Source organism: Carcharodon carcharias, chromosome 12 (genome assembly GCF_017639515.1).
Source record: "Carcharodon carcharias isolate sCarCar2 chromosome 12, sCarCar2.pri, whole genome shotgun sequence".
Lineage (NCBI taxonomy): Eukaryota > Metazoa > Chordata > Chondrichthyes > Lamniformes > Lamnidae > Carcharodon > Carcharodon carcharias.
The window spans coordinates 124676388-125253103 of record NC_054478.1 but is presented as its reverse complement, the minus strand read 5'-3'; the positions used below and the strand labels follow the sequence as shown (position 1 = coordinate 125253103).

General features: G+C 43.1%; 5 protein-coding genes, 4 non-coding genes and 1 pseudogene across 16 annotated transcripts; 4 read left to right on the top strand and 6 right to left on the bottom strand.

Annotated features, from left to right (window-relative positions):
• The first annotated feature begins 80955 nt into the window (after nt 1–80955).
• On the top strand, nt 80956–104966 carry LOC121285321 (cytotoxic T-lymphocyte protein 4-like). Of its 3 annotated transcripts, none has more exons than XM_041201791.1 (5): nt 80956–81076; nt 95038–95403; nt 98643–98743; nt 100108–100240; nt 102400–104966. In XM_041201791.1, exons 1-5 carry the CDS (start codon nt 81013–81015, stop codon nt 102432–102434), a joined length of 699 nt encoding a protein of 232 aa, XP_041057725.1. In that variant the 5' UTR covers nt 80956–81012; the 3' UTR covers nt 102435–104966. The 3 variants fall into 3 exon arrangements, with proteins under 3 accessions (XP_041057725.1, XP_041057726.1, XP_041057727.1); XM_041201792.1 differs by having other exon boundaries at nt 100108–100244; XM_041201793.1 differs by lacking the exon at nt 100108–100240.
• A 39591-nt stretch (nt 104967–144557) lies between these two features.
• Nucleotides 144558–477969, bottom strand: bmpr2b (bone morphogenetic protein receptor, type II b (serine/threonine kinase)). Of its 4 annotated transcripts, XM_041200905.1 has the most exons (14): nt 477528–477969; nt 364841–365007; nt 318710–318877; nt 314246–314419; nt 204608–204718; nt 190425–190516; nt 186769–186999; nt 168597–168711; nt 166931–167091; nt 165960–166107; nt 161056–161192; nt 155880–156064; nt 152925–154210; nt 144558–149153 (listed from the first exon to the last, which is right to left on the bottom strand). In XM_041200905.1, exons 3-14 carry the CDS (start codon nt 318741–318743, stop codon nt 148900–148902), a joined length of 2928 nt encoding a protein of 975 aa, XP_041056839.1. In that variant the 5' UTR covers nt 318744–318877; nt 364841–365007; nt 477528–477969; the 3' UTR covers nt 144558–148899. The 4 variants fall into 4 exon arrangements, with proteins under 4 accessions (XP_041056839.1, XP_041056837.1, XP_041056838.1 ...); XM_041200903.1 differs by lacking the exon at nt 364841–365007 and having other exon boundaries at nt 477528–477968; XM_041200904.1 differs by lacking the exons at nt 364841–365007; nt 477528–477969 and adding an exon at nt 341000–341029.
• On the top strand, nt 228185–228257 carry trnat-ugu. Its single transcript has one exon. It is a non-coding gene; the product is annotated as a tRNA-Thr (tRNA).
• On the top strand, nt 228682–228788 carry LOC121285410. Its single transcript, XR_005944685.1, has one exon. It is a non-coding gene; the product is annotated as a U6 spliceosomal RNA (small nuclear RNA).
• LOC121284942 lies at nt 281592–288967 on the top strand. Its single transcript, XM_041200907.1, has 2 exons — nt 281592–282809; nt 287048–288967. The coding sequence occupies exons 1-2, from the start codon at nt 281730–281732 to the stop codon at nt 287489–287491; spliced, it is 1524 nt and encodes a 507-aa protein (XP_041056841.1). The 5' UTR covers nt 281592–281729; the 3' UTR covers nt 287492–288967.
• Nucleotides 381061–381260, bottom strand: bbip1 (BBSome interacting protein 1). The gene is given in 2 exon segments (XM_041200908.1): nt 381061–381134; nt 381137–381260. Coding segments are annotated over 2 exon segments (198 nt in total).
• Nucleotides 454076–454194, bottom strand: LOC121285366 (annotated as a pseudogene).
• Nucleotides 477970–536968: 58999 nt separating the features above from the next.
• Nucleotides 536969–573793, bottom strand: nop58 (NOP58 ribonucleoprotein homolog (yeast)). 3 transcript variants are annotated; one of them, XM_041200487.1, is made up of 15 exons: nt 573646–573793; nt 566993–567069; nt 565791–565843; nt 565087–565211; nt 563638–563774; nt 563135–563199; nt 561992–562126; nt 557315–557460; nt 554325–554451; nt 549909–550072; nt 548879–549013; nt 548652–548713; nt 545080–545225; nt 543143–543261; nt 536969–538532 (listed from the first exon to the last, which is right to left on the bottom strand). In XM_041200487.1, exons 1-15 carry the CDS (start codon nt 573688–573690, stop codon nt 538485–538487), a joined length of 1584 nt encoding a protein of 527 aa, XP_041056421.1. In that variant the 5' UTR covers nt 573691–573793; the 3' UTR covers nt 536969–538484. The 3 variants fall into 3 exon arrangements, 2 of the variants coding, with proteins under 2 accessions (XP_041056421.1, XP_041056422.1); XM_041200488.1 differs by having other exon boundaries at nt 543143–543258; XR_005944545.1 differs by having other exon boundaries at nt 538474–538532; nt 545080–545220.
• LOC121285364 lies at nt 556906–556990 on the bottom strand. The gene has a single exon (XR_005944655.1). It is a non-coding gene; the product is annotated as a small nucleolar RNA SNORD11B (small nucleolar RNA).
• On the bottom strand, nt 566569–566653 carry LOC121285363. The gene has a single exon (XR_005944654.1). It is a non-coding gene; the product is annotated as a small nucleolar RNA SNORD11B (small nucleolar RNA).
• Nucleotides 573794–576716: the final 2923 nt, after the last annotated feature.

Below are 576716 nucleotides of genomic sequence, written 5' to 3'. Positions count from 1 at the left end.
AACTAAAAAAGGGAATTATCCAGCATTGGTTTTCAGCTCACCAACCTCCGTGAGGTAATATGTCATTGGTCTTTGATTCTGAACTCTGGAACCCATGTGAAACAATACTTCTTTTCTCTGTGGTATCTGCACAGGCACAGACTCCCTTTTCTTCTCCTGGTTCTTATATATATACTTAAGAATAATGCACTAACCTTTCCACAATTAGTAACAGCTACTCTCACTTACAACTAGAACATGCACATTACTGTGACTGGATTGCAATGGTAACAGAGCATTGGTACAAATCAAGCTGTATACAAACCAGAAATAATACTGCAAACAATCAACGGGTCTGGCAACATCTGTGTAGAGGGAAACAGAGTAAGCATTTCAGGTTGATAAGCTTTCATCAGACTGGACATCAAATTGTGCACAGATTGTCCATTTTACAGACTAAACTGTGTAAGGACAGAGCATTATATGGGCTGACCTGTGTACAGACCAAGCTGTGCATGAACTGACCTGTGTATAGACTAACCGGTGCATGAACTGACCTGTGTACAGACCAACCTGTGTATGGACTGACCTGTGTACAGACCAAGCTGTGCATGAACTGACCTGTGTATAGACTAACCGGTGCATGAACTGATCTATGTACAGACCAACCTGTGTATGGACTGACCTGTTTACAGACTAACCTGTGCATGAACTGACCTGAGTACAGACTAACCTGTACATGAACTGACCTGTGTACAGACTAGGCTATGCATGGACTGAACATTATATGGACTGAATACTTTACAGAATGAGTTGTGTTCAAACTGAGCTGTGTTCAGACAGAGAACTATACAGATCAATATGTATACAGACCAAGCTGTGTACAGATGGTGCATTGTACAGACTGAGCATTGTACTGAGCAGTATAGAATCCAAAGTATGGTCTGAAAATTGAATATTTTACAGAGTGAACTGTGTACAGAATGAACATTGTAACTCTTTCGAGTACAAACACATTTCCATCTGTTCCTATTCAGATGAAGTTACATTGTTTCATAGTTTGCCATTGTGAGATTTGAACTCTTGATCTTGGGGTTACAAGCCCAGTACCATAACCACTTGGCTATTTAGGCCATGGACTCATCTGTGTATGAACCACAAACTGTACAGACAGAGCATTGTACAGGCCAAGCTTTTATGGGCCAAGAGTTGCACAGAATGAACTGTATATGCACCAAGTTGTGTATAAACTGGACATTGTAAGGGCCAAGCTGTGACTAAAACAAATTTATACAGCTCAGTAAGTACTGAGCATTATGTGGACCCGTCTGTGTAGAGGCAGAGCTGTGTACAGACTGAACATCTGCAGACTGAAAATTGTATGGACCGAGCTCTATGCAGACTATTGCATGGACCAACCACTGAATGGACTGGCTGTACATGGTCTGATCATTGTATGGACCAAGCTATGCATGGACTGAGCATTGTATGGAATGAGTATTGTACAGATTGAGTTGTACACACCAACATTTATACAGACTGAGCTGTGTACAGGCTGAGCTGCATGCAGACTGAGCTGTGTATATGGCCAGTTGTGTACAGATCAGGTCATACTCTGGTTTTCAGTAGGTGCCATGCCTGGAATGTCAGAAGACTCAATCAGTTTGTGGTTTCTCTCGTGTCTGTGTATTCCTAGTTACAGAATAATCTGATGGGTTTTCCTTTGTGAGTAACAGTCTCAAACAAGCTTTTTAAATGTCAGCCGGCAGCAGATGTTAACAGAAGACATCATCAATCTACATAACCTGAGGCAGAGATGCTCAACGTAATACCACATTTCACACTTTAAACTGTTCACACCTTCAATGTGGTGAGGAGAAGGATTGAACTAAGCTCAACGCATCTGTAATCAATAGTTTAAAGGCTGATTGAAGTTGTGCTCTGAAAGGGGTTGAGTTGATCTTAGTCCTGGTGAGGGGAGGGTGAAGGTGGGTACGGACAAAATCAGGCTGGCTGCAAATCCCCGCACAGTCAAATAGAAAAAGGGAAAAAGTCTTGCATCTATCAGAAAAGCAACATATAACTGAGATTGTAGGGCAGTAACTGATGTGTTATGCACAGCAGATATAGGATTTCACCCAAATAATGGCCATTGTCTTGGTCACAGCCCCCAGCCAAAGTCACCACATTGAGGACATGTGACAGGGTGGATGGCATTGAATGGAAGAGACCAGGAGACACAGCTTTGAGCTTTGAAAATTGCCCAGTTGGAGTGAGCCTTTGGTTTAATGGTATCACTCCCATCTCTTGAACTGTGTCCAAACCTATCTGAAGCTTTGACACTGGGTTCCAGGCTGATGCCCATTCAAATACCCAGGTCCAGTGTGATACCTGGGTCCAGTGGATATGGGTGGCCAACTCTATAGTCAGTGAGTGGATTCTTGAAGTCCACAAAAGCATCTCACTGTATAGGACTAGTCTTATCAGCTGGTGCAAAGATGGTTAAGGCCTTGGAAGCAGCATTCACATTTACAGCCTGTCAGACTGTTTATCAACTTTTCAAGCCCTCCATTACTTGACAACATTCTTTCCAACTATGAAGACATTTCTCCAGTCCAACATTTGACAATGAGATGACTAGTGGAGGCAGATCTTCCAACCCCCAGTGTAGGACCAATGATTGACCATTAAAACTGGGTGGTCCTTCAGAGACAGCCCAATAGCAATAGGTCAGGTGCTATGTGCCTGTTGATCATTGGGCTCACATGCCAAGGTGTCAGCAGTTACCTTTCCTAGCCTCATCTACATGTCGTCAGGAGAGTCAAACTGCCCGTCAACAGCTGTGAAGTTTTGTCTACACCTGATCCTGGGTTGCAGAAATCTAAAGGCAAAACCATGCCATCTTCTGCAAGGGGCAGCAATTGTTAGCATGTGCCACAGGAGATGGCCGATGCAGTCAGGGTCAGAGCTGTGCTCAGCTGCATCATCAAGGCTGCCCTCACCTCCTTATCACCGTGTGGGCTTATTGAGGTGGTGCTCTTGACTGGTGCATCTGAGCAATCACCTCATTCAACAGGGGACTGGATAAACACCTGAAGTTTAAAAAAAAATTGCAGGCTTACAGGAAAAGGATGGGGAATGGGATTAGGTGAGTTGCTTTCACAGACAGCCTTCGCAGACATGACAACCTAAATGGCATCATTCTGTGCTATTACCATGCTATGATTCTCTGGGCAGAATAGTCCAGTCCCATTGGTGGCAGGCAACTTGGCGGGCATGAGCGGGCAATATGATGAGAAGGCCAAAAATCAGTTTCACGCCATCGTAAAACTAGTTTATGACTGTCCTCTCTGCCCATCAATGGCGGGGTCACATTTCCTACCTTCCATCAACCGGAAATTAATTTTAATGCATTTGCATCTCATTATTGTGCCTTCACACCTGAATCATCCCCGCCATGTCAAATTTACCGCTCACGTCAGTGTGGCTTCAGAATGGCCTGCTTCATGACTACCTTTAAAAGGTGTGCACCTGGCGAGCTGAATTTCAAGGGGAACTCGGAGGTGAGTGCACACAACCTTGTGTAGCACTCGCCAGCATCACCCGTCGGACACCAACAAAGAGTCGCGCATTCGGCGGGGGTGGGGGGAAGCAGACAAGCTGCTTTTTCCCGGCTGGCTTTCAGTGCAGTGCCGGGGCAGGGGCTCGAGTGGGGGTGAGGCTGGGGTGTGGAAAGGCAGCACAGACTTAAGGAAATACACAAGCACATGCCGGAGTGAGGAGGGGTGCGGGCAGGAAAGGGGGGAAGAGGGAAGTGGCCACGCACTTGGAAAAGCTTGTCAAAAGTGAGCATGCTTCTCAGCTGAGGCCATTCAGCTGCAGCTCCATTGACATGCTCGTAGACGGGCCCCTGAAGCATTTCTGTCCACTCAAGCAACACAAAAGCATGAATGTGCCACCAAATGCTCCAGAACTGTACACTCCTCGGGTGCAGAGTCCAAATTAATGTGCGTTCTGGGGGCAACAGAACAATTGGGCAAGTTGTAGAATCCACTTTGCGAAAGGTGGGCATGGCGCAGTCAGTGGTGGAGGAGCTCACAGCCCCTAGCAACGTCTTTATTAAGGTTTTAACCAGTATCCATTATGGTTCAGGTCGCAGTGCGGGTTAGCAGATGCCAGCCCCTTAGCTGAAAGTACAGCATGCAGTCCAATGGCTGAACCTGCCACCAATTAGTCAAGTTGACTGGGGAGGAGGTGGGTGGGGCTTCAGACAGCCAATGAGCACACTATACACTGGCCATCCAAGAGGTGGCCAGCACTCTCCTGCATGTATGAAGGGACCTTCAGACTTAACCAAGAGAGATTCTTAGAACACAAAAGCTAACCCACGCGGGGACTGGGGTATTTTATCGACCCATTTAATCACATTTTGGTCTAAAGTTGGTAAGCTTCCTTTGCATTTTGTCTTTTGTTTTTGCAGTTTGTCTTTTGTTTTTGCAGTTTCCCTTTAAGGGGCTGTTTTTACTTTGTCCCTGATTTTGTTAATTTAGTTCATTTGGTTGTCTCAAAAGAGTTACATCTTCCTGATTGGGCTCAGGTGTAGATTGTTGTTGCCTGAGTGGGAGCTTTGCTGTGGTTGTGGTTGGTGCAGGCTGTGGCTACTCTTGCTCCGGGAGCTCTTACTGCCTTCCCTGTGGCTGGAGTTGCTTTTCTTGTGCCTGGAATTGATGCCTCTTGCAAAGTTTTCTCTCTACCCTATATCCTAGGAGGAGACTGCTACCCAGAAGGGGGAGGAGAAGGATTGCTGGGGACCTATAGGCTGCTGCTACAGGGTGGGGCCTTGTGAGGCCTAGCAAGGCCTGAAGAACCTGGGAGCAGGAGTTTGGAGAGAGCCAGAAGGGAGAAGACTCATTATATCCAGAGGGGGAGGACTCCTCCTGAGCCGGAGGCGGATGCCTGGGAGGAAATAAAGACTTTGTCTCAACTGCTTGTTTGTCTGCAGGGGGAGGGAAGCAGATCCAAGGAGGGAGGGTTGTGAGAGACTGAACTTTGGGGGAAGAGACTTGTACCCCAGCCTGCCCTCCCTTGCCTGGGTTAGCTAGTGCAGTCCAGAGCCAACAGCGTCCAGAGACAATTAAAATCTGTGCTAGCTGCCCAGGTGAAGACTGCTCCCCCTGCAGCAGAAGATCAGGGAATACACCACCACCACCTCCAGAAACATTGAGGCATCTGCCCTCTATCTCTCCCTCTCCCCCCCCTTCCCTACTCCCATTCCCCTTTCCTCCAGACTTTTCCTTTCTTTTTGATTTATCTATTTTGGGGTGGGTGTAGCACTCGTTGACGGTGACGACATCTTTGCCGGTGGCAGAGCCCACTCAGACACCTATGCGGGGACGATGGCCTCTTCGGCCCCTGCTTCCCCTGTGGCCTCGTCACCTTTCAAGTTGCTGGCCCGCAAGGTGGGGGTGAAGTGCTACGCCCACCCCAGAATGACTATCGAGGCCTGCGTAAAGGGTCTGGCTGGGGTTGTCGGCCCCTCGACCTGAGTCATGGCCTCGCAGTGTACGGGAAGGCCTTGTTCTCTCTGAAGGCCGAGCGGGCAGTGCACCTCAACCTGTAAAAGGGGCTCACAGTGGGCGGGTGGTTCCTGCCGGTGGATTCCCTTGAGGCCGCTGCCCAGAGACTGATTCTATCTAAAGCCCTTCGCCCTTTGTCCCAGATGGGCTCCTCCTCCCCCAACTTTGTCATCTGGGGGGAGGTCAGGTCAGGTGAGGCACCTATCCCACTCGGCCTGAAGGACGCTAGCCTTTGGCACGTGTACTCCTCCCAGGGTCAGATTTTTGTTTGGCTGGCCCAGGAGGAGTGCACAGAGCGGGGGGGACTTTGATATAAACTATGAGGGGGCCGCCTACCGTATTTTTTTGGTTGGCAGATGGCATGCAGTGCCATGCCTGCAAGGAGGTGGGGCATGTAAGAAAGAACTGCCCCGCCTCCCAGGCTACCAATACCATCCAGGCAGCCACGGCTGGCACCACCGCTCCTCCCCCCGCCACCACTATCTTCCTCCCTGCAAAAGGAGATGCCATCGGCAGACACTGCCCCCTGGGCTGCCAACCGAGGCTGGGGGCAGGGGAAAGACCTCGTGTTGTAAAAAGATGGTGAGGAAGACTCGCCACACAGAGGCAGCCTCCCCCAAACCTGCCCTGATCCCCAGACCCCCAGACCCACTGAAGACACCGGCTCGGGGGGAAATAACATCTTCCGGCCACGGTGACGTAACCGCACATGCTCCCAGGTTCGTGGAGGCCTCAATGCCATGTGCTGGGCACTATGGCGTCCCTGCCGGGGCTCCCAGGTCCAGCGGCAATGGGGCACCAACCCCGAGCCGGTGTTCCTCCTTTTAAAAAGGTTGTCCTGCCCAAACCCCAGAATGAGGAGCGTCCGGAGGGGCTGGACGAGGCTACAGGGGCCTCGTAGACGGAGGTCTCCTCAGCCCCCGGCTAAATCCGGAAAAGGCGCCACCCCCTCACAGGGGGAGGTCCTCGCAACTTGTGAGTTGGCATCCCCCCCTCACAAACCCTTGCTGTGCCCTCTGGGGGGGGAGCCCAAATCCCCATCCACTCGCTGCAGTCTCCTGAGCAGGGCTCCTTACCATGGTGCCCCAGCCTGATTAACCTTGCACCCCTAAGATGCTATCTGGCCCGCCAGGAATCCCTTTATGGGCCCAACCAGTGGAGGTCATTGGGCAGCGGAGGCGAGGAAGTCCTCCCCACTCCCTCCCAACCTGTAACGCCGGGCGCCTCCGTCCTGGGCCCAGAGCTTTTTCTTGACTTGCTAGCCGACATGGTGCCTGGGGCCAAGCGGGGGGCTCTGAGCTACCACCACCCTGTGGCCCAGAACCAGAAAAAGAGACCAGAGAGGACCCCTCTGGCCTGGATCCCGAGGGTGGGATTGAGGCAGGGGTAGAGCCAGCTGGCGGCTCCAAACCAGCCCCAATACTCAATGCGGGGGAGGGGTCGGAAGCCGGAGGTGACAACCCGGAGGAGGATGGGGTTTCGTTGATGAGCACTGCGGACGACTTAGAGTCATTATCAAGTGAGGCGGTAGATCCCCTGGTATCTGCTGTTGACTCCCCCTTCATCCCTATTGGGCAGCTCCGGGACTTTATTGCGAGCAATCGCAGTTGCCGAGACAGGGTCCTGTTGGCCTTGGACCGGTGGCATTCTTATCCGCTGGTGTTCTGGTCTGACCTCGAGGCCCTGAAAGCCCCCAAGCTGGACCGGAACGCCCGGCGGAGGGTCCATACGTTTCTCGCTGGGCTCCTGAAGGAGAGGAAGACTTAAAGTCCTCTGACAATGAAGACTACCACAGCTAGCCTCAACATCAACGGCAGCAGGGACGCACAGCGCAGATTCAGAACTTCTCAGTCCTCAGGGACCTCATTGTGCGGTGTGCTTCCTGCAGGAAACCCATACCATTCCGGGAGACAAAGCTATGTGGCTCCTGGAGTGGTGAGGCAGGGTCTACATGAGTCGTCTAGCCTCCAATTCTGGCTGGGTGGCTATCTTGTTGGCCCCACATTTTCAGCCAGAGATCTTGCGGGTCAAGGAGCCGGTGCCAGGCCAGTTGCTGCACCTTACTGTGCACCTAGGGGTCATGGCACTTCACTTTGTGAATGTGTACCCTCCCCTGAGTGTGCAACAGCAGGCGAGCTTCTTTGAGAAGTGTCCACTCATCTGGGCTCCATCAACGCGGGCAAGTGCATCATCCTCAGGGTGGGAGTGGGTGGATTTCAACTGCACCCTCATGGCCTGGGACCGTCACGGTGTGAATAAGTTTCAGGACCTGGTCGGGTCCTTCAACTTGGTGGACGCCTGACAACATCCTATCCTGACTCCAGCGTTTTCACTTTTGTGTCACCTGGAGTCAGAGCATCCAGACTCAACCGCTTTTACGTTTCCAAGGCGTTCGTGTCCTGCGTTCCGTCAGCTTCTATGCAGCAGGTGCCCAGCACGGCCACTGTCTGGTGTGGGTGGAGCTCGTTCCGTTCTGCGCTGGGATGGGGTGGTCCTCTCGGCTTACGCTGATGACGTGCTTCTCACGTTCACCAACCCAGCTGACTGGAGGATGCACAGTGCCAGGAGATCTAGTCTGCCGCGTCCTCTGCCAGGATCAACTGGGACAAGTGTTCTGGACTCGTGGTCGGCCAGTGGCAGATGGACCCCCTATCCAAAGAGCTCAAGCCTTTCACCTGGATTAGGACCAGATTCCTCTACCTGGGGGTCCACCTCTGCCCTGCTGAGGGATCCTGGCAGGAGCTGGAAGCCAAGGTCACCACTCGCTTGCAGCGCTGGACAGGACTGCTCTGAGTGCTGTCCTCCCTGGGTCGAGTTCTGGTCATAAACCAGCTGATTGCCGCCATGTTGTGGTACCAGCTGGTCACTTTGACCCCATCCCCGGACTTTGTCACAAAAATTCAGAGAATTCTCATTGACTTCCTCTGGGACAAAAGGCTGTACTGGGTCGCTGCTGAGGTTCTGAGTCTCCCGCTTAGGGAGGGTGGTCAGGCGCTAGTGTGCCTACACCCCCAGGTGGCAACTTTCTGCCTTCAGGCCCTGCAGCGATACCTTTACGTCGAGCCCCCTCCCAGATGGTGTGCCCTGACGACATATTTCTTCCACCAGGTGCACAGCCTGAATTATGACGTGCAGCTCCTGTTTATAGACCAGAGGGGCCTTTGTGGCTCCTTGCAGGTGTTTCCTGTCTTTTACCAGGACCTGATCAAAGTCTGGAACATGGTCGCCTTGCGACACAGCTCTCCGCGGTCAGGAATAGAGGCTATTGTCAGAGAGCCGCTGCTCAGGAATCCACCCCTCGCCCTTTTCAGTGGCTGGCGGAGAGGAGGGCTGTGGCTGCCGGGGTGACCAGGAGCAGGGACGTGCTGGGTGGCGGAGGAGTGTTCTGGATGATTGCATGTCTGTGGACGTCCGGTTCACAGCCAATGCCATCCAAGACCTTAGATTGGTCGTGCTTGGCCCCGATGTCATTCTGGGACTTGAGGTGGCACAGGTGCACGCTGGTCTTCCATCCAAGTGTACCCCTGTTCGGACGGAATTCCACATTGGCCCCAAGCCCCAAACCCTCCCTCGGGAGCCGGAGCCTGAGTCACCTTGCAGAAATGCCCTCCGTGGCCTTTAGCACGGCGCGGAGGGTTTCCTGTATGAGCTGCTGCTGCAGACCCTCCACTTCTTTGCCCTCACCTGCTGCCCACGCCCTGGCCTGCCTTGATGCTGTCCGACGGTTGTAGGTCCCCAGTGGGGGGCCCTCTTCGGGGGCTTCCTCCACTTTCCATTGGGGACTTAGGGTGGAGAGTGTTGCATGCGGCAGTCCCATACAATCAAAGGCTGTGTCAGTTCATGGGCTCCCAGGATACCTGCGTCTTTTGCAGCCTTGTGGAGTCCACGGACCACGCATATGTTGGTTGTTGAAGGCTGCACCCCCTTGTTTCTTGAGAAACCTTTAACTAGTGTTTTGTTTGCACTTCAGTCCCACGCCCATCGTCTGAAAGGCATTCCAGGGATGCATCAGTGAATCGAGGGGCTGCAGTTTTCTTGGCTTTTGGGGCCACGTCTTCACCGGAGTAATCTTGGGCTGCAAACATTGTCTGCAGTTTAACTATGGCGCCCAGAGTAAGGAAGCGCTGAGGTCACGGCGTGGCAAGCAAATCCGAGCCCATCCACCAGCGATCCATTGTGCTTCCTGTGAATGCATAATTAATGAGATGGGGCACAGCGTGAAAACCCACCATTGCGACCAGCAGGTAAAACGCACATTTTCACACCCACTACCACAAATGTTGGACGATTCCACCCTCTGATTCTATACAACACCATCTCCACAACATAGTCATCAAATAGGGCATCAAATATTGGATTATCCCATCGCTTGCCTACAAAATCTTTCATGGAATGTGGGTTGCCTCTCCTTACATTTCTATCCCTTTCTTCTGATCCTCTTTCCCATCAGCATTGCCAAAGGCTCTTAATAGGTTGAGATGCCTTTAATACCTTTCTAAAGATTGTCAGAGGGGTTAACACCCCTATTGTAATGTTCCTTTAATTGTCCCTATCCATTTGTATTCTGTTTCTGCACAATTTTCCACTCAGACCATGAATGTGCCCTCTGCAGTTGCTTAAGTCTGCACCCTGATCTGTGAATTATTGCAGCATGATGGTGACAGTCCTGGGGCAGCTCAACCCAGGCCGCCTGCTTGTTCTGCCTATTTAACTAGGGCAGACGACCCCAGATTAATTGTCAAAGTCCGCCATCCCTACTTTGAGGCTTAACAATATATTGGAAAATTTAACCCTACAAGCTCAGATAGGACTGGAATGCCTGGGCTTGATGGGACAGATAGCTGGAGTTCTGGGATCCCACGCTTGTGGTTTCCCTGAGGGAGTAGTGATAGGTGTCAGTCTATGCAGTGATACTTTCTAATACTCAGAATGAGGCCCCCTTCAAAAGACATATTCACACCAAAGACAAACGGCTCATACTTGCATTCAGTTGCATCTGCCCACACAGACGTCTTCCTGTCTTTTCAATTACCACAGAGGAAATCAAGCACACAACAACAGAAAGCCGTGGAGACAGTGGGGAGGATGAGAAGTTTGGGGCTCTTCATTCTGTGTATTCCTGCTGTCATCGAACTGGGAGGTAAAGTTTTACCCTTTCTTCATGTATCCTCAATCCTTGTTTCCAATGTCTGAATGAAATTCTCTTGAACTTGGTCACTGAAGCAATTCAGGAACCACTGCCCTCTGCATATATAAGACCTCTCCGCCTACGTACCTAGGACACATGGCTCTGCAATGATCTTAACGTGCAGTTGGCCATCACAGAGTTGCAAAGTCCCTGATTATTTTCCCTGCTGAGCACCCTTGATCTCTATCTTCTTCACGCCAGTCAGTCATTCTCCATGATTGCCCTTCCTAACAGTCGGCCTGTATCACAGGCTGGCAGTCCACAACTCAGCCATTCAACAGCAGCTCAGAGCAGATCACAGCTCTGGGCTTAACTGCTGATCTGAACAGGCAATGACAGTGTAGGCAAGAGTAAATGAGGGGAGAATTGGCCTCTACCACTAACCAGGAAGAATGAAGTTGAGCATGGTCCCCTGTATTGGAACATGATTCACATTCGTTAAACATGATTGGCTGATTATATAGTACTGTACAGGAATGGTGTATGATTCCTGATCTGTGTATTAGTAACTGATTATACAAGACTGAACAGGAATAATATGGGATTTCTGGTCTGTGTAGAAGAGGTTGATTATACATTAGTGGAGAGGAATAGTGTGGGATTCCTGGTCTGTATAGAAGAGGCTGATTATACATTACTGTGCAGGAATAGAGTGGGATGCCTAGTCTGTGTAGAAGAGGTTGATTATACATTACTGTGCAGGAATAGAGTGGGATTCCTGGTCTGTGTAGAAGAGGCTGATTATACATTACTGTGCAGGAATAGTGTGGGATTCCTGGTCTGTGTAGAAGAGGCTGATTATACATTACTGTGCAGGAATAGTGTGGGATTCCTAGTCTGTGTAGAAAAGGCTGATTATACATTACTGTACAGGAAGAGTGTGGGATTCTTGGTCTGTGTAGAAGAGGCTGATTATACATTACTGTGCAGGAATAGTGTGGGATTCCTAGTCTAAACAGAAGAGGCTGATTATACATTACTGTATAGGAATTGTGTGGGATTCCTGGTCTGTGTGGAAGAGGCTGATTATACATTACTGTGCACGATTAGTGTGGGATTCCTAGTCTGTGTAGAAAAGGCTGATTATACATTACTGTACAGGAATAGGGTGGGATTCTTGGTCTGTGAGAAGAGGCTGATTATACATTACTGTGCAGGAATAGTGTGGGATTCCTAGTCCAAATAGAAGAGGCTGATTATACGTTACTGTATAGGAATTGTGTGGGATTCCTGGTCTGTGTAGAAGAGGCTGATTATACATTACTGTGCAGGAAAAGCGTGGGAATCCTGGTCTGTATAGAAGAGATTGATTATACATTACTGTACAGGAATAGTGTGGGATTCCTGGTCTGTGTAGTAGGGGCTGATTATACATTACTGTATAGGAATTGTGTGGGATTCCTGGTCTGTGTAGAAGAGGTTGATTATACCTTACTGTGCAGGAATAGTGTGGGAATCCTGGTCTGTATAGAAGAGATTGATTAAACATTACTGTACAGGAATAGTGTGGGAATCCTGGTCTGTGTAGTAGGGGGTGATTATACATTACTGTGCAGGAAAAATGTGGGAATCCTGGTCTGTATAGAAGAGATTGATTATACATTACTGTACAGGAATAGTGTGGGAATCCTGGTCTGTGTAGTAGGGGGTGATTATACATTACTGTGCAGGAAAAATGTGGGAATCCTGGTCTGTATAGAAGAGATTGATTATACATTACTGTACAGGAATAGTATGGGATTCCTGGTCTGTGAATGAGTGGCTCATTATACATTACTGGACAGGAATAGTGTGCGAATCCTGGTCTGTGTAAATGAGCTTAACACCCAGTTCTGCCGTATTTTGTGCACCCTGATATTCCTCTCTAATATTCCCTCCTGGTTCCCACATCCCTTCCAACAGCACTAGCAAAATGCTCCACAAGGAACTCTGTACCAGCCCCGACCAGCTTGTACCGGTGCCATCTTCCCCAGAGCCAGTCCCAGTGTCCCAGGAATCTAAAGCCCAGCCTCCTGCACCATCTTTCCAGCCACATATTCATCCGCCTTATTCTCCTATTTCTGTACTCACTGGCACGTGGCACTGGGAGTAATCCAGAGATTACTACATTCCAGAAGAGTACTCCTGATCTACCAAAATTCCCACACTATTCCTGTACAGTAATACGTACATATGAATTAGAAATAGGAGTAGGCCACTCAACCCCTTGAGCCTGCTTTACCATTTAATAAGATCATGGCTGATCTTATTGTAACCTCCACTCCACATTCCCACCTACCCTCAATAACCTTTCACCCCCTTGCTTATCAAGAATTTATCTAGCTCAGCCTTAAAAATATTCAAAGGGCAGAATATTGATGTCGGCATGCAGGGGTGGGCCCGACATGCTGACACGTAAAATGATGCAAGAAGACATTGGGCATGCGTCCAGACATCATCGCATGCCAGTTCGATATTTCGTTCGGCGGGCACATGCCAGAAGCGGATGTGCACCTGCCAAACTGTCAACGGCCTATTAAGGCCATTTAAAAAGTAACTTACCTCATTAAGAATGCTGCCCACCCAACCTTAAGGTTGGCGGGCAGGCGAAGAGCCCAGGCAACCTTTGCGTTTTTCAGGAAACCTCATCCACGGGCGGGATGAGGTTTCCTGAAGGTTTTATAAAATAATTAAATAAATTTTGTAAACTTCACAAATATATCCCAGCTCATGTGACACTGTCACATAAGGGGACACGTTTAAATAATTTTTTACTTTATTTTTAGAAAAGTTTTATTATCTATTTAATCTCCCTGAGGCAGCTCCGTCCCTCAGGGAGATTGCTGCACTGAGTGCTACTGGTCACACATTATGCTGGGCGGGCCTTAATTGGCCGCCCACATAAAATAGCGACAGGCAGTGATCAGCTCCGTGCCTACCCACACCTACTCCCGTACAGTCCGCCCGCCATATGAAAAATTCACCTCAAAGACTGCTTCCACTGCCTTATGAGGAAGAGAGTTCCAAAGTCTGACTACCCTCTGAACAGAAAAAAATTCTCCTCATCTCTGTCTTACATGGGCAACTCCTTACTTTTAAACAGCGACCCCTAGTTCTAGATTCTCCCACCAGAGGAAATATCCTTTCCATATCCACCCTGTCAAGACTCCTCAGGATCTTAAAGGTTTCAATCAAGTCACCTCTTCTCTTCTAAACTCCAGTGGATACAAACCTAGCCTGTTCACCCTTTCCTCATAAGACAACTTGCCTATTCCTGGTATTTGCCTAGTAAACCTTTTCTGAACACCTTCTAATGCATTTAGATCCTTCCTTAAATAAGGAGACCAATACTGTACACAGTACTCCAGGTGAGGTCTCACCAGTGCCCTGTACAACTGAAGCATAACCTTCCTACTCTTGTATTCAATTCCCTTTAAACAATAACATTCTATTAGCTTTCCTAATTACTTGCTGTACCGGGATACTAGCCTTTTGCGATTCATGCACCAGGACACCCAGATCCCTCTGAATCTCAGAGCTCTGTAATTTCTCATCATGTAGATAATGAGCTTTTTTATTCTTCCTGCCAAAATGGACAAGAGCTTATAGGGACACAGACAGCAGAGTTTTTGGATTGACCCCAGGTTTATGGAGGATGAAAGATGGAATGTCATCCAGGAGTAAGATGGAATAGTCAAATCTAGAGGTAACAAAAGCATAGTTGAAGGTTTCAGCAGCAAATGAGCTGAGTTGGACAATGTTAAGGAGGTGGAAATAGGCAGTCTTAATGAGGGCACAGATACGTGATCAGAAATTCACCTCAAAGTTTAACACAACATTGATTTGAGAACGGTTTGGTTCAGCGTCTGATAACTGAAAGGAAGAAGAATGGAATTGACCGAGAGCAGAATTTGTGTCTGGGACTGAAGGCAATGGCTTTGGTCTTCCTAAAATTCAGATGGCGGACATTTCTGTTCAACCAATCCCATATGGGGGACCAACAGTCATAGACATTGGAGGGATCAGGAGAGGTGATGGTGAACTGGGTGTTGTCAATGGATGTGGAAACTGATGCTGTGCTTCTGGATGATGTTGCTAAGGGAAGCATGCAGATGAGAAATAGAAGGGGACCGAGGATAGATCCTTGGAGGACAGCAAATCTACAGGACAGTGAACAGGAAGAGAAGTCATTGCAGGTGATAATCTGGTTATGTCTAGATAGATAAGAAGGAAACCAGGTCAGTGCAATTTGACTCAGCAAGGTGATGGAGGAGAGATGCTGGAGGAGGATCATGTGGTCAACTGTATTCAAGGTACTAGACAGGTCAAAAAGGATGAGGAGGCACATTGTGAGTTTGATATGAGCCCTTTTGGCACTGTGGCAGGGACCGAAAACTTGACTAGAGGGATTCAAACATACAATTCTTCCTTCCCACATTTTCATCAGAGTTGATGAAAAAGCAGCCTGCCCACTCTCGTCAGCCTTCACCTGCCAACTACATTGTAGCATGGGCAGTATAATATTCGGGTCAGTTGACTTGTTAACAAGCTCAATTGCCTGCTAATGAGATTTTTAAAATGGCGGGCAGGCTGCCAATTTTTGCCCCCACCTGGAAATCAGCGGGTTGACATCAGGTTCACGAATCAACATCATAACACCGCATTTCTAGCATATGTAGTCCCAATTCCCACATGTAAAATCTCAGCCAAGAAATAGGGGTAAGAGGAGGCCATTCAGCCCCTCTAGCCTTTTCCACCATTCAATAATATCATGGCTGATCTGACTGTGGCCTTAACTTTATTTTCCTATCTGCCCCTCCATAACATTTGACGTCCTTTTAGGTCAAAAATCTGTATAATTCAGCCTGGAATATACTCAATGGTCCAGCTACCACTGCTCTCTGGCATAAAGAATTTGACAGACAGATGACCCTCTGAGGGAAGAAATTCCTCCTCATCTCCATTTTAACTAGAAAGTATTCCCCTGGTTACAGATTCACCCACATGGGGAAATACCCTATCAAGCCCCCTCGAAATCTTATTTGTTTCAATAAGGTCACCTCTCATTCTTCTAAACGCAATGAGTATAGGCTCAACCTTCAGCCATAAAACAACACCTTCATCCTAGGAATCAACCTAACAAAGCTTCTCTGAACTGTCTCCATTGCAACTATATCCCTCCTTAAATAAGGAGCCCAAAACTATATACAATACTCCAGATGCGATCTCACCAATAACGCCTGTACTGTAAGTCTCTCCATCTCCCTTGCAATAAAGCTTAACATTCCATTTGCCTCCCTAATTACTTGCTGTCCTGCATGTAAACTTTTTGTCATTCATGTGTGAGAACATCTAAATCTCTCTGTACAGTAGCATTCTGTAGTCTCTCTCCATTTAAGTAATATTTTACTTTCCTATTCTCCACACCAAAGTAGATAACCTCATTCTTTCCCATATTATACTCCATCTGCCATTCTTTTCCCAATCACTTAACCTATTTAATACACTTTGGGTGGAATTTAATGCCTTCCCCTCGGTGAGTTTGGAGCTGGGGAGGCATTTAATTAGGCAAGAGGGTGCTAGATGGGGATCCTGCCATCTTCTCACCTCAGCCCAACTAAGTTCAGTGTGGGAAGGCTCATGGATAAACTACCTGCTCCAAAATCAATTGAGGCCCTTAAGTGGGCAATTAATGCCCACCTACTCTGGTATTCACCCAGCAGTGGGCAGGGCCTCGCCACATGTCTGAAAGCAAACCCTGTTGTGTTTGCTTGCGGACTACTAGGGAGGGGGAGCACTCTTAAAAGGTTATACAATTAAGTTCTTTGCTTGTACTTGAGGCATAGATTGTTGAACATTGGAGCTGTTTGAAGTTAGCTGGTTTCCTTTAAAATCCTGGAGTTGAATTGAAGTTCAGGTAATTGCACTTTGAAGGCAATTTCCTTCTTTTTAATTCCATGAGTTGTCTCCCAGAAATTGATGGATTTCTCCTGAGGTTCTTTCTGATGGACAGTCACTATCTCTGTGAATGATTTTAGACTATTAGGAGATAGAGGTTTTCTCCTTCTTAAGAGAGAGAGAGAGAGAGAGAGCAATTCTTTACTGCTCCCTTCAGCAATTTTTCCAGATGACGTTGATGATTTCTCTCGGTTTCTGGCTTGGGAAATTAAATGCTTAAATCTGTCTGTATATTCCCTGAAAAGAGTTCAATTAACATGTCTTGAAGTCATTGTTGTAGAACAAGTAATCACATTTTTAACCTTTCATCTCAGAAACTTTTGACATATTTCAAAATAGTAAACACCAACAGAAGATGGGGTTATTTCATCCTCCACAAGGGGTTTTGAGTGTCAGTTGGGAATATCTGGTTGATTAGCAGTTCCCATTGTCTTGATAGAATTACCATTGATTGAAGTCCAACACTGCTTTTTTAATGCCTTCCTTTCAAGAGCCCCTTTTTGAAGGAGGCCTTGGCATCCCCAGGTGTGGAGTTTGATAAGCAACATGTCAGCAGTGCAATCCATAGAGTAACTTTCCTGAAAAGTGATCAATTTACAATATCAGACATCAGGTCACTGGTGGTAGCCATCGTTGATCAGTGTCTTGTATTTTTTTTTCAATCCGTTGGCAAGCAGGGGGCAGGGCCCACCTGCCAACGCATAGAGTGACGCGCGGTGATGTTGGGCGGAACTCCCGATGTCACTGCATCCCATTTAAATTTTCAGGCAGGCGGGGGCGCAGCAAAATCAGCTGTGTGCCCGCCAACCTGTCAATGGACAGTTGAGGCCATTGACAGAGACACTGAAGTAATTAATAGACATGCCTGTCCAACCTTAAGGTTGGTGGGCAGGCCAGGAGCCCTGGCAGGCTTCAGAAAAAGCATGAAACCTCATCCACGGGCGGAATGAGGTTTCATGTAGGTTTTTAAAAATTTAATTAAAGTTTTTTAAAAGGTTATGGACATGTCCCAACTCATGTGACAGTGTCACATGAGGGAACATGTCAAAGATTTTTTTTTCTATTTTTTATTGTAAAGCCGATCTCCCTGAGGCAGCACTTAGCCTCAGGGAGATGAGTGCGCTCTTTCGTGTGCATGCACCCTCGGATTTAGGGATTTCCCCCCGCCCACAGAGGGAGCGCATAGCATTCCGTGCAGACGTCATGGTGGGCGGGCCTTAATTGGCCAGCCCACGTAAAATGGCAGCGCGCCCCCAATTGGGGGCGCCGATCGGAGGTGTGCCTCTTGCGTGCCCGCACTTCAACATCCTCCCCGCTGACGGGGGCAGAATCCTACCCTATAGGTAGATCTCATTCAGTCAAAATCCTGGAACTCCCTCCCTCACAGCACTTTGGGTGTACCTACACCACATGGACTGCTGTTCACCACCTCCTCAACAGCAACTCGGTATGGACAATAAATGCTGGCCCAGCCAGCTAAATCCACATGCCAGGAATAAAATTTTTTTTAAATCCTGTTGATGTGACAGTAATCAATGTCTGAAACCTTCCATTCAGGTTTCCACCCAGCCACAGTACCAAACACAGTACCAAAGTCACAAATGACATCCTATGTGACTGTGACAAAGGCGAACACTCTCTTCTCATTCCTCTCTACCTGTCTGCAGCCTTTAACACAGTTGACACACCATTCTCTTCCTATGCCTCTCCACTGTTGTTCAACTGGATGCAGAAAGGTGATAAATAGTTATTTGGTGGTACAGAACTTGAGTATTGCTGAAAAATAAACATTTTGTCGAAGTTTTTTGTCTTGCCTTCATCAGGTCAATTTGCAAGAATATAACATAAGGGAAAGCAACAAATTAATGCTGTATGAGAAGAAAGTGCTGATTGTTTGGCAAGTGGACTCTGGTACAGGCATTGCCATGGAGAATGCATCAATTTATAGTGACTGACAGTTAACTGCTAAGCATTGTTTGAAATTTAAACCAGGCAGCTTGACTCTGATTGGTTAAGGCATTGCCCTAAGGAATGAACCAGTGAATGGCTGTCACGTATTTTGTTTAGCTGAAACAGGTGCAATGTGTGTACATGTTCTTTCTGTCTGCAAAGAACAGGGCCTTGTGGATTAATATATGTAGCTTCCAGTACATGCAAATGCGCCACACTGCGAGCCCAACTGACAATCTTAAATTGGTTGTGAGTGTAATTTTTAGCAAATGTTGTCCAGTTGTGGACAATGTTGGACACTGTGTTTTGAATTTTGCAAGCTCAGGCTGCAACTGCAGCCTTATGGGGCAAACTAGAATCATATGGCAACTTGAAGTGGTTTCCCTAACCTACTATCAAGATCACCACTTCCTGCTCAAACACATAACCTATGGCTAACTCAATGTATATGCTTGGTTCCAGTTTTAAACTGAGGTCAAGATCATTGCCAAAGTTAATTAAAGGATCCTCAGCTGGAGCTTTTAAGGACATTTTCATTCCACTAGCTTTGTGGTAATTTGCCCTCAAAAGATAGCAAAAGTAGTCTTTGGGCTGTAATCTTTGGGAGTTTGGAGGTTGCATTTATATCCTCATGGGGGCTTTGTCAAAATCACACTCTGGGAGAAAGAGGAAGAAGTGGATTTATTTACACAGGGAAGCAAATAGATGGATATATGCTGGGAGAATTCCCTACTTTCCCACAAGAGGTTACAGAACCTGAACAACATTCTTCCTGTTCCCTGAGGAACAATGTATGAGGACATTTTGTTTTTTCAGGGATGCAGTGACAGAGTTGCACCATCTCCTGCACAAAGACCTGCAGCCATGCACCCTAGCAGGCACAGTATGTAGCCAATGTCACTGAAGCCTCTGGCTTCTTCCAGGCAACATCAGCAATCTTTTTATTTATTCATTCATGGGATGTGGGCATTGCTGGCAAAGCCAGCAATTGTTGCTCCTCCCCAAGTGCCCTTGAGAAGGTGGTGGTGAGCTGCCTTCTTGAACTGCTGCAGTCCATGTGGTGTAGGTACACCCAGAGTGCTGTTAGGGAGGGAGTTCCAGGATTTTGACCCAGTTACAGTGAAAGAACAGCGATATATTTCCATGTCAGGATGGTGGGAAGTGGTGGTGTTGCCGTATATCTGCTGCCCTTGTCATTCTAGGTGATACAAGTTGCAGGTTTGGAAGCGGCTGTCAAAGGAGCCTTGGCGGTTTGCTGCAGTGCACCTTGTTAATGGTACACACTGCTGCCACTGTGCGTCAGTAGTGGAGGGAGTGAATGTTTAAGGTAGTGGATGGAGTGCCAATCAAGCAGGTTGCTTGGTCCTGGATAGTATCAAGCTACTTGTGCTGTTGAAGCCGCACTTATCCAGGCAAGTGGAATATATTCCACCACGTTCCTGACTTGTGCCAGTGGACAGGCTTACGGGAGTCAGGATGTGAGTAACTCGCCACAGAATTCCTAATCTCTGACCTGCTCTTGTAGGCACAGCATTTATATAGCTAGCCCAGTTCAGTTTCTGATCAATGGTAACCTACAAGATGTTGATAGTTGGGGATTCAGTAATGATAATGCCATTGAACATCAAGGGACGATAGTTAAATTCTCTCTTGACTGGATATGGCAGGACTGCAGAGCTTAGACCTGATCCATTGGTCGTGGCATCATTTAGTTCTGTCCATCGCATGCTGTTTTCATGCAAGTAGTTGTAATATTTAGCTTCACCAGGTTGACACCTAATTTTTAGGTATGCCTGGTGCTGCTCCTGGCATGCTCTCCTGCACTCTTCACTGAACCAGGATTGATCTGTGACTTGATGGTGATGGTAGGGTGGGGTTATGCTGGGCCATGTGGTCATAGATTGCGGGTGAATACAATGCTGCTGCTGCTGATGGTCCACAGCTCATTGGAAGAATGCTTCAGCTGAACAATGTTTCCTCTCGTCCAATAACAATCAATCCAATCTTTGTCTCTAACTCTAATCCTCAAAAAAAAGGCATCTCCCCGAAGGCCAGCGCTGGGACTCCTATAATGTAATGTTGCAGGGCCACCAGATGCTAAAGGAACATGCTCCACACAAAGATTTAAACAACATTAATGGTTCAACTGGCCAACAAGTTTTCTGTTACCTCAGTGTGAACCTTTGTGGTATAATGTGCTCCTTCACCTACTCCAGTGCTTCTACAAGGTGTTTCCCCTGTGGCTGCATTTTACGAACTTACGAATTAGGAACAGGAGTGGGCCATTCAGCCCCCTGTGGTAAGGTCATGGTTGACCTGATTGGGGCCTCAACTTTACTGTCTACCTCCCATACCCTTTGACTCCCTTGTCAATCAAGAGTCTATCTAACTTAGACTTCAAAATATTCAATGAGCCTGCCTCCAATGCTCTCTGGGGAAGAAAATTCCCTCAGAGAAAAACTTTCTCCTTATCTCCCTTTTAAATGGGAGAAACTTTATTTTTAAACTGTGCCCCCCTAGATCTAGTCCCTCCCATAATGGCATCTACCCTGTCAAGTCTCCTCAGGATCTTACATGTTGCAGTAAGATCACCTCTCATTCATCTAAATCCAAGGGAAAGAGGCCCAACCTGTCCAACCTTTTCTCATTTTACTTATCAGTTAAGCTAAGTAAGGGAAAATGGTGGCATAGTAGTAATGCCACCAGATTAGTAATCCAGAGATCCAGTCTAATGCTCTGGGGCACATGGGTTAAAATCCCACCAAGGTGGAATTTAAATTCAATTAATAAATTTGGAATTAAAAGCTAGTCTCAATAATAGTGACAATGAAACCATTGTCAATTGTCATAAAAACCCATCAGCCATCCTTGCCTGTGAAATGGCCTGGCAAACCACTCAAATGGAGGGCAAATAGGGATTGACAACAAAATGCTGGCCTTTCCAGTGAAGCCCAAATCCCATGAAAGAAATATAAAAACCCTTCATCCCAGGAATCAGCCTGGTGAACATTCAATTATATCCTTTCTTAAGGAAGGAGACCAAAACTGTACACAGTACTACAGATACCAAAGCCCTGTAGCAAAACTTCCTACTTTTATATTCCATTCTCCTGGCAATAAACACTGAACATTCCATTTGCCTTCCTAATCACTTGCTTTATCTGCATACTAACTAATTGTGATTCACGTACTAGGACACCCAGAACCCCATGTACCACAGAGTTCTGCAAGCTCTCATTTAAATAATATACTGCTTTTCTATTTCTCTGCCAAATTTTTGCCCATTCACTTAACCTGGCCGTGGCCCTTTGCAGACTCTTTATGTCCTCTTCATAACTTACTCTCCTACCCATCTTTGTGTCATCAGCAAATTTAACAACCATATATTCAGTCCTTTCATTCAAGTCATTGATATATATTGTAAATAGTTGAGGCCCCAGCACTGATCCCTGTGATACTCTTCTAGTTACAGTTTGCCAACTCAAAAATTACCAATTTATTCCTATTCTCTGTTTACTGTTAGGTAACCAATCCTCTATCCATGCTAATATAGTACCCGCTATACCATGAATTCTTTGATGTGGCACCTTATCAAATGTCTTTTAGAAATCCAAGTATACCATATCTACAGGCTCCCCTTTATTCACATTGCTTGTTACTTCCTCAAAAAATTCTTGGTCAAACATGATTTCCCTTTCACAAGACAATGTTGACTCTGCCTGATTACAATAAGATTTTCTAAGTGCCCTGCTATGACTTCCATATTAATACTCTAGCATTTTCCTTATGACATATGGTAGGCTAACTGGCCTGTAGTTTCCTGCTGTCTGTCTCCCTTCTTTCACAAGAACACAAGAAATCGGAGCAGGAGTAGACCATATGGCCCATCGAGCTTGCTCCGCCATTCAGTACTGATCTTGGGTTTCAAGTCAATTTTCCTGCCCGCTCCCCATGTTCTTTCATTCCCTGTGGGGCCAAAAATTTGTCCATCCCAGTCTTAAATGTATTCAATGATGATGCATCCACAACCCTCTGGGGTAGAGAATTCCAAAGATTCACAACCCTTTGAGTGAAGTAATTTCTCCTCATCTCAGTCCTAAATGATTGGGCCCTTATCCTGAGACTGTGCCCCTGCATTCTAGACTCCCTAACCAGCAGAAACAATCTCTGTGTCTACCCTAAGAAGCCCCTTCAGAATTTTGTAGGTTTCAATGAGATTGCCTCTCATTCTTCTAAACTCCAGAGAATGTCAGCCAAATTTACTCAGTCTCTCATCATAAGACAACCCCCTAATCCAGGGACCAATCTACTGAACCTTTGCTATACCGCCTCCAGTGTAGGTACATCCTTTCGTAAATGTGGAGACCAAAACTGTACACAGTATTCCAGTTATGGCCTCACTAAAACCCTGTACAATTGTTTTAAGACTTATTTATTCTTGTACTCCAATCCCCTTGCAATAAAGGCCAGCATGCCATTTGCCTTCCTAATTGCTTGTTGCACTTGCATGCTAACTTCCTGTGTTACTTGTATGATCACACCCTAGTCTCTTTAAACATCAACATTTTTAAAAGATATCCTGCTTCCCTATTCTTATTACCAAAATGAATAACTTCACACTTTCCTACATTATACTCTATCTGCTATCTTGTTGCACTCTCACTTAACCTGTCTTTATTTCTTTGCAGCGTCTCTGTGTATTCCCCATAGTTTACCTTTCCACTTATCTTTGTATCATCAGCAAACTTTGATATATTACTCTCTGTCTCTTCATCGAAGTCATTAATACAGATTGTAAAAGCTGAGGTCCCAGTACTGATCTTTGTGGCACTTCACTATTCACTACCTGCCAACTTGAAAACTACCTGCTTTCTATCCATTAACCAATCCTCTACCCATGCTAAAATACCACCACCAACTCCATGAGCCCTTATCTTGCCTATTAACCTTTTGTGTAGCACCTTATCGAATGACTTTTGGAAATCCAGCTATACCATATCTACTGGTTCCCCTTTATTTACCTTGCCAGTTACATCCTCAAAAAACTCTAATAAATTTGTCAAACAGGATTTCCCCTTAGCAAAACCATGGGCGGAATCATCTGCTCCCACTGGCGACGAGTGTCATGGTAGGTGTGAGCGGACAATATGGTGAGAAGGCCAAAAATCAGTTTTACGCCATGGTGAAACCAGTTTGCGATTGTCTGCCCCACCTGTAAATGGTGGGCTGCGTTTCCCACCACCACACATCAGGAACCTAATTTCAATACTTTAGCATCACATTATAAGCCCTGCTCATTGGAATCATCCCTCCACATTGGATCATCCAGGCATGTCAGCATGATTGCACACTGACCTGTTTCACAACTGTACATAACCGACATGCACCTAGCGAGCTGCACTTCACTCAGGACTTCAATGTTTGTTTGTCTACCTTGTTTCGGGCAGCACTCATGGTCATCGGCACCAGGCTTTGCAGGCAACACCACATCACTTTTTGGGGGGGTCACGAGCAGGTCTCTACTTGTGGGGGTGGCTTTTCAATGGCTGCAGGGCCAGGGCTTGCTTGGGGAAGGGGGAGAAGAGTCCTCAAGCAACGGAAGAGGCTTCAGGGCAAGGGCTATACTAAGAAAGGGGGGGGGGTATCGCTTGGTGTGTGTGGGGGTGCATGTTGATCTATGCAAGTAGCCTCAAGATGGTAAGGGCTGAGGAGGCAGTCTCCAGAGGAGGTGAGGTCAGATGGAGATATGAGTGAGTGTGTGTGTGTGTGTGTGTGTGTGTGTGTGTGTGAGTGGTGATGTCCCTTGAGCTGGCAGTGAGTGAGATGCTTGTGAATTTGTGATGGCCTTGTGAGTGTGTGAGTTTAGAGTGATGAGATGGTTGCTTTACCCTGGCAGCATGGATGTGGTCATTCATCCTCTTTCTGCACTGGATAGCCAACTTCTTCTGTGCAGTGTTGGCACTGACCAACACTGCCCCCGCTTCCCAAGGTGAGGTTGCTGGAACTCCCGCAGCCAGAGCGAGGGTGGAGGACATCACAACGAGCCTCCAAAAGGCATTCCAGTGATGGATCACTGAACTCTTCTTGGCTTTCACAGCCATGTCTTCACTGGAGCAATCCTGGGCTGCAAGCATTAAGAACTGTGTGCACGGCTGCACTTTAGATATGGCACCTGGAGTAAGGAAATTGTGAGGTAATGGCGTGGCAGGCAATTTGGAAGCCTCCCCCAAGAGACACGGTGTGTTTCCTGTGGCTACATAATTAATGTGGCGGGTAGGGGACGATATGGCACAAAAATCCGCCACTGCAGCTGGCAGATAAAACATCTTTTTTAATGTCCGCTACCACACTTAGTGTAAATCTGGGACAATTCTGCCACATATTGACTTGTTCTAAGCATACTATGGTTTTCTAAGTGCATTGTTAAGACTTCCTTATTGATAGATTCTAGCATTTTCCCAACTACTGGAGTTGGGCTAACTGGCCTGTAGTTCTCTTTTTTCTCTCTCCCTCTTTACTTGAAAAGTGGTGTAACATTTGCCAACTTCCAATCTGATGGGACCATTCCCGAATCTGGGGAATTTTGGAAAATCATAGCCAGCACATCCATTATATCTGCAGCTGTCTCTTTTAGAATCCTAGGGTGTAGACCACCAGGGCCCAGAGATTTGTTGGATTTTAGTCCCTCAAGTTTCACCAGTACTTTTTCTTTGCTGATATTAATTTCCCTAATTTCCTCATTCTTTTTAGATCCTAGATTACCATCTATTTCTGGTATGAAACTTGTGTCTTCCACTGTGAAGACAGACATGAAATATTTGTTCAATGCCTCTGCCATTTCCTCATTCCCCATGATCATTTCTCCTGTCTCTGCTCTAAGGGGTCAATGTTTACTTGAGCTATTCTCTTCCTCTTCATATACTTATAAAAGCTCTTACAATCCAAATTTATATTCCTGGCTAGTTTACTCTCATATTCTATTTTTTCCCTTTTCGTCAACTTTTTGGTGACCCTCTGCTGGTTTCTAAAACACTCCCAATCCTCAGACTTGCGACTGTTTTTTTGCAACATTGTAAGCCTCTTCTTTTAATCTAATACTATCCTTAACTTCTTGAGTGAGGCAAGGATGGGTCTTTCTCATGGACTCATAGACATCTACATCACAGAAGGAGGCCATGGTGTCTACGCCAGTCAACAAAGATCTGACTACACTAATCCCATTTTCCAGTACTTGGCCCATATCCCTGGAGGCTATGGCAACACAGGTGATTATCTAAATACTTCTTAAATGTTTCAAGAATTTCTGATTCAACCACACTTTCAGGCAGTGAGTTCCAGGCACCCACCACCCTCTGAGTGAAAACATTTCTCCTCAATTCCCCTCTTAGCCTTCTGCCTCTTACCTTAAATCTATGCCCCCTGGTTATTGACCCCTCCACTAATGGAAAAAGTGCCTTCCTATCCACCCTATCTATCCTCATAGCTCAAACCCTCCAGGTCCTCGTAAATCTCCTCTGCACCCTCACCAGTGCAATCACATCCTTCCTATAATGTGGTGACCAGTACTGCACACAGTATTCATTGAGATTTTGTTTTTCAATGAAATGCATTTTTGTTGAAGATTTTGAGTTGTTTCTTTAAATGTTTCCCAATTTTAGTCTATTTCCCCAATTAACCTTAGCTAGTTCTCCCCTCATACCGAGGTAATTGGATTTTTTTAAATTTAAGATTCTGGTTTGTGATTGGAATACCTCACTTTCAAACTTAACATGAAATTCAATGTTATTATGATCATTATTTCAGAGGATCTTTTACTATGACATCACGAATTAACCCTACTTCATTACGCAATACTAGATCTAAGATAGCTTTATCCCTAGTCAGTTCCTCTACGTATTGCTCCAAGAAACGGTCATGAAAACATTCCAAAAACTCATCTTCTAGACCACTCTTGCCAATTTGATTGTCCGACTCTATATGAAGATTAAAGTTCCCCACATTTATTACATTGCCTTTGTTACAGGCTTCAATAATGTTTTGTTTAATGCTCTGCCCAACAGTATAACTACTGTTATGGGGCCTTCAAACTACTCCCATCAGTGTTTTTTGACTCATGCCATTCCTAATACCCATACTGATTCTATTTCATGATCTTCTGAGGGCAGATACTTTCTCATTAAAGTCCTTATGTCATCTTTTACTATCAGGGCCGCCTCTCCTCCTTTGCCATTTTGTCTGTCTTTCCAAAATACTGTGTACCCTGGAATACTTATTTCCCAACCCTTGATCACCTTGGAACCATGTCTCTGTAATGGCGATTAAATCTAAATCATTTATCTCTATTTGTCCTGAATAGAGGAGTTACATTTGCTATTTTCCAAACTGATGGGACATTTCCAGAATCCAGGGAATTTTGGAAAATTACAACCAATTCATCTACTATCTCCACAGCCACTCTTTTAAGACCCTAGGATGAAGTCCATCAGATCCTGGAGACTTGTCAGCCTTTAGTTCTAATAGTTTTCTCTGTGGCCTTTCCCTGGTGTTTCTAATTGTTTTAAGTTCCTACCCCACACTTTCACCTCTTGATTTACAAGCATTTCTGGAATGTTATTTGTGTCTCTTACAGTGAAAACAAACACAATATCTGTTCAACGCTTCTGCCATTTCCTTATTGCTCATTACTAATTCCACAGACACACTCTCTACAGGACCAACACACACTTTAGTTACTCTCTTCCTTATTAAATACTTGTAGAATCTCTGTTTTATTTCTAGCTAGCTTTCTCTTATACTCTTATTTCTCCCTCTTTTTAGTCATTCTTTGCTGATTTTTGAATTCTGTCCCATCTTCTGATCTATCTCTAATCTTTGCAGAATTGTACACTTTTTCTTTCAATTTGATACTATCTTTAACTTCCTTAGTTAGCCACGGATGCTGTACCCTTCTAGAGTGTTTTGTTCTGACTGGAATGTACCATTGCTGAGCGTTATGAAATATCTCCTTAAGTGTCTGCCATTGCACCTCTACTGACATACTCCTTAATCTAATTTCCCAGTACACTTTAGCCCGCTCTGTCTTCATATCCTTGTAATTATCTTGATTTAAGTTTAAAAGACTCTTCTTCAATCCATTTCTCTCTCTCAAACTGAATGCAAAATTCAATCGTTATGTTCACTGCTACCTGGAGGCTCATTTACTATGAGGTTATTAATTAAGCCTGTCTCATTGCACATTACCAGATCTAGCTGCTCTCTGGTTGCTCTAGAATATGCTGCTATAAGAAATTGTCCCAAAAACACTCTGTAAACTCATCTTCCAGGCTACTTTTGCCAGTCTGATTTTTGGAAGAGGGAGGTGGTTGTGGTTCATTCAAAGGCTGATGAATGGTAATGTTTGAGAAGCTCAAGACTGCGAGTGCCAATCTCCAGACAGCAGGAACTTGACATCTGCCAGGTCAGTGTGGCACCAGCTAGATTTCTGGCTACAGGGTGGGCATTGGTTCAATGGGTGGTGAACATTTAGCCATGCTGTTGTTGGCATCATGTTCCCCTCCTTACAGATGATGACCACTGCTGTCAGGGTCCGCACTCCCCTGATCTGCAGGAGGGAAAAATGTAGGAACTCTGCGATCTGCTTGAAGTCCCAAAATGTTTGGTCTCCCAGTCTGTCCAAGGAGGATAAGATGGCTGATCTCAGAGCTCAGTATGAGCATCTCTGAGACATGGTACAACTGATGCCACAGTCTCCTGCTGCAAGGGCCTTGCTTGAGAGTCCAGTGAGGTTACCATGTGCTCCATGGTTGACTGCAAAGTGTTGATGCCATGGGCCAGAACCCTACTCAATTGGATGATGGGCTCCAACACACATTACAACTTTTAGAAGCTCTCTGGCAGCGCACTGCTTTAAGTGGTGCACAGAAATCATAGGTCTAATCTTAATATTCAGTGATGTAAAATAAGGAGTACCGGATTAAAGGATATGGAAAAGAAAATCAGCCTTGTTGTGCAACTGGCATTGATGCCACAGGCTAAAGCGTCACACCAGTGGCAGTGGACTTATCCATACTGTCAGAACACTGCACTTGCACAGAAATCACCTTTCTTTTAAAAGCTTGGGCCCCAGGAGTCTGCATCTCTGCCCTCTTAAGCACAGTTAGGACACTCTGGTTAGGCCTACCCTTGGCCTTCCTTTCCACCTACAAATTTTCCCTTATAATTAGTGAATCCCTCTTGCAGTCCACTCTATCTCAGACTGGTGCTGATAAGGTAGGATAATAATGAGTGACAGTGCACTTGATATCAGGGTTTTATATCATAATCCTGACTGACACAAGTGACTAAATCTTCTGATTGATTTTGAAAAGAGGAACAGAAACAGACAAAGGTTAGGATATGGTTACAAGGGTGAGCACTAGCAGATTAATGACAGTGCAACACAACACCAGATTTATATCACCGGAGGCTAGTTGAGTGTGTGATTGAAAACGTTTTTTTTTTAATTCATTCACAGATTGTGGGCATTGCTGGCCAGGCCAGCATTTATTGCTCACCCCTAGTTGCCCTTGAGAAGGTGGTGGTGAGCTGCCTTCTTGAACTGCTTTAACACAAAGTGAACCCAAGAAGCTTCCATCCTTGCCATTTCCGTTACTGACTACTGCATCTATTCCATTGGTGTCATAAGAATATAAGAACACAGGAAATAGGAGCAGGAGTAGACCATATGGCCCATCAAGCCTGCTTCAATACGATCATGGGCTTCAACTCCATTTTCCCACCCGCTCCTCATATCCCTTAATTCCATGAGACCCCAAAAATCTGTCCATCCCAGCATCCACAACCATCTTGGATAGAAAATTCCAAAGATTTACAACCCTTTGAGTGAAAAAAATTTCTCTTCATGTCAATCCTAAATGGTCGACCCTTATCCTGAGGCTGTGCCTCAGTGTTTCAGATTCCCTGACCAATGGAAATAATCCCTCAGCATCCATCCTATCAAGCCGCTTCAGAATTTTGTAGGTTTCAATGAGATTACCTCTCACTCTTCTGAACTCCTGAGAATATAAGCTCAATTTACTCAGCCTCTCATCATAGGACAAGCCCCTCATTCCAGGGACCAATTTAGTGAAACAAAACAGAAAATGCTGGAAAAATTCAGCAGGTCTAACAGCATCTGTGGAATGAAAACTAGAATTTAGTGAATCTGTGCTATACCATCACCATTGCAAGTATATCCTTTCTCAAATGTGGAGGCCAAAATTGCACACAGTATTCCAGATGTTGGTCTCACCAAAACCTTGTATAATTGTAGCAAGACTTCTTTATTCTTGTACTCCAATCTCCTTGCAATAAAGGCCAACATGATATTTGCCTTCCTAATTGTTTGTTGCACTTTCATACTAACTTCCTGTGTTACTTGTACCAGCATACCCAAGTCTTTTTGATCATCAACGCTTACAAGTTTCTCACCTTTTAAAAAATATTCTGTTTTTTTATTCTTATGATTAAAGTCAATAACTATAAGTTCACCACCCTCTGAGTGAAGAAATTCCTATCATCTCAGTTCTAAATCGCCTACCCCCTATCCTGAGACTGTGACCCCTTGTTCTAGACCCCCCCCTCCAGTCTGTCCAGCCCTGCCAGAATTTTATAACTTTCAACGAGGCCCCCTCTTATTCTTCTAAACTCCAGTGAATACAGGCCTAGTCGACCCAATCTCTCCTCATACGACAATCCTGCCATCCCAGGAATCAGTCCGCTGTACCTTCTCTGCACTCCCTCTATGGCAAGTATATCCTTTCTTAGGTAAGGAGACCAAAACTGCACACAATACTCTAGCTGTAATCTCACCAAGGCCCCGTAGAGCTGCAGTAAGACATTCCTACCCCTGTACTCAAGTCCTCTTGCAATGAAAGCCAACATGTCATTTGCCTTCCTAATTGTTTGTTGCACTTTCATACTAACTTCCTGTGTTACTTGTACCAGCATACCCAAGTCTTTTTGATCATCAACACTTACAAGTTTCTCACCTTTTAAAAAATATTCTGTTTTTTTATTCTTATGATTAAAGTCAATAACTATAAGTTCACCACCCTCTGAGTGAAGAAATTCCTATCATCTCAGTTCTAAATCGCCTACCCCCTATCCTGAGACTGTGACCCCTTGTTCTAGACCCCCCCCCCCAGTCTGTCCAGCCCTGTCAGAATTTTATAACTTTGTTATAAAAGTTCTGTCGAAGGGTCATGAGGACTCGAAACGTCAACTCTTTTCTTCTCCGCCGATGCTGCCAGACCTGCTGAGTTTTTCCAGGTAATTCTGTTTTTGTTATGTCATTTACCTTCCTAACTGCTTGCTGCACCTGCATGCTTGCTTTCAGTGATTGGTGCACAAAGACACCCAGGTCCCTTTGTACATCAACATTTCCCAATCTATCACCATTTAAATAATACTCTGCCATTCTGTTTTTCCTACCAAAGTGGATAACTTTACACTTATCCAAGTTATACTGCATCTGCCATGTATTTTCCCACTCACTCAACTTCTCTAAATCACCTTGAAGTCTCTTAGCATCCTCCTCACCACGCATATTCCCACCTAGTTTTGTGCTGTCAGCAAACTTGGAAATATTACATTTGGGTCCCTCATCCAAATCATTGATATATATTGTGAATAGCTAGGACCCAAGCACTGCTCCCTACGGTACCCCAGCAGTCACCGCCTGCCACTCCAGAAAAAAACCATTTATTCCTACTCTCTGTTTCCTGTCTGTTAACCAATTCTCAGTCCATGCCAATAGATTACCCCCGATCCTATGTGCTTTAATTTTGCACACTAACCTCTTATGTGGGACTTTATCAAAAATTTTCTGAAAATCCAAATACATCACATCCACTGGTTCTCCATTATCTATTCTGCTAGTTACATCCTCAAAAAACTTCAGTTTGTTTGTCAAACATGATTTCCCTTTCATAAATCCATGTTGACTTTGTCTACTCCTGCTGATATTTTCTAAGTGTCCTGTTATCACATCCTTTAATACACTCTAGTATTTTTCCTACTACTGATATTAGGCTAACTGATCTGTAATTCCCTGTTTGCTTTCTCCCACCTTATTTCAACAGTGGGGTTACATTTGCCACCCTCCAATCTGCCACGACTGGATTGTCCCAGAATCTACAGAATTTTGGAAGATGACAACCAATGCATCCATTATTTTCATGGCCACCTCCTTTAGTACCCTGGGATAGATTATCAGGCCCTGGGGATTTATTGGCTTTAAGTCACATTAATTTCTCCAGCACTATTTTTTTAATAATACCAATGTCATTCAATCCCTCCAGCTCACTAGATCCTTGGTTCCCTAGTATTTCTGGGAAGTTATTTGTGTCTTCTTCCTTGAAGACAGAACTAAAGTGGTTCTTTAATTGCTCTGCCATTTCCATGTTCTCCATTATAAATTCTCCTATTTTGGACTGTAAGGGACCTACATTTGTCTTCACTAATCTTTTTCTTCTTATATACTTATAGAAGCTTTTACAGTCCGCTTTTATGTTCCTTTCAAGTTTACTCTCATACTTAATTTTTCCCCTCTTAATCAATCTCTTGGTCCTCCTTTGCTGAATTCTAAAATATTCCCAATCTTCAAGCTTGCTACTTTTTCTAGTAATTTTATATGACTTTTCTTTGGATCTAATACTATCCTTAATTTCTTTTGCTGGCCATGGTTGGGCCACTTTTCTGTTGCGTTTTTTTGCACCAGAAAGGAATGTATAATTATTGCAATGCATGCATTTGTTCCATAAATATTAGCCATTGCCTATCCACTGTCATGCCTTTTAATGAAGCTCCCCATCTACCATAGCCAACTCACCCTTCATACCTTCGTAGTTTCCTTTGTTTAGATTTAGTACCCTAATTTCAGATTGGACTACTTCACTTTCCATCCTAATGAAGAATTCTACCATATTATGATCACTCTTCCCTAAAGGACCCACACTACAAGATTATTAATTAACCCATTCTCACTGCACAATACCAAACCTAGGATGTCTGTTCCCAAGTTGGTTCCTCAACGTGCTAGTCTAAAAAACCATCTCATGCACACTCCAGGAATTCATCTGCCGTGGTATTATTGCTAATTTGGTTTGCCCAATCTATATGTAGATTAAAGTCACAGATGATTACTGTAGCACCCTCGTTACATGCATCTCTAATTTCATGTTTAATGCCATACCCTACCTTACCACTACTGTTTGGAGGCCTGTGGACAACTCCTAGTCATTTTTTCCACCCTTTATTGCTCCACCCTGACTGATTTTACATCTAGAATTTCTGAGCCAATACCTTTCTCACTATTGCACTGATTTCATCCTTAACTAATAACAAGAACCCACTTCCTTTTCCTTTTTACTATCCTTCTTAATTATTGAATACCCTTGGATATTCAGTTCCAGCCCTTGTCACCCTGCAGCCATGTCTCCATAATCATAATCATGTCGTACCTGTTTACATCTATTTGAGTTGTTAATTCATCTACTTTATTGCAAATGCTCCATGCATTCAGATACAGTGCCTTTAGAATTGTCTTAATATTTTTACATATTTTTGTACAATGGCCCTATTTGCTGCTAGGTCCTGTTTCCTCTGCCTTGCACTTTTGCTTTCTACTTTTCTGTCCTTCATTTCTATCTTTGTTTCCCTCTCTTGTGTCTCCTCACTCAGGTTCCCATCCCCCTGTCACTCTAATTTAAACCCTACCCCCCAAGTACTAGTAAAAACCCCTGTGAGGATATTGGTCCCAATCCTGCTGGAGTGCAACCAGTCCAGCTTTTACAGGTCCCATCTTCCCCAGAATTGGTCCCAATGCCTCAGGAATCTAAATCCTTCCTTCCTACAGCATCTCTCCAGCCATACATTCATCCAGTCTATTCTCTTATTCCTGATCTCGCTAGTATGTGGCACTGGAGTACCCAGTGAGATTACCACCTTTGAGGTCCTGCTTTTTAATTTATTTCCTAGCTCCCTATATTCTGCTTGCAGGACCTCATCTCTCTTTTTACATATGTTGTTGGTACCAATATGGACCATGACCTCTGGCCGTTCACCCTCCCCCTTCAGAATGTCCTGCAGCTGCTCAGTGGCATCCTTGACCCTGGCACCAGGGTGGCAACATACCATCCTGGTCTCATGTCAGCGGCCGCAGAAACATCTATCTGTTGCCCTTACGATAGAATCCCCTATCACTATTGCTCCCCCACTCTTTTTTTTCTCTCCCACTGTGCAACTGAGCCACTCATGGTGCCACAGACTTGGCTCTTGCTGCATTCCCCTGAGAAACCATCTCCCTCAGCAGTATCCAAAATGGAAAATCTGTTAGAGAGGGAGATGGACCCGGGGGCTCTTGCACTACCTGTCTAGTGCCTTTACTCTGTCAGGTGATCACCCATTCCCTTTCTGTCTGTGCAGTCTTTACCTGCGGTGTGACAACTTCACTGTACATGCCATCCATGAAGATTTCAGCCCTGCGGATGCTCCACAGTGACTCCACCGTATCTCCAGGTCTGATACATGAATTTTGAGCAGCTGCAGCTGGAGGCACTTCCTGCGTACGTAAACTATATTACTAGCTTACATGAAGGTGCCAAGAGTAATCTATCCAGGTCAGCTGATGAAACAAAGTTAGGTGAGCACAGAGGCCACAAAGGAATATAGACTGCAAAAGTTTGAAAGCAATAAGGTGGTAGATGGAATATAATTCAGGGGAAATGAGAGGTTAGTCACTGTAGTAGAAAGAATAGAAAACTAGAATATTTCTTAAATGCTGTGAAATTTTTGAACGTTGAAGTTCATAAAGATTTGGGGGTCCTCCTACAAGAAACATAGAAAGTTAGCATTCAGGTGCAGCAACCAATTGGCAAAGCAAATCACATATTGGCCTTAATTGCAAGGAGAGCTTAGTGAAAGAGTGAGGAAGTATTGTACAATTGTACAGAGCTTTGGTGAAGCCACACCTGGAGTACTGTTTGCAGTTTGGTCTCCTCATTTAATGAAGGACACACTTTCCTTGGATGCCGAGCCACAAAGGTTCACTAGGTTGATTCATGGCTTGAGAAGGTTGTCCTATCATGAGAGATTGCATAGACCACTCACTCTAAACTCTCTGTAGTTTAGAAGAATGAAAGGGGATCTTATTGAAACTTAGAGGGGAAACTAAACGGGCTTGACAGGGTAGATACTGAGAAGATGTTTTCCCTGGCTGGGGAATCTAGAACACGGGGGCACAGTTTCAGGAAAACATCAGTTAAGGGAGAAACCGAGATTTTCCATCCACGGTGGTTGACAGGGCCCTCAACTGTGTCCAACCCATCTCCCGCGCATCCACCGTCACACCTTCCTCTCCCTCCCAGAACCATGAAAGGGTCCCCCTTGTCCTCACTTATCACCCCACCGGCCTCTCCGTTCAAAGAATCATCCTCCGCCATTTCCGCCAACTCCAGCATGATGCCACCACCAAACACATCTTCCCTTCACCGCCCCCCTGGCAGCTTTTCGCAGGGATCATATCCTCCCTCACCCCCTACACCTCAATCCCCTCCCACGGCACCTTCCCATGCAACCACAGAAAGTGCAACACCTGCCCCTTTACTTCCCCTCTCCTCACCGTCCAAGGGCCCAAACATTCCTTTCAAGTGAAGCAGCATTTCACTTGCACTTCCCTTAATTTGATCTACTGCATTCGCTGCTCCCAATGCAGTCTCCTCTGTAGTGGAGAGACCAAATGCAGACTGGATGACCGCTTTGCAGAACACCTTCGGTCTGTCCGCAAGCATGACCCAGACCTACCTGTCGCTTGCCACTTCAACACTCCACCCTGCTCTCATGCCCACATATTCGTCCTTGGCCTGCTGCAATGTTCCAGCGAAGCTCAATGCAAACTGGAGGAACAGCACCTCATCTTCTGACTAGGCACTTTACAGCCTTCCGGACTTAACATTGAGTTCAACAACTTCAGGTCATGAACTCTCTCCTCCAGCCCCACCCCCTTTCCGATCACTCTTTTTCCAATAATTTATAATTTTTAACTATATTTTTCTTTTCCCACCTATTTTTAAATTTATTTCAATCTATCATTTTATTTCCACCTTTTAGCCCTTTTCGATCCCTTCCCCCCCACCACACCCCCACTAGGGCTATCTGTCACATGTTTGTCCTGCTTGCTACTCTTAATGTCACCATTAGCACATTCCTTAGATAACATCACCACCGTCAACACCCCTTTGTCCTTTTGTCTATGACATCTTTAGCAAACTCTTCTTTGCCTCCACCTATCACTGGCCCTCTATCCAGCTCTATCTGTCCCACCCCCCTCAACCAGCTTATATTTCACTTCATTTCCATATTTCCTAAGTTCCGATGAAGAGTCATATGGACTTGAAACGTTAATTGTGTTCCTCTCCGCAGATGCTGTCAGACTTGCTGAGTTTTTCCACCTATTTTTGTTTTTGTTTCTTACATTCTTATGTATCTTTATAAATCATTAGACCTCGTTGGGGGAATTGTCTAATTCTGCACACCTCACTTTAAGAAGAGGGTGCAGATGAGAATTACTCAGTGTGATTTACGCTGAGAGGTTTAAGAAGCTGGAATTGTTCTTCTTACAGCAGAGAGAACGTTAAGGGAAGATTTAATAGAGAGTTTCAAAACCATGTGAGAGTAAAAAGGAGAAACCATTTCCACTGGTTGATGAGTCAGTAGCCACAGGACCAGTTTTAAGATAACTGGCAAAAGAACTAGAGGGGAGATGCTGAGAATTATTTTACACAGCAAATTGTTAATGATCTGAATTTCATTGCCTGAAAGGGGAGTTGAAGCAGATCCAATGGTAGTTTTCAAATCGGATTTGGATCAATACTTGAAAGAGAGAAAAATTGCAGGGCTATGGGGTAAGGATGGGTGTAGGACTAATTGGATAGTTCTTTCAAAGAGCCGGAACAGAAGTGATGGACCAACTGGCCTCCCTCTAACATGTATGATTCTATGATTATCACATTGCTGTTTGTTGGGCATTGCTGCGCATAAATTGGCTGCTATGTTTCCTAAACTACAACAGTGACTACACTTCAAAACATATTTCCTTAGCTATAAACACTTTGGGAAATGCTGAGGTTGTGAAAGGTGCTAGAAAAAGGCAAAACTTTTCTTATTTCTTTCTTTCTAACCAGTAATATTTCAGGGTTTTGCATCGCCTCTTTGCTTTTGAACTCTGTTCCCTATTTATAAAACCTAGGGATCTCATGCATTCTACAGGTTTATCAGCCTGTCTTCCTCCTTTCAAAATTTTCTATATCTAACTTTGCAAGTCTCCCTCCATTCCTTCTAAGATATTCCCATATTTCCTCTCCTTAATCATCCTCCTACCTCACATTAAATGTCATCTCAAATCTCTGATGCTCCAATGACCTCTCTGTCATCCACCTCATGGATAAGCATCCTCCCTGTAATATTAATAGTGTTCTCCCATAGCAAGTCCACATTATGTATATTGAGAAGAGGAATGATCCCAGCCATTGTTTTATACAATTATGGAATGATACAGCACATAAAGAGCTTGTTCCAGCCCTTTGAAAGAGTTATCTAATGAATCCCATTCCCATACCTTTCCTCATATCCATGCAATGCTTTCCCCCTCAAGTATACATCCAATTCCCTTTTGGAACTTATTATTGAAACTCCATCACCATTTCAAGCAGAGTATTCCAGATTGTAACATCTTGCTGCATAGTAACAATTCTCCTCATGTTATGATCACAGCTGTGTTAATTGTTGCGCAAACATAATTCCAAAGGGAAACTTATATTCTGAAAATGAGAAGATGTCGTACTGACCTCAGCAGTAAGAGGTCCGCTAACACTTTTTGGATTTTAAAATTTTAAAGTAGAAGTTTTATTAACAAGTATAAAAGAAAACATAAGCACATAAGATTACAATTGCACAGTAAAGGTTAGTCTTACAAACATTTCCCCAAAAAGACTCTCCACTTGCTCAGACCCATAAGTAAACACCTTCTAGGCAACACTCCCTTATATACGTTTAACTAAGAAATCCAGTAATATTACCCAATGCAAACGGCTGTAGCTTTAATAGAGGCATACCACATGACCTCTCAACTCTCTCCCGCTCCGCTGTGGAATCCAAATTTAAATGGCATCTCTTCCCAGCCCAGAGCTAACAGCTCCCAACTCAGCTCCAGCTGCTACCTCAACTGCTACAGCTCAACAGCTATCCCCAGCTATATCTCACAGCTCCACAGTAACTCTAAAATACCATTTTCTCCCTTTCACTCAGGTTCCATTGTTCTCACACCTCTTTGAACTCCAATCCTTCCAAGTCTTTATGTTGTCTTTGATTTGGTCAATAAAATATAATATCCCCTCCCCACTTCTATTTACCTATGGAGCTCCTGCAAGATGCAAACATGTTTCTTTCACCTCTGTCTCCCCTTTGATAATCAAACAAACTCTCACCTTATCTAAAAATGCAAATGTTAGATCTAGCCTATTTACTTGTACCTCTACCCTTTTTATGTTTCAACCTTCCCAGGCAGCTTATCTCCTATTAATCTCTGCCCAGCTTAATTAAATCACACACACACACACACACACACACACAGACACAAAAAAACCATCCATTTCTCACACTCATCTTGCTTCTGATTTAATTACCATAAATTTGTGTCCTCTGGTTCCTGATCCTATTCTGCCACTGGAAATAGTTTCTCCTTATTTACACTATCAAAACCCTTCATGATTTTGAATATCTGTATTAAATCTCCCCTTAACTTTCTCTGTTCTAAGGAGAACAATCCCAGCTTCTCTAGTTTCTTACCATAATTGAAGATCCACTTACCAGGTGAGTAAACCTCCCCTGCATCATGTTAACATCCTTCCTAAACTGTGGTGCCCTGAATTGACCACTATACTCCAGCTGGGGCCTAACCAGTAATTTATAAAGTTTATCATAACTTCTTTGCTTATGCCTCTGTTTATAAAGCCAATGATCATATTTGGTTTTTAACAGCCTTCTCAATTTATCCTACAATCTTCAAAGCTTTGTCTACATATACCCTGAGGTCTCTCAATTTTGCACCCCTTTAAAAATTTACCAGTTAGTTTATATTGCCTCTCCTCATTCTTCCTACCAAAATTCATGACTTCACACTTCTCTGCCTTATATGGCATCTATCTGATCATTTTATCATTCTGTCTATGCCCTCCTGAAGTCTGTTACTATCCTACTCATTGGTTACTATATTTCAATTTTCATGTCATCCACAAACTTTGAGATCAAGTCCTGTGCACACAAGTTCAGATCACTTGCAAATTCCCAATTAAAAGACGTCATGAACCAGTATTCTATCTTCTGCCCTTTAACCCATTTCCTTCCTCTCAAAGCTGCCACATTCGCTTGAAAATTGTGTGCCTTAATTTTATCAAGATGCCATCCGTGAGTTAGTTTATCAAAAACCTTTTGAAAATATATGTGCATAATATTTATTGCTTTACCCTTATCGATACCATCTGACCTTGCATCAAAGAGGTTTATTAAATTTGCAAGCCGGAAATATCTTTTACAAATCAACACTGACGGTCCTTACTTAACCCTTGTTTGTATTAGTATTCATTTTATCCAGCATTCTGACCTCTAGAAGCTCGATCACTTCTGACTGTAGACTGATTGATCTATAGTTAATTGCTTTAATCATTTCTCTCCCTTAGCATAGAGGGACAGAACATATAGTGGCCGGTCCGATGGTAGTGGGTTATCGTTGATATTTGCTCACAAAGTCAGAACATATAGTCCCAGGGACATGTTGGTCAAGGAAACTAATCTGGCCCCACTTGAGGCACTTTGTACAATGTTGGCCTGGACAAGACTGGGATCATCCTGCCTTCATACGGGAAATAGAGGCAAGTGACAACCTGATAACTGAAAGTAGGCACCTGAGATATGATCGGAGACTAAGAAAGCAAGAATGTTTATACCGGAGAAGAGGAGGTTCGAGAGAACTCAATGAGAGCTGCAGCTAAACTGAGCCTCAATAAGCTATTTGACATCATTTGAACTAACTCTACAAGTGAGCACATAAACCTGGAAGAGACTGGGTTTGTGTCTACCCATGCCTTCCAGCACTGGCCTCACACAAGTTTCTGTTGGGGAGCAGAAGAGGGCACCTCATTAGCAAAAGGTTGAAGGGCACAAATGCTGTTAGAGGTGCAACTTGGGCACCACCCTGCATCAAACTGCTGGGAAACCCAATGTAAGGATCCTTCCATTGACCAAGAAATAATAATTGACCAGTTATCACACTTTAGGGGTCCAGGACAGTTCTTCGGAGCCCTCCCAACATCCCCCTCTCAACTGGTGGATTTTACTTTTAGCCTCACTCAGTTAAGAAGGTAGCAATGGGTTCCTGTGAGACCATGGATGAAGAAATTCCCCTTAGGGAGCCTTCACCCCTTCCCTTTCTTCAACCCAGATACCCTTGTAGGGGAGAAAAGTCAATACCCCAGTGGATACTGACGGCTCAGGCTGTGATCCAGAATATTGGGATCTCAGGCTGTATTGCAGCCCTCCCATGGAATTGCCTGTGTATAAGGGACATTCACAGGAGGTGCCATGGAATTTTGGATTTGTCAGATTTCACTACTTCAGTCAAAGTGTTGGCGGGGAGGGGAAACAGCTGCCTGGGCAGAGAACAGAAAATTCAACAGGAAGATGGATAGCCTCATGGTGGAAAAAGTAATTGAGAGATATGAAGAATATTCTTCTGAACATTGGCACCAATATATTGGACTACAGAGTCCTTGTCTGGCCCTTTACATTGACACATTAATCTGCCAACTATCAGCATTTGTACTAGTTGAGAGAGTCTGCTCTGCCCATCTTTGGTACCTTTCTTCCCTTCCCATATTGGATAAATTGCCAAGTTTTGGTTCCTAGCATGGAGCCTCACTCAAGCTCTGAATCACAACACCTAAGACAGAGCTGCCAATTTTCTGCACATTAAACTTAAAAATGGCGCCCAATAAAAGGGTTAGTGAACAACATTTTCAATGAAGTATGTACAGCTGTAAAGGCACCTTTGGGCTGTGGAGTACTTTCGGGAGTTTCCGTTCGATTTGAGTGTTAGCATGCAGGATATAGCTGCAGTTTCAACTTGTTTTTTTCAACATACAGTTTCAACATGTCATACATTCACCTTTAGAGCAAAGTTGAGTTGCCAGGCTATTTTGAGGCTGTTGTCCCCTTGTCCTGATTTATGAGGGCAATATGTAGCTGTACTGTGTACTCCCCGTGGGCTGTAGTTATCACAGGAGAAAACCAAATGGGAAAAAATAATTTGAAATTCAAAATGGTATTACATCTGTATAGTCACTTCTTCCCTTGAAGTGTGTAGGTTGGAGTTAATGATGCAGAAAGCTTCGCTGAAGCTAATATACTTCATCCTCTCCCAATTCAATTCTTTGAAATGTGGGCTGCCAACCAGTAAACATGAGATAAGGCACCCCCCTCCGATACTTCCTGTATCAAAATGTTACTAGCACTTCAAGTTGAACCTATTACATCTTTTACGAGTGTGTATTTTTAGAAGGATGAGGAATGGAAAACACAGGGCATGAATATCAAAACCTCCCAGAGTATGTATATCATTGGCTAGAAACAGAGTAAAATTAGCTCTACTCCATACCAAACCAAACACTCCCAAGTTAGCCACAGCACAGGTTTGATACAGAGTAAAAAGAAACCATTTCGTCTGGAGGGGGAGACCGAAAAAAAGGGACCATATCCTTAACTAGGCCTATCAGGAGTGATGTCAGAAACTATTTCTTCACACAAAGTGTGGTGGAAATCTGAAACTCCTACTCCAAAGGCTGGTTATCAATTAAATATTTCATAGCTGAAACTGACTTTTGCTGGACAAGGCATTAAAGGTTACAAATCCAAGGCGGGTAGATGCAGTTCAGATACAGATCAGCCAATATCTAATTGGTGGAATGGGCTCAAGGGCCTGAATGGTCCCCTATTCCTATGAAGTAAAGCATCAGCCTACACTGTCCACTCAAAAACTGCCAGGGCAAGTATAGCATGGATTAGAAACAGAGTAAAGCTCTATCTATACCGTTCCATCAAATACTCCTTGGGCTGTGTAATGCAGCTGACTTTCTGCAGGATGGGCATTAGTTCAGGGGATGGTAAGGGTTCAGATTTACTAGAATAATGAGGATGGAATCTTCTTCCCTTCCCATTGCACAACTGGTCCTGTATTCAGGCAGTGAATACATTTTCAACTGATCTGACTCAGCAGACTGTAAGGTTCCTGTAATCTCCCAATATGTCCAAAATGGAGGCAATGGTTGAGCCCAGAGCCTGCCTGGCCTCATTATGAGCCCTGTGAGATGGTATAACTGGTATCCGTTGCAGAGTGTTGATACCATGTGCCAGAACCACACCCAAGTGGATAGAGGATCTCAGCACTCCACCACTGCATTGAGGAAATGACGGTGCAGAGAAGTCTGATCTTCACCTTCAGTGGTGGGAGTTGAGTAGTGGCAGATCAAAGTCACTGAAGGAGAAAACCAGACGTGCTATGCAATTGGTAGCCATCCTAGTCCTGACTGTGTACACCTAGATTTAAAATTAAAATCAGTCCTCAACTATCTTCTAGAAGTTACATTGTTAAGTGCATCTGTGTCCTCCTCAGCAAACCAAGAACACCCCCCTGCCCTCTTTTTGCTTCCAAGAGAAGGAAGACCACCCAGCGTAGACTCCTCTAACTCACTAGCTAAACCAGATGGGGAATCCATTGTAGCGTTGATACCTGGAAGAATAAGAGCTGATTGAGGGCCCTTCCCTCATGACCTGTGCGATTGGAAGGTTTAAGTCGTCTGACTGATCAAGGAATATGGCAGTGGGACCAGGGGTGTAGTGAGGGTAGCAGCAGCGGAGTGGCAACACTTGGCATGCACACGTAATGTGTGAGAACTTCAGTGGAAGGAAGGCAAGAGAAGATTTCCCATACACCTTGCAATGTGAAGACTGCAGCCTCAACATCTCTGACACTGGGCTCCCCATACAGTGGTCTCAATGATATCCTTTTTCATTAATGTTAGTGCCTCACATCAAATTGCACAGAAATTGCAACTTCAAAACATGTCATTTGGCCCAGCCAGTCCTGGTTGACATTTATTCTCCACTTGAGCAAAAGTCCTAATCCCTTGTGCTGACCCTGTTCCCTTATCCCTTTAGTCCTTTTATCTTCCCATGCCTATCCAATCTATTCTTAAATGTGGATGTGGCCACTATTCCAATTATTAATGCGGGTGGAGAATTTCAAAGCCTTGCGAACACCCGTTCTAAATCTCTCACATTTATTCTTGTATATGCATTTCCTTTGTTCTAGACCCCTCAATCATAGGAAACAATGGTCCCAATATTGAGGGAGCTGGTGGGTGACGTGGGGAGGGAGCTGGTGGGTGACGTGGGGAGGGAGCTGGTGGGTGACCTGGGGAGGGAGCTGGTGGGTGACCTGGGGAGGGAGCTGGTGGGTGACATTGGGAGGGAGCTAGTGGTGACGTTGGGAGGGAGCTGGTGGGTGATCTGGGGAGAGGGCTGGGAAGGGAGCTGGGGAACCTGGAAAGTCAGGTCACCCGAGGATATTTAAATATTTTTTCTCCTTTTCCCAGCAGGCAACCAGCTAGACTGAGAGTCTGGCCCGGGGTTGCAGGGGCTGAGACACCAGCCGGGGAACAGGGGAAGGGAATGATTGAGAGAGATTGGAATGGCCAAGGTAGGAGAGTGTGAGAGTCTTTCCATTGCTGATGTGAGGTCAGGGTGCTCCGATTGCAGGGAGGGAAGCAGATTAGATGGGCAGCCCATGGAAAAGCACTTCTGCTCCTCCTGCTCCACTAGCACTATTGGACAGGGTTTTACTTGGTAGATCCAGCCTTTGTCTCCTCCCTTCAGCTGCCAAGTTTCCTAAGCCCTGAGAAACCAGCCCAGAGTGCTTAAATATAAAACTATGTTAAAATCTACGGCAAACATTAGCATATTGAAATGACTGACCTGCCTCCTGAGAACAAGCTAGTCATCTACATCCATTAAAACTCACATCCATTAAAACTCACATCCATTAAAACTAGAAGTTGGAGGCAGCTTGGGACCGAGTTTCCATTCGTTGAAATTTTTACCCCACTTTGTCTTTCCAGGGGCTTTACAATTACTTACAGCAGTCCAATTACTTCATTGTTTTAAGCACACGTACATATATTTCCTCATATCAGATAGCATTCTAGTAAGTCTCTGCAGTTCCCTCTTTATTGCCTCAACAGTGCTCAAAACTGCACACAATAATGCAACTGTACTCTTAATAAGGTTTCACATCGATTCACTACACATCTCAATTTTTATCTTATAATAAAGCTCTTATTTATATCCTTTTCCACTTGGGATGCAGCTTTTCATGTCTTGTCAACCTGAATCCCAAAATCCCTCTGCTGTTCTGCATCACCCAACCTTCTGCCCATTCAAAATATCATTGACCCTGTCTTAATGAAAATAAACCACCTCATGCCTATTAACACTGAGTATCACCTGTCTTTTTTTTTGTATGTTCCTATATCTTATCAAAACCACATTAAAACTTCCTTTAGTCTTTAGAATTATTTTCCATATTTTCTATTTTAGCAATGTCCACAAATCTGGACAGCACTTCTTCTCGTGCTAAATAATGTTCACAGCAAACAGCCCTAGAGCTGAACCCTGCGGGATTATCCACTTCCAACCACGCTGAGAGATGGCCCTAACTCCTGGCTTTCTTCTTCCTCCCTTCTAACCAATTTTACATTTGATCTCTTCCCCCTAATATTCATACCCCTTAATCTCCAGTAATAGTCTCTTTTGTCATACCTGGTCAAAAGCTTTCTGAAAGTCCAAGTACACCACATCCACTGCCTGCCACCATCCATCTTATCTTCCTTTCTGAAATCTATGTCTCCTGTTCCTAATTATTTATATGCTCACCCCAGGGTTGGCTGGAATGCCGAGATTGTGAATGGCCTGGTACAGCCTCAGATGGTGACCAGGAAGAGAGGGAATCGAATCAGTGACAGAAGAACAGAGTTTGCGGGGGGCGGGGGGGTAGTCGGGGTGTGGTTTTGGGGTGTAAAGAACTGACTCGAGAAACAAGATCCTGGAGCCCATCAGCAGAGAAGCGCTGAGTGTCAACAACACTCTAAAAATCATCCCAATGCTTGGCCGGATGAAACAGTGCCCCTGACAACACAGAAACCTCAGAGGGATCAAGTGCGGGGTGGTGAGGTAGAGCTGAATGTCATCAGTTTACATATGGAACCTGGCGTTGTGTTTTCGGATTATGTCTCTGAGGAGCAGCATGTAGATGGGAAATAGGAAGGGGTTAAGGATAATCCTACAGGAGTTCCAGAGGTAACAAGGTGGGTGTGGGAAGTAAAGCTATTGCAAGAGATAATCTGGCTATGGTAGCATAATGGTAATGTTACTGGGCTAATAATCCAGAGGCCCAGGCTACTGCTCCAGAGGCATGAATTTAAATGTCACCACAGCAGCTGGAATTTAAATTCAATTAATTAATAAATTCTAAGGAATGTGCTAATTAAGGGTAGAAAGCAGGACAAGCAAGGTACAGATAGCCCTAGTGGGGTTGGGGTGGGCTGAAGGGAAGGGATCGAAATAGGCTAAAAGGTAGAGATAAAACAATGGATGGAAATACATTTTAAAATAATGGAAATAGGTGGGAAAACTAAAATCTATATAAATTATCGGGAAAAAAAGGGGAATCGGAAAGGGGGTGGGGATGGAGGAGAGAGTTCGTGATCTAAAATTGTTAAAATCAATATTCAGTCCGGAAGGCTGTAAAGTGCCTAGTCAGAAGATGAGGTGCTGTTCCTCCAGTTTGCGTTGAGCTTCACTGGAACATTGCAGCAAGCCAAGGACGGACATGTGGGCATGAGAGCAGGGTGGAGTGTTGAAATGGCAAGCGACAGGGAGGTCTGGGTCATGCTTGCGGACAGACCGAAGGTGTTCTGCAAAGCAGTGACACAGTCTGCGTTTGGTCTCTCCAATGTAGAGGAAATTGCATTGGGAGCAACGAATGCAGTAGACTAAAATGAGGGAAGTGCAAGTGAAATGCTGCTTCACTTGAAAGGAGTGTTTGGGCCCTTGGACGGTGAAGAGAGGGTAAGTAAAGGGGCAGGTGTTGCAGCTTCTGCGGTTGCATGGGAAGGTGCCATGGGAGGGGGTTGAAGTGTAGGGGGTGATGGAGGAGTGGACCAGGGTGTCCCGGAGAGAATGATCCCTGCGGAATGCCGCCGGGGGGGGTGAAGGGAAGATGTGTTTGGTGGTGGCATCATGCTGGAGTTGGCAGAAATGGCAGAGGATGATCCTTTGAATGCGGAGGCTGGTGGGGTGATAAGTGAGGACAAGGGAGACCCTATCATATTTCTGGGAGGGAGAGGAAAGTGTGAGGGCGGATGCGCGGGAGATGGGCAGGACACGGTTGAGGGCCCTGTTAACCACCGTGAGTGGAAAACCTCGGTTAAGTAAGAAAGAAGACGTGTCAGAGGAACTGTTTTTGAAAGTGGCATCATCAGAACAGATGCGACGGAGGCGAAGGAGCTGAGAGAATGGGATGGAGCCCTTACAGGAAGCGGGTGTGAGGAGCTATAGTCGAGGTAACTGTGGGAGTCGGAGGCTTGTAATGAATATTGGTGGACAGTCTATCACCAGAAATTGAGATAGAGAGGTCAAGAAAGGGAAGGGAGGTGTCAGAGATGGACCACGTGAAAACGATGGAGGGGTGGAGATTGGAAGCAAAATTAATAAATTTTTCCAGGTCCAGACGAGAGCATGAAGCGGCACTGAAGTAATCATCGATGTACTGGAGAAAGAGTTGTGGAAGGGGGCCGGAGTAGGACTGGAACAAGGAATGTTCCACATACCCCATAAAGAGACAGGCATAACTGGGGCCCATGAGGGTACCCATAGCCACACCTTTTATTTGGAGGAAATGAGAGGAGTTTAAGGAGAAATTCTTCAGTGTGAGAACATGTTCAGCAGACAGAGGAGAGTAGTGGTGGATGGGGATAATATCACCACCTTCAACACCTCTTTGTCCTTTTGTCTATCTCCACCTATCACTGGCCCTCTATCCAGCTCTACCTGTCCCACCCCGCCCCCCCCAACCCCCCAAACCAGCTTATATTTCACCTCTTTTCTATTTTTACTTAGTTCTATTGAAGTGTCATATGGACTCGAAACGTTAATTGTGTTCCTCTCCGCAGATGCTGCCAGACCTGCTGAGTTTTTCCAGCTATTTTTATTTTTGTTTTGGATTTTCAGCATCTGCAGTTTTTTGCTTTTAGAACCGTGAACCGGCTTCATTCTTGCAAAAGGATCAAATCCAGGAGATTGTGAAACCACACACATAAACCACAACAACGACCCTGAGAGCTGATATCATTCAAAAGGAAGCATTGATATACCTACTGGGCTTAGAGGAAGGCAGTTCAGGGCTTCCTGTTTACAGCTCTGCTCGCTGTTAATTTATGGCAATTTTCAGTCCGAGTTCTGAGCTAAAGAAAGGCTGATGAGTCTGCTCCTATATCAGATCAGTCTATTCAACAACCGACCTCTGTTCCATCTAATGCTTTGATTTAAAAATTAGCTCCCAATTTCCCGGCCAATTGCACAAAACCTGAACCATGTCATGATAGCAACATAGCCCAGGCTGATGAGGTCAATTAAGAATCTCAAAACTAAAATTGATAGATTTTTGTTAGCTAAGAGTATTGAAGGATATGGAACCAAGATCGGTAAATGGAGTTAACATACAGATCAGGCCTTATCTAACCGAATGGTAGGATAGGCACCAAGAGCCTCAAAGTTCCTCTCTGTGTCAACTTAAACATCTCAACCATTGCAATACTAGGTCCCCTACAACCCAACTGGCCACCCCTGGGCTGGTCTGCCACATCCTACCCTCCGTAAACTTGAGGTCTTGCAAACCTCTGCTGCCCCGTCTTAACTTGAAACAAGTCTTGTTCCCCCAAAACCTCTGTGCTAGCTGACCTGCATTGGCTCCTGGTCAACCAAAGTCTCAATTTTAAAATTTTCATCCTTGTTTTTAAATCTATAGATGACCTTGCCTCTCCCTATCTCTATAATCTCCTCCAGCCTCCACAACCCTCCAAGATATCTGCGCTCATCTAACTCTGGCCTTTTGAGCATCCCCAATTTTAATTGCTCCAATATTGGTGGCCATGCCTTCGGTTGCCTAGACCTTAACTCTGGAATACCCTCTCTACACCCCTCTGCCTCTATGTTTTATAATGCCCTTGTGAAGTGTTTCATTATGTTAAAGGTATTATGTAAATATAAGTTGTTGTTATTGAATTGAAAATGAAGGCTGTTTAAAAGTCAAGAACCATCCAGTTAAGTCATGAAGAGTATGTTCACTTTCCAGTTAGCCTGGAAAAATGGTATGCCGTGAGGACGGACATGCTGGGAAAAATGGGAGCATGGAGGCAGAATGTCATGTGATGATAGTCCCAGGAAGGCACCCAGCCAGATGTGACAATCCTAAAATGACCTTCAATATGGTAGAGCAATTTAGGCAGGTCATCTTGCACTGTGCCAGCCAACTTAATTTTCGAGACACCTAGATCTAGTGCTAGGCATAATCATCAGCAGCAAAATCCAGGTCTTCATGCTATGAGCGACTTTGGCCAAGGGTCTTCTCAAGGCGCTGAGTGACAGTTCATCATAGGCTGGAGCCTTCCGACACTTCCCTTATCAGTTAAAACCCACTTCACTAGACCTCAGTCTATCTAATGGATAGTGTCAGGAGTGGAGCAGAGAAAATTATTTTGAAAAATTAATAAATAATATTAAAAGGAAAATCACATTTTAAAAAGATGAAAGAGATAGTGACACAGGATGACCAAGAACCCACACCAAAAGGGGAGGTTCAAATTTCAGTGCTACAGGTTTGGTAATTGGGAAATCAGGCACTAATACCCTTTACATAAAGAGCAACTGATTGGGGATTCTGCTCTGCCATTCAGTATCTTCCTGTTTTAAGGTCGCCTATTCAGGCCTACAGCATCCTCTTGCTGCTGAGCTTCTGGATATGGTGCAGCCTTTACACACAGAAATTATAACATGGGAAGAATTTTTGGATCGGCAAGCAGGGGCGGGGCCCGCTCGCCGCACGTCAAATGACACACGGTGACATCAGGCGTGCGTCCCAACTTCACCGTGCATCATTTAGATTTTCAGTTCAGTGGGTGCACAGCCGACTCAGCTGCATGCCCACTGAACTGTCAAAGACCTACTAAGGCCATTATAGAAGTAATTAAGGTCGTTAAGAATGCTGTCCATCCAACCTTAAGGTTGACGGGCAGGCAAAGAGCCCAGGTGGCCTTCATATTTTTCATGAAACCTCATCCAAGGGCGGGATAAGGTTTCATGAAGTGTTTATTAATTAAATAAAAGTTTTTGAAAAAAATTAATGGTCATGTCCCAGCTCATGTGACAGATTCACATGAGGGGACATGTCCTTAATTTTTTTTTTAAACCTTTCTTCAATGTTTCATTAGTGAAAGTAATCCCCCTAAGGCACCTCTGCGCTTCAGGGAGATTTCTGTGCTCTTTCGCATACATGCATGAAAAAGCGCTGACCCTGACTCGACTCAGGGAATCCACCCATCCCCCCCACCACCCGCACAGCGCTTCTGTCTTAATTGGCCTATCCACATAAAATGGCAGCGCGACCCCGTTTGGGGGTGCTGATTGGGTTCACACCCGCCCCCACATAAACCACTCCCCCCGCTCCCCCCTGCCCGGCCCCGCACAACACCACCGACCGAGGGAAATTTCTGCCCGTGGAAACAGGTTTGGCCTAACCAGTTTGTGTTGGCCTTTGCCCTCCACACAAACAAATAGTTCTAATCACCCACTAATTTACCCACCCCTGTTTCCAAATTCTCCTCTCCCCGCTTTCCTTCATTCATCTATCCAATCTAATCTTGAAAGTTGACATATATTCTGCCTTAAATACTAACCCTGGAAGTGAATTCCTCAACTTCACAGCTCTAAGCTTTACTCTGCTGCTGTGCAGAAATCTGGTTCCTCCTGGGCCAAATTTCATTTGTCGGCAGGCTTTGATCCTTATTGTGACCTCTACATTCACTGACACTTTCTACCCTCTGTACTGCCTCTTTTTCAGTATCTGGTCTGTTTACAAACCGGCGGGAAACTGGACCATTAAGTCTGTCCTATACCATGATATCTGGACCATTAGAATCAGGCATTCCTTAGATCACACCCACCCCAGCAGTCGTGTAATCTCCTGGAAGAGGCAAAAAGAAATCAGATATTAAAAAAGGCCATTAAAGGAAAAAGATACTCTGGAAAATTCATCTCCAACCCCCTCAGGCAATCAAAATTAGTCTTGGAAATCACTCAATCCAAATGTTATCTCTAAAGACTTTCTTCATGATGTGATCTCTGCTCCTTTTTCTCTTTTAAAAGCATAAAAAGAGTCAGCAGCCACTTCAGCAGACACCAATGTATTGCAGAGGCTCACTACTCTCTCTGGATACAAGAATATCCTAATATCCTAGTCTATTGATGCTCTTCTAGTTGAGCTTCTAATCCTCCACTGAAAATTTCACTTCACATTGCACTGGTTCTGATCCATTCTTGTCATCTCCCACCCTATCCTGTATTCTGCTCCCATGCTGATGGATAATTTCTGCTTTGCACCATTGGCTTACGTTGACGCCTCTAACTCTATTTCACTCACGAGTCATTCACGAGGCATAACAACCAAAGAACATAAGAAATAGAAGCGGAAGTAGGCCACTCAGCCCTCCAGCTTGCACTACCATTCAATAAGACCATGGCTGATCTGATCATGGCTCAGCTCCTGACAGCTGCCCATAACCCTTGACTCTCTTGTAGATCAAAAATCTGTCTAACTCAGCCTTGAATATATTCAATGAGCCAGCCTCCACTGCTCTCTGAGTTAGAGAATCCCAAAGATTAACAACCTTCTGAGAAAATAAATTCCTCCACATCTCCATCTCAAATGGGAGACACCTTATTTTTAAATTGAGCCTCCTAGTTTTAGATTCCTCAGGAGGGGAACTATTCTATTAGCACCCACCTTGTCAAGCCCCCTCAGAATCTTATACATTTCAATAAAATCACCTCTCGTTCTTCTAAACCCCAGTGAGTATAGGTCCAATCTGCTCAACCTTTCTTCATAAGGCAACCGCTTCATCCCAGAAATCAGCCTAGTGAACCATCTCTGAACTGCCTGCAATGCAAGTATGTTCCCCCTTAAGTAAGGAGTCCAAAAATGTACGCAGTAGTCCAAGTGCAGTCTCACCAATGCCCCATTTACCCCATCTTTTATACTTCATCACTCTTGCAGTAAAGGCCAACAAGTCATTTGCCTTCCTAATTATTTGCTGTACATGATAACCTTTTGAGATTTACGTGCAAGAACACCGAGATCCCTCTGTATGGCAGCATTCTGCAGTGTCCCTCCATTTAGATAATATTTTGCTTTTCTATTCTTCCCATCAAAGTGGACAACATCATATTTTCCCACATTATACACCATCTGCCAAATTTTTGCCCATTCACTTAAGTCCCAATTACCTCCATCTCAGCTCCCATTGTCCTCTCTCTTCTAATGTCACTGACAACTCTAAATTTCTTCCTCCATATAAACTTGCTTGCCATATTCATGGCCACCCTCTAGACTTCACCATCTTACATGGGCTCCTTGTTCTTGTGGTCCTGATAATTGACAAGGCCATCTCTGAGCACTTCCGACACCCTCACGTCCCTATTCCAACTTACCTCTGTCACCCCAAATAATTTTAAATCCCAAATTCAGCTCTCCATTCACCATAATATTCTGCAGTTGCAGTTTGAGACAAATCAGGACAAAGCAGTCCACTTAACGGCAGCCATCCAAGGCTTAAACATTCATTCCTTCTATTACTGGCACACCATGGCTGCAGTGTGTACAATCTACATGCAGCAACTCACTAAGACTTCTTTGGCAGCACCATCCAAACTTCAATCTATACCACCTAAAAGGATAAGGGCGAGGGAACACCAAGTCTCACACTATCCTGAATTGAAAGTATATCACCATTCCTTCCTAGTCGTTGGGTCAAAGTTCTGGAAATTCCTCCTTAACAGCCCAGTGGGAGCAACAAATGAACTACAGTGGTTCAAGAAATCAGTTTACCATCACCTCCTCAAAGGAAGTTATGGGATGGGCAGTAACTGCCAACTTTGCCAGTGATGTCCACATCGCAAGAAAGTATATGATATATAAAGAGAGCTTTCAATACTGAAACTTTTTCACTTTATTTCATAGAGTCAAATATGAGCATCCCCCAACCCCAATTTGTGAAGGTCAACCACAATGGAAAGGCCAGACTGGTGTGTGGGTTTAGTGGCACAGAGACTGGAGAAGAGTTCCAAGTTGTCTTGTATAAGGGTGAACGGAGTAAAAGCACAGAGGTGTGTACTGCTTCCTTCACCAACGGTACAATGGAACCCTCGGAGAGAAAAGATCTGTTTCACTGCCTGGTTTCGCTGAGTCAGAATAATGTGTCAATAACCATCTGGGGCCTCAATGTGACTGACACGGATCGGTACATCTGCCAGATTTTAAAAACGCACCCACCACCTTACCGTGAAAGCTCTGGGCAATGGACCATCATCTACATCAACCGAGCAACCAACTGTCCTGTAGGTGAGTACCAAGACATCTTCCTCAGTCCTTTCACTTCAACAACACATTGCAATGTGACCAACCTTTCTTATCAACTGTTGGGTGGCTTGGTAGGGAAGTGCATGGCTTCATGCCAGCCTGGGCTGTACAGACACAGATTCCCGGGTCCAATTACCAGTCTGTGGTGAGCTTGCTCTCAGTGTTACCTTAAGTATGGAGGGAAGACAATCAGTCCAAGATTCTTCCCCCTTCATAGAATGGTTACAGCATGGAGAAGAGCCTGTTGTGTCCCTGCCGATTCCCTGCAAGATCAACTTACCTCGGCCCACACTGCAACATTTTCCCTATAACCCTACAAATCTTTCCTCTTCAGATAATTATCCAATTCCATTTTGAAAGCCTTGATTAATCTGCCTCCATCATACTCTCAGGCAATGCATTCTAGATCCAAACCACTCACTACATAAAAAAGCTTTTCATTGTGTCGCCGTTGCTTCTTTTGCCAGTTTCCTTAAATCAATGTCCTCTGGTTCTCAACCCTTATGCCAGTGGAACTGATAAGAACATAAGAAATAGGAGTAGGCCATTCAGCCCCTCGAGCCTGCTCCACCAATCACTAAGATCATGTCTGATCTGATCATGACCTTAACTCCACTTTCCTGCTTGCCCCCATAATCCATGTCTCCCTTGTCTATCAAAAATCTGTCCAACTCAACCTTGAATATATTCAATGACCCAGCCTCCACTGCTCACTGGGGGAGAGAATTTCAACACTAATGACACTTTGACAGAAGAAAAAAAGAAAAAAGACCCTCATCTCCGTTTTAAATGGGTGACCCCTTATTTTGAAACTGTGCCCCTGGTTCTAGATTCCCCCGCCAGTATTCTCTCAGTATCGACCCTGGCAAGCCCCCTCAGAATCTTATAAGTTTCAATAGGATCAGTTTGTGAGTGAGCAGCAACAGGGTCTGACTTTAAGGAGGAGCCTGGCTGAAAAGGAAAAGACTTTCATCACCTTAGGACATCCCAAAGTCCTCTACAGTCAATGAGGCATTGTTGTAATGTAGGGAGCCAACCTGGTCACAGCAAAGTCTCACAAACAGCATGAGATCATTTATTCATTCATAGGATGTGGGCATCGCTGGCTAACCAATATTTATTGCCCATCCCTAATTGCCCTTGAGGAGGTGGCTGCTGCGGTCCATGTGGTGGAGGTACACCCACAGCAGCATTGCAAAATGACTGTTTTAGTGCTGTTGTTTGAGAGATAACAATAGGCCAGGACACCAGTAGAACCCCTCTACTTCTTTTCAAAATAATGCCGTGGTAACTTTCACTTGAGAGAGCAGATGGGGGCCTAGAGTTTGACATCTCATCCAAAAAACAACACCTCTGACAATGCAGCACTCTTAGTGCTGCACAGGAGCATCAGGCTGGATATGTGCGCAGGTCTCTGGGGAAGGGTGTTTAAACCCACAATCCTCTGACTCTGAGGAGATTGTGCTACCACTGAGTCAAGGGTGACACCCAGGAAAATGTGGGTGTTGGGGTATATGAGAGAACCTTGCCAATAATGATGAGAAATGGTGTTGTGACAACAGGCTAATCAAAACTGAACAGAAGCATTGGTAGAATAGTGACCAGGAGTAAGGTTTGTGAGACAGGAAGTGTGCTTAATCAGGATATACACTTGGTGGGAAACCATATGAGACAGAAGAAGGCCTCCTGCACAAAACTGTCAAAAGCATGGTAACATGGGAGCAGTGATCGGGAACAAAGATAGAATATTGTACACTTCTATAGCACCATGTCAGCATTCTCACACAGACATCTGAAAGAGCTTCATTAAGAATCCATTCCTATGTGGGGATAGTTACAGTTGTACAAAGGAACACAGGAACAGGAGGAACATAGGAACAGTGGGAATAGTAGAATATTTTGGAAAATATAAACAGAAGGAACAGAGGATCTGTAGTAAGAGAGTTCTATGTTTCTACTACCCAATATATAACAAGTACTTACTGAATTCTTTCCTATTTGACCTGGCTCTAGTTTAAAATATTGTGAACTGCCCTTCAGAGGAAATAGTTTCTCTCTATGTCTTTATAATTTGAATCACCTCAAATTGAGCACCAACTCTCTAAACTCAAGGGAAGGCTAGCATTTATTGTCCATTCTAGGTGCCCAGAGAAGGGGTGGTAACTCAGCGATTTGCTTGGCAACTTTTGATGGCAGTCAAGAATCAACCATCTTGGTGCGTGACTTGAGTCACATACAGGCCAGACCAGGCAAGGACAACAGGCTTCCTTTCCTGAAAGAATGAACCAGTTGGTTTTTATGTCAATCGACACCTTAATGGCCATTTTTACTGGAACCAGTTTTACATTTCCAATTTTTTTTAACTTGAATTCAAATTCTCAAACTTCCCTGGCAGAATTTGAACTCATACATAAGCATTCATAATGAGGCTTGGCCCAGAAATCCATAACTTTTGTTGAAGCACCTGAGCCCCAAAGAAAACATTGTTTGATTGACAGTTCTGGCTCTCTGATCTCTGCTGTCAGTTTCATAATGTTTACTTACACATGGTTAAGTGGTTTCAAGGGCTTGACCTCTCTGGTATTGATATTTTAAAGGGTCTGGATGATTGGCACTTTTATTGCCATGCAGTGAAATGACCTTTTTTAACATAGTGGAAAGTAACGAATGAAGGAGTGTTTTTAAACAGTTATTTTGTACACCATACTATCGCTATAGGTCTCATTGGTCCTATATAGTGTATAATGGGTCAATGCGCTTGGAAGTGCCATAGCTTGGCATAGGGGGCATGAGGACCCATGGGGAGTGGATTTGCTTGGCATAAGGGCATAAGGGCATCAGGAGCCATGTGGAGTGGGTGGAGTGTCATAGTTTGACATGGTGGCATGAGGTGGCATGGATAGCACATTGGAAGTGTTTTGGGGCTGAAGAGGTGTGAGATGTGAGGGCTGGAGGCATGTTTTTACTTTAACTGGGTCCAAGTCAGACAGCACTCAGGTGGGCCCTTTAAACAATCTGCCTCAGCATCCGACTGCCCAAGGCTGCCTCCGACCTCTTCCCAGGTCGGCTGGCCCGACGCCAGCCTGCTCTCCGCCCCCCCCCCCCCCCCCCCCCCAGCAATGAAGAACCCGCCTCTGGGGGTGCTTTCCCCCGAGGCGGGGGGGCAGGAATTTTCTCAACTCCTGCTACCTGCCGCAGTGATGAAAATCCAGCCCATAATCTGCTTTCTGTTCCCACCTTCCGTACACTCTAACACAGGCATCTCTATCCTACTTCACACCAAGTCTTGCTCACACATCAACCCTGTGCTCGCTGTCCTACAGTGGCTCCTGGACCCTCAACATCACCGATTTAAAATTTTCTCTCGTGTTTAAATCCCTTCGCGGCCTCTCTCCTCCCTATCTCAGCAACCCCTTTCCTGCATTCTTCGATGGTCTATCTCCAGCTTCTTGTACAAACCCTTTCCTTTGCTCTCACCTTGGGCAGAAGAGCTTTCAGTTGCCTTAGACCTACTTCCTGAAACTCCCTCCTTAAACCCTTGCCTATACCCCTAGAAATACCCTAATGTTTTCAACAGAGCATTCAGCCATCTCCACTCACCCTACTCTTTTGGCTCAGTGCCCGTTTCCTCTACTTGTTTCACTGCGAGGCGTGTGAGAGCGATGAAGGCACTCTGCAGAACATCAAGCAGCTGCTATCATTGTTCTCGCCTTTACATAACTTGCTGAGGGCCCCTGCTGGCATGTTAGAAATACTGCAGCAACTTCAACCTGGAAGAAAATAGTTCGGGAGATCCACAGCATCTCCTCAACTTTTCGCAAACTAGTTGGTCTTATTTTAACTCTGTGTATGTAAATGGGTTTTAAGTGAGTTAAAAATCAGGCCCGCTTCCAGTTCCATACGGAGGGAAGAAAGCAGTGGTGGAAGCTGAAAGGAAATATACCGCAGGGTCAGTATAAGAACCAGAGCATTTTTATGAAATATTAATGACCTGGACTTGGGTATAAAGGGAATAATATCAAAATTTGTAGATCATACAAAACCTGGAAATATTAGTAACAGACTTCAGGAGGACACACTGGTAAAGTGGGCAGACGCATGGCCGGTGAGATTTAGTGCAGAGAAATGTGAAGCGAGGAATTTTGGTAAGAAAAATGAAAGGCAATACAAATTAAATTGTGCAATTTGAAAGGAGTGCAAGATCAGAGACCTGAGGATGTATGTAAACAAATTTTTGAAAGTGACAGCACAACTTAAGAAGGCTTGCAAGAAGAAAATAATTTGTGACTTGGCTTGATAAACAGAGGCATGAAGTACAAAAATAATTAAGTTATGCTAAAATTTTACAAAACACTGGTTGGCCCCAGTAGAATATTGAGCCCACTTCTGGGCACCACACTTTAGGACGGATGTCAAGGCCTGAGGAGAGACTGCAGAAGAGAATTACTAGATTGGAACCAGGGGTGAGGGACTTCAGTTATCTGGAGAGACCAGAGAATCTGATCTTATTCTTCTCAGGGCAGAGAAGTTTAAGAGAAGATTTAATACAGGTGTTCAAAATCATGAAGGGTTTTGATAGCATATATAATGAAAAACTATTTCCAATGGCAGGAGGGTTGGTAACCAGAGGACACAGAGTTAAGGTAATTGGCAAAAGAACCAGAGATGTGATAAGAATTTTTTTAAGCAGCAAATTATGATGGGAAGCACTGCCTGAAAAGGTGGTGGAAACAGGTTCATTAGTAACTTTCAAAGGGAATTAGATCAAAACCTGAGGGCAAATTAACAGGGCTATAGGAAAAGGGCAGGGGAGTTGAATTAATTGGACAGCCCTTTCAAAGGACTGGCACAGCCATCATAGGGTGAATGGACTCCTTCAGTATTATATCATTCTATGATGCAATGACAATGCCCATCAAACACTCCAAGGAGAGTGACAGCATGGATTAGATACAAAGTAAAGATCCCTTTACACTGCCAATCAAACACCTTCAGGGAAGGTATTGCACAGAGTAGATACAGTGTAAAGCTCCTATATTGTGCAGTTCATTAATGAAATTCATGCAGACTGATCCCACAGGTTTTCAATCTCTCTGTGTTTGGCATTAGGTGATAGAGGCTGAGTAGAGGTGGGTTACCTGGGCAGGTTTACTGCACTCATCATTAACCTCTCACCCATTGACAGTGTTTCACTTATCCTCTCTTGTACAATGAGCTGTGTTGCTAGAGACCATACCTCACAGTATAGGCACTGACAGAATTGTGTGCCGAGCTGGGAGCTGATCTCCTGCCAATCCTCACCATGGGCATCGCACTGCCAAGGGCAATGAAGTTGACTTCAGGCCTCAGATAGGAACATAAGCACAATGGCAGATAGTAAAGACCCAGTGGTCCACCCAGTCTTGTTCACACAATCGTGGTTCCTTGTACATCACAATATATACACTCTCCACCCCACTCAAAAGCAGGTGATCTTCTGGGAGAGGTTGAAAACAGATAAAACCCAGGCCATTTGGAAGAAAGAATTCTGGGAACTTCCTCTCTAATCCGCCTTAGTGATCAAACCAAACCCAAGAAATCACTCTGGTCCTGAATTCCCAAAAGTACCCACCTTCTATAAGAGCTGATGTCCTCTACAGCCAGAGCTCACTGCCCCAACTTATTCTTGAAGGAACTCAGCAAATCGGTGTCCAGCACAAAAGATGGCCGCTGGTACCAGAAGTTCATTTTTCCCCGGGAAAAGAACCACTTCTGGATATATTATCCAGATCTGACCTTAATGTGATGGGTGGAGTGCCAATAAAGCAGATTGCCTTGCCATGGATGTTGTTGAGCTTCTTGAGTGTTGTTGGAGCTGCACTCATCCAGGGAAGTGGAAAGTATTCCGTCACACTCCTGACTTGAGCAGAGTAACATGCGATTTTCCACTCTAATAGAAAAGTTCCCAAAGCAAGAAAACTTTGCAAGATTTTAGCAAGGGAATCTGCAGTGTTCTCCTTTACTTCTTTGAAGCCATGGGATGAAAACCATCTGTTCTTGGGGAATTACCACTCTTTAGTGTTATTATTTTCTTTATCACTGTTAGATTGCTTAATTTTGTTAGTTGTGTTGAGTACCTGTCCCTGATGCAATATTAGTTTCCTTAAAATGTCCAACATGCTAAACTCTTTTACTGTAATTATTGACATAAAGCAATTATTCAACATGTTCACCTTTTCCTCATTTTCATTAACAAAATTCCTGTTACCAGTTTTTCTTTCAAACTTGCTTTTTGTAGCTCCTAATATCCACTTTTTCACCTTTTGCTGTTCTTGGTCTCTCTCTTTCCCATTTTCCAGGTTCTGTGCCACTTTTTGCATTTTTGGAAGCTGTTTCTTTTAGTTTTTATTGACCTTTACCATTTTAGTTGTTCCTGGCCGTTTTTATTATTCTTATTTTATTTTATTTTAGCAAATTGCCCCTTATAAGTATCAACTACTGTATCAGAATGAATTATTTTTTAAACAGCTTCCACTGATCTTCTGTCTTTAATGCAGTAACAGATTTGTCACAGACACTGTATGCCTACAAATGCCTACACTTTCACACAGCCTACAAATCCCAACTCACCACCACTTTCACACACTGTACCCCATAAAACTTCATATACTTTCTCACAGACACTGCCCTCATCCAACTCCTGACCCTTTCACACAGACACTGCCCCCCAACCAACTCCCCACCTTTTCACACAGACACTGTAAGCCATCTAACATCCCACCCTTTCACATATTGTTCCCCTACAACTCCCCACCTTTTCACACAGTGTTCTGGTGCCATAGTGGTATTGTCACTGGACTAGTATTTCAGAGACCCAGGTTAATGTTCCTGGGACCTGAGTTCAAATCCCACCACTGCAGATGGTGAAATTTGAATTCAATAAAAATCTGGATTTAAAAGTTTGATGATGACCATGAAACCATTGCTTATTGTCATAAAAACCCATCTGGTTCACCAATGCCTTTTAGGAAATCTGCTGTCCTGACCTGGTCTGGCCTATATGTTACTCCAGACCCACAGTTGACTCTTAAATGCCCTCTGAACAAGGGCAATTAGGGAAGGGCAATAGATGCTGGCCTAGCCAGCGATGCCCACATCCCATGAATGAATAAAAAATACCCTTTCACACATACACTGTATCCCACCCAGCTCACCACCCCTTTCACACACTGTATCCCATCAAACTTCACATGTTTTCACACAGACACTGCCCCCAATCCTTTCACACAGGCACTGTAACCATTCTACTCTCCGCACTTTTTCATAGACACTTCCCCATCTTACTGCCCAGCATTACATACAGACATGGTACCCCATCCAACTCCACAACCATTCACACATACAATGTACCCCTTCAACTTTCCACCCTTTCACACACAAAATGCGCACCATCCAACTCCAAACCCTTTTGGTGGGAGATTGTATCATAGCCAACTACCTGCCCTATCACCTAGACACCGTACTCCATTCAAATTCCCACACTTCCACAAACACTGTGCTATATCCAACAACCCTGCCCCCCCCAAACCCCACCAACACCCCCACCCTTTCACAGAGGCACTGTGCACATCCAAACTCCTCAGATGCTGTACCGTATTCAACTCCCTAAAATATCACATAGAGGCTGTATCACATTTTCTCACAGACAGTGTACCCCATCTAACTCCCCACCGTTTCACACAAACACATTGTACCCCTTCCCAATCCCCACCCTTTCACAGAGAGCATGTGTTTGAGCCCTACTCCCATGGAGAATTATGGAGTCCTGCGGATTACTCTAGAATGTCTTCTCTTTCAGGTCAGGAAGCTAGTGATGGTTTTTTGCTGACTGTGATTTTTATTGTTCTTGCTACACTGCTGTTTCTATACAGCATCTCCATGACAGTGGCATACTGCAGACACAAGGTACGTAACTAAGGAATTTATATAGAGTGCTGGATCAAGTGTTCTCTGATGACCAGACAGCCCAGTACCCTGCATTGGCCTCTGGTACCTAGTATTTTTGCCACCCTGCCACATACCCCCAGCACTAATGCTCCCAGTACATCCCATGCAATCATCCAAGAGCATTACTAAAAATTATGAAGTGAGCTTACATTGCGCGTGAGGTCAATTCCTCTGGGAACTGTGGACCTTCATGATGTTGTAAAGACATTTAAAATTTAAATCTACTGCTGACCCCTGGACTCTCGCATAGTCTCCAGGTGCTAATTCTTCCCTTCATTGTATACTTTCCTCACTCATCTTTTCTTCCTTTTCGCAGCTCTTTAATATTTGCCGGTATTAAATCATTCGCTATTGAATTGTCCAATTGCACAACAGATCTGAGTGAGCTTATACATTGTTAACTGTTCCCTCTTTCTGAACTCCTCTCCCTTTGTCTGTCAATCTGATGGGCTTACTTGTCTTTTCTGTACCAAATATAGGCCATGCATAGATTTGTTGAGACCTGCTTGTCTTTCTAACCTACTAAAACCATCAAGGGAGCAATCTTCCTCACTGTAGTTACTAGCAATTACTGATTGGACCATTCTGCATTATCCCTCTCTTTCTTGAACCCCATTCTCTTTAAACTGCTGGCCAGCCAGTTTCCCTTCATAGTCTCTATAGGAACTGATTTTCTAAATAGATCCTTTTCCTCAGACATTGCCCCATCTCTCACTACTATCTTTAAAAATCCCATCTTTGATCTTTCTTCCCATCTCCAAGCCTTCCACTCCTCTCCAAAAAGCTTCAATGTGTTGCCCCCTTCCAGATCAATTCTCAATGCTCCTGCAACTGCTTGTTTGAACCTCTCCAGTCAAGTTACTGCCCCTCCCACAGCACCAAAGTAAGCTGAAGCAAAGTCACAATCAATGTTCTCTATGGCTGCAACTGAGGTAAACTATGCCATCTCATCCCTGGTAACCTGTCTGCAGCCTTTGACATGGTTGACCACACCATCCTCCTCCACACCATCCTCCTCCACAGATGCTGTTAGACCTGCTGAGTTTTTCCAGCATTTTCTGTTTTTGTTTCAGATTTCCAGCATCTGCAGTATTTTATTTTTACCGCCAATTCCTTTTTTTAGTCCAGTAAAACTTCTCTGAATTGCTTCGAATGCATTTACATCTTTCCTTAAATAAGGAGACCAGAACAGTACACAATACTCCAGATGTGGTCCCACCTATGCCCTATGTAACTGAAGCATAACCTCCCTACCTTTGTAATCAATTCCCCTCACAATAAATGATAACATTCAATTAGTTTTCCTAATTACCTGCTGTACCTGCATACTAACCTTTTGTGATCCATGCACTAGGACACCTAGATCCCTCTGACTCTCAGAGCTCTGCCTTCTCCCACCATTTAGATAATAAGCTTCATTTTTATTCTTCCTGCCAAAATGGACAATTTCACATTTGCCCACATTATACTCCATTTGCCAGAACTTTACCCACTCACTTAGCCTATGTCACTTTGTAGCCTCCTTATGTCCTCTTCACAATTTACTTTCCTACTTATCTTTGTGTCATCAGGAAATTTAGCTAGTAATATAAAGATGGATAGTAAGAGTTTCTATAGATACTTAAATAAGAAAAGAGTTAACAAAGTGAACGTTGGTCCTATAGAAAGTGCAGCTGGGGAATCGATAATGGATAATAAATAAATGATAGTTGTAACATTTTCCCTATGACAGATGTTAGGCTAACCGGCCTATAGTTTCCTGCTTTCTGTCTCCCTCCCTTTTTGAATAAAGGAGTTATATTCGCTATTTTCCAATCTAGTGGAGCCTTCCCTGAATCTAGGGCCAGAATATTGCCGTCGGCGTGTGGGGGCAAGCCCGACACATGGGGCATGCGTCCTGACGTCATTGCAAGTCATTTAGATATTTCATTCGGCGGGCGCGCACTGGAGGCGGCTACGCGCCTGCCGAACTGTCAGCGGTCTATTAAAGCCATTAAAAAACCAATTAAACTTGTTAGCAACACTGCCTATCCAACCTTAAGGTTGGTGGGCAGGCAAAGACTCCAAGTGGCCTTTGCGTTTTTCGGGAAACCTCATTCATGTTCAGGATGAGGTTTCCTGAAGGTTTTATAAAATAATTTAATAAATTTTGCATAATTCACAAACATATCCCAGCTCATGTAACACTGTCGCATGATGGGACATGTTTAAGTAATTTTCTTCCTTCTTTGTTAAAAAGTTTTACTATCAACTTAATCTCCCTGAGGCAGCTCCGTGCCTCAGGGAGATTGTTGCACTCTTTTGTGCGCATGCACAAAAGACCACAGGCCCCGACTCTCCCTCCTCCCCCCACCCACACAGGTAATGCTGAGCGCTACCGGCCATGCGTCACGCAGGCCCGCCCATGTAAAATGGCGGCCACAGCCTATCACGGGCGGCAATTAGCTCCACACCCACCTCCGCCCACTCCCACCCAGCTCGCCCAACATAGGTAAGATCCAGCCCTGGGGAATTTTGGAAAATTAAAACCAATGCATCAACTATTTCACTCGCCACTTCTTTCAAGACCTTAGGGTGAACTCCATCTGGATCTGGAGATTTGTCGGCCTGCAGCCCCAACCATTTGCTCAATACCACTTCCTTGGTGATTGTAATTTTCCCTGGTTCCTCCCTCCCTTCCATTTCCTGATTTACAGCTATTTCCAGGATGTTACTTGTGTCCTCCATAGTGAAGACCAGAGCAAAATAACTGTTCAATTCATCCACCATCTCCCTACTTTCCATTATCAATTTCCCAGATGCACTTTCTATAGGACCAACGCTCACTTTATTAACTCTTTTCTTATTTAAATATCTATAGAAACTCTTACTATCCCTCTTTATATCACTAGCTAGCTTTCTCTCATACTCGAATTTATCACTCCTTATTAGCTTCTTTGTCATTCTTTGCCGTTCTTTATATTCTTTTCAACCTTCTGACCTGCCACCCGTCTTTGCATAGTTATACGCTTTTTCTTTAAGTTTGATACTGTCTTCAGCTTTTCTTGTTAACAATGGATGGTGGGCCCTCCCTTTGGAATTTTTCTTTCTCATTGGAATGTATCTATTCTGTGTTTTCTGAAATATCCCTTTAAATGTCTGTCACTGAACCTCCATTGGCATATCCCTTAACCTCATTTGCTAGTTTACTTTAGTGAGTTCTGCTTTCATGCCCTCAAAATTACTCTTATTTAAGTTTAAATTACTAGTCTTGGACACACTTGTTTCTCCCTCAAAATGAATGTAAAATTCAATCATGTTATGAACGCTGCTACCTAGGGGTGCCTCCATGAGAAGGTTATCAATGAACCCCATCTCATTGCTCAATACCAGGCCTACTATAGCCTGCTCTCTGGTTGGTTCCAGAACATGCTGTTCCAAGAAACTATCCCGAAAATATTCAATGAACTCCTCATCTACGCTACCTTTTCCCATCTGATTTTTTGGTCTGTATGTGGATTAAAATCCCCCATGATTATTGCTGTATCTTTCTGACAAGCTCCCATTATCTCTTCATTTATACTCTATCCTACTGTGTAGGAGCCTGTACACCACTCCTACAAGTGACTTCTTGCCTTTATCATTCCTCATCTCAACCCAAACCACTTCTACATCCTGGTTTCCTGAACTTAGGTCATCCCTCTCTAATGTGCTAAAACCATCATTAATTAACAGAGCCGCCCCTCCACCTTTTCCTCACTTCCTGTTCTTCCTAAATGTCATGTACCCTTCTGGTCCCAATCTATGTCATCCTGTAGCCATGTCTCTGTAACGGCTATCAGATCATATTTATTTATTTTTATTTGCGCTATCAGTTCATCTGTTTTGTTTTGAATGTTACATGCGTTTAGATACAGAGCCTTTATTTTTGTCTTTTTATTATTTTTGTAGCTTCTTGCCTTATCTGCCGATTTACTCTTAGATTTGTACTCTCTGTCCCTTCCTGTTACAGTCTGTTTATCATTTCCCATATTAATACCTGCCTCTCTTGCCTTGTCTCTGCTCTTTGATTTACCACATAACATAAAAATAAGAACTTAAGAACATAAGAACTAGGAACAGGAGTAGGCAATTCAGCCCTTTGAGCCTGCCCTGCCATTCAATACGGTCATGGCTGATCTAATTTCGGCCTCAACTCCAATTTCCCGCCCTCTCCCCATAACCTTTCAACCCGTTACTAATTAAAAATCTGTCTATCTCCTCCTTAAATTTATTCAGCATCCCAGCATCCACTGCACTCTGAGGGAGTGAATTCCACAGATTCACGACCCTTTGAGAAAAGTAATTTCTCCTCATCTCTGATTTAAATCTACCACCCCTTAGCCTAAAACTATGGCCTTTCATTCTAGAGTGCCCCACAAGGGGAAACATCCGCTCCACGTCTACTTTGTCTATCCCCTTTAGCATCTTACATACCTCAATTAGATCTCCTCTTATCCTTCTAAACTCTAATGAGTACAGGCCGAAACTGCTCAATTTCTTCTCATAAGACAAGCCCCAACTAGATTCAGTCTAGTGAACCTCCTCTAAACTGCCTCCAATGAAATTACATCCTTCCTCAAGTAAGGGGACCAAAACTGTGCACAGTACCCCAGGTGCGGTCTCACCAAGCCTTGTACAGTTGCAACAAGACTTCCCTATTTTTATATTCTATTCCTTTAGCAATAAATGACAAAATTCCATTTCCCTTCCTTATTACCTGCATATTAGCTTTTAGCGATTCATGCACGAGGACACCCAGATCCCTCTGCAATGAAACATTCTGAAGTTTCTCTCCATTTAAATAATGTCATCTTTTTATATCTTCCCAAATTCGATCCCTTGCCCCCACTAATCAGTTTAAAACCTCTCTACTTCCCTAGCTGGCAAGGACACCAGCCCCAGCACGTTTCAGGTGTAGACCATCCCAATGGTACAGATCCCACTTTCCCCAATATTGGTCCCAGTGGCCCACAAACCGGAATCCACTTCTTCCACACCACTCTTTGAGCCATGCATTCATGTCTCTAACCTTATTTATCCGATGCCAATTTGCACGTGGCTTAGGTAAAAATCCAGAAATTATTACCTTTGAGGTTCTGCTTCTTAATTTGGTGCTTAGCTTGTCATACTGACTGTGCAGAGCTTCCTTCCTCATCCTGCCTATGTCGTTGCTACCTACATGGATCATGACAACTGGATCCTCCCCCTCCCACTGCAAGTTCCTCTCCAGCCCTGAGCAGATGTCCTGAACCCTGGCACTGGGCAGGCAACACAGCCGTCTGGACTCTCGCTCTTTGCTACAGAGAACAGTGTCAATCCCCCTCACTATACTGTCCCCTACTACCACTACATTCCTTTTGGGTCCCCCTACTTTGCATGTCTTCTGTACCATGGTGCCATGGTCAGTTTGCTCATCCAACCTGCAGCTCCCACTCTCATCCAAACAAGCTGAGAGAACCTCAAATCTGTTGGACAATGGCAGAGGCTCACAGTCCAGCAATGCTCCCTCTGGGTGCCCTTACCTGCCTTACTCACAGTCACACCCTCCTGTCCCTGACCACTGACCAAATCAGAAGACCTTATCCTAAGTGGTGTGACTGCCTCCTGATATAAAGCTTCCAGGTAACTTTCCCCCTCCCTGATGTGTTGCAGAACCTGAAGCTCAGCCTCCAGCTCAAGCTGGAAACACTTACTGCAGATGTGTTTGCCCTGGATCACAATGTTATCCAGGAGCTCCTACATGCTGCAGCCTTGACACATCACCTGTCCTGCCATCCTTAAAGTATTTCAAATAATTACTTAATTATATTAATCACTTATTTATGTTGCTTTCTTATATATTTTATTAACTTTACCACCAAATTGTGTACTAATTTAAACCTTAGGGATAGAATAGAACTTACCCACTTACCAGATACTCACCAAACACCAAGCTCCTTTCCCTATAGTTGAGCAAGAACCATTTTCTATGGGGTGAGAAAAATAGAAAGAGGAAACAAACAACTCCTTCTCCAAATTCTCCTCTCAGCAAACTCCAAGTCTTCACTCAGTTAGTCAGCTGCTCTCCATTTGCCTTGGCTGCACCAAGGAACCCTGAATTGATCGTAAGCTGAAGTGGGGTTCCAGTAACCGGTTCAACCACTTAACGAATTAATTATGCCATTCCTACAGCTGAGAGGGAATTTACCCTGTCTAAACAGCAAGAAAGAAAGAATTAGGCCTGCTTGCACAGTGCTTTCCAGTTACTACTAATTATAGCCTAGATTACATTTTAAGAGCAAAATTTAAGAACAAACTTACCACTTAAAACTCCCCTCTCACCAAACTCCAAGCCTTCACTCAGTTAGTCAGCTGCATGCCATTTGCCTGGCACCATTCTTCACACAGTTAATGCTCCATGTGTTCAAAATGATGGGATGAACCATCCCAGTAAAAGTCGCACTTTTTGAGTATATGATAAGGGAGCTCTTCTGCTTTCCTGTCCAATATTCCTCCCCCAACCAACACCATCACAAATAGAATAATTGGCCATTTATTTCATTTATGTTTGTGGGACATTGCTGTGCACAAATTGGCTGCTGTGTTTCCTACATTCCCACAAGACTGTACTTCAAAAATAATTCCTTGGCTATAAAGTGTTTTGGGACATCCTGAGGATGTGAAAGGAATTTTATAAATGCAGGTGTCTTGGTGTCACTTAACCACTGTGCCCTGTTTTACTTCTCTTCTCCTTTACTTTATCATCCCTTGTAACATCCTACTCAATGAACATTGACCTTCACACCATTTTCTTTCATTCCCTCATTTCCTGTCTCTAGCCCTATCTACCTCTCTTTCCTGGTTTTCTTTTTTTTGTCTTTCTTTCACTGTGTTCTTTTTCATCTGTCTCTTCATCCCTTTCCGTTTCCCTTTCTTCTGCCTTCCTTTCCTTCTGTCTGCCCCTACCTGTTTCTCTGACATTTTGTCTCAAGGCCTCTCTCTCACTTTCCTTCCTTTTCTCCGCTTGTTTTTTTCTCCCTCCCCATCTCCCCTGCTCTCACTGCCATCTCCCCGTCTCTCTCTTCCCACCCTGCTTTTAGCCATCTCATTTTCCTTCCTTGTCTTGCACTCCCTTCATTGCTGCTCATTATCTCACTTTCTCCTGCTACTTGACTTTTAAATTAAAAAGCATCACGGACCAATCTTTGGCCTCACTCTCTGGGAATGTGCCACTTTTCAACCATGGTTTCATCAGTGTAACTGAAGTGAAGCAACAGTATTTTTTTCGTTGGCTACAAACCAAACCTGTACTTTGTCTTGAAGTAGTAACTGATTGACAATACTTTTCTTCTTACTTTTCAGATGAAGGATGACACTATTTACATTAATGTAAGAAAGTAGCAACATTCTGGGCTGAATAGGAGTCATTGACTCATCAGCCCCATTCCATCTACTGTGCACAATTCTATCATCTCCCCCATACCACTTGTGATGTCCTACTTTAATGATCACTAAATTTCTTGACTTACTGAGACTGGAAAGTATCTGGTAGTATTACAGTAACACTCAATTCATACATTCAACCAATGTCAAAAATATTTGAAAAACTGAATCACTGAAATTCAACCACCCCTGGGTCTGAGCATAGATACCTGGCCAGCTGCTCTGGTTTAAACATTGAAGTGCCCTCTCTAACCCTAATGACTCCCAGCCACACAAGTGGCTTTGAGCAGATCTGTGCCAGATGACTGGTCAAAACCAGATAGGAACCAATTCAATGTCGTAAACTTTAGCATGTTGCCAGGGTAACCACATTTTCACTTATTTCCATATCTGTGCTCCCAATCTTCATGAATCCAACGGGTAATCATTAGATGCCCGGCCAGCACATCACTCAAGACAATGGATATATCCAAGGCCTTCGATCACTACCTAGTAAATGAATAGAATCCCATCAGGATGAAAGATGGAGTGTGATGTGAGTGTGGCAGGCTTCACTTCAGATTTCTATCATTTATTTGTGATGGGTGCAGGGGCCTCTCTCTTTTTTGGCCTTAGAACATGAACCATTCTGCAGTTGGGAAAGGAGATGGGAGTAGCCAACCTGGCTATTGCTGCATCAAGGAACTGAATGAAAGCAGCAAGATTTGACTCCCACCTTCCATTCTTTGCCTTGGGAAACACTTTTCTTCATTAAATGGCCTGCCTTCCTTGACAGTACAATGGAGTCAATGTCCTGCCAGGTGAAATGAATTTTACTTCAGGAGATAAGGAAATGCGAAGAATAAAACTGTTCTCCCCTTTAAGACCACCACCCTAGATGGGCCTCACAACTTGCATGATGATGGCTTTGGTAAAACTTCCAAAGACCCAGAACCACAAATTTCTTCCAAATAACATTTCCACATTCTAAATAATACACCTGAATGCTCCAAAACAAAGTTAGCAATCCTACAACGCTAGAGAACGGCCCCAAAATGATGGGCTTGACAGTTTTCACATATCTGGAATTCAGGATTGTGGAAATGATACAACAATGCAACAAAGTTCTCAAAACCAAACCATAATTTTCTTGTCCCTGCTGTATGTGATATTCTCATACAACAAAGACCAGCTCATTCTAGACAAATAGTGCTACGAGGAAATGTGCAACAAACATTGAAGACATCTAATGACTCTATCAAAGGGCTGAGCACAGAACTTAAATCAAAACACAACATTGCATGAAGAAATGAACATCAAACATACTCACACCTGCTATGGCACCAAGTCCAATGCCAACAGCTTAAAGGACTCCAACTCGTACTGAAGACAAGTATATTAACTGAGAAGTCTAGGAAAACCATTTGCCGGACTACAAGATATTGTTCAGGGCATTCCTAACATCACTAAGAGAGTGCCATCACCACAAGGACTGCAACTTTCAAAGAGAAGGCCCACCACCACCTTCTCAAGGGAAATAGGGATGAGCAATAAATGTTATCCAATGCTTCCAATGCTCCCCTCTGTTGGGGAAATACAGTAAGTAAATATAACACTGACAAGGGCATTGATAGCAAGATCATTGAGTGTTAGGATAGCAGCATCCATGATCAAGTACATGACAAATAAATATTATCCACAGCTAAAAAAAACTCTACAAAAGCCTGTTCTGATCTTGGATACTTGCTGCTGTCTATGTGGCTTTAACACTGTAACAAAATAAACAGCCATGAAGAACCTGTGCCAGGTTCATTGATGATGGACTCTTAGCTCTAATGTTTAAATTTCAGAGGTAGAGTTACTGGGTGTAGAGTTACAGTAGATGAGACCAATGGAGGGGGTTAATGGCTGTGTTAGTGAAAATGAAAGCTATGGGGAGGGTTACTGGGTATGTTACTGAAGGTGAGTACTATGACCGAGAGTTAGTAGGAGTGTTGCTGAAGATGAGTACTATGGGGTGTGGGGAAACTGTTAAAATCTTAATAATCCGGACTTTGCAGTCAGCTGCCGGAAGATTTTTTTATTCATTCACGGGATGTGCCTTGCCAGCATTTATTGCCCATCCCTATTTGCCCATATTCAGAGTACATTTAAGAGGCACCCACATTGTGTGGGTCTGGAATCACATGTAGACCAGCTAAGGAGAGCAGATTTCCTTCCCAGATGGGTTTTTATAACAATCGACATAGTCATCATTAGATTTTTAATTCCAGATTTTTATTGGTTTCATATTCCACCTTCTGCCGTGGTGGGATTCAAACCCAGGTCCCCAGAGCATTACCCTGGGCCTCTGGATTACTAGCCAAGTGACACTAACACTATGCCATCACCTCCCCCCAACCACTCAAGTAACAGCATTTGCGCTGACCTCGAAGAAAACTGCCCTTAAAGCAATCTCTGTGCCATAGAATTCCCCTTCCCTGACAGAAGTTTAAATCTGGAATCAAGGGGATCTCCAGACTTCTAGCACTAGTGATGTCAGCAAGCTTGGTAAATAGCCAATTGCACTCACTCACAGCAAACAAGGAAGTTAAAAATGCTGAATTCCTTTAATTTTAATTTTCAAATAGCAAAATAAATGATTATGATTGGATTAAGGTAGAAGCTAAAACATAGACAAACTCTTAAAAATATGTAGAATTTTTTATCTTAATGGAGAAATTTGACATTTGACAAATATAAAATTACACTTCACTGAGGCTGTTTAGCAATAATTGTGAACTTAATAAGCCATTAAAACACAGCTAAACCTTATTCATCAAGGTATAACTTTTAAAGGGTTTTTACAGCGAGGCTCAGGGTATAAGAGTGGAAGTTCTCATCAGTTCAATTGCTTTCCCTTGATACTCTATGGGCACCTCTGGAGAAGCGTAGAATCGCTGACAGCAACTTCTACACCTCTGCATTATTCTACATATGTGCAGACTCCCAGGCCAGAATTTTACATCACGCAGGACACATGCCCATTTTGTCCGGTCGTGAAATAGCACGAAATACATCGGGCGAGCATCCCAATATCATTGCACACTTGCATGATATCTCGCTCGGCAGGCGTGCATGGCAGTTGGAAACACGCCCGCCAACAATTAAGCAAGCAATTAAGCCCATTAAGGAGACACTTGAAAGCAATTTTTTTGTGATCCATCCACGTTTATGGTTAGCGGCCTTTACACTTTTGCTCAAACCTTGGCCCAGGGCGAGATGAAATCTCCCTGGGGAAATAAAATAAAAAAAGATATCCAGGGACTGTTTTTTTATGAGATATGCTTTCAGGTGCTTGATTGTGCTGCATGGACAATTTTGCAGCATTTCTGTTGTTTTGTTCATTCTGCAGAGATCTGCAGCTCCCTGAGGCAGCTGTCTGCCTTCAGGGAGCTCAACGGAAGCGCTCACCAGCACCCGTGGTGATGTCGGTACCCACCCTGTTCCCACCCCCACCGTCAGTGCTGACCCTTTCTCAGCACGTTTCATTTTGTCTGGCTGTTAATTGGCCAGCCAGTGTGAAATCGTGGTCTGGGGCCGACTGCGGTTGGGGGCCTGTTTCCAGCCCGCTCCCAGGCCCACCAGGCCCATGTGTGCCCGACGAGTGAATAACTCAGGGCCCAAAGTTGCTATCATTTCAGTGGAGTAATGACACAGAGCACTGACAGCTTCATTACCATAGCAAAATCTGGATCATTAACTTTATATGTGCGAATATTATTTATAATAAGTTATCAATAAGTGCTTAATTACTATGAAATCCAGGAAATGTCTTTGACTTGATTACCTTTTGGAATAACTGACAAATTTATAAGTAAGAAAATCCATTCCTCAGCAGAAGAAAGGATTACTGGGTTATTATGAAGATGAGAACTATGAGGGAGGGTTACTTGGGGCATTACAGAAGGTGAATGCTATGCTCAGTATGTGTTCCTGACAGAAGGGTGTGAGGGAGGAATGGTTAGATGAATTGAAAGATGGAGGGATGGATGGAAAGATGGTGGAATGGATGGCTGGATCAGCAAATGGGCCAATGGATGGAGGAATGGGGAGATGGATGAACGCATTGACAAGTGGTAGCAGAATGGGTGGATAATGGATGATGGGTGGAAGGATGAAAGGATGGATTGACAGAAGGATGAATAGATGGACAAATCATTGGATGGACAGATGGATGGATGGATGGTTTGATGGATAAACAAATTGATAGATGGATGGGGGGAGGAATGGGATGGAGGGATGTGAATGGAAGAATGAAATTATGGAATAATGGAGGGATCAAATGATGGAATGATGGAGGAATGTCCTTGAATGGGTGGATGGAAAAATTGATGAATAGATGGAGGGAGGATAGTTGGATGGATAGATGGATGAAATCATGGAAGAAATGACAGATAGTCGAACGGAGAGGCTGATGATGGACTGATGATTGAAAGGATAAGCGTACAGATGGATGGAGTGATGAACAGGCAAATGGGTGGGTGAGCGGATGGATGGATGGATGGACTGATGGATGAAGAGGATGATTGAATGAATAAGTGTATGGATGAATGGAATGATGCACAGAAAATAGATGGGTGGGTGGGTGAGTGGGTGGACAAATGGGTGATCAATGAGCGAATGCACAGACAAATGGTTGGGTGGATGGGTGAAAGGACGTACAGATAGACAGACGGACAGGCGGGCAGATGGGTGGGTGTACGGGCGTATAGAAAGAAAACGAACAGATGGAAATAAGGAGGGTGAACTGATGAATGTTGTAAGAACCAAAGTTCCCAGTACCCAAGTACCCTGATGTTCTGGGTTGTGTGATCAGCACACAATGAGTTCAAACAGCTTTTTTCTCTAAGAATGGCTGTGTTATGTAATTAAGCATAAGGAAAGGATGGCTTCCCAGATATAAGGGGCTGATGGAATGCATGAAATTCATCCATGTCTGTGATGGTCTGGAATATGTAGTTAGGTCACTTGTGTTTATGTAATTGAATTATCAGAAGAGTTTGTGACAACTGTTAGGAAATAGAGATAGTTTAAGTAAGTTATATTTGTATCTGTGGGCATTAGAAATTAGTTTTAGATTTAAAGTTTAAGTTTGATTTGTATTTCTGTATCTGTGTATTATGTAAAGGTCAAGTTGAATTTTAGTTGCACTTTAAAAGGTGCCTGCATTTCTAATGAGAGTTTATGCCTGTAAGAAAAGTTAAGCAAACATAAGAGTAGAAAAACTGGGCTGTTGCTTAGCAATAGGTGTCCAGAGAGGCAAGCACCTCCCACTGACACACAGCAGAAAATAGAAACAACTGGTTTTGATTTGGAAGCTGTTTGAGATCAGTTGGTTTTGAAACTAACTGCCAGGCAATACTGGAGCAAAGTGGGCAGATAGCAAGTCCCAAGTTGAGGAAAAGGTCCCAAAATCCAGGGGAGTGGAACAGAAGAAAGTCCTAAGCAGACCTTCTAGTCAAAGGAATGACAGGAACTGGGAAAAGGTCCTGTTCTGTGGAAGTGAAAGTAAGGAGCAAAAAGGAAGGCTCCAAGCTTCAAGCTTAAAGGAAGCAGATTTAAAGTGAAAGGCCAGAAGGTCCAGAGAGACAGCAGAAGGTCTGTAACTCTTTACTATGAGCACGTGATAGTGGTTTTCTGCTGATGGATGAATCAGAGAGAGAGAGTCATGGAAGACAGCTTGAATGCATGTGGTGACCCAGGGAAGAGGGGCATCTGAAGGAGAGTTCAAAACACTGGAGGTGATTCCTTGTGGAAGGTATCTGAGAGAATGCATCAGTTTGGGAGAAGATTCCAAAGTGAATTCTTGTTTAAGCTGTGTCATTTGCAACTGGATCTTAGTTAACTCAATTGAGTCACCCCATGGAGAATGTGGTCTCTCTATTATTCCATCCAGTTTTAAATGCAGTGCTATTATCTCAACTATGTCTGCTTTCCCCACCCCTTCAGGTAATTCTAACTCCAACTTAAAGGCAGAGCTCATTAAGACTAGTTGGCTCACGGTGTAACAAGCATCTTGGGGGAGTTGAGGAAAGATCCACAGCATCTGTCTGGGTGGTATCTGTCACTTGGTTTCAGAGTGTGGTGTGTCTGACCACAGGTCGCCTATCGGTACATGAACCTGTTTCTTTATGTAAAGTTAACTTACAAAGTTGCTTTGTAAATGGAATTTTTACAGTGGGAACTATTTCTAAATCATTTATTGAAGGGGTGGATTTTATTCTGGGTAATGATTTGGCTAGTTGAGACAGTAATATGGCAACAACTATAGTGCAGCAAGCAGTTGATTATGTTGATCTTATCCAACTTCAGAAAAGTACTGTGGCCAACAAGGAGATGCTTTTTATTGATAGCTAACAATTGAAGGAAAATCTGATTAATGTAGAAAACCAACTTTCATGTATGAAAGAGGAGTTTGCTAATGAAAGCAGAGAACTAATGAGATCAACTGACTGAGGACTTGAAATGTCTAAATGATAAACTTGTAGAAGCAAATGTAACAAAGGTCAATCTTCAGTTAAAACCTTGATGAACTTCAAGCATCAGTAGTCGCTATGAAAAATAGTGAAAGTGCCTTGATCAAGAAAAGGAATGGTTGTTAAATCAGAATAATTGGTTGAATGCAGAATTAAAAACCAAAACTAACAAACTGTTAAAAACTTGTCAGGAAAAAAGTAATGAGATCCTCAAACTTCAATGCAAACTGGAGAAGGTGAAGAGGGAAATGTGTGGTATGGAGTGTCGCAGTTCCAAAGTTGCTCCTGTGAATAAAAAATTCTTTGCTGAATTGTGGTCCAGTTGAGCAAAGAACTGATCCAAGTAAAATTACTGATCTATCAATCTCAGTAATGGACAATATGAAAACAACTAAAGTGCCTGCAGAATTGGAAATTAAGAATTGTCAACAGAAAGCGCAAAATGGCCTGGAAAAGACAATAAACAAAGACAATGATTTACAAATGCCTGCCAGTGTTAATACACAAAATACCGCAAGCAAGTGGACAGTTTGCAAAAGACCATCCAAAACCTGTAAAGGAGGGGCATGATGTTCATGGGTTATGTAAAGGAATTGAAGGGTTGGAATGAACTATGAAACTCCACAAGGAGAATATAATTGACATTGTTCAAAGAGAAGTGGAAAAGACCTGTTCGAAATGGGATTGTGAGAAACAACAAGATTATAAAAAGTTTAAAAATCAAACTAAGCAGGAGTACAAAACCCTTTAATGTGAACATAAGAAGCATCTAAATAACATCCTTGAAACAGCAAAAAGAGGTTTTGACCAGAGAAAAAATTAGATGTTAATGCACAAAAATGCCATTTTGACTTTGCTACATCGAAATGAGAATTTACCACATTTGAATTCGGAAAATGAGCTTGATGATGGAATTACACCTACAGTGAACAAAAAGGACGATTGGCCGTGGATTTAAATGGAACATTCTTTGCTAAGTTAAAAACTGAGAATAAGAGGAAAAAGAAACATAAGAATTGAGCTATGGTAATGCTATGATGTGTAAATTCTACTAATATTCTTACATTTATTGACTTTGTTTAAGTATGTTTTTGTAATTGTACAATATAATGTGCAGCTGTGAAACAAAATGGAAAGTTTATTTGTATAGTATGTAATAAGCTATTGTTAGAGGTTTATGATGTTAAATTTATGTGTGGTGGATGTAAGGCCATTGTAAAGAGGCCTTCACTGTTGTGAAACTTCCTTTTCTTCAAAGGGAGGGGTGTTAGGAAATAGAGATAGTTTAAGTAAGTTATATTTGATTTTGTGGGTATTAGAAATTAGATTTAGCTTTAAAGTTTAAGTTTGATTTGTATTTCTGTATCTGTGTGTTAAGTAAAGGTCAAGGTGAGTTTTAATTTCATTTTAAAAGGTTCCTGCATTTCTAATGAGAGTTTGTGACTGTAGGAGAAGTTAAGCAAACACAAAAGTGGTAAAAAATGGGCTGCTGCCTATCAGGAGGGGTCCAGAGAGGCAGGTCCCTCCCATAGATACACAGCAGAAACTAGAAACAGCAGTTTTTTGTTTTAGAAGCTGTTTAAGTTCAGTTGGTTTGAAAGTAACCGCCAGGAGAGACTGGAGCACAGGGGACAGATAGCAAGTCCCAAGCTAAAGAAAAAATCCCAAAATCCAGGGGAGTGGAACAGAAGAAAGTCACATGCAGACCTTCTAGTCAAAGGAAGGACAGGAACCAGGAAAAGGTCCTGTTCTGTGGAAGTGAAAATAAGGAGCAAAAAGGAAGGCTCCAAGCTTCAAGCTTAAAGGCAGCAGATTTAAAGCGAGAGGCCAGAAGGTCCAGAGAGACAGCAGAAGGTCTGTAACTCTTTACTATGAGCATGTGAAGCAGTGGTGTTCTGTTGATGGCTGAATCAGAGAGAGACAGAGTGTGTGGAAGACAGCTTGAATGCATGTGGTGACCTAAGGAAGAGGAACATCAAAAGAAGAGTTCAAAATGCTGGGGGTGAATCCTTGCAGAAGGTGTCTGAGAGAAAGTGTCGGTTTGGGAGAAGATTCCAAAGTGAGCTCTTGAGAGCTGAGATTGGAAGCCCTTGTGTGAAAGACGGACTTCAGTGAGACTGGTTGGCTCACAGTGTGACAAACATGTGGGGGGTTGTTGAGGAGAGATACATAGCATCTGTCTGGGGTGGCATCTGTGGCTTGGTTTCAGAGTGCAGTGTGTCTGACCACAGGTCACCTATTGGTACTTGAACTGTGCACTTACTATGGACAATAGAGTGTAAGATTGCATTTGTGACTTGTATTATCCTTACAAATATGTATATATCTGTAATAGATATAGATGTGGGTGAAGAAGTATTGTAATATTGTTCATCTCTTCTTGTTTAATAAATGTTTTATTCTTTTGTTAAAAGTTCATCAGCTGACTCCTGTGACTCTGTCCAGTAGCTACTCTCCACATATCTAAACAAACAAATTAAAAGTTAAGATCTATCTAGCCTGGTTCCATTCTGGGATCAGGCTTTTCCAGTGGTAACATCAGCTGGGATCATAACATAGCAATGTAACCATGGTAACAGCATGATTAGAAGATACTGAGAAGAATCAAGCATATGCTATTGTAATATGCTAGAATGCATTGAATGGGTAGAAAGGTGGAAATCATAGAAAAATGACACAAAAGGAGACTGCTTGACCCATTTATCCATTCCAGTTCAGTACAATCTCATTCCATCTTCCTTCACTAGGTCCATAGCCCTGAAGATCACTGCTCTACAAGTAGACATCCAAATGCTTTTTAAATGCGCTAAGAGTTTCTGCCTCTTTCACCTTTTCAAACAGTGAGTTCCAGGCCCTCACTACCCTCTGGTGCAAAATGTTTTCTCATCTTCCCTCTAATCCTTCTACCAATTACTTTAAATTTATGCTCCCTGGCTTTTGAACCATTTGCTAAGGTAAATACGTTGTCCCTATTTACTCCATCCAGGTTCCTTACAGTTATATCCATCTCAATTAAGTCACATGTAAGCTTCACTCTGCTCCAAGGAAAACAACCCCAGCCTATTCAATCTTTCCTCATTACTAAAATTTTCCTGTCCTGGCAACATCCTCATAAATTTGCTCTTCACCCTTTCCAGTGCAATCACATCTTTCCTGTACTGGGGTGATCGGAATTGTGGGCAGTTCTCAAGTTATGGACTAACTAGTGTTGTACACAGTTCTACCATAATCTCCCTGCTCTTATATTCTATGCCTCAGCAAACAAAGGAAAACATACCATATGCCTTCTTCATCAGCTTATCAACCTGTCCTGCTAACTTTAAGGATCTGTATAAATACACTGCCAAGATTTCTCTGTTCCTCCACACGACTCAACGTCCTCCCATTATTTTGTGTTTCATTGTCTTGTTGCATCTCCCAAAATTTGTTACCTCACACTTCTCCAGATTGAATTCCATTTTTCACTTTTTTTCCCAGCTGACCAGATCACCAATATTATCCTGTAGTCTAAAGCTTTCCTCCTTACTGCCAACAGGGCCAATTTTTGTATCATTGGCAAACTTCTTTATCAGACCCTCTACATTTTAGTCTAAATCATTAATATTTACTACAAAAAGCAACACATTAAGCACTGAGGCCTGTGGAGCCCTATTGGTAACAAATTTTAAGTCACAAAAACACCGGTCAACCATTACCTTTTACTTCCTGCCACTAAGCCAACTTTGGATCCAATTTACCACTATCCCTTGGATTCCAAGGACTTATACTTCTTTGATCAGTCTGTCATGTGGAACCTCGTCAAAAGCCTTGCTAAAATCCATGTAGACCACATCCACCACAATGCCCTCATCAACCCTACTTGTCACTTCCTCAAAAAATGTAATCAAGTTAGCCAGACATGACCTTCCCTTCATAAATCCATGCTGACTTTTCTTGATTACTCTATACCTTTCTAAAAATGAAGGTTTATCAGAACTGTTAATCAGAACTGATTACAAAAATTTTCCCATGGCCAAAGTTAAACTGGCCTAGCCAGCGATGCCCACAGCCTGTGAAAGAATAAATTTTAAAAACTGGCCTATAATTATTTGGATTATCCTTTCCTCCCCTTTCAAATAAAGGTACAACTTTGACAGTCCTCCATTCCTCTGTCACCACTCCTGTAGCCAGGGAGGATTGAAATAATGGTGGTCACAGCCTCCGCAGATTCCTCCCTTGTTTCTTTTAATAACTTGGGATATATTTCATCCAGGCCTGGTGATTTATCTACATTTCTTTAATACTTTAAAGCTTTAATACTTCCATTCTTACAATGTTTATCACATCCAACATTTCACATTCTTTCTTCTTAACTATAATGCTGTCATCAACTCCTCTCTTCTGTGAAGACAGCTGCAAAGTATTCATGAAGAAATTTACCCACATCCTCCCATCTCCACAGAAAGGTCCCTTTTTGTCCCTAATAGGCCCTACTTTTTCTTTAGTTATCCTCTTGCTTTTTGTTTACTTATAAAACATTTATGTATTTTCCTCAGTTTTACTTGCCAGCATTTTTTCATGCCCTTTCTTATCTGTGTGGTTGAAATGGAATTATTAATGTTTTTTTTTCTGGCATCCTGAACAGCATGGTGCACATCAGTTTGCTGTAGGGAAAAGAAAGTTTATTTGTATTGGTGTTAAAATGAGATTTGATGAGCTATCAGGTTGAATGCTATTATATAATTTTGTGTCCGTGATCACTTTCCGCCATGGTTCACCTCCTGGTGTTCTAGGTAAATGCCTGTTCTATTCAGCAAGGCAAAAGCAGCCATCAACATGGCTGCCACTTGCTTTTGCCATTGGTGCAGGCATCTCCCGCCACCTGGAGACCCTCAGCACTTCTAACTGTGTGCCAACTTGGTCTAATAGGCTAAAACAAAAACAGAATTACCTGGAAAAATGCAGCAGGTCTGGCAGCATCGGCGGAGAAGAAAAGAGTTGACGTTTCGAGTCCTCATGACCCTTCAACTATAGGCTGTCTGAATTTCAGGACCTGGAAATTCATCCAAGTCTTGAGTTCCCAACCCTGCTTTGAAAATCCAGCCTGGGTGTCTGACATCAGCTTTCCTTTTTGCCTTACCTTACCCTGTATGCACCTTGTCATCCATAGGGTTCTAGATTTGGCTATCTCACTCTTTTTCATCGTGGGAACACGTTTGCCCTGAATACCTTTAACCTCCTTCTTGAGTGCCTTCCATTGCTCTGACACTAACTTACCTTTAAGTAGTTGTTTCCAGTCCATTTTTGCTAAATGGCTTCTTAGCCTAGTAAAATTGGTATTCCCCAATTTAGAGCCTTTCCTCCTATTTTGTCTTTGTCCTCTTCCATAGCTATGCTATATATGTAATTGAATTATGATCATTATCACCAAAATGCCCTCCCACTTATGCTCCTTCCATGCGCTCAGCTTTGTTCCTCAAAACTAAATCCAGAATTTCAGAACCTCTCTCTCCCCCCGCCATCCCCCCCAACCCCCTTCTTGCTGGTTTATATACTAGCTAAAAACATTCTCCTAAATGAAATTTAGGAATTTTGTGCCCTCTGAGTCTTTCATAATGACTGTATCCCAGTTACAATTAGGGTATTTGGGATCCTATCTTCGAGGTTCCCTTTTTAATTTCTTTCCTAACTTCTTAAAAATCTACCTAAAGGACCTCAATCCTTTTTCTACCTTTGTCATTGGTACCAATATGGATCGTGACATTTGGTTGTTCACCTTTCTCCTCAGAATATTCAGCAGCCACTCAATGGTATGATGTATAATTATGTGGGTTATAGTGTTACATTATTCAGAAAAGGTTAGGAACTATATATTGTTATGCACACGGGTATGTAAGTATTCAGGATGCCACATCACTCACTATGGGTTTCGAAATATATCACTGTTCCTTCACTGTGGCTGGGTCAAAATCCGGAACTCCCTCCCTCACAGCCCTGTGGGTGTACCTACACCACAGGGACTGCAGCAGTTCAAGAAGGCAGCTCACCACCACCTTCTCAAGGGAAATTAGGGATGGGCAATAAATGATGGCCCAGCCAGCGAAGCCCACATCCCGTGAATTAATTTTTAAAAATCTGTCCTGAGTATTTAATGGGACAGTGTAGAGAGAAATTTACACAAATTAACCGGTATTGTACCTGGTCTGAGAGGGTTTAATGAGATACTGGGTTGCTAAAATATGTCACTTTAAAGAGCAAAATATTCACAAACCCTAAGCTGGGTTAAGAAAACAGGTAATTGATAAAGTCCCGAAAATCAGGCCGCTTTACATCAGCCCAGCTGTGTTCTGCTGCTTGGTCAGAGCAGTGCAACATTGAATATTTTGGAATCAATTAAATGGGAAATGTAAATGCTTTTATAAAGAGTTAAATTGAAAATTTCCTTTGTCAGCCTCCCACATCGTTTTGTTATCTGGGCCATGGCTGTCGTGGAGCCAACCACATCCTGTCAGTTGACTGGTTTCATCATGACTATAACACTCATTGTGCCTGTTCCCCAGAGAACAATAAACCAGGAGCATCATGAAGCACCGAGGTCAGCTTGTCGTCTTGCTTACCTGCTTTCTGGGGGCCCTGAACATGCCAGGTAATTATTCCTGCTCTTTTCCCCTCTCATCTCCCCCTGACTCTTGTTACTTTGCAATGTTCAGGCTTCCTTGTCGGTACATACCAGGAAATGACTCTTTTTGAATTATTGCACAGTCAGCATTCCCTGCACCCCATGGCATGCATTAGTTCTCACCGGCCATTGAAGAGCCCTTTAGAGAGGCCAGGTTTGGCTGATGGACACAGCCAAGCTGTACAGACATAGGAAGTCCCAGTTCAATCTCATGTCTGCATTGACTGATTGATTTCTGTGTTAGTCTTAGCTCAGTGGTAACCAGCAAGTTGTGCGTTCCAGTCCTGTTGCAGGGATTTAAGTCTACAATCCAGGCAGATACTCCTTAGTGCAGTACTGAATAAGTGCTACAGTGTCGGAGGTACCGTCTTTCAGACTGAGTGTTAAACTGCCCTAGCAGGTGGACGTAAAATGTTGCATGCCCATATTTTGAAGAAGAGCAGTGGAGTTTTCCCCAGTGTCCTTGTCAATATTTATCCCTCAACCAACACACCAGATGCAGATTATCTAGCCATTATCACGTCGCTGTTTGTGAGATCTTGCTGTGTGCAAAATGGCTGACGTGTTTGATACATTGCAACAGTGACTACACTTCAACACTACTTAATTGAATGAAAAAACACTTTGGGATCATGAAAATTTCTATATGAATGGAAGTCTTTCTTATTTCATCTAGAGGAGGAGATGGGGTCTTTTATCCATGTGGTGGTGGTGATGGTGTGTTACGGTTCACTTAGGAAGTCCAAATTACTATGGCAGCATGCACAATTACATGCGTGTTATAGTCTGGAGCTATGCATAGTGGTGGTAAAGGCTCCATCACTTGGGTGAACAGGAATCTCTCCCGCTCTTACCACCTGTCATTGGTGTATTGGAAGGATTTGCAGGTTGATATTCAACCTGGTCGGCCGCGTTATGAATGCTCCTTCCTTGGTCATCAAATTCTGGGGTGGGACAACAACCCAGGGCTTCTGGCTCAGAGGCAGGGAAGATACCCACTTCAGCATAACTCCTCCACATTATCCATCTGGTATTGAGTGTTAAATCAAGGAAGTTCTGATGGATTTGTAATTAGTTCTATTTCTGAGCATTGCTCTATAGTGGGGATATTAGAACTCCAGGAATGAGAGTTTAGGATTAAGAGGAAAGGTTGATTTGGGCCTTTCTCTCTTTGGAACAGAGAAAGGGGAGAACTAGTGGAGAGTTTCAAAATTTTGAAAGGTTTTGAAAGGGTAAATAGGGAAGGGTCACTTTCAATAGTTAACAAATTGTGAACAAATTGGGGAAGCTAAACAATACAAGAAGGAATTAGAAGAAGGTGGTTTCACACAAGATTATTAGAATATGGAATTCTTTTAAGGCAAATACTTCAACATCTTTTAAAAGTGAATTGGTAATTGTTTGAACCGGAAGAATCTAAAAGGATAAGAAAAAATAGAAAATTGAGCTCAAAGCCCAAAGATAGCTCCAGATGAAGGGCTAGCAACAGGCAATTGGCCCAATGAGCCTCCTATGTTACAATAACAATGATTTATCAATTAGCCTCAGCACCCCAGGTTAGATTCTTGCTCCCAAAAGTGATCAAGTGATTCCTGCTGATAAGTGCAAATTGATTGTGATCAGGAGACAGATTCCTCCAATGCATCAAATTAGTTCCCATTAACACCCATTGGAAGCATCTTTCTCAAGTTCAAAACATCACAAATTGTTTTGAAGCCAATGAAACACTTCTGAAATGTAGTCACTGTTATGATGTAGTATGCACAGCAGCCATTTTACGGACAACAAGATCCCACAAACAGTGAATGAGATAAGTAACCTCTTCTCTAAAATAGTGCCATGGAATCCTTTACATCCACTGGGAATGCAGGTGGCTCATCTTAAAGTGGTACCGCTGACAGTGTAACATGCCCTTAGTACTGCGCTTGGAAAGTCCGCCTATATTTTGTGCTCAAAACCCTGAAGTGGGGAATGGGTGTGGTATTGGGGAGAGGGCGATTAGCCGGTGTCTCTAGAACTAGACACGAAACCATGCTTCAAAAAATGGCCTAGATTAATACCACTCGCCTGGCATGCTTTGAAGAATCGTCCTTTGTGCCCTGCTTCTCCATTGATTCAGCTGAGAGATTAGATATCATTGATAGCGCAAAACTTTGGGAGAAGCTGACTGGGCATGCTCAGAAAATAGCAGGAACCACAGATGCTTTGAGCAGTATTCTCCAATATTACTGCATCTCAGCACTGACAGGTGGCAGCACCATCTCTACCCTCCTCTCCTGGAGTACTGGGGACACAGTTCCAGGAGTGCCCGCCAGTACCTTGCCCAGATGGTCCTCCATCTTGGCTTAGCTATGCACCATTCACAGGCTGTGTGGTCATTGAGTGCATCAAGGATGAGGAGTCACAGCTGGCCTTTAATACAAGAACTACTTCTTGCACGGGTCACTGTGGAGTGACCAGCTGCAAGGAACCCTGTATGATTTTGGCCCATCCACGAGTTCAAGCCAATTATAGGACACCACAGGTTTTAGAAGCCTGCAGATTGTAGGGTAAGAGGAACCTACAGATGGGGTCTTTGGTTTGACATCACATCGAAACCTATTGCACAAACTTTTAATTTCAAGCTTTAATCCCTTACTTCGACGAAAAATGCCGGAAATTCAGTTACTTAAAGGGAGGGGGAATGTAGTTGCAGAATTTCAAAATTAAATTTTTGTGAGGTAAGGGTATTAAAGGGTTAAGGAACCAAGGCTGATAGATGGAGTCAAGATATGGATCAGCTCTGATCGAATTGAATAGCAGAGCCACTGGAAGAATTTGAACACAATAACTGTCTCAGTGGAGATTATCTTAGTGAGATCAACAGAGCTCTGCATATGGGAGAGACTGTAGCAATTTAAGCAATGTAATTACATTCATGTGTCTGTACTTATGGAGACAGCACTTGCCATACTGAATATGAAATTTGTGCCACCCACATTGAAAAGTGCTATTGGTGGACTAGAAAGGGTTTAAAATAGGAACAAGGAACATGATCTAATTAAATATTGGAACAGGATTGAGGGACAACATATGTTCATATGTTGCCAATTTTGAAGAGTCCTGTACAATTAATTAAACATAAACAGCTCAAGATAGGTTCAGTGGGAGGTTGTTTAAAATGATCAGGTGCGGATAGGTTCAGTGGGAGGTTGTTTAAAATGATCAGGTGCAGATAATGTAAAATTCTGGCCGGGATTTTTGCTGCGACAGAGAGCCTCTCCATAATGGTAAAATGGTAGAAGTGCCCAAAAGTCGAAAGTCCCATCCCCGAACACAGCACTTCCCATTTTCGCGCAGGCATGAATAGGGGTGGTGAGTGTTTTGCATCTCATGCATGCATGTTTTACGAAGGCAGCTGATCATTTAAATCATCAGTTGCTTCCACCCTAATCGGATTTTGGTAGCCCAGGAGTGTGAAACCCAAAGTGTGTAGATTTGTCCTGGTAAGAGCAGGTCCAAACTTGGCGTATTTGTTTGGACAGCCCGGGCACCCTTTTGGAGAACCAGTGTACTCCTGTTGAATTTGCTTAAAAATTTTATTCAGAGCCCCAGAAGTGGCACAAAACAACTTCCAACAGTCTTAGCTTTACCCAAGGCAGGAGGAGGGTGGAGCTGCTGGTCTCACAGGGTGATTATTTTTGCCCCCTATTGGCTCATACACCACGGTGCCAGAAAGAATTTTGTGCTGGAGAAGGGCACATAGCGCTTTGTGCAAAGGACGATAGAAGGTGGACATAGCACCCTCGCATAGAGAGGCCATAGAAGCCTATCACCATGAGCTGCCGGAGGCCAGAGAGAAGAAAGAAGGTCAGGAGGAAGAAGCTGTGGGACACACACCAGGAAGGAGGAAGAGGAGAGGTAGAACACCCAGGTCCTACAAGGTGGGAAGGGTGTACAGACTCAGGATATCCTACCTCAATATGAAGGAGAACCAGTGCCAAAAGCGACCGAGGCCAGGCTGTGAGATGGTGACAGACATGCGTTGCATGCTCCAACAGCAATGTGAGCCACAATCCATGTCCTACCAGTGGCTATAACAGTAACTGTCACTCTCAACCTCCATGCCTCAGGGTCTTTCCAGGGATCATCCGGAGACCTGTCTGGTGTATCCCAGTCAGCAGCACACAGATTTATTAAAGCTGTCACTAGTGCCCTGATTGCTCATGTGGGGGAATCAGTTATTTCCCTAATTTGACATCCCAGATGCAGAGGGCCACGGTTTTTGACCAATTGGCAGACTTCCCTCAGGTGCATTGATAGCACCCATGTTGCCATAAAGACCCCAACTCAAAATTTGGATAGCTTTGTCAACCTGAAGTCCTCCTACTCAATCAATGTCCAGGTGGTTTGTGACCACAACAAGGTCTTCCTTCATATGTCTGCAAGGTTCCCTGGCTGCTGCCATGACTCCTTCATACAAAGAGTTCCCAACTCCCTCAGCTATTTCAGTCACCATTGCAGATCTGTGGTTGGTTTCTAGGGGACAAGGGCTATAAGAACGTGGCTTATGATCCCCCTTTTGGACTCCATAAACAGAGGCAGAGCGCATCTACAACAGAAGCCATCTCGGCACCAGGAATACCATTGAGCAGGCCACTGGCATTTTAAAGATGTACCTCAGGTGCCTCAAGCATTCAGATGGAGGTCTGCAATATGCCCTAGCAAAGGTACCAAAAGTAGTAGTGGTATGCTACATGCTGCATAACATTGTACAGTGGAGGGGCCTACAAATCGGTGAAGATGAGGCCATGTGCAGAGCTTCTCTGAAGAGGAAGATGAGGAGGAGGAAGCCCCTGTCCATTCAAAGGATTCAGAAATGAATGAGGATGAGCAGACAGCCAGTAGCAGAGCAGCTGGGAGGTATAGCCATGTAACTGGGCTGACTCTGTGCAGGAGGGGATCAACACTGCATGGGCCCTTGTGTAAAATAGATTTTCCTAAGGTCTTCCGATATCACAGCTGCCATCAGCCAGTCCCTGGTGACATACTTGCAGCTAAAGAAACTTGTACATTGACTCCACAATTACTCTAGGGACTGTCCACCCCCTACAAAGGAGACAGTCAACATCAATGAGTTTGATTCAGTCGCATTCCTATGCCTGAAACCCTCACCATCATCACCTCATCATATTGCAAATAAACATGGTAACAAGTCATTCACAACCTGGCCCCCTCACCTGAATTCCAATGACTGTAAATGGGGACAGGTGGTAGCATAGTGGTAATTTCACTGAACTAGTAATCCAGATGCCCACGGCAATGTTCTAGGGACAAGGGTTCAAATCTCACCACAGCAGCTGGTGGAATTTGAATTAAAGTAATCATTTGGAATTGAAAAGCTAGCCTCATTGATGGCGACTATTGACGATTGTCATAAAAACCCATCTGGTTCACTAATATCCTTTACGAGTGGAAAATCTGCCATCCTTCTCTGGTCTGGCCTACATGTGACTCCAGACCCACAGCAATGTGGTTGACTCTTAACTGCCCTCTGAAATGGCCTAATGTACGCCCAGTTCAAGGACAACAAATGTGGCCTCCCTTGTCAAGTAGGCACCCATTGGGGACCTCCTTTAGGCTGCAGCTTCTGCATCTCTGCATGGGCAGCTGTAGTCACAGGCACATGTGTAGCAGATCAGGGATTTGGCAGAGGGGCTGCGGAGGTGAAGAAAGATGAGGGTGCTGAGGAATTCTCAGTACTTTCACCCTCATCAATGATCTGCACAATCCTAGGTTGGCCTTCAGATGGTGTTATTGGGCTGGCTGCTGGTGTGGAGGAGTCGTCCATTCCAGCAACCACTGTGCCAACAGTGTGACAGTGTTAGGGGTGCACAGTTCCTCATGTATTCCATGCATGTCAGCACTCATACTCTGAGCTACTTGATCCAGGCTACTGAGTGAGCCATGCACCCTTTTCTGGGCGAGATGCTGCTCTTGTATCCACTCCCAGTGTTGCTGCATGTGTCTCTCCACGAGATTGGCCAATCTCTCATAGTCAGAGCTCATGTGGTTGAGCCCCTGGGACAATGTGGAGCTCATGATGGTGATGGATTCTGCCATTCAGAGTCCTAGGGCGGAAAGGTCTAGTCCCGTTGGCGGTGGACATCCTGGCGGGCAGGGGGGATAGAATTTGACATGAGGGGCTGAAATCGGTTTTACTCCAGAGCAAAATGATAACAAGATCATCTGATGGAGGCCAGATGGAGATGTGAGGGTGTGTGTGAGAGAGTGAGTGGTGATGTCCCTTGAGCTGGCAGTGAGTGCGATGTCATTGAATGTGTGACGGGCTTGTGAGTGGGTGAGTTGAGAGTGGTGACTTGGTTGACTTAACCTGGCAGCACAGAGGAGATAATTCATCCATTTTCTGCACTTGATGGCCGACCTCTTGTGCACAGCATTGCCACTGACCACCTCTGCCACTGCCTCCCAAGCCAGAGTGGTGAGACTGATAGGCCTCCTGCGGCTAGAGTGGGGGTAGACAGCATTGCAACGGGCCTCCATGGCGTCCAGAAGGCGTTCCAAGGATGCATCACTGAATCAGGGGATTGCATTCTCCTTGGCTTTTGGGGCCATGTCTTCACCGGGGCAGTCCTGGGCTGTAAGTATTGAGAATTGTGCACGCGGCCACAGTTTAAATATGGTGCCCGGCATGAGGAGGAGTGAGGTAACGGTATGGTGGGCAGATCGCAGGCCGCCTGCCAGTGATCCGGCATGTTTCCCATGAATGCATCATTAATGAGGCAGGACATGCCATGAAGGGAAAAATATGGCGCAAAAACCCGCCATTGTGGCCGGTGGGTAAAACATTTTTTTTCAGACCCGCTACCACACTTAGTGCAAATCTGGGACAATTCCGCCCCTAGAGCTCTCAGTGCCTCACAGAAATCCACCACATACCCACATAATCAGATGCTGCTGATTATCTAAATACCCCTGAAAGTTGACTTCTGAGACTCCACATTCCTGCCCACTGGAGCATCATCATGACTTTCCTCCCTCCTCTGGGGACTGTGCATAGATTTCTCTGACTCTGACACCTCTTCCTGTACTCTGGTGCAGTGGTTTTCAACCTGTGCCACCAACTCTACATGCGTGCTATATCCCTCCGAAATGCCTGTGTTTGAGTTAGCGATGTGTCAGCTAGTCTGATGTGACGCTGCCTCCTCAGACATCTCTTCCTCCTCTTGATACCCGAGGGATGATCTGATCCGGGGGATGGGGTGGGGTGTGGGGGCCGGGGCGTGGGGATTGGGGGGGGGAAGTGGGGGAGATGTGGGAGCAGAGCTGGGACCTGTATGAAACACAAAAGGAGCTATTTAGGTATAGCCCTTCTAAACGGAACATATGCATCTCACCCCGGCTCACCCACCTCTCCCAGTCTGGGCCATCTCCGTGACATTCTTTACCATTTTGGTCTGCAACGACAACATCAATTTATGTTAGCCTGATATATAGTGCATGGAGGCATGTTGCTCTTCACTGTGCCTGTGCATCATAGTGCTCATTCACATGTGTTCTGTGCACACCGACATGAGCTGTGCACACGTACAAGTCTCAGTGCTGAAACAGATGTATGTGTCATGTTCCACACCTTAACTGCAGCATGCAGATATGACCCTTACCTTGGAACTCTGTGTGGATGAGCCAAGCCACTCTACCTTGCCAGAACATAGCAGGTCATTGAACCTTATCCTGCACTGAATCCATGAGCAGTGATGGTCTCCTGCTGCGTTCAGTGCAGCTATTATTTGAATCCAGGCCTTTTTGGTTGTGGGAAGTGGATTTTGATGGCAAGTAGGGTAAAGAACTGATCTCCATCTCTGCACCTCTTCCACTAACACCTGAAGGCCCTGGTCAGAGATGCGTGGGACAGCTGGACCCATCCCTTCCCCTGCATCTCCTCTGTGTGACATTCTATGAATAAAAATGTAAGGTGAAAAGAGTTGTGAGCCATTCAGATTAGAATGCTCTCATTCACTTTTGTGTGCTTACATGCACTAACCAATTTCACCATATTATCAATGATTACTGTTAACGATGTGGTGGAGAAAATGACTCTGCACAAATACTGGGTGCCATGTAAGTTGTGGCTACATTCCAAGATAGCATTTTGTGCTCCACAACCACTTTCGGCCCCACTGGTTTTCTCCCTCTTAGCCTCACCTCATGACTGAAGGTGTTTGTGGAATAACAACCTCCCTACCTGTCACCCCAGTCCCCAATGAAATACGAGGGCACACAGACCAGAAAACCCCAGGTTTGGTACTGGGTCAATGTTGAGTTAGCTGATCTCATCCTGGGCTTCTCAGTCCATGTTAATTATCCAGTCACCCACCCATTACTCCACTGGAAAGTATAATTGCGTGAATGGCGGTGAGGACAAGATTAAGCTGGGTTAATGGTGGGTGAATAGCCTATCAGCCATATCCGTAAACCTATATTATCCTTCAACTCCACCTACCTATCACATTCTTCAACCACATTTACCCTCCACATCCTCCCAAATTACCCACTATCTCCATAGACCCCATCTCCCCACCATTTTCCCCCACTCCTTTCTCTCTTCAGAAATGATACCGCCATTTTTAAGTCCTTCCCTGGTGCCTTAGTCTATGATTTGATTCCCCATTGGTTGAAAACTCTACTCCCTGACTTCCCTCCTTGACTTCCTCATGTTGAAGCTGTGTCTCATGGGATTTTAAACCTTTGTCTTAGTGAAACATTTGTTTGGATTCAACTCATTCAGAATCATGTTCATTTTGATTAGATAATCCTGGACCCTTCCAACCCAGTGAGAGCAAACACAACTCCCTCAAAACTGAATCCTCTCTTAATGGTCAATAAACTCCATTGGGTACTAGACTGCACACAGTGCTCCAGAAGTGGCCTTTTACAGTAACAAAATAACCATTTTTCCCTGTGACTCCCATGCTTTTCAACTTATCTCACTTAATTAAGAACATAAGAACACAACATTTACATTTTCATTATATTCTAGAGTTGATGCGTTTCTGACTCATGAATACATTATCTAGAATATATTTTGTTTCCTAGACTGATTTACATGTGGCTTTGCTTAAATGTCACTCTTGCTAACTGTGGCACGCGACCCAGTCATGAATCATGAAGACCTAAACATAGTTTAGCAGCCAGGTTACAGTCTTTTGGTGGTTGGCCTATGCTCTGTTTTTACCCAGTTCACTCAAAAAGCATGAACGATTGATCTCTAGCTCAGTGAGACACTCAGAACAAACTGTAGTCCAGTGTCACAGAATATTGGAACTCTCATCCATTCCCTCCACATACAAAGATTGGCCTTATAGTTTCAATAGAGGGCTTTCACAGCTGCTATTAATGATGGCCCCAGCACCATAGCAGCCATTTGTTTTCTCCTAATCTTCATCCACAGTCAGACAGGATGTGATGACAGAAAGAGATAACAGGAAACGGAAGAATATTGAGGGCAAGTGATCTGAATGACTACTTGGAGGGTGGGGTGGGGAAGGGGGGGAAGTAGAGGTGGCATAGGTCAGCAAGTTACAAGTTGCTTCTTAATGTGTGGCTAGGGCAGATTTTCAAAGTCCTTGTACAATACATATAAATTACAGCACATAAAGAGAGAGTTCAGACTAACTGGTCTAAGCCAGTGTTCATACTCTACATGAGCCTCCACCTCCTCCTATCACTCTGCCCCTGTATTCCTCTATTTTCTTTTCCATTAATCCCCATGCCTTCCTTGCCATTAAATGCACCAAAGGCCATGTTGAGATATCTCACACACTGCTCTTCCTGGGCCTGGGCAAACCTACCCTGCCAGACACCCCCAGTGTTGGGACCGTACATTCAATCAATCACCCCCCCACATACTTCCTGACCCTACCCACCCCCCTGTGGCCCATGGAACTGACACAGTCTTCTCCTGACAACCTTCTAACCACACATGACAGCAGCCCCATCAGTTCACGGCTTTCATGCCAGGCCCAGCCCCCTATTGGCAGCTCTCCTGTGAGGTTCAGTTTTAGCAAAGGGGCATATCCATTCTGTCAGCATGAGATGGCAACCCAGCTTGCCATACCACAAGTTGCAAAACCCAATCTTAGCTCTGTGGGTAGGCAAAAAAATTGACTACAATCACAACATTTCTAAGCTGCCCACACTAAACAACCTCCCCAACTGCTTTGTCAACACAATGTGCTTTGCTTGTGGTTGAAGTTTTGTGGGGTTTTTTTGTGGCTAACTAGCAGTCAATAGCTGTACAAAACCACTCAGATCTCATGACTGACCAGCATATAGTTAACTATACATCCGTTTTAGAGTCAGTTATCTCATTTTTTTTACCTCTCCATTGTGTCCCTTCAATATGATACAGGGAAAGGTTTGTCACTGCTGTCATCTGTTCCTTCAATTTTAATCAACAGCTTTTCATATCTCCCCTTATTTGACTGATACTCTGCTCAGTGCTGCTCTGATCTTTCATCCAAAGCCCCCATCCTACACATACTCCCTCCCTGGATTGTAATCAAGAACCAACGCATCTTCTCTGCCTTACATTCTTTCCAGGGCCTTCAACCTGTATAATTCCTCACCTTCCTACAACCTCTCTCATGTGTGCTCTGCCTGAAGGCAGGTCCTTGACTCATTGTCTGTTGATGCTTCATCCTGAGCCATTTTCTTGGCAGTTTTTGTCAGTGGTGCTTTGCCATTGCCTTCCACTCTCAGGGATGGGGTGAAGATGCAGGTCCTGAGTCTACCTCAGCTGGAACAGGGACTAAACCCATGCTGTTGGTATTATTCTGAACTGCATGTTAACCATCTAGCCAACTGAGCTAACCAGTGCAATTGACAAACTTTAAAAGAAACTTGACATCAAAGTCATCACTTGCCAATGATTTACATTGTATCGTCTCCTAAGGTCCACACCTCCTACCTTGTACTGAATCTGGGGTTCTCCTTTGTTCTTTTGAAATGTTTCAAAGTTCTCTGCCACCTCGAAGAGTGTGGTGCAGTGGTTCCCAAACCTATTTGATCATGTACCCCAATTCAATTTACCAACAGGCAGTATACCTACAGGCAGTTTCTTTTTAATGACCCTTCCAATGAACCCGGGCTTTGTAAATCATTATAATCATGCATTACAGGTAACATATTGTTATTCACAATAAGAGGCTGTGGTGGAAGAATTAATCCAGGCTGGTCTTTTGATTCAAACTGGTTTATTTTCAAGACATCTCTTCAGTGCTACTGACTTCCAAGTAACTTCCATTGAAAGTGTTCCAGCTGTATCTTTTTATTCTATTTAGATGGGATAATCAATGCCCATCACCTGCTTAACCAGTAACTCTTTCGAATACAAACCCATTTCCATCTGTTCCTATTCAGATGAAGTTACATTGTTTCATAGTTTGCCATTGTGAGATTTGAACTCTTGATACTCTTTTGAGTAAACCTGTTTCCATCTGTTTCAGATGAAGTTACATTGTTTCATAGTTTGCCATTGTGAGATTTGAACTCTTGATCTTGGAGTTACAAACCCAGTACCATAACCACTTGGCTATTTAGGCCAAGCAAAAGTTGTCTTTAAAAAGGCGATTGCCACATTGACACATATATCTTTAATTTTTCTTTACTTACCATTAATGTGGTGGATGATTTTGTTCATTGGAGCATAAAGACTTGAAGTCCCCTCATCCCAAACCCCACCCCCACACACTCATTCAGCAGCCCCTCTTCCCAACCCTCCCACCCCCCACTCACTCACTCAACAGCTCCTCTCCCCAACAACCTTCCCTCACTCATTCCCTTGTTCCCAAGCCCCGTATCCCCTCTCAGTCCTTTTTACCTTTGTGAGGTGGCTCCGTCAAGGTGATGACCTCGGCTAGGCAGGCCATGTCCACCCAGCAGTCTGCTGATCTGCAGGTCAAACAGTGCTTTTGGGCCAGCAGCTGCTGGTCTCGGGCCACCACCTCATTTTCATGAGCTGCCATTCACCTTTTTGCTGCACTCTGCTCCTCCAATCACAGATTCCCTCTCTCCCACTCTTGCTGCATCTCACTAGCTAATGCTAATCATTATTAGCAGCAAGCGCTAGAGAGAAACGGCCTATGATACAACTGTACAGGCCTTAGTGAGACTGCATCTGGAGTACTGAGTACAGTTTTGGTCTCCTTATTTAAGAAAGGATATTATTATATTAGAAGCAGTTCAGAGAAGGCTCACTTGACTGATTCCTGGGATGAGGGGATTATCTTATGACGAAAGCTTGAAAGAGTTAGACCTATACCCATTTGGGTTTGGAAGAATGAGAGGTGATCTTAAGATCCTGAGGGGACTAGACAAGGTAAATGCTGAGAGGATGTTTCCCTTGTGGAGGAGTCTAGAACTAAGGGACACATTAAAAATTAGGGGTCTCCCATTTAAGACTGAGATGAGGAGAATGTTTTTCTCTCAGAGGAATTATCTTCCCCTGGAGGCTGGGTCTTTGAATATATTCAAGGCTGAGTTAGGTAGATTTTTGATCATCAAGGGAGTCAAGGGTTATGAGGAATGGACAGGAAAGTGGAATTGAGGCCACAATTAGATCAGCCATAACCTTATCAAATGGTGGAGCAGGCTTGAAGGGCTGAATGGCCTACTCCTGCCCCTAATTTTTTTGTGTTTTTATATTGGAGGAGCAACAAGCAGCGAGAAGGTGAATATCCTGAGCAATCAAGACACTTGTGTTTGGGAACTTCTAGACTACAGAAAGGGAGAGGCCGAGAGTGGGAGAAATTTCTCATACCTGAAAATTCACTATTACACAATTGAAAAAAAAGTACGCTTCAGAGGCACCTGCTGTACCCCTAGGGGTATGCATATCCCACCTGGGTAACCACTGGTGCAGCGGAACCTGCTGTTAGAAGCCCCTGCTGGATTTGCTGTCTGTTAGTGGAGTAGAGGAATGGTGGACTCCATTCTTTGTCTCACTGTATAGCAAAGCAGAGATTAGAGCTTGCTGTTCAAGAAATCATGAGGATGAATTTATGTTGGGCACAAGAGAAGGACACTGTGCAAATGCAATGCAATGAAAGCAGCATGCAAACGCTGTGCAAATACAATGAGAACAGTGTGCAATTGTGCAAATACAGTGCAAACACTGCGCACTGAAAACAAATACTTGAAAATCACATGGTGCAACTAACCAGCAAATGCTGTTGAATACCATGCAAACAAGGGCAAATACAGTGCAAACACTGTACAAGTAATGTGCAAATACACGGCAAACTCAGGCCAGATACAATGCAAGAATAGTCCAGAAAATTGGAAATAATTCTAGAGAGCAACCAACAGTTTGTGCTTCCTTTTATAAATTTGGCACTCAACTAGAGATATATGTGTTGTGAATGGAATCCCTTCCATTTCATTGTCAGCATCAATTATCCAGCCTGACTTAAATACAGAGTAACGTTCCCTCTACACTGTCTGGTCAAACATCCCAGGTCAGCTATGGCATGGATTAGACATAGAGTAAAGCTCCCGCTACACTGTCTGATCAAGTACTCCCAAGGCAGATATGAGTTGGATATAAAGTATAGCTTCCTCTACACTGTCCTTAAAATGTGTTTGATCATTTGTCCCACCAGTTTGATATTTTCTTTATTTCCCAAACCAGGCATTCTGTTACCTTCCAAAGTGGGCATTCGATTGAATACCATTCCCTGGGCCCTAGAGTACTCGGATGGCCAAACTCATTTCGTGTAGGACCCTTATAGGCAGCAGACAATAAAAACTTAATGAGCTGGGTTTGAACCCAGGCCCCTCAGGTTAAAGGATAGTGTTTGACCCACTACTACCTATCTCTTTCCATTTAAGATTGAATTGTGTTCTTTTTTCTCCCCCCTCTTCCCCAGCTCTAGCATTGCAAGTTATTCAGCCTAGATTAATCCTGGCTGAAAGCCACAACGTCACTCTCAAATGTGCATATGACAACACAAGAGATGAACCACTCGAGCAGTTCAGGATCCACATACTTAAAGGAGAGCGCGGGGCCAACATTAAGGTCTGTGATCTTTACTTTGATATCAGCAAGAATAAGCTGCCGAATGATCAGAGCTGCCAGGGACAACCCCGGAATGGCAGCGTGTTGATAACGTTCAATGGGCTAAACACATCTCAAAGTGACTTATATATTTGCCAAATCCAGAAAATACATCCACCGCCTTACATTACGAGCTTCGGGAATGGGACTTGGATTTTCATCAGTCCAGACAGAGTTGGTGAGTGCACAGATCTGAAATAAAACAGAAAACAGTGAGCTCTCAACAGATCAAGCAGCATCTTTGGGAAGAGAGATGGAGTTAATGTTTCAGGCTGATGATCTTTCATTTGGTACTGGAAGATGTTAGAGATGATCAGCTTTTAAGCAAGAGAAGAGGTGGAAGCAGGAAAAGAATTAAAGGGAAGGCCTGTAATGAGGAAATGAATTTCTAGAGTGTGTTCGTGATCATTTCCTGCATCAATATATCCTAGAACCAACAAGTGGGCATGCCATTTTAGATTTAGTAAAGAGTACAGAGCCAGATTTGGTGAACAGCCTATTAGTGAGTAACATTTATCTAATAGCAGTCATAATATAGCCTTCAATACAGTGTTTGGAAGGGAAAAACACAGAACAGTTACTAAGATTCTCGATTTAGGTAAGGCTGACTTCATTGCGATGAGACAGAGGCAGTCCACAGTAAACTGGGTAAATCTGTTAATTACAGAAGATTTGTGGGAGGTGTTTAAAAAGAAAATTGATATGATACAGAACCAGTTTATAGACCCAAAGAGCAAAACTTGCCAAAAAAATGACAGCGATGGACAACTAAAGAAGTAAATGATGGTGTAACACTAAAAGAAAAAAAACAAAAATGGAAAAGATAGCACAGATTCTGGTGAATGGAGAAAGATAACAAGAATAGCAAAGGGTGACAAAATAGGTAAGAGCTACAAAAAGGGAGTATGAAAAGAAACTTGGATGGGATATCAAAATCACTACAACCCTTACAAACAAGATCAGAAGCAATATGTGGGCCCTTTGAAAACTGATAACAGGGATATTGTCAATGAAAATAAGGAATTAGTGGAACTCTAGAGCAACAAATTCCCAGGAGCAGATGTTTTCTCTCCCAGATTTTTAAAAGAAGTAGGAGACAACATTTCAGATGCCTGAACGATAACGTTCCAAATTTCTCTTGATTCAGGAACTGTTCCTTTAGATTAGAAAATTCCACATGTTACTCTGCTATTTAAGAAAGGTGAGAGAGGGAAACAAGGGAATTATAGGCCAGTTAGCCTAACATCTGTTATCAGGAAATTACTAGAGTCTATATTTAAGGGTAAGGTGACAGAACCTTGAATATTTTCAGCTGATCAGAGAGATCCAGCATGGATTTGTAAAGGATAGGTCATGCCTGAAGAATTGGTTGAATATTTTTGAAGAGGCAACTGAAGTAGAGGGCAGGAGAATGTTCAAATGATATTTTTATGGATTTCCAGAAGGTATTCGATAAAGTCGCTCATAAGAGACTGTTAGATAAAGCCGAACGCATGGTATTGAAGGTAAGTTATGGACCTGGTTAGGAAATTGGCTGAGTGGCAGGAGACAGTGTAGGAATAATGGGCAGGTAGAGTAATTGGTAAGGTGTAACAAGTGGTGTCCTGCAAGGATCTATGTTGAGACCTTACTATTCACTATATTAACCAATGACTTAGATGATGGGATAGAACACCACAAATTCACTGGTGGCATAAAGACAGCAACGTAGCATTGTAAGCAGGTTAGATGGGAATATTGGTAGATTAAATGAATGGGCAAAACCATGGCAAATGGATTACAATGTAGGTAAATGTAAGATCATCCACTTAGAATTTAAAAAGGATAGAACAGGGTACTTTCTAAATGATAAAAAGCTAGATACAGTGGGGGCCCAAAGAGACAAGGTAGTCCAGGTACACAGATTGTTAAAATGTCATGAACATGATAATGAGAATAATCAGAAAGTCTAACATTTAGTCAGAAAGACTATAACAAAAGGTCTAGAATACAAGAGGGTAGAAAATATTCTTCAATTATACAAAGCCCGGGTTAGACTACACCTGGAGTACAATGAGCAGTTTGAGCACACCCGCTTTGGAAGGATATATTGGACTTGGATGGAGTTCAGTGTAAATTTACCAGAATGATGCCTAGATTCCAAGAGATAAGCCAAGAGGAGAGATCAAACAAACTAGTGTAGTATTCCCTGGAATTTAGATGGTTAAGGAGTGATTTGATTAAAATTTTCAAGATATTAAGGGGAACAAACTGCAGGAAAACCTACTTCAGTTCATTGGAGAGTCTAGGCCTAGAGGCTATTGCCTAAAAATTAGAGCTTAGACCTTAAGGCGTAAAATTAGGAAACTCTTCTATACACAAAGGGTGGTATAAATTTGGAACTCTCTACATCAAATGGCAATCGACACGAGATAGATTGTTCATTTTAAAACTGAGATTGATAGATTTTTATTAGCCAAAGGCATGAAGGGATATGGACAAAGGTGGATATATGCAGATAAATTGCAGATCAACCATGATCTTATGGAATAGTGGAGGAGGTTCAAGGGTCTAAATGGTGTCCTCCTATTCCTATGTAATAGGATGGAGGGCAGAAGTGATTCAATGATCAAAATATAGAGATCACATTTATTTATTGCCCACCACTTTGTTGAAGTGCAGTAGAAATGGAGACATGTAGTTCATGATAACAACTACATTACACAAACATCGAAAAGGAAGATTTGATACAAACTGCTTCTGAAGCCCTTTCAAAAGGGAAGAATTGTCAATATTGCCAGGGACGGGGAGGAAGAGAGAGCCTGAAAGGGGAGTGAGAAACAGAGAAAAGAGAGAGGAGACAAGAAAGAACAGAGAAGAGCAGGAAGACAGAAAGAGAATTTTTTTTCATTTGTTCTAGGGATTTGAGCGTCATCAGCTAGGCCAGCATATATTGCCCATCCTTAATAGCCCTTGAGAAGGTGGCAGTGAGTTCCAGGATTTTGACACAGTGACACTGAAGGAACAGTGATACAGTTCCAAGTCCGGATGGTGTGTGGTCGTGGAGAGAGGGAAAGATGGAGCCACAGAGGGGAAATGCAGGCAACAAGGAGCTGAATCAGAGAGGAGAAAGAGTGAGAAAAAGATGAGAAGGGAGAGAAAGAAGACAGAACAGAAAGAGAGTGAGAGAGAAGGTAAGAGAAAGAGAGAATGAAACAAGTCAGGAGAAAGAGGAAAAATGAAGGTTGAGAGGAAAGAAAAAAGAACTCTTTTTGGATTGAATTAATGCTTTTCCTGTGCAGCCTACATCACTAAGCCCGTATATGTTAGAATTAGGGTACTGATATTTCAAATGCCCTAAGGTGAGCTCTCTACATCACTGAGGAGGTATGCCTGTCTGGGCAGAAGGCTGTGCTAACATTATCCTGTCCGTTTTAGAGATGAAGCCGTGCGGTCAATTCACTCAAACCACCCTGATCATCCTGGTGCTCACTGCATTCTTCATGTTATACAGTGTCCTCATTACCTGCCTGCACTGGGTAAGTATCACAAGGCTTGGGAATGGTCTCTGGAACTGGCATAACCAAGCTTGGCTTCTCCAAATACCAACCACAGGTTACCAAGAGCTGCATACAGGCTACTGAGTACAGAATATCGAGTACAATATATCACATCAAGTACAAGTTTCATAGGATAGGTTACCAAGTACGGAGTAAAGATTACAGAGTACCAAATACAGGTTACCAAATACTGGTTACCGAGAGATGAGTACAGGTTAACGAGCATAGTGTACAAATGACCAAGTATTGGGTTCAGGATATCAAGTAGCACATAACATTATCGAGTGCCGAACACAGGTTACCAAACACTGAAGGCAAGTTATCTAGTACTGGTTACCCAGTACAGGTTACTGGGTGCAGTGTACAAGTTACCAAATATCGAGGACAGGTTATTGAGTAGACACTAGCCCACAACTCCATCAACCCACACCTCCCCAATTCCACCCCCTCACTCTCTCCACCAGCTCTGCCTCCAAACCCGTCTCCCCGAATCCTGCCTCCTCACCTTCTCCCCAACCCCCCCTCCTCACCCTCGCCTGTATCCCCTCATCCTCTCCCCCAATCCCAACACCTCCCTCTTTCCCAACTCCAGCTCCTCACCCTATCCCCAACACTACCTATCCAACTCCACACCCTATTCCTCACCTTATTCCCCACATACCCAACATTAAAAAAGACAGTGAGAGAGAGAGAAATGGAAACAGAGAGTGACAGTCAGAGATACAGATAGTAAGAGAGAAAGAAAGGCAAAGAGAGTGGCAGACAGATTAAGAGATAGACAGAGACAAAAAGAGACAGAGACACAAAAATAAGAGAGAAAGAGAAAAAGTGAGAGAGAAAGAGATTCGGGGAGAAACTGCAAATTTCAAGTAGCTGCGACCTGTTACCCACAGCACCTAGGCCATCTCCACAGTGGAGAAAGTCAGCAAGTGACAGAGACCAAGAGGAGCAGTGGTGGGAGGTCCTGCAATCCCTCCACCAACCCAACAAAGAGCCTCAAACCCATAGTACTCCCAGCATAAACACAACTGGAATGAAACCCCAGAGAATTTCCTCATAAGCACTGTGTGCAGTGACTTCAAACAAAGTAGACAGGAATGGAGATGAAACATCTATCCACTGCTCAGGATGTCAGTGAAACACTGAGGGACATCTCTCCCTTGTTGATCTTGCCTTTCACACTCACACAATCCAACAAACCCCATCCCTGCTTCTCTCTAGCCCTCTTTCTCTCGTGTTGCCCCTTACCGTTCCTCATGTTCTGCCCTCTCTGTTTGTCTCTCCGTTGTGTTTTGTCGTGTTAATGTGTTTCTCCGCTCTGTGTTCAATTTCCCCCTCCACAGCCTCTTGGTACCACCGCTTGCATTCTCAGGATGAAGGAGGCAGTTGACATGAAATGTGAACTGATTCACAATTCTGACGAACCCGCTACTGCTACGTGGACTGGCCAGCGCTGGGAGACAGGCCCAAGGCAAGGCAAGTACGTCTGAGCTGGACTCTACCACTCTCTCAACCCTCTGTGCCATCCCACCAATGACGCCCTCCCCCAAAGTGGCATTCTAAAAATTCATCTTTAGGGTGTCAACATCACTGGCAAGGTTGGCATTAATTACCCATCCCTAGTCATCCTTGTGAAAGTGGTGGTCATCTTTCCTAAACTACTGGTAACTGAGTAGCCTGCTGGGCTGCTTAAGAGGGCAGTTAAGATTAACTACATTGGTGTGGGACTGGAAACCAGCTATTGATAGCAAGATTCCTTCCCTAAATGACATTAATGAATCAGTTGTGTTTTAATGATAATGCAGCAGCTTCATGGCCATTTATGCTAGTTTTAATTTCCAGAATTTTTATTCACTGAATTCAAATTCTCAGGTGGCCATGGGAGAACTGAACTGAACCCATGTATTGCTGGATTACTAGTCCAAGAACATGACTATTACACTGCTGTGCCCTGCATAAATGTCCTATTCCTTTCTCAACTTTGCTGCTTTCTCTTTTTTTTCCTGCTGAAGCTCACGTCTTGTGTCCAGGGTTTGCTTTGTCAGACTGTGGTGCTCTCCCTGCCTCCCCAACCCCAACTCACAGCCACACCTATTTCCCAGGAGGGGCACCAATCAGGAGCAGGAAAGTTGTTTGACTTCCTCCCTCCTCCCTACCTATGTTAACAAGAGGTGTTAAGATCAACTGAGGTTTACGTGCCTCAGTACCACATGGGGACATTGTATGCACACTTCACCCTAGAACCTGCTTATTACCCATTTCCACAGTTGATTTTCTGCTTAAACTTTCTGCATTTTATCTCACTCCAGCATATTAACAGCTGACTCACAAATCCCTTTCCCCCTACATAATTTTCCCATTTCTAGCTTGCAGGCAAGTTCATTCTACTCAGTGGAGGGTGTTGAATTGGTACTCTACCTTATGGGCCTAGTGTGCAAACGTTTGTACTGCTTTTGTAAGAAAATTTCTTGATATCAACATTTTTAGATTAACTCATGAATTTTATAGGAACGATGTTAGAAGTGTATTTCTTTGTGTAAGTTGAATGCAAAAATACATGCATTAATTTTTCTATGTTACATGATATATATTCTTTATATTAATTATTGTTTTGCCCATATTTTGGCTGGCCTTGTTTATAATTCAGAGATCCTACATCTTTACAAACCAAAACCTCTTTAGACTCAAAAAGGATCAATGAGAAATGAGGGACTGTGGAAGAGAATTGAAATTTGGGAGTTCAAGTGTGCAAATCATTAAAAGCCAGGAGACAACATCAAAAAAAAACAATCAGAAGGCTAATAAATGTTGGTCTTTATCTAAAAGGGCAGAAATTATGCTTACAATTGTACAGAGCATCAGCCATACCCCAGCTGAAGTATTGCATTCAATTCTGAGCACCACAGTTCAGGCAAGATATATTGGGCTTGGAGGGATTGCAGCGCAGATTCACCAGAATGATACTGCGGCTAAAACGGTTAAATTATGAGGACAGTTTCTATAAGTACTATTACTTTGAGTTTAGAAGGTTAGAGGTGATCTAATCAACGTGTTTAAAATGTTAAAAGATTTGATAGAATAGATGCAGAGAAACAATTTCCTCTGGTGGGAGATCTGGAACGAGGGGCAAAACCTTAAAATTGGAGTTAGGCTGCCTGAGAGCAAAATCAGGAAATGCTTTTTCACATGGCAGGTAGTTGAAATCTGGAACTTTCCCCCAGAAGAATGAGGATGCTGGATCAATTGGAGCTTCAATTGATAGATTCTTGTTAAGTAATGTAAGGAAGATGGAGCTAAAGCAGGAAAATGGAGCTGAGGTGCACATCAGCCATGGTCTAACAGAATGACGGAGCAGACTTGAGGGACTGAATAGCCTCCTCCTGTTCCTAAGTTCCTACACATTTGGAATGATTGTAGCATCTGTAGCCCCGCTCCAGCTGGGACCAGCCAACTCATCACAAACTATGGCCTCCCGACGTGAGCTCAGTTCCATACTGGGTGGCGGCCTCTTAAATTCAGATCTGCCCAACTGTCCTTTGGGGCTGAAGGACCACCTTGTGTACAAGCCACTGTTGTGTTGATTGGAGCCATTTGGGTTTACAAAGTCTTTCCTTATCTGTTACCTTCTTCTTTAGATGTTGAAAAAGAACCAAGAAGAACAGAACAATGAATATGTGAACATGGAACCTCCAAAACACAGCTCTGGAAGAAGGCGAGGGAACCACATAGGCTATCGCACATAACACAATGTCTCATAAACCCATATAAAACCCACCAGGAATCTAACTGAGGCTATTCCTGAAGAGACCTGAGCAAACCCAGGAAAGTTCCCAATGGAACATAGTTCTCTTATTTCTTTCTACTTCCCTCATTGAGGAGATGCAAAAGCCATTAAAAGATTTTGGGTGTCATTTGAATTCTCTCCATGTTTGTCATAGGGTGCAAGTTAGTGCAGGACTGTAGCATTTCAGAAACACATGCAAAACAAGGTCCGGCTTAACCTCCATCACACAGAGCAAAGAGGAATGGACAAATCCTGTCAGAATCCCAGGCTCCGTTGCCACATCCAACAGCAGTGTGTATTCCCTCAGTATGAGCATTACAAAAGTAAGGAGGGGTTGGGAATCCTGTCAATTGAGGCTGATACTCCCTCTTTCAGGGTATTTTCACTTCTCCTTTCTCGATTACCCTTCCCCACTCCCCTCCCTCACCAATTAGATGTGGGTGAGGTATGGCCAGACATCTCCAATCAGTTACTCCACTTCCCTTGTATTCTTTCTTTCTCTCCTCTCTCTCGCTCTCCTTCCACACACTCACTTTCTCTCTTTCTGCCCTGCCTCTCTTCCTCTCCTTCCCTTCCTCTTTCTTTCACTCCTTTTCTCCCTCACCCCTCAATCTTCTATACTCAAGGGAATACCAGCCATGTTTATGTAACCTGTCCTCACAATTAAACCCTTTTAGCCCTGATATCATTCTGCACCACACTACACCTCCTCGAAAGCCAAATGTATCCTTCCTGAGGTGGGATGCCCAGTAATTGAACATGGTACTCCAGATTAATGCAATCATAACATAACTTCCATTCCTTTGTATTCCAGCTCTTATCAGATAAAGGCTAACATTCCAATAGCCTTTCTAATTATTGTTTTTGGATTTGCCTATTGGCTTTAAATGCTTTATGTACTTACACTCCCAAACCTCTTTGCTCCTCTACAGTTTCTAGTTACTCACTATTTACAAAATACTTTGATTTTTCTTTATTAATTCAAAAGTTGATGACCTCACACTTGCCCCATGAACTCAATTTGCCATAGTTTTGCCTTCTCATTTAACCTGTCCATGTCCCTTTGTAACTTGCTGGTCTTATCCACATCAGTTACTATCCCTCCTAACATAGTGTCCATCATGGTGTAACCTCCATCCATCAAGACACTTACATGAAGGTTGACCAACCAGAGGGCAGCTGGACAGCTGTAGATCTAGACCCCAAAAGAGCCAGTGTTTTTAGGAGAGGAGAGAGGAAAGCAAGTCAAAAATGGAAAAACAAGGAAGGAACTTTAGCTGCATGAATAGAAGTATATTCACAGGAAGGCCATTCAGAGTCAAACACAGTAAGATACAGTCAGACAGCCAGATACAGTCAAGACAAAATCAGAGTCATCAGCACAAGGAGACACAATCAGTATAGTGAGGTCTGCCTGAGTTCAAGTTTAAGCTATGTTAATTTAGCTGATCATACCACTGCTAGAGTGCATGTGTCCTTATGCATCATGTGGGTACAGGTGTCTACGTCTGCATGTGTGTTGCTCTGCATGATTTGCATCCATGCTGTGTCTCTATGTGTGTCTTTATCTCTATATATATATATTTATGTGACTATATGCCTCTCTACTTTCATATTTTCTTATTCCTGAGAACTGGCAGAAATATTAACAGAAGCCTATGTGTACACACCTGTGAGAAGCCTTACCAATCTTGAAAATGTATCAAAATTCCTTCTAAACAGTAAAAAGCATAAAAGTTATTATTAGTCTGTGAATACAGGAATGATGGAGTAGTGTATTTCCTTGTTTACAAACTATCCACTACTTATAACAGGTTATTGCATGGTTTTATATCAGGATTTCCACACGCTCAAATGCTGCTCCGCAGAATGTTGTAGCAACTAAGTCCCAGCTTCTCAATGTGCCACATACAAACATACAGACACATGAACATACAAACACACGAACATACAAAATTGATAGAAAAGACCAGCTGGTCCATCAAGCCTGCCCCAAAACAGGTAATGCAGAGGGAACTTGCTCACACGAACAGGTGGAAGGGTGGTCCTTGGTCAGCAGGTTCTAAAAGAACAGCACTTCAGAACAGGCTCACCCATGCCATAGACTGGAGCAGAGAAGGTACAGTTCTGAACAAAAAGGATACCTGCCCAACTACCTGGACCATGGATAAAGGTCCAGAGACACATGAACTCACTCCAGCAAACCCATTGCCTAGTGATATTACTTGCTCTTTTCTCCTGAAGAAACATTTAGTCTGGTGTTGACAAACTAACGTCTGTGTGATAATTGCCAATTTTAGGCACCTGTTTCTCACCCATTCAATACATTATAACATTGAACTCATTCTATCAGGAATGTAAATTCACACTGGTTATCCAACTTTGTGCACTAAATAATAAATGGATCCTTGGCTTCAACAAAACATCTCTATGTCTTCATGTTGCTCATAACACCATAGGTGGTATCTTATAGAGGTGACGGGGTCTTTGCCCTGCGTCACTTCATTCCAGGAAGGCCTGCCACACTTTGTCCCACTTAAACAATTGACATACCAGGGTACCCCCTCCCCCAGGATTAAGGATCCTGGGGTAAAAGTCCTGCCTGCCAAGACCTGCTGACCAATCAGAGGCCAGTAGTTCTAGCAAAGAGCAGAGCTACTGGGAGGTGGTGGATATTACCAGGACGACATCCACCAAAGCCTAGGATCATCATTGGATCCCAGATCTGAGGTGCATGATGGCAGTTAGGGGGTTGCGGTGTGGGGGGAGCGGCATCAGCAGCAAGAGTAGTGGGGAGGCTCTCAGCAGCACCCCTCCTTCTATACCAGTTCTGTCAACCAGGCACTGAATGCCTTTGAATTTTGGCCCCACCTCTGGGAGTCTGCAAGTAACCCCCCTTGGGTTTGCTTATCATGCTCCCTGCATGGTGAGGCCCTCGCTCGCCACTGCGTTAATACCAGATGTGGCTGGATGAGGCCTTTGTGGGTACTAATTGACCATTTAACGGCCTCAATTGGCAGGAGGGGAAAAGGCATCCATGGGCCTTCCCGCCATGGACTTAATTGGGGCAGAGGTGGAAAGGAGTCAGAGTTTCCAACCTCGATCTTCCCACTTGATTAAATGCCCCCCCACCACCCCACCCCTCCCCCCAACCCCAACCCGGCACCAAATTTGCCACGGGGGAAGACACAGATTCTCCCCATAGATTCCCAAGCCAATCCAGATCAGGAGGTGAGAGGACTGGTGCTGCAACCAGACAGACACGGACACCTCTGATTAAAGCCCAACCTTGACTCATGGGATGAAAGTCTTATGAGCCAGCTTCCAGGCGAGGATCCCGTGGGAAATTTACGCTGAGTGCATACACAGAAACAAATCAGCCTGAATTCAACAAGAAATTAGTAATTCGATTCAAAGAGAACACAGGATGAGAAATGTAAGAATGCCACACATGAGAGATTGTAGAGGGCACTTTACTCTGTATCTAAACAGCGCTGTACAATGAATGTGGTTCCTATTATCACAGTGCAAAATGATTTCCATCAAGATGTGCTGTAGACTTGGGATTTGACTGTCTGTCAAGCATAGACAGTACAAACATATGATCAATGATGGACAGGTAAAGACCCTCTGGTTCATTCAGCTCATCCCACATGATTGTAGTTCCTTGTACATCACAATATGTACGCTCTCTGCCCCATCAAAAACAAGATGATCATCTGGGAGAGGCAAAAAACACAGTTAATACCCTAGGTCACTTGGAGGAAAGAAATCTGGGCCAAACCTCTCCCATGGCAAGTTTGTGGTGTTGGGGGAGGGCATTTAATCAGGCAGGAGGGTGGTGGGTGAGAAGTTGCTACCACCCTGATTAAGTATGTGGTGGGAAAGCCCATTTCCAGCCTTCCCACCACACTGCCAATTGAGGTCTTTAATTAATGCCCACTTAATGGCCTCAACCTGCCAGCATAAACCCAGTGGCTGCCATTGGGGAGGGAGGAGTCACCATAAAGGGAGCACCATAAGCAAACCCGTGCGGGCTCCGTGGGGGAGGGGTTGCTGTGGCGGTACCTCATTCAAAGGGACTCAGTGCCTGATCAAGGGACCCTGCATTGGGAAGAGAGGGACTACAGAGAGCCACCCCAATCTCTTTGCTGCTGATTCCCCTCGCACCATCATTTATTTGTGGCCTGGGATCCATCGCTGTTCCGAGGCTTCGTATGGATGCCATTGCCTGCTCAGTGGCACTGCCGTTCAATGGAGTTTCTGGCTTCTTATTGGCCGACAGCTCTCAGCAGGAGGGACTTGCACCCCCAGGGTCCTTGATCCTGGGGTATGTTCTGCCATTGGCCTCTCAAGTGCCTGAGTGACACATGATGCCACGGGCCTTTCCAGAATGAGGTGACTCGGGGCTCTCATTGGCTCTCCAGCCAGTGGCTGAGACCCCCGTTGCCTTCATGACATTCTGGCTCTGGGAATTTCATCTCTAATCCACCCAGGTAATCAAACCTAACTCAACAGCACTCTGTGTCTGAATACCCTGAAGTACCCACCTTTTGCAAGAGTGATATCAGCCCCAGCCAAAAACTGCCCCAACATATACTTCAAGGAATTCAGCAAATCCACCACACGAGATGTGGGGGAAAAGTAGGGCAAACAAATCCGGAGTTCCTTGGATGACGAAAGAGATTAAGAGTGAGACGAAGAAGGAAAAGAGTGCATATGACAGATGTCGGGTGGCTAATACAATTGAAAACCAGGCTGAATATTGAACTTTCAGAGTGGAAGTGAGAAAACACAATAAGAGAAGCAAAGACAGAGCATGAGAAGATACTGGCAGCTAACATAAAAGGGAAGCCAAAAATCTTCTATGGGCATAGAAGTAAAGGGTGATCAAAGGAGGAGTGAGCCGATCAGAGACCTTAAAGGGAAGTTATGCATTGAGGCAAGGGGCGTAGCTGAGATACTAGCTGAGTACTTTGCATCTGTCTTCACCAAGTAAGAAGATGTTGCCCAAGTCATAGTGAAAGAGGAGGTAGTTGAGTCACTGGATGGTCTAAAAATTGCTAAATAGCAGATATTAGATTGTCTGGCTGTACTTAAAGTCGATAAGTCACCTGGGCCAGATGAGATGCATCCAGAAATACTGAGAGAAGTAAGGGTTGAAATTGCGGAGGCTGATCATAATCTTCCAATTCACTTTATACAGGGGTGGTTCCAGAGGACTGGAGAATTGTAAATGTTAGACCCTTGTTCAAGACAGGTGGGAAAGCTTTTAGAAACAATAATTCAGCCTCACAGGTTGGTCATCAGCCAGAACTTGAAACAAATTACATGCCTCTTTTCATTACTCCATTTTACCTTAAATTAAAAGAGACAGTCCAAAACATGATCATCTTATAAAACCTCACATTCATAACAGCAAACACAATTTTTCCTTTCATTATCTTATAAATCTCAATCAAATCACCCCAAACTCTATGCTTCTCTAAAGTGTAGAGACCCAGCTCTTTTAGCCTATCTTGATAACAAAGATGGTTTAGACTGGTAATTAGTCTAGTGGTCCTCCTCTTCATCCATTCCAAAGCCTCAATATCCTCCACCATGTGTGGAGACCAAAACTTGTAAAAACCCATCTGGTTCATTAATGTCCTTTAGCAGAGGAAATCTGCCATCTTCACCTGGTCTGGCCTACATGTGACTCCAGACCACAGCAATGTTGTTGAGTCTTGTATGCCCTCTGAAATGGCCTAGCAAGCCATTCAGTTGTACCAAACTACAAAGTTTCAAAAAGGAATGAAACCAGACGGACTACCCGGCATTGACTTAGGCACCAGAAATGGCAATGGCAAACTCAGCCCTGTCAACCCTGCAAAGTCCTCCTTACTCACATCTGGGGCTAGTGCCAAAATTGGGAGAGTCTCATATACTAATCAAGCAACAGTCTGAAATAGTCATACTCATGGAATTATACCGTACAGGTAATGCCCCAGACACTACCATCACCATCCCTGGGTATGTCCTGTCTCACCGGCAGGACAGACCTAGTAGAAGTGGCAGCACAGTGGCGGGAATTGCCTTGGGAGTCCTCAACATCGACTCCGGACCCCATGAATTCTCATGGCATCAGGTCAAATATGGGCAAGGAAACCTCCTGCTGATTACCACGTACCGCGCTCCCTCAGCTGATATATCAATACTCCTCTATGTTGAACACCACTTCAATGTACTCCAGGTGGAGACTTCAATGTCCATCACCAAGAGTGGCTCAGTAGCAGCACTACTGACCGAGCTGTCCGAGTCCTAAGGGATATAGCTGCTAGGCTGGGTCTGCGGCAGATGCTGAGGGAACCAACATGAGGGAAAAACATACTTGACATCGTCGTCATCAACCTGCCTGCTGCAGATGCATCTGTCCATGACTGTATCGGTAGGAGTGACCACCGAATATTGTGGAGACGAAGTTCCACCTTCACATTAAGATTACCCTTCATCGTGCTGTGTTGCACTACCGCTGTGCTAAATGTGATAGATTTCGAACATATCTAGCAACTCAATCCTGGGCATCCATGAGGCACTGTGGGCCATCAGCAGCAGCAGAATTGAACTCGAACACAATCTGTAACCTCATGACCCGGTATATCCCCCACTCTACCATTATCATCAAACCAGGGGATCAACTGTGGTTCAATGAAGAGTGCAGGAGGACACGCCAGGAGCAGCACCAGGCATACCTAAAAATGAGGTGTCAACCTGGTGAAGCTATAACACAGGACTACTTGCATACCAAACAGCATAAGCAGCAAGCGATAGGCAGAGCTAAGCAATCCAACAACTAATGGATCAGATGTAAGCTCTGCAGTCCTGCCACATCCAGGCGGGAATGATGGTGGACAATTAAACAACTCACTGGAGGAGGCTCCGCAAATATCCCCATCCTCAATGATGGGGGAGTCCAGCACATCAGTGCAAAAGATAAGGCTGAAGCATTTGCTACAATCTTCAGCCAGAAGTGCTGAGTGGATGATCCATCTCGCCTCCTCCAGAGGTCCCCAGCATCACAGATGCCAGTCTTCAGCCAATTCAAGTCACTCCATGTCATATAAAAAAATGGCTGAAGGCATTGGATACTGCAAAGGCTTTGGGCCCTGACAATATTCCAGCAATAATACTGGAGACTTGTGCTCCAGAACTTGCTGCACCCCTAGCCAAGCTGTTCCAGTACAGCTACAACACTGGCATCTACCCGGCTATGTGGAAAATTGCCCAGGTATGTCCTGTACACAAAAAGCAGGTCAAATCCAACCCAGTCAATTACTGCCCCATCAGTCTACTCTCTCCATCATCAGTAATGGAAGGGGTCATCAACAGTGCTATCAAGGGGCACTTGCTTAGCAAGAACCTGCTCACTGATGCCCAGTTTGGATACTGCCAGGGCCACTCAGCTCCTGGCCTCATTACAGCCTTGGTTCTGGACTGGACAAAAGAGCTAAAGTCCCAAGGTGAGGTGAGAATGACTGCTTTTGACATCAAGGCCGCATTTGACCGAATGTGGCACCAAAGAGACCTAGCAAACCTGGAGTCAATGGGAATCAGGGGAAAAACTCTCCACTGGTTGAAGTCATACCTAGCACGAAGGAAAATGGTTGTGGTTGTTGGAGGTCAGTCATCTCAGTTCCAGGATATCACTGCAGGAGTTCCTCAGGGTAGGGTCCTCAGCCCAACCACCTTCAGCTGCTTCATCAATGACCTTCTTTCCATCATAAGATCAGAAGTGGGGATGTTCACTGATGATTGCACAATATTCAGCACCATTCATGACTCCTCAGATACTGAAGCAGTCCATGTCCCAATGCAGAAAGACCTGAACAATATCCAGGCTTGGACTGACAAGTGGCAAGTAGCATTTGCGCCACACAAGTGCCGGGCAATGACCATCTCCAACAAAAGACAATCTAACCATCGCCCCTTGATACTCAATGGCATTATCATCACTGAATCCCCCACTATAAACATCCTGGAGGTTTACCATTGACCAGAAACTGAACAGCAGGTCAGAGACTAGGGATCCTGCAGTGAGTAACCTCACCTCCTCACTCCCCAAAGTCTGTCCACCATCTACAAGGCACAAGTCAGGAATGTGATGGAATACTCCCCACTTGCCTGGATGAGTGCAGCACCCAAAACACTCAAGAAGCTTGACACCGTCCAGGACAAAGCAGCCCAATAATTAGCACCACATCCACAAACGTTCACTCCCTCCATCACCAACGCACAGTAGCAGCAGTGTATACCTTCTACAAGATGCACTGCAGGAATTCATCAAGGCTCCTTAGACAGCACCTTCCAAACCCACGACCACTACCATCTAGAAGGACAAGGATAGTAGATAGATGGGAACAACACCACCTGGAAGTTCCCCTCCAAGTCACTCATCAGCCTGACTGGGAAATATATCTCAATTCCTTCACTGTCGCTGGGTCAAAATCCTGGAACTCCCTTCCTAACAGCAGTGTGGGTGTACCTACATCACATAGACTGCAGCAATTCAAGTAAGCAGCTCACCATCACCTTCTCAAGGGCAACTAGGGATGGGCAATAAATGCTGGTCCAGCCAGCGAAGCCCACATCCTGTGAACGAATTTTAAAAATAGTTGCATTGGGACACCTGGCCTCCTCTCCCTTCTGCCCCTCCCTTCCTCCTCAGAGCAGATGCCACCAGTGGAGACCACAATCCCCATTACCAGGGTAACAGAAGGCTGCCTGGTGCCTGGAAGGGTCTACACTGTCAAAATCTTCCAAAGGCCTGAAATGAAGCCAGGAAATGATAAGATTGAAGCTCAGAACAGAGATGAAGCTGTCAAGTTCAAATAAGCAACCAGCAGCAAACTATCTCCTCAACTCCTCGCTACTCACACTGGCAGTGCTGCTGACCCTTTTAATCCAGCCCTTGGATGAGATTCCATTGAAAGTGGGCTGCCCACGTGTCTGTTTTGCCCGTGCAACAAGTGCAAAATCGCACGGGGAGCATAAAATCGGGATCAGTTGCCTTTTTAATGGCCTTAAGTGGCCCTTTAATTGTTGGTGGGCATGGCTCTGACACCTGCCCGCCGACCTGAAGATTGCTCGCGTGTGGGATGGCGTCGGGCTGCTCGCCCAACGTCATCTTGTGCTATTTCACATCCGTTTGGGTCAGGCACATGCCCGCCTGCGAGATATGAAATTTTGGCCATAGTATTTACCCAATACCCTTTTGAACGTTATTAAATCTGTTTCTCCCACCTTTTTTCAGGCCATGCATTACTGATGATAACAACTCGCCATTTTAAAAAATTCTCCTTACCTAGTTCTTTTGGCTGTTACCTCATATCTGTGTCCTCTAGTTACTGAGCCTTTTGCCTTATTTTATTCTATCATAATCAATCTTAATTTTGAACACCTCTTAACTTGCTTTGCTATAAGAACAATCCCAGTTTCTCTGATCTCTCCATGTTTGTATTTTCAGACTACAATAAAAAGAATTGGATGCAAACTAAATGGGAGGAAAATTAGTGCAGGGTAAAGGGATGAGAAACATTCCTTGGAACATGGGTTCAAACATGTCAGCCTGGGGAAAGTTCCTCAATTCAAGAAATTCTGAAAGCATATCGCCGTCCAACAGGGAAATACTGAGTCAAGATGGACGCCCGGCTGCTCATTGCATTACCATACAACGCTTGGTTGTTTTTATGGCATCAAGCCTGGCGGGAATTGGCCTAAGATGAGCAGGGGATTGGCCATGCTGATTCCCATCCACACCTCCAACTCCCTACCGCCATCACATAGCACCATGACTACCTTAAAGCAGCAGGAAGGTTTTCCCCCACAGCTTTTAAAGCCTGATTTTCTCAGATTTTAACTGGATGACTTTATCCTGTCATTGGCCAACAAGGGCTGGTCAAGTGGAAAATGAAAGATCACTCAACCTTTGCCTATTATGTCTAGCTACGCAACAATGCTTCAGTGTGACATACATGAGATCTGTTATCAAACCGACAATCAAACCTTTCCATTACCCCCGAGTCAAATCAAATGTCATATCCTCAGATCAAAGTTGATAGAGCGTACTGACCTCATTCATTTTAACAATTCTGCAGAAGGCAACAAATAACAGACTCTGACGTAGCTTGGTATAGATGCTAAAAGGTTACACCAATTTACTTAATCTTTCCCTTATCCTCCCAGAGTACTGTATTTCCCAATCCCTCTTGTGACTGGGAGTTGAGGTCTGTGGAGCATCATTTTACCAACAGCCACACAAATTTAGAAATCTGCCATGAATTATGGGCACCCCCATCATTGCCCCTGGACTTTCTACCCCTACCCTGGACACCCCCATCTCCCACTTGACCTCTATTTCAATCCCCAGCTCCCCCAGAGTCACCCCACCTCCCAATCTCAAACGCCATCCCTCTCCATTCCCTGACTTCCATAACACTGCTCCCACCACACAGACTCCCTTGGAACAGTCCCCTGACATCCTCTCCCCATCCCAGATACCCCTGGACCACTGTCCCCAAACCTTCAGAAATTCCCCAGTCCCCAGTCTCCCTCTGATCCCCAGGCCCACTTCCAATCCTCAGGGCACCCAAGCCCCGGACTCCCCTCCCCACCCCTGGACTCCCATACCCAACCCGGACTGCCGCCGACCCTGGACTTCCCCTTCCAACCGCTGTTCATCCCTGAAACAGCCATCCCCGCCTCCCATCACCAGATTCCCCCAGACTCGTGAGCCCCCATCCAGCCGCCATTTTCTAGTAGAGTAAAGATATAAAAGCTCTGGGTTATGCTGGGTGGAGTGAGCAGAATGTGCAAGTCACTATCTGGGAGTTGTGCCTATGGGAGTTAGGGCCAGCAGGTGTATGTCTATTGCTATTTGTTCTGCCTGAGCATCCCCTTTCTTCTGAATGGATTTTCAGTACAGAAAGGTGACAAACCTGGGTCCTAAAGAAAGGGAGACTGACCTCAATGTGAGATGTGCTCCATTTACACCTTGAAGCTAACATTAGAGAGAAATGGTGTTGAAGTTAAGCATTGTGAGGCCTTTACTGGCATAAAATATTTGAACTCTGTAGTAGGCGCATGTCTGCTTGAGGCAGCAGTTTGAAGACTCATGTTCTTGGTGGATTTGATGACTTCCTGAAGTCATCATTGTCAGACATTGATATAACTGGATCTTGCACCATTCTGGATTCTTTTATCTTTTGTCCTGCTTCTTGATTTGAAGAATACAAGGGTCAATAAGTTCTGTACCAATGAGACTAACCAACCTCAATGCTTATCTCAACAAACTGGATTGTAAAGCTCCCAGGTCATCACTGGCATATCAAAGAGGTGGGCTTTAAGGAGAAGAGGTGGAGAGTTTTATGGATGGAATTCAAGAGCTTAGCATCCAGGCAGCTGAAAGCATGACTGGGTGGCCACTATTGATGGTGACCTTTGAGCAGAAGCTTAACTGTGTCTACAAGAGCAGGTCAGAAGCTGGAAATTCTGCTGCGAGTAACACACCTCCTGATTCCCCAAAGCCTGTCCATCATTAAGATCATAAGATCATAAGAAATAGGAGCAGGAATAGGCTATTTGGTCCATCGAGCCTGCTCCACCTTTCAATAAGATTATGGTTTATCTGATATTGGCTTAACTCCACTTGCTTGCCTGTCCCCCATAATCCTTAACACACTCGTCAATCAAAAATCTGTCTAACTCAGACTTGAATATATTCAATGATCCAGTTTCCACTGCTCTCTGGGGAAGAGGATTCTATAGACTAATGACCCTCTGAGGAAAAAAATTCCTCCTCATCTCCTCCTTAAATGGGATACCCCTTATTTTGAAACTGTGCCCCCTAGTTCTAGATTTCCCAGGAAAGGAAACATCCTCTCAGTATCTACCCTTTTAAGCCCCCACAGAATCTTGTATGTTTCAATATGATCACCTCTCATTCTTCTAAACACCAATGAGTATAGGTCCTACCTGCTTAATCTTTCCTGATAAGGCTACTGTTCAATCCCAGGAACCTGCCTAGTGAACCTCCTCTGAACTGCTTCCAGTGAAATATATCCCTCCCTAAATAAAGAGACCAAAGCTGTACAGAGTCCTCCAGGTGTGGTCTCACCAATGTCCTATACAGTTTTAGCAAGACTTCCCTACCTTTGTACTCCATCCCCCTTGTAATAAAGGCCAACGTTCCATTTGCCTTCCTAATTACTTGCTGTAACTGTATGCTGACTTTCTGTGATTCATTTACAAGGACACCCAGATCCCTCTGCAGTACAGCATTCTACGGTCTCTCTCCATTTAAATAATAATCTGCTTTTCTATTCTTCCTGCCGTAATGAACAACCTCACATTTTCCCACATTATACTCCATCTGCCATATTTTTGGCCACTCGCTTAATCTATCTATATCCCTTTACAGATTTTTTATATCCTCCTCACAATGTGCTTTTCTACCTATCTTTGTAACATCAGCAAATTGGACTACAATATTTCGTTCTTTCATCTAAGTCAGAGTCAGAGTCAGAGGTCTACAGCACAGAAAAAGGCCCTTCAGTCCATCGAGTCTGTGCCGGTCAAACAAGTACCTAACTATTCTAATCCCATTTTCCAGCACTAGGCCCATAGCCTTGTATGCCATGGCATCGCAAATGCACATCCAAATACTTCTTACATGTTATGAAGGTTTCTGCCTCTACCACCCTTTCAGGCAGTGAGTTCCAGATTCCCACCACCCTCTGGGTGAAAAAATTCTTCCTCACATCCCCTCTAAACCTCGTGCCCCTTACCTTAAACCTATGCCTCCTGGTTATTGATCCTTCCACCAAGGGGAAAAGTTCCTTCCTGTCTACCCTATATATACCCCTCATAATTTTATGCACCTCAATCATGTCCCCCCTCAATCTCCTCTGCTCCAGGGAAAATAATCCCAGTCTATCCAATCTCTCCTCATAATTAAAACTCTCCAGCCCAGGCAACATCCTGGTAAATCTCCTCCGCACTCTCTCTCGTGCAATCACATCCTTCCTATAATGCAGATTCCAGAACTGCACACAATACTCTAGCTGTGGCCTAACCAGCATTTTATACAGTTCCAGTGTAACCTCCCTGCTCTTATATTCTATGCCTCGGCTAATAAAGGCATATGCCTTCTTAACCACCTTATCTACCTGCCCCGCTACCTTAAGGGACCGGTGGACATGTACATTAATATTATAGATGGTGAAATAGTTGAGGCCCCTGCACTGATCCCTGTGGCATTTCACTAGTTGCAGTTTGCCAACCTGAAATGACCCATTTATCCTAACTCTCTGTTTCCTGTTAGTTAGCCAATCCTCTATCCATGATAATATATCACCCCAGACTCATGTTCTTAGTCAAAAGCAAAACACTGTGGATGCTGGAAATCTGAAACAAAAACAGAAAATGCTGGAAAAACTCAGTAGGTCTCGCAGCATCTATGGAGAGAAAGACGGAGTTAACATTTTGAGTCCGTATGACTCTTCTGGCTCTGAAGAAAAGTCATACGGACTAGAAAAGTTAACTCTGTCTTTCTTTCCACAGATGCTGATAGACCTACTGAATTTTTCCAGCATTTTCTATTTTTGTTTATCACAAGCTCTTACCTTCTCCAGTAACCTTTTATGTGGAACCTTATCAAAAGCCTTTTGGAAACTCAAATGCACCACACCTACTGGTTCCCCCTTTTTTTAATGACTGTCAAAGCTGTTCCTATTGCATTGCTGTTCCCCTGAGCCCTTGCTCACAGTGAGGGTTCAGGAGAGGGAGGCGGCAAGCAGGAGCATCTAAAATAAATGGATTGTAACAGCCCCAGGTCAGCACTTCTGCACCATTGGGACCTGCTCTTCCACAACATCAGAGCTCTGGCTTTGGACCAGATCTGGACCTTGAATGGGAATGCAGGTGCAAGAGAGAAGCAGCGAGAAGGTGAGTCAGGGAGTGGGAGATTGGGTGAGAGGCCCGGGGAAAGGCCACAACTTGGAGGTTAGGAAGAGGGAAAGGACACGGCTCGGAAGTCGGGGAGGGAGAAGAGGCCACAACTAGGAAGCTGGGGAGCGGGTAAGGCCAGAACTTGGAGGGTTGGAGAGGGGACGATCTGCAGCAAGCAGGAGGATCAGGAAACAGGATGTTCTGGAAGCAGGCTCTGGAACGGGCAGGAGGTACTATAAGTAGAAAGTTACATTTTCCTTTTTTTTAAAGTTATTCTATTTTAAAAGTTATTTCATTTACCAATGTAGGAATTTAGCAATTTAAAATATTTCAATTTAGAGGGTATAATGTTTTAATATTTATTTTTTCCTCATAAGGAAGGCCCTACAGAACGTAATTACAGTTTTAACAATGTTTCATTTAAAGTCATAATTTTCAGGAACGCAACCACAACTTTAAATAAGGACTTACTGTAATGCCATTGAATGTCAAGGGGAGATGGTTAGGTTCTCTCTTGTAGGATGATCATTGCTTGGCACTTGTGAGGCATGAATGTTACCTGCTACTTATCAGCCCTAGCCTCAGTACTATCGTGCTTCTAGTGAGAAATTGGCAGATGTGAAACATTGTGTTCAGCAAACTAATTTTATGAGCTTTTTGATTAAATGTTTGTGGTGTCCAAGATGAAGATTGTCGGTGCCATCTAGGGACTGGACAGAGATTGGTCAAATTCACATCATGCAGGAAGGATTAGGGCAGCAGACAGAGATTCTCATCCCACCAGTCCACATGGGTTTTGAACCCAGGTCCTGCAGGTGAAAGATCAGTGTCTGATCCCCCTCTCCTTCAAAGGGGATTTAGCAACAGGATTTTATCACTTAAATATTAAATTTGAAAACAATTGATGTTTTTGTAAAAGATAAACCAATGGTTAACTCTCTGGGAACTCCCCTCTATGAACAGCATCAGATTATTCTCATCCTTTTAACAATAACAGGTTGGTATTTTTGTCTAGATTACGATGAGTCATCAGCTCAGTGAAGTTTGAGAGCAGCTTGTGAATTTAGATGTGAAACTCAAGATAGTGACTGTTTATTAAGAACATAAGAAATAGGAACAGGGGTAGACCATTCGGCCCCTCGAGCCTGCTCCGCGATTCAATAAGATCATGGCTGTTCTTCTTGTGTTTCAATTTCTACATTCCCATCTAACCCCGATAACCTTTGACTCCCTCACCTAGCAAGAATCTATCTACCTCTGCCTTAAAAATATTCAATGACCCCCACCTCCACCACCTTCTGAGGCAGAGAGTTCCAAAGCCGCACAATCCTCTGAGAGAAAAAATTTTCTCCTCATCTCTGTCCTAAAAGGGTGACCCCTAATTTTAAAACAGTGACCCCTAGTTCTGGACTCACCCACAAGGGGAAACATCCTTTCAATGTCCACCTTGTCAAGGCCATTCCGGATCTTGTATACTTCAGTCAAATTACCCCTCACTCTTCTAAACTCCAATGGAAACAAGCCCAGTCTGTCTAACCTTTCCTCATAAGACAACCCACTCATTCCAGGTATCAATCTAGTAAACCTCCTTTGAACCACATCCAATGTATTTACATCCTTCCTTAAATAAGGAGACTAAAACTGCACACACTATTCAAGGTGCGGTCTCACCAATGCCCTGTATAACTGAAGCATAACATCCTTACTTTTATGTTCAATCCCTCTCGTAATAAAGGATAGCATTCCATTAGCCTTCTTAATTACTTGCTGTACCTGCATACTAACTTTTTGTGACTCATGTACCAGAACACCTAGATCCCTCTGCACCTCAGAATTATCCAGCCATTCTCCATTTAAGTAATACTCTGCTTTTTTGTTCTTCCTGCCAAAGTGAACAACTTCACTTTGTCCCACATTAAACTCCATTTCCAGATCTTTTTTCACTTACTCAACCTATCTATAACCATCTGCAACCTCCTTAAGTCCTCCTCACGGCAAGTGGATACTATGCTCTGCTTGATCACCCTGTAATTCTCTTCTCTCCACTGGGATTGGGATTATATAATTCTACAGCCACCACCAGCCATCCAGTGCCCCATGCAAATAACTACTCTTCGCACATGAGAGTTGGGGGGGTGGAGTTAGAGGACTGCAGCAGCATCACAACCAAGTGTATATGTGTGTGTGTGTGCATGTAAGTGTGGATGTATGTCAGTATTTGTGAGTGAGTGCATATAGGTGTGCTTGTGCGTATGTGTATGTTTGAGTGTAAGTAAATATGTACGTGCATGTGGGTGGATATGTGTGTGCATGATGTATATGAGTGTGTGAACATGTGCCTGTGTAGAGCTCAGGTGAAAATAGATATGTCCTTGTCACATTTCAGGGTTTATAATCAGTTTATTATGCTTCCATGGAAATATTTGGGGATGAGTTATGGTTAAGGCTTGTCTTTTTAAACAAAATTATTTTTCCACAGGTTCACAAAGGACCGATATTGAAGTGTGTAATAAAGCAAACCAGTTTGTTGAATTTGTGGATCACAACCTGTTAAATAATTAGAAAAGCAGAATTCTGCGGATGCTGGAAATCTGAAATAAAAACAGAAAATGCCGGAAAAACTCAGCAGATTATGGCGGTATCTGTGGAGAGAGAAACAGTGTTAACGTTTCAGACCTGTGGCCTTTCATCAGAACTGGGAAAAGTTAGAAATGTCATAGGCTTTGAGCAAGAAGTGGCTGGGATAAGGACAAAAGGAAGGTCTGAGGTCGGGTCAAAGTCAGGAAAGATTGGATGACAGATACCCAGGACCAAAGGGAATGGTGATGGAACAAGAAAAGAAACAGAGAAACAAAAGATGTGCCTAAAGCAAGTGCTTTACTGTCTGGCTGAGAGCAAAAATAAGAGAAAAACCGAAACATGCAAAGTAAAGGAAACAAAATAAGGGGACAGAGCCCAGGTTTGAAATCGTTGAGCTCAATGTTGAGTCCTGAAGGCTTTAAAGTGCCAAAGTGAAAGATGAGGTGCTGTTCCTCAAGCTTACGTTGAGCTTCACTGAAGCAAGGAAGGATGGAGGCGTCAGCGTAACAGCAAGGTGAAGAATTAAAATGACAGGCCATGGGAAGCTCGAGGTCATGCTTGTGGACTGAATGGAGGTGTTCTGCAAAATGGTCACCCAATTTGCATTTGGTCTCCCCAGTGTATTTGAGAACATGTTGTGAGCAGTGAATACAGTAGGTCAGAATGAAAGAATTACACATAAATCACTACATCATCTGGAAAGAGTGTTTGGGGCCTTGGATGGTGAGGAGAGAGGTGGGTAAATAACTAGAGTCAGTCATTTCATAGGCCCATTACAATGGTTCCTATTCTACGTGAGAATAATAAGAAATAGTTTTTTTAAACCTGCGAGAAGTGGGGTGAGGTAATTGGTTTTGTTTACAGACCTACAGGTGAATTACTGAACAGTGAAGGAGTGACAGGGACCGAATTCCTATTGGCTGGGAACTTGGACAAAAAGGTCAAACAGACATAGGGGCAGTAAATCAGCTGCCTAGGAGGAAAGCTGCTCTAACAAAGAGTTACCCACTCACATCATCTCAAGCCCTGAACCAGTCAAAATCAGGCAGATACCCAGGAAACATTAAGGTAATTTCCTAATAGAGACTGTGTGGTGGTTTGTTATGTTTCTTGTTCTTGTGGGAAGCTCATATTTTGTCAAATCTGAGTTAGATTTGATTACACCTGTCACTCCATACATTCACTCATTGTCTGGTAGAATAAAGCCATTTAACAATATCCATCAGGCCTCATGCAATTAAAATGTTTCAGTTCAGCTCCTGACTTGGAAATATATCACTGCTCCTTCACGGTCACTGGGTTAAAATCCTGGATCTCCCTTCCTACCAGCACTGTGGGTGTACCTACACCACTGGACTGCAGCAGTTCAAGAAGGCAGCGCACCATCATCTTCTCAAGGGCAACTAGGGATGGGCAATAAATGCTGGCCCAGGCAGCGAAGTCCACACCCCGTGAATGAATTGAAAAAAAGATTGGAGAACTGGACACAAGAGTTGTCCTGTTTAACTCATGCTCTGCCCCTTTCAAATTATGACCCACTATGTTACGCTACTCAAATATTGGGCAATTTGAGAACATCCCTGAACATACGACACAGGAGGCCACTTATGGGAATGACTATCAGCCCAGGACTCAGGATAGTATCCAAGGCATGACCCTAAATTTGAAACAAACCCATATGGACACATATTCTCCTGTCACCAGACAGTCCCATTGAGGTGAGGTCATCCCCCATTAAACAGAACCCAAGCAACAGCAAATTAGAGGGAAAATATTGCTGCTTAAGAAAAGAGCTAATATGATATTCTCAGTGTAACAAAGACTGAGTTTTTTTTTCACATTGCAGACTAAGCAGTTACTGGCACTGTTTTGAACAAAAATTATGCAACTCTGTGGAAGGGAATGGTGTGGTTACACCACAGAACAATTTCTTCTGAGTAAACTGACACACAGTGCATGACAGCAACCAATAGCAATTAATTAACAGATGTGGCAATGGACTGAATGTTCACCCAGACGTCCAGGACCAGTGTGCGGACCCACAACCCCAAATGACATTGTCCAACAAAGAGATTTCACTAGAAACCATGCACTAATGACCTAAGGGTGAAAGATAGCAGCAAGGGCAGTGTTGGTTTATACAAGCTAGAAGGTGCCAAGTTTAATTTACGGTCAATACTAGCTTGTCTGATTTAATCAGTCAATATCCTTTGTCTATCGAGGTGGCAGTACAGCATGATTCCTAGTTGCACAGCAGCAACTCACTAAGGGTCCTTTGATAGCACCTTCCAAACCAGTGACTCCTAGCTAGAAGGACAAAGGCAGCAGGTACATGGGAACACCACCACCTCCAAGTTCCCCTCCAAGCCACACACAATCCTGTTTCAGGGTCAAAATCCTGGAACTCCGTCCCTAACACTACATGGACTGCAGCTGTTCAAGAAGGCAGCTCACCAACACCTTCTCAAGGGCAATTAGGAGTGGGCAATAAATGCTGGCCTTGCCCACAAAGCTCAAATTCCATGAATGAATAACGAATAAAATTCTGGCCCTAATCCATGCTGTACTTGACGGGAGTGTTTGTTGGGAGAGCAGAGACTGAATTTTACTCAGTTCTAACCTGTCAGTATAAAGGGAGCCACTGTGTCAGAAGGTTCAAGTCCCACTACAGGATTTAGCACAAAATCTAGATGCCACTCCAGAGCAGAGGTGTTATCTCTGGTTTCCTGACCAATATTTATCCCTTAATCAACATCACAAAAACAGATTATCTGGTCAATATCACATTCCTGTTTGTGAAAGATTGCTGGGTGCAAATTGGTTGCTGTGCTTCCTACTTCACAATAGTGATTACACTTCGAAATTATTTCACTGGCATAAAGCACTTTGGGATGACCTTGGGATGTGATCATGAAAGGCACTGTATAAATGCACTTTTTTTTAACCCTGCATCTCCATCTGGTCTATATCTGCCCTGAAAATGTATTGTTGAGACAGAGGGGGCTTCAATATGGCCCTAACACAGGCTGGCCTTGATCTGGAAGTTTTCAACAGGACAGTGCAGAGGAATATTTGTTCTAACCTGTGTTGTATTTGGCCTAGGAGTGCTTAATGGGATAGTGTAAAGTGAACTTTACTCTGTTCCTAAACCATGCTGCATCTGCCCTGGGGGTGTTTGATCTGTGTGGAGGGAGCATCACTTTACCTAAATAATGGTGTACCTGTCACAAGACTATTTGTTGGGTGAGTGTAGAGGGAGGTTTCATGTCTTTAACCCATACAGAATCTGGGGCATGGTAGAGGGAGCTTAACTTTGCTCTAACTCAGGCTTCTCCAATCTTTTCGTGTGAAGGGCCACATTTCAATTTTTTCTCACTTGGGAAGAGAGGGGGCCTGTGTGCAAGTTTTGAGAAGAAAAGGAAACAGAATTAGATTAATCGAAAATTATGTTGCTATAAATCTAAACAAAACAAATCTGCATCTCTATGAACAAACTACAGATGGGAAGATTCATTTATCACCTAACCTTCTCTGCATCAGATTCAGTGAGATACCTGACATTATTTTTGTTTGCGCAAAAAGTAAATGCCTGCCTGTACACTTTAGGTAGTGATGCGGAGTATACTGGATAGATGTCCGTCTGTCAGGTGTGATCTTGATTTTAATTTGATGCTTTTCATTCTTGAAAAAAGCTGTTTGCAGCAATATGTGCTGCCAAACAATGCAATGAAACAAAGGGCATGTTTTGATAGGTTTGGGTAAGAAGCTGAGGGAACAGGTCAACTATGAAACATCAGAAGCTCATGCTCTGCAAAAAGCTCTCTTCAGGGCACTGTCATTTTTCATCTCAGTTAGCTCCAGTTGGAACCTGTCATTGACATCAGTTCCAAATGGACCTGCAAACAGCTTCAGCTCATGACAGGATCCCGTGAAATCCACACATCTGTGCTTGAATTCTTCTGTCAAGCTGCCAATCAATGCAGCATACTCATGGGTCAGAATATTGCTGTTGGAGTGCAGGGTCGGGCCCGACAAACCGACATGCAAAATGACGCGCGATGACATTGGGCACGCATCCCAACATCATCGAGCATCATTTAGATATTTCGTTTGGCATGCACGCACTGGAGGCGGCTGTGCGCCTGCCAAACTGTCTGCGGTTTATTAAGGCCATTAAAAAACCAATTAAAGTAGTTAGCAACGCTGCCCGTCCAACCTTAAGGTTAGTGGGCAGACAAAGAGCCCAGGCGGCCTTCCTGTTTTTTATTCATAGTACATTCATTTCCCTCATCCATGTCATTAATATATACCGTAAATAATTGTGACCCCAGCACTGATCCCTTTGGCACTCCATTAGTTACAGGTTGTCATCCTGAAAATGCCTTCTTTATCCCAACTCTGCCTTCTATTAGTTAGCCAGTCCTCTATCCATGCTGATATACTCCCCCCAACACCATGGGCTCTTATCTTATGTGTGGTACCTTATCGAACACCTTTTGGAAATCTAAATATATTACATCTACTGACTCCCCTTTATCTATCCTGCTTGATTCTAATAAATTTGTCAGGCATGATTTCCCCTTCAAGAAGCCATGCTGACTCTGCTTGATTATTATGCATTTCTAAATGCTCTGCCATTACATCCTTTATTATAGATTCTAACACTTTCCCAACGACAGATGTTAAGCTAACTGGCCTATAGTTACCTGTTTTTTTTTGTCTCCCTCCCTTTTTGAATAAGGGTGTTACATTAGCAGTTTTCCAATCCTCTGGGACTTTTCCAGAATCTAAAAAGTCTTGCAAGATTGCAACCAGTGCATCCGCTATGTCTGCAGCCATTTCCTTTAATATCCTGGGATGCTACCCATCAGGCCTTTAGCCTCATTAGTTTCCCTAGATCTTTTTCCCTAGTGATAGTTTTTGTATCTATTTCCTCTCCCCCAACTTTTGCCCCATGATTATTTAATATTTTTGGAATGCTATTAGTGTCTTCAACCGTGAAGGCCGAAGCAAAGTATTTATTCAACTCCTCTGCCATTTCCTGGTTCCCCATAATTATTTCTCCAACCTCATTCTCTAAGGGGCTTATATTGACTTTGGCCTCTCTCCTCCTTTTTATATATTTAAAGAAGTTCTTACTATCTGTTATTATATTACTTGCTAGTTTACCCTCAAAGTTTATTTTTTGCCTCTATTTTTTTAGGTTATCTTCTGTTGGCTTTTAAACCTTTGGCTTACCACTAATCTTTGTCACATTGTATGTTTTTTCTTTCTCTTTGATGCTATCCTTAACTTCCTTGGTTAACCATGGTTGGTTTATTCCCTTCTTACAATCCTGCTTCCTCACTGGGATATATCTTTGTTGTGAGTCATGAACTATTTTCTTAAATGTCTGCCATTGTTCATCAGCCGTCTTTTCTGCTAAACTCCTTTCCCAGTCCACTGCAGCCAACTCCACCCTCATTCCTTTGTAATTACCCTTATTTAAGTTTAGCACAGTTGTTTCTGAACTAAGTTTCTCACTCTCAAACTGAATACTAAATTCCACCATGTTATGATTACTGTTTCCTAGGGGATCTTTTACTCTGAGATCATTTAGTAAACCTGCCTCAGTACACATTACCAGACCCAAAATAGCCTGATCCCTGTTTGGATCCACAACATATTCTTCTAGGAAACAGTCCCGAATACACTCAAGAATTCTTGCTCATGGCTCCTTCTGCCAATTTGATTTTCCCAATCTACATGAAGATTAAAGTCACCCATGATTAATATACTGCCTTTTTTACATGCCCTCATTATCTCCTGATTTATTCTATGTCCTACAGCATAGCTGCTGTAAGGGGGACGCTATAGACTACTCCCACCAGTGTCTTCTTCCTCTTGTTATTTCTTACCTCCACCCATATGGATTCCACATCTTCTGATTCAAGATCATTTCTTGCTATCATACTTATTCCATCTCGTACAACAAAGTTACCCCACCACCCTTTCTTTCCTGCCTGTCCTTTTGAAAAGTCACATACCCCTGAATATTTACTTTCCAGCTTTGATCTCCATGTAATTATGTCTTCATAATGGCTATAAGATCATACTCATTAAACCTCTATTTGTGCCGTTAATTCATTTATTTTGTTCCAAATACTACATGCATTTAAGTAAAAAGCCATTAATTTTGCCTTTTTCACCATTTTTTCCCCCTTTGAGCTTATTTGCTGCTGCTTTTTTATGTTTGTACATTTTGTCCCTTCCTGTCGCACTCTGGGAATCATTACCTAAATAGCTGCCCTGCAATGCCGCTATATCATTTTACTTTGTAAGCCTACATATCCCCTCTCCAGAACCCTCCCCCCACATAGCTGCTGTTAGTGAATGATACAGTGATGTGTGATGACTTTCTGAGGCACTGATTTGAACATCAGACTGACATATCCATTGTGCTTGCCTGTCATCGAAGGAGCTCCATCAGTTATCAGATCACAAAGTTTGTCCTCTGGAAGATCGAATTTCACCAAGACACCTCGCACTTCATTGAAAATGTCTTGCCCCATTATTGTTGAACATAGGTCGAGCAGGTCCTCAATGATGTTGAAAGCTTTCATGACTCCTCGAGCAGTTTATCAGTTGAGCTGTAACACTCATGTCCATGCTGTCATCGAGCTCTAAGCTGTAAAACTGAAAGGCTTGATGCCTTTTGATCAAGGAACCTTGAATGTTAGATGCTAGGTCATCCATTCTTTTAGCAATGGTCTGATGTGAAAGGCTGGTTCTCTCCATTATTGGCTTTATATCAGGACCTGTCACAGATGTAAACATGTCCATGCAGTCTTTCGCAAATTCCCCACCAGACAATGGTCTCCCTCGCTTGGCTATTGCTTCAGCTATCGAGAAACGGGTCTTGGTTGCTGCTGCAGAACTTTGGTTTACAGCTTTGAAGAAAGGTTGTTGCTGATAATGTTTTGCTTCAGTGAGTTCAATCAATCGATTCTCACCTGACCTGTGAGGCTGTCAAATCTGCCAGCATGTTTCGTAAAATAATGTTGCTTGATATTGTTCTCCTTGAAAACAGTTATCTTCTCTTGACATATCAGGTACAATAACAAAGAAGACATTGTCCAGGAGCCTTTGAAGACTCAGCCTTTAGCATCAATTCTCATTTTCTTGCCTGAAACCAAGGGGCTCACCATCATTGTATTCATTGATAAATATTATGGGTGATTCATGGTGATAATTTGCTGTCCTGTAGAAATGTAGTTTATCTCAATTGCTTATACTATAAGCAACTTATCACAAGTGAGGTGAGCTCCATCTGTAAGGGTTAGGAAAAGTACAACAATAAAGTTCCCAGTATATATTCCACCACACTTCCTCCCCATCCCACAGACAGGTAGCCGTGCTCTTGCAGTCTCTCTTTTCCCTGCCCCCCACCGCAGCCACACAGCTGCTTTCGCAGACTCTTGGTGTTGGCCATAGTTTCAAGTTTCCTGGTGTGGAAGAATGCTGGTTGAGCAAAATCAGGGCCTGATTAATCTCCCCACGTCCCACGTTTGTCCCGCCTTCAGCAGGCCTCTCTCTGCCCCCCCTCCTCTCCCCTTTCGCACCACCCCAGCCCCGCATTTCTCCAGCCTCCAGCAGGCCCCTTTATGCCCTCTTCCAACCTCCCCACTCTCCCACCTCCTCCCCTGCCTACAGCATTGCATCCCTGCAGAATCACCGCCATGCTCCAGTGCTCTGGAAATTGAGAACTGATCACTGTTACTTACCATCCCACTGTTTGCTGCTTGTCCAATCACAGGCTAGTGAGTCTATCAACAGCAAATACAGGGAGAAAACATCCTATGATTGGACGAGCAGCACTACAATATCTTTCAAATTCACTTAACTGTTCTTCCATATATCTTGGACAATGCTTGGTGGGCCAAAACAGACATGTAGCAGGCTGGATTCAGGCCCAGAAGCCACCTGTTAGACTTGCCAAGTCTAACCTATGCTGTATTTGCCCTGGGAGTGTTTGATGGATCTGTTTAAAAGGAGTTATTCTCTTTACCTAACTCATCGGTACCTGATCTATGAATATTTGCTATAGCATTGTAAAGATAGCTTCACTCTGTCTCTGTCCTGTGCTGTATCTGCCTGAGGTGGGTTTGATGAGTCAGTGCAGAGTTAACAGTGCAGATCTTATCTAGCACTGGTTATATAGAGCTTAAAGCTTCTCCACACTGTCTCATCATTCAATTCCAAGACAGACAGAGCATAGTTTAGATATAGAGTGTAAAGCTCCCTCTACACAGGTCCGTCAAACATTCCCAGAGCAGACAAGGGTTAGACACAGAGTAAAGCTCCTATTACTGAATGCCATCAAATAGTGCTACAAATGATGCAGCATAGCCTAGATAGAGAGTAAAGACTTGTCAACACTGTCCCAACAAATGTTACTAGGGCAAATGCTTAAGTTCATACCATTTTCAGTTTTTCTTAGAAATCATAGGGCAACTGATGTGTTGTGGCTGCAGTATGTGAGGTCTGGTGGACACCTGTATGATCCACAGCGACCACCTGCAGTAAGTGTCTGCAGCTCAAGGAACTTCAGCTCAAAGTTGATGAGCTGGAATCCAAGCTTCCGGCACTGCAATACATCAGGGTGGGAGGAAAGTTACCTGGACATTTTGTTCCACGGAGGGAGTCACGCCCCTTAGGCTAGGTACTTTGGATTTGGTTAATAGTCAGGGACAAGAAGGTATGACTGTGAGTGAGGCAGGTAGGGGACCTAGAAGGTAGCACTGGAGAAGCTTTAGCCCTTGTACTTGTCCAACATGTTCAATGTTCCTGCAGCTTGTGCAGACAAGAGCAATGTTGCAGGGAGGATGAGCAAACTGACCACAGCACCCATGGTGGGGTCCATTCAAGTGGCATGAGTAAAAAGGAATGTAGTTGCAGTAGGGAGCAACATATTCAGGGGGATAGCCAAGAGCATGAGACCTGACACTGTGTTGCTCACCCAGTGCCTCAGGGCTGGTGAGGAACTTGGAGTAGGAGAGGAAATCTCCAGGTGTTGTGGTCTACGTAGGTATCCATGACATACGTAGGACTAAGAAAGAGGTTCTGCTAAGGGAATACGAGCAGCTAAGGGTTAAATTAAAATGTAGAACTACAAAGGTAATAATTGCTGGATTACTACCTGGGCTATGAGCAAATTGGCATAGGGTAAATAAGATTGAATAATTAAATGCATGGCTCAAAGGTTAGTGTGGGAGAACCCTGTTTAAGAAGGGAATGAGGCTGATTAGCCTGACCTCGGTAGTTGGTAAGATTTTAGAGTCCATTATTAAGGATGAGATATCAGAATACTTGGAAGTGCATGGTAAAATAGGGCAAAGTCAGCATGGTTTCATCAAGGAGAGGTCATGCCTGACAAATCTGTTAGAATTCTTTGAGGAGGTAAAGAGTAGGTTAGACAAAGGAGAGCCAATGGACGTTATCTACTTGGACTTCCAGAAGGCCTTTGACAAGGTGCCGCACATGAGGCTGCTCAGTAAGATAAGAGCCCATGGTATTAGAGGCAAGGTACTAGCATGGATAGAAGATTGGCTGTCTGGCAGGAGGCAGAGAGTGGGGATAAGGGGGTCCTTCTCAGGATGGCGGCCGGTGACTAGTGGAGTTCCGCAAGGGTCGGTGTTGAGACCACAACTTTTCACTTTATACATTAATGATCTAGATAAAGGAACTGAGAGCATCCTGGCTAAGTTTGCAGATGATACAAAGATAGGTGGAGGGACAGGTAGTACTGAGGAGGCGGGGAGGCTGCAGAAGGATTTGGACAGGTTAGGAGAATGGGCAAAGAAGTGGCAGATAGAATACAATGTGGGGAAATGTGAGGTCATGCATTTTGGTAGGAAGAATAGAGGCATGGACTATTTTCTAAATGGGGAGAGAATTCAGAAATCTGGAGTGCAAAGGGACTTGAGAGTCCTAGTCCAGGATTCTCTTAAGGTTAACTTGCAGGTTGAGTCGGTAGTTAGGAAGGCATATGTAATGTTGGCATTTATTTCGAGAGGACTAGAATATAAAAGCAGGGATGTGCTGCTGAGGCTTTATAAGGCTCTGGTCAGACCACATTTAGAATATTGTGAGCAATTTTGGGCCCCGTATCTCAGGAAGGATGTGCTGGTCCTGGAGAGGGTCCAGAGGAGGTTCACTAGAATGATCCCAAGAATGAAAGGCTTAACATATGAGGAATGTTTGAGGACTCTGGGTCTATACTCGATGGAGTTTAGAAGGATGAGGGGGGATCTGATTGAAACTTACAGAATACTGAAAGGCCTGGATAGAGTGGACGTGGGGAAGATGTTTCCATTAGTAGGAGAGACTAGGACTCGAGGGCACAGCCTCAGAGTAAAGGGAAGACCTTTTAGAACAGAGATGAGGAGAAACTTCTTTAGCCAGAGAGTGGTGAATCTATGGAATTCATTGCCACAGAAGGCTGTGGAGGCCAGGTTATTGAGTGTATTTAAGACCGAGATAGATAGGTTCTTGATTGGTAAGGGGATCAAAGGTTACAGGGAGAAGGCAGGAGAATGGGGTTGAGAAACTTATCAGCCATGATTGAATGGCGGAGCAGACTCGATGGGCTGAATGGCCTAATTTCTGCTCCTATGTCTTATGGTCTTATGGCTTATGGTCTTATGTGTTTCAATTCATGGGGCACTGGCCCCAATACTGGGGAAAGCAGGAGCTGTACCACTGGGACAGTCTTCAACCAAACCATGCTGGGACCAGTATCTTAGTGAATCATGTAATTAGGATCAGATTAACCAGATTATCTGGTCTTTATCACATTCCTCCGTGAAAAGGATGCACTATCTGTGGCTATCTAAGGAAGTTAAGGGTGGTATCAAATTGAAAGAAAAGGTGTACAATGCTGTGAAGATTAGTGGTAGGCCAGGAGATTGGGAAAGTTTTAGAAAGCAGTGAAGGATGACTGAAAAAGAAAGAGAGAAATTACAGTAAAGTATGAGAGAAAACTAGCAAGAAATGTAAAAGCACATAGTAAAAGCTTCTACAAGTATATATAAAGGAAAAGAAAAGCTAAAGTAAGTGCCGGTCCCTTAGAGAGTGAGACTAGGGAATTAATAATGGGGAAACAAGGAAATGGCAGAGACATTGAATAAGTATTTTACAACTGTCTTCACAGTAACACAGAAACCATACCAAGAATAGTAGAAAATCAAGAGGCAAAAAGGAAAGAGAAACTTAAAACAATCACAATCACTAGAGAAAAAGTACTAGGAAAATTAATGGGACTAAAGGCTGACAAGTCCCCTCGACCTAATGGTCTGCATCCTAGGGTTTTAATGGAAGCAGCTACTTCAGAGATAGTGGGCGCATTGGTTGCAATCTTCCAAAATTCCTTAGATTCAGGAAAAGTCCCAGCAGATTGGAAAGCTGCAAATGTAACACCATTATTCAAGAAAGGAGGGAAGCAGAAAGTAGGAAACTATAGGCCACTTAGTCTAATGTCTGTCATTGGGAAAATTCTAGAATCCATTATTAAGGAGGTAGTAGCAGGAGATTTAGAAAACCATTATACAATCAGACAGAGTCAACATTGTTTTGTAAAAGGTAAATTATGTCTGATGAATTTATTAGAATCTTTTGAGGATCTACAAATAGGGTGGATAAAGGAGAACCAATAGGTGTAGTGTTATTTGGATTTCCAAAAGGCATTCCCTAACATGCCACATAAAAGATTACTGCACATGATAGGAGCTCATTGTATTGGGGATAATATACCATCATGGATAGAGGGTTCACTAGCTAACAGGAAACTGAGACTCGGGATAAATAGACAATTTGCAAGTTGGTAAACTGTAGCTGGTGGAATACAACAGGGATCGCTGCTGGAGCCTCAACAATTTACAATCAATATTAATGAAGGAATTGCCTGTATTGTAAACAAATTTGCTGATGATATAAAAATAAGAAAGCAAGTTGTGAGGAGGATACAAAAGTCTTTGTAAAGGGATCTAGATAGGTTAAGTAAGTGAGGGAAAAAAAATGGGAGATGGAATGGCAGATATAAGAACATGTGAGGTTATCCACTTTGGCACGAAGAATAGAAAAGCATTATACTATTTAAATGGAAAGATACTGCAGAATAGAGATGTAGAAAGCAATCTGGGAATAAGAAGAAATGGAAATGGAACATTCGCCTTTATTGCAAGGTGGTGGAGTATAAGACAGTATAGGGAAGTCTTGTTATAGCTGTACAGGGCACTGGTGAGATCACACCTATAGTACTTTGTACAGTTTTGGTCTCTTTACTAGGATATTTGCAGTTGAGAGAAGTTCACTAGGCTAATTCCTGGGATGAAGGGTTGGCTTATGAGGAAAGGTTGAGCAGATTGGGCCTATACTCATTGGAGTTTAGAAGAATGAGAAGCGATCTTATTGAAATATATAAGATCCTGAGGGTGCCTGACAGGGTAGATGCTGAGGGGATGCTTCCCATCAAGGGGAAATCTAGAACTAGGGGACATCATTTAAAAATGGTCTCCTATTTAAAATGGAGATAAAGAGGAATTTCTTCTCTCAGAGGGTTTGGAATTCACTTCCCTAGAGAGCAGTGGAGGCTGGGTCACTGAATATATCCAAGGCTGAGTTAGACAGATTTTTGATTGACAAGGAAGTCAAGGGTTATGGGGTACAAGCAGGAAAGTGGGGTTAAGGCCACAATCAGATCAGCCATGATCTTATTGAATGGTGGAACAGCTCAATCAGCTGAATGGTCTACTCCTGCTCCTATTTCTTATAATCTTAAATCATATAAAATTAATGACATAGAAGGAGGCCATCCTGTCTGTGCAGGTCAATGAAGAGTTTTAATATTTTGACCCAGCAATGTTGCAGGAATATAGTTCCAAGTCAGGATAGTGTGTGACTTGGAGGGGAACTCGCAGTTGGTAGTGTTCCTATGCATCTGCTTCCCATGTTCTTCAAGGTGGTAAAGGTCATTGGTTTTGGAGGTGCTGTCAAAGGACACTTGGAGAGTTGCTGTAGTGCATCTTGTATATGGCACACACTGCAGCCACAAGTTGCAAATGGTGGTGGGAATGAATGCTTAAGGTGGCAAATGAAATGCCAATCAAGTGAGCTGCTTTGTCCTGGACGATTTCAAGCTTCTTGGGCATTGTTGGAGCTGCACTCATCCAGGCAAGTGGGGAGTATTCCATCATACTCCTGAATTGTGCCTTATGAAAAGGCTTTAGGGGTTCAGGGGGCTCACTGCAGAATACTGAGTCTCAGGCCTGATATTGTAGCCACAGTTTTTATGTGGCTAGTCCACTTAAATTTCTGGACAATAAGGACCCTAGCATTTTGATGGTGGGGGCTCAGTGATGATAATGACATTTAATGTCAAAGAGAGGTGGTTGCATTCTCTGTTGTTGAACATGGTCATTGTCTGGCCCTTGTGTGGTACAGATGTTACTTGCCATTTATCAGCCCAAGTCTGAATGTTGTCCAGGTCTTATTGCATGCAGGCATGAACTGCTTCTTTATCTGTGGAGTTCTGAACGGAACTGAACACTGTGAACATTCTCACTTCTGACCTTATGTTGGAAGGAGGTCACTGATGAAGCAACTGAAGATGTTTGGGCCTCGAACACAATCCTAAGGATTATGCAGCAATGGGGCTGAAATGATTAGCCTCTAAAAACCACAACCGTTTCCTTTGCACTATGACTCCAGCCCATGGAGCATCTTCCCCCAATTCCTGTTGACTTGAATTTTAATAGGGCTCCTTGATGCCACATTAAGTCAAACACTGCTTCAGGTTGAGGGCTGTCATTTGCACCTCACCTCTTGAATTCAGCTCTTTTGTCCAAGGTTGTATTGATGTCTGCAGCCAAGTGGTCCTGGCGGAACCCAAACTGGTCATCAATGAGCAGGTTATTGCTGTGTTAGTCTTGCTTGACAGCACAGTCGATCGTATTGAATTAGCTGGATTGGATTAATTCTGCTTTTTGGGGCAACTTTCCACACTGTTGGGTAGGCGCCATTCTTTTACCTGTATTGGAACCACTTAGCTAAAGGTGCAGCAAGTTCAGGAGCACGACTCTTGAGCACTACAGTAATGTTATTGGGGCCTGCAGACTTTGCTGTATCCAGTGTTTTCAGCATTTCTCGGAGGACAAGATGGATCATCCTCTCAGCAATTCTGGCTGAAGATGGTTTCAAATGCTTCAATCTTGTCTTTTGTACCAATGTGCTGTGCTCCCCCATATTGAGAATGGGGTGTTTGTGGAGTCTCATCCAAGTAGTTGATTAATTGTCCAATTCTCGACTGGACATGGCAGGACTGCAGAGCTTTGATTTGATCTGTTGGTTGTGGGATCGCTTAGCTCTGTCTATTGCCTGCTCCTCCCACTGTTTAACATGCATGTAACCCTGTGCTATAGCTTCCCCAGGTTGGTATTACATTTTTAGATATGCCTGCTGCTGGTCCTGACATGCTTTCCTACATTCCTCATTTAACCAGAGTTAGTCCCATTGCTTGATGTCAATGGTAGAATGAAAGAAATTCCAAGCTATGTGGTTGCAGATTATATTAGAATATAATTTTCTTGCTGATAATATCCCACACAGCATCATGAATGCCTAGTTTTGAGATGCTAGATTTGATCTAAATCTACCCCATTTAGCATGGTAGTAGTGCAACACAACATGATGGATGGTGTCCTAAGTGTGAAGACAGCGCTTTGTCTCCAAAATGACTGTAAGATGATGAGTCCAACCAATACAGTCATGGGCAGATGCATCTGTGGCATATAGATTAGTGAGGATAAGGTCAAGTAGGTTTTTCAGGCTTAGTATGGCAGCTGTGTCCTTCAGGACTCAGCCAGCTCAGTCAGTAGTGGTGCTACCGAGCCATTCTTGATGGTGGACATTGAAGTCCCCACCTAGAGTACATACTGTCACGTTACTACCTTCAGTGCTTCTTCCAAGTGATTGTTCAACAGGGAGGAACTCTGATTCATAAGCCAAGTTGTTCAACAGGGGGGAGCATTGATTTATCTGTGGTAGATGGTAATCAGCAGGTTTCCTTGCCACTGTTTGACCTCCAGCATTTTCTGTTTTTATTTCAGATTTCCAGCATCTGAGTACTTTGCTTTTATCTTATTGTTTAATTCACTGCCACTTCTCTTCCAGAAATGTCTACCCTGAAGAAATACTGCTCTTCTCTCTGACAGAATTTCCATTTGACTTTCACCCTGTTCACCTTTGTTGCTCTCATTTCCCTCCTGTGTTTGTCCACCTATCCCTGACCTTCTATTTTGCTCCACCTGCTCCACCCCCTCTATAATATCCATCACATTTCTACTTCCCTTTAGCTCTGAAGATAATATGGGCTCAAAATGTTAACTCTGTTTCTCTCTCTGCAGATGCTGCCAGGCCTGATGAGTTTTTCCAGCATTTTGTTTTTATTTCAGAGTTCTAGCATCCGCAGCATTTTACTTTTATCTTAGTCATGGTAAATCATTGTTTTTCAGACAGGACGATGGTCAGTGCTGGGACTACTGCTTTTATAATATATAAATGACTTGGAAATTGGTATACAATGTAAAATTCCAAAAATTTACTGAGGATACAAGATGGAGATGTATCTAACAGTGAGGATACAATTCGCTGCAACAAACATACATAGGTTAGCAGAATAGGCTGAAAAATGGCAGATGGAATTTAATACAAAGATGTGTGAGGTGATGCATTTTGGAAGACTGCATAGGGAGAGGCAATATAGACTTAATGGCACAGTTCTAAAGAGTGTACAGGGACAAGGGAACTTGGGGTTTCATATGCATAGATCTTTGAAAGACATTTTGAGAGAGCAGTTAGCAAAGCATATGGTATCTTGAGCTTCATAAATAGAGGCACTGAGTACAAACGTAACAAAGCTCTGGATAGACCACAGCTAGAGTACTGCATCCAGTTCAGTCACTACACTTTAAGGAAGGATGTAAGGGTTCTTGAGAAATGCAGAGATTTACTAAAATGGTTTCAGGGATGAAGGATTTTAGCTACAAGGTTAGGTTAAAGAAGCCTGTGGTTGTTCTCTTTGCAGAAAAGAAGATTGAGGGCGGATTTGATAGAAATAAACAAGGTTATGTCTGGTTTAAATAATGTAGACAAAAATAAGCTGTTCCCATTGGGTAACAGTACGAGGACTAGGGAGGCAGATTTAGGATTTTGAGCGATACAGGGAGATGTAATGAAGAACTTTTTAACGCATTGAATAGTAATAACCTGGAACTTGCTGCCTACGAGGGTGGTGGAAGTTGAGACAATCAATTATTTTAAAAGGAAATTGAGAGAAAAGAAAACTTGCAGGGCTACGGTGATATAGCAGGGCATTGGAACTGACTGCATTACTTTACAGAGAGACAGTATTGCATTGATGGACCAAATGGTCTCCTTCCTGTCATAATGACTCGGCAATTTTATTAATGAATTAAATTTAAATTTCCCAGCTGCCATGGTGGGATTTGAACTCATGGATCACTTGCCCAGGTGCAGTAACAATCACAATGTTGCTGTACCCACAGTTAAATGGGACTATGTAAAAGGTTCTTTACTATGTATCTAACCTGTACAGTAACTGCCCTGGGTGTGTTTGATGGGACAGTATAGAGAGAGCTTTCTTCTGTATCTAATCCCTGCTCTACCTGCCCAAGGAAGTATTTGAGGGGATAGTATATTGGGAGCTCTACTCTGTTTCTAACACAGAAGTGGAAATCTTTAGAAAAAGACATGTACAAATTGCATCAATTTCATGTGTTTTGTTGAAGTTGGTGTAATTTCCACAGTCAGCTCTATGACACCAGCTACCCCTTCCCTTCTCACTTCCTTTCGCACTTTGAAATTCTTGATGACATTTGATATTTTTGGCAGGTGCAGTTCTAACCAAATTAATTTTCATATTTGTTCTGCTGCGGTGTGTAGCTGGCTTTCGTAGTGTGGTTGATACCGTTGTCAGTTGCAGGAAGCCGTTCTTGAAAATGTATTTATCAACCGTTTGATCAAGACAAATTTCGCTGCACTGCATATGTTTCTCCTGTGTGATTGTGCTGCACTCACAGCCTTGTAATATTCTGTTTATTCCAAATGACAGAGTCCCTTTATATCAGGCTACTCATACCTCCTTCAAGCAGGGAACTTGTAGTCCCTGCATCGTCTTTTCCTAACCTACTTCTCCATATCAGTGTCTATGGAGCAATGACTGCTCCTGTGCTGCCGCAGGTGTGTGCACAAACATCAGAGACATCAGGACAAATGAGGGAGATTGTCCTATTTATACTAGCACAGCTTATCATTTGCCTGTCTGACCCTGCAATTCTCGGCTGGTACCTAGGGAACATGAGTTCAATTCCCACAATGATAGTTTGAGAATTTAAACCCAGTTTGATCTGTCTATATGAAGAAATACTTCCCCCAACAGTCCTGAATCTGTTTTTTCCCAGTTTGTTTCTGAATCCCCTCATTTTGCAGTCATGGTTGAACTTGTAGCATTTAGGATTAACCATTTCTGCTACACACACTATCTTGTGTCCGCTTCTATTTGAATCCCTGGTCAGGCGTGCGGCAGAGGTAGTAAAGCATTTATTTTCTTGCTTTGTAGGGGAGGGCAGAGGTGGGTAGTAAGATTGCACCAATGGCGGGGTTGTAGGAGAGATGGGAAAATCCCAAGAGTGGCCAGAGGTGTGCAAAATGGTGATCTGGTCCATCTGCCTCATGCTAATGCAGTGCTGTAGGGAACTGTGTAACTGCCAGGATTCCAGTGTCCACTTGGCACATTACTTCTTCAAAACAAGCCAGGGAGGGGGCAGGTAACATGCATCCTTCCAAACAGTGTGCGCTGCACTTGCTGGATTTGTTTAATTTTGTTAATCCTCAATTTTGTTCCTAACAAACAATTTAAATGAACAGAAAATCCAAAAGGTTCCTTTGCTGCTGCATTATCCTTTCTTGCCTAATTTCTCACTATGAGCCAAACCCAATCTGATCCATACCAGTCAACTGAGCCAACCAGCTCCCCAAAAGGGAGTCCCAGTTGCTGTGGCAACATACACTTTTACATGCATCTTGTAGTCTGCAGCTATGGATCATGATGGTAGAGGCTCCAATTTATTTCAATCACATGGTTGACCAGGAATCTCTCTTATCCACCCACCATTCGTGTATGTTGGAAGGATTTACAAGTTGATACTCAACCTGTTTGAAAGCACCTTCCTTGGGCATCAAGTCCTGGAGTGAGGCTTGAACCTTGAGCTTCTAGATCAGAGGCAGGGACAGTACCACTGTGTCACAAAACTTCCATACAATGTCAACTGTCTTCAGTCAAACCTTACTACAATCTTGTTTGCATCAAGGGATCTCAATTTTCCTTTGATTCTCTCTCTCCTATTACAATACTGGAAGGATCTCTTAAGCCCCAATTTTGACCCTGACAGAATAATATGGATGAGGGCTTATAATATCAGTGGATGCTACCCACTGTGTTTGAACTCCCTGTCACCACTGGGGAGGGGAGGGGAGGGGGGAAGGAAGGGGAGGAGGGAGGGGTGGAGGAGGGAGGGGTGGGGGAGAGTTGCGGTGGGGGGGGGGGGGTAGTTGCAGGGGAGAGGGGGAGTTAGGGTTGGGGGAGGGAAGGATGTGTCCTACTTTCCTTTTTCGAACATTTTCACCCAGTAGGAACTCTACTACAAGGAAAAAAACTAGCTATTTGGTGAGTATCTGGTAAGTGGTTAAGAACTATTCTATTCCTAAGCATTAAAATAGTACAGGACTGATGGTAAGGTTAAGAAAATGTATAAAAAGGAAAATAAATAATTAAATAACATTATTAAGTAGTTAATTATGGCAGGACAGGTGATGTGTCACAGCTGCATCATGTGGAAGCTCTTGGAAGCCAGTGTGACCCTGGGCAAACGTTTGAGGATTTGGGAGCTTCGGCTCAGAGTCATTGAGCTGGAGGCTGAACTGTAGATGCTGTGACTCATCAGGGAGGGGGCAAGTTACCTGGATGCTTTGTACCAGAAGGTAGTCACACCCCTTAGAATAGGGTCTTCTGATTTGGTCAGTGGTCAGGGACAGGACAATGTGACTGCGAGTGAGGCAAGTAAGGGGACCCAGAAAGCAGGAGTGCAGGAAACTTAACCTTTGCCACCATCTAATAGGTTTGAGGTTCTCTCAACTTGTTTGGATGAGAGTGAGGGCTGCAGGATGGATGAGCAAACTGACCATGGCATCATGGTACAGGAAGCCATTCAAGTGAGGGGGAGCAAAAAAGAATGTAGTGGTAGTAAGGGACAGTATATCAAGTAGGAATGACACTGTTCTCTGCAGCAAAGAGCGAGAGTCGAGACGACTGTGTTGCCTGCCCAGTGCCTGGGTTCGGGACATCTGCTCTGCGGTGGAGAAGAATTTGCAGTGGGAGGGGGAGAATCCACTCATCGCAGTCCATGTGGGTACTAATGACATAGGTAGAACAAGAAAAGAGGTTCTGCATAGGGAGTAGGAGGAGATAGGCATTAAATTAAAAAGCAGAATCGCAAAGGCAATAATCTCTGTATTATTACCTGAGCCATGTGCAAATTGACATAGGGTGCATAAAATTAGAGAGATGAATATGTGGCTCAAAGACTGGCATGGAAGAAGTAGGTTCAGGTTCGTGGGGCACTGGCATCAGTACTGGGGAAAGTAAGGATACACCATTGGGACAGTCTAAACCTGAACCATGCTGAGATTGATGTTCTAGCGAGCTGCATGATTAGGGAAGTAGAGAGGCTTTTAAACTAAATAGTGAGGGCAAGGGATCAAATTTGGGAAGATGTGGTAAATCAAGGAGTAGAGACAAGGCAAGAGAGAAAGTTATTAATGTGGGAAATGATGAACAGAGACAGGAAGGGACAGAGTACATAGAGTTCAAATCTTAAGAGTAAACTAGCAGCTAAGGCTAGAGGTTACATAAATAATAAAAGGACAGCACTAAAGGCTCTATATCTGAATGCATGTGGCATTTGAAACAAAACAGATAAACTGTTGGCGTATTTAGAAATAAATAAATATGATCTGATAGCTATTACAGAGACATGGATGCAGGATGACATAGATTAGGAGCTGAATATTGAAGAGTACATAACATTTAGGCAGAACAAGAAGCTAGCAAAAAGGTGGAAGGTGGCACTGTTAATTAATGTTTGTATTAGCACAATAGAGGGATGGACTAAGTTCAAGAAACCAGGATTTAGAAGCAGTTTGGGCAGAGATGAGAAATGATAAAGGCAAGAAGTCACTTGTGGGAGTGGTATACGCCCCCTAACAGTAATCATATGGTAATTTGGGGTATAAAGGAAGAAATCATGGGAGCTTGTCAGGAAGGTACTGTGATAATCATGGAGGATGTTAATATACAAATAGACTGGGAAAGTCAGATGAGTAAAGGTAGCCTAGATGAGGAATTCAAATAGAATGCTTTCAGGGTAGTATCTTAAAACAGCACATTCTAAGGCCAACCTGAGAGCAGGCTATACTAGACCTGGTATTGCGCAACGTGAGAGGGTTAATTAATTACCTTATAGTGAAGGTGCCCCTAGGTAGTAGCGATCATAATATGATTGTATGTTACATTCAGTTAAGGGCATGAAAGCAGAGCTAGCTATGTGAACTAGCAGATTAGGTCAAGGGACATGGCAATAGAGTTGCAGTAGCAGACATTTAAGGGGATATTTCAGGATACACAGAATAGGTACATTCCAATGAAAAACAAAAGTTCCAAGGCGAAGACCCACCATCCGTGGTTAAAAAAGTTAATGATAGCATCAAACTTAAACAAAAAGCATATAATTGAGCAAACATGGGTGGCAGGTCAGAAGATTGAACAGAATATAAAAAACAGCAAAGAATGACTAAAAAATTGATAAGGAAAAATTAGAGTACAAGAGAAAGTAAGCTAGAAATATAAAGACAGATAGTAAGGGTTTTTATCGATATTTTAAAAAAAGAGTAAACAAAGTAAACATTGGTCCTATAGCAAGTGAGTCTGAGGAATTAATGATGGAAATAAGGAAATTGCAGATGAATTGAACGGGTATTTTGCATTGGTCTTCACTACAAGTAACATCCCAGAAATAGCAATAAATCAGGAAATGGAAATGGAAGGGAGCAACTTAAAAAAATGACAATCACTTGGGAAGTGGTACTGAGAAAATTGTTGGAGCTGTGGGCTGACAAATCCCGGGTCCTGATAGACTTCATCCTAGGGTCTTAAAAATAGCAGCTAGGGAGATTGTTCATGCATTGGTTTTAATTTTCCAAAATTCCTCAGATTTGGGAAAGGTTCCATTAGGTTGGAAATGGCATGATGAAGCGGTGAGATGATGGCATGGTGGGGGAATCAGAACCCACCCACCATGGGAGTGGCATGTTTCCCGAGAATGCATAAGTAATGCAGCAGGTTTGGGATGATACAATGTGAAAACCCACCATCTTAGTGCAAATCTGGGACAATTCTGCCCTGTGAGTTGGAATTTCCTCCAACTAAATATTTGGAAGACCAAAGTCATTGTCTTCAGTCTCTGCTACAACATTCATTCCTTCCCTTGCTACCAAATTGAATTCTCTCCCTGACAATGCTGAGGCTGAACCAGACTGTTTGCAACACTGGTGTCCTTTGTAAATCCAAGATGAGCTTCCAACCACAGATTCACACCATTACAAAGATCAGCTATTTCCACCTACGTAACATCTCCTCTCTGCCGCCAACCTCCCCAAGTCACCCTGTCATCGTCTGCTGAAATCCTCAACTATGCCTTTATTTACTTCACCCGACTACTCAAATGCACTCCTGCCTGGCCTCCTATTTTCCACCCTATATAAACTTAAGGTCATCCAAAATTCTGCTGCCTATACCCTAACTCACACCTTGTCCCATTCACCCATCATCCCTATGCTGACCTACATTGGCTCCTGGATGAACAATGTCTCTATTTTAAAATTCCCATCCTCATTTCCAAATTCCTCAATGGCTCCACTCCTTCCTATTTCTGTAGCCTCCTCCAGCCATACAACCATCCAAGATATCTGCACTCCTTCAATTCTAGTGTCTTGTGCACCCCCAATTTTATTGTTCCACTATTGATAGCCAAAGCTCTGGAACTCCCTCCCTAAACTTCACTACCTCTCCTTCCTCCTTTAAGAAACACCTTAAAACCTACCTCTTTGACCAAGTCTTTTGACTTTGCCCTAATATCACCTTATTTGGCACGGTGTAAAATTTTGTTTGATCATACGCATGTGAAGCACCTTGGGACATTTTACTACGTTAAAGATGCTATGTAAATACAAGCTGTTGTTGAAAAAACCTGTGTTTCAAGGAAGTCTAAGATATCTCCCCAGAAGATGCAATTCCATGAATGGAAAAATTTGTTCTTCAGAATTTCACAACTTTTCTGAAGCAATGACAGAATCAGAGTGACTGAGCTGCTAATGGAAACCTAGCAGGTTGGTGAAATAAAAAGGTTAACCGTCTAAAAATGACAGAAACCAGAACTAACAGGAGAGCTGAGACTAGCAAGAAAACAACCAATAAAACCCAATAGTCTGGTAACTGATGACACAGGGGAGGAACCTAGTGAAATGAAAAATAATTTACATGAAAATTGTAACCTCAACTAGGTAATATCATTGTAAAGACAGTGAGGTTAGCTTATCTATTCATGACAACCTAACATAGCAAAATTTTGTCAATCTACTTATATATAAGATGCTGAATTCCTTGTGCGTCCATTTGTAAATAGTCAAATAGTTTGCCTTGCCCATTGCATAAGTTTTCCACCACAAATCAGTGTCTGGTATGAAGTCCAAAACTGTTGCTGCCCTAATGTGTAGTACTATATCAGGACGGTTCCATCTCTGACTTGCATAAGTTACCTGATACCAAACATCAGTATTGAGGAAGAACATAGGGAAAGTGGTTATCAACTGTAACTGGGATGGGTGATCAAGGTGTCCGCAATATTTCCAACTCTGGTCACTGACTAAGTGCAATCTTGGTTTTGTATTTAATTTGGAGATGAGCTTCCAACTACACATCCACACCATCACCATGATCCACCTTCATAACATCACTGGTCTCTTCCCCTGTCCCAGCTCATTTGCTGCTGAAATCCTCATCCATGCCTTTATTAGCTTTAGACTTGACTATTCCAACGTTCTCCTGGTTGGCCTCCCATCTTCCACCCTACACAAACTTGAACTCATCCAAAACTCATCATAAAATTGATCTACAAGAGATTCAAGGGTTATGGGGATGGACAGGAAAGTGGAGTTAAGACCATAATTAGATCAGCCATGATCTTATTGAGATGCGGATACAGGCTCAAGGGGCCATATGGAGCACTCCTGCTCCTACTTCTTATGTTCTTATTAAACTCTGCTACCCATTTCCTAACTTGCACCACATCCCGATAAATCATTACCCTTGTGCTTGCTGACCTACATTGGCTACTGGCCCGGCAACACCTCGTAGATAAAATTCTCCTTCTTGTTTGCAAAATCCTCCATGGCGTTTCCCCTCCCTATCTCTGTAACCTTCTCCAGCTGAACCACCCTTCAAGCTCTATGCAATTCTCCAATTCTCTTCTTCTTTGAGCATCTGACATGCATTGTTCTACCATCAATGCCCATGCCTTTAGCTGCTAGAGCCAAGCTCTGGAATTCCCTCACTAAACTTTTCTGCCTCTCTACTTCTCTCTCCTGGCTTAAGGCATTCTTTAAAAACTATTTCTTAGACCAAGCTTTTGGTTACCTGTCTTAATAAATGGCTCAATGTCAAACTTTGTTTGATAACAGTCCTGGGAAGCAATTTGAGGTGTTTTATTACATTAAAGATGTTATCTAAATGCACATTTTGTTGTTCCAAGTAGTACTGCATTTGAGTCAAATCTCTTTGGTGTATTGATACTGAGGGTGGCTTTGTACCGCGATCTGTTTTAGGCCCTCAGCACCTCCATGTAAGTGTGATGCACATCCAACATCCTTCCCTGTAAAGCAGGAGACAAACAGTGGAGATTCCTGGATCAGGGACTGGGGCTGGTTACTGACCCCCATTGTCAGATCCCACTTCTACTAGCATTGTGAGGTTAAAGGAGAAAGGAGTGGCATACATATGAAGATACCGCAGGGAGGATCTGTTGCTTATCATGGCTGCTCTAGGAAGTAATTTAACTTCTTCCTGTACCAGAAAGCAGTCTTGGGGTTCAAGAGGTGTTACTGACTACGACCTCCCTCCAAAAAGTGTATACCACATTCAGGGTAGGTCTTTTGATTCCTAACCCCAAGCAGATTGTCTCTCCATCATATTTCTGATACACATAAATCAAACATTAGCCATGGCCCAACAGATAGTCAGAAGGTTGTGGGTTCAAGTCCCACTTTTGAGACTTTAGCACAATCTCTAGGCTGACATTCCAGTGCAGTATTGAAGGGGCCTTGCACTGTCGGAGGTGCCATCTTTCAATGAGATGTTAAACTAAAGCTTCATCAGCTCTCAACATCTGGATGTAAAAGATTTCATGGCAATATTTCAAAGAAGAGCAGTAGCATTCATCACAGTCTCCTGACCAATACCATCACCAAAAACAAATCAAGTGCTCTTTCATCATGTCATTATTACCAGGACCTTGCTGTGCAAAAAATGGCTGTATTTCCTACATTACAAGAGTCACTACATCTCAAAAACACTTCATTGGCGGTAAAGCATTTTGACAAGTTATACAAGTTCTTTTCTTGCTGTTGCACCACGTCTCTGCCTCTTATACAAGTATTTCAGCCCCCTATACCACCATCCTCTTCTCTTGGTTCCTCACATAACTTCCCCACTCCTTCATCATTTAGTTGAAAATGATATGAAGCCATCTGTTTTTCTACCCCATTAAACTATTTTTTTTTTTTACAAATTTGGGTTCATTGAGGAAGTGTTAAAGAATGTTCCATTGTCAATTCAGGAACAGATTGGACCACATATTAAGTATAGCTCCCTCTTCACTCTCCCATCAAACACTCTGGGGGCAGGTACAGTACAGGTTGGCAGGTCCCCACTGTGCCAGTGTGTTATTTTCCAATTAACTGCACTAACTGACCCATGGCCTCTATGAGAACACAGTTCTCGTGGGGCGAGCGATGGTGTTGTGTTGTATGCCTTTGTCCATTTTGAATCAAAAGTTTCTACCTCATTTCATGTTGAACCTTCAGCTGGCAGGAACAGCTTTCCAGCAGAGTATAATTTTTTCAAATGAGCATAAATTGCTTATGTGTGTTTGTGTTTCTAGACGGCTAATGGGGGATTCAGAGGGGGAGGAAGGGAAATAAAACAATGAATGAGATGGCCAGTTTGTCATGAATATACTCTTTAATATGCAGGATTTTACAGCCAGCTAGTCACCTCAAAAGTCAGCAAACTATACGAGTAAACTTTGTTCTTCTCTGATTATTGGAACTTGGAGTTACCAAAGCATTTACTTACAGCGCTTATAGAAAACAGGTTGTGGTTTACAGTTGTCCCTACAGTGCCAGCTGACTTTTTTAAATTATTAATTCTGAAGAGAACAGTAGTTTGAACAGCTTCATTCAGACACATTCAACATTACAATAAACATGCATTACAAACTTTACAAAACACACATCCCATCTGCCCAATCAATATCTATCCAAGAGTGGACAAGGGTGTCAAAACATTTTGTTTTGGATTATTAAATGACACAGGCTGATGCATCATTAAACATTACTGGAGGTGACATCCCAAGGCTGCGATTTCAATTCTGAATCTGCCACTGAGAGGAAAGTCTGTGAGAAAAGTTACAATTCGTGAAGTTTACTTTGAGTCACTGGGCAGTGACTCACACGGTGCTCTGATATACACAACCAGTAATGGGGATAGAAACAAAAAATATCAATCTCAATAACATTATAAAATACTCCAACTGCTAATAGCACCTCAATATTATAACTGAAAATGCTCTTATAATGTTCTGTTATGTTAGATTAATTAACACATTTATATATTTATATAGCAAGGTTTGTAAAGTACTTGATGGCCCTGGGGTAATAGTTTCAAAGCTGCAGTATATTTCAATAACGGGGCTGTATTTAGTCATTAATCAATTCTACAATCCTTTAATTTAATAAAGTTACCTGATATAATATGTCTTTGCACTATTCTCCAGCGTCTGGACACTGTCTCCAGTACATGGCTGGGATAAACCCAGACACAACTGCCCCTGGGCTGTAAGAAATATTTTCAGGACCTGCTGACAATGAATTTACTCTCCAAATGTAATGCATGTCTCCCACTACCTATTCTAATCAAAGACATCCCCTGCCCTAGCACATTCCAAATTTACTCTCCCTCCTTAATTGATGACACCAACACTTGCTGAGGTACAGTTCCACAAGCATTGCTCGCCTTCCAGTAACTCACCCAGGATTGTCATGTTCCACACACACACATTTATACAGTGAGTGTTGGTGAGATGTTTGACTGTAGGGGGCATCCAAGCCCCAAAGCCAACTCTGTTTTCACATTTAGGTGCATTCCAGCTGATTTGCCCAACTCCACCCAGAGGCTCGGCTGAGTTAAACAGAGGGCCGGGCGTCAAACTCCAGAACCGTAATAAACTTAGCCAATCAGGTGTATGCAGTCCTTAGTTGGTAACCACAAGGGGAATTGCCTCTCAGCCATTCCTGTTCACTTCTCTAGCTGGTTCAACTGCTGTCTGCATACTAGTTATAAGCAGGACAGGATAGCCCCTTAAGGTCTAATCCTTATATCCAAATAACTGACATTCAGTTTGATGCAGAACTTGACAAGTGTCTTTGATTAAAATGCTTTCTGCACCCACTTAACCTTGGATCCTTAGTGTTTTAACAGGGATTTCTGCTGTGATCTAGAATTAAACTTTCCTACTGAAAGCAAAATCTATTCCCTCCCCTACCATCCCCACCAAAAAAAGATTGTCAAAATGGCAGAGACAATGACTGGATTGAGCTCAGCCTGAAACTGGCACATTGTACAGAAAGCTAACTGCACGGCAGGTCCATCAGCAATGAAAAAGGACAAAGGACTGGGAAGGGCCCCAACTCAAAGCGTTCACCTGTCTTTTCTCTTGACTGGCAACAGGCCTCCTGTGGATTTCTAGAATATTCTGTTTACATTTCAGGTTTTCAGCATTCGCAACATTAAAAAGCTCCTTTGGGGTTTTTAACTGTGGTCACACACAATCAGCAGATTAGTTACAGCTGATATTTCAGGATACCTGGCTTGATACTCTCGGAGCAAGTTTTTGATTTCTCACTCTTGCTGAAAGGCTTGCTACCCTGAGGGGGTCAATAAATAAGTGGGCTTCTGCTATGTTTCAGACTGGGTAATAGTCCAAGCCAGTAAGAATCAATTCTCCCACCCACCCCACTAGAGGCACCCCTCCCTCCTTACTTCACCCTGCTGCTAACCAGCACTATATTGGAAACATGAAAGGAGTAACTTTGTCCAAGCAGTGCTAGGCATGGGCAATGATGTGAAGGAGAAATAACATTAAGCACACCACTGGAGTGGACTGGACATGACTGTGCATGATATAAATACTTCCATTGAGGGTTTAATTTTTTTCCCCTTGTTCCCCTGTCTTGACTGTAGGACCCAGCTGACCTTTGGTATCTCACTCCAGGGAGCATTCTTTGCATACCAGACTAGTAAGTGCTATTTCTCAATGGAGGGCATCAGTGACCAACTTACTCTGGTACTTACATGATGCCTTCCAGTTATTTGATCACTAAATAGCAGTTAAAAGCGGGATTCAAATGCAGTAGCCAAACTGCTAAATCCTCTGAGATCAGAGACTGGGCTCAGGCCTGGTGATTAAATCTAGCCCTGCAAGGTATGTATGGCTCAGTGCACTGACCAAATGAGCCTCTGTTAGGTAACCATAAAGTGACATCTGTATGTATACACTGAGCTGGGCTAAATTATTAAAACTGCTTATTTTACTAGTTTGATATGGCCAACATTTCCCATTGTAAGTTTCAAATCTATGCATGATTCAGGGCAATGAATTTCACTCACCTGTTATTTATATTCAGCATTCTGACTGAGGGTACATACTGACCATTGGCATGAGTCAATTGTCCTATAAACAGGCTACTCTAGACTTGAACAATTAACAGAGGAGACCATTTTATAGCCCACGTAATTCCAACAATCCTGACAAACAAGGTTTCAAATGAACACAAACAAGTGGCTATGTTTCGTCCTAACCCATGTAATCCAAGTTTGCTCCACTCCTCTTTCCATGCCCCAGTCCACTTCTGAAGCAAAAGGTCCAAATGGTCAGCTATATTCTAAACACAATTTGGAGAAGCTACAGCACACGAGTTTAAAGCAAGCAAAAATTCAGTGCAGCAAACTTCAAACAGATCTCAAATCAAAAAGAGAATCCTGCCCCCTTCCCTTTCCTTTTGTAAAAGCCCAAGGTATAAAGGGTGTAGTGTTGATTATGAGTTTATTCCCAATTAGGAGCAATTTTGTACAGCGAGTCCATGACAACTAGGAGCTGGATTAAGACTGCCTGACCTCACCCTTGGAAAGAGGCTTACAGCCAACAATCAGAAGAGGCGATTCAGGATTGGATTTGAGCCCATGCCCCAGAGGTGAAAAAACTAGTGTCTAATTCAATACATCACCTAGTTTGCTTGGATCCACCCTCTCAATAAGGCATGAGAAAATGGTGCAAAAAAGATTGGTGCTGAAGAAGATCCAGCACTAAAAGCTCCAAAAGCAATGTAGCACCAGCATCAAATGCAAATGCTTTTGTATAGGGTTTAGAGTTTCGAGTTTAACTGCTTGGTCCATTAATATTAGATGTGTACTTAAGGGTCAGATACTTGTGGGGACTAAGGGCTATTGGGAATTCTATAGGGAGGTAGGGAAGGTGTGTGCCGCCATTTTTTCCACATTTGGGTACCATGCATACTGGACCAGCCAAGGCTTTCAGCAGCAGTGGGGTTGGGGTGGGGGTGGGGGGTGGGAGGGTGGTAGTGAAGAAAAACAAGGTCACCACCAGTCCATGCACTACCAGCAACCTTCAGTGATATACAGAGACGCAACTTTTAAATAATAATCATTTTCTTTTTTCAAAAGCATTACTAAGCTAAGCCTATTGCACATTCCAACAAAGTTTCTGTTTTTTAAAAAAAGGATACTGTATGTTTCATAAGCCAGTAACAGAATCAGAATGTCTGCAGAAAAGGCATCAAAGGAAAGACAAAAGAAAACGACACAAGGGTTTGTCACATTGCTCAGCATTAGTTAAACATGCCTCAAGGACCCAATTGTATTATCTCAGAGGGGGGAGGCAGCTGATCCATAATCAGGAATGACAAAGTTGTGTGCTGCTTATTTTACTGAAACCCCTGTGAGACTCTTCACAGTGCTTGCCTCAGCCTAGACTTCACTTAAAGATTCTCTTTTCCTTTCCAAAAAAAGTGCAACAAGAGGAAAAAAACAAAAAAAAGCTCTCAAATATTAGATATTCTAAGCTTCTGCTGCATAGCTGATCTCTAAAGCAAGTCTCAATTGGGGAAGGGGCAGTCAGGGTGGGGTGGTTTAGGGTGGAATAGCTGTCCATTTATATTTGTTTCTTCTCTCTCTCTCATTACTAAGTACAAAGTAAAAGTCAAAGATTCACAGGCAGTTCACTCCCGTTTCCCTGCCGACCGTTGCTGTGGCAGTGCCCCCACTGCCACCCCCGACCAGGTAAACGGTGGTGCTAGATTTTGAGCGCCCCACTGCACCACTGTTGTTGACCTCGCCATCGATGGGTTCTGTTGAAATAACCCATGTAGAAGGCCGCCATCTCTTTAGGGAGTACGGAGTTTTAACTCGCTTCTTTATCTTGTCCCCGGAGGAAGCCTGCTTGTTCTCCCGCGTCGTCTCACCTAGATGAGGGGGTTGGGGAGGAGTGGGGGGAGGGTGATCAGGGCAGACGGAAGAAGAGAATATTGCTGTGTCATTTCAATAAGATTTTAATAAGTACTGTTTTATATTTGGAATTGAGTTGCCTCACAATCTTCACAAAAAAGACTTTCCAAATATTGTGTTGAGCTATTTTCAACTCTGACGTTTTTGTGTGTTTTTTTTTAAGTCACTGGATTTTCCATGGCATTGCCTATAGATAGCCTGGGATTTGGGGCCATGTTGTGAATTTTAGCAACGAACATAGACCTGCTTCTGGAAAGTCACTGCTTGGTTACTCCATGTGGAACAATGGTAGAAACAGGCAAATAGAAATATGGGACGTTCCTTATAAGTTCTGTCGAAGGGTCATGGGGACTCGAAACGTCAACTCTTTTCTTCTCCGCCGATGCTGCCAGACCTGCTGAGTTTTTCCAGGTAATTCTGTTTTTGTTTTGAAATAGAAATATGGGACATTCCTTATAAGTGCCTGGGTCCAGGTGAGAAGAACCCAGTATGAAGTGACTGGCTATCTTTTTCCCTTTTAAAAAAAATGTTTTGCATATGTAGCCAAATGTGACACCAAACTGGGACAGATGTATACAAATTGCATACAAAGACTGCGTGCAAATAAATGCATGTTTTTCCCATTCCTTGCCCAAAGATGTCGACTCCTTGCTGGGGTACAGCTCCATGGTCATTTTTCACAAGTAAGCTTAGATAAAGCAGGCCTGTAGAGTGTTTAATCACAGACAGATAGTGCTCCTCTCTTCACCAACATGTGCACATGGGAGTGATCAAAAACAGAAATCTTAGTTGTTTTTCCCTCTTATTGGCCCAGGCTGCTGAGGCCAATTGTGATGATCCAACCACTGCCCCAACTGAGATTCAGGTGAGACTGGAAATCAAACCTGGACAGTCAGCTCAATAAAACACCTACTGGCCTATCGGGGAGCTCAACAGCTGTCTGTTGTACTGACTGAAGTGGAAGTTACAGCCTGTAGCACTAACTAATCTCATTCCTAATGGTGCACTTCTGGTAACTTACTTTTGGAAAAACTGCTTATATTACAGGCCAAGCTTCCTGGGCAGCAGTCTTACTTTCATACCCTGACCCTTGACTAGCTGGTTTGCATTTTGGACTGCAACTCTGGCTTTTGTCTTCCGATGTTATTATTCCATGGCTCTCAACCTGGACAGATTTAAGGTGTGGCCTGTTTTTGGGCTGGTAGAACAGGACACAAAGGCTGATTATACTCTTTTCTTGTTAAAACTGATTTGCTTTTCTTTTGTAAAATTATAATATTTTAGTGTTTGTCAAGCAATTATTCCTGAGCATTGAGGGTAAGGAGTCTATTTGACTGTAAGGGCATCACAGATGAGTACAAATGTGTTCACACCTGGATTGCTTTCTGTATAGGTTTACCATTCTGTATAGACTAGCTGCATGTTGCCATTATCATTGCAGATACATGGACCTGTGTTTAACTTTTTTTAGATCTGATTTATGGGTTCTCTACTTTCATGGCTCCTCAGCCAGGACTTAGGCAGGCACTAGCTGGTAAACTGCTGCCAATGTCACTCTTGTAGGGTTATGGTGTCTCTATCTCAACTGTAAGATTTAGCCACAATGCCTGAGTTACAATATAGAATTCACCATTGCAGTTTATTTATTATTCACGGCCTCTTATCATAAGCTTTTCAACACAATTAGAAATTTAAGTTCAATGTTGTGCTGCCTTGCTAAGCTTTGCATTTGTACAGCACCCTCCCAAATTGAAACATCTCCAATATCTTCACAAACTGAATTATGCTTTGAAATACAGCAACTTGTTGTGTGAAGGATATTAACAATTCTGTAGCCCTGAATGGGAGCACAGCATTGCCACAACCCCTTGGGTCTACCAGGAAAGTGACTGGATCCAATGGAAAATGTGCTACCTTTGCTTAAAGCCTCTTCCTCTGTGCAGGGACTTGTAATTTATGCAGTGTGTGGAGCAGTGGATGAGATGTGCTACAAGGGACAAGCGTGATTGGCCAAATGTTCCTTTCTTGCCTTTGACCTTTTCTGTAAGCTTTAATGATTGTCATCCTCAGGCAAAGGGTGAGAAAAGAAGTAAATAGACATCAAAGTGGCATGCCTGAAAATGGAAGCTCAAAACTATGTTCCATAGACTCCGATATCCAAGTCAGCTTCATCGTGCTGCATGGTGGTAATGACTGACCTGTCAACCTAGCTCATTAATGGAATCTGAAGGGGGTCAGTATTCAGTCCACTTGGCTTCAGAGCAACCTGTAAGCCAATGTTCCAGCAGGTAGGGTGATTCCAACTGGACAGGCAGCAGGAATCAGTCTGGTAGACTGGCTGAATTTAGCTGGTTAATGCTAGAAGTCACCCTGTGCACATTTGGGGCCAGAATTTTGTGTCCTCCTGGAGTCAGGAAAAACTTTTTCTCGTAGCAAATTTAAATCTCCTGTATAAAAATGGGCCCATGCAATCTTCCAATAATTAGGGAGAGGTTCATTTTGGGTTGGGTTATGACCCCGCACGCATGTCCTCTGATGTTGGGGTCATCACTGATAGCCCGAGGGGAAATTTGTATTTCCCATCCCCCACTATTTTCGTCAGGTTGGGCAGGTTTACATGGCTCCTGAGGACCGCGCATGGTGGATACTAGGAGAGTAGCTATGGGTGGTACATGGTGGCATGGAGGGGCATGAGGAATATGAGGCATGGAGGCGGACATGGGAATATGTGGAAGCATGGAGAATATGAAGGGGTTCGAGGGGCCATGGGAAATATGAAAGGGCATGGGAATACAAGGGGCCATGGAGGGTGGGTGTGTTTGGGGGGGGGGGGGGGGGGGGGGGGAGAGAGAGAGAGAGAGAGAGAGAGAGAGAGAGAGAGAGAGAGAGAGAGTTAGGGGGCATAAGAATGATGTGGAAAGCTGGGCTGATGTCCCAGTGAACCGAGGCAGGCCTTCTAACCAGCCTTCCTCACATCCCGTAGTCCTCTGATGCTGCCTCGGGACTTGGGAAGCCCGAACTCTGCTTGCGCATGTCTCCAGGAGACAAAAATATGGTGGGTACAGTCAAAAGTGACGGGCTCGGGTTTTCAAAAGTCAGGAAATGGCTCGACTCGCATTTCCCGAGCCCAACACAAAAATCCAGCCCCTACTCTCTTGGGTAAGTGGGGCATGTCTCTGTGTGCAAACAGAAACCCTACAGTTTCATTTGACGACTGATTTCTATGCAAGCCTGACAGACGACTACTTGTCTCTACATATGTAGTGGAAGAGCATTGTCAGAAGTAACTGAGTTACAGGATTTTAATCCTCAATTTCCTCCCCTTCTCCACAGGGGTTGGGTGGGGAGGGGTGCTATTTGCTTTTGTGGGCCCACATGCAAGAGGAATTCTCCAGTATCTCACACAAGGGTTCTTCTTTGTGATTTGAGACTTTTGAGTGTCAACAGGCAACTTGGAATTGGAGGCAGATCATGGATGAACTCCATACTGACCTCAGTGACATCTGCACGTGGGCATTTTCCATTGGATAGCAACCAGGACTGCCCAATTTCTCCTCCAACTTGAGCACCTCAACCCAGGCTGGGTCCAGCTAATCCATACAGATCAGGGATGGAGGCTAGGAGCTTACAGTCTGCCTGGCTCAGCAATGCCTCACTCTACTCATTGGGCAATGAAGGGAAAGTTACCCGTCATGTCAGCAACATTTTAAACAGTCCCTCTTACTTACATTGCATACTACAGCTGTCCAAAATTTTGGCTGATGAAAGATCGAGTGAGTTTGGCCGCTCAGCTCTCCTCCCTTGCCGTCGTGCTACTGGTGCCGTTGGGTGATCCTGGCCACTAGCCAATGTGCCATCTGCTACGCCACACTGGTTGCTGTTGTTGTTGTTGTTGGAGTTTGTCCGCCCTTGATCAAGTGGGCGGTCTCTCCTGTCCATTAACCGCTCGGTAATAATGTCGTCATGCGTGGCCTGTTGCTCCCTCCTCAGGAGTGGCTCGTGCTCATCTGGGCTGGAGTTTATGTTCACTCTGCTGTCCTCCCCACTAAACTGGGACTGGAGGGTCTCATGGCCCCGGTGGCTTGAAGCATTGGATGTCTGAGGACCGGATACCGAACCATTGACATACTGCTTGACCACTGGGTGTGGGTTTCCTGCATGGCATCTTCCGGCAATGCCATTCGCTGTGACAGTTACCACTTGGGGCTCACCCGCATTTATAGTGTTCATTTTTGCCACTCCTGTCTCCACCTGCTTAAGATTTGACTTGTGCTTGCTGCTGAACTTCAGCCGTGATTCCTTGGCTACGTTTTTAGTGTTCAGTGGGAGGCTGGTGGGTCGCTTGGGGATGTTCTGTTGCTTGGGGAGGGGGTACATTTGAGTGGCTGGGATGTCGGGGATCAAGCACGCCTGGCTGGTGCTAGGCTGGGAGAAATCTTGGTGCCCGGTTACTTCAGCTGCCAGCTTGATTAGAGGGTACAGCAAACTGGGATTGCTTCCACTGAGAGGATCCGGCCCGCTGAACTGCTTGAGGGAGTGCTCCATCAAGTTTTCATCTGAGCTCTCTTTGAGGTTCTTGTCCACCTCTTTAGGGTCTAACTTGTTAGTCTCCAGGTCTTCTTCAGTCAGCTGCAGACACACTGGAGTGGGGCCCAAGGGTGGCAGCAAGTTGCCTGCCTGCATGTTAGTGTCCTCAGAGTATTGTGTTTCCGATATGGTGGACATGGCGGTGCTGGGGGTAAGGCCTGCTGTGTTCGTGGTGGTGGTCGTTGCCGACAAGCTGGTAACACTAGTTTCCGGGCTGGGGATGCGAGCCTGAGCCTGCTGCCTTTCGTAGTTGATGGAATTGCGGTTCTTCTCACTGGTAGTTGACGGGGTACCGGACGTGGAGTTGTCCGTGGAGATGTTTTTCACCATTCCTTCAGAGTGGTGAAGGGAGTCTTCAATGTATGAGGACGACGAATAATCTGGGTAGGGACCCATCTTTGGCACCCGCCGACTGTGTGAAAGGTTCCTGAAATAAGATAAGCCCAAATATTAAATAGCATAATACTGGTAAACAGAATAATGGGGATAGTTTAGAGATAGAAAAAACATGAATGAGAGCTTTAGCAGCAGATGAGTTGAGACACATTTGGAGATGGACAACGTTAGGGAAATGGAAACAGGCCTGGGAAGTGGATTCTGACCTCAGAATCAAATGGGATGCTGAGACTGCATACGATCTGGTTCAGCCTGAGACAATGACTGGGGGGTGGTAGTGGGGTATGATATTGGTGGCTAGGGAGCAACTTGTGTTGGGAGCTGAAGACAATGGCTTTGATTATACTATTGCTCAACTGTAGGAATTGCACTTCTCCAAGATTGAATACTGGATAAGCAATCTGACAGGACAGAGACAGTGGAGGTCATGGTGAAGTAGAACTGCTCACTGTTAGCATGTGAAAGCTGACCCCACATCTGGAATGCTATCGCCGAGAGTTTGCATGTAGATAAGGAACAGGAGTGGGTCAAGGACAGGCCCCTGAGGGACTCTGGAGGTAATGGTGCATTGGTTATGCTATTTGATTGGTTGGGACAAGAAGCAATAGCTGGAGATAGTTGGTAACGATTGGATAGCTAAGATTTGAACCAGGGGAGAACAGTCCCACTGAGCTGAGCAATGGAGGAAAAGCGTTGAAGGAGGGGGTTGGCTGTGTCAAAGGCTGAAGGAGGTCAAGGAGGAAAAATACACCATGGCCATGGTCAGAGGACATTATTTGTGATTTTGACTGCAGCTATTTCAGTACTGTGGCAGAGATGAAAACCTAATTGGAGAGACTCAAATTTGAAGTCACAGGAAAAATTAGCAGGAATTTGGGAATTGATAACATTTTCAAGAACTTTGAACAGGAAAGGTAAGTTAGAAATGGACAACCGTAAGGAAGAAATAATAATGGTAGTTTTGAAGACAAGGTGAACAGTGTCTGAAGAGTGGAAACTATTTACAATGTCAGCTAGCATAGGGGCCAGGAAGGGAAATTGGGTGGCCAGCACTTTAGTGGGAATGAGGTCAAGGAAGCAGCTGACAGGTCTCATGGACAAAATGCATTTACAAAGAGCATGAGGTGAGATAATAAAGAAAGACAAGGTTCAGGGTTAGGACATGTGGCCTGGGGGAGGTTTAGCTTCGTGTGCGAGGAAGAGGCAGCAGAATTAATTGTCTCAATTATAGTGATAAAGACATCCATGAGCTCCTTGTACTGGTTGGAGATATCGACAGGAGACAGGGGAAAGGGATTTATGAGAGGAGGAACAGGTAAATTGGGGCTGCTACTTTTAAGGAGGCAGAGTTAGGAACCTCAGGGCCCTTCAGGGAAAAGCTAAGAGACGCACGAAGAGTAGGTGTGAGCTTATCCAAGGGGGATTCAAGCGTGGTACAGGAGGAAAGTAGGAAAGCAGAGGAGTAGTGATGGGTTAGGGTAGTGATTGCAGTGGAGACAGGTAAATTACCCAAGAGGGAAGAAATAAAAAAATATTGTGACAGTAAGGAGAGGAGACAGAAAAGAAGGGTCTGAGCGGAGGAAAGACAGAAAAAAATGGAGACAGAAATATTGTGCTCGAGTCCGAAGCAACAGCCAAAATGGACTCAAGGAAATGTAGATTGCATAGGCAAGCTGCTGCTTTGCTGTTTGGCTACCTACCGTTCATTCTGCATGGCTGTTGTCGTAAATTGTGACATGGGATTGACTGTGGGACTCACGGACTTGTTTCGATCCCACATAACCATGAGCTCTGCCATCCTCTCTTCTGCACACTGGGCTGTGAGCCGAGCCTCTGCATCCTGGTCCCAGCAGTCGTCCATTGTTTCCTTCAATGACCGGACAGCCTGTGGAACAGAGAAAACAATTCTCTCGTTTTCCAGTTCCAACATATTTTTAAAAAAAACTTTCCTTCCCCATTCTTGCATGGAGCTGATGATTCTTACTGGAGATGGGCAGGGTAATGGGTATGAATTGTATCAACTGAAGTTAAGTACATACAGATGGAGGGCAATGGTTGGATGGTTACTTGAACTCAGAGATGGTGGTGTAATGGTAATGTCATAGACGAGTAATACAGAGGTCCAGGCTTATGCTCTGGGTACATGGGTTCAAATCCCAGCACAGCAGCTGGTGGAATTTAAAAATAGTAGTGTGGCCAAGCTGTCTAAAGCGCTGCATTAAGTTTCCAGCTTTTGTGGAGGCATATATTTGAATCACATCACTGCAAAAGTTTCAGCTAATTCACATCAGTCAATGCCTTTGGGCAGACAAGCACCATCTCATTTTGGGTCGGGGCAAAGCTCATGTCCGTGTCCTTTGCGAAGGGGTCGACAAAGTGGAGGAAGTCCAGGATCGAGAGATTGGAACAGGAGGTACTCAACCTGGAGTCCTGTCTTGGTCAGGCTGTCGAAGACCTGGCTGCGCAAAAGGTGTACAAAGAAAAGGGCAAGCTGAGGGACCTGCAATTCATCGGGCACCGGGGCGGGTTCATGAAGTCACAGATCCAATTCCTTCAGGACTGGGATCATTGCTTCCCCTTCTGCTACTCATTGGAAAAAAAGCAGGGGGTCCATACGCAGCTCATTATGCTGCTAGCCAATGACAGATCACTTGTCTCTGATCCAGAGGGCATTAGGGCTCAGACCGAAGCCTGTTATATTGCTCTGTTCTCTCCAGATCCATCCAGCAAGGATGCTCACAGAGTTTTGTGGGAGAACCTGCTGCAGGTTGGCCCAGAGAGTGCTAAGAAGCTCAATGCTCCGCTTAGTTTTTTGGAGCTGATTGGCGCCCTCGACCGTATCGAGGGGGAAGTCCTGGGTTTTGGACTGGCTGACTGTGGAGTTCCACAGGGCATTCTTGGATGTCCTGGGGAACGACTGTGCATGGGTCCTGGAAAAAAGTCTAGCAACCAGGGAGATGCCTCTCACGTGGTGCAGGACTGTCAATGTCCTGCTGCCTAAAACGGGGGAATTGCAGCGTACTTAAAAACTGGCATCTGGTCTCCTTCCTCAGCACAGATTATAAAATCTTTACCAGGGCAATGTCTTCCCGCCTTGGTACTGTGCTGGACCACATGATCCATCCTGACCAGACCTACACAATCCCAGGCCGCTTCATTTAGGACAACATTCATCTATTGCGGGACCTGATCCATCATTTCCAGAGGGCTGGTCTGTCAGCCACCTTCCTCGCCCTTATCAGGAGAAGGCATTCGACAGGGTGGATCAAATATTTATTTGGAACTCTAAGAGCATTTGGGTTCAGAATGCATTTTTTTGCTTGGATCCAACTTCTGTATGCCACCAGAGTATCTGATTAAGGTTAACGGATCTTTGATGGCACCCCCCCTGCTTTGGCAGAGGAATGCATCAGAGCTTACCCATGTCTGGCCAGATATATTCCATGTGCATGGAGCCTTTCCTGCGCCTCTTGCAGAGGTGGTTGTTGTGATTGGCTCTGAGCAAGCCAGGCATGGAGGTGTTCCTCTTGGCTTATGCTGATAATGTGCTCCTCTTGTTCACAGACCCAGCTGACCTGTGGAGGAGCCGCGAGTACTAATAAATCTCCTCTGAAGTGACCTCCACCAGGATCAACTGAGGAAAATGTTCCACACTCCTGGTCAGTCAGTGGCAAATGGACTCCTTGCTGGAGGAGCTCAGGTCTTTCACCTGGAGCACCATCTATCTCCTTTACTTAGGGGTCTATCTTAGCTCTGCTGAGGGATCCTTGCTGATGAACTGGCAGGAGTTGGGGGCCAAAGTCACTGCTCACCTAGGGTGCTAGACAGGACTACTCTAAGTGCTATCCTACAGGGGTCGAGTGCTGCTCATAAGCCAATTGATTCCTGCAATGTTGTGGTACCAGTTAGTCACTTTGATCCCTCCCCCAGAATGTGTCACTAAGATACAGAAGAAGTTCATTGACCTCTGGGGCAAAAGGATGCACCGGGTTGCTACTGAGGTGCTAGGTCTTCCGCTGAGGGAGGGCAGTCAGGCACTGGTGTGCCTTCGCACCCAGGTCGTGACCCTGTAGCAATACCTTTGTCAAGCTCCTCCCCAATGCACTGGCAACATATTTCTTCTGCCAGGTGCACGGTCTCAATTATGACCTGTAGCTCTGTTTATTGACCTGGGAGGTCTCCGTGCCTCCTTGCATGAGTTGTCTGTCTTTTACCAAAGCTTGATGAAAGTTTAGAACATGGTTGCCTGACACCAGCTATTATTCGCTGCTCAGGGATCTGCACCTCCGCCAATACAGATTCATGTGGCTGGCGGAAGAAAGGGCTCGGGCTGCTGGGGTGAACAGAGTCGGGGATATGCTGACTGGTGGAGGAGTGGCCTGGATGATGCCACATGAACTTGGGCATCATGTGGTTGCTGATGTCCAGTTCACGCCAAAGCCATCCACAGCCTTAAAACCCTGGTGTCAGCCTTGACTGTACTCACATTGGTCCCATGTCCTGAAGCCTCCCTTGGGAACCTCAGCCCCATGTTTGAACCGTCTCGCAGAAATTCCCTCCGGCTTTTCCATTCTGCATGGAGGGGTTTCCTGTACGGACAGCTGCTGCACACCCTCCACTTTCTCACCCTTATCAACTGTCCAGATACGCTGTGGCATTCCGTCCTGCTATCCAGAGGTGGCGGGGACCTTCAGTGGAGGGTTCTCTACGTGTGAGTCGTCCCCTTTACTGTTGGGGATTTGGCATGGAGGGTGTTGCATGCAGCAGTGCTGTAAAACAGATGATTAAGATGCTTCATGGACTCCCAGGCTGCCTGGAGGAATCTATGTTCCATATCTGCATAGGTTGTGTGAGGTTGCAGCCCCTTTCCCAGTGACTCTTACTGGGAAGTATGTATGTGTGTCAGATGAGGATACTCTCAGGCTTGGTAGTGATGATCCTCCTCTTGAATGGCTTGGTCACATTTGCTATCCAAGTGCAAACACATAGAACTCAATAGGCTACAGAAGGGGCTGCCAGAACTCCTTCCCTTTCCTCCCCAACCATTGTTCTATTCCTAATAGCCAGGTGGCGAAGGAAGGATCCAAAGCCAGCCTTTACTTGGAATAGATTTATTCACAGAGTGAAACATTGCGGGTATATATCTTCTGGGTCCACTATTGTGATAGTAAGTATCTCTTTATATATATTTTTAAAATTCTTTCATGGATGTGGGCCTCGCTGGCTAGGCCAGCATCTATTGCACATCCCTAATTGCACATCCATGTGGTGTACATACACACAGTGCTGTTAAGGAGGGAGTTCCAGGATTTTGACCCAGCAACAGGGAAGGAATGGCGATATATTTCCAAGTCAGGATGGCAAGTGGCTTGGAGGGGAACTTCCAGGTGGTGGTGTTCCTAGATATCTGCTGCCCTGGTTCTTCTAGATGGTAATGGTCATGGATTTGGAAGGGCTACCTGAGGAGGCTTGGTGAGCGTCTGCAGCACATTTTGTAGAGATGTGCCATTGTATGTTGGTGGTGGAGGGACTGAATGTTTGTGGATGGGGTGTCAATCAAGTGGGCTGCTTTGTCCTGGATGGAGTCAAGCTTCTTGAGTGTTGTTGGAGCTGCACTCATCCAGGCAAGTGGAGAGTATTCCATCATGATTTGCGCATTGTAGATGGTGGAACGGCTTTGAGTTACTCACCACGGCATTCCTAGCCTCTGACCTGCTCTTGTAGTCACAGTATTTATATGGCTAGTCCAGTTCAGTTTCTGGTCAATGGTAACCCTCCCCAAGGATGTTGATAGTGGGGGATTCAGCAATGGTAATGCCATTGAATGTCCAGGGCGATAGTTAGATTTCTCTTGTTGGAAATGATTATTGCCTGGCACTTATGTGGCACAAATGTTACTTGCCAATTGTCAGCCACGCCAAGATATTGTCCCAGTCTTGCTGCATTTGGATATGGACTGCTTCAGTATCTGAGGAGTCTCGACTGGTGCTGAATGTTGTGAAATCATCTGCAAACATCTGCCCTTATGATGGAAGGAAGGTCATTAATGAAGTAGCTGAAGATGCTTGGCCCAGGACATGACCCTGATGAACTCTTTTTATAACCAATCAATAAGCTAATTAATAAATGAACTAATTAATTGAAAGCCCCTTAAAGGGGCACTGTAATGGAAAAACAAAACTTCAAAAGGAAACTTAATAAATTACATTAAAACGTTGTTTCGGAGGCTGATGATGCACTCCAGCCCCTGTGGTGCCTACTGGTCACGGAAGGCCTCTAGCGTACCGGCAGACATCGGGTGTTCCCTCTCCAGGGACGCCTGGGCACGAATGTATCCATGGAAGAGGAGCAAATAGCTGGGCTGAACAACTCCCTCAACTGCCCGCTGCCTGGACCTGTTAATGGCCACCTTGGCTAGGCTCAGGAATAGGCTAACAGATGTGCAAAGATCAGGAGCATGGGACGGAAGTGCAACTAGAATTTGAGAAGCAGCCCCTTCAAATAACCAAAAAGAGGCTGCAACCTCACACAACCTATGCAGATATGGAACATAGATTCCTCCAGGCAGCCTGGGAGTCCATGAAGCATCTTAATCGTCTGTTTTACGGAATCAGCTGATTTTCCTTCTCTAGCTTAGGCCAATCTTAGTCACTGCTGCTCAGGTCAAGACCAATAACTGGATTGAGAGTTCCCATAGGAATTTTGGATCCTTCTGGACTGAATAAGCTGCTAGTCCATCAACCAGGGGCTGGAACTGAACTTAGGTCCTGGAGGAGAAAGACGAGCATCCAGCCCACTATGCCATCCTCTATTTTACATTCAGGAAAAACATTCCACCAACTGTTGGGAAAAGTGCAAGAAATCTTGTTTGCTCACCAGGCTGTTCTCTTTCCAAGCTTCAGGAAATTTGGGCCGTTGCTTCTCCCTGGAGACCAAATGCTGCATATCCTCGAAGGTCGGATGGTTCCCCACCTCTGCTTGAAATGCCATCTGGTAGTCGGGAACTGACTCTCCTGGTCATGGGGCAAATAAATCCACATTAGAAGCACTGAGGAGCCTCTGTCCCCATGAGATGGGCAGTAGAAGACAATCCCATTCTGCACCACGCTCTTATTCCGTCTCCCAAAGCCCCAGTACGGGAACTTCTATGCGAATTTTCATTGATCTTAGCAATTGTACTGCAGAGCCACAAGCCATCAACAGGGGTCAGCAGTTTGTTTCAGTAAGTGTTGTGTTTCAGAACAAAGTCACAAGGCTTGTGCTACTGAAACATACAAATTAGGAGCAGGAGTAGGCCAATCGGCCCCTCAAGCCTGCTCCGCTGATCTGATTGTGGCCTCAACTCCACATTCCTGCCTACCCTTAGTAATCTTTGGATCTCTTGTTAGTCAAGGATCTATATACCTCTGCCTTAAAAATATTCTATGACCCTACCTCAACGGCTCTCTGGGGAAGAGAGTTTCAAAGATTCACAACCCTCAGAGAAAAAAAATTCTCCTTATCTCCAATTTAAATGGGAGAGCCCTTTTTTTAAACTGTATCCCCGAGTTCTAGTTTCTTCCACAAGGGGAAACATCCTTTCAGCATCCATCTTGTCAAGTCCCCTCAGAATCTTTTCAATAAGTCCACCCCACATTCTTCTGAACTCCAACGGATACAGACCCAATCTGTCCAACCTTTCCTCTTAAGATAAACCTCACCCCCATCCCAGGTATCAGTCAAATGAACCTTCTCTGAACTGCTTCTAAGGCATTTCTTTGCCTTCTTAAATAAGGAGACCAAAACCGTACACAGTATTCCAGATGTGGTCTCACTAACTGTACAACTGTAGCAAAACATCCCTGCTTTTAAATTCCATTCACCTTGCAATAAATAACAACATTCTATCTGCCTTCCTAAACTAGCTGTACCTGTATACCAACTTTTTGTGATTCATGTACCAGTAGACCCAGATGCCTCTGTACCTCAGAGTTCTGTAATCTCTATCCATTTAAATAATATGCTACTTTTCAATTCTTCCTGCCAAAGTAGACAAGAGGATAGATTTTCCAACATTATACCCTATCTGCTAATTTTTTGCCCACTCACTTTATCTATCTATATCCCTTTGCAGACTCTTTACTGTATTCTTCACAACTTATTTTCCTACTTATCTTTGTGCCATCAGCAAATGTAATAACCATACATTCATCCAAGTCGTTGATATAAATTGTAAATAGTTGAGGCCCCCGCACAACTCTGTGGCACTTGTCAGATCTTAATTGCTAACCCGAAAGTGACCCATTTATGACTATTTTCTGTTTGCTAACCAATCCTCTATCCATGCTAATATGTTAACCCCCACACCACGAGCTCTTATTTTGCATTGTAACCTTTGAGGTGGCACCTTGTCAAATGCCTTCTGGAAATTTAAGTAAAACACTCCACAGATTCCTCTTTATCCACGTAGCAAAGAACGCCAATAAATTAGTCAAACACAATTTCCATTTCACCAAACCATATTGACTCTGCCTGATTGCACTGAGATTTTCTAATTGCCCCTCTACAACCTCCTTAGTAATAGATTCCAGCATTTTCCCTATGACAGATGTTAAGCTAACTGACCTGTAATTTTCTACTTTCTGTCTCCCTTCTTTCTTGAAGAGTTTGTTATTTTCCAATCTGTTGGGACCTTTCCAGAAACTAAGGAATTTTGGAAAATGAAAACCAATGCATCTACTGTTTTAACAGACACTTCTTTTAAGACCCTAGGATGAAGTCCATCAGTACCTGGGGACTTGTCAGCTTTTAGTTCTAATAATTTTCTCAGTATCCTTTCCCTGACATTTGTAATTGTTTTAAGTTCCTCCCTGCCCTTCACCTCCTGATTCACACTTATTTCTGGCTTGTTATTTGTATCCATTACATTGAAGACAGATGCAAAATGTCTGTTCAATTCATCTGCCATTTCATTATTTTCCATTATTAATTCTTGGACTCACTCTCTCGCGGACCAATGCTCACTTTACTTAGACTTTTCCTTTTTGAACATCTGTAGAAACTCTTACTATCTGTTTTTATATTTCTAGCTAGTTTTCTCTCATATTCTAATTTCTCTACCCTTATAAATCTTTTAGTCATTCTTAACTGTTCTTTATATCCTGTCCAATCTTTTGACTTGCCACTCTTCTTTGAGGAATTATACGCATTTTCTTTCAATTTGATACCATCTTAAACTCCCTTAATTAGTCATGGATGGTGCATCCTTCCCTCAGAGTCTTTCTTTCTCACTGGAATATATTTTTTCTGAGTATTCTGAAATATCTCCTTAAATGTCTGCTACTGCATCCCTTAAGCTAACTTCACAGTTCACTTTAGCCAGCTGTCTTCATGCCCTCATAATTGCCCTTATTTAAGTTTAAAACATTAGTTTTCAATCCACTCTTCTTTAACCCACTCTGTGAAATTGAATGAGAAATTCAATCATTATGATCATTGTTACGTAGGGGTACCTTCACAATGAGGTCATTAATATAGCCAAGTGGTTATGGTACTGGGTTTGTAACCCCAAGATCAAGAGTTCAAATCTCACAATGGCAAATTATGAAACAATGTAACTTCCTCTGAAACAGATGGAAACAGGTTTGTACTCAAAAGAGTTACAGTTGAGGCCTATATATAAAAAAAAATCAAGAGTTCAAATCTCATTATGGCAAACTACGAAACAATATGAGGTCATTAATTTATCCTGTCTCATTGAACATTACCAGGTGTAGGATAGCCTGCTCTCTTGTTGGCTCTAGAATGTGCTGTTCTCAGAAACTGTCCTGAAAACTCTCTTATGAACTTAGCATCCAAGCTACCTTTGCCAATCTGATTCGTCCAATCCATACATAGGTTGAAATCACCCATGATTATCACTGAACTTTTCTCACAAGCTCCCATTATTTCTTCCTGTCCAACAGTGTAATTACTGTTAGGGGGACTATAAACCACTTCCACAAGTAACTTCTTACCTTTACTATTTCTCATCTCTACCCAAACTGAATCTCTCTCTAATGTACCAATGTCAACCTTAATTAACAGAGCTACCCTCCACCTTTTCCTAGCTTCCTGTCCTTCCTAAATGTCATGTACCCTTGAATATTTACATCTTGCATCTTTACATCTGTCATCTTGCAGCCATGTCTCTGCAATGGCTATCAGATCATACATATTTATTTCTTTTTGTGCTGTCAATTCATCTGTTTTGCTACATGTGTTCAGATACAGAGCTTTTAGTTCTGTCTGTTTAATATTTTTGTAACCTCTAGCCTTATCTGCTGGTGCACTCTTAAGCTTGTACACTCTGTCTCATCCTGTCATGCTCTGATCATCATTTCCTTTATTGCTACCTTGCTTTCTTGCCTTTCTTCTCTATTTAATTTATTACTTCTTCCCAAATTTGATCCCTCATCCCACTGTTTAGTTTAAAAGCCCTCTCTACTGCCCTAGTTATACAGCTCACCAGAACACTGGTCCCAGCACGGTTCAGGTGAAGACCATCCCAATGGTACAGCTCTCTATTTCCCCACTACTGGTGCCAGTGCCCTGTGAAACAAAACCCATTACTTCCACACCAATCTTTGAGCAATGCATTTAACTCTCTAACCTTATTTACTCTACATCAATTTGCTCGTGGCTCAGGTAGTAATCATGGGATTCTCAGTTGCAGCCCCAGGGGTCAGGAAGCACACAGATGCCTGTTCATTAGAACTTGGGGTGGAACACAGATACCAAAACCCGCCCCCAGATTGCCATCCGTTAAAAGGAGTGCATGAAATTCTGGTAGGAAGGGGAGTGGGCGAGTCTTCTTCCAAATCTCAGCATCCCCACATTACCCCATCTCTTGTAAATAGGACGTTTGGGCAAGTTCGAGAACATCATCAGAAATATTCCAATTACACTGAGTGAGGGCATAGTGAAGGCCTCAGGACTGGGATAATGGGATTGGCCAGTAAGACATTCCTGCCCTTTGTCTTAGTGTAGTGTAGGTTCATTGGCACATAGTGGCACTGCATGACAACCCATACTTACTTGTCCAGAAGATGTGGTACATGGATGCTGAAAATTCAGAGACTTTTGTCCAAACCACAACCATTACTAATTCTGGATGTTGTTCTTGACTTTCTCAATACTTATCTGGCTAGCCTCCCAACCTCTATAAATGTGAGCTCATCTAAAACTCTACTTTCCATATCCTCAGAGACATCAAATCCCATTTATCCATCACTTCTCATTGGCCCATAGCAGAGTTAGGGACCTAATACAGAAAGATGTGAGTAGGCTGGGTAGTTCTTTGTTGACCTGAATGGACAGAATAAGCTAAAAGGCTTCCTTCTGTGTCATAAATTTTCTACGATTCCTGTGAACACCTTGATTTTTAAAATCTCATAATTGCTTTCAAATCCCTCCACCACCCACCCCACACCACTGAATTGCTGTAACTTCCTCCAATCGTATGACCTACTGAGAATTTTGCACTCTTCCCATTCTGGCCTCTTGTACATCCTCAATTTTCAACGCTCCAATATTGGTGGTGTGTCTTCAGTCTCTGGAATTCCCTCCCTAAACTTCTCTGCCTCTCTCTCCTTGCTTAAGACACTCTTTAGAACCCACCTCTTTGATCAATTTTTTGGTCATCTATCCTAATAACTCTCTATGTGGCTCAATGTCAAGTTTTGTTTAATAACACTTCTGTGAAGTGTCTTGAGATGTAAAAGACACTACAGAAATACAAGTTAGTGTTGCTACTTTCTTACCTGGGAAAAGATCTGTGCACTTCATAAATATTTCCCAGTAAATGAGGCCCAGTGCATACATATCCACCTGCTTGAGAGCGGATGCACAGTCCCGCAGATTTACGGCCCCCTCCAGCACCTCAGGTGCCATGTAACGGATTGTGCCAACCTGTGGAAGAGGGGGTGTAGAAAGAGATGTCACCACCAGCAGAGGAAAATCTCTCGGGTTTCCACCACTTCACACAACAAGCACAGACGAGTCCAATTGACTGAATGACCATGTGGAAACAAGTCATGGACTGGGAATCAGGTCCCCTCTGGTCTCAGGCTAAACAGGTCATCTCCAGTGCCACCCAGCATCATGACCTAACCTATGAAGCAATACATCAATATGCTTATAGCTGCAGTTTAAGGAGAGGGGTGCTGCATTAAACCAAAGGGACAGGGAAGCCTATTGCTATGAGCAAACGCTGCTATCGGTCCAAGCTTCGAACAGTATAATTTTCCAACAGGCTACATAGGCTGGTGTATGTGAGATGAGGCTGTCATATAAATCCTTTTTTAAACGGTGCACAGCAACTGAGCTTCAAACCAAATCAGTAACCTTGTGATGCTGTCAATTTCTCAGTCCAGAACTGCAGCAATTCCCTTGTTAGTCAACATACAGTCACAGCATACGCTTCATAAAATGAATGGAGCCTCAGAAAGGTTACGTTGCACAGGAATATAATGCATTATCCCTGCATCCCTGAAACATTACTTTCTCCCAGTACAAAACAGACAGCAGTATAATACCTCTATACCGCTGTTAACACTGCCACTGTACAAGTACATCATGGGCAGAATAATACTCCTGATAACATTGTTCTGTACAAGTACACATCAGGAGTGTATTAGTTACTCCTTTACGCTTGATAATAATGCCCCCTTGTGTTTTGAACCCCCAGAAAATATATTATACCTGCACAATCTTCTACTCTTTTGCTTCTCACCTCACTGATGGCTGCAGTATCCTCCTCTCCTGGTCGAACCAGTCGATTGCCGGTCAGTTTCATGGAGAGGCCAAAGTCACTGATGGCGCATGTTCCATCGTTCTTCACCAGCACATTCCGGCTGTTGAGGTCCCGGTGTGTGATGGCTGACTTATACTGATCTGGAGGAGCCATAAATTTCTTATTATTAGAATGCATGGCCAATGCCTGCATTTGCTTTCCTCCAATCCTTTGTCTTCCTCTCTTGATAGCAATTCAACTGGTACTGCCCTACACCACCAGTCACCCTCCTGTATCTCACCTAAACTTGCAAGTCTTCATGTGATTTTATTGAGGTGTTTAAAGTAATAAAAGAGTGGATAAGGAGAAACATTTTCCTCTGGTAGGGGAATCAAGAAAAAAAGGGGGCAATTTAGAAAAAAGATCAGGGAACACTTCTCACTCAAAAGGTAGTGAAAGTTTGGAACACTCCCCCAAAAGGGTATGGATGCTGGGTCAATTGGAGTTTTCAAGACTGAGATCAATAGGTTGTTAGGCAAGAATATCAATAGATATGGAACAAAGGTAGGCAAAATGGATTCAGTTATAGATCAGCCATGATCCAATTCAATGGGGGAGCAGATTCAGGGGCTGAAACACCTTCTCCTGTTCCTAGGTTTCTATTGTGATTGAAGAAGGTACCATGGCTGAGTCGAGCTATCTGGCACATGCAAACGTAGAGGACCTTTCCTTCAAGGAGCAATCCCTCTAAAGACAAGCAAGTAGTTCAGTTGTGTCCTGCTCTCATCAACCTCCCTATCAGCAATCTTTTATTCTGGGACTTTGGCAGAATACTTAGAGCAGTGCAACACGTTAAAGGGATTGAAGCCATCCTCATTGTTCTGAGAGAAAGAGAGAAGCAGAGAATTACATAGCATGAAGAGAGGCAAAAAGAAAGAATCTGAGAAAATATAAGAAGAACACAGGGACACTCCAGCAAAGAAAGAGGCAAACAGACAGATAATGATAGAAAATGATCTGGGAAAAAGGAAAGGAGAAGGGAAGATAGAAGAAGAGGAAGAAAATAAAATTAAGAAGGGACAAGAATGAGAGTGCAAAAGAGAGAGGGAAAGCCAGAAGCAATGAAAAGGAGTTCTACCCTTGTCAAATATTATTGTAGCTCGACACATGTGAACTTCATGCTGGAACATAAAAATGAGCTCCTCTACACAAGACTGATGCTTTGTGCATGTGATCTCAAGCCTGGCCCCTTGTGCATGTGTGATAATGGTCCCATCAGGCAAATGCATAGTCATATTTTAAATGCAGCAATTGAAAACTGGACATTTATTGCTTAGCTTTCATTTTTCAAAATTACCTCTACTCTCCCAATTCTGGAATTTAAAAACACAATTGGACAGCTGATCATTCCAGATCCTACCTCACTGGGGTCAGAGGGTCAGTATTCCAATAGGAATTTGTAACCTATTGAAAAAAGAGTTGGCAGTTTTGAATCAAGCCTCAATATCCACAGCACATACTACTGTACATGAAATTTCTCAAAGGAGGTAACTTCAAAATATGAAAGTTCAACACAACAAACAAGGCAAAAAAAAAAATCATGAAATGTCAATCAGGCAGTGAGACAATAAGAAGGGCAAATCCTATGGACTCTGCTATATCTCACCAGCTCGTAGCAGTTCTGTGTGAAGGTAGGCGAGGCCCTTGGTGATAGAATGTGCCAGTCGGCAGGAACTAACCCAATCACTGCTGTGCAGACTCAGGTACTTGCACAATGAACCCTAAATGACAAGGAAATGCGTAAACATATTAAAATGAATAACAAATATTTGCGCAGCCAGTTGAATTTCTGTAACACACCAATTTGCCAAAAATTAGAAATAAAATCATTTGTTGCATGGTATGGCACTGAAACATTCCAGGTCCTTTGCAAGATCAATGATTTTATTATGTACACAGTGGTATAAGCCAAAGTAGGGCAGCAAGGTCCCACAAAGAACAAGGGATGAATGACTAGTTCCTCTGCATTTAGTGATGTTGGTTGAGGGAAGAACATAGGCCAGGACACTGAAAGGACTCATCTGTCCTTCCAAAAATGTGATAGGTTCTTTTAAGGACCACCTGGACAGGCAGAGTGTGGGTGGGTTTCACATCTCATCTGAAGTACAGCATCTCTGGCAGTGCTACACTGCTTCAGATGTTGTGCTCAAGTCCCTTCAGGAGGCCCAGCAATCTACAATTTTTGTGGAATTATAGCACATCTGCTGCAGGGCAGGAGTTTTGCCTGGCACAATTAAACCAATCGACACAAAAGCTAATTTTTTTTGGGGACAAGATCAACTCATTTGTTTTCTTTAGGCAGGTTCCTTGTCTCTGGTCAAGAGGGTGAAAATTGGTTGTAGCCAATCTCAGAGGCAAGAAATAGCATTGGCTGTGCAATCAATTGTCCTGAGACCAATTGCCTAAGCCTACTGGGTCTTTAAATTCAAACATTCACCTTCCTCCCTCCTCCCAGGCCCTGTAGCAACACTGGACACCAGGAACACAAGAAGTATCACTTACACAATGTGTTGCTAAGGTGCAAACAACAGCATTTGACATATCCCCTTAATTTGCCATGATTATTTTTGGGGTTAAATACCAGGAAGTGGTGGGGGAAGGTACAAGGCTGGTGAAATATCTCACCAATAGGTTTTCATCACATTCCTTTGCCTTTACAGCCATGTGAGATGTGTCTCCAGCAAAAATCCATGCACTGAAATTCAGGATTAAGTGCTCAACTGAGCAAACTCTCATATAGGACACTAGAAGTTACATCCTCATTACACTGTTGTGTAAATCTTCAGTCCAGAGGTCACTGTCCAACACTGGCAATTCATTTTTCAATGGAGCATCGCAGATGAAAAAGAGAACCTGGATCCATAACGCGAGGTTAGCAAAGACCTATAAGAAGGATTAGCCACTGGTGGCCTGTTGACAAAGGGGCGAAAAAGTAAGAATGGCTTTTTTTAATGAGTAATAGATTTTATCCTCAAGACCAGCTTTTCCTGAAGCACCCATTCCAAGTCGGTGCTCAGCAGCAAAGGTGGCAATTTTTATGAAGAGGCTACTAAAGTAGTGGACATGGAGAATGCCAATAGATGTTATTTATAGGGGCTCCCAGAGGCATTTGATAAAGTTCTGCACAAGAGATCGTTAAGTTAAAGTTGAAATCCATGGAATTGAACGCAAACTATTGGCCTGGTTAGGAAATTGGCTGAACAGTAGAAAGCAGAGAATAGGGATAATGGACAGATACTCTTAAATGGCAGACTGTGACAAGTGGTGCCCCACAGGATCTGTGTTAAGGCCATATTTATTAACATCTTAGATGATGGAATACAAAGCCACGTTTCCAAATTCGATGAACAAAGATAGGCAGCATTATAAACAGTGTAGGGCAGAAGCATAATATTACAGACATATTGATAGATTAAATAAATAGGTAAAACTCTGTCAAATGGATTTCAATGTACTAAAATGTGAGTTTATCTACTTTGGAGCTAAAAAGGATTGAATAGCGTACTTTCAAACTAGTAAAAATCTAGAAACAGAGGAGGCCCAAAGATAATTGGGGATTCAGGTATGCAGATCAATAAAATTATTGCATTTACAGTTACAAAAAGTGATCAAAAAGGAATTCAGGTCTTTATATCTAGAGGACTAGAATACAAGGGAGTGGAAGTCATACTTCAACGATACAAAGTTGTGGTTAGATCACAACTGGAGTACTGTGAACAAATCTGGACATTACATCTCAAGATGGTTATACTGGCCATGAAGGAAGGTTTACCAGAATATCAGCAGCTGGACTCCAGGGATTAACTTCTAAAGTGGATGTAAGAATATAGAGACTTAAGGGTATACATGCATAACTCAATCAAAATGGCAGGGTAGCTTAAGAAAATGGTTAAAAGGGCATATTGGATCCTGGGCTTCATAAATAGAGGCACTGAGTTCAAAAGTAAAAATGCTTTGTTGAACCTTTATAAAAACATTGGTTCTGCCTCAACTGGAGTATTGCATCCAATTCTGGATGCCAAATTTAGGAAGTTACATCATGGCATCTGGGATTGTTCTCCTTAGGGGAGGTTTAATAGAGGATTTAAAATCATGTGGAGTCCAGGCAAAGTAGATAAAGAGAAACTCTTCCTATTGGCAGATGGTTAAGAACTAGAGGACAGAGATATAAGGTGATTGGTAAAAGAACCAAAGGCAACAACATGAAGCAAAACTTTTTTTTTTACACAGTGAGTGTTTATAATCTGGAATGTATTGGCTTGAAAGGGTGGTGGAGGCAGATTCAATCATGGCTTTCAAAAAGGAATTGTATAAGCACCTGAAGGGAAAAAAAGATGCATTGCTATGGGAAAAGAGCAGAGCAGTGGGAATAGCTAAGTAGCTCTTGCAGACAGCTGGAACAGGTTTGATGGGAAAAATAGCTTCCTTTTGTGGTACAACCATTCCATGATTCTGTGAGGAGAGATTACACAAACTAGGGATGTATTCCCTGCAATTTAGAGGGTTAAGGGGCAATTTGAAGATATTAAGGGGAACAGATAGGATAGATAGAGAGAAACTGGGGTCACGGCTCACTGGGGATAGTGCGCTGTAACATCAAGCCCCACTGTTCCCCGAACCATGACAAATGTGAAAAGTTTGACCAAACCACCAGATTGCCCCAATTCTACCTAACTGTTTAATTTAGGTTAACAGAATATGAACACCAGGTTTGTAAACTTAATAAATAACTGTTTATTGAACAAACTGTCGTTAACCAGTGGCAAAAGAAAGCAATATGTAGGGCTAATTTCTAACTCTATAACTTAAACTCTACCCCTTCTTAAATCCCTATACACACACATACAAGACACAAAAAAAAACATGGATTTTAAGGGTGGGATAAAACAGTTCAATAGCACCAATCCCAGAGTACAGGATGCGATGGGTTGATTTTGATCGATGTCTTCCAAATTCCTTTCAGTTCTTGTTGATGGCACCTAGTGGTCTTCCAGCACTTTCAGTATTTAGTCCACTTGTTGAGCACTTGCCTTTCAATGTCTCTAACAGTGATTTTCCCCTTTGCCTCTTGACAAAGACAGTACGGGCAAGGTAGAAAGAGATTGTAGACAGTGCCCAAAGCGAACCTTCTACAATTCAACTAGGCAATATGACAATACTGGGACAGTTAGACACTGTTCTCATATTTCAAGGAAGGACCAAGGAAAGATCTAATAAGATTACTTAGGAAGTATAAGGGAATTTGTAGGGATACGCCTGGATGTGCTACGTTAGCTAAATATGTTGAGGACGTAGGAGACTCAGTGCCGATAAAACAAACATCATTATTGGTTGAGCCCAGGAAAACAAGCTCTGTTAGAAACAGAGATCCAATATATTCTGGACAATCATTTGATTGAGCCTAGCCAAAGTGACTGGAGTTCACCAGTACTGCTAGTTCCTAAGGATTTTCAGAGAGAGAGCAAGTTTTAGAGGTATGAGGAGAAAATGCCAGCTAGCTATTATTGTGGAATTACTGAAATCTTCCACACTTGGGGAAAGAGGTTTTAGGTCTTGTTCCTTTCAGGCTAGGAGCTATTCTACTGCACTGCCCTGACACAAAACCTGGTCACCTGGTCAGGAGCCAATTAAAACATTGTTGCCAGGCAGATCCCTTGGTCCAGGACTCCTTTCCGGCACCGTCCTGTCTTTCATGGCATGCTCTGTTCCAGGACTGCAACATATATATCTATGTATATATCTCTCATCCTGTTCCAGTCTGCAGCCATTGTAATTTTAATCCACAGAAAATAAAAAAATACGTTCTTTACAACAGTCCAACAGAAATAAAAAGATATGTTCCTTATATGCTTCCACCCTTAATAGAGATGAAACACCATTTCAAAAATGCATTTCATCATACGGTATGTGACACATGGACAACAAAACCCAAGACTTACTTTCATTCATCCCTCCTCCCCCTTTAGCTTATTTTTGCATTTTATACCCGGGGCAATGCATCTGCGGTCACATTATCTTTGCCGACAATGTGAACAATCTTTACATTGAATGGTTGAAACAATAGACTCCATCTAAACAGTCTCGCATTTCAAGTTTTAAACTTTCCAATAAACGCCAGCGGATTATGGTCAGTGTAGATTAGTGTTTCTTTGTTATCGTGTCGGACATAAATTTCAAAGTGTTGAAGAGACAACAACAATGTTAAAGTTTCTTTTTCTGCTGTAGAGTACTTCCTCTGATATTGATTTAGTTTCTTGGAGAAGTACCCCACCCACTTCTCTATCCCTAATTGATCATCTTGTAACCTACCGCCAAGTCGCTAGCATCAATTGCTATTTTAAAAGGTTTGGTAAAGTCAGGAATGACCAACACTGGTTTTCATTTATTAAGATTGCCTTCAGCTTTTCGAAGGCTGCTTGGCATTCTGCTGACCATACCACCTTTGCCTGTTTTGTTCACGAATTGGCGAGAGCTATTGTGCTGAAGTTAGGCGCAAACTTCCTATAAAACCCACACATTGCCAAAAACCTCATGATTTCTCATTTAGTTTTGGAAATGGGGAATTCTATTAGAGTGTTCACTTTTGCTGCTCTTGACAACACTTGCCCTTGTCCTACAATGTGACCTAGGTAAGTTACCCTTGCTTTCACAAATACGCTTTTGGCCAGATTTACGACTAAGCCAGCCAACGTCAATTTCTTAAACAGGTCCTCTAATTGCTTTATATGTTCTTCCCATGTGTTACTATATATTATGACATTGTCTAAATAAACCACACAGTTAGTTACTTCAGCTACAACTTGATTCATAAGTCTCTGAAATGTGGTTAGGGCATTTTTAAACCCAAACGGCATGACAAGACATTGATACAACCCACTTGGTGTAAAAAAGGCGGATATTTCTTTAGCCCTTGATGTTAAAAGGCACTTGCCAGTATCCCTCCTATAAATCAATTTTAGAAAGAAATAAGGCACTGCCAACTTTATCGATGCAATCTTCTAACCAAGGAATTGGGTACGAATCTGTCCTCGTTACTACATTCACTTTCTTGTAGTCTATACAAAATCTAGTGGATCCATCCAGTTTAGGAACTAGCAATACCGGTGAACTCCAGCCACTTTGGCTAGGCTCAATCAATTGATTGTCCAGAATATATTGGATCTCTGTTTCTAACTGAGCTTGTTTTTCTGGGCTCAACCGATAATGATGTTGTTTTAACGGCACCAAGTCTCCTACATCCACAACATGCTTAGCTAACGTAGTATATCCAGGTGTATCCCTACAAATTCCCTTATACTTCCTAAGTAACCTTATTAGATCTTCCCTTGGTCCTTCCTTGAAATATGAGAACACAGTGTCTAACTGTCCCACTATTGTCATATTGCCTAATCGAATTGTAGGTTCTCTTTGGGCATTGTCTACAATCTCCTTCTACCTTGTCCTTATTGTCTCTGTCATCCTCCATTACTCCTGCCACCTGGCACACTTGCTCTGTCTTATCATCTTCTCGGCAATAAAATTGCTTCAACATATTTATGTGACATAACCATTTCTTCTTCCTACGCTCAGGAGTATCCATCAGATAAGTCACTTTACTAACTCTGCTAACTATCTTGTAGGGGCCACTGAATTTCGCTTTCAGAGGTTCACCCTGCAATGGCAATAATACCAATACTTCATCTCTGGCTTGGAACATTCAAGTTGTAGCATGCTTGTCTGCCCATTCTTTCATTTTGGCTTGGGAAGTTTTTAAGTGCGCTCGTGCTACTTTATATGTTTCTGTGAGTCTTTCTAGAAACATGGACAAGTAATCTAACATGGAGGATTTGTCCTTCTGCTTTACAGACTTTTCCTTAATCACCCTTAATGGGCCTCTTATTTCATGACCATAGCTCATTTCAAATGGACTAAATCCAGTAGGTTCATTTGGAGAATTTCTGGTAGCAAATAGCAAGAAATCCAATTCTTTGTCCCAATCCTTTGGGTATTCATGGCAATAGGTCTTAATCATGGTTTTGAGAGTCTGATGATATCTCTCTAAAGCCCCGTGTCTATGGATGATAGGCGGTAAACGTCAGTTGTTTGATACCCAAATTGTTGATTATGTCTTGGAAAACTTTAGACATTAAGTTAGAACCTTGGTCAGACTGTATTTCAATTGGTAGGCCATAACAAGTGAAAAACTGTACTTGTCCTTAAAGGAATAGCTTCTGGAAATCGAGTTGTCATATCCATGATTGAAAGGATATACTGATATCCTGCTTTCACTTTGGCTAATGGTCCTACAAAATCTACTAATACCCAACTGAATGGTTCTTCAAAAACTGACAAAGGTGCTGGTCTGATTACATATTGAGGTTTACCTACAACTTGACATGTATGATACGTTTTACAAAACTGCACTTCTTCCTTATGAAGTCTTGGCCAGGTAAAATGCCTGTTTATCAATTCTTGGGTTTTCCATATTCTTACATGTCCTGCCATTGGAATTTCATGTGCTACTCGCAGTATCTCCTTAGAATATTTGGGGGATACTACTATCTGATGAACAGCCGTCCATTCCTCATCCGCAAGTCTGTGAGGGTATCTCCACTTCCTCATCAGAACTCAGTTTTTAATGTATAGCATTCCGGGACTCCTTCCGCCTCAGCTTCAGTGTGAGCTGATTTTGCTAACTTGTTTAACTCTGGATATGCTTTCTGAGCCTCAATTAATAAAGATCTGCCAAACACTTCCTTAGAATTATCCTCATCCTTAAAGAAAGTTTCGGCTACTCTAACATCTGCTCATGGTATTACTTTGACCTCTGGTGGTGGACTTTGTTTAGCCATTCTTCTGGTCACCACACACGATGGAAAAATACCAGGAACTTGTTCTTGTAACTGCTCTGAGATGGAGAGAGCGAGGCTAAAGAGACTTCACCTCTCTCAGACTTTCCGTTAATTATGGGTGAAGCTATAATCTTCACCAAACACCTTTGCCAAATCATTCCCCAGGAGTAAATCAACTCCATCCATGGGTAATTTCTTAACTATTCCTACAACCACCGATCCAGACAAGAAATCACACTCTAATTGCACTTTGTACAATGGAACCGGGATATACTCTCCACTTATCCCGTTTACCAATGCTTTAACTTTCATTGAACACTCTGGAGGGAAAACCAGGCCCTTCTTCAGGAAAAGAGTTTGAGTAGCTCCTGTGTCTCTTAATATAGTTATGGGTTTACATAGAAACATAGAAAATAGGAGTAGTAGGCCCTTCAGCCCTTTGAGCCTGCACTGCCATTCATTATGATCACGGCTGATCGTCCAACTCAATAGGCTGATCATCCAACTCAATAGCCTGCTCCCGCTTTCTCCCCATATCCTTTGATCCCTTTCGCCCCAAGAGCTATATCTAACTCCTTCTTGAAAACATACAATGTTTTGGCCTCAACCATTTTGTGGTAGCGAATTCCACAGGCTCACCACTCTTTGGGTGAAAAAATTTCTCCTCAACTCAGTCCTAAATGGTCTACCCTGTATCCTCACACTGTGACCCCTGGTTCTGGACTCCCACACCATCGGGAACATCCTTCCTGCATCTACCTTGTCTAATCCTGTTAGAATTTTATAGGTTACCGTGAGATCCCCCTTCATTCTTTTGAACTCCAGCGAATATAATCCTAACCAATGCAACCTCTCCTCATATGTCAGTCCTGCCATCCCAGGAATCAGACTGGTAAACCTTTGTTGCACTCCCCCTATAGCAAGAACATCCTTCCTCAGATAAGGAGACCAAAACCGCACTCAATATTCCAGGTGTGGTCTCACCAAGGCCCTGTATAATCACAGCAAAAACATCCCACTCCTTGTGCTTGAATCTTCTCACTATGAAGGCCAACATACCACTTGCCTTCTTTACCGCCTGCTGCATCTGCATGTTTAACTTCAACGACTGGTGTACAAGGACACCCAGGTCTTTTTGCACATTCCCATCTCTCAATTTATAGCCATTCAGATAATAATATGCCTTCCTGTTTTTGCAACCAAAGTAGATAACCTCACATTTGCCCACTGCTATCCATTCTTCACACCCTGGCTCCTTGACTTCCTTTCACGCTCCCACTTTCTAACCTTTTCAAATTTATGGGGGTAATGGAAAAAAGGTTTAGTTTTATGGATCATAATTGTCAGCCATTACTGCTGCCTGTCTAACAGTTGCAACCCTTTGGTCTTCAACATGGAATCTTATTACAGAAGGTAGGGAGTTTTTAAATTCTTCCAAGGGAATGGTCTCTCTGAGAACTTCATGGGTAGTTTCAACTCCTAATGCTCGTATCCAATTGTCAAAACTATTTTGCTTAATACTTTCAAATTCATAGTTTAAGTTTGCCCACTTAAATTTTGAAACTTTTGTCTGTATGCTTCATATCCACTCACATTGGCCTTTTTCACCACATCATTATCCCTAGAAACCTCCTCTGACAATGAAGCGTAAATTTCCTATGCTCTACCTGTCAACTTGCTCTGCATGGTCAATGTCCAGTTTTCCTTTGGCAAGTTCATCTGTTTAGCTATCTTCCCAAATGAAATAAAGAATGCTTCAACATCCCTTTCCTCAAATTTTGGAAGAGCTTGTATGAAGTTAAACATCTCCCCACTGGGTTCTGATCTGGAAATAAGTCCTGCCTCACCTACTGGTGTCTCTTTTTTAAACGTCAGCGTTTTAACCTGGTATTCTCTCTTTTTTTCTCTTTCCTCCTTTTCTAACTTTGCCATTTCTAGCTCCTTTGAAATATTCTTCCTCTTTTCTTTTCTGCCTGTTCCCTTTGGAATGCCCTTTCTCTTTCCTTTTCTGATGCCTCTAGTTACAATTTTTTTTTATTTGCAACTGAATTTGAGCATATTCCAATGAACCACCCTTTGGAGAACTCGGTCTCTTGGGTATTCCTTCCAATTTCAAATGCTGTTCCATCTCTTCAATTATCTCTGCCTTCCGAGCTTTGGCAGGAAATCCTACTCTTAATTTATTTGCTAACTCAATTTACCTGGTTTTTGGGATTGCTTGTAAAATTGTCAAGGACATCTCTTCCACTTGCAGGAAAGCTTTAGCAGTTTCCAGGGCCTGGTGTTTCCTTTTAGCTTTTATTACTTCCTAAATCTACACTAAAATCATCGTAGCCATTTTATCCTGGACCCAAGCCCCCAAACTGGTGTCACGACTCACTGGAAATAGTGTGCTATAATATCAAGCCCCACTGTTCCCTGAGCCGCGACAAATGTGCAAAGTTTGACTAAACCACCAGATTGCCCCAATTCTACCTAACTGTTTAATTTAGGTTAACAGAATACGAGCACCAGGTTTGTAAGATTAATAAGTATATAACTGTTTATTGAATAAACTGTCATTAACCAGTGGCAAATGAAAGAAGTATGAACTGCTAACTTCTAACTCTAAAACATAAACTCTACCCCTTCTTAAGTCTCAAATTCCTTTCTGCTCTTGTTGTTGACATGAGGTGGTCTTCCAGCACTTTCAATATTTAGTGCACTGGTTGAGCACTTGCCTTTCAATGTCTCTAACCGTGAATTTCCCCTTTGCCTCTTGATAGGGGTTTTCAGAGAGAGAGCAGGTTATAGTGATATGAGGAGAAAAGGCCAGCTAGCTATTATTGTGGAATTACTGGAATCTTCCACACACAGGAGAAAGAGGTTTTAGGTCTTGTTCCTTTCAGGCTTGGAGCTATTCTGCTGCACTGCCCTCACACAAAACCTGGTCAGGAGCCAATTAAACTGTTGTTGCCAGACTGCTCCCTTGGTCCAGGACTCCTTTCTGGCACCATCCTGTCTTTCATGATACACACTGTTCCAGGGCTGCAACATTGTACATATCTCTCAACCTGTTCCAGTGGACATGTCTTTCAAATTGCAGCCATTGTAATTTTAATCCACAGTCTAACAGAAAATAAAAAGATATGTTCCTTACACTGGTAGGGGAACTTAGGATGAGGGAGCATTGCCAAAAAATAGATCTCGATCTTTAGCAGAGAAATTAGGAAATGTTTCTAACCAGAAAGTGTGATAGAAGTTTGGATTCTCTTTCGCAAACAGCAAGTAATGCTAGATCAATTGCTAATTTTAAACCTGAGATTGATAGATTGTTGTAATCCAAATTTATTAAGGAAATGGTGCAAAGGAGGCATATCAGCCATAATCTTATTGAATGGTTGAACAGGTTCAAGGAGCTAAGTGGTTTGCTGTTCTCATGCTCTTAAGAACTAGCCGCATTCAGAGATGGCCCTCAATGGCAACTGGAAGAACCTCACGTTAATTTTGTGCTCAGGGTTTCAGCAAGCCTTGTGCTGACTGGGAGCAATAGGGAGGAAGTATGTTCAGGGCCTGTTCCACGTCCATTAGAGTCAGCCCCTTGAAGCACATCAACACAATGATTGCTGGTAATCAATTTATTGACTATTCTGTTTTCATTAATACCTTTACTATATTACTTAAACCACCAAAGTTACGTAACTAACTCAGGCCACTCAGAAAGAAGAACACTCTTGTATTTATTTTTCAGATAAAATGTCATCTACCTAGAATGTTCACATTGTTTCTCTGTCCAGAGATGCTGCCAGAACTACTGAGCATTTCCAGCATTTTCTGTTTTCACTTCAGACTTCTAGCATCCGCAGTATTTTGTTTCTACAATGATATAGTGCCTTTACAATCTCAGGATGTCCCTAAGCGCTTTTGAAATATGGTCTTTCCTACTATGTAAAGTAGGAAACGTGGCAACCAATTGACATACAGCAAGGTCTGACGAAACAAAAATGTAATTAAGGACCACACAATTTGTCTTTTTGTGATGTTGGTTGGGATTTAGACATTGACCAAGTCAATAGATCCAGATAAAGGGCCCAAGCTAGGAAGTTAGATGAACAGCTTCAAGTGATTGCTGGTTGCTGTAATATCGAAGTTACCGTCCTTCAGGTGAGATGTTAAACCAAGGTGCCCAACCACCAATGTTTCCTTTAGTCTGCATGACTGTGCAACAACTTGAAAGTTCTCGCGCACAAATAGCCTTTTTAAGCTGCTGCACAAAAAAATGAAAAGGGCCTGTGCATTTAAAGGAATTGGCCATGCACTCCAAAAAAAATTAGACGGTGCATTACTGACCACCACCCTCTGCTTCTACTCCAAAATATCCCATGACATAGTTTTGAAGGAATGCATAGTATTCTCCTGGTGCCCTATCCAATAAACTACACCAAAAACAGAATCACTCTATCCTTCCTTCCACAGCCATTGTGAGTTAAGTGGCTGCTCTGTTGGCTTCATGACAGTCCTTGGACTTCCAAGTAAATTATTGTATGTGAAGTGTTTGAGATGTTTTTGTACCATTAGGAGCTGGGAAAGGACATGTTTGTCCTTCTTATTCATTTAGTTGCCTACTCAATGCATTAAGCAAGCATGCTTTACACTTCCTTCAGCGTCAGGAGGGACACTTTTGCTGAAATTAGATTTACAAATATCATCCTGGCACAGCGCTGATCCAAAATGCCAGCAGCACACATCCCTGCATGAAGCCACTCGCTTCTTTGAGCAATGTATGACATCTCTATCTAGTGTTCCAGACTTCAAAAAATTATTTCAACTGATGGGGAAGCACATTTTGTTCAAAGCACTGCCCATTTTTACAGAAGAAAATACACAAACTGCCAAATTTTTATTGATTCTATAAAAAAACATAAATTTTCTTAAGGGCATGGATAATTTGAAGTGAGACTCCATAGAAAGCATTGGAGCCTATGACTTTAGGCCATTGAATACTACTATTCAGCTGTCTGAGCCCAGAAAGCAACAAGCTGAGAAGACAGATACTCATATGCTCAAACATTCCTTCTGCTTGCTTGTCTGGTGGCTGTGATCGAGGGCTCTGAATAAGTTACCCCATTTGAAAATGTTATCGGTTGGACAACCCCGTGGCACAGATGCATAGGTAGAAATTAGTCGCATTGAAAGAAACACAGATCAGAAGCTGTCAGGTTAGCTGATCTCAGTTAGGGCTGGGACAGGGGCAATTGGCCTTGGTATCTATGTGGTGAAAAAGCAGCCTATTCTTGAATCATTTAGTAAAAATGTGATTGTGTTTGACTGATGTCCCCCACTCCCCACCCAATAGTGGCTATAGAGCCAGCTGAATCTCCGGACAAAAGAAAAAAAGACTTGCATTTATATGGCCTATATGAAGTGCTTTACAATCAATTAAGTGCTTCTTGAAGTGTAGTCACTGTTGTGGGGAATGTGACAGTTAATTTGCAATCAGCAAACTCCCACAACCAGCAATGTGATAAAGTCCAGATAATCTGTTTTTTGTGATGTTGATGTTGATAAACATTGTCCAGGAAACCAGGGTTAATACCCCTGCTCTTCTTCAATACAGTGCCATGAGATCTTTTACATTCACCTGAGCAGCCAGATGGGGCCTTGGTTTAACATCTCATCTTAAAGACGGAGCTGACAAATGAAGAAGGGCCACTTTAAACAAGAAAACCAGAGGGTTACCAATGCCGATAAAATCGTACCCCAAATAAGATGAGGTTACCCTGAGATAAAATAATTGAGGGTTAAGTCTTGGGACTGAGTTTCACGGCCCACGGAATGCTCCTCACTAATTCTGCATGCTAGACTTTGGAAGAGCTGCTCTTTCCATCTAATTTCCCCCCACTCCTTATTAGGAAGTGGCACAGATGCACTGCAGCACCTAAGCAGCAAATGTGAGCCAACACCAGGAGTGTCAAACAGAGCCCCAACCCTGTCCTCAACCAGCGTCCACACCTAACATGTTCCAGCAGCAGTAACTGGACCAGGTCATGACCTCTGGCTCATTTATTTCTCCCAACTTGAGACATAGCCTTACTGTAGCTTCCCAACAGCCATGCCAGGAATAGCCTCAAGAAGAGGGCAATGAGAAAATAATGTACAGTACATGAAGGAATCTAGGCAGTAATCAGCCCAGGTGAACGTAATACATGCAAGATGAAAACAAAATACTGCAGATGCTGGAAATCTGAAACAAAAACAAAAATGCTGGAAAAACTCAGCAGGTCTAACAGCACCTGTGGATAAAGAAACAGAGTTAACGTTTCATAAGGACTTGAAATGTTAACTCTGTTTCTCTCTCCACAGAAGCTGCTAGACCTGCTGAGTTTTTCCAGCATTTTCTGTTCTGGTTTTGGAACATAATACATGTATTGGGCTGTGGCATTCACATGACCTCTTCTCTTTCTCAGCTGAAGATATTCAGAACAATTAACCATTGTTACATACAACATGGGCTCTGACATCTTTATGTGAATATTATATTTCATGCTTTTTTTAAAGTTCATGAACTCAATTGCATTGAATTTCATACAGGCGCTTTTGGTGTAGTAGTGTTGAATGCCCTGCAAGGGGAGCTGTTGATTTATATATGTTAATTAAAAACACAACTCTCAGTTGCTCAACCAATGGGCACCATAGATCAATTATTTCCTCTCCCCCAGGAGGTCTGCAAATAGTGGCACCACCATGCCTGGCCAGCATGAGATGTTTTGGTAGTTCCCCATCAGTCTTGCCTGGAGATTGCACTGCCATAAATAACTGGGATTGATTTTACACACAATTTGTATTATGTAATCCACTCACTGCATTTTGCTGCAGAAATTACCCTGTTTTCATCGGGTAATGCTACAGTGGTTATGAGTTCTTTTTGTACCTGTTCATAATGACGCTTTTTAAATAAAGTCTATAGATAATTTACTCTAGTGCGCTCTTTAAACAGACACCATTTACTTAGTAAATAGATTTTGCTGTAAAACAGACTATTTGTTGCGAGTCCTGCCCCCGCCCACCAACTCAACGGCTGACAGGTTGCCACTCACTGGCTAACACAGTCGCAGGCACACAGTGATTAAGAATAATAACTAAAGTAGCAGATCAGTCCATTCTATCAGTTGTAAAATTTCTCCCGCTCTGGTACTTCAAGCTATTTTAATTCCTAAGAAATTATTGGACAGCGAGAAGTAGATTCATTTCTCTTAGGGATTGGGACGAATTGTGGCTGGTTTTACCTCTACCTAAACCAGGTTAGGGTGATAAAGGTGAGAGATGTTAATACTGGTCTATTTAAGGCACCCAGGGTCAACATCACACACTTAGAAATAAATTCAAAATTTTAGATGCAATCCAAAGCTTTTTATTGCACTCACCCTGGCAGTTTGTGAATTTTATTTTGATTGGAAACAAATCTGGAAATCAAAAGTTGGTATCAGAAAACAGGACCGTGAAGTTATCAGATTGTCGCAAAAACCCAACTGGTTTATTCATGTTCTTCAGGGAAGGAAACCTGCCATCTTTGACCAGTTTGACTGATATGTGATTACAGACCCACACCAACATGACTGACTTTTAAACAGCTCTCTGTGGTGTCCTTAAAAAGCATTCAGTTGGGTTAAACTTTATCACCGTGACTAGAGATGATTAAAAAATGCTGGTCTTGCCAGCAATGTACACTCCCCAAGAATAAATAGTTAAAAAACAAGAAGCTGTTGTAGAAAGAGTCTGAACATGAGGAAGATAAAGGCTGAAGTGAGTGACAGAGTGGAGGCAAAAGTATTAATGATGTACAGGATATGGGACTGGAAGCTCAGCTAAAAGTCAAATCTGTTGTGCCTGAGCAAAAAACATAATGCAGTCTTTAGAGGCTGGAGTGCAGTTTTGTGGCAACAGCTGAGTTGGAAGTTTTTGAAGGAAACAAGGAGAACTAGTGACTCACCAATCCTGTGAGTGAAAATTGGATTGAAGAAATTTCAACAAGAACTAATGAGAGCAGGTAGCATGCAGCTGAAGCTGACAATGTTGGATAGGACATTAGAGAAGAAAGGGAGGATTAACATAAACTGTAGTTAAGGAGATAGAGGAATGGAGAGTAAGATTTTTCAGAAGGAGTGTGCTGTTGGCACTTTTAAGTGTGATGGAACTGTGCTGAGCACAATATCAGCAAACATTGAGTTAAGAGCAATAACTCTGTGCTCAGGAGTTAGTTTAGGATGGGTTAGGGCACAAGAGATACAAGGTGAGAGCTGCAGGTTAGGTAAAACTATATAGATCAGGTGTGGGAAAGGAGAAGAATGCTCAGGCAGTCAAGCAGATAGTCACTTCAACTCATCGTACGGACTGGATTTGAGAGATGAAAGTCCAGTGTATAACCCATTCCATCACTCAGTTTCATTAGTTATCGCTTGCTATATTCTCCCATTGGATTAGCTGTTATCTCTGCAGGGTTAGAACTTGCCCTTATGCGGGTACCACGTTTGATCAATTACTGCTCAACCTCAGGAAAGACTGAACAAGCGGGGCCTCTTTTCTCTTAAGCGGGAATGTAATTGAGATCTTTAAAACTATGAAGGGGTTTGATGGGGTGGATGTGGAATAATTGGTCCACATATAAAGGAGTTCAGAAGAAGGGGGAATAAACATAAATATAGTCACTGACAGATCAAATAAAGAATATGGAGCTCATGGAACATGAAATGGCTGAAGCAGATAACATCAATTCATTTAAAAGGTGACCTGATGAGGGAGACATGAAGGAGGCCATGTGATGTATAAACACCAAAACTGTTGTTAGGAAACTCAGATACTTAATTTAATTTTAAATCGGCAGTCGTACATTGGGAACTCCTGTTTTCAGAGAGCCTCAGGCCTTCTGCACATGCGCCACTGGGAACTGCCTGCACACGCGTAGTTCGTTTGCTTTTGTGTCTTCAGGCCGGGAACCAGCCCTGGTTCCAACACAGAAGCAAAGAAGTAAAACGGCACAAAACTTCAGGTCAGGTGACCTGAACCGGAGCACTATTCCAGAGAAGGTGTCTGAGGGAGCAGGACACGGGGAGGGAAACAGGAAGAGGTTCCAGAGGAAAGTCCCAGGCAGGGACAAAGACAGGGATCGGAAAGAGGTCCCAATAGATAAAGCTGAAAGAAAGGAACAGAGAAATATGCTCTGAATTAAAGACAGAGCTACAAGGAACAGGCTTTAAGCAAACCGGGCTCAAGAGAAGCCCTGATGATCCGAGGAGGCAGCTGAAGGCTGGTGACTCCTTACAGCAGGTCCTTTGAAGCAGTGGTATCCTGCTTGGCATGGCTTAAGATCTGAAATTGTGTTTGGAAGCTGAAGCTTGAATGTACACAAGAGATCCAAGGGAAAGGAATCTTGGAAGGTGAGATTGGAACCCTGGAGTTGGATCCTTGTTGAAGCCATCCAAGTGGGAGTGACATTTGGAGAAAATTCCAAGGCAAGTTCTTCAAATTTGGAGGTTGGAAACCTTCGTGAAAAAGAAAAAATTTCCATGAGACTGGTTGGCTCACAATGCAACAAATGGCTGGGTGGGTTGTTGAGAAATCCATGGAATCTGTTTTGACGCATCTGTCATTTACTTTGGGAATGGGGTGTGTCTGACCACAGTTCGTCTGTTAATTCACTTGTACCTCATGCTTACCCTGAATATTAGAGTATAAGATAGAAATTGTAAATTGTTTTATCTTTCTGAATGTGTACGTGTCTGTAAAGATGTTGTTGGGGTAAAAGGAATAGTGTGAGTTTGAATAATTTTCTTATGTTTGTATTGAAATCATTCCAACCTTTTTGTCTGGTGTAACATAGTACATTTTTCTTGTTTTAATAAATATTTTACATTTTGTGTTAGAAGTTCATCAGTAGACTCCTGTGAATTTTCCTTCACAGTTTCTGAAAAAGAGTTAGGATCTATCAAGTCAGGTTTCACCCTGGGATCTGACTTGTCCAGTATTATCAGCGGAGATAGTAACACTATATAGATAAGTTAAGCAAAATGATCTGTTTCTCTGCTGTAAATCTATATAACTAACATGCCATGTGAAGTGATATTGCCAGGCTTATTTAACATATTGTTACCAATAAACTATAGAAATAAGAACAATTTTAACCAGTAAGCTGTTAATATGCTATTCATCGCCTCAAACTGCTCCTGTTGATGCCATTACCTTTTTTAGCCACCATACTGTACCCCAGAACTATACAGTGACGGACCTGCAGACAACAGTACTGTGACTGTTAAATAGCTGAAAATATCTACCTAGTGCTAGAACTATGGAATTTATAATTGTACAGTTGGATAGTTCTCATAATTCAGTAGGGTACAATACTTAGGAAAATTTATTTATCTTTACATTTTGAAGTATATATCAGGTTGAATGACAAAATATGTAATATGTATCATTTATAAAAGGAAATGTGTATCTGCATATACAGGTATATGTATAGTTATATGTGTGTGAATGTACAAGTTAATTTTCCAAAGTAGCCAATGGTAGTGGGAATCATTCCCCTCTAGCAGATGCTACTGAAAATGTGTACTCAGAGAAGCATCTACATTTATCTGTCAGAATTTTCCCATGGATAAACCTTTTACAGGACTTCAGTGCACAGTCCAGCAAGACCTTCCCAAAATGACACAGATCAAGAAACAGGCAATCTCGGTTCCTATTATTTGTGCTGTACATTTTCCTGTTATGGTAAATTGCTAAAATCTTGGGAGTCTCAATTATCTGACAAACCCTATCTTATGCTGACAGTCTCCTTCTATTAATGGTGGTTGCACTGCAGAACACAGGTTTCACATGCTCATCATTTCCACTGGTATCAGTAAATGCTTTGGATTACCTTGCATGCTTGGTTACTCTGACCCTACCATTGTAGCCATCCAGAAGACTTACATTGGGATAGTACTCCATCACCAGCATATACTCCGTTCTGCTGTCACTCGATATTCTTTCTTCACCCACAATGAAACGTGCAATGTTCTCATGCTCCATCAGCGGGAGCCTATATATATCTCTCTCGTTGATATAGTTCTGACGGTTTGAGGCACTGAAGATTTTCACAGCAACTGGGCGTTCGTTCAATGACCCTTTATACACTGCACCATACCGACCCCGGCCAATCACCTGGAGATGAAACAAGTTAAACACTTATTTCATTGCAATTTCTACCAACTTTCCAAACTCCGTCCCCAAACCTTGCTTGAAAGTGGTCTGGTTGAATGTGTTATCTCTTCGAATCAAGACGTACCATTAACCACCGATAACTTGCCCAAATGGCTATACCTCATGTGTGGTAAGTTACTAGATGTTAGACATCTCATCTGCACTAGATCTTGTCCCCAAAGATCCAACCCACACCCCAAACCTTTCATACACACCCAAGCAGAGCCAAGTGAATTGCTATTATGAGCAGGAATCTTGGTGGGTTGTTTTCACTCCCAACATGTGACATTGAGGTTACTGCTGCAGTATAGTGTGCCTCTGCTAATGCCACAATAACAACTTGCATTTATATAGCATCTTTAACATAGTAAAATATTCAAAGGAGTGTTATTGAACAAAATTTGACATCGAGCCACATAAGGAGCTATTAAGGCAAATGACCAAATGCTTGGTCATTAGTTTGTTTTAGGAAGCTTAATGGAAGAAAAAGAGGTAGAGGGGGAGAGAGATTTAGAGAGACATTTATAGAGCTTAGGGGTCAGGCAGCTGAAGGTACAACTGCCAATGGTAATCAAAATTGGAGATGCACAAGAGGCCAGAATTGGGGAGTGCAGTTATTGTGTCAGGCTGGAGAAGGTTACAGAGATAGGTAGGGTGAGATCCTGCAAGGATTTGAAATTAAGGATGAGAATTTTAACATTTGAGGTGTTCCTTAATTGGCAGAAAATGTAGCTCAGCGAGCACAGGGGTGATGGGTGAACAGGATTTGGTGCGATAAAAACAAAAAAACTGCGGATGCTGGAAATCCAAAACAAAAACAAAAACAGAATTACCTGGAAAAACTCAGCAGGTCTGGCAGCATCGGCGGAGATGAAAAGAGTTGACGTTTCGAGTCCTCATGACCCTTTGACAGAACTTCAGTTCTGTCGTAGGGTCATGAGGACTCGAAACGTCAACTCTTTTCTTCTCCGCCGATGCTGCCAGACCTGCTGAGTTTTTCCAGGTAATTCTGTTTTAGGATTTGGTGCCAGTTAGAATACAGGCAGCAGAATTTTGAATGACCTAAGTTTATCAAGAGTGGAAGATGAGAGGCCGACGAAGAGTGCATTGGAATATTCAAGTCAAGAGACAACAGAGGATGAGGGTTTCAGCAGCAGATGAGCTGAGGCAGCGGTAAAGTTGAGCAATGTCAAAATATGTGGTTTTAGTGATGGCACGGATGTGTGGGTGGAATCTCTTCTCAGGGTCAAATACAACACCAAGGAAGGAATAATCTGGTTCAGCCTTAGGCAGTTGCCAGGAAGAGAGATGGAGTTGGTGGTTATGATATAGAGATTGTGGTGGGGACTGATGACAAAGGCTTTGGTCTTTCAAATATATAGTTAGGAGGAAATTTCCATTCACCCAGAACTGAATGTTGGACAAGCAGTCAGATAATTTAGAGACTGCGGATGGGTTAAGAGAGGTGGTGGTGGTGAGGCAGAGCTGTGTGTTGTTGAACATTTGGAACCTGAAGCTATGTTTTCAGATCAAATTGCAAATGAACACCATATAAATGTGAAATGGGAGTGGGTCGCCAGAGGTAAATACGGAGCAGGAAAATAAGCCACTGCAGGTAAAAGCAATGACTGAATAGAAAGGAATAAAACCAGACAAGTTCAGTCCCAGCTGGAAAATAATAGAGGGGCATTGGAGAATAGTTTGGGCACCAGTGTTGAAGGTTGCAGACAGAATGCGAAGGGACAGCTTACCACAATCACAGTCACATAGGATGTGATTTTGATAACAGCTATTTTTGCGCTGTGGAAGGGACAGAAACCTATTGTAGGGATTCAAACATGGAGTTCCAAGAAAGATGGACACGGATTTGGAAACGACAGCATGTTTAAGAACCGTGGAAAGGAAAGGGAGGTTGCGGATGGGATGGTAGTGTGCAAGGAGTGGTCATTGATTTTTGAGATGGCAGATTTGAAAAAGAGGGGGATGACAGTACCTGAGGACAATAATAATATCAGCTAACATAAACCAGGTAAAGAAGTTGGGTGGTCAGTGGTTTAGTGGGAATGACTCCAAATTTCACATCAAACCAAACTATGGTAGAACAGTGACTCTCCCATTGAAGCCCACCTCTTGAGTACATTCACTCTCCCACAGAAGTCCATCCAATGAGTGCATTAACTTTCCCATTTTATGATCCAACTGCATACTTTTCTCTTCAATGTTCTCCTCCCACTTCCTGTCCTAAAATACTGACTCATTTATTAGGCTTGGAATGTGCTTTTTTTAATTCTTTCATGGGATGTAAGCATCTCTGGCAAGGCCAACATTTGTGGCTCATCCCTAATTACCCTTGAGAGTGTCCACGCTCTGGCACCTCAGTCACAGGGAGAAACTATTTCCATTGGCAAAAGAGTAGGTAACTGGGGGGCACAAATTTATGATAATTAGCAAAAGAACCAAGGGGGAAATGAGGGGATGTTTTTCTTCACATAGCCAGTTATTCTGATCTGGAATACACTGTCTTAAAGGGTGCTAGGCCCAGATTTGATAATGACTTTCAAAAAGAAAATTGGATAAATACTTGAAAAGAAAAATATGGCACAGATGCAAGGAAAGAGTAGGGGAATACGAATAAGTGGTTAACTCTTTAAAAGAACATGATGGGCCAAATGGTCTCTTTCTGTGTTGTAAGATTCTATGATTCTGAATGGCATTTTAAATGTAAGCCAAGTCATATAAGTGAATCTCTTTGTAGTTGAGCTTCTCCAAGATGCCACACCTAATGATGGAAGATTGGCATCAAATAAACTAAAGTCAATCCTGTTCATTCCAGAGGCTTGAAAGGATCGCTGGCATTTTCTCACTTAGAAACAAACACCCTAGCATTGGACTGGACAGACAGCAGGACATTTGTCAATGATTAGTACAGAACCAACAGTAGCCTCACATATAGTTAAGGATCCCGGATCTAACTTTCCCCCTAGCTTTCTGGGCTTGGCTAATCAGGGAGCAGAGGTGTGCGTTGTCCCTAGAGGAAATGAGTCAGTACAATGTGTTGCACAAGTAGCAGGGGACTTAAACATTGAGATGGGCTTCCTTGCACATCTGACACTTGGCTGACCATTCAGAATATCTGACTGTGGGGGGAATCAAGGCTAAATCTAATCCTGTCCTCACCTGTTTTATAGTGCAGTTTAGTAGGTACACTTCCCTTCCCAAACCCAGGGGCATAGCAGTTAGTTGTAGTACCACCAACTATAGCAATCAGCTACCTAAGCAGAAAACTGGAATTAAATCTGGGAGTTTCATAGCATGAACGATCTTAATCCATAAAGGACAGATGCTTCTTTAAAACATATATAGAAAGAACAGTGGATTTTTCCTACTTCAAGCAACTTGAGGCTGTCCAAATCCAGGGAAGGTTCAGAGGGTGCAGCCTCCATCATGTTCATGCTGTGAAGTCCATGCTTCCTGTCTCCTGATGAAAGAAGCATCACAAACAGAAAATGATGAACAAATCAAGTCAACATTTATTCATGTAGTTTGCAAAATAAATGGTGCACAATGGGCTATCATTTTAACAACCTATCACTTGTGAAGATTCTGCATATGCAGCTGCAAAGTCAGAGCTCAGTGAGGACTTCTTTGACTCAAGTATTGTTGGCTCATTGGAGATAACAAGTATCGAGAAGCATTTGTTTTTAAGAAAAGCACACTCTTTAATATCAACACATGGAATCAATATATTAATCAGTGACTGGTGGAATATGGGGCAAAAACAAGGAATCCATTAATGACATATATCCTGAAGTTAACAGCTCCAATTATTTAATAGCTCCTGCCAAACCCCCTCCACCCTATGCTATAAACCAATGTAAGAATGATTTCTTTTTTCTTTTATAATTAATTTTGTATGCATCTTTTGGCCCTCATCAAGGTGAGGGTGTTAATACCTGGGAGCGGAATGCTTTCTATTTCAGACATCCAGTGTCAAAACTCCAAGGACAGATGAAGTATAGAGTAAAGCTCCATCTACATTGTCCCATCAAACACTTCCAGATCAGGCATAGGGTTCCACAGAGTGAAGTACCCTCTCCAATGTCCTGACAATATGCCTCAAGCCTCCCAACTTCAGAACAGCAGGATCTATTGCACCCATATGTTTTCCATTCCCCATATCAGCCATCTTATATCCTCTCTGAGTGAGATTGGAAGTTAGTGCCAATTGCTGCAGGATTGGAGGAAGGGGAGTTTTGTGCCTCATCTTCAAACCCACTAGAAACTGGATGGAGACTGACCAAAACTCAATTTATGTTCAAATCACATGGCTAACAGAATCATCATTAGTCTCGACTTGACTTGAATCAACTTCCCACAGGTGGAAAGCCAGTGTCGAACGAGTGTCCCAAACTTGGTAGCATTTAGCGCTAAATTGAAAATCGCAGGATGACTAATGAGGGAAACTGGAAAAAATGTGGTGTCTCTAACCCACTGCACAAACCAATTCCTGATAACAATATTCTCAGGCATACTCCATCATGCCAGGAATAATAATCAGAAAAAGCAATAAATTGCAAATGCGGGAAATATAAGAGAAAGTGTTAACCAGTCTTATCCCAATACTGCTGCCAAGAAACCTTCTGTGCATTTCCGTCAGTTTCCATGCTGCTTTCAGTTGGCAGTGACAGAAAGATCTGCCATCTGGTGTCTCAGATGGCCCTATTGGCCTACTTGGCACAAATGGTCTAAGTGGCTTCCTTCTGGCAGGCTAAGTGGCATCACTGACCCAATCAAGGTGGTGGCTCACCCCATTAGCCATCCACTCAAGATAATGTTGGCAGTTTTGCAGTAAGTCATAGTGAGTCCCGTTCATATCCTTATCACACATCAAAATGAAATGATCCAACATGTTGATAAACAGCAAAAACCCCGGTTGACTGTCTCCTTCACAGCACTGGGTTGTTGAGGTCAATTGTCGTGGCCTCTGGCCCAGCCTAGAGATCAACAGGCTCTTCATGAAGAAATCAAATCTGGTTCTTTCTGGCCTATGAGTCACAGCTATATGGTGCTTTTGCTAATTGAAACTGCAGGATCAACTAATTTATTGCTTGTGTGGTCACTTAATGTGTACACTCTTTGGTTCCCTCTCCTAAAAACATAAGTACTTTTCACCATAATAAGTGATCTGTTGTGCTGCAGGAGTACTACGAGAAAGGCAAATGAGAGCAAAGGTCAGTCAACATTGAGTGAATCTGTTTGTTGCATCTTTATCTTAGCACAGGTGGTCCAGAAAACAACATCTGGGAGGTTTTGTGTTATGAAGGCTTGAAGGAGGTTTTGATACACACGAGATTTGTTACCACACTACCTACTTGGAAGGTTTGCAAGGCCACTTGTATTTAAACTGCACCATGGTGTTCAAACCCATGAACAAAGAAGGCCAAAACATTAATACTATCTTACAATTTTAGAACACAGAAGTCAATTAAGCAGAACAAGATGAACAGTGAGTTTAACAAAACAAAAATCAACACATCCTTATCAATGTTTTGGGAATAATCCCAGGTACTAAGAGTCCTGTGAAGATCTTGGTCATCCACAAAATTATCATTTTTCTTCCCTACTGCTCCAATTCTTGGTCACAGGGACACTGAATGCACGGCCATGCAAGTACAGTAACTTAAAAGGACCAACTTGTGCATGGCCTGCATGGGAGCTTTCGGTTTGCTATGCTGCCATGCACTTCTAGGAAATATTGCGGGCCAATCTTGGCCAAATGGTCATTCTTATCTGACTGTGGATGACATTGTGACCTATGCAATTTAAAGCTAGCAGGAGTGGAGACCTTTGCTGATTTGTTTTACTCCCTAGCCTTGGTGCACTGAAACCAGGTGTAGTAGCCTAGTTGCAAAAAAAGTGGCTGTTGAATACTAATCTAGACAATAGGATGAAAAACATAGATACATTCTGAATTAAACACAATTCTATTGCTATTTTTGGCATGAAGCAGAACTCAGATTAAAGGGAAATTTTACATACCAAACTGAACTTCCTGGGTTTAAATTAGCTAATCTCAAGATGTTCAACGGGGAAGGGGAGGTGGTGGCACAGTGGTATTGTCATTGGACTAGTAATCCAGAAACCCAAGGGGCTCTGGGGACCTTAGTGCAAAATGCACTACTGCAAATGGTGGAATTTGAATTCAATCAATAAAAATCTGGAATTAAAAGTCTATTGGTGACCATGAAACCATTGGCGATTGCCATAAAAACCCATCTGGTTCACTAATGTCCTTCAGGGAAGGAAATCTGCTGTCCTTACCTGGTCTGGCCTACAATTGCCTCAGTTGTATTAAACTGCTAGAAAGTAAATGCCTTGACCAATCAGAGTCAAACTGCCTGGTTTAAATTTCAAACAATGCTTGGCATTTAACTGTCAGTCACCATTAACTGGCGCATTCTCCATGGCAACACCTCTACCAATCAGAGTCCACTTGCCAACCAACCCGTACTCTCTCCTCATATAGTATAAGTTGTTGCTTCCCCTGACATTGGTACTCTTGCGATTGTCCTGATGAATACAAGATGAAAAGCTTCGACAAAACGTCTTTTTTCAACAACACTCAAGTTCTATACTACCAAAAGACTAGTTATCATATCCTTTATAATAGCTTCTAACATTTTTCCTACAACTGATGTCAAGCTAATAGGTCTGTAGTTCTCACTTTTCTCTCTCCCTCCTTTCTTAAATAGTGGGATTACATTTGCTACTTTCCAGTATGAAGGAACCTTTTTAGAATCTGTAAAATTTTGAAAGATAACCACCAATGCATACAATACCTCTATAACCACCTCCTTCAACATTCTGGGACACAGATCATCTGGTTCAGGGGATTTATCAACTTTTAATCGAATTAATTTTTCAAGTACTACCTCTTTATTCATGCTAATTTCTTTCAGTTCCTCATTTTCACTAGTCCCTAGGCTCCCAAGTATTTCTGGGAGATTTTCTGTACCTTCCTCCATGAAGATTGACACAAAGCAATGGTTTAGTTTCTCTGCCATTCCCTATTCTCCATTCTAAATTCTCTTGTCTCTGCCTGTAATGGACCCACAGTTGTCCTAGTTAATCTTTTCCTTTTCACATACCTAAAGTAGCCTTTACAGTCTGCCTTTATGTTACTCACTGGCTTGCATTCATATTCTCTTTTCCCTTTCTTGGTCATCCTTTGCTAGATTCTGAATTCTCAGGCTCCTAATCCTCAGGTTTACCACTTTTTCTGGCAGTCTCATAAGGCACTTCCTTTGATCTAATACAATCTTCTGCATTTTAACTTTAAACTTTTGTATTTTATTCCACCTGAAATGACCTCTAGTGCTTATTATGGCCTTACCAACCTGCATTACAACATTTAATAGTTTTACCACAAATGCTGGTAGAAGTTTTGAACTCTCCTCTGCAAACAGCAATAAATGGCAATCAATTGTAGATTTTAAATCTGAAAATGATAGATTTTTGTTATCCAAAGGTAATAGGGGATATGGGGCAAAGGCAGCTAAATGGAGTTAGATCGTAAATCAGCCATGATCTCACTGAATGGTGGAAAAGGCTCGAAGAATCAAATGGTCTAATCCTGTTCCTATTCCAATGCAACTTTGGTATATATGCATGCCAAAAACTTTTCCTACCTCTGTTCACATGTCGTGATTTAAGCATCTGAATTCAACCATCTCTTTGTTCCACTATTCCACTTTGTTCCTTTCTGTTCAGGGGAAAGTAGCTTCCTCATTCCTCCTACCCACAACCTGCCACTTCACAATATTAAATTTAATTTGCTGATCTTTTTGCATCCTTGGTTCTTTCTGTTCTTTGGCGTGGTCCATCACTGCCCCATGCCCACACCACCAATTTTGTTTAATCTACAAGAATCCACACACAATCTTTAATTGTTGAGTTACAGTTATTGTGTATGATGATCAACTATCGTCCAAGCATGGAGGACACACTTCCCACTTTCTGCTAGTCTGTGAAATTGCCCTTAACTACCCTCTGTTTTCTGTTTCGTAGCCATCTCCTTCAAATTTACATCTCTTCAAGTTTTTCTTGTACCTTGTACCAGATGGGGGTGGCTTTTTAGATAGTTATTCAAAATATAGGTGAGAATCAGCAGGATGATTTGCTGTCTAATTCTTTGTACTGTCACTGTAAAGAAAGCACTAACCTCTGGTCAACATGGCTGAATCCATCCTCTAAGGTATCTGCAGAAAATCTGGGTACATTGGAAAGTAACTGCTTGGCAAAGTGATGGTCTGATGAATTCCAAATCTCTTTGATTTTATTTTGTATAATTAAAATAATTAATCATGAAGTATAAAACTATGGAAAGCCAAGAAGCTTTCATTTTCTAAGGAAGCTTTTCCCATCACCATTTTTATGACTTCAAAATCTGGATTTCCCATGCAGGGTTTCATCAAATCCTTATCAGGACCTTCTCTCATTCTTAGCTTCCAAATTCCTGGCCTTCTCTGGACATCAAAACCATGCTTCTGCACAGGACTATACTGGACTTCAACACAAGACTCTGCTGCTATCTCTGATCTGCTTTTCTGTTGCTATATTTTGAAGTAATTTTGATCAGTTTATAGCCCATCCCCCACTGCTCTTGTGATTAAGGGACTTCAATCCTCTGCTGACCCTTTAGTTTCAGCTACAGTCTGCCCTAGGCCAGAAACTCCCTTGGCTGGACTGAAGTATGAAGCTCCGCTGCTTCTGGATTTTATGGTGGCCTCCAACTTCTCTATCATCTTTCTGTCCAACTCTTGGATCTTCATTCACATGTAAATACTCCATTAGTGCTTCCTGCAATACTGTATCCTCAAATAGCTTCTGGATTTCTGGAATCTGCCTATGAACTTGAACAACAGTTCATTGATGTTCTACGCAGACTCTATCCTATTTACATCAAATTCATCCTATCACAGGAACCTCCAGCTTTAACTTTGGACTCCCTCCTATTGTCTCTTATCTATTTCTCATTTACTATCGGGTTTTATGTATCCTAACAATTGCTACATGACCAAGCTTATATAGCTTGAATTTTCCCTATGTCCATTCATGTGTGGATTTTGGCTGTCATTCCAGACCCAACTATGTCACTTCCATTTTCAATTCTTTTTGTCCCTTTTTTCCCCACTTCTTTTCTCCTTACCCCTCCTAGGCCCCTCTCACATGTTCTCACGCCTCCTTTCATTTCTCCTCACTCAAGTACTCTGCCCTCCCAGACTCCTAACCCAAACTTTCAGTGGTCCTCAATCGTCTTGCTCTCCTGCTGCCATCTCAGACTTGACTCCCTCATAGTTAAGTCTATAGATTCCCCCTGTGCCTCTCTTGGCATCACCCCTGCCTCATTACAAGAAGGAAGCCCAATTGCCCCATCCTACTCACTTGCTGAATTTCTGCATCCAGCAAGCCTGCTGGGGCTAATATTGCCAATCTCCTTCCTGTCCAACTCACTGTCCCTACTCTTGCATCTGTGGACTCTGCCAGCAGATCAGCTCTCAACATCCTCTCTCTGCATCTACCTCCAGAATATCCATTCACTTGCAAACAAGGTCCTAGCCATCCCTGAACTTATGATGGATGATTGCATCAATATCATGGCTTTGATGGAAACCTGACTGAGGGCTGATAACACCTTCCCCCTAAATGCAGCTTTCCCCACCTGACTATACCTTCTACCACTTACCCCATCAAGAGCCACAAAGTGGCAGTGTGGCTCTCATCACCAATTCACACCTTACTCCTTTGACACATTTCCTTCCTTTAAGCATCTCAGCTTGTTCCACTCCTCTCACTCTCATTTAAAATCCTTGTTCTCTGCCCAAGTACCATAAAAATTTCTCACCAAGTTATCTTCACTGCTTTCCTTCCTAAGCCTCTGTAGAGTGGCTTCTGATTCTCTGTGATTTCAACCTCCATTTGAACTCATCATGCTCTTTACACTGAGTTCACTGCCAATTTATCCCCCCTTAATCTCTCCCTCTATGTAAACTCCCTAACCATTCTTCACGACCACCTCTTTGACCTTACCGTCTTAGGTGGCCTTGATATTCCCATCGCATCACAGATAAGGCCATCTCTGATCACTTCTTTGCAACACTTTCCATCCACATTTCACTTCCACATCCCAACCGCACTTACTTCTGTGTCCACCTCTGGATAAACTATCACCGAATTCACTTGCAACAGAGCTTTCAAAATCCTAAATGCCTAGCACTTGGTCCTCTGTTCACCACAATATTTCTGCAACTATTGAATTGCTGAATCGCACCCTCACTTCAACCTGCTGTCCATAGTCCCCACTAAAGCCATTATTCTCTTTCACCCTGGTTGCTTCCCCAGTATGATCTTCATCTCTGTTTCCTTTAAGTCCAAGGAACGCAATATGAAAAGATATGGTGGACAACCGGTTTAGCATTCACCACCAGATAGACCATAAGACATAGGAGCAGAAATTAGGTTTTTTGGCCCATCGAGTCTGCTCTGCCATTGAATCATGGCTGATAAGTTTCTCAACCCCATTCTCTCACCTTCTCCCCGTAACCTTTGATCCCCTTTCCAATCAAGAACCTATCTATCTCAGTCTTAAATACATTCAATGACCTGGCCTCCAAAGCCTTCTGTGGCAATGAATTCCATAGATCTGGCTTGCATAAAGTACTATGGGTTCTGCACTTGTATGCTAAAACTGCTCACTATCCCAGGAGCATCCTGGAACATGAAGATAACACCCGGCTATTTTTCTCTACTCCAAAACCATCTTTTTAAACCTCTCTCCCCTGTCTCCCCCATCCTCTAACGCTAAATACAAGGAGCTCATGGACTTCCTTGTCACTAAGGCTGAGACGTTAGATTAAGACCTAAGATTGAGGCTCTGCCGTTTCCCTCCATTCCATTTGCCCACCAGGCTAAATTCCTTCTAAAATACCATGCCCTAACCATAGCCCTGAACTTACATCTTTTCTAGTTTCTGTCCCATCTCCCCACTGCCCTCTCCAAGCTCATCTTGTCCTTGAGAGCCACCTCTAATTCCCCTGGCCCTATTCCCACTAAACTACTGACCGCCCAACTTCTCTTCCTGGTCCACATGTTAGTTGATATTGTAAATGGCTCTTTATCTACTGATGCTGGCCCTCTCTCCTGCCAAACAGCCATCACCACCCTTCTCCTTTAAAAAAAAGCCTTCGACTCGTCTGTCCTGTCAAACTACTTCCCATCTCTGATTTCCCTTTCCTCTCCAAAATCCCTGAATGCGTTGTCACCTCCCAAATTTGTGCTCATCTTTCCATGAACTCCATGTTTGAATCCCTCTGATTAAGTTTCCCCCCTTGACAGAAACGATTCCGATCAAAGTCACAAATGACATCCTATGAGATTGCAACAAAGTGAGCCTATCCCTCCTCATTCTTCTCGACATGTCTGCAGCCTCTGACATGCTGACTGCACTATCCTTCAATCCCTCTCCATTGTCATTCAGCTGGATGGGACTGAACTCATCTGATTCTATTATGATCTATCTAATCCTACCCACAGTATCACCTGCAATGGCTTCTCTTCCTGCTTCTGCACTGTCACCTCTGGTGAACCCAAAGATCTATCCTTTTACTTCTCATCTAAATGCTGCCCTTTGTCAACATCATTTGAGATCACAGCACTTGTTTTCACATGTACACTGAAAATTGGAGGGAGATGGTGACATAGTGGTAATGTCACTGGACTAGCAATCCAGAGGCCCAGGCTAATGCTCTGGGGACATGGGTCCAAATCCCACCATGGCAGCTGATTCAATTAATAAATCTGGAAATATAAAACTAGTCTCATTAATGATGACCATGAAACTATCATCGATTGTCATGAAAACCCATCTGGTTCACTAATGTCCTGCCCTGTCCACAGACTTTAGGGAAGGAAATCTGCCATCCTTCTCTGAATACATGTGACTCCAGTTCCGCTTTTAACTCCAATTTGAAATAGGTAGCAAGCCACTCAGTTCAAGGGCAATTAGGGATGGGTAGCAAATACTGGCCTTGTCAGTGATGCCCACATCACAAGCTAGCCTTACCAGCTCTACCTCAACATCATCTATCTCGTCTAAATTATCAGGCAGCTTGTTCCGACATCCAGTGTGGGTCGTGCAGAAATTTCTTCCAATTAAGTATTGGGAAGACTGAAGCCATCATCTTCAGTCCTTGCTACAAACTTCACTCTTTACCTACAGACTCCATCCCTCTCCCTGGAAACTTCAGAGGCTGAGCCAGAACCTTCGCAACCTTGGTGCCAAATTTAATGCCAAGATGAACTTCCAACCACATATTTGCACCATCACTGAGACCTTGCATATTTCCACCTCTGTAACATTACCCAACTCCACCCCAGTCTCAGCTCATCTGCTGCTAAAAGACTCACCTTGCCTTTTTTTACCCCTAGACTTGACTATTCCAATGCACTCCTGGCTGGTCTCCCACATTCCACCCCCAATAAACCTGAGGTCAGCCAAAACTCTGCTGCCCGTGTCTCAACTCGCACTAAGTCTTGTTCCCCTATCACTCCTGTGTGCACTGGCCTACAGTGGCTCCTGGTTAAGCATAGTCTTGACTTAAAAATCCTCATCCTTGTTTTCAATTCCCTCTCTATCTCTGTAATCTCAACCCACAATCCTTCGAGATATCTGCACTCCTCTAATCCTGGCCTCCTGAATATCCCCGATTTTAATCATTCCACCATCGGTGGCCCCGCCTTCAGTTTCACAGGCCCCAAGCTCTGGAATTCTCTTTCTATACCTCTCCGCCTTTCTACCTTGCTTACCTCCTTTAAGACACTCCTTAAAACCTATCTCTTTGACAAAGCTTTTGGCCATCTGCCCTAATGTTAGCTTATATGGTCACCTGGAATGTTTTATACTTTAAAGGCATTATATAAATACAAGTTATTATTTTTTCTGCCTCCAATATATGTGAAGGAATGTTGTTTCTGCATACAACTACTGTTACAAAAGGTCCTTAGAACCAATTGTTTTCATGTGTTCAAGGCTTACCTTCAGGCCTTGTCCTGAGTTGTCAGGTTTGGTAGTTTTCTTGGCTGCCATGTGTAAATCCCAAAATTGCAAAGGATAAGAGTCAACCATTTACCTCCTCGAGCCTGTTCTGCCATTCACTGAGATCATGGCTGACCTTCAAACCAACTCCATATACCTGCTGGTGCCCCAAATCTCTCAAACTGTACCTTTGGTTAACAAAAATCTACCGATCTCAGATTTAAAATTAACAATTAACAGACTGCATCAACTGCAATTTGGGGAATAGAATTCCAAACTACTACCACCCTTTGAAGAAATGTTTCCTAATGTCACACCTCAAAGATCTGGCTCTAATTTTTAGGCTATGCCCCCTTGTCCTAGCGCCCCACAGCTAGCAGAAATAGTTTCTCTTTACCTACCTCCATCTGTTCTCTTTAATATCTTCTGAATTCCAGGAAGTATAACCCTAGTTTTCATAATCTCTCTTTGTAATTTAACCTGTGGAGTCCAGGTCACATTCTGATAAATTTATATTACATTCCCTCAAAGTCAATATATCCTTCTTAAGGTGTGGGGTCCAGAACTGCTCACGGTACCCCAGTTGTGATCTAACCAGGGCTTTGTATAGCTGAAGGATTCCTCTTTAGCCTTTTTGATCATTTTTCGTACACGTTTATGACATCTTAATGATCTATGTAGATGGATACCCCAAGTCTCTCTGGACTTCCACTCTTTAAAGCTTTTCACCATTTAGAAAATACCCTTTCTATCCTTTTTAGGTCCAAAGTGGATAACCTCACACTGAAATTCATTTGCTACAGTTTTGCCCATTCAGTTAATCTATCAATATCTCTTTGTAATTTTACATTTCCATCTACACCGCTTAAAATGATACCTATCTTTGTGTCACCAGCAAATTTGGATTTGTAACTTTCTATTCCATCATCCAAGTTGTTAATAAATATGGCAAATTGTTCAGCCCCCAACACAGATCCCTATCAGACACTACTTGTCATTTTCTGCCACCTACTAGAGTATCCCTACTCTCTATCTTCCTCCACTCAACCAATTTCCTAACCAGGTCAATAATTTGCCTTCAATTCCATGAGCTTCGATTTTAGTTTATAATGTCTTATGAAGGACTTGTGAAGTCCATAAAAATTACATCCATAGACATTCTCCTAAGCACCTCTTCAAAAAATTCAATCAGGATTGTCAAGCATGATTTAACCTTTACAAATTCATGTTGTCTCTCTCTGACCAACTGAAAATTTTCATGTCATTCTATCCTTAATGATAGACACTAGCAATTTCCCAACAGCAGATGTTAGGCTAACTGGTCTTTAGTTCCCTGGTTTCCCGATGTCATAAATTTCTCATTAGGTTGGGGATACTGAAAGTAAGACCAACCACAGCACCTGCTTGTTCTAAGAACAGGAGCAGGAACCCTGGTCTAATTCACCTCCTTAAGCGACTTACTCGACTTAAGTGAGCCAAATCAGCACAGGCAATGATTGAATCTGACACCTTCTTAATTGCACAGCTAAATTATGACTACAAGAGCAGGTCAGAGGCTGGGGATTCCGCAGTGAGGAACTCACCTCCTGACTCCTCAAATCCTGTCCACCATCTAAAAGCACAAGTCAAGAATGTGATGGAATACGCTCCACTTGCCTGAATGAGTGCAGCTCCAACAACTCTCCAGAAACTTGACACCATCCAGGACAAAGCAGCCCGCTTGATTGGCACTCCATCCACAAACATCACCGACACACAGTGGCAGCAGTGTGTGCAATCTACAAGATGCAATGCAGCACCTTCCAAACCCACAAACTCTACCACCAAGAAGGACAAGGGCAGCAGATGCATGGGAACATTACCACCTGCAAGTTCCTCTCCAAGCCACCACCATTCTGATTTGGAATTATATCACTGTTCCTTCACTGTTGCTGGGTCAAAATCCTGGAACTCCTTTCCTAACAGCACTGCGTGTGTACCTATATCACAAGGATTGCAGTGGTTCAACATGGCAGCTCACCACCATCTTCTCAAGAGAAATTATGGATGAGCAATAAATACTGGCATATCCAGTGACACCCAAATCCCATGAAAGAATAAAAAGAAATTGGTTTGATAACCCTGCCACATCTGGCTGGTCTGAATTCACCGCTCTTGATCAGAATATATGATTTGACCACTAGATGGCAGTGTAGCAAGATGGAAGTTGCCTCTTTCTCAATCATTGATTTTGGCACAATATTTCTTATACTCAAGAAAGCCTGTATGTGTTTAAGCAAAAACTAGGCTTTCATACTGAATGTTAGTGAAATGCATTTACTACATGCTATTCAACTCACCACGCCCTCATTAATGGGCAATTTTTCTGAACATTCCACACAATTGAGTTCTATGATTGCTTCTATTTACTGGGACAATTATTTAGATAAGGCCTAGAGGAAATGGTGCAAACATTTGCAGATGATTCCAAAATAGGGGGCATAGTTAGTTTTTCAGAAGTTCAAAGTAACATTGATGAAGCAGGCGAATGGGTCAAAATGTGGCAGAATTGAAAATCAGTAAATGTGAGGTGATATATTTTGAAAAAAACCCAGCAGTTATTCAGTTTATATTCTTAATCAAATAAATTCAGAACTTGCTAGAAATATTCAGCAGATCATGCAGTACCTCTGGAGAGGGAAACAAAGTATATGTTTCAGGTCAATGGTCTTTCATCAGAATTTTTTTTTACTCATAATGGAAGGAGGCTTCTGCTGTGGAAGAGCAGAGGGATTTCAGGCCACAGACTCCCAGGACATTAAAGGCAACAGCTCAGGTTAATCAAGTGGATTTTATCACAAGAGGTACAGAATATAAAAACTACAAGGTACCGATGATCATTTATAAAACCTTAATCAAATTTAATTACAGAGTGTTGTGTCCTGTATTGGGCTCCACACCAGAGCATAATGAAGCTTTAGCGAGGGCACAATTTAGATTCATTGGGAACCTGTCTGGTATGAGGAAATTAATTAGAACTCAAAACATCACAGATTAGTTGGGCAATCTGCCAGGTAGTTAGAGGGTAGTTAGAAACAGACCTTTTTCTGATGGGGCGAGAATAAAGCACCACAGATACAAGATTAAATGCAAGAGATTTAGAATAGGGGACAGGAGAAACCCTCTTCACGCAGGGAGTTTTGAAGATGTGGAATTCACTTCGAAGGTTCATGGTTGAGATAGAAATTGTCAATATTCAAGATTAGGTTGGATTAGTGTTTAAAGGAAAATGAATTTAAGAGATATGAAGGACAGGATGGGTATATATGATTAGGACTATTTACTTGCACAACCAACATAAACTGGTTGGGTTGAATGGTAACTTCCATTTATTTCAATATGCTATTAATACATTCAAAAAGTAAACTCTTCCAATGATTCACTGGATTAATGCATATCATTGTCGCTACTAAGGCATGCAGACAAGAAGGTCACATGTTCAATCACTTTTTTTCAGCTGTTGGGGGTGATACAATTGGTCACACCACCCTAGCCAAGGAAGAGGCGGAGTAAACATCTCCTGAATCTCCTGCTCATTATCCAGTATCTGTCACTGAAAAGTTCCTGTGTGTGTGGGCATAAGGTGAGATAACCTTAACGAGTAGGTAACCTGCCGACAATCACCATCAAGGTTTATGTATAACAAAGGTCATTTGCGTGAGGTTTGGGAGGGTAACTGGTACCTATGGAATTGTACCTGAGCAAAAGTCACTGTCTAAGGGGTGCAAGAAAGGAGGCTGGCATAGGGAATTAAAACTGACAGGGGGCTTGGGGTCAGACATATTTTCTTTGTCCTTTTGTTCATGACATCTTTGTCAATCTCTCCTTTGCCTCCACCCATTGCTGGCCTTCTATCCAGCTATTCACCTGCTTCACCCCCTTAAACAGTATAAATTTCATCACATTTTTACTTGTCTTTAGCTCTGAAGAAGAGTCATACGGACTCAAAACGTTAACTCTGTCTTTCTCTCCACAGATGCTGTTCATTTGTGATATTTTCCAGTCCAGAGGAAAGTTCTTGGAACTGAAACATTGACTGACTGACTTCTGTTTCGTGACAAGTATTTCTAGCTTTTTCTGCTTATACTTTGCACACATGGCTTGAGTGAGGACAGGATGTAGCTCAGCTGTGACAACTGCTTGATTAAAAAGCAAATCTGCTGACACTTGTATGGAGAATGGTTACATGGGCAAGATACCAGGCAATTGCTGGTGCCTGTGGAATCAGCAAAAAATTAGATGAATGGAGCCTAATTAGGAGTGAAGAGACTCGGCAAAAGGGAAAGACCACTGTTAAATAATGCTCACAGTTTTCGGCGGGGTTGGGGGGGGGAGGGGGTGTGTGTGTGTGTGTGTGGGGCGTGGATAAGTGAAAGCTTTCTTTACACTGTCTTTAAACTAGGAGGAACGAATTCAAGTTTCATTGCAGACACTCACCTGCAAGCATTCTATACCCAAAGAAGAAAGCTGCAATCAAGACAGCGACAACGGACACCGATGCCAAAGCAATTACAATTGTCTCCTCCTTGTAGTGTGGTCTCCAAGTACCTAGAACACAAAGATAAATTCCAATGTTGTCACACACTTCAGTTAGTTTATTGGTACCAATAATATGCTATAAAAAAACTTTAATGGACCAATAAGAAAGGCAGAATTGCATTTGTACAACATCTTATTAAGAGCTATCAAATGTCCCGAAGTACTTCACATCCCATGAACTACATTGCGCACTGTTACTATAGCAGTAAGCACAGCAGACATTTTCAGGCCGCAAGATCCCACTAATAGCAGTAAGAGATGAATTGTTTTTGGTGCCGTTGGTTGACAGAGGAGTGTTCTCCTGGACACCATGAAAGCTGCCTGCTCTTCTTTGAATAGTGCTGCCCTAGGCTCTATGATTCCCACTGAACTACTCGAGCAGGTGACACGAGCAGAGTTTCCAAAGAACATCACTTCAGACAATGCGGAACACCAACTGAGGATGTTACCAACCGAACCAAGCTGGCTTGCACTTTATTTGTCAGTTGTAACAGATTTCCACCGTAGTGTTACATAGCTCAGTGCTCGCTTTAAACATGCCCAAAGTTTTGGAAAATCAGAATCTATAAAATATCTGCCAGCTGTTTTTTCACATTTCAAGTGAACAAAGTATGAACATTTCATGTGCCCATCAATTTCCATCTATAAGTCTCACAAAGGGAACATCTAATACAATTGCAACCAGATAAAATGATACACATCTTGCCAAAGGAAATAGCCAGACTTGCCTGTTATTAAAATAACATGCCTGCAAACCTGAGGACAAGTTTGCTAAACTCTGGGTCAATGCGCTCAACGGCATGCCTACCAGATCCGATCTCAGATTTGCTCATCAAGCTGCCAGCTGGCATGGTTGGCTGAGCTCAGTTATCTTCCGGTGGGCACACTAGATGATATGCCCATAAGGTGGCAAGATGTTATCCAAAATATCCCTGGATGATACTGAGCCATCCTAACTGGAAGGTCCATATTTGAGGTGTGCTTTTTATGGAATCAACTTGTCTTAGCAGTAAGGGATCCAATTACTAGGCGTCTCATTGCTGACCAGTGGAATAGGAAAAAATCTGCCACTTTACAGTGTTAACATGAAGTACGTCGCTGCTACCAATATTTGAGGAAAACTGCACTAGAACCAAAGCATTTTAATGTAAAGCTGTGTCACAGACCAGGAACTAAACATGGGATGCTTGACTAGTAATGTTTTAAATTCTCTACTTGGCAGTGCCTTTAGCCACTTGGGTACCTCTGTGGCTTCGATCAAATAATATCACATCAGACAATGCAGCAGGTCCACTATGGTGGAGGAAAGTGAAAAATTAGATACCGTGCTCAAGTCTCTGAACTGGGGCTTGAAGCCACAGCCTTTTGAATCAGAGTGACGGGTGCTACCATTGACACCTAAAAGATTGAGAAAGATAAGATGTTGCACAACTTTGAGGTCCTGTGGAAGAATGAGCTACAGTGGGTAATTGTCTCCGTTTTATATGAACTCCTGCAGATGTTTCCTCTCCTTAGTAAGGGGCACTGAAGCCAAAGCTCATCACCTGCTACTGACACCCTGGCAGAGATCTGCTAGCCCAGCACACACCAGGGATCCAACTTGGGACCTTGTTGATCTGCAGTGTTTAACATCACTACAAGCAAAATTCTTAGCTACTGTGCCATCGGGCAGGGTTTTTCTGTTGGCGTGCGGGGACGGGCCCAGCACACTGACATGTAAAATGACACGTGATGATGCGGGCATGCATCCCAACTGACATGTTTAAATAAATTTTTAAACCATTTATTCAATTATTTTAATGTCCATTCAATATCCCTGAGGCAGCTCTGAGCGCTGTTGACTGCGTATTATGCTGGGCGGGCCTTAATTGGCCATCCCGTGTAAAATGGCAGAGCAGAGTTGATCGCGGGTGGCGATTGGCTCCGCGCCCGCCTACGCCTGCTCCCACCCAGCCCACCCGCCTTAGGAAAAATCCTGGCCATCAAGTTGAGCTCACAGAATCTATTTTGTGTTTCAGAATCAGCTATCAATTCAAAATGAATTGCCATTCAATAGCTGTGCTGTAAATATATAGATATAATTTCAGTGTTAAAAATTGTTCGTATGATCGCGTGGATTTGAGAAGGTTTTCAGGATACAGTTGCAGCTCCAAGCTGAATACACAAGCCTTATTACAAACAATGCTGAGAAAACAAAGCAGCAGGTTCTTTAAAGGGATTCGCAGCTTTGGGTACTGCAGCAAACAAAAATGCTTCTTTGATTATAATGTCCATAGTGCATAGTTGGGGAGTTCTAGTTCTGCTAGTTCACTTCAAATGTTTTGCGTGTTTTTTTTCTTTCACAGTACCTGGCATCCTGAAGCATGAGAAAGAAACCTCTCTCAGTATCAAAAGAACGATTTTTAGGCCCAGATTTTCCCTACAACAGAAAGGCCAGTTTGTGCTAAATTAGCTGATCTTAACCAGATTTATGATTGCTACCCGGTGACCTTCTGCTGATAACGCACCAGTGGGTGAGAAACACTGGATTCAACTAATAACTATCTATAAATGGTCAAATAGCCTGCTGACATTAAGCCTAGATTTCCTAGCAGCATTTTTGTAACATTGATATTAAGCTGCCTGAATCGAAAAAAAGTTAACAGATCAGAAAATCTAAACTACAAACTAGGCTCACACATGAAGGATGGCCTCTTGGATAAGGCGCTAGAGAGGTACCCAGAGGTATTCTTCTATAGGGGCAGAAAAGAGAAATGAAGGAGCAAAATAAATTAACTGCTTTAGATGGGTGTTCTGTTTCAATGCATTATGGGGGTAGGATTTGTTTTGGTCTCTGCTGTTGTTTGGAGACTGTTTTGGTAGGAAATTTATGTTTACTCTATTATTCAGCTCACTGATATTTAGGGAGTGTTCTATTACACAATCAAGAACTTGTCTGAGGGAGTGCTACATTTCAGATGAGATGTTAAACCAAGGCCCTGTCTGCCCTCTCAGGTGGATGTTCAAAACTCTGTGACACTATTCAAAGGAGAGCAGGGGAGTTCTCCAACTGTCCTGGCCAATATTAATCCCACAATTTAACGTTAATGAAACAGATGATCAGATGTCTGACCACAAATTGGCTCCTGTGTTTCCTAGATTACAAATCATGAAAGGCAATATATAAATGCAGGTTCTCAGTTTACTGTATTTCCTATGAATAACTTAGAAGTGTTCCTTCACAAAATGAGCACTTATGTTTCCAACAGTTGATATTTTTGCCATTAAATCCAGAGCAGTCCTGGTGAAACTGCAACAGAGTCACATGGACCAACAGATCATGGCCTGATCCCTGGGCTGTGCTGCAATCTACCAAGACTTCTTCAGCACTACTTCCTAAGCACTACCCGCAACCTCTAATACCTAGAAGGACAACACAGCAGTAGGCACATAGGAAGCACCACCATTGGCAAATTCCCCTCCAAGTCACATAGCATCCTGACTTGGATGTATGTCACTATTTCTTCATCATTGTGGGTGAAAATCCTGGAACTCCTTATGTAACAGCACTGCTGGAACATTTTCACCATATGAACTGCAGGAATTCAGATGTGCCAATGATACCTACATCCCAAGAATGATTTTTTTAAAATAACATGGTAGCCAATTGCATACAGCAAGGTTCCACAAATAGCATTAAAATAATTATCCAACCATTTATTTTTTAGTGTTGCTTGAGGGATAAATATTGACCAGGACACTGGGAAAATTCTCCTGTTCTTCTTCAAATTGTGCCATGAGATCTTTAAAGGCTACCTGCGGGAATCTCATTTTCTCATCCAAAAGGCAGCATCGCTGACAATTCGGCACTCCCTCACTACTGCACTGTAGCACTAGATTATATACTCAAGTCTCTGGAGTGGGGCTACAACCCATGATCTTCTAACTCAGAGGCAACAGAGTTACCATTGAGCAAAGGCCTAGATTAAATTCTGCTTGCAGGTGCATTACCAGGATTAGGGTGGGAGTATTGGAAATCCCCAGAATACCTCTTATACCAACCTAATATCAAGATGATGTAACCCGGTGTTTTATGGTCAGGTTGTGATGAAGGCTCTCACTGGAGGTTCACAAGGGCTTAGTAAGCCCTGAGAGGCAGACTACTTGTTTTGCCAATAACCCACTTGTTTAAACAAGGAACTGCACATTGATTGGAGTGAGAAAGATGAGTGCATAAAGCTTCTTCATGACCTTGGTTGCGTACTCTATGCTCCAGTACCTAAATATAGTCAGTGGTAACTGGCGGCACAGCAGAATGTCAATGATATCTTGTGTCTGATTCAATGTCCAAGTGCTCTACAATACCTTGCTATAACTTGCGCTGGAAATACAAGACAATAGTTCCTCATCATCATCAAAGGTTTATTTAAAGTCAACTCCTGATCAACTTCCTTCACCCAATAGACTTTTATAGACCTATGCACTTGAAGACAAGTGCTCCTCCATATTCGCAGAAGGACCACCAATACCTTCCTTTGATTTCACCTATCAAGTCGCCCAGGATTTGACTAAATCAATAGATGGAAGCGGAGTGAGGCCAGTCCTCTGAATGAGGAGCAATCCAAAGCTGATGGCTGGTTTCTGAACAAAAGTGATTTCTTATTCATTACTTTTCGTGCAAAGACCAATTTCCTGACATTACCCTGAATTTGTCTTTCACCAGTATGAATCTTTCTTCTCTGCAACAATGAGAGATTTTTGTGTATTATTTTCAAAGATAGACAAAGTAATTTTTATTTAAAGATTTTTTGAACTAGCTGAATGTTTAAAGGAATCCCTTCATCTTTGCAAAAAGAAGGCAACATGCATATTGTGTCCAACTTAGTTCGTATTTTACAGGAACTAGTTAGCTTTCTATCATATGGAACACTCAAGTTTGAGTTTGAATTTGTACCGAGTTAGTTGGCAGTTCTCCAGACCATAGAATCACTATAATTACTCTATTATCCCTTAGGCAAAGGAGGGGAAAAGAATCATTGAAGGCCATTGTTCCTGATCATTACCCAGTGAGCATTGCTAGAAAATTTGCTTGTGCGGATGTCAGGTTGAGTACAGGATCAAGTCCGAATGTCATGCCCCTATGAATCAACAGCCTGCCAAAACTGAAGAAATTGGTTCATATATGAAGAAAGATCACTTATAGAGTTGGGCAAGGTACTATATTGGAAACCATATCCCAAAGGCTAAGTGCCTTAACATAGTGGAGGGAGAAACAAAGCAAATAAAATCGGTAAAAATAGTTGAAGCGGCAAGTGAAAAACAAGATTCCCCTTTGTGCTCAGTTAAAATGCATGGTTTCTTTTATCTGGCTATACATAAGCACATATAGCTCAGACTATGACTTCAGTAGTTGGAAAATGATCTGTATCCGACAGAAAAAACGATAAAAACAAAAAAACTGCGGGTGCTGGAAATCCAAAACAAAAACATAAACATGATGGCCATCTGACGTGATGATAAAATGCAGCAGTCTCCATAAGACTAGTTGCTGATTCTAAGCTGTGTGTATATATATATATAATGGCCAAGCTAAACCCTTCACTGGAGACTTCTAAATGTGATAACATATTATATCTGATATCCACATTCGACATTCCTTATTTGAAATATATTGCTAGCTTCCCATTTATTTGCTGGAATTGACATTACTTTAATCTTGTTTTAGGTTGTTCATGCTCAATTTCCTCCCAACCCACCTTCTCTGCTCCCCAGTGGTTCAGTTGAGGAGAAAGGCACGTACCAGGCTCCCAGCATATTATTAAGCCATAGTAACCAGAAAGATCCCAAGTTCCATTTAGAGCCTGTGCTAATCTCAACGGGACAAGACTTCAAAGTACCTTGCAGGTTAAGGAGGAGAAAAAAAAAATCAGACAGGGTTCCTTGCCTTGATCACTATCCTCCTTGCTTTGGCATGGGGAAGGATATCAGAGCTTGATTAGTACTCCTTGGAGAACAACTTTTAAGACAGTGACAAACCTTTACCCATGAGGATTGTACCCCAGTGTTACACAGTGACAGACCTATATCCACCAGTACTGTATCACAGTATTACAATGACAGACCAGTATCCACCAGCACTGTACCCATTACACTATTATACCACAGTATTAGTGAGACCTGTACCCACCCCAGTATTATACAGGGACAGATCTGACCTGTATCAAACAGTATTGCACTCTGGTGTTACACAAAGGTAGTGGTTTTGCAAAATTTTCACTTGGAGGTGCAGAGATTCAGCAGCAGCCGCTTGCTCTCTGCAAGTCAGTCATGGCTGGCACTGAACTGTAGATATACAAATGTGTGCTCAAGCCCAGCTTCCAATTAAGGCCCTTCAAAAGCTAGCATCCCAAGTATCACACACAACAAATAGCCACATGGAGGAAAACCTAGAAGGCTGTCAGTGGACGATAAACTGGTAAATGCCAATTCTCTCAGGTGAAGATGGGGCAAGGTTTTTGTACACAAGTCAATACACTCAGGAGAGACAGGGAGAAAACTCAAAAAAAATGTAATAAGGAATCTTTATTCCCATGCCTGCAATAATTTAATCTCAATACATACAGGTGGCACATCCTTAGTCAAGGTATTCCAGTGGTTTCTTGTCACTGGTATCATGCAATAATGTGAATAATTTCATGGATTTGTCCTATCCACAAAATCTAACAAATCAGTCAAATTTAAATCCCATCAATTACTGCTATGAGAATCTCCCCTGTACCATTGACAAAACTATGGGAGCAATCTTACAAAGACGACTAGAGGAGTTCTCCAGTGTCTGGGCTAATATTCACCCCTCTACTATCACTAAACAACAGGTAATCTGGTCATTATTACATTGCTATTTGTGGGATAAAAACAGAAAATGTTGGAAAAATTCAACAGGTCTAGCAGCATCTGTGTAAGAGAAAGAGAGTTAATGTTTCAAGTTCATATGAATGCAAGCTCCAACAACTTATTGATGCCAATGCCTATCCGGGACACTCCACACCTTCCTATCCCTCTGACCCCATCCCTTCTTCTAATTCTAGTCCTTGCCATGTATTCACTATACTCTCTGACCTTCCCCTCTCTGGTGCTGAACGTTCTGTACTTGGCAAAGACTCAGTTCATCCTCTTACGCTCTCACCTCAATGAATTCCGGGCTCAGCACAATGCTTTGCCTTCATCTCCAGGCTCACTTCTTTGGGCAGGAGTCCTTCCCCATTCAACGGATCTTTTCACCCAGCTCCAATATTCTTCCCCTACCTGACCCCTCCCTCTGGCCTCCTATCTGCTCTTGATCTTTTCATTGAGAACTATTGGCATGACATCGGCTGTCTTAATTTTTCCATTCCTCTCACCCACTCCAACCATGTTTCCTTTTGAACTTGCTGCACTCCATTCTCTCAGGTCCAACCCTGACTTGGTTATCAAAACTACGACAAGGGTGATGCTGTTGTTCTCTGGCATACTGACCTCTACCTTGCAGAGACTTAGCGCCAACTCGCAGACACTTCTTCCTACCTCCCCTTGGACCATGACCACCAAGCATCAAGCCATTGTTTCCAGGACTGTCACTGACTTCATCTCCTCTGGAGATCTTTCCTCCGTAGCTTCCAGCCTCATAGTCCCCAACCCTGAACAGCCCATTTCGACCTCCTTCCCAAAATCCACAAAAGGACTGTCCTGGTGGCCCATCATGTCAGCCTGTTCCTGCCCCATGGAATAATTTCTTTTAATCTTGGCTCTATTCTCTCTTCCCTTGTCCAGTCTTCACGCACCTACATTCGCAATTCCTCTGACACCCTACCTCATATCAACAATTTCCAGTTTCCTAGCTCTAACCGCCTCCTCTTCACTATGGATGTCCAGTACCTCTAAACCTCCATCACCCAACAGGATGGTCTAAGGGCTCCCCGCTTCTTCCTTGAACAGAGGCCTGAACAATCCCCATCCACCACCATTCTCCCTGGTTGAACTTGTTGCCTCACTGAACAATTTCTCCTTTAATTTGTCTCACTTCCGCCAAATAAAAGGTGTGTCGATGGGTCCCCACATGGGCCCCAATTATGACCATCTTTTTGTGAGTTGTGTGGACCATTCCTTGTTCCAGTTCTGCTCGGGGTCCCCTCCCACAACTCTTTTCTCAGTACATTAATGACTCTATCGGCGCCGCTTCATGCTCTTGTTTGGACCTGGAAAAATGTATCGATTTTGCTTCAATTGCCACCCCTCTCTCACCTTCACATGGTCCATCTTTGACACTTCCCTTCCTTGGCTTCTCTGTTGCCATTTCTGGTGATAAACTGTATACCAATACTCATTACAAGCCCACCAACTCCCACAGTTAGCTCGACTACAGCTCCTCACACTCTGCTTCCTGTAAGGACTCCATCCCATTCTCTCAGTTCCGCCGCCACCGTCGCATCTGTTCCGAGGATGCTACCTTCCAAACGGTGCTTCTGACATGTCTTCCTTTTTCCTTAACCGAAGGGTTCCCTCAGCTGTGTCCAACTCATTTCCCACAAGTCTGCCCTCATCCCTTCCCCTCCCTCCCAGAACCATGATAGGGTCCCCCTTGTCCTCACTTTTCACACCACCAGCCTCCGCATTCAAAGGATCATTCTCTGCCATTTATGCCAACTCCAGCATGATGCCACCAACAAACACCTCTTCCTCTCATCCCACCCTGCCAGCATTCCATAGGGACCATTCCCTCAGTAATACCCTGGTCCACTCCTCCATCACCCCCAACTCCTCATCCCCTTCTGACGGCACCTTCCCATGCAATCACAGAAGGTGCAACCTGCCCCTTTACCTTCTCCCTCCTCACCGTCCATGGCCCCAAACATTCCTCTCAGATGAAGCAGCAATTCACTTGCATCTCCTTTAATTTGGTCTACTGTATTTGCTGCTCCCAATGCAGTCTCCTCTACATTACAGAGACCAAACTCAGACTGGGTGACTGCTTTGCAGAACACCTTTGCTCAGTCTGCAAGCATGACCAAGGCCTTCCTGTTGCTTGCCATTTGAACACACCATCTTGTTCTCATGCCCACGTGTCTGTCCTTGGCCTACTGCAATGTTCCAATGAAGCCCAACGCAAGCTGGAGGAACAGCAACTCATCTTCTGATTAGGCACTTTATGGCTTTCCAGACTTAACAGTGAGTTCAACAACTTCAGACCATGAACTCTCACCTCCATCTTTACCACTTCTTCAATCCAATTTTTTTAGTTTTTATTTATTTATTCATTTTATTATCCTTTTTCCCTAACCTCCACCCCCAACAACAGGGCCATCTGTCAAGTGTGTTTTTATGTTTCACTTTCACAGGGTGCTGACCCATGTTCTGCTATTAGGCCAGTATCAGCACCTTCTTCAGTCATTAACACGACCATTAGCACTCCCTTTGTCATGACACCTTTGTCAAACTTCTCCTTAGCTTCCACCTATCCCTAAACTTCTATTTTGCTCCACCCCCTCTTAAATAGTATAAATCTACCACATTTTTACTTGTCTTTAGCCCTGAAGAAGAGTCATACGGACTCAAAACATTATCTCCAGCATCTCCACAGATGCTGCCAGACCTGTCAAGTTTTTCCAGCATTTTCTGTTTTTATTTCAGATTTCCAGCATCCACAGTATTTTACTTTTATCTTGCTATTTGTGGGATTGCTATGCAAATTGGCTGCCAAGATTCCTACATTACTAAAATGGCTATATTTCAATAGCACTTCGTTGACTGTAAACTGCTTTGGGATGTCCTGAGGTCATAAAATGTGCTATGTAAATGCAAGTTTTTCTTTTCTTTCCAATGAGTGTAAATGAGAAATAGTTAATGCTTTGAAGTTCAATTCAAGTGATGCGAATGGAAAATAATTTGATCCACTTAAGTTTTAAAAAGAAATTTTGTACAATCAATGTGGATGGGACATTATTTGATCTGCTGGCGTGATGATTTTATTGAGAAGTGATTGATTGATACAAGCTTCAGTCTCAGTTCAGAATTCTTTGGAACATGTAAGGAAACAATCTATTTTCTTTAAAGTTAATGTAAGATGACAAAAACAAAAAAATTTATTTGTGTTGGGTATGCATTTGTCTGGGGTCAGTTGTGACATTCAACACACAACAGAGTAAACAGCTCTCACAAGTGCCGTTTTCCAGCCTGTCCACTCAATCTATTGCTTTTCACCTCTTTAAACAAGTTCAATAAAACTTAAAGGGCAGGATTTTCTGGTCGTTGGGCAGGCGTGGCAGGTGGGCCTGGAAGCAGCCGGGAAAATGGTCTGCTGCCTGCAATTGGCCCCCAGCCACCATTTCACGCTGGCTGGCTCAGCGCTGCCGGGGTGGGGGTGCAGGACGAGGGCGAGCGCAGAAGTCTGTGCATGCGTGAGGGAGCACACACTGAAAGCTCCCTGAAGGCAGGGTGGCTGCCTCAGGGGGAGCTGAAGATTTGTACAAACAGAAATAAAGATTTTAAAAACGAGAGAAACATGTCCCCACATATGACTCAGTCACATGACAGGGCCATATTAAAAATTATGTCTAAAAATGTTTCCTTTTTCAAAAAATTACTGTTGGAAACCTTATCCTGCTTGTGAATGAGATTTCATAAGAGATCCAAAGATCACCTGGCCAATTCATCTGCCCACCAACCGTAAGGTTGGATGGGTAGCAAAAAATTGTTTTTAATTAATTAAGGGCCTTAATAGGCCTCTTAATTGTCAGCGGGCACACTGCCGGCACTTGTATACGCCCGCCAACCAAAATATTGTGCCATGGCAGGACGTTTGCCCGATGTCGTCGCGCACTATTTTACACCCGATCGGGTCGGGCACTCGCCCACCCATGGGATATAAGATCCTGCCCAAAGACTGCTTTCAGGCACAAGTGTCTCAATTTACACACTAAAAAAATCCAGAACTTCCTGCCTGCTGATCAGATGAATTGCATGCCTGCTTGATAGGGCTGAGGGTTATGTTTACGAATTGTGGAGCCAGACCAGTCTCAAGCCTGGAGGCACACTGTCTGTTCCCAGCTACTGTTTCACTCCTTTTGGCAAGCTCTCCCAACAATCAGCGTCAACAACACTGAAAATACATCTTCATTCACGCAGACAGACCAGCCCAGAATTAAAAACACTGAAGAGGCCAGAGGCCCCCCATCCGCTGTAACTCGTGCTTACACAGCTAAGTAAAGTGTATACTGATTTCATGTGATTAAAAAAGGCAAGTCACAGTTTCAACCTGTTAAAGATGCATTTCCTAGGATAATGATTACAGCTTGCCTTCTTTGACACATTCTTTTCTCACTTTGACAGTAATATGGGAGCAAAGAAATTTTAAAACTAACAAGTTCCTGCTTTTTTCTAATTGCATTCTTTCTTTTTGGGCTCTGTGCAGAGGTGCTCCAAATTTTCCTGGCTCCAGGTAATTCAATATACTGACTTCCCCAATAGTTCAGTTGGTAGAAGTAATGTAGAGGTGACCCATACAGATCAGCAAGGCTCCAGCTTCAACTGTTGGTGCTGGATACGCAGCTCTCAGCCAAGGCAGCATTATGGGCACCACGAGTGTCTCAGTACCAGTGATTGTAGAATGGCAAAATCAGCCACTTCTTATAGATATCCAGTACATCTGCATTTGGAAACTTGTGTATAGCCAACAAGATTGTACTTGGCTGCGATATTCTAAACAGTTAAACATATTAACCACGCTCACAGAAGAGCACTTACGTGATTACCAAAGAAGGGTCCAAGCAAGAGTACCGCAGCTACCAAGTGCTTCCATTCAAGAGAGGTTTGAACATTCAATCACCTCCTAACAACCCTTTGACTCCACCTTCAGTCACCTCTCCTCTGACCCTTCGACTCCACCTTCTGTGGAGTGCATTCCATTCAAGAGAGGTTTGAACATTCAGTCACCTCCTAACAAATCTTCGACTCCACTTTCAGTCACCTCAGTTTTAAAGTGATTTGGAAAAGAAGCAAATGCAATGCAAGACAATGGGCAGAATTTTACATCCCACAGGGGTCGCGCACCCAACCTGATCAGGCGTAAAATCACACAAGAAGACAATGGGCGGGCGCCCCGACACCATCCCGCACTCTCGTGATATTTCACTTGGTGGGTGCACACAAAATTCTGAAGCATGCCCGCCAACAATTAAAAGGGGAATTAAGCCCATTAACGGCGCAATTGACTCTGAGTGCTCGTGGTCCGTCTAACCCTACAATTGACGGACAGGCGAATTGGCCAGGCAGATTTTGCATTTTTCATGAAACCTCATCCAAGTGCCGGATGAGATTTCCATTATTAAATAAAATTTTAAAAATCATCTTTGGACAGCATTTTTATCATCTATATGTTCAAGTGCCTGATTGTGATGCTTGGATATTTTTTCCTGATCTTCAAAACTTTATTTCATGGTTTTTGGGTCAGCAGCTCCCTGAGGCAGCTCTCTGCCTTCAGGGAGCTTTCTCTCAGCACTTGTCCCCGCCCGTGGAAACATCATTGCCCGCCCTCCTCTGGCCCCCACCCCGGCAGCACTGAGCTTTTCAGCATGCGTTTCACACTGGCTGGCCGTTAACTGGCCAACCAGTGTGAAATGACAGTTGGGGGCTGATCACAGTCAGCGGTCCATTTCCTGACCACTCCCAGGCCTGCCGATCATGCCCGCCCACTGAACTGAAAATTCAGGCCAACGTTTTTCACACAGTGAGTGTTTTGGGTCTGGAATACATTGCCTAGAAGTACGGTGGAGGCAGGTTCAATCGAGGTATTCAAGCAATGATTGTTTCTATTCAATAAAGTGCAGGCTTATGTGGAAAAAGCAGGAGAATGGCTATGAGTCTTAATGCTCATTCAGAGAGCTGGTGCAGATACAATGGACCAAATGGCCTCCTTTTGCACCGTAACAATTCTATGACTCTCTCCCCAACTCTTCAACTCCCCCTTCAGTCACCTCACCCAACTCTGCACTTCAGTCACCTCACTTGACTCTTTCACTCTACCTTCAGTCACCTCTCCCCGACTCTGACTCCACCTTCAGTCACCTCTCCTTGACCCTTTGACTCAACCTTCAGTCACCTCTCCCCGACTCTTCGACTCCATCTTCAGTCACCTCTCCCCAGCTCTTCCCTTCAGTTACCTCTCCCCGACTCTGACTCCACCTTCGGTCACGTCTCTCCGACTCCACCTTCAATCATCTCTCCTGATTCATTGACTCTACCTTCAGTCACCTCTCCCCGACTCTTCGACTCCACCTTCAGTTACCTCTCCCCAGCTCTTCCCTTCAGTCACCCCTCCCGACTCTTCAACTCCACCTTCAGTCACCTCTCCGACTCCATCTTTTGTCACTTCTCCCCAACTGTTCCTTTCAGTCACCTCTCCCTGATTCTTCAACTCTACGTTCAGTCACCTCTCCCCAATTCTGACTCCACCTTCAGTCACCCCTCCCCAACTCCTCAACTCCACCTTCAGTCACCCCTCCGACTCCACCTTTAGTCACTTCTCCCCAACTCTCCGATTCTACCTTTAGTTACTTCTCCCCAATTCTTCCTTTCAATCACCTCACCCTGATTCTTCGACTTCACCTTCAGTCACCTCTCCCCAACTCAAAGCTTTTAATTGCCCTTATACATCTTGAATAAACAGCTTGGGATCAGGCTATTACCTGGTGCTTAATCATTTGTGAAGTTTATCACATTTATAACAGAATTCTTCTTCAAGCACGGAATTTAATAAGCACATTACTGATCCTGCTGTGTATCCTCCATAATCTATAATTCCTACTATATAGCTTTTATATCCCACAGTTCCTGATGGTGTGCCCTGAAAAACCTACTGTTCCCTCTCATATCTCAGCCTACCATTGAGGATCCTTTAAATTCCTCAGTTCACTATCATATCTGTACAAGTTCTAATCTAGTCTAAATCCCAGGATTTTCATTGGGTTCCCTTCATCCCGTCTCCCAACCTCACTTTATCTGAGCCAATACCACAGTATATTCAATTGTGAGGCAGCATAAAAGCAAAGCCTGAATCTGTCCGCCTAACAACCACAAACAAAAGAATGGAAGCACTGCCTTATTTTTTCTCTTCTAGCTTGGATGCTAGGACTAGGTAGCACCTTGAAAGTGCTCTCCGAAGAAGCAATTGACCTTGTGGCACTCCCCCACTTTTTCCCCATACCCCTGCACATTCTTCCTTTTCAGATAAGAATCCAATTTCCTCTTGAATGCCTCAATTCAACCTGTCTCCACCACGTTCTCAGGCAGAGTCATCTGATCTTTTACTTCCAACCAGGCCTCAGTTTAACATCACATCTGAAAGAAGACCCCTCTGACAGGTCATTACTGCACTAGAGTGGCAGCTTTGATTTATGTGCTCAAGTCCTGGAGTGGATCTTGAATCTATAACTTTCTGATTCAGAGACAAGAGTGCCACCAACTGAGCCACGGCTGACACTGTTAGATTTGAACCATGTTGCCATGCTGGCGGAGAATGGCTAACTGAACCGAGATTAGGGATCAAACCTGGGGTACACTGCCTTTACCAAAAGAGCTCCCTGCAAGCCTTTCTGCTTGAAGTGATAATGGCAACTTTGGATAGTAAGAGCACTTCATGCATTGAGAGGGAACTATCCATCAAAAGGCTATAATGAAGGTTATGGTTGGCATTTTGTGTGCACTACTTGGCTCCATGCATCTTCCTGGATGCTATTTCAATTAACCAATAAACCCTCCTTACACTTCTCTGCCTCTCTACCTCACTTTCTCCCTTTAAGACATTTTTTAAAACCTACTTTGACCAGGCTTTTGGTTACCTAACCTAAATCTCTTTATGTACCTCAGTGTCATACTTTCTTTACAATGCTCCTGTGAAGTGTCTTGGGACGCTTCATTATGTCAAAGGCACTGCATAAATGAGCTGTTATTGTAGCTTTGTTCAATTGGTAATACTCTCCTCTCAGAGTTATACAAGCTGTTGGTATAAACCTCACCGAAGGCAATGATTCCAGTGCAGTCCTCCTGGTTCAAACCCAACTCCAGGCAAGTAATTCCAGTGCAGCATTCCTGGTTCAAATCCCACTGTGTCAGCTGTGGCTCAATTGGTGGCACTCTTGCCTCTGAGTCACAAAGTTGTAGATTCAAGACCCACTCCAAGGCTTGGCATAAAAATCAAAGCTGCCACTCCAGTGCAGTACTGACGGAGTACTGACCTGTCAGAGGGGCCTTCTGTCGGATGAGATGTTAAACTGAGGCCTGACCTGGAAGTAAAAGATCAGACGACTCTGCTTGAGTGTGTGGTGGAAGCAAGGTCAGTTGAGGCATTCAAGTGGAAATTGGATTCTTATCTGAAAAGGAAGAATATGCAGGGTTACAGGGAAAAGGCAGGGAGGGGTGTGGTACCACGTGAATTGCTCCTTCAGAGAGCCAACACAGACAGGCCAAATGGCTTTCTTCTGTATTGTAACTGTTCTATGACAGCATTTCAAAGAGCAGGGGATTTAATCCTGGGGGAAAAAAACAAATTATCTGGTTATTACCATATTGCTTTTTTAGGAGCTTTCTGTGCGCTAATTGGCTGACAGGTTTCCCCCACATTGTAACAGTGACTACACTTCAAATGTACTCCATTGGCTGTAAAGCACTTTAGGACATCCGGTGGTCATGGAAGGTATTATAAATACAAGCCCTTTTCTTTTCCAGGCAGTCAGTCCTCTGCATTGCACCTAGTCTAAATCCCACTCCAGGTAGTAAAGTAATTCCAATGCAGTACACTTGGTTCAAACCCCATCTAGTTTGTAGTTCCAGTGCAGTAGTCCTGGTTCCAACACTATGCGAGCCTGAGATTTCAAAGCAGTATAACAAATTTGCATTTATACATCTTTTAGTCATTCATGAGATGTTGCATTGCTGCCCCTGAACAAGTGGTGTGAGCCACCTTCTTGAATGCAACTGAGTAGCTTGCTAGTCCATTTCAAAGAGCAGTTAAGAGTCAACACATTGCTATGGGTCTGGAATCACATTTACACCAGCAGATTTTGGTCGGGAAGAATAAAAAGGCAACTTATTATTTAAATGGAGAGAAACTTCCGAATGCTTCAGTGCAAAGGGATCTGGGTGTCCTCATGCATGAATTGCTGAAAGCTAGTATGCAGGTACAGCAGGTAATAAGGAAGGGAAATGGGATTTTAGCATTTATTGCTAAAGGAATAGAGTATAAAAATAGGGAAGTGTTGTTGCAACTGTACAAGGCATTGATGAGACCGCACCTGGAGTACTGTGCACAGTTTTGGTCCCCTTACTTGAGGGAGGATGTAGTTGCATTGGTGGCAGTTCAGAGGAGGTTCACTAGATTGATTCCAGAGATGCAGGCTTTGTCTTATGAGGAGAGATTATGCAGTTAGGCCTGTACTCTCTAGAGTTTAGAAGGATGAGAGGAGATCTGATTGAGGTATATAAGATGCTAAAGGGGATAGACAAGGTAGACGTGGAGCGGATGTTTCCCCTTGTGGGGCATTCTAGAACAAGAGGCCATAGTTTTAGGCTAAGGGTTGGTAGATTTAAATCAGAGATGAGGAGGAACTACTTTTCTCAAAGGGTCATGAATCAGAATGCCGTGGATGCCGGGACGCTGAATAAATTTAAGGAGGAGATAGACAGATTTTTAATTAGTAACGGGTTGAAAGGTTATGGGGAGGGGGCGGGAAATTGGAGTTGAGGCTGAAATGAGATCAGCCATGATCGTATTGAATGGCGGGGCAGGCTCGAGGTGCTGAATTGCCTACTCCTGCTCCTAGTTTTTAAGTTCTTAAGATTTCCTTCCCTAAAGGACATTTACTGAACGAGATGGATTTTTAAAAACAATCCAGCAGCTTCATGATCACCTTTACTGATACTATATTTTTATTCTAAATTTATTTAATTAATTGAAATTATATTCTCCAACTGCCATGGTGAGATTTGAACTCATGCATCTGGATCATTAGTATAAGCCTCTAGATTACTAGACCAGTGGCATAAACACAATGCTAATTACCCCTAAATCCCCACAAATTTAGAAAAATGTCCCAAGGAGCTCCAAAGGAGCATTATCAAACAAAATTTGAAATTGTGCCACATAATGCTGAGGGATATAGACAGATTGAGTGAGTGGGCAAAAACTTGGCTAATGGGGAGTTTAATGTATGAAAGTGTGAGATCATGCACTTTGGTAGGAAGAATCAAAAGGCAGATTATTATTTAAATGGAGAGATACTCCAAAAACTGTACAGCACAGACGGATCTGGATGTTCTTGTTCATGAAACACAAAAAGTTAGCAGGTGCAGCAAGTAATTAAGAAGGCAAGTGGAATTTTGGTCTGATTGCTAGGGGGCTGAAGTTTAAAAATAGGGAAGTCTTGTTACAACTGAAAGGGTATTGGTGAGGCCGAACCTGCAATACTGTGTACAGTTTTGGTCCTCATATTTAAGAAAGGATATACTGGCATTGGAGGCAGTTCAAAAGAGATTAACCAGGCTGATTCTTGGGATGAAGGGGTTGAATTATCAAGAATGGCTAAACTGCCATTTATTCATTAGAGTTTAGAAGAAAGAGGAGTGATCTTAAAACATATTCAAGATTCTGAGGGGGCTTGACAGGGTAGATGTTGAGAAGATGTTTCCACTAGTGGGTGAATCTTGAACGAGGGGACATAGTTACAGAATAAGGGGAAACTCATTTAAAACTGAGATGCGAAGGAATTTCTTCTCTCAGAGGAAAGTGAATGTCTGGAATTCTCTACCCTAGAAAGTTGTGGAGGCTAGATCACTGAAAGTATTTAAAGAGGAGGTATATAGATTTTTTAAATATTGAGGAGTTGAGGTCTATGAGGAGCCGGCGTGAAAGAGCAGTTGAGGCCTGGGGCAGCTATGATCCTATTGAATGGCGGGGCAGGCTTGAGGAGTCAGGTGGCCTACTCCTGCTCCTATTTCTTATATTCTTATGTTACGTAAGGGAGATATATGGTCAGCTGTCCAAATGCTTGATCAAAGACATAAGTTTTAAGGAACGTCATAAAAGAGGAAAGATGGAGGGGTTTAGAAAGGAAATTCCAGAGTTTAGGGCCTAGGCAAGGCAATCAATTGTGAAGAAATTCAAATAAGGGATGTGCAAGGGGCTCAAATTAGAAGAATAGAAGGTTATAAGGCTGGAGGAGGTTCTAGAGGCAGGGAGTGGTGAGGCAGTGGAGGGATTTGAAAACAAGAATGAGAATTTTAATATTGAGGTGTTGCTGAACCAGATGCCAATGTAGGTTAGCAAGCCCAAGAATGATGTGTGAATGAGAAGCAGAATTTTGGATGGCCTTGAGTGTATGAGAGTGGAAGGTGGGAGGCCAGCCAGGGGAACACTGAAATAGTCCCCTGGGGGTTTTAGCAGCAGGGTAGAGCAACATGACAGACGCTGAAGTAGGTGATGTCATGGATGCTCTCCTCAGATTAAATACAAACATCAAGGCTGTGAACAGGTGTTCAGTCTCAGATAGTTCCCATGAACAGAGATGAAGTCGACAGCTAGGGAACAGAGTTTGTAGCGAGGACCAAAGACAATGGCTTAAGTCCTCCCAATATTTAGTTGGAGAAAATTTCTGCTCATCCAGTACTTTTTTAAATTCTTTAATAGGATGTGGGCATCACTAGTTAGGCCAGCATTTTTATTGCCCATCCCTAACTGCCCTTGAGGTGGTGGTGGTAAGCCGCCTTCTTGAACCGCTGCAGTCCATGTGGTTTAGGTGCACCCAGGGCTCCATCAGGGAGGGAGAGTTCCAGGGACCCTGCGACAGTGAAGGAACGGCGATATATCTCCAAGCCAGGATGGCGTGTGGCATGTAACGGAACTTGCAAGTGGTGGTGTTCCCATGTATCTGCTGCCCTTGTCCTTCTAGGTAGTAGATGTCGCAGGTTTGCAAGGTGCAGCCAAAGGGACCCTGGTGAATTGCCGCAGTGCATCTTGTAGGTGGTACACGATGCTGCCAATGTGTGTTGATGGTGGAGGGAGAGAATATTGAAGGTAGTGGATGCTAATCAAGCAAGCTGCTTTGTCCTGGATGGCGTTGAGCTTCGTGAGTATTGTTGGAGCTGCACTCACCAAGTGGAGAGTATTCCGTCACACGCCTTACTTGTGCGTTGTAGATAGTGGACAGGCTTTGGGGAGTCAGAAGATGAGTTATTCTCCACAGAATTCCCAGTTTCTGACCTGCTTTTGTAGCCACAGTATTTTTATGGCTGGTCAATGATAACCCCTCAGGATGTCGATAGTGAGGATTCACTGATGGTAATGTCATTGACTGTCAAAGGGAGATGGTCACTGACTGGCACTTGTGTGGCGCGAATGTCACTTGCCACTTATCAACCCAAGCCTGAATATTATTCAGGTCTTGCTGCATATGGACGTGATCTGCTTCAGCGTCTGAGGAGTCACAATTGGTTCTGAACATTATACAATCATCAGCGGACATCCCCACTTCTGACCCTATGGCGGAGGGGAGGTCTTTGAGAAGTAGCTGAAGATCATTGTGCCTAGGACACTATCCTGAGGAACTCCTGCAGTGATGTCCCAAGACTGAGAGGACTGATCAACAACAACCACAAACATCGTCCTTTTTGCTTGGTATGGCTTCAACCAGTGGAGAGTTTTCCCCCAATTCAAGTTTTGCTAGGGCTCCTTGATGCCACACTCGGTCAAATGCTGCCCTGATGTCAAGGGCATGTAACTCTCACCTCACCTCTTGAGTTCAGCTCTTTTGTCAATGTTTTGACTAAGGCTGTAATGAGGTCAGGAGCTGAATGGCCCAGGCAGAACCCAAACTGAGCATCAGAGAGCAGGTTATTGCTGAACAAGTTCCACTTGATTGCATTGTCAACGACTCCTTCCTTCACTTTGCTCATGATCAAGAGTAGACTGACGGGGTGTTAATCGCCAGGTTGAATTTGTCCTGCTTTTTGTGAACAGGACATCCTTGGGCAGTTATCCACATTGCTGGGTAGATGCCAGCGTTGTTTTGTACTGGAACAGCTTGGCTAAGGGTGCAGCTAGGCTCTGGAGCACAAGTCTTCAGTGCTATTGCTGGAATGTTTTCAGGTCCCATAGCCTTTGCAGTATCCAGTGCCTTCAGCCGTTTCTTGATATCACGTGGAGTGAATTGAACTGGCTGAAAACTGGCATCTGTGATTGATCATACACCCAGTACTCTGGCTGTCTTTTGCACTGATGTGCTGGACTCCCCATCATTGAGGATGGGGACATTTGTGGAGCCTCCCTCTCCTGCTAGTTGTTTAATTATCCACCATCATTCCCAACTGGATGTGGCAGGACTACAGAGCTTAGATCTGATCTGTTGCTTGTGGAATAATTTAGCTCTGTCAATTGCATGCCATTTTCGTTGTTTGGCATGCAAGTAGTCCTGTGTTGTAGATTCACCAGGTTGACATCTCATTTTTAGGTATGTCTGGTGCTGCTCCTGGCATGCCCTCCTGCACTTTTCATTGAACCAGGGTTGATTCCCCCAGCTTGGTGGTAATGCTAGAGTAGACCATATGCTGAGCCATGAGGTTACAGATTGTGGTTGTATACAATTCTGCTACTGCTGATGGCCCACAGCGCCTCATGGATGTCCAGATTTTTTTGAGTTGCCATGTCTGTTCAAAATCTATCCCATTTAGCACAGTGGTAGTGCCACACAACCAAATGGATGGCATCCTCAATGTGAAGACGGGACTTTGTCTCCATAAGAACTGAGTGGTGGTCACTCCTACCAATACTGTGATGGATAGATGCATCTGCGACAAGTAGATTGGTGAGCATAAGACCAATTAGGATTTTCCATCTTGTTGGTTCCCTCATCACTTTCCATAGACCCAGTCTAGCAGCTATGTCCTTTAGAACTCGGCCAGCTTGGTCAGTGGTGGTGCTACCAAGCCACTCTTGGTGATGGACATTGAAGTTCCACATCCAGAGTACATTCTGTGCCCATGCCATCCTCAGTGCTACCTCTAAGTGGAGGAGCACTGATTCATCAGCTGAAGGCAGTCAGCAGGCGATAATCAGCAAGAGATTTCCTTGCCCATATTTGACCTGATGCCATGAGATCTCATGGGGTCCACAATCAACGTTGAGAACTCCTAGGGCAACTCCCTTCCGACTGTATACCACTGTGATGCCACCTCTGGTGGGTCTGCCTTGTCGATGAGACAGGACATACCCAGGGATGGTGATGGTGGTTCTAGTTCTGTTGAAGGGTCATGAGGACTGGAAACGTCAACTCTTTTCTTCTCTGCCGATGCTGCCAGACCTGCTGAGTTTTTCCAGGTAATTCTGTTTTTGTTTTGGATTTCCAGCATCCGCAGTTTTTTGTTTTTATCTCTGTGTTTAATTGACTGCCACTGCTCTTCAAGAAATGCCTTCCTTGAAGAAGTTCTGTTCGTCTCTGTGACAAGATTTCCGTATCTCTCTTTTGCCTTGCTCACCTTCATTGCTTTCCATTTCTCTCCTCTAGTTCTGTTGAAGGGTCATGAGGACTCGAAACGTCAAATCTTTTCTTCTCCGCCGATGCTGCCAGACCTGCTGAGTTTTTCCAGGTAATTCTGTTTTTGTTATGGTGATGGTGGTGTCTGGAACATTATCAGTAAGGTGTGATTCCATGAATATGAGTGTCAGGCTGTTGCTTGACTAGTCTGTGGGATAACTCTCCAAATTTTGGCACAAGCCCCCAAATGTTCATAAGGAGGATTCTGCAGGGTCAACAGGGCTGTGACTGCTGTCGTCATTTCCGGTGCTTAGGTCTATGCTGGTTGATCCATCCAGTTTCATTCCTTCTTGTAGAATTTGTAGTGGTTTGATAAAATTGAGTGGCTTGCTAGGCCGTTTCAGAGGAGATTCAAGAGTCAACCACATCGCTGTGGATCTGGAGTCACATGTAGGCCAGACCAGGTAGGGACAACAGATTTCCTTCCCTAAAGGATATTCGTGAACCAGGTGGGCTTTTACGACAATCGACAATGGTTTCATCATCCCTATTACTGAGACTAACTTTTTTTAAATTCCAAATTTATTAACTGAATTTAAATTCCACCAACTGCCATGGTGGGATTCAAACTCATGTCCCCAGAGCATTAGCCTGGGCCTCTGGATTACTAGTCCAGTGATGTTACCACTATGTCACTGCCTCCCCTTAAAGATGTTGGACAAGCAGTGTGACAATTCAGAAACAGTAAAGGAGTAGAGAGGAGTGCTTGGGAGGTTGAACCTATGTCAGTTTATGTGGGAAACCTGGCGTATTTTCGAATTATGTCATCAAGGAGCAGCCTTTGAATTTCTGGGTCAAACCTCACCCCAGTCAGTGATGTGAGTGCTGTAAACCAGTTCAAACTCCACTCCAGTCTGAGATTACACCTCTCTACTCCTGATTCAAAACACCACTCCATTCCTGCACAACACTAAAGGAATGCCTAAATTTTTAGAGGTATCACCTGCCTGTTCAGATCCCATGCTCTGTCCAACTTTCCTTCCTCAACTAACAGCAGGTTTATTGATTTGTCTTCTCAATGCACTCTCTGGGATCTTGCTGCAGACAAAGTTACTGCCACTTTCGGCTTCATGAAAACAACATCCATGTTTCAAAATTAAATCATTTCTGTGAAGCACTTTGTGATATGATAATGTGTTACATTGGTGCAAGCCACCTTCTTTTTAAAGTAATAAGCATGGAATGCATGCAGTTTACTAACACTCTATGGCATGCTGGTATTCCCAATTACAGCCTGACAAGTGTCTCAACACAGTGGGGAGACTTCAACTGGATTTGATTGTCTGGTTGTCTGTTGTCATCATTTCAACAAAACAGACCTCTCGGGCAGTTATTCATAAGATGTCTGTCACCGGTACCCACAAAGAGAAGAAAACAACCGATCCTAGCTGCAACAGTGTAACAATGCTGAAATTAATCTTCCAACTGCTCTCAGGTAATAATTGACAAATATAAACCTTTGCCCTTATTTTAAGCTCCTGCATGCTACTCATTGGCAAACACGGTGGGGCATTCTGTTCCTGCTCCTTCCCATAGGGCAGTCCTCAACAGATACAATAAAACACTCTTTCCCTCCTCTGTGACACAGCAGGCTCCAATGTTGCCACTCAGACACAGTTAGACCCTGTCTCTCTTGTCCCTCTTACACAGCAGATGCAATACCATCACTCACAGTGGTGTTCGACACTGAGGCATCGAATCTGCAAACAGCTCTTTCTGTATTGCTTGAAGTACCTTAATTACCAAATTAACACACACCATCATGAGGCAACACTACAATCTCATTGCCGCTTGGCCTAAATAGCCAAGTGGTTATGGTACTGGGTTTGTAATCCCAAGTGCAAGAGTTCAAATCTCACAATGGCAAAAACTATAAATAGTTGGCTCCATAGCTCAGTGGTTAGCGCACTGGTCTTGTAAACCAGGGGTCGTGAGTTCAATTCTCACTGGGACCTGCAGTGTTTAAATTTATAGCTTGGCCTAAATAGCCAAGTGGTTATGGTACTGGGTTTGTAACCCCAAGATCAAGAGTTCAAATCTCACAATGGCAAACTATGGAACAATGTGACTTCATCTGAAACAGATGGAAACAGGTTTGTACTCGAAAGATTATCAAGAGTTCAAATCTCACAATGGCAAACTATGTAACTCCATCTGAAACAGATGGAAATGGGTTTGTACTCGAAAGGCTTGGCCTAAATAGCCAAGTGGTTATGGTACTGGGTTTGTAACCCCAAGATCAAGAGTTCAAATCTCACAATGGCAAACTATGAAACAATGTAACTTCACCTGAAACAGATGGAAATGGGTTTGTACTCAAAAGAGTTACAGCTGGAACACTTTGGGTGGAAGCTACAAGAAAGTTAGTAGTATTAAAAAGTGCTCGCTTCGGCAGCACATATATTAAAATTAGAACGATACAGAGAAGATTAGCATGGCCCCTGCGCAAGGATGACACGCAAATTCGTGAAGCGTTCCATAAAATAAGGCTTGGCCTAAATAGCCAAGTGGTTATGATACTGGATTTGTAACCCCAAGATCAAGAGTTCAAATCTCACAATGGCAAACTATGTAACTCCATCTGAAACTGATGGAAACGGGTTTGTACTCAAAAGAGTTACCTGAGCAGTGAGTTCCACATTCATCCTTTACTCGAAAGAGTTACAATCTCATTGCCGCTTGGCCTAAACAGCCAAGTTGTTATGGTACTGGGTTTGTAACCCCAAGATCAAGAGTTCAAATCTCACACTGGCAAACTATGAAACAACGTAACTTCATCTGAAACAGATGGAAACGGGTTTGTACTCGAAAGAGTTACAATCTCATGGCCGCTTGGCCTAAATAGCCAAGTGGTTATGGTACTGGGTTTGTAACCCTAAGATCAAGAGTTCAAATCTCACAATGGCAAACTATGAAACAATGTAACTTCATCTGAAACAGATGGAAATGTGTTTGTACTCGAAAGAGTTACATTGAACATGGTTATTTGCTTGGCCTAAATAGCCAAGTGGTTATGGTACTGGGCTTGTAACCCCAAGATCAAGAGTTCAAATCTCACAACGGCAAAACTATGAAACAATGTAACTTCATCTGAATAGGAACAGATGGAAACGTGTTTGTACTCGAAATAGTTACAGGATGAACAATTGTCTTAAGGCTTGGCCTAAATGGCCAAGTGGTTATGGTACTGGGTTTGTAACCCCAAGATCAGGAGTTCAAATCTCACAATGGCAAACTATGAAACAATGTAACTTCATCTGAAACAGATGGAAACAGGTTTACTCAAAAGAGTATCAGGAGTCCAAATCTCACAATGGCAAACTATGAAACAATGTAACTTCATCTTAACAGATGGAAACGGGTTTGTACTCGAAAGAGTTACAAGAGGAAGGCTGTTTGGCCTAAATAGCCAAGTGGTTATGGTACTGGGTTTGTAACCCCAAGATCAAGAGTTCAAATCTCACAATGGCAAACTATGAAACAATGTAACTTCATCTGAAACAGATGGAAACAGGTTTACTCAAAAAGAGTATCAAGAGTTCAAATCTTACAATGGCAAACTATGAAACAATTTAACTTCATCTGAATAGGAACAGATGGAAACGTGTTTGTACTCGAAAGAGTTACAATCTCATTGCCGCTTGGCCTAAAGAGCCAAGTGGTTATGGTACTGGGTTTGTAACCCCAAGATCAAGAGTTCAAATCCCACACTGGCAAACTATAAAACAATGTAACTTCATCTGAATAGGAACAGATGGAAACGGGTTTGTAATCGAAAGAGTTACAATCTCATTGCTGGGCTTGGCCTAAATAGCCAAGTGGTTATGGTACTGGGCTTGTAACCCCAAGATCAAGAGTTCAAATCTCACAATGGCAAACTATGAAACAATGTAACTTAATCTGAATAGGAACAGATGGAAACGTGTTTGTAATCGAAAGAGTTACAATCTCATTGCCTGAAGACTTGAGTCTACTACAATCACCTGTCTGAGAAAGACTATCATGCAGTTCTAGTCATGCCTGTAGAGATGATTATCAGTTTTAATAGTACAGAAATTATCTTTATCCAGTGTTATTAAGTGTCATGATTTTGGCTCACCGGGCGATCTCATTGGCCTTTGTGATGCCTATTTCACAGTCGGTGCCCAAGGAAGGATAGGAACTATAAGGTAGGCAGAAAAGAACAAAACTTCACTGCTTGTTTGTCCCTACAACCACACCAACCCCCTCCACTTCTCTCTCTCTCTGCCCCCCCCCCCCCACACACCTTAAACCAGCTTATATTTCAACTCTTTCTTGGACTCGAACTCAAGTTCTGTCGAAGGGTCATGAGGACTCGAAACGTCAACTCTTCTCCGCCGATGCTGCCAGACCTGCTGAGTTTTTCCAGGTAATTCTGTTTTTGTTTAGGAACTATAAGTCCCCATCTGCAAGCAGTGATGTTAGGACTCACTCGTGTGCAGTAGCAGAGAGAGAGCGTATCACCATATCCGTGAGTGTTGACGTTGCAGGGAACAACAACTTGTATTTATACGGTCCTTTAGTGTAACAAACATTCTAAGGCGCTTCACAGGGACATTATAAAACAAAAATGACAACAAGCCACATAAGGGGATATTAAGTCATGTGACCAAAAGCTTGGTCCAAAGAGATAAATTTTAAGGAATGTCTATTAGGAAGAAACTGAGGTACAGAGGTGGAGGGGTTTAAGGAGGGAATTCCAGAGCTCAGGGCCCAGGCAGCTGAAGGCACGGCCACCAATGCACAACTCACCACATTTACGAGTGGTGATGTTGGGGCCCACTCAATGAAGGAGGAGGGAAGAGTCTCACTGTGTCTGTGAATAGTTATGTGGAGCCTGCTGTCTGTGTAAAGGAGCAGGGTGAGAGTGTCTCACTGTGTCTGTGAGCTGTAACATTGTAGCCCACTCTGAGGAAGCAGGAAGAGTGTGCTTAATTTTCTTATTTCTCTATTTCCTCAATATTCTTGACGCTTAGTCAAGACGGTCTCTTCTCTGTGCCCATTCAAGGATCCAAAATAGCTTCAAATTATTTATTTCCTGAATATTTCTGCACCCTTTTTAGAATCCTTCTTTAGGTACAGAAAGCAGAAGAGTATTGAAACTTTTATGAACAGAGCCAGAGGGAGGGCAGAAGGAAGGTTAGTGAATGTTAATAGTACAGCTGCAGTATGTGTTCATATAAAAATGGTTCAAGTTTCATACATGTAATTTTAATTACTAGTCTTAATTGTAACACTGAGGTTAAACACTCCACCCTAAGCACAAGGCTCTCATGAGTTATAATTTCTGATGAACACCAGGCTCTCATCTCTAATTCTTGCGTTGTTATATATGCCACCTTCATTATAAAGCTCTCAGTTCTAACACTTGCTCCATTCCACTTCAGGCTTTACAAAGCTTTCAGTTACAACAGTAGGGCTGTCAGTCCACAGTCTTTTATTTTACAAGTTCCAAGTCTAATGCATTATGAAGCCTTCATGCTGTGCACACCTCATTATTACACACAAGTTGCCTGGGCTCCCAAAGATCATGTTATAATGAGAGTGGTATGTGCTTGACTTCACAGAAAATCCTTTTGGCCAATATCACGTGACAGAAGACATGCCCATCATCAAAGGGTATCCAGTCCTGTGAGGGTTCAACTACTAGTTAAAAGCTCTGTGTGAGTTCTCCTGATAGAGGCCAGACAGTCCCAAGTTTGTTTTTCACTTTGCTGAGTTAGCTAATCTCAACTGCAGCAACAATAAAGATGCTACAATTGGCTTTGTTAAAACTGGCTTCAGCTAGGGTACCAAGAGAATAAAAATGAGGCCAGAGTTCCAAATCATGGTCGCTATCCAGTGACTCCCAAGGCAAAAGTGTGACATTGGCTCAGTATTAGCTCAGCTGTGACAAGCCCTACCAAGAGACAAATACCTTGCCAACACATGTTATCTAGGCTGATACATGAATAAATGTCTCTTGGGATAGGAACCATTAGAACTGGACCAAACTGAGGCAAAGTCCTCAGGAGCAGAGGACTTGGAAGGGAGAGGATGGCATGACAAGCATCAGAGGGAAACTATTATCTCTACAACCTGACCCCAACAAAAGTCCAGTGCCTTCAGGTTAAGAGGACACTGCATGTATTTTAGAGCCCCCAGTACTAATGCACCCATTCGCCAACAAGAGTCAGGGGGCTACCAGACCGTGCCCAGTAGCTGTGTCAGTACACCCAGCAAAAATCAGCAGTTTCAGGAGAAGGGCCATAATAACCACAGATGTGCATTTTCTAGCAGGAGTCACTGGATAAGAGTCAGGAGCAGAAATTGTGGCTACATTTTTCTTTTTCCAAACCCGGGATGCCAAGGAAAATTGGATTGAATTTTCCACTAAGATTAGCTAATCCAGCCCAGGCCAAGGGGAGGTTTCTCATCATATATGGCTGCCTTTACTGATGGAGGAGCTCAGAGATAAAGATGCCAAATTTTTAAAAACGCATCTTTCGCTTCTAGCTATAAAACAGATTCAGCTTGAAAATATTGTAAAGCTTTACACTTAAGCCACCAAATGGTTAATCTTTTTTTGAAAATTAAAAAGGCAAATGGACAAAGATATACAATGAACCCAACGATACCAGGGTCATGACAACTTAATGTCCAATGGTCATGACACCATTAATAGAGGGAGCTAAAGCCAGTTGAATTGGAATACTGTTGGGAATGTAATCTGAGAACACTAATTGGAAATGACAACTGTTCTGGTTCCTCTCAGTATGTGACGTGCGTGCCTGCCTTCAGCAAGGGAAAGGGAAAAAACAACCCGTGAACTTTTTTGGCAAAAGACATCCATGTTGAACAAGCACTATTTTATGGGTGTTAGTGATGTAATTGGATGGTGAATGTACAGCCAGCTGCATCTCCCCTTATGTCCTAGTAGATAAGCACACACCAATATCCCATGTTCCAAAGAGGGGGTATTGAAAAGGTGGCCCCAGTGAGCAATCCTGAGGGGTTTCACCTCAAATCCCAGAGGCCTGCCTGCTTTGAATTTTTGTTTTAAACTCACCTCTCCACAGTTGCCTCCACGTTGAGAAGCCCTGCTGATCTACCTGTCAGCAGCAGCTCCCACTTCCTGCCATGGGGCTGCTGAGGTTTCAGAGCCACCAGCCCTCTGATTGGGCCAGCAGCGTCGGAGAGGCCGACCACCCACCATTCTTAATCGGATGTGAATTCAGAGGCGCCCAATTAGGAGACCACCATCGGGAACATACCTATGCCAGTCTCCCAAAGCCTGTGAAAAATTTAGCCCTATGACTCCAAGCCACTGCCTTAGTACAACACTACGCCACGTGCAAGAGAACATTCCCAGCTTGTGCAGAAGTTGTTGAACATAGCCAGAATAGCAGTTTGCGTTGCTTAAAGATCCTTCAAATAATCAGGAAATAAACAGTAGCTCACAGTATGTTTGAGAGCCAGGCCTGCTAGTTTTCTATGTTTGGCACGCCTCTTTGTTCTTTTGTCTGTGACATCTTTTGATTATCTTCTCCTATCACTGCTTGCTTGTCCCTACAACCACCACCACACCCCCCCAACCACTTCTCTCCCCCCCACCCTCCCCACCCCCACCTTAAACCAGCTTATATTTCACCCCTCTCCCATTTTTATTCAGTTCTGTTGAAGGGTCATGAGGACTCGAAACGTCAACTTTGGTCTTCTCCGCCGATGCTGCCAGACCTGCTGAGTTTTTCCAGGTAATTCTGTTTTTGTTTTGGATTTCCAGCATCCGCAGTTTTTATTTTTATCTCTGAGGCAAGTATCAGTCTGTTGAAGAGTCATACAGACTCGAAACATTAACTGTGTTCCTCTCTGCAGATGCTGCCAGACTTGCTGAGTTGTTCCAGGCATTTTTATTTTTATTTTTGTTTTGGATTTCCAGCATCCCCAGTTTTTTGCTTTTATCAGAATCTCCTGGCTGAAACAGAGTTTCATTATATTATCAGATGACATGGGAGTGAGGTCATCTTTACTGACCTTTATTGTGGTTCATGGTGCTTTCAAATCACAATCAGATTTATGGGTCTACTAGACTGCTGGGTGTTGATTTGTATACGGACTTTCAAAGAGTCAATTAGGAGATTCATTTACTAGTTTTTAAGACCATTGTCTGATGGGCTTACTGTGGTGGTAGCACTGTCTGGTGCAGAAGGTATCCATCCTATCAATCACCTCATGCAATACCATCTATACTTCAGAGACATCAAGTAGGGTGTCAGATACTGGGTTGTTCTGTCACTTGCCTGAAACTTGGGCTACCTCTCCTTTCACTTCTCTCTCATTCTTCTAGTTCTCTGTCTTATTAGCTTTAGTAAAGGTTCTTATTAGGTTGAGGTGTCTTTTATACCTTTCTAAAAATAGTCTCAAAATTTTCAGTCACCCTATTATCTCGTCTCTTACATTGTTTTATATTGTCTGCAATGGAACAACTTTCTATGATATAAATTATCTACATACGCACCCCAAAAATTATTAGGGTAATTCATCAGGTTCTCTCAACCAAGCAATTCTTCAAAAAACCTTTTTTGGAATTTTTATGCTAACCATGATGAGGAATGTAAAGATGAGATATGAAATATTTTCATTTCAGGCACCTAAGGTCAGCATCAAACACTCTCAGATCAGGTAAAACACAGATGGTAAAGTTTCCTCTACACTGACTCATAAAGCATCCCACAGCAAGTGCAACAAAGGTTAGATACAGAATAAAGCTCCCTCTACACCATTCCACTCACAGAGCAGGTGCTTGATGTATCGTCAAGCTCACTTTATTTTCCCCAAACTGCATGCCTCAGCTTTAGCCACGCAAGAGTTTCTCAGTTCACTTTCAGAAGTATTGCAGAGGTACACAAATGCACCTATGAAAACAACATCCAGCTCCAACCACAGAGATGTATTATGCTGCCGTGTGATTAGATATTGGGCAGTATAGGAAAACTCCTGAATGCAATGCAATCTAGATCTTTGTACCCAAGAGAATATGGGACCTCCCCAAAACTTGTAACACCACACCAGCCACCTTTGTGAATGAAATTGAAAATTTGGTGCCGCTGGCTCTTGCCCATTAGGAACTATGAGTCTACCCACACTTGCTTCCCATATCAGTCAAACATCAAAATAATTGGCAGTTTTTATCTGTCTGAACTATATCGATTGGTCAGTTTAAGATTCAAAGTGGTTTCTATCAAATAGATCAACCATGTTTATATTCAGTACAGTCAATTAATAACTGTTACAATAAGGAGCGCATCTGTTGGTGGGTTTATTTGGAGGACAGTGCCTGTGTTTAGTTTTATTATTTCAGGGCTTGGGTTTAGTTTTTGGCACCATTTTCAACTGGAACAGAAGTAAGCAGTGGAAATTAAATTTTTTTTTTTGGTCGGGTGAGATGAGATGACAAATTTATAAAAATGTTGTTTCAGGGAAGTGTTTGCTAAGTAGAAGAGAAAATAAACAGCAGAATGTAAGCTCCCTGAGGTACAGTCAGAGGAGGTGTCAACTCTCCCTCTACCCAACATACAGTCAGGCACGGTGCCAATATTCACTGTTTTCCTGGGATACAATCAGGTGAGGTGCCGACTCTCTCCCTCGCTCCTTGTACACAGTCAAGATGAAATGCCAACTCTCTCTCTGTATACAGCCAGGTGAGGTGCTGACCCTCTCTCTCTGGAACACCATCAGGGGAGGTGCCAACATTACTTTTGAGATACTGTCAGGTGAGGTGCCAGCTCTCTCTCTCTCTATCTCTGGGATGCTTTCAGGCAAAGTGCCAACTCTGTCTCCCTGAGATGCCGTCAGGTGAGGTGCCAGCTTTCATTTTAAGATACTGTCAGGTGAGGTGCCAAATCTCTCTTTAGTATACTGTCAGGCGAGGTGCCAATTCTCTCTCCCTAGGATACCATCAGGTAGGATACCCCACCTCTCTTTTTCTCTGGGATACCATCAAGCGAGGTGCCACCTCTCTCGATACTGTCAGGTGAGGTGCCAACTCTCTCTCCCTGGGATACCATCAGGCGAGGTGCCAACTCTCTCTCTCTCTCTGAGGTACCATCAGGTGGGATGTCAAATTTCTTTTTGGGATACCATCAGATGAGGTGCCAATTCTCTCTCTCTCACTGTGATACTGTCAGGCAAAGTGCCAACTCTCTCTCCCTCTCAAGGATACCATCAGGCAAGGTGCCAATTCACCCTCTCTGGGATACTGTCAGGTGAGGTGCCACCTCACTCTTTCTGGGGTATGGTCAGGCGAAGAGGTGACTCTATTTCCGCAGGGTATGGTTAGGAGAGGTGCTGACTCTCTCTTCCCGGAGTACAGCACCAGCCTGTTCTGTTGCAATAGAGATAATAATTTCACCGCAAATATTTTGTGGGTATCTGCTAGCTTTAATTAATGCTGAGAAAACATTACATAAAATTGCCTCTCCAAACTTTCCAAATGTTGCATGTTAGGAGATAGCAATTATCAAAAATTCTTTCTTTGGGAAGTTGGATAAATATTTCATTTGAACATTAAACAAGGGAGAAGCTAATCTCTCTCAGTGACCATATCAGTGGCTGGGTGTACAGTGTTGCTCATTTATCGTTGCTGTTTCAACAGCTAGTGGCCAGTTTGTGTCTCTGCACAGACAGTGGGTCTTCTTCGAAATCTGTTGTTTAGTCTTCACCATTCAAGCAGATAAGCCAGCAAGGTTACTTTTATCATTACAGTAATTCACTGAACTTCGCTACAACTCACACACCCACATCCTCTGGACTGTTTACTGCGCTTCTGGGTTGAATATGAGGTTACATTTAACAATACTTGGCACCAACATTATTCCTTATTTTTCCCATTTCTTTCCCTCTTCTGAAGTAGCTGACTCTTACTCTGGTACAGTTCGATTGGCACCAGCAATCCTCTCATAGGTTACAAGTCACTGTTCTTCCTGCGTGACCAAGAAGGGGTTAAACCTTTAGTATCATTGTACTTGTCACTTGCTGACAGTGGTATTGGCAGGAAATTTGCGTGTGGTAGGATTGCAGGCACAGATTTGCATCTCATCACTCTATGGTACAGGAATTCTGTGGCCATTTTCTCTTCGAATAGCACCCAGAAATGAACAGTTCTAAAATGAGTTGAGCAGAAGCTTCCATAAAATTGTTAGCTGTTCTGGGAAATCCCATTTAAAGTTGTCAATTCAGTGGCATTCGAGAAGTGTTTTAAATGCAAGATGGGCCAAAAAATGGTCTATTTATAGATTTGCAATATTTGATCATTTGATCATTCACCTTCATCTCTGCTAGCCTGCAAAGAGGATTTGTAAAAATCAAGAAAAAGGTAGCAAAGGAATAGAACGGAAATAAGGCAACAGAAAGGCTGCAAGAGAGAAATAACCTCTGTGTTGTCGGCAAAACAATTAGTAGAGGGAATTTATCTTTCCAGGTTACATAAAAACCATCAAATGGATTTGCATACACACAATATTTTCGTAACTGTACATGAACAGATGTTGAACTGATTGTACCAAGTGACTTGTTTCACTGTCACACTCCTGGGTCCTGCAAAACTGATAGATGTAGATCAGTAATAATCTACTTCTATAACGGAGTAGCCATAGAACAGCTATGGGATCAATTGACACTAATGAACCTGAGCAGATATCTGCAGCAGACCCAAATGAATTACAACCAGCAGGCAATAAGGAGTGGGAATTTGACAGGCTTTTCCTTTCCATGTTAGCTCCCTGACTTGCTGAGCCAACTCAGAATGGTGCTTCTGGCCTATAAAGCTTTCGATGGGATTTGCAAGCATAGTACAAGCTCATTTTTGTGCATTCTAATTTAACATTCTATGATGCTCTCTTTGTGCCCCATCATCCTAATTTCCAGTTTGCCCTTATTTGGAGATGGAGGAACGTGTAGTCAGCAATGATTCAGTAGGTAGCTTTCTCACCCGTGAATCCCACTTCAGAGACTTGAGAGTATTTCACTGCAGTACTGATTGAGTGCTGCACTTTCAGGGCTGCTGATATTAAAATGACACCCCGGTTGCCCTCAGGTAGATGCAAAGAATCCATGATACCATTCAAAGAAGCAGCAAGGGAGTTCTCTCTGGTGGCCTGGCCAATACTTTCCCTCAACCCACATCTAAATCAATTATCTGGTCATTATCAGCTATGTTTCTGCTACATTTCAACAGTGATTACACTTCAAAATTTGGTTGCAAAGTGCTTTGAGATGTCCTGATGTTGTGTAAAGTGCTACACAAATACAGGTCTTTCTTTCCTGCTATCCTTAGAGCTAGTTAGTCGAATTCCTCTCACTGCTCTCCATCACGGTATCACTCACTTGTATTGAAGGCTACAACCCCAACTAATAACCTGCTTCGTCTTGGGCCACTCTTACAAATGCTATGACTGTAGCATGCAAATGGATCAATTCGTCACATGTAAAGCTAAATATCAACATCCTCTAACAGGACTTAGCAGACAGTGGTCAGGAGCAAGAACTTTCTCCAACTCTGTTTTTGTCTTCATGGACTGCATAGGTCAGTACCATGCAGTCTCAAAAGGGCACAGCTAAAGTCTAGACTGATGTTGCAATCATTGATTACATTTAAGTTGCTGATCCTAACAAATCTTCTTGTTCTGACTGAGAACTTATCCATGAATGAAGCTATATATTGTTCTTTCTAACTTCCAACAAGCCTACAAAATTGAAACAGTACAAAATAATCAACAAGAATCACAGTCTACTCCTGAAATCTCAGACATTATTGTGCTTAAAAGAAATGGAATTATCCAATATTTTGAACTACGTAAGTTCATCAACACAGCCTAATAGCAAATTTTAACTGAATTATCAAATAATTTGATTTTAACAACTTTGAATTAAGAGTAAACTGCATGAATGTAATAATCGATTCACTCCACGTGATTTCAAGAAACAGCTGAAGGCACTAGATACTGCAAAGGCTATGGATCCTGACAATATTCCACCAATAGTACTGGTGACTTGTGCTTCAAACTTGCCACGGCCCTAGCCAAGCTGTTCCAGTACAGCTACAACACTGGCATCTACCCGGCAATACGGAAAATTACCCAGGTATGTCCTGTACACAAAAAGCAGGACAAGTCCAACCCAGCCAATTACCATCCCATCAGTAAAGTGATGGAAGGGGTCAGCAACAGTGCTATCAAGCAGCACTTGCTTAACAATAACCTGCTTCACTGACGCTTATTTTGGGTTCTGTCAAGGTCACTTAGTAATGATAACATTACAGCCTTGCTCCAAACATGGAAAAAAGAGCTGAACTCAAGAGGTGAGGTGAGAGTAACTACCCTTGACATCAAGGCCACATTTGACTGAATGTGACAACAGGGGGCCCGTGCAAAACTGGAATAAATGAGAATTGGGGGAAAGCTCTCTGTTGGTTGGAGTTATACCTAGCACAGATGGTTGCGGTTGTTGGAAGTCAATCATCTCAGTTCCAGGACATCACTGCAGGAGTTCCTCAGGGTAGTGTCCTAGGCCCAGCCATCTTCAGCTGCTTCATCAATGACCTTCCTTCCATCATAAGAAGTGGGGATGTTCGCTGATGATTGCACAATGTTCAGCACCATTCGCGATTCCTCAGAAACTGAAGCAGTCCATGTCCAAGACCGGGCCAATATCCAGGCTTGAGCTGACAAGTGACAAATAACATTCACGCCACACAAGTGCCAGGTAATGACCATCTCCAACAATAGAGAGCTAGCCTTCACCCCTTAAAAATTCAATGGCATTACCATCACTGAATCCCCCCACTATCAACATTCTGGAGGTTACTGCTGGCCAGAAACGGAACTGGACTAGCCATATAAATATTGTGGCTCCAAGAGCAAGTCAGAGGCTAAGAATCCTGCAGCAAGTAACTCACCTCTTGAGTCCCCAGAGCCTGTCCGCCACCTACAAGGCACAAGTCAGGATTGCATTGGAATATTCCCCACTTGCCTGGATGACTGCAGCTCCAGCAACACTCAAGAAGCCAGACACCATCCAGGACAAAGCAGCCTACTTGACTGGCACCCCAAACACAAACACTGACTCCCTCCACCACCGATGCACAGTGGCAGCAGTGTGTGTCATCTACAAGGTGCACTGCAGGAACTCACCAAGCCTCCTTAGACAGCACCTTCCAAACCCCACGACCACTACCATCGGATAGTACAAGGGTAGGAGACATATGGGAACACCACCACCTGGAAGTTCCACTCCAAGCCACTCACCAACCTGACTTGGAAATATATTACCATTCCTTCACTGTCGCTGGGTCAAAATCCTGGAACTCCCTCCCGAACAGTATTGTGGGTGTACCTACACCACATGGACTGCAGCGATTCAAGAAAACAGCTCACCACCGCCTTCTCAAGGGCAATTAGGGATGAGCAATAAATGCTGGCGTAACCAGTGACGCACACATCTCATGAATGAATAAAAAAAATACTAAGTTACATCGGCTTCAAGGACCAAAACATCAGGGCTTTAGGGACAACAAGTTGCTCCAGCCAAAGGGTACAGATGCCACTGTCTAAGATAAGCAAAATCAATAAAAGCAAGGGATTAAACGTGGAATGTGCCATTTTTCTGGGACATTTAACGTAATAACTAAAAGGCACTGGGTATCTAAAGGTCATGTTGTCCCATCCCAGCAGTCAAAAACAATAAAGCTTATTTGTGTAATAAAAGGGGTCAGAGAGGTGAACCTCTTTGACTGTACCATTATAGGCACTTTGATAAGATTCTCAGAAATACTGTGGAAAAATCAAAACATCTGTGTAATTATTAAAAAACTAAACTAAAACTAATCAATATGTCCATCACTATGTCAATATATCCACTGTTGGAACACAATTTTAAATTCAACAAGAACAAACTTTTAAATGGAGCAGTTACTGCACGAACAAATTAAAAAGGGTGATTTTTGGCATTGATTACTGGGAGCACAAATTCAAAATTTAAACACAAGCAATCAATGATTTTCCAACTGTTTAGATTAATGGTCTCAAAATTGTATACAATGCACATGTGAATTTTTGAATGAATTCTTGGCAGGAGGGACTCCTTGAAAAAACCATAAGTCAGAAAATTGCTCTTCAAGTTCCCACTATGTGAACATGTCTTTAGAGAAGGGTGACACAGATGATAATAGGAACAGAAAATGTTGGAATAGCTCAGCAGGTCTGGAGGCATTTGTGGAGAAAGAAACAGAGTTAACGTTTCAAGTTCGTATGACTCTTTTTTCAGATTTCAACCATCCACAATATTTTGCTTTTATCACAACACAGGTGATGGCTCGTGAGCTGATCACTGAAAGCAGCAGTACCTAGAGAGTACAATCTTCCCTGGAACTGGAACAATGGACTCTCATATTTGAGTGGAATGAGTGCTGGGCTCTATAATGGAGCATTATGAACCCAAAACTGGTGAGTGTTTATTACCAAACAGGTGCTGGATTATTCAATGAGCTCAACTGAAACCAAGAGTTCAGTTCAAGCAGAAGTTCCCACAAATCTGTGCGAAACTGGCACAGGTCAACTTCTGATATTAGCCTACTGGCTAGAACTAATTTACAGGTTCAATTATATTGTCACTTTCCAGTCACTGCAAAGTGGCTTTGGCAATAGCAGGCAATGTCCTGGAAGACATCTCACAATGGTTTCAGTTTGGGTTGGGTGCACTATAACTTCAACCCAATGCGAAGCAGCACTTTAAAACTGCCCAGACACATGGGCCAGACTTACTGGGAACTTTGACTCATTTCCTTGTGTCTTAGTGTTGGATGCAATCTCTCAACATTAAAAATGAGTCCCCTGGGAAATGGTGCTCTACTCTTTGCCTTAAACATGAATGCAAAAAGCTCTTTTAGGGCTACTTTCAATGTCACCTACAGCAAAACACAACACTCTAGTGCTCCAGCTGCACAAACAACCCCTTGGATATCAGTTCAAGACATGCACAAGTTATTTGTGTGAAGTTTAAAATGCAAAATAGTAATCATTTTGTCAATTTGCTCTGCTCTGCTGCTGGCTTTAGTTTTAAGGATAATGAAACCCCTGCAATATCTCATCTGTGCGACTACATATATATATGATAAAAGAGTATTAACAGTGCTGTGGGTGTACCTACAACATGTACTGCAATGGTTCAAAAAGGCGACTCACCAGTACTTTCTCAAAGGCAATTTTTTTTTTACTATTTCTTCATGGGATGCGGACATGGGATGGGCCTGCATTTATTGCCCATCCCCAACTGCACTTGAGAAGTGAGTGGCTAAGTAGGCCATCTCAGAGGACTTTTAAGAATCAACCACATTGCTGTGGGTCTGGGGTCACGTGTAGGCCAGACCAGGTAAGGACAGCAGATTTCCTTCTCTAAAGGACATTCGTGAACCAGATGGCTTTTTACGACAATCGACAACAGTTTCACGGTTATTATTAGACTTTTAATTCCAGATTTTTTGTTTATTGAATTCAAATTTCACCACCTGCCATGTTGGAATTCGAACCCAGGTTCCCAGAGAATTACCCTGGGTCTCTGGAGTACTAATCCAGTAACAATACCACTACAACACCACTCCCCCAATTAGGAATGGGCAATAAATGCTGGCCTTGACAGCAATGCCCACATCACATGAATTAATAAATTTTAAAAATCTGACTGTGAAGGCATCCACCCAGAGCCCAAGCCTATTCTCATCAGGCTCATTGGACAGCAAGTTGCAACTGGGGGCCCTGGTTGATTTTTACTTGCCAAATCTGGAAACTGGGGCCAATTATAGCAACATAATTGCTGCCCTGGAAGAGATCAGATGGCTGAGCAAATTCTAAAACAATCACAGCCTGCCTCCAGTCAGGCCCTCCTAAAATAGGCTGAGGTGTAAGGAATATAAGCTGTTTCAGTGACCTGCAAAATTCATGGTGGACTCTAAAAGACCTAAAATATTTAGTGAAAATGAAAAATCACTCTAATATAACTGCATAAATGAGTTTGAAGACATTGCTTCTAATTCCCAGATATAATAGTTATTTATCAGTTGTCTCCTCAAGCAAAATTATTAGAACACTAGGTGAGTCCGATATACGGAATCCTCATGAAAAGAGATGGATTTCTAGAACTATGATTTTAGTTCAAGCCACAATCGCAAGGGAACCTAGGAACAGGATCACAGAATTGTTGCAGCGCTGAAGGAGGCCATTTGACCCATCTTTCTGTACTGGCTCTCTGAATGAGCAACTCATCTAGTGCCATTCCCCCAACTTCTCCCTGTAACCCTGCACATTCTTCCTTTTCAGATAATAGTCTAGACACTTTTGAATGCTTCAACTGAACCTACCTCTACCAACTCCCAGGCAGTGCATTCCAAACCCTAACTTACAGATTGCCACCCCCAAAATGACCCATTTATTTCTACTGTCTGTTTCCCTCTACACCACAAGCTCTCATTTTGTGTAGTAACCTTTGATGTGGCACCTTGTCAAATGCCTTCTGGAAATCTATGTACATCACATCCACAGGTTCCCCTTTATCCATGCTGTTTGTTCCTTCTCAAAGAACTCTAATAAACATGATTTCCCTTTTACAATACCATGTTAACTCTGCCTGATTGCATGAAGGTGGCCATTCAGTTCCTCAAGTTTATTCTGCCACTCAATTCAATCATAGCTGACCTGTATCAGCTATGCTCCACGTGTCTTTATGATTTTTGCAATCTTTGATAATACAGATTGATGCCTGGACTTTGTCAAGACAGCATTCATGAAGAGAGTGATGCTCGTCAGGTTGCGCAAAGATGCCCAAATAAGGGAAGTGAGGAAAGAGCTTTGCAAAAATCATCTTTGTCATGATTGCCCAGTGTGGAACTAAGGCATAAAGTCTGAGTTAGATCTGTGCTGAACTCACTGATGTTATCAGGAGGGCCACTTGACCTCAGTGTCCATGACTAAGAGAGGAATTAAAACTAGACAAGGTTCCACAAGGGCCCGCCATTCAGTGAGCTTGTTGAACAGCCTCCAAGGGATAACGGGTGGGGGGGGCGCTGCACCAGGTTTGACTACCATATCTTGATCTGAATGGTGAAATAGCCTAGTGACATTCACTGATTAGGCTCACGGCTGAAGAAGTGCTGGTGCAAATGAACAAGTCTAGAGGAAAAAAAATTTGGTTTAAAATAAAAAGAGCCCCAAAACCCAAGATTCTGGAGACAAACCTGGATTAAGGCTAGGACAGCGGCAACTGAAGAAATTCAGCTATGAGAGCCTAGATTTTGTAACTACAGTAAGTTAATACTAATGGCAGCCTAAATTTATTGTTCAAAATTAGGTTACTCATGCCGATCAGATAATCCAGATCATTATAACAGAGAGATGTCCAAATGTCCATAATTTTGTTCTTCATATCATGATTCACTTGGGTTTTGAAGGAGGGATTGTTGGAGGCATCATTGTGGAAGCTGAGATGGACTTTGAATGCACAGGAGGTAGTGACTTCATTTATCTTCATACAAGAACAGCCCACATCACAGTAACCTGACTTCAGTATTTTGTGCTTAAGGGTTTTGCCAACTTCCCTTTTATCATTCGTCTCTACCTGTAGTGGGCCCACATTTGCCTTTATTAATCTTTTCCTTTTTACATACTTATAGAAGGTTTTACTGTCCATTTTTATGTTTTACAGTGCAGAAGGAGGCTATTTGACCCATCAAGTCTACACAGGCTTTCTGAAAGAGCATTCTACCTAGTACAACTCCCATGCCTTACTTTTGTAATTTTGCACATTCTTTCTTTTTAGATTGCAATCCAATTCCTTTTTGTACACCTCGATCAAAACTGCCTCCATCACCCTCTCAGGAAGTTCGTTCCAGACTCCAAACACCCTCTGGGTGAAAACTTTTTTCCTCACATCACTTTTACTCCTTTTGCCAATTATTTTGAATCTGTGCCCTCTAGTTCTTAATGCTTTCGAGTGGGAACAGTTTCTCACTATTTACCCTGTCCATACCCCTCAGGATCTTGAATGCCCCTGTCAAGTCTCCACTCAACCTTCTTTTCTCCAAGGGAACCAGTCCCAACCTCTCCAACCTATCTTCATAGCTACAGTTCTTTATCCCGGGAATCATTCTCGTCAATTTCCTTTGTACTCTCTTTTAATGCCTTCACATCCTTCGTCAAGAACTGGACGCAGTATTCCAGATGAGGCCGAACCAGTGTCTTATACATGATCCCCTTACTCTCAATGCCCCTATTAATAAAGCCTAAGATACTATATGTTTATTAACTGCTCTCTCAACATGCCCAGTCATCTTCAATGACTTATGTACATATATACTGAGGTCCCTCTGTTCCTGCACCTCCTTTAGAGTTTCTCCCTTTATTTTATACTACTTCTCCATATTCTTCTGCCAAATGAATCACCTCACACTGCATTGAACTTCATCTGCCACTTATCTTCCTAATCCACCAACATGTCTACGTCCTTTTGAATTTCAAGGCTATCCTCATCACAGTTGACAATATTTTCAATCTTCACATAATTTGCAAATTTTTAAATCATGCCCTGAACACCACAGTCTAGGTCATTAAAATATATCAAGAGCAAGAGTCCCAGCACTGACCCCTGGGGAACTCCATTACAAACCTTTCTCCAAACTAAAAACAACCATTTATCACTACCCTCTGTTTCCTGTCATTAAGCCAATTTCTTATCCAAGTGCCTACTTTCTTCTTTATTCCATGATTTAGAATTTTTCCCAAACCAATATTTGTGCCATGCATTTAATTCTCTAATCTTATTTACCTTACTTCCAATTTACTTGTGGATCAGGTGATAATCTAAAGATTACTTTTGAGGTTCTGCTTTTAAATTTAGCCTTTAGCTGCTCATACTCAAGCAGAACCTCTTCTAGTCCTACCTATATTGTTGGTACCTATGTGGACCATTACAACTGGGTTGTCCCCCTCCCACTACAAGCTCCTCTCCAATCCAGGGCAGATGTTCCAAACCCTGGCACCCGGCAGGCAATACAGCCTTCTGCACTCTCGCTCTCAGCTGCAGAGAATGTGTCTATTTGCTTGACTATACTGTCTCCTGTTGCCGCTATATTCCTTTTAACTCCCCCTGCTTGAATGGCTTCCTGCGCCACGGTGCTATGGTCAGTTCGCACATCCACCCTGCAGTTCCCACTTTCATCCATACAGGTTGAAAGAACCTCGAGCCTGTTGGACAATGCAACCCAGTGCAATCACGTTTCTCCTCATCTCAGTCTAAATGATTGGCCCCTTAGCTTGAGACTATTTCTGTTCCTGTTTTTGGTTGTGTTAGCAGCACATAGTAACATCCGTATTCCACCAACATTGATGGATGAAACAGCAATGTGATAGCCTGTTTTCTGTAATGATGATTGAAGGACAAGCATTGGCCCAGGCTGTCTCTCCATGTTCCAGATCCCCAACCAGGGGCAACAACCTCTCAGTGTCTACCCTGGCAAGTCCCTTCAGAAGCTTGTATATTTCAATGTGATCACCTCTCATTCTATTAATTTCCTGAGACTATAGACCCAATTTACTCAGGCTCTCATCATAGGACAACCCTCTCGTCCAGGGACCAATCTAGTGAACCTTCACTGTACCACCTCTAATGCAAGTATATCCTTCCTTAAATACGTAAACCAAAACTAAACAGAGTACTCCAGGTGTGGTCTCACCAAAGTCCTGCACAATTGTAACAAGACTTCTTTATTCTTGTACACCAATGGCCTTGCAACAAAGGCCAACATGCCATTTTCTTTCCTCAGTGTACCTGCATGCTAACTTTCTGTGTTCTTTATGCAAGAACACTAAGTCCCTCTAAACATCAACATTTACAAGTTTCACACCTTATAAAAATATTTTGCTTTTCATTTCTTACATCCAAAGTGAATAACTTCACACTACCCCACTTTATACTCCATTTGCCACCTTGTTGCTCATTCACTTAACATGTCTTTTATCTCTTTGCAATCTTTTTGTGTCCTCCTCAAAATTTGCATTTCCACCTAGCTTTGTGTCATCAGTAATGTTAATCTCTGTCTTCATCTAAGACATTAATACAGATTGTGAATAGCAGAGGTCCCAGCACTGAATCTTGCAGCATTCCACCAGTGACAGCCTGCCAATTTGAAAATGCCCTGTTTATCCCTACCATTTGCTTTCTGTCCATTAACCTATCCTCTATTCATGTTAATATATCACCCCGATTCCAAGAGCACTTATCTTGCGTATTAACTTTTTGTTTGGCACCTTATCAAATGCCTTTTCGAAATCCAAGTAGGCTACATCTACCGGCTCCTCTTTATCCATCCTATTAGCTCAACAAACTCTAATAAACTTGCAAACACAATTTCCCTTTTGCAAAACCATGTTGACTTTGTTTGATCATACGATGAATTTCTAAGTGCACTGTTAAGACTTCCTTAATAATAGATTTCTTCACTTTCCCAATGACCAAGGTTAGGCTAAGTGGCCTGTCTCTCTCTCCTTTCTTGAAGAGATGTGTTAAATTTGTTAACTTATGTTCTGAAATCAAGGGAATTTTGGAACATCATAACCAGCACAACCACTATCTCTGCATCCATCTCTTTTAGAATCCTGGGCTGGAGGCCATCATGTTCTGGGGACTTATCAACTTTTAGTCCCTTAATTTTCTCTATTCCTTTTTCCACTGCTGATGTTAACTACCTTAATTTCCCCACTCTTACTAGACACTAAGTTACCCTATATTTCTGGTCTCTAACTTGTGACTTCTACTGTGAAAACAGATACAAAATATTTGTTCAATGTTTCTGCCATTTCCTCGTTCCCCATGATAATTTATCTTCTCTCCGCCTCTAAGGGTCAATATTTATTTTAGCTACTCTCCTTTTTATATAATTGTAAAATCTCTTACAATCTGTTTTTATATTCCTGGTTAATTGACTCATATTTTATTTTTACCCTTTTACATCAACTTTTTGGTGGTCCTTTTCTGGTTTCTAAAAAACTCCAAATCTTCAGGCTCACTACTTATGCTACATTATAAGCTGCTTCATTTAATCTCACACTATCCTTAACTTCTTTAGGAAGCCACAAATGGATCTTTCTTGCTAAGTTTTTGTTTTTCAATGGAATGTATGAATATAATGGAATGAAATGTTCTTGAACATTTTGTTTTTTTTAATGTTTCCCAGTGTTTATTCACTGACATACCTTTTAGTCTATTTATCCAATGAACCTTAGCCAACTCTCCCCTCATATCTATATAATTGGCTTTGTTTAAGTTTAAGATCCTTATTTATGATGGAGTATGTCGCTTTAAACTTAATGTTCCCCCTCCCAAGCCCAGACTCCTGTAGCTGCCTCAGCTAAGAGCAGATGACTGTGCTTGACTCATTATTGAAGGAGGTGCTTGTAACAAACACTTACTGTCAATAGTTTGCAACCTATACAATAACTAGACAGGTTGTTGTCTCTGGAGTTAAAGAAATGACTTAAAGCAAGTAACTATGCCTGAAGCCACCTCAGGCACAACCTAACAGCTCTTATTCAAGACACTTAGCTGATGGTGCGAAACAATCTATACTTGCTAGCCTCTATTGGCTCCCAGTCAAACAACAGCTTGAGTTAAAAATTCTCATGCTTGTTTTCAAATCCTTCCATGCCCTCTCTCTTTAATTTCCTCCAGTCCACAGCCATCTAATTATATCTGCGCCATCTAACTCTGGCCTCTTGAACATCCCTGTTTTAATTGCTCCACCATTGGTGACTGTGCCTTCAACTGCCTAGGCCTGAAGTGCTGGAATTCCTCCCTGAACTTCTCTGCCTCTTTACTCATTTTCTTTTTGTAAAGTGTTCCGTAAAACCTACCTCTTTGACCAAGCTTTTGGTCATCTCCCCTAATGTCATCTTTTGTGGCTCAGTGCCTAATTTTGCTCGTGTGAAGCACTTTATTAGGCTATAAAATTTAAATTGTCGTTTTTGTTGGGAGCCCTCGCATATATTTTATGTACTCCCACACATATATTTTACTTACTATCTATAGAAAAGAACAGAAATAACTGAAAAATTACTTACAGATGAGGTTATTTAAACTTTATTATATAATGTCAAACTGAGCAGTAGCAAACAGCGATACTTAAAACTATGTAAAACAGCTCAGAAAGAAATTAACCAATATAGCTCATTTGGCTGGAGAGGAAAAGAACAATGGAGACTTGCTAAGTTGGGGTTTTTTTCCAGTGGAACTGAGAAGGTTAAGGGATGACCTGATAGAGGTCTTCAAGACAATGGCACATAATTTCCACTGGTTGATGAGATGAATCACAGAATTTTAACGACACAGGAAGACACCATTCAGCCCATCCTGTCTGCACCAGCTCTCCAGACAAGCATTATGATCTAATGCCATTGCCCTGCCTTTTCCCCATATCCCTGCACATTGTTCCTTTTCAAATAATCATCTAATGCTCTCTTGAATGCTCGAATGAAGCTGCCTCCACCACATATCCGGGCAGTGCATTCCAGACCCGAACCGCTCATGTGAAACAGTTTTTTCTCACGTCACATTTGCTTCTTTTACAAATCACTTTAAATCTGTGTCCTCTCGTTCTTGATCCTTTTACGAGCAGGAACAGCTTCTCTCTATCTACTCTGTCCAGCCCCCTCATGATTTTGAACATCTCTATTAAATGTCCTCTTAGCCTTCTTCTCTCCAAGGAGAGCAGTCCCAACCTCTCCAATCTATCTTCGTAACTGAAATTTCTCATCCCTGGAACCATTCTTGTAAACCTCTGCTGCACTCTCTCCAATTTGTTCACATCCTGCCTATAATATGGTGCCCAGAACTGTAAACAATACTCCAGCTGAGGTCAAACAAGTGTCTTATATAAATTCAGCATAACCTCCTTGCTCTTGTACTCTATGCCTCTATTAACAAAGCCCAGGATACTATATGCTTTATTCACTGCTCTCTCTCCACCTGTCCTGCCACCTTCAATGATTTATGCACATAAACACCTAGTTCTTTCTGCTCCTGCACACCCTTCAAAATTTCACCCCTTATTTTATATTGTCTGTCCATGTTTTTCCTACCAAAATGCAGCACCTCACACTTCTATGCATTGAACTTCATCTACCACCTATCTGCTTACTCCACCAACTTGTCTATGTCCTTCTGAAGTTCTGCTTTGTCCTCCTCACAGTTTACAATACTCCCAAGCTTTGTATCATATTGGTAATGAAAGGGCACAAATTTTAAATAAACATAAAAAGAACTTACACAGAGGAAGATTAGGATGTGGAATTTTCTGCCACAAATTAGATAGCTGGTTGAAAAAAAGAAATATTAATGGCCATGGTGAGCTAGGAGGAGAGTGGGATTAGATCAGGAGTCTACAGTGATGTAAGAGCCATTGCAGAATCAAAGATTCGAATGGCCCTGTTTCTGTGTTAGAACCTATGTTTAGCTATTACTCCATGAGTACGGATGATTTCTTTTAAGTTTTTTTAAATCTCGGACACAATCCCCCATCTGCCCTTTGTTCTTTTGGTGGGGCAGCCCTGTCAATAAAGCATCAAGGCTTTAGGTAAGACTTATTAGCACTGAGGCCCAACCATTTAATTTTTCCCAACTTTCAGCCCTCCTCTTCTCAAACCTCTAGCTCTTGCTGAAGTACAGTTCCAATGGCTTTCACCTTCTGGTAACTCATCTAACCGGCCATTCTATTTGTGTGAGCCATGACCATAAGTGCCGGGAAGCTATTTTGCCAAGTGAGGCATTTGACAGATGAATCCGACTGACGTTCTCATCTCATGTCCAATATGAAAACTTTGCAAATGTGGTCGCTAGATCGTGGTCAGATGCAGGAAGGTGGCATTTTTCATCCCTGGACCATGGATGTCAAATATCATTGATATGGAATGATAGCAGGGGTCAAAGAATATTGATCAGATGGGGAGCCTTGGCTAAGTTTTCTTTTCCACAGGCCATGGTTGATTAGTTAACCAGTTGCAGCACCCAACTCCTGCCACTCACATTATAACTGGAAGAGCCTCCTATTTATTCAGCAGGATAAAGATTGCCTGTTGTGCGACTGTAAGGACTTCCTGTTGATTTACTTTCCAGCAGCAGTCACTGGTTATCAATCAGAAGCAGGGACTTTGGCTAATTTTCATTTTCTTTGGCCCTGCAGTCCTGAGTCCAACTGATGAGCTGACTTAACAGAGAATGGTGATTGAACTTGCACATTTTCTCATCTACAAGGCTCAGTATCAGACCTGATGCAGCTCTTACCTATTCATTCATTGTAAGAACTTAAAAAGTTTTCCCAAAGATTAAGCACCGAAATGTTGAAACAGAGATAAGAAAAGTTTAATATCTGATTTCCTCATTGCTGGAGATGGATAAAACAGGAATGATATGAGACAAATCCTTGTCATTTTAACTGGCGCAAACACAGTCAAAACAACCTTTTACAAAAACATTTTGTGTGCTTACATTCTTATGTTCAGATTTAATTTCCTTTCATGCTGATCATCACTCAGGACTCTGCAGCTATAGAGACTGATAATATGGACAGAGCAGCTGCCAGGAAACTATAAGTTCCTGCCCAGCACTCAGCTGCTTAAAACCAGAATTCTCCATTCCCATATTTTATGCGTTAAGGTACACCACATTCTACAGGTAATGGATGCTCTCCTCTCCTATAGGTGCTGTCTCTTGATGGGCACAGTTCCACAGATACAGGATGCCCTCTGTCTGGTACCTTCCAAGCCCTCCTCTCGAGATGTTGGCCCGGGTTGGTGTGCAGAGATGGGAGAATTCCCGTCTCTGTGTTCTCCCGTCTCTGTGAGCTTGACCTTTAAAAATGGCAGCCCACAGTTGCGATTTTTGTGGGCTGGATTAGAAACTAGGCCTGCTGCCTCCAGAACGATTGCGGATGCTGTCGGGTACAGAGGCAGGCTGTACTCTTTGCTCCGGCACTTCGTTGAATTTAACTTTAAAATTATTAAAACAAAAAATAGCCATCCTGCCCTCACTCCCCATTCCCTCTACAAGCCAGCCTCATGCCTCCCACCCACCCTGCCTTTGCCCATCATACCCTCAATGCCAACCCATGCCCCTCTACCCACTCCCATGGCCCGTCATGCTCCCTATGCCTCTCTACCAAGCTCCAAGGCCTCATACCCCTTATGACACCCCAACCCCATGGCCCTTGAAGTCCCTGTGCCAAATTATTGTCAACACATGACAACCCATGCTCCCCACCCACCGCCCTTTGCCCTTACCCCTTCCATGCCAACTCACCTAGTATCCACCATGGAAAAACCTCAAAAGCCATCCTGACATAAAATCAAGTTGTGTCTACTGATGACATCACTATTTTAAACAAAAAAACATTCTTTGATAAAAGACCATTCAGTGCATAGAAATTTCTTCAAGTAATCTCTTATGAAAACAACCATTTCTATTCTATAACTACTTGCAGCTGTTAATCAAACTGCTCACTTAACAAGCACCCCACTGTGATAATGTTAGTTTATAAGATCAGCCATTGCAACACAAATCCTTTAATGATAGGCCTCAGGCTTTTGTCAACAGACAGAATGAAATATCAGGCACTGATTTTTTTTTTAAAGTCCAGACTTTTTTTTAAATTTAAAGCCCAGCTGAGTTAAATCCATTGACGGCTTTCACAGTTCCAATGAGTTTTGGTGGTTCTTTAACAGCTCTTTGACAGTTTTTTTTAAACAGCTTGACAGTTCTTTGACAGTTACAATTAGTTTATGCACTTTTTACTCTCAATCGTGTTTACTTTTAACAATCCCAAAGGATGCCTTACCTGGCTATCCAAATGAATCCACCAAGTTGAGACCAGCTCTTAGCTGGTCGAATCTGTACATGCCAGGTTTCACACTTCTGGGTTATCTCACTACAGTGGAGGCAGCTGATGATTTAAATGGCCAACTTGCTTCATAAAACATGCATGTGTGAACCCCAGCCAACTCTTGTCCTGTCCCCGCAAAAATAGGAAATGGACTTTTGGGTGGCGAGACTTAAGATTTTTGGCCATTTCTGCTATTTTCACCACAATGAAGAGCCTCTTCATCATGGCAAAAATATAGGCCATTGATTTATGTCAAGTACAGAACAAGAGATTAACCTTTGGTCTCCTAAATGGCCATTTTTCACATGGGAGCCCATATTTTGAATGCTGACAGGATATTTGACTCTGTGCCATCACAAATTGTCCTCACCCAATACTTACATTCACACCATTCAGTAGTGGTCACTGTATAGCGACTGGGGAGATGGAGCAAAAAGCTAACTAGCTTTAATAACTTTAGCCAGGTATACTGAGACAAACTGTAGTGCTTACACAGCTGGTATTGTTGAGATGAACAAACTGGGTATAAATCTGGGGCCTTCCAATCTGAATGGATCAGAAATTCATTCATCTATTGAGCACTGAGAGCCATGTTGTATATTTTTGTTATGTACAGGAGGGGACTGTAATTCAGAACAGCCCAAATTTCGCCACTCATTACCTGTCCATAAACAGAAAGGTGTTTTTTGATTTTTGATTTCCCTCTTTTATAAGTATGTTCCTCAACATTTGGTTTGGAGTGATCCAATCCTCTATTAATAACACCCCCAGCAAACTTGAGCTAAGGTAAAATAAGAGGGCTGGTTTATTTTATACAAACGCACAAAATGCGGGAAAAGGGTTTTGCAATGTCTGCCCCTTTTTGCGTTCATACAATAATAAGGGAAAGAAAGGGGTTCAGGGCAGGGACCATGATACAAATAAGAATTATGGTTTCACATGAGTCCAGAGTTCAGAATCAAAGTCCAGTGAAGAATTCTTTCACAGGGTTCAGCTGGCTGAAGACTGGTAGTGTGATTCATTTTTCCAATGGGGTTGATGTCCCAAGATGAAATAGGCAATTAGAGGTTGCATCAGTTCTGTAGGCAATAGTACAAAATTTTCCCAGCAGAGTCAGGTTAGAGTCAGTTGTCCAACATGTCCAGAGCTTGCTTCTGTATGGCCTGCCTGTCAGATGTTAAATATCAGACTAAAGAGGGGATCCGAAAGCTGTATAATTAAAGCAATTCAAACAGCTCAAGTTTCCATCATGTGACAGGGTGGTTTCGGGTCAAGCTATTCAGCAAATGAGGCCTGTTAAAATCCATTGTGCTTTGAGTAGGTAACTGTAGAACCATTAGTGCAACATTGGGGATGAGGAGTCACATATAGCTCTGCCTTTGTCCACAGCTGGCTGTTGCAGCCGTCTTGTCTACTATCCATTGTGTTGGGTTGGCTGGAATGTTTATATAATGCAAGGAGTGTTACATTCCAGGGGTTTGATGTGTTAGCCTTTGTCCACTTTTAGACTGCTCAGAAACTTCCAGAGCTACCATCACGTGATCAGCAGTGGCCATTTTATCAGTCCAGCCATTTGTCCATTTTAAAAGAAAATTAATAATTTTATGAAGTAGCAAGGGTTACGTAGATATATATAATACATATGTTTTCCTGCATGTCTTCTGATCATGACTATTTTAATATTACAACTATGAACCTGCCAGAAAATGTGGGAAGGTGGTAAGGGAGCACAGTTGGCAAAAGAGTAGTTTGTCTCTCTTGCACCATCCTCCATTGTCTTCATACCATCCCCACCACAATCACATGAAATAGAGCAAAGCAGGGTTTTCTGGTTGCTATATATAGCAGCAAGAACTGCTATTATTGGAGAACACAGTTCCTGACTGCAAGAAGAAAAAACATAACCCAACTCTTTCATATGGCTAGTTAAGTGCTGCTGAGTCTGACTCTATTACTCAAAGTATGCAGAGTGAACACAACCTATAAGCACAGACCTGTGCCTTTTGACAGGGTTTCCCCCACCCAAGTTGTACAGGGAGTATAATCAGCATATCAATATTGTGAAATACAGAAACTACTGTTGGAGGGTTAAATGCTGACCCTGAAGGGAGATACACTGATGCAACTTATTAAACAATAACTGTACACATAGAGAAATGTGTGCAGTTGCAAAAGTACAAATATTAAATGGGGTTGTTAACACTGACATGTCTCAATGATTGCATTTACTCACTGTCCCAACTGCCCCCAAGCTGAGCTTCCATATCCTCGCTGTTAAAAAGACTGCTTATTTCCACTTCCATAACATTGCTAATCTCTGCCCCTACCTCAGCTCATCTGCTGCTGAAGCCCTTACTCATGTCTTTGTTACTTCTAGACGTGGCTGTTCTAATTATCTCCTGGCTAGCCACCTGTCGTCCTCCACCCTCTGTAAACATGAGCTCCCCCAAAATTACACGGCCAACATCCAAACCTTCACCAAGTCCTGTTCATCCATCATTCCTGTGCTTGCTATCTTTGAATTAGAGGTGTCTCTAATTTAAAATTCTCATTCTCGTCTAAATTTCTCCACGCATTGCCCCTCTCTATCACTATAACCGTCTCCAACCCTAGACTGCAAACCCTTGCCTCTTGTGCATCCCCCCGCATTTCACCCTACCACTGGCAGTCCTATCTTCAGCCATCCAAGCCTTAAGCTCTGGAATTCCCCCCCTTAATTGCTCTGCATCTCTAGCACTCTCTTCCTCTTCAAGGCCCACCTTAAAACATACCGCTTTGATCAAACTTTCAGTAACCCCTTCTATTATCTCCTTCTTTGGCTCGATGTCCATTTTTGTCTGAATACTCTTTTGTGAAACATCTTCAGATGTTTTACTTTTTTAGTGGCTCTATATAAATGCATGGCATTGTTGCTACAACTGTTGAATTTGGCAGTCAGTGTTTTCTTGCATGTTGCTGCGCAGCACTGTGAAAAGGAGCAGATTTCTGTTCTTATGCTCCCCACATGCTGGTGAACCAGTCTCACTTTCACAAAGTGGGCTACTGAGCTGAAGGACCAGGCATTTCAAACGCTATGATGAAGTGAAAATCAGTTGACACCCATAGTGAAACATAGCCCCCAGCAGCTAGCAGTAGAGTGGTACCACCATCTTTATGCAGCTACCATCCCATCATGCTGGTTGAGAATGAAGTAAGGAATGTCCAAATAACGAGGTGAAAAGAACATCTATCCAGCAGATACAGCCGCCACTGTCTGTGCCAAGTAACCTGATTTTATCAGAGTAGCACTGCTCCTCAGTTCCCCTGGCCTTGGGGAAACTGGCCAGGAGTCCTGCCTCCGATCACTATCAGTGACCCCCCCCCCCCCCCAGCCCAGGTGTCAGAACATTTAGCAGAGAAAATTGGAAACAGAAAAGAAAAACTATAATATTCTCTCTACTCCCACAGTGCTCCAGATTTCAAACTTTATCTCTATGCAAACATGTGTGAACCAAGGAGCAAATCAACATTGCTATACTTATCACAAAAAATTTAACTATTCCACAAACAGTAGCAGCAGCACACTTGGGGAATTTAATTAGAATAATCTGCTTGTGCTTTGGCAGCTCCTGTAACCATCCCAACTTAATGATATTGTTTGGCAATTGATTCACAGGCAGATTCATCCAGCTAGGCCATGACTACGCCTGACAAATTTACCACAAATACAAAAGCAAAATAGTAATAGTGGAAATTTGGAATAAACTGTTTTGATGAAAGGTCACCGATCTGAAACATTAACTCTGTTTTTCTCTCCATGGATGTTGTCAGACCTGCTGAATATTTCCAGCATTTTCTATTTTTAAATGAATATACCAACAAGACAAATCAATCACCCTGTGCACCTGCTTTCTTCTTGTTGCAGCTGATTTGGTTTAGATTTAAATGTACTCTCAAACAATCATGTCTTGCATTTATCAGCTTTCCAGCAGCTTAAGGTAATTCAGGGTCAAACACAATAGCCCTAATAGCATAACAAAAACAGAATTACCTGGAAAAACCCAGCAGGTCTGGCATCGTCGGCGGAGAAGAAAAGCCCTAATAGCATGACGCCCTTACAGCATTAGAGTGACTGGGTGAGAAGTAGGGGGGCCGGGAACAAAGTGGAAGGTGAAAGATAGCTGGGGATTGGTTTCAAATCCAAGAGATTACTATGATGCTTCATTTGCTGCAGTGGAAATAATGAACTCCAAACATGCCATATTGATTGACTTCTTTAAGAAATAAAAAAATACATATATTTCAGTTTAATTTAATATTTGGTACTAAATTCAACTAGTTTAATTTTTCTCCCAATTCGCCCCTTCCTGAAGGTGCAAGTTTGACAAGTCCCCTCTAGTCTCTCCCTCATGTGACTATCTGCAGTGAAACTTGACAGCGAGTATCGATGAGTTATTTGACCAAGGGAAACTGTGCAGGTCTGATCCTATCCCCGCCCAACATCCACACTCATTTTTCAGCAGCAGCCACGGAATCGTGCTCGAGAACTGAAACCTTGGCTGATTTGCAGCCTGTAATCCAGGAGCACTTTGGCCAATTGCAGGAATCCAACTGCTACCGCAGCTGGCATTGCTTATCACAGCCAGGGAGCAGAGCTTTTTGGTGTCCTACATCTTAGCACTAGACTATGTGTGCACTTACCCACTCAGCCAAAGGTCTCAAACTTTTATGTGGAATAGCTGCTGTAGCTTTCAACACATTTCAGGGGACAAAGTTTCAAAACAAGGGGTCTTCCATTTAAACCGGAGATTAGGAGGAATTTCTTCTCTCAGAGGGTCATTAATGTTTGGAATTCTCTACCCCAGAGAACAATGGAGCTGGGTCATTATATTCAAGGCTGAGTTGGGCAGAAATTTGATCTACAAGGGAGTCAAAGTTGATAGAGGGCAGGCAGGAAAGTGGAGTTAAGGCCACAATTAGATCAGCCATGATCTTATTGAATGGCGGAGCAGGCTCAATGGGCCAAATAGTCTATTCCTGCACTATTTCTCACGTTCTTATCCTTCCAGGATCCCCTAAAACAAGTGACACATTTCGGTGGGGGGGGCCTGCAATATTAACATGCTCCAGGGACAATAGCACAATTACCCCTCTACATCCACCCTGGTCAGCCCTGACTCTGTGCTGGATAGATGGAACAGCCTGCTTGTACCACCTCTAGTAAAGGAAAGTACAATAAAAATCAATATAAACCACAATCTCTTCCTCTACCCTTTTTAAATGTTACAAGTCAAGGGCCCAATTCAGCAGTTCCAAGGTATCAACAGGCACATCCCAAAATTTCCATCACGGTCACATAACCTCTGAGGTACCTCAAATGCTTCTGGCCAGGCCTGAAGAAGTTTCAGCCTTCCCAGTCTCGGGCACCATTATTAGTTAGCATACTCTTGGGAAATATTGTGTGGCTTGCTCCTACGATTCTCGACTAGGTATGGAGGCCAGGGCCTCCCAGTTAATCCCTTACACAACTGTCATAAACAACCAGAATAGGCAACAACACAAAAGCAGCAAAACTAGACTGGAAAGAGGGCTGTATCACTGAAAACTCCTCAGGGTTTATCTGTGCAATGAAGAATTTCCAGATGCATTTGCCTTGTATGAATTCTCAGCTTGACATAATGAAGGTGATCACCAGACTATGTTAACCTTTCACCACAGACAATATTACAGCATTCTGGCAAATAAATCACAGAAGAACATGTTCTACTATTCAAATTAAATGTCTCCTACAGGATCCATATGTTTGAAAACTCTCAGGCAACCCCTACGGAACTGTGTCGATGCGTCCCGGCCGATTGCCACAAGTATAGCAAACTATGTAGGCACAGGTCATGCATAGACCCATGGGCAAGGGAAATGCTCTTCTTGGAAGCACAGTTAGCGCTGCTCCTCTCCCCCATCATGGAATCCCAGATCTGGATTAAAGCTGCAATCAGCTTTGGAGGACATGATTTGCCAACATTCTAAGAAAAGAGCCTGAGCTTTTCTTGATACGCAAGCTTCTCAAAAGGCGAAGTCTAGTGTTATGAGGGGTAGCAGCTGGATTGCTACAATCTGCAACCCTGGGCTAAAGGCAGATTGGAAATCAGTGCCAGTGCAGGAGCCAGTGCTCCTAGGTGCATGTCAGGTATGGCTAGTGTTGGGCTCGGCTGTGATGAATATTAGCCAATCAATATTCACTGTCAGTGTCAGAGGCTTTCAAACTTTTCTGCGTGGAAGACCTGTTACAAATATTGACACACTTCAGGGGATTACCCCTCAAATACGAGCACATCCCTGGAGGAGTCTGGTCTTCATTTCCTAAAGTTTAGCTACTTCAAGGATAACAGTGCCAACACTGGAGAAAATGTTTTTAATTAGTATATAGCAAGAGAGGTAACAAGTCAACAAGCAAAGAGACACATCGGGCAGACAGAAAACTGATGAGCTCACAGGCCCCTTGGTTTGAGATCTCCAGTTGAAACCTATTGTCTAAGTTTACACTTTCCATTCACCCCTGGAAGTTGAGCTGGGCTCAGGCTGAGACAGATCGAATGAAATTTTGCATTGTCTGCCAGATCTACAGGTCTGAAGTGGAAAATCTCATACCATATCCTATTGTGCCTGAGATTGATCATGAACAAGCTCACAAATTGACAAATCTTACTCAGAGAGGCCACAAGCTTGGGAAATGGAATTGACTCAATAGCACTGAAGGGCACCATGGGGAGCAGAGAGAACATAGAGGGAGGAACAGAATGGAACAGTGAAAGAAAAACCATATCCTATAGATAACGGTGTTAAATTTGTTTAAATGTTTGTTTTATTTTCCCATCCTGAACACAGCCATTCTCTTACTTCCAGTGAGTTTGTTTTATAGGAAAATGGGAACAAGATTGTGCCATTTTGTCCTGTGAGCCTGTTCTGCTGCCATTCAATGGGATCATGGCTGACCTGCAGTCTAAGTGTATATACCCACCTTTGCCTCATATCACATAATGCCATTGGGAAGAAAAGCTATTGATTGCTCTGAACCAGCGGAAATGGTTTTTCTCTATTTACACTGTCTGTTCTCCTTAATATCTTGAAAACTTTGAACAAAGCACTCTTAACTTTCTAAATTCCAGGGAATGAACCCTAGTTTGTGTAATATCTCTTTGTAATTTTATCTTTGGAGTCCAGGTATCCTTACACCCTTAAAAAAAAGATTTGTGAAACACAATTTCACTTTCATAAATTTGTGTTGACTCTTTTTAATCATATTATGATTTTCTAAATGCCCTGTTACCATATTCTTAATGATAAATTCTAGCATTTTGACCAGTAATGATGTCGGGCTAATTGGCCTATGGTTTCCTGTTTTCTCTCTTCCGCCTTTCTTAAATAGAAGGATCGTGTTTGGTACCTTCCAGTCCTTGGGAGCTGTTCTAGAACAGGAGGAATTTTGAAAGATCAAAATCAATCCATTCACAATCTCTGCAGCTACCCCTTTTAAAATCCTAATCCTTGTGTTATAGTCATATTTATTTATATTTTATATATATATATATTAGAGAAAGGGGGGGTGAGAGAAAGACCAGCATTCCATTAACTTTTTTGATTATTTTCTGTACCTACTCAATAGATTTTAATGATTTATATACCTGGATCCCCTACTCTCTATCCACTGTTTATAGCTTTTCACCATTTAGAGCAGGCTTGACCAACTTTTTCTTGTGTGTGTGTGTGTGTGTGTGTGTGTGTGTGTGTGTGTGTGTGTGTGTGTTTGGGAGGGGGGGGGGCATATTTCATTTGTTCGCACACTCGGGGGCCAATGAGCAAATTTCAGAAAAATAAGATTTGGTGCAATATTAAACATGATTTTTTTTAAAAGCTGACGTGTGATTAGAAACAGCTTCCTGAGCAAAAAATAATCACAACAATAAATTGAAAAAATTTAAAAATGAGTAATAAATAAAGATGACCATTCAAGTGTGAAAGAGTGACAATGTGTGTGTCCAGCTAACTCCGTACCTCAGGGTGCTCATTCACTCACCCTCACCCACTGTGAGTGCCTGTTGCTGCATGGGAATAAGGGTGAATGAGAGCCCTGCGACTGGCAATGAGCCTGACACACACTGCCCTATCACCCCTTCTCTCTCTTTCACGCACATGCGCACAGGTGCACGTGCTCACCCTTTATCACACGTGCTTACCCTCTCTCTCACACACACACACACACCCTCTCACATGCACGTGCACCCTCTCAGGCACATTCACCCTTTCTCACAGGCACGTGTGCACACTCCCTCACACGAATGCATACCCACACACTCACCCTCTCTCCCTCACATGCATGTGCGCACACTCATACTCACCCAACCGCCCTCATTCACCAACCCTCACCCACACCCGCTCACTCACCCACCATCATTCATGAAATCGGCTTCGGGGTGGGGTGCGATGTGAGCTGGAGCAAGGCCTGAAGCCTAGCAGCACACAAACGCAGATGCCGGCTGAGGGGAGCGTTGAGAACCAGGACAATGTAGGGGGGATCGGGGGGAGAGCCAGGGGAACTGGGAGAGAGTTGGGGTAATGCGGGCGTAACCAGGGAAGAACCAGGAGAAAGCAGGGCAGAATCAGTGGGACGCGGGGAGTGCCAGGGGAACGCAGCCAAGGGAAAGTGCCCACAACTAAAGCATCACCAGCCACAGGAATGCATTCTGAACGTGCGCTCCAATGTCTGTCTATCTTCAAATACTTGCAGTTGCCGGTGTACGCTGCTCCTCCAATCACAGACTACTTCTCTCCCATGTTTGATGCTGATAGGCATTTTCAACAATCGTTCTAGGACCACATGAAGGGGCTTCAAGGGCTTGATTTAGATGGTACTTGATCCTATCCTTCTTAGGTCCAAAGTGGATGACCCCTCATTTGCCACAGTTTTGCCTATTCTCTTTAGCTATCAATGTTCATTTGCAGTTTTATGTTTCAAGCCTACACTGCTTACAATGCTGCCAGTCATTGCACCATCATCAAATCTGGATATATGACTTTCTACCCTATCATCTGAGTTATTAATGGATATATTAAATAGTTTAAGCCTCAACACAGGTCCTTGCAGGACGCCACTAGTCACATCCTGCCAATTAGAGTATCAGCCCATTATCCCAAACTCACTGTCTCCTGCCATGCAGCCAATTTCCAAACAAAGTCAATAATTTGCCTTCAATTTCACGTGTCTTGAATTTAGCTAATTTTAGCTAATGCATTCTGGAAGGCCATATAAACCATTTCCATAGGCATTCCCCTGCCTGCTACTTCAGTCACATCTTCAAAAAATTCAAACAAGAGGTTGTCAGGCATGACCAACACTTTACAAATCCATGTTGGTTTTCTCTGAGCAACAGGGAATTTTTACAGTGCTCAGTTACCATAGCTGATCTATAATTCCCTGTGCTTTCTCTCACCTTGCTTATAAAGCAGAGTGACATGCACAAGTTTCCAATCTAAAGGAATGCTGCCTCATCAAGAGAATTTTGGCAAATTATAGTTCTGGTGGCAACAATGTTCCCACCTACTTCCTTTAAAATACTGGGATGGGAACCATCTGGTCCTGGGGATTTGTCACTTGCATGCAATTATTTTCTTCATTATTGTTATTTTGCTTCTGTTAATTTTAGTAAATCCCTGTCCCTGATTCAATATTACTTTCATCGGGATTTCCAGCAGCAGGCCTCTTCCTCGTCTATAAATAATGACACAAAGTTCCTGACCACCCTCTTTTTCCCAACTTAATTGTAAAAGTTGTGTTGATTTTGATATTCTTTGCAAATTTCTTTTCACAATGCCTTTTTGTAGCTTTTACTATGTGTTGTCACCCTTTGCTATTTTTTGTATCTTTCCCTTTCACCTGGGTCTGTGTTATTTTTTGCATTTTGTAAGCTGTTTCTTACCTCTTTAGGTGTCCATTGCTGCCCTTTTTTTGCCAAATAGAGTTCTGACCCCTTAGGGGCACAAACAATTCATTAAATTCCTTTTCAACACCTCACGCTTTACATCTGTTGTTTTACCTTTTAACAGATTTCTCCAGTTTACTGTGGATGGTCTCTGCCTCATTCCATTGAAGTCAGCCTTATGTAAATCTAAAATCTTAGTAGATGTATCTTGGTTCTCCCTTTCAAACAAGACATTGAACTTGATCATGTTAAGGTTGTTATAATGTAAATGTCCACATATTGTTTGGCAGTGCAGAAGAGGCCATTCAGCCCATTGAGTCTGCACCAACACGTGAGAAACACCTGACTTACCTACCTAATCCCATTTACCAGCACTTGGCCCATTGTCTTGAATGTTATGACATGCCACGTACTCATCCAGGTACTTTTTAAAAGATGTGAAGCAACCCGCCTCCACCACCCTCCCAGGCAGTGCATTCCAGACCATCACTATCCTCGGGATAAAAAAGGTTTTCTTCACATCCCCCCTAAACCTCCTGCCCCTCACCTTGAACTTATGTCCCCTCGGGACTGACTCTTCAGCTAAGGGGAACAGCTGCTCCCTATCCACCCTGTCCATGCCCCTCATAATATTGTACACTTCGATCAGGTCGCCCTTCAGTCTTCTCTGCTCCAACGAAAACAAGTCTATCCAACCTCTCTTCATAACTTAAATGTTTCATCCCAGGCAACATCCTGGTGAATCTCCACTGCACCCCCTCCAGTGCAGTCACATCCTTCCTATAATGTGGCAACCAGAAGTGCACACAGTACTCCAGCTGTGGCCTCACTAAGGTTCTATACAACTCCAACATGACCTCCCTACTTTTGTAATCTATGCCTCAATTGATAAAGGCAAGTGTCCCATATGCCTTTTCACTACCCCACTAACATGCTTCTCTGCCTTCAGAGATCTATGGACACACACGCCAAGGTCCCTTTGTTTCTCAGAACTTCCTGGTGTCATGCCGTTCATTGAATGCTTCCTTGTCAAATTATTCCTTCCAAGGTGTATCACCTCACACTTTTCAGGATTAAATTCCACCTGCCACTTCTCTGTCCATTTGACCATCCCGTCCATATCTTCCTGTTGGCCAATACATTCAACCTCACTGTTAACCACCCGGCCAATCTTTGTGTCATCCGCAAACTTACTAATCTTCCTTCCCCCCCCCCACCCCCCAAAACATAGTCAGCTATGTCTTTTATATAAAAGACAAATAATACGGGACCCAGCACAAATCCCTGTGGTAGTCCACTGGACACTGGCTTCCAGTCACTAAAGCTGGCTTCTGCCATCACCCTCTGTTTCCTACAACTAAGCCAATTTTGAATCCACTGTATCAAATTACCCTGTATCCCATGTGCATTTGCCTTCTTTAAAAGTCTCCCATGTGGGACCTTGTCAAAGGCTTTGCTGAAATCCATATAAACTACATCAACTGCACTACCCTCATCTACACACCTGGTCACCTCCTCAAAAAATTCAATCAAATTTGTTAGGCATGACCTCCCTCTGACAAAGCCATGCTGACTATCCCTGATCAAACCTTGCCTCTCCAAGTGGAGATAGATACTCTCCTTCAGCATTTTCCCTATCACTGAAGTGAGACTCACCGGTCTGTAGTTCCCTGGCTTATCTCTACAACCCTTCTTAAATAGTGGAACCACATTAGCTGTTCTCCAGTCCTCTGGCACCTCTCCCGTGGCCAGAGAGAAATTAAAAATTTGGGTCAGAGCCCCTGCGATCTCCTCCCTTGCCTCCCTCAGCAGTCAGGGACACAAATTATCCAGACCTGGAGAGTTGTCCACTTTTAAGCCTGCCAACACCTGCAATACCTTGTTACTCCCTATATCAATTTGCTCAAGAACCTCGCAGTCTCTCTCCCCGAGTTCCATTCCTTCATCCTCATTCTCTTGGGTGAAGATGGATGTGAAGTATTTGTTCAACACTCTAGCGATGTCCTCTGGCTCCACCGATAGATTTCCCCCTTGGTCCCTAATGGACCCTACTCTTTCCCTGGTTATCCTCTTCCCATTGATATACTTATAGAATACTTCGGGATTTTCCCTACTCTTACCAGCCAGAGCTTTCTCATATCCCCTCTTTGCTCTCCTAATTGCTTTCTTAAGCTCCACTAATGCCTCCACTGATTTGCTCCCCTTGTGCCTGCTAAAAGCCTCTCTTTTTGTCTCATCGTATCCTGAATATCTCTGGTCATCCATGGTTCTCTGGGTTTGTTACTCCTTCCTATCACCCTAGAGGGAACATGTTGAGCCTGTACCATCCCCATTTCCTTTTTGAATGCCCTCCCACTGCTCCTCTGTAGATTTCCCCACAAGTAACGGTTCCTAGTCTACCTTGGCCAGATCTTGCCTTATTTTACTAAAATCCGCTTTCCCCCAATCCAAAACATTTTTTTGCAACTTGTCTATTTCTTTGTCCATAACAAGCTTAAATTGTACCATGTTGTGGTCGCAAACTAATGAAATTTAAAATCCTGCACCAAAGCCACTCTGTCTTTGCTACATGCGTATATAATGTTTTAATTTATGCAATCTATCACTTCATAGCTGCTATAGGGGCCTATACTCAACTCTCACCACAATCTTAAATTCTTTGCTATTTCTTAATCACAGAATTGTTGCAGCGCAGGAGGCCATTCAGCCTATCTTGTCTGCATCAGCTCTTAGAATGAACAATTCACTTAGTGCCATTCTCCTGCCTTCTCCCTGCAGATTGTTTACTTTCAAATAATCATCTAACTCCCTCATGGGTGCCTCAATTGAACCTGCCTCCACCACACCTCAGTGCATTCTAGGTCCTAGAATTTCAATGTGTGAAAAAGTTTTTTCTCATATCACATTTGCTTCTTTTGCCAATTATTTTAAATCTGTGCCCCCTTATTCTCGATCCTTTCACGAATGGGAACAGTTTCCCCCTGTCTATTCTGTCTAGGCCCCTCATGATTTTGAATACTTCTATCTAATCTCTTTTCAGCCTTCTTTTCTCAAAGGAAAAGAGTCCAAATTTCTTCATTCTTCATAACTGAAGTTTCTTATCCCTGGAACCATTCTCATTAATCTCTTCTGTGCTCTCTCCAATACCTTCACATCCTTTCAATCCAAAGTCTGCACTGTCTGCTTACCTCTCATATCTACTCTCTCGTCATTGAAGTGATTTCATCAAAGTCTCTTCCCCCTCTATTATTTTTTCCACCTTTCCTGAAGTTGATTGCTGAAGGAAGCAACAAACTTGACTAATGAACACTCTAGACATCTCTCCAACCATACAATGATGCAACCTTAGATACAAAAACATAAAACTGATGATAACATAGTTTAGACACAGGACTGTGGACTGCTTTGGATCATCACCCTTTCACTTTTAAACTGGAGAGGCTGATTTCAGGAGTGATCATTTCGAAAAAACATCTGATTTTTCAGTAGTAGATTATGTCTTAAATGAATTGAATCTTCTTTTTAAGATTGAACCATAAACTAATAACACTGTTAACAATGGAAATGTTGAAGCTGAATTCCAATCCTGTTCCCAGATCTGTGTGCTTTGTTATTGGATTATGAACATAACAAATATACGAATTAGGAGCAGGACTAGGCCACTTGGCTCCTTGATCTGCTCTGCCATTCAGTAAGGTCATGGCTGATCTGAACGTAAACTCAACCCTGCATTCCTGCCGACCCCTGATAAACTTTCACCCCTTGTTAATCAAGAATATATCTAGCTCTGCCTTTAAAATATTCAAAGACTCTGCTTCCACCATCTTTTAAGGAAGAGAGTTCCAAAGACTCTCAACCTTCTGAGAGAAAAATTTCTCCTTATCGCTGTCTTAAATGAGTGACCTCTTATTTTTAAACAGTGACCCCTAGTTCTAGATACCCCCACAAAAGGAAACATCCTCTCCACATCAACCCTGCCAAGAATGCTCAGGATCATAAAGATTTAAAATTCTTCTAAATTCCAGTGGATACCAGCCTAACCTGTCCAGCCTTTCCTCATAAAACAACCTGCCTATTCCTGTTATTAGTCTAGTAAATCTTCTCTGAACCACTTCTAACACATTTACATCTTTCTTTAAATAAGGAGGCCAGTATGATGCACAATACTCCAGGTGTGGTCTCACCAATGTCCTGTACAACTGAAGCATACTGTCCCTACCTTTGTCAGAGTAGAAATAGCATGATATATCAGATGAAGAGATGGTGTGAAGGGGAGGGTTTCAGTTGGGACCAGTTCTGGGGGAGGTGGGACCAGTACAAACTGGACGGGTTACACCTGGGCAGGACCAGACTGATGTCCTAGGAGGAATATTTACTAGGGTGATTGGGGAGGGTTTAAACTAAAATGGCAGGGGGAGGGAAACCTATGCAAGGAGTCAGAGGAGGGGGAATCAAGGACAAGGGCAAAAGACAGAAAGGGGAATAAGAAAATTGATAGACAGAGAAATCAAGGGCAAGAATCAAACAGGGCCTCAGTGAAAAATAGTGGGAGCGGGACAAGTAATGTTAAAAAAGCAAGCCTTAAGGCTTTGTGCCTTAACACAAGGAGCATTCGCAATAAAGTGGATGAATTAACCACGCAAATAGGTGTAAACAGGCATGATATAGTCAGGATTACAGAGACATGGCTACAGGATGACCAGGGATGGGAACTGAACATCCAGGGGTATTCAGTATTTAGGAAGGACAGACAAAAAGGAAAAGGCGGTGGAGTTGCATTGCTGGTTAAAGAGGAAAGTAACGCAATGGTGAGGAAAGGTATTAGTTCCGACGATGTGGAATCTGTATGGGTAGAGCTGAGAAACACTAAGGGGCAAAAACCGTTGGTGGGGGTTGTATATAGGCCTCAAACTGTAGTGGTGATGTTGGCAATGGTATTAAACAGGAAATTAGAGACGCATGCAATAAAGGAATATCTGTACTTATGGGTGACTTCAATCTGCATATAGATTAGGCAAATCAAATTAGTAACAATACCGTAGAGTAGGAATTCCTGGAGTGTACACAGGATGGTTTTCTGGACCAATACATTGAGGAACCAATTAGAGACCAGGCCATCCTAGACTCGGTATTGTGTAAGGAGAAAGGAATAATTGGCAATCTAGTTGTGCGAGGCACCTTGGGGATGAGCGACCATAATATGATAGAATTCTCCATCAAGAAGGAGTGACGTGGTCGATTCTGAGACTAGGGTCCTGAATCTTAATAAAGGAAACTACAATGGTATGAGGCGCGAGGTGGCTATGATGGATTGGGAAACATTACTTAAAGGGATGACAGTGGATAGGCAATGGCAAACATTTAAGGAGCGCATGGGTGAAGTGCAACAATTGTTTATTCCTGTCTGGCGCAAAAGTAAAACAGGAAAGGTGGCCGAACCATGGCTTACAATGGAAATTAGAGATAGTATTAGATGCAAGGAAGAGGCATACAAATTGGCCAGAAAAAACAACAGACCCGAGGACTGGGAGCAGTTCAGAATTCAGCAAAGGAGGACCAAGGGATTGATTAAGAAGGGGAAAATAGAGTACAAGAGTAAGTTTGCGGGAAACATAAAAACTGACTGCAAAAGTTTTAATAGGTATGTGAAGAGAAAAGGACTGGTGGAAGACAAATGCACGTCCCTTACAGACAGAAACAGGGGATTGAGGAACAAAGAAATGGTTGACCAACTAAATACATAACGAAAATAAAAATACCTGGAAAAACTCAGCAGGTCTGGCAGCATCTGCGGAGAGGAACACAGTTAACATTTTGAGTTCGTATGACTTCAACAGAAGTTCTGTTGAAGAGTCATACGGACTCGAAATGTTAACTGTGCTCCTTTCCACAGATGCTGCCAGACCTGCTGATTTCTTCCAGGTATTTTTATTTTGGACTTCCAGCATCCGCAGTTTTTTGCTTTCAACTAAATACATACCTTGGTTCTGTCTTCACAAAGAAGGACACAAACAACATACCAGAAATGTTGGGGAACACAGAGTTTAGTGAGAGGGAGGAAATAAATCAATATTAGTAGGGAAAAGGTGTTGGGGAAATTAATGGGATTGAAGGCCGATAAATCCCCAGGGCCTGATAATCTACATCCCAGAGTACTTAAGGAAGTGGCCCTAGAAATAGTGGATGCATTGGTGGCCATCTTCCAAGATTCTATAGACTCTGGAACAGTTCCTACAGATTGGAGGGTAGCTAATGTAGGCCCCACTATTTAAAAAGGGAGGTAGAGAGAAAACAGGGAATTATAGACCAGTCAGCCTGACGTCGGTAATGGGGAAAATTCTAGAGTTCTTTATAAAAGATTTAATAGCTGAGCACTTGGAAAATCGTGCTCGACAAATCTACTGGAATTTTTCAAGGATGTAACTAGTGAAGTTGATGAGGGGGGAGCCAGTGGATGTGGCTTGTTGGACTTTTAGAAGGCTTTTGACAAAGTCCCACATAAGAGATTAGCATGTAAAATTAAAGCACATGGGATTGGGGGTAATGTATTGAGATGGATAGAAAACTGGTTGGCAGACAGGAAACAAGGAGTAGGAATAAACGGAGAGATAAAAACAAAAAAACTGCGGATGCTGGAAATCCAAAACAAAAACAGAATTACCTGGAAAAACTCAGCAGGTCTGGCAGCATCGGCGGAGAAGAAAAGAGTTGACGTTTCGAGTCCTCATGACCCTTCGACAGAACTGTTCTGTCGAAGGGTCATGAGGACTCGAAACGTCAACTCTTTTCTTCTCCGCCGATGCTGCCAGACCTGCTGAGTTTTTCCAGGTAATTCTGTTTTTGTGTAGGAATAAACGGGTCTTTTTCCAAATGGCAGGCAGTGACTAGTGGGGTACTGCAGGGATCGGTGCTGGGACCCCAGCTACTCACATTATATACTAATGATTTAGATGAGGGAGCTAAATCTCCAAATTTGCGGATGACACAAAGCTGGGTGGGAAGGTGAGCTGTGAGGAGAATGCAGAGGTGCTTCAGTGTGATTTGGACAAGCTGAGCAAGTGGGCAAATGCATGGTAGGTGCAGTATAATGTGGATAAATGTGAGGTTATCCACTTTGGTAGCAAAAATAGGAAGGCAGATTATTATCTGAATGGCTATAAATTGAGAGAGGAGAATGTGCAACGAGACCCGGGTGTCCTCGAACACCAGTCGCTAGTGCAGCAGGCGGTAAAGAAGGCAAATGGTATGTTGGCCTTCATAGTGAGAGGATTCGAGTACAGGAGCAGGGATGTCTTGCTGCAATTATACAGGGTCTTGGTGGGACCACACCTGGAATATTGTGTGCAGTTTTGGTCTCCTTATCTGAGGAAGGACGTTCTTGCTATTGAGCGAGTGCAGCGAAGGTTTACCAGACTGATTGCTGGTTTGGTGGGACTGACATATGAGGAGAGATTGAGTTGGTTAGGATTATATTTGCTGGAGTTCAGAAGAATGAGGGGGGATCTCATTGAAACCAATAAAATTCGAACAGGACTAGACAGGGTGGATGGAGGAAGGATGTTCCCAATGGTGGGGGAGTCCAGAACCAGGGGTCACAGTACGAGGATACAGGATAGACCATTTAGGACTGAGATGAGGAGAAATTTCTTCACCCAGAGAGTGGTGGGCCTGTGGAATTCACTACTACAGAAAGTAGTTGAGGCCAAAACATTGTATGTTTTCAAGAAGGAGTTAGATATAGCTCTTGGGGTGAAAGGGATCAAAGGATATGGGGAGAAAGCGGGAGCAGGCTATTGAGCTGGATGATCAGCCATGATCATGATGAATGGCAGAGCAAGCTAGAAGGGCCAAATGGCCTACTCCTGCTCCTATTTTCTATGTTTCTATGTAATCAATTCCCCTCACAATAAATGATAACACTCTATTAGCTTTCCTAATTACCTGCTGTACCTGCATACTAACCTTTTGTGATTCATACACTAGGACACCTTGATCCCTCTGAATCACAGAGCTCTGTAATTTGTCACCATTTAGATAATAAGCTCCTTTGTTAATCTTCCTGCTAAAATGAAATATTTCACATTTGCTCACATTATAATTCATTTGCCAGATCTTTGTCCACTCACTTAACCTATCTATGTCACTTTGTAGCCTCCTTATATACTCTTCACAATTTACTTTCCTACTTATCTTTGTGTCATCAGCAAATTAAGCAACCATTCCTTCGGTCCCTTCGCCAAAGTCATTGATAAAAATTGTAAAAATTTGAGGTCCCAGCACTGATCCCTGTGGCACACCACCCAACACATCCTGCCAACCAGGAAAAGACCCATTTTATGCCAACTCTTTGCTTCCTGTAGGATAGTCAATCTTCTATCCATGCCAATATGTTACCCCCTACATCATGAACTTTTGTTTTCTGTAATAACCTTTGATGTGGCACTTTATCAAGTGCCTTATGGAAATCGAAGTGTACTACATCCACCAGTTCCCCTTTGTCCACAGCATATGTGACTCCTTCAAAGAACTCCAATAAATTGGTTAAACATGATTTCTCTTTCACAAAACCATGTTGACTCTGGCTGATTTCCTTGAATTTTTTTAAGTGCCCTGCTATAACATCTTTAATGATAGCTTCTAACATTTTCCCTATTACAGATGTTAGGCTAACTGGTCTTTAGTTTCCTGCTTTCTGTCTCCCTCCATGATGTAGGGGGTAACATATTGGCATGGATAGAAGATTGACTATCCTACAGGAAGCAAAGAGTTGGCATAAAATGGGTCTTTTCCTGGTTGGCAGGATGTGTTGGGTGGTGTGCCACAGGGATCAGTGCTGGGACCTCAAATTTTTACAATTTTTATCAATGACTTTGGCGAAGGGACCGAAGGAATGGTTGCTTAATTTGCTGATGACACAAAGATAAGTAGGAAAGTAAATTGTGAAGAGTATATAAGGAGGCTACAAAGTGACATAGATAGGTTAAGTGAGTGGACAAAGATCTGGCAAATGGATTATAATGTGAGCAAATGTGAAATATTTCATTTTAGCAGGAAGATTAACAAAGGAGCTTATTATCTAAATGGTGACAAATTACAGAGCTCTGTGATTCAGAGGGATCAAGGTGTCCTAGTGTATGAATCACAAAAGGTTAGTATGCAGGTAAAGCAGGTAATTAGGAAAGTTATATTTGCTATTTTCCAATCTAATGGAACCTTCCCTGCATCTAGGGGATTTTGGAAAATTAAACCCAGTGCATCAACTATCTGACTAGCCACTCTTTTCAAGACCTTCGGATGAAGCCCATCTGCAGCTGGGGATTTGTCAGTCTGCAGCCCCAACAATTTGCTCAATACCACTTCCCTGGTGATTGTAATTTCCCCGACTTCCTCCCTCCCTTCCATTTCCTGATGTTACTTTTGCCCTCTATAGTGAAGACTGAAGCAAAACACCTGTTTAATTCGTCTGCCATCTCCCTACTTTCCATTATCAGTTCTCCAGCACACACTCTATAGGACCAACACTCAACTTTGTTAACTTTCTTCTTATTTAAGTATCTATAGAAACTGAACTATCTGTCCTTATGTTATTAGCTAGCTTTCTCTCATACTCTAATTTTTCCACCCTTATTAATCTTTTTGTCCTTATTTGCTGTTCTTTATATTCTTTCCAACTTTCTGACCTGCCACCTGTTTTTCTTTTAATTCATTCACGGGATGTGGGCTTCGCTGGCTGGGCCAGCATTTATTGCCCATCCCTAATTGCTTTTGAGTAGGTGGTGATGAGCTGCCTTCTTGAACCACTGCAGTCCATGTGGTGTAGGTACACCCATAGTGCTCTTAAGGGGGGCAGTGAAGGAATGGCAATATATTTCAAAGTCAGGATGGTAAGTGACTTGGAGGGGAACTTCCAGGTGGTGTTGAAGGAGCCTTCCTGCAGTGAATTCCTGCAGTGCATCTTGTAGATGGTACAAACTGCTGCTACTGTGCGTCAGTGGTGGAGGGAGTGAATGTTTGTGGATGTGGTGCCAATCAAGTGGGTTTCTTTGTCCTGCAAGCTTCTTGAGTGTTGTGGGAGCTGCACTCATCCAGGCAAGTGGGGAATATTCCATCACACACCTGAATTGTGCCTTGTAAATGGTAGACAGGCTTTGCGGGGGTCAGGAGGTGAGTTAATCGTCGCATGATTCCTAGCCTCTGACCTGCTCTTGTAGCCACAGTATTTATATGACTAGTCCAGTTCAGTTTCTGGTCAATGGGAACCCCCAGGATGTTGGTGTGGGGGATTCAGTGATGGTAATGCCACTGAACATCAAGGGGCGATGGTTGGATTCTCTCTTGTGGGAGATGCTTATTGCCTGACACTTGCGTGGCGTGTATGTTACTTGTCGCTTGTCAGCCCAAGCCTGGATATTGCCCGGGTCTTGCTGCATTTGGAATGGACTGTTTCAGTATCTGAGGAGTCATGAATGGTGCTGAACATTGTGCCATCATCAGTAAACATCCCCACTTTTGACCTTATGATGGAAGGAAGGTCATTGATGAAGCAGCTGAAGATGATTGGGACGAGGACACAACCCTGAGGAACTCCTGCAATGATGTCCTGGAGCTGAGATGATTGACCTCCAACAATCACAGCCATTTTCCTTTGTGCTAGGTATGACTCCAACCAGCAGAGAGTCCCCCCCCACCCCCGATTCCCAGTGACTCCAATTTTGCTCTGGCTTCTTGATGCCACACTCGGTCAAATGCGGCCTTGACATCAAGGGCAGTCGCTCTCACCTCGCCTCGGGAGTTCAACTCTTTTGTCCATGTTTGAAGCAAGGCTGTAATGAGGTCAGAAGCTGAGTGGCCTTGGCAGAACCCAAACTGGGCATCAGTGAGCAGGTTATTGCTAAGCAAATGCCACTTGATAGCACTGTTGATGACCCCTTTCATTGCTTTACTGATGATGGAGAGAGTAGACTGATGGGGCAGTAATTGACTGGGTTGGAATAGACTTGCTTTTTATGTACTGGACATACCTGGGCAATTTTCCACATAGCCAGGTAGATGCCAGTGTTGTAGCTATACTGGAACAGCTTGACTAGGGGCACGGCAAGTTCTGGAGCACAAGTCTTCAGTGCTACTGCCAGAATAATGTCAGGGCCTTTGCAGTATCCAGAGCCTTCAACCGTGGAATGAATCAAATTGGCTGAAGGCTGCCATCTGTGATGCTGGGAACCTCTGGAGGAAGTCTAGATAGATCTCGCACTCAACACTTCTGGCTGAAGATTGTTGTGAATATTTCAGCCTTATTTTTTGCACTAATGTGCTGGGCTCCTCCATCAATGAGGATGGGAACATTTGTGGAGCCTCCTCTTCCAGTCAGTTGTTTACTTGTCCACCACCATTCGCGGCTGGATGTGGCAGGACTGCAGAGTTTAGATCTGATCCATTGGTTGTGGGATTGCTTAGCTCTGTTTATCACTTGCTGCTTATGCTATTTGGCACGCAACCAGTCCCGTGTTCTAGCGTCACCAGGTTGACACCTCATTTTTGGGTATGCCTGGTGTTGCTCCTGGCATGCTCTCCTGCACTCTTCATTGAAGTGAATCCGGGATTGATCCCCTGGTTTGATGGTAATGGTAGGGTGGGGGCATATGCCAGGTCATGAAGTTACAGATTGTGTTCGAGTACAATTCTGCTACTGCTGATTGGCCACAGCGCCTCATGGGTGTCCAGTCCTGAGTTGCTATATCTGTTCAAAATCTATCCCATTTAGCACGGTGGTAATGCCACACAACACGATGGAGGGTATCCTCAATGTGAAAGCGGGATTTCGTCTCCACAATGACTGTGCGGTGGTCACTCCTACCAATACCATCATGGACAGATGCATCTGCGGCAGGCAGGTTGTTGAGGATGAGGTCAAGTATGTTTTTCCCTCTTGTTAGTTCCCTCACCACCTGCCGCAGAGCCAGTCTAGCAGTTATGTCCTTTGGGACTCGGCCAGCAGTGGTGCTACCGAGCCATTCTTGGTGATAGACATTGAAGTCCCCCATCCAGAGTACATTCTGCACCCTTGCCACCCTCAGTGCTTCCTCCAAGTGATGTTCAACGTGGAGGAGCACTGATTCATCAGCTGAGGGAGGGTGGTACATGGTAATGAGCACGAGGTTTCCTTGCCCATGTTTGACCTGATGCCATGAGACTTCATGGGGTGCGGAGTCGATGTTGAGGACTCCCAGGGCAACTCCCTCCTGACTGTATACCACTGTGCCACCACCTCTTTGGGGTCTGTCCTGCCGGTGGCGGGATTCAAACCCGGGTCCCCAGAGCCATTACCCTGGGTCTCTGGATTACTAGTCCAGTGACAATAACACTACTCCATCACCTCCCTTATATGTTTTTTCTTCAAGTCTGATATAGTCTTTACCTTTTTTAGTTAACCAGGGGTGGTGGGCCCTCCCCTTGGAATTTTTCTTTCTCACTGGAATGTATCTATTCTATGTATTCTGAAATATCCCTTTAAATCTTTGCCACTGCACTTCTATTGACATATCCCTTAGCCTCATTTTCCAGTTCACTTTTGCTAGCTCAAAGCTTATATGCTTTGACCAACTAGTAAAGTTAGTTGGCTTTCTCAACATTCTCAAGCAAAAAATTCCAGCTGCTCAGATATGGTTCTTTAAAAATGACCTAAATTGTGAATATTTACAAAATTTTTAATGGGGCAGATTGAATTGCTGTTTTCTCTCCTTTAATCATTTGAGAACACATTTCAACACAGCTAACTCCCAACTTGACCCAAAATCTACAATAAAATGAGAGCTCCCATGTAAGTTTGGAACCTATGCTGGTGTGAACCGGGGCAAGGTGGAAAAAGAAAATCAGACAGACAGAGCAGCCTACTCACACAAACATGTGCACAGCTACTTTTAAAAAAAAAAACCATTATCCAATATCTGGTTTTGACTTGACCAAAATTGGCTAACCGAGGGATCTCAACTAGTGCGAGTTATAGACCATAATCCAAGGAGTGTACAAGCTAATTCAGGGTGTTGAGAGAGTTGAATATCTCATAGTATTAACTGTTATTGACAGGCAACTCTTATTATTAAATTAACGATCATTAATAAAACTGCCAACTATCAGAATTCCCTCCTGAAACCTGGATACCTCAAAATCAATAAGCTCATGGGTATCAAGCTGACAAGTTGTTGCTGTCACTAACAACAAACCCAAATGGACAGCACTGAGTCCAGGGCAGCTCAACATAACCAAAAACAAGCATGCTTTGGATTATATATCCCACCAGATTTAAAATGTACAGCAAACAAATAATTACACCCAGATACAGCATCATTGAGGGCAAGAGATTTGTCACTGACCTCCAGTTTAAAGCATGTCATTTCCCAATGTCTCTTCCTGTATCATTTTGTTAATGGTAATTAAGCCCCTTTTCTCATGAAAGCTGCTACTTCTTATTTAATTACATCTTTGCAGGTGGCAAGTACCCTCCAGAACCTCATCCAAATGCACATCCTTCAGATTTGAACCTAGTATCAGTAGGCTATTCACCACAGAGGCCAAAGAGCTAATTATGATTTTGCTCATACCTAGTGTCCGCACATACCAATAGGATTACACAGATATAAGCAGAGAAACAGTCCATTTCACTAAACCAAGTCAGCAATAATGCTCCACTTGAACGTCCTCCCATCTTTCCTTATCTGAATCTATCATCGTAACCCTCTATTCCCTTCTCCCTTATCTGCTTGTCCTTAAGCTTTCCCTTAAATACAACTATACAATTCGTTTCCATCACAGTGATCACTAGCAGCCTGGCTGATTTTCTACTCCCTGGCCTAATGGGTTTGAGGCCAAATGTAAGTACTCTTATGCTCTTCCTGGATGAGAACATGTAACTTAACAGAGTGGAAATCATGAGGTTATATAGATCAGCCCAGCCATGAGGGCAGCATCTGCACTGGGGGGTACAGTACTTGCCAACCAGTTTTGTGGAAACATGAAATTTGTCGTGTTTTTAATCATCAGATCAAAGATAGCCATTATTATTGTCAAGCATTCTGCTTTTCCCCCGCCATCTCACTCACCCCTACCCCCACCCTTCAACATCAGCTTACTTTCCCACGCTGGCATAGGGCAAGTGACCTGTTCCCAAGTTATTGAAAATGCAGCTTTGTTACTTGCTGTTAGAGGGGACACGACAATCATAGAATACATGACAATTTGTGCTTGCTTAAAACCTGTTACATCCGTAACATTTTCCAGTTCTGACAAAAGGTGACAAGCCTGAAGGGGTAACTCTGTTTTTCTTCCATAGTTGCTGCTCGACCTGCTGAGTGTTTCCAATATTTTCTGCTTTTATTTCGGATTTCCAGCAGCCACAGTATTTTGCCTTTCATATTAGATGACATTCATGAAGGTTAACATTTCCAGCTTCAAACTGAACACTTGAGACGAGAAGTTTGATATTTTGAGCAACCACGTTGAACATTATGATTACGAGCAAACCAGAAAAAGCAACTAAAGTTCCTACTATTAGAAAGAAACTAGAGTTCCACCAATCACTGGCTTCTTGTCCCAACAACCACCCCCCCCCTCTTAAACCAGCTTATATTTCACCCCTTTCTTATTTTTACTTAGTTCTGTTGAAGGGTCATGAGGACTCGAAACGTCAACTGTGCTCCTCTCCGCCAATGCTGCCAGACCTGCTGAGTTTTTCCAGGTATTTCCGTTTCTGTTTCAGAAAAAGAAACTATTTAGTGTACTACTGATTCATTTCCTAAGTTAGGGTCATCATCAAGGTCTTGAAAGGTGCTTAAAGGCCCTGTCTTATACACTTGACCTTCAACGTCACCACCATCACCATCAAGTCCCCACCTTCAACAACCACAAATAATTAAGCAGAACTGGGCCAGCTATATCAACTCTTTGAATACAACAGGAGGGCATACACTGTAATTTGACTTCCCACCTGACCCCTCAAAAGCTATGCACTTTAAGGAAGGTTGACATCAGCTGTATGAAAGAATCTGCACTACTCATCTGGATAAGTGCAATCACGCCAATAGTCAAGAAGCTCAACATCATTCAGGACAGCTCACTTGTTGACGTCCAGTACCAAGTTAAATAGTCATCCCCCACCACCCTCCATTGGTGCAATGTGGCCGCAGTGTGTAAAATCCAAACTTACAATGCAGCAATTCACTAAGACTACTTCAACACTATCTCCCTCCCCGGGACTTCTATTATGAGGAAAGACAACAGCAATATGGTTGGGATCATCTTCGACTCCAAGTCATATACAATTCTTCAATTGGACATTTTTTGCCATTCCTTATCGACCCATCATTGAGGTTATCATGTCAATGTCATGGAATTTCCTACCTAACTTTCCTACCTAACGATAATGAAGACCATTATCATTGCAGTTTCCAGGGCAATTAGGGATGGATAATAAACATGCCACCCATATCAGGAGAACAAATTTTCAAAAGTTATCTGACTCTTGTTCTGCTAAAACAAACACAATTCAAGCTGTTACACAGTGAGTATTCCTTTCTTTGCTGAATGAACATCAGCTACCAAAACTGAACCCTTAAAGTTTAATCTGACAGAAAACATGTTCATTTCTAAAGCTGCTAACCAAATATTAATTTAAAAGGTTACAGGGTCCTTGTCCATTGCTGAGCTATAAAAATGACTCAAAGGGGTTGTTGTGTGCTCAGACTGATCTAAAGGACAGGCAGATAACAGATTATTGCAATAAAGTGCAAATGCCAAGCCTGTAGGAACCCATTTCAGATGTGTTACTGTCATGAGCAGCTACATTTCTCAGGCTTCACAGTAAAGTGAGTCTATACAGTCTACCAACCATGCATTTGTCTTATCAATGCCTCCAGTCCCATAAAGGAGTCAAAGATTTTAATACAGATCCTGTATTAAGGTCTGCCCACTGACCTCAAAATTCTGGCCAGTAACTCTTTGCAAGGACATCAATGAACATGCTACAATTGGCCCCAATGCACCTGGGCTGGTAAGGGAGAATCAGTTAGGTCCTTCAACATTATGCAGTGACTCTGTCCAAAAAGTGTTTGTGACGGATGTCAGGGATTAAGATATGCTGCAATGCCATGCCTAGTTGAACAGCATGCTAACCTTCAAGATCTAGGCTTATACACAGCCACATGTTGGTGAGGCACTGGAAGACTGCTGGCACCTGAATGTCTTCAGCAGGAACCAGCCTGCAAATCATTTTTGTAGGTGATTCAGAATCTTTCTTAGTAGCTGGCTAATTTCAACAAATGCAGAGACCTAAGTGAGTGCCTTCATCGACAGGAAACAATGCTCAGTATGAAGACACTGAAAAAGTTATTCTGAAGGCAAAAACACTTGCTACACCAGCAGGGTGGCCATTTTCAATGTGGCTGGGCTGTGTTACTGTAACTGCACCTACTGGATGAAATGATCACAATACTGCCTCACATAAGCCAACATGGAAATCTCTCAGCCCAACCACCCCGGGTTATGTTTCTGCCTCTTAATTAAAAAATAAATGCAAAACCTGGTTACATGAAGTACAAAAATACATCTCTGAACTTGTGATTCATCAATTCATGGCAGGTGGGGCCTCATCCCTCCATCTTCAGACATCCACACATACATCTCTCTCGCACAAGTCACTGAAAAGTAGAAGCAGTAATATTAGGTGTTTTCCGCTTCCTTCACCCAGAGATACTGAAGATAACTGCAGTACCCTGGCCAAAATCAGCTAATTCTTTTCTCAAAAGAGCCTAAATGATAATTCTCTCAAGAATAAAGTTACCAGCCCTGGTAGAAAGCACTTCTTCTCACAAACATCCCCTCCTCGCCTTCTCCACAAACTCTTCTTGGGTTTATAGATCATGTCTCTGGTTTAATCCCCTACATCCCCAACTTCTTTTCATCCTCCTCAGTGCCCACCTTCTGCCTCACTTCTCATGTGAGAAGTGTAGCTGGTTGAAGGATCTGGCACTTCCACATATAGATGAGATTTATTTTTAAACTACCTGTATTTTGCACACAAACTAGAAGATTAAGAAGTGCAGTCCTGAAAATTCAAGGTCCTAAGAGTAAGAATTTATTGCGGAGTGGGTAGAGGCAGTGGCATGGGGTAGGAGTGGTGGCATGGAGTAGGAGTGGTGTGCAGGGCTTGTTTTGTGAGGTGGAGGAGGGAGCACATGTGAGCATGTGAGAACAAGAGTGCTAAGCAAGAGTGCACAAGTACGAACGATGGGGCTGAATTTTGTCAGCAAAGCGGGGTCCCAATGCCGGACCAGAAAGCTGGGGGCAACACCACCTCAGCCATTTGGGCACTCCGGCAGCATTTTTCAACGTTCAGGCCATTAACTGCCTGGCATGGGGCTTCCGTCCCTTTTGTGTGTGGAGTGGATATGAAGTGGGAGATGGGGAACAGGTTTAGCTTAAAATTTCTTCCTTGTGATCTGAAGTAAGGTTTGTGCTGCAGCATTTGAACGAAAGCTTCTGTGCGAGTTTTAAATGGATGCTGCTCCCTTCCCTTTTCCTGCCACATGGTAGAGCCCAGTCCTTTTGTTTGAATAGAGTGATTGGGGGGGGGGGGGGTGGGAGCTCTGACTTATCTGGTTTATGGACGGATACAGGAACTGGTGTGTTCCTTTTCACCTTTATTTTAATTACACTAAAAGGAAGGAAATTTGCTCCCTTACTCTGCTATCTGACTGAACATGTCATGGTGATCAGATGATAACATTTTGCATGTTTTAAAAAAAAATCTTTACAACAAAGCATAGCTTGTGAAAACTGCTGCTAATGTTATTTAGGGCTTACATTTCAAAATAGGGGAAGTTCATAGAGCATTTTGGAAAGCATTTTAATAGAAGTCTCACTGAAGGCCCGCAAAAGGGCTTGGTGGGGGTGGGGGGGAACTGCACCATCCTTTTCTATACCGTTCTCTCCTCTTCCCGCCCCCTCCACACACCCAAAGCACAGCAAAGAAGCAAAACAAGAACCATTCATGAACTAGGCCTCAGCGATCAGGATAGCACTGAATTCATAATGCCAAGTCTTGTTTAACTCTCTGCCTTCATCTGCTTTTATAAGAGCAGACAGCCTTCTACCTTGCCAGCCAGCAATAAACACACATTAGGGATGATTAATGAGGGGCCTGATGAGGGCTGGCATTTCGTTTCATTCCATTTCCTTCAAGAACAGAGGGACCCTTGCCAAGCCCTGTCCGCTCGGTTCTGCTCACGTGACTTGAAATGCCTCTGGGAATCATTTCTGCAAATACAGCTGAATAGCAGTTAAACCTCGCCTTGCAGGGGTATATCAGTTAACACGCAGCTGTTGTTGATAACACCCTGCGGGGGGCCCCCAGCCTGAGTGGCGAGTTTAAGTCTCAGTGCAGCAGTTTTCTTTCCCTTTTCTCCCTTTGTTTTTCTGCCTGTTTTGAACTTCAGTTTTTTAGCTGATAAATGGATCAGTTTGATCCTAAAGTTGCTGAGAAAGATACAAGGGTTATAGCCGCCTCTTTGTCTCCGATTTCTACCTCTTTTAAGCAAGAAAAGGAGTCTGATCTGGACAACAAAGAAGACTGCTTGTTGACAAAGGAAGAGGGCAAAGTCCGGTCTGGCAAGCACACTATGGAGGAAAAGAGGTTGCTGGCTTTGCAGCAAGACAGTGGGATTCCATACAACACAAAAAAAGCAACAGCCTGGGGTGTCAGAGTTTGGGATGAGTGGGCTAAAACTCGAAATAGCTACATCATGGAGCAGGGCGTCCAGCGCAATGAACTCTTCCTTTACGTGCCTGAACTGTGCTATGAAATCACCCACGATGAACTAAATTTCTGGCTGTGCAGGTTTGTGCTTGAAGTGCGGAGACAAGATGGCTCGGAGTACCCACCCAACTCTCTCCGCCTCCTGTGTTGTTCAATCCTGCGGCACCTGCGGGAGAACTGCAGGCGCTGTGACATTGATTTCTTCAACAAACTGAAGCCGGACTTTGCCGAGTTCCGTGCCACCCTCGACGATCGGATGAAGCAGCTGCAGCGGCTGGGTATTGGGCTGGTGAGAAAGCAGGCCCAGCCATATACGGAGGATGATGAGGAGAGGCTTTGGCAGGTGGTCTTCCATCTCCGAGATGCAAAGAGCTACAGTTACGCTGTCTACTTCTACGTGTGCAAAGTCTTTTCCCTCTGCGCCGCGAAGGACCACCATAAACTAACAGTTGACCAGTTCGAATTCGGATGCGACATGATCAGTGAGTATGTGGAGTTTACAGGCAGGCCAAGCAATCCTCAGGACAGCCTCGACAAGTTGAAAATTGTCCAGACGAGACAGTATGCGGATTCCCCAAACCCAAGATGCATAGTTTCTCTGCTGCGACGTTACCTTAGTATGATTCCTCATGAAGGCCCATTCTACCGCCGCCCCGTGCCTGGCACCATGCAGTTCTCTGAGCAAGCAATAGGAGTTCACACTTTGGAGCGATATTCCAAAGAGATATGTGAAGCTGCAGGAATTTCAGGGCACCACACGGGACATTCCGGAAGGGTAAGCAATGTGGAATGTTAACTATTTAAAACTGACTCTTATTTTGAAGTAACTGCAATGCCTACTGCAACAATTTAAATGTTGGTGCCCGAAAGGAATATTTCTAAGACTGGGGATTTAGGGGGAAGCACATCAACCAGTGGTGCTGTGAGGTAGTGTGTAACGATGCACCAAGGGTAGGTAAAACAATGGGTTGCCCACATGGCTGTGTGGGAAGTTCAGATCTCTCTAAGGGAGGCAGCGACTGTGGACTTCTAGACAGCATGAGAATCAGCAGTGGACTGTGTCTTGTTGCTGTCCGACTGACAGCCTCAACAACTGTATTCATCCTCCCCAAAAGCCAATTCATTTTTAACCCCACCACCGAAAGAAGCTTTTTCAATTGAGGATAAGAGTTCATCTATCCTCCTCTCCCCATGCCCAAAGATGTTTCCAGATTAGGCAAAGATAACTGGTTGGACCTGCTTCCAGGCTTCTCCAGGGCAATTAAGAATCACATGCAGCACCACAGAACTGGTGGGATACAAGTGCTCTAAAGCTGTATTCCACCAGTAACAAGGTGTTGCATGCAATTCTCCATTGCCGTGGCACTGTATCCTTGTACTCCCCTGCTCTTCTGCCATGTAGTGATGCTCCATGGACAAGTAATCTACATAGGTGCTTCATGCTCCACAATCAAAGAACTGCACAAAGATGCTCAAGTGGCATGATACTTCAGATTACTGTTCCATTGCCGCAGTGACTGTATCACAGTAATGGCATGGTAACTGCATAGATACACTCTGAATGTTCATTCAAAACCAGATTATTCTATATCCCACAGCACACATTATTATCCAGCATCACGGCTCCCCATTCCACCTTAGAGAAGTGGGCTTGATGATAGCTCTTCTGATACCTGCAGAGAACCGCTAAAGATTTCTGATAGTTTACGGAATACAGGAAATCCTGAGAAATCTGACAAGTCTATGCAATACACATAAGATAACAAGCACCACACCTTGGATCTCAACAAGACCAGATGCATGAGTAGCATATACCCTTCATGCAGCATCACAGATCACTTTCTGAAATAAAGACTACCCTCAATAAAAGGTTCATTGGAGATTTACAATTGGACTTAAGAATTTTGTATTTCAAATTTGTTCTAATGCAATTCTATCCATTTCACAATGTTCTTGATCTCTCCACCCCAATTAAAATCTATCCGTCCAGGATAGGAAATCTTAAGAAGAACATGGTGTTGTCATATCTTTGAATCTACCGAAGATCACTTTAGAATGTTTTCTCCAATTTTCTACCCTTCTCACTTCTGTCCTTACGGCACTCTTACCAGGATGCTTGCTGGTTGGTAACTATTGTGTCACTCAAGTGGCCATTCTTCACAAGCGTATCAAAAGACTATTTTGCTGTGGAAAACATCATGGCCAAACCCAATCCTATTCTCATCTGAAATCTACATTGACAAGTTTCTCACTAAGGATCATGGGATAACAATCAAGAGTGGGAATTCTAGCTGATTTGCTCTTTAGTAACTCGAGACAAAAGCAAATTTTAGCACCAGCTAATGCTACCATAAGTGAGACCAAGTAACTCATAGACTGGAAATCCAAATTGGTTCCTTCTGGCCTGTAGAGGCCAGCAATGACGTTACCCAGTGGGACATCAGGAAATACTTTCATGTATTTATGAAGCTAGCAGCCTGACTAGACTTGCTGTGTCAATGAAATGGGCCAACAATAGCAAATGTTCTTTAACGCTTAATTTGTAGTGGATTAGAAAATTGTATGAAATACAGAAGTTGTGAGATTCAATAGTGGGTGGGCCCCACTTCAGTGCTGAGCCACAATTCCAATCCGTCTGAATTACCAATTTCCTAACTACAATGAAGAAAAATTTCAGCCTTTAACCCTTCCATGGCTGAATGTGTTTATAAATATGAAATGTTACTCCTAACCTCTGCTGGGCTGGTTTCAACAGATGCCATTGTACTACACGGCTATTCTGCTATTCTTCATGTATGACCATAGGGACCAAGTATCATCGGGCAGTTTAATCATGGGTAAGTCACAGCTGAACCAGCTAAATCACTGGATTGTGAACAGGAACCCCTGCTAACTTGTGTTTTGTAACCCAGAAACACTGAAGCCAATTGTATCACAGAGCAAAACACACCAAACACCAGGGTTTATTTCTATAGGGCCACAGAATTGAGAAATATGCTAAACCTGTATTGAAATTTATTTAGACCACATTTGAAGGACTTGAACAATTCTGGCTGCTACATGACAAAAGAAAGACTTTTATTTAGCGCCTTTCATGACCACAGGATGTCCCAAAGTGCTTTAGTCAATTAAATACTTTCAAAGTGTAGTCGGTGTTGTAATGTTGGAAATGTTTGTGCATAGCAGGCTCCCACAAACAGCAAGTGACAATGACTAGATAATGTGTCTTTGTGGTGTTGATTGAGGGATAAATATTGGCCTGGACACCAGGGATAACTCCTCTACTCTTCTTTGAAATACCCTGTGGGTTTCATGTCTCATCTGAAAAATGGCACCTGCAACAGTGCAGCACTCCTTCATACTGCACTGGAGTGTCACTTTGACTTTGTGCTCAGGTCCTGGAGTGGGACTTGAACCCACAACCCTCCAACTCAAAGGCAAGTATGCTAACAACTGAGCCATAGGTGACATTATAAAAAAGATACAGAAGCACTGGGGATGGCTCAAAAAAGATTTACAAGGATGCTCCAGAGCTGCGAGGTTATAATCATCAGTAGAGGAAGAACAGGCTGGGTTTCTTTTTTTCTTGAAGAGAGAAATCTGGGAGATAACCTGATAAAGATCTTTAAAATTATAACAGGCTTTGATAAAGTAGACAAAGAGGAAGTGTTGCCATTTATGGGAAACAGCAAAACCACAGACCATTAATATAAGACTGACAAGAAATCTAATAGGGAATCCAGAAGAAACCCCTTTACCCAGAGTGTACTGAGAATGGTTAATTCATTACCAGAGGGTGCAGTTGAGGGGAACAGTATAGATGCAATTAAGGGGAAGCTAGATAAGCATATAAGGGAGAAGAGAACAGAGGGCAATGCTTTTAGATTTAGATGAGGAGAGGATCAGAAGGTGCTTGAATGGTGTATAAGCATTAGCATGGATGTGTTGGGCCGACTAGCCTGCTTCTGCCCTCTACAATTCTATGTAATTCCACATAACAATTGCAATGGCTGAAATCAGGTAACAGCACAGAATGGGGATCGTAGTTGGTCCTCAGGTCTGTCTGGATCAGTACCAGAAATAACAGCACCTGAACCACAAAGTCATTGTGGGAGCTTTGTTCCACTTTTCCTGCTGCCAGTTTCATAAATAGTGTGCTCCCCTCATATTTCTGACCATACAGCTCCATAGCTCAGTAGCAGGCAACCTAATTTCAAAACTACATGGAAATTTTATTTCAATTAAGCTCAATAAACTCAAATTTCTGTCAAATTCCAGTACTAAATGTATAAAACTATTGAATATTTTTGAAACATAAGAACATTTAGGAACAGGTATAGGGATCATTAGGCCCAACAGGCCTGTTCATTTCAGCTTCCTGCCTCCTCACTATATCCTTTGATCAATAGAAATCCATCCAATTAGATCCACATGTAATGTGTAATTTTCCAAGTTTGTGTTAAAGCAGGGAGTATTCTACTCCAACAGCACATTACAAAAAATAGGTGGGTGCATCACATTGTTCATGATTTTTCATCCTTTCATTCTATTGGTGGGCAGGTCCCTACTGGTAGCATGAATTCAGAAAATTGATTTTATACAATCTATAATACTCAAAGTAATACTGGGTTTCAGCAATCCTTATCCAATTAATTGTCAAGTTTTTTCCTGCCAGTTTCCTCTCTGTCTCCATCATACCACTGAGTTCTGAAAGTACTGGCCACACTTAGGTACATCAGCCTAGTACGAGATAAAACAATGACTGTTGCCCAGTTATTCACTGAGGTAGCATAGCCAAGCCAAATCTTATCCAAACACAGGCATTTTTTAACCAGAGACTCCGGATTGTGATCTAGGTGTTGGATCCTGGCTGATTTTTCTTTTGGTGAGGCTAGAGGTTCAATGATTCCAACTTCCTCAAGCCCTGCTTGCTGTCCTGTAGTCACTCAAACATTTGGTATTCTTTGGAATTCCAATTTGGTTTAACTGTTTTTTATCTGTGTCTGTGTGTAGGTCAGCAGTGCAACAACCCTGTACAACCGCGGCTTCGACGAGCAGTCAATTAAAGAACGAACAGGGCCAACAGGCAGTTTGGTGAAGGGTTACAGGAGACCCTCTCCTGCTCAGATGAAGGCCATGTCGGACTGCCTGCAACCTCCCAATCCTCTGAAGAAGATTTCAGCTTGTTCACCCTCATCATCGTCCTCCTTTGAAGACCACAGTTCTCAAGATGAAGGCCCAAGCAATATCATCATCATCTCTGAAGATGGGACTGATCACCCACAAGAAGCTACAACTATATTCAGTAGACCCGAGGTGATGATCACTGAACAAGATGGTGTACTGAAGATTGAAATGCCATCCCGGACCTCCCCTCTGATGCCCTTGTCTACACACCAGGCCATTACAAAGTTAAAAATAGTGAAAGGAGACATTGTTTTAGAATTAAATTTATAAGCGTGACAAGCTGTAAAAATTCCAAGTTCATTGTTGCACGATTCAGATCACATCCATCAACATTGGTATCAGATAGTTCTGACAAAGAATCACCAACCTGACAGGTTAACTCTGTTTACCTCCTCACAGATGCTTCGCAACCTGCTGAGACTTTCCAGCATTTTCTGCTTTTATTTCAGATTTCCAGCATCCGCAGTACCTTGCTCTTGTATTAGCACAATGGATGATGTTTTACATTGTTTCCTTTCCCCTCAAAATTATGCTCACCTTTGCAAGTTAATAGGTCCAGTGCCCAAGTGGCCAATCTTCATGAGACTGGACCATAATTGTCAGCAGGTTATTCAAATGGGGAGAGTCCTGCATCATAGTTAAGAATGATACTGTCCTCACCAACATCCAAGTGCAACTTCTAGCTGGAACCACTGGATAGTGATTATAGCAGGAACCCAGGCTAACTTTCCCCCTCTCTAGGCAAAAGGTGTGAAGGCCCAACTGCCTCTATTGCTATTACAACTGAGATCAATGGAGATCAAAAATGGGATCTTAATGGGCTACACAGCTCTATGATATATTGATTGTGCAGTTAATAAGTACCAAAGAGCTGTGACCTGCTTTAAAACTCTACTGCTGACCAACATACAGTATGCACTGACTCATTAATATTTAAGTATGAACAGCCTGGTTTGTTATCAGCACCACAGATCCTTACCAAGAATTGTACACTGGGTTTGGTCTGAACTTCATAATATCACCAGAATGTAACTAGGCAGTGCAAGGGGGTTAGACACTTTCAACGTTGAATCCCAGCCTCTCTTTCTATTAGCCACAAAGGTTCACGAATGGATTAATCTGGGCATTATCAATCCAGGTCCACATAGGCCCACAGAACAAAATTGTGCCAAATTTAGCACTAACTTGGCAATCTCATTCAGACAAGCCACAGGATGGCTGAAGTGGGAAGGCAAACAATCTCATACTGATGTAATCTCAGGGGTTTGGCTAAGGTTAATTCTTGAAGCAAACTAGAGTTAAACTCTTCATCTGACTTGGAAGTATTTGACTAGACAGTGTAGGAGATTTCCACGATATTTAATCCACACTGCCCCCACCTTGGAGTGTTTGATGGAACAGTAGAGAGATTTATTGTGTATCCAACCTGTATTGTACCTGCCCTAAGCATGTCTGGTAAGATAGTACAGAGAGAATTTATACTCTATATCTAATCTATACCACACTTGATTCATCTGGAAGTATTTGATGATGATACTGGGCGTCTGATAAGCATAAATCTGACATTAAAAAGCTTCAATATTGTAGCACAAAATTGATATAGAATCAGAGTTGATGATGTAAGGCTGGAGTACTGTGCAAGGTTGGCATTGTAAATTAGACCAATATTGATGTACCTTCAAAATTGCTCAGGCTGTCTCAAGTAACCAATAAATTGAATCCTAGACAAATGATTCTGAAATTAAACCATGATTTCCATTAGTTCTGTTGCCTTATATTTCAGACACCATTCAAACTCTGCAAATCTTATTTTTTTATATAACTAGTGAAAAGACAGCCTTACACTTCAATTGCATTTTATCATATTTCTCAGCAATTCCAAAGTGCTTCATATAAAATGAATAGTAATTTGAGACATGACATATAGGAAGTAAAGCATGCTTGGGATGAACAGGTGACATTGGACCTATGAGGGTTTTGCTTACATCACGTTTGGGTTTCTTGTGGACGAATTGTGGAGATTAACTACATGATTAGTTATATTTTCATTTTAAATGCAGGCATAGTTTTGTGTTTCCATTACAGAGTGTTTGGAAAGGGCTAGGAATCTAACTTTAAACACAACAGATAAAGGGACGACAATGAGAAAGGGGACGGGAAATACAGGGCTGAAGGTGTTGTATCTGAATGCACGCAGTATACAAAATAAGGTAAATGAACTTGTGGCGCAGATTGAAATTGGCAGGTATGATGTGGTGGGCATTACGGAGACATGACTGCAAGGGGATCAGGACTGGGAGCTAAATATCCAAGGATATACATCCCATCAAAAAGATAGGCAGGTTGGCAGAGGGGGTGGGGTTGCTTTGTTAGTAAGAAATGAAATTAAACCGATAGCAAGAAATGACATAGGGTCAGATGATGTAGAATCTGTGTGGGTAGAGTTGAGGAACAGTAAAGGTAAAAAAACCATAATGGGAGTTATGTACAGGCCTCCGAACAGTAGTCAGGATGTGGGGCACAAGATACACCAGGAGATAGAAAAGGTGTGTAAGAAAGGCAAGGTTACAGTGATCATGGGGGATTTCAATGTGCAGGTAGACTGGGAAAATCAGGTTGGTAGTGGATCCCAAGAAAAGGAATTTGTAGAATGTTTACGAGATGGTTTTTTGGAGCAGCTTGTGGTGGAGCCCACTAGGGAACAGGCAATTCTAGATTTAGGATGTGTAATGAGGCAAATTTGATAAGGGAGCTTAAGGTGAAGGAACCCTTAGGAACCATAATATGATAGAATTTACCCTGCAATTTGAGAGGAAAAAGCTGGAATCAGATGTAACAGTATTACAGTTGAATAAAGGCAACTACAGAGGCATGAGGGAGGAGCTGGCCAGAATTGACTGGGAGATGAGCCTAGCAGGAAAGACAGTGGAACAGCAATGGCAGCAGTTTCTGGGAGTAATTTGGGAGACACAGCAAAAATTCATCCCAAGGAAGAAGCATACTAAAGGGAGGGTGAGGCAACCATGGCTCAAAAGGGAAGTCAGGGACAGCAAAAAAGCCAAAGAGAAAGTATACAATGTGGCGAAGAGCAGTGGGAAACCAGGGGATTGGGAAGCCTACAAAGACCAACAGAGGACAATTAAAAAAGAAATAAGGAGGGAGAAGATTAAACATGAGGGTAAACTAGCCAGTAATATAAAAGAAGATTGCAAGAGTTTTTTTTAGATAAAAAAAAGGGTAAGTGAGAGGCAAAAGTGGACATTGGGCCACTGGAAAATGACGTTGGATAAGTAGTAGTGCGGAACAAAGAAATGGCAGAGGAACTGAATAGGTACTTTGCGTCAGTCTTCACAGTGGAAGACACCAGTAACATCCCCAAAGTTCAAGAGAGTCGGGGGGCAGAGGTGAGTGTGGTGGCCATTACCAAGGAGAAGTTGCTAGGAAAACTGAAAGGTCTGAAGGTGGATAAATCACCTGGACCAGATGGATTACACGCCAGAGTTCTGAAGGAGATTGCTGAAGAGATAGTGGAGGCGTTAGTGGCAATCTTTCAGGAATCACTGGAATCAGCGAGGGTCCCAGAGGACTGGAAAATCGCTAATGTAACCCCCCTGTTTAAGAAGGGAGTGAGGCAAAAGATGGGAAATTACAGGCTGATTAGCCTGACCTGGGTCGTTGGTAAGATTTTGCAGTCCATTATTAAGGATGAGATTTCAGAATACTTGGAAGTGTGTGGTAAAATCGGGCAAAGTCAGCATGGTTTCATCAAGGGGAGGACATGCCTGACAAATCTGTTAGAATTCTTTGAGAAGGTAACGAGTAGGTTAAACAAAAGAGAACCAATAGATGTTATCTACTTGGACTTCCAGAAGGCCTTTGACAAGGTGCCGCTGCTCAGTAAGCTAAGAGCCCATGGTGTTAGAGGCAAGGTACTAGCATGGATAGAAGATTGGCTGTCAGGCAGGAGGCAGAGAGTGGGGATAAGGGGGTCCTTCTCAGGATGGCGACTGGTGACTAGTGGAGTTCCGCAAGGGTCGGTGTTGGGACCACAACTTTTCACTTTATACATTAATGATCGAGGTGAAGGAACTGAGGGCATCCTGGCTAAGTTCGCAGATGATACAAAGATAGGTGGAGGGACAGGTAGTATTGCGGAGGCGGGGAGACTGCAGAAGGATTTGGACAGGTTAGGAGAATGGGCAAAGAAGTGGCAGATGGAATACAACATAGGGAAGTGTAAGGTCATGCACTTTGGTAGGAAGAATAGAGGCATGGACTATTTTCTAAATGGGGAGAGAATTCAGAAATCTGGAGTGCAAAGGGACTTGGGAGTCCTAGTCCAGAATTCTCTTAAGGTTAACTGCAGTTTGAGTCGGTAGTTAGGAAGGCAAATGTAATGTTGGCATTTATTTCAAGAAGACTAGAATATAAAAGCAGTGATGTGCTGCTGAGGCTTTATAAGGCTCTGGTCAGACCACATTTAGAATATTGTGAGCAAATTTGGGCCCCGTATCTCAGGAAGGATGTGCTGGTCCTGGAGAGGGTCCAGAGAAGGTTCACTAGAATGATCCCAGAAATGAAAGGCTTAACATATGAGGAACGTTTGAGGACTTTGGGTCTATACTCGATGGAGTTTAGAAGGATGAGGGGGGATCAGATTGAAACTTACAGAATACTGAAAGGCCTGGATACAGTGGACATGGGGAAGATGTTTCCATTAGTAGGAGAGACTAGGACCCGAGGGCACAGCCTCAGAGTAAAGGGAAGACCTTTTAGAATAGAGATGAGGAGAAACTTCTTTAGCCGGAGAGTGGTGAATCTATGGAATTCATTGCCACAGAAGGCAGTGGAGGCCAGGTCATTGAGTGTATTTAAGACCAAGACAGATAGGTTCTTGATTGGAAAGGGGATCAAAGGTTACGGGGAGAAGGCAGGAGAATGGGGTTGAGAAACTTATCAGCCATGATTGAATGGTGGAGCAGATTTGATGGGCTGAATGGCCTAATTTCTGCTCCTATGTTTTATGGTCTTACAAGTGCCTAAGTTTAGAATATATGATTTTGAAGGTATGATTTTATATGAATGGTGAGCTGCAGGCAAAACCTGTCACATGGGAGTATGATATAGTGACAATAAATGAGAGCAGGATCAACCAAGGGGAGGATTGGGAGTTTAATATGCCTGGCCAGAACGTATTCAGAAATGATAAAGTAAAAAAGGTGGGGAAGTGGTGGAAATATTGGTCAAAGACACTATTCTAGCAATATAATAGGAAGGGATGATGTTGTTGAGAGTTCAAAGACATATATCATAATTACAAATGTGGACACCCCACAGCTTAAGGTTATGCAAGCAGGGAGTGAATGGATTACCGCCAGGCAGTCACGAAAAACCAGGTAGTGCAGGAATCTCCTGAGCATATCTCACTCTCCAACCAGTATTCTATTCTGAATACTGGTGAGAGTGGTTCCTCAGGGGTTCCTATTTGGTTAGATCTGTTGCAGACAAGACAGGGTTTCATTCAAAACAGCCCTGATTTCTCCTCTCACCGCCCCTCCGTAATTAGAAAGGTGCTTTTAATTTTTGACTTCATCCTTTATAAGTGGTGGCATATTTTCCCCAACCCCTCAGTTTTGGAGTGATATAATCCTCTATTAATAACCCCACAGCAAACTCAAGAGAGGGTAAAATCAGAAGGTTAATTTATTTTAAACACACTCAAAATGCAGGGATATGTTACGTAACCCCCAGTATGTTGATACAATAAAAGAGGGATGAGGGAAAGAAAGAGATACAAGGCAAAGACCACAGAGAAGATAAACATTTTTACATGTGAGCCCCGAGTCCAGATTCAAAGTCCAATGGTGTATTCTTTCAGAACTGGCCAGCTGAAGACTGATGCTGGATAATTTACTTTTCCAGTAGAAATGATTCCCACAATGGGCTGCACCAATAGGGATGAATTAATGTAATAGGCGCTGGTACAGAAGTTCTCGTGAATACATTGCAGATGAGGGCCAGGCAATCTAAACCCGGACAGAGCTCTGGTTCTGCTGCTTTTTGATTGATGGAAGATGGCAGACTGCCTCTTTCAGGTCCACAAGGCAATATTACAGATTCTAGCAGCTTGGTGGGGAGTTACGTGACATAACTCCCACTCCTACTCATCAGTTTGGGCAAAGGATGTGTATTCCTGGTCTGGGTTCTTGAGATGGTTAATGTTTCATCCATTAATAACTTCAACAGAGGTTTCAGGGTCTTTCGTCCTTGCAGATGGATTGTCTCCATTGGTCAGACCCTGGCCTTAGAAATGTAAATGGTCGTTGTACAACTCCTTGGGATTTGATCTTGGCAGTCACAAAGGGCTTTGGCATCTCTTCAGACATAATGAGGTTGCTGCTGTTTCTGAAGGCCAGAAATTCATTTTGCGTGAGTCATAACTGGTCTGGCTTCAGTCATTTTAAACCCTTTGTCCAGTTTTTTAAAAATAATTTTACAAATTAGCCAGGATGACATACACACACATATAATATATACACGTATTTATGAAAATATAGAGTGAGGTCTTAGCCCCCTGACACACCTCGCTACCTCAGGGGAAAAAAATGAATTCTATTTCTCCATGCTGGAGAAGGCTACAGTGGGGTCTTAAGAAGGAAGAATAGGAAGTGAAGAAGTATACATGCACTCTCTTATTCGTACTAGAACATCAGACATACAGCTAGCAGGGGCAATGGCAGTTCCCTGCTGCATTTTCATTTTGAGATTTAAAACCGGGAGAGGGCATACGCAAGGACATTGCCTGTTCCTGGAATTTGGAAGATTTAGGTCACCCTTGGGAGGATTTGAAATTCATCTGCATGGGGGTAGTCTATTCGGTGCTAGAATTCTGAATTCCCTCTGTTGGGGATCAGGCATTGCAACCTCCTGATTAAATATCCTCAAAAAGGTCTGGGGATTTTGCAGGATGGTTAGCACTCATGATGGTCAAGCTGCTCTGGGCAATCCACAGGGGAGTGCTGGGCATCTCACACTGTGGGAGCCAGGCCCTGGGATCATAGGACTGAGCTGCTCTTGTCCAGCTTAGCTCCTGCCTGCCAACTTTGGTAACCCTGGGGGTTCAGCTGTCAGGGACTGTGATTAGGCTGGTCAAGAGAGTGGAGTGTTATAAAGGGCCTTTGGCCTCTTTAGGGGATTCCAGTTTGGGCGCTAGCATAACTGGGAAGTTCCAGTTTCTGCTGCTAGGTGCTTTGAGTTGGCACGGCAACAGGTGGGCAGTTGGCTCCTGAACTTGGGCCAGCCTTTCTGGGCCTGGATGATAGGAAGATGGCCTTCTGGCAGGGGTCTTTCCCACATCCATACTGGAGAACGCTACAATGCTGTAGCCTAGTGGGGTTTATGGATCATTTTAAATAAGTGGGGGGTTTAACCTTGTCCCGGTCACCTTACGATTCTACCTTATGATGGGTGAGCATGGGGTCCAATCTGGTTGGGGTCCCTCTGCTGGCCAGTTGTGGGGCAGGCATTGTGTCTTTTGGGACACTACTGACCTCTGGTGGATGGTCAACTCTTCCTGTACATCCTGCTGGCTTTTCAACTGAGTGAGGCATCACTCTCATTCTTTCTGGGCCAATTTGAGAACTTTTCTGGACCACATTTAAATTCGCCATAAAGCCACCAGCCAGGCCAATCAATTGGCTTCCTAACTGGGGCCTTTGCTTGGGTGTGGGCGTTCTCCTAACTTGTCCCACGTCCCTTGGAATACCTCTGCCCACAAGTGGAGGTGCAGTTCCAGCTACTCTCCCTTGTGGTTTTTCGACTGGGGAAGGCATCTCACTCCCTATCTACTCACCTGTTTGGGAACTCCCTTTGTATCTAATTCATGTCAGAAAGAAGGTTTCTACTGGCCATACTTAAGGCAAGCCCTTAACATTTTCCTTTTTTGGTTTAATAACCTGCCTCACTATTTCCTTCCCTGCTCTAAGACTTCTCTGGTCCTATTTCATTATGGGATACCAGTGGAATGTATTTTAGATTCTAGGGGCCTTTTCTGGACCGCTTTTCATTTTACAGGTTTGATATGGCCTTGCTACCTTCCAGCTGCTCTTGCTCGAGATCTATGGGTGCTATTCCACCATTTTGTGCCTCAGGACCTTCCCCAGCCTTCTGCAGATTTCTGCTGGTTGGCATTGGCACCTTTCCTTTCACTGGCTAGCACCTTGCTGCCAGCAAAATTGTTTCCAAGGGGGAAATCGATTCCTGCTACTGGTAGTTTAGGAACAATTCCTACTGTTAAAAGGGCCTGAAACAAGGTCACACTGTATGGTCACCCCTTATGGAGGGGTACAAACATGGATCTTCCTCTTACATCACTGATCAGTGTTTTGGCTTTGAGGGAGAGCTCGGGGACAGGTTTAAGTTTCCCTCCAACATTAATGATAGAGTAGCCCGTGTCCTCGAGCTGTACCACGGACTTGCTCACTTTTTGGGACGGGTAGGGGGACACTGTTCCTGGCAGGACAAAACTCTGCAAGTTCTCTGGGAATTAGTCCCGCTCTGACGTACATAATGCCATGCCCTCCAAAGGGTAAGTATCTGTAGCGGGAGTCTCTGCCTATTCTGCTGCACTATCCATTGGGACGCCCTTTGGGGGGCTACTCATGTGAAGCCCTACTAGGTCAAATGGCTTGTCGCACAATTTCCAGCATTAAGGTCTGGAATTGAAAATTGAAAAAGAAAAGGGTTGAAGAGAATGTATGTGAGTAGATTAGCAGGTAACATAAAAGAGAATCCAAATGTCTTTTATAAATATAAGAATTATACAGTGAATTACAAATATTACACTTCTGTGCAAAAAAGGGGAGAGGACAAAACCCAGCAACCACAGATCAGTCAGCCTAACCTTAGTGGTGGGAACCTTTTAGAGCCATAATCCAAGATGAAATTAATTGTCACTTTGAAAAATCTGAATTAATAATGACAACCAGCATATTATTAATTAAAACAACTTCTGTTTGACTAACTTGATTGAGTTCTTGATTGAGTAGTGATGGGGAGGTTTGATTAAGGTAGCATGGTTGATGTTCTGTAGATGGACTTTCGTAAGACTGGTTAGCAAAATTGATGCTCATGGGATTAAAGGAACATATAAAATTTGCTGACAGAAAGCAGAGGTCAGTGATGAATGATTATTTTTCAGGTTGGAGGGATAAATATATTGGTGCCCCCAAGAATCAGCATTAGGACCAAAATAAAACAGAAAGTGCTGGAAACACTCAGCAGATCACGCAGCATCTATACAGAGAAAAAACAGAGTCAACGTTGATAAAATACTCAAGCAAGGAGGCCAGTAACAGAAACAGCAAGGAGGCCAGTAACAGAAACAGCAAGGAGGATCGTAACAGAAACAGCAAGGAGGATCGTAACAGAAACAGCAAGGAGGATCGTAACAGAAACAGCAAGGAGGATCGTAACAGAAACAGCAAGGAGGATCGTAACAGAAACAGCAAGGAGGATCGTAACAGAAACAGCAAGGAGGATCGTAACAGAAACAGCAAGGAGGATCGTAACAGAAACAGCAAGGAGGATCGTAACAGAAACAGCAAGGAGGATCGTAACAGAAACAGCAAGGAGGATCGTAACAGAAACAGCAAGGAGGATCGTAACAGAAACAGCAAGGAGGATCGTAACAGAAACAGCAAGGAGGATCGTAACAGAAACAACAAGGAGGATCGTAACAGAAACAGCAAGGAGGATCGTAACAGAAACAGCAAGGAGGATCGTAACAGAAACAGCAAGGAGGATCGTAACAGAAACAGCAAGGAGGATCGTAACAGAAACAGCAAGGAGGATCGTAATAGAAACAGCAAGGAGGATCGTAACAGAAACAGCAAGGGAGATCGTAACAGAAACAGCAAGGGAGATCGTAACAGAAACAGCAAGGGAGATCGTAACAGAAACAGCAAGGGAGATCGTAACAGAAACAGCAAGGGAGATCGTAACAGAAACGGCAAGGAGGATCATAACAGAAACGGCAAGGAGGATTTACACAGACTGATGAAATAAGCAGACATATTGTAATTGCCATTTAATATGGAGAAATGTGAAGTTATGCAATCGGACTGGAAAAATGTGTAGAGGAAATATAAACCAAATAGTAAAATTTTAAAGGGGGCTTTAGGAACACAGTCACCTGGAGGTATATGCACACAAATCTACGAATGTGGCAAGACAAGTTGAGAAGGTGGATATAAGAGCATACAGGATCCTGAGCTATAAACTGAGCTATAAAGTACAAAAGTGAGGAAGTTACAATAAACCTTTCTAAACCCCTGGTTAGGCCCCAGTAGAGTATTGTGTTCAATTCTGGGCACCACAATTTGGCAACAATGTCAAAACCTTGAAAAGGATGCAGAAAAGATTTATTAGAATGATGCCTGGAATGCAGGATTTCAGTTATGTGGAGAGACTCGAGAAACTGAACTTGTTCTTCTTGGAGCAAGGAAGGTTAAGGAGTGACTTAATACTCAAAATTACTATTTTTTTATTCATTCATGGGATGTAGGCTTCGTTGGCTGGGCCAGCATTTATTGCCCATCCCTAGTTGCCTTTGAGAAGGTGGTGGTGAGTTGCCTTCTTGAACCGCTGCAGTCCATGTGGTGTAGATACACCCCAGTGTTGATAGGAAGGGAGGTCCAGGATTTTGACCCAGTGACAGTGAAGGAATGGTGATATATTTCCAAGTCAGAATGGTGGGTGACTTGGAGGGAAACATCTAGGTGGCAGTGTTCCCATCTATCTGCTGCCCTTGTCCTTCTAGATGGTAGTGGTCGTGGGTTTGGAAGGTGCTGTCTCAGGACCCTTGGTGAATTCCTGCAGTGCATCTTGTAGATGGTGCACACTTGGGGTTATGAAAGTATAAATAAGGAAAAACTGTTTCCAGTGAGAGAAAGGATGGCAAACAGAGTACACAGAATTCAGGTAATTGGGTACAAGAACTAGAGGTAAGATGAGAATTATTGACTCAGTGAGTTATGATGATGTGGAGTGCACTACCTGAAAGGCCAGTGAAGCAGATTCAATAATAACTTTCAAAACAAAATTAAATAAATATTTGAAGGGGAGAAATTTGTGGAGCTATTGGGAAAAAGCAAGAGAATGCAACTAATTGTATATTTCAAGAAACATCCGTGGGCATGATGAGCCTCTTTCTGTGCCGTAAAAAAGAGTTGACATTTTTAACTTGTACATGTTGGGCAGAGAAAGCAATTGTAAGCAATTTGATTGATCTGCCTTATCCTTTCTTTTATTGGTAGACCTTCTTGAGCACTCATTCAGAACTAATTGCCTTCATAAGTCCATAGTAAATTCAACTTGCCAAGGAACAGCAGCTCCCACCCACGACTTCTACCTCTTGGAAAGATAAGGACAGCAGGTGCATCAAAACACTCACACGTCCATGTTTCCTTCCAAGTCACACATCATCCCAACTTGGACATGTATCACGATTGCTTCATCATCACAAGGTCAAAATCCTGGAACTCCCTACCTTACTTAGTTCTGTTGAAGGGTCATGAGGAATCGAAACGTCAACTGTACTCTTCTCCGCCGATGCTGCCAAACCTGCTGAGTTTTTCCAGGTATTTCTGTTTCTGTTTTGCGATGGTGAGATAGGTCTGACTGTCGTCAGCATAAATGTGAAAACAGGCACTGTGTTTTCAAATGATATCACTGAGGAAGACTAATGACAGCATATATGAAAGAGAGGGGAAAGTACCCAAGGAAAGGACCGCTAACTGACCCCCACGCTGGGAACCAGAAAGGAAAGTTGGGGTAGTCAGTCATTATTAAGTAGAATAGGATTGAGGGAGTAGGATGTGGATGTCATGGAGAAGGCATGAGGGAAAATTGGAGCAAAGCTACAGAAAAATGACAGTTCGCAGTTTGGGCATGGGAAAATCTTCCAAGAAATTTAGCGCCAGTAGGCTAAAGGAAGGTAGAAAGGTGGCAGAGACAGCTAATCAGATGAATTTCAAACTTAGTGACAAAGAAGACCATGAACTCCTCGCATTTATTACTGCAGGCAAGGATGGAAGAGACAGGAAATTGGGGTTTAAGAAAATAGTTTACAGTAGAAGAAAGTAGTCCTGGGTTATCTTTGTATTCCAGGATGATCCTGGGGACGCAAATAGTTTTGGTAGATGAAAGAAGGGCCCAATAATAGTTTATGTAGTTCAGCCAGATCCAGTGTTGAATGGCTAAACTAAATATCTGTTGTTATATCCATTTGTGTCACTTGGACTTAACGGAGCAGAGATGAGAGTCATACCAGGGGAATGCCAGGGTGAGAGAGGGTAATGGTTTAATAGATGTTGGGCATCAAAGGTGGGGGTGATGATTTATTGAGCAGATCAGTAGCTGCAGAAATAATAGGAAGAACCAAAGGCTGGACAACTAGGATTTTGAAAGTGCTGTTGTGAGTTTCTTTTTCCCCAAGGCAGACACAGAAGGAAGCAGGGTTGGGGGAAGGGAGGCAGGAGTGCAACTCAAAGAGGTGATCTGAAATTACCTCATCTTTGATTGATAATATGGGAATAGCAAAGCCACATGCGCTGACAAAGTCAAAGAGGTGGCTGTGAATATGGGTTTAGGAGTTTATATGGATGGAGAGATGAAGGGAGGATAGAAGGGAACTGGACGTGTAGGGAGCACGTGATGAATTGAGGTGGAGGTTGAAATCACTGAGGATGAGAAGTCACTTGGTGTTGCGGGAAGAGAGGAAAACAGTGAAGATAACTCAGTGAGAACATTTTTAGGGTACTTGAACAGTGGAAATTTGGGATTTAAAATAAAGCAATGAAGCAAGAGGGCTGGAACAAGGTGAGATGCTCAAAGGAGCAATAAGTGTCGGAAGAGTAGAGGGACAGAGCAATGTGTGATTTGGTGGTGAGAGTCACACCATCACCATAACTGTGCAAGTGAGGCAAGGGTGCAAGGTATAGCCAGGGGAGAAGGCATCATTTTGGGAGAAAAGCCTTAGCTAAGCTTCTGGTAAGGGCATGATATTGATGCACTTATCCAAAATGAACTCACTAATGGCAAGACTCTAGTTCACATGCAAATAGATATTCTGGAGTGAGGTGCAAAGAGGGGAAATGATATTTGATCCAATGATGGAGTTCACAGAGTCAGGCCTGGAAGTGGGGCTGAACAGGGGAGAGATTGGAGAGATTAGGGGTAAGGGTAGAGGTGCTTGCAGAGAAAGGGAATGAAATGTGAGTGGTTCTTGTTGCAGGATAGGGTACAGAGAGCAGAAGTTTTAGACATGGTGAAGTTTATGGAGCACGGAAGCTATTGCTGGATATGCTCCAAGATAAGACCAGCAAGGATGTAATCAAGTGGGAAGAGTCTTATTGAACTGCGTGCGAAGAGGATGGTCCAATCAACCATGTCAATGACTGAAGAGAAGCCAAGGAGGAATAGGAGGGATAGTGCCCCGCAGTTTCAGAATGAGGAGGGATAGTGCACCATGAGTTCTATCACAGCAGATGACATTTATGACTCTGTCGAGGGACTTATCAGTGCTATGGCAGGGACAGATGCGATTTCGAGATACTCCAACATGGAGTTGTGAGAAAGATGGGCAAGGGTTTGGAAGGCAACAAACATGTTCATTTACTTTGGTGAGGACAGAGAGGTTGGAGTTGGGAGTTTACAGGGAGATGATGGCAGTTTTGAAAGGAAGGGAGCAACACTTGAGGACAGCAAACCATTTACAATGTCAACTTGAATGGGGGCAGGGAGAAAAGTTGGATGTTTAGCAGTTTAGTAGGTATAGCATTAAGGAATTATAAGGAAGGCTGCCTGGATGAGACAAAGGCGGAATGTATAAAACGATATGGGAGAGAAACAAGAGGTGCACAAGGGAAAACAGCAGAGGTAGTTGAGCAGATGGTCTCAATTCAAGTGATAAAGCAGTTTATGAGTTCCTTATGCATATTGTTGGAGGTGAGGGTGGAGGGACAAGGGCATACATTTAAGGAGATGGTTGGCAGTGAACATATGAAATAGAACCAAACGTAGGTTGTATGACTCAAGTCTGCTCCACCATTCAACAAGATTATAGCTAATCTTTGGCCTCGACTCTACTTGCCTGCTTGATCCCCATATCCCTTGATTCTCTTAGAGTCCAAAAATTTATCATAGAATGATTATAGCATAGAAGGAGGCTATTCAGCCCATCAAGTCCATACCAGAGCTCTTCAGGCAAAATTTAGCTAGTCTCACTACCCTGCCATCCGTCGTAAAATTTACAAATCCTTTCCCTTCAGGTGCTTTATCCAATTCCCTTTTGAAGGGCACAATTGAATCTGCCTCCATCATCCTTTCATATTGCACATTCCAGATCTTAACCACTCACCACATAAAAAGGTTTTCCCTCATATTGCCTCAGGTTCTTTCACCAATCATTTTAAATCTATGTCTTCCAGTTGTTGATCCTTCTGCCAACAGGAACAGTTTCTGTCTATATACTCTATCTAGACTCTTCATAATTTTAAATACCTTGTAAAGAACATATATTTCTGTTTCTGTTGGACTGTGGTTTAAAAGTTACAATGGCTGCAATTTAAAAGACATGTCTACTGGAACAGTGTGAGGGATATATACAATGTTGCTGTCCTGGAACAGAGTGTGCCATGAAAGGCAGGATGGTGCCAAGGAGGAGTCCGGTTTAACGGGGAACTGTCTGGCAACAACGTTTTAATTGGCTCCTAACCAGGTGACCAGGGTTTGTGTGAGAACAGTGCAGCAGAAAAAAAATGTTCCTAGCCTGAAAAGAGAAAAGACCTAAAACCTCTTTCTTCTGTGTGTAAGATTCCAGTAATACCACAATAATAGCTAGCTGTTTTTTTTCCTCACATCTCTATAACCTGCTGTCTCTGAAAAACCCCTGTCAAGCGGAAAAGGGCAAAATCTAAGGGCGCTAGAGACATTGAAAAACATGTATTCAACCAGTGAACTAAAGGCTGAAAGTGCTGGGAAGACCTTGTGTCATCAAGAAAGAATTGAAAGGAATTTGGAAGATATCCTTCAAAATCAACCCCTCGAATCCTGTAATCTGGAATTAGTACTATTGAACTGTTTTATCCCACCCTTCAATTCCATTTTTTTTGTGTGTCTTGTATGTGTGTTACAAGGATTTAAGAGGAGATAGAGTTTGGGTTATAGAGTTAGAAATTAGCAGTTCATATTTCTTTCTTTTGCCACTGGTTAAAGACAATTTGTTCAATAAACTTATTAATTTACTTATTAAGTTTACAAACTTGGTGCTCGTATTCTGTTAACCTAAATTAAACAATTAGGTGGTTTGATCAAACTTTTCACATTTGCCAAAGCTCAGGGAGCAATGCGGCTTGATATTGCAGCACACTATCCCCACTGAGTCATGACAACATCTATCAAATCTCTTCTCAACCTTCTCTTCTCCAAGGAGAACAGCCCCAGTTTCTCCTTGTAATTGAAGTCCCTCATTCCTGGAGCCATTCTCATAAATCTTTTTTGCACCCTCTCAAAAGCCTGCACATCATTTCTAAAGTGTGGTTTGTAGATTGGACACAGTGCTCCAGTTGAGGCCAAGCCTATGCTTTACAAAAATTCATCATAAGTTCCTTACTTTTGTAGTCTATGCCTTTATTTATAAAGCCCAGGATCCAATTAGCTTTTTCAACCACTTTCTCAAACTGTTCTGTCAGCTTCAACAATTTGCACCCCTAGGTCTTTCTTTAGAATTGTACTTTTTTATTTACATTGCTCTCCTCATTACCAAAATGTATCACTTCGATTTCTTTGCATTATCGGTAAATTTCATCTGCCACTTGTCTGCCCATTCCAAAAGTCTATGTAGCCTTGAAGTCTATCATTATCCTCCTTACATTTCACTATACTTCCAAGTTATGTGTCTTCTGTAAGATTTGAAACTGTACTCTTTACACCCAGGTCTAAATCATTAATGTAGATCAAGAAAAACAGCGGTCCTAGCACCTACCTCTGAAGAATATCATTGTATACCTTCCTCCATTGCAGCAAATAACCATTCACGACTAAAAGTCTATTATGCCACACCTCTTCGAACATCTTTATCCTCGTCAACCTTCTATGTTACCATATCAAAATGTTCAATCAAGTTAGTTAAATATAATTTACCTTAACAAATTTGTGCCAGCTTTCCTTGATTAATCTCTCCTGGTCCAAGTGACTGTTACTTGTCCCAGGTTATCATTTTGAAAAGCTTTCCCACCACCAGGGTTAAAGTGACTGGCCTATACTTGATGGGTTTATCTTTTCATCAGCTTTGAACAAGGTTGTAACAAATGTAATTCTCCAGTCTACACGCACTACCCCCATATCTAACGGGACTAGAAAATGATGGATAGTATCTCCAAAATTTCCACTCTTCCTTTCCCAGCATCCTCAAATGCATCCTATCTGGTCCCGGTGACTTATCAACTATAAATATAACCAACCTTTCCAATATTCCTGCTTTATCAATTTTAGCCCATCCAGTATCTCAACTACCTCCTCTTTCATCTACTGATCTCAGTCTTGAATATACTTAACAACTGATCATCTGCAACCATCTGGAGCAGAGAATTCCAAAAATTCACAACCCGCTAAATTAAGAAATTTCTTCTGATCGCAGCCCAAATGACTGACCCCTTATCCTGAAGCTATGCCAGCTAATTCTAGACTTGCCAGCCAGGGGAAACATCTTCTCAGCATCTACTCTGTCAAGCTTTCCTAAAATCTTATGTTTCAACAAGATCACCTCTCATTATTCTAAATTTCAGACAGTATGTGCCCATTTTACTCAGTCTTTCTTCATAGGTCAACCCTCTCTTCCCAGGAATTAAGGTATTGAAGATTCGCTGCACCGCCTCTAAGCCTAGTATATACTTCCTTAGGTACAGGGACCAAAACTATACACAGTATTCCAGGTGTGGTCTCACCAAAGCCCTGTACAACTGAAGCAAGACTTCTTTGCTTTAATGCTCCATCCTCAATTTAATAAAGGCCAACATACTATTTGCCTTCTTAGTTGCTTGCCATACCTGTATGTTAGCTTCTTGTGTTTGTGTACTCAAATCCCACTGAACATCAACATTTAATAGCTTCTTACCATTTAAAAGACTTTCTGCTTTTCTATTCTTCCTACCAAAGTGAATAACCTCACCTTTCCACACATTATATTCCACCTGCTACTTTCTTGCTCATCATTTATTTACCCATTTTTATATCCCTCTGCAGACTCTGTGTCCTCAACACTTACTGATCCACAAAGCTTTGTGTCAACAGCAAATTTGGATATATTACACGTGATCGCTTCAACTTTAATACTGATTGCAAATAGGCTGATGCTCCAGCACTGATCCTTACAGCATCCAATTGGTAACAGCCTGCTTTGTCTTCTAACGTAGTGGAAAGACAAAGTTGGGCTTATTGTCACTCTGTTGGATGATCCTGGAGTACTGAGTGATATTGGCAGAGGGGAGTAGTATCTGATAGTGTTTGATGTGGTCTGGCCAGATACAGTTTTGAATGGCTAAACAAGTTGATCACCAAGTTCTCTCATGGTGAGAATGTGCTCCTTAGGCTTGAAGGAGCAAAGATAGCCACACAGGGGAAAGTGATCAGGCTGGTAGAGATTAAGTGTTTTAATGGGGGCATAGGCAAAGACAGAGGTGAGGAGGTGGTTGAGCAGTTTAAGTACCATATTATAGTATTATAGTATTACCAAAGACTAGAAAGTTGGGAGTATGGAAATGCAGTGGTAAATGACTTGGAGGAAAGCTTATTGCAGTAGTGGACACAGAAGAATGTGGGCTGGAAAATGGAATTGGTATGTGGGTGGTGAGGGAAGCATGGAAGTGATCAGAGGTGCCTTGCCTGCAATCAGAACCATGAAATGTACAAAGGCAATGCAAGATGGCAAGACTGAGGGTGAAGCGGGCTGTGAATATTGGTAGAAAAGCTTATTTGCATTAAGTAGTTAAGGGAAGATCAAAGGGCAGTGAAATCAGAAAAGAGAGGACAAAGTGAGTCGAGATAAACAATAAATAACAACAATTATATCATCATTACATTATGTATTTAGAAAAAAATGGCTCTATATCTTTGAATAGGCAAACTAATAAGACCACAACTCTTAGAACTAAATTAAGCTATTGTGGATAACATTCATATACACACTATAGCCTGAATTTTCACTGAGTTGGGATGACTCGAGAGGCCCTTTAAAAATGATGGCCTGGACCCGATTCTAGGGTTCCCGATTCCATTCCTGGGCTTCCAATTTTCAGGAGTAACTTCTAAGGGTGCAGTCAAAAACCAGCACACTGTACTCCCAATCAAGCTGCCTAATTGCAGGGATAGGCAGGTCCTAATCCTCAGCAATTTTCATGAAGTGAGCCAAGTTTTAAATGAGTCATGGTTCATGGCACCTCATTCGTGAACCAGAGTCTGCATGGGGGGGTCTTTTAAAAGTTAAGTTCAAATGGTCCTCTTCATGCCCCTTATGCCAAGATATGCCTTCCCACCCAGCCCATATAGCTCCTCATGCCCCTGATGTCAAGGTATGCATTCTCAAGCCCACTAACAGACATCCATTTGAGTACTAAAACACCTGAGCCCTAGAGAAAACGTTGCTTGATTGATAGCTCTGGCTCTGTAATCCAAGCTGTCAATTTCACAATATTTATTTACACAAGATAAAGAGGTTTCAAGTGTTTCAGCTATTGAAACTTTAAAGGGTATGGACGATTGACATTTTTACTGGGCTGTAGTAAAAAAGGTTTTATAAGAAAGTTATCAATGAATGACTGTTTTATTTAAAGCTTTCTTTACACATCCTACTATTGTTATACGGTTCATTGATTCTATACAGTGTCCAGTGGGTAGCTGGGCATGAAAGTGCCACAGCTTGGCATGGGGCATGATACATTTAAATGTTCCTCCTCATGATATTCTCCAACTGTTCATTTAAATCTAACATTTTGTCTTAATAACACATCAAGCATTTACCAGAACTTCCTTGATTTTAAATTCCTGACCTCTTACATTGAAAAATAAATTATCAAATAAAACTGAATCAGTCACAAAAAATCTGCAAGCCTATGGGGGGGAGAGTAGAGAAGTAGGGCTAACTGGATAGCTCCTATGGTGAACCGGCACAGATACAATGGGCCAAATCACCATCCTATGTTCTATCATTCTGCAAAGCATATATTTGAAAATTAAGCATTCAAGTTCTTCTCTAGGTGATTACCAGGAACATCACCAAAGCAAACTTTACAGGAGAGGCCTGCTGCAAACTCTGGCTCTAACCAGTTATTAAACTCCTCTGGTCAATAACTGAGTTTGAAAAAGACAGCCCTAAATCAAATTTAAAACAAAAATACATCACCTAAGCACATTATTGTAAAAAAAAAATAGCCCAAAAGGAAAATCTTAAATGCAAGGAATCTGAAATAAAAATAGAAAATGCAGAAAATATAGAGCACATCCGTTACCATTTATGAAGAAAAATATTTCTGGTTGGGGCTAGTCATTAAAAACACAGCAAACCTGCATACTTGCAACATTTTCTATTTTCAATGTAATGTGATCTCAAGGCTCAGGTGACACCTGCAACAATGGTGAAATTATCAGAATCATCCAGCAACATCACAACCTCACGTGAGAATTCTTCCTGGCTGCAGGCCTCAGGAAATCCCAGCAACTGTACCTTTGGGATTACATAAACGGCAGGAAATACACAATAGAGCTGGAGCTTGTAGCGAGATTGTCAGGGAATTTATAAGAGCTGCTACGGATATTACTGGGTTCAAGTAGAAACAGTATGAACATTTGGCAAGCATATTGCTGCAGCACACTGAAATTCTAATGACAATACTGAGCTTTGAACATAAGAAAGAGGAGATGGAGTAGGCCATTTGGCCCTTTAAGCCTGCTCCACCATCCAATAAAGTCATGGCTGGTCGTCTAACACAACTTCACCTTCCTGCATGATCCCCATATCCCTTGATTCCCTTAGTATCCAAAAATCTAACAACTTCTGTCTTGAATACGCTCAATGGCTGAGTATCCACAGCTCTTTGGGGTGGAGAATTCCAAAGATTCATAACAATTTGATTGAAGAAACCTCTCCTCATTTCAGTCATAAATGGCCAGCCCCTTATCCTTAGACTGTGACCCCATGTTCTAGATTCCCCAGTAATATGCTCCACCTTGATTATTACTCTCCATGAGACTTCTCTCATTTCCCTCTATGTTCCCGAAACACTAAGCCAGCTGCCTCGTTCATAATACAATTTTCAGAAAGTCACTGGATAGAAATCGGAGGCAGGAAACCTGGCAGACTTTGCCCTCCTTAGTCCAGACCTTGGGGCCAAATATAGCTTTTCCTTTGCTACCCAGGATTAGTTCAGCTAACTTAGCAATTTCTGGAGGTCTAACAGGAGAGCTTCTGGTCCACCTGGCTCATACAAACCAAGTGAGCCATAAGACAGTAGTTTTGTATACATGTATGTAATTAGAAGATGTGCATCTATTACAAACCCATCACAGCTTAAAGTGTCAAACATGCAAAACATACATCACACACACTCAAGAAATTCAAAAGTATTAAAATAGCAAAAAAAACCATGAATTAAAGATCAGCAATCAGCAAATAGCTATCAATAAAGCAGCAAGTAAGGATAAAGGGAAACAATGAAAGCACTTGAATTTCTCTTTGAAATTACATTAATGTATCACCTTCGTTTTTGAGTAATCTAAGGGCATACTAGAAATACATAAATAAATCCAACTGTTAAATTGACTCACATGGTTTTCCTAACCCTCAGTCAACACAAATATTAAGTTCCTTTTTTCTGATGGCCCTTTTTTCACTGTGTTGGGTTTTCCTTTGGCAATATTCATGCCATTGCTTTGTTCCTGCGTTGTGATTGATGCTTGATTTCTTGTGGTACTTTTTTGCTAGTATTTTGTTTGCTTTCCCTCCACCCTCTATTCTCCGTGTGCGCCTTGGGCTCTAAGGTTGGTAAGGTGGGGCTGACCCACTCCATGGATCTTCTTTTCCTTTGAGTAATACAGGTTTTAGGTTTCAGTAATTAGTAACATCTGGGGCCTGCTGCCAAAATTGGAAGAACTGTCCCACAGTCAGGCAACAGCCCGATATAGTCATACCCACAGAATCATACCTTACAGCCAATGTCTCAGATTCCTCCCAGTCCTAAATAAGCCCATTCCTAAGGCATTACAGACCCTCAGAGTTGGCAGCACAGTGGTACACAGTTGAGAGGGAGTTTCCCCTGGGAGAGCTCGATATTGACTCTGGACCCAATGAAATCTCGTGGTACCAGGTCAAACATGGGCAAAGAAACCTCCTGCTGATTATCATGTACTGCTCTCCCACAGTGAATGAATCAGTACTCCTTCATGTTGAACACAACTTGGAAGAAGCACTGTGGGTAACAAGGGCACAGAATGCACACTGAATGAGGGATTTGAATGCCCAACGCCATGAGTGGCTTGGTAGCACTAATACTGATCGAGCTGGCCAAGTGCTGAAAGACATATCTCTCAGACTAGGCCTGTGGTGAGGGAAATAACAAAGCAGAAAAACCTACTTGACCTCACCCTCACCAATCTATATGTCTCAGATGCATTTGTCCATGGTAGCATTGGTAGGAATGACACCACACAGTCCTTGTGGGGACAAAGTCTCATCTTCACACTGAGGTTATCATCCAACGTGCTGTGTGGCACTACTACCATGCTAAATGGGATCAATTCAGAACAGATCTAGCTGTTCAAAACTACGTATCCATGAGGTGCTGTGGTTCATCAGTAGCAGCAGCAGAATTGTTTTCTACCACAATCTGTAACTTCAAGGCCTAGCATACCTCTCACTCTACCATTACTGTCAAGCTAAGAACTAACTTGATTCCTGGGGTGAAAGAGTTGACTTATCAAGTATGGCTAAACAGGTTAGGCCTTTATTCATTAGCGTTTAGAAGAATGAGGGGTGATCTTATTGAAATGTACAAGATTCTGAGGGAGCTTGAGAGGATAGATGTTGAGAAGATGTTTCCACTAGTGGGGGAATCTTGAAATAGGAGACATAGTTACAGAATATGAGGACACTCATTTAAAATTGTGATGCAAAGGAATTTCTTCTCTCAGAGTGTAGCGAATGTCTGGAACTCTCTACCCTAGAAAGTTGTGGAGGCTAGGTCACTGAAATTATTTAAAGAGGAGCAGATAGATTTTTGAAATATTGGGGTGTTGAGGACTACAAGGAGCTGGCACGAAAGAAGAGTAGAGGCCTGGGGCAGATCAGACATGATCTTATTGAATGGCGGGACAGGCTTGAGGAGCCAAACGGCCTACTCTTGCTCTTATGTTCTTAATAAGAAGTGTTAGAGGGTATGTCAGAAGCAGCACTAGGCATACCTAAAAATGAGGTGTCAACCTGGTGAAGCCACAACATAGGACTACATGCACGCTAAATAGTAGAAGCAGCATGCGACGGGCAGAGCTAAGTGATCCCACAACCAACAGATCAGGTCAAAGATCTACAGTTCTGCCACATCCAGTCATGAACGGTGGTGGACAATTAAACAACTAGCCAGAGGAGGAATCTCCACAAATATCTCCCATACTTAATGATGGGGAATCCCAGCACATCAGCGCAAAAGACAAGGCTGAAGCATTGGCAAACATCTTCAATCAAAGTACTAAGTAGATGATCCATCTCAGCCTCCTCCTGATGCCAGACTTTAGCCAATTCGATTAATTCCACATGATATCAAGAATCGACTGAAAACACTGGATACAGCAAAAGCCAGGGGCCCTAACAACATCCCAGCAGCAATACTGAAGACTTATGCTCTAGAACTAGTCGCGCTCTAAACAAATTGTTCTAGCACAGCTGCAACACTGGCAAAAATCCAACAATGTGGAGAATTATCCATGTATGTTCTGTCCACAAAAAACAGGACAAATCCAATCTAGCCAATTACCACTCCATGACCAATCATGAGCAAAGTGATGAAAAGTATCATCAACAGTGCTATCACACAGCACTTACGTAGCAATAACCTGCTCACCAATGCTCAGTTTGAGTGCTGCCAGGGCCATTCAGTTCCTGACCTCATTACAATCTTGGTCCATACATGGATAAAACAGCTGAACTCAAGAAGAATGGTGAGAGTGACTGCCCTTGACATCAAGGCAACATATGATCAAGGAGCCCTAGAAAAATTGAAGTCAATGGGAATAGGGGTGGGGGCAGATTCACCACTTGTTGAAGTCATATCTAGCAAAAAGGAAGATGGTTTGTGGTTATTGAAGGCCAATCATCTCAGTCCCAGCACTTCATTGCAGGAGTTCCTCAGGGTAGTGCCCTAGGCCCAATCATTTTCATTGCTTCCATCAATAACCTTCCTTCCATCATAAGGTCAGAGATGTTTGTTGACGATTGCACAGTGAACAGTACCATTTACAACTCCTCAGAAACTGAAGCAGTCCATCTCTGCATACAGCAAAAGCTGGACAACAAATTAGGCTTCACATCACTGAAATGGCAGGAATGACCATCTCCAATAAGAGAAAATTTAACCATCTCCCCTTGACATTCAATGGCATTAACATTGCTGAATATCCCATCATCAACATCCTGGAGCTACTATTGAGAGAAACATAACTATATTAATACAGTGGCTGCAAGAGCAGGTCAGAGGCTGGGAAATCTGCGGCGAGTAACTCACATCTCCTGAATCCCCAAAGCCTGTCCACCATCTACAAAGCCCACGTCATCAGTGTGATGGAACACACTCCGCTTGCCTGGATGAGTACAGCTCCAACAACACACAAGCTCGACACCATCCAGGACAAAGCAGCCCAACTGATCAGCATCCTATCCATCACCCTAAACATTCACTTTCTCCACAACCGACACACAGTGGCAGTAGTGCATATCATGTACAAGATGCTCTACAACAACTCACTAAGCCTCCTTCAACAGCATCTGCCAAAGCTGCAGCCTCTACCACCTAGAAGGTCAAGGGCAGTCGACGCATGGGAACACCACCACCTGCAGGTTCCCTTCCAAGGCACATATCATCCTGACTTGAAACTATATTACCATTCTCCACTGCCACTGGGTCAAAATTCTGGAATTTCCTTCCTAACACCACTGGGGTGTACCTACTCCAGCTGGAATGCAGTGGCTCAAGGTGGCAGCTCACCACCACCTTCTCAAGAGCAAATAGGGATGGGCAACAAATGCTGGCCGAGCCAGCAACACTCATATCCCATGAAATAATTTTTTTTAAATTAGAATTAATTTTAACCATTAGCATAATGAACATTTTCATGTTATGGTTCAATCTGTATTGCACATTTGTCACTGTGGAACAACTTGTCCTCTAACTCATCCAACGGTACAGGAAAATACAGAGATACAGGTTGAGTGGAACAGAGCATTGCAGCACTCTCTTGGTTATTGTGGTTACCCTCCAAAAATGGGATGCAACTTCTGCCACCTTTGAAGGCATTTTCCAGGTCTGGGGCCAGGTATTCCCTCCACACTCTAGGTGATATGAAATCTAAGGATGGTAGGGAGATTCAAAGAAATAACTGGACTCCTGATTTGTAGTGGGCATGGATTCCCAGTAGAGAATAGATCCAATCTAGCACTCATGTGATAGCTGCCACCTGCTGTGCTGTATTATTGCGGTGGGGAACTGAGACCCAACACAAGCCCCATGTGCTCAATGAAAGCCCATCCAACTGGAGTTCCATCGGCAAGGGAGGTGCATGACACAATATGTCAAAGTGTCAGCCTTGGTTCACTGGAACACTCTTACCACTCAGTCAAAGGTCATGGGTACATGTCCCATTCCAAAGGCTTGAGCACATAATCTAGGCTGTTTTAATCACTAGCGAATTAGTGTGCTCTGTCAGTTTTTTGAATGTGACATTTTTAATTCATTGATAAGGTTAGATCAATTTTCGATCAATTTCACTGTTACTAATTCATCAACTGTGTTATGACCTCAATGGCCCCAATATACCTATTGAAAATGGCATATTACATTAAGATTCAAGTGGAATAGCATGCCAGCACCCTGTGGCACATAAAGGTATTGTGGGTTAAGTGGTTTAAATGCATTACAGGAAATGTTAAATCAAGGTTTTAGATGGATGTAAAAGATCCTGAGACACTACTTGAACAAGATCAAGGGAATTCTACTTACATTCCTCACCAAAATTACAAACAAATTATCTGATAATTTACCTCACTGCTTTGTGGGATTTTGCTGTGCACAAATCAGCTTCTGTGTTTTACTAGATCACAGAAGTATCTCTGTTTTAAACAAAACCTTGTTGGCTATGAAGACTTTGGGATCTGATGTTGTGAAAGCCACTACATAATAATATCAGTCATTTCTCTCTTTTCTTTATGTTCTACCTTCTCTTTGAAGGCATTGTTCTGGGGAAACACTATAAATTATCTTCCCTTACTCTTCTTTAGGGTCTTCCCAACATGAGAAAGCTAGGGACAGTAGCATCATGGACAAGAGCACTTCACATCAGGTTGTGGCAAGCATACCACCTGCCTCAAGCACCAGCAAAGATACTAGTACCCAGGAGCACACAGATAATGAGCTTGAGATGATTAACAACTCAGAGATCAGGGACAGCAGGTGGGGATGTTGGGAGAGGAAGCAGATTTAAAGTCAGGTTGTATTATAAACTGCTCTGTTGGCCTTCAGATAGGAATTAACACAGCAGCAGTAGGCATTTTGTACATCCTTTTATTAATATGTAGCCTACAGCATGTATGGCACAACATGGGAAAATATTGGTTTGAGCCTGAATTTTCCTGCAGCTTATTGGCAGCAATACAGTGCTACTTCAAAGAAAACATACTGCTACATACCATTATACATGGGCTGTAATTAAAATGACATTGTCTGACTGTTCCATAGCTCCTAACAGTAATAACAAATCAATATCTGACAAAGCATGGCAATACTGTAATCCAGTATGTGGATTCAAAAAATGCATCTTTCGCTCATGTATCTATTACTGTACATATAACATATGTGTATAAACTGTGTCCATCACAATCTCTCTCCACAGATGCTCTCTGACCTGCTGAGTGTTTCCAGCATTTTCTCTTTTTTATTGCAGATTTCCAGTAGCCAGAGTATTTTGCTTTTGCCCATCACAATCTTTCTCAGTGGACTTCAAACTTCTCTGTTGTTTCTCTTAATCCTAAACTTTATTACATGGGCTCTTCCTCCTCCTGCAGCCCCAACGTGCACTGATTTTCAAACTCCTCTTTCCCATAGCCTGAAATCCACAGAACTCCTTTCCAGTTTCTACCCCCCTTATAATCTACACATTTTTAAAACACAAGATTAGTATCAGCTGACCGCGACACTGATTCAGCTGATCTCTTTAACTGTTGTTTTACACTTTGGGCCATCGGTTTCTTGATTTTTAAGAAAAAATGCCCAAGTCTCTTAAATGTGAAGGATTCTTCTCACTGTCCATATTCTCAGATCCAGTAGCCTCCACTCACTTAAGCAAACTGATGGATAAACGCAAACCCCACCCAGCACCCCCAACCCCTTTCCCGGCTCTGCTCTTGCTTAAAAACTGCTACATCTACAATTTCCATAACAAATTCAGAGACTGCTGGAAATTCTCAGCAGGTCTAGCTACAGGTCAATGACAAAACATTAACTCTTTTTCTCTTTCCACAGATGCTGCCCGGCCTGCTAAATATTTCCAGCATTTTTTTTTCAGATTTCCAGCATCTGCAGTATTTTGTTTTTTTAATTTCTTCCAGTTCTGTCGCAAGGTCAATGACTTGAAACATTAACTCTTTTTCTCTCTCCACAATATTTCCAGCATTTTCTGCTTTCACTATAGATAGAATAAGCCACTTACTGGGTGTTACCGATCCCGTTGGGTCAGGCAATGGGTCAAAGTTCTCAGTGAAGTTGACGTTGCACATGTCGGTACTACAGCAGCAGAAGCGGAAAGTCCCGTTCTGTCTGTGATTTGTTACCACGCACTCAGGAGAGTAGCAGTCCTCCTTATCTCCAACGTGAGCCCAGCAGCCTTGCATGAAGAAACAGAAAGAAGAATGTAGGCCTGAGATGTTACTGGAGTTGTTTGATCAGCTTGTTAATAGACTGGAGTCTTGTTTATAATGAGCCACTCATTTGAATCAATTAAAGATCAGTGGTCAACCTAATTAGAGAGTGAGGTATTTAGATGATCAGTACTGTGTTGTATTATCACTTGGATTTCAGCAAAGTAGTGTGCTTGCTATGTAAGAAACCACCTAGCAGTATAATTAGAGATTCCGGCCTTTCAAACTTGGGTAGTACCGGGAGGCAGTATTTTTAACTGTATAACAGTGAGTGCTGCCAGATTATTTGACTGGAGCAGATCACTGCTGAGCTTGAGCCTGTCCTCTTCCAACGTTCAAACCTGCCAGCTTTCGAGGAGTCAGCGGACAGAGATGTAGAATAGGAATCCTGCCTGATTTTCTAGGGTTGCTCAGGCCAACTGTAGCATCCTACCACTGCACTGGCTGAAATTAGCTGGCTCAGCAGACCAGGAGCTGATGCTGGGAATATTGGCCTGCATAACTTATTGAATTTTAGAGCATAGGAGGCTGTCATTTGGCCCAATGTGTCCATGCCAGCTCTCTGCAAGGACAACTCAGCTAGTTCCACTCCCCCACATTTTCCCCATGGTCCTACAAATTTTGTCTCCTTAGGCAACTATCCAATTTCCTTTCGAAAACCACATTTGAATCTGTTTCACCCATCTCATTCTCAGGCAGAGCATTCCAGATCCTAAACACTCACTACTTAAGAGTTTTTCCTCATGTCACCTTTGGTTGTTTTGCCATTCACCTTAAATTGGGTTCCTGTGGTTCTTGAACCTTCCACCGTAGAATCATAGAACCACAGAAAATTTACAGTGCAGAAAGGGGCCATACAGCCCATTGTGTCTGCGCCGGTCAAAAAAGAGAAAAATCCCACTTTCTAGCACCTGGTCTGTAGCCTTGCAGATTACAGCATTTCAGATGCAGATCCAGGTACCTTTTAAATGAGTTAAGCATTTCAGCCTCAACCACCAACTTAGGCAGTGAATTCCAGATGCCCACCACCCACTGGGTGAAAAAGATTTTCCTCAAAGTTTCCCCAATATACTTTATCCAGGCCCTGCAGGATGTTGAACACCTCTATCAAAACTTCTCTCAACATTCTCATCTCTAAGGAGAACAGCCCCAGCTTCTCCAATCTACGAATGAAACTGAAGTCCCTCATCCCTGGAACCATTCTCACAAATCTTTTCTGTACCCTCACTATTGCTTTTACACCCTTCCTAAAGTGTGCTGCCTAGAACTGTGCATAATACTCCAGATGAGGCCAAACCAGTGTTTTATACATGTACATCATAATTTCCTTGCATTTGTACTGTATACCTCTACTTATAAAGCCCATATCCTTAGTAAACACTTTCTTAACCTACCCTGCCACCTTCAACAATTTTCGCACAATGTCTCTCTGCTCCTGCAGCCCCTTCAGAACTGTATCTTTTATTTTGTATTGCTTCTGTTCGTTCTTCCTACGAAAATATATACCTTCACACTTACCTGTATTAAATTTAATTTGCCATGTCCACCCATTCCACCAGCCTATGACCTCTTAAAGCCTGCGTATCACCATCCTCTTCGCAGAGCACTATACTTCTGAGTTTTGCGTCATCTACAAATATTGAAAATGAACCCTGCTCTCTCAAGTCATTAACAAGATCAAGAAAATCTCTCTCATTTCTTGTCACTCAGCCAACTTCATATCCATGCTACCACTGTCCCTTTTGTTCCATGGGCTTCAACTTTGCTGACAAGCCTGTTATGTTGCACTTTAACAAACACTTTTTGGAAGTCCATGTACACCACAACGGCCACATGATCCTCATTAAAAACTCAATTAAGATAGTTAAGCACAAACTTCCCTTCACAAATCCATGCTAGCTTTCCTTAATTAGTCCACAACTGTCAAAGTGACAGTTAATTTTGCCACGGAATATCATTTCTGAAAACTTTCGAACCACCACAGTTAAACTGACTAACCTGTAGTTGTTGGGCTTATCCTTATACCCTTTTGTGAACAAGGGTGTAACATTTCTAATTCTCCAGTCATCTAGCACCACCCCTATATCTATATCCCTCAGTATCCTCTGATGCATTTGATCCAGTCCTGGTGACTGGTCGACTTTAAGTGCTGCCAGCCTTTCTGATACCTTCACTTTATCAATTTTTAGCCCAGTGTCTCAACTACCTCCTCTTTCACAATGACTTTGGCAGCATCTTCCTGCTTGGCAATGATAAATGCAAAGTACTCATTTAGTACCTCAGCCATGCCCTCTGCCTCCATGCATAAATCCCCTAATCAGCTCCACTCTTTCTCACCATCCTTTTTTCAATTTAAATGCCTATAGAAGACATTTGGATTCCCTTTTATGGTAGTTGCCAGTCTATTCTTATACTTTCCCTTTGTTTATTTCTTTAGTTCACTTCCCCTCCGACTTGTATATTCAGTCTGTTTCTCACTTGATAATTAACTTGACTACTATCATGCACAGCCTTTTTCTGCTTCATCTTATTCTCTATTTCTTTCATCTAGAGCGCTCTGGTTTTATTTGTTTTACCTTTCCACCTCGTAGAACTGTAACTGTAACCTCCTCTTTAAAGGCATGCCTGCTTTTCACTGGGACATTTACATTTATATATATATATATATATATATATCTCACAGTGTGATGCATAGAATTGGAACTTCAGCTTAAGATGGCACAATACAGTGTGAAGTAGATGCTTCACTACAATTTTGTAAGTGAAGGTCAGATTCCTCCCCACATTTGACATAGTCAGGAAGTGAAAGGAATGAGTGGCCCAGACTGTACCAAACATGTGGATGTGGGGAGTGGGTTACTGAGCAAATTTTCTCTGTATATTTTTTAATGTATATTTTAGAGTATTCCTTGCGCTTTATTTTTCTCAAGCCTCACCATGTCAGTTTACTCTGGCTAATTTTGTTTCCAAGATGACTGATGTGCAGTGGGCTTTCACCTCTGAGAACATGGATCAAATCCATGCCAAACTAAACAAATGAAAGTCTATTCTGTCTGATGACTCCAATGGTAACACGTAAAATGAGTTTGGCGGTCACAACCTAGTTCTTAGAGGCCTTACTTTGGCACAAATCGGCAATTTCTCAGAGCAGTCAAAGGATGTCAAACTGCTACTGTTGTTTTAGGCTGGGCACGTTGAGGAATCTTTATTCCACATCTAATCATGCTCTACCTGAAAATGCTTAATACTAATATAAGGTAAAATTAGGCCATCACAGTAGCTCTTACATTTCTTCCCTGGGACTTTTCATTCAGGGAGCTTGTAGCGACATCACACATCTATAGAGTGTGGTGTCACCACACTGCTGTCCTATTTAGACAGGATAGAGCTGCAATCACACTGCACCACAGTTTGTTGTGCACATAAGCACTTAACTCAGTTCTTGCAGGCCGATATTCACTGATATTTTAGTACAACATGTAAGTGCATGAAAAACACTCACTTTGTTTACTTAATCTGCCTTTTCCACGAAGTTGCAAGTTGGGAGGGAAGTACATTTCATACTATTGCAGAGCTAATGCTAAATAAAGAGTCCATTTTCCTCAGAGAGACATGCTTAAACTGCGCTGAATAAATTTCACATTTGTGAAGCAGCATGGTATCCAGTGGCACAAAGCCCAAGCTAGAGAAATAATAGGAGAGATAGACCGCGCTAATGTCAAAACGCAGTGTGTCTCAGTTGTTCCCAATATATCTGCTGGCTCCTTTGGTACTGGGGATAGCGTCACTGGGCCAGAGATATGAAATTACCTCATACAGGGCAGCCCAATGCAATTGGCACCTGAATGAAAACTGAAGCAGTAGTGGAGTGGTGTCCTAGAGTTTATTCACCCTGCACAGGGACAGACTGCAGCCCCAACGAGCATGCATGAATTGGTGATGCAATGAAGTATCCTCCTAGGTTGCCAGCAGCAGTGATTGGGAGGGGAACTGCTGATTTTGGGAGATGTGAACCAATCCAGGAGAGTTGGGAAATCCAGGTACAATATTGACTACAGGATGTCAGGCCTGGTACACTTCATGAACTAAATGAGAATTGCAGTATTTTGTACAATGCTATCGACAGTACTAAAGTGGGTAGCCAATGACTAAGTTAGATGAGGGACATATTTCTGTCCTACTGTGTGTGCAACTTCCACTCAAGATATTGTTCACCAAAGAGAAGGGAAGTGTCCAGGTCCTGGAGAGATGCTTACCTTGTTTCATCATGCGGACCCCACCATCCCGCATCTTTTCCCACAGTCCATAACACTGACTTCCTTTCTCACACAAGACAGTGCCATTATCCCGGTTAATGCGTTCCTCACTGATGCCTTGCACCTCGGAGTCTCTAAAGGCACAAAGCCTCTCACCACTCTGGGCAGCTAGAAACATAAATAAAAATAAGAACAATGTTACAAGTTAAGGTCATTACTGAGGCAAATATTCTAAACAGAACTGTAAAAGTTTCACTTGGAAGCATCTGAGTTACTAAATTCCAGGCAAAGGGATTCAAAATAACCAAGAACAGCTAATTCCCTTCTGTTCACAGTACTATGTGCATTGAACAAATATCAGTGCGATTTGGTCTTCTTAATTGTACAAGATGAGTTGCTTGAAAATGATAGCACTTTTCAGTTTGCATGCTTTATTATTCTTCTTACCTATAACTAAAAACCATATATCAAATCTAATTGCTTTGTGCAAGCACTCATTATCACCCCATTCCCACAGACACCTTGCATTTACTGTGTGTCATGGTTAGCAAAGGTAATTCTTATGCTTATCATTGCTTTTCAAGGATAAGCAACCTGCAACATGAGGAAGACATGGAAATACCATTTCAGCCACCTACATAAAGGAAACATTACAGATCCTGGGTGAGGGGAGGCCATGCAGGGAGTTTGAGATGTGGAACTGGAGGGCAGTTCATCATGAATTTCTGCTTCTTTTCTTTCTAATCCTACTTTACCTCATATTACGTATTAGCAAGCCAGATCATGAAATGTACCAGGCAATTCTGATTAAAGTGACGAGTGAACATTACTGCTCAGCAATGCATTTTCTTTCTTTTCAGTGCATCAGACCCTACTAGCACTTCACAATGCACACCATTCCTCACTCTCCCTTCCTAAGCACCAGCCCAGAAACATCGACTTAAAGTGAATTAGCAGGCAAGCAGAGGGAATGGCATTCAGTAACACAGCATGAGTAAACAAGAACAGATGCAAGGAGCATGAGGTGAACAATATCGAGTGGAAGTTGCACACACAGTAGGACAGAATTATGTCCTTCATCTAACTTAACCAATGGTTCCTCTCCCAATCACTGTGGCTGGCAATTTAGGAGGATACTTCATTGCATCACCAGTTCACGCATGCTCATTGCTGACAGATATTCAACAGATGATCCCCCTGGACTGAAGCACTTAGGCAGCAAGTTTCATGTGCTATGTTTTAAAAGAAGGGTGGCTACGGAGTATTACTGTTATGGGATCATGCCAGAAGTGTGTTCCACAACAATAAGTGCAGGAGCCCAATAACTCCATATGCGGATGGATAGCTTCAGACCACCGCAGTCCGAACTGCAGCATGTGACAACTCCAGGGCCATTACAGTGAAGGCCCAAAGAAAGGTTTGGCCTGCTGTTTCCATTGACAATCAAATTACTAAAGCTTGGCATGCCAGATTGGACTTTAAACAATTGGGGTTGAATGGAGACAAGCCTCTGATAAGTTTGAATGTTCATATGTATTGAATTTGCTTCCACCTAGATTTGCAGAGGCATTGTCCAGTACTAGTGGTATGGCAAGAATGGGCATATGTGATGCAACTCTTTCACAGAATGGTCCTAGATACAGGTCCCTCCACAAACCTTTAGCATATGTGGCCAGGCTGCAGCATACACATTGCAATTTGCAACTGCTTAATGGCAGGAACTGTGAAATGAGGGCCATTCAGTCCCAAGAGGCTCTTATTGGAAAGCAGAGCCTAACTGCTTCAGGAACTCTAGCCACTATGGTAGCACCTTGGAGAAGCATAAGGATAGCACTTAAGACTTCACACATTGACACTAAGGCATGATAAACAGCTGTCAGTGGTGGTGGTTGTCCCTTGATTTGAAGATTAACTCTATTCAGATCGCAATTTCTTCCACTGGTCTTCATGTGACTGAACAGGCCAATTCCCGACCGCATATCTTTGAACACGTGGGGCAGGGCATCCCACAAGGTAGCAGGAACCGGAGCGCATGATTTGCTTCCTCTTCTTTCCTTCTCTGCTACCACTATGCCTTATTATTAAAGCGTTGAGACTCAAAGCGTGATGCAGCTTGATGGACGAGCTATTGCCATTCTGAACAATTGGTGATAAGCTCCTCCCAGTCATTAAGGTTAATGTTGCTGCGCTTCAAGAAGAGCTTGGCCTAAATAGCCAAGTGGTTATGGTACTGGGTTTGTAACCCCAAGATCAAGAGTTCAAATCTCACAATGGCAAACTATGGTCACTAATAGCAATTTTAAGCTTGGCCTAAATAGCCAAGTGGTTATGGTACTGGGTTTGTAACCCCAAGATCAAGAGTTCAAATCTCACAATGGCAAACTATGGTCACTAATAGCAATTTTAAGCTTGGCCTAAATAGCCAAGTGGTTATGGTACTGGGTTTGTAACCCCAAGATCAAGAGTTCAAATCTCACAATGGCAAACTATGAAACAATGTAACTTCATCTGAAACAGATGGAAACGGGTTTGTACTCGAAAGAGTTACAAGGGTGAAGAGCTTCAGTATGTCTTTGAAGCATTTTTTTGTTCTCCCCTAGAACATGGGTCATTTGAGCATTCAGAGAACAGGACCTGGCAGGAGGCGGTTTGGGCACATATATAGCATAGCTTCTCATTAAAATGTTGTTTTCATTAAAGTGATGGGTGCATTGTTTGCAGTAAGGTTTGAAAATTGCTTCTATCAAGTACCATATACGGGAGCCATGCAAGTTAACACAAATAGAGGGGAGAGCCTGTAGATTTTGGTGGGAAGGGGCAAGATATACACAGAAATGCTCATGCAGTAGCCAGACCTGGTAACAGTCTCCACTGCAACCATCAACGGGCTCTACACTCTGCACAACTGCTACATCCTGCTATTTGTCGCTTATTGTTCATGGGCAAGTTGATGCAATTGCTAATGGTGGATCATAATGCATCCACAATTTGCCTGATAAATTTATGCACATCTGAGCGGCTATTGTTACTGATGTTTACCCATGATGTACAAGGGCAGTTGTGACACAGCCAATTAACATCCGCACATGTGCATCTTCCAGCTGGGAATGGGAGTGGGAACATCAGCTGTTATTTTACACTTCCCTAACCCAGGGATATTGTGGGCATTTGTAGTGATTTAATTGCTGGCTGAGATACAGAGCAACACTGGAACCTTGGACCTTCTGGTCTATATGGCTCGATTACACAGGACAATGAGGGAGCTCCACACTTTTCTTTAGTATCCTTTGGCTGACACTGCACAGCTTCCACTGTACTAAAGCAATAGCAGTAAAATAATAAAAATAACCCTTTCAGAATAAGATTTGAGAGTCTCACCATGTTTTAAGTTAATGATTTATCTCATGACTGTAAATGTTCCTGGATTTTGGTGTATCAGAACCATCAATGCATCATACATCAAATCTGGAATGAGACTTCTTCATTTTGGTTTAAAATCCATTTTAATGTATCTAAGAAAGTCCTATGTACTTAAATAGATTTGTAATGAGTCATACTCATCTGACGGTATATCTTACTCCTAACATTTCATTGACAAAGACACTCAGGCCTGTCAAACCTCTGTGGCTGGCCATGTGTTGTGAGACAGAGTGTTTCATGCCAGAAGTTGTGATTATCACACAAAGGCAGCAAAATTACATCCAGTGCAAAAAAAATATACACAAACATGTCAAAAAACATGCACAGACACGACAGGGGGATACTAATACAAACAAAAACATATGTATGAACACACGGTGCTAAGCAAATACTTTAAAAGTTCAGAGAACAAAAAAAAAATCACAAGCAAAACCACACACTCTCACTGAGACAGTATGCTCTGCCACATGTACTGAACCATATGCTATCATGCAACAACTTGCATTTAGAGAGTTCCTCTAATATAATATCCCAAGTGGCTTCACAGAAGCTTTATCAAATAAAATTTGACAAGGATGCACATCAGTTTTGCACGTACTCTTACTAGGTTATAGCACTGCAGGAGATTACAGAGTTTGGCAAGGGCAAGGCCATGCAGGAATCAGAACATGAAAGTGAGAACTTTAAAACCGAAGCATTGCCAGACTGGGAGCCAATGTAGGTCAGAAAGAACAGAGGTGATAGATGAACATAACTTGGTGCTAGTTGGGATACAAGCATTAATACTCTTGATCAGCTGCAGTTAACAGGGGGTGGGGAATGGAAGCCTGGCCAGAAGACCATTGGAGTAGTCAACTTTGGAGATAACAAAGGTACGAATAAGGCTTTCAGTAACAGAGGCAGGGTGGAGACAGGCAATATTTCAGAGGTGGAAGTAGGCAGTGTTGGTAATGCAGCAGATGTGGAAGTTGGAAGATCAGCTCAGGGTCAAACTGGACAGCAAGGCTGTAAACAGTCTGGTTCTGCCTTAGATAGTGGCCAAGTACTAAAGACAACAGCTTAGGTCCTCCCAATATTTAGCTGGAGGCAGTTTCTGCTCAATTAATACTGAATATCAGGCAAGCAGCATGACAAATCGGACACAATGGAGCGGTTAACAGAAGTAGTCATGAGGTAGAGCTTGGTGTCCTGGTTGGAATCTGACATGGCATTTTCAAATGATGGTGACGATGGACTACATGTAGGTGAGAAATAGGAGATACCCAAGGATAGATCCTTGAGGAGACTCTAGTGGTCATGATGAGGGAGCAGGAAGAGGAGCCAGTGCAGGTGATTCTCTGGCTACAACTGGATAAGAATAGAACCAGGCAAGTGCAGTCACATCCAGCTGGATGATGGGGGAGATAAATTAGAGGAGGGTATTGTGGTCTACCATGACAAAGGATGCAGATAGGTCAAGGAAATGAGAGGGGATAGATTGCCACAGCTAGTCACAGAGGATATCCTTTTTGACTTTGATAAAGGCCATTTTAGTGCTGTGGCAGAGGCAGAAACCTGATTCGAGGGAGTTTAAACAAGCTGTGAGAAAGATGGGCATAGATTTGGAAGGCAACAACATGTTCAGGGGCTTTGGGGAGAAAAGAGAGTTTGGAGATGGGGTGGTAATTTGCAAGTACAGATGGGTCAAGGGTGGGTTTCTTCAGGAGAGCATAGAGATTTATTGGATCATGGATGGGCAGCTGAGACCTGTTGCTTGCAATTCCGGCACCATATAGGAACTTCAGAACACTTTATTTGTCTTTGGAGATCATTTGTATAGGAAGAGAGCCTTGCTGCTTGAGCTCAGGATTCCCAAGCTTGAGGGGAACAGAGAGGATGAAAGTTTCCTGGGTTGTACATTCCAAGAAGTGATCACCCCACAGACAGTAAGAGTTCAGAATAGTAGATAGGTGGCTATCCAGTAGGGTAGGAAGAGGAATGAAGTGCAGGAGTCTTTGGGATGTGTGCCACTCTCAAACCAGTACTCAGCACTGGTGGCTGTTAGGAATAATGACACCTTGAAGGAGTGCAGTCCAAACCAGGTCACCATGGGCAAGGGACTGCACAGGAGGAAGCAACAAAGGTAGAAATGCAGTCAGTATCGGAAATTCCATAGTTCGGGGGAACAAGCATTTCTGTGACCATCATTGTGAGGCCTACATGGTCTGTTGTCTCCCTGATACCAGGGTAAAAGATATTTTGGAGAGGATACAGACTATTCTGCACCCAGAAGGGAGTGAACCAGAAGCTGTGGTACATGTCAGTACCAACGACAGAGAGATGGCAGGTATTGAGGTTCTACATTTAAATTTGCAGAAGTTAGGGAGGAAGTTAAAAATAAGAGCTCGAAGGTAGTAATCTCTGAACCACTTCCAATGCTATGCTAGTGAAAGCAGAAATAGGAAGTTAGGGAGGGTCAATGTGTGACTTGAAGCACAGTGCAGAAAGGAGGGCTTCAGATTCTTGGGGCATTAGGACCAGTCTGGGGCAGAATGCACCTATTTAATGGACTGGGGACCAAAGTCCTCACAGGGAAGTTCACTAGTGCGGTTGAGGAGCATACAAACTAAATTGGCATGGCACCATCACATTAAAGTAGAAAAGAGGAATAAGGTGCATAGGGTGAGTGTTGGATAGTACTAGAGATGTGATCAGTACCATGTTAGATAGCAACAGACTAAGAAGAACTACAAGGGATACAAAGACAGGTTTAGAACACACAGGATGTAAATGCATATATAGCCTTTTGGGAATATGATGTAATCGCAATAATGGAAACATGGCTTAAAAATGGTGAGGACTGAGCGTCTAATATTCAAGGATATAAATCGCTCAAAAAAGATCGGGAAGGAATAAAGGGGAGTGGGGTGGCAGTATTTATTAGGGAAAACATTGTAGTGTTGGAAAGAGAGGATGTCCTTGAGGGGGCATGGACAGAATTCATTTGATTGCCGTGAGAAGCAAGAAAGCTACGATCACACTACTGGGAGTATTCTAGAGAGGATCTAGCCAACATAAAATGGAGCTAAAGACTTAGAGGAAAAACTGTAACAAAAAATGTGTGAGCTTTAAAGAAGATGTTTCAGGTACAGGCTATGTGCATTCCAACAGGGGTGAAAGGTAGGAGAGCCAAAGCCAGGACTCTTTGCATGATGATGGAGATAGATGAAACAAATAAAATGTGTGTGGTGCATGTCAGGTGAATTGTTCAAATGAGAACCAAATACAGTAAGTTGAGATGGGAAGCGAAGAGGAAAATAAAACTGACAGAGAGAATATGAGAATAGTTGGGAGTAACGTAAAAAGGAACCCAAAAAATCTTCCACCAGCATGTAAATAGTAAGACGCAGGGTGGGTCCAATTAGAGACATAGTGGGTGATGTATGCTTAGATGTGCAGAGCAAGGCTAGAATACATAATCAGTACATTGCATTGGTGTTTTCTAACGAAGAGGATATGAACAAAATATGAATAGGAGCAGAGATGGTAGAGATAATGGATCAGGTGAAAATTGATAGGTGGGGTGTATGGGAAAAGCTGACTATGTCTACCCCACTACCTTTTCCTAGCTTCCTGCATTTTCAAAACATCAAATACCTTCAATATCTAGGTCCCAGCATTGGTCACCTTGCAACTATGTTTCTATAATAGCTATCATGCCATACATATTTATTTCTATCTGTGATACCATTTTGTTATGAATACTGCATGCATTAGAATGAAAGTCTTTTAACTCTGCCTTTTTACCATTTTTGCAGTCTTTGGCCCTATCAATTTGTACAATCTGTATCTTCTTGCCACACACTGGTTATCATTACCCAAATTGTTACCCTGCTCTATTACCTCATTCTTTCCCTTTGATTTGCCACATTTCCTCTCACTATCCCTTCCCGCCATTATTTAGTTTAAAGTTTTCTCTACCGCCCTAGTGATATGACTCACCAGAGCACTGGTTCCAGCACGGTTCAGGTGAAGACTGCTTTAACGGTCCACATCCCACTTTCCCCAGTATCAGTGCTAGTACCCATGGATCAAAACCCATTTCTCCCACACCTGTCTATGAGCCACGCACTCATCTCTAATCTTATTTACCCTAGGCTAATTTGCATGTGGTTCAGGTGCTAATCCAGAGATTATAACCTTTAAGGTTATGCTTTTTAATTTAGCTCCTAACTGCTCATAATCCCTAAGCAGAACCTCTTTCCTAGTCCTATCTATGTCATTTGTACCCACTTGGACCACAACAACTGGATCCTCCCACTTCAAGTTCCTCTTCAGCCCAAAGCAAATGCCTTGAACCCTGGCACCGGTAGGTAACACAGCTTTCTGGACTCTCACTCTCAGCTGCAGAGAACTGTATCCATCCCCCTGACAATAATGTCCCCTACGACCACAACATTCCTATTTCCTCCTCCCCCCCGCCCCGCCGCCACCACCAACCCCAACCCCATGATTGGCTTCCTGATGTTGCGGTCAGTTCACTCATTCTTGCAGACCCCGCTCTCATCCACACAAGCTGACAGAAGCTTGAACCTGTCGGACAATTACAAGGACTGAGGTTCCTCCACTTCTACCTTCTCAATCTCCTTACCTGCCTCACTCACAGTCGCACACTCCTGTCCTGCCCACTGACCAAATCAGACGACCCTATTCTAAGGGGTGTAACTGGAACAAAGTGTCCAGGTAACTTTCCCCCGCCCGATTCATCACAGTGTCTGCAGCTTGGCCTCCAGCCTAAAGACTCTAAGCTGATGTTCCTCGATCTGCAGATACTTACTGCAGATGTGATTGCCTTGGATCATACTGGCATCCATCAGTCCCACATACCGCAAACATAACACATCACTTGCCCTGTCATCTTTATTGTGTGTTAATTAATTTATTTTTCTTAATTTATTTAAATTAGTAAATCCCACTACTACTAAGCTTTACTACTGCTAGTAAACCTTACTATTACTAATAAAATCTTACAATTATTAATAAATGAGATAAAAACTCACCAATCACTTACCTGCTTCCCTTTTTGATATATAAATGACTTAGATGTTGGAATACAGAGTAAAATTTTGAAATTTGCCGATGATATTGAACTTCAAAGTGTGGCAAACTGTCTGGATGATACCAATCAACTGTAATAGAACAAAGATGGCTAGCAGAATGGGCAGACAAGTGGCAGATGGAATTTAATACAGAGAAAGAAAAGCGAGGTGATGTATTTTGGCAGAAAGAATAGGGGAAGGCAATACAGATTTAATGAAATAGTTTTAATAAGTATGCAGGGACAAAGAAACCTGATGGTTCATGTGCAAATATCTTTGAAGGCAAAAGGGCATATTGCGGGGCTAATTAGCAAAGCCTAAGGGATCTTGTGCTTCATAAATAGAGGCATTGAGTCCAAAAGCAAGGAAGTCATACTGAACCTTTACAGAGTTCTAGTTAGGCCATAAATAAAGTATCGCATCCAATTATAGTTGCCACACTTTGGTCCTTGAAAAGGTGCAGAGGCCATTTATCAGAATGGTTCCCGGGATGAGGGATTTTAGCTATAAGATTTGATTGGAGAAACTGGGGTTGTTCTCCTTGGAGTAAAAGAGGTTGAGCAGATATTTGTTAGAGGTGTAAAAGATTATGACAGGTTTAGATAACGGCGACAAAGAAAAGCTGTTTCCGTTAGCTTATAGTACACCGAATTAAGGTTTTGGACAAAAATGTAGGGGGGATGTAAGGAAGAAAATTTTTGTTCTTGTAATGTTGTGGAATTCATTGCTTAAGAGGGTGGTGGAAGTGGAGACAATAAATGATTTCAAAAGGAAATTAGATGGGCACTTGATGGAAATAAATTCGCAGAGCTATGGGGCACAATGAGGGAATCAGACTGACTGGATTGCTCTACAGAGAGCTGGCATGGACTCTATGGACCGATCTGTTTTGTAATAACTCTATGACTTTATGGGGATTTGGTGGGGGGGGGTTGATGACAGCAGATGCCAAGGGGGAGGGGAGGAGAGGGAACTTTTAACAATAGCAACTAACATACTGTGAAGGGATCTAGCTGATTACATTGCAACTGATTTTCATATGAGCAACAAATCACTTCCAGCTGCTTCCTGCTGTACTGAAGCTCATAATCCAACTCAATAATGGATGCGTAGAGGTGGATTTCTGGCTACCAATACTCCATTGTGGGCCCATCTCAGTGTTCAGTTGTGATCAAAGACTGAGCCAAAAAGGAACAGCATTTGAGCCAAGAACCAACAAGCAAGTAGAAAGATTTTGAGCCACTCACTGATCTAGGCAGCGAGTTATAATTACTACTGCTATTACAGAACTTCATTACAAGGAGAACTTTACTACATACTTGCTCAACCCTGCATAAAACTGTAGTAAAATAAAGCCTAAGAATTTTTTTATATGTCACATCACGAGGATGAGGAGTGTTCTGTGTTATTATGCACACACTGCTCTCATGGGCCAGCTTAGCTCAGAGGGTGACACTCTCAACTGAATTCGATTCAGTGGGTTCAATTGACCTCGTGACTGAGGGAAGTGGAGAGAGTAAATTATTTGGATTAATTTACTTACAACAAGTTAGGAGATAGGGTCAAAAAACATGTAGATGAAAGCAGAAAGTTGCAAGGGAGTGTTGATAGATTAAGTGAGTGTACAAAGCGGTGGCAGATGGCAATCAATGTAGGGAAAGTGAAGTCATCCACTATGGAGCCAAGGAAGACAGATCACAGTATTTGTTAAATGGGGGACCATCACTGACTTCTTTATTGAATTGTCGACTGTTGTCATTGGACTTACATAGTTGCCCCAGAACTCTTTTGGACCATTCACACCAAAACCAAGAAATTTTAATTATGTGTCAATTACATCTGTGATAAATTCATAATCCTTCCTCTCATACCTCACCCATCACATGTAACAAACCGGTACACACCAGTTCTATACCCTAGTGTTATAATTGGTAGAATTGTACCCCAATTATGTACAGCAGCAGACCTATGCTCACCAGCGTTGCATCCCAATGTTACACACTGTGGCAGACCTGTGGCAATGCTGTAGCCCAGAGTTATACAATGGCAGACCTTCACTGTCTCGGTAACCAATGGAAATAATCCATCATTATTTTCCTCATCATAGGTAACCTGATCGCCTGGTAACTATATCTGCACCAGAGAAAAAGGTCCTAAATTTCAAAGTATCTCTTCATATTGTCATCTTTCATTCTTGATAATCTCATGGTGAATCCAAATTGTTTTTATATTGTTCTAACCATGGCATGATCAAACCTGTACACAATACTCCATACGTGACTTAACTAAGGTCTTATATGTTCACTACATAAAGTGGAAATGGTAACGTATGATATTTCCGGTAGCAGATAGGCACGATTATGCAAAATAACCCCAGTGACAACACTGGTATCGATGGTAACTTTTGAATGGGGGTTCAAGTCATGGTCTTGTACCAAAGATATGCAGTTGATACTGTTACCTGCACCAAAAGCTGTCACTGTGCTATTCCAGAGTCGCGCATGGCTGCTTAAATCTTGGCAGGAATTGCATTTAGTCTTGAATACTCAACTGGTAGTTGTCTGGAGCCAAGAATGCAACAGGAAAGGCAAACCTTGGTATCAAATTTTGTTTTATAAGGCTCCTGAGAAGCACATTGGGATGGTTTACTGCTTTAAAGGCGCTATATGAATACAAGTTGTCGAACATGATGGGACGCAATATCAAAAGGAAGTACTACATAAAAAACACAGCAAATACGGTAACCTTTTCAATTCCTCCTCGTTCCTATAAAACTATCACTACAATGAATTACAAGGGTCACAAAAGTCACAGGAGATCAAACATATGTTCTGTACTAGGAATGCTGTAAATGGCACTCTTCACAATAATCCTCTCCTAAACTTAAGCAAATTAAGTTTTTTAAATGCTCTTCCTGCAGTGATTTAACTTCTGATAAATCATACTGTTCTATTCAGTTAAATTACATCCCACATTCAAATTTTATGGAATTAAAATATGATCAAATTACTCTACACACAACAAACATTTGGATCAAACCACTTCCGCTATACAAAATTCCAGTGTCTCATAATTACACTGTTGTCAGTTGATTCATTTAAAGTTGTCCTAGTTTAGGAAGCAAAAAATCATACTTAGACCAAAATGATTTAATGTAACTGATTCATCTCCAGATTTCATTCCTGTTGTAATTCAAAGTGACAGGCATGCACCCACCAGCAATGAATCAGAGGGTTATGTATTTACAGACCTGCACCAACCAGTACTGTATCAGTATTATAGTGATAGATTTATATCCGTCAGTACAGTACTCCAGTGTCACGCAATTAAATACCTATAATCAGCAGTACTCTACCCCATTGATATAGTGACTGACCAAGTAGTACATCTGTACCCACCAGTACTGTACCCCCAGTTGTACAGTGACATACCTGTGCCCATTAGAACAGTGCCCTTGATTTATAGCAACGTACCTATGTCTGCCCTCATCGAGAGGAGGCTCCAAAATATGGAAAATGCTCCACATTTTCCAGAATCTTCTTGTTGACCTTAATTGTTGGGGGGAGGCATTGTGTTGTGGGGGCTGATTGTAAGAGGACCTTAATTTTCTGCTTGTTTAGTGAAAGGCCCAAATTCTCATTCACTTCGGAGAAGGAATCTACAATGACAAGAACTTAATTTCTGAATGAGCGCACACAGAAGCATCATAGGAACAGAACTTAGGAGCAGGAGTAAGCCATTCAGTCCTTCAAGCCTGCTCCACCATTCAATAAGGTCATGGCTGATCTGGTTGAGGTCCCAACTCCACTTTACAGCTGTCCCCCAATAACCCTTGACTCCCTTTTCTATCAAAAATCTGTTAACTCTGTCTTCAATAAATTCAATGATCAAGCCTCCACTACTTTCTGGGGAAAAGAATTCCACAGACTCTTTGAGAGAAAAAAATTCTCCTCAAATCCGTCTTAAAAAGTAGACCTCTTCTTAAACTGTGTCTCCTAGTTCTAGTCTCTACCACAAGTGGAAACTTCCTCCTATCAAATCCCCTCAGCATCTTAGATGTTTCAATAAGATCACCACTCATTCTCCTGAACTCCAATGGGTCGAGGCCCAACCCGTTCAGCTTTCCTTCATAAGACAAGTCCCTCGTCCCAGGAATGAGTCAACTGCTTCTAATGCAATTATATATACTTTTTAATCAAACACAGTGTGGCATTGGCCCCAGGGATTTCAATGTCTTCAGTAATATTGTGCCAGCTTCCAGAACAGAAATGCTGATAAAGGTCCCGATGGCTCAGTCGGTAAAATAGTCTATATGGTGCAGCACTGAACCACATTAACCAGAAAATCAAAGGTTAACTCCTCAGTCTGTGCTGACTTAGTTGATCTCAGTTGTGATATTGAAGACTGGACTATCTCACAAGCAGAGTGGACAAAAATCAGTGCAATGGATAGCAGTTTCTCTACCACATCTGCGGCATTTGCCTGAGTGACAGTGTCACTAATATTCAGGTCAGAATGATGATTTTCCAACATGTAGCCAGGCTCAACCAGTTACAGGGCACCTCCAGGACACTCAGAGCCTGTCTTCTGAATACCTGAATATTGCTATGCAGTACCTAACTTCCGATTGTTACGACTGCATAATTAGTATAAGGGTGGGTGAGACATGCCAGTGACAGGATTAGACTCATCTGTGGTGCATACCACAGCCAAATACACTGTTGATACCCACTGCATGTGATCAGAAATAGAGAATTGATGAGATACTAGAATATGGCATGCTCCTGTGCAACCATACCTCACAGCAAAAGTCAACAGCTTCAGGAAAGAAGAAATAGTGGTGAATACTGGCGACGGAATTTCAAGTAAAATTAAATATAAAAATGTTATCAAATATTAAATCAATATCCTATACAAAGACACACTGATACAATAGTATGTGACAAGAGGCCAAATGACCTACTCCTGCTCCTATTTCTTACGACTTATGATCTAAACAGCTAATTATGCAAAATCATTTCAATGTTGGGGTTCTGATAACAGTTAGAAAGTTTCACTCTTGTTAATGATGCAGTCTGAATCCCATAATGGATTATGTCCTTGTATCCATTTTATTATTTTGAAAACAGTACAGCAACCTAAGCACCAATATAAATGGTGTTGCAAGCACAGTAAATACCCCTGTGGGACTGCAATGTGCCTGAGGCTACTGGTGCTTCATGGTCTCTTTCCATCCTCCACATTTAGAGCACTAACAACAAAGTGAAGCAACTCTGCAATTCCTCAGAAGTCATGTTGATGACTAGGTTTCTCAGACCTTCCCTTTGTAGCAAGTCACACTCCTGAGCAGTGGAAATGAGCTGGACAATCAGCCTACCCACAGCTGGGGGAAGAATAACAGCGAGTTAGGCACTTACGTCAGAGATTCCTTGAAAGCTCATCTCATGAGGGAGGACTTAGAGCCTCAGAGTTTGGGGAGCAATCAATGCTACTAAATGCAGGTGAGAAGGGCTATGCAACAGAAAGAGGAATTAACAGCTGAACAGAGTGAACAAGGGAAATGAATACAACAGTTGCAACAGGAAAATGATGTGTTTCTTTTTCAAAGACTATTCATCCTACACAAATATTAACTAGTTTATACAAGAGAATGTCAGTGTCCTGTATTGCCTACAATATAGTACAGTTTGTGAACAGTGCCAAGCACTAATCTCTCCCTTTTCTTGTTGCTCGAGTGCTGTTAGAAACTTGGCTAAAATTCAAACACTGAGGCATAGGTCTGTGCAAGAGCCCCAGGCTAGTACATTTCTCTGACTAGAAGCAGTCACAAAACTACAATGCATTCAGACAACTATAAATACATCCATTATACTTGGCTTTATGCTGCACCATGGTGTCTGACTGTAGTCCAGTTTTCATGGCAGCCTTATTACTGATTAGCAAGAAAATGGTTGCTTTGCATCTGGGGCTGCTCCTATTCACTTCAGTTTGAAAATGTTTGTGATAGGGAAAAGGGAGAGGGGGAAGAGTCGGCAATCCTTCAAATCTTCTTTGAAACAGATGTACGTCATATTTAAACCCATCTTAAAGATGTGTGTGTGCCTACACTCATGTGTACATCGCATGTACTTCTCCATATTAGACTGTCAGTGACATTAGAATGAAGGATTTTCACCCAGACACCAGGCTTACTTAAGTTACTAGAGTGCACTGAACCCTAGTATCCAGGCGATTCCGGGCTGAATACTGAATTCAACAACTTTAAATCTTGAACTCCCTCCTCCATCCCCACCCCATTTCCGTTTCTTCCCCCTTCCTTTTGTTTTTTCCAATAATTTATATAGATTTTTCTTTTCCCCCCTATTTCCATTATTTTTAAATCTTGTATGCCCTGCTAGTTTTTCCACCCCACCCCCACTAGAGTTGTACCTTGAGTGCCCTGCCATCCATTCTTAATTAGCACATTCGTTTAGATAATATCACCACCTTCAACACCTCTTTGTTCCTTTGTCTGTGACATCTTTTGATTATCTGCTCCTATCACTGCTTGCTTTTCCCTACAACCACAGCCACCCCCCACTTCTCTCCCCCCCACCACCCACCGCCCCCGCCCCTTCCCCCCACCTTAAACCAGCTTATATTTCACCCCTCTCCTAGTATTCACTCAGTTATGTTGAAGGGTGATGAGGACTCGAAACGTCAATTCTTTTCTCCGCCGATGCTGCCAGACCTGCTGAGTTTTTCCAGGTAATTCTGTTTTTGTTTTGGATTTCCAGCATCCGCAATTTTTTGTTTTTATCTTTGTACACAGGAAAGCCCCATAAACAGCAAACAATATTTGGTAAAAACAAAAAACTGTGGATGCTGGAAATCCAAAACAAAAACAGAATTACCTGGAAAAACTCAGCAGGTCTGGCAGCATCGGCGGAGAAGAAAAGAGTTGACGTTCCGAGTCCTCATGACCCTTCAACAGACCCTTCAATCAGTTCTGTTGAAGGGTCATGAGGACTCGAAACGTCAACAATATTTGGTGGTGTTACAATCCCTTTGGAGACTGAGAACTTTTAAAAAGATATTTGAATTCCCTGTGACTGACTGGAAGGATCACATGACAAATTTTAAATTTTTAAGATTTTTACTGTCACAAATCAAACTTTAGTCAACAACATTGACCAAACATTATTTACTAGGCAACTTATATTTTAAACTACAGGAAAGATTCCCCATGTGACTTTTAACATGACTGAAAATACTATGCCATGGTTACATTTTAAGCTCTTAAGTGGAAACTTAATTCTCTTGGAACCAGTCCAAAGCTATTCTCCGTCTCCTGATGGCCTGCTTCTTTTTTCCTTTCCTAGCCAGGTAACTTCTAATTCCAGAACTTACTGTCACCGTGAAGGTTGCATTGGAGATTTTTTCTCTCTAGCCCAAGCTAGGCTGATCTTCCAGCCTCCTTTAAATCCCCACAAACTAGGTCTCTCCTTCTGAGTGCGAGCTCCCACCTATGTTCTGTACGATCAACATTAGGATCAGCATTTTCTCTGTCTCAAGTGCAGGACTGGCTACATCTTTTTCCTGTGCTCACTTCTCAGGCTGATTTGTGTCTGAGTGTTTCAGGGATAGCTATAACTCAAAAACCTGTAACCTGATACAACAATGGCTTGCTATGGGCTCTCCCCTCCCCAAACCTCCTCTCTATGGCAATGTGAATCACATGGGCCTTGTATCCAGCTAGAAATGCTAAGTAGCTATCCTCTAGATGCCAACTCCATTCAAGCTTGGAATTAAATAGACAGTTTAAAGCATAACTGTTTACAAAACCTGACAGTCCTAACACCTCCCTGTGAGACTTGGAGATTAACAGTCTATCCACATTCATCGCAATTGCTCTAACCATCGCCTACAGGTGTGAATATCTCGCAGCTTTTGCTCAGTAAGACAACATGCCCCTCACCTTTTAACAACGAGGCCACCCAGGCTTGGTGTCAGGAGAAGCCACATGATCCACTTCATTCCTCCATTTTACCTGAAATTAAGGAGGCAGTCCCCAAAAAAACCAAAAATCTTGTTAACTTTGTATTTGTAACTGATTGAGGGAGCAATATTATCCAGGACACCAGGAGAAGTTCAACGCTCTTCATGAAGAGTGCCAACCTCATCAAAAAGGTGTGTGTCTATTTCAACTAACCTTCAGTTCAATGTCACAGCCAGTACAAAACAAAACAACAACCCTCCAAATGTCAGTCAGAAAGAAAAACTTGCATTTATATAGTGCCTTTGACATATTTATGACATTCCAAAATGTTTCACAACCATTGAAATATTTGTGAAACAAAGCTCTTGTTGTAACATAGCAAAGCAGAGGACTATCGGTCTCCCAGCATCAAAGGTTACATCCTAAAATGGTCTTACTAAAACTGGACCTTTCAGCAACAAAATTTCCACTATGAAAGATGTCACACTGCCCAGTACCATACATGTTGCAAAGGATTTTATCTGATGCACCACAATATTTCACAATGTAGTTTTCATGCTAACAGGCCTTTTTTTATTGCCACTTTACTCATCTCCATTCTGAAAAGTGCTGACTCTACAAGATGCATCTAATAGGGTAACCACAACCCTCTGCTATCTCGTCCAAGCGGTCATTCTTCATGCTTGCTCCTAGACAAGCTATTCATGCCTGGAGTCAAAATTGAATCTGCTCTATTCAGACATCCCACACACACCTGAACACTGGAGCCAAGATTCTTTGTCTCCATTTGAAAACTTTGGGGCTGAAGTTGCCACAGATTCCCAGAGATGGGAAGAGAAAAATCAGCCCCAGAGTTCCAATTTTAGACCAATGTCTTAACACTCCTGCTGGAAAGGTGAAAACAGAACCGAACTCGGCAGTGCTACATTGTATAAATGGGACATAAATGAAGGCTTTAGTCTGCTGCTCAGGAATGACATGCCGTCTAGAGTAGTAATCCTATAATGAAGCCAGTAACTTCGTGCACATTATTCTTTCCAAATGGCAACAGTTAAGATTGGAGAGGACAAGTTCTGACACACAACTGGGTAGGCACAATTTAAAAAGCATGATTACACATAATAAAAAGTTACTTTGATTGACTGAAAGCTAGTAGTAAACAAAATCAAGACATAACAGGCAAAAACAGAAAATGCTGGAAAAACTTAGCAGGTCTAACAGAATCTGTGAAGAGAGAGACAGAGTTAACATTGAGTCTATATGACTCTATTGCTGGCCTTCTATCCAGCTTCACCTGCTCCACCCCCCTTAAGCAGTATAAATTTCATCACATTTTTACTTCTCTTTAGCTCTGAAGAAGAGTTATATGGATTCGAAATGTCTTTCTCTCCACAGATGCTGTTGGACCTGAGTTTTTCCAGCATTTTGTTTTTGCTTCAGATTTTCAGCATTTGCAGAATTTGCTTTTATCCAAGATATAACAGGTCCTATAAGCTATTTTAAGTGCACAGCACTGACAGTAAAGTACTTGATGCTCCTCGCCCCCAAAATTTCCCTATTTAAATTCCTAACAGCAAACCTGATGAGTATTTTTATATATAAATTTCAAATACTCAAAACTTTAAAAATCCTAGATCCTGTTCTCTCTCTGCTATCTATGGATCATCCTATCTAGATGGTTGGCAAAGTACCACAGCCAGTGGAAAAGTTCATATCAAAGGACAAGTGAGGATTCCTAATGACTTTGCAGATAAATGCATCACATAACTTCGCAGTGAACCACACAAGTCGGAGGAAGCTATCCAAACTCCAATTCCCAGTTTGCACCAAAGTTCCCTGAACTCAGTCAAGAAAGTGGGTGGTGGGGGTGGGTTTGGGGTGGAATCCATTAAATTTGCAATCTCTGCTGGGAAAAATTAGTGACTGTGTGTTTGTGCGCTTGGGTGTTTGTGCACATGCATGTTCTGTTGGTTTGCATGTAGTATGTGTGTGTATGTGTGTAAGCATTTGGAGGGAGTTGAGATGGTTGGGTGAGAAAAAAAATTAGGTTCAGGTATAATGTGATGTGATCAAATCGCACTGCTGAGGCTCACAGATAGATGCGTTAACTGAAGGGCTGCCTGCTCTCGTAGAATGGCACTCAAGCAAAAGGATTGCACTTTTGGAGAGGAGCCCGTGAGAGAAAAAGTAAAAGAAACGCTGCAGAGATTGTGCAAGGATATACAAGTTTTCAATGTCAATATATCAGTGATTACAAAAGTAAACAATCTTCTTATTGACTGGCAATTACATTGTACAGCAATTACATTGTGAAGACAATTACATTGTTAAAACAGGTGCTGAGCATTGGCTCAGCTCTGCTTTGGGGTTAAAAGACTAGCTTTGGACTCATTCTATAGGAAGGATGTGATTGCACTATAGAGAGTGCAGAGGAGATATACCAGGAAGTTGACTGGGCTGGCAAGTTTTAATTATGAAGAGAGATTGGATAGACTGGGGTTATTTTCCCTGGAGCTGAGGAGGGACATGATTGAGGTGTATAAAATTCTGAGGGGCATAGATAGGGTAGACAGGAAGGAACTTTTCCCCTTGATGGAGGAATCAATAACCAGGTGGCATAGATTTAAGGCAAGGGGCAGGAGGTTTAGAGGGGATGTGAGGAAGAATTTTTTCACCCAGAGGGTGGTGGGAATCTGGAACTCACTGCCTGAAAGGGTGGTAGAGGCAGAAACCCTCATAACATTTAAGTAGTATTTGGATGTGCACTTTCGATGCCATGGCATTCAAGGCTATGGGCCTAGTGCTGGAAAATGGGATTAGAATAGTTAGGTACTTGTTTGGCCAGCGCACACTCAATGGGCCAAAGGGCCTTTTGCTGTGCTGTAGACCTCTATGACTATGACTCTTCTACGACAAGCACTTATTGTGAGTAATATTCAAAGCCTAATGTCGAGCAAATCTGGTTCAATTAATGGTTCTATCTCCACTGCTGCTTTAAGGCATATGAGTTCCAGGTAAATTGGACTGCTGTATCAAACACAGAAATCTACTTTGTATTAAACTTCACCATACCAAAGCCCACTGTACACCCTGTTAAATTCCCTGGTCACAAATCTTTCTTTTCTTGCTACTATTTTCGCCATTGTTCCTCCACTCTTCTGAAGCAATGGCTCTTGTTGGGACAGGCAGACATTGACACCTTGCTCCAGTGGCCATTCTTCATGGGGCAGGCTAATGACCACCAAACTTGTCACAGCTGAATCCTAACTGATACTTGCCCCAAGTCCATCTTCAGCAGGGGTTACTGGATAAGGTGACTACGGTACCTCTATTGTCACCCTGAAATTTGGAAAACTTCCACAGACCTGGGATTGTCCTGCTCTGAATGGGTCAGCTACTCACTGGGCCATCAAGGGGAATCAAATTTTTTATGACAAACTTTATTGATCATGACTGCCAAGTGCATGGCTATGAAACATTTAACTATTTCAGGCTGATTCATTATTAGTGATTTCAGTCTCGTCGAATTAACTGTGACAACTAGAGTGGAACTGTGCTGGGTAGGCCTGAGACATAACCACAGCCAGAATAAGGATTGATGAGATACACTTGCCATGCACCATGTCCTTTTCCCTTCCAAAAATGCTTATGCTTATAATGTAGACTACATCCCATTTTTACCCATGCCACCCTGTCCCCATATATCCTCCTTCCAATCCACCCTGGCCCAACCTCTCTACCTTTATACAAACTCATTCAGGTGAGGCCAAAAGAACCAGAAATAATTTACCAAAACCATGGGCACTCAAAAACATTTGGCAGAAATTTGGGCAGCCACCTCATGATCCAAGCTTCATTCGAACCACCAACTGGTTAATGACTTCAAGCCCCAGAGGGGGACAGAGCTGTTATGGTATGGAGGCCAAGGCTACAGAATCAAGCTGCGCCCTCTCACTTATATTGCATGGTATACATTGACACTCCTTGGTCTGTAACCTGGTTATTTTGCTCTCTTCCTTCTGTTCCATTATACTATGTTTACATTATCAATTTAATTTCTTACATTGATATGGTACTGCTTCTATTTATTCTTCCCCATTTTGCCTTGATCTTCCATGTGCTCACTGACTCTTATCATATCAACATACCACTTTGTGTCTCCACCTGCAGCCTGTCCACTGGTACGTTGGCACACTGTTGGGGAGGAATTAGCTAGTGATACATGGACCTGCTGCACTGAGGAGGAGCAGCCCACTAATACATGGATACACCATGCCGAGGAGAAACAACCCACTGGTGTCATGGACATACTATATTGTACTGGAAGCTCTCTAGCAGCCTGGCTTCACAGCCCAGCCTGATCCGATCCTCACATGATGTCCACACCAAATGCTTTCCAGAGCACAGAAGATAATGACCAGGAGCAGGAACCCTGGACGATTTTATTCTCTGCCTAATGCAGTTGTTTTGAGACCAAATATAGTGCCCACCACATTAACAGTGGTAAGAACACCCCAAAAAATGAATATTGCCAAATGAATTTTTCAAACATGTATTATTCAAATAAAAAGGGCAATACTGTATTTCAGAAATACAAAATAGGGTGCAGCCAGACAATTGGAACGAGGACCAATGACTCCTGACATTGATCATGGTAGATGCTGGGACATGACATGAAGCAAACATATTAATGAACTGGCACAGATTTAACTCAGGCTAGTATAAACAGGGCTGTCAATCTCTCTTGAAGTCATTCAAATGAAGCCACCTGGCCACATAAACCTCACGCCTGTATTCAACTTCACTTACCTGACCAACAAGAGATTTTACTCACTATGTCAATTGCATGTCGGTGTCAGAAGTAAGAAATGAAAAGAAAAATGCGACTACTCAAACCATCACTGGCAAAAGCTAACTTGTGTTCTTTAAAACTTAGCCAGGACAGATACAGCACGGGTTACATATAGAAAAAAACTTCCTTTATTCTACCCCAGTAATACATCTCAAGCTGAGTTCCAGTGCCCTTAATGTCAGTGTAACACTTTTCCATTTCCCCCACAAGCACCTTGTGAGAGCACTGAATTAGGAGCAGCCCTTGCTCACTCAATTGAGTCTCTTTTCACAAAGGGCCCTATCAGCAGATTGAGGAGACTTGCATCCCAGCAACTTGGACAGAATCTGAATGCAGGTCCCAGAGGCTGAAAATAAGAATCTAACCAACTATGTGACAAAACGCCCAAGAAACCAGCAAATTTAAAAATGTTATAAGAAAGTTTATCTGCCAGCAGTTCACAGATTAGTGACATTTCCCAGCCTTCAATGTCGCTGGAACTTAAGCACACAGTATTTCAAGAAACCATTTTTTCTCTCCCATCACGTTTTTGTCTTCCTGCCAAATCTGACTGCAACATCTAAAGCCCTAGCAACAGAAGCATGTGGTTATAAACCTCAACCTAGCTGCAAGGAGATAACATACATTCAAAAAACAAATTCTCAACTACTCTGGCTTAGTAACTGCAGTGATTGAAGGTATAGCCTTTTCCTACTGCCCTTCGGGTCACGTGATTGTTCTTGTAGACTCCGACAAATGAGCCCTAAGCATGGGTAATCCGGGGGGGGCGTGGCTTTCTAGTCGAGAACCTGGCTCAAGCATGTAGCTTCTGAAAAGTGCTCTGTATTAAAGTTATCTGTTTCAAGTAGAAACCTGTCCATCAAGTCATTACATTTCGCGACAAGGGTAAAATAGCTCCGATGCTGCACCTTGCCTTGTGAATGTGAGTACATCAGTTTTTAAGAAAAAAGAAGTGTACTCACCAATCATGCCACTCTTCAGCAGAATCTTCCCTCATGACACGTCTATGGAAGACTGGAGCCAGTATGTAGAGCATCTTGTGGCAAATGAGATTACCAGAGGAGGAGCAGAAAGTAATCCTTTTGAGTGTGTGTGGTAGCAAGACAAACAGTCTCATCCACAGTCTGACAGCTCCAAATACACCCAATTCTAAACCTTTTAACAAATTAGTAGACCTCGTGAAGATGCATTTTCAGCCGAAGCCATCCGCTTAAGTTTAACTCCAGAGTTAGGGCCCTGGGAGAATCCATCGCAACTTATATAGCAAAGTTGAAGCAGTTGACAGAGCACTACAACTTTGGAGACACACTCAATGCTATGTTGTGGGCCAATATTTCCGCTTAGTTTGTTCAAGACAACGCCATTCAGCGCTGTTTACTTGCAGAAGTCAATATTGATTTGAAGCGCACCATGGAAATAGCGCCAGCCATGGAAAGTGCTGCGAGAGACTCACAGGCTTTACAGAACGTGCAACTTGGTGCTGTTCTTTAGGTGAGGTGGGAACCTACCGCCGGATGTGGCGCGAAAACCAGAGATATAGACAGTACAGCGAGAGACAGTCTCTGCTGCTAGAAAAACGAAAAGGTCTAATGGAAGCATTTCAGCAGTGATTCCAAAGTTAATCTGTTACAGATGTGGAGGTAACCATGTACTGGACACTTACAGAGTCAAGGACGCAGAATGCCATTACTGCCATAAAAAGGTCATGTAATAAAGCAATGCAGGGCGAAATCAAGACAGCCAATAAAGCAGTAGACCAAAAGGATTGAAGTGAATAATATAACAGAACCTGAAGCTGCCAATACTGACATCTATTCCCTGTACAATGTCAAAGCAGTAATAACTGAACCTATAACTATCACAATTCAAGTGAACAGGAAACCACTAATGATGGAGGTAGATACGGGAGCCTCAACTACAGTGGTGGGAGAGCACACATTTAAATACAAAATGAAGATACCCAGCCACTGAATCTGCAGCGAACAACAGCTCAGTTGAAGCCATACACATCCATACGGGTAAAGGGGATTGCCACAGCACCTGTGTCCTATAGGCAACAGACAGCCCAGCTTCCAGTGATCATAGTGACAGGTGAAGAAAGAATCCAATGTTGGGCATTGATATTATCTGCATATGAGTATACCTCTATGCATCGTCCTGGCGAGCCTACTGCAAATGCGGAGGATTGGGAGCAGTTTAGAATTCAGCAAAGGAGGACCAACAGATTGATGAAGAGGGGGGAAAAAAAAAAAGAGTATGAGAGTAAACTTGCAAAGGACATAAAAGTAGACTGTAAAAGCTTCTACAAGTATGTAAGAAGAAAAAGATTGGTGAAGCAGGGACAGGAGAATTTATAATCATGAACAAGGAAATGGCAGAGCAATTAAACAACTACTTTAGTACTGTCTTCTCAGAGGAAGACACAAATAACTTCCCAGAAATATTAGGGAATCAAGGGTCGAGTGAGGAGGAAGAATTGAAGGAAATTAGTATACTAGAGAAATTAATGGGACTGAAAGCCAATAAAGCCCCAGGGCTCGATAATCTACATCCCAGGGTACTAAAGGTGGCGGCCATGGAAATAGTGGATGTGTTGGTTGTCATCTTCCAAAATTCTGTAGATTCTGGAACAGTCCTGGCAGGTTGGAGGATGGCAAATGTAACCCCACTATTTAAAAAAAGGAGGAAGGGAAAAGCAAGGAATTACAGACCGGTTAGCCTAACATCAGTGGCAGGGAAAATGCTAGAGTTTATTATAAAGGATGTGATAACAGGACACCTAGAAAATATCAACAGGATTAGACAAAGTCAACATGGGTTTATGAAAGGAAAATCATGCATGACAAACCTACTGGAGTTTTGAGGACCTAACTAGCAGAATATATAAGACAGAACTATTGGATGTGATGTATTTGGATTTTCAGAAAGCTTTTGATAAAATCCCACATAAAAGATTGGTGTGTAAATCTAAAGCACATGGGATTGGGGGTAATATCTTGGCATGGATTGAGAATTGGTTAGCAGACTGGAAATAGAGAGTAGGAATGGGCCTTTTTCGGAATAGCAGGTGGTGATTAGTAGGTTACCGCAGGGATCAGTGCTTGGGTCCCAGCTATTCACAATATATATCAATGATTTGGATGAGGGAACCAAATGTAATATTTCCAAGTTTGTTGACGATGCAAAATTCGGTGGGAATATGAGTGGTGAGGAGGATGTAAAGAGGCTTCAAGGCAATTTTGACAAGTTGAGTGTGGGCAAATACACGGTAGACGCAGTATAATGTGGATAAATGTGAAGTTATCCACTTGGGTAGAAAAAATCAGAATGGCAGAGTATTATTTAAATGGTGATAGATTGGGAAATGTTGATGTACAAAGAGACCTGGATGTCCATGTACACCAATCAAGCAAGCAGGCAGGTGCAGCAAGCAGTTAAGAAGGCAAATGGTGTATTGGCCTTCATAACAAAAGGACTTGAGTACAGGAGCAAGCATGTCTTACTGCAGCTATACAGAGCCCTGGTAAGGCCAAGGTGACACCTGGAGGAGTATGTGCAGTTTTGGTCTTGTTACTTAAGAAAGGATATACTTGCCATAAAGGGAATGCAGCGAAGGTTCACCAGACTAATTCCTGAGGTAGCAGGATTGTTGTATGAGGCTAGGCCTGTATTCACTGGAGTTTAGAAGAATGAGAGGGGATCTCATTGAAGCATAAAAAATTCTGACAGGGCTGGATGCAGGGATGACATTTCCTCTGGTCGGGGGGTCTAGAACAAGGGGTCACAATCTCAGAATATGGGGTAGGCCATTTAGGACTGAGATTAGGAGAAACTTCTTCACTCAGTGAGTGGTGAACCTGTGGAATTCTCGAGCATAGAGAGCTACAGAGGCTAAGTCACTGAATATATTGAAGAAGGAAATAGATAGATTTCTAGACTCTAAAGGCATCAAGGGGTATGGGGAGAGAGTGGAAGTATGGCGTTGAGATAGAGATGAGCCATGATCATATTGAATGATGGAACAGGCATTTTCTATGTTTCACTCAGTTGTCTCCCATTACCAGATAGTATTGTACATGCTCCAGTGCCACAAGAAGTTGTGCTTGTACTGAATTTCTTGGACTCTTCTCCCATGTGTGTGAAACGAGTTAGGAATTAGGCGAACAGAGATCCAATTCTGTCGAACGTCCAAGACCTTATATTGCGTGGGTAGTCGAATTCACCGGGCCTGAAGAGATGAGACTATTCCAAGCCCAAAAAACAAGAGTTAAGTTGTCAAGATGGAATCGAATCATTGTCCCTTCACAAGGAAGAGAACCACTCTTGACAGAGCTTCACAGTGCACATCCAGGCATACCGAAGATAAAAATGCTTGCACGAAGCTCTGTCTGATTGCCAGGCATAGACAGTGACATTGAAAGCATGGTCAAGCACTGTCTCCAATGTCAGCAACAACAGAAGTTGCTTGTTTCAGCTCCACTCCATTCGCGGAAGTGGTCTGGTCGACCCTGGGTTAGATGATTATGTAGGTCCATGCTTAGGTACCATATTTTTATTGATCGTAGATCATAAATGGGTGGATGTTTATGAAGTGTCATGAAGCTATTAATGTATATAATGTTAGACTTGTAGTAAGGTCTGTGTCTGTGGGTGTGTCTGTATGTCCCCTAATTGGATTAAAGCTAGCTAGCCTGGGTGCTTTGATGTATAGTAGTTTTGAGATGTAAACAGTAAGGTATAGAGTACATTTGCATTTTGTTGAATAAACCATTCAAAGACTGGGGGTGAAATCTTGCATCTAGCTAGGAGACACCAAGCAATATGTTTATATTATTAATAAAATTGGTACCATGAAATGGGTTTTATTGTTGGAAGAGATGGAGTTCAAAGCGCCTGGTGATTCAATGAGAATTTGCATTCAAAGGAAAGGCTAGGTATACACAGAAGAGTTTAGTGTGTGGAAGTTAAAGGCATATGATATCTAAGTGCCTGTAAACCTACAACTGTCTGGAAAGGAAACAAATTGAAAGGAACCTCATCTTAAATTTGTAAGATAGAAAGTGCTTTGCCTGGTGTCTGTTTAAGGTCTATGGGTTATTGTTGCCTTGGTGAAGATTTTACGAGTGATTAATTTTGGGGATTTATTTAATAGTTATTATGGTAGTAATTTATAGATGCGTATGTGTGTTTAATATCTTGTAAAACTAATAAATGTTTAATTTAATTTATATAAAAAAACCTCTGGAGGCTTGGTGGTTTCATTTCTGAATTCAGAGTTGCATCTCAAACATACCAATTGAAAATATATGTAATGACAATTGTTTAAAGTTTCTCTCTGGGATTTTAAATAACAGCCTTTACCAACTGCTGTGTCATAACAGAAGCTAGATCACTGACATCGAGTGCAACTATTGAAAGGCCTCGTTGATGTTTTAGTATACATGGCCCACTGAAAGTCATTGTTTCGGATAATGGTACAGTCTTTACTAGTACAAAATTTCAGAGATTAATGCATTTAAATGTCTGGAATCAGACATATTAAAACAGCACCATATCATCCCTCATTAAATGGGTTAGCTTAAAGAGCCGAGCAAATAGCTGGTTGTTGGAATGTCTCTCTACTCCTAAGATGATCCACATGTTTTCAAACAATTCGGTCTTCCACTTCCACATGGAAGGACAAGGGGCCAGTTTCTGAGACAATTGTATTCCTATTTCAATGAATGAAAAGGTTATCCAAAGGTATTCTAAGAACTCGACTTTCCTGCTTTCTTCTCAATTATCGTATGATGCCTCATTCAACTAAGGGTTCGATGCCATCTGAATTATTGATAAAACGCCGCTTACGCACAAGGTTAAGTCTGGTGTTCCCAAACTTAGAAGGGAAGGTAGAAAAGAATGAGAGTAATGAAAAATTGAATCAAAAATTGAATCAGGATATTCACAGCAAAACTCGAAGATTTACTGTAGGAGATACAGTGTTCGTGGGGAATTTTGAAAGTGGACCTTGTTGGGTTCCTGGTACAATTGTCTCAGAAACTGGTCCCTTGTACTTCCAGGTGAAAGTGGAAGACCAAATTGTTCGAAAATATGTGGATCATCTTAGGAGTAGAGAGGCATTCCAACAACCAGCTATTCTACCTGTGATTAACGTCGAACCATTAATCCCTGAGGTGACAAGCATGATTCCAAGGATAACAACTGTAGCTATGAGGATAGATTGGAGAGGTTGGGTCTGTTTTCCTTGGAGAAAAGAAGGCTGAGAGGAGACTTGATAAAGGTATTCAAGATCCTGAGGAGTATGGACAGGGTAGTGAGAAACTTTTCCCACTCAGGAGTACATCAAGAACTAGAGGGCACAGATTCAAAATCATGGGCAAGATGAGTAGAAGTGATGTGAGGAAAAATTTATTTTACCCAGAGGGTGGTTGGAGTCTGGAATGAACTTCCTGAAAGGGTGGTGGAGGCAGGTTCGATAAAGGTATTCAAAAAGGAATTGGATTGCTATCTGAAAAGAAAGAATGTGCAAGGTTACGGGGATAAAGCAAGGGGGTGGGATTAAGTAGAATTCTCATTCAGCGAGCCAGTGCAAACTCAATGGACTGAATGGCCTCATTCTGCACTGTAAAGATTCTGTGATGTGAGTGAAAAAAAATCAAGGAGAAATGGCAGAAAGCCAAATTTCATTTTGACAAGTCTGCCAAACTATTGCCAGAGTTGAGCATTGGAGAGCTCTCAACAGGAATCAATCCACGTGACATGTGTAGAGCAGTTGTCACCTTGATCATACACGGTGGAAGTGAATGACCAAATATATCACTGCAACCGCAGGTTATACGAACAATTAGAAAAGCTGTTCCTTCACTACAGGTGGTCGATCAGGAAGTGAGATCTCATCAGCTACACAGACTATACAGCAACCATCATTCCCAGAGGTCCACTGGTACCCAACAGCAGAAATGGAACCACAACAACAGTTACCACGGCAACAAGTGCCACAGGAACGACACTCCCCAAAGAAGGAACTTCACCCAGACGAACAGCCAATGGCAACATGCATGCGTACGATTAAAAAACCTTTACGAATTAATGACTGTGTGTGCATTGCATGTGTAGAGGCTAACAAGAATAATGAACAGTTTATTAATGCCTGAGAACAGTTGTGGCATAGTGGGTAACTCACAGTTACACATGATAGTGCATGCAAAGTTGTCTGTTGTTTGTTATGGAAAGGGGATGTTTAGGTTTTGAAATGCAATCATTAAATGTTCTACCTGGCTTGCCATTGTCATGTGACCTCTGCCATGAAGGAATGTCTGAGGGCAGCCATGTTATTTCCAGTTCAATAAAGACACTACACTAGAAAGACTGTAGTCTTTCAGCTCGTAACAGAAAACAATTATCATAGTCCCAACACACTGCCACAACAGGTCCTAAAAGTATCTACGTTTTTTTCACCTGTTTCATCAATGACCTAATCAATTGTCACATATCAGAAGTGCGACTATTCACTTACAATTCTGCTGTGTTCAGCTCCATTCATAGCTATTCTAACAATGAAGCAGCCCATACTTAACTCCAGGAGAGCCAGGATAATATCAGGGCTTGGGATAACATTTACACCACGTGGACAGGTAATAAACCATTGATCAAGAGAAAACGCAGTCATTTCCCATTGACCTTCAACCGCACCATCATAGCAGAGTCCCTGACCATCAAAGCCTGGTGGGGCTGGGGTGGTTTACCATTGATCAGTAAGCTTAACTGAAGCACTGAAACATAGCAGCACAACAATTACAACAGCAGAGCAGAGGCTGATGGTCTGCAACAAGTAGTTTACTTCCTGATCTCTCAAACTACTTCACCATTTTCAAGGCTCAAGTCAGAAATGTGATGGAATCATCACCACTCACCTGGATGGCTGCAACTGCAAAACTCCAAAAATCTCAACATCATATCGGACAAAGAAGTTAGCTTGATCGTATTTAGTTTAAGTAATATTAGCCCCACCCTGCTCCATCACCAGAGCACTATATCTGTAGCATGTTCTATGTATAAGATGCACATGAGCAACTCATCAAGGTTAGTTCAACAGCAGCTACTTTTCCTTCAACCTCACCACTGAGAAGGGCAACAGCAACAATATTGTGGGAGCACCATCAAAACGTGGCCAGGATTCAAAAATGCCCATCACCACCTTCTTAGGGCAATGAATGTATTGCCCAAATCCTGACAACTTCCTTAAAATCTCCAGGAACAAAGCCACACTGCTCCCTATACAGCTCTTGTAAACTGCACCAATCTGTCACCCAGCAGGGGGCTCAGGAGGAAAAGTGGCCCTTATCTACTCTATGATTCCATGGGCAGGGTTTTTCAGTTAGCATGCCAGGGCAGGCCCGACATGCTGACGTGTAAAATGATGTGCGATGATGTTGGGCATGCGTCCTGACGTCATCGCACTGTCTCACGATGTTTCGTTCGGCTGGCGTGCATCAGAGTCAGCTGCTTGCCCGCCAATGTGTAAACAGCCTATTAAGGCCATTGAGTAAGTAATTAATGTAATTGTTAATGCTACCCATCCAACCTCAAGGTTGGCGGCAGGTGAAAAGGCCAAGCGGCCTTCATTTTTCTTAGGAAACCTAATCCACGAGCAGGATGAGGTTTCCTAAAACTTTTATTAATTAAATTAAAAATTTTTCCTAAATATAAAAACATGACCCATACATGAGGGGACATGTTTAATTAACTTTTTAAACCATTTAATAATTTCAGTAGTGATTCAATCTCTGAGGCAGCTCTGTGCCTCAGGGAGATTGAAGCGGTCTTTGGCGCGCATGTGCTAAAGGGCGCTGGCCCCGACTCTCCCTCCTCCCCCCCGTCCACACAGGTAGCGCTGAGCACTATGGCTCGCGTCTTACGCTGGGCATGGTAACATGGCAGCGCGGAGATTATCAGCTCTGCTACCATCCCCGCCCACCTGAAAAATTCATCCCTGTAGGTAGTTCCGGGGGAAGATTGAGTGATATGGCAAGAAGGTAGGCAAGTGGGATTGACCCATCAAAATTGGAAAGGATTACTGGGCCAATGGCCTTTTCCTCATCCTAAAAATTCTCATGAGGTCCTGGAAGCAGAACCCCTTATGTGTCCTCACTCAGCTGAGTTCATCATGTGGCATAAAGAGATGGAGGATAGAGGATCAAAACGCAACATAGTTAAGTTACTGATTTCTATTGTAGCTCGTGCACATTACAAATTCTATCCTGGAGGTTCACTTCTCCACTCATTCACTTGGTAAGGTCACTGGATAACTGAGTCAAGAAGATCCTAAGTTTAGCAAGTAACGAGGGCACTCAGTAGAGTGCATACCTCTGCCACGCAGTAACAATGTTATTAATGTTATTAAAACCTTGAGGCTCTGCAACAACTGAAAAAAATATTTTTTTTTAAAGAGTTTCCATCTCACTCAGGATGCTTCAGGCCAATTCACATCCAACAACCTGCTCTGAAAACTCTACTCACATTTTGCCAGCTGTGGCAAATTCCACCATAACAACTGAGATAATCCACAGCATAAAGAAATAATTCAACAGCATTCTAACTAAAATTCACAGTAACCATGTTCCTAAACAAAACATGCTTGCCTGCACACAAAAAACTGAAAGGTCAGATAAGCTACCTGCACCTTATCTCCTGTGAGCAAGAAAGCAAATCAATTTCCCCCACCCTTGCTCATCTTATTTCAAGAGGAGAGAATTTTTCCATTATCTTTCTTTCTTCCTTTTTCCAGTATAAACTTCCTCCCCTCCTCTGATGAAGGCAGTGGGTACTTTTGACAACTGGCAATGTCTAGCTGGCATTCTTTTCATGTGTCGGTCTGAACTGTAAGTGCCAGAAGGCAAGTCGAATTGGAAAAAATGATCTAAAAATAAGCCAATTCGTCCGAAGTCTCAGCGTTAATGGATCCATTTAAAATTTTCCAGGATCCTAATCCACATCATTACCAAAAACCAAAAAGTTCTTCCTTCAGCCATATCCTATCTGCGTACTAGGTTTCGTTGAAATCTTTCCATTAGTTTTTGAGATACAGGGCTGGATTCTCGCTGAGTCAGGATGACATGCGAGCCCTTTAAAAATGGCGGATGGGTCCCAATTCTGGGATTCCCGGCCCCATTCCTGAGGTTTCTGATTTTCAGGTGTGCCTTTTAAGGGTGCTGGCTGGTTCAGGTCACAGGTCTGCACCCTGCACTCCCCACCTGGCCAGTTCTATTGTGGGGTTAAGTCTGTCCTTGTCCTCTGCAACAGGCTAATGGATTACCATAAGACATAGAAGCAGAAATTAGGCCATTTGGCCCATCGAGTCTGTTCCGCCATTCAATCATGGCTGATAAGTTTCTCAACCCCATTCTCCCGCTTCTCCCCATAACCTTTGATCCCCTTACCAATCAAGAACTTATCTATCTTGGTCTTAAATACATTCAATGACCTGGCCTCCACAGCCTTCTGTGACAATGAATTCCACAGATTCACCACTCTCTGGCTAAAGAAGTTTCTCCTCATCTCTGTTCTAAAAGGTCTTCCCTTTACTCTGAGGCTATGCCCTCGGGTCCTAGTTTCTCCTATTATTGGAAACATCTTCCCCACGTCCACTCTATCCAGACTTTTCAGTATTCTGTAAGTTTCAACCTGATCCCCCCTCATCCTTCTAAACTCCATCGAGTATAGACCCAGAGTCCTCAAACGTCCCTCATATATTAAGCCTTTCATTCCAGGAATCGTTCTCATGAACCTCCTCTGGACCCTCTCCAGGGCCAGCACATCCTTCCTGAGGTACGGGGCCCAAAACTGCTCACAATATTCTAAATGTGGTCTGACTAGAGCATTATAAAGCCTCAACAGCACATCCCTGCTTTTATATTCTAGTCCTCTCGAAATAAATGCCAACGTTGCATTTGCCTTCCTAACTACCGACTCAACCTGCAAGTTAACCTTAAGAGAATCCTGGACTAGGACTCCCAAGTCCCTTTGCACTCCAGATTTCTGAATTCTCTCCCCATTTAGAAAATAGTCTATACCTCTATTCTTCCTACCAAAGTGCATGACCTTACACTTCCCTATGTTGTATTCCACATGCCACTTCTTTGCCCATTCTCCTAACCTGTCCAAATCCTTCTGCAGCCTCCCGGCCTCCTCAATACTACCTCTGCCTCTACCTCTTTGTACCATCTGCAAACTTAGCCAGGATGCCCTCAATTCCTTCATCTAGATCATTAATGTATAAAGTGAAAAGTTGTGGTCCCAACACTGACCCCTGCGGAACTCCACTAGTCACCAGCCGCCATCCTGAGAAGGACCCCCTTATTCCCACTCTCTGCCTCCTGCCAGACAGCCAATCTTCTATCCACGTTAGTACCTTGCCTCTAACACCATGGGTTCTTATCTTACTGAGCAGCCTCCTGTGCGGCACCTTGTCAAAGGCCTTCTGGAAGTCCAAGTAGATAACATCCATTGGCTCTCCTTTGTCTAACCTACTCATTACCTCCTCAAAGAATTCTAACAGATTTGTCAGGCATGACCTCCCGTTGATGAAACCATGCTGACTTTGCCCCATTTTACCATGCACTTTCAAGTATTCTGAAATCTCATCCTTAATAATGGACTCTAAAATCTTACCAACAACCAAGATCAGGCTAATCGGCCTGTAATTTCCCATCTTTTGCCTCACTCCCTTCTTAAACAGGGGGGTTACATTAGCGATTTTACAGCCCTCCGGGACCCTCCCTGATTCCAGTGATTCCTGAAAGATCACCACTAACGCCTCCACTATCTCTTCTACTTGCTGAGCTGTCTGCTAAGCCTCATCATGTGTTCTTGGCTGAGAACCCAGAAACCTATTAGCCTGTTGAAACACCTGAGCCCCAGAGAAAACACTGCTTGATTGACAGCTCTGGCTCTCTGACTATGCTGCCAATTTCACAATGTTTATTTGCACAAGATGAAGAGGTTTCATGTGCTTGCAGCTTCCGCTACTAATACTTTATAGAGTGTCTGGATGATTGACACTTTTACTGGGCTTAAGTAAAAAGGAGTTTTTTTTAGCAAAGTGGAAAACTGTCAATGAATGACTGTTATTTAAGCAATTTTTACACATCCTGCTGTCACTATAGTGTTCATTGCTTCTATACAATATATAGTGGATGAATGGGCATGCAAGTGCCATAGCTTGGCATGGGGAGGCATGAAGGGCTATTGGGGTTGTTAGGGGGCATATCTTGGCATGGGGGCATAATGGGCCATAGGGGTTGTTTTGGGGGGGTTGGCATGGGGGCCTGAGGGTCCATAGGGGTATGTGGGAGAGCATGTGGTGGCATGGGGAGGGCACTGGGATGTGTGGGGAGTGTGTAAGGTGAAGGCTGGAGCGCCTTTCAGTTTTTGGTATAACTGGGATAAAGTCCCAAAACAGGCCTTTTAACCGGCCCACCTCTGCAACCACAAGCCCCTATGGCTACCTTTAAACATTTTCCTGGGTCAGCTGGCCCAACTGCAGTCCACACATGTCCGTCCCCAAACAATGAAAATCCTGTCCTTGCGGACACTTTCTCCTGAGGTGGGCAGGCCAAGCCAGGATTTGCCTGACTCCCGTTACCACCTTGAGAATGAAGATCCAGCCCATACTGTTTAACAGAATCACAGAATCTTTACAGTGCAGAAAGAGGCCATTCAGCCTATCGAATCTGCAATGGCTCTCTGAAAGAGCATTCTACCTAGTTCCATTCTCCTGCCTTATCCCCATAAACCTGCTCATTCTATCTTTTCAGATAGCAATCCAATTCACCTTTCAATACTTCAATTGAACCTGCCTCCACCACCCTTTCAGGAAGTTCGTTCCAGACTCCAACCACCAACTGGGTGAAAAAATTTTCCTCACATCACTTTTACTCCTTTTGCCAATTATTTTGATTCTGTGCTCTCTAGTTCTTGATGTTCTCTTCAGTGGGAACAGTTTCTCACTATTTACCCCGTCCATACCGCTCAGGATCTTGAATACCTCTATCAAGTCTCCTCTCGGCCTTTTTTCTCCAAGAAAGCAGTTCCAACCTCTCCAATCTATCCTCATAGCTCCAGTCCTTTATCCCTGGAATCATGCCTATGAATCTCCTCTGTACTCACTCCAAAGTCTTCACATCCTTCCTCAAGGCACAGTACTCCAAATGAAGCCTAACCAGTGTCTTATAAAAGTTGCGAAGGTATATGCTCTAAAGGAGACTACTATCTCAAGATGCCCTGCCATCTTCAATGACCTATGTACACATACACTGAGGTGTCTCTGGTCCTCCACCTCCTTTAGAGTTTCTCTCTTTATTTTATACTGTTTCACCACATTTCTCCTGCCAATGTGAATCATCTTACACTTCTCTGTATTGAACTTCATCTGCCATTTGTCTGCCCAATCCACCCAACATGTTTATGTCCTTTTGAATTTCAAGACTATCCTCATCACAGTTGGCAATATTTCCAATCTTTGTATCATCGGCAAAATTTGAAATCATGCCCTGAATACCACAGCCTTAGTCATTAATATATATCAGGAAGAGCAAGCGTCCCAACACTGGCCCCGGAGGAACTCTACTGCAAACCTTCCTCCAATCTGAAAAACAACATTTTATCACTACTCTGTTTCCTGTCACTTAACCAATTTCTTATCCAAGTGCCTACTTTACCTTTTATTCCAAGAGCTAGAATTTTGCTCACAAGTCTGTTTTGTGGCACTGTATCAAATGCCATTTGAAAATCCATATACACCACATCAACAGTTTTGCCCTTATCAACCTTCTCTGTTACCTCCTCAAAAAAACTCCAGCAAGTTAGTTAAACATGATTTTCCCTGAATCACGTTTCCCTAAATGAATCCATGCTGGCTTTACTTAATTATCCTGCACTTGTCGAAGTGAATATTGATTTTGTCCCGAACCACTTTCCAGCAGTTTCCCTGCAACAGAAGTCAAACTGACTCGTATAGTTGCCGGCTTTATCCTTGCACCCCTTTTTGAACAAAGGTGTAACATTCACAATTCTCCAGTCCTCTGGCACCACCCCTGTGTCTAAAGAAGACTGGAAGATTATCACTAGTGCCTCTGCAATTTCTACTCACTTTCCTCAGTACTTTTGGACACATCTCATCCAGTCCTGCTACCTTATCCATTTTAAGTAAAGAGAGTCTTTCTAACACCTCCTTCTTCCCAACTTGGCCTGGATAGCATCTTCTTCCTTTGTAAAGTCAGATACAAAATACTCGTTTAATATTTACGCTATTTCTCCTACCTCCGTGTGCAAGTCTCCTTTTTTTAATCCCTAATCAGCCCTACTCTTTCTTTTACCATCCTTTTATTTTTTACTTATAGAAGATCTTGGGATTCCCTTTTATGTTAGCTGCCAGTCTCACTTCATGCTTTCTCATTGCTTTTCTTATTAGTTTTTCACTTCCCCTCTGCTCCTCCTATATTCAGTTTACAGGCAAACGGACGAACAAACGAGTGAAATCAATGTCTCCACCCACCTTCAGAGGTAATTAATAGTCTGTGCCAAGTTAACTGATCTCAGATAGGGTCACAACTGGGGCACTTGGTCTCAGCTGCCTGGACTGAGTCTGCTCTCCAGGAGCCTTGCTGGAACGTGCTTGTGTGGAACCTGCTTGACAACAGGATCAATCTCAGCTGTTTTGTCCCTGCTGGCTTTCACTGTCTGAGCTCACACGGGAGGCTGGCCACTCAACCGAGGCCGAAAGGCCACCTGGCTTCCACGGAACCGTCCCATATTCAGAGTCAGGATCTTTGGGAAGAGAGTACACACTGGGAAAAGAAAGCAGCCAAATCCTTCTAAAAGGGAAATTACAACTGCAGTTATCTCAACATTGTGGAATAAGAAAAGGGGAGATTCACTAAGCAAATAGAACATCTTTGTTGTAGAAGAAATTGCAACTACTGAGATTATCAGTGCAGACAGACTTACACAAGTGCACATCAGTGCAGTCTGCTGGATGATGAACTCTCAGTCTCTGCAACATCTTCAAAAAGGCTCCATCACCACAAAACCACCCTGGCTCCTCAACTTCCTTTTGTGGTCTCCTGCTAAACAATCAGGAATGAAGTCAGCAGACAGCGATTAAAATGCCCAGTGTCTGTCTGAGATGGGACTGTTTGGGGATTTTGAGAGCTCCCTGCACACCAATTATTGCTTTCTTTTTCAATTTTTTGTCTCCCCCCAGTTTCCAGCCCCTCAGCTCCTGAAGATTCTGAGGAGTACAATTTTAGTGGCCTTAGTATTTCACACTAGTGAGTGTTCTTTATGTGTGACTCTCAATAGAAATTTTCAGTATTCATTTTGACTGTAAAAAAAAACTTGCATTCGTATAGCATTTTTCATGATCTCTAGGCTTTAGCCAATGAAATACTTTAAGTATATTCAATGTTGTAAGCTAGAAATCATGACAGCCAACTTATTTAGAGTAATTTCCCACAATAAACAATAGGATAAATAACCAGATAATCTGATTTAGATGTTTGCTGAGAAATAAATATTGGCCAGCACACAAAGGGTGGAATTGTCCCAGATTTGCACGAAGTGCAATAGTGGGTGTGAATAAAGATGTTTTACCCACCGGCCGCAATGGGGGATCTTCATGCTGCATCGTCCCCTTCCCGCCTTATTAATTATGCAGCCACAGGAAACACGCAGTCTTGCTGGTGGGTGGCCTCCGATTTGCCCGCCGCACTGTTATCTTGCCACCTTCTCATACAGAATGCCATATTTAAACTGCAGCCGCACGCACTTCTCAATGCTTGCAGCCCAGGACTGCTCCCAAGAAGACATGACCCCAAAATCCAAGAAGAGTGCAGCCCCCAATTCAGTGATGCAACCCTGGAATGCCTTCTGGACAGCACAGAGGCCCGCTGCGATGCCCTCTATCCCAGCTCTGGCCGCAGGAGGCCCATCAGTCTCACCACTCTGGCTTGAGAGGCAGTGGCAGAGGGTGGCAGTGCCAATGTGCACAGAAGAGGTCGGCCATCCAGTGCAGAAAATGGATGAATGATCTCATCCATGCCACCAGGGTAATCAACCATCTTATCACTCTAAACTCACACACTCACAAGCCATCACACATTCACTGGCATCTCACTCACTGCCAGCTCAAGGGACATCACCACTCACTCTCTCATACACACCCTCACATCTCCACCTGACCTCAGCTCCACTGGAGGCTGCCTCCTCAGCACTCCCCCTCGAGACCACTTACACAGATCAACATGTGTCCCCACAAGCACCCCGGGATACCCCAACCCCTTCCCCAGTTCAGCATTCACCCTGCAGCCTCTTCCCTTGCCTGAGGCCATTTCTCCCCCTTCCCCAAGCAAGCACTAGCCTTGCATCCACTGAAAAGCCACCCCCGCCTTACGGACGGTCTGGCATGTACAGACCTGCCCGTAAGCCCCCCAAAAGTGATGTAGTGCTGTCTGTGAAGCCTGGTGTTAATGACCTCGAGCGCTGCCCGAGCAAGGTAGGCAAACAAACCGCAAAGTCACAAGCAAAATGCAGCGCGTCAGGTGCATGTCACCATGGAATCGTAGAAAAGTTATGGTGCAGAAAGAGGCCATTTAGCCCATCATGCCTGCGTCGGCCAAAAAGTGAAAATAGAAACTAGCTTCTCATTTTAATCCCACTTTCCAGCACCTGGTCCGTAGCCTTGCAGTTTACGACAAATCTTGGTACCTTTTAAATGAGTTAAGCATTTCAGCCTCAGCCACCCATTTTGGCAGTGAATTCCAGATGACCACCACCCTTCTGGGTGAAAAAGTTTTTCCTCGTGTTCCCTTTAATCTTTCTACCAATCACCTTAAATCTATGCCCCCTGGTAATAACCCCACAGGTAGGGGAAACAACCTTATCTAGGCCTCTCATAATTTTGTACACCTCAATTAGGTCATCCTCAGCCTCCTCTGTTCTAAGGAAAACAAACCTAGTCTATCCAATCTCTGCTCATAGCTGCAATTTTCAAGCCCTGGCAACATTCTTGTAAATCTCCTCTGCACAGTCTCCAGAGCAATTTGTCCTTCCTATAATGTGGTGACCAGAACTGTACACAATATTCTAGCTGTGGCGTAACCAGTATTTTATACAGTTCCATCACTGCATCCCTGCTTTTGTGTTCAATATCTCGACCAATAAAGGAAAGCATTCCATATGCTTTCTTGACCACCTTGTCCACCTGTCCTGTCACCTTAAAGGACTTGTGGACATGATCTCTAAGGTCTCTCACTTCCTCAATCCCTCTCAATAACTTCCCGTTTACTGAGTATTCACTTGCTTTGTTTGCCCTCCCCAAATGCATTACCTCACACTTTTCTGGACTGAATTCCGTTTGCCACTCGGCCCACTCAACCAAACCATTGATATCATTCTGCAGTCGACAGCTATCCTCTTCACTATCAACAAGACAACCAATTTTTGTGTCATTTGCAAATTTCCCAATCATGCCTCCCACATTTAAGTCTAAATCATTTATACAACAAACAGCAAGGGCCCCAACACTGAGCCCTCAGAAACACCACTGGAAACAGTTCTCCATTCACAAAAATATCCATCAACCATTAGCCTTTGTTTTCTGTCACTGAGCCAATTTTGGAACCAACCTGCCACCTTACCTTGCATCCTATGAGATCTCACTTTCCCGACCAGTCTGCCATGTGAACCTTGTCAAATGCCTACCTGAACTCCATGTAGGCTACATCCACTACACTACCCTCATCACTCTTCCTTGTTACTGCCTCAAAAACTCCTATTAAGTTAGTAATACAAAATCTTCCCTAACAAAACCATGCTGACTATCCCTGATCAATCCATAGCTTTCTAAGTGATAGTTTATTCCGTGTCTCAGAATTGTTACCAATAATTTGCCCACCAGTGAAGTTAGACCGACTGGCCTATAACTTTCTGACCTATCACTCACACCCTTTTTAGATTATGGTACAACATTCGCAGGTTTCCAATCCTCTGAGATCTCGCCTGTATCTAGTGAGGATTGGAAAATAATCTTCAGAGCTTCCGCTATTTCCTCCCAAGCTTCCTTCAACAGCTTGGGATTCAATCCATCCGGCCCTGGTGATTTATCCACTTTCAAGGATGCCGGCACCTCCAGTACTTCCTCTTTCATTACGCTTATTGTATCTAATATTTCACACTCCCCCTCTTTAACTAGAATGTCTGCATCATCCCTCTCTTTAGTGAAGAGAGGGACAAAGTATTCATTGAAAACCCTGCCCACTCTTCTGCATCAACGCACAGGTTACCACGTGCATCTCTGATAGGTCCTACCTTTTCCTTAGTTATTCTCTTGCTCTTAAAGTACTGGTAAAACATCTTAGGATTTTCTTTGACTTTACCTGCCAATATTTTTTCATATCCCCTCTTTGCTTTCCTAATTTCCATTTTTACTTCACTCCTGTGCTTTCTATACTCCTCCAAGCTTTCTACAGTATTAAGTCTTTTATGAATGTCATAACTTTCTTTTTCTGCTTTATCTTGGCCTGTATGCTTCTAGATAACCAGGGAGCTCTAGATTTGGCAGTACCACCCTTTTTCTTTGCAGGGACATGTCTACACTGTGCCTGTAGAATCTCACCTTTCAATGCCTCCCACTGATTTTACACAGTTTTTCCTTCTAATAGCTGCATCCAGTCCACTCACGCCAGCTCACCTCTCAGCTTTGTAAAATTTGTCTTCCCCCAATTTTACTCCTATTCTATCTTTGTGCTTTTTCATACTGATGCTAAATCTAACTATATTGTGGTCACTATCTCCAAAATGGTCTCCCACTGCTACTTCATCCACATACCCAACTTCATTTCCTAAGACTAAATCTAGAATTGCGCCCCCTCTCATTGGGCTTGTTATGTGCTGGCTAACAAAGTTTTCTTGAATGCAGTTCAAGAATTTTGCGCCCTCTGTGCCCTTCACACTGTTCGCATCTCAATTGATATTAAGGTAGTTGAAGTCCCCCGCGATTATTGCCCTATTGTTTTTGCTCTCAGAAACCTGTCTACATATTTGCTCTTCGCTTTGTACGGTTGTGAAATACGTCGACGTGCAATCCCGCTGACGTGCCCGGATGACCCAACATGTGGCAGGGGGATGATTCTGGGGAGCAGGGCTTATAATGAGATATTAAAGTATTGAAATTAGGTTCCCGACGTGTGGCAGTGGGAATCGTAGCCCGCCATTGACGGGTGGAGCAGACGATGGCATGAAACCAATTTTTGGCCTTCTTGCCATATCGTCCCATCCTGTACGCCCCCCACCCACACCACCCACCATGACGCCACGCATCAATGGGGCCAGAAAACAGCCCTGGTCTTCCTTAGATAGTGCCATGGGATTTTTTTTTACATCCACCTGAGGGCAGACCCAGCTTCAGTTTAATTTCTCACAAGTAGAATACCTCTGACAGTGCAGCACTCAATCCATATTGCACTGAAGTAGCAGTTGGGATTATGTGCTCCAGTCTGGAGTAGGACTTGATCCCAGAACCTTCTGGATCAGAGGCGAGGCTGCTACCTAGTTTGGGGTACCCATGCCATGACTTCAGAGATCAGTTAAATTAGCACAAACAACAGATTGAAATTGGGATCTTATAAGAACATGGGACTTAGGAGCAGGAGTAGGCCATTCAGCTCTTTGAGCCTGCTCCACCATTCAATAAGATTATGGCTGATTTGGTAGTGGTCTCAACTCCACTTCCCTGTCTACCTCCCCCCCATACCCCATGACTCCTTTGTCTATCAAAAATCTGAACTTATTCAAGGCAGAATTAGACAATGACCCATCCTCTACTACTTTCTGGGAAAGAGAATTCCACATAACTGACAGCCCTCTAAAAGAAGAAAAAATCTCTCCACATCTCCATTTTAAAAGGGAGATCTCTTATCCTTAAACTGTATCTCCTAGTTTGAGACTCCCCTACAAGTAGAAACATACTCACGGTATCTACCCTATCATGGCCCCTCAGGATCTTATGTTCAATAAGATCACTTCTCATTGCTAAACGCCAATGGGTGTAGGCCCAAACCATTCAACCTGTCTTCTTAAGATAAGCCCCTCAACCCAGGAATGAGTCGAATGAACTTCCTCTGAACTGCTTCAAACACAATTATATCTTTTTTCAAATAAGGACACCAAAACGGTATACAGTATTCCAAATGTGGTTTCACCAAGCTGCTCAACTGCAGTAAAACTTCCCTACTTTTATATTCCATTCCCCTTGCAAAAAATGCCAACATTCCAGTTGCCGTCCTAATCACAGCATATAGTTATTCATTCTGGTCTGCCTGCTACAGTTACCAGCTGATACATCAGAGGAATGACAAGCACTCTTTAATCTCACCAAAACTGAACCAAACAGTGATGGATAAATAGGAGTGTAGTATGTTAGAATTGAAGAATGTGCAGGTCTTGACTATTCTTCAGAAACAGTTGTCCTACACAGGTATCATTGTTGTTTGGTCACCAAAAATTTGAGGACATTTACATTCATATTCTAGATTTTTTTTAATAAGTATTTTTCAGAAAAATAAAACTTTCCTAATGGTTTAGTGAGTAAATGCACCACCTAATGTGTTAGTGAGCCATACCGATGTGCAGTGTCCATGTTGGGTATCTGGTCAGTACTGTCACCTCAGCTGTAGCAAGCAATGGAAACACTACAGTTGGTATCAATGCCTTTTGACTAAATCCCTGTTAGAATACCTCTGTGGATGTCAGATGTGAATCAAATTGGAGTCAGCAGTAATACCCCACATAGTTAAACAGCCTCATCATCAAGACTCACACACCAAGAATTCCTGAGGACATCAGGCACTTCCTAAAGTGTTATCAGTCTGTCTTCCTAATGACAGGAGAATACAAATGTCAACCAGCATAAGATCCTGTGTCACACTATTAACTAACTAAATACTGTGGTATAAGATGCACAATTCAGATCGGCTTACGAGCATGACCAGTGACACTGAATCCCTACTGTAAAGCCCAAAAATATGTAGTAACAGGACAAAATTGTTCTTAATGGCTAGCTGATTCATAACAAGAGGGTACAGACTAGAAAAAATGTTCCTACACAGATGGTTATCATAATATAGAATGTTTTACAAGAACAAGTTGAAGAGCATTATCACTGGAGCAGTCGGTCGAATTACCTCCTCCTCTTCTGCTGTAAATTCTACCATTAGTCATTCCAGACCTGTTGTTTCTCTTAACACTTGAGGGTTAAAAGACTTAGTGTGATATAGTCAATTGAATGCTTTGTGAGCTGCTGGCACTGTGAAAATGTAAAAAAATGCAAAAAAGCATTAATCTTGGGCACTATCCCACAAATGCAACTACTCTGTGAGGGGAAAATTCCTTCTCATTTCAAGTCTTTCTTGAAACATTAAATCCATATTTCTGCCCTCTAGTCCTGTACTCATAGTCCAAGCTATATAATCAACATGCAATTAAATTATCATCCCTCACAGCATTTTAAAAGCTAGGATCTACACCTTCTCGAACTTTTCTTTAATGAAAATAGATCCAATTCAAAATTTGTTTTCCTGCATGAAAGCCTAGCACCATCTTTGTTTCTGTTCCTGTTGAAAATTCAGCAACACTCCCTTGTTCTTTTGAAGGTAGCATGCCCATATTTCAAAATTGGCCTCAGCAATCATTTATGTAACTTTTAAACATCATGCTCCTCTTTGGTTCAGTTTGTGAAGCTCACACACAAATCAGCCATGAAGACCTAAAGGTCTTTGATTCAATTCTCATCTATGAGGAGCTAACTGATCTTAGTTGGAGCAGCAATAGGGGCCTGCAATTAGTTTCAATGTTCCTGAATTAAGAAGGACAGAATCATCAGTTCCTGAACTCTATCCAAAAATTTCTGTTAGAAAGTGCTCAGGCAGTGAAAATAGGCAAAGGCAAGATCGACTGTGCCGCCATGGTCAAATGACCAGCTACACTCACTGTCCAGGCTCCCATGCAGAGCCATTTGTGCAAAGACAAGTCCTTCGAAACAAAGCTGAGCAAGAGAGCCAGGAGAAAAGCAGCTCGCTTTGAGTTCTGGATCAATGCCCTTGAGATATGTACCAGCATACAGTGGGATATATTTTCTTTCCTTTGTAAATATTGGCAAAACAGTTAATGTGGGTACAAATCGAGATTTGTTTACTTTATACATGTCAGCTTTTTCACCAATATTACTGAAAGGAAGATAACATATCCCAATTAATCTGGTAGACACTAGACAACAGTTAAACAATCTTATTCAGATCTTTGTCTACCTTTGTCAATGGTAAATCCTCTACACATTTCAGGTTTCATGTTCCAATCGGGTGGAACACCTTACATTTACTTACATTGAAATCCTTAATTCCTTCGTTCAACTTCATTGGTTCTTGATCCTATTGAATAACTTAAATGCTTTTATATTTGTTACCTTCCCACATTCTGACCACATATTTGTGCCATCACTAAGACCACCTACTTCCACCTCCATAATATCACATGATTTCATCCATCTCAGCTCATCTGCTGCTGAGACCCTCATTCATGCCTTTCTTACCTCTATACTTGATGATTCCAACACAATCCTGGCTAGTCTCCCACATTCAACCCTCCATAAACTTGGAGTCATCCAAAACTCTGTTGCCCATGTCCCAAATTCTGTTCCCCTAACACCCCTGTGCTTTCTGACCTACAGTGGCTCCTGATCAAGCAATGCCTTGACTTAAAAATTTTTATCCTGGTTTTCGAATCTCTCCATTACTTCTCCCCTCCCTATCTCTGTAACCTCCTCCAGTACCATAAATCTCCAATTATCTATGCTTATCTAATTCTGACCTCATGTGCATCCCTGATTTTAAGTGTTCCACCACTGGTGACTGTGCCTTCAGTTACCTAGGGCCTAAGAACTGTAATTTTCTCTCTACACCTCTCTTTCACTCTTTCCTCGTTTAAGACACTCCTTAAAAACTACCTCTTCGATCAAGGCTTTTGACCTCACACTGTCTTATAAAGATTCTGCGACGTCCCTTGGGACATTTCATTATATTAAAAGAGCCATATAAATGTAAGGTGTTGTTATTGATTTTCATTGCAGTCTAAGAGAGGTGCTGCCTCAACAGCCACTCTCTGAAAAAGCATACAATTATTGACAGTAACTTCATGGATCTCCACGTTAATCTGCATACATGTGCACTCCAGAAGTTGCTGTTAGTTTCAGCAGTGTAATGATGACAAATGCTGACAGCTTTTCATTATTACCACAGCAAAATCTGGGAAATCTATTTTGTGATGTTGGTTTAAGGATAGATATTGGCCAGGACAACACCTCTGCTCTTCTTCATAGTGTCCTGGGATCTTTTACATCCGCCTGAGAGGGCAGATGGAGCCCTGTTTAATGTCTCATCCAAAAAATGGCGCCTCCAACAGAGCAGCTGCGCTGAAACATCAGCCTAGATTATATGCTCAAATCTCTGGAATGCAACTTGAATCCACAACCTGAGGGAAAAATGGTATCAACTGAGCCAAAGCTGAGAACCTGACATAATGCAATGACCTCTCCACTTGCCTGGCGAAGTGCAGCTCCAACAACACTCAAGAAGCTAGGCAGCATCCAGGACAAAGCAGCTCACTTGATTGGCACCCCTCCACAAACATTAACCCCCTCCACCACTGGTGTACAGTGGCAGTATGTACCATCCTCAAGATGCACTGCAGGAACTCACCAAGGCTCCTTAGACAGCACCTTTCAAACCCATGACCGCCGCTACCAGTTAGATGGACAAGGGCAGCAGACACATGGGAACACCACCACCTGCAGATTCCCCTCCAAACCACTCACCACCCTGACTTGGAAATATATCACAGCTCCTTCACTGTTGCTGGGTCAAAATCCTTAAAATGCCTCCCTAACAGCACTGTGGGTGTACCTACACCACATGGATTGCAGCAGTTCAAGAAGGCAGCTCACCAGCACCTTCTCAAGGGCAATTGGAGATGGGCAATAAATGCTGGCCTAGCCAACGATGCTTACATCCCATGAATGAATAAAAGAAAACCTAGGCTAGTACCAAGCCAATGTATATAACGCAATGAAAGAAGCTATCAATTATCCTGGACACTGATGCACAATGAAGCTTAAACTCTGTCCGCAGTTCCTTAAGATTATGGGATATCAATTTTAAATTTCCAATCCTGAAATTGCCACAAAATTAATACCTCATTAATTTCTGTAACATTATAACATATTGCAGCAATAAGAGTTGTGTTTAGTTTCAATTCCACATACATACACAAGGGGGTATTGCTGTAATAAATTTAGTCAGCTCACTACACAAGTCGCTATGCAAGGCTAGACAACTGTGTTCAGGGAAGCAAAAGGGGCCTCCAATTTTTACATCCCTGACAATCTACTAGAATATCAATCCCGATTTCTAAAGCAGTGTTTACAATATTGCCAGTTCTAATGCAATAAACAGAAGAATAGATTACCAAAAATGTTCAGCATCTGAATCCACAAGTATTGTTTCTTCAACAACTTGCATTTACATAATGTAAATAAAACATCTCAAGGCATACCAGAGAGGGAGAAAGTAATAGTGAGCCCCTCGTTAGATGACACCAAAACCTTAGTTTAAGAGGTACCTTTTGAGAAAATGTTTAAAGCAAAGAGATCAAACAAGCAGAGGTGATTAGGGAGGGTTCAAGGCCTTCATCAATACCTTTCTATAACACTTGTGGCTTCTTAGTCTTAGCAGAAACTTTTACAACATTCTGTTTCAAAGACTTTCTGCTTGCTTGTGTCCATTTCTGTTTTATATTTCTCTTGCAATTTGCAGGAAAAAAAGGGCAAAGATCTTCTTTTGTAGGAATGCTTCTTCAATATCTTCTAAAGAAGAACAAGCAAACACTTGGTAAGAAGAGACCTGATATCAATTAATAAATGCTTTATTTTACACAATATATACATATGCAGAAGAGCAGTTTCTCTCGGAATTACTTATTTCAAACAGTACAACTAATCATATGCTACACAATAAAGCCAAACTTCCACATTTCCTCACATTAGTTGCTTGGGTGAAATACTGAAGAGTTACCAACATCCACTAAACAACTGCCCTGTATGAGCCAGTGCCCTCAGCAGAGCTGTGAAGAAATTGGAAATTCGGCGTAGAACCAGTAAAGCCTGAAATTAAGTCAGCTGCCCACCCTCAGTCAGATTTTCCATGTCATTTAAGCCGTAGTAAAAAAAATTTTTGGATTGGGGGAGTTGGATTAATAATTTATAGCAAAAAAGAGGGGTTGTGAAATCGAAAGTGAAAAAAACAGCAATGACAGCTTATCCTGAAGTACATCTATGCATTTGTATGCAAGAAGAGATAAGTAAGGAACAAAAGAAGACCAGAAAACATTCAACTAAAGAATCATAAATCTTCTTCTTAGGGAGTCCCTTGAGGTCAAGGATGACTTGCATTCACTCCAATTGGATGGGTTCTGAGGTAGCTGCTAAGTCTAGATTCTGCAAGATGCGAGGCAGAAGGTCCTTGAAGAATCGAGTAGATGAATTGTTTGAAGGTTTCTGCGCTCTCGCTGGTGACTTGACTTTGCCTCTGCATGTTCCCAATAAAGTCTCTTGATGTGTTCAGTGCCTTCCTGAATTAACCTTCTCTATTTTGGTCAGAGCCGAAGGGAATGTTTGACTTCTTCAGAGATGCTCTGCAGACATCCCTAAAGTGTTTCCACTGTCCTCCTGGGAGTCTCCTGCGCAATCAAGTTTTGAGTAGAGTAGTTGCTTCAGGAGTCTAGCATCAGGCATACAAACAACATGTCCTGCACAGGGGAGCTGGTTTGGTAAATGGTGTTAAAATGGCCTTTTGACTCTATGACCCATTCAGAATTGGAAGAACCTTAACACGAAGGAAGTGGACTCCATCGAGAAACTGTCTCCCCTAAAATCAAATAATAGTGCATCAGTCCTAGTCCTGGTCTTTTGAGGTATGAAGAATCGCTTGAAGATTGAGAAAGGAAGGTCACAATCAGCATCCATAGAATGATTTTTGGGCCAGAGTACCATACTTTCCAAATAAGGAGGACAAAGTGACTGCGAAGAAGCAAAGGGAAGAATCTGAGAAGCTTTGGATCAGAAAGAAATATATCCCCATTCCCCATCCCCAGCAGAGTTTAATTTGAAAAGGACATCAGCAGATTATTGTTGTGTTTTATACCTCAGAGGTGTGCAGAGATGACACCAGTTTCTGTGTGTACAGGAACTTTATTTACGTTTCTAAAATGTCTGCTTCTCATGCTTACAGATTTTTGCTTTCAGTTTAGTTTCTCTTTCTCAGTCACCAAACCCAGGCTTGACTAAAAGCACAGAGAACACTCAACAGACAAACATAATTAAACACCAAACAATTGAATACCACTTCTTATCCCCCTTGTAAAACCAAAAGACTATTTTAAATTAAACCTCATAATTACTGTCCTTGAAATATCCTAGTATGCTCGCTATCAAGCATCCCGCATTTCACTTTGTAGTTGTCACCCAACAGATAGCGTTGGTAACAAGCAACCGCTTGATCTCCAACTGCAAATCGTGGTTCCTTTGCACATGTTCGCTTGTCAAAGTATGCATTTGTTTTATCTTCTTGTTTTGTGATTTCTTCTGCTTTTGCTCTGACATTCTTGTTGAATAGTGGTGATGGCTTAAGGATGGTCAGCGGCTTGCAAACGTTTCGACCAGTCATAAGTTCAGCTGGTGTCTTTCCAGTCAGAGAACGTGGGGTGGAATGAAATGTGTGAACTAGGTTATGAATGGATTGTTCAAATGTTTCCCCCCCATGACGTACTAGCTCTCAGACTGTCCTTGATCACCTTGTTGGATCATTCAACGCCACATTTCAATTGCAGGTTGTATCACAATGTCAAATGGTGGTGAATCCCATGTCTGTGAACTGACTGGAAACAAACTGCAGTCCATTCTCTGTTGTGATAGTCTCTGGCAAACCTCATTTGTAAAACAACTTGTCTAGAATGTCATGACCAAAGTGGTGGTTATGAAATTTGTTGCGGCAATTTCTGGCCATTTGCTATATAGATCATGAATAACACGCAAACAACATTGATTGCTAGGGGGTGCTCGTACTTCTTCAAAAATATATATTTGGACTTGTTGCCATGATTTTGTCAGCCATGAGGTTGGTTATAGAGGTGCAGGACATAGTTAACAGATTTCTCACTGAGTGTACTTGCTATGTAGTTTCTAATGAGCTCTTCTATGTGGCAATCTATTGCTGGCCACCAGACTGTTTCACAGCAGAATTGTTTAATCTTAACAACACTCTGATGTCCTTTGTGGGATAAATTCAACATGATGTTGTAGTGCTTTTGGGATAACCACTCAAGTTCTGCAAGCAACACAATTATCACCAAACAATGCAAGTTAATTGCGTACTTGGAAGTGTGGGGCCAGTTATTTCTTTATTTTACAAGACTACTTGATTTTTAGGTTCTGGCTCACTTTCTGCAGTATGTTATCTATTGCTGAGTCTGCCTTTAACACCTCTCATTAACATCCACACTGTCCACCACAGTTGCAAGCAAATAGGTCTTGAACCCAAAATCCATCAATCCCATGACATGAGTGGATCTCCCAGTGAAGGAAGGAAAGGTGCTGGAGCCAGTAAATATAAACTATTTCTCCACCCTGTCGCCAATTGTTTTTTATTCTTTGGAGTTGTGCAGAGATGTCCAGTTTCCTGTACTCAGGATCTTTATTTACAAGTGTTTCCAAAATAGCTGCTCTCTCATACTTAAAGCTTCTTGCTTTCAATTTAACTTCTTTCTTAATCACTATAGGCAAGCTTGACACACAGCACAGATAACATTCAACACACAGAATCAAACACTGAACAATTGGAAAATTGAATACTACAAGAATCTCAGGCCAACAGTGACAAACCCAGGGGTTCATACTTAATCTCAGTGAGGGCACAGCTCTCAGTCTTTCACTCTGTGTTGTTATTTCAAAGCCAGAGGCGTGCTGGTAGATAAAGAGAAGTTTTCACAGCAGATCTGTGGAAAGTTAAGAACAGTCTTGACGATATGCAGCATCAGCCATTTTGTTGCCAAGCAACAGCTCAATCTTTAATATGTCCACACATTCAGGTGTTGTTACAAAAGCACAGCACAAGGGCCTGTGAACTTCATTCTAAAGGATAATTCAAATCAGTGCGTGCAAACAATGCTCGCTCTCACCAACCATTAAATGGACCTGAGGATATTCAGACCAAGGAGATTTCTTACAAAGCACTTTGCTGAGGAGAGATATCAAATAATCACAGTTTCAGCGTAGCAGAGTTGAACAATATTGAAGCAACAATTTTTTAAAGCTGAATTATAAGATCCCAGAAAGCCAAAGAACTAACTCAGTCAGCAACAGAATCTGTGACTGACTAATAATGATGGATGCAATCTGCCAACACCCATGGAATTGAGGACATCCAGCTGATTGAAGGCCGTCTTGTCTTGATCACAATATCCCAGTATATCATTAAGATAAAAGCAAAAAAACTGCGGATGCTGGAAATCCAAAACAAAAACAAAAATACCTGGAAAAGCTCAGCAGGTCTGACAGCATCTGTGGAGAGGAACACAGTTGACGTTTCAAGTCCGAATGACCCTGCAACAGAACTAAGTAAAAATAGAAGAGAGGTGAAATATAAGCTGGTTTAAAGGGGGGTGGGACAAGTAGAGCTGGATAGAGGGCCAGTGATAGGTGGAGATAACCAAAAGATGTCACAGACAAAAGGACAAAGAGGTGTTGAAGGTGGTGATATTACCAAATATTATCAACCGTGTCCAGCCCATCTCCCGTGCTTCTGCCCTCACACATTCCTCTCCCTCCCAGAAACATGATAGGGTCCCCCTTGTCCTCACTTATCACCCCACCAGCCTCCGCATTCGAAGGATCATCCTTTGCCATTTCCGCCAACTCCAGCATGATGCCACCACCAAACACATCTTCCCTTCACCCGCCAACCGCCCCCCCTGCCCCCAGCAGCATTCCGGAGGGATTGTTCCTTCCGGGACACCTTGGTCCACTCCTCCATCACCCCCTACACTTCAACCCCCTCCCACGGCACCTTCCCATGCAACCACAGAAGGTGCAACACCTGCCCCTTTACTTCCCCTCTTCTCACTGTCCAAGGGCCCAAACACTCCTTTTAAGTGAAGCAGCATTTCACTTGCACTTCCCTCCATTTAGTCTACTGCATTCGTTGCTCCCAATGCGGTTTCCTCTACGTTGGAGAGACCAAACGCAGACTGGGTGACCGCTTTGCAGAACACCTTCGGTCTGTCCGCAAGCATTACCCAGACCTCCCTGTCGCTTGCCATTTCAACACTCCACCCTGCTCTTATGCCCACATGTCTGTCCTTGGCCTGCTGCATTGTTCCAGTGAAGCTCAACGCAAACTGAAGGAATAGCACCTCATCTTCCGACTAGGCACTTTACAGCCTTCCAAACTGAATATTGAGTTCAACAATTTTAGATCATGAACTGTCTCCTCCATCTCCACCCCCTTTCCGATACCCCTTTTTTTTCCCAATAATTTATATAGATTTTTCTTTTCCCACCTATTTCCATTATTTTTAAATGTATTTCCATCCATTGTTTTATCTTTACCTTTTAGGCTTTTTTGATTCCTTCACCCCACCCCACCCCCACTAGGGCTATCTGTACCTTGCTTGTCCTGATTTCAATCCTTAATTAGCACATTCCTTAGATAATATCACCACCTTCAACACCTCTTTATTCTTTTGTCTGTGACATCTTTTGGTTATCTCCACCTATCACTGGCTCTCTATCCAGCTCTACTTGTCCCACCTCACCCCCCACCCACCCAGCCCCCCCACCCCTTAAACCAGCTTATATTTCACCTCTCTTCTATTTTTATTTAGTTCTATTGAAGGGTCATTCGGACTCAAAATGTTAACTGTGTTCTTCTCTGCAGATGCTGCCAGACCTGCTATGTTTTTCCAGGTATTTTTGATTTTGTCCCATTATGCCACCCCTAGTTCCCAGGACAAATGACAATATGATTACAGAAAAAGTTGGGAAAACTCAGCAGGTCTCCTTCTTGAGTGCCATAGAAGTACATCGCTGCCTCAAATCTAATCAGGGGACCCAGGTAGTTTATATACAGAACAAGATATCTGGGAGCGTGTTACAGGGTGGAATCTAAGCAAGTTTGGGTGATTTGTATATAGAATAATGGATACACAAGGATGAATTACAGACTGGAATCCAATCAAAGGGTTTGGATAATTTTGTCTATCAAGTCATGAACTGCCACTGGAGCTGGAGTTCTACAGTGACTCAGCACAACGCCATGCTTGAAAATTCAAACATTTATCAACCAGTGACCTTCCCCAAATAATTTATCCAAAAGATGCTGTTTCCTGTGACTTGTTCCCAAGATAGACAAACCTTCTTTTAAAAAATATAACCTAAAAACTGCATCCCAATATACCATGCCAAAATATCCCGGTATAGCAATAAGAATACCATTAACTGGATAAAAGAATTCCTACAGAGATACACTGTGAGGAAGAACATCACATTACATTGCTACAGCATCTACTCCTGCCAAAACCTGCTGTTCCTATAGGCTGCATCACAAGGTGCTGTGCACCTATAGGACAAGCTTCACTCTCTTGTCCCTTATGTGCAATCTTCACTTCTTGGCAACAGTTAATAGGAAGCAACAGAATCAACTTGAGCAATAAGTTGCCTGGGAGTCCTCAAAGTTGATTCTGGACCCCATGAAGTCTCATGGCATCAAGTCAAACATGGGCAAGGGAACCTCCTTCAGATTACCACATACCGCACCACCACCACTACCCCACCCATTCCCCCCGCCACCCCCATGCTCAGCTGATGAATCAGTACTGCTCCATGTTGAACATCACTTGGAGGAAGCACTGAGGGTGGCACGGGTGCAGAATGTGGGAGTCTTCAATGTCCATCACCAAGAATGGTTTGGTACCACCACTATTGACCAAGATGGCCGAGCCCTAAAGGACATAGCTGCTAGACTGGGTGTGTGGCAGGTGGTGAAGGAACCAACAAGAGGGAAAAACATATTTGACCTCATCCTCATTAACCTGCCTGCCACTGATGCATCTGTCCATGACAGTATCGGTAGGGGTGACCACCACACAGTCCTTGTGGGGATGAAGTCCCATCTTCACATTGAGGATACTCTCCATCGGGTTTTGTGGCACTACCACTGTGCTAAATGGGGTAGATTTCAAAGACTGGGCAACCATGAGGCGCTGTGGGCCATCAGTAGCAGCAGAATTGTACTCAAGCACTATCTGTAACCTGACGGCTCGGCATATCCCCCCCACCACCACCATTACCACCAAGCCAGGGGATCAACCCTGATTCAATGAAGAGGGCAGAAGGGCATGCCAAGAGCAGCAACAAGCATACCTAAAAATGAGGTGTCAACCTGGTGAAGCTAAAACACAGGGCTACTTGCATGCCAAACAGCATAAGCAGCAAGTGATACAAACGTACGAATTAGGAGGAGTTGCCACTTGGTCCCTCGAGCTGCTCCGCCATTCAATAAGGTCATGGCTGATCTGCATGTAACCTCAATCCTGCCTCAATCCTACATTCCTGCCTACCCCCAAAAACTTTTCACCCCCTTGTTAATCAAGAATCTATCTAGCTTGGCCTTAAAAATATTCAAAGGTTCTGTTTCCAACACCTTTTGAGGAAGAGTTCCGAAGACTCACAACCCTCAGAGAAAAAATTTCTTCTCATCCCTGTCTTAAATGAGCAACCCCTTATTTTTAAACAGTGGCTCCTAGTTCTAGATTCTCTCACACAAGGAAACATCCTCTCCACATCCACCCTGTCAAGACCCCTTGGGCTCTTAAAGGTTTCAAATAAGTCACCTCTTACTCTTCTAAATTCCAGTGGATAGAAGCCTAACCCATCCAGCCTTTCCTCACAAGACAACCCACCCATTCCGGTATTAGGCTAGTAAACCTTCTCTGAACTGCTTCTAACACATTTACATCTTTCTCTAAATAAGGAGAGCAGCACTGTACATAATAGTCCAGATGTTATCTCACCAACTGAAGCATAACCTTCTTGTAATCAATTCCCCTCACAATAAATAATAACATTCTATTAACTTTCCTAATTACCTGCTCTACCTGCATACTAACCTTTTGTGATTCATGCACTAGAACATCCTGATCCCTCTGAATCTCAGGGCGCTGCATTTAGATAATAAGCTTCTTTTTTTATTCTTCCTGCCAAAATGAACAATTTCACATTTGCCCATATTATACTCCATTTGTCAGATCTTTGCCCACTCAATTAACCTATGTCACTCTGTAGCCTCCTTACACCCTCTTCACAATTTCGTTTCCTACCTATCTTTGTGTCATCAGCAAATTTAGCCACCATTCCTTTGGTCCCTTCATCCAAGTCATTTACATAAATTGTAAAAATCAAAGATCTAAGCTCTGCAGTCCTGCCACATCCAGTTGTGAAAGGTGGTGCACAATTAACCAACTCACTGGAGCAGGAGTTTTCACAAATATCCCCACCCTCAATGATGGGGGAGCTCAGCACATCAGTGCAAAAGATAAGGCTGAAGCATTTGCAACAATCTTCAGCCAGAAGTGCCAAGTGGATGATCTATCTGGCCTCATCCGGAGGTTCCCAGTATCACAGATGCCAGTCATCAGCCAATTCGATTCACTCCTTGTGATATCAAGAAATGACTGAAGGCACTGGATACTGCAAAGGCTATACACCCTGACAACATTCCAGCAATAGTACTGAATACTTGTGCTCCAGAACTTGCTGCACCCCTAGCCAAATTGTTCCAGTACAGCTACAATACTGACATCTACCTGGCAATGTGGAAAATTGCCCAGGTATGTCCTGTACATGAAAAGCAGGACAATTTCAACAAAGCCAATTACCGCCCCATCAGTCTACTCTCCATCATCAGTAAAGTGATAGAAGAGGTCATCAACAGTGCTATCAAGTGACACCTGCTTAGTAATAATCTGCTCACAGACGCTCAATTTGGGTTCTGCCACTCAGCTCCTGAACTTCTTACAGACTTGGTTCAAACATGGACAAAAGAGCTGAACTCCAGAAGTGAGGTGAGAGTGACTGCCTTTGACATCAAGGCAACATTTGACCGAGTGTAGCATCAAGGAGCCTAAGCAAAACTGGAATCAATGGGAATCAGGGGGAAAACTCTCCGCTGATTGGAGTCATACCTAGCACAAAGGAAGATGGTTGTGGTTGTTGGGAGGTCAATCCTCTCAGTTCCAGGACATCACTGCAGGAGTTCCACAGGATAAGGTCCTAGGCCCAACCATCTTCAGCTGCTTCATCAATGACCTTCCAGCTTAAGGTCAGATGTGGGGATGTTCGCTGATGATTGCACAATGTTTAGCACCATTCACGACTCAGATACTGAAACAATCCATGTCCAAATGCAGCAAGACATGGACAATATCCAGGCTCGGGCTGAAAGTGGCAAGTATCACGTGAGCCACAACAAGTGCCAGGCAATGACCATCTCCAACAAGAGAGAACCTAACCACCGCCCCCTTGACATTCAGTGGCATTATCATTGCTGAATCTCCCACTATCAACAAACCTGGGGTTACCATTGATCAGAAACTGAACTGGACTAGCCATATAAATACTGTGGTTATAGGAGCACATCAGCAACTAGGAATCCTGCGGCGAGTAACTCACCTCCTGACTCCCCAAAGCCTGTCCACCATCTTAAGGCACAAGTCAGGAGTGTGATGGAATACTTTCCACAAGGGCAATTAGGGATGGGTAATAAATGCTGGCCTAGCCAGCAACACCCACATCGCATAAATGAATTAAAATACACTACCTGTTATGCATAATACAGAGCAAATAAGGGTTGACAGAGATGGAAGGCATCACAAGAAAGTTGTGAATTGATTGGTGAGTATTGCTGGTTAGGGACTTAGTCTAAACAACTGGCAGATTAAAAAACTTTAAAAATATTAAATATTAATAACAAGTAACAAATGAGCAGCTGGTGAGTCTTAGCTTTCTTTTTTTAAAGTACGGTTTATTGCTACTAGTAAGGCGTATTAAGTATTAGTAGGGTTTATCAGTATTAGTAAGATTTATTAGTATCAGGAAGGTTCATTAATAGTGGTAACTCAATAGCCTGCTCCCTCTTTCTCCCCATACCCTTTAATCTCTTTTGTCCCAAGAGCTATATCTAACTCCTTCTTGAAAGCATACAATGTTTTGGTCTCAGCTACTTCCTGTAGTAACGAATTCCACAGGCTCACCACTCTCTGGGTGAAGAAATTTCTCATCTCAGTCCTAAATGGTCTACCCCATACCCTCAGACTGTGACCCCCGGTTCTGGACTCCCCCACCAGCGGGAACATCCTTCCTGCATCCACCCTGTCTTGTCCTATTACAATTTTATAGGTTTCTATGAGATCCCCCCCTCATTCTTCTGAATTCCAGTGAACATAATCCTAATCGACTCAATCTCTCCTCATATGTCAGTCCCCCCATCCCAGGAATCAGTCGGATAAACATTCGCTGCACTCCCTCTATAGCAAATACATCCTTCCTCAGATAAGGAGACCACAACTGCACAAAATATTCCAGGTGTGGTCTCACCAAGGCCCTGTACAATTGCAGCAAGACATCCCTGTTCCTGTACTCAAATCCTCTTGCTATGAAGACCAACATACCATTTGCCTTCTTTACCACCTGCTGCACCTACATGCTTACCTTCAGCGACTGGTGTACAAGGACACCCAGGTCTCATTGCACATTCCCCTCTCTCAATTTATAGCCATTCAGATGATAATCTGCCTTCCTGTTTTTGCTACCAAAATGGATAACCTCACATTTATCCACATTATACTGCATCTGCCATGCATTTGCCCATTCACTCAGCTTGTCCAAATCACATTGAAGCATCTTTGCATCCTCCTCACAGCTCACCCTCCCACCCAGCTTTGTGTCATCTGCAAATTTGGAGATATTACATTTAATTCCCTCATCTAAATCATAAATCCAGGCCAATCATTTTAATTTCAGTGGTGGGGAAGCTTCTAGAAACAATAATTCAGGATAAAATTAACAGTCACATGGGCCAGCACAGATGTGTTAAGGGTATACCGTGATTAACTAACTTGCTTGACATCTTTGATGAGCTGAGAGGGCTGACAAGAGCAATGCTGTTGATGTGGTTTACACGGATTTCCAAAAGGCAATTGATACAGTGTCACACAACAGACTTTTTGAGCAAGTTATAGCACATGGAATAAAAGGGGCAGTAGCATACAGTAGGATACAAAATTGGTTGGATATCAAGGAAACAGAGAAAAGTGGTTAATGGATGTTTTTCAGGCAGGAGGAAGGTTTGTAGTGGAGTCCCCCAGGGTCAATGTTGGGACCCTTGCTCTTCCAAATGTATTAATGATCTAGACCTTGGTGTACAGCGCACAATTTCAAAATTTGCAGATGATACAAAACTTGGGAGCTTTGTGGACTGTGAGGTGAATAGTGGAGAACTTCAAAAGGACATAAACAAGTTGGTGGAATGGGCTGACAAGTGGCAGATGAAGTTCAATGTGGAGAAATGTGCAGTGATTCATCTTGGTAGGAAGAACATGGAGAGAAAATATAGGATACAACGAAAAAGGGGATGGGGGAGCAGACGTACCTAGGTTTATATGTGCATGTTATTGAAAGTGCAGGACAGGTTAAGAGAGTGGTTAATAAAGCATACTAGGCTTTATTAATAAGGGCATAGAGTTCAAGAAGCAAGGAGGTTATGCTGAATTTGTATGTGACATTCATTCGGCCTCAGCGGGAGTAAAGCCTCCAGTTCTGGACGCGCACTTTAAGAAAGATATGAAGGCATTGGAGAGAATATAGAAAAGATTCATGAGAGTAGTTCCAGGGATGAGGAACTTCAGTTATGAGAATTAATTGGAGAAGTTGGGGCTTGTTTTCTTTGGAGAAGAAAGCTGAGAGGAGATTTGATAGAGATGTTCAAAATCATGAGGGGTCTGGACAGGATTGATAGGGAGAAATTGTTCTCACTTGTGAAGTGATTCAGAACAAGAGGACACAGGTTTAAAGTAATTGGCAAAAGAAGCAAAAGCTATATGAGGAAAAAATTTTTCACACAGCAAGTGATTAAGGTCTGGAATGCGTTGCCCAAGAGTGTGGTGGAGGCAGGTTCAATCAAGGCCTTCAAAAAGGAATTAAACTGTTATTTCAAAAGAAAGGATGTGCAGGGTTACAAGAGAAGGCAGGGTAACGTTACTACATGAATTGCTCATTCAGTACAAACATGATGGGCAGAATAGTCGCCTCCTGTACTGTAATAATTGTGATCTTCTGAAGTGATTCTCAGGTTCTGATGACCTGTAAAACCACGCTTACCTCACTTTCATAGATTGCAATACCATCAGAACCCTTTGACTCAACTAGATCTTTGTATCGATTATCCTAGATTTCTTATTGAGTAATTAAGGTAATGGTTGAAGATAAGAAGTAGGGGTTAAAGAGAGCCCTAATGAGTAAATTCTACAACCTATTGCAGCACCACTCCACACTGATGAAATGTTCCATATGTGATGATCCAGCCTATAACTCAACACCAATGTTTTTTGTTAATCTATAGACACATTTATCTCTCACTTATTCCAGGGTACCAATTATTTTAAACATAAACTTTCTCAACCACCCCCACCCCCAATTAGATTTCAACCTATAAGTATGCAAGGGAAATTTCGACTCTTGATTATCTGGTGACCTTGCTTCCAAATATACGCATTTTCTCAACTTTATCTCTGAATGCAGATAATGCTATCAAAACCATATTTATTTGACATCCCTAGTTTTTCTGAGATAAGCCTTTAAGCAGCTGCAGTCCTTGTGGTGTGGTGTGGGGATTGTTTGTACAACTTGTAGGGTGCTAGACCTTTTCAGATGGCATTCAGTCATCCACAAATTATGGGACTGGTGTTACGTGTAAGCCAGGCCAGGTTGGGGTGACAGGTTCCCTTGCCCAAAGGACATTAGTTGGGTTCTTAAAACAAATCAGTACCTTTGATGATCATTTTCCCTGGTGACATCCCACAAATTACCAGACTTAATCAAATTCATTAATTTGACTCCTCTGAGATGGTAGTCCAGAATTAGAACCACCATGTTCTATAGATATAGAGTGAGGACTGCGATACCTTCCACAGTCAAATGCCTGCATTCACATTTCTGGGCTTGTGTGAAAATAGATACTTTTGCAGGGCATCAGCAAGGAGAGTAAATTGGAGCAGAAAAGTAAACAGCCACACAACACACACGCAGCCATTAATTGGTTCTATGTATAGACAGAGTGGATGAGAAGCAAAGTAAATGGTTATGCTTACTGCACTGTTAAGACACTGTGCTCTGCAATCCAATCGCTATCTTTCTAAACTCCCAATGATAGAATTACAATACATTCAGAGACAATGTAATAAATGACATGGAGGTTGGGGAGGAGGGAGGTAGATTTACTGGCTAATGCTATCGTTCTGCAATTTTCCATGTTCTGAAAATGCTTGCAGCCATTGTGGCTTAGTTTTTTTTCTATGTTTTTGTTGCTTATTTATATTCAATCAATGGTAGCTGTTGTAGGGCAGTATAACCTTCTTGGCAATATAAACAGCATCCTTATCATAAGCCTCAATTACACTTCATTGCTGGTTAATTGAAGTTCAGGGACTCACAAGTGTTTGCTTATCATTCTGGCACCAAATAATCACTGCGCTCTTCAGCTACGACCACTCTGAAGGTTAGGATGCTCAATGCAGTCCAGATAAGCACAGCTCCTCAGCACAAACTGAACCCAACCCGAGTCAATCTTCCTGCAGAGCATAAAATTTCAGTACCAAGGAGTCTAAAGTACGATAAACAAAGCTGCTACAGTACTATGAGGATTCACTGAAGTGTCTAGTAACAACAGCACAGTATCTGTCCAAGGTATGCTGCGTGAATACCCACAGTGATTTTTTAAATTTAAGTTGCCAGCAATGTGTAATAGCGGAATTCATATACTGCACTAATCGTATTCTTTAAGCTATCGAGGAGGCATGGATCTTGGATCAACAGCAGCACATATCAAAAAATCATGGAACAAAAACATAAAATGCTGGAAAAACTCAGCAGGTTCTGTGGAGAGAAAACAGCACCTGTGGAGAGAAAAAAAAAGTTAACGTTTCGAGTCCGTATGACTCTTCTTCAGAGCTAAAGAGAAGTAAAGATGTGATGAAATTCATACGGTTTAAGGGGGTGGAGAGGGTGAAGCTGGATAGAAGGCCAGTGATAGGTGGAGGCAAAGGAGAGATTGCCAGAGACGTTATGGACAAAAGGGTGTTAATGATAGTGGCACTGTCTAGAGGAGATGCTGATGGTGGCATTAAGGTCAGAAAGCAGAATGTGATATAATATCAGGACAAGGGTAAGCACTCTGGAAAAAACAACATGAACAAGTGACAGATAGCCTTTGTGGGGGTGAGGTGGGAGGGAGGGGACAGTGGTGGGAAAATTTTTTTTTAAAAATAGGATATAAGATGAGGATAAAATAATGAAGAATAAAAATTAAAATAAGTAAAAATGAAAGTAAGTGGATAAAAAAATAAAAGTGAAAATGAATATTGAAAAAAAGGGGGTGAGGATGGAGGAGAGAGTTCATGGTCTGAAGCTGTTGAACTCAATGTTAAGTCCAGAAGGCTGTAAAGTGCCTATCGGAAGATGAGGTGCTGTTCCTCTAGTTTGCGCTGGGATTCACTGGAACAGTGCTGCAGGCCAAGGGCGGACATCTGGGCATGAGAGCAGGTTGGGGTGTTGAAATGGCAAACGACAGGAAGGTCTGGGTCATGCTTGCGACAGACTGAAGGTACTACACAAAGCGATCACCCAGTCTGCGTTTGGTCTCTCCAATGTAGAGGAGGTCGCATTGGGAGCGGCGAATGCAACAGACAAAATTGAAGGAGGTGTAAGTGAAGCGCTGCTTTACCTGAAAGCAGTGTTTGAACCCTTGAACGGTGAGGAAGGAGGTGGTAAAGGAGCAGGTGTTGCACCCTCTGCGATTGCATGGGAAGGTACCGTGGGACGGGGGGGGTGAGGTGTTGGGGGTGATGGAGGAAAAATTTTTGTAAAAAATTCTCACCTCACACCACCCCCACAAGGGCCACTTGTTCATGTTGTTCTTTCCAGAGTGCTTACCCTTGCCCTGCTATTATCACATTCTGCTTTCTGACCTTAATGCTACCATCAGCACCTCCTCTAGCCACTATCATTAACACCCCTTTGTCCTTTTGTCTATGACATCTCTGGCAATCTCTCCTTTGCCTCCACCTATCACTGGCCTTCTAAACCAGCTTCACCTGCTCCACTCCCCTTAAACAGTATAAATTTCATCACATCTTTACTTCTCTTTAGCTCTGAAGAGGAGTCATACGGACTCAAAACATTAACTGTTATTTTCTCTCCACAAATGCTGTTAGACCTGCTGAGTTTTTCCAGCATTTTCTGTTTTTGTTTCAGATTTCCGGCGTCCGCAGTATTTTACTTTTATCATAAAATCATGGGTTGCCATGTCCGTTATTTTCTGGCCATCTGAAGTCATATAGACAGAAAGAGAGTCAACCAAGATTTACGGAGACACCTTCCCTGTTGCGAGCATAGATTTGGAAAATCACCTCCTAGAATGTGTATCTCACAAAAATGAGCCACAAACCACAAGACAAAACGCAAGCAACTATCCAGCTCAAATGTACAACAGCAAATGCATGATCTGAAAGTCCAATGTAATTCCTGCATCCATTCTCCCACTTAACATAAATTATGCAAAACGAGGCAAGAGAAAAGAAAGGCACCTGACTCTGCTCTGCTCTTTGGTGGCCCAGCACTCGCAATGTTGTTCTGGGGAGGAGACAGACAAGTGATTGGGAATACTGTACAATTTGTTTTTAATTTGAAAAGAAATTTCATACAACATGCCCCAAAATTCTACAGGCCCTTTTGATGGAACAGTAGTTCAGCGGAGAGGAGGGGGTCAATTAGCCATGTTTTCACACTCTCAATCACTATCCAGTGAACGAACAGCCAGGTTAGATCTGCATGTGTAATATATTGACTGAGAATAGCATCAGGCTCAGCTGTCATGCCCTCCACAGACAAAGCTCGCGATCTAGTCACGTATAAAGAACAGGCAGTTGGCCAACGCTACAGCATCTATGGAACAGTACCCCTAGCATGAGTCTGAGTCTTTAAGGAGAGGAAAAGCAAAAATGAAGCAGAGGATGAATAAAAAGCGTACAATGACACTGTATACTTGAGTAAATGACCAGCCCATAGAAGTGCTGGTATTGCAGGCATTGGCGTGTGTTCCGCAATCAATAAGACAAATAGAAGCTGCAACATCAGTCTCCTCAATGTACAGTAATTGCTAACACAACAGTCCGTCAAGGTTGCCTGATGAGGTAGAGTGATTTATTGGTCTTCACTCTGTTAAGCTAGCGTTCTTGATTTGTCATCTTCCGAATTTCTCTCAGGATTGCACGATCATTGTGATGCTTTATCAGCAGTTTTTACTGAAGATGTGCAATTATATTCTGGGTCAGCCTCACAGGAGATGGGGAGAGATTCTGTCTTGAGGTACATAACAGTTCCCCATTACGACATCATTGTTCTTACACCTATTTTTTCAACATGAAGTTCACAATACTGATAAAATTGATGATGGCATGGTATCATTACAACTTGGAATGTAATTGTGACAGGTTTTGTGGATACAATCAATCTAGTGAGATTGGGGAAATTATCTTATTTCTGTTCTTTTTGTGCCGATTCCTGTTGCCGAATGGTTTTCTGTGCTTCCCTCTGCATTTTCTCCAATTCTCCAGTGTTACTGATTTAAGTGGCAGCAGCTTTGCTTTGCAGAGCACAATGGCAGAAACACCTTCAAAGGAGAGCTGACTTTGTTTAGGAAGGGATTCATGAAACATGGACTTTACTTCTAGCATTTTTAATGACATTCAAATCGTACCTGTGATGTGCTGAACATCCCGACACTCTGACATTAGCCTGCAGCGTCACTCCGATTAACAAGCAAGTTCCTTAAACGCAATTGAGTGTTCAATCCGGTGATAATGAAAATGTTACAAATTCATGCAAACACACATAGGCCCTATTTACTTAGAATATACAGCATAGGAACAGACCATTCAGTTCAACTAAACAGTGATACTGTTTATATTCCATAAGTTTCCTCCCATTCAATCTGCCTCATCTCATTTATAAGGTACATTAGATCTTATTTTGAAAATGAACTTTGTATCAAGTTGAAGTAACAATAGGAAGGTTGAAGAACTGTGTCTACCACCTTTAATTGTGTATTTTTGATCCAATCTAATTTGTATACCTTTTACAAATAATTTACTTCCATGATGAATTGTAGAGAGCAAACATTTCTATAGAGTAATTTATTTTGACCACCCAGTAGTTAGATGATATTATAGAATTTACAAGAAAAAAAGACCCAGCACCTGTATCTTAAAGGGGAGAAGTCTATTTCAGAACCAATTCCCTGCCCTTTCCCAGTATTTTAATATATTCTTCATTTTCAATTTCTCAACCAATTCACTTTGAAGTGACTGAATAGCCTCTTTTGGCTCTCTCTCTTCAGGTACCATGTCCTAAGAGTGCTTTTGATCTCAGATTTTACTAGTACCTTTCATTGATAGTGTGACTTGTCCAAGATATCTTCATTATTTGCCTCAAAAGCCACAACTCTACAGCTGAAAGTCCAACACTCGCTTCAGTATGTCAAGATTGGTGTGATGTAGCATTCCAGGATTCTCAGCTTTGTTTTCATAGCTAATTTTGAGTTGATCATAATCCTTTTCATTTGTCAGAATGCACCATGACCATTCAAATCCTTTGTCTTATTTCTTGGTTGCACTTTCATCCGATGTTAACATACTTACTAGGAAACAAAATTTTGCCTACCTCTATGATCTTTTCATTCTTCACTGTGATCTTACATTCTGTTTTTCTTTTTGAACACTACTGGACATTTTGTTTTCTTACAATTTATGCTCAGCCTATTTTTTCTCACTTTCACTCACTGCTCTATCCAAAATCTTTTGCAATTTTTCTTTAGAATTGGCAATAAGAACGGTGTCATTGGCATATTTAATATTATTAAAATTGTGACCACCAACATAAAGGTAGCGTTGCTCATTCCTCTATCTTCTACAAAGCCACATTGAAGAGCTGAAATGTCCCCTTATGGTAAAGCACATAAAATATTCATATAAAATACATGTTCTGCTAACCCAATGTGTGAAAATATTCTTTTTAATTTCTCCCATCATCTTGTAATAATCCACATTCAGGGTCCCCTTGTAAGTCAATTGCAAGGGAAAACAATCTTCCAACTTTTACCCTCTCAAAATTTCTCCTGTGCTGTTTAGCCTGTTTTGTTCTAGTAAATTGGTGATATAATTGTAGCGAACATCATGGACCCTTTCAACATCCTTCCAATAATAGGCTTGCCAGAACTTGTAAAGTCAGGGTATCAGCCTTGCATCAGTCGGTAGCAATTTTGCCAGAGACTAAGTTTAAGCCGCACTCCAGACACTTATACCTCCAGACGGATGCCACCGAGAAGTACTGAGGGAGTGCAACGCTATTAGAGGGGATGTCTTTCAAATGAGACATTAAAAATAAGGCCCCATCTACTCCCTCAGGGGAATGTAAAAGATCCCATGGCATTATTCAAAGAACAGCAAGGGAATGCTCCCTGGTCTGTGCCCTAGCCAACATTCACCCTCCAGCAAACATGTAAAACAAATTGTCATTTATTTCATTGCCGCTAATGAGAGCTTAGTAAAACCAAACTGAGTTAACAATTGTGATCACACCTCAAAAGCACATATGGGAACATATGAATTAGGAGCAGCAGTTGGCCATTCACCTCTCGAGCCTGCTCCGTCATTCAATAAGATCACGGCTGATCTAATTGTGTCCTCGGCTTCACTTTCCTTCCTACCCCCAAACCCTTTGACTCCCTTGTGAATCAAAAATCTTATCTAATTCAGTCTTAAAAATATTCAATGACCTGCCTCCACCATTCTCTGGGGAAGAAATTTCCAAAGACTCAAGACACTCTAAGGGGAAGGATTTTTCCTCATATCTGTCTTAAATGGGAGATCCTTTATTTTTAAACTATGTACCTTAGTTGTAGTCTCTCGCAGAAGAGAAAACATACTTTCAGCATCCACCTTCTCAAGTACCCTAAGGATCTTGTATGTTTCAATAAGATTGTCTCTCATTCTTCTAAACTGCAGTGGAGACAGGCCCAACCTGTCCAACGTTTCCTCATAGGATAACTCCCTCATCCCAGGAATCAGTCGAGTAAACTTTATATGAACAGCTTCTAATGCATTTATGTCCTTTCTTAATTAAGAATACAAAACTGTACACAAATATTCTGGATGTAGTATCACCAACATCCTGTACAACTGTAGCAAACACCCCTACTTAGATATCCCCTTGCAATGAATGGCAACATTCCATTTGCCTTCCTAATCATTTGCTGTAGATGCATACTAACTTTTTGTGATTCATGTACCTGGACACTCAGATTCTGCTGTACCTCAGAGTTCTGTAACCTCTCCCTATTTAAGTAATATGCTGCTTTTTTATTCTTCCTGCCAAAGTGGACGAATTCACGTCTTCCCACAGTATACCCCACCTGCCAAATTTTTGTCCACTCACTTAACCTATCTATATCCCTTTGCAGACTCCTTATGTCCTCTTCACAAATTACTGTCCTACTATCTTTGTGTCATCAGCAAACTTAACAACCATACATTCGGCCCCGTCATTCAAGTCATTATATAGATTGTAAATGGCTGAGGACCCAGCCATGATCCCTATGTCATTCCACTGATTACATTTTGCCAACCCAAAAATGATCCATTTATGCCTACACTCTATTTCCTGTTAGCTAACCAATCCTCAATCCATGCTAATATGTTATCCCCTATGCCATGAGCTCTTATTTTGCGTAGTAATCTTTGATATGGCACCTTGTCAATTGCCTTCTGGAAATCTAAGTACATGACATCCACAGGTTCCGCTTTATCCACATTGCTTGTTACTTCCTCAAAGAGCTCTAATAAATTATTCAATCACGAGTTCCTTTTCACAAACCATGTTAACTCTGCCTGATTGCACTGAGATTTTCTAAGTGCCCTGCTTCAACCTCCTTAATAATAGAGTCCAGCATTTTCCCTATGACAGATGTTAATATAACTGGCCTGTAGTTTCCTGCTGTCTCTCTCTTTTCTTGAATTGAAGAGTTACATTCACTATTTTCCAATCTGATAGGACCTTTCCAGAATCTAGGGAATTTTGGAAAATTAAAACCAATGCACCTATTTCAGCAGCCATTTCTTTTAAAACCCTAGGATGAAGGCCATCAGGACCTGGGGACTTGTCAGTTTTTAGTTCCAATCATTTTCTCAGTACCCTTTCCCTGGTGAATGTAATTGTTTTAAGCTCTTCCCTCCCTTTCACCCCTTGATGCACACTTGTTTCTGAGATTTTATATATACCCTCTACAGAGAGTACAGATGCAAAATATCTGTTCAATTCATTTGCCATTTCTTCATTTTCTATTATTAATTCTCCAAACTCTCTCTCTGGATGACCAATATTCACTCTTTGCCTTTTTAAATATCTTTACAACCTCTTACTATCTGTTTTTATATTTCTAGCTAGCTTTCTCTCGTCCTCTAATTCTCCCTCCATATTAATCATTTTGTCATTCTTTGCTGTTCTTTATGTTCTGTCTCAACTTCTAACCTCCACTCATCTTTGCAGAATCATACGCTTTTCTTTTCAATTTGATACTATCTTTAACTTCCTTAGTTAGCTGCTGATAGTGTGTCCTTCCCTTACAATCTTTCTTTCTCACTGGAATGTACCTTTTCTGAGTATTCTGAAATATCTCCTTGAATACACTGCCGCTGCATCTTTACTGACCCATCCCTTAACCTAATTTCCCAGTTCACTAGCCAGTTCTGACTTCACACTCTCATAATTTCCCTTACTTAAGTTTAAAACACTAGCCTTAGGTCCACTCTGCTTTCCCTCAAACTGAGTGTGAATTCCACTGCTTCTTTTGCCAATTATTTTAAATCTGTGCTTAAATCTTGTTTCTTCCACCAGTGCGAACAGTTTTTCCCTGTCTATTCTAACCAAACCCTTTATGATTTTGAATATCAAATGTCCTCTCAACCCTCTCTGCTCTTAGGGAAATAGATTGGAAAAGTTGGGACTATCTATATAACTGAAGTTTCTCATCCCTGAAACCATTCTCGTGAATCTTTTCTGCACCCTCTACAATGCCTTCACATCCTTCCTAAAGTGTGGCATTCTGAACTGGGCGCAATACTCCAGTTGAGGCCGATCAGTGTTCTCTATACATCCTCTTTGTTCTTGTACTCTATGTCCTGTCAAGAAAGCCTAGCATACTGTATGCTTTATTAACCAATCTCTCAACCTGTCCTGCCATCTTCAATGACTTATGCACATATACACCTAGGTGCCTCAGCTCCTCCATCCTCTTTAAAATTGTAGCCTTATTTTATATTGTCGCTCCGCTTAATCCCAACAAAATGAATCCTTCACACTTTTTTGAATTGAATTTCATCTGCCACTTCTCCGCCCATTCCACCAACTTGTCTAAGTCCTTTTGAAGTTCTACACTATCCTCCTCAATGCTTCCAAGTTTTGTATCAAACTTTGAAATTATGCGCTGTACACCAAAGTCTCGGTCATTAATATATACCAGGAAAAGCAAGGATCCCAACACTGACTCCTGGGGAACTCCATTACAAACCTTCTCCCAGACCAAAAAACATCCTTTAACCTTCACTCTCAGTTTCCTTTCACCTAGCCAATTTTGTGTCCATGTTGCTACTGTCCCTTTTATTTGTATAAATTTGCTCAAAAGTCTGTAGTGTAATACTTTATCTGATGCTTTTTGGAGGTCCATGTACACCATATCAATAGTATTACTCTCATCAACCCACTCTGTTATCTTTTCAAAAAACTCCAACAAGTCAGTTAAACATGATTTGCCTTTAACAAATTCATTTTTAGTTCTGCTACATTGCAAACACGTGACCCCTGAAAGTGGTGCAGAAAAGGGGCAACAATATTTATCCCCAGTATGAAAGGACAGAGTTACGAGGAGTAATTAAAAAAACTCTAACCTTGGAGAGTTGAACAAGAAGGTATCTATGCTATTAGTGCTGGCTTTCCTTAATTAACCCACATTTGCCCAAGTGACTATTAATTTTGTCCCAAAATTATTGAATATTCAATTCTTGATTACCTCACCCAAATGCATTGGTGGAGGAATTTCACGTAACTATTTTGTGCAACTGTTTTTAAAGCTTTTTATATTGAGTGGCTTTAAGAAAGCTCTGTCAGTAAATGCACTGTTCCACTGAACTGAGGTATAATTACCAAGAACATACCAGTTTCGATCCATGGTTTGTGTGCTGAATGGTGACTATTGGTCTCAACAGTCCTTGGAGACGACAAGGAGAAAAAATATTCCAATGTCCCATCAGATACTCTCATGTCAGTTACAGATTAGAAACAGAACAAAGCTCACTTTACACTATTCCATCAAATACTGCCCATCAAAATTCTATCAAACAGGGCAGTTGGCAACTGGTTTGAAATTGTGTAAAGCTCCCTCAATGAAGGCATGGTGAAACTTAGTCCCAATCTCACAAGATTCTCCCCTACTGAACCTTTATTACACCGTTGCATTTTGCATACAAGCCACCCTGTAAACTCTTTTACCTTAATGCCCCTCAGAAATGGAGAAAGGTTGGCCAAATTCAAGTAAATTTTCAAGTGATAAAGAATGGGTCGAAAAGGGAGAAACAGTGGTATTACTTACGGGTTTTAGTCAAGAAATTGATGCTAAGTTTCTAATCAAGATAACTTGGAATCAGAAACAATGTGAATCGGTCGAATTTGCACATGGAGTGGGGTGTCTGTCAACTATACAGTGCTCTAGTCAAGCCGACCTTAGATATTTTTAGTTCTGCTACATTGCAAACACGTGACCCCTGAAAGTGGTGCAGAAAAGGGGCAACAATATTTATCCCCAGTATGAAAGGACAGAGTTACGAGGAGTAATTCAAAAAAAAACTCTAGCCTTGGAAAGAGTTGAACAAGAAGGTGTCTATGCTATTAAATAGAACAGAAAAGGTTCATCCAGAGCACCATTTAAAGTTCAGAAATGATTGCAGGACAAAGGGATAGCAGAACAAATAGGTAAAAGGGCAAGTGCAGTGTTCTTGTCAGAAAGGACTTCTTTCCACAAATATGAAATGATCTGGACTGGGACCTAATAGAGGTACAAGGAGTGGAGTCATAGAACATAGGTAGCCAAGCGATGGGATTGTATGTTTCTATGAAAAGACAAGCAATGAGGGTCCATTGAATTAAGAACAGAAAGTGCTGCAAAAGCTCAGCAGGTCTGGCAGCATCTGTAGAGAGAGAAACAAAGTTAAAGAGGAATTCTTCACCTCATCAACTCGATCACTTAACAAGTTGCTTGCTTCAATCTCATAAGCATCTTCACAGCTTTTATTTTTAATTACAGTTCCAATGAGTGATCCCAGTACTCAAAAGAGAAATTAACTGTACAGCAACTGTTAGAAATCAGAGCCACAGCATGCATGCTTCCAAAACCCTCCTCCAGACCATAAAAACTCACATGACCTGAGTAACATAGAGGAAGACTTCTGCTTGACATCATATGTTGAATGAATACAGTACAAAGCATTTACATTTCCACCCTGCTGCCAAAGAAAACTGACTTCAGCCCAAATTGTGGTATAGTTTTCAAAAAATTAATGAACATGCAGGGTGTGATCTAAAAGAGGTTCAAAGAGGCACCCTACACAATACCATGGAATTCTTAAGGTCTTGTGTCTCTGTTCTTGACTACACTCATGCAAAGTGATCAGACACTGGAATCCTGGTTAATTTTTACTCTCCCTAACCCAGTGTCATTGGTGTGCTGTATTATTTATATTTTTATGCTACATTGGGTAATGGTCAGAACCAATTTGTCCAGTGCAGTGGAGACAGTGCTAAGTTTGATGGCACTTCCCCATTTCGAGTCCATATTTTCTGGTTTTAAGCCCCACTCCAGGACTTGAACACATAACTAGATGTACATTCCGTTGCATCACTGTGTGACTGCAGCACTATTCAAGGTGCAGTTCTTCAGCTGAGATACTAAATCAAGGCCCTGGCTGCCTGTTTCAATGGTTATGACAAGAAAGTTCCATAGCACTATTAGCAGTGAATTCTCATGTTCTTAGCAGCACGGTTCCCCTGAAGCAACCACAATAAAAGCAGGTTAACTTGTCATTTGTTTCACTGCAACTTATGGGGTCTTGCTGTGTATATAACTGCATAATGATTGGACTTCAAACTAATCCATTCTACATGAAACACTTCAGTATTTTTCAGGAGGACATGATAAGGTGCTTTCAAAAAGACAAGACTTCCTATGAATTTGGAACTATTGGTTGTGCAATTTATTTTCTTGCATTCCTGTGAGGAAGTACAGTATTTGGCTTCCCCATGGCAACTGGCTAGAGTCACTGAGTGAAGTCAGAAGCTCACTATCTGGGGCATTCAAGATGTTGAGCCACACCCCTGCACCCTGTATATTGCAATGCTCCCTCAAAAATGACTCTTAAGCAAATTGGTCCAACAAAGTTGTTGTAACAATACATTAATTGAGATTCTGTGATAATAGTAAACAGTAGTATAAGAACATTAAATTTCAGGGTCTTGGTGACAAAGTGGATTATGACAGTGAGCTTCTGCCCCTGGAATACTGATTCAAATCCAACTTTCTGGTGAGAAGAAAGTCCTTTCTCTCTTACTCCTTAATGGCTCAGCATATGTATTCAATGGGTAGTCAGACTGCAGAGGCCAGGAAATTTCGAGGTCCAGGTGCCAGTCTATGTTGTTAATTGATCTCAGCCAGAGTTGTGCTAGGAGTATTGATCAAAGTAGCCTGGTGTTGGGAAAGTTGTCCAGGGTTCCTGTTCCTGATCCATTACCTGGCAATTCTCACCTATTGCATGGAATCAAAATGAAGACAGGATCAGAAGCAGATTTGATCACTGCCCTCCAGATTGATCACTTAATCAGAGGAAAAGGGGTTCCGGCCCACAATGAACATCAATAAGTTGGTACTAAGGGTTCAGGAGTTTAGGAAAGAAATGATATCACCAATGTTTCTTGAGCCTGTCTCCACGTTTATGTCAAAAGCATAACCTATGAATAAATTACCATTAAATTATTACTCTCACTAAGGACAGCAGAATTGGAATAATGCATGCTCTTTGGGGATACTTTATAGGGTGGACGTCGCTTTACATCTAAACCTACACTATGCTGAATCTAACCGAACAATGGTGGTTGCTGGAAGCATCAGCTGGATTATGGAAAGTATTTCGCTCTCTCCAGTATTGACATACCTCACTTTGATGAGTACAAAATTTACAGGAGAACCTCAATGACTTAGTGGTTGTAGTACTGAATCACAGAGATTGGAAGATCTGAGATTTAATCTCTAGCCTCTGAACTAGCTGTTCTCAGGCACTACAATAGCCCTTCGCAGATTAGAACTATGGGGTAGAAAAACTACTGAGGATTCCTGCTCCTGATCGTGCCCAAGTATTGACACAAGAGTGCTTTTCAGCCCTGATGCCAGTCACCAATATGCTGCTTTGGCTCAAACCTAATAAATGACCACTTGCACAAAATGCCAGTGAGCAACTAGGCCCTGTGGGACTCTATCCTAGGCAACAGTAGCTGCCTTCAAGAGAAGAGGGAGGCAAACCAACTCACAACAAAAGGAAGAAACAAAGCCAATTTCAAGCCCAAACTGCTCTAAAAGCAACAGTTAAGCTTTCAACATGAAATGCAAGTTAATGGCTGCATCAGAAGCTGATCTACTTATTCAGTAAAGGACTGAGTAAACTTATATCTGCAGAAATACAGCGATCAATCCATTGATTACAAACAAGATTACTGCTCTTCCTAGAATAATCCAAAGTATTCCAGTTACTGTTTTCTCCTTTTACTACGAGACAGGGTGTAAAAGGCAACATAATTTCAATAAACTATGGGGATAGAGATCACACAGAAGCCATCACTGGGAGTCGCAGCGCTGTCACTTCACAAATATAATATATAATCATCAGCAATCAGTTGAGGCCAGCAGACAGAGCACCGGACCTATCCACTGAACCTACCAACATCTATCAAAATGCTTGATCTCTCTTCCTGGCATAAGTTATATTGCAAAAGAAAACTCTTATACAACTGCTGTATTATTATTCCATTCTGCTCCTAACTATTAAAAAAATCCAATTTCAAACAAAGAACATTTTTCTTTGCCTCCTCTCCTGAAGAGTCTGACCGTCGCTTAGATAAAACTCAAGCAGCTACTTTTCAAGTGCAATGGAAGGTGTTGATAAGCTGTTTACCGCAAAGCCATCATCATCATGAGATCAGGAGCCAAAACCTTTAGACCTGCAGTACTAAACCTAATCACAGCAAAACCAGTGATTGAACCTATGATCTCAGATGCACTCTCCTGACACAGCAGGGGGACATTTTCCCGTTTCCCACACAGGTATTATGTAGCCTTTCTGAATGAGATTTCAAATATAGTCTTAATTAAGGTAGTGATAGCTTGCCTCGATGGAAATACTCTCATTAACAAGACTCAGCGATAACAACAATTTGTATTAGATAGCACCTTTAACATAGGAAAACATTCACAGGAGCAATATCAAATACAATTTGACACCAAGACACATAAGGGGGAATGTTATTTTATTTAGCAAATGCAATCCCTGAGGCCAAGCGATAGCCTCATTTGTTGAGTTTAAGGTGATTAGTCCGCCACTTAGTCTGTAGAGGGAACACTCCTTAGTAATGTGCAGCATTGTTTGTGTCTTTCCACAAGTGCATAAGGGGTTTATATTGAGGTCCAAGTGGCGGAGCTTGGCTGCACAGAGGCCATGACCTGCCCTGAACCTATTTAGCAAGAACCACTCTCACCATGAAAGGTCAATATCTGCCATTCAACACACTGGGTTTGTCACAAGGAACCTGTTAGTGATTTACTGTGTTTCCCATTCCTTGATCCAGGGGATGTCTGCTGGTAGATCTTGTTCAGGAAGGTTGCTCCATATGGAGTGCCGAGATGTAAGGCAGGCAATATGTTGGCTGAACAGGTCATCGTGAAGCGGTAAGTGAAGTGCAGCACAGATGGTTTCAACCAGCTTGTGGGTCTTCATCAGTCGGTGGATGTGTGGCAGAGTGATGTTTACAACAACAGGAAGCCAGGGGAGGGGTGTTGTGTAGAGAGTTCTAGTTATGATGGGTATTGTTCAATTCAAGTGAGCATCAACAAAGAAACATAGAAAATAGGAGCAAGAGTAGGTCATTTTGCCCGTTGAACCTTCGTCACCATTCAATATGGTCATGGCTGGTCCTCTATCTCAATGCCATACTCCCACTCTCTCCCCATACCCCTTAACACCTTTAGAGTCTAGAAATCTATCTATTCCTTAAATATATTCAGTAACTTGGCTTCCACAGCCTGTGGTAGAGAATTCCACAGGTTCACCACTCTCTGAGTGAAGAAGTTTCTCTTCATCTCAGTCCTAAATGGCCTACCCCGTATCTTGAGATTGTGACCCCTTGTTCTAGAACCCCCAGACAGAGGAAACATCAGCCCTGCATCTAGTCTGTCCAGCCCTTTCAGAATTTTATACCTTTCAATGAGATCTCCTCTCATTCTTCTAAACTCCAGTGAATACAGGCCTAGTCGACCTAATCTCTCCTCATAGGACAATCCTGCCATCCCAGGAATCAGTCTGGTGAACTTTGGCTGCACTCCCTTTATGGCAAGAATGTCCTTTCTCAGGTAAGAGACCAAAACTGCCCAAAATACTCCAGCTATGATCTCACCAACGCCCTGTACACCTGCAGTAAGACATCCTCGCTTCTGTACTCAAGTCTACCTGCAATGAAGGCCTACATACCATTTGTCTTTCTAACTATTTGCGACACTTGCTTTCAGTGATTTGTATACAAGAGTACCCAGGTCCCTTTGTATATCAAGACATGTGTGATGATCTTTGCCAGACAGTTGCACAGTACTCTGCTGAGGAGTATGATAAGTCAAGTGCTGAGGTCTGGAGTGTTGTGGCAGCGGCACCATAGATCCGGGAAGTTTGCTTAGTATGTTGTCCCTGGTTTTCATCTTTGCTGTTGCTTTCTTTAAATGTTCCTGCAAGGACAGAGTCCTATCTAGAGTTACACCAAAGAATATTGGGTTTGGATCATGCTTTAGTCTCTGGCCACCTATGTAGATTTGCAGTTCTGTTTTGGCACTGACATTGTGGAGGTGGAATACAAGGGGGGATTAGAGCAGATGATCAAAAGCTCAATCAAAAATCTAGGTTTTAAGAAGCATCTTAATGGAGCAAAGAGGGGAAGAGGGGCAGAAAGGTTTAAGGAGGGAGTTCCAGACCTTAGGGCCTCCATAGCTGAAGGCCCTGGCACTATGGTGGAGCAATTAAAGCCTGGGATGGCAAGAGGACAGAATTAGAGGAGCACAGATAACTTAGAGATTACAGAAATAGGAAGAGGTGATGTCATGGGGGAATTTGAGAGTAAGAATAAGAATTCCCCATTGTTTCTCCTCCTCCAGCAGAGAAGGCTATTAATGCAGGCTTAACACAGTGAGCATTGGATAGGGTTAAGACCAGACAGAGTCTGGGCATTCTCTATTTCACTGGTGTGAAATTAATAGGCAGTCATTAACAGACGTTGGGGCTCTTCAGGTGCCTTTCTTCCCAGTAACATCAGTGGATCTATGCATGGAAATATTTGACTTTGTCCTTTTTCATCAGGATATTGGATGGCAATTTGTAGGCATGTGTAGCTGCAGTGTACTCAAGAAGACAAGCAATAGGAGGAGTTGATCATATGGCTCATCGGACGTGCTCCACCATTCAATACAATCATGACTGATCTTGGGCTTCAATTCCATTTTCCCACCACACGCTCCCCATGACCATTAATTCCCAAGACACCAAAAATCTAGCCTAACACAGCCTTATATGTATTCACCGATGGAGCATCCACAACTCTCCAGGGTAGATAATTCCAAAGATTCACAAACCTCAACCTCATCTTAATCTTAAATGATTGGGCCTTTATCTTGAGACTGTGCCCCCATGTTTTAGACTCCCTAACCAGCAGAAACAATCTCTCAGTGTCTACCCTATCAAGCCCCCTCAGGATTTTGTAGATTTCAATGAGGTTGCCTCTCATTCTCCTAAACTCATGAGAATATAAGCCCAATTTACTCATCCTCTCATCATTGGGAGAACCTCCTTATCTCAGGGACCAATCTAGTGAACCTGTGCTGTACCACCTCCAATGTGAGTATGCCCTTTCTTAAATGTGGAAACTAAAACTGCAAACAGTATTCCAGATGTGGTCTCACTAAAATCCTGTACAACTGTAGCAAGACTTCTTTATTCTTGTACTCCAATCCCCTCACAACAAAGGCCAACATGCCATTTACCTTCCTAATTGCTTGCTGAATCTTGCATGCTAACTTTCTGCATTCCTTGTATAAGCACATCCTATTCTCTTTGAACAACAACACTTCACACCTTTTAAAAAATATTCCTGTTTTCTATTCTTATAACAAGGGTGAATAATTTCACACTTCCCTACATTATACTCCATCTGGCATCTTGTTGCCCACTCACTTAACCTGTCTATATCTCTTTCCCGCCTCTTTGTGTCCTCCCCACAGCTTACCTTCTCACCTAGCCCGGTACCATCAGCAAACTTTGATACATTGCTCTCTGTCTCTTCAGCTCAGTCATTAACATAGATTGTAAATAGCTGAGGCCCCAACACTGATCCTTCCGGCACGCCACCATTCGCTATTTGCCACTTAAAAAAGCCACATTTATGCCCACTATCTCCTTCCTATCTGTTAACCAATCTCCTACCCATGCTAAAATATTACTCCAACTCATGGGCCCTTATCTTGTCTACAAACCTTTTGTGTGGCATCTTATCAAATGCCTTTTGGAAATCCAGGTAAACTACATCGACTGGTTCCCCTTTATCTACCCCACTAGTAACATCCTCAAAAAACTAACAAATTTATCCCTTAAGTAGTTAAGATGGTTATCCTCACTTGTTCCAATCATACTGTGCTTTTCTAAGTGCACTGTTAAGGCTTCCCTAATGATAGATTCCAGCATTTTCCCAACAACCAGCCGCTGTTTTCTCTCTCCCTCCTTCCTTGAAAAATAACATTTGCCAACTTCCAAAGTAATGGAATCATTTCTGAATTAACGAATTTTGGAAAATCATAGCCAGCACATCCATTATATCTGCAGCTATCTCTTTCAGAACCCTAGAGTGTTGACCATCAGATCCTCGGGATTTGTCGTATTTTACTCCCTTAAGTTTCGCCAATACGTTTTCTCTGCTGATATTAATTTCCTCACTCTTTTTAGCCTCTAGGTTACCGCCTATTTCTGGTATGAAATTTGTGTCTTCAGCTGTGAAGACAGGCAAAAAATATTTGTTCAATACCTCCGCCATTTCCTCATTCCCCATGATAATTTCTCCTGTCTCTGTTTCTAAGGGGCCAGTGTTTACTTCAGCTACTCTCTTCCTCTTTATATACTTATAAAAACTCTTACAATGTGTTTTTATATTCATGGCAAATTTACTGAAATTCTATTTTTTCCCCTTTATATCAACCTTTTGGTGGCCCTCTGCTGGTTTCTAAAACACTCACAATCCTCAGACCTTTTTTTTATTCATTCATAGGATGTGAGCATCGCTGGCTGGGTCAGCATTTACTACCCATCCCTAACTGCCCTTGAGAAGGTGAAAGTGTGCCACCTTGAACCACTGCAGCCTGTGTTAGGCAGTGCTGTTAGGAAAGAAGTTCCAGGATTTTGACCCAGTGACAGTGAAGGAACGGTGATATAGTTCCAAGTCAGGATGGTGTGTGACTTAGAGGGGAACTTGCAGGTGATGTTCCCATGCACCTGCTGCCCTTGTCCTTCTCGATTGCTATGCTTTTTTGAAACATTGTATGCCTCTTTTAGTTTAATACCATCCTTAAATTCCTGAGTGAGCCATGGATGGGTCTTTCTTGCTGAGTGTTTCTTTTTCAATGGAATATATTTTTGTTGAAGATTTTGAATTGTTTCCTTAAATATTTCCTACTCGTCTATTTCCCCAATTAACCTTAGCAGTTGTCCCTTCATACCTATGTAATTGTCTGTAAGTTTAAGATTATTGTTTGCAATTTGACAATGTCCATTTCAAACTTACAGAATCTTTACGGTGCAGAGGAAGGCCATTCGGCACATCAGGTCTGCTCTGGCTTGCTGAACGAGCATTCTACCTAATCCCACTCCCCTGTCTTATCCCTGTAGCCTTGCACATTCTGTCTTTTCAGGTAGTAATCCAATTCCCTTTTGAATATCTTGATTACCTTGATTGAACCTTCCTCCACCACCCTTTCAGGAAGTTCGTTCCAGACTCCCACCCCCTGGGTAAAAAAATTTTCTGCACATCACTTCTACTCTTTCTTGCCAATTATTTTGAATCTGTGCCCTGTAAGTTCTAGATGTACTCTTGAGTGGGAACAGTTTCTCACTATTTACCCTGTCCATACCTCTCAAGATCTTGAATATCTCCGTCAAGTCTCCTCTCAGCCTTCTTTTCTCCAAAGAGACCCAACCTCACCAATCTATCCTCATAGCTACGGTTGTTTAGCCCTGGAATCATTCTTATGAATCTCCTCTGTACTCTATCCAATGCCTTCACATCCTTCCTTAAGTATGATGCCCAGAACTAGACGCAGTATTCCAGATGAGGCCTAGTTGTCTTACACAAGTTTAACATGACCTCCTTATGCTTGTACTCAATGCCCCTGTTAATAAAACCTAGGATACCATATGCTTTCTTAACTGCTCTCTCAACATGCTCTGCAATTAACTGTATAAATACTCCGAGGTCCCTTTGATCCTGCATCTCCTTTAGAGTTTCTCCCTTTATTTTATACCGTCTCTCCATATTCTTCCTGCCAAAATGAATCACCTCACACTTCTCTGCACTGAACTTCATCTGCCATGCCCAAACCATCAATATGTCTATGTCCTTTTGAAGTTCAAGACTATCTTCATCACAGCTGACAATGCTTTCAATCTTCATATCATCCGCAAATTTTGAAATCATGCCCTGAACACCACAGTCCAGGTCATTAATATATATCAAGAAGTGCAAGAGTCCCAACACTGACTCCTGGGGAATTCCACTACAGACCTTCCTCCAATCTGAAAAACAAAACCACTCTCTGTTTCCTTTCACTCAGCCAATTTCTTATCCAAGTACCTACTTTCCCTTTTATTCCATGATCTAAAATTTTGCTCACAAGTCTATTGTGTGGCACTGTATCAAATGCTTTTTGAAAATCTATATACAGCACAATTACAGTGTTGCCCTTATCAACCTTCTTTGTTATCTCCTCAAAAAAATTCCAGCAAGTCAGTTAAACATGATTTTCCCTTGATGAATCCATGCTGGCTTTCCTTAATTATCCCACACCTGTCTAAGTGACGACTGATTTTGTCCCAAACTACAGTTTCCAGAAGTTTCCCTACCACTGAAGTCAAACTGACTGGTCTGTAGTTGCCCACATTATCCTTGCATCCCTTTTTGAACAAGGGTGTAACATTCACAATTCTCCAGCCCACTGGCACTACCCCTGTGTCGAAGGAAAAATGGAGCATGATCACAAGTGCATCTGAACTTTCCACTCTCACATCCCTCAATATCCTTGGATGCATCTCATCTGGTCCTGGTACCTTATCAATTTTAAGTAATGATAGCCTTTCTAATTCTTCCTCCTTCTCAACTGTAAGTTTCTCACGTATACCAGTTACCTCTTCTCTCGCCTTTTGTAAAGACAAATGCAAAGTACTTGTTTAATACCTCTGGTACTTCTCCGGCCTCCACGTGCACGTTTCCCCTTTTATCCCTAATTGGCCCTACCCTTTCTTTTACTACCCTTTTATTATTTACATGCTTATAAAAGACCTTGGGATTCCCGTTATGTTAGCTGCTAGTCTCTTTTCATGCTCCCTCCTTGCTTTTCTAATTAGTTTTTTCACTTCCCCTCTGGTATTTCGATATTCTGATTCGCCTTTGTATTTTCTACCTGACACCTGTCATACATGTACTTTCTTCCCTTTCATCTTCACCTCTATCGCTCTCGCCAACCAGGTATTCTACATCTACTTGTCCTACCTTTCCCCTTCAAGGGAATATACCTTGACATTACCTGCAATACTATTGCCTTGAAGGTAGCCCAGGTAGCCCATTGTTCAGCCACCGTCTTTTCCACCAACATTTGATTCCAACTCATGACTCAGATGCATTCTCAGCCCATCAAAATTGGCTTTCTGCCAATTAATTATCTCTGTTCTAGATTGCTCCTTGTCCTTCTCCGTGGTCAAGCTAAACCTCATGATACGATGGTCACGGTCCCCTAATTGCTCTCACTGTTATTTGATCTACTTGGGCCAACTCATTCCCCAGAGCCAGGTCCAAAAGTGCCTGCCCCTCTCATTAGACCAGAAACATACTGCTGTAGAAAATTATCTTGAACACAGCCCAGGAACTCTCGCTCTTCATGTCCCTTTGCACTATTCCTATTCCAGTCTATATCTGGATAATTGAAGTCCCCATTATAATTGTTCTATAATTCTTGCACCTCTCTAAATTTTTTGCAAATTTGTTTCTCTACATCCCTTCTGCTAATTAATGGTATATACTACACCGATCAATGTTATTGCACTTTTTTCATTCCTTACCTCTAGCCAGAGAGATTCCATCCTTGATCCCTCTGGAACATCCGCTCTCTCCAATACTATAATACCACCCTTAATCAATACTGCCACTTTCCCCCACTCCACCCCTTTGCTTCCTTTCCTGTCTCTCCTAAATACCTTGTATCCAGGAATATTTAACGCCCAGTCCCGCCTTTCTTTGAGCCAGGTCTCTGTTATAGCAATAATATCACAGTTCCATTTGTCAACCTTTGCCTGAAGTTCACCAATCTTATTAGTCACACTCCATGCATTCATATGCATGCAGATTAGTCATGGTTTAGGCTTTTTAACTTTCCCTCTTGCTCTGAACCCATCTAATGACTTATTATAGCCTACTTTAGTTCTATAAACTCGCCTGCATTCTATTTACCTTGATACTACTCTCTAATATATCCTCCTTATCAGTTATACTCTCCACTGCCAGTTTTTCTCCTCTCCTCCCTGAATTTTCCCCCAGCTTCCCATCCCACTGCCAATCTATTTTAAACCTTAACAGCACTAGCAAACCTCCCTGTGAGAACATTAGTCTCAGTCCTGTTAAAGTGTAACCCATCCTTCTTGTACAGGTCCCACCTACCCAAGAACCGATCCCAATGCCTCAGAAATCTAAAGCCTTCCCTCTTACTCCATTTCTCCAGCCATGTATTGAACTGCTCAATCTTCTTATTCCTATGCTCATTAGCACATGGCACTGGGAGTAATCCTGAGATTACTGTTCTTGAGGTCCTGCTTTTCAATTTCCTTCCTAACTCCCTAAAACCTGATTTCAGGACCTTGTCCCTTTTCCTGCCTATGTCATCAGTCCCAATGTGGGCCAAGACCTCTGGCTGCTCCCCTCTCTCAAAAGAATGTCCTGCAGCTGCTCTATGACATCCTTGACCCTGGCACCAGTGAGAGGCATCATAGCATCCTGGAGTCATTTCTACAGCCACAGAAATGCCTGTCTGCTCCTCTAACTATGGAATCCCCTACCATTATAGCACTTCCACTCCTGCACCTCCCCTCCTGTGCAAGTAAACCACCTGTGGTGCCACAAACTTGGCTCTTGCTACAGTCCACTGAGGAACCATCTCGCTCACCAGTATCCAAGGTGGAAAAGTGGTTAGAGTGTGAGATAGTCTCAGGGGATAGCCTCTGGAAGTCACCCACTCTCTGCCTGTGTACTTCTTAGCTGCGGTGTGCCAACCTCTCTAAATATGGTATCCTCATAATTCTCAGTCTTGCGGATACACCATAGTGCCTCCAGCCACCGTTCAGGTTTCACAGATGGGAGTTCAAGTTTCTGCATCTGGTGACACTTCCTGCAGATGTAGTCGTTGAGGGCACTTTGTGCCTGCACGACTTCCCACATGCCGCATGGTTCACATTCCACATGGCCAAGTTGCACTGACATACCTTAAACTTTATATAAAGTGTTTACTCACCTGTTACTCACCAATCATCTCCTCCTCTTCCTCTCATGCTCTTTATGAAGTCTCGCTGCTCTCTCCCTCTCGTGCTCTTTATGAAGTCTCGCTGCTCTCTCCCTCTTGCGCTCTTTATGAAGTCTCGCTGCTCTCTCCCTCTCGTGCTCTTTATGAAGTCTCGCTGCTCTCTCCCTCTCATGCCGTTTTATGAAGTCACTGCTCTCACCCTTCTTTATGAAGTCACCCCGCTCTCCTCGCTCTTTTTAAAATGTCTCCTCGCTCTTCTTAAAATTAAGTCTCCGCTACGCTCTATGTTCTTTTAAAAAAAAATTACCTATCCAAATTTAATCTGGATTTGATTAAATCAGTTCAGGCTGAGTGACATTAGGGAGAAAGTACAGGTGGATGCAGCTAAATCACTAGTTGTGTTGGCAGTGAGAACAATTCGAAATTATGATCTGGGTTCTTCCTTCTGCTTTGGAGAGCCACAAGCAGACAATAACACATCCACTTGGAGAAAGATGTCAACAGTGAATGAAAGGGGGAAGAGGTGATCAATTAGAACCAACATTATTTTTGCTCTCACTCCACTGGACACGAGCATTAGTACATCACTTAGTGAAACTTTGTGGGCAGGCTAACAAGATACGCATATTTTGACAAAATTCCCTATCCCTAATGATGCCAGGCCTTTAATAGCAAGGTATTGATTTAGCTTCCAAGAACAGTTTGCATTAGCCTACTAAAAATACACATTGTTACAAGTCATTGCATAGGAATCAAGAGCTGTGTCGTGCAACTAGGCTTTGGGACACACCCATCTGTGTGCCAGACTGCAAAGCATTTCCCATCTTGACCTTTCTCAGCAAAACAATGGAAGGAAAATAAAGTACACTAACAGGGAAGGGTGGAGCAGTCACTTACAAAAATAAATGTTTAGTTGAGCTTTTTAGCAGGGGCCACTGGATAGTGATCAGCAGCAGGAACTCTTGCCGATTTCTCCTCGCTCTAGCCCAGGGTTGTCATGAACCACATCTGTTCTACTTCATCCACTTACCCAACCTATTCCTGAATGTTGACATAGTTTTTGGCTCAACCACTGTAGTTAAAAGCAGATCGTTTCCAGTCAGTATGACCATAAGTAGAAGATTAAATGCGAAAGATTTGGAACGGAGGACAGGAGAAGCTTCTTTACACATTTGTGAAGATATAGAATTCACTTCCAGGATTAGTCTACTTTGTCCCATTTTTTCAGAATTTTAAATATGAGGAACATACTCCCATGTAAATAAGAGTACCAAAGCTAAAATTCAGAACTTTAATGTAAATGATGTGCAGTTCTAGACAACCTGAAAGCGCTTATAATTCAATTAATCTCCAAGGTTAAATGGTTACTTATTCTAGGGTCTCGTTAGAGACTAGGGAGGAGACATGAGAGACATCATTATGAAAAAGTAAATGTTCCAGTGAGGAACAAGGCCATTCAGCTCCTCAAGGCTGTTTCACCATTCAATTAAAACATGAGTGAACTGCACTCAGCTTGATTTAATCTGCCTTTGCTCCATATTCATTGATTTCAATTTTGAAAATTTCAGCTGTCCTAGCATCCACAGTCTTTTGAAGGGAACGTATATCAAACTTTCACTGCTCAATTTGTGAAAAACTGCTTCTTGAATTTGCAATTCAACAATGGCTTGCATTTATCGCATCTTGAATGTAATAAAACATCACAAGGTGCTTCACAGGCATATTATAAAGCAAAATTTGACACCAAGCCACATAAGGAGATATTAGAGCAGATGGCCAGATGGTTGATTAACAAGGTAGGTTTTAAGAGATGCCTGAAAGAAGGAAAGAGAGGGAGAGAGATGGGGGGATTTAGAAAGTACCAGAGCTGAGAACCATGGCAGTTGTAGGCAAGCCACCAGTGAACTCATAACTCCTTTGCTTTCATATTCTCTGCCCCTATTTCTAACCTGCATTAGTTGGCTTGTCAATCAAAGCAGTCCAACAGAAGGTTTTTCTCCAGCCTTTTTTTTTAATGTTTAAAGAGCGGGATATCTAAAAAAAAACTGCAGATCACGACACTTAAACAGACCTTATCCGCCCTTCAAGAGCGATACGTCTACTCCATCAATTCGTGAGTACCACACCGCAGATTAGACCCTTACAACAGCCAAAATGGGGTCTAGAATGTGCAGGGTTGTGGGAGAAGGCAGGAGAATGGTACTAAGTGAATTGCTCATTTGGAGAGCCAGTGCAGACATGATGGGTCGAATGGCCTCCTCCTTTGCCAAAATATTTCTGTAATTGGGGGACACAGTGGCATAGTGGTAATGTCACTAGTCTACTAATCTAGAGACCCAAGCTAATGCTCTGGGGACATGGTTTCAAATCCCACCACGGTAGCTGATGGAATTTAAATGTAATTAATTATAAAATAAATCTGGAATTGAAAGTTAGTCTCAGTAATGGTGACCATGAAACAATCATGAATTGCCATTAAAATAACCATCTGGCTTACTGACCCCAGAGCCACAGTAATATGGTTGACTCTCAAATATCCTCTGAAATGGTTGAGCAAGCCTCTCAGTTCAAAGCCAATGAAGGATGAACAACAAATGCTGGCCTTGCCAGCGATGTGCACATCCCATGAAAGAATAAAAAAGTCTGTGATTCTGTCAAATACTCAAGCAGATAATGGCTGTGGAGACATGGCATCAGGGAAAAGTTAGAAACGTAAACAGGTTTTGAGCAAGGACTGGGTGGGACAAGAGTAAATAAAGTCTGTGATAATGAGAGAGTCAGAGAGATTGAATGACAGAAGATATAGTCTTCCGGAGCCAAAGAGAATGGTGAAGAAAAGAAAGAAACAAAAGATGCACCTGGAGCAGGTCTGGTGTTGAATGCAAGCAAAGAAAAAGAAAAACTGAAAAATGCGAAGAGAAAGAAACAAAATGGGCACCAATATTATGATCTGAAAAACTGTATATTGCTGAATTGAAAGATGAGGTGCTGTTCCTCAAGTTTACATTGAGCTTCGCTAGAACTGCAATAGGCTGAGGACAGAAATGTTAGCATGAGACCAAGGTGGAAAATTAAAACAACAGGCCACTGGAAGCTCAAGGTCACTTTTGCAGACTGAATTGAGGTGTTCTGCAAAGTTTCTCCCTATCTACTCTGTCTAGCATTAAGAAGATATTTCAGAATACTCAGAATAAGTTCTTGCTATAAAGAAAAATTCTAAGGGGATGACCCACCATCCATGGTTAAGGAAAGCATCAAACTTAAGAAAAAAGCATATAACTGCATGAAGGTGAATGGCAGGTCAAATGATTGGTCAGAGTATAAAGAACAGCAGAGAATAACTAAAAGGTTAATCAGGAGAAAGAAATTAGAATATGAAAGGAAGCTAACTAGAAATGTAAAAACAGATAGCAAGAGTTTTTACATGCATTTAAAAAGGAAGAGAGTAGGCAAAGTGATTTTTGGTCCTCTAGAGTGAGAATAGGGAGTTAATATAGATAATAAGGAAATAGCAGATGAAATTAACAAATATTTTACTTCAATCTTCACTATAAAGGATACAAAAAAATTCCAGTAATAGCCGTAAACCCCTGTAAAGGGAGAGGGGAACTTGGTAAAATTACAATCACTAGGAAGTTGGTACTGAGCAAACAGATGGAGCTGCAGCTGACAAATCTCCAGGTCTTGATGGGCTTCATCCTAGGGTCTTAAAAGAGGTGGCGAATGAGGTCGTTAATGCATTGGTGTTAGTTTTTCAAAATTCCTAGATTTTAGAAAATTTCCATCAGACTGGAAAGTAGCAAATATAGCCCCTCCATTCAAAAAGGGAGGGAGGCAGAAAACAGGGAACTATAGGCCAGTTAGCTTGGCGTCTGTCATGGGGAAGGTGTTAGAGTCGATCATAAAGGAGCTTATAGCTAGGCACTCAGAGAAAACAAGGTATTTTTCTGATTGGCACTATGTGACTATTGGAGTCCCACAGCAGTCTGTGCTGGAGCCTCAGCCTTTCACAATTTATATCAATGACCTGGATGAGGGGAGTGAAGGCATGGTAGCTAAATTTGCACATGACACAAAAGGTAGGAAAATATGTTGTGAAGAGGACATAAGGAGGTTACAAACAGATATAGATAGGTTGAGTGAGTGGGCAAAAGTCTGGCAGATGGAATATACTGTGGGAAAATAAAATTGTTCACTTTGGTAGGGAGAATTAAGAAGCAGAGTATTGCTTAAATGGAGAGCAGCTGTAGAATTCCAAGGTTCAGAGGGATCTAGGCATTCTAGTGCATGATTAACAAAAAGTTAGTATGCAGGTACAGCAAGTAATTAAGAAGGCTAATGGAATGCTATCCTTTATTTCAAGAGGAATTGAACATGAAAGTAAGGATGTTATGCTTTAGTTAAACAGGGCATTGATGAGACCACATCTCGAATACTGCATGCAGTTTTGGTCTCCTTATTTAAAGGAGGATGTAAATGCATTGGAGGCAGTTCAGAGGAGGTTTACTAGATTTGTAACTGGAATGAGCGGATTGTCTTATGAGGAAAGGTTAGTCAGACTTGGCTTGTTTCCACTGGAGTTTAGAAGGGTGAGGGGTCACTCGATTGAAGTATATAAGATCCTGAAAGGTATTGACAAAGTGGATGTGAAAAGGTGTTTCCTCTTGTGGGTGAGACCAGAACTAGGGGGCACTGTTTTAAAATTAGGGGTTGCCCTTTTAGGACAGAGATGAGGAGAAATTATTTCCTCTGAGGGCTGAGACACTTTGGAACTCTCTGCCTCAGAAGGCAGTGGGAGCAGGGTCATTGAATATTTTTCACAGTGGATGTAGCTAGATCCTTTTTAGGCAAGGGAATCAAAGGTTATCAGGGGTAGATGGAATTTAGAATTCAAAACACAAACAGATTGGCCACGATCTTAATGAATGGCAGAGCAGACTCTAGGGACCGAATGGCCTTTTCTGCTCCTATTTTGTATGTTGTAACACATTCAAAACCCAAAGGATGGATATCGACACACATTCACACTCATGAGCATACAAGGCGGAAAAACAAAGTTACAAACTGCAAGTTACTTTAAAAAATCAAAAAGGTATTAGCATTCATTTATGTGAGTAGAGTCCAGCAACGTCCAATGAAGATTCTTTCAGGTGGCTTTGTCTAGCAGGATTCCTGGTCTTTGTCCTAGGAACTTGGTTGAGGCGAAGTATTCTTTTATTCTGAGAATTAGTTCACTCTGTAGGTGAAATACAGGATTCTTCCTGGAGATCTGACTTTGAGAAAAATCTCCAGAGGCAGGCTGCTGGCCTGGAGTCCGGTTTTCTATTCTGAGGCTAAGCTTCCACTGAAGACAGAATCCAAAAGCTGCATAATTAAAGTAATTCAGACAGCTGAAGTCTTGGTCATGTGACAGGGTGGTTTTTGGGGCAAGCCATTTAGCTAACAATGAGCTTGCTAAAGTAGTTTGAGCAGATAACTGTGGAACCATTAGCACAACTTTGGAGGTGAGGAGTCGTAATAGCTCTGCCTTTATCCAGGGCGAGCTGGTGCAGACATATCATCCACTAGTCCTTTGATGGCTTGGCTGGGATGTTCATACAATGCAAGGGGTGTTACATTCCAAGAGGTTGGTGAGCTAGTCTTTGGACAAGAGAATATGGAAAAGAAACAAATTTTTAAGCTTTTTCCTTCATGCCTTCTCGGCATGACACAGCTCTACCATTTGGAGAAAGAAAATGTTCAAGAAACAAAGGAGATATACATTCATTCTCTCAATCACTCCTGGAAAAAAAACATACACAGATAGCAAGGGGTAATGACAGTTCCCTGCTGTATTCTCAGGGTTTACACACAGGTCAGGGTGTCAGCCAGTGTGAGTGATTTCTTTTGTTAGTTAAAAGGCTGCGAGATCCAACTCCAGGGTATTGGGGAAGCTGCTCCCGCTGTTCTGGAGCTCAGCTATATCAGGGTTCAGCATGTGCTGGGTTTCCTGCCTGATCTGGGCTAGCTGGTTGGTGCTTAGCTGGTCGGGCATTTGATTTATTGGTGGGGGTTCTCCAACATCCATGTCAAGAATTGCTATTGGATTACCCTCCAGCAGGTCCCTGTGAATTCCTTTAAATTTCCCAAGCATGGTGGCCACATTTTCCCACTGCTTTTGGATCAGGGTTGCTATTGGGCATTTGAGATTCCGGAGCCTGCCAGCCAGGGGTTCAACTAGGAAAGCCTCCTGACCCTTCTTCTTGCTTGATCCCTCCTGGCTACTCTCAGATGTTTCCACCCTCTGGCAGACACTGACCAGTTGACTGGGCTCTGGGTTCAATTTAGTTCTAACTGCACTTGAACTCCCCTTGTGGTAATCCCAAGAGAAGTGGAGTTTCAGGGTTACTGTCTTTCCTTGACCTAGTTTCTTGGGGAAGAGTTGGTTCCCAACCTGTCCATTTAGTTTGGGACACTACTGCCCTCAGGTCGCTGTCCAGATTCTGCTGCATTGCAGCTCATCAACTAGGCGAGGCATCTCCCTCACCATCTGCACATCTACGTGCGACCTTCCTCCAAGATTGGAAAGATGGTGTGGGTTAACCAGGCCTCCTGCTCATCCTGCGGGGGTATTGGCTTCTATCTTTTTAAATCGTTCTGGCTAGTTTAGGATCTTTTTGCATTCCTGTTCTGTCCTGTATCTTTGGGGGTATCCTCGCTCACAAGAGTTGGGGTAGCTTGGGCTGCTATGCCCTGCAGCTCCTCAACTGGGTGTGGCAATTTCCTCGCCAGCTCTGGGGGTACTTGGGAACCTTTCAGGTCTGCCTCTAAATTCAGAAAGGCGGGTTTAGGTAGCTAGACCTGCTCACCCAGCAGGGGTGCAAGCTTCTTTTGCTTTAAACCTAAGCAAGGTAGTTTCCTCACCCAACTATGCATCTATTCTGGACTTTCCTGGCATCCTTCTTCTAAAATTGAAAAGAAAGTTTCATGCAGCCAGACCTCCTGCTCATCCAGCAGGGGTACATGCCCCCTTCCTTTTAAATTTGCTGGCCGGGTCTAGGAACTTTTTGTACCCCTATATAGCCCCAGGTAAGAAAGATTCTGCTAGCCCCTCTTTGGCTGCATTTCCTCCAGCCCTAGCCATTTTGCTTCCCCCAGCTCCTCAACTGAGTACTGCCCACACATTTTGGATTCCTGGAAGTTAACTGCAACACTTGCTCTACCTTTTGGGCTGTGGCAAACATGGACTTGGCTCACATGGTAATGACTTCCCCAATACTGTAAGGTTGGGCTGGTCCCCATTCAGTCCCATGTCCTCTGGGACACCCTGGCTCACATGGGCTGGCTGGTTTCTGCTGTTTTACCATATCGCTGTTTGACTGTGTGACACAGCTCCCTATTAGTTTTGCTGCCTGAGAATGGCCCTGTTCCTTGCTTAATTTAACAAAGAAGGTGTTGGTCAGTTTGGTCTCTGGCTCACTGCCTTCATCTCTTTTGAAATCCATTTTCCCAACCCCTTTTAATTTTATTGGCCTAATCTCAAGCCTTTTTAAATCCAGGTAGCTTTTCCTGAGCCAACTCATACCTGATTGATTCTTTTGCCCCCTGCAGGCCTCTGAGCTATTTTCAGCCTTCTGCCACAATGCAGAGCTTTGCTGAAATTGTTTGGTTTGCCCAGCCTCTCTGGATTGTTCTGACTTTTTGGGGTACAGTGCTTGGGACCTCACCAAAACATTTCCCCGTAATATAGCTAATTCCCTCTCTCCTTTTAGAATTCCCCCTCTGTTTCTTGAGCTTTTAATTTCATCTCCAGCACTAAATGATTTGATGGTGGACAGGCAATGGCTAGTATTTAAAGTAGTACTATGTGGTCTACAACAGATATATGTGCCTCTAAGACACATACACCCAATGGGGAAGGTTGTGCAATAGAGTTCTTTGTTGACATTTCCACAAGGGCTATTATTACGTAATTATAAATGCTTGGCTGAATTTGAAAAGCTACAATTACCTCAGCAGTGGGGTTCTGAGTTCACAGTTTGATTGACAGTTTAAAGTGGCTAGTAAAGGATTAGCTGTCTTTGATGTGGGGACTGTGTAGAAGTTTTATAAGAGTTAACCACTTAAGGAGATTTAATAACTGAATGGATTTCATGAATGGGAGCTATTTCACTATCAAATGTGTATGAATGTGAGCTGTTTTAGATTGTTGGAAGAATTTTTTTCTACATGTTATGTTTTTATTTCCTCCTCCTTTATCAACACAGCACATTTTGAGCTGCATGACACAGGGATGAAGTACAGGTGGCTGTAGGTCAGTCACTGGGCATGGGTGCAGTTTGAGGTTGCTCATTTGTATTTGGTCTGAATATTTGTTGGCTTGTTGCTACAAACTGATTTTATCTTCTGTGCTGCAAATGTTCATTATCAACTTATAATACAAAATCAGTCTGATTACCCCTTAGTATGATTATTACTTTTCAAACAATCCACAAGAATAACCTGTATCAAGTTCTTGAGAAATGCTGAATCCCAGATATTGATGTAGTGTACGTAAAAAAATGCCTTTGGTCACAAGATTGCAAATGGAACAGAGATATGCTTTAGGCAGAAGGTCCAGCAGCCAAATGTTTACAAAAAAGCTCAGTCTGGCTGTCCTACACAAACCTGACTTTATTACCCTGGAAACAGAACCTTTGCTCAAACCATAGGATGGTTACAGCACAGGGGACGACCATTCACCTGCTTTGTCCATGCCAGGTCTCTGCAAGAGCAACTCAGCTGGTCCCATTCCTCCACCTTTTTCCTGCAGCCCTGCAAATTTCTTCTCTTCAGATAATTATCCAATACCAGTTTGAAAGCCACAATTGAATCTGCCTCCACCACTGTCTCAGGTAGTGCATTCCAGATCCTAACCACTCGTTGCATAAACAAAGATTTTCCTCAGTTACCTTTGGTTCTTTTGTCAATCACCTTAGATCAATCTTCCCTTGTTCTCCCATCATTCTGCCAATGTGAACAGTTTCTCCCTATCTACTCTAACCAGAACCCTCAGGAGTTTGAATATCTCAATCAAATTCCTTTCAACCTTCTCTTCTCTAAGAAGAATAGCCCCAGCATCTCCAATTTACCAACGTAACTGAAGTCTCTCATACATGGAGCCATTCTCACAAGTAGTTTCTGCACTCCGTCTAATGCCTTCACGTCCTTCCTGAAGGGAGATGCTCAGAACTGGACATAATGCTCCAGTTGACGGCATACCAGTATTTTATAAAGATTCACCATAACCCCTTTGCTTTCACACACTGCCTCTATTTATAAAGTCCATGATCTATATGCCTTATTAACCACTTTTCAAATCTTCCCTGCCAGCTTCAACGATTTGTGCACATAAACCCCAAGGTCCCTCTGCTCTTGTACCCCCTTTAGAGTTGTATCCAATATTTTATCTGCTTTTCCTCCTTTTCCCAAAATTTATTACTTCACATTTCTCTGCGTTAAATTTCATCTGCCACTTCCCTGCTCATTCCACCAGCCAATGTCTTCTCTATCTCCCTCACAGTCAGAAATACTTCAAGTTTTGTGCCATTTGCAAATTCTGAAATTGTGCTCTGCACAACCAAGTCTAGGTCATTAACACAGGTCAGGAAAAGTAGTGGTCCTCATACTGACCCCAAGAGAACCCCACTCTCCCTTCTACCAATCCAAGAAACTGTTCACCACTACTCTCTCTTTTCTGTCATCAGTCAACTTTGTACCATACTGCCATTGTCCCTTTTATTTCATGGGCTTTAACTTTCCTGACAAGCAATTTACGTGGCACATTATAGAAACACCTTTGGAAGTCCATATACATCACTTTAATCGGATTTCATCAATCTTCTCAATTACCTCATCAAAAAAGCTCAATCAATTTAGTTAAAAACAATTTCCCCTTAACAAATACACCTGGCTTTCCTTAATTAATTCACATTTGTCCATAAAATTGTTGATTTTGTCTTAGATTATCATTTCTAAAAGCTTTCCCACCACTGAGTTAAACTGACTGGCTTATGGTTGCTGGGTTTATTGATACACCCTCTTCGAACAAGGATATAACATTTCCAATTCTCCATTCCTCTGGCACCATCCCTGTACATAAGGAGGATTGGAAGATTATGGCCAGTGCCTCAGCAATTTCCACCCTTACTTCCCTCAGTAACCTCAGGTGTACCTAAACCAGTCCTGGTGATGTATTAACTTTAAGTAGAGCCAGCGTTTCTAATACCTCTTTATTTTTAGCCAACCAATATTTTGGCTATCGCCTCTTTCACTATAACCTTGGCAGCATCTTCCTCCTTGGTACAGGCAGAGGCAAAGTATTCACTTAGCACCACACCTATGTCCTCTGTGCCTCCATGCATAAATCTCCCTTTCAGTCCATAATTTGCTTCACTTCTTCTTTTAGATGCTTATACTATTTGGATGCCTATAGAAGACTTTTGGATTCCCTTTTATGTAAGCCGCCAGTCTCTTTTCTTACTCTTTCAAGCCACACAGACAAGGGGATTTTGTTTTGTTGATGCGTGAGAAACTGAAAAATAGGGATGCACAACCACCAGAGAAAGGGATCAGCAGACAGAGTAAAATTTATAAAATATTAAAACAAAGGAGGAACTTTGCAGCAGACAAAAAGACAGAGAGAATGGGAATAAAAAACGATGCTGAGGTAGAATCAGGGAGACTGAAAATGAAAATGAATTCAGTGAGTCATTCCGGCCTACCAACCCCCACCCAGCTTGAACCTCCAAGCAATGAATACCTGGCTCAACTCCAAGCTACACTTAATGAGCTCTTGGCAACTCCCCTGCATTGCAGACATCTCCCAGAGAACAAACAGCAGAATTGCAAAGACAGGACCTGTTCAGAGAAACAAAAAAAAGGGGCAAAAAATATCAAAAGAAAAAAAAAGTCACAGCTCCCACAGCTGAGAAATGTGATCTCTGGACAACATTCAAAACTTCCCAGGGATTTAAGCACATAAAGTGTTTTGAACAGGAGACCTGGAAAGATCAGTCTTGTGTGTTGTGAATGAGTACAGCACAAAACATTAACTTCTTTTTGAAAACAGAGCTGCAACATTGAAAGCACTTTGAAGTTTGCCATCTGTAATCATGGCTGGAAAAGACATCTTTGGTGAAGGAGGCAGCTTGTTTCTGGGAAGTAACCATGTGCACTTGTGATCTGCTGCACGAACACGTCAGGTCTTCTTCAAACTTTTTAACATTTGGGCACCCCAAATGTATTAAGCAACCAGCTGAGCCAATTGCCATGCCTGGTCACTATACAGCCTTGGATGCAACATGTGCAAACATCTGTATATTTGTGCAAGAATAGGAGAACGGGGAAGAGAATCAAATTCACCCTTAGAGGGCTTTTTGTTCGAGCTGGGTGGGGGTTGGTAGGCTGGAATGGTTCAATAAATTCATTTTCCATCCTTCTCTGTCCCTCCTGGATCTGCATGTGCATTTCTTTTTATTCCCATTCTCCCTGTCTTTTTATCTGCTTCAATGTCCCTCCTTTTCTGTCACTTTCTATCATCAATAACAACAACTTCTAAGTTGCTTAAACATAATGAAACATCCCAAGGTGCTTCAGGGGAAAATTATAACAAAATGTGACACTCAGCTAGAAGCAGGTATTAGGTCAGATGACCAAAAGCTTGGTCAAAGTGGTATGTTTTGAGAAGTGTCTTAAAGGAGGAAACTTTGGTGTAACAAAGGTGTAGAGAGGGAATTCCAGGGCATGGGGCTGAGTAATCTGAAGGTACAGCCACTAATGACGGAACAATTATAATTGGGAATGCACAAAAGGCCAGAATTAGAGGAGAACAGATACCTTGGAGAGTTGTGGGGCTGAAGGAAATTATAGAGATAGGGAGGGGCAAGGCCATGGAGAGATTTGGAAACATGGATGAGAATTTTAAAATCAAGACGCTGTTTGGGAGCTAATGCAGATCAATGAGCACAGGGCAAATAGGGGAATGGGACTTGCTGTGAGTAAAGACACAGGCAGCAAAGGTTTGAAAGCCCTCAAGTTAATGGTGGGTAGGATGCGGGAGACCAGCCACAAGTATGTTGGAATAGTCGGGTCGAGAGGTAATAAAGGCATGAATGAGGGTTTCAGCAGCAGATGAGCTGAGACGGGGCGAAGTCGGGCCAATGTAATGAAGGTGGAAATAGGCATTCTTAGCGGTGGCACAAATATGAGGTCGGAAGCTCATCTCAGAAGCAAATGTGAGACCAAGGTTGCAAACAATCTCAGACAGTCGGCAGGAAGAGCGATGGAGTCAGTAGCTAGGGAACGGAGTTTGAAGCAGGGACCAAAAACCATGGCTTCAGTCTTCCCAATGAATAATTGGATGGGGTTTAAAGAACCTCCAGACAATTACAGATACTATATTATTTAATTAAACAGATATATAATGCCTCAGTATCTGTAATACTATTATAACCACAGATGACACCCAAGTAACTGTTTTACTATAATAAACAGGCACTGCCCTAGTATCTGTGATATTATTATAACCATGGATGCTGCCCTAGGAACATGTGATTCAATTAAGACCATGGATGATGCCCTAGTAACTTTTGTTACTATTAAACCCACAGACAGAGCCAAAGTATCTGTGATACAATTATAATCACAGACAGTGCCCTAGTAACAGTGTTACTATTATAACCACAGACGGTGACCAATTATCTGTGATAGCATTATATAATTTCAGCTGGTGCCCTTGTATCCGTGCTACTATTACACCCCAGATAGTGCCCTAGTTACCAATTGTAATCAGATATAGTGCCCTACCATCTGTGATGCTATTAAATCCACAGACACTCAATTACCTATGATACTATTAACCTTACAGACAGTGGCCTAGCAACAGTGATACTGTTATAATTAATATGACAGTGACTAAGAGGTATTACGCCACAGAAGGAGTGCCCATTGAGTTCATGCCAGCTCTCTGTGCAGCAATCCAGTCAGTCCCATTTCCCCACTCTATCCCTGCAAGTTTGTTTCCCCCAGCGTCCATCCAATTTCCTTTTGAAATCATCTCCGTGATGATGTGATAGTATTAAACCCACAGGCAAAGCCTGGATATTTGTAATATAATTATTAATGTGTTATTATTATAACCACAGACAGTGCCCAATTATCTGTGATAGCATTAAATAATCACAGATTGTGCCTGAATATCTGTGTTACTTTTAAGCCCATAGATAGCGCTCTAGCATCTGGAACTATTGAACCCACAGGTGGTGCCCTAGCATCTGTGATATATAACCACATATGATGGCCTAGTACCTGTGATATTATTAAGTCCAGGGACTGCGCCCTACTACCTGTTCTACTATTAACCCAAGGGCAGTGCCCATTAATCTTATCATTATCAAACACCCCATGTCCAAGTAACTGACACTATTAAACACATACAGTGATATGACTGTCGTGCCTTCTTCCCAAATCCCTCAATTCCCTGAGACACCAAAAATCTTTCTATCCCAGCCCTGAATATATTCGACGAAGGAGCATCCGCAACTCTCTGGGATTGAGAATTCTAAAGATGCACAACCTTGAGTGATAAATTTATCCTCAGCTCAGTCCTACGTAATTGATCCACATCCCAAGACTGTGCCCCATGTTCTAGATTTTACAGCCAGGGGATAACAGCCTCCCAGTGTCTACCCTGTCAAGTCCCTTCCTTGTATGTTTCAATGCGATCATCTCTCATTCTTCTAAATCCAGAGAGTATAGGCCCAATTTTCTACCCGAGTACCCAGGTTTTTAATGTTAAATGCACAGGTGCCAAGGGCACAAGATGTCACCAATTGATAAAGTTCATTTTTAACTGAAAATCTTCCTACTCCCCGTCACCATGTACTTTAACAGTCTGTGCACATTGTGCTGGTGGTTGCAGTTTAAGTAGAATGTCTGGGATGCAGCAGCGAAAGATCTGTCAGCACAAAAACTCCTTTGGAGGAAAGGAAACAAAAACTTGATCAGTAAGGGTGGGGATGGAAGTGGGGGGGCATTGTGGGAAGAATGCACCATACGTTTGCACATCTTAAAGGAGCATAACTCTTAGCAACTCACAATGGCTATATAGGGCCAATACCTTATATTTGCTAACACTGATGTTGTATTTTGCATTGCTGTTGGCTTGGGTGTGGCACCATACGAATTAGGAGGACAAAACAGCACAACATGTGAATCTGAGAATATCGACCAGCAAAGGCTAAACACAAAGTATTAAGATTGTTTGAGGGCCACTATTTTTCAATGGTGTCAATCTAAAGGTCCCAGGTTTGATTCACTTTTAGTATGGAGTGAACTGATCTCAGCCAGAGTATCAGCAGACAAACAACTTCTTTAAGTTTGGGAACAAAAATTTCTTCCTCTTGATCGCAACCCAATGGTCCCTGCTAGGAAGAATGTGTGAACTGCCAATACTTAGTAAAAAATGTAAAAAATGAGAAGTTGAGCAACGTACCAGAGGCCTGGCACTGCCCTTGATTGGTTCCTGGAAGGAGGTGAGTGAATTGGGCCTATACTCTCTGGAATTTAGAAGAATGAGAAGTAATTAAATTGGAACACACAAGATTGAAGGTGCTTGCCAGGGTAGACACAGAGGTTGTTTTCCCTAGCTCGGGAATCTAGAACATGCAAGCACAGTCTCAGGATAAGGGTTCAATCATTTAGAACTGAGATGGGGATAAATTTCATCACTTAGAAGGTTGTGAATCTTTGAAATTCTCCACCCTAGAGAGTTGTGGATGCTCCATTGTTGGAATATATCCAGGGCTGAGATAGACAGATTATTGATCTCTCAGGGAATCAAGGGATTTGGGAAGAGGACAGGAAAGTAGAGTTAAGGCAGAAAATAAGTAATGATTGTACTGAATGGTGGAGCAGGCTCATGGAACCTTATGATCTACTTCTGCTCCTATTTCTTATGTTGTTATGAAACTTTACTTCAGCATGAGATTTCAGAAAAGGGACTGGAAAATAAAGATGGTATTTGTGTTTTATTCCAGATAGTGAAGGATAGAACTGGAGCTTGATCTTTACATACTTTCATAGTTTTTATTTACAGTGATACACATTACAAACACGCATCTTGAAATTCAACAACCACTGTTTCCATCTGCTCCTATATATAAGAGCACAAGGGAATCCCCAGTTGATGCCCAGCACCTAAATACAATTAAACACAATTACCACAATTACTATACAATTAACAACCTGCCCCACAGTGATATTAGTTCTGCCTAGACTATAGGTGAAATGATTAAACACTAGACAGTGCTGAATTCTACTCAGTCTCATCTATTAAATTGTGATGTCTGGGAGCTAGCTGTGTGCAGAATAAAAGTGGGTAGTGAACAGCATTAACAATTCACACATTAGTGCAGCACAGCATAAGAACGGTAGGTCAGCAAACATTGGCAATATGTTGCATACTCACTGGAGCTTAATAACCACAGTTAAACAGTCTATGTAGCTATACCTCAGTTATTAGAGCCTCTCAACCAAATGGTATATAATATGTATCTGCTTCTACACTCTTGTTGAGTTTGAATTCTGAGAGACTGGCTCCTCATGTTTACACTGCTACATCCAACTTCTCTATCCCAGCAACTGAATCTTAGATCTACGAGAATCATTTTAGACCAAAAATTATGTGGCTGGGATAAGGAAGCAGGAAGTAGTGTCAGTGGGAGCTGCTCATGGACGCTATTCCGCCAGATTCTAGACTAAATGAACTCTAGCTTTAAATAACAGAATCTATAAATACAGGAACTGTACCCAATATAGCAAAGGTTCTACACCATCAGCAGTGTAGCCTCAAAGTACAGCCAAATGGTCTGGTGTTGTATCTGCAGGGTAGCCTCAAAGCGCAGTGATTTTATTTTGGTATCAGTGGAGCATTTACATCAATTCCCCAAGCCAGGGTCCCACGCACCTGGCAACAGCCTGACAGATTTGCTAAGACGGTGATAAATGGAGTCTTGCCTGGATCCTAACACGAGCACATCAAGGGAGTTTTATTTGGTTTTGTTGATGGTTGCATGCAATCTGCACATCAGAAACTGGGCCACAAGCACACACCATGACATCAATATAAATCCAGCTTAAGGATGTTCTAACTGAGACAGGCTTCTGACTCTGGTTTCATTACCAGTGCCATATTCCTATGTTACTTTCTGTACGCTTCCATAAACCCGCACCAAAACAACAATGTCTATTTGAAGGTGTGTGCTCAGAACTGCAGACAATATTCCAAGTATGATCTGGACATTGCTCTTAGCAAGGAAATAATCAATTGTTTCAGCTTTGCACTCAAATACCTCCAAAACACATCCCAGTGCTCAGTTAATTTCACTGATAACCACTTCACTGAATGGATACTTCCAGAAATTGATTAATCATCACCTGACAAATCTTTTTCCACCTTTGTAAATGACTAATCCATCGATCCTTCTCTTTCCAATAAGCACATCCTTTCATTTAAAAATTTACATATTCTGCAGCCCAACTGCTTATTTGGTCCAGATCCTGTGGAATGCTAATTTACTTATACCAGATCAGAGCTCACAGGATCACAGAATCTTTACAGTGCAGGAGGCGGCCATTTGGCCCATCGAGTCTGAAACAGCATTCCACCTAGTCCCACTCCCCTGCCTTATCACCGTAACCTTGCATGTTCTCTCTTTTCAGGTGGCAATCCAATTCTCTTTTGAATACCTTAATCGAACCTGCCTCCAACACCCTTTCAGGAAGTTCGTTCCAGACTCCAACCACCTTCTGGGTGAAAAACATTTTCCTCATCACATTTACTCCTTTTGCCAATTATTTTGCATCTGTGCCTTCTAGTTCTTGATGCTCTCGAGTTGGAACAATTTCTCACTATTTGCCCTGTCCATGCCTCTCAGAATCTTGAATAGCTCTATCAAGTCTGCTCTCAGCCTTCTTTTCTCCAAGGAAAAGAGTCCCAACCTCTCCAATCTATCCTCACAGCTTCAGTTCTTCATCCCAGGAATCGTTCTTGTGAATCTCCTCTGTACTGTCTCCAATGCCTTCACCTCCTTCGTCAAATATGGTACCCAGAACTGGATGCAGTACTCGAGACGAGATCTAACTAGTGTCTTATACAAGTTCAACATGACCTCCTTACTCTTGTACTCAATACCCCTATTAATAAAACCTAAAATATTATATGCTTTATTAACTGCTCTCTCAACATGCCCTGCCACCTATAATGACTTATGTACAAACACATCAAGGTCCCTTTGTTCCTGCATCTCATTTAGAATTTCGCCCTTTGTTTAATAGTCTCTCCATATTCTTCCTGCCAAAATGAATCACCTCACACTTCTCTGCACTGAACTTCATCTGCCATGCCCAAACCATCAATATGTCTATGTCCTTTTGAAGTTCAAGACTATCTTCATCACAGCTGACAATGCTTTCAATCTTCATATCATCCGCAAATTTTGAAATCATGCCCTGCACACCACAGTCTAGGGTCATTAACATATATCAAGAACAGCAATGGTCCCAACACTGACCCCTGGGGAACTCCATTACAGACCTTCCTCCAGTCTGAAAAACAAAACTACTGTTTCCTTTTACTCAGCCAATTTCTTAGCCAAGTGCCTACTTTCCCTTTTGTTCCATGAGCGAGAATTTTCTTCACAAGTCTATTGTGTGGCACTGTATAAATGCGTTTTGAAAATCCATATACACCACATCAGCAGCACTTCCTTTATCAACCTTCTCTGTTACTTCAAGAAACACCAGCAAGTTAGTTAAACATGATTTTCCCTTAATGGCTTTCCTTAATTATCCTGCACTTGTTTAAGTGACTGTTGATTTTATCCCAAACTATAGTTTCCAGAAGTTTCCCTGCCACTGAGGTTAAACTGACTGGTCTGTAGTTGCCAGCTTTATTCTTTTTGAACAAGGGTGTAACATTTACAATTCTCCAGTCCTCTAGCACCTCCCCTGTGTCTAAGGAAGACTGGAAGATTATTATACTGCCTCTGCAATTTCCACTCTCACTTCCCTCAGTACCCTTGGATGCATCTCATCTAGTCCTGGTACCTTATCTATTTAAGTAAAGATCATGTTTCTAACACCTCCTCCTTCCCAATTGTAAATTCTTCTAGTGTACCAGTTGCCTCCTCTCTCACCTCGGCCTGGGTAGCATCATCTTCCTTTGTAAAGACGGATGCAAAGTACTTATTCGATACCTCCGCTATTTCTCCAGCCTGTACATGCAAGTCCCCTTTTTTGTCCCTAATCGATCCTAATCTTTCTTTTACCACCCTCTTATTATTTACATGCTTATAGAAGACCTTGAGATTCCCTTTTATGTTAGCTGTCAGCCTCTTTTCCTGCTCTCTCCTTGCTTTTATTAGTTTCTTCACTTCCCCTCTGATCCTTCTATATTCAGCCTGATTCTCCACTGTATTTTCTGCCTGACATCTGTTGTATGCGCACTTCTTCCTTTTCATCTTCACCTCAATCTCTCGTCATCCAGGGCACTCTGGATTTATTTGTCCTACCTTTCCCCTTCAAACAAATATACCTTGATATTACCTGCAATACCTCTCTTTTGAAGGTGACTGATTGTTCAGCCACCATCCTGTCAACATTTGATTCCAACTCACTTGACTCAGATGCATTCTCATCCCGTTGAAGTTGGCTTTCCCCGAATTAATTATCCCTGCTCTGGATTGTGCCCTGTCCTTTTCCATGACCAACTTAAACATTATGATACAATGATCACTGTCCCCGAGAGGCTCTCCCACTGATATTTGATCCACTTGGGCCAACTCATTCCCAGAACCAGGTCCAAAAGTGCACGTCTTCTCGTTGGACCAGAAACATACTGCTGCAGAAAATCATCTTGAACACATTCCAGGAACTCTCGCCGCTCTTGTACTATTCCTATCCCAGTCTATATTTAAGTCCCCCTTCATGATTATTCTATAATTTTTGCACCTCTCTGTAGTTTCTTTGCAAATTTGTTTCTCCACATCCCTTCCACTAGTCTATATATTACACCAATCACTGTTGTTGCGCCTTTTTCATTCCTTACCTCTAGCCAGAGATATTCCGTCCTTGACCCCTCTGGAACATCCTCTCTCTCCAGTACTGTAATGCATCTTTAATCAATATTGCCACTCCCCTCCCTCTTTTCTTCCTTTCCTGGGAATATTTAACACTCAGTTCTGCCCTTCTTTGAGCCAGGACTCTGTTATAGCAATAATATTAATATTGTCAACCTGTGCCTGCAGTTCACCAATCTTATTAACCACACTCTGTGCATTCGCATAACTACATATTAGCTCGGACTTATGCTTTTTACTTTCCCCCTTATTCTGATCCTATCTAATGACTTACTATTGCCTACTCTAATTCTTACTGTCTTCAGCAAATTCTATATTCCTACTGGATCTTCTACCATATCCAGCAACTCTCACAACTTTGCTGTCCACATTGGCACTATATAGACTTAGTTATTTTAATTTTTTATTTTGTTTCAGAAGGTGATAGTCTATATTTGGAATTTATTGTTGTGGAAATATGTATCACCCCGGGTTCTTACTCCCAATCGCAGCACATTAATCCCTACTGGGATGTAACTTTCCAAAATTCCCTAGATTCCAGAAAGATCAAATAGCAAATATAACTCTTTTATGCAAGAAAGGAAGGGGATAGAACACAGGGAAGCCTGACACCTGTCATTGCAAAATGCTAGAATCCATTATTAAGGAGATTATAGCACAGCACTCAGAAAAAATCTTAATGCAAGCAGGCAGAGACAACATGGTTTTGTGAAAGGGAAATCATGTTTGACTAATTTTATTAGAGTTCTTTGAGGGAGTAACAAGCAAAGTTGATAAAGGGAACCTGTAGATGTGGTGTGCTTGGACTTCCAAAAGGCATTTGATAAAGTGCCACACCAAAGGTTACTACAAGATAAGAGCACATGGTGTAGGAGGTAGCATATTATAATGGATAGAGGATTGGTTAGCTAACAAGAAACAATGAGTAGGGATACATGAGTCATTTGCGGGTTGGCAAACTGTAACTAGTGGAGAGCACAGGGATCAGTGCCAGGGCCAGAACTATTTATAATCTATATAATGACTTAGATAAAGGGACCAAATGCATAGCTGTTAAATTTGCTGATGACTGGAAAGTAAATTGCGATGAGGATATAGAGTGTACAAAGGGATTTAGATAGGTTAAGCAAGTGGGTAAAAATTTGGCAGACGGAGTATAATGTGGGAAAATGAGAACTTGTCCACTTTGACAAGAAGAAAAGAAAAGCAGCACATTATTTAAATAGAGAGAGATTGCAGAACTCTGTAGAACAGACTAACAACCCTTATAGAAAAAGTATCTCCTCATCTCCATCTTAAATGGGGGACCTCTCGTTTTTCAAAAAAATCAGTATGCAGCTACAGCAGGTGATTAGGAAGACAAATGAAATGTTGTCATTCATTGTAAGGGGAATGGAATATAAATGTAGAGAAGTTTTGCTACAGTTGTTCACGGCATTGGTAAGACCATATCTCGAGTAGTGTGTGCAGTTTCAGTATCCTTACTCAAAAAAAAGCACATGATTGCATTATGATCAGTTCAGATAAGATTCACTCAACTGATTCTTGGGATGAAGGGGTTATCTTATGAGGAAACGTTGGACAAGTTGGGCCTCTATCCATTGGAGTTTAGGAGAATGAGAGGTGATCTTATTGAAACATATTAGGTCCTGAGGGGACTTGACAGGGTGGATGCTGAGAGGATTTTTCTCCCTTATGAAAGGGAGTAGAACTAGGAGATAAGGAGATATTCTCTCAGAGGGTCGTTAGTCTGTGGAATTCTCTTCCCCAGAGTGCAGTGGAGGCAGGGTCATTGACTATTTTTAAGGCTGAGATAGATTCTTGACTGAATAGGGGTTCAAAGGGTATAGGGAATAGACAAGAAAGTACAGTTCAGGCCACAATCAGATTAGCCCTGATCTTATCAAATGGCAGAGCAGAGTAAAGAGGTCAAATCATCTCCTCGTGCTCCAAATTCACATGTTTGCATGCATGTTCGTATTCTCTCTTACTCCAAAACGTTGCTCCAAATAACTTGAACCTTATTAAATTAGTAAAACTATTTACTGTCTAATCCCAAAGTGATTCATAAAGATATTTCAAAATCAATTTCCTAAATTTTTAATAATGCAATAACTGAGATAGCAACACCGAGTCAACAAATAGTGGCCAACTAGCTCCAAATGTATTCAATTCACAGAAGATCTGCCCAATATGCCAATAAGAAATACAGACTATAAAGTTCTGTACCCTATCTATGGGCCATGACAAAGTGGCCTTATGTCAACCTGGGTGCCAACTGGCCCAGAAACGGTCATAAAGGGAGATAAAAGCCATAAAAATTAACCACAGTTCCAAATGACTACCAGAAAGTGCAATAGTGTGCTTGTTGAATGAAGACAGGATGTAGCTTAGTAACACAACAACTCCTGTGCATCTCTCATTGTTTAACAACCACTGCATTTGTTGGGCACCTTACATGGGGTTTCTATGTTTAACATACTTGCTGGGGTACAGGCCTACAGGCTGAATAGTATTTAGTATTGAATGATGGAAGATTATTCACTGTCCAAGCTGGCAGAAATAAGCATCTACCTGAGACGTACTGGAAGGGGGCTAGTGTCCATGTAACAGGTTTAAGGGACAATACAGTAAATAAGCATTATTATTTTTTAAACTCACTTAAGGTGCCCAATGGTAATAAGCCTGCAGAAGATTTCCAGGCAGCTGCAATGTTTTAAATCATCTGAATACCTTCAGACCCAAACTCTATGCAACTTATCAACTTGTTATGCATGAATTTTATTTAGTCAAAGGATCACAGCCCATTTTTTATTAAATTCAGAAACCTGGTAGTGATCTCTTGAACTCAATATTAAACTTTTTTAAAAATTACCAATCAATCTCCTCTCCTGTTGTAACACAAGGTCAAGTCATGTGCAGTCTTCAGGTGAAGCAACAAGATGGATGAATTGATAACACAAATAGAAACAAATGAATATATGATAGCCATTATAGAAACCTGGTTGCAGAGTGACCAAGACTGGGGACTGAATATTCAAGGATATTTGACATTCAGGAAGGACAGGAAGAAAGGAAAACGAGGTGGAATAGCTCTGCTAATAAAGTATGAGATTACTATAGTGAGGAATGATCTTGGCTCATAAGGTCAAGACATAGAACGAGCTTGGGTGGAAATCAGAAATAGCAAGGGAAAGAAGTTATTGGTGGGAAGACCTCATACATCAAGAAATAAAAGGGCTTCTAAGAAGAGAACTGCAATAATTGTGGGTGATTTTAATCTTCATATAGACCGGACAAATCAAACTGGCAAAGGTAGCCTTGAGAATGAGTTCATAGAGTATATTCGGGACAGTTTCATAGAAGACTACATTCTCGAATCAACTAGGGAATACACTACCTTACATCTGGCATGTGTAATGAGACAGGATTAACGATCTCATAATAAAGGATTATCGAGGCAATAGTGATCATAACGTCATAGAATTTCACATTGTTTCAGGGTGAGAAACTTGTGTCTTAAACTTAAAGGCAATTACAGAGGTACAAAAACAGAGCTGGCTAAAGGGGACTGGAAATTTAGGTTAAAAGGAAAGACAATAGAGAAGAGGAGGCAGACATTTAAGGAGATAGTTCATAACTCCCAAAGATATATTTCATTGAGAAAGAAAGCCTCTACAAGAAGGATGTACCATCCATGGCCAACTAAGGAAGTTATGGATGGTATTAAGTTGAAAGAAAATGCAGTGAAGATTAGTGTTAGGCTAAAAGTATGGGAGAATTTTAGAAACCAAAGGATAATTTTTAAACCTGAGGGAAAAATTAGAATATAGGAGTAAAGTACCAAGAAACATAAACAGTAACAGCTTCTACAAGTATATAAAAAGGAGCAGTATTCAAGTGAAGGGAGATTTAGAAATCCAAAGAGAAAGGTTGAGGCATCAGAACAGTATAGCAATGTGGGTAAAGAAAAGCAGAATGGGATAGGAAGGGACAGAGAATTCAACAAAAATTTCACAACAAATAAGATCATTACAGGAAATAGAAGATAAAAAATGAAATTAAAAGCTTTATATCAAAATGCGCGAAGCATCAGCAATAAGATAGATAGGATAGTGGCACAAACAGGAGTGAATGATTCAGCTCAGATCTAATCACCATTACAGAGACATGGTTACAAGGTGATCAAAGTTAGGAAATAAATATTCCAGGGTACACATTATTTCGAAAGACAGACAAAATGACAAAGGAGGAGGGGTAGCCCTGATCGTAAAGAATGACTTAAGGACTTTAGTGAGTAAGGATCTGGCCTCAGAAGATCACGAAGTAGAATTAGTATGGGTAGAAATTAGAAATAGCACAAGTCAGAAAACACCAGTGGGAGTAGTTTATAAGCCCCCTAACATTAGTTATACCATTGTATAGAGCATTAAGCAATAAATTATTAGAGCTTGTAACAAAGGCAATATAATATTTGTGGGAGGCTGTGATCTTCATATAGACTGAGACAATCAAATTGGCAAGAGTGGTCTAGATGATGAGTTTTTGGAATGTTTTGAGAGTTTCTTGGAGCAATATGTTGTGGAACCAATTAAATATGAAGCTATCTTAGATCTTGTATTGTGTAATGAAGCAAGGTTAATTAGTAATGTTGTGGTAAAAGATCTGCTGGGAAATAGTGATCATAGTACCAATGAATTCCATGTTTGACAGTGACATACTTCAATCACAAACAAGAATCTTAAACAAAGCCAATGACATAGGTATGAGGGGGGAGCTGGCTAAGGTAACTTGGGTAAATAGACTGAAATGTATGGCTGTAAATGAACAATGGGAAACATTAAAAGAAACAATTCAAAATGTCTAACAAAAATGAATTCTATTGAAAAACAACTTGACAAGAAAGTCCCATCTGTAGCTCACTCAAGAAGATAGGGATAGTATTATATTTTTTAGAAGTATTAGATTAAAAAAAAGGTTTATAGTATTGTAAAAAAAAACAGTAACAAGTTTGAGGATTGGGAGCATTTTAGAAACCAGCAGGGGGTCACCAAAAAGTTGAAAAAAAGGGAAAAAATAGATTAGGGTAAACTAGCCAGTAATATAAAAACAGATTGTAAGAGCTTTGATAAGTATATAAAGAGGAAGAAAGTAGCTGAAGTAAACGTTGGTCTGTTACGATCAGAGACAGCAGAACTTGTCACGAGGAATGAGGAAATGGTAGTTTTCCACAGTTTAAGACACTAGTTTCATTCAGAAATAGATAGCAGCCTATGGGCTAAAAAGGAGGAAATTAGGATGCGCTGGCTATGATTTTCCAGAATTCCTCGGATTCGGAAATGGTCCCGTCAGGCTGGAAGTTGGCAAATGTTATACCGCTTGTCAAGAAAGGTTGGAGAGAGAAAAAAGTGAACTACAAGCCAGTTAGTCGACATCAGTTGTTGGGAAAATGCTGGAATCTATTATTAGGGAAATGTTAACAATGCACTTTAAAAAGCATATTATGATTAGTATAAGTCAGCATGGTTTTATTAAGGGGAAATCCTGTTTAACAAATTTATTAGAGTTGTTTGCGAATGTCACTAGTAAGGTAGATAAAGGGGAACCGGTAGATGTAGTATACCTGGGTTTCCAAGAGGCATTTGATAAAGTGCCACACAAAAGGTTAATCGGCAAGATAAGGGTTCATGGAGTTGGGGTAATATATTAGCATAGATAGGTGATTGGTGAACTGACAGGAAGAAGAGAGCGAGCATAAATGGAATTTTTTCAAGTTGGCAAATAGTGAATAGTAGAGTGCTAAAAGGGTCAGTGCTGAGGCCTCAGCTATTTACAATCTATATTAATGACTTAGATGAGGAGAGAGAGAGAGTTTGCTGATGATACAAAGCTAGATGGGAAGGTAAGCTGTGGGGAGGACACAAGAGAGGCTACTAAGAGTGATAGACAGGTTAAATGAGTAGGCAACAAGATGACAGATGGGGGTATATTGTAGGGAAGTGTGAAATTATTCACTTTGGTCGAGAGAATAGAATTTATTTTAAAGGGTGAGAAACTTCTAAGTGTTGATTTTCTTGGAGACTTGGGTGTGTTTGTACAAGGAATGCAAAAAAGTTAGCATGCAGGTAAAGCAAGTAATTAGGAAGGCAAATGGTATGTTGGCCTTTATTGCAAGGGAATTGAGTACCAGAATAAAGAAGTCTTGCTACCATTGTGCAGGGTTTTGGCGAGACCATATCTGGAATACCATGTGCAGTTCTGGTCTCCACCTTTAAGATATACTTGCATTGGAGGCAGTACAGCAATGGTTCACTAAATTGGTCCCTAGAATGAGGGGGTTGTCCTGTGATGAGGGGCTGAGCAAACTGGTTCTATTTTCTCTGGAGTTTAGAAAAAAGAGGGGCAATCTCATTGAAATGTATGAGATTCTGAAGGGGCTTGACAGGGTAGATGATAAGAGATTGTTTCCGCTTGTCAGGGAATCTAAAACACAGAGGCACAGTCTCAGGATGAGGGGCTGATTGTTTAGGATGGAGATGAGAAGAAATTACTTCACTCAAAGGGTTGCAAATCTTTGGAATTCTTTGCTGGAGAGGATTGTGGATGCTTCATCATTGAATGCATTTAAGGCTGGGATAAACAGGTGTCTCAGGGAATCAAGGGATATGGGGAATGGGCAGGAAAGTGGGGTTCAGGCCCAAGATCAGCCAAGATAGTTCGGAATAGAGGAGCAGGCTTGATGAGCCATGTGGTCTACTCCTACTACTTGTAAACATTGGTCTCTTACAGGATGAGATTGGGTAGACTGGGAAATTATTAGGACACAAGAAAATGGCAGAGATTTTGAACATGTATTTTATTTCTGTAAAAGACACAAAAAGCATCCCAAAGATAGCAGAAAATCAAGGGACAGAAGGGAGGGAGGAACTTAAAATAATTATTGTCTTGTTTCTTTTTTAATGATGCACAAAGGCCGTCGACATTGTAACTGAGCTAACTTTATTGATAACACATTTTCCTAATTTGAACACACATCTGCAGTATCTGAATTCCATCAAAACAGACTCCAACATGTGCTATCTGACCTTCAAACCTCAGATCAAGTGACCCCATATATAGTACAGAGTACTGTGTAGTATAATATCTAATACTGGAGTCCACAATCATAATCAGCTATAATCATGACATTTCCCTATTTTAAAAAGGGACTTTTATACAACTCAAGTACACAAAGTCTCTTATCTATTCTTTCTCAGTGTTTTGATCAGTCTGTTTTGTCTTTTACTCATCATTGTATCTCTGTGGTTTTTTCACAATTCTCCCACTGGATGTTTGAATGGTGTTAGAGGTGATTTTGAAGGACAAGGGGCCTTCAACAGTTCTGTGTCACTATCGCCCCTTGGATTATTTTCAGGGCTCTAAGGGTTTGTCTGGTTCTGTTGCTTCACTGGTGCATTCTGGTTTTTGATCTTCAGCTACACCTTCTGGTTCAGAGCAGGGTTGCGTTTCATTTGTTTTCTGTAAGAATTTCCGGTTTCTTCTATACTGTTGTCCGTTTGGTGTCTGCACTGTGTAAAACCTCAGCTCTCCTGTGATTCCTGTGACAATAGCAGGATTCCGGATCCCTTTATGCTGAATCCTCACTGTCTCACCCATGTTCAGGGCAGGCAAAGGTCGGGCGCCTCGATCAAAATGCTGTTTCTGCTTCAGCTGTCTCAATTTGAGCAGGTCCTGCATGCTGTAGCTCACTGGCTGTGTAAGTAACAGTTGGGGTGTAGCTAGAAGCTTAGTTCTTAGTCGTCCCCCCATCAGGCCTTCTAATAGAGTATTCCTGAAATCCAGTAAAGCCAGTTAGGGGTCTCTTCCGTACGCCTTTGCCTTCTTCAACAAGTTTTTTAAAGTCTGCACAGTATGTCCCAGTATTCCATTGGATTGTGGATATTTGGGACTTGATGTCATGTGGCAAAACTCCCAGTCCTGTGCAAATTTACGAAGCTCAGAGCCTGAGAATTGTGGACTGTTATCTGAGATGAGCACTTCAGGTATGCAAACAAAAGTTGATTTTAAATGATTTATTACAGTGATGCCCTTCTATCATTTTGCAGCAGAAAAAAACTTTACTGCTAGTAGGTACTCACTATTGTCAAATGTGAATAAGTTCACTCCAATTTTCTGCCAGGGCTTCTCTGGAACAGTGTGTGGTTGAAGTGGTTCTTTTTATTGTGATTTACTGTACTTTTGGCACACACATTCACCATTTCCCCAATTTGTGATCCCATTCCAGGCCAATACGTTACATCTCAAGCTCTTCTGCATGTTTCTATGCCAAGCTGACTTTCATGTATGCGCTGCAGCATTTCTTTCCTCAGTGTTGCAGGAATCTTTTCTCTCTTGAAAAATATTTCTTCTGTTACATTCCTCACAAAAGTTCCAGTACTCTTATACAACAATGTATGGGCCAGCCAGTTTGCACAATCTGCTGCAGTTTTCTCAGGATGGCATTGTGCTTGGTCGCTTTCCTGATCTCTTCTAGTTTAGTTACAGCCACAGGTAAGTTATTTGTCAGCATTTGAACCTGTTCTTCCATTTCTTTATCCTCTTCCTCCGTGATGAGTAGGTATACTCGACAGTGTGTCTACGATGTACATTTCCTTTCCTGGTTTGTATTTAACTCCGACCTGACACTTCTGCAGACACATTAGTAAGCTTTGGATTCTGGTGGTGAACAGTTCATGGGGTTTTTTAAGTATAGCTTCCAAAGGCTTATGATCAGACTCTACCTCCACTTCTTTGCCATAGACAGACTGGTGGAAGCATTCCAGGCCAAACACAATTGCTAACATTTCTTTCTCTATTTTGGCATACTGCTGCTGTGTTTCAGTCATTGCCTTTGAAGTGTATGCCACTGGTGCCTCATTTTGCAAGAGGACAGCTCCCAGGCTGGTCTTTGAAGCATCTGAGATCTTGACCGGCTGACTGACAACATGGTACTTTAACACTGGAGCCTGGGTCGTGTCCTCTTCAGACTGGTCAAAGCTTCCTGGTCACCTTGTTCCCAGTGCCATTCCACATCATTTTGTAGAAGTTCTCTGAGAGGTGCTGTCAGGTCTGACATGTTCAGAATGAATTTCCCAAGATAGGTCACCAATCCCAAAAATCTCTCCAAGTCTTTCTTACATTCTATGGGTTGCATGTTCACGACTGCTTCAATTTTATTCTGGTCCAGCTTCAGTCCCTCACTTGTTAGCATATATCCCAAGTACTTGATTTCACGAAGACCTATTTTGCACTTTTCCTTCTTCAACTTTCTCTAGCTCTGGCCAGCACCTGCCTCAGTCTGTGGTAATGTTCTTCTTGTGAGGCTTCCCAGACCAGCACATCATCAATAAAGGTTTCCATGCCCTCTAACCCTTCAAACAGCTGCTTCACTGTTCTGTGGGAACACCTCCAGAGCTGAATTAATACCGAAAGGTAAGAACAAAAATCTGCATTGCCCAAATGGTGTGTTGAAGGTACAGAGTTAGGAGCTGCATTCATCCAGCTTGACCTGCCAGAAGCCTGAACTCGTATCCAAGACTGAATAGTATTTAGCAACAGCTAGCTTACACGTGATCTCTTCTACTGTGGGCAGCTGGTAATGCTCTCTTTTGTACTGCCTGGTTTTGGTCTCTGAGATCCAGACAGACTCGCAGATTCGCATAAGATTTTTCTACAATTACATTTGGATTAATCCACTTTGTTGGTGCTTCAATTTTCTTGACAATGTGAAGTTTCTCCATTCTGTCCAACTCTGCTTTCAGTTGGTCTCTCAGCAGTACTGGTGTTTTCCTGGGCGGGTGTATTTTGGGTGCCACAGTTTCAACAATCTTGATGATGTGTTCTCCTTTTAGGCAGCCAATCCCCTGGAACACATCTTTATACTCGCTCAGGCTGTCATCAGTGGTGACAGTCATTATTCACTTGATTACCTTCAGATTTTCACAAGCTTTGATTCCAAGAATGGGTTTTGCATCAGTTTTCACCACTATGAATGGAAGTGCTTGAGATTTTTTTTGTTGACTTTAAGTGTGCACTTGCACTCTACAGAAATGTTTTCACCTGCATAAGTAGACAGCTTCACTTTTGTTTTAGTTAGCTGTTTTTCTTTGCTTATCTAAGCATACAGGCTTATGGGAATGACATTTGTTTGTGCACCTGTGTCAAGCTTGAAATTAACCATCATGCTGGCAATTTTTAAAATCAACCTTCCATTTGTCTTCTTCGGAATTTGTCATGACCGCATCAACGAAAAACTCAGTTTCAGTGTCTGTGTCATCATCTGCAATCGTGTACACTTTCTTCAATTTACACATCTTAGCGAAGTGATTTAATTTATCACAGTTCTTACACTGCTTTCCATAGGCTGGACAGCTACATGGTAAATGCTCTGTTCCACATTGGCTACATTTAAATGTTTTAATAGCACTTTTGTTCTTTTTACCTTCAGGCTGTCAATTTGTTCTTTCCCAGGGCTGTTTTCGTTTAACTGCATCTAACTGCTTGACCGTGTGCGGCTTATCATCTTCTGTCATCAGTTTAATCTGGCATTTTGTCTCTGCCGCTCTGCAGATATTTATTGCTTTCTCCAGCTTGAAATCAACTTCTCTCAAAATCCATTCTCTCAGAATAATTTGTGGGATCACAAATGACTCTCTATCTCTTTTGAGTGATTCTTCAAGCTCTCCAAAGTCACATGATTTAACTTGTTTTCTCAGCTCAGTTATGTATGGACTAATGTTGTCACTGCCTTGCGTGCACGTAAAAAGTCTGTATCTTTCATATGTGTTTTTTTTTAGGGCTGCAGTAGGCTTCGAATTTTTCCATTATTTCTTTCAAGTCATTTTGTTTCTCATCACTGTCAAACGTGAATGTGTTATAGACTTCTAGGGTTTCTTCTCCTGCTATGTGAAGAAGGATGGAAGAATGTACCTGAGGGTCTTTTTTATCACTGCCCGTCGCTGTGAGGCACAGCTCGAATCACTGCCAGAACCTTCTCCAGTTTTCGGCGAGACTGCCCTCCAAATTGAGCTCTGTCGGTGGTTTCAAAACCTCCATTGTTGTGTTTAGTTTACTTCTGACACCATGTCTTGTTTCTTCTTTTAATGATGCGCACAGGCTGTTGACATTATAGCTGAGCTAACTTTATTGATAACACATTTTCCTAACAGGAACACATATCTGCAGTATCTGAACTCCATCATACTGACCAGGGAATACAGTGTTAATTAATCTATTAGGTACACTAGGCAGTCTGAAGATAAAATAAGGGGCAGTGTTCGTGTTTCTGGCAGTCATACTGCCAAGTTAACTTTTGTAAGTGGGAGAGATGCACACTTGGAGAAATGGAGAAGTTACTTAACGTGTAGGTAGAGCACCAGCTTCAAAAAAATCCCAGTTAATGGCCCAACTATTAGAAATAAAATGCTTGAATTGTACCTCCACCTTCAAGTAAACCTCCCCAACTTCACCTCCAAGCTCATCACATTCTGCTAGAGTGTCTTTTAAAAGGGTAAGTGTGGCTAACATATATTTTTATTTTGCTAAACAGCAGGACATATCTATATTTATTAGAAACGGTGTTTTCATTGTCTTTTATTCTTGATACCCATCAATTGTTTGCATGGTTGGAACCTATCTAGTTGACTCCCTTTATAAAATCTATTCGCCATTTGTGAATTCCACCATCTGGAAGAAGGGTCACATGGACTTGAAATGTTATCTGTTTCTCTCTCCACAGATGCTGCTAGACCTGCTGAGGTTTTCCAGCATTTTCTGTTTTGTTTCAAACTTAGAGGTCTACCGTGTATGATGAAGATGACGTAGAATTTCTTTTTAAGATCATTAATCTTTGGAATTTCTACCCCAGGGAGCAGTGGAAGCAGAGTCATTGAGTATATTCAAGGTGGAGTTAGATTTTTGATCTACAAGGGAGTCACGGGTTATGGAGGGCAGGCAGGAAAGTGGAGTTACGGTCACATTCAGATCAGCCATGATCTTATTGAGGCAGGACAGGATTGAGAGTCCAAATGTCCCACTCCAGCTCCTTTCTCTTGTAAAATGAGGTTAAAGGACCACGACACAGTCATAATTCAGGCCCCGTTCGAAGTCATAACATCTGACCTTATTTCTATATCATACTGGGATTTAATATTATAGTTGAGTAACAAATTTATGATAATTTTTGTAGCATAAGTTGCTGGTACATAGGACTCTACAGTACATATTGATGCAAATCTGAGGCACTAGGGGTGCTATCACTTGTAGGAATGTATAATTGCAGAATGACAAATTTACATCAACTTTTATAAGTGTAGATGTGAGAATATATTATAGAAAGATCAACAGGAAGTACATGTAAGATTTCTGTGGGTTGCACACAAATCAATCAAGACCAACCATCTTCAGGTGAAGCAGAGTTAACAAGAGGGGGGATAATTAATCTAATGCATGCGCATCTAATACAGACCCTATTTTGAAGTCTTGCATTGTCCTGTTTTCCAATTTTTTATATGAACTTTATGTCCATCTTTTTAATAAGAACAACCCTATGTATGCAAAAGCAAAGGATATTAGTGGCATTTGGCATGAAGGACTGACAAAAAGCAAAAGAAAGTAAGGAAGGTGTTTCTATAGTGATCAACGTATCAATAATATTATGGAAAAGGGCAAGGAACAATCAGAGTAAGAATAATTCACTGGGGGAAGCCAACATTAGTTGGCTGGGAATGGAACTGGCCCAGAACAACTGGAATCAAAGTCTGGCATGCAAAAAGATACCAGATCAATGGGCTACCTTTAGGGAAGAAATAGCTTTGGCCAGACAAGGTATTTTCCCACAAAGTGGAATGGCAGGGCAAACAAATCCAGAGCTCCTGGGATGACAGGAGATAGATATTAAGATGAAGGAGAAAGTGTGCTTATGACAGATGTCAGGTGGACAATACAACTGAGAACCAGGCTGAATATATAAGGTTCAGAGGGGAAGTGAAAAAGCATACACTAGAAGCAACAAGAGAGTATGAAAAGAGACTAGCAGCTAATATAAAAGGGAATCTATATAGGCATATAAATAGTAAAACATTGATAAAAGTAGTGAGGCCAATTGGGGACCAAAAAGGAGATTTACACATGGAGGCAAAGACACGGCTGAGGTATTAAATGAATACTTTGCAACTGTCTTTACCAAGGAACAAGATGCTGCGCAGGTCATAGTGAAAGAGGTAATTCAAACACTTGAAGAGTTTAAAATTGATAAAAAGAATAGGATTGGTTGATAGGCTGTCTGTTAAGACAACAGAACCAGATGGGATACATCCAAGGATACTGATCGTGGAAATTATGGAGGCACTGGCCATAATTTTCCAGTCTTCTGTAGACTTAAGGATAGTGGAGAGGACTGCAGAATTATAAATGTTACACCCTTGTTGACCCTTTTGTCTCTTACAAATCCTATGCTGTGTGCCCCTCCTTGATAGATTCTTTAATCTGTTTCCATTGCTCAGTCGTGTTGGTGGTATCCTTGTCCGTTCTAATTATTGTTTTGTTTACTTCATTTACAAATCCTTCATTAACTTCTTTCAACCTCTCTAGTTCCACTGTTTTCTACATATGCCATCTTGGATCCTAGAGAAAAAAGGATCAAGAAACCATGGGTTACGATTGCAATGTTGCAAAAGATGGAAGAAAGGAGAAAATGGAAGAATATCAATACTAAAGAAGGCAAGCTGAAATACAGACAGTTGAATAATAAGTTAAGAGGAGAAACTGAAAAGCCACAAGAACAATGCTTAAAAGAGCATTGGGATAAGAACTGGATCGACTAGGAAGGGTAGATCTTATGTTTGCAAAGCAAATGAATACAAAAGTGGCATTCAGTATAAAGGACTGAAAAACAGTAATAAAGAGTAAAGTGTTTTATTAACAAACCCTGATGAAATAAGAAAAAGATGGAAGGAGATTATTGAAGAACTACATGCAAAAACGAAAAACCAAAAAGACTGAGCTAGAAGAAAGTAATGTTGACACCGATTTCATTAGACTTATCTAGACAGCTAGAGGCCTTCACGCAGACAATAATGATCACCCTGAGAAAGAAGCCAAAGGCAGGCCGATGTCCTGATTGCCATATAATTAGTCGGATTGCCCCTGCATCGAAGGTTGTGTTGAGAATTATAGCAAAGAGATTGGGCGGGAAAGCTAAGAACTAAATCGGAGATGACCAGTTTGGATTCCAGGAAGGATGAGGGACGAGAGAGGCAATCAGCATTATAAGGTTAATGAGCTAACACAATTTAGAGTTTGGGCAGGAATTATATCTTTGATTCATAGATTTTGGAAAAGCATTTGATTGGATTAAGCCCTTGACAGAGCTGAAAGACACTGGAGTAGACTGAAGAGGTGGGCAATTCATAAGAAATCTTTATATGGGACAAACAGAAACACAGAGTAGCCAATGGGGAGTCAGAACGATGTGTAATTGGGAGTGAAGTTTGACAAGGGTTTTGCTTCTCACCAGTCCTTTTCAATGATTATTGCTTCTGAATAGACAAAAATGCATCTGAAGACACAGAATCTGGTGTTAAGATTGGTGGGGGTGCAAATGATAATATCAGTTAGATTTACAGATAACAAAGCACATGTAGCAAGCACAGAAGGAGGATTACATTAAGCAGTACATAGACTAGTAACAGCAAGCATGAACTTTGGAATAAAAGTCAACATTGACAAAAGCAAAGTGATACATATATCAAAATCACCAAGAAATATTAATATATTCATAGAAGGAAGAGAATCAGAACAGGTGCAAGAATTCAAATATTTAGGAATAATAATATCTGCAAGTGAAAAAAGATGCAAAGAAATAAGAACAAAGATAGCAATGGGAAAGGCCATATTTGGTAAGAAGAGATAACCGGAAAGCTGAATAAACAACTCAAAAAGCGATCTGCAAAGAGGTTGATTTGGAGTGCTGTTTTGTACGGATGTGAGACATTGACCTTACGGAAGGAGACCAACTTGTTAAATAGCTTTGAAATATGGGTTTGGAGGAGAACAGAAAGGATCTGCTGGACGGAAAAAGTAACGACTGATGAAGTGCTGTGGAGAGTGAATGGACAAAGAAATTTGTTGATTATAAATATGAAAAGGCAGAGAAACTGGGTAGGGCACATTCTGAGAGGAAACAGACTTGTAAAAGACATTATGGAGAAAAGATTTCAAGGAAAAATAGGAAGAGGAAAGAAGAGAAATTCAATGCTCGACGGCTTGAAAATTGAAGTAAGTTATTAGCAAATGAAAAGAATGGCACAGGATAGAAAGATATGGAAAAACTATTATGAGCCAAGGAGCTGCCTTTGACTAAAGCACACATGATGATAACGACACCCTTGTTCAAAAAAGGGTGCAAAATAAGCCCAGCAACCACATGCCTGTCAGTTTAACCTCAGTGGTGGAGAAGCTTCTAGAAACGATAACTCAGGGCAAAAATTATAGTTACTTGGGCAAATATAGGGGCAAATTCTGGTTAATTAAAGAAAAGCCAGCCCTGGCTGAGTGACAGGGAACAAAGAATAGTGATTAATGGATGCTTTCCGGGCTGGAAGAAGGTTTCCAATGGAGTTCCACAGGGGTCGGTGTTGGGACCCTTACTCTTCCTGACCTAGGCCTTGGTGTACAGCGCACAATTTCAAAGTTTGCAGATGATATGAAACTTGGAAGAACTTGCTAACTGTAAGGAGTAGAGTGTAGCACTTCAAAAAGACATTGACAGAGTAGTGGAATGGGCAGACTAGTGGCAGATCAAATTTAACGCAGAAGTGTGAAGTGATTCATTTTGGCAGGAAAAATACAGAAAGACAATATAAAATAAAGGGAACAATTCTAAAGGGGGTGCAGGAGTAGAGGTACCTGGGGGTATATGTGCATTAGTCATTGAAGGTGGCAGGACAGGTCGAGAGAGTGGTAAATAAGGCATACAGCATGCTAGGCTTTATTAATAGGGGTATAGAGTATAAGAACAAGTTATGTTAAGCTTGTATAGAATACTGAAGTATTGTATCCAGTTCTGGGCACCACACTTTGGGACAGATGTGAAGGCCTTAGAGAGGGAAAACACAGTGCAGAGAAGATTCACAAGAATGGTTCCAAGGATGAGAAACTTCTGTTGTAAAGATAGATAGGAATTTTTTTCCTTGGAGAAAAGGAGGCCAAGAGGAGATTCGATATCATGTGGGGGTTTGGACAGAGTACATAGGGAGAAACTGTTCCCACTCTTTAAAGGATCAAGAATGAGGGCACAGATTTAAGGTAATTGGCAAATGAAACAACAGCGACATAAAGAAAAACTTTTTCACACAGTGAGTGGTTAAATCAGGAACGCAGTGCCTGAATGTGTGGTGAAAGTAGGTTCAATCCAGACATTCAAGAGGGAAATGGATCGTTATCCAAAGAAAGAATGTATAGGATTACGGGAAGGTGGGGAGTGGCACTAGATAAATTGCTTCTATGGAGAGTTGGTGCAGATACGATGGTCCAAATGGCCTCCTTCAGTGCTCTAACAATTCTATGACTCAATTGAATTGTCAAGCTGTATTTAGACTCTTCTGCCAGTGTAACACCTCCATTGGCAGTAAGTATAATTGCAGCTAAGTTTTATGTAGATTGTTTGTGTCATAAATGCGGACATAGGAAATTATCATGGAACAGCTGATGGGAAGTGAGCGTGGACAAAATATTTATACAAACCAACGTCTTCTGCAGATAATATCCTTTGTACTGGCGACGCAACTGCAGCCATTTATGGTTCCATGTATTTTATCTTCTGATTTTAAGGCTCCGACTTCCAGTTGCTATCCAGTGATTCATGCAGGAAGTGCTGATTTATGAACAGGATCAGAAATAGCTTTGTTGCCCTTAATGGTCAAATAGCCTGCTAGTACTCACTTTCTGGAAACAGAAATGGTAAATTGGCTGAGGTACCAGAGGGTGACAAGTGCCTCCTTAACCATCAGCAGTTCCATGAGAGAAGGGAGGAAAAAGTGGAAAATTGGCAGAAAAATGCGCTAGATTGATTTTATGATCAGCTTGATGTTAACATGACTGAACAAACTTTAGACAGGTGCAGCCACCTATGAAAGGTTAGAGCTGTGTGAAAGGCAATTCTGGAATTTGGAACATGGGTGAAAGAGGGTTTACCCTATGCCAAAATATATTTGAGAAGGGACAAGTTAATTTTTTTCTTCTCCAACCCTAAGAAATTGCACCCAAAGGATATTTGGGTAACCTGGCAGCCTCGCATGTGATTATGCTATTGTGCGACATATAGCCTTGCAGGATCTGCATCCCTATCTCTTCATAAGATTAGATCACAACCTTCACAAGAACCTGCTGAAAGGGAGCCCAGGAAGTACAAGAACAAATTTTTGGAAAGCAGACTGTAAATTAACCCGGACATTTTTCAATACCGCCTAGGAGCAAAGTTGCAGAGCAATATTGACCTTGGAGCAGTTCACTGATCCAGGCTAAGGAACTGTGTACTTTAAGGAGAGAAACAAAGTTGTTAAGTAAAAGCAGTATGTAGTTAAAATGAATCCTACTGCAAGAAATCTATTTACAGGAGCCCTATTTGTTTTATTTTCGGTAAGCTATTGCACAACAAACCCTCTAACATGATAAGGAGTCCACTAACCATGTAACAGAGAAATCCACAGATGTAAAGTTTCCAATTACCTGACATGGACTAGGGAGGACCCTAGTTGCTTCAATCTCATCACGAGAAACTCTCTACAGAAGAATTGGTTGAACTGATGAAATTAAATGAAACTAAACAGCAGCAGGAGCAGGAACAGCCACCTCAGAAGGCTCATTTCACAACCAAGTCGATGGCAGATCTCATAAGATCAGCTTAGGATTTGAAAAACAGGCGACAGACCATGATACAAGCATGGAAAGAAACGCTGCCTTTTGTAGAGCGATTTACACTGTTATTGCTCCTTACTGAGGACTTTATAAAATTGAAAAGCAAAAGGCAAAGCAGGCAAGAATAACATTGTTCTTTTCATCCACATCAACATCAGCCACTTCACCCACTCTCTCTACCTCCACTCAAGTACAGTACTGTACTGTAATTTGTAGTGTGACACTTTTTACTGTACACTGTTTTAATTGCCACAATGAAATTTTACATTGTTCTTGTTTTATTGCATTGTTAAACAATTTCTGCAGTAAAATTGTCTTGGATTGACCTGAAGACATAGTTTTCAATTGCCTCTGTTCCTTCAAAAATGTCAAATTTTGGGATGGCTGGAACCTATCTAATTCACTCCCATTATAAAGTATGTTCGCCATTCATGACTTTGCCCTTCACAAGATTTCACGGGAATGTAACCCTCGCGAATGGCAGGACTTTACTGTAGTCAGAAAGCAATTTCCTGTCTTTTGTGAAATGAACTCTGCTGCGCAGCTTTCCCCACTCCTTAAAAAGCACACAACTTCATTTTGTGTAGGTGAGAGGAGGGACCAATTTCCTTCTTAGTGTTTAGTACAGTTTTTTTTAACTTGGAGCAGTCAAACCTTATCATGTTTGGTGTCCCTTAATCAGTGAATCCAAAGATTTATTTTTCACTCAGACTTCTTCCGTCCTCTTCTGAAGATGCATACTCTTGCTGTGGTTCAACTCCATGACAAATATCACTCAAGTACCCATTTCTCGTATATCAATCTAGACAGTGAGCATCAAGATAAAAGCAAAATACTATGGATGCTGGAAATCTGAAACAAAAAACAGAAAATGCTGGAAAAACTCAGTAGGTCTAACAGCATCTGTGGAGAGAAAAAATAAGAGTTAACGTTTCAAGTCCGTATGGCTCTTATTCAGAGCTAAAGGGAAGTAAAAATGTGATGAAATTTATACTGATTAAGGGGGGTGGATCAGGTGAAGCTAGATAGAAGGCCACTGATAGGTGGAGGCAAAAGAGAGATTGCCAGACATGTTATGGGCAAAAGGAAAAAGGGTTGTAAGTAATACTGGTACTAGCTAAAGGAGGTGCTGATAGTGGCATTGAGTTCAGAAAGCAGAATGTGATAATAGCAGGACAAGGGTAAGCACTCTAGAAAGAACAACATGAACAAGTGACAGATGGCCCTTGTGGTGGGTGGGGTGGCAGGGCGGACGGTGGTGGGAAAAGAGATTGTTTTATCCCTTTTATCCTATTTTCAATGAATAAAATGAAAATAAAATATAAAAATAAGTGGATAAAAATAAATATTGAAAAATGAAAATGAATATTGAAAAATGAAAATGAATATTGAAAAAAAAATATTGAAAAAAGAAAATTAATATTGAAAAAAGAGAATAACAAGAGGGTTAGGATGGAGGAGAGAGTTCATGGTCTGAAGCTGTTGAACTCAATGTTAAGTCCGGAAGGCTGTAAAGTGCCTAATTGGAAGATGAGGTACTGTTCCTCCAGTTTGTGTTGGGCTTCACTGGAACACTGCAGCAGGCCAAGGACAGACATGTGGGCATGACAGCAGGATGGGGTACAGAAATGACAAGCGACAGGAAGGTCTGGGTCATGCTTGCGGACAGACCAAAGGTGTTCCGCAAAGCAGTCACCCAGTCTGCGTTTGGTCTCTCCAACGTAGAGGAGACAGCACTGGGAGCAGCGAATACAGTAGACCAAATTGAAGGAGGTGCAAGAGAAGTGCTGGTTGAGGGCCCTATCAGCCACAGTGGGTGGGAAACCTCAGCTAAGGGAGAAGGAAGACATGTCAGAAGCGTCGTTTTGGAAAGTGGCATCATTGGAACAGACACGATGGAGGTGAAGGAACTGAGAGAATAGGATGGAGTCCTTACAGGAAGCAGGGAGTAAGGAGTTGTCATCAAGGTAGCTGTGGGAGTTGGTGGGCTTATGGTGAATATTGTTAGACAGTCTATCACCAGAAGTTGAGACAGAGGTCAAGGAAAGGAAGTGTCAGAGATGGACCACATGAAGGTGATGGAGGGGTGAAAATAGGGAGCGAAATTGATAAATTTTTCCATATCCGCACAAGAGCATGAAGCGGCACCAAAGCAGTCATCGATGTACCACAAAAAAGAGTTGTGGGAGGGGGCCTGAGTGGGACTGGAATAAGGAATGTTCTGCATACCCCATAAAGAAACAGGCAAAACTGGGGCCCATGCAGGTACCCATAGCCACACCTTTTATTTGGAGGAAGTGAGACAAGCTTAAGGAGAAATTGCTCAGTGAAAGAACAAGTTCAGCCAGACGGAGGAGGGTGGTGGTGGTTGGGTGATTGTTCGGGCTTCCTTTCAAGGAAGAAGCGGAGGGGCCTCAGACCATCCTGGTGGGGGATGGAGGTGTAGAGGGATTGGACATCCACGGTGAAGAGACGGCAGTTAGAGCCAGGGAACTGGAAATTGTTGATATGATGTAGGGCATCAGAGGGATCACGGATGTAGGTGGGAAGAGACTGGATAAGGGGATAGAGAACGGACTCAAGATAGGAAGAAATGAGTTCCAGGAACAGGCTGACATGATTGGTTTACTGGAACAGTCTGTGGATTTGGGGGAGGAGGTAGAAACAGGCTGTCCAGGGTTAGGAGGCTATGAAGTTGGAAGCTGTGGAGGGAAGATCTCCAGCAGAGATGAGGTCATTGACAGTCCTGGGAACAATGGCGTGATGTTCGGTGGTGGGGTCATGATCCAGGGAGGCCATGACCCCACCTCCATCCTCCCCACTTTTTTAATCCCCTTTTTTCAATATTCAATTTTAAATTTTTATTTTTTGTCCACTTATTTTTATTTATTTTCATTTTTATTCATTGTTTTATCCCCACCTTTTATCCTATTTTCAATTTTTTTTACCCATCACCGTCCCCTTCCCCCCCACCCCACCTCCACAAGGGCCATCTGTCACTTGTTCATGTTGTTCTTCCCAGCGCACTCACCCTTGTCCTATTATCACATTCTGCTTTCCGACCTTAATGCCACAATCAGCACCTCCTTTAGCCAATACCACTATTATTTACACCCCTTTGTCCTTTTGTTCGTGACATCTCTGGCAAACTCTCCTTTGCCCCCACCTATCACTGGCCTTTTATTCAGCTTCATCTCCTCCACCCCCCATAAACAGTATCAATTTCATCACATTTTTACTTCTCTTTAGCTCTGAAGAGTCATATGCACTCAAAACGTTAACTCATATCGTTTTTTTTCTCTCCACAGATGCTGTTAGACCTGCTGAGTTTAGACAGTGAGCATCAGCAGGCTATTCAAACATTGAGGCCAATATAACCAAGCCCAATCCTCACCACTGAATAGTGACCAGGAGTGAAAAACCTGCTTAGTATTTTTCCTCCCTAGCATAGGGAGAGGTATGTCAAACAGTAGTAAGCCAAAGGCTGCCTTGGTCGAGATCAGTACAATTAAACCTTTGGATAAAAACAAAAAACTGCGGATGCTGGAAATCCAAAACAAAAACAGAATTACCTGGAAAAACTCAGCAGGTCTGGCAGAATCGGCAGAGAAGAAAAGAGTTGACGTTTTGAGTCCTCGTGACCCTTCAACAGAACTGACTGAATATTAGGAAAGGGGTGAAATATAAAAAAAATTACATTTCACCCCTTTCCTGATATTCAATCAATTCTGTTGAAGGGTCATGAGGACTCGAAACGTCAACTCTTTTCTTCTCCGCCGATGTTGCCATTCCTGCTGACAATCAAACCCTTTCCTGACCATTTTGACAAGAACCTATCCCATTTTGTCCACTAAAACCTTGCAGATCAGTTCCATTCCGGCATTCTTCCATCTTCAAAAAATGATGGAAACGCAGCATGCATTGCCATTTCAGACGGGGTGTTTTCATATGGCACATCTTTGCTATTGGCTGAAGAGGCAAATCCTTGAGGGGCAGGTTCTGCCACAAGTTCCACGCAATAAGCTATCAAATGTCGTCACAAGTGACTGCATCCAATGGTCATTGTGGTGATGCATGCCACAGGCACTGTCGCCATTTTACTCTAACATCAGCAAGTGACTCTCAGATGAAATAATCAATGTTTAGGGCCTTCATGTCACATTTGCAAGTGTCTTTGAACTGGGACTTTGAGTGTCTTACTGGTCGCCTGGCTCCAGCTACCTCACCACACGGAAAGTCTTTGGGTTTGCGACTGTCTTGCATCCTGAGGACAAGCCCAAGCCAATAAAGCCACCTTTGTTTGATGATTGCTAACAAACTTGGGAGCTTTCCTTTTGAGAAGACAGCTGCATTGGTGATTTTTGTCCTTTTTTTCCTTTAGTATTTGTTGCTTGTGCCTAATTGTTCTTGAACTGAGTGGGTGTGCTTTGCCATTTCAGAGGGTCGTTAAGAGTCAACTACATTGATGTGGGACTAGAATCACATATAAGCCAGACAAGGTAAGGACAGCATTTTTTTTCCCCTAAAGGACATTAGTGAACCACCCAAATGGGTTTGTTTGACAATTGATGATAGTTTCATCGACAACTTTATTGTCACCATTATGGAGACTAGTTTTCAATTCTAGATTTACTAATAGGATTTAAGTACCACCAGCTTTGGTGGAATTCGAACCGACGTCCCCATAGCATTAGCCTGGGCCTCTGGATTACTAGTCTAGTGACATTACCACTACACCACCATCTTTCCCACTTACTCCTGCCAGACATATCGATAATGCGCCGCAGACAGCCAAGACAGAAATTGTTGAGCTTTTCTTGATAGCTTTAAGTCATCCATGTTTCACAGATCATGCCGGGGTTTTTTTGGGACACCTTTCAAGAATCACTTGTCCAAATTTGTAAATCAAAACAGTTCCCTTCCCCAGACCCAGTATGAATGCAAAACAGCTTATCTTCAGCACACAAATTGAACAATTTTTAATGTCTGCTTCGCACACAAGCTCAGGGACATTTCATCCACATACACTGCTATACATCCTTTTCTTTCAAAATATCCTTTCTACCTTTTTTACTGTGTTCAGATGAATATCATACAGGAGTGCAGACAGTCAAAGCCTTGACTATAGTACTGTACAGAAATAGATTAGTCGCCTTGGAGATTCTCTCTGCCACCACTATAATTAATCAATAGAAGGGATTGCAGGTAGGAAAAAAGAATCCTGCTCTTAATACATGTTCTAGTCCTGAAAGGAGGAAGAGTCTCTCCTGGAAAATGTCAATCACATATTAAGAACACAGTGATATCGTGTAACTCTGAACGTTGCCTGCCACACTTACTCCAAGAGTCAACCAGAGTCAATACAATTAGAGCATAAATATATTGATAGCACATAAGACACTCTCCACCACCCCAGCAATGCCTGTTGACGCAAAAGCAGATGAAATCTAGACAGCTGATTCATTTTAGCATATCTCATATCAGCTCCACGACACCCTCTCCCCTGCTCGACATTCCTGCCCTTCCCCTGCCTACTTGCTGTGATTACAATTGTCATACTGGTTTCTCCTCCAACCAAAAGTGGCAGACCTAGCCGCACCCGGCACCTTTTGTGCTCTGGATCAGCAATACTGTACTGGATAACAATGAACACATGCCATATCAGGCCCCGCTACCGCCACCGCCATACCCAGCCACCAACCCCCCTGTTTTCCCCTCGCCAAAACGGATACAAAAATGTACACCCATGTATACAAAAAAATTTCCACATATCTGTATCCAAGCCAGAACAGACAAACATAAATAGCCTTATACTGACAGTTTCATGGGTTCCAAGTGTGACAGCTCCACAGGGTCCCTGCATCTGGCAGGTTAGGAACATGGCTCCGCGAGGTCATCAAAGCTGAGCATTCCTACCAGAGCTTGCATGCATAATAATAAGCATCAGGGATGCAAGTGTAACAACGAGAGTTTTTATGGCTTAATTTCCATTGATTGGTCTCTTTCAACACCGCTGATGTGATAATGCTGCTCACCTGTGATAACACTAAACCACACACAGATAATGGGAATCAATTTAGCAATTTCCACTGTCTGAACCCCTCAGGGAAATTTCAAGCAATCACAGCTGTGGTGGGTGGGGAGGGATGTGGTGGGGACGTGTTGAAATTCCAAATCCTGCTACAATTGGCCTCAGTGCCCTAACCTAGTGAACAGGGGGAAAATCTATTCAGTGATTCTAGTTGAAAGGTGAATATGCTTGGGTATCATGCAAGGGCAGGACTAGACTCAGCTGTGCCAAAACTCACAAAGGATAGTCATTTTTTTCAGCTTTGATGGTGTCTTGCACTATGAGCCTTAGTTTCACAACAAAAAGGAACAACTAGATTGAGCAATGTCCTTATCCATTAGGTCTAGTGGAAAGATATACTATAGTTCTAAATGCCTGACAGATAAGCACTGACATAACCTGAGCATGGAACCTATTGTTGCCTATATTCAATAAAGATTTTAATACTCATTGCAACAATCTAATTTACACCCTTCCCACTGTACTTTTCAGGGTTACAATTCTGTTCTTTTTATATCCCTTATTCCAAAGTTGGTCTCCCTATAAGAACATAGGCGGAACACAAGATCAGGAAGAGGTCATTCAAACCTGTTCCAACATTCAACTGGATCAAGATTGATCTGTATCTTAACTCCATCTACCTGCTTTGGTTCCTTAACCCTCAATCCCCAGAACCAAAGAATCACAGAACTTTCACTGCGCAGGCCATTGGCTCGTCGCATCTGTGCCAGCTCTCCAAATGAGCAATGCACCTAGTGCCATTCCCCCACCTTCTCTCCATAACCCTGCACATTCTTCATTTCAGATAATAATCCAATTCCCTCTTAAAAGCCTCGATTGAACCTGCCGCCAACACTCTGTCGGGCAACAAATTCCAGGTGGTAACCACACACTACGTAAAAAATGTTTCTCTTCCTGTCTCCATTGCTCCTTTTGCCAATTAAATCCATGTTCTCTTGTTCTCGATCCTTCCAACAGTGAGGACAGTTTTGCCCCATCTACCCTGTCCAGGTAGAAGATTATGGGGTGATCTATTTGAGGTGTTTATAATAATTAAAGAATTTGAAAGAGTAGATAGAAAGAAGCTATTCTCTCTGGTGAGGGAATGCAGAACAAGGTTGCTTAACCTTTAAATTAGAGCTAGACCATTCAGGGGTGATGTCAGGAAGCAGATTTTTCACAAAAAGGGTAGTGAAAATCTGGAATTCTCGATTTTGAATACCTCCATCAAATCCTCTCCAAAGAAAACACCCTTGCCAAATAAAAATCTATCCATCTCAAGTGCTGAAACTTTCAACTCAACTCCAGCCTCAATAGATTTTGGGAGGAGAGAATTCTAGATTTAGATAGGGTGGTGGCATCATGCTGGAGTTGACCAAAACGGCGGAGGATGATCCTTTGAATGTGGAGGCTGGTGGGGTGAAAAGTGAGGACAAGGGGGGCCCTATCATGGTTCTAGGAGGGAGGGGAAGGGGTGAGGGCATAGGTACGAGTGATGGGTCGGACTTGGTTGAGAGCCCTGGAGAATTTACAATGGAGAATAAGGAAATGGCAGAGAAACTAAACAATTACTTTTTGTCTGTCTTCATGGAAGAAGATATAGAAAATCTCTCAGGAACACTAAGGAACCAAGGAGCTTGTGAAAGTGAGAAATTGAAAGAAATTAGGATAAACGAAGATGAAGTGCTTGAAAAATTAACTGGATTGAAGGTTGATAAATCCCCTGGACCAGATGAGCTACATCCCAGTGTTGAAGGAGATGGCTATCAAGATAGTGGGTGTCTTGGTGGTTATCTTTCAAAATTCTATACATTCTGGAAAGGTTCCTGCGGACTGATAAGTAGCAAATGTAATCCCACTATTTAGAAGAGGAGGAAGAGAGAAAACAGAACTACAGACCTGTTAGTTTGACGTCAGTAGTAGGGAAAATGTTAATTATAACGGATGTGATAACTGGACACTTAGAAAATATTGATATGATTGGGAAGAGCCAACATGGATTTATGAAAGAGAAATTGGAGTTTTTTGAGGATGTTACTTGTAGCATAGATAAGAGAATCAGTGAAAGTGGTGTACTTGGATTTTCAGAAAGCTTTTGATAAGGTACCACACAAGAGGCTAGGAAACAAAATTAGGGCACATAGGATGGGTGTAACATACTAGTATGGATTGAGAATTGGTTAGCAGACAGAAAACAGGGAGTAGGAAGAACAGGTCATTCTCAAGATGGCAGGCTATCACTAGTGGGGTACCGGAAGGATCAATGCTGGGCCCACAGCTGTTCACAATCTATACACATGATTTGGATGTGGGTACCAATTGTAATATTTCCAAATTTACTGATGGCACAAAACTAAGTGGAAATGTAAGTTGTGAGGAGGATGCAAGGGGGCTTTTGAGGGGACTTGGACAGGCTGAGTGAGTGGGCAAGAACATGACAGATGGATTATAATGTGAATAAGTGTGAAGTTATCCACTTGGTAGAAAAAACATAAAGGTAGACTATTTCTTAAAAAGGTGAGAGATTGGGTAGTGTTGATGTCCAAAGGGACTTGTGTGTCCTTGTTCACAAGTTACTAAAAGCTAGCATGTAGGTGCAGCAAACAATTAGGAAGGAAAATGATATGTTGGCTTTCATCATATGGGGATTTGAGTACAGGAGTAAAGATGTCTTGCTGCAATTGTATAGAGCCTTAGTGAGACCACACTTGGAGTATTGTGTACAATTTTGATCTCCTTATTTAAGGAAGGATATACTTGTCATAAAAGGAGTGTAACAGAGATTCACTAGGCTAATCCCCGGGATAGCGGGATTGCCTTATGAGGAAAGATTGAGCAAAGTGGGGCAAGGGTTTTCCAGCCCCATTGTGAGAGGGACCTGCCTAGGGCGAGACAGCCCTCCAGCCAGAAGTCCACTGATTTCTGCGGCAGGACCGGAAGATCCTGGCAGCGGGCAGGTGCGGAACATCCCACCCTCGGCCTGTACGCTCTCGAGTTTCGTAGAATGAGAGGGGATCTCACTGCAACCTACAAAATTCTTACAAGGCATGACAAGGTAGATGTAGATAAGATGTTTTCCCTGACTGGTGAGTCTATAATCAGGGGACAGAGTCTCAAAATAAGCAGCAGGCTATTTAAGACTGACATGAGGAGGAATTTCTTCACTCACTGGGTAGTGAATCTTCGAATTCTCTATCCCAAAGGGCTGTGGAAGCTCAAATCATTGAGCATGTTCAAGGCAGAGCAGAAATCAATAGATTTTCAGATACTAATGACATCAAGAGATATGGGTATAGTGGGGGAAAAAAATGGCATAGAGGTAGATGATCAGCCATGATTCGCTTGAATAGCGGAGTAGGCTGGATGGGCCAAATGGCCTATTCCTGCTCCTACATTATTATGTTCCTATGTAACTGTGACAAACATCCAGCTACTCAATTAGAGATACTATCTTTAAAAATTTGGCTTGCGCCTGGAGACAACAAAGTGAACTAACAGTAAGGTGAATAGAGTGATTACTGAACTGACAATGGTGATGGCAGTAGTGGGAAAAACTTGGGAGAATGACAAAGCATTTTGCATAACATTAAATAGCTTTACTCATTCTTCTCTTGCTCAAGTCATCTACTCTGTCATCTACATCCTTGTCACTCCATCCTCATTTCTGCCCGTCACCCAAAGCATTAAGTTCAAAATCCTCATCCAAGCGCTCTTCCATGGCTGCAATCACCTCTACCTACATTCTAGCGCACAGCAATACATCTTTGAGCTCTGTTCTCCTCAGTGGCCTCCTTACCCTCTGTTCCATCTTCACTAGCCCTACATCCTAGAACTCTGTTTCAACTTATTACAATGTGTAACTAGATTTATGGCATCAGAATTTTTTTTTATATGTATTTGTTCATGGGATTTGGGGGTCGCTGGCTAAGCCAGCATTTATTGCCCCGTTTAAGAGTCACACGTAGGCCAGACCAGGAAAAGTCAGAGGTTTCCTTCCCCAAAGAACATTAATGAAGCAGACAATCGGCAATGGTCTCATGGTCATCATCAGACTTTTAATTCCAGATTTTTATTAAATTTGAATTTCACCATATCCCACCTTGGTGGGATTCAAACCCGGGTGTCCAGAGCATTTTCCTGGGTCTCTAGAATACTAGTCTGTGACAATATCACTATGCCATCACCTCCCCGAATTTCTGTTGACACTAAATTATTGAGCCAGGTGATCAGTGTAAGGGAGTTTGACACCATTTAAAAGGATCTAGATAAATTAGTCTAATGAGTAGCTGATAGCTTTTAATGCAGGGAAACATACACATTCTGGCACAGACCAAAAGATTCTGATGTGGTCACTGACCAATCATTAAAAGTTCCCAGGCAAAACTGAGATTTTGGCTAATGGAGCATTGCATTACATTTGACAGATGACTTTAACCCATTATAACTGACTGCTAAAATCAAATTCAGAATGTTGCAAGCAATTTTCAGAATCTTCTCTTTTAAAAGGAGAGAAGCAGAGAGAATGAGGAGAAGCAGACAGCAAATTGCTAACTTATGATAATGACCTCTGACATTAGGTGCCACGGTGGATCAAGCAGCCTCTTTATTTTACTCTGGAGCCCAAATCTCATAGAACAATGCCCGTGATAAACCAAAATTTCACACTGGTAACTAGGATTAGCCAAACTTGTCTAAATTTGTCATACGAACGTGTCGACCAATTAGAACTGAGTGAGACCACACAAGAGCATGAAATCATGGACCGCTGGGCAAGCCATCATTTGACATTGAGATCTTCCTGTGAAAGGACATGCAAAACCTGCGAGTATGGCTAAACCTGTGAGAAAGTTAAAAGTATTGTCAATTAGAGGGAAGATGAGGTTGATACAGCAAATGGAAAACCACGGCATCAAGCGGAAGGCAGACATTACAAAAGAATGGCTGATGCCAACCAACACCTTGATGAGGCACTTTTCGCTTGTCTGCAGGACACTGGCGTGGAAATTCCAGCAAACAACCATGGAAACTTACACGGAGATGGACAATACCGTATGATGCACATTGGAACTGACAGATAATGTCATCATAGATGACGTATGTTCTTCAACCAAGGGGGCCATTGACCCTGAAAAGTCCAATGAATGTCTGCCCGCTCACCGACCTGTTTCATGCTGCAATGGCCGTAGAAATGCTCTGGAACTTTGCAGTGCAGCACAAAAACACCAAAAACATGTTTGACAGCATTGACAAAATGTCAGACTGTATTGAAAACAGCTTTCTAAGCAGAAAAAGAATAAGACGACATTTTTGGAGCCAAGTCTCCGCCTTTTTTTAATGCAAAGCCCCAGCCTTTTGCAAGGTTACACCATTGTAAAGTGTGAATAAATTGAATAAATACTTTTTCACACAACTGCTGCTTTACCGTGTTTTCATTCAGAATTTGAAATTGTTGTTTTTATATATAGACCACGTTTGTAGGCATATCAGGTTGCACAGAGAGACATTCATGTGGGAATGTGACCTCCTTGGCTATTGCAAAGCTCTGTTTAAAACAAATTTGGAGGTGCTCCCTGGGATTCGACTCATCAAGATTTTACTGTATGTAAAATAGATTTCACTCAATTTCAAAACTAGGTGGAACTAAACACAATCCCATTTGGGTAGACCATGAACATAGCTGAGGTACTATTTTGCTCTGATTGGCAATGTTGAGGGAGTATTAATCAGCATCCTTCTGTGCTATACTTGATTTGAAAGCTGTTGGTGCTGAAATTGGGTTTCAAAGAGGGAAAGTGTTTTCTTCACCTGCACCCCCAACAAATAATTAGGGCAACAGGCTGACAGAATTGGACCCATTTTATGTGGAGCAACACATTTTGAAAAACTGAAACTTTTACCTAACATGCACAGAAGGACAAAAGAAAGCTTCCAGTAATAAGACATTTAAGGGAGGCATCAGCATTGGATACAAACTGATGGGGCAAAGATGATTAAAAGGGAAAAGGATTCACATTTTTAAAACGTGAAGGTACTATCACTAACAATGAGCACCAAAATAAAAAGAGCAAGCCTTAAAAAGGGAAGCTTGTTTCCCCTGTAGAAGACATGCAGAATTGACCTTCACTAAGGATAATAAATGTTGTGCAGTTTAGCTCTTTTTTAAAGGATATGCAACAGGCTATAAAAAGGATAAGCATTTGCCTCAATGATCAAATACTCTATGAAATCCTAAGGCACCTGTCCTATTGGGACAATGGGAATGCCACCAGTGGGCAATTAATTAAGTAAATTATGTTAAGCTGATGCACTGTGTTTTGGAATTTCGGAGCTTTCAATAACAATGTATTTATTACTTGTGGCTCTTTCAATTGCATTAGGCAGAATCTAGAACACTACAGCTTGTGCTGTAGTGGAAGGAGAAAGCTTGCCCTATATGACATTTTGGGACAAGTACCCCATGTTTTCTAACACTTCATAAATTCTATTAGTGTCTGTATATTTTCATTTAATGCTTCAAGTCAGTTTCTTTCATAAAGAATTTCTGACACACTTAATTAACTAAGAAGCACTGAATTAAAGCAAAGAGGGCAGTGATTATTATTGAAAAGCCTCTACCAATAATTTCCACAGCTTAAAGACCTACTCCCACAAACAACTGGTTAAATAATTGGTTCTGAAATGCTTTGACATATCCTGAGAATGTAAAAGGTGTTACGTAAATTCAAATGTGATCATCTTCTTTACGTGAACTGAGGTTCTATGAGGGAGCATCCAGTTCAAGAGCCACTTGGTGAAATTTTTTGAAATCTGGTGTGTCTCCTGGCTCACTGCTGGTGTCTGCTTACGTGTTGACAATGACCTTGCAAGCACTTAAAAGCTGCAGCCCATTCTACTCAACCCAAACAAGGTCACTCCAAGGTTCTGAAAGCAAGCCAAAAGCCACCAGGCACTGGAAACGAAGTACACAGGACCACAGCCATTTCTGGTGATTTTCTTCAGGGCCAGTCAATAAGCCTCACTTTCCCTATCCCAATATTCCATGTATACTATATAGTGTACTTTCATATTACAGATGTAACAGAATAACATACTGTAATCAAAGAACAATTGCAAAAGGGACCTGGAGAAAGGGCTCATCCTGGACTGTTATTGTAATAACGCCAGGATATAGTACTAGTGAATACAGATTTATAATTCTAACATTCTAGTACAGTACATGTAGGTATAGATCTGTCACTGTACTACACTGGGGTACAGAACTTGAGTACAGATTTATTACTGTACTCCACTGTAGTACAATACTGGTGGTACATGTCTGTACAGGTCAAGTATCCTCTATCCATAAATCCAAAAACTGCACTTCTTAAAAATCTCATTGACCTTTAGCATGGCAGCTACTTGACCTGAGTCAACACAACCCAAGCCAACACGAACCTCACCGACCACACTGACCTTTAGTGCAGGAAGTCCCTGACCCGAGACGACATGAGCTGAACCAACCCGATCCTCGCTGGCCACATCCAACCTTGTCCCTGACCCAAGCCGACCACACCCGAGCTTTAGAGTGGGAAATCCCTAACCTGAGCTGATACAGCCCGAGCCGACCTTTAGAGCGGGAAGTCTAGTTGTTTGTCTGCACTGTTTACCTTGCGATTTTTGCGACGAACATATCAAAAAAACCATCAGATACCCTTAAAGCTAATGAGAAAAGGAAAGGGTAGTATAACTTGTTTACTAAGAAAATAGAGTTGTCGTAGAAATTTGACCATGGTGCATCTGTGAGGCAATTAAGTGAGGAGTATGGGATAGGTATCAACATCCTATATGATTTAAAGAGGCAGAAAGGAAAATTGTTGAAATTTTATACTGAAAGTGATTCACAAAAGTTAATGAATAATAGGAAAACTTTGCATTGGTCGAAAAATGATGAACATGATCATGTTATGGTGGACTGGATTCGTCACGCAGGAGTGAAAGGTTTCCACTGATTGGCCCATTGATCATGCAGCAAGCTAAGATTTACCGTGAAGAACTGAGGCTTAAAAGTGCATGCGAATACATGACAGGTTGGTTGCAGAAACTCAAGAAGCATCACTGTATCAACTGTTTGAAAGTTTGTGGTAATAAAGCATCTGCAGACAATGATGCCACTGACAAATTTATTGATGAACTTGCTGTGCTAATTTCAGATGAAAACCTTTTGCCTGAACAAATTTACAATTCTGACTAAATGAGTCTGCTCTGGCAGTACGTCCCTAGGAAAATACTAGCAATGGCTGAGGAGTGCACCAACGGATGTTAAGGGTGCTAAGGATAGGTTGAATGCCTTTGGTTGTGCCAATGCAGCTGGCACACACAAATGTAAATTGTCTGTAATCAGGAAGAGCAAGTGTCCCAGGTGTTTCAAGGATATTCAGACATTACCTGTTCACTACTATGCCAATAAGAGAGCCTGGGTAACCAGGGACATGTATACTATTTGGTTTCACAGCCGTTTTGTACCAGAAACATGTATACGTTGTCAGGGAGCTGGACGTGAAGAAAACTGTAAAATCATGTTACTCCTGGACAATTGTTCAGCACAACCCCGGCTGAACTCTTGGTGAAGAATAATGTTTTTGCTGTTTACTTCCACCACTACCCCCACCCCCACCCCCCCACCACCCACATCTGTCATTAGGAAAATGTTAGAGTCTATTTTAAAGGATGTAATAGCAGAGCATTTAGAAATGCATAATATAATCAAGCAGAGTCAGCATGGCTTCATGAAGGGGAAATCATGTCTGACAAATTTATTAGAATTCTTTACTATACAAGGCACTAGTTAGAGCACACCTAGAATATTGTGAACAATTTTGGTCCCCTTATCTAAGGAAAGAAAAAACTGGAATTGGAGGCAGTCCAGAGAAGATTCACTAGGTTGATCCCAGGTACGGAGGAATTTTTTTATGAGGAGAGGTTGAGTAGGTTGGGCCTGTACTCAATGGGGTTTAGAAGAATGAGAGGTGACCTTATTGAAACATACAAGATTCTCAGGGGACTTGACAGGGTAGATGCTGAGAGGTTGTTTACCCTTGTGGGAGAGTCTAGGGTCAGAGGGCATAATCTCAGAGTAAGGGGTTGCCCATTTAAGACAGAGGTGAGGACAAATTTCTTCTCTCAGAGGCTAGCAAATCTGTGGAATTCTTTACCGCAGAGGGCTGTAGAGGCTGGGTTGTTAAGTATATTCAAGGCCGAGGTAGACAGATTTTTAATCAGTAAGGGAATCAAGGGTTATGGGGAAAAGGCAGAAAATTGAAGTTGAGGATTATCAGATCAGCCATGATCTCATTGAATGCAGAGCAGACTCGATGGACCAAATGGCCTACTTCTGCTCCAACGTTTTATAGTCTTACCCTGTACTTATTATTCAGTAATACAGCTTACTTTCCTAGCCATTTTATTTAGACTATAGCTAGTCTAGGCTTAGGCTATTGTAATGTAAGTAGGCCTAGTCCTATATGCAGCATCCGAAAACCGAAATTATCTGACATCCGAAACGCAATCGGCTCTGAGGATTTTGGATAACAGACCCTCGACCTATAACTGTAATGCACTTAGGTACAGCACTGGTGGTTATACGCTTATTTTGTTTTTGGTGAGAAAATTTGAGGTCATGAATTAAAAGCATTATACAGCATTGCAGTGTTTGACTGATATCAAACATGTTCCTAAAACAGAGTTATCTGTTAAGCTCTATAATAATTAGATCTACGTTTCACAATTCAGAGCACGTTTTGAAACTTTATGCGAGAACTGCATCACTACACTCTTGATGATAAAGGAAATAAAGAATATTGAGATTTGATGGCTTTATACATGCCATTAGGAAGGAGCCTTTGTACACTCCTTGATGAGTATACAAAGAGAGACAGAAGGCTTGTACTTAACAAGTCTCCGTTCCATGGTTGGCAGCAATTATGATATTCCTACTTCCTCCTTTAAGCGGTTTTCCCCAAACATCCAAAGTAGCAAAGCATTTGGACCAGATGAAGCCGTGCGTCATTTCTTCACAGCGAAATATTTTTTGTTTCTTCTCCCCTTCTCAAGTTTGATGACTCATACACTGAGACAATTTCACAAGTGACACTCTTCCTCCAATATCTTACCTATGTAGCCACTGTATGTGCTTGAGTCTATACAGCAAACTCACGTCCCCAGAGCATTAACCTAGGTCTCTGGAATGCTAGTCCAGTGACAATATCACTATGCCACCGCCTCCCCTCCAACATAATCAAAAGGTTTAAAGGAAAATTAAAATAACATTACCAGGGGTAATGCCCACCAGCTACAGAAGGCCTAAAGCATATTGGTGGACACCACTCCCTCTCCAGAGACCTGAGTGGACATAACAACGCAAGAGAAAGTATTTCTTTAGGCTCTTTTGATGTATCAATAGAATAAACAAATTATTAACCCCTTAAAAGGGCACTTTCACATTATTGCAACAAAACAAAAACTACAAAGGAAACTTATCAAATTAAAAACAACGTTCCTGGAGTCGATAATGCACTCTAGCCCCTGCAGCGCCAATTCGTTGTGGAAGGCTTCAAGCATATCAGTCGAGAGACACCCAGGTGCGGACCCGGGAGACAGTGATGTAGTGGTAATGTCACTAGACTCGTAATCCAGAGGTCCAGGGTAATGCTCTGGGAACATGGGTTCAAATTCCACCATGACAGCTGGTGGAATTTAAATTCAAAGAATAAAATCTGGAATTGAAACCTAGTCTCAGTAATGGAGATCATGAAACTAGCATAGATTATCGTAAAAACTCATCTGGTTCACCAAAGTCCTTCAGGGAAGGAAATCTGCCATCACTACCTGGTCTGGCCCACGTGTGACTCATGACCCACAGCGATGTGGTTGACTCATAACTGCCTCATAACTTGACTCATAAATGGCCTAGCAAGCCACTCAATTCAAGGGCAATTAGGGGTGGACAACAAATGTTCGCCTGGCCAGCGACACCCACATCCCATGAAAGAATAAAGAAAACAAAAAACAGAAGAGAAAGTCTTTTTTTATACTCTTTTGAATATACCAAATGAACAAAATAAATTAATTAACCGATGAACCACCCCCTTAAAGTGGGAAAGACTACTGCACCTGGTATTCCCAGACAGTCTCCCATCCAAGTACTAACCAGGCCTAAGTCTGTTCAGCTTCCAAGATCAGAGGAGATCAGATGTTTACAAACTAGCATTGCGATAGGCAGTATCTTGTTATACTCTTTTGAGTATGCCAAATGAACAAAATAAATGAATTAACTGATCAGCCACCCCTTAAAGGACACTGGAACAAAGCTTTATAGAAAATTTAGCAAATTAAATTAAAATTTTGGGTAGATATAATGCACTAAAGCCCATGGCCCCTCGCAGTCACAGGCGGGCTCAAATGTGCTGGTGGACACCACATGCGCCCTCTCCAAGGGCACCCAGGCAGGGATGTAACCACGGAAGGGAAAGTCTTTCTTTATAGTGTCTTTTGAACAGAACAAATGATCAATAAATCAACAAAGGGGGTGGTGGTGGCAGACAGCCCCTGATGGGGGCACTGTAAGAAAAATCAAAATGCCAAAGGAAACTTACAAAATCAAATTAAAATATCGTCCCTGAGGGTGATGATACATCCCAGCCCCTGTGGTGCCCACCAATCACAGAAGACCTCAAGAGTGCAGGTGCACGCTGCGTGCCCCCTCCTCAGGGATATCCAGGCAGGGATATCCAACCAAAGAAGGGAAAGTCTTTCTTTATACTCTCAAGTTAAGCAAAAATTCAGTAAAACTAAAATCAATAAATGAGGGGGTGACAGCCCTTAGTGGGGCACTACAACTAAAACAAGAACATGAAAGGGAATGTAACTAATTAAACCAAAATATTGTTGGGGGGGGGGGGGGGGGGGGGGGGGGGGGGGGGGGGGGCAGTGATGCACTCCAGCCCCTGTGGTGTCCACAGGTCTCAGAAGGCCTCAAGCATACTAGAGGATGTCATGTCTTCCCTCTTTAGGGACACCCAGGTGAAGATGTAACCACTGAAGGAAAAGTCTTTCTTTATATGTGCTCATAGTTAATCAATGCTCTTCTATTCTCAATCTTGACAAAACAATTAACATACCAATGATATTTAACAGATTGGCAAAATACCAGAAACAAATTGTTTAAGGTTAAAATACTGATAAATGTACATTGCAATATGCAATTGAGTCATATAGAACAGGTTAGTCCTGGACTTGGTCTACATTGAGTTGGCTGATCTCAATCAACATGGCAACCAAGAAGGCACAATGGATCGTTATACCTTTGAACCCCAGGTATGTGATTATCCAGATTTCCCACCTCATCACCATCTAATGAAAGTGAAGATGCAGGATCATTACTCAGTGATCCTTCTGAAGTGAAACTCTCGAGTGAGAATAGGATTGGGCTCAGTTATTAAAGAGAGAATGTTAACTGAGCCATAAAGGCCAGAAGGTCTCAGGTTTAATTCCCAATCTACAGAGTTAGATGATCTGAGAGAGAGTAGCAGTTGGGCCTTGGCAGCCCTGGGATAGAGGCGCATAAAATTAGTCAGGGTCCTTGCTCTCTCTCTCACCACTGAGTGCTAGAAAGTACTTGATCATGGATTTCAGATATAAAACAAGATTGTAAACAAGACTAATTTGATTGAATTATCTGCCAACATTGCACGTCTCAAACTTGGCTGAGGTACAGAAAGTCAAGCCCACAGAAATCAAGGGAGATGAAATAACCACAGTCTTAACAATCCAATATTCATCACCTGCATGACAAAATTAGTCTATTGTCTCTGAAAAATCGTCATTTTACAACCTTCAAAAAAACTACCTACATTGTAGGATAGAATTCCACAATGCTAATTTTCACCCTTCCCATTTTACCCTATATTCAGTCGACAAAGCTGATTATGGACATACTTGTTCCCTTTTAATCTGGCTGTTATCCAGTCCCATTCTGAAGAACCTAACAGTCAAGCGTTCCCAGTGTAGCATTTCTAGGTCCTTGGGTTTTCATGCAGTTTAGTCACTCTTACCATGTTTTGGAGGCTGACAGATAACACAACACCGAACAGAAACCAAAATGCACTTTTGAGCAAAGAGAATCACCCTGGAAAGCAAACCATGGAGCATGCTTACTGACAGGCGAACCAACCATATCATTAAACATTCACAGCAATCAAAAGAGCGAGTTTCCGGGACGAGGGGAGAGAGGTTAGAACAGCAGCTCTCCGGGGCCGAGGGGAGAGACATTAGAACAGCAAGTCTTCGGGGCCGAGGGGGTGGGTTAGAACAGCGAGTCTTCGGGTTTGAGGGGAGAGGAGTTAGAATAGCGAGTCTTCGGGGCCGAGGGGTTAGAACAGCGAGACTTTAGAAGAGAGGCGCTAAAACAGCGAGACTTCAAGACTGAGAGTTGTGAGATTTCAGGAGAGAGAGTTTAGAATAGCGAAACTTCGGGGGAGAGATTAAAGCAGCGAGATTTCAGGACTGAGAGGTTAAAACAGCGAGACTTCAGGATAGGGTTTAAAGCAACGAGAGGAGGGCCCAGGGTTTCAGTTTGGAAAGAAGTCAACAGTGACATCACAGGAAAGCCATAAGCTGATTGGCTGGTGAGTAGCTGCTATTAAGGAGTGTGTGTAAAAGCTAGAAATTAAAAAAACGTAAATTTTAAAATACTTTTTTTTAGAGCTAGAGGTCTATTTCGTTGCTAAGATTTAAATTAGTACAGGAAGAGGTGGCACAGAGAGACACTAGTTAAAATAAAAAAGGAAAATAATTAAATAAATTCATTAATAGTTAATTAAGCGCATTAAGGATGGCAGGGCAGGTGATATGCTGCGACTGCAGCACGTGGGAGTTCCTGTATGCCAGTGTGATCCGGAACAAACACATCTGCAGTTAAGCATCTGCGACTAGCTGAGCTTCGGCTCAGAATCACTGAGCTAAGGACACTGCGATACATGGGGGGGGGGGGGGGGAGTTACTTGGAAACTTTGTACCGGGGGCAATCACACAATCACACCCCTTAGGATAGGGTCTTCTGTTTGGGTCAGGGATAGGAGGATGTGACTGCAAGTGGAGCAGGTAAGGGGATCCAGAAGGCAAGATTCTCAACCCTTGCAATTGTCCTACAGGTTTGAGGTTCTTTCAACTTGTTTGGATGAGAGTGGGGGTTGCTGGGTGGATGTCCAAACTGACCAGGGCACCATGGTACAGGAAGCCATTCAAGAAGGGGAAGTAAATATGAACGTAGTGGTAGTAGGAGATAGTATAGTCAGGGGATAGACACAGTTCTCTGCAGCTGAGAGCAAGAGTCCACACAGCTGTGTTGTCTGTCCAGTGCCAGGGTTTGAGACATCTGTTCTAGGCTGGAAAGGAACATGCAGTGGGAGGAGGAGGATCCAGTTGTTGTGGTCCAGTAGGGACCAACAACACAGGCAGGACTAGGAAATTTGTGCTGAGGGAATATGAACAACTAAGGGCTACATTAAAAAGCAGAACTTCAAGAGTAATCTTCTCTGGATTAGTACCTGAGCCAAGAGCAGATTGGCAAAGGGTAAATAAGAAAAGAAATGAATGCATGGCTCAGAGATAGGTGTGGGAGAAGTAAGTTTCAGTTCACGGGGCACTGGCACCAGTACTGGGGAAAGTGGGAGCTGTACTGTTAGGATGGTCTATGCCTAAACCGTGCTGGGACCAGTGTTCTGGCGAGTTGTATAACTAGGGTGGTAGGGAGGGCTTTAAACTAAATAGTGGAGGGATGGGATCATGTGAGGAAATATAGTAAAGGGAAACAACAAAGTAATAGAGCAGGGCAGCAATTTGGGTAATGATTACCAAAGAGTGACGGGAAGGGACAGAACATACAATCATAAGAGTGCACCAGCAGGGAAAGCCAGAGATTGCAAAATGGTTAAAAAAAACAGAATTTAAGGCTCTTTATCTGAATGCACGCACAATTTGTAACAAAAGGAATGTGTACCTTCGAATGTCCATAATTATTAGCACAGATAGTGACAAATATGTATGACCTGATAGGCATTACAGAGACATGGCTGAAAGGTAACTAAGGCTGGGACCTAAATGTTGAAAGGTATATGACATATCAGAATGGCAGGAAGTTAGGAAACGATGGTGGGATAACTCTGTTATTTAAGGATGGCATTAGTTCAGTATGGAGACACGGTTTAGGTTGAAAGACCAGGATGTGGAGTCAGTTTGGGTAGAGATAAGAAATAGCAAAGGTAAGAGGTCACTTATGCAGTAGTTCAGAGAACCCCCTCTAATCTGGAGTACTGCATCCAGTTCTGGGCACCATACTTGAAGGATCTGAAAGCATTGGAGAGAGTACAGGGGAGATTCACAAGAATGATTCCAGGAATGAAAAACTGCAGCTCTGAGGATAGATTGGAGAGATTGGAACCGTTTTCCTTGAGGAAAAGGCGGCTGAGAGGAGACTTGATGGAGATATTCAAGGTCCTGAGGGGTATGTACAGGGAAAGTAGTGAGAAACTGTTCTCACTCAAGGGAGGGAACAGATAATTGGCAAAAGTAGTAAAAGTGATGAGGGGAAATTTTTTTTACATCCAGAGGGTAGTTAGAGTCTGGAATGAACCTCCTGAGAGAGTGGTGGAGGCAGATTCGATTGAGGTATTCAAAAAGGAATTGGATTGCTATCTGAAAAGAAAGAATGTGCAAGTTTACAGGGATAAGTGCAGTCTCAATGGGCCGAATGGCCTCCTTTTGCACTGTAAAGACTCTGTGAATCCGTGATGATACTGTTGGTCCTCTACAGTGAGAGTCTGGAAAATAAAGAAATGGCAGAGACACTGAACAGGTATCTTGTGTTTGTCTTCACGGTAGAAGACTTAGGAAACTTCCAAAAGATAATTGAAAATCAAGAGGTGATAGGGAGGGATGAACTTACAAGAATCACAATCATCAGGAAAAAGGTGCTAGGAAAACTATTAGACATAAAGGCTGACAAGTCCACAAGGCTGGGTGGCCTGCATGCTAGGGTCTTAAAATTGACAGCACAGATAGCAGATGCATTAGATACAAACAAAAAAACTGCGGATGCTGGAAATTCAAAACAAAAACAGAATTACCTGGAAAAACTCAGCAGGTCTGACAGCATCGGCGGAGAAGAAAAGAGTTGACGTTTCGAGTCCTCATGACCCTTCGACAGAACAGATGAACTAGTTCTGTCGAAGGGTCATGAGGACTCGAAACGTCAACTCTTTTCTTCTCCGCCGATGCTGCCAGACCTGCTGAGTTTTTCCAGGTAATTCTGTTTTTGTTTAGCAGATGCATTGGTTGCATTCTACCAAAGGTCCTTAGATTCTGGAACAATCCCAGCAGATTGTAAAATAGCCATCATAACACCCTTATTCAAGGAAGTGGGGAGGCAGAAAGCAGGAAACTATAGGCCAGTTAGCCTAACATCTATCATAGGGAAAATGCTAGAATGCATTATTAAGGAGATTATAGCAGGATACTTAGAAAATCATGATGTGATCAGGCAGAGTCAACATTGTGAAAAGGAACTTGCGTTTAACTAATTTAGAGTTTTTTACAAAGTAATATTCAAGGTGGGTAAAAAGGGGATGTAGAAATGGCATACTTGGATTTCCAAAAAGCATTTGATAAGGTACCACTGCAAAGGTTACTACACAAGATAAGAGCATAAGCTGTAGGGGGTAACATATTATCATGGATAAAGGATTGGTTAGCTAATACAAAGCAGAGAGTAGGGAGAAGTGGGTCTTTTTCAGATTCATAAACTGTAACTAGTGGAGTGCCCCAGATTCAGTGCTGGGTCCTCAACTATTTATAATCCCTATCAATGGCTTGGACGAAGAGACCGAATGTATGGTAGGTAAATTTGCCGATGACACCAAGATAGGTGGGAAAGTAAGTTGTCAAGAAGAGGTAGAGAGTCTGCAAAGAGATATAGACAGGTTATAGGGGATTCAATTGTAAGGGGAATAAATAGGTGTTTCTGTGGCCACAAACGAGACTCCAGAATGGTATGTTGCTTCCCTGGTGCTAGGGTCAAGGATATCTCAGAGCGGCTACAGGACATTCTGAAGGGGGAGGGGGAACAGCCAATGGTCGTGGTACATATTGGTACAAACGACATAGGTAAAAAAAGCGATAAGATCATAGGGAGTTAGAAAGTAAGTTGAAAAGTAGGATCTCAAAGGTAGTGATCTCAGGATTACTACCAGTGCCACATGCTAGTCAGAGTAGAAATAGCAGGATACATCGGATGAATACATGGCTGAAGAGATGGTGGTGGGGTAGGGGGAAGGGTTTCAGATTCCTGGGGCATTGGGAACAGTTCTGGAGGAGGTGGGACCAGTACAAACTGGACAGGTTACACCTGGGGAGGACCAGGACTGATGTCCCAGGAGAAATATTTGCTAGAGTGGTTGGGGTTTAAACTAAAATGGTAGGGGGATGGGAACCTATGCAAGGTGTCAGAGGAAGGGGAATCAAGGACAAGAACAAAAGACAGAAAGGGGAATAAGAAAAGTGACAGGAAGAGAAATCAAGAGCAAGAGTCAAACAGGGCCTCAGTGAAAAAGAGTGGGAACGGGACAAGTAATGTTAAAAAGACAAGCCTTAAGGCTTTGTGCCTAAACAAGAGGAGCATTAGCAATAAAGTGGATGAATTAACCGCGTAACTAGATGTAAACAGGTATGATATAGTTGGGATTACGGAGACATGGCTGCAGGGTGACCAGGGATGGGAATTGAACATCTAGGGGTATTCAGCATTTAGGAAGGACAGACAAAAAGGAAAAGGCGGTGGAGTTGCATTGCTGGTTAAAGAGGAAGTTAACGCAATAGTGAGGAAAGGTATTAGTTCCGACGATATAAAATCTGTATGGGTACAGCTGAGAAACACTAAGGGGCAAAAAATGTTAGTTGGGGTTGTACATAGACCCCCAAACTGTAGTGGTGATGTTGGGAATGGCACAGGAAATTAGAGACACATGCAATAAAGGAACATCTGTAATTATGTGTGACTTTAATCTGCATATAGATTGGGCAAATCAAATTACTAACAGTACCAACAACAAAAACAAAAATTGCTGGAAAAACTCAGGTCTGACAGCATCTGTGGAAAGGAAGACAGAATGTTTCGAGTCTGAAGAGTCATACGGGCTTGAAACATTCTGTCTTCCTCTCCACAGATGCTGTCAGACCTGAGTTTTTCCAGCAATTTTTGTTTTTGTTTCAGATTTCCAGGATCCGCAGTATTTTGCTTTTATCTTAGTAACAATAACGTTGAGGAGGAATTCCTGGAGCGTATACGGGATGGTTTTCTGGACCAATACATTGAGGAACCAACTAAGGAACAGGCCATCCTAGACTGGGTATTGTGTAATGAGAAAGGAATAATTGAAAATCTAGTTGTGCGAGGCCCCTTGGGGATGAGCGACCATAATATGATAGAATTCTTCATCAAGATGGAGTGTGACGTAGTTGAATCTGAGACCAGGGTCCTGAATCTTAATAAAGGAAACTACAATGGTATGAGGCACGAGTTGGCTATGATGGATTGGGAAATGTTACTTAAAGGGATGACGGTAGATAGACAATGGCAAATATTCAAAAAGCGCATGGGTGAACTGCAACAATTGTTTGCTCCTGTCTGGCGCAAAAGTGAAACAGGAAAGGTGGCCAAACCATGGCTTACAAGAGAATTACAGATAGTATTAGATGCAAGGAAGAGGCATACAAATTGGCCAGACAAAGCAACAGGCCTGAGGACTGGGGGCAGTTTAGAATTCAGCAAAGGAGGACCAAGGGATTGATTAAGAAGGGGAAAATAGACTACGGGAGTAAACTTGCAGGGGACATAAAAACTGACTGTACAAGTTTCTATAGGTATGTGTAGAGAAAAAGATTGGTGAAGACAAACGTAGGTCCCTTACAGTCAGAAACAGGGGATTTTATAATGGGGAACAAAGAAATGGCTAACCAACTAAATACATACTTTGGTTCTGTCTTCACAAAGGAGGACACAAATAACATACCAGAAATGTTGGGGAACACAGGGGTTAGTGAGAGGGAGGAACTGAAAGAAATCAGTATTAGTAGGGAAATGGTGTTGGGGAAATTGATGGGATTGACGGCCGATAAATCCCCAGGCCCTGATAAACTACATCCCAGAGTACTTAAGGAAGTAGCCCTAGAAATAGTGGATACATTGGTGGTCATCTTCTGAGATTCTATAGACTCTGGAACAGTTCCTACAGATTGGAGGGTAGCTAATATAACCCCGCTATTTAAAAAGGGGGGTAAAGAGAAAACAGGGAATTAAAGACGAGTCAGCCTGACGTCGGTAGTGGGTAAAATTCTAGAGTCCATTATAAAAGATTTAATAGCTAAGCACTTGGAAAATAGTGGCATAATCGGACAGAGTCAGTATGGATTTATGAAAGGGAAATCAAGCTTGACAAATCTACTGGAATTTTTTGAGGATGTAGCTAGTAGAGTTGACGAGGGGGAGCCAGTGGATGCGGTTTATTTGGACTTTCAGGAGGCTTTCGACAAAGTCCCACATAAGAGATTGGCATGTAAAATTAAAGCGCATGGGATTGGGGGTAGTGTATTAAGATGGATAGAAAACTGGCTGGCAGACAGGAAACAAATAGTAGGAATAAACGGGTATTTTTCCAAATGGCAGGCAGTGACAGGGTACCGCAGGGATTGGTGCTGAGACCCCAGTTATTCACAATATATAATAATGATTTAGATGAGGGAACTAAATGTAATGTCTTCAAATTTGCAGATGACACAAAGCTGGGTGGGTGAGGTGTGAGGAGGATGCAGAGATGCTTCAGTGTGATTTGGACAAGCTGTGTGAGCGGGCAAATTCATGGCAGATGCAGTATAATGTGGATAAATGTGAGGTTATCCACTTTGGTGGCAAAAACAGGAAGGAAGATTATCTGAATGGCTATAAATTGAGAGACGCGAATGTGCAACGAGACCTGGATGTTCTCGTACACCAGTTGCTGAAGGTAAGCATGCAGGTGCAGCAAGCGGTAAAGAAGCCAAACAGTATGTTGGCCTTCATAGCAAGAGGATTCGAATACAGGAATGACTAGCTGCAATTGTACAGGGCCTTGGTGAGACCACACTTGGAATAGTGTGTGCAGTTTTGGTCTCCTTATCTGAAGAATGTTCTTGCTATAGAAGGGAGTGCAACGAAGGTTTACCCAACTGATTCCTGGGATGTCGGGACTGACATATGAGGAGAGATTGAGTCGGTTAGGATTATATTCGCTAGAGTTCAGAAGAATGAGAGTGGATCTCATAGAAACCTATAAAATTCTAACAAGGCGAGACAGGGTAGATGCAGGAAGGATGTTCCCAATGGTGAGGGAGTCCAGAACCAGGGGTCACAGTCTGAGGATACGGGGTAGACCATTTAGGACTGAGATGAGGAGAAATTTCTTCACCCAGAGAGCGGTGAGCCTGTGGAATTCATTACCACAGAAAGTAGCTGAGGCCAAAACAATGTATGGTTTCAAAAAGGAGCTAGATATAGCTCTTGGGGTGAAAGGGATCAAAGGAAATGAGGAGAAAGTGGGAGCAGGCTATTGAGTTGGATGATCAGCCATGATCATAATGAATGGCACAGCAGGCTCCAAGGGCCAAATGGCCTACTCCTGCTCCTTTTTCTATATTTCAATGTTACGTGAGTGGGCAAAAATTTGGCAGGTGGAGTATCCATTTTGGCAGGAAGAATAGAAAATGGAGAGAGATTGCAGAGCTCAGTGGTACAGAGGGATCTGGGTGTCCTGGTACATGAATCACATAGTTAGCATGCAGGTAAAGCAATTGATTTGGAAGGCAAATGGAATATTGACATTCAATGCAAGAGGAATGGAATATAAAAGTGGGGATGTTTTACTGTAGCTGCACAGGGCCTTGGTGAGGCCACGTCTGAAATACAGTTTTGGTCTCCTTATTTAAAAAAAAATTTAATTGCTTTAGAAACAGTTCAGAAGGGGTTTACTTGACTCATTCCTGGGATGAAGGGCTTATCTTATGAAGAAAGGTTGAACAGGTTAAATCCATAACCATTGGAATTTAGAAGAATGAGAGGTGATCTTATTGAAGCATGTGATATCTTGCAGGCATTTGATAGGGCGGATACCAGGAGGATACAAACATGCAAATTAGGAGCAGCAGTCGGCCCTGTTCAGCCATTCAATAAGATCACGGCCAATCTAATTTTAACCTCAACTTCACATTCCTGTCTACCCCAGATGTTTCCTCCTGTGGGGGAAACTAGAACTTGAGTACACAGTTTAAGGGGGGAGGCAGTGACATTGTGGTATCACTGACTAGTATACCAGAGACCCAGGGTAATGCTCCGGGGACCTGGGTTCGAATCCCACCATGGCAGATGGTGAAATTTGAACTCAATAAATATCTGGAATTAAAAGTCTGATGATGACCATGAAACCATTGCTGATTGTTGTAAAAACCCTTCTGGTTCACTAATGCCCTTTAGGGAAGGAAATCTGCCGTCCTTACCTGGTCTGGCCTACATGTGACTCCAGACCCACAACAATGTGGTTGGCTCTTAAATGCCCTCTGATGGGATGGGCAATAAATGCTGGCATAGCCAGTGATGCCCACATTCAATGCATAAAAAAAGAATAAGAGGTGAGATGGGGAGAATTTATTTTTTTCTCTCAGAGGGTCATTGGAATGTGGAATTCTTTTCTCCAGAATGTAGCAGAGGCTGGGTCTTTAAACTTATTCAAAGCTGAGTTAGATACATTTTTGTTAGACAATTTAGACAAGGGAGTCAAGGATTATGGGGTGCAGAAAGTAAAGTGGAGCTGGGACTACAACCAGATCAGCCCTAATCTTACTGAATGATGGAGCAGGCACAAAGAGCCAAATGGCATACTCCTGCTCTCAAGTCCTATGTTCCTATGCTCCATGCACCCCAATCACACCAATGAAACCATGGAACATGAACATGCACACCAAGAGATGCACAAACCATGGGACTGGCATGCCAACCCAAACACAGGACAGTCACGCAAACCAAACCATGAAACAGTCACACCCAACCAAACCATGGAACCTGTACTGACAGACAGACCAACCAAAGCATGGAATATGCATCCAGACACACAAACCAAGCCATGGAACATACACTCATAGGTACACCAACCAAATCATAGAACATGCACCTACTGCTACTTCCGAACAGCAAACAAACCACAAGAGGAAAGATATATCAACCAAGTCATATTCTCACAAAGTGAACAAACTCCCCCTCCCCTATTGTGTTTGCTCTTTCTTTTGTGGTATTGAGCCTTCCAAATTTCCTTTCCTTTCTTGATTCATTCTGCTTCTCTTTACACTGCAAGAACACAATGTTAAAGCTTGTTTTTCTTTGATTCTCCTCTCCTAAAGGTGCTGGCCTTTGGTTGGGCAGCAGCCCTCCAGTACCTCCTCCAATCAAAGGTGAGAATGACAGCCTTTGACATCAAAGCAGCATTTGAACGAGTGCGGCACTAAGGAGCCCTAGCAAAACCGGAGTCAATGTGGATCAGGGGGAAAACTCTCCACTGGCTGGAGGCATACCTAGCACAAAGGAAGATGGTTGCAGTTGTTGGGAGGTCAATTAGCATTTTATTTTCAGAACTCCTCCACAGTTGCTCTAGAACCACCATTACAGTAGTTCCTCAGGATAGCGTCTTAGGCCCAACCATTCTCAGCTGCTTCATCAATGACCTTCCTACCATCATAACGACAGAAGTGGGAATTTTCGCTGATGACTGCACAATATTCAGCAGATACTGAAGCAATCCATGTATAAATGCAGCAAGACCTGGACAATATCCAGGCATGGTAAGTGGCAAGTAAAATTCATGCTACGCAAGTGTCAGGCATTGACCATCTCCAACAAGAAAGAATCTAACTATCGCCCCTTGACATTCAATGGCGTTACCATCACTGAATCCCCACTATCAACATCCTGGTGGGTTATGATTGACCAGAAAGGTCAATACGTAAGGGGCACGCAAGGAGACAGGCGGCTACACCAGAGTGAGACGGAGACTGAATGAGTAGCAAATTAGGCTCACGTGGGAATTCGGCGCATGGGGGAGAGTGTGACATACATAGGAATTATTCTAAGTTAGTTTAGTGAGTAATTAAACTATGTTAACTAAATAGCCTGAGCAACAATGATAGAACAGGTGTTATGTCGCAGCTGTGGAATGTGGGAGCTTCTCAACACCAAGACGATCCATGACAAACATGTCTGCAGAAAGTGAAAGCAGCTGGAGGGATTCCAGATCAGGATTATTGATCTGGAAGCTGAACTGAAGACACTGCAAAACATAAGAGAGGGGGAGAAATACCTTAACAATTTGTTCCAGAAGACAGTCATAACTCTTAGAATAGGGTCATCTGTTTTGGTCAGCAGTGAAGGACAGAAAGATGTGGCCATCAATGAGGCAGGTAATGGGACTGAGCAAACAGTAGTAGAGGAGCCTCAGACTTTGCAAATGTTAAATAGGATTGAGGTGCTCACACCTTGTGGACAAAAACGAGGTCCGCAAGGTGAATTAGCAGGCTAACCATGGCACCATGGTACAGGAAGCTATTCAAGCAGAGGGAGAAAACAGGAATGTAGTGGTGGTTTGGGATAGCATATTGAGGGGATTGACACTGTTCTCTGCAGCAAAGAGCGAGAATCTAGAAGGCTGCTTTGCCTGCCCAGTGCCAGGGTTCGGCACATCTGCTCAGGGCTGGAGAGGAACTGCAGTGGGAGGGAGAGGATCCAGTTAGCCTGGTCCATGTAGATACCAACGATATAGGAAGGAAAAAGAAAGAGGTTCTGCATAGTCAGTATGAGACGCTAGGTACCAAATTAAGAACCACCTCAAAGGTAATAATCACTGGATTAACACCACATGCAAATTGGCATAGGGCAAATAAGGTTAGAGATGTGAATGTGTGGCTCAAAGACTGGTTTGGGAGAAGTGGGTTCTGGTTCATGGGGAAAGTGGGAGCTGTACCGTTGGAACAGTTTACACTTGAACCATGCTGGGAGTGTGTTCTTGTGAATCACATAACTAGGGAAATAGAGAGGGCTTTAAAATAAACAAGCGCGGTGAGGAATCAAGCTTGGGTAGATGTGGAAAATCAAGGGATAGATTCAAAGCAGGAGACCATAATAGTGATATGGAAAATGAGGGTCACAGAATAGCAGGAAGGGGCAGAGAGATAAAACCTAAGAATACACCAATAGTCAGGACTAATTGTTACAAAGAAAACAAAAAGACAAAACTAAAGGCTCTATATCTGTATGCACGTAGCATTCACAACAAAGTAAATGAATTGATAGCACTCATTGAAGTAAATAAATATAATCTGATAGCCATTACGGAGACCTGGCTACAGGATGTTAAGGATTGGGTCTTGAATATTGAGGGGTATACGACATTCAAAAAGAACAGGAAACTAGGTAAAGGTGGAGGAGTAGCACTGTTGGTCCAAGGATGGCATTAGTGCAATAGTTAGAGATGACCTTGGTTCAGATCAGGATATAGGATTGGTTTGGGTGGAGGTGAGGAATAGTAGAACAAAGAAGGCACTAGTGGGAGTGGTCTACAGGGTCCCTAACAGTAGCCACAATGTAGGACAAAGTATACAAGAAGAAAAACAAGTTCTGTTGAAGAGTCATACGGACTCGAAACGTTAACTGTATTCCTCTCTGCAGATGCTGTCAGACCTGTTGAGTTTTTCCAGGTATTTTTATTTTTGTTTTGGATTTCCAGCAAGCTCAGTTTTTTGCTTTTATTTTATTATACAAGAAGAAATATTGGCTGCTTGTGATAAAGGGACAGCAATAGTCATGGGTGATTTTAATCTACATATAAACTTGAAATATGAGATTGGCAGTAGTAGCCTGGAGGACGAGTTCATGGAATGCTTTCGTGAGTGTCTTTTAGAGCAGCACATTCTGGAACCAACCAGAGATCAGATTATATTAGGCGTGTTATTGCGTAATGTGACAGGATTAATTAATGGCCTCAGAGTGAAGGCACCCCTAGGTAGCAGTGACCACAATATGATTCAATTTTACATCCGGTTTGAAAGGGAGAAGAATGGATTGAAGACTAATATTTTAAACTTAAATAAGGGCAACTTTGTGGGCATGAACGCGGAGCTTGCTGAAGTGAAGTGGGATATTAGGCTTGGGGATAGATCAATAGAGAAGCAGTGGCAGACATTTAAGGGGATATTTCAGAATACTCAGAATGAGTATATTCCTACTATAAAAGGAAAATTCTAAGGGGAGGACCCACCATCCCTGATTAATTAAAGTTAAGAAAAACATCAGACTTAAGGAAAAAGCAAGATGAGTTGCAGGTCAGATAATTGGTCAGAATATAAAAGACAGAAAAGGATGACTAAAAGGTTAATCAGGGGGAAAAAGTACAAGAAGAAGCTAGCTAGAAATGCAGCTGCTTTCATCAACACACAGCCTCACCATTTTAAACAAAATTAACATTCAAATGAACAACAGGAAAAGAAAAAAATCCTGTTACAATTCACTATAATCAGTTACCAATAATTCAACTGGCAAAAGAATTAAGTAACTCCGTAAAAAAGACCACAAGGTTCCACATTTGAATTCCAGTCAGTACTGAGTTAACTGATGTCAGATGTCAATTGGGACTGTACTTAAGCACTGCTTCTAGATGAGAAAGGGAAAACATCTGTCAGGGTTTGCAACCCAATATTGTCAGTAACTCCTTTTGGAAAGTGGGTATGAAGCAAGGAAAGAATCTTACTTAGCTTTCTTAGCCTCCACAGGTTAAGGCCAAGACTCTTACTTCCCAACTTGGATACTGTATCAGAAGGTTGCTGATGCTTGTGGAACTCTCGTCCACTGAGATTCAGTAGCATCGGCCGTAAAAAAAGAGTATATTAATTGAGCAACAGAAGTAGAAAATATAAAATATAAATACAAAAGTTAATTCTAATCATTTGTAACTGATTATCCTGGATGATTAGATACACGAGTGAATTCTGTGAATTAGCAGTTATCAGAATGTCAGTGTTAGGCTTTCCACCATCATAACTCTTGGCTGAGGCAACCTGCCCCTTCAACCAGTAACTTTCAAAAGGGCCAATCTAGCTGCGACAGAGAGACAATTGCTTTGCTGTTTTTTATTCATTTACGGGGATGTGGCTGTTACTGGCTTGACCAACACTTATTGTCCATCCCTAATTGCTCGAAAAGGTGGTGGTGAGCCGCCTTCTTGAACCAGTGCAGTCCCTATGATGCGAGGGAGGGAGTTCCAGGATTTTGACCCAGCGACAGTGAAGGAATGGCGATATAATTCCAAGTCAGGGTGGCAAATGGCTTGGAGGGGAAATTCCAGGTGGTGGTGTTCCCGTGTATCTGCTGCTCTTATCCTTCTAGATGGTAGTGGTCATGAGTTAGGAAGGTGCTTTGGTGAGTTTCTGCACTGTATCTTGTAGATGGCACACATTGCTGCCACAGTTCATCGGTGGTGGAGGGAGTGAAGGTTTGTGGATGTGGTGCCAATCAAGTAGGCTGCTTTGTTCTGGATGGTGTCAAGTTTCTTGAGTGTTGTGGGAGCTGCACTCATCCAGGCAAGTGGAGAGTATTCCATCACACTGCTGGCCTGTGCCTTGTTGCTGGTGGACAGGCTTTGGGAAGTCAGGAAGTGAGTTACTCACTGCAGAATTCCTTGCCTCTGACCTGCTCTTGTAGCCACAGTATTTATGTGGCTAGTCCAGTTCAGTTTCTGGTCAATGGTACCCCTCAGGGTGTTGATAGTGGGGGACTCAGCAATGGTAATGCCATTGAATGTCATGGGGCGACAGTTGGATTCTCTCTTGTTGGAAATGGTCATTTCCTGGCACTTGGGTGGTGCAAATGTTACTTGCCACTTGTCAGCCCAAACCTGGATATTGTCCAGGTCTTGCTGCATTTGGACACAGACTGCTTCAGTATCTGATTCACAAATGGTGCTGAACATTGTGCTATCATCAGTGAACATCCCCACTTCTGACCTTATGATGAAAGGAAGGTCATTGATGAAGCAGCTGAAGATGGTTGAGCCTAGGACACTACCATGAAGAACTCCCGCAGTGAGTTTTCCCTGGAACCGAGATGACTGACCTCCAACAACCACAACCATCTTCCTTTGTGCTAGGTATGACTCCAACCAGCAGAGAGTTTTCCCCTCGATTCCCACTGACTCCATGTTTGCTAGGGCTCTTTGATGCGACAGTCGGTCAAATGCTGCCTTGATGTCAAGGGCAGTCACTCTCACCTCATCACTGAAATTCAGCTCTTTTGTCCATGTTTAAACCAAGGCTGTAATGAGGTCAGAAGCTGAATGACCCTGAGGAATCCAAACTGACCACCAGTGAGCAGGTTATTGCTAAGCAAACGCCACTCGATAGCATTGTTGATGACCCCTTCCATCACTTTACTGACAATCAAGAATAGACTGATGGGGGTGGTAATTGGCTGGGTTGGATTTGTCCTGTTTTTTGGGTACAGGATATACCTGGGCAATTTTCCACAATACCGGATAGATGCCAGTGTTGTAACTGTACTGGAACAACTTGGTTAGGGGCACGGCAAGTTCTGGACACAAGACTTAAGTACTATTGCCAGAAAATTGTCAGGGCCCATAGCCTTTGCTGTATCCAGTGAATTCAGCCATTTCTTGATGTCACGTGGAGTGAATCGAATTGGTTGAAGACTAGCATCTGCGAAGCTGGAGACCTCCAGAGGAGGCCGAGATGGATCATCCAATCACTACTTCTGGCTGAAGATTGTTGCAAATGTTTCAGCCTTATTCACTGTGCTGGGCTCCTCCATCATTTAGGATGGGGATATTTGTGTAGCCTCCTCCTCCAGTGAGTTGTTTAATTGTCCACCAACATTCACGACTGGATGTGGCAGGACTGCAGAACTTTTATCTGATCCATTGGTTGTGGAATCGCTCAGCTCTGTCTATCACTTGCTGCTTACGCTGTTTAGTACACAAGTAGTCCTGTGTTGTAGCTTCACCAGGTTGACACCTCATTTTTAGATATGCCTGGTGCTGCTCCTGGCATGCCCTCCTGCACTCTTCATTGTACCAGGATTGATCCCCTGGCTTGGTAGTAATGGTAGAGTAGGGGATATGCCAGGCCATGAGGTTACAGATTATGATTGAGTACAATTCTGCTGCTGCTGATGGCCCACAGCATCACATGTTGCCCAGTCCTGAGCTGCTAGATCTGTTCAAAATCTATCCCATTTAGCACAGTGGTAGTGCCACACAACATGATGGACAGTATCCTCAATGTTAAGATGGGGCTTCATCTCCACAAGGACTCTGATGGTCACTCCTACCAATACAGTCATGGACAGATGCATCTGCGGCAGACAGGGTGGTGAGGGTGAGGTCCAGTATGTTTTTCCCTCCCAATGGTTCCCTCACCGCCTGCCACAGACCCAGATTAGCAGCTATGTCCTTTACGACTTGGCCAGCTCAGTCTGTGGGTGGTGCTACCAAGCCACTCTTGGTGGTGGACATTGAAGTCCCCCACCCAGAGTACATTCTGTGCCCTTGCCACCCTCAGTGCTTGCACCAAGTGGTGTTCAACATGGAGAAGCACTGATTCATCAGCTGAGTGGGGGGGACGGTACTTGATAATCAGCAGGAGGTTTCCTTGTCCATGTGTGATCTGATGCCATGAGACTTCCTGGGGTCTGAAGTCGATGTTGAGGACTCCTTGGGCAACCCCCTCCCGACAGGCTGAGTTTGCCATTGTCTTTTCCGGTGTTTAGGTTGATGCCAGGTGGTCTGTCAGGTTTCATTCCTTTTTTGGGTTCTGCCGGGGCTACTCAGCTTCTGACCTCATTTACAGCCTTGGTTCAAACATGGACAAAAGAGCTGAACTCCCAGCGTGAGGTGAGAGTGGCTGCCCTTGACATCATGGTAGCATCACACCGAGTGTGGTATCAAGGAGCCCTAGCAAAACTGGGGTCAATGGGAATCGGGGGAAAACTCTCCACTGGTTGGATTCATACCTGGCACAAAGGAAGATGGTTGTAGTTTTTGGAGGTCAGTCATCTCAGCTCCAGGACATCACTGCAGGAGTTCCTCAGGGTAATGTCCTCAGCTAAACCATCTTCAGCTGCTTCATCAATGATCTTCCTTCCATCATAAGGTCAGAAGTGGGGATGTTCGCTGATGACTGCACAATGTTCGGTACCATTTGTGACTCCTCAGATACTGAAGCAGTCCATAACCAAATGCAGCAAGACCTGGACAATATCTAGGCTTGAGCTGACAAGTGGCAAGTAGCATTCGCGCCACACAAGTGCCCGGCAATGACCATCTCCAACAAAAGAGAATCTAACCATCGCCCCTTGATGCTCAATGGCAGTACCATCACTGAATCCCCCACTATAAACATCCTGGAGGTTTACCATTGACCAGAAACTGAACTGGACTAGCCATCTCAATACTGTGGCTCCAAGAGCAGGTCAGAGGCTAGGAATCGTGCAAAGAGTAACTCACCTCCTGACTCCCCAAAGCCTGTCCACCATCTACAAGGAGCAAGTCAGGAGTGTGATGGAATACTCCCCACTTGCCTAGATGTGTGCAGCTCCCACGACACTCAAGAAGCTTGACACTGTCCAGGACAAAGCAGCCCGCTTGATTGGCGCCACATCCACAAATATTCACTCCCTCCACCACCGACGCACAATATCAAGCAGTGTGTACCATCTACAAGATGCACTGCAGGAATTTACCAAGGCTCCTTAGACATAGACAGCACCTTCCAAATCCATGACCACTACAATCTAGAAGGACAAGGGCAGCAGATAGATTGGAACACCACCACCTGGAAGTTCCCCTCCAAATCACTCAACATCTTGACTTGGAAATATATCGCTGTTCCTTCACTGTCATTGGCTCAAGATCCTGGAACTCTCTACCTAACAGCACTTTGGGTGTACCTGCACCACATGGACTGCATTAGTTCAAGAAGGCAGCTCACCACCACCTTCTTAAGGTCAACTCGGGATGGGCAATAAATGCTGGCCCAGCCAGCAAAGCCCACATCCTGTGAATGAATAGAAAACAAAACATTGCTGTGAGTCTGGAGTCACAAGTAGGCCAAGTGAGGATGGCAGATTTCAAGCTGAGACCTACCAGCTGACAAATGGCCAAACTACAGCCCAAGAGCCTGAGCAATCCATCCCATATAATTCAATGACAACATTTTATATTTATGCAGTGCCTTTAACATAGTGAAATGTCTGAAGCCACTACACTGGCACACTGTAAAATGAGCCACATAAGGAGAGATTAGGTCAAATGACCAAAAGCTTGGTCAAAGCACAAGAACACAAGAACTAGGAGGAGGCGGCCATTTGGCCCTTCAAGCCATTTGATAAGATCATGGCTAATCTGATTCTGGCCTTAACTACACATTCCTGTCTGTCCCTATAACCCATAACTCCCTTGTCAATCAAAAATCTAATTCAGCCTTGAGTAAGTTCAATGATCCAGACTCCACTGCTCTCAGGGCAACAGAATTCCACAGACTAACAACCCTCAGAAAAACTATTTCACCTCATCTCAGTCTTAATTGGGAGATTGCTAATTTTTTTGCCCACTCACTTAAACTATGTCCCTTTGTAGATTCTTTACCTCCTCTGCTCAAGTTCCAGAGTAGGGCTTGCACCCTTGACATCCTGACTCAGGTGAGTTTGGAAGTCGTGAACTGGCTAACTCTGTATGGCTATGCAAAGATGGGAGCATTATTTAAATCTATAAGGAACTTTCATTAATTAAGCAGAAAATGATAGAAATACATATGGTCAGTAAGCAAAAAGAGAAAGATGAATCTCAATTAAAGCCACCTCTTTACACATTAAATCAAACAATACATCCAAGCTTGTTTTTATTTAAGATCGTTCTGTACTACTTTTTTGTATTTTCTATCTACACCATTCAGCCTTTTCTTCAATTCTTTCATTCACTACTGTGTATTGGTGAATTCTCATCCTTGTTTTCAAATCCCTCTGTGGCCTCACTCCTCCTATCCATGCAATCTCCTCCAACAACCTACAACCTCTGAGATATCTACGCTCCTCCAATTCAGGCCTGAGAATCCCCAATATTAAATCAGCACCATTGTTAGCCATGCCTTCAGCTGCAAGGCCCTAACCTCTGGAATTCCCTCCCAAACCCACTCAGCCTCTACTCTCTTCCTACAAGATGCTCTTTAAAATCTACCACTTTGACCAAGTTTTTGGTCATTTGCCCCAATAACTCCTTATGTGGATTGGTACCAAATTTTGTTTTGTTTTACTACTTAAAAGATGCTAAACAGATACAGGTGTTGTTGATGAAACATGCACCTGGAGATACGTGCAGTCAGTGAGTCTCAAATAAATAATGAAGATGCAATTCCTCCAGCACCTAACAAAAAGCGGATATTTTTGGTAAAATTATCAACAGAAGGAATTTAACAACAACCACTGCCCCAAAAAGAGAATCACAACAAATTTGGATTTCTGTTATTTTGGACATGCACCCCTCCCTTCACCATGTCCCATTCACACAGTACAACTGTTGCCAGGCACCTTCGGTGTGTACTACTGTCAAGAATAAAAAGGTGTCCAGTGAATGTTATAGCCACATTTTGTGAACAAAATAATGCAACATGCAATTCCAGGATATGTTCAAGGGCACATTTAAGGGGCTGTTAGAATCCATGCGTTCATAAATCCGCTCGCCCACAGATGCTCCTTCTTCAATGCAAAAGGTAACCCATAATTCACCCATGCCCACAAAGGAACTGAAGAACGTAATCTCCTTTAATCCAATACTAACACCGAAATATTTGCCTTGCAACATCTATCACCTGCGCCCAGCCAACTAGTCTGATATTCAATTGAATACTGTTATGGACTTCCATCAACATTGAGAACTCTCAGCAAAACTGTCATGCCTGCAATTGTCAATTAATTCAATAGTCAACAAATAGCCTAAGGCTCATTCAACAATTGCCTGTTCTTGCTAGACTCTGAAGGTGTCAAGGTGTATGGGGAGAGAGTGGGAGTATGACATTGAGATAGAGGATCAGCCATGATCATATTGAATGGCAGAGCAAGCTAGAATGGCTGAATGACCTACTCCTGCTCCTGTTTTGTATGTTTCTCACCAAAGCCTGGATCGATATTGTAACAGCCAAATTAATTGAAAATAGGTATAGCAAATAGAAGTCTGCCTGGACTAAGTTGCAGACGCCAATGCAGGCTGGGATACATTTCATGAGCTTGATTTTTCTTCTCCTGATGCACGTTGGTGGTGGACAGCCCAATGCTTCATGGAAAACAGCAAATGTTGGATATTCAGGTGCTTATGGGCATTGAAACCAAGTTCTACATTCAAATGCTTATTTGCAGAAAGGTCACAGCAAAACAAACAGCAGTGCAAACCATCGTCATTTGTTCAAAGGTACAAAGCCAATCACAGCACACGTTCCACTACTCTTGCCTAACTCCACACAGACCACAGTACATCCTGGTCGGTCTCAGTTCAAATTCAGCAGATAACCCCACTGAGCTACAAGAAACATTAGTTCATCTATTTTGTCATGCGATTCACAGGCTCATAGTGCAGAGGTGCCCCTTGATGAGGGTGCAACAAGAAAACACAGCTTGTAGAAAAATGCATTTCAGGATTTTTTCCCCCAGAAAAACAAATCACAAAACAATTACTTAAAATTCAAGTAATGAGATTAAGTCCATAGTCTAGGAATCACTGGCTGACAACATAGTGACAACATAATAATATCAGTATCTGCCACCTAAGCCCCCATCGGTCTTTCCCCTTCCCCTCTCCCCACGACACTCTCTCCTCTCCACTCCCCACCCCACCCCCTCCCACCAGTCGCTCCCTCCCCTCTCCCCTGTCACTCCCTCTCCCTCCCACCCGTCACTCTTTCCCTTCCCTGTCGCTCCCTCCTCTCCCCTCTCCTCCAACTCCCACCCGCTCACACCTCTCCGCTCCCTTCCCCCTCCTACCCGTCACTCCCTCCACTCGCCTCCCCTCCCACCCCTCTTCTGCCTCTCCCCCCAACCGCTTTCCCCACCCCTCTTTCTCCTCTCCCGTTCCCCTCCCTCCCCTTCTCCTCTACCCCTCCCAACCTCCATCTCCCCTACCTCTCCCTGCTCTCCACTTCACCCCTTCCCCCTCTCTCCCTCCCCACACTCCTCATCCTGACCCTCTCCCCATCCCCTCTAACACCCCCTCCTCTCCTTCCCGCCCCCTTCCTCTCTCCCTCCCCACTCCTCCTCTCTCACCCCTCCCCCTCTCCTCCTGTCCTCCTCCTCTCTCCACCTCCCCCTCCTTCCCAACCCTCTTCCCCCTACCCCGCCGCCATACCCTCCTCCCTCATCCCCTCCTTCCTCCTCCCCCTCACCCTCTCCTCCTCCTCATCCCCTCCTTCCTCCTCCCCTCACCCTCTCCTCTTCCTCCCCATCCCCTCCTTCCTCCTCCCCCTCACCCTCTCCTCCTCCTCCCCTCACCCTCTCCTCCTCCTCCCCTCACCCTCTCCTTCCTCCTCCCTCTCACCCTCCTCCCCCCTCATCCCCACCTCATTAACCTCCCCCTCTCCTCTCTCCCCCTTTCTCTCCCCCCTCTCCTCCCTTCTCTCCCCCCTCTCCTCTCTCCCCTTTCTCTCCCCCCTCTCTCTCGACCCCCCCTCTCCTCCCTGCCCCACCTCCCTCTCCTCCCCCACCCTCTCTCCACCTCTCTCCCCCACACCCCGCTCCTCCCTCTCCACCTCTCTCCCCCCCTCCCCCGCTCCTCCCTCCCCGCCTCTCTCCTCCATCCCCCTCTCCTCCATCCCCCTCTCCCCCATCCCCCCACCCTCCCCCACCCCATCCCCCCACCCTCCCCCACCCCATCCCCCCACCCTCCTCACCCCATCCCCCCACCCTCCTCACCCCATCCCCCCACCCTCCCCTCCCCATCCCCCTCCCAGCCCCTCTCTCCCCCATCCCCCTCCCAGCCCCTCTCTCCCCCATCCCCCTCCCAGCCCCTCTCTCCCCCATCCCCCTCCCAGCCCCTCTCCCCATCCCCCTCCCAGCCCCTCTCTCCCCATCCCCCTCCCATCCCCTCTCTCCCCATCCCCCTCCCATCCCCTCTCTCCCCACCCAGCCCCCTCTCTCCCCACCCAGCCCCCCTCTCCCCCCACCCTTCTCTCCCCCTCACCCCCACCCTTCTCTCCCTTCTCTCCCCCTCACCCCCACCCTTCTCTCCCCCTCTCCTCCAGCCCGCCACCACCCCTCGCGCTCCCCCCCACCATAGTAATATACCGAAGATTGGTGCATTCTCTTTAAATCTGCCTCCCCCCTCCTTCCTCTCCCTTTGGGCCGTGCCTGAGGCCCGGGATTAGATTTCCACTCACTTACCAGCCACGGCGCTCATCAGGGCGGCCTGGATCCCAAGAAAGAGCAGGCAGAAGGAAGCGGCCATGTCCAACCAGGATCAATGTACAATAATAGTAATCAGAAGGCGACGGGCAGTGAGTGAGTCAGTGATTGCGGCCCCAGGGTTACTGACAGCCGACGGCTCAAGGCTTCATTCCTTCAAAGAGGGGAATTTAAAAGCCACCTCCCGGCTCGCGCCGCCGCTCAGTCCGCGCGACCAACGGACGCTTTGTCCTAAGGAGGACGAAAGAAATGCGCCTCAAACCCCGAGAGTTAATCGGTCCTGATTATCGGCGACAAGTCGTGGCTCCTCACCCGCTTCGGTTAGATGTGTAATTATTATTTTCCCTTTTATTCTTCAGCTACTGTTTTAAAATCCAGGGGAAAGAAAGCCGCCGGCTCCCAGACTAAAAAAAAAAAGAGGGGGGGGGGGGGGGGGGGGAAGGGAGTGAAAAATCTCCTCTTTCAAAAACTGTTCTCCTGATCGCGAAACAAAATTCTCAGGGGAAAAAATAATAATTCCCATTTATTTTGCTGTTGTCGATTATAAATCCTCCACAAACTTTAATTCAAGTCCGCTGTGTGGGAGAGAAAGGAACTTAAAATAAAAACTTGTCAGAAGGAAAGGGAAAAAAAATCCCTGTTTTTTTTGAAACTCCAACAATTTCCTTTCCTTATCGACGATTTTTTCCCCCCCGACAGAATTTTTTTTCCACTTATATCCTCGCTGCGTTGCTTTCTGGGGAGATTTCCACTTCAAATAATTGTAGTTTATTCCCTCTCTCCCCCCCCCCACCCCTCGAGTGAAACGAGTTCGATCGAATTTACTTCGGATTTTTAAAAAAATTTTTTTTTAAATGCAAGTCTTCGGCCGATACCTTTTCTTTCCTTTTAAATCGCTCTCACGAGCTCCAATGCAAACTCTCCGTCCCGTCGGGGATTGATTTATTTAAATATATTTTTCCTTCCTTCCTTCGTTCGTTCGCCTTCAATTTAATTCCCCATTTTCCATGCTGCAGCTCCAGGAAAGTAAAATAAAATTTCCCCTCCCCGCACCCCCTCCCTCCCCCCCCTTCTCACCCCGACCGAGGGTTTATTCCCCCCAGCGGATCATCATGTCCTTCTTCCCCCACCCCCACAGCCCTTGTCTTCTCCTGATGTGGGGATGTGGGGGGGAATGTCTAGACCACTCAGCCCAGGTTCAAGCACGCACAGGAGCAGGAGGCAGCTCAACTTCCAAAAAAAAAACCCCTCTCCTCTTCCAGTTGGTTTGGTTTCTTTTTGTTGGTTGTATAAAGTTGTTTTCTCCTCTCTCGCCTATATAAACTCCCCGATCATCTCCCAGTACCGAATAATCCAGGAATACGGCAAAGATTTAAGGGGCCAAACGTATCTCCCCACCAAGTAGGTTCCCAAGCGCGCTTTACTTTTTCCACTCCTACCGTGTGTCTGTACCCCCGCTGTTTTTGGATAGTGAAGATGGTGGGGAGCCAGTGATCATGAACATGGAGCAACAGCCAAAGCCAGACACACACAACACAGCAAGAAAATGGGAAACGCCCGCCAGACACACCACGGTCACACACTGAGGCACAGACTGTCTGGATCTGAACAGCTCCCTCTATAGTACAGGCTCTGTGTTTAAAGGGGCAACTCAAATTAACCCTCAAAGGCCTGAAGTGGGACAAAAGATGAATTCTGGTTTTCCTCCTATAAGCGTGCAACAACTTACATTTGTATTACGCCTTATGTGGAAACAATGCCTCAAAGCGTTTTACTGAGGCATAAGGAACAAATGGGCATAGAGCCAACAAAGGATAATTAGCAGTGACCAAAAACTTGATGGACATATGGTGGACTTTAAAGAGTGTCCTTAAGAAAGAGAGGGAGGTGGAGGGGTTTAGGGAAAGATGCCTGGACTGTGAGTACTAGATAGCTGAAGAAACCCTTGACAACGGTGGGGTGAGAGAGGAACTCACAAGCAGCCAGATTCAGACCATCCAGGGGTGGGGTGGGGTGGGGGGTAGATTTGTATGGCTGGAGCAGATAGGAAGGGAATTAAACATAATCTAATTTACACATCTATCAGTACAACCTTTCTTTAACAATAGCCAAACTAGTTCTTACCCACCAGCATTTTCCTCCACATAACAACTTGTTCACACCTTGAGCAACTTTTCCTTTAACACTTCTCACTTCTTTAAGGTAATAGGTATGGAAACCCACATTCTAGCTATATAGAAGCAAAATACAGTTAAGATCTGAAATAAAAACGGAAAGTGCTGGAAAAATTCGGCAGCGTCTGTAGAGAGAGAAAGAGTTAATTGGACAAGAGTCCAATATGACTCTTCCTTGGAAGAGCTATGGGTCCCAGCTATGCCCCTTTCTCTTTGTAAAATATGTTGAACGCTCCTTCTTCCACTCCCCTTTGACCTCTTTTTTACCATTACATTGATGATTACTTCCTTCTTCATCCTGATCTGAAAAAAATTATTAACCATGCATCAAATTGCTACCCATTCCTTATCTTTATACAGTTCGTTTCTGAATCCTCGCTTCATTTCCTGGACTTCTTTCTCAAACTTCATCTCCAATGATTGACTTCCCACCAACTCCTATAACTACCTAGATTATACCTCTTTCCAATCTGTTTCCTGTAAGCATTATATTCCCTTCCAGTTTGTCTGTCTTCATCCTATCTGCTCTGATGATACAATCTTCCATATCAAAGCTTCTAAAATATTCTCCCTTTTCTTCAACTAGTGATTCCTCTTCACTGTGATAGACAAAACCCTCAACTAGGTCCATTCCATTTCTGCACGCTTCTATCCTCACTCCATGAGTGTGATATAATCTATCTTTCCTCACCCCATCAGCTGCTGCCAGATCATCTTCCACCATTTCTGCCATCTCCAACTTAATCCAACACATCTTCCCCTGTCCTGCCCGCTTTCTAGCGAAACCCATTCTTTTGGTGACATCCTGGCTCACACTTCCACCACCCTTACTCCTGCTCCACTTCCTCTGGCAACATCCCATGCAAGCACAGGAGATGCTATTCAGGGCCCTAAATACTCCAGGTAAGAGCAATTTATATGTACGCCCTCTAACCTAATGTATAGTAATTGTTATTCATGGTACAGTCTCCTCTGCGATGGGGGAACCAAAGGCAGATTAGGTGACCATTTTGTCGGACATCACAAGTTTGTTCCTAGGTTCCCTGTGGTTTGTCACTTAAATTTTTAATTCAAATCCAACTCTGACTTCTTTATCTTTGGCCTTCTACACATTTCCAATGAAAGCTCAAGGAACAGCAATTTTATCTTTCTGCAAGTTACCTTATAGCCTTCTGGTTTTAAGATTAACTTAAATAACTTTGGAACTTATCCAAAGCTTCCACAGGAAATGTTAGTGGTGTGGGATAAGTGTATCGACATTCCAAGTTGGTGCTTAGGATGGTCACCTTCCATTGGAACACTGTACTGACGAGGTGCTCAGCATCCTTGGTGTTGAACTGCTTTTTTCCTCTCGGTCCCTGGGCTGCTGGAGCCAGCTCTACTTTGCAAATTTTTTCTACCTTACCTCAGCTATTCAAACATTTAATTTGTTTTTCTTCTTCCTCCCCTTTTATTTGGCTGAGGTACAAAATTAGCGCTTTGCATCTTTCTTTACCAAGAAGGTACTGCCAAAGTCATCATTAAAGAGGAAGTAGTTGAGAAATAGGATGGGCTAACAGTTGATAAAGAGTAGGTCTTAGAAAGGCTGGCTGTACTTAAAGTAGATAAGTCACCAGGAGCAGATGGGATGCCTCTGAGTGTACTGAGGGAAGTAAGGGTGGAAATTGCAGAGGTACTAGCCATAATCTTCCAATTCTTCTTAGATACAGGGTTTGTGCCATAGGACTGGAGAATCGCAAATGCCCCTTGTCCAAAAGAGGTGTAAGGATAAACCCAGTAACTACAGACCAGTCAGTTTTACCTCAGTGTGGGAAAGTTTTTAGAAATGATAATCCAGGACAAAATTAACCGTTATTGGGACAAGTGTACATTAATTAAAGAAAACTAGCGTGGATTTCTAAAAGGTGAATCGTGTTTAACTAACTTGATGAGGGCTATGCAGTTGATATGTTATACATGCACTTTCTAAAGGCATTTGATAAAGTGCCACTTGTCAGCAAAGTTGAAGCCTATGGAATTAAAAGGACAGTGCAGCATGGATATAAAGTTGGCTGATTGACAGAAAACAGAGAGTAATGGCGAACAGCTGTTTTTTTGGAGGAAGGTAAACAGTGGGGTTCCTCAGGTATCAGTACTAGAACCACTGCTTTTCTTGATATATATTAGTGACCTAGACTTGAGTGTACAGGTCACAATTTCAAAATTTGCTGATGGCACCAAATTTGGAAGTATTGTGAACTTTGAAGAGGATAGTGATAAACTTCAAGAGGTCTTAGACTGACTGGTGGAATGGGCAGCCATGTGGCAGATGTAATTTAATGCAGAGAAGTATGAAGTAATACATTTTGGGACGAAGAAGGAAAAAGACAATGTAATCTAAAAGGTATAATTCTAGAAAAGGTGCAGGAACGGAGACACGGCGGGGGAATATGTATACAAATCATTGAAGGTGGAAGGACAGATTGAGAAGGCAGTTAAAAAGGCATTTGGGTTCCTGAGCGTTATAAATAGAGGCATTGAGTACCAAGCAAGGAAATTATGATATAACATTATATAACATTGGTTTGGCTTCAACTGGAATATTGTGTCCAATACTGGGCAATACACTTTAGAAAGAATGTGAAGGATTTAGATAGGGTGCAGAAACAGTTTACAAGAATGGTAACAGCAATGAGAGACTTCTGTTATGAGGATAAATTGGAGAAGCTGCAGTTGTTCTCCTTGGATAAGAGAAGGTTGAGAGGAAGTTTGATTAGAGTTGCTCAACATAATGAAGGGTCTAGACAGAACAGATAAGGAGAAACTGTTCCCAGTGGTGGAAGGGTCAAGAACCAGAGGATACTGATTTAAGGTGATTGGCAAAAGAAGTAATGCAGACTTGAGGGAAAATGTTTTATTCAGTGAGTGGTTAGAATCTGGAATACATTTACTGAGAGGGTGGTGGAAGCAGATTCAATTGTGGCCTCCAAAAGGGAATTGGATAAAGATCTGAAGAAGAAAAAATGCTGAGCTACAGAGAAAAGGTGAGGGCTTGGGATTAGCTGATTTGCCCTTGCAGATAGCCAGCACAGATATGACAAGCTAAATAGCCGCCTTCTGTGCAGTCATTAGTCTGTAATTCTATTTTGTTCTTTTTACATTCTTTTCACTTATAATGTCTTCCAGTTCTGATGAAAGGTCTCATGAAATATTAACTTCTTCAGTTTCTTCACAGGTGCTGACCAACCGTCTGAGTGTTTCCAGCATTTTTTAATTTTCAGTTCCCAAGGAATAATCTGAGGTAAAGATTCCATTGTACCAGGACCTTTCTGGTCCATCAGTACATTGCAACCCTTGTATGGAGAAAGCTGGTCCAGGATATTCCATGGATCAGCTGTTTGGAATAGATTTTAGCTCATGACAGTTTTATGTTGAGATGTTTATATATTAGAAGAGGGGAAATTTGTAAATGACAAATAATCTGAAAAAACCCTATGTTAGAAGTTACTGGGGCTTGGCCTCAGGATTTAGAAGTGAAAAGAAGAAGAAATAATGTAATTACTATAACATCTTTCATGGAGGTCCCAAAACATTTTACACCATGTGTGTCAGCCGTGGCTCAGTTGCAAGCATTCACTCCAGGACTTGAGGACAACAATTAGGCTGACTAATACTAAGTATTGAGAGAGTCATATCAATTATAGATAAGAGCATCTCTAACCACTTCCATGTGTCACTCACCACCCACATACCCATATCCACTTTCATGTCCCAACCCTACCTCCTGTATCAGCTCCTGGAAAAAAATATCACCAATTCACTTACAACTGCACTTTCAAAATCCCAGCCATCTAGCCTTTGAACCTCCATTCATTACAATATTTCTGCAGCTACTGATTTACTCAACTGCACCCTCACCTCTACCTTTGATGTTCTGGACCCCAATAAAATCATCACCCTTTCTCACCCAGGCCGTTCCCCTTGGTATGGCCATCATCTCTGCTCCCTTAAGTCCAAAGGAAGCAGATTTTAAAGAATATGGCAGACAACACTGGGTTTAGCCATCCACCTCCCACATCTGGCCGGACCATTTAAAACACTATCAGGTTCTGCTCTTGTCTGTTAAAACTGCTCATCCAGGAATGCAAAAATAATCTCCTGCTTCTTCTCTGTACTGTATACGTCTTTTTAAACCCATCTCCCATCTCCTCCTCCTCACCTCCAACGACAGGTGAGGAGCTCATGGACTTCTTTGTCACAAAGATTGAGACAATCCTATCAGTTGCTTCTGCTTGCATCACTCCTTTTCATTAGCCCATGGGCCAAATTCGTATAATGCTCTCCCATGCCCTTACTCTGAACTCACATCTTTCTTTGGTTTTTCTCCTAACACACCTCGTGATTTCTCTGAGCTCATCATGTTCATGAGACCAACCTCCTGCTCTCTTAATCCTATTCCCGCTAAACTGCTGATCACCTACCCTCCCCTTGTGAACCTCATGTTTGCCAATATTGTAAAGGTTATCTCTCTGTTTAGTTCTGTTGGTTGTTCCTCCCTCCTTTAAATCTGCTGACATCATCCGTCTCAAAAAAAAACAATCTTTGATCCCTCCATCCTTGCTAACTACCATCCCTCCTCTTCAAAGTCCTTGAATGTCTCCCAAACCTGGTCCCACCTTTCCCAGATATACAGTATTGAATGAGCAGAAATTACTAATTAAGTATTAGGAAAACCAAAGCTATTTTTTTCGGTCCCTGTTCCAAACTCCATTTGCTAGCTACCAACTCCCTCTCTATCCCTGGAAACTGTTTGAGGTTAAACCAGTCTTACACAACTTGTCACATTTGATCCCGCAATAAGCTTCCAATCTCATATTCGTGCCATCACGAAGGCCACCTCTGTAATACGCTCGACTTCTCAGCTCATCTGCTGCTGGAACCCTAACTCGTGCATTTGTTAGATCTAGACTCGACTAGTCCAATGCACTCCTTGCTGGTCTCCCACATAACGTTTCTCACTTCATACTCCCCTGCGAATGATTTGTTTGTTTCTCACCTTCACCTTGGAATGTGGCCTTGCATTTTTATGCAGTTTGCTCTGTCTCAGTTCAAATTGCAAAATTTCCAGTCAGTTGAGGGTGAAAAATCCATATTTTCAAAATTAAAGGGGAATAGCCTTGTGATAGACCCCAAGACGGAGGTTCAGAAGCGCTACGGTTAAAGCCATCTGCTCACAAGGACCACCACTGAGCAAGTCATTGGACGCCTATACTGGTTGGGTGGGGCCTTGCACCACACTATGGTGCATTATGGTGGTGTGCTGCATTCTCCATAACATGGATGTCCAGAGAGGTGTGAACCTTTAAGAGGTTGAAACGCTAGATTGACACAGTTTATCAGAGGAGGAAGTGGAAGAAGATGGTGCCATACCGTTCAGGGAGATGGCCAGGGGTATCTCAGGAGTCAAAGCAGATATCAGGACGCCGTGAACGCCAGGGCACAGCTGATCCAGGCATGTTCACCTAAGCACCACTCATTCAGCACGACTGCTTGCTCTGGCATTCACTCTGCTCTGACTGTGAAAACACATTGATTAAACACACAACTTTGAATAGATCCATTCTTACCAACAATGCCTAGTACACATCTCCCCAGTGGTCTCAGTGTCCCCATTCTTTCCTTTTACCTCTTCCTTTTTTCCCCCAGTTTTTCCATTAAAGAATGGAAGCTCACACTTCAAAGATCACTGCTCAACATGGCCAATGTAATTAAGAAATAATAATTTACACAAGCACAAATGAATGTCAACCAAGAGCGCCACACAGTGGAATGAGTGACAGTGGCTTTCACTCTCAGTCACTTCTACACACGGCTGTTGCCCTCCAATGAGGTGGAGGAATCCTGCTCATCAGTGTCTGCTTGTGGCTGAGATGCCCTTGGCAGTTGTCCTTGTAACAGAGGTGTCAGTGGGGTCACCTCTAGAAGCTGCTGCACTGGCATCAATGCAGATGCTGCATAGATGATCTCTTAGTCAGAGGGGCCAAGGAAGCCAACGATGATGATGACACCCTGTGAGGGGTGGCACCTTCATCGTCATCAGTTACTGCCTCTGCCCTTGGATGAGGCTCTGGAATGCTAGAGGAGACCACCGGCTGGGATGCAGCTGACATCTACTCCATGCATCTTTGTGCTATCAGTGCCAGTGAACATTACACTAAATCTGTGCATATCAGTGTGCTGTTCCTGCATCCACTCAGAATGTTGCAGCATATGGTTCTCCATGAGGTTGGTCACACGCTCAATGCATTCAAAACCCTGAGACATAGTGGTGCTCATGTAATGAATGGACTCCTCCACCCTGCACTGCCACCGGAAACACCATTTAGTTCACGTTGCCAGTCAAAGTGAGTGCCAAGGCCAGCTGAGCATGTTTGTGTCTGTCCTCCCTCCTCCAAATGAGATTGTTCACAGTTACTTCTGTCTTTCTCACCTCGTCTTGTTCATTCATGATGTGGTCTTCACTCTGGACCACCCTTTCTAACCACGCTTGAGGAAGTACTGATGTGAGAGTATCTACTGGTGGAGGGTGCGCTTGAATGATGTGACATTGCTGGCCCTGTGGCTTCATCTGAGGACACCGGTGATGTTGCTGCTGTACTGGCAAGCTTCTCCACAACTGGCACTCTGGGAGACATATGAAGGAGATCATGAGAATTTACCTCTAACAGTAGATGCCTCTGTAGAGCTGAGCTTCCCACTGCAGCTGAAGTTTTGGCATGCTGTCGAACAGGGAGGAATGCACTCCATCCCCATCATCTACAGAATTCAATATCTTTTCGCCCTCCCCAACAAGTATTCCCATCTCTCCAACATCTACTTATTTGTGCAACACCATCCTCGTGATGTCAAGTGCCGACTCCTCCATTGCAATTAGGATGGCGAGCTGGGGCACTCCTCCTATGTGAGCCCTCTTTCTTACATTATGCACTTTCTTCTCCTGTAAGGGCAAAAAATAAGGCAATGCTGGCCTCTCACCAGTTCCAGTGACTAATTTCAGTGAGATGCTGCATTTATCAGTACTGCCAGCTTCACATTAGCACTAGGGATTTGAGCCTTGTTGACTGGTCTGTAATTACCCTGGGCACACATATCTCCCATGTTCAGGAGCACCATGCAACCCTCAGGATGATCAGCTTTTGTGTCTGCTGGTGACTGTAGACCTGAAGGCCTATCAACTGGGTGTCATATTACACTCAATTTGTCAGAACAAAGAAGGTCATTGAACCTCTTTTGACAGTGCACCCAGTCTGCCTCACAACATTAAAGCTGCTCACATGTTCTACCACTTCCAGCTAGACCTGCTTGGTTTGGTTGGTTAGCCTTCTCCTGCCTCTCTCTGGGAACGAGCCACCTTGCTTTTCTTGCATCACCCCCAGCATCACCTCAAGGTAATATCACTAAGTCTTAGGGCTGCCCTGTCACACGTGTCTAGCCTCTGCCTCCCATCCTCCTTGGTTCTGCCTGACATGATGTTGCAAAATGGCTGCCACAATAATGGCAACCCTTACATCAGCTCATACTTTCAGCCTCCCACCTCCTTTCCATGTTTGTTGCCACTCATTGACCACTAAATCTACCCTCCAATTAGGGCTAACCTCTGGGAAAATCACAAGGCATAATTGCTTCCCCATTGGCATAGGGTCGAGTCCCGGAAATGGTGCTGATGTTGACTCCAAACTGAAAATCCTGCCCTTGGATTCCAAAGGCTAAATTATGAGGAGTGATTACACAAACTAGGGTATTCCCTGGAATTTAGAAGGTTAAAGAGTGATTCAATTGAAGTTTTCAAGATATTAAGGGAAACAAATTGGGCAGATAGAGAAAAGCAATTTCCACTGTTTGGGGAGTCTAGTTCTAGTTTAAAAATTAGAAGAAGACCTTTCAGAGTGGAATTACTACACACAAATAATGGTGGAAATTTGGAACGCTTCCACAAATGGCAATTGATGCTAGGTCAATTGTTAATTTTAAATCTGAGATTGATACATTTCTCTTAACCAAGGTACTAAAGGGATGTGGGGGCAACAGTAAATATATTGAGGGAGGTCGCAGATCAGCCATGACCTCATTAAATGGCAGAACAGACTTGAAGGGCAAATGGCCTGTGCCTGTCCTAGGTTCCTCTGATGGTGAGAATCTCAGGAGGATCATCTACTTGGCACTTCTGCCTGATGATGGTTGCAAACACATCAGGCTTGTCTTTTCCTCTCACATGCAGGGCTCCCCCATCATTGAGAATGAGGATGTTCATGGAGCCTCCTCCTCCTGTTAGTCATTCAATTATCCCACCACTATCCACATCAGGGGTGAAAGGGTGAGGAAGGAGCGAGATGGTGAAGAAAGTTGAGATGCCTCTCAACCACAAAAAGCCCCATATGGTCAGTGTTTGAAATAGCCTTTCCTAATCAAACTCCTACTGCCTGGTTTCATGTGCCAGTCCCTGTTTAGAACTGAGCAGAGGTGTGAAGGTCAGTGAATGGTGCCTCAAAACCAGATAGGTCCAGGCAGGTGGGGCTCAACAGTCTTGTTTGGTAGCCTGCTTAAGAGAAAAAAAACTCTGATTTTAAACCTTAGCTTTGGCCAAATAGTAAAGTCTTTGTTGGCTGACATTATGGAAGAACACAGACAATGCCAACTGACTGGCTGGTAATATAGAAAGGACTGCTGAGGGTCTCCAGTTTGTTTAGCAGTTCAACTAGGCAAAAGACAATTCCAGAATTAAAATCTGCATCCTTTCAGCTGCTGTACTTGTGGTGCATGTTGCATGAATACAGCATTAGGTGCCTCAGATGAGAGAGTGGAAGTGGCTCTGCACGAACCTCATTCACTTAAATATACTCAATGTGCACAGTTTGTTCAGCAAATCAAATCAACCAATATATCATCAGACTACCAAGTCCCGTGGTGACAGGAAATGGCAACAGGGACAGGTAGAGGATGCTACTGGCAGTTTTCAGTCATAGCCCCGCACAGGTAGCCTCAGGATGATGGTCACACTCCACAGATCGGAGCAGTTATGGAGCTCAAATCCTCCTAAGGTGACAAAGCAGACCCTTTCTGGTACAGCTATGGTCTCCACAATCCAGGGAAGGGGTAGAAAAGGAACTCTAAACACAGCCTGCCTTTCTTGCACTTGCCAATTTGGTCACAAATCACTGCAGTCGAAACAAAGAACAATTGATTACCAGATTTCACTAAGCTCATGCAATGAGAGAACACCTAGACAATAATACAAGACCAGAGTGTAGAACAGTCCTCATAGCCAGAAAGGTCGGCAATATTGATGTGGCTGCTCTAAGTAAAACAAGGAGCAGTATTTAATCCAGACAACGGAGTCTCACCCTGCGTCATCTCCTTTGTGGAAGGCTCACCTGACTAAGTGCCAGTCAGGCACCTGGGTTGCCAGCAGCAGGCCTTCCCTGGGATCAAGGACCCTGGGGGTGTAAACCCTGGCCAATCAGAGGTCAGCAGCTTATCATTGCCATCAAGACCATGGGGGGAGTGGTGGTTGCTAGCAGCAAGGCACCCATCGTTTCATAATAAACAATCATTCTGAGTTTATTGAAAGCACCCAGGACCAGCAAGGCACCCCAGGTCACACGTAAATGAGGGTAGGATGGGGGGCGCAGGGTGGAGGTCACAGGATATTGGGGGTGCCGAGGGTCTGCAGCAAGGACAGGGATGGACTCTCAGTGGCCCTCCCTCCAATGCCCGGTCCCTTATCAGGCACTGAGTGCCTTTGTATGTGTTACCCCACCCCCACCCCTCCCTTGGAGCCCACAAGCAAATGGGACAGGGTTCTTTTTTTCTCGCCATATGTCCGTAAACAAAGATGTTTTAATTTTTGAAATAGGCTGTGGTATGTTTACCCAACTCCACTGTGAGGTCAATTTTAAAGTGACTCAGCAAATTCTCTGAAGGGTTAAATCAGAGTATAGTTTATTCATACAATCAAACACAGGGCATGGTCATAACTTCATGCACACATACAAGCACACAATAAGAAGATAGGAAAAATGAGTTTTTACAGCTATGAATAATTGAAAAGAAAAAGAACCACAGATATGGATATCAGTTCACATAATTGCCAGAGTCAAGAAAGTCAGAGTCCAGTGAGGGTTCCTTCATTGTTACAGTTCAGGCGGGTTCAACTAGCTGAAGCAGGAGTTGTAGAATTCCTTTAAAGTTGGTGGTGATGCAGTGAGATGAGGCTAGTATATAGAGACTTGGTCTGTTCAGCAGGCAATGGCTGGAACCTTCCAGGCAAACAGGGCTCAAGGAAGCTTAGACTTGATACAGGCTGTTGGTCAGCCTGGCATCTTGCTGTGGTGTTTGCAGGCTGGAGGTTAAACAGCAGGTTGAATTGCAAGCCTAGTGTTACGACGGGGTGGGAGGAGTGTGTGTATGATCTAGCCTCACTGCTTCGCAGGCTGTACCATTAATTTAATAATTTACTTTTCTCACCAAAATAGCCAATTGTTTATTTCCCCTACTAGTGCCCAGAATTAAAGAGTCTTCAAATAGGCTTCTTTCAATAAACTTAGACGATTGTTTATTGTAAAACAAAACATTTTTTTAATAAGTTATAAGTACTGGCTAACACAAAATTATAATTGGAAGTATAAGTATCTATCTCTTCTTAAAGAATTCCCCCAGCATATACACAGGCAAACAAAGGACAAATAGATAGAGGGCAGAATTTAGCCGTCGGCTTAGGAGCAGACCTAACATGTCAATGCATAAAATGACGCGCAATATTTCGGAGGGTGGGTGCACTATGAGTTCTGAGGTGCGCCTGCCATTAATTAACAGGTCACTTAAGGCCCTTGAGGCAGTAATTGACGGCGAGTTTTTGCAACCTGTGCGATTTTCAGTGTGTTGCACGGACGCAATGGGCAGGCGGGTAGGCCACATTTTTAAAAACCTCATCCAAGGGCAGGATAAGAGGGGTGAGTGGGTTTGCTGATGCGAGTTGTTAATACTTTAGTTTTTAAACTTACTGCTACTTGCTTGTGTGAACAGGACAACTTCATTTCACTACAGAGCTGCTTTGATAGAAATAACAGGCTTCACTTCAGGACTCCGGAGGAGTCATAACACTTGGGCCTTCCAGGTATCAGACAGCCTTCTCTTACCCTGGGAATGGGAGTTGTGCTCTCCGCTGGAGGCACCTTCTCTGAGGAGGAAGAGAGGGCCAGAAGGGGGAGGAGGCCAGGTGTCCCTATTCAGCCTCCAGGGGAATAATCTGTGGGAGGACAGACGGATGCACAAGGGGCGCAGGGCCAACAGGAATTCCAAGGTGGAAGGAGCCACAGAAGATGCCACTATCCTGCTGCCAGGGTTTACAGGCGGCAATGCAGCTATCTCAATATGTCTGAGGTGCAATGCCAAAGGAAGCTCCACCTCTCAAGGGAGACTGTGACCTCCATCTGTCAGATGATCAGGCCCTGAGATCAACTCCAAAAGTGTGGGTGGACACGCTATGCCAGTGGCTCTGAAGGTCACAGTTGCCCTCAACTTCTATGCCTCCGGCTCTTTCCAGGGGTCGGTGGGTGATCTTTGTGGAGTCTCCCAATCAGCTGTCCACAGTTGTGTCATGCTGTTTATAGACGCTCTGTTCAGGCGTGCATTGACTTTCATTCACTACCACATGGACAAAGCCAGCCAGGCAGAGCGAGCCAGAAGCTTTGCAGTGATTGTTGGCTTCCCCTGCATCCAGGGTGCAATAGACTGCACACATGTGGCCGTCAAGGCGCCAGCAGGTGAGCTGAGTGCCTTCATCAATGAGAAGGGCTTCCACTCCATGAAAGTGCAGATAGTGTGTGATCACAGGATGCTGATTCTGCAAGTTTGTGCAAGGTACCCAGGCAGCTCCCACGATGCCTACATCCTCAGACACTCCCAGGTGCTGAGGCTTTTCGGTGCTCCAGCCCAGCTATCACCTCAAAAGGTGGTTCATGACACCTCTCAGCCATCCAAGAACAGAGGCCGAGCAACAGTAGAACAGGAGCCATGGCTCCACAAGGGCTGCGGTAGAGGGAACCATCAGTCTTCTCAAGATGCGCTTCCGATGCCTGGACCGTTCACGGAGCTCACTGCATTACCCCCCAGATCACGTGTCACTGATAGTGGTTGCATGCTGTGCTCTCACAATCTGGTGCTGGAAAGGAGGTTTGCAGTGGAGGAAGAAGATGTTGACGCAGCTGCTCTGGCAGCAGGCGATGAGTCCAGTAGTGAGTCCAAGGACGAGCACAGTGAGGAGAACACTGAGGGGATAGACGCTGACCTGGGCAACCTCCAGAGAGGCAGGGACATCCAGGAGGCTTTGATCCAACGCTCCATAAGCTAGCCTACCAAAGAACAACCAGCACCACATGCCAGGGCTGCAGGCTCCACACTCAGTACCTGACAGGAGCATGTGAACAACATGCATTGTGTACCATTTCAATAAACAAGTCACTCATAACATCATGGGTTACCCTGCACCTGCAGAACTAATGAAGGACCCAGAGGCTTGTTGAACACAAACACACTTAATGGTGTGGTGCCTGGCATACATAAAACAAATTAAATGGAAAGGTGTTCTCCATCACACCTACTAACAATTAACGTAAAAGTGGGTGAAAAAGATATCACCAGTGATAAGCCCGTGTTGTGCTTAAGGTGCTTCAAGTTTTCATTTGCCGGTGCTATGTCTAGGTGCTCCCCCTCGCTGGCACTGGCATTGGAGACAGCCTGCCCACTCTGCTGTCCTGTTGGCATTGATGACCTTGATGGGCACCCTCTGGCCCATGGAGCCTGTGCAGGCCCTGCCTGGGAAGGAGCGGCCAGTGCCATGGCTGGCATCTACTCAGTCGCCACAGCCTCATCTGTCACTGGCAGAGGGGCAGAGAAGCTGCTGCCGTCATCTGGAGGACCTTGAGAGGAGCCCGCAGGGACAACAAGCAGCTCGTGCACCAAGGTCAGGTCGCTTTGGACCTCCCTGCTCACCATTGATGGACAGGCACCTAGCTGGAATACTGGGTACCCAATCCATCTCCCATACTGACCGTGACTGCCTGAGGTCATTGCTGGTGTGAGGGCTTGCAGGTCCGAGCTCATCCCCAGGAACCCCTGATTCAGCTCCTGAACCAGCCTCTCCATGAGAGATGCCACTCTCTACATGGAGGAGCCATGAGGCTAATTACATTCCATGCTCCGCATGGACTCCTCCACAACAGAGACCATGGCACACATTCCCTCATGTATCTCCGCCAGATCCTCCCACACACCTTGCTGGACTTCCAGTTTCTGCTGTCTCAGGGACGACTCCAGAGGCACATCATCAGCCACTGACTGAGCATGTTCCTGGTCCCAGCAGTCCTCTGACTTCCGGCAGCCTGGGCATTCTCTGCCTCCACCTGCACCTCAAGTAAGTGTGAAGTGCCGTCACCACTGTGCACCGAGATACTATCCAACGATCTAATGCCCACTGAGATGCTGGTATCTGTGCTGGTGCCTGCCTGGCTGAGAAGGTGTGACACTGGTGCATTTCTATGGTCTGTATCCTCTGGGGTGAGTGGCAGACCTTCAGGTTCCTGACCCTGACAGCCTTCTGGTGAGCCTGAAAGGAAGAACAAGGACGTGTGATTAGTTGAAGTCATTACACTGTTACTGTACATGCCGTCTTTCCATTATCAATGGGGATTCCGTGTTCGAGGCTCACATCAATATAGAGACAACAGTGGAATGGTTGCTATTACAGACATTCTGACCTCAGCGCACTGCACTCTTACCTCCCTGTGGCATCCCAAACTCACCGCGGCCGGTTGACCTAGGTGCATGGCTCCTCTCCAGATCCAGTGCCTCCTGCTCTTATCTGTTCAAGATTAGAAGGTGGGGCGGTCCTTCGCCAGTCCGCAACCTTTCTGCATTGTTGTGGGATGTCTTCTCCTGAAAGGAGAGAGGAGCATTGATTAATCCACCCTGTACCTACATTGCCATTGGAGCCTCGCCAACCCCACCTAAGGAATACCTTGCAGGGCTCATTCGATTCATGATTCTGGAGCTGTAAGACATTCATTTCATGCAGCCAGGGCTCATCCCCTTGCCTAAATGCTGCCACATTGACATTTGCCACTCACAGTCTACGAACTCTGAGGTCCTGGGTCAGGGGGCAGCTCCTAACTGCTATGCTAAGTGACCCATGCCAACATGGTACTCACTCTTCCCGATCGCAGGAGATCATTGAAGTGCTTACGGCACTGCACCCATGTGCACCTCAACACATCATGGGAGCTCACCCTAGATGCCACCTCCTCCCAGGCATTTTTCATGAGGTGGTGGGGGGGGCCTCCTCCTCCTGTCCCTGGAGATAAATATATTCCAGTGTGCTGCCACCTCCTCCAGGAGGGCAGCGAGACACTCGTTGGAAAAACGTGGGGCCGGCTGCCCCGCCAACCTACCCTCTCGCCTGCCTTGTTCAGCACTGAGGTTCTGCATAATGAGGGTCCTCCAAATCAATGGCAGCCTTCACATGGCTGCCGAGGCTGCTTTTGAATCGGCTGCTGGGTCGCCATTGACGTCTTCTTAGGTGTGATATTCCATTCTCTGGACTAATTGATCAAGTAAAATCCACATAGGAATTTTCCAACAAATGGTTACTTCAGTCTCAGCCAACTTTTGTTTGTATGTCCTTTTTTAAAAAAAAAACACATCTTACTTAAAAGTTCAATATGTCCGTAAACAATTCGGAACTATGATCTGTGGTCATGACACAATTGTTTTACACGGTCTTTCCACGTGTTGCTGTAAATCAGTATATCATCTAAGTAAACTACACAGTCAGAAATATTAGTGACTACTTGATTCATCAGTCTTTGGAAAGTGGCTGGACCATTTTTTTGTCTAAATTACATTACTTGGCATTGGTTTCGGGATGACAAAAGCCGATATCTCCTTAGCTCGCAATGTTATGATTACTTCCCAGTATCCTTTCAACAAATCTTTCTTAGTAAGGAATGTGGCTCTGCCAACCCTGTCAATACAATCTTCTAAATGAGGGATTGGGTAGGAATCCATTTTTGTTACTGCATTAACCTTTCTGCAATCTATGCAAAATCTGGTTGACCCATCAGGTTTAGGTACTAACACTGATGGAGCTCCAACTGCTTTGACTAGGCTCAATTAGGTGATTTTCTAACATATATTGAATTTCTGCTGTCACTTGAGCTTATTTCTCTGGACTTAAACGATAAGGATGTTGCTTTATAGGTGAAGATTCCCCTACATCCACATCATGCATGCCTAAAGCTGTACATCCTGGTCTGTAATTTAAAATTCCTTTAAATTCTGTAAGTCACCTTATTAGAGCCTCTGGTTGTCCTACCTCTAAGTATGAAAATATGGTGTCTAACTTTTCTAATATTTCAATGTTAGCTAACAGGACAATAGGTGGTTCAATTTGTGGGCTGCCTAAATTTCCTTCTGCCTCTCATTGTCTCTTTTGTCCTCCACTGTCCTTACTACCTGATATACCTGCTCCTTTTTATCTTCCTCCCTATGATGGTAATGTTTTAACACACTGATATGACACAGTAGTTTCTTTTTCCTGCAATCTGGCGTGTCTATCAAATAATTTACTTTACCAACCCTCTTGATTACTTTACATGGACCACTGAAATGTGCTTTCAGAGATTCCCCGTAAAGGCAATAAAACTAACACTTCATCCCCTGGTTAATAATGTTTGGTTCACAGCTAGCTTATTTGTCCATTCCTTGATCTTTGTTTGAGAAACTTTAGGATGTTCTTGAGCCGCTTTGCAGGCTCCTGTGAACCATTCCTGGAACGTGGACACATAGTCTACCTTAGAGGATTCGTCCCTCTTTCCTAAAAATTTTCCTTGATTAATTTCAGAGGACCTCTTATCTCATTTCCATAATTTAATTCAGAGGGGCTAAAACTCGTCGATTAATTTGGTGAATCTCAGGTAGCAAATAAAAGAAACTCCAGTTCTTTGTCCAAATCATGGGGATATTCTTGACAATATGCTTTAATCATTGTTTTGAGGGTTTCATGGATGATATGCTGTGGATTTTAGCTGTTTTATACCAAAACTACTGATCATGTTTTGAAAAATTTTAGACATAAAATTGGACCCCTGATCCGACTGGATCTCTACCAGTAACCCATGTTGAGTAAAAAATTGGGTTAGCTTTTCCATTATTACCTTAGCAGTAATTGTTCTTAAAGGGATGGCCTCTGGAAATTGAGTTGTCATATCACAGAATCACACAGAATCACAGAATCTCACAGTGCAGAAGAGGGCCTTCGGCCCGTCGAGTCTGCACCAACACTTGAGAAACACCTGACCTGCCTACCTAATCCCATTTACCAGCACGTGGCCATAGCCTTGAATGTTATGACGTGCCAAATGCTCATCCAAGCTCTTTCTAAAGGATGTGAAGCAACCCACCTCCACCACACTCCCAGGCAGCACATTCCAGACTGTTACAACCCTCTGGGTAAAAAAGTTTTTCCTCACATTCCCCGTAAACCTCCTGCCCCTCTCCTTGAACTTGTGTCCCCTCGTCACTGACCCTTCAACTAAGGGGAACAGTTGCTCCCTATCCACCCTGTCCATGCCCCTCATAATCTTGTACACCTCGATCAGGTCGCCCCTCAGTCTTCTCTCCTCCAATGAAAACAATCCTAGTCTAAGCAACCTCCCTTGATAACTTAAATGTTTCATCCCAGGCAACATCCTGGCGAATCTCCTCTGGAATCTTCATAATGGTAAGGATATACTGGTGTCCTGCTTTTGTTTTTGGTAACAGCCCCACACAGTTTATTAACACTCTATTAAACGGCTACTCAAAACTAGTATGGGAATTAAGGGTGCCGGTTTCATAATATGTTGTAGTTTTCTTACCATCTAGCAAGTATGGCACATTTTGCAAAACTGCACTACGTCCTTGTGAAGACCTGGCCAGTAAAAATGTTGGTTTAACTTCACTTAATTAATTACAGAGGACCTCTTATCTCATTTCCATAATTTAATTCAGAGGGGCTAAAACCCATCAATAAATTTGGTGAATCTCATGTAGCATCTCTACTATGGCAGAATCTCTACATGTCCTGCCATAGGAATTTCATGTGCTATCCTTAATGTCTCTTTATGATATTTGGATGGTACCACTAGCTGATGAACAACCGTCTACTTTGTCTGCTGATCTCTGAGGAGGTCTCCACTTCCTCATTAGTATCCCAGTTTTAATGTAATAACATTCTGGAACTCCGCTTCATCTTCAGTTGGGCTGATTGTGTTATCTTACTTAACTCCGGATCGGCTTGTTGAGCCCCAACCAGAGAATATTTATTAAGCATCTCTTTTGGATTATCTAAGTCTTTAAAGAAAGTTTGAGCAAACCAAGTATCTGTTTGTGGTATCGCTTTGACCTTTGTTGATGGACTTTGTTTAGCCGTTGCTCGATTCATCACACGTGAAGGAAAAATTCCTGGAACCTTTTCCTGTAACTGCTTTGTCTCTTTAACCTAACTTGGGGTCTCTGTAATTAGGGGAGGAGCTACTACCTTTGCCTGGCTAAGTTGTTTCCCAGGAGTAAATCAACTCCATCTATGGGTAATTTCTGAACAACCCCTACAGTCATTGTCCCGACATTAGGTCGCACTCCACATGCACCCGGTTCAAAGGTATGGGTATATACTCCCTGCCAGTACCATTTATTAAAACTTTGGCTTTTAAAGCGCTCTCTGGTGGAAAAGTATGGCCTTTCCCCAGCAAAAGTGTCTAAGTGGCTCCCATATATCTTAAACAAAAACAGAATTACCTGGAAAAACTCAGCAGGTCTGGCAGCATCGGCGGAGAAGAAAAGAGTTGACGTTTCGAGTCCTCATGACCCTTCGACAGAACTAGGTGAATCCCCAATTGGTAATTCTGTTTTTGTTTTGGATTTCCAGCATCCGCAGTTTTTTGTTTTTATCCCATATATCTTAATATGTTTTAATAGGTTTAGCTATCTCATTTTTGGAATAAAAATTCTTGACAAAACTCTTTACAACTCTCATGTATCTTAATCACCTTTCCTGAACTCACAGCAGGGTTCATGCTGGGGCAGAATTTAGCCCTTGTTGGGTTGGCTTGGCGGGGGCGGGTGGGGGTGGTCAGGAAGCCGACCGCTGCCCGCGATCGAGGCCCGAATGCAATTTCACACTAGCGGGCCAATTAAGGCCCGCCCATCGTGAATCATGAGCTGGAATGTGTTGCCTGTGTGGGTGGGGGGGAGGAGAGCAAATGGGGTGAACATGAACTTCACACATGCACACGAGTACATGCTTCAGAATCTCCCTGAGGCACGGAACTGCCTCAAGGAGATGAAGAGTTGTTAAAAAAAAATAAAGAATTGAAAATGTCATAAAACATGTCCCTTCATGTGACTCTGTCACATGAGCAGGGACATATTATTAATTAAATTTTAAAACTTTTATTTTATTTTTATTTGCTTTAGGAAACCTCATCCTGCCCATGGATGAGGTTTCCTAAAAAGTGCAAAGGCCGCATGGCCTTTTCGCCCACCCGCCAACAGTTGGACAGGCAGCGAAATGCTTCTTTTAGTAACCATGTTAATGGCCTTAACAGGCCTTTTAATTATCAGCAGGCACCCTGCTGACTCCAGCGTGCACCCCTCAACCGAAATATTGTGCGACTGCGTGTCCCGACATCAATACACATCATTTGTGGGCAAGCACCCACCTGCCGAGCTAAAATTTTTGCCCTTGGTTTCACAGCTGCAGTTAGCACTACAGTTTGATCTGTTATACTTTCAGTCAGGGTTTCTTTTCCTGAATAGCCCTTATGTACCCCAATAAGTCCCATAGATTTCCTGTGCAACTTCCAGCAATCGGCACAAACATGACCCACCTTGTTACAATGGAAACATTTAGGCCTTTGAATCTCACTTCCAATTTCAGCACCTTCCTTTCTGGTCTGAAGAGATTCTGGAGACTTCCCAGCTGTCCCTCCTCTTCCCTGGCTACTTGCCTTGCTTTCATCTTCCCACCTTTTGTCCTTCTTGGGTTTGTGGGGGTGACGGAAAAAGTGTTTAGATTTATGGACTAGCTCATAATTGTCAGCCATCTCTTCTGCTTGTCTATTGTTGCAACCTTCTAGTCTTTAACGTGGGTTCTAACTACTGGAAGAAGTGAATTTTTAAATTCTTACAGGAGAATTATTTCCCTAAGAGTTTCATACATTGTTTCTACCTTTAATGCCCGTAACCAATGGTCAAAATTACTTTGCTTTATCCTCTCAAATTCAGTATAGGCTGTTGCCTTATGTTTCAAAATTTTTGTCTGTGCGCCTCAGGGGCCAACTCATACACACTAAGAGTAGCCTTTTTTACTGCATCACAATTCACAGAAATCTCTTCTGACAGTGAAGCATAAATCTCATGAGCTCTACCCACCAACCTACCCTGTAAGAGCAATGTCCAGATTTATTTTGGCCATTTCATTTGCTTAGCTACTTTCTCAAATGAAATAAATCTACATCCCCTTCCTCAAACCTTGGAAATGTTTGTACAAATTTAAACATCTCCTCACTGAACTTTTGGTTGGAGGTGGTTTTTTTAACCATCAGAATCTTCCTCAGCATCTGAGGCCTCTCTTTTAAATTCCTGGCTTTTATGCTGGTATTCCCTTCCTTGTTCCTTTTCTCTTTCCTCCCTTGCTAACTGTTCTCTCTGGAGGTCAGGTTTTTGCATTTCCAATTCTCTTCTTCCTTTTCTTCTTATTCTCTTGCCTTGCTCTCTCCTGCCTTTCTGCATGCTCCCTTTGCAACACCCTCTCTTTTTCCTTTTCCTCTCATTCCCCTGCCTTTTCCTTTACCCAAAATTTTAGTTCCAACTTCTTCTGTTCTAGCTGAACTGTACCCATCTAAAGTTGTTTCCTTCTGATTCTACAGCTTTGGTTCTTTCACTTCATTTTTTAGCTTTTTGGCCATTAGTTTTCAAAGCTCTGCTTTCTTAGCTTTTGCTCTAACTTCTATCTGTAACTCATCCACCACACTCACCAACTGAGCGACAGTTAATATAATTGAAGAATCATAATGTAACCCAGGCTGTTTCAAAAGCTCACTTGCATCAACAATAGCCATTTTTGTTTACTAATATATGAACAATTTGGTCTCTGTCCTTTTATCTCTTACCAATTGCTATTTTTATGCTTCCCACTGTCCACATTTCACATCTCACAAGAGCCCCCAAATTATGTTACGATGGGGATAGGAGGATTCTGTGTATTATCTAGCCCCATTACTCTGCAGGCCGTACCATTAATTTGAAAGTTTAATTTTCTCACCAAAATAGCTAATCATCTATTTCTCCTACTGGTGCCCAGAATATAAGAGTCTTCAATCAGGCTTCTTTCAATAAACTCAGAATGATTGTTTATTATAAAACAAAACTTTTTTTTAACAGACGCAATTACTGGTTAACACACAATTGTAATCGAGAAATAAAACTATTCAGCTCTTCCTAAAGAATTCCCCCAGCACACATGCAGACGAACAAAGAACAAACAGATAAAGTCTCTGTGCAGAGATAGGCGTTAGAAAATGGGCTTTATAAAATAAAGGATAAACTTTGCAGGGTCTTGACATTGTTGACCTGGGTTTCCCTCATGTAAAGACTGGCTTGTTGGACATCTGGAAGTTCTCACCAACTGGTCTCAGTATTGCAGGCCCAAATGCAGACTAGTTATACTCAGATGAGGGTTCGCTGGCTACGGGTTGATAGCTACACATAATTGCAGGCAAGGTAGAGAGAAGGAGAGAGACGATTAGGGTAGCCTTTTTCATCAGCTTGCTCCTCAACAAGACTGCCTTCAGAACCAGCAGGTTCACAACTTAAGATTTTTCTCTCTCCCATGTGGTTTCAGAAAGTTACCAACCTTTGCCTTTTCAGTTTTTTTCCCGTCAATTAAAGTGATTGGGGTTCAAAACGAACAACCAGATCTTCCTCAAGTACCATACAGGTCAGATGATTTCCTGGAAGAAACCTGCTTGTTGACAGTTCCAAGATGTGACCTTTTAAAAAATAAATCCCAGGTTATCATCCAAATGTACAGATAATGCCATGCCCTTCCATTTTATAAAATAAAAAAAATCAGTCTTGAGAGATATGATTCCAACACAGTGGAAATTAAAATTTTCCAAACACCAGAAGTTAAGGTCATATGATAGTCGCCCATTAATGAGTCAGTTGCATGCTAATAAGCAGTTTCTCTGCCTCTGGTCAAAATCTATTTTTCACCTTAGAAGACAGATGGTGGTTATTAGCGCTTTTACAGGTATAAAGAGTTTCAAAGGCTCTCGCTTTGTTCTAGGATCAGGCTGGGGAGACAAGGGTCAGAATTTCACCCTTGTTGGGCGGGCTGGGTGGAGTCAGGTGATGGTGGTCGGGAAACTGACCACCACCCGAGACCGAGGTTGGAAGGCGATTTCTCGCTGGTGGGCCAATTAAGGCCTGCCCAGTGTGAAACACGAGGGCAATGCTCAGCACTGCATGTGTGGGCGGGGGAGGAAGGCGAGCAGAAGCTTTGCATATGCATGCAAGTTTACACTTGAAAATCTCCCTAAGGCACAGAGCTGCCTCGGGGTGATGAAGAAAAAAATAAAGAAATTTTTAAAAATTATATAACACGTCCCCTCATGTGACTGTCACATGAGCAGGGACATGTTATTAATTAAATTTTAAATGTTTCATTTTATTTTTATTTGCTTTAGGAAACCTCATCCCGCCCATGGATGAGGTTACCTAAAAAGTGCAAAGGCTGCTTGGCCTTTTTGCCTGCCCGCCAACCGTAAGGTTGGATGGGCAGTGAAAATTTCTATTTAATCGATAACTTAATGGCCTTAACAGGCCTTTTAATTGTCGGTGGGCGCTCTGCCGACTCTGGCATGCACCTGCCGAGAGAAATATCGTGTGACTACGCGTTGACGTCGGGACGCTCACCCAACATCAACACACATCATTTTACATTTGAGTGGGTCAAGCGCGCACCTGCCTGCCAAGCTAAATATTTTGCCCAAGTTTTCTGCTGGTCCCTGGTTTCATTGATTGTAATGTGTCCTCATAGTGAGAGGTGTGAGATTCCACCAGGATGAAGGTTGAGATTTTGTCCTCTGGAAATTTCCAGAAACTGTAGTCATCCTGTAACTCATGCGACATTTGTCAGCCATCTTCTGGTTCAGTAAAGTCCACTTTTTAAAGAAACAAAAAGTAAGGTTTGATTTAAACAGTTTATGATCTCTTTTATGTCTTAGGGACATGACATAATAAACAGGGGTTAAGCAGATACCAGAATATGTCTACAGTCTGTCTACTAACCAAGTCCCACACCTAGAGTCCAAGATATAAGGACCTTTTCAAGGGTAATTAGGGATGGACAACAAATGCTGTTCTTGTCAGCGATGCTCATATCCCAAGAAGGATTTTTTTAACATCTCTGTTTCTCTCTGAGAATTAGGCAGATTATAATGTAAATTCCAGTCAGCTTGTAGAAAGCAGCTAACAATAACTGACCTTAACCCTGTGTTTGTATTGTGGTCTGGTATACAGAAATCAGTGCATAATCCAACACAGGAAAGATTATTTTTATTCATTCTTGGGATGTGGGCATTGCTGTCAAGGCCAGCATTTATTGCCCATCCGTAACTGCTGCCTTCTCGAGCTGTTACAGTCCGCTGTAGGTACATCAACATGTGTGTTAGGGAGGGAGGTATAGGATTTTGACCCAGTGACAGTGAAGGGATGGTTGTAAAGTTGCAGGTCAAGATGGTGAGTGACTTGAAGGGGATGTTTCAGGTTCTAGAACAGAATTATACAACACAGGAATAAGCTATTCAGCCCATTGTGCCTGTGTTGGCTCTTTGAAAGAGCTATCAAATTTGTCCCATTACCCTACCCTTTCCCCATAGCTCTGCACATTTGCCCCCCTCAAGAATTTATCCAATTGCATTTTGAAAGTTATTATTGAGTCTGCTTTCACCACCTTCTCAGGTAGCATATTCCAGATCATAAGAACTCACCACGTTTTTAAAAATCCTCATCTCTCCCCCACCCCCCAGTTCTTTTGCTAATTACCTTAAATCTGTATTTGTGATGTGGCATCCATGTTATTTTTGGTCACAATATTAGTAAATATATGTTATGATAATTGAGACATGGCAATAGTGTGTTGTTCAGGTCTAGATTCTCCTGAGGCTGATGGTGTACTACAGATCAGGAAGGTCCCATGTTGAACCCTAATCTGTTCTCAGTTTGTTGAATTCCGCTACATGAGCTGAAGCATGGTACAATTGGCCTCAATGCAGGGAAATATAAAACAGGGTGTTTCATCTTGGGTTCAGGCATAGATGGAGTTTCTTTAGGGTTTCCCTGTTACCCTAAGAATGCTACCATAGACTGTTATTCATAAAAACCATTTTTGTTTATTTACAGATCTACATACTGTGCTCGACCTGAGGTTGTACTTCTGCTTCCCACCAGATCGGTCTCTTGGTCATGTGACATTGCATCATAGTTACATCAGTATCAGGTGCCCCTGATGTCAACCCTTTACATAGGGTATCTGCTCGTAATCAAGATCCAATGATTTCAGTTTGAATGTGTGTATGGGAGATGGGAAAATTAAGTGATAATTTGATTGAGATGGACTTGGACATCCTCCATGAATGAATAGTCTCCCTCAATAAACACTAATATAAAGAACATTCACTTTGGGAAAGGTACTAGAGGTCAATGCTTTCTGGAAAAGGGGTGGTAGTTGGTGAGAAGTAAGTGAAAAGAAAAGCATAGCTCCTAGCAAAAGAAATGTTGCATTGGCAGAGGTACTATCACCCCACTCAACCTGGAGAACGGTTGGCAGACCAGCAAGAGGCACAGCAATAGGAAAAAAATACAACTTCCTAAAAATCCAAAGCTTTTTCTTAAATTTTAATGAATTAGCCCCATGACATTGTGAATCCAGAAGCCAGTTCAAATTCATTTGATACTGAGCCCCCTTGGACCAGGAGATCATCTATTAGACAAACTTTTCTTAATTGAAATTCTCAACATGCCAAATATAGTATTGTGCCAACGGTGCCTGCTGATTGAGTGAGTGAGTTGTTCTCTCTGTGATGTTCATTGCAAGGCATGAAACAAAGGACGCATTGTAAGATGTCTCTGCCTCTGACTGTAGATGACAGGACCATTGCCAACTCATCTGGAAAAGCTTTCGAATCGGAAATGTTTTTGGGTGCCAATATGCTTTCAGCTCTCATGCCAACACTCAAGTCTGTAAGTATCAGGATATTGTGTATTGTCAACTTATCTGTTCTGTCCCAGAAGGCAATGACTTTCCCTGGGGTACATTTCCATGAGTATCATCAGCCCTTCATTGGAATTTGAGGCCAGGCAGCAAGAGATGGCAAACTTCACCTGATGTTCACTCAAGGAAGTCATCAAATAGTGATCAGGAGCTGTAAACCCTGGCACATATTTTATGTTCTTTCCTCCCTAATTCAGGAACTCAAGGACAGTCATATTGTTTCAAAGCCGGAGCTGGCTGAGATCAGGGAACTCAACACAAAGTGTGGACATTTTGTTCCACGAGATTGAGTGCTTAGTTACTTAGGTATAGTGCAGGTAATAACAGGATGCCCATGGTAAGTAGGTTGCAATGGATTGGGAATTTTTGTGTGTACAAATAAAGGAAAATCTCATTCTGTCGATCAGTTTAGCCGTTTTGTTGAAGCACCAATGGTCTTGTGTTGTAGTTCCCTTTTACTTAGAGACAAACAGATTTGTATCAGCATCATTATCATTTTGTTGCGTTGGTGATTTCTCCACAGACATATGATTTATTTTTAATTTTTCTCACATCTTTGCATTTTCTGGCCCACACATCACAGTGGGGCAAAATAAATCACAGAATCACACAGTGCAGAAAAGGCCCATTGAGTCTGCATTATATTATATTATATTACATTATATTAACATTTTTTTGTTTCTCAAGCCACATATTTTCTCTTCCTCATTAGATTAGTGTTTTATTCAGGGATTATCCTTTTTAATTAGTTATTTTCTACTTTTGTTATTATCATTCATTAGCAAATTCCCTATAGTGTTGCTAACAGATAGAAGATATACTGCTTTATTACTAAACATTAACTATCAAGTAGCCTGTGGCTAAGCTGGAGTTCTTGTAACTGGTGTGTGCCACCAAGGCGACAAATTAGAAACTAATTCCATCAGCAAGACCACTTACATTCACTGATGTAACAACACCTGACTATACCCTGCCATAGCTATATGGTGCCGAAATCCTCATTCATGCCACTGTCACCTCCAGACTTGACTGACCCAATGCTATCCTGGCTGGCCTCCCATCCTCTACCCTCCATTAAGTTATTCCCATATTCCATCCTGTACCAATTTCCAGTTGCCCATCATGTAATGAGGGCTGAACTGATTTGATTCCCAATTCCCCAAGGCATCAAATTTAAAACTCACCCTGGTGTTCATATTTTTAATGGCTTTGCCCCTCACTATCTCTGTAACAACCTCCTCCAGTTCTGCAACCTTCCAGGATCTTTTTCTATTCATTCATGTGATGTGGGCATTTCTCGCTAGGGCAGCATTTATTGCCCATCTCTAATTTCCCCTGAGAAGGTGGTGGTGAGCCACCTTCTTCAACCACTGCAGTCCCCTTGGTGTAGGATCATCCACACTACAGTTAGGAATGGAGTACTGGATTTTGACCCAGTGACAGTGAAGGAATGCCAAATAGTTCCAAGTCAGGATTGTGTGTGACTTGGAGGGGAACTTGTAGGTGGTGGTGTTCCCATGCCACTGCTGTCCTTGTCCTAGGCGGTAGGGGTCACGGGTTTGGAAGGTGCTGTTGAAGGAGCCATGGTGAGTTCCTTCAGGGCATCTTTTAGATGGTAAACACTGCTGCCACTGTGTGTCGATGGTAAAAGGGACTGAATGTTTAAGGTAGTGGATGGGGTGCCAATCAAGCAGGCTGTTTTGTCCTGGATGGTGTCAAGCTTCTTGAGTGTTGTTGGAGCTGCACTCAGCCAGGCAAGTGGAGAGTATTCCATCACACTCCTGACTTGTGCGATGTAGTTGGTGAACAGGCTTTGGGGAATCATATGGTGAGTTACTCACTGAGGAATTCCCAGCCTCTGACCTGCTCTTGCAGCCACAGTATTTACATGGCTGGGCCATTTCAGTTTCTGGTCAAAGATTCTGGTCCAGGATGTTGATAGTGGGGAATTCAGCAATGATAATGCCATTGAATGTCAAAGGGAGATGGTTAAATTCTCTGCGTTTCACCAACTCTGGGTTCATGGATCGTGTCTTTATTGGAGTTTTCAGGCCCTAAGCTCTGGAATTCCCTCTCTAAACCTCTCTGCCCTTCCACTTCTTTTCCCTCCTTAAAATCCACTTTTTGGAGCAAGTTTTTAGCCACCCTTGCCCTTCTTTGGTTCAGCATTCATTGTTGTCTGAGCATACTTCTTTGAAACACCTTAGGACTTCTCTTTATGTTAGGTAAGCAAAAAGACCATGGTCACATCAGCAACTTGCACATCATGCCAGATAGCAGGATGAGAATGAGCTGGGAGCTGAGAAGAGGCATAAGGCAGAAACATACCATCATCCTCAATGTTCTCAGTGACACCAACTTCCATGGACTCTGTCACAGCAGGTCGTATGATGTGGAGAACCATCCCCTCTTTAGTGCTCAGGAGATGCAGGTGTCTTGTCCCCCACCAGTTCTGTCCTGCTCCTTCTATCATGTGCAACTTTGTCATGCAATAGGGAGGGCAGTGTTACACTGTGTTTGGGTGATGTGCCTATCACAGCTGAATAGCTGGTGGCATGTGGAAGCAGCAGGAGCTGGGTGTGAGGGTGAGGTGAAGTATCTGGCTGTTAATTATGAGGCCTGGGTGGCAGAGACTGCTGATGGGTGAGTGATGGAGTGTGGTGCAATGAGCAGCATGAGAGGTTGGTGGGTAGGAAACTTCATATGAAGATGTTCACTGACCTTAAGCTTCTTGTGGCACTGCTGCCAAGTCGTCAGGGCCAATTCCTTGCATTGGTCCCCCTGGCCACCTGCTTCCATTATTTTGAGGATTTCCTGGTCCATTCCCTCCCCCCAGAAACCTGGCCTCTCTATTTCTGCCCACTTTCACCACTAATGTCTCCAGCACCACATTTGAGAGCCTTGGATCCCTCTCTCTTCCCTCTCTATTTGTACAGCAACTACATGAAGCCATTATCATACAGGCAGCCAGTAGCAGTTCCCTTCCATTGAGTGCAGCTCCCATTTAAGAGAAGCAGGTTAGCTGCACCAAGATCTACTAACACACACTGCTCAGCCCCATGTTGAGTGCTTAGACAGCAGATAGCATGGACCCCACTTGGGCCAATGTTACAATCAGAGGAGGCAGTACCCAACTCATGTGCTGGTTTGCTACTTGCCCGTACCTAAAAACAAGCCACAATTCATTTTTAGCCACAGAGTTTAAACCAAAAGTATAAAGAAGGAAATATAAATTAGATTTAAATCACGTACAGAAAATGAGATGAAGATTAGAAAAGACGGATGGGATTAAAAGGAAGAAAAAGTTAGATAAAAATTACTTTTATTTTAACTCTTTTTTTAAAATCTTCAGTGTGAAGTAATGAGTTTCCACAGTTATAAAATTACATTTCAGGGCCAGAAGGCAATATTTATCATTTACCACATCATTAAAAGTTTACACGATCTTGAATCGCCAGTCCTAAATCTTTCGGAACAAAAACAGAATTACCTGGAAAAACTCGGCAGGTCTGGCAGCATCGGCAGAGAAGAAAAGAGTTGACGTTTCGAGTCCTCATGACCCTTCGACAGAACTAAGTAGAAATAGGAAAATTAAATCTTTCGGGCCTGCTTAGTGGTTACATATCTGAACTTCAAACTTTTAGGTGAATTTCAATACCAGTTCTTTTGACAAGATTCTTTTATAGCGCATATGAGAACATAAGAAATAGGAGCAAGAGTAGGCTATTCAGCCCCTGGAGCCTGCTTCATCATTTAATAAGATCATGGCTGATCTCATTGTGGCCCCAACTCCATTTTCCTGCCTTCTTCCCCATACGACCCCCAAAAACTCTTGACTTTCTTGTAGCCAGAAATCTGTCTAACTTAGCCTTGAATATACTCAATGATCCAGCCACCACTGCTCTCTGGGGTAGACAATTCCAAAGATTTATGATCCTCTGAGAGAAGAAATTCCTCCTAAGCTCCATTTTAAATGGGAGACCCCTTATTTTGAAACTGTGCCCTCCAGTTCTAGATTCCCCCATGAGGGAAAACATCCTCCCAGCATCCTGTCAAGCTCCCTAGGAATCTTATATGTCTCAATAAGATCATCTCTTCTTCCAAATTCCAATGAGCATAGGCTCAACATGCTCAATATTTCCTCATAAGACACCTTCTGTTGAAGAGTCATACGGACTTGAAACGTTAACTGTATTCCTCTCCGCAGATGCTGTGAGACCTGCAGAGGTTTTCCAGATCCAACAGAGGGTGCTGGTGAGAAGTGACTGAAGCATTCTGGGAGCCAGCCAGCGCGATTCAGGAGGGAATCAAGGAGAAGGACTCTTACATTCAACAGCAGGAAGAGCATCCAACAGAGGGTGCTGGTGAGAAGTGACTGAAGCATTCTGGGAGAAGTCAGAGCAGACACCACGACTCAGGAGGGAATCGAGGAGGACCCACTGTCAAAGAACGGAATAGCCCCAAACATTACATTGCTGTAGTATTTCCATCCCTCCCTCCTCCTCAAACCTAAAAAAACAAGAGAGAGGAAGAGGCAGTGCCTTCAGGAGTGCACCAGACCTGTGAGGGACACTCTTCTGAAAGTGGATTTTAAAAAAAAAGCAGCTGATTGGTGAGTAAATCCTGGGAGCAGACTTGGAGGGAGGAGCACCGGAGCGGTGAGTATAAATCTAACTTACCTCGGAGATTCGTGGCCTTGTCTCTAGGGAGCAGACTTGGAGAGAGGAGCACCAGAGCGGTAACCTCGGGGCACAGAGTAACTGAAGCCAAAACTGAAAAAGTGACATTACAGGAAAACTGTGACCTGATTGGTTGGTAGGAAATCTGCAACAAATTTGAAAAAAAAACTGCAAAGCTAATTAATAAACTAATTATCTAAGTCGAGATGGCTGGGCAGTTGATGTGCTGTAGCTGTATGACGTGGGAGCTGGCAGATCCCATTGCGAGTCGCAATGACCCCATTTGCAGCAAGTGTTGGTTGCTGGAGGAACTCCGGCTCAGAATTGATGAGCTGGAGTCTGAGCTCCGGAAGCTGCAGCACATCCGGGAGGGGGAGAGTTACCTGGACACTTTGGTTCAGGAGGTGGTCACACCCGGTAGATTAAATACCTCAAGTTCGGTCAGTGGTCAGGGTCAGCAGGGTGTGACTGCAAGTGAGGCAGGTTGAGGGATCCTGTGTTCAGGAACAGAGGAGCCTCAGGTCTTGACCTTGTCTAACAGGTACGAGGTATTTGCTCTCTGTGTGGATGAGGAAGAGGGCTGTAGGGAGGATGAGCCAGCTGACCACGGCACCGTGGCACAAGAGGCCATTCAAGAGTGGGGAGCAAAAAGACAAGTGGTAGTTGTAGGGGATTCTATAATTAGGGGAATTGATAGCATCCTTTGTAAGCCTGATCGAGAGTCCCACATGGTATGTTGCCTGCCCAGTGCCAGGGTGAGGGACATCTCTGACCGGCTTGAAAGGATATTGGAGAGGGAGGGGGAGGATCCAGTTGTTGTGGTCCATGTCGGGACAAATAACATAGGTAAGAGTAGGAAAGAGGACCTGTTTGGGGATTTTCAGGAACTAGGAACTAAATTAAAGAACAGGTCCTCTGGATTATTACCCGAACCACGTGCAAATTGTCATAGGGACACGAGAATAAGGGAAGTAAACACATGGCAAAAGGAGTGGTGCGGGAAAGAGGGGTTCCATTTCATGGGGCACTGGCATCAGTATTGGAACAGAAGGGATCTGTACCATTGGGATGGTCTCCACCTGAACCGATCTGGGACCAATGTTCTAGCAAAAAGGGTAATTGGGTGGTCAACAGGACTTTAAACTAGAAAGTGGGGGGAGGGTAAAACTCCAAGAAGTGTGACTAATGGGAAACAAAACAGCAGGTTAGTGTATTGGGGGGGGACGGTGGATTCAACTTCATGGAAAATTATGAAAAAACTGAAAAGGAAGGAGAGCCCAGGAAAGGCTAAAGTCCCCAGAACACAAAATAGGACAGAGTGTTTGGAAAGTGCTAGGAATCTAACTTCAAGCACATCAGATAAAGGGACGACAATGAGAAAGGGGATGGGAAATACAGGACTGAAGGTGTTGTATCTGAATGCAACCAGTATACGAAATAAGGTAAATGAGCTTGTGGTGCAGATTGAAATTGGCAGTTATGATGTGGTGGGCATCACAGAGACATGGCTGCAAGGGGATCAGGACTGAGAGCCAAATAGCCAAAGATATACAACCTATTGAAAAGATAGGTAGGTTGGCAGAGGGGGTTGGGGTTGCTTTGTTAGTAAGAAATGAAATTAAATCGATAGCAAGAAATGACGTAGGGTCAGATGATGTAGAATCTGTGCGGGTAGAGTTGAAGAACCGCAAAGGTAAAAAAACTGTAATGGGAGTTATGTACAGGCCTCCAAACAGTGGTCAGGATGTGGGGCACAAGATACACCAGGAAATGGAAAAGGCATGTAAGAAAGGCAAGGTTACAGTGATCCTGGGGGATTTCAATATGCAGGTAGACTGGAAAATCAGGTTGGTAGTGGATCCCAAGAAAAGGAATTTGTAGAATGTCTACGAGATGGCTTTTTGGAGCAGCTTGTGGTGGAGCCCACTAGGGAACAAGCAATTCTAGATTTAGTGATATGTAATGAGGCAGATTTGATAAGGGAGCTTAAGGTGAAGGAACCCTTAGGAGGAAGTGACCATAATATGATAGAATTCACCCTGCAATTTGAGAGGAAAAAGCTGGAATCAGATGTAACGGTATTACAGTTGAATAAAGGCAACTACAGAGGCATGAGGGAGGAGCTGGCCAGAATTGACTGGGAGATGAGCCTAGCAGGAAAGACAGTGGAACAGCAATGGCAGGAGTTTCTGGGAGTAATTTGGGAGACACAGCAAAAATTCATCCCTAGGAAGAAGAAGCATGCTAAAGGGAGGACGAGGCAACCATGGCTGACAAGGGAAGTCAGGGACAGCATAAAAGCTAAAGAGAAAGCATACAATGCGGGAAACCAGGGGATTGGGAAGCCTACAAAGACCAACAGAGGACAACTAAAGAAGAAATAAGGAGGGAGAAGATTAAATATCAGGATAACCTAGCCAGTAACATAAAAAGAAGATTGCAAGAGTTGTTTTATATATATAAAGAGTAAGAGAGAGGCAAAAGTGGACATTGGGCCACTGGAAAATTATGCTGGAGAAGTAGTAGGGAGCAAAGAAATGGCAGAGGAACTGAATAGGTACTTTGTGTCAGTCTTCACGGTGGTAGACACGAGTAACATCCCCAAAGTTCAAGAGACTCGGGGGAGCAGAAGTGAGTATGGTGGCCATTACCAAGGAGAAGTTGCTAGGAAAACTGAAAGGTTTGAAGGTGGATAAATCACCTGGACCAGATGGATTATACCCCAAAGTTCTGAAGGAGATAGCTGAAGAGATAGTGAAGGCGTTAGTGGTGATCTTTCAGGAATCACTGGAGTCAGGGACGGTCCCAGAGGACTGGAAAATCGCTAATGTAACCCCCCTGTTTAAGAAGGGAGTGAGGCCAAAGACGGGAAATTACAAGCTGATTAGCCTGACCTCGGTCGTTGGTAAGATTTTAGAGTCCATTATTAAGGATGAGATTTCAGAATACTTGGAAGTGCATGGTGAAATAGGGCAAAGTCAGCATGGTTTTATCAAGGGGAGGTCATGCCTGACAAATCTGTTAGAATTCTTTGAGGAGGTAATGAGTAGGTTAGACAAAGAAGAGCCAATGGATGTTATCTACTTGGACTTCCAGAAGGCCTTTGACAAGGTGCCGCACAGGAGGCTGCTCAGTAAGATAAGAGCCCATGGTGTTAGAGGCTAGATGCTCGCATGGATAGAAGGTTGGCTGTCTGGCAGGAGGCAGAGAGTGGGGATAAGGGGGTCCTTCTCAGGATGACGGCCAATGACTAGTGGAGTTCCGCAAGGGTCGGTGTTGGGACCACAACTTTTCACTTTATACATTAATGATCTAGGTGAAGGAACTGAGGGATTCCTGGCTATGTTTGCAGATGATACAAAGATAGGTGGAGGGACAGGTAGTATTGAGGAGGCGGGGAGGCTGCAGAAGGATTTGGACAGGTTAGGAGAATGGGCAAATAAGTGGCAGATGGAATACAATGTGGGGAAGTGTGAGGTTATGCACTTTGGTAGGAAGAATAGAGGCATAGACTATTTTCTGAATGGGGAGAGAATTCCGAAATCTGGAGTGCAAAGGGACTTGGGAGTCCTAGTCCAGGATTCTCTTAAGGTTAACTTGCAGGTTGAGTCGGTAGTTAGGAAGGCAAATGCAATGTTGTCATTTATTTCGAGAGGACTAGAATATAAAAGCAGGGATGTGCTGCTGAGGCTTTATAAGGCTCTGGTCAGACCACCTTCAGAATATTGTGAGCAATTTTGGGCCCTGTACCTCAGGAAGGATGTGCTGGCCCTGGAGAGGGTCCAGAGGAGGTTCATGAGAACGATCCCAGGAATGAAAGGCTTAACATATGAGGAATGTTTGAGGACTCTGGGTCGATACTCGATTGAGATTAGAAAGATGTGGGGGATTTGATTGAAACTTACAGAATACTGAAAGGCCTGGATAGAGTGGACGTGGGGAAGATGTTTCCATTAATAGGAGAGACTAGGACCCGAGGGCACAGCCTCAGAGTAAAGGGAAGACCTTTTAGAACAGAGATGAGGAGAGACTTCTTTAGCCAGAGAGTGGTGAATCTATGGAATTCATTGTCACAGAAGGCTGTGGAGGCCAGGTGATTAAGGGGCTCAAAGGTTACGGGGTGAAGGCAAGAGAATGGAGTTGAGAAACTTATCAGCCATGATTGAATGGCGGAGCAGACTCGATGGGCTGAATGGCCTAATTTCTGTTCCTATGTCTTATGGTCTTATGGTCAGCAATGTCGTTTGACACCTTGAAATTCAACCAGTCTGGTTTGGATAGGAATGATCATAATACAATGAACATTAATGGGATACATTCACATTTGTCTAACGCACATTGGGCAAAATTTTTCCGTCAGTGAGCAGGCGGAGGGGCCTGCTTGCTGACGCATAAAATGGCGTGGGATGACGTCGGGCAGAACCCCTGACGTCATCCCGCCCAATTTAAATTTTCAGGAAGGCGGGATCGCAGCAAAATCAGCTGCAGGCCCGCCGACCTGTCAAGGGCCAATTGAGGTCATTGACAGGATCATTTAAACAATTAAAGGACCTGCCTGTCCAACCTTAAGGAGCCCCGGCGGCAAATAGAAAAAACATGAACCCTCTTCCACCAGCGGGGTAAGGTTTCATGCAGGCTTTTAAAAAGTTTAATAAAATTATAGTGTAAATTATGAACATGTCCCATCTCATGTGACATTGTCTTATTAGGGGGACATGTTAGGGAATTTTTTTTTCTCGCTTTTAGGAGAATCCCCCCGCCTGTTTCAGAAGCGCATAGCGCTTCCTGCCGGATGTCATGCTGGGTGGGCCTTAATTAGCCCGCCCACATAAAATGGCAGTGCGGCCCGCTTCTCCGGCGGGGATCGGCTCCCCTCCTGCTGGGGATTGGGTTGGGCCCGCCCGCCCAATTGGCAGAAAATTCTGCCCATTGAGTTTTGATGTTTCTTTTGATGGTCCATCCTTAAACAAAGGGGTGTGTGAATTCACCAGATAGCTGTACATGTCCATATTTAATTAGGTATTTACCTGAGACTCAGGACTGCCTGGAGCTCAAAATGCTAAAGGTGATATGATTTTCAGTGGCCATTTTACTAGTCTGTGTTCGAAATTTTAAAGTGTTGACTGAAAGTTCATAATATATTGGAACTATAATAACTAATTGGTTCCAAAACATATTGTTCTAAGTCTGAAATACACTGTATGAGCTCATCCTCAAGGCTACCTTTGCCGATTTGATTTGTCCAATCTATATGAAGGTTATGCAAAAGATACGGTTGAAGTATTTGCTACAATCTTCAGCTAGAAGTGCCAAGTGGATTATCTATCTCGGCTTCCTCCGGAGGTCCCCAGCATCACAGATGCCAGTCTTCAGCCAATTTGATTCACTCCATGTGATATCAAAAATGGCTGAAGGCACGGGATAGTGCAAAGGCTATGGGCCCTGATAATATTCCAGCAACAGTACTGAAGACTTGTGCTCTAGAACTTGCTGCACCCCTAACCAAGCTGTTCCAGTACAGCTACAACACTGGTATCTACCCAGCTATGTGGAAAATTGCCCAGATATGTCCTGTACACAAAAAGCAGGACAAATCCAATCTGGCCAATTGCTGCCCCATCAGTGTACTTTCAATCATCAGTAATGTAATGGAAGGGATCATCAACAGTGCTATCATGCAGCACTTGCTTAGTAAGAACCTGCTTGCTGATGCCCAATATGGGTTCCACCAGAGCCACTCAGCCCCTGACCTCATTACAGCCTTGGATCAAACATGGACAAAAGAGCTGAGGTGAGGTGAGAGTGACTGCCCTTGACATTAAGGCAGCATTGACCAAGTGTGGCATCAAGGAGCCCTAGCAAAACTGGAGTCGATGGGAAGCTGGGGGGGAAACTGTTTGCTGGTTGGAGTCATATCCAGCACAAAGGAAGATGGGGGTTGTGGTTGTTGGAGATCAGTCATCGCAGCTCCAGGACATCACCGCAGGAGTTTCTCAGGGTAGTATCCTAGGCTCAACCATCTTCAGCTACTTCATCAATGACCTTCCTTCCATCATAAGGTCAGAAATGGGGAATGATTGCACCATTCACGACTCCTCAGATACTAGCCAGAAATTTCCCCCTGTCGGGGTCGGTTGTGTGGGGGCGGGCGGGGGAGGGCATGAACCCGATTGGTGCCCCCGATCGGGGACACGCCGCCATTTTACTTGGGCGAGCTAATTAAGGCCTGCCCAGCATGACACTGGCCCAGAAGCGCTGAGCGCTCCCTGTGCAGACGGGGGTGCGGGGAGGATTCCCTGAGAGGTTCCCTGCGCAAAAGAGCGCATGTGTGCAAAAGAGCGCAGAGATTTCCCTGAGGCACAGACACTATCACATGAGCTGGGACATGTCAAAGAATATATGTATACATTTTTCTTAGATTTTAAAACATTTCATGAAATGTTAAGGTTGGACGGGCAGTCAATGAATTGAATTAATTAGGTTTTAATTGGTCTTAATAGGCCTTTGACAGTTCAGTGGGCATATTCAAGTCTGGATTTTATGTAAAATAGTGCAGATTGGGAGCCTAATCAGCGCTGCAGATGGCTAGTGCTCTTTTCCAGTGGCTGCCCCAAGGGAGGACCTGCCAGTTCCGAAGACATATTTGACTCAAAACGTCAAATGTTTCCCTCATCACAGATGCTCCTAGACCTGAGTTTTTTTCCAGTATTTTCTGCTTTTATTTCAGATTTCCAGAATCCACTGTATTTTTCTTTTATTTAGTGTTTAATTCACTGCCACTACTCTTCTAGGAAGAAGTTCTGCTCTTTTCTCTGACTGAATTTCCGTTCATCTCTATCACCTTGTTTGCTTTCATTGCTTTCCATTTCCCTCCTGGTGTTTGATAAGGTGTTTACAAAAATTTGCTTTCACAGCCACATCTCGTTCCTCAGCGACTGTCTCCAGCTCCGACTTATTCCTCGCGGATTTCAACTGAAGGATTTCATCCTTCATGTTTCGAATTCACCCAGGATTACAGGTATCTCCGAGATATACAACATTCCTCAGACTGCTGTTTTCAACCCATCCTGATGTAAACACTCGATATCTCTCTCCAGCATCGACTCACTGTATCTCAAAGCTGGTCCACAGTTTCATTTCATCCTTCATCTCATCCAACATCAAAACAAAAAACATTTTCTAAAAATACTATAGATGCTGGAGATCTGAAATAAAATGAAAAGTGTTGGAAAAACTCAGCAGGTCTGGTAGCATCTGTGGGGGAGAGAAACAGAGTTAGCATTTCGAGTCCATTCAGAAAAAAACTTCTTCTCTTCCTTTCTGTTTTTATTTCAAATTTTATTTCAAATTTCCAGCCTCCACAGTTTCTTTTACTGCTTTTAGTGATGTTGGATGAGGGAATAATATTAGCCAGGACCACCAGGTGCATCATTCTTGAGAGGCACACTTGGTTTAATGTCTCATCCAAAAGACAGCACCTCCAACAGTATAGCACTTAGCACTGCACTAAAGTGTCAGCCTGGATTATGTGCTAAAGTCTCAGGAGTGGGATTTGACATTTTGACTTGCAGTTGTGAACTGTCATCTGAGATTAATAAAATCTTCCTATTAAAGTAATTATATCTCTGGAATTGATCTGGATCCAAAGTGATATCAGGAATAGTCAAATCAAAGTTGCTTAATTCAGATGATCTGTACAATTTTTACATTAAATACCTACTTTGCTGTTATTTTAAACTGCACAATTATTGGATAATTTGTTTTCTTTGGTGCAAATAATCATTTTAAATTCTCGGGAGAAGACCATACAAATACAGTGCATTATAGCCGTCAACTGCAGGATCTGAGCCATGTTTTGTCTTGCTGCAATATATTGCAAAGTGCAATTCTGCCACCTGTTGATAGTTTTATGATAATACAAATAAAGCGCATCACTTTCTACAGAATATCGACATCCTTCTATGTACCCCATCCATGTTAAGATGCATACACTTAATGCTTGGTCCTGGCTTAATAACTTTCAGGCTACCAATATTTTTGCCTAACTGGCAGGTGCGCAAAAACAGGTCGAAGAAAGCACACAGTTTGGTATCCCTGCCTCCCAATGCATCTGAAATCCAAATCCCATACAGTGAGAGATGGTCAGTGCCATCTATGCATTGTCCAATCGACAGTTAAGGAAAATGAGTGACTGCAAGGCAATGGAGCTCTTTGGAGAGGAGCTCAGGGCATCCGCTGCCTTTGGCCTACACCCCAATAAGGAGTTAATACGTTCAGGAGAAGAGAATAAAATAAAATTGGGAGACAGGGATCATGGAAATTGTTCAATTAGATTCTCAAAGTTTTCTGTAAACTCCACTCAGTAAGCTAGTGATCTGTTACCACTGTGGAGAATGAGACTAGGTCTAAAGTAATTATGGAAAGAGAGCAGAAGATATTAGAGTTAAAAATGCTCAGCCGGAGAAGAGGTAAGTTTAGCTTTTTTAAAAATTCATTCATGGGATATGGGCTTCACTGCCAGGGCCAGCATTTATTTCCCATCCTGAATTGCTCTTGAGAAGGTGGTGGTAAGCTGCCTTCTTGAACCGCTGCAGTCCATGTGGTGTAGGTACACCCACAGTGCTGTTAGGAAGGGAGGTCTAGGATTTTGAACCAACGACAGTGAAGGAATGGTGATATATTTCCAAGTCAGGATAGTGAGTGACTTGGAGGGGAATTTCCAGGTGGTGGTGTTCCCATCTCTCTGCTGCCCTTGTTCTTCTAGATGGTAGTGGTCGTGGGTTTGGAAGGTGCTGTCGAAGGAGCCTTGGTGAATTCCTGCAATGCACCTTGTAGATGGTACACACTGCTGCTACTGTGCGTCGGTGGTGGAGGGAGTGAATGTTTGTGTATGTGGTGCCAATCAAGCGGGCTGCTTTTTCCTGGATGGTGACGAGCTTCTTGAGTGTTGTGGGAGCTGCACTCATCCAGGCAATGGGGAGTATTCCATCACATCCCTGACTTGTGTCTTATAAATGGTGGACAGGCTTTTGGGAGTGAGGAGGTGGGTTAATCGTTGCAGGATTCCTAGCCTCTGACCTGCTCTTGTAGCCACAGTATTGAGATGGCTAGTCCAGCTCAGTTTCTGGTCAATGGTAACCCCCAGGATGTTGATAGTGGGGGATTCAGTGATGGTAATGCCAGTGAACATCAAGGAGCGATGGTTGGATCCTCTCTTGTTTGTGATGATCATTGCCTGACACTTCTGTGGCACGAATGTTATTTGCCACTTGTCAGCCCCAGCCTGGATATTGTCCAGGTCTTGCTGCATTTGAACATGGACTGCTTCCATGCTTCTATTTATAGGTTTAAGAATGGACCTAGCACAGGTGGAAAAGGCGATTGGTGGGTAAAGCAGGAATGGAGGGCATTCAGGGAAGAGGTAGTTTAGTTACAAACTGGGCATATTCCTTTGAAGGGAAAATGTGTAGAATTTAAAGGCTTCAAAAAGGTAGCACCCTAAAAAGTTAATAATAAAACAAAAAAAGTAGGCTTATGATAAATGTTAGGAGTAAGATTCAGTTAATTACTAGGAATATCATGGAAAGTGCAGGAGGGAATTGAAAAAGGTAATACCCAAGGCAAAGAGACATTATAAGAAAATATTAACATGAAACATTAAATTGAACTCTAATGTATTTTCTAAACATATAAAATGCAAGTGGTTTGCTAAGGAATAGTTCGGCCCATTAAGGACCCAAAGAGAAATCTTCATGTAAAAACAGAGGAAACGTAGAGTATTAAATGAATGCTTCGCAAAGGATTTGAATGGTGTGAAGGTTACTTGAAAAGTGAAGAGGAAATTTATGGACAGGATAAGAGCAGAGAAGCCATAGTAAAAAGATTAAAAGTAGTGAAAGCTCGTAAGTCCCCTAGTTCAGATAGAATTCATCCTAGTTGGCTGAAAGAAGCAAAGATAACAAAAAAGCATTTGTCACAATCTTTCAATCCTTGTCGGATACAGGAATGACGATGAAGGACTGGAAAGTTGATAATGCTATACAAATATTCAAGAAAAGGGAGAGGAATAAACTAGGAAACTAGAGGCCAGTCAGCCTAGCATCAGTGGTGAGGAAGTTATTAGAAACAATTATCAGGGGCAAAATAAACTTTCATTTGGAAAGGCATAGGTTAATTAAGGAGAGCCGGAATGGATTTGTTACAGGAGAATTGTGACTAACTTATCAAATTCTTTGATGAGATTGCTCATAAGGTTGATTGAGGTCGTGCAGTAAATGTTGGATATGTGGAGTTTCAGAAAACATTTGATGAAGTGTCACACCAAAAGTTTATTAGGAAGATGGAAGCCCGTGGAATTGAGGAAAGTGATGGTATGGATGTAGGCTGAGATTTTCCGTGCCCATTGGTGTTGGGTGTGTTTGGTGTCACGAGCCAACAATACCGCGTGATCGGTTTCACGACGGTATGAAACCAGTTTGCAATCGTCAGCTCAGCCGGCTGACGGTGTCGGGAACCTCACTATAATACATCTGCATTTTATTATTAGGCCAGTCCACCAGAACCATCCTCCCCACCTGCTGGATCGAACGTCCATGTCAGCAGGAAAGCACATCGACATGTTTCACAATAGCATATAAAACGTGTGCACTTGGCGGACTGCACTTTGAGGGGAACTTGGAGTTGAGTACATAGCAATGATGTGCAGCGTCGCCAGGGTCACCAGTTGGACTTCAAGCTTGAGGAGTGTAGGGTGGGGGGTAGTCAAGGGCAGCCTTGCCGTTGAGGTGGCTTGTGGTGGGAGGGAGGGCAAGGGCAGCCCTACTGTTGAATATAGCGCACAAGCATTCGGGTTGGGGGGTAGGGTGGATGAGGGAAGCGGCTAAGCATTAGGGATAAAGTGACCATTCCTCTGCAGCTGAGACAGTTCAGGCGCAGCCACATTGATATGATTGGAGTCAGGCTTCTAGCTTATCTGCCCATTCAGGCAATGCAGAGGCATCAAAGTGCCACCAAGTGCTTCAAAGCTTTTCACCCCCTTGGCACAGACTGCAAAGTCATGAGCATTTTAGTGTGCTGTAGAATAGTTGGATGACTGCACACATTGTACAATCTCCTCGCTACAGCTGGCCATGGGGCAGTCATTGCTGGAGGCACTCTCACAGTCCCTTGCAATGTCAGCATCCTGGTTTGGACCAGTCTCCTTGATGGTTCAAGCTAACAGTGCAGTCTTGCAACATGGGTTAGCAGAATGCCTGCGTCTGAGCTGAGAGCACAGCATGCAGTCCAATGGGCAAAGCTGCTGCCAATTGGTTGGGTGGAGTGGGGCAGAGGTGGGTGAGATTTCAGGCAGCCATGCAGTGTACTAATCTCTGGCCATCCAAGTGGTGGCCAGAACTCTCCGGGGAGCGTTCACACTTGACCAGGGCAGGTTCTTAGTACACCCATTCTAACCACATGTCTCTCTCTTTCACCATGCAGGCAGAGTACATCAGGATCACGGAGCCTGGTGAACGAGCTGTATACCTGATGGCCTACGGAGACAACAGAGGAGAGAGCAACTGAGGCTTCTGGCTGCGCAGAGGCAGGAGCAGCAACCTCAGGAAGAAGGGACAGCTGGGGCTCCTGCACATGCCACCGAAAAGCCACAGCGAACCATCACTGCTCGCTGCTTAGCGAAAGCCCAGGTCTGTAGATGCCACCTTTAATCTCTGCAGATGACCACGAATCAGTGTCGCTGAAACTACACATGTCCAGGGAAATGGTCGGTCACAAAACAAAAACAGAATTACCTGGAAAAACTCAGCAGGTCTAGCAGCATCGGCGGAGAAGAAAAGAGTTGACGTTTCGAGTCCTCATGACCCTTCGACATGAGGACTCGAAATGTTAACTCTTTTCTTCTCCGCCGATGCTGCCAGACCTGCTGAGTTTTTCCAGGTAATTCTGTTGTTGTTTTGGATTTCCAGCATCCGCAGTTTTTTTGCTTTTATCTCTGTGTTGAAATGGTCGGTCACGTCTGCCAGCTACTGCAGGATTTGGTGCCACAGGGACATGGAGGGCATCTATTGCCAGTGGCCGTGAAAGTGACCGCAGTACTCAATTTCTATGCCAGTGGCTCCTTTCAGGGCTCAACAGGTGAGCTCTGTGGGATCTCACAAGCCGCCACCCACAAATGCATCCATGGGGTCATGGATGCCATCTTCACGAGGGCACACAACCTTTTGCATTTCGTCCGGGAGCAGGACAGCCAGGAAGCAAGAGCAAATGGATTCACCTAGATCTCGGGTTTCCCACAGGTGCAGGGTGCGATCGACTGCACTCACGTAATGCTCAGGTCTCCATCGGAACACGCGGTGAACTGCATCAACTGCAAGGGGTTCCACGAGCTGAATGTGCAGCTGGTGCACCAGAAATGCATCCTGCAGGTGTGCGCATGGTTTCCAGGGAATGTGCATGACTCCTACACCCTCAGTTGGTCACAGATCCCTAAAGTCTTCCAGAGTCCACAGAGCTGCAGGGTTGGCTCCTTGGGGACAAGGGCTACCCGCAGAGGCCGTGGCTGATGACACCCGTGAGGTGGCCTCAGACTGCAGCAGAGCGATGGTATAATGAGGCTCGTGCTGCAGCTCGCTATTTGTTGGTGCAGACCATCAGGAAGCTGAAGATGAGGTTCCGATGCCTGGACTTGTTTAGTGGAGCCCTGCAATATAGTCCGCAGACATGCATTGTCGTTGTCTGCTGCGCCCTGTACAACCTGGTGCTACAACAGAGATACGAGCTGACTGAGGAGGAGATGGAGGAGCTGGAGATCTCCTCCCATGAGGCGGATGCCGATGGGGATGAGGGTGAGGACATCCTCGAAGGCGACGATGATTGAGACGAGGCCCTCGCACTGGCTAGATGAGGCAGGCATGCTCAGGAGGCCCTCATAGATGCTGGACTTGTGGAGGATGATGACAACATGCAGTGAGGACACTCCACAGATCTTCACAAAGCCTCTGAGAATGTGTGACTCCAGTCTGGCTGAGGGCAGCTCACTTGCGCTCTGTGATCAGGGTCACATCATAGAGACACAGCCATGAAACTTTAGAAGCATCTGATCCTTTGTCCACCTTCAACACCTGAGCTCTTCAGGAGTACAGCATCAGTGTTACAGATGCTGAAGAGAAGGGGGCCAACCCCACCTTAAAGGTGCTGAGAGCACACAGAGAGAATGACGGAACTCTGTGATGCCTGCCCATGACATTCTGACAGCAATGAGAAACATCATCGAGGTGCAAGTATCAGTAATGTGTCCAGGGAATGAGAGGCCGGACCATCACTTTGGTCTGAAGGCTGCAGAGAGCACGGAAGAGGCCCTGAACCGAGACACCTGCCTTTATCTTGTGCAGAAAAGTTTCACATCTGAGTGACAAGATCATAGCTCATCAGAACAAGGAGCCATAGGGAGGAAGGTATTTTTGAGAGTTTACTGACAATAGTGAACAGTATATACAAGTGATTAACACCCGTGCCCAGGCTGTGCAACTAACTCTTAACTTTCCTAACCCTGTCGCTACGTCTTGGTCCTTCCTGCATATCCACAGCAGAGGTGGAGGCCTCCTGCTGACTATGGTGACCTTGGCAGACGTCCTCTAGAGGACTAAGACTTGAGGGGCCCTGGCCTGCTCTTGGGGTCCTGTTGTTTGGCAGTGGCGCCCTCCTTGGCCTGTGGAGCTGGAACTGCTGAGGTCACAGGATGGGGGAATTCAAATGGGCCAGACACTCCTGGAGTTACCTGGATGAATGGCCCCGGGGTGAGCATATGCTGCTCCTCCTCCCTATGGGTGCTCAAGGGCCCCAGGCTGCCTCCTTGAAGAGAAGGGGTAGCTAGAGTGAGATTGAGCCGCCCAGCACCCTTCCATGGTGGCCGCCATCCTACCAGTGTTGACCTCGGTTCATTGGCATGCTGCACTATCACCTCAGAGTGTAGGACAGACTCTTCCATTGTGCCTTGCAATCTGAGGAGTGCAGCGGAGATCTCTTTCTGATGTTCCCGAGCTTGCCTTTGCAGCTCCAGCAACTATGACACAACCGAGTCCAGAGGCTCGTCACCTAACTTGGGCTCAGCAAATTTCTGGCCTCCAGCAGTCCGCCGAATGCCAGACATCTGAGAAGTCCCTGCCGCGGCCTGCTGTGGATCAGACAGTGCAATGTGCTCACCAGATTGTGATCCCGAGGCTATTCTGAAGCTAGGTCCCACCGAGGTGTGTGTCTCTATGTTGGTGGAGGGCGTGGGTGAGTGCTGTGACAGGACTTCAAGGAGGGTGCCTCCAGATTCCTCTTCAGATGTTTCTTTGGGGCTTGATTGGAGGCCCCGGATCACGGACTCCTTCGCTGTTTCCTAGCTCTGTGCCTGCGGAAGCAACAGGAGATAATTAGTGCATGGCAGTGGCCTGTGAAACAGGACATATCACTCACAGCATGGTTGTCTGATGAATGTTGCACTCCTGGAACCTAACTTGGTAAAGTTCCACCGATCTCGTCATTTTACCCACCCGGTACCACACTTAGTGCAAATCTGGGATGATTCCACCCTTAGAATTGGTTCAGTGACAGAAACAAAGAATAGTGGTGGATGGATGTTCTTCGGACTGGTGAGTGGTTTTCCATAAGGATCATTTTTGAGTCCATTAATCTTTGTAACTTATAATCCTAGACTCAGGTATGGTATGGGGAACAGCACTATAAAGTTTACAGATAATAGTAGATCACGATAGGGTAGTAAGAGGCTTCAGAGTGATATAGACAGGGTGGTGAAATGGCAGAAGAATAACAGATGGAGTTCAATGCTGAGGAGTTTAAGTGATGCACTTGGGAGCAATGTACTCTCTAATTTTGTTTCTGGAATGCGTTGCTGATTTGTTTAAATGTGGGGCCCCTTTAAATATTTTGCACAGCCACATATACACAGGAACTTAATGGGGCCAACTTATGTGCAGCCTGTACAGGGATTTTTAGGCTACAGGGAATATCGCTTGGGAGGACTGCTGTAGAAAGGCTGAATACTATAAATAGCACAATTTTGAAAAATAGGGATGAGCATGGGAACATGAGGGCAGAATTTAGTGGGTGCAAGACCTGACAGTGGAAACAGAAGTGGGCAGCACCTTCACTTGCGTGTTGGGAGCCAGTGCACAAACAATTACAAATAAAATTTAAAGATCTGGCAGTGGGTAAGGGAGACATGTGATTACGCGGTGGGGGTAAGTATTTATTGATGGATCTCGCCATCTGGTGACAATGCGGTAGATACGGGTGGGCTATAAAAAAGCCACCTGGTCAAACAGAGGGACTCTGCATGAAGGCCACAGATTTCATATCCACCTCCTTTCCTTCAGCACTTTGAACCATTTGTTGTTGCACCTCTTGATCATCCCCAAACTTCTCCTACCATCATTCCCCACCTTATTAATCTTCCTGGGTCCCCAATCATTTCAAAGCCCCTTCAATTGCACTTGGGGATGTCAGAGCCGAGACAGAGACCAGCCCCACAGTTTAGCGATGCCTCCCTGCAGATTCTCCAGGCCTGGCGGGAGGTGCTTTTTCCCACAGATGGTAACAAAAGACCCTCCTGGCTAAGCAAGGTGGCCTGTATGGAGAATGCAGCGGAGATGAGCAACCATGGGGTCCACAAAGATCCTGGGTCCAGTGCAGGAAAAGGGTCAAGGATCTGTTTTGATTCACCAGGGTAAGTGGCATGGTCACGTTACTAATGGGTCTCTCATGGGTTCATCAAGTACTGTATCTTTGCAAATGAATCATTCAGCCTGGCAGATGGATGTGTGACCGGCCTCAGCATTGCATGGCAATTGAGGCCAAACTGTGTGACAGTTGGGCTTGAGTGAATGCTTGGACATAACATACCACTGATGGGCCAATATGTATGAAGGGGATGCGTGCAGACAAGGGGGTTAGGTATCTCTTGACATGTCACTATATCTGCACATTGTCATGCAGGAGAAGCAGACCCACAACATGAGGGAGAGGTCAAGAACCTGAAGCTGCTCATCCCTGCAGAGGAAGATGCACTTCAGAGTGCAGGAAGGAATGGTAGAGAAATCGCAGACAGTGAGACTGGAATGGTCAGACATCAGAGTGAGAATACATCCAACCTGATGCTGGCATATGGGCACACAGGAGGCACATGAGGAAATGTGCCAAGCTCAGAGACTATGCTGATCCTTAATGTGTTTCTTTTTGTTCTCCACTGCAGGTCATTGCAATCCCAAGCCCAGACCACAACCAACACAGGAGATAAAGGGTTCCGTGTCTGGGAACAATAACACCCTGACCCAAAGGATGAACCATCACCTGCCTTTTCCATGCCATCCACCAGCACAGTGACACACACACAGCTTACAGAGGTTTCATGTTTAGAATCTGGTGAACACATCACAGACACATCCCAGCAGCTGAGGGGGACTGTGACGGCCAAGGCCCCTGATACTGGTGACCAGATCCCTGCTGAGCCCCACACTGATGACAGGCCTCTGGCTGCGGCTACAAGAAGTCTGTGAGACATATTGCAAAAGGTAAAGTTTCATATGGCAGGGATATCAGAGGTCTTGTGCAGATTTGCGTAGGCGATGCAGGAGTCCATGTAAACCATGAGTTCTGCCATGTCTTGTGCATATGAACGCATGGCTTCCTCCATGGAGAGGTTGATGACCGCCATGGAGAGCCAGGTCCAGCAGACAACCCATATGCACTTTGACCACACTCTATCTCTCTAGCCATGGACTCCATGCAGCAGTGGCTAGGTGAAAGGGGAACGAGGCATTTGGACCTTTCTCCAGGTGTCCCTTCTCCTTAGAGAGACAGGGAGGTGCCATCATGCACAAAGCTGAAGTGGGATCATGTGCCAGACACTCTGAGCACTTCCTATCATGACACCTTGATAGGCATCCTCTCCTCATCCCCTCTGCCATTGACCCCATTGCCTCCAGTGGGCGAGGCCAAGGAGGATGCCCCTACAGCCATGAAGGAGACCTCAAGCAGGATGGAGCCCTGAAGGCTTCAGACCTCCAGAGGAAACTTGCCACAGTCGTCGCAGGCAATGGGGCAGTCCACTGAGCAGACCGCCCCCAACAATGTGATGTTGGGGTTACACCAAAGCAGTGGTCATAAGTGAAAATTTAAGAATGTATGTGACCACAAAGGGTGTTTTAAAAACATGTAAATATTGTACCTTATACTGGTTTCACTTTATTAATCTGTGCATCATCTTCATTTGTTGGGACTAGCTGAGTCAGAGAGCTAACTGTACTGGCATGCCTCGTGGTTGCACGCATTGCTGGCTGCAGGGGAGTTAGGGACATTCCTCTTATTGTGGAGAAAAGAATGTGCATTTGCATCACCTTTGTTGCTCAAGTGTATCCAGTTTTGTACTCGCCAATCTGTGGGACATAGCCGAATATGCAAGCTTAGCTGGCCCTCCCTTATTTGCAGTGTCAAGGAGTTTGGCCGAGATTACTCTCAATGGGGATAATTGAACTATTGGTAGGTACACTCAAAGCCCTATAATGATGGTACAAAATCTGAATTCTTGGTCATGAAAGGCTGATCGACATATCTCCAAATGTAAAACAGATGTCCTCAGGACCAACATGCACTAGAAAGTGCAAGAAATAATGGTCTGGTCTACTTGCTTTTCTGGGTGGAAAAGGACATAGATTCAGAGGTAACTCTGGGAGGGCAGCTGGCAGGAGTTGGGAGACATCCCAAGCCAATAATGGAATTCTAGCGATGGGACCGTGGTACCTCAATCTTCGGCAAATTGGGTTGTCCCTGGTATCCCTAGCACATCTCTCCATGGCCCTAGCATTCAAAAATGGTCTCTTCCTCAGGCCTATCCAATTACTCTCATCTGAGGAGGAATGTTGCTCCTCTCTATCATCCTGTTGCATGGTCACGTTGTGCAGTACAGCAGACCATGATTATTTGTGACTTTCTAGACTGGTCAAGGCTCTGGTGGAGGCATGAGCTGCACTTCCACTGTGGTGTAGGAATGCCTCACTGGTTTCATCAACCCGGTCCAAAGAGGAAAGCTCTTGTTCCCCAGGCTTCAGCTGTCAACTGGGCTGGGGCCTACATTTGAACATTGAAGCAGGAATGTGCTATTCAACCATTTGAATCTGCTCTGCCATTCGACCAGATCAGCCATGATCTTATTGTGGTCTCAACTCCACTTTCCTGTCTGCTCCACCTAACTCTTGACATGCTTGTCCATCATAAATCTATCTAGCTCAGCCTTGAATAAATTCAATGACCCAACCTCCACTGCTTTCTGGAAAAGAGAATTCCACTTGCAAATGACCCTCAAGAAATTTCTCATCTGTCTTAAAAGGGAGATCTCTTATTCTTAAACTGATTCTAGCCTTCCCCTATCCCCAACAAGGGGAAGCATTCTCCTGCAATCCACCCTGTCAAGTCTCCTCAGGATCTCATGTTTCAATAAGATCACCTCTCATTCTTATAAACTCCAATGGGTATAGGCCCAACTCGTTCAATCTTTCCTCATAAGCCCTTCAATCCAAGAATGAGTCAAGTGAACATGCTCTAAACTACTAATAATGCAATTATATCCTTTTTAAAATAAGGGAACCAAAGCTGTACACAGTACTCCAGGTGTAGTCTCACCAAGGCCCTGTACAGCTGCAGTAAAACCGCCCTGCTTTTAAACACCAACATTCCATTTACCTTCCTAATCGCTTGCTGCACCCGCATATTAACTTTTTGTGACTCACGTACCAGGACACTAAGGTCCCTCTTTTCTGCAGTCTCTCATTATTTAAATAACATACTGCTTTTCTATTCTTCCTGCTAAAGTGGACAAGTTCACATTTTCCCACATTGTACTCCATCTAAAAAATCTGAGAGCTGTGTGTTGCAAGCAAAACATAGAAGTCATGAGAACTTCCTTGCGAATGAGCATAGACTTGCAAGATTCTTCCTCTGTGGTCACAGACCAATTGTATGCCCTTGCGAATCATATATGCCATTGCCTTGTCCCAGGAAGCTCTAATGGCCATGTGAGTGCAGCCCATGACCCCTTGTATTCTAGGGAAACAAGCAATGCCCCCAAAACCCAATCCCTTACTGCCTGGCTGTCCTCATCTGTGGAGTATGTGATGAATTCATTCACATAATATCACCTCCTTTATACACTTGTGGCAGCCTGAGAAATGCCACATGTTCCCAATGGTGCCATGAAAACAAGTGCCAGCAAAAAAATTGAGCACCTTGAGGGCTAGTGGCATAGGGTCTCCAACAAATCCATGTGGCTGCAGGATCCCAAATATCTCTGCAACTGATTCCTGGGACAATCTCAGACAAATCCTGCATTGCCTCTCCGACATCTGCAGGTAGTTAGTTCTTTTCCTGAAGATGCATAGATGCGTCAATGCCATCTTCTTCAATGCTTGCATTGGATGCCTTGCACCTTCCTTCTCTGGTGCTGTCTTCTGCTGGCCTTTCAGCCTCTATTGTTGCCAGTGACAGCCCTTTGTGGCATCCTTTCCTCTTGCTCCCGACATTGCAAGAATATTAAGTGAATCAGACCCATAGCAAATCATCAAAAGAACAATGTGAAGGCAGGCAATGATATGAGGATCTGTTTTCATGGCTTTCATCCATACAGCTTGGGCAATGAGATTTCCTAATCCTCCCATGGGCCACACCCAGAACTGTTCCTGGCCCACAGTGGCCTCCCCCCACTTGGATCTGGACTCCAAGCCAGCCAAAAGTGAATTAGCATAAAATGGCCAACAACTCAATCAGATACACCCTCCACCTGGAATCAGTGGCCCTCCATCCTCCTGTCACCTTTGAGTTTGTGCCCATCAGCCTAACTTTATCATACCAAATATGCCATCTCTCCCCCTTTAACCATACTGCCCTCACCAGAGACATTCTTCCTCTGATCCTAGGCCCTTTCCCCTCATTCTTTATGTGTACTTAGAATCCCTTGACTAGCCCTCGAGAACTTCAAATATCCCTCCTACTCTGAATGGGCCTCCCCCACCTGTAATTATCAGATAGATTTCCTTACCCAGGACCTAACAGTGGGCAATATTGCTCCATTTTGCATTTCCTGACTGCTTCCTTGCCCCCAGACTACAACCTTTAAGCTCAGCCCTTCCTGTTGTGCATTTTCAAACCAACCCCACCTACTCCCCTTCCTTGGAGCCCTCTTCATCCCAGATGCCCTGACCCAAACACCCTCACTCCTCCCGAATTTCCCTTAGCCCTCAAGTCTCCATCCAAACTGCCAGTCTCCTGCTTACCACTCCCATGCCAGATTTCCGCAAAAACAACCAGTTACCTCAGATCCAAATGGACAAACTTGACAGGTGCAAATCATCTTTAAATGCCCGTGGAAGTTTCCCATGCACAATTGGCTTAATCTTGAAGGTAGGACTTAATTTGAAAAAGTATTAAGGTAAAGACCAGATGTTGAGAATAGGAACTTGCCGCCAGATGAGGCCTGACCTGTCATGTGAACGCTGCCGACTTAATCTCTCCATCTCGAACCGCCATCTCGAAACCAAAATTTGACATATCTAATTAATTCCCCTGCTCACCATGTTTCCCATTCCTAGGGGCTACGTTAAATTAGACTATAAGACATAGGAGCAGAAGTAGGCCATTTAGCCCATAGAGTGCGCCATTCAGTGAGAGCATGGCTGATCTGATAATCCTCAACTCCACTTTCTTGCCTTGTCCCCATAACCCTCAATTCCCATATTAACTAAAAATCTGTCTATACTTAATGACCCATCCTCTACAGCCCTCTGCAGTAAAAAAATTCACAGATTCACTACCCTCAGAGAAGAAATTCTTCCTCATCTGTTTTAAAAGAGTCCCCCCCTTACTGTGAGATTATGCCCTCTGGTCCTACACTCTCCCACCTCTCAACATCTACCCTGTCAAGGCCATTAAGAATATTGTATGTTTCAATAAGGTTAGCTCTCATTTTTCTAAATTCCAATGAGTACAGGCCCAACCTACTCAACCTCTCTTCATAAGAAAAACTGGGATGAACCTAGTGAACTTCTCTGGACTGCCTCCAATGCCAGTATATCTTTCCTTAGATAAGGGAACCAAAATTGTTCGCAGTATTCTAGGTGTGCTCTAACTAGTGCCTTGTATAGTTTTAGCAAGAAGAGCGAGAGGAGTCGGGAGTTGAAGAGAAGCGTGAGAGGAGTTGAGAGTTGAAAAGGAGCGCGAGAAGAATCAGGAGTTGAAAAGGAGCGTGAGAGGAGTCGGGAGTTGAAGAGAAGTCGGAAGTTGAAGAGGAGTCGAGAGTTGAGGTGACTAAGGGAGCTCAGTGAGGAGGGAACGAGGTGGTCCTTTGAGTACCGTGAGTACGGCCGGGTAAATATTTACTACTTTTATTGCTTATTGTTTTTAAGGTCTTATTTTGTGGTTCATTGTAAGTAAGGGCTATATTCTGTAGCAACAAGGAGCAGGGAAGAAGGGCCTGAGAGTATTTGATATTAAGTATCATCCAAAACGTTTAATTTAATTTAAAGGGGTAAGTCAAGGCAGGAGAGCTCAAAACTGTGGTGTGCTCCTCTTCTCTATGTGGGAAGCCGGGAACATTTCCAGTGCCCGGGGCCAGCATGTGTGAGGGAAGTATCTCCAGCTGCAGCTCCTGGAAGCCTGGGTTTCGGAGCTGGAGTGGCAGCTGGGGATACTGTGGAGCATCCGCAAGGTGGAGAGTATCGTGGATAGCACCTATAGAGAGGTGGTCACACCGCAGGCTAAGAGTCCACAGGCAGGAAGGGAATGGGTGACCACCAGGCAGAGCAAGAGGACTAGCCAGGCAGTGCAGGAATCTCCTGTGGCTATTCCCCTGCAAAACAGATATACTGCTTTGGATACTGTTGAGGGGAATGGCCTCTCAGGGAAAAGCAGCAACAGCCAAATTCATTGCACCGCGGTTGGCTCTGCTGCATAGGGGAGGAATAAAAAGTGCGGGAATGCAATAGTTATAGGGGATTCAATTGTAAGGGGAATAGATAGGTGTTTCTGTGGCTGCAAACCACTCTCCAGGATGGTATGTTGCCTCCCTAGTGGTAGGGTCAAGGATGTCTCAGAGCGGCTACAGGACATTCTGAAGGAGGGTGAACAGCCAGTGGTCGTGGTACACATTGGTACAAACGACATAGGTAAAAAAGGGGATGAGGTCTTAAAAGCAGAATATAGGGAGTTAGGAAGTAAGTTGAAGAGTAGTACCTCAAAGGTAGTGATCTCAGGATTACTACCAGTACCATGTGCGAGTCAGAGCAGAAAAAGCAGGATATATTGGGTGAATACATGGCTGAAGAGATGGTGTGAGGGGGAGGATTTCAGATTCCTGGGACATTGGGACTGGTTCTGGGGCAGGTGGGCACAGCACAAACTGAATGGGTTACACCTGGGCAAGACCAGAATTGATGTCTCGGGGGAACATTTGCTAGAGTGGTTGGGGAGGCTTTAAACTAAAATGGCAGGGGTATAGGAACCTATGCAAGGAGTCAGAGGAAGGGGAATCAAGGACAAGAACAAAAGACAGAAAGGGGAATAAATGATAGGCAGAGAAATCAAGGGCAGGAATCAAACAGGGCCTCTGAAAAATAGTGGGAACGGGACAAGTAATGTTAAAAAGACAAGCCTTAATGCGAGGGGCATTCACAATAAAGTGGATGAATTAACCGCACAAATAAATGTAAACAGATACGATATAGTCGGGATTATGGAGACATGTCTGCAAGGTGACCAGGGATGGGAACTGAACGTCCAGGGGTATTCAGTATTTAGGAAGGACAGACAGAAAGGAAAAGGCGGTGGAGTTGTATTTCTGGTTAAAGAGGAAATTAACGCAATAGTGAGGAAAGATATAAGCTCTGACGACGTGGAATCTTTTTTAGTAGAGCTGAGAAATATTAAGGGGCAAAAAATGTTAGTGGGGGTTGTATATAGACCCCCAAACTGTAGTGGTGATGTTGGGAATGGCATTAAACAGGAAATTAGAGATGCATGCAATGAAGGAACATCTGTAATAATGGGTGACTTAATATGCAAATAGATTGGGCAAATCAAATTCGTAACAATACCATAGAGGAGGAATTCCTGGAGTGTATATGGCATGTTTTTCTGGACCAATACTTTGAGGATCCAGTTACAGAGCAGGCCATCCTAGACTGGGTATTGTGTAATGAGAAAGGAATAATTGGCAATCTAGTTGTGTGAGGCCCCTTGGGGATGAGTGACCTTATATGACAGAATTCTTCATCAAGATGGAGTGACATAGTTGATTCGGAGACTCGGGTGCTGAATCTTAATAAAGGGAACTACGATGGTATGAGGCGTGAGTTGGCTATGATGGATTGGGAAACATTACTTAAAGGGATGATGGTGGATAGGCGATGGCAAACATTCAAAGAGCCATGGGTGAATTGCAACAATTGTTTATTCCTGTCTGTCGCAAAAGTAAAACAGGAAAGGTGGCCAAACCATGGCTTACAAGGGAACTAGAGATAGTATTAGATGCAAGGAAGAGGCATACAAATTGGCCAGAAAAAGCAACAGACCTGAGGATTGGGAGCAGTTTAGAATTCAGCAAAGGAGGACCAAGGGACTGATTAAGAAGGGGAAAATAGTGTATGAGAGTAAGCTTGCGGGGAACATAAAAACTGACTAAAAGTTTCCATAGGTATGTGAAGAGAAAAAGATTGAAGACAAATGTAGATCCCTTACAGTCAGAAACGGGAATTTATAATGGGGAACGAAAGAAATGGCTGACCAACTAAATACATACTTTGGTTCTGTCTTCACAAAGGACACAAATAACATACCAGAAACGTTGGGGAAAATAGGGTTTAGTGAGAGGGAGGAACTTAAAGAAATCAGTATTAGTAGGGAAATTATGTTGGGGAAATTGATGGGATTGAAGGCCGATAAATCCCCAGGGCCTGATAATCTACATCCCAGAGTACTTAAAGTGGCCCTAGAAATAGTGGATGCATTGATGGTTATCTTCTGAGATTCTATAGACTCTGAAACAGTTCCTACAGACTGGAGGGTAGCTAACATAACCCCGCTATTTAGAAAGGGGGGTAAAGAGAAAACAGGGAATTAAAGACGAGTCAGCCTGATGTTGGTAGTGGGGATAATTCTAGAGTCCATTATAAAAGATTTAATAGCTGAGCATGTGGAAAAGAGTGGCAGAATCGGACAGTCAGCATGGATTTGCAAAAAGGAAATCATGCTTGACAAATCTACTGGAACTTTTCGAGGATGTAACTAGTAGAGTTGATGAGGGGGAGCCAGTGGTTGTGGTTTATTTGAACTTTCAGAAGGCTTTCGACAAAGTCCCACCTAAGAGATTGGCATGTAAAGTTAAAACACATGGGATTGGGGGTAGTGTATTGAGATGAATAGGAAACTGGTGCTGAGACCCCAGTTATTCACAATTATAATAATGATTTAGATGAGGGAACTAAATGTAATATCTCCAAATTTGCAAATGACACAAAGCTGGGTGGGAGGTTGAGCTGTGAGGAGGATGCAGAGATGCTTCAGTGTGATTTGGACAAGCTGAATGGATGGGCAAACGCATGGCAGATGTAGTATAATGTGGATAAATGTGAGGTTATCCATTTTGGTATCAAAAACAGGAAGGCAGATTATCTGAAAGGCTATAAATTGAGGGGAATGTATGAGACCTGGGTTTCCTCGTACACCAGTCTTTGAAGGTAAGCATGCAGGTGCAGCAGACAATAAAGGGTATATTGGCCTTCACAGCGCGAAGATTGAAGTACTGGAACAGGGATTCTTGTTGTAATTATACAAGGCCTTGGTGAGACCACACCTGGAATATTGTGTGTAGTTCTGGTCTCCTTATCTGAAGGATGTTCTTGCTATAGAGGGAGTGCAGTGAAGGTTTACCTGACTGATTCCTGGGATGGCGGGACTGACATATGAGGAGAGATTGAGTCGGCTAGGATTATATTCGCTGGAGTTCAGAAGAATGAGGGGGGATCTCATAGAAACCTGTAAAATTCAAACAGGACTAGAAAAAGTAGATGCAGGAAGGATGTTCCCAATGGTGGGGGAGTCCAGAATCAGGGGTCACAGTCTGAGGATACAGGGTAGACCCTTTAGGACTGAGATGAGGAGAAATTTCCTCACCCAGAGAGTAGTGAACCTTGTTACCACAGAAAGTAGTTGAGGCCAAAACATTGTCGATTTAGCTCTTGGGGCAAAAGGGATCAAAGGATATGGGGAGAAAGTGGGAGCAGGCTATTGAGTTGGATGATCAGCCATGATCATAATTAACGGCACAGCAGGCTTGAAAGGTTGAATGGCTGACTCCTGGTCCTCGTTTCAATGTTCCCTATTTTTCTACTCCATTCCCTCTGAAATAAAGGCCAACATTCCATTTGCTTTCCCTATTAACTGTTGAACTTGTAGGTTAGCTTTTTGGGATTCATGCACAAGGACTCCCAAATCTCTGTGCAGCAGCCTTTCCCCATTTAAATATTATTCAGCTCCTCTATTTTTCCTGCCAAGGTGCATAACCTCACATTTTCCCCACATTATATTCCATCCGCCAAGTTTTTGCCCACTCACTTAACCTGTCTATATCCCTCTGCAGACTCGTGTTATTCTTACCACCTGCCTTCCCACCTATTTTTGTCATCCACAAACTTGGCAATAGTACATTTACTTCCCTCATCTAAGTCATTAACATATAGTGCAAATAATTGAGGCCTCAGCACTGATCCCTGCGGCACTCCAATAGTTACAGGTTGCTATCCTGAAAACGTTTCCCTTATCCCTACTCGTTAGCCAATCTTCTATCCATGCTAATATACTACTCCTAACACCATGGGCTCTTATCTTATTAAGTAGCCTATGTGTGGTACTTTATTGAACATCTTTTGGAAATCCAATTATATTACATCCATTGGTTTCCCTTTATCTATCCTGCTTGATACCGCCTCAAAGATTCTAATATTATTAGGCATGATTTCCCCATGAAGCCATGCTGAATCTGTGTGATTAGATGTATTTATGAACGTTCTGCTTTTACATCCTTTATAATAGACTCCCAACATTTTTAAAATGACAGATGTTAAGCTGTTTTTTGTCTCCCTCCATTGTTGAATCAGGGTGTTACATTGGCCAATCTCCAATCCTCTGACTTTTCCAGAATCTAAGGATCCTTGGAAGATTACTACCAGTGCATCCACTATCTTTGTAGCTACTTCAAAGAACAAAGAAAAGTACAGCACAGGAACAGGCCCTTCGGCCCTCCAAGCCTGCGCCGATGATATTGCCTGTCAAACTAAAACATTTTGCACTTCCGGGGACTGTATCCCTCTTTTACCATCCTATTCATGTATTTGTCAAGCTGCCTCTTAAACACCACTATCGTACCTGCTTCCACCACCTTCTCTGGCAGTGAATTCCAGACACACACTACCCTCTGCCTAAAAAACTTGCCCCGCACATCTCCTCAAAAGTTTTTTCCTCTCACCTTAAATCGATGTCCCCTAGTAATTGACACTTACGCCCTGGGAAAAAGCTTCTATCTACTCTGTCCCTTAATATCCTAGGATGCAACCCATCAGGTCCAGGTGACTTATCAGCCTCTAGCCCCATTAGTTTCCCTAATACTTTTTCTCTAGTGATAGTTATTGTCCTTAACTTCCTTGGTTAACCATGGTTGGTTTATCCCCTTCCTTGAATCCTCCTCCTTCACCGATATATCTTTGTTGACAGTCATGAACTATTTTCTTAAATGTCTACCATTGTTCATCAACCGTCTTTTCTACTAAACTGCTTTCCCAGTCCATTCCAGCCTACTCCACCCTCATTTCATTGTAATTACCCTTTTTAAGTTTAACACAGTTGGTTCTGACCCAGGTTTCTCACTCCAAACTGAATACTAAATTCTACCATATAATGGTCACTGTTTCCTAGAGGGTCCTTTACTCAGATCATTTATTAAACCTGCCTCATTACACATTAACAGATCCAAAATAGCCTGATCCCTGGTTGGATTCACATATTGTTCTAAGAAACTGTCCTAAATACACAATGAATTCTTGCTTCTGTCTACCTCTGCCAATTTGATTTTCCCCATCTACATGAAGATTAAAGTCACCCATGATTAACGTACTGCCTTTTTTACATGCCCTCATTTTCTCCTGATTTATTCTCTGTTCTACATTATAGCTACAGTCAGGGTGCCAATAGACTACCCCCATCAGTGTCTTCTTCCCCTTATTTCTTACCTCCATCTCCAAACTCTGCTCTTGGTGTTCATTTACATGGATCCTTAAAGTTGGGATGGGCAAGTTGATGAGGCGGTTAGAAGTATATTGATTACTTGGATTTATACATTGGAAATAGAATAAAAGCAAATGGATCTTATAAAACTTTAGAAATCAAGCTAGAGTACTGTGGACAATTTGGGGGGTGCCACACTTCTGGAAAGATGCAACAGCATTATGAAGGGTACAGAGGAGATTTACCAGGATGCTATCAGGGATGAGATACTTCAATGATAAAGAGAGGTTGGAAATATTGGGACTGTTCTCCTTGAAATAACAAGAATACCTAATAAGATTTACAAGGAGAGGTTTTGATACAGTAAATCAGGAATTAAGGCAGTTGGCACTATATCAAATTTGTTTTAATACATACATTTTTGTTAACCAACAATATTGAGGGATACGGAGCAGAGTTAAGTCGCTGATCAGCCATGATCTCACAGAGGGACCAAATGGCCTACTCCTGTCTTTTAAGTCTAATATTCTGCTAATTAACAGAGGGAAAAGTGAAGAGGAAAGTCAATGTGTGACTGAAACTGACATAAGAGGCGCTCCATTTAGGAACTGAGAAACAGAAGTTAAGCTGTTTATCCCCTCAAACCTGCTCTGCCAGAACACTGGCATTAGTACTGGGACAAGAGGGTTCCAGTTGAAAGGATAAACAGGACTGTAGAATGAACTTTAAAATCAATAAGTGGGGGAGGTTTAGACTAGAAATGATGGTAAAACCAGTAATGGGTGAGAAGAAGTGAGAGCAACAGTCAAAAGTACAAAAATGATCCAGTTCAGGTTGGAGAATTATGCAGGCTGTTTATTCAGTGAGTCCCCCTGTTCTTTAACCAAGCAGTGCATGTGTAATAAATAACCACAGCTAGCTTTATCACTAAACAGCTTATACATGCAATGCAATCACATTATCTTGTGGACTCACTTTAAGAGTATTAAATCTGACATTGTGTCTGCTTGTCTTTGGACTTGTATTAGAGGTAAAGGATGTATGCTAACATCCTATGTGAAAGGCAAAATGCTCCAATTATTTTTCCCCAACATATATTACACAATTCTCTTTTGAAAGTTACGACTGAATCTGTTTCTGCCACCCATTAAAATAATGCCTTCCAGATCATAAATTGCTGCATGAAAATTCTCTGGCTTCCCCATCACCCCAGCTCTTTTGCCAATTGTTTTAAATAGGGCTAATTGACCTTGTATAGTGTAAGAGCAGGGGACTAACTGAATCACATTTTCAAATGTATGATTTTATGATTTGATTGCCCACTGATCCTACCAGTGGAAACAGTTTCACCACCTATTCTATCAAAATCAATCATTTGGAACACCTTCATTAATTCTTCCCTTAACTTTCTCTGCTCCAACTAAAATCCCTATCATTTTTTTAAATCGCTGCACAGCTTCCAAGGCCTGGAAATCTTCCTAATTCATGGTATCCAGAATTAGACAGAGTGCTCCAGCTGAGGCCAAAGGACTAACATCCTTGGTTTTGTGCTCAGAATCTGGGAGCTGTACAGCACAGAAGGGAGCCAGTTGTGCCTGTGCTGGCTCTTTGAAGGAGCTATCCAATTCAGTCCCAAATCCCAGCTTTTTCCCCTTAACCCTATAAATTAGTTCTCTTCAGTACATGTCCAATTGCCTTCCGAATGTACTTATGGAATCTGATTTCACTATTCTTGCAGGCAATGTGTTCAAGATCTTAACCTATATGAAAAACATTACAATTTCTCTCGTTCTTTAACCAATTATTTTTAACCTTTCCTCTGGTTACCAATTCACCATAGTAGGCGTGTAAGTTTGTAGTGGGCTGCTGCATTCTCCACAATCTGATTGAGTTTTTAAACCTAGTTACTTTTACTAAAACCAGCATTTAAAAATAAATACCAGTTCTTTTTAAAACAATATTCCTGTCCCATTCAGTGTCTTTTATCTGCACAAAGGAAAATGTATTTCATAAAACATTATTCTGAGCATGACTGCTACATGGAAAGGTCAAGTGTTTTTGGGTTACAGTTGATATTTGACAGGATTTATGTGGTTGGGGATGGGGTATATGCATTAACATAAGACACTCAAAAGAAAACTAAAGTCCATTTCTCAATCCAAAGGCGAACAATTTTTACAGAAAAATCCAATGCAATAGACTTATGTCAATAGAATATTTCTGATAACTGCTATCAAAATGCAAATGTCCTGCATTATAAAAACATTTTCCTCCTTATAAAAAAAGAGCATTTTCAGTCAGGGCTCAACAGAGCTATAAATGACAACAATGTAGTCTCATTATTTGATACACTTCACTCATTTTTTATTTTCTTTTTCTTTTTCTTCTTCTTCTCTGGGGCCTGAAAGTAAAGTCAAATATTAGTATCGACAACTCTATTATCATATATTATACAAAATAAAGACAGTGCTGGAAATATTCACGTCTGACAATATCTATGGAGACACAAACAAGAGGTAATATTGAGTTAAAAATAACTCATCTTCAGAACCAGTTCTGAAGGGATCATGTGGAAGCACCAAAATTCCCAGATTCTAGAATTCTCCCAAAGGATTGGAAAGTACCAAATGTTACACTGCGGTTCAGTAGAGTGACAGAAAATAGGGAACGACTGACCAGCTAGCCTGACATTAGTCGTTGGGAAAATGCTTTGATTTATTGCTAAGGATTCATCAGGCTAAATATAAAGTTCAAACAGGAAGTGGTAAAGGAAATGAGAGGCAAATAGACAGCATAAGAACAGGTTGGCAAGAGGGCATGGCTAAAATACTAAGTGAGCACTCAGCATCTGTCTTTATCAAGGTGCTGCCAAAGTCAATGAAAGAGAAAATAGCTCAAATGCTGGATTAGCTAAAAATTGATAGAGGAGGTATTAGGAAGGCTGGATGTACTTGATGTACTAGTTGGTAAGTCACCAGGACCAGCAGGATGTATTCAAGGCTGCTGGCTGAAATCAGGGGGAGAAACTGCTGAGGTATTGGCCATTATCTTCCATTTAAAATACAGGGTTGAGAATAATTTGAGAATTGCAAATGTTACAAGATGCACTGCACTAACTCACCAAGGCTCCTGAGACTTCACCTTCCAAGCCCATGACCGCTACCATCTAGAAGGACAAGGGCAGCAGATACATAGGAATAGCATCACCTGGAAGTTCCCCTCTAGGCCACTCACCATCCTGACTTGGGAATATATGCCGTTCCTTCACTGTCACTGGGTCAAAATCCTGGAATTCCCTCCCTAACAGTCCTGTAACTCTTTTGAATCAAACAATTAAACTAAATTAACAAAATCAGGGACAATGTAAAAGCAGCCCCTTATAAGGGAAACTGCAAAAACAAAGACAAAGTTCACAGGAAACTTAGGTGTACCAACACCACATGTACTGCAGTGATTCAAGGCAACACACACCACCTTTTCAAGGGCAACTAGGGATGGGCAATACATGCTGGCCTAGCCAGCGATGCCCAGACCTCATGAAGGAATAAGACAATAAAAGTTGGCCTTGCCAGCGATGTTCACATCCAATGAACAAATAAACAAATGAGGTAAAAGTAAAATACTACAGATGCTGGAAATAAAAGCAGAAAATGCTGGAAATACTCAGGTCACAAAGCTGAGACAACACCGCTAACACTTCAAGCTCTGATGAAAAGCCAATGACCTGATGCATTAGCTGTCTCTCTCCACTGATGCTGCCTGACTTGCTGAGTGTTTCAGCATCTTCTATAAAATAGGAAGGTTGTAATGGACCTATATTCTGTGGAGTTTAGATGACTGAGGCGATCTCATTGAAATATAAAATTCTGAGAACGCTTGACAGGGTAAATGCTGTGAAGTTATCCCCCTTAGGGAGAAAATTTGAATCTAGGATGCAAAGTCTCAGGATGATGAGTCAGCAATTTAGCACTGAAATGATGAGAAATTTCTCCAGACAGTAGGGAATCTTTGGAGCTCTCTACCCCAGAGTAATGTGGATGCTCGGCCATTAAGTATATTCACGGTTTTTGAACTTTTAAGGAATCAAAGGATATGGGGATCAGGCAGGAAAAAGATTGAAAATCAGACATGATCCTATTTAATGCCAAAGGCGGCTTGAGAGGCCATATCACCTACTCCTGCTCCTATTTTGTATGTTATTAAGCTAAATATCAAAGACAGAAGTTCCTATACATCTGTAAAATACAACATGCACGTAGAGAATAGGGCAAAATGTCCTTGCTCTCCAATTCTGTCTCCTCTTCAAGGTGCTAACCCCACTTGCAAAATGGCTCTACACATGTCATTACTCTTCATGTCACCATGGACTGATAGTGCCAGCATGTATTTGGGTGCAGCATACACTGGTCATCAAACAGCTATTGCATAGGCGGTGGCCATAAGGCCTGTTGAGGTTGTGCCAATTCACTGCCAGAACAATCTAGCTAATTCCAATCCCCCAACCTTTCCTCAATGATGCAATTTCACCCCCCCCACCTCCCTTTCAGGTGCTTATCCAATTCGCATTTGAAAGCCATGGTTGAATCTATCGCCACCACACTCTCAGGCAGCACATTCCAGGCCCTGACCACTCGCTGCATAAAAGAGTTCCTCATGTCACCTTTTGTTCTTCGGTCGATCATCTTAAAAGAATGTTCTATGGTTTTTGACCCTTACACCAATGGGAACAGTTTCTCTCTATCAACTGTCTAGACCCCTCATGATTTTGAACACCTCCATCAAACCTTCTTGCAACCATCTCTTCTCGAAGGAGCACGGGCCCAATCAGCTATCTTTCTCATAAATCTTTTCTACACCCCCCCTAAAGCAGTCACAACCTTCTTAAAGTGGAACCCAGAATTGGGCACAATACTCCAGTTGAGGCTGAACCAGTGTTATGTAAAGGTTCACCATATCTTCCTTCCTTCTGGACTCAAGGCCTTGGTGGCCCATTTGCCTTTTTAATCTTTTCTCTACCTGCCCTGCCACTATCAACAATTTATGCACATACATTCTTTCTGTTCCTGCATTCCCTTTAGAATGTATACCTTTTACCTTGCCTTTTCTCGCTCTTTGGAAAATGCATCACTTCACACTTCTCTGCATTAAATTTCATCTGTTACTTGTTTGCTCATTTCATCAGCCTGTTTATGCCCTCCTGAAGTTTGTCACAATGCTCTTCAGTTCACAGTTCCTCCAAGTTTTGTCTCATCTGCAAATTTTGCAATTGTGCTATATGTACACAGCTAATTAATATATATCAGGAAAAGCAGTGGTCCTAGTACAACCCTGGAAACACCACTGTATATTTTCCTCTAGTTCAAAAAAACAAACATTTACTGCTATTCTGTTTACTGTCACTCAGCCAATTTTGCATCCATGTTGCCACTGATCCTTGTATCCCATTGGCATACCAACAAAGTTGAAACTTATGGTACTTCATCAAACCAAATCAACCTCAGAAACCCTCTCTCATCTCATCATAAAACTCAAACAAGTAAGTCAAACATGATTTTCCTTTAACAAACCTGTGCTTGATTTGCTTAATTAATCCAAGTGACTGTTAATTTTGTCCTGAATTACCTTCACTCAAGGCTTTCCCACCACTGAGGTTAAACTGGCTGGCCCATAGTTGTTGGGGTTATCTTCACAACCTTTTGTGAACAAGAGTGCAACATATGCAATTCTTTAGTCCCCTGGCACCATCCCTGCATCTAATGAGGTTGGAAGATTATGGCCAGTGCCTCTGTAATTTCCACCCTTACTTTCCATCAGCATCCTCAGATCCATGCCATCCAATTCTAGTGACTTTTCAACCTTCAGTGCTTGACGTAAGATATGGACTTGGACTTAAGGGAACAGAGATGAGGGGGAATATAAGCAACAGGAGGATTAGGACACTTGACCCTTCAAGCCAAGCCTGCTCTGCTATTCAATAACACATGCCTCAAAGTTATCTTCTTGTACTATTCCCATATCCCTCCATTCCCTTAGTATTCAAAAAAAGCTATTGCTGTGTCTTGAGTATATTCAACAACTGAGCATATACAGTTACTGGGGTAAATAATTGCAAAGATTTACAACCCTTTCAGGGAAGATGTTTCTCCTAATCTCAGTCCCAGATGGTTGACTGTTTATTCTGAGATTGTGGCATAAGTTTTTGACCAGTCAAGTCAAATATCTTTCAAGCATCAACCCGCTCATGCCCCTTAAGAGTTTTTCTGTTTCAATGATATCACCTCTCATTGTTCTAAACTGTAGGGAAAATTTCATCTGCTCAATCTCTCCTCTTGGGAAAATCCCCTCATCCCAAGAATCAGTCCAGTGAACCTCTGTTGCACTCCTTCCCAATGCAAGTATGTCATCTTCAGTATTGCTGAGAAAAAAAGACATGCTATTAAAGCATTTGGTCTTGCATTCATAAGGACAGAGCAAGATGAAAAGCTTCAACAGCATGTCTCTTTTTTTCAGCAATGCTCAAGTTCTGTACTACTAAACGACTATGTCATCTTCCTCAGGCAAGATGATCAAAACTATGATAAAAACAAAAAAACTGCAGATGCTGGAAATCCAAAACAAAAACAGAATTACATGGAAAAACTCAGGAGGTCTGGCAGCATCGGCGGAGAAGAGTTGACGTTTCGAGTCTTCATGACCCTTCAACAGAACTAGGTGAATAGATACGGAAATCTTGTCGCAGAGACGAACAAAACTTCAAAACTATATATAGTACACCAGGTGTCATCTCACCAAGGACCTATACAATTGCAGCAAGACTTCTTCACTGTTGCTTAAGCACTCCTGCAATGAAGGTTAATAGCCCTTGCTTTCCTACTGTTTGCTGTCCCTTAATCAATCTCAGTCTACACTAATATATTAACCCCCAATCCCAAGAGCCCTATGTTTTGTGTAACTAAGGCGAGACAGTGTTAGTTTTACGGCTACTTGCATATTTCAATCTCATGTTCTTACCTCCTCTGTAACAAAAGAAGTTGATGGCTCCTCCTTTTCCTCCAGTTTTATAACTACCTCCTGCTTCTTTTCTTTCTTCTTTTTCTTCTTTGTGGGTGGCTCAGCCCCTTCTACAGCTTCTTTGACATAAAAAAGTATTTTAGTACGAATGCATCCAGGTCAGCACTGCTTTGTGAATTTGCAAACAATGTCCAGTCAGGAACAGAAGCATGCACATGATAGGGAGTAATTCACTGTCCCCTTGGCTGACAATAGGTAAGATCAAAAAACCAGAACCACATCACTTGGAAGCTCCAAACTTTGGAAAAGGAAGTAACTCAGCTTTAAAAAACAAAAAAAATCTATAAATCTACACTTAAATCAAAAACCAGGAAAACTGATAAGGGCAATAACTAACTGAATCGTCGGTGACTGGCAATATAAAAGCAAAATACTGCAGATATTGGAAATCTGAAATAAAAACAAAATGCTGGAAATACACAGCAGGCTTGGCAGCATTTGTGCAGAAAGAAACCAAGTTATCATTTCAGGTTGACGACCTTCCATCAAAGAGATGTAACAGTTTTAAAGCAAACACAAAGAGGGAAGAGAAGAACAAAAGAAAAAGTCAACGATGGGGTGGAAAACATGTTTAAATGGCGAAAGAGATAATGATAAGAGATAATTAGATAAACAAAACATGTGTCTAGCAAACGTGTAAATGGGAAAATGCAGAATCATTACCAACTGCCATGCAAAAAAGAAACAAAAAATAGGAGCAAAGGTTATGAATTTAAATTGTTGAACTCAATGTTGAGTCTGGGGAGGAAGTTGAGAACAAAGGGAACCCTATTGCAGTTCTAGGAGGCAGGGGGATTAGGGGCAAGATCACAAGCTAGGAAATGGAATGGACACTATAGAGGGCCCGGTCAACCTTGGTGGGTGGGGGAGATGGAGATGTTTCTTTGTGCAGAGAGAAGAGGGGCTGGTTTGGAAGGTTGCATATGTTGATGTAGAACCTTTACAGGAAGTGGGTGGGAGTAAGTGCATTCGAGGGTAGCTGTGGAATATTCATGGACAGCCAATCCCCAGAAATGGAGACCAGTAAGTTAAGGAAGGGAAGAATTGGACAATGTGAAGGTAAAAGAAGGATGAAAACTGGAAGCCAAGTTGATAAAACTTTCCAGTTCAAGGGGTGAGCTGGAAACTGCATCAATAGTCATCAGCGTACCAGAAAAAGAGATGAGGGAAGGCACCTGAGCAGGACCAAAACAAAGAATGCTCCATATATCCTCAAGGGTAGGTATATGAGTTCCCATAGCAACACTTTCATTTGAAGAAAGCGAGTGGAATCAAAGGAAATGGTGTTCAATGTAGAACAAGTTCAGCCAGTTGGAGGAAGACGGTGGCAGATGGGGCATTGTGTAACGTACCAGAAAACAAGCAGCACTCCCACAACTTTGAACCCAGCAAGTCAGTGTTCAGCAGAATTGGGGAAAAAGTGCCAAAAATTATCAGTGAAGTTGTTTCATAACTTCTGCCAGTTTAAGAGGTGAATGCTGTTCCATAGTTAGAGATCCAGAGGAAAAATTGCCTTGTACACCTATAGCCAAGAAGTTATGTAGTCAGATAGCTTGATCCAAACCGAGCTTGAACAAGCTGCCAGGAGGAGTAACTACCTCTGTGTGGTTAAAAACTAGTTTCCTCCCCCTGTTACCCACAGGCAAGAATGAGATTAGACAAATGCAGAAAAGGTGTACACAGCCATAAATATCAGCCCATGTTGGAATTAGTGTCAAGGCTATTCTGAGATATCCCCATTGCAGTCAGGAATCCCAAACTCCATCCTGTCCTGAACTGTACAACCAGGAAGGGTTACTTGCACCAGTACAGGAGCCAAAAAAAAACATTAAACGTCCTTGCATGGTTAAAAATCCAAAAACTTCCTGGAGACTAACCTGTCACAGGAGGCTCTAAAAGTCTGGCCTTTTTTTTGGACTTGACTTCTTTTTGCTCTTCCTCATCATCCACTTCCTCAAACTTCCTTTTCTTTGCGACAGAAGGTAGAGTCGAATCCCCAGATGGGTCATATGTTTTCACTTCACTGACCAGAAAATGTAAATTAGAACAATACAAAACATTTCCTTTTTCCCCCCTCACCACCTCTCCTCCCTGACCACCCCACCCCAAAACAGTTTTTCTCCTGGAGGCAATGATTATTGCTGGAGTACATTAGAACAGCACTGGTAACCCAAGTACCTCATCCACGTTCTTAATCAAGCACGAGCCAAGACAGGTGGCATCAGAGCAGTGTCCAATGTTTTTTATTCATGGGATGTGGGCATTGCTGGCTAGGCCAGCATTTATTGCCCATCACTAAATACTCGAGAAAATGGTGGTGAGCAGCCTTCTTGAACCTCTGCAGTCCATATGGCGTAGGTACACCCATAGTGCTATTAGGGAGTTCCAGAATTTTGACCCACCAACAGTGAAGGAATGGCAATGTATTTCCAAGTCAGGGTGGTCAGCAGCTTGGAGGGGAGCTTCCAGATGGTGGTGTTCCCACATTTTAAGGCCCTTGTCCTTCTAGAGGTAGCGGTCGTGAGTTTGAAAGGTGCTGTCTAAAGGGGCTTGGTGAGTTCCTGCAGTGCATCTTGTACATGTACACACTACTACCACTGTGCTCGATGGTGGAGGGAGTGCATGTTTGTGGATGGGGTGCGAATCAAACAGGCTGCTTTGTCCTGGATGATGTCAAGCTACTCGAATGTTGCTGGGGCTGGACTCATCCAGGCAAGTGGACAGTATTCCAACACACACCTGACTTGTGCCTTGTAGATGGAGCATAGGCTTTGGGGAGTAAGGTGGTGAGCTACTTGCTGAAGAATTCCTAGCCTGTGATCTCCTCTTGTAGCCACAGTATTTATATGGCTAGTCCGGTTCAGTTTCTGGTTCAGGATGTTGATAGTGGGCGATTCAGCAATGGTAGTGCCATTGATTGTCAAGGGGTGATGGTTGGTTTCTCTCTTGTTGGAGATGGTCATTGCCTAGCAATTGTGTGGCACGAATGTTACTTGCCACTTGTCAGCCCAAATCTGGATATTGGCCAGGTCTTAAGTGCATTTGGACATGGACTGCTTCAGTATCTGAGTCTTCGTGAATGGTGAACATTGTGCAATCATCAGCAAACATTGCCAGTTTTGATCTTATGATGGAAGGAAAGTCATTGATGAAGCAGCTGAAGATGGGCCGAGGACACTACCCTGAGGAACTCCTGCAGTGATGTGCTGTCCTGGAATTGAGATGATTGACCTTCAACAACCACAATCATCTTCCTTTCTGCTAGATATAACTCCAACCAGCAGGCAGTCTTCCCCCATTCCCACTGGCTCGTTTTGCTCGAGCTCCTTACTGCCACACTTGGTTAAATGCTGCCTTGATGTCACGGGCAGTCACTCTCACTTCACCTCTGGAGTTCAGTTGTTTTGTCCATGTTTGAGGTCAGAAACTTAGTGGCCCAGGCGGAACCCAAACTGAGCACCTGTGAGCAGGTTATTGGTAAGCAAGTGCTGCTTGACAACACTGTTGATGACCCCTTCCATCACTACTGATGATCGAGTGCAGACTGATGGGGCGTTAATTGGCCGGATTGGATTTGTCCTGCTTTTTATATACAGGACAAACCTAGGCAATTTTTCACATTGCCAGATAGATGCCAGTGTTGTAACTCTACTGGAACAGCTTGGCTAAGGGCATGGCAAGTTCTGGAGCACAACTCTTCAGTACTGTTGTCAGGGACCACAGCTTTTGCAGTATTCAATACCTTCAGCTGTTTCTTGATATCACGTGGAGTGAATCAAGTTACTAAAAAACCAGTGTCCGAGTTGCTGGGGATCTCGGGAGGAGGCCAAGATGGATCATCCACTCAGTGCATCTAGCTGAAGACTGTTGCGAATCTTTTACAGTGATGTGCTCGGCTCCCCCATCATCCAGGATGGGAATATTTGTGGAGCCTCCTCCTCCAGTGAGTTGTTTAATTGTCCACCATTATTCATGACAGGATGTTGCAGGACTGCAGAGCTTGGATCTGATCCATTGGCTGTGGAATGGCTTAGCTCTGTCTATCACTTGCTGCTTATGCTATTTGGTATGTAAGTAGCCCTGCGTTGTAGCTTCACCAGGTTGATACCTCATTTTTAGGTATGCCTAGTGCTGCTCCTGGAATGCCCTCCTTGCACTCTTCATTGAACCAGGGTTGATCCCCTGGCTTGGTGATGATGGTAGAGTGGGGGGATATGCTGGGCCATGGGGTTACAGATTGTGGTCGAGTACAATACTGGTGCTGCCAATGGCCCACAGCGCCTCAGGGTTGCTTTGCCTTGAGTTGCTAGATCTGTTCGAAACCATTTAGCACAGTGGTAGCGCCACACAACACGATGCAGGGTAACAATCTGAAGGCAGGATCTGAAGACAGGTCTTTGTCTCAAGGATTGTGCGGTGTTAACTCCTACCGATACTGTCATGAACAGATGCATCTGTGGCAAGCAGATTGGCGAGGATGAGGTCAAATGTGTCTTTGCCTCTTGTTGGTTCCCTCACCACCTGCCGCAGTCCCAGTCTAGCAGCTATGTCCTTTAGGATTTGGCCAGCTCGGTCAGTAGTGGTCCTACCAAGCCACTCTTAGTGATGGACATTGAGGTTCCCCACCCAAAGTAGATTCTGCGCCCTTGCCACCCTCAGCGCTTCCTCCAAATGGTGTTCAACATGGAGCAGTACTGATTCATCAGCTACGGTGGGGGGTTATGCGGTAATGAGGAGGAAGTTTCCTAGCCATGTTTGACCTGATGCCATGAGACCTCATGGGGTCTGGAGTCGATATTGTGGACTCCCACAGTAACTCTCTCCTAACTGTATATCACTCTGCCACCAACCCTGCTGGGTCTGTCCTGCCAGTGGTACAGCGTATACCCAGGAACAGTGATGATGGCACCTGGGACATTGCCCGTAAGGTATGTTTCCACGAGCGTGACTATGTATTGCTTGACTAGTCTGCAAGACAGACATTGCTCATTCAGTGTCCATACACATTTTACAAGTGACTGGGACACCAAGATCAATTGCAGGCCCAACTCCTAAACTGGCTACAATTAGTTAACTCAGCAGGCAAGGATATTGTTTTGGGCAGTCTGATCTGGATGGCTGGGTAACAAAACAAAAGATGCCTTCTATTCCTGAAACCACTGAGGAAGCTTTCAAACACTTCTCTACAACAGAAATGTGTCACAAGTGCAACATTTCCACAAAAAAAGTGAATACCAGAAGCAAATTAAATATAAATTACTTCCAAATCATAACTGAAGTGGATAGTCAGGCATCATCAAGGCTACCCAAAAAGGGCACACAAGACCAAAAACTTGCTTTTCTACTCTCCAACCCCCAGAAAGTGCAAGCCTCCAACCTGGATCCTTCCCCAGCAATATGAACAGGAACATACCACATGTAAGAAATTAAGATTATTTGGGACACATACCTCTTATGCTGATATTTGTCAGACTGTGCCCGAGCCTTTCCTGTACCACTTATCCTTCTCATCTACAAGACAAAAACCAAAGCAGCACTGAGGCACAAAGCAACAGTTTAGGTACAGTGCTGCCAACACACAGACAGGTTTAAGACAGTCATGGGGATCTCAGACCAGGTGCTTTTGACCAAATATCGGTCAAGGGCCCGAGTGGGACATTCCAAGAGTTCACTTACCCCTTTTTCTTCCAAGTGTCGTATTCGGATCTCCAGTTTGGCTCTGTTCTCCACACCCATTTCTGCATTTGTATCCTCACCAAGAGCATCATACCGGATTGCTAAAGATGCCTTGGCCGCCAACATCCTGGAGATCTGTTGGGCAGAGAGATAAGTCCCGGCTCAGAATTTGAGAGAACTTTTATGCTGTAACTGCTAGTTTTCTACAGAAAATTTTCCTCACTTCCTGATGGCCAATTTCACTGCAGAGCTTAGATCTGATCCGTTGTGGAATCACTTAGATCTGTCTATCGCATGCTACTTTTGCTTTTTGGCACACTAGTAGTGATGAGTTGTAGCTTCACCAGATCAACACCTCATTTTTAGGTACACCTTGTGTTGCTCCTGGCATGCCCTTCTGCACTAATCATTGAACCAGGGTGATCCCCTGGCTTGGTGGTAATGGTAGAGTGGAGGATATGCCAAGCAATGAGGTTACAGATTGTGGTTGAGTACAATTCTGCTGCTGTTGAGAGCCCACCGCCTCATGGATGCCCAGTCTGGAGTTGTTAGATCTGTTCAATTTCTCTGCCATCTTCCTTGCAGACCTTATACATCTGAGGCACCATGGACTTGGCTCTAGCTGCAGTCCCCAGATGAACCTCAAATCAGCATTCAGAACTGAATACTGGTTTGTGTGTGGGATGCACTCAGGGGACTCATGTGCTACCTGCCTGGTGATCACCCATTTCCTCTCTCCCTGCATACTCTTAACCACGACTAGATCTATAAATGTGCTATCCACAAAGCTCTCAACCTCCCAAACCCAGAGTTCAAGCCGCAGGTCGTGTAGAAAATGTGAAAACTGTTCTAGTAGAATAACGAGAGAATGCTTGAGGTTCGGACAGTGTAGAGGAAGCTTTATTCGTATCTGTCAGACGAATATTTGATGCTGACACTGGACCTGAAAAAAGGAGCATTCCATTTTCCAGCAGTAAAACCCTTACCTTGAACAAACATTTACAAGAAAAACGACAGTTCGGTGACTTACCTTGCCCTTGTTCTTTGGAGCGGTCTGTCCAACCAGTGACGCATGGTAAATAAGACCATATTTTGGAGTGTCTCTTCTTGTCTTCAATGCTCTAAACAGTGCTTTTTCTGCACCAAGGATCTGCACAGTGGATGCAGGATGCTTTGCTAGATTCAACAAAGAACCTATGGAAAGGAAAGTCAGAGAAATAACAGCACAGAATGAGGCTATTTTGTGCATCAAATCCAAACTAGTTCTCAGTAGCGCAACCAAGTCTGTCCCATTCCCCCATTCTATCCCCATAGCCCTAAAAGTTTAGTTCTCTCAAGAGCCCATCCAACTTCCTTTTGAAATCATCGACAATCTCCACTTCCTTCACCCTCAGAGGCAGTGTTCCAGATCATTATTACTCGCTGTGCAATAAAAGTTTTTCTCACATCCTCCCTCCTTCTCTTGCCCAAAACCTTAAACCTGCAGCCCCTCATGCTTGCACCATCAGTTAATGGGAACAGTTAGTCATCTACCTTTTCTAAACCTGTCATGATGTTATACACTTCTATAAAATCTCCCCTCAAACTCCCCTGCTCCAAGGACATCAGACCAACTTTCTCCAACCTAACCTTTGAGCTAAAATCCCTCATTCCTGGAGCCATTCTGGTAAATCTCCTCCATACCCTCTCAAGGAGCCTCACATCCTTCCTAAGGTGTTGTGACCAGAACTGGACACGTACTCGAGTTGCGGCCTAACCAGAGCTTTATAAAGGTTCAGCCTAATTTCCCTGCATTTGTGCTTAAACCTCTATTTATGAGCCCAAGATTCCATATACTTTGCTAACCAATCTCACAATATGCCCTGCCACCTGTAAAGGTTTATGCACATGAACTCCCAAGTTCCTCTGTTCTTGTGCACTCTTTATGTCTACATTGCCTCTTCCTATCCCTTCTGTGAAAATACATCACCTCCCCCTTTTCTGCATTTAAAAAGTTATAAACTGGTTCTATAATCACTAAATTCTTTCTCCAACACACCCCACTGATTTTCTGCAGATTTATCCATGAACTGATTTGCCCAGTTTATTGTTGAGTCTTCATCTCATCCCATTCAAGACACCCATAAATCTCGAATCTTAGTAGCTGTTGCATGTTTCGCCCTTTTAAACACTATATGGAACTCATTCATATTATGATCACTGTTAGCTAAATGCTGTCGGCTGTTAACTGAACCTGGTTCATTATTAAATCTAATATGGCATGCCTCCTTGTTGGTTCTTAGAACATAGAACACTACAGCACAGAAAACAGGCCATTCAGCCCTTCTCATCTGTGCCGAAATATTGTTCCGCTAGTCCCATTGACCTGCACCTAGTCCATAACCCTCCAGACCTCTCCCATCCATGTATCTATTTTATTCTTAAAACTTAAGAGTGAGCCCACATTTACCACGTCAGATGGTAGCTCCTTCCACACTCTCACCACTCTCTGAGTGAAGCAGTTCCCCCTAAACCTTTCCCCTTAAAGCCATGTAAAAAACACGACCTACCACGCACAAAGCCATGCTGACTATCCCTAATCAGCCCTTGACTGTCCAAATAATTATACAACCGATCTCTAAGAACACCTTCCAATAATTTACCTACCACTGATGTCAGGCTCACTGGCCTGTAATTACCTGGTTTACTTTTGGAGCCTTTTTTAAACAACGGAACAACATGAGCTACCCTCCAATCCTCCGGCACCTCACCCATGGCTAAGGACATTTTAAATATTTCTGTCAGGGCCCCTGCAATTTCTAGTCTCCCTCAAGGTCTGAGGGAATATCATGTCAAGCCTGGGGGATTTATCTACCTTTATTCGCTGTAAGGCAGCAAGCACCTCCTCCTCTTTAATCTCTATATGTTCCATGACACTACTGCTTATAAGTGCTTCCTACTGCTTCCTTCCTTATACACCATGCCAGTTTCCTGAGTAAATACTGATGCAAAAAAAACTGTTTAAGATCTCCCCCATCTTGTGAGGCTCCAAACATAGACGACCACTCTGATCTTCAAGGGGACCAATTGTGTCCCTTAGTATCCTTTTACTCTTAATATACTTATAGAAATCCTTCGGGTTTACCTTCACACTATCTGCCAAAGCAACCTCATGTCTTCTTTTTGCCTTCCCGATTTCCTTTTTTAGTATTTTCTTACATTTTCTATATTCTAAAAGTGCCTCATTTGCTCCTTGTTGCCTATACCTGCTATACACCTCTCTCTTCTTCTTAACTAGATCGCCAATTTCCCTTGAAAACCAAGGTTCCCTATGCCTGTCAACATTGCCTTTAATCCTGACAGGAACATGCAAACTCTGCATTCTCAAAATTTCGCCTTTGAATGCCTTCCACTTACTGAACACATCCTTGCCAGAAAACAACTTATCCCAATCCACTCTTCCTAGATCCTTTCTCATTTCCACAAAATTTCTCCAATTTAGAATCTCAACTCGAGGACCAGACCTATCCTTATCCATAATTAGCTTAAAACTAATGACATGTTCGCCTACACATATTTCTGTCACCTGAACAGTCTGGTTCCCTAATAGGAGATCAAGTATTGCATCCTCTCTCGTTGGTACCTCTATATATTGATTTAGAAAACTTTCCTGAACACATTTGACAAACTCCAAGCCATCCAGCCTTTTTACAGTATGGGAGTCCCAGTCAATATGTGGAAAGTTAAAATCTCCTACTATCACAACTTTCTGTTTTTTACATCAGTCTGCTATCTCGCGACAGATTTGCTCCTCCAATTCTCTCTGACTATTGGGACATATTGTTGCAGAAAACCAACCCAGACACACTTAAGCAACTCACTATTTTGATATGTGCTAGTTTACTTTTCTGACATGTGCTAGTTTGCTTATCCCAATCTATGAAAGTTAAAACTCCCCCAATAAAACCACTTTGCCTTTGCTACATGCTTCTCTAATCTCACCATTTATACAAACTACTACTTCACAGTTGCAACCAGGGGCCTCTACAGCACTCCAGCTAATCTTAATTCCTTCTCTACTTCTTAATTCTACCCATAACGTCTCCACTGCCTGCTTACCTCGTTATACCCTCTCATCATTGAAGTGATCTTGTCCATCATTAAAGCTCTTCCTACCTTTCTACCATTTTCACTATCTTTCCTGTGGACCTTATAACCTGGTATATTTAGTGCCTATTCATGACTTTATTCCAGCTATAAGTCATTAACAGTTACCAAGTCATGCCCTCAAAGTGAAGGCATGCCTGCAATTCAGTTTCTTCCATATATTGTTTGTATAAAGCACTCTTATTTGGACCAGATGCCATAACCTGTCCTTCTGCCCGAATGTTTAACTCTCACATTTCCCATTTCTCTCTCCCGGTTTAATGACTTTAAAATCTTTTAGTTTCTTTTCCTTGCAGTGTCTGAAGCACAATTTCTAATTGTTAGTCCACTCTCTTCCCATTTGTTTATTTTGAAACTGTAATCTGTACTACCTTTTCCATCTGAGCCCTACATCCCCACCAACTTACTAGTTTAAAGTCCTTGTAATTGCTGTATTTATCCTTTTCATCAGGAACCAGGTCCCAGCATAGTTCAGATGGAGCCTGTATAAATGGTACAGTTCCTTCCTGCCCTAATACTTTTGCCAATGTCCCATGAAATGCAACCCATCTTTCCCACTCTATTCCTCCAGCCACAAGTTCATCTCCCGAATCTGCTTCTCTCTATACCAATTCTCATGTAACTCGGATAATAATCCAGAGACTATAATTCAAAGGTCCTGTCCTTTAGTTAAGCCCCTAGTACCTGGTACTCTCCAAAAAGGACTTCTTACCTATAATTTCCATGTGGTTGGTCCCAAAATGGTCACAATGACTGGATCTTGCTCCTCCTCCCTCTCTAATACCCTTTCAAGCTAGTTTGAGATGTCTCTTACCGTGGCAAGCAGGTAGGCAAAAGCAAACCATGCAGGACTCAACCGTGCTTACTAAGAAAGCTATCTATGCCAAGCCCCCACCCCTCTCCCCCAACCCCAATAATTGAACCCCTACAACTAACATATCTGGCTACCCCTCCTCCCCCTTCAAGGTGCCATGGTCCACATTCTGGTTGTCCTTCCCACAATCTGTATCCTTATTCTCACAAATAGCAAATACATTGTACCTGCTGGATATTATCAGTTTCTGTGCTTCCTTGTTTTTTTTAAATGGCATCTGGTTCTCCTTACTCTGGATACCAGTGGATGCACCAATGCCATTCTGAACTTTATACCTCTGAATTTACTTTAGAAATGACTTCGCAAATTAGAGTAGCATTTCCAGTATTTTAGGCATCGAGTATAGCAGTGATGCTCAATTACTAGACAGTGCAAGACACATACGTTCTCAGATAAAATTTATACAAGTTATACAAAAGTACTCACCAGCATGTGCTATCAGTCTGGCTCCAACCAGCTCTCCAACCATCACAGTCAAGTTGGGAGCAATGGCCATCATTCTGTTTTTCAGGTAGTCATAGAGCTGGGTGCGGTATTCTGAGATCTGAACTACCTTGAAGGGACAGGAAGAATGGAACTCGTCATATCTTGCAGAATTTCACAGTGACTTATGTTCTAATACATAGCAGCACAAATGCATGACCTTCCAAAACATAGTTGAAATGAATGAAGACATCAGCAACAATGTTGCACAATGGATTTGCAATGGATAAAAATGACAGTGCAGTAGAGGCAATCTTTTAAGGTTAGAGCAGAGTAGGAGCTTCACTCAGAAATTAAGATTGCCATACTGCGAAGACATTTAACCAGGAAGCGGTAAGGAAAAATTGTAATTTCTTTAACATCTATAGAATCTGTCATCATTTTAAGAAAGTTTGAAAAAGGACTTGAGTTTGCATCAATTGTAAAGAGATGAATTGCCATTTTCATGAAATAGTGGTCCGTATGACCTTGAGACCCTTCACCTGAAAGCAATACCAACAGGAAGAAATTTAGACCAGAAACCATGCAGCTGGCAGACACACAGGAGAGTCAGTAGACAATGAAGAGCTGTAGGCAGAAGATGATCATCAGACACAAAGAGAAAGCAGACAGAGTCAGAAAGAGCAGCACAGAATTCTCTATGAAAAGTTCCCTATGAAAAGGTTGGTTTTCCATTTGGCAATAAGAAAAATAGAATTCCAGAAGCTCTTGGGGCAGCAATGTACAAGCAAGCTAAAAGGGACTAAATCCGAAAAAGTGAATAGCTCAGCATGTGATTAGAGCAGAGAGTTTGTATCAGAGGGCGAGATCAAGAGCCAGGTATTGCTGCCTGGTTGGCTGGAAAAAAATCTGGAAAGCAACACCACCAGGACTGATGCGACCCCAATGTGTCACCACCAGGATTGATGCGACCTCAAGGTGTGAGGGTTTGTAGACATGTGCCTTGTCGGTGTTAACTATTTATGGAGACCTTGGATGGAAGACAGCTTCCGGTGAGCACGACTCAAGGGCTGAATCGATTGAGTGGGAAAGTGAGATCCTATGTACCTAAGACCCGAGTTGAAAAGGCAGATTTTACACGGTGCCACGTTTATACAGTGAATTACGTGAATGCTTGTGGTTGCATAAGCTGTATCTTTGTTGCATCAACCGTTTAAAGTGAAAGTTACCCTTGCATTTGAAGTATCATCTGCCTGCTAATTCAAGTTTAATTTGCATTGATTCTGATTCGTATTCAACTAAAAGCTACTATCAGTGGAATCTTGTTGGCAATTTCTTCTTTTAGGGGAGGGGGGTTCATTCATTTTATTTGGTTATTTTTGTTTACACTTTTTCTATAGGGATTGTAACAATACCAAAAATGGGAGTGGTTGATGCTGATGATGTATTTTCAGCATGCAAAATGTTTCATCCCCACCCCATCTTGAAGTGTGAAACCAACCAGCAAAATCTTAACAGCCACTATGCAACTGTCACTGGAGATCCAATAGGGAACTGTTCCGAAGCTAAGAAGTAATTCAACATCCTTCACTGGACAACTTTATGGCAGGAGACGACTGCATTACAAAAGGTATACAAATCCTGAGTTTGGCCAGGGGCCAACATATGCACAAACAGTGCAGCCTCAAGTAAATATACCAGCTTGAAACCAAGGCAGGGCTGCCTGCAACTTAAAAGGAAAATGCAGTTACAATACTTCAAAAAACACATTTTATTGTTTAATAAAAGAAAAATTATTTTCAAAGAGTTGCAGGACACATGAAGTCAGGTATCGCACAGTAAAGGGAAGCCCTGGAGTTGACTAACACTTAAGCTCAGGAAATATTAGCTAGGGTTCTTACACCAGACTGGCATCTGGTAAATCATGCTGGACAGTGCACGGGTTCAGACACGAAGAACTTGTTTACAAGATCAGCATAAAGTGGCCAATCATTTAGGACTGAGATGAGGAGAAACTTCTTCACTCAAAGGGCTGTGAATCTTTGGAATTCACTTGCTCAGAGGGCTGTGGATGCTCCATTGTTGAATATATTTAAAGCTATAACTGCCAAACGGAGATAAGACAGATTCTTGGCCTCTCAGGAAATCAAAAGATATAGGGGGCAGGCGGAAAAGTGAAATTAAGGTCAAAAATCAGCCATAACCATACTGAATAACAGAACAGATTTAAGAGGCCATATGGTCAACTGCTACTATTTATGTTTGATGCCTCCGAGGGGTAAATAGCCTGCAAACATTTGCTGTTTAATTTCACAAATGGAAAACTGGTCACTCAGACTCAGATCCCGTGACTGAAACTAGCACAGTAAAGATTCAACAACTTCAGTAGTTATGAAGAAAAAAGTGGAAAAAGGCAATAGTTTAACATTACTTTTCAAACAACCATGATATTACAATAGACTTACTCCAGAAATAGCTTGATACCTGCAGAAAGCCATTTTGTACAACATGCTTATCTGCGTGGAAGTAGTATTACTGCACCTGACAAGAGTGTACCTGTGAGGATGACCAAGCAATCCAGCACTGACAGCCTCAGATGAGGTACTGACTGAAAACTCTTCAGCATTTAATCAGCAAGAGTGACAAAACCATCATCATCATCGCTGTCAGTGCTGGAACAGGTTCTGATCACCTCCCTGCAAGGAAGAAAACACATTTTAAAAATAGATTATGTATCACATGGGATAAATAATCACAGCACTTAACAGAAGCTAGGCAACCTGTCATGAACTGATGTTGCCCATTGGGAGATTCCTTCATGTTAAATGAGTTTGGCCAATCTCAACCCAGTTGCAGATCACAAAGTAGCCCCATCAGTTGACTCTAAATAAAGTTTTCTATTCCTCAAAGCTAAAAGTGCTCTTGCTTCAAAAGGAAATTCAACAAAATAACATCGCTAAAGTATACTACACAAAACAAGCAGCAACACCAACCTGATCACAAAGGTGTATAATGTGCTCAATGTCTTCCTCAGATACCTCTGTTCCCATGGATATTTCAGCTGCAACCTTCACTGCACTTTCCACTTCTTCAGGTAAAATGTCTGAAAGATCTGTTGTGGCAGTGTTTGTTCTGTCTCCTGTTGAGTGATAAAAACAAGGACTGAAAATCAACTAATTTTATACAAGCAGGCTACAATAAATTGCAACAGCTGTTAGTTCACTTGGAGGGTTGTGAATCTTTGGAATTCTCTTCCCATTCTCTTCCCAGAGGGTTGTGGATGTTCAGTTGTTGACTATATTCAAGACAGATCAATAATTTTTTGGGATCTAAGGGAATTAAGAGAGAAAAGTAGAGTTGAAGCTGAAGATCAGCCATCATCTTATCGAAGGGCAGCACAGGCTCAAGGTGCCATGTGTCCTACTCCCGCTCCCATTTCTTATGTTACGTAAATGAAATGGCAAATTAACAGGGTCAATTCACGTTCATGCCAAGTTTGCTGAGGTGGAAGTCAGGGCAATCAAGCGTTCTGCCTCCGCTGCAAAGAGCACATGTGCATACTTCAGCAAAGATATACTTGGGTATACTGTCTATCATGGCTAAACAGGACACTATCTCTAGCAATAATACTGTCACACTGATGCCAAAACACAAAAAATAATTGCATGGAATTAGTACCAATGGCATGCTACCTATATAAATAACTTAGGAAACCAAGATGCTTTTCTCTCAGTAGTTTAAAATAAATTTTATAATTTAGCGCCTATTTACTATTTGCAAATCAGCATTTTGTAAAGCAGTTAAGTGGGGCAGGTCATCCCATGTAATGTAAAAAGCAGGATTGAGCTGCAGGATATGGGGATCGAATCTTGAATAATTCCTGATTGCAGTCAAACGATCAAGGAAGAGAATGGCACTTCAACAAGGGTTTAATGAGTAGATTAGTTGCTTTTCCTTTTGACAGGAAATAAGAAACAAACCATTATAAAAAGAGGTAGACTATTTTTCTCTTTGTCCCTGTTTCATTATTCAATAAGATCATGGATGATTTTATATGTTTCAATTAAACCTTCTTGCACTATCCCCAAATCCTCTTAGTGTCTAAAAGCCTATCTATCTGTTTTGAATATACTCTACGACTGAATGCCCACTGATCTCTGAGGTTCAAAATTACAAAGATTCACACCCTTCTCATCTCAATCCTAAAGATCTGTTCCCTTATTCTGCGATTGCAAACACTGATTCTAGTCTCCCCAGGCAGGGGAAACATCTTCCCAGCATCTACCCTATCATGTCCTTAAGAATCGGACCTAAAATGTTAACTTTCTCTCTCGTCAGATGCTACCAAACAGGTCAAGAGTATTTGTCGGCTTTTAGTTCACCAAACAGGTCAAGAGTATTTGTCGGCTTTTAGTTCTATTAATTTCTTCAGCACTATTTCATTAACAATACTACTCTAAGTTCCACATTCTTACAAACCCTTGATTCCCCATGATTTCCAGAAAGGTTTTTGTGTTTTACTGTGAAACTAGATGCTGTGTGGTTTAGTCTGTCATTTCATTATTCCCCACTATAGTTTCTCCTGTCTTTCACAAACATCTGTATTTTACAATGTCATTCTATTCTCTATCAAATTCCAAATTTTCCTATCCTCATGCTTGCTTTTCTAACATTATAAGCCACTTTGTTTAATCTAGATGAGGGGTGAGGTCCTGCAGGCAGATTTTAGAGAGCTAGGGAAAAAAAACTAGCAAGCAGAACCTCAAAAGGTGGTAATCTCTGGATTACTCCCAGTGCCACAACTAGAGAGCATAGAAATAGGATGATAGAGTAGATAGAAAACTTGGCAGCAGAGATGTTACAATAGGAAGGGCTTAAGATTCCTGGGACATTGGGACCTGGATAAGGCAGAAAGGTTACACCTGAATGGAGACAGGACCAATGTTCTTGCGGCTTGGGCAACGGGTGCTGTTGGAGGCAGGGGGTGGTTGCGCAGACATGCGTGAGGGGACTGGGGAATGAGGTAACACACTTAAGAATGCGCAGAAGGCAGACCCAATAATGAGGTGTCAACCTGGTGAAGCTACAACACAGGGCATCTAGCTAAGAGCTTAGCAATCCCACAATCAATGGGTCAGATCTAAGGTATGTAGTCCTGCCATATTGAGTCGTGAATGGCGGTGCACAATTAAACAACTCACTGCAAGAAGAAGCTCCACTAATATCCCCATCCTCAATGATGCGGGAGCCCAGCACATCAGTGCAAAAGACAAAGCATCTGCAACAATTTTCAGCCAAAAGTGCAGAGTGGATGATCCATCTTGGCCTCCACTTGAGGCTCACTGTTTCACAAATGCCAGTCTTCAGCCAATTCGATTCACTCCACGTGATATCAATAAACAGCTGAAGGCACTGGATACTGCAACGGCTATGGGCCCTGACAAAATTCATGCAATAGTACTGAAGACTTGTGCTCCATAATAAGCTGTACCCTGAGCCACAAGCAACATTAGCATCTACCCAGCAATGCGGAAAATTACCCAAGTATATACTGTACATAAAAAAGCAGGACAAATCCAATCCAGCCAATTACCAGTCTACTCTTGATAACAGCGAAGTGATGGATGGGGTCATCGACAGTGCTATCAAACGGCACTTACTCAGAAACAACATGCTCAATGATGCTCAGCTTGAGTTCCACCACGGTCACTCAGCTCCTGACCACATTATAGCCTTAGCACAAACATTCTGACTTGGAAATACATCGCCATTCCTTCACAGTTGTTGGGTCAAAATCCTGGAACTCCCTTCCCAGCAGCACTGTGGGTGTACCTACACCACATGGACTGTAGTGGTTCAAGAAGGCAGCTCACCACCATCTTCTCAAGGGCAATAAAATGCTGGCTTAGCCAGCAAAGCCCACATCTCATGAATGAATAAAAAAATTAAAATGACCTTGACTTAGGTGTGCATAGCACAATTTCAGAATTTGTGGATGACATAAATTGGAATAATTGTGAGGACAGAGACAGGCTTCATAGACATGCTCGTGGAATAGGTGGACATGTGACAGATGAAATTTAATACAGAGAAATGTGAAGCGATATACTGGGAGGTACTACAAAATAAAGCTTACAATTTGAAAGGGGGTGCAAGGAGAGAGACACCTAGGGGTACATGTATACAAATCATAGGTGGCAGAGAAGACGGAGAAAGCAGTTAATACAGCATACGTGATCTTCAACTTTACAAAAGGTGTAGAGTTCAAAAGCAAGGAAGTTAAGATAAACATATATAAAACGCTGGTTCAGACTCAACTGCAGTACGTGTCGAGTTATAGGCACCACACTTTAGGATGTGAAGGCATGAGACAGTTTGCAGAAAATATTTACAAGAACTGTTCCAGAGAAGAGGGATGTCAGTAATGTGGATAGATTAGAGAAGCTGCAGCAGTTCACCGTAAGAGAAGGAACAGATGAGAGGAGATTTGATAAGGGTGTGCAAAATCATGAGGGGTCCAGAGTAGATAGGGAGAAACTGCTCCCACTGGGGGAAAGATCAAGAACTAGAGCACACCAATTTAAGGCAAATGGCAAAAGAAACAGCACTGCCTAAGTGTGGTGAGAATGTTCAATTGTGGCTTTTAAAAGGGAATTGGATAATCACCTAAGAGAAAACATTTGCAGGGCTACAGAGGAACCGAGTGGGAATGGTTGAATTGCTCCTGCAGGGAACTGGCATGGACACAATGGGCAGATGGCCTACTTTTGTGTTGTAGCCATTTTATGACTCTGTTATATTTAACTTTCTGTTAGCCATGGTCAGACCACTTGTCCCAGTGTTTTTATTCCTTAATTTGCAATAAATAAAAAACATAATTCATAAGGGAATGCATAAGTGTTTGCCATTGTTCATGTACTTTATCTCTTAACCTAGTTTTTCAATCTACTTTCACAACTTGTTCCTATCAGTTTGCTTTGAGATTTAAAACCCTAGATTCATACTTAACTAAATCACACTCAAATTCAAGATGAAATTCTATCAATTTATTATCACTCTTCCCAGGGGCTTTATTACAAGCTTATTAATCTTGTCTCATTGCACATTACTAGATTTAAAATAGCCTGTTCCTTAGTTGCTTCCTCAGTATACTGATCTAGAAAATTATCGTGAACATAGCCCATGAACTCACCCTACAATAACTGCAAATTTGGCTTGCGCAATCTGTAAGGTTGAAGTCCCCACTGATTTATTTATCCTTATTGCATGTACCTCAATTTCCTCACTTGTACTCTACCCAACACTAAAAATACTTTTTGGGGGCAACAAACCACTCTCACCAACGTGTTCTGCCCCATAATGTGTCATAGCTCCCCAAACTGTTTCTATGTCCCCATTTTCTGAGCAACTAATTTATTTCTACTTTGCTATTAACTCATGTTTTTGTTGTGGAGGCTTCACACATTTAGACAGTATCATTAGTTTGAACTTCTTGTCTTTTTTCTTGTTACGTTCATCACAAATGCCCAATTATTGTTGATCCCTCAGCTTGATTCAACCAAATCGCTAAATCTACTCAACTTTGACTTTTCTATAAAATTTACTTTTTCTTGACACTTCCCACCCTCCATTTGATTAGTTTAATGAACTGGAAGCGAGAAGGCAGGTACCTAATTTTTGTACGCATTTGCAGTATGCCAAGTTATCAGTGATGGTTTTTCCAAGTTCTGGGAAATGCCAGCCATACCACTCTCTGCAGCGCATGATGTAATTGTTCAGCTCCTTATCCAAATCATCCAGTAGGGCTACAGACAACAGAGACTTGAATGAAAACATGCATCAAAAAAATCACAGGCCATTCCACCATCATTTATTCAAGTATTGCTTCTCATGGAATAATTCTGTCCCTCCTCACTGAATTAACCCAAGCCCTGATCTTTGTATACATTTCAGCAATTGGGTGGCTATTATTTTTCTGTACATTTTTTCATGACAGAACATACATTAGGTGACATGTCATTTTAACTCAATTACCACATCTTTTTGCTCAATAGTGTGAATCGGCACCATGATGTAAGCCATTCAATTCCAAGACCTAACCTAGCTTAAGCCATGATAGTATACAAGAACACAAACATTTTCTTCATTCAGATTGGGTCAAAATCTCTCCCTGATAGCACCGTGGGTGTACCTACAACACATGGGCTGCAGCAGTTCAAGAAATGCTCACGATCACCTTCTCAAAGACAATTAGGGATAGGCAATAAATGCTGGCCTAGCCAATGTCATCCCCTGAAAGAATTTCTAAAAATTCCTGAACCAGTGAAGTTTTTTTATCCTTAGTTTCATATAACACGGCATTATATAACACACAGGAACTTAGCATTGTTGTTACCCTAATTTGCCTCTCCATCTCATCTGAAAACCCCAAATTGTGCTCATGGCTGTTAACTTCACCTAAGTTTTCATCTTGAGCCAAAGCAATGAGTATTGGAAGGCCTTTCAAATGCAGAAGGCAGCGCATTCGAAGTGAGCCCTCCCTCTGCAAACAGCCATACACCTGCAGCTTCCAGCAGAATGGTGATGGATGGCAAGGAGACACAGAAACCCCAGCCAATAGTCTCCTACTGAAGCGAATACTTTTTGTATACTGTACCTGCCAAAATAATCAGAATGCGCAAGCAGATGAATTAAACTGCTTCCAGTAACTGATTGACTTTTGTAACTAATAAGACACTGAATCACAACAATCCAATATTAGTGCAAACACTAGATACATTTGGTGCTTATGCTGATTAGCTTTTTGAACTTACAAATTGCTTGCACAATCATAGTGTCCACCTTGTCAGGGCTGAACTTTAGCTTGTAACGGGACAAACTGAAACAAAAGAGGAAATGCACACATTATATTGTCTGACATATTTTCATCATGTCTTAGTATAGATTCTAAATATTATACACAGTACCAGAACCCTCTGCCAAATATAGATTATGCTCAGTACCAGACCATTACATTCCCTGATCTCTGCCCAATATAGGTTATATATAGCACTAGGCTCAACAAATCCCCCTGCAATACCAAGTGTACACAGCATTAGTCTGCCCAATTCCTTCTCTTTGATATATGTTCAAGCTCTAACAGGTTCCATCTTGTTACAGGTTTTACATACAGCTGCCTGGGAAACTGAACATTTTTCATGCTTGTATAGCCTCTAACTAGATTGGAAGTCTATGCGCTGCTCGGTATCTACGGCAGCTGGAATTTATTGGACAACTGCTAATCCTTTTCATCTTGGCACACAGGGCTTAAACTTACCTGTGTGCAAGACCAAGAGACATGGCACTTATCTCACGAGGTGGCAAGCCGGTGATTAGACCATTCACCTGAGTTCGAATTCCTCTCATCAACTCTCCAACAGTAGCATTGTGAATGCAACTCAAGTTAAGTTTGTCCTGCAAACAAAAATAGTTGCCCGAATTACAGTAGTACCCTTCTCTTTGCCATTCACCCATTTGGAAGTCCAACTCCCATGTACATTGTAATCCCCATAAATGTGTAGTGGAAAAACTTTATATTCAACAAATTAGTTTATAATTATGATATTGTGTTCATCTGCAGCAATAAAATATATGCATCAAGTCATCATACATCAAATGGTTGTTTACTTTTTTTAATATAAGACAGCCGAAAGGAAAAATTAAGCAAGCTATCCTCAAATGTTACTCCAATCAGGTCTGATAAACCTAACTGCTCCCTCTCATTTACTAAAATTGGTCAACTGACAATAAGAATAATGCAAGTATAAACAGTAAGTACAGCCTTCAAACTACATTAGTAACACTTCTGCAATGTACTGATGTGAAAGGTAATTGGGATTCATGAAGCACCAACTACCATTATCATTACCTAGCAGTTCACATGCTAAACAATGCTCGTTGAGACAGATTTGCAGATTTATCATCTCTTAGGCAGAATTGTGAAAATGTATCATTGACACAATGCTGAAAATTCTACCCATCTGGAAGGAACTGAGGGTCCTTGAGAAGGTGTAGAGATTTATCAGAATGGTTTCAGGGTGAGGGATATTACCAAAAAGGTTAGATTGGAGATTTGATAGAGGTGTATAAGATTATAACAGGTAACAAGGTTATAAGGTAAACAAAGAAAAGCTGTTCCCATTAGGGGGGACAGTTTTAAAGATTTGGGCAAGAGATGTAAGGGGAATGTGAGGAAGACTTGTTTACACAGCGAGCGATAATGGCCCACAACTCTCTGCCTATGAGAGTGGTGGAAGCAGGGATGATGAAAGATTTCAAAAGGAAAACAGGTAGGCACTCTGAAGGATAAACTTGCTACACAATGGGGATAAAGGGAGGGAATGGGACTAACTGGATTGGTCTACAAAGATGGCATGACTCCAGTTGGCCTCCTCCCATGTCATAATGACCATCAATAGTATGAAATGGAATTCAACTTGGGAAGTTTATTTGTGTATACTTTCACTTATTGGGTGCAACTACTTGACAATGAACGTCAAGTGTCAACCATCTACCTGGCCGAAGAGCAGTTTGAAGATCAAGTAGCCCATTAAATTGCACATTTAGTATGAAGAACACAAGGCAGCAATGTCCTAAACTCCGCAAACGTGAAAAAGGAAAATAAGATTACAGCAGCTAAGCATTTGTTTCTATGCTTGTTCAATGCACCTGCCAGCTGAAGTGTGCTGCCCACTGTAGCAGAAATGTCAGGTTATAGTTCCCTTACCTTTATGACACCGCCAAGTTTGGCATCTGCAACAGCCAACTGCTCGTGAGCTTCCTTTGCAGCAATCTTCTTCAGTACTTTCTTCAGGCTTTTACCAAGCTTACCTTCCACCAGGGCAGTGGCAGCTGGAAGACAGGAAGTCACAGAAAGGAAGGATTTTGGGGAAAAAAAACAATAGCAGTATAGCAATCAGGACTTTTTTTTAAAAAGGCTTGGACACACGTATTCTCTTAAAATGGGGAGGATGCAAGAAAAGATTTGTGGCGCAACAGGTGAACCTCACTGATTTACTTTCTTACACTCCTCTATATCATTAACATCAACATGCTCAGAACTTTACTTTTTACCCCAAACAATGTCATCCATTGCAAGAGTTTCTTCCCTACATACACACTGAATTGGAATCAAGGTTCGGTACACTACCTTCTACTCTAAATTATAGTTTCCCAGCAGCTCAACTGTGTAACTACTCACTTCCCTTCTTTCAAACCCAAGTCAACAGTCTTGTAAAAATTGTGTCACTTAATCTTTCTTACTCTCTTCATTGTTGATGTGCCCTTTACATTGGGCTCATTGACATTGTCCTGACTCAACTATGGACTATTTCTGTTGTGGGGCAGAAACTATGGCTTAATTCAAGTTGGCTTGACTGACTCAATCAAGTGTTCTTTATCATGAATGATAGGGAATTGAGACTTCCTTACCTGCAAGAGCTTCTGTGGTATCTTGAAATTTTTCAAAATGTTTCAACTTAACACTGCAGACATAAAGAAATGAAAATACAAATCACTGATTTATTTCTTCCCACCTTCCTCTGGTAAACATACTAAATCATATGAGGGTACAGCTTCACTGGTTCCTTACTCAAGTAGCCATTTTTAAAGCAGAACAGGCTTGCAACAACAGATTACCTACTCTTCCTACGTGGAAAACGATTCAACCATGGCAATATTACAGCAAATCGAACCTTATTCGCACCCCATATCCCCACATATCCATTGTACTCCTGCTGCACAGTGTGTTTAGAATCAGTAGAAATCCTTTTCCCTCGGACCGAGAGATGGGATATGCTGCAATGGGTAAAGTGAACTGACTCAGCATCACCAAAAACTTGGATCTGTATGAGTTAGGTGCTCTCAGTCAAGACAGCAGTCGATCCATCACACTGGGCTTAGCATCTTTGTTACTGAAGAAGAAATTGAAGGATTCTTCAAGCCTCCTGCTTAATTTATAGTAAACTTTGCTCAAAATGGACATAAGGATAGAATTAGTTCAGTTGTAATCCCCTCATCCAACAGTCTGCTCACATTCAGCATGAATGGTCAAATTAACAATGTTGGGGCCAAGTACCACAGTGAACCTGATCCACAGGAGGCCTCCTTTCCCATATATCGATACGTGCCAAATACACAAATTGAAATGCTAATTCAAACAACACTGACATGAATGCACCTGCAAGGGCATGACCAAGCAATCCAGCACTGGCAGTCTCAGATGAGGTAGTGACTTAAAAACCCTCAGCATTTAATCAGGAGGAATGACAAAGTCATCATCATCACTGCTGCCAGCGCTTGACAAGACAATAATTATCTCCTCATAAATAAGGACTGAGCATTGTGATTAGGACAATACGCACTGTCATCCTGCCCTCTTACCAAAGGAGAAGTTAATAAGACAGGTTACATAGTTATACCCTGCACAGGATGGTTTTAGCACTTAGCAAAGTGTTGCATCAATAAAAAAATGGCACGGGTACCATACTTGTACATGAACATGAACATGAATGGTATTTGATAGATGTAGCATACCCAAGCTTCAGCTGACCAGGTATGCTTGCATCTGCCTAATTTTAAAAACTTTGATTTGATTTTATTAAGTTAGCTTATTACAGCTTTGAATAGCTTACAGTTTATTTGCTTTTTCTGATGTTTCAAACTCCCGCCATAAGTTGTCCACTTCCCGGAGTTTATTCTCATCCAGGACCTGTAGGTAGAAAAAAGCATGTGAAATGAGAACAGTTCAGAATGGTAAAGTATTGATCAGCACAACAACAAACTTTCCAAAACCAGCTGCTACAGCTCAGGGTCAGAAAAAAACAGCCATTGCTATATCCAGCAGAAGGTGCACGTGGAAGCAGTACATGTCCAAGATATGGCTCAGCTACAATTGCCCTTACAGCTGAGTGGGCTGAGGCTTAAAGATGCAGAATGGCTATTTATATATAGTGTAGGGCACCTATCGAATTGTATCCTTGCACAAACAAATTAGTGAAACCAAAGCATGATGTTGACTCAAACTCCAGGCAACGTCATAGCTAACTGCATATGCAATTCAGTGCAGGGAACCATAAGCATTCCAGCAACACCTTTTTCCCCAGCATGAGGCATTTAATATAAATATATTTATATGTGTTATACATGTATATATATTATATACACACACATTCAGACAAACACATGGGGAGAACACTAACATCCTTAGTTACTTTATAACTTACAGTAAGCTCACTTTAACCCAACTTCTGCACAGGCAGTAAAGTCAGTGCGTCGATGGAAATATATTCATGCCATTTTTTGTGTGTTGGATACATACATATCACTATGCTGCTGCTTCGGCTGTTAAGAGAGAAATACCAAGAGACGCAGAAGAAACAGACAAATCAGAAGGGGAGATAACCTTTCGTGAACCATACTTCCTTCCAAATAACTATTTAGTGATCCACTTTGGACCAACATTGGAATTAAAATTATTTTAAAAACTTTTAGCATCTAAAATGTACTTTTCACACGAGCATTATCAAACAAAATTTGATAGACTGGCTGAACATCAGGCAGTCTAGAAGAAATAGGCTGGTGGTGCAGGAGTCCCGAGTGCAATTCACTCCAACCAGCATTAATTTCTTAATACTAATGAGGATAGTGGTTCATCTGGGGAGTGCAGCCAAGTCCATGGCACAATGGCCGGCTCATCTGTACAGGCAGGCAAGAAGACGACTGAAAGCGCAACAGTGACAAGGGGTTTGGTAGAGCAACAGACAGGCATTTCTGGAGCTGCAAGTCCAGGATGATATGGTGCCTCCCTAGCGCTATGGTCAAGCAGGCAACTGAAGGGTTGCAGAGAATGGAGGCTGAGGGGTGGGGTGGGAGAGTGAAATGCTGACAATTGTGGTCCACATCGGAAGAAACAGGATGTGTTCCTGCAGTCAGAATTTAGGGAGCTGGGTAGGGAACCAGCAAACTAGACCTCAAAAGTAGCAATCTCCAGTTCACTTTCGGTACCACTCACAGGAGAGTATAGAAATAGGAGGATAAAAGAGATGAATGCACAGCTGGAAATATGCAGCAGATTTTAGATTACTGGAACATTGACATCAGCTCTGGGGAAGACAGGATCTGTAAAAGCAGGAAGGGTTGCACCTAAACAGAGGCGGGACCAATTTCCTTGCTGGACCATTTGCTATTGGTATTAGGAAGTTTTAAATTAAGTCACTGGGGGTGGGGAAAACAGGAGATAATACTTGGGAGGGATGCCAAGGTGCACAGAACACTGGAGAGACAGACAGCATCAGAGTAGGGAATATTAGGATTATTAGCTGGGTTCAGCATAAGGGAGAAATAAAATCTAAATGAGGGTTGCTGTGCATGTATGTGAATGCACAAAAGTGTAGTGAAGATTGGTGCAGGTAGCCACGTGGAAATACAATGTTGTGGCGATAGCAAAGACCAGGCTCAAAGAAAGGCAAGACTGGGTGTTAAATATTCCCGGATACAAGATCTTCAGGAAAGAAAGGATAGGGGTAGCAGTATGGATCGAGAACATTGCAGTGCTGAAGAGATGTCGTCCTAGAGAGGTCAAGGACAAAACCTATTTGGCTAGAAGCAGGGAACAAAAAAGGTGCAATTACACTGCTTGGTGTAGTTTATAGGCCACCAAACCATGGGGAAGATGCAGGGGAACAAATTTGAAAGGGAATTACAGAGAGGTGCAGGAATTATAGAGTAGTTATAATGGGGGAGTTTATCCAAATATAGATTGGGATAGTAGTAAAGGGTAAAGAGGAACAAGAGCTCCTTTCCCTAGTGTGCTCAGGAAAATTTTCTGCAGCAGTGTTTTCCATTTCAATGAAAAAGGAGGCATTGCTAGATCTGGTTCTTGGTAATGAGATGGGCCAAGTGGATCAAACATCAGGACAGGGACATTTAGGGAACAGTAATCATAAGGTAAAAGCAAAATATTGTGGATGCTGGAAATCTGAAACAAAAATCTGGCTCTCTATCCAGCTCCACCTGTCCCACCCCTCCTAAACAACTTATATTTCACCTCATTTCTATTTCTCTTTAGTTCTGATGAAGACTTGAAACGTTAACTCGGTCTTCCTCTCCACTGATGCTGTCAGACCTGCTGAGTTTTTCCATCCATTATATCATAAGGCTTAGGTTGACAAAGGAAAAGGACAACAATCAATCTAGAGTAATAATTAACTGGGGGAAAGCCACTTTCAATGGGTTAAGAATGGATCTGACCAAGATACATTGGATTCAGACAACACTAACTGAACAATGGGCTACCATTAAAAAGACAGATAGTTCAGGCACAGTTAAGGTATATTTCCACGAAGGAGATTTACACATGGAGCAAGGGACATTTCTTAGGTATTAAATGAATACTCTACACCTGTCTTTACTAGCGAACATGCTGCTGCACAGGCCATGGTGAAAGAGGAGGTAATTCAGACACTAGGAAGGGTTTAAATTCGATGAGGCAGAGGTATTGGATAGGCTGTCTATATTGAGAGTTGATAAGGCAAACAGGACCAGGTGAGATGCATTCAAGGATACTGAGGGAAGTGAGAGTGGAAATTGTGGAGGCACCGGCCATAATTTCCCAATGCTCCAGAGACTTGGGCGGTGCTAGAGACAGGAGAAATGAAAATGTTACAAAGTAGGGTGTAAAGATAAGCCCCAGCAACTATAGGTCAGTCAGTTTAACGTCAGTAGTGGGGAAGCTTCTAGAAATGACTGTGTGGTGGTCACTCTTATCGATACCCCGTCACAGACAGATGCATCTGCAACAGGCAGTTTAGTTAGGATGAGGTCAAGTGTGTTTTGCCCTCTTGTTGGCGACCTCACCATCTACCGAAGACCCAGTCTAGCAGCTATGTCCTTTTGGAATCAGCCAGTTTGATCTGTAGTGGTGCGAATACTTGTGCAATCGTAGGTTAATTAAGGAAAGCAAACAACAATCTGTTATGGGCAAATTGTGTTTAACTACATGCTTGAGTTTTTCGAAGAGGGCTGTTGAGGGTAATGCTGTAGATGCAGTGTATATGGACTTCCAAAAGGCCTTGTTAAAGTGCTGCACAACAGTTTTGTCAGCAAAGTTAGAGCTCATGGAATAAAAGGGAAAGTAGCAAAATGGAAATAAAACTGACCTAGTGACAGGAAAGAGTAGTGGTTAATGGATATTTTTCAGACTACAGGGCGTTTACAGTGCAGTCCCCCAGGGGTCAGTGTTAGCACCCCTGCTCTTCCTGATTAATAAGTGAATACCTAGAGCTTGGTATACAGGGCACAGTTTCAACAATTACAGATGATACAAAACTTGAAAGTACTGTCAACTGAGAGAAGATGGTGCAGAACTTCAAAAGGACGTACAGGTTGGTGAAATGAAGACAAAAGGCAGATGAAATTTGATGCAGAGAAATGTAAAGTAATTCATTTTGGTAGGAAGAATACAGAGATGCAGTAGAAAATAATGGGTACAATTCCAAAGAGGGTGCAGGAGAAGAACAACCTTCATGTATATGTGCATAAGTTATTGGAGGTGGCAGGATCAGTTGGGAGCATGTTTAATATCCTGGGCTTAATCAATAGGGACACAGAGTACAAAAGCAAGGAAATTATGCTAAACTTGCATGACACTCTGGTTTGGCCTCAACTGGATATTGCATTCAGTTCTGGACACCACACTTAGGCAAGATGTGAAGGCATTAGACAGAACGCAGAAAAGATTCAAGAGAATGGTTCCACAGATGAGGAACTTCAGTTCTGAAGACTGATTGGAGAAGTTAGATCTGTGGACCCGGGAGAAGAGGTGGTCAGGAAATGTGACAATATTTCACAACAGAGGAATCTGGAGCGAATAGAAAGGGAGAAACTGTTCCCATTGATGAAAGGATCGAGAACAAGAGGACACAGATTAAGGTAATTGGCAAAAGAAGCAATGATGACACAAGGAGAAATATTTTCACCCAGCAAGTGGTTAGGTTCTGAAATGCACTGCCTCACTGTCGTGGAGGCAGATTCAATCAAGACATTCAAGAGGGGATTGGACTATCTGAAAGGAAGATTGTGCAGGGCAGGGAAATGGCTTAAGGTAACTGCTCGTTCAGAGAGCCATCACACACCAGAAGGGCTGAGCACCTTCTGTGCTGTGACCATTCTATGATTCATAACAGGGCAGGTGATTAAAGGTTTGGTCAAAGAAATAGGTTTGAAAATATGTCTTAAAAAGGAGAGAGAAAGAGGCAGGATGTGGTTAGGAAAAGAATTTCAGGGCTTACGAGTCCAGACAGCTGAAGGCAAGACAGTTAAAATCGGAAGTGCTCAAGAGTGAAGACATCTTGAAGGGCTGGAAAAGATTACAGATACTGAGTTGCTGAAGAGGGACTAGAATTTTAATATCGAGTCCGAGTGAGAGACGGGATGGGATACACCACCAGCTTTAAACAAATAACACCCGGCCGTGGCTTCTGGAGGGCTAGACACTGACTCCGGGCTCAGCAGTAAGGCCCAGGGGAAAGAGAAGCGTCGGCGGACGGTCGGCCGGTCGGCCCGGGGGGGACGGTCGGCCGGTCGGCCCGGGGGGGACGGTCGGCCGGTCGGCCCGGGGGGGACGGTCGGCCGGTCGGCCCGGGGGGGACGGTCGGCCGGTCGGCCCGGGGGGGACGGTCGGCCGGTCGGCCCGGGGGGGACGGTCGGCCGGTCGGCCCGGGGGGGACGGTCGGCCGGTCGGCCCGGGGGGGACGGTCGGCCGGTCGGCCCGGGGGGGACGGTCGGCCGGTCGGCCCGGGGGGGACGGTCGGCCGGTCGGCCCGGGGGGGACGGTCGGCCGGTCGGCCCGGTCGGCCGGTCGGCCCGGGGGGGACGGTCGGCCGGTCGGCCCGGGGGGGACGGTCGGCCGGTCGGCCCGGGGGGGACGGTCGGCCGGTCGGCCCGGGGGGGACGGTCGGCCGGTCGGCCCGGGGGGGACGGTCGGCCGGTCGGCCCGGGGGGGACGGTCGGCCGGTCGGCCCGGGGGGGACGGTCGGCCGGTCGGCCCGGGGGGGACGGTCGGCCGGGAGGCCCGGGGGGGACGGTCGGCCGGTCGGCCCGGGGGGGACGGTCGGCCGGTCGGCCCGGGGGGGACGGTCGGCCGGGAGGCCCGGGGGGGACGGTCGGCCGGGAGGCCCGGGGGGGACGGTCGGCCGGGAGGCCCGGGGGGGACGGTCGGCCGGTCGGCCCGGGGGGGACGGTCGGCCGGGAGGCCCGGGGGGGACGGTCGGCCGGGAGGCCCGGGGGGACGGTCGGCCGGTCGGCCCGGGGGGACGGTCGGCCGGTCGGCCCGGGGGGACGGTCGGCCGGTCGGCCCGGGGGGACGGTCGGCCGGGAGGCCCGGGGGGACGGTCGGCCGGGAGGCCCGGGGGGACGGTCGGCCGGGAGGCCCGGGGGGACGGGAGGCCGGGAGGCCCGGGGGGACGGTCGGCCGGGAGGCCCGGGGGGACGGTCGGCCGGGAGGCCCGGGGGGACGGTCGGCCGGGAGGCCCGGGGGGGACGGTCGGCCGGGAGGCCCGGGGGGGACGGTCGGCCGGGAGGCCCGGGGGGGACGGGCGGCCGGGAGGCCCGGGGGGGACGGTCGGCCGGGAGGCCCGGGGGGGACGGTCGGCCGGGAGGCCCGGGGGGGACGGTCGGCCGGGAGGCCCGGGGGGGACGGTCGGCCGGGAGGACGGTCGGCCGGGAGGCCCGGGGGGGACGGTCGGCCGGGAGGCCCGGGGGGGACGGTCGGCCGGGAGGACGGTCGGCCGGGAGGCCCGGGGGGACGGTCGGCCGGGAGGCCCAGGCCCGGGGGGACGGTCGGCCGGGAGGCCCAGGCCCGGGGGGACGGTCGGCCGGGAGGCCCAGGCCCGGGGGGACGGTCGGCCGGGAGGCCCAGGCCCGGGGGGACGGTCGGCCGGGAGGCCCAGGCCCGGGGGGACGGTCGGCCGGGAGGCCCAGGCCCGGGGGGACGGTCGGCCGGGAGGCCCAGGCCCGGGGGGACGGTCGGCCGGGAGGCCCAGGCCCGGGGGGACGGTCGGCCGGGGGGACGGTCGGCCGGGAGGCCCAGGCCCGGGGGGGACGGTCGGCCGGGAGGCCCAGGCCCGGGGGGACGGTCGGCCGGGAGGCCCAGGCCCGGGGGGACGGTCGGCCGGGAGGCCCAGGCCCGGGGGGATGGTCGGCGGGGAGGCCCAGGGTCGGGGGGATGGTCGGCGAGGAGGTCCGATCCACAGGAGAAATGTCAGCCCCTGGCCCGGTGAGATTTTACCTTGAAGATCGCATAGCCAGCAGCGGTCTCGAACAACACTAACATGGCGACTACTCCGCACACTACAACTGCCGAAAGAACACCACGCGGCCAAACGCCTGCTAGCGCATTCGCACCACTCGGAAGTCAGGGAGGGAGTTATCAGGCGCATGCGCACCACTCGGAAACAGGACGTGTTTCAGGCGCATGCGCACTTTGTCGACAAAGGAAAAACTTGGGATAAAATTCCGGCGCGAGGGTCATTTTCATACAATTTGAGAATTATTGCAGCACTGAAGCAAGTTTTCCTGTCCATCGTGTTTGTGTTGGTTCTCCCGCAAGGGGTATTCTCCTTGTTGCACTCCCCTCCCTTCCTTTTCGCTGTAGCCTTACAATTTTTTCTCTCGTCAGGTAATTATCCAATTTCTTGTAAAAGCCACGATTGAATTGCTTCCATCATACTCTCAAGCAGTGCATCCTAGTGTAAATATTTTCACTCATTTTGTCTTTGTTTTTTGCCATTCACCTTAAATTGGTATACTCTAGTTCTTGACCCTACAGGCAGTTTCTCCCTGTGCTCGTTGTCCAGACTGTCACACCTAAGGCTGAAAGAATAACACTTTAAGTCACAGCTTTAATTCCAAGAACAATATAATTTAATCTGCCATGCTGGCAAACATGTGCTATCTGACCTTCTGCTCCATATATAGTAGAGTGTACCTAACTGTATCTCATCTGAGTACAGTATAGTATCTAATACCCAAGTCCTCACACAATCTTTTTTTTTGCAAAAATATACTTTATTCATAAATCTTCAACAACATTTCAAACCATTTCAAAATCACCATCACAAAAATACAATCAGGTTCAACTTTTACAACATGAATCACAATGTGCATCAGTACAAACAATGAATATTACAATCATTGGCAGACGTTCATTTTGAGCTGTACATCCTGAGGGGCTCTTTACAGTTCCCAGCCCCTCGATGCCCTATGGTAGAAAGGTCTTAGACAGCGACCCTTCCCCATTGCGCCTTTGCGGCGACTGCCCCAAGCTTTAGTGCGTCCCTCAGCACGTAGTCCTGGACCTTGGAATGTGCCAGTCTGCAACACTCGGTCGGGGACAACTCTTTGTGCTGGAAGACCAACAAGTTACGGGCAGATCAAAGAGCGTCTTTTACCGAGTTGACGATCCTCCAGCTGCAGTTGATGTTTGTCTCGGTGTGTGTCCCTGGGAACAGCCCATAGAGCACAGAGTCCTGTGTCACAGAACTGCTCGGGACAAACCTCGACAGAAACCACGGCATCTCTCTCCAGACCTTCTTTGCAAAGGCACAATCTACAAGGAGATGAACAACGGTCTCTTTCCCACACAGCCACCTCGAGGGCAACGTGCGGAGGGGGTGAGACTCCTGGCGTGTAGGAAGGATCTGACGGGGAGGGCCTTTCTCACCACCAGCCAAGCTACGTCTTGGTGCTTGTTGGAAAGTTCTGGTGATGAGGCATTCTGCCAAATGACTTTGTCAGTCTGCTCGGGGAACCATCCAACCCGGTCCATTCTCTCCTTTTCCCTCAGGACCTTTAAGACGTTATGTGCCGACCACTGCCTGATGGACTTGTGGTCAAAAGTGTTTCTGCATAAATTTTCCCATGAGGGACAGGTGGTACAGCATGGTCCAACTACTTGAAGCGTTCCACGGCAGCGTGACCAGACCCATCCTTCGCAACACTGGGGACAGGTAAAACCTCAGCATGTAGTGACACTTGGTGTTTGCATACTGAGGGTCTACGCACCGCTTGATGCAGCCACACACAAAGGTGGCCATCAGTATGAGGGCGATGTTGGGCACGTTTTTTCCCCCTTTATCTAGAGGCTTGTACATCATGTCCCTGTGGACACGATCCATTTTAGACCTCCAGATAAAGCGGAAGATGGCTCGGGTGATCACCACCACGCAGGAGTGTGGAATGGGCCAGACCTACGCCACGTACAGCAACAGCGAGAGTGCCTCACACCTGATGACCAGGTTCTTACCCGCAATGGAGAGGGAGCATCGCTCCCACATGCCCAGTTTCCTTTTCACCATAGACACTCGCTCCTTCCAGTTTCTAACACGTGCCCTGGTCCCTCTGAACCATATCCCCAGCACCTTCAGGCCGTCAGCCCTGACAGTGAAGGGGACAAAGGATCGGTCAGCCCCCAAGTCCTCACAAATCATCTCTCATCAGGACATCCCTCCCTTATTTGACCAAAACATGGCCATGATTTTTCGCCTTTAGCTTAGACTCTATCCCTTCCTAAACATACTTAGTTAAAATTTGCAAACAAACTGAACAAATCATTGTCAGGTAAGTTCAGTGCATCACAGTCCAACATAGTTTCACATTTTTGTTCGGTGTTTCACTTTCTGGAACTGCTATTTCCAATTTCACGTTCTGTCACCAAATAATACAAAATCTTCATATTCCTTTGGTGGTCTCCTCTTATGCCATGGTGTGCCTGCTGTCTCAGGAACTCTGGTCATCGAGTCAGAACTGGAAAGTGTCGTTATCCCCTCTGGAACCAATGTTTTTCCCTTTGGATAGCAAGCTCTCTGCGTGTCATCAACATCGCTGACTTGGACTTATAGATTCTGGATGTCAGCTTTGCCTACATCTGGTTCATCTACTGCCGTGCCTTTGTCACCATGATACTTTTTGACACATGAAGAATTTCTGTCATACAGTACTCCTTCTGGCGACTGTCACACTGTTTCCCTTCTTGGCAATGACAGTGTAGGGCCTGGGGTAAAATGGTATATGTGTCTTACTCTGACTTTCCTGTCTCAGCAGTATTTCATCACCTGGCATCACATCAGACTGTTTAGTCCCTTTCTGTGGACTGCATAAAACTTTGCAGCAGTGTTTTTCTTAGCATCATGATCCCAACCTTCTAATCAATGACTGATTGATGTCCCACAGCTCTGGCATTCTGGTGCATATTTTGCATCCAAATAGCAGCCCAGCTGGGCTCTTTCCTATCTAGTGTGTGCAGTTGCTCTATACATTGCCACATATGACAGCAACACCTCCCTCCAAACTTTGCCCTCA

Coding starts and splice junctions, on each gene's coding strand:
- LOC121285321 (XM_041201791.1), top strand. CDS start 81,013: ATGAAGCACCGAGGTCAGCTTGTCGTCTTGCTTACCTGCTTTCTGGGG. Junction 95,404..98,642: donor CATCAGTCCAGACAGAGTTG/GTGAGTGCACAG, acceptor TGTCCGTTTTAG/AGATGAAGCCGTGCGGTCAA. Junction 100,241..102,399: donor GGAGACAGGCCCAAGGCAAG/GCAAGTACGTCT, acceptor CTTCTTCTTTAG/ATGTTGAAAAAGAACCAAGA.
- LOC121284942 (XM_041200907.1), top strand. CDS start 281,730: ATGGATCAGTTTGATCCTAAAGTTGCTGAGAAAGATACAAGGGTTATA. Junction 282,810..287,047: donor ACACGGGACATTCCGGAAGG/GTAAGCAATGTG, acceptor GTCTGTGTGTAG/GTCAGCAGTGCAACAACCCT.
- bmpr2b (XM_041200903.1), bottom strand. CDS start 477,591: ATGGCCGCTTCCTTCTGCCTGCTCTTTCTTGGGATCCAGGCCGCCCTG. Junction 167,092..168,596: donor CACAGAACTGCTACGAGCTG/GTGAGATATAGC, acceptor TGGCTCCTCCAG/ATCAGTATAAGTCAGCCATC. Junction 154,211..155,879: donor ACAGCCATGCAGAATGAACG/GTAGGTAGCCAA, acceptor ATCTTATTTCAG/GAACCTTTCACACAGTCGGC.
- nop58 (XM_041200487.1), bottom strand. CDS start 573,690: ATGTTAGTGTTGTTCGAGACCGCTGCTGGCTATGCGATCTTCAAG. Junction 565,844..566,992: donor TCAGAAAAAGCAAATAAACT/GTAAGCTATTCA, acceptor TTATGTCTGCAG/TGTTAAGTTGAAACATTTTG. Junction 563,775..565,086: donor AACTTGGCGGTGTCATAAAG/GTAAGGGAACTA, acceptor TTTTGTTTGCAG/GACAAACTTAACTTGAGTTG.